This window comes from Triturus cristatus, chromosome 2_2 (assembly GCF_964204655.1).
Source record: "Triturus cristatus chromosome 2_2, aTriCri1.1, whole genome shotgun sequence".
In the NCBI taxonomy this organism is placed as follows: domain Eukaryota; kingdom Metazoa; phylum Chordata; class Amphibia; order Caudata; family Salamandridae; genus Triturus; species Triturus cristatus.
Window position 1 is genome coordinate 1,023,737,708 of NC_140582.1, and position 576,716 is coordinate 1,024,314,423.

The following is a 576,716-nucleotide window of genomic DNA, read 5'->3' on the forward strand; positions in this document are numbered from 1 at the left end:
CACTCCAGAACGAGTCACCAGGTGGGTTCAAGACAGGTCCAGTTGGAACTTGTGAGTTGGGCTCTTCAGAAAAGGGGGGCTTTTTGCAGATTTTGTGTCTCTGTAGTTTAGCAGCAGGTCAGCCAACTGACCCTTGGCGTCTCCTTGTTGGTCCTGGATACAGGTGGGAGCACATCTATCACATAGTGTTCCCCTCACAGGTCATGACATCAGGTGCAGTCCACTGTCTAGTTTCCACGGGTCCAGCAGTGTACTGAAGAGGCTATTGGGGGTATCATCTTTATGCCCATTGCCAGCCTGTGGGTGGTGGAAACTCTTGGCAACTCCCTAACCAATTTGGTGAAAGACCCCAGGGGTTACCCTACCCTTGTTCGCAGCATGTTCTATGTATTTTAGTGTACACTATCCAACAGTGTCCCCTTATACCCAAAAACCAACATGGGAGAACCCTTCTTCCCCTGTGCATTGATCCGTTTGCCCTCTCAGAGGTGTGACTATGGTAATGGACAACCCTTTGAAGTTTATTGAGTTCTTGGACACAGCCCAGGTGGCCATCCTGTCAGGGGAAGGTTAACCCCTCTCCCTTTGTCTCAGTCCTGGGAGCCACTTGACACCTAATCGATGAGCCATTCAGCTCCTGGGTGACAGTTAAAAACTGGCAGAAAGGCACATTTGACGCAGGCAGAAAAATGACAGCTTTCCAAAACTGTCTGTTCAAAATAGTAATATTAAATCCAACTTGATCATTTAGTTGAATGTTCAATTATTATGAACATGATTCCTTTTTCTAGCTACTCCCAAAGTGAAGTTTAAGCATTATATGTGTTATAAAGTAACCCAGTGCCTTCCTATGAGAGTGCCAGCCTTGCCACAATAGAAAATGAAATGTTATACACTACCAGAACATGTAAAACATAAAATATACAAGTCCTACTGTTTAAATACCATGCCCCTTTTTCTATGGACATTTAGAGCCTACCATAGGGGTGACTTACACGTATTAAAAAGGAAGCTTTAGACCACATTGGTAGTTAAAAGATTCATACCCAGGCAGCAGGGACAGGCCTTGAGACATGTTTTTCGTTATCATATTAGAGGTGCCATAATCTGTGCTGCAGTTCACTAGTGACATTTAACTTACAGGCTGCTTGTTCACTTTTGTAACTAGGAAGTTATCAGTAATTAACTCTGCCAATCAAGATTATAACTTAATGTGGCATTCTTTAGGGATCAGAGAACATGCACTGGGGCTTGGTTAGCAGTGTCCCTGTGTGCAGAGTCAAAAAAGCAGAAGTATCAGTCCAGACAAAATGGAGGTGGCCATACAAAAAGAGGCATTTTCTCACAGGGGTGAATTTCAGGTCACCACCTACATAACGCCACTTGGCTAGGGATTTTCCTGACATGGGATGTTCAGGTATTTTTCATTGTAAATGCACATGTTGCATACTTCTTTGAAATATTTTACGCTTGGGTGAAGCTAGATCCCATAGATCTCAAATGGGAAACTTCAATACAAGCATTGCTGCTGCATTACCTGATAATCATGAACCCTATAATGACTTAAAAGATACGCTAGAATTTCAAGAAAGAACAGCAAACATGGTTTAGTGGACAGTATTTCAGAATATTTGAAATGCTTCCTCAAGTGATACAAGGGGTACCTAGCCCAAATTTTCCACGTATGTTTTGTATAGGGCTACAATGCATCTTTACTGGATTGGCAATTAAATGGATTTAGAGATTCAAAGCTTAAATTAATAAAAAGTAAATAACTATGGGTAAAGACAACAGTTCTACAAGACCTATGGTCCATGCACAGCCTACCATGGGTCATAAACTAGAAGGAATTCACACTAAAGGAAACTATAGAGCAGATTTGACTCAAAGACTGCTGTATAAACCTTCTAGCAATATGTTACCTTATGTAACTCAGTCTCAAACTGAGGACAATGCAGACAGTTTAGAGACATTCCAAGTAACATTGAAAGGAGAAAAGCCTCCCAATGGGTTCTTCTTTACAAATAATATTATTCTTGCACTCTTACTAAAGACAATGGGGCATATTATCAAGGACGGCATTAAAATTATTGCCGGTTTAGCAGCAGAAAACTGCCGCTAAAGCGGCAATAATGGGCTTGATAATATGACCTGGAGAATTCCAATAGAAGCCCATGTTCACACCAGAACATGGACTTCTATTGGAATTCTCAAGGGCATATTATCTGGAAAGAAACTACTTGCACAATAATCTTACCACCAATTTCCGTTGCAAAAAAAAAGTCAGAGATTGATCGATCCCATCAAAAAGTGTTTTGTAATTGATTCTTTTCAGCAATCCCCATATGTGGCCAATTCTGTTCAGAACACCCCCATCAAAACCATGTTGCCCCGGATTAGATCAATACACCCTTTCCCTGCTCTAGAGGAATTACCCCAATAAGAGTACAGCCATGTTGAAATCATTAATCCCATTACAGGGATTGATTAAACTGCTGTATTCTACCATTATACCAATTCCTGATAAAACATAGCCATTGCCTGAGGTGCAAGAATTTCAACTACATTCTTCTTCTCACAGAACAAAAGGGGAATATTATGCTGCGAACATTACTGTGTAGCCTGTGCTATCTGGTGTTGTTTGGGAAAAGACTTCTTTATCAAATTATGACTCTGACAGAAGTGATTCAAATTCCATATGCATTAAAAATCTCCTTGGACTACATAATTCTTGGTCCTTTTGCAAGTTAAATGGGAATAAATGCTGTTAAACAAATACTGGGTGGACTGAGATCATACTCTTCATTGAACAAAAAACTGCCCTTTCTTAGAAAGGTCTCTATAGCAGAAAATCATAAGAGGCTGTTTAGGTTTCATCATTATAAACACCATTACACCCATCTATTCCACAGTCCAATAGAAATATATCTAATTACATACAGTGGGAACACTGCTCGACCCTGCCCATAAATCGTCCTTCAAATTTCCGGAAAAGTTTCTTTATGTCAGCTGTAATGAAAGGCCTGATCCATTTACATCTTTTTATTCCCAGGATATTCTCATTACAAGTCACAGGTTAATCTATTCCCTACATTTTATTGAATCATTTGCAGAACAAGGTTATGCGTTTTGGACAGAAAATGTTAATGAAAAACATGTGTGAAGGACTCCATGTTGTCAAATTAGAGGAACTACTTTCCTGGTCGGAGCATGTATGATTCCTGGAGATTTTAATTTATTTAATTGGACTGTGCAACCTATATCTTGCATGAGCTTTGCTTAAAGATTTTAAACACCACCTGTTGCAAAAATCAATTTGAAACACTCTCAGGTTAGAAATGGAAAGAATATATTACTGATAATGTTTTAAATGAAATGGTGCAGAATTTACAATTGTTTGATTCAGATGTTATAGACTTATGACCATTACATTATGATATGTGTATGTACAGGTGTCTGTCAAAAGCTGCTGGTCTATTGGCAGGTAAACTAGATCCGAAGTGTAACATGTATTCTCCCATGAATGTACTGACATACGGGGTGGGAAAGGTATGCCAGCGATGCCTATCTCATTCTAGTCTGAGGGCTGTATTATAAAATCCGTCAAAGCATAGTTAGGACTCCAATTTTAGTAATTTTCTTCTGCGTCTGAATCCAATAAATATTATTATATATACCCTGATATATGCTGCTATAAAAGAAGAGCCAGAAACCGGTCCTAGGATGCTTGATTCCGGTCCAGGTAAGACATGGCTTGGCAGTTCGGGCTGGACTGTTCCCATGAGGCAGGGTCAAGACTGATTAGCATATGGCCTTGTCTGAACTGGGGTGGCGTAGTGGGCAAAAGAACGATGGATTTAACCCAGATCTCTTGACTGGGGGAGAATGTCTGCATTGTCAGCATTCCGTCCATCATTTGTTTGTTGTAACGCTTTTCGCCCTAAGTGGGATGGGTATTCCCAGACGTGGGACCCGTGCTCACTACGCCACTGGAGTCAAGCTATCCTGGCTGATGACGGCTAATAACCAGAAACCGGTCCTAGGATGCTTGATTCTGGTCCAGGTAAGACATGGCTTGGCAGTTCGGGCTGGACTGTTCCCATGAGGCACAGGGTCAAGACTGATTTGCATATGGCCATGTCTGAACTGGGGTGGTGTAGTGGGCAAAAGAACGATGGATTTAACCCAGATCTCTTGACTGGGGGAGAATGTCTGCATTGTCAGCATTCCGTCCATCATTTGTTTGTTGTAACGCTTTTCGCCCTAAGTGGGATGGGTATTCCCAGACGTGGGACCCGTGCTCACTACGCCACTGGAGTCAAGCTATCCTGGCTGATGACGGCTAATAGCCAGAAACCGGTCCTAGGATGCTTGATTCCGGTCCAGGTAAGACATGGCTTGGCAGTTCGGGCTGGACTGTTCCCATGAGGCACAGGGTCAAGACTGATTTGCATATGGCCATGTCTGAACTGGGGTGGCGTAGTGGGCAAAAGAACGATGGATTTAACCCAGATCTCTTGACTGGGGGAGAATGTCTGCATTGTCAGCATTCCGTCCATCATTTGTTTGTTGTAACGCTTTTCGCCCTAAGTGGGATGGGTATTCCCAGACGTGGGACCCGTGCTCACTACGCCACTGGAGTCAAGCTATCCTGGCTGATGACGGCTAATAGCCAGAAACCGGTCCCAGGATGCTTGATTCCGGTCCAGGTAAGACATGGCTTGGCAGTTCGGGCTGGACTGTTCCCATGAGGCACAGGGTCAAGGCTGATTTGCATATGGCCATGTCTGAACTGGGGTGGCGTAGTGGGCAAAAGAACGATGGATTTAACCCAGATCTCTTGACTGGGGGAGAATGTCTGCATTGTCAGCATTCCGTCCATCATTTGTTTGTTGTAACGATAAAAGAAGAGCAGGCATACTTTGAAAGAGAAGCTGCAGAAAGAATCAGAGAAGCTGACAAAAAGATAAGGCAAAGTGCATTTATTGCTGTAACTAGCTTTTACTTTCCTAATGTATAAACATAATTTAAACAATGTTTTCTTCAAATTCAATCATTTACAAGAATATCTGATATTTTTACAAGTACAGGTTCCAATAAAAGCACTAACACAATTGAATTAGGCATTACAACATTTTGAAAATGCAAGTGTCATGGCTGCCCATAAGGGAATCAGCTGATTTCTGCCCTGTAATCCAACCTCAATACAGAAAACAATGTGGACGAAGTAGACATGTTACCAACTTCTATCAATAGAAAAGATAGCACTCTGTTTCCGTACCTAACAATCCACCATTTATGTGGCTTCTGCATGGAGGAGTCATTTCTTTGTCAATCATGGCTTTCATTTCTATGATTATGAGAAACATACATTCCTTGGGTGATATGAAAGCATGTACAATACTTTTCTGCAACAAGTTTGGAAATTCCGCTTGAATTTAATTAAAGGACAAAAGACAATCCTAGATAAATAAACACATCTGTATGCACCAACCCACTAAGACATTCACTCCTTTCTGATTCTATGACTATACACTGTGGTTTTACCCCAGGAAGCCCAGCATTGCTTGTAAAAGTCTTGCAGCACTTGCTTTGTTCATTCCCTCTTTTCACACATCTCTAAGAAATGGTTGCTACTCAATTAAAAGCAATGAATGTTGTGAGTAGAGTCTGTTTTGTGCTAATGGTTTAAAAGACAGTAACATCCTGTAGCGTTACATTTTAGAAACTGTTCCTTTACCTAAACTAGATATAAAAATGACGGGCTTTGAAAAAACTAACAAGATTATGCAAATCTGAAACAGAAAGAGTTGCCCTAAGCATCTGTGCCTAAACCTTTATCCTGCAAATAGCAAAGTCTGAATTTGGAATTCACCAGCTCTTGCAGTCTAAGTTACCTACTCATTTTGCTGAGTGATTACAAATATGACATTGCCTTAAACCAGCAGGCAAAATTCACATTTTGAAAACCATTTCAGACTATCTTTGCAATAATTCCTTTTTTCATCCGTTTTTTATTTTGAAATCTGTTTGGTGGAATGTAAACTACACTTCATAGACTTGGTTGTGCAATCTTTTTTTCCTAGTGATGATATAAAGTCAGCATATATGCAAACATGAATACAAATGGATCCTACTCAACTGAACACAAATGTCATGAAGGAAATGCATTTTACTTTGGGGCAGACCTGTTGACCAGGTTACACAAGAACTAGACTTTGTCATTTCACAAATTTCAAGCTCCTCTTGTGAGACCTGCTGGTGTTTAAACTGTTTTGAAATAATTTTCAGGGACATCCCACTGGAACAACCACCAGTAATGTCTGTCAGCATTTGGTAAATAATTCAAACAATCAGAGTGCATTGAACATACTGCAATGTGATACAGCTGCCCATCATCAAAGCAGCTATATTTGATAATGTTCCAGTGCCACCACCTGTGCCTCCCCTAATAATCACCAGACCAATACATCTTTTTCCATTTTCATGTTCCATTTGTGTTGTTTTGCAATATGCTTCAACAACATCAACTTGAACATCACCTCTGACACCTTTTACCATATTTACTTGTGGCTTTAGGGTATTATTTTTTGAGAGACTTATGGCTTCCACATTATCATTATCATCTTGAGAAAACTTCCAAAGTTTCAGTGAAGTTTAACTTTTTTCGTCACATCCACTACAGAGGACTCATCATTATATTCATTTGTCTATTGCCTCCTTTGTTGCTGCGGTGATTGCCACTGGGTAGTTAAAACTAGGACCATGTTTCCATTTTTGTTTTCCTAATAGCTTTGGCACTGTTTGACAAATCTTCACGAGACGTTCCCAAAAAATGTTCTTCCACTTTAACTCCTTACTGAAAAGTTTCAAGGGGATCCATCAAGTGGGCGCTGAGAAAAAGGAGGGGCCACAAAGCACGTTTTCCCCACTCATTTTCCCATAGGAACTTTAGACACCGCTACAGCCAAAACCACTGAATGGATTTACACCGAATTTGGCAGAAAGCTAGATCTTAGTCAGTAAGAGTGCTTTTTGTGATTTGGAGTAAATCTGTTTAGTAGTTTTTAGCTATTAAGGCTTAAAAACTTTGCATATTTCACACCGTGAATGCTCTGCTCTATGGACCCAAGCTGAGATCTGATTTGCTACTACAACATTAACAGAAATTTGGCGGCAGCCATCTTAGGACTCAGGACTCAGTCTCGATTCCTAAGAAAAAAGATGGAGAAAGACATAAGGGTAAAGGTAGGCATCTGCTGACCCACTATGCACAGTAGAAGATAGTTTTTCGATTTAGCTGCAAATTTGTGGAGGATAACACTTCTTTTTAAAACCTCCCCAGGTTGGGCCAGGGCCCAGGAGATAATATTAGCTTTTTATTTTGGGGATGGGGCACGTGGCCCCCTTCTTAATCTTCTGAGAGACCTAGGACCCCATATCCCAGGGACATGGTAAAAAAGTAGGGAGGTGGAGCCTATTTAGGCCCTGTGACCCGATCCCACGGGGCGAAAAATATATGATAATAGGGGATGGGGCTGTGCAACCCTTCCTCCCTGGGCCTACAAAGCCTCAGAGACCCTATCTCCCTGGACTAAAAATATATAATAAAATGGGTTGGTCCACCCTTTGCTGAGCCCCATCTCCCGGGGCCGTAACAGAAATGAAAAGGGGGGGGACTGCATGGTCACCTTCCCTGAGCCCTTCAAAGGCCTCAGGTGACCACAGTGCCATCTCAATTACATGTCCCAGGGAGCCCAACCCTGGGGCACAGTAGTTTCCCTGCCCACACTGATGTGGGCAGGGAAACATGTCTGCTCCCGCCTGGCAGGAGCATTTTTAATTCTCCAGCCACAAAGAAGAAAGCATGTTTTTCGTGCCTGCATTAGCGAGGTCAGGAAAGGCAAGTTTGCTCCCACCCTGCAAGAGATTTAAACATACTCCCACCGGCTGGCAGCAGACTTCTGGTCTGTTTACCTGGCCGCAATCCTGTGAGGTAACTATAACTCACACCCTCACCATGCAGTGCTAATTACCCCACATATTACATCACTCATGACATATTCTATCCCATCATTGGTAATATCACTGCAACCTTTGCAGGGAAATTATTGATGAGAAAACTGTGCATGGTGGGGGCAAGAGTAATAGTTACCTTAGGGCACAAGTAATGTAATATAGGTCAACATGTTTCATACCTTCTTGGTCCCTAACGGATACACAGCACTTGATCAGGACCAGAACAAAGTTGGGTGATAAGTCTACCCGACACCTAGGATGTGATGTAGGTACTCCACAATAGTAAAAATACCTGGATTTACAGTAGATAGGCTATGGTTGTCTACCCTTTGTGACAATCAACAATATCCCCATTGGTCAATGCAGAGTTCAGCGCACTGCTGCTGAATATTGCCAGTGCATTGAAAGCCTGAGACCTACCCTCCTCTGCTCGCCAGGAAAGAGGATATTACCAGTGCGCTTACCTCTGTATCAACCAATGGGATACTGTTGTTTGTTGAAAATGGTGGATGATCATAAGCTATCAACTGTAACTCCAGGTCTGTTAGGGACCAATAAGGAGGGAAATATGTTGACCTATATTATATTTTCTCGTAATCATAGCTACTAGGGAACATTGCACCCCGCCAGTAGCTTGAACCAATTTTTGTTGGTTCCTGCAATCCTGTCAGGATAACATGCACATTAAAACATCTTTTTGGTATCCCCGCCAAAGTGACCCTTTGTGGGACCCATACGGCATTGCAGTGCCATCCAGATGAGGAATAATGCTCAGTGATGAAGCATGACATCTCTAGGGGTGTGTGAGGGTGACAGGAATTAATGTGTAGAATTCCCCCATGCTCACTGAGCCATTATTTTGGGCTATTGTCCATAAATATTCCTCTTTCTTTAACCTTTTCTTTCTTTAGGAACTGTACCTGTGTGGTTGACATTAAAGTGGGTTAGTAATCACCAATCACAGATACACAACAATAACACTCAATAAGTAATCGTCCAGTCTATGCCTTACCTTAGAAAAAGGAAAAGTACATTCACTATACACCCACTACTCAATACAATGCAACAATTTACCAATATACACAAGTTGATGGAATGACTTTTGTATAGCATTCTGTAATCATTCTTACCCCTCCCAAAGGAGGGGGTCTAATACCACAACTCACATGTCTAAACATTATCTTGTCCCTAAATGCCACAGGTTTTTTTTTTTTTGTTTAAGAAGTTTTATTGAATTTTCAGAGAAAAAGAAAAAGAAAAAAAACCAAATGATACAATAAAACAATTATTTCAATATAGCGCCATAAGAGATATTATATAAACGAAGTTGGTTTACAATGACTAGGTCGACAAAAAGAAAAAAAAGGATCAATAATAGGGTAATTTGAGGAAAAAGGCACTGGTGAGTGGGATAGGAGGGAAAGGAGGGAAGAAAAGAGGAAAGACCAAAGAGGTGAGAGGGAAAGAGAAGAGAGAAAGCCAGAGAGAGAAGAAAATAAAAATAAAATGAGTTATCACATGGGAGGGTGCGAGGAGAGATAAGTAGTAAAAGGAAGCCAAAGAAGATCAGCTTTGATTTTTTGGGAGACAGAAGAGGAGGAAACGGAAGCAATCCTATGTTCGTCACAAATAAAATTCCACCAAGTAATTGACGACAGTTTAGAATTATCTTTCCATGCAGACAGGATCACTTTAAAAGCTAATGCAATAAAAAGATCAAATAACCTAGAACTAGGTAAAACAGTTTCCATATCAGGAGCTAACGAACCTAAAAAGATATTTACAAAAGATAAGGTTGCATTAAAGTTGAAAACTGACATGCATACATTCCAAATTGAATTCCAAAAAGATAGAACAGATGCACATTCATATAACTGATGGACTAATGTACCAGTTTCGGTAGAGCAGGACCAGCAAAGGGGAGAAGATGTGGGGGAAAACTTACAAATAGTGACAGGAGTAATAATGGCTCTATGATACAGAAAAAACAGAGATTGGGTTATCCTGGCTGCAGCCGAAACTTTAAATAATTTCGACCATAATTTGTCCCAACTGTCAATAGGAAGAGAAATGGATAGGTCCATTTCCCATGCACTTTCAATGGTGGATTTAGAACGAACATTGGCATTAGATAACAATAACTTATAAACAGTGGCAGCTTTAAGTTTATGCGCAGGGAATAGAGGATACAAAGGTGAAGAGGGTGTTAAAGGAGGTGAGACTGATGGGAGAGAGTAGGTATCTAATTGGGTTTGTATAGCATTAGAGATAATAATATATTCCTTGTAAAAGGAGTCAGGTAGCTGATATCGTGTTTGTAATTCTTGGAAGGAGATGATAGAAAACCCATTCAAAAACTGATGGACAAAAAAGATCTCCTTTTCCTTCCAGTATTTGTAATAGAAAGATCTAGCTTTGTATTTGAGAAATTTGTTATACCATAGGGTAGAGGTTAAAAAACATTGGATAGGGGATAGGTCCTTAAGAAATGTATTGCACAGCAATTCACGGGAGTATTTTAATACAGGGCTTTTAGACAAAAAGGTGCAGTTGGACATAAATGTAACATGCTGAAACTGAAACTCTTTTAGGAGCGACCGCTCAAAGATAATCCAACGAGGAATAGGCGTACCCCCGAAATCGAAGGCCAATGAGAAAGATTGTTTAATCAAAAAAGCAGAGTGGTATATTTTAAAATTAGGGAAGCGCACCCCCCCCTCTTCCTTGGGGCTAATAAGTTTGTTTAAGGCAATGCGGGAGCGTTTATTGTTCCATAAAAATTTAATACATAGAGAGTTTAATTGGGAAAAAAACGTGTTAGGGATTTTGACAGGGAGCATAGAAACCGTGTAAAGGATATGAGGAGTGACCATCATCTTAATAGTATCTAGTCGACCCCACCATGACAAAAATAAGGGGGACCACACGAGGAGAAGAGATTTCAATTTAGTCATTAGTGCGTTAAAAGTGAATTTAATAGCGTCCGCAATATTGGAGGCAAACCAAATGCCAAGGTATTTAATTTTGGAAGGACACCATGCAAAGGCAGTATCCGCAAACATGAATTGATAACAAATCGAATTTAAAGGAAGAACCTCCGTTTTGGATAGGTTGAGTTTGTACCCAGAAATGGAAGAATACAGACGGACTTCTTCTAAAAAGGGGGGAAGGGAGTCACTGGGATTGGACATGTATACCAATATATCGTCCGCGTAGGCAGATATTTTAGTTTCAACAGAAGCAGAGACAAAACCTTTAATTTTGGGATTGGTTCGAATACGCTCAAGGAAGGGTTCCAAACACAAGATAAAAAGTAATGGGGAGAGAGGACAACCTTGCCTGGTGCCTCTAGATAGGGGAAAAAATTGAGAGAATTGGTTATTAACAAAAATACTAGCCCTCGGACATGAGTATAACAATTTGACAAAAGAAATAAAATTAGGGCCAAAACCAAACCATTGTAATGTATGAAACATAAATTGCCAATTTATACGATCAAATGCTTTTTCAGCGTCCAGAGATAAAGCAGCCAGAGGATCTTTATAATTTTTACCATGGGATAGGATATTCATGAACATTCTAGCATTATCGGAAGCCAATCTACCTTTGACAAAACCCACCTGGTCAGTCTTGATCAGAAGGGGTATGATAGAATCAAGTCGAGATGCAATAATCTTAGCAAAGATCTTGCAGTCGTAATTGATTAGGGAGATTGGGCGGAAATTTTTACAAAAAGAATGGTCCTTGTCAGGCTTAGGGATAATGACGATCAGGGCATCCATAAAGGAGCCAGATGCTTTCGCATCAGAAATGAAGGAATTAAACAGCTGCAATAATTTAGGGGCAAACAAAGATTTGAAAGTACAATAAAACTCCACCGGTAAACCGTCCGGGCCAGGGGCTTTTGATTTCTTTAAAGCTTGTAGGGCAGTAAGAATCTCTTGAAGGGTAATATCCGCCTCTAAAGCGGAAAACTCAGCATTCAGAGATGGGGGAGCAGGGAGACCAGAAAAAAACTTATCAAGATTGTGAGAGGAGGGGAATGTATCATCTGAATAAAGAGATCGGTAGTAGTCATGAAAGACCGCTGCAATTTCTTCATCAGAGGACACCAGATTATTGGTGGATTCACACTGGACGCACTGCAGGATGGGGACTCTTGGTGGAGATGATGCAGATGGGCTCTGTTAACCTGTAGCTTGCAGGAGTCCACTCCTTAATCTTTCCTGAAGCAAGGTACAGTTCCCAGGGCTGTAGTACCAGATTGTACAGCAGGCGCAGTCAGTCAAACTGCAGGCCTATGGGTGCAAATCCATATTCCTGCAGGACAGTCCTTCTGCTCCTTGTAGTTTCAGGCAGCAGATCTGGGAGGCTATGCAGATCTCACATATTTATTTAGTGGTCTAGGAAGACACGCAGGCACCTCTGTCTAATGTCATGCTGGGTGCCACCCAAAAGCATGAGAACTTACTCCAAAGTGTGGCATTGCCTTGTCCCACAAAGTACCGTACATCAAAATCCAACATGGATGAATTCTCTCCAGCAGAGTACAAGCTGGTTTAACCAACTTAATGGTGTGGCTCATTTACCTGAACCCTCCCCTTCCAAATCTCTGCAAATTCCATTCTTGGACTTACCATCTGGCAGGAAGAGGAAGAGGGAGTGGGTCTGACTGGTATTCCTTACTATTCTGCTCTCTTTCAAGCTAAGCTCATGTTTTATTAGCCATCCTCCTGCCTGGCCCGGCTTTGCAGCTGCAGAATTCTCACCATCAGATAACCTTTGCTCATGCCAAGCCACTCATCACCTAATCAAAGCAACCTGGCAAAAGCCTGCTAATGCTGACCAATTAGGACAGCCTACTAGAAGGCTGGATTTTGGCTCTATAACTTCCCTTCTGTACTAGGTAAGATGAAGTAAACAGTGCCAAGTTATTGAAGTTATCAATCCCAATCTTTTAATTTTTTGAATGACATATAAACTCTTTTCCTAGCATAATTATACCTAAATAAAATATTGCAATGTTAGTCTATGGAGCTAAGCATCTACAATGGGGGGAAATAAAATGGGCAGTGTTTTCCTCACCAGGGCATATAAAACATATGTTATAAGGTCCCTGCTTATAGTTTCATGGCCCCTTTCCACTGGGACACCAAGAGGAGACCTGTGGGGATGTAAAATAAGGTATATTATCACTTTTAAACTGCCCATACCACCAGAGTCAAACTTGCATACAATTTTCTTTTAAAGACAGTCTGCAAAGCCAGCCTGCCTTTAAAATGACAGTAGGCACTCAGCAGTGCCCACATGCAAGTGCAGAGAATCTGCTGGGCCTCTTAACTTTCATGCCCTATTATACACTGGGGACTTATAGGTAGTTTGAACCACTTAGACCCATTATATACTAGAGACCTATATGGTCTGTCAATCCCAATTGTGAGTATTTACTTTTGAAGACAGAATGCAAGGCAGGACTGCCTTTAAAGGGATAGCAGGCACACACCAGTGCACACATGCAAGTGCAGGAAATCTGCTGAGCCTCTAATCCTCCATGCCCTAATATATATATATATATATATGGGACTTATAGGTAGATTGAATTCCCCTAGCCCCATTATCCACTAGGGACTTACAGGGTCTGTCATGGCCCTTTGTATGTGTACCCAATTACATGTACCTTTGTAATCAGAGCACTGGCCCTGGGCCGGGTTAGCGGAGCCCAGGGCACAGTCAGAGTCAGTTACCACCAGTACCACTCAGCAAAGAATGGGGGCGAACAGGGCAAAAGGATTACTTTCTAATAAATGTGTTAATGTTAAATAATTACATAGTTTCAAATATTAGGTTGTTGTTTCTGATTTGCCAAGTACAACCCTAACCATTATCATACTATGCTTAATTTGCAAAAAATCTATTGTTAGCTTATGTGATTTGTCTATAAATCTCTGGGATTTTTTTTCATGGGATTTCCCTTTACCATTTAACCCTTAGGTGACCTGCCATGCTGCCACAACTCTTTAAAGGTTGATACATAGACATTTTGCCTACAATATGTTTAACTTGGGGTTATATAGCTTTCTGATTTTGTATTGATCTGTACTTTTTCACTTGAGACTTCATGATAAACTATATATTTCCTCTGTATCTGCACTACTTTGATGATTATGTAATAAATACCCTTTTTGCTATCTTTTTTCATCAAGAACTTAGTCTTTTATGTGTCGGATATTTCATAACTCTGATGAATGCTGTTTTGCTGTTAAGGCGTGTAGTCTCTAACCCCAAGATCAAATGGAGACTCTGGAGTCTAATTATTTTCGTAAAATGTTTGAGGTAATCAAATATTGTGGTCCAGGTGATTATTGCGGGTCTGCTCCCACACTGGGTGAGCAGCAAGTTCTTGCCTATGATAAAATGGGACCATTGTGAAAGTTGCAGTATACCTTAACATCATGGGTCTCTTTTCTTTTCCTAGTTACTTCACGGTCCATGGCATATTATCCGAGGTCAAACAGCCACCACTTGTAATTAGGTATACTAGGGATGAGCATTAGCTGTTGTTTTCAAAATGCTGCATGCCACAGATTATAGTTTTTTCCTACTCTGTCTAACTGTTTGGGGCATTGGCTAAGGGATGTGTTTAGTGTGGTGGTGTAGATACCTTCTCAACATCATAGACAACATTTTCATAACAGGCTACAACATTGCATATTTGCAGCACGCCAGCCTTTCATCTCTCTCGTTGTCTATTAAGTCCAAATTTTCTTCCTTTCGACCGCATCCTCCATGCACCCATGGCAGGTACCAATTGGAATGGATTCGTTTTGCATTAGTCGATCTCTAAAGTTCCATCATTGTGTGAGGACTAGCAAACCTTTTCAGTGACAATGCTAAATTGAGTCCAGCTTTTAAACTTGTGAGTCTCAACTGAGATACTCTACTCTGTGTGTAGAACCTACAGATGTTACTCTATTGTGCCCCCTCATCTCACTATGAAAATTCAATATTTTGCCTAGAAGTCTAATTTGTATCCAAGAATTGTGTTATTGTATATTTAAATATTATTTACTTTACAAACATTCATATTATTATGTTTAACTCAATCAGAACTACAGAATGGATTATGTTGTGCTCCTCTATGAATTGAAGCAGCTTGCGTGTTTCAGTGAACCATTTCCAAGGTTATCCTGTGGGTGACTGCTTGATGAGGGTTCTATTTACCACTGAAACAATTGCTGTTATTTCTGTAGGAGCCAAAACACGTCTCTGCACTTAATATTTAAACGTTAAAGTTAGCTTGCTTTGTAAAGGGTTAATTGGGGGTAAATGTGATAGTCTAATTGGTGCAATAATGTTTCTTTTATGTAGCTCTATTTTGCTAAATGTTCCATCCCAAGGTGATAAGATCCATCTTTGGAGAGACTTTGGAGATTCACTAAAATGCTAAAAACTTGGACCACTTATGTGGTGAATTCAACTTTAAATATGCTAGTATTACTGCCACAAACCTAGTCAAATATGGTTATAAATTCTGTCATGTGGCAATGACAGTATAACCTCTGACCTGAAAATGTGGTAAGCAGTGTCTATAGTGCCTCTTCAACAAAAGGAAGGCTCTTGAAGACAGATGTTTTATCTGTTATCGGATGATACCTAATGTACAATAAATCAAAGAAAACAATGGTTCAGAAAAATGAAGACATTTAGTCCTGTACCTTAATGATTACTAAAACATTCAAAAAGTAGTAGAATAGAGTAGACCTTGAAACATGCAACAGATGCTTATCGTTAGGAGTTCTCAGCTGCACATCATTTCTGCATGTGAAATTTGTACTATTCCAGGCAGTCTACCTCAACCCGCAAGTTAAATCAAACATAGCAGTATCTATCTTGGCAGAGATCTTGACATCTCTGAGAAAAAAGTGCACATAGTCTTAATGATCAGATTGAATCCTTTGTAATCCACACAAAACCTGGGGTGCAGCAACCTCTGTTTTGGCAGAAGCACCAGTCAGCTGACCCAGGAACTATGAGAGGTCTATATTATTTCTACATACAGCCTTTCTGAGAATAAAATGTTTGATATCTTTAATTCACAGACAAGCTGTCTCCTCTTTTCCTCTTACAATGCTGTGGTTGCAGCACAGCACCAATATAAACAGCCTGACAGGCACTTAACCTTTCTTTTGCTAGGTGGAGTAGCATCTGAATTCCTGTCATGTGGCCATCTTACTTCGCCACATATAGACTCACTTTCTTTCTCTTCAATATCTAGGGTGTGAAGAATCAGCATGCTTTCCACCCAATTACTTGGCCTGTTTATGTGAAACATATGATGCCGCTTCCTAGAGGCTCCAATGCCAATTACATAAATGATGTAATTGACTTTCTTTATGGCAGTGTAAAGATCAATTCACTTTTCTATTAAAATATGGGGCTTTATAGGCTCCATCTTGAGAACATCCCGGGCATGCTGATGCCTGATGAGACTGGCCTTTCGACTACACCACTCCAGATGAGATTATGAGTCACCTTGAAATTACTGTTGACTTCATGCATGAGTTGAACAACTTCCTTACAAAACACCATTGCATCCAAAATGCTCTTGCCTGTGAGAGATCTCATGTTTTTTTGGGCCAGCGTTCCCTTTCATAAATGAAAGCCCCCAGAAAGGGAGTTCAAAAAGCATTGCAAAGCACAAGAAGACATACATACCCTACTACGCAAGTTTTTCTATGCACAATCCTGCACAGAAGCAGTGTGTCCCATGTCCTTCACAATGTGGCATCTAGTGAAACCATTGTGATTTTGAGTGTCTTATTAAAATGCTCTACCAATGTGTTAGCCTAGGTGTGGATAGAGGAAGAGAACCTGATGTTCATATTTTACACATGTCATATGGCTTTTGTATTTGTGAACATGAAGATGATTTGATTGAACCTCTTTGGGAAAACTGTTCCTGGTAGTGATCCCAACCAAAGCATGGGCTACTACAGATGTTCACTGCCTACAGTTACTAGGCAGTATTAGATACTAGGATGTTCTAAAGTACTGAGAAGGATATATAATATTCTAGTCTCTCATACACATCCTCCACCACTCTTCACCATGTGATACCTTTGACAATCAGTCTCACTAGACTTACAGGCAGTGAGGAACCTCTTGAAAAACATCTCTTCATTCACATCCAAAGTAGGCCAGAGAAGTGCAGGAACAGTCATACATATTTGAGTGGCATGTCTTGCACCCAACAAAGATGATGGGATCCTGCAAGCTCTATGAGAGATGCTGGAGATACTTAGGATAAAGAGGAAGTTTTCCTTCACACCGCCAGCCGTTTACTGATTCGGAGACATTGTGAGGCATATCTAGAATAGCTTTCGTGACCTCTGTGGGTCACGTTATTCTTATTCTTCAAAACAATGCATTTCCCTTGCCTTCGGCACATGTCCCAGAGAGGAGGATGGGGCAATGGAACATTGATGAAGGGCTGATTCCTGCAAAGAATGTCTATGAATGTTGTTATTATCTGTTCTCTATTGTTTCCTTTTTTCTTTTCGTTATGGGCCAACAGTATGCGCCTACATGATGAAGAGTGAAAAGTGAATTTGCTTACCTCATCTACATTAAGAGAGACCCCTCAAAAATGTGGAGCCTATCTTCTTTGGTCCTGATGAAGGCCGCCTGGCCCACTTGGGCATCTCTGGCCAAAACATGTTGACTGTTCCCTAGATGTTGTGGATCAATAACTCAACCACTTCAACACCATCATTTATTTTTAACCTTATCATTTTCCTGTCCAATAAATCTTCCTCTACAGGAAAATAGATTTTTTTAATCCCTCATTACGACTGTTGCAATCGAGTCAATCTCCCTCCTGGTGGAGGAAAGGAGGTCATTTGAAGAAAGGGACACTCAAGTTACAGGCCATATGATGATTCAATTCACATAACTAGAGAGGCGGAGAATCAAGATATACTGCCCATAAGGTATTGTGGTTGAGGGTCTCCAATATCATCTATGTGAGACTCTGGTTTATTGATAAAAGTGATCCATTCCCTTTTGATGTCAAATTTTATTGATAGTCATGCCAAATCTTTATTATATTGTAACCTAGTTAGTGATGAGGTTTCTAAACCCCCTTGATGTTCACTGGTTGTCTCACAGCTAAAGTATCAATTAGTCTAATCTCACAATGTTTTATTTAAATATGAGCATGTATTCTGTTACTGTTTTATATTTACTAAAATTGGATCTTATACCTTTCTTATAATACCGTTATATACCTCCTTCCCTCTCCCTCCCCTTCACTTTTAGCCTTTTGTATTAACTTTAATGCACTATTCTATCTGCATCTCTTGTACCTAGTAAAGTTGTTCTAAATTAAAAAAAAAAACTTGCCTTCAGTGTTTCATTAAACCTTTTGCTCAGTTTCCTGGAACTTGAGCAGTTAATGTCCAGGGATCTGACAAAAATGCTGAACCATACCCTATTCATGTTCTCCTATTTCTGTCAACCACATCCAACTCCATGCTCACTCTCACACTACTGAGAGACAAATGGCTACGTAAACTTGCAGATTTCTCCTCATATGTAAACTGAGGGTCACATGCAACCTCATATGAAACAAACCATATTAACAGATATTTGCCCACACAATAAATCTCTACTCTGCCGTGGGAGGTGAAATGGTGAGAGCAGGGTGGCTTTCAAGTGGTGTATATGTCTGCAGGACCTGCATGAGTGAGAGTTTCAGGGTTTCTAGCTTCAACTACTTTAACTCTACCCACAGCCAGCTCCACTCTTCTTCCATCTCCAATTGGAGTTTATGTGTTTTAGGTTCGCCCTCTCTGTGCCTCTGCAAATCGAGTCTTCTCTACCTCAAATTCATCTTCACAATCTTGGGTTTATATCTTCCAGCGTTCAGGGGTTTACAGGAGTGGAGTAAAGCTGCTGAGATGCAGCAGTATTGCATATTTATTTCACTCGCTTTTTTAAATGCTGTTTCCTGATGTCAGTCTGGCCTTGTGCTGCTGTAGTAACTTAACTTTTGATTTACTTCAGCTTTGTAATATAGGTTGCACCGAAAACAAAAAACATAATTAGTGTTTTAACAGCTGTTAGACCTGGCACCATTGGGGTGGGTCGCCTTTCCATTTTTTCTGTTGTTTGCCTCCTGTGTTTTTGCTGGTATAGATGCTGTGGGCACTTTGCCACTGATGTTCAGCGCCAAAGTGCAAGTGCTCCCTTTGTGGATTATTGTTATGGATTAGTGATTCCAAGATTGACTATGTGATTTATTTGTCAGACCCTAGTACTGTGCACCATGTGTGCCCAGGGCCTGTAAATCAAATGTTGCTGGTGGGCTTGCAGCACTGATTGTGCCACCCACAGAAGCGCCTTTTAAAATGTGGCTCAGGCCTGCCATTCCAGAGCTTGTGTGTAGACTAGGACTGCCATGTCGACTTGGCAAGTGCACACACTTGCCAGTCTCTAAACCGTCTCTTTTCTACATTTCAGTCACCCCTAAGGTAGGCCCAAGGCACCCATGTGGGCAGGGTGCATTGTATGTGAAAGGTAGGACATGCCCTGATGTGTGTGGCATGTCCTGATAGTGAAATACAGCCAATTTCGTTGTTCCCTATTGCAAGGCTATCTGTTCCCATAAGCCAGAATGGGGAGTTAGTTTATAACAACTTATAAACCTAACTGACCCAAGGCACAAGATAGGAAAATAAAGTTTATTATGCATTAACTCAGAATGTTAAGGTGCATCTTTTAGTGAGGGTGATTTTTACATTCTGTGTTTGAAAATACCACTTTTAGAAAATAGATATTTTCTTGCCTAATCATCCAGTGTGCTTCTGCTAGATTTGTGTATTGCATGTCTGGCTTTTGGATGACAAGGGGCTGGAGAGGGCTTTGGCTCCACAAGTCTGATGAGTCAGGGCTGGGCTGAATAGACCTGGGTGGAATTTGGAGTAGGGGGAGGAGATTTCCTTTTCACCTGAATGGGCCTGGTCTGACTGCAACAATGCTGACTCCACCTCCTGCCAGGAAGCTGCACCAGTGAAGACAGAACCGGATTTGGCTGGGTACAGACACTCTCTGCCTTCAGAGAACAAAGGGTTTTGTGGTATAAATATTGGGGCCCAGACCCCAGAACTTTAGATCACTTCTGCGAAATCAAGAGGAACCTTTGCCAAGGAGAACAGCCGGATAAGCTGAGGAGGAATACTGCCCCTATGCTGTTTGGTTTCTGGGGTTGGCCTGCAGTGGTTGCTTGCTGCCAAGGACAGGAGAAAAAGGACTTTGCTGTTTGCTTTGTCACCTGCTTGATCTCCAAGGGCTTGAAATTGAGCTTGCCTCCTGTTCTGAAGTCTCAGGAACACAAAGACTTCTTCCCTTCTGTCTGCTTGCATCTGGAACTGCTGTTTCAGCTGCTACAGAAGGAAGTTGCAACACCGAGGAAGGCGAGGGACACCATAACCTGCACTGAAGCCGTTGGCACCGCTCGTGAACAGCACCATGCACTGCCCCGGCTTGCACCATAGGCCCAACGCCTGCTGACACCGTGCTGCATTGACTCCGAAGCCATCAACGAGGCCGCTGCTTCCACTGGAGCCGAGGACACAGCTCGTGACGTCCATGATACACCGTTCTGAGCCGCACCGCAGCCCCGACTTCACCGCCGCGGTGCTTCATCAACGTGGAGCCGATCCTTGACGTGGGTGACTCACGAATCGATCGACAACGCACTGTCGTAAGGAATCGATGCCTCACCGCCATTCGTGATGTCATCTCCCAGACACAGTAAGGAACCGACGTCTCACCTTCCCTGTGTTGCTGTAAGGAACCGAAAGCAAAAGACACACAATTGATGGACGGAAGGCAAAACAAATCAAAATATTCACCCCCAGTCAAGAGATCTGGGTTAAATCCATCATTCTTTTGCTCACCATGCCACCCCAGATTAGACCTGGCCATATGCAAATCAGTCTTGACCCTGTGCCTCATGGGAACAGTCCAGCCCGAACTGCCTAGCCAGGTCCTCCCTGGACCGGAAACAAGCATCCTAGGACCAGTTTCGGGGTTTCACCCCTCTTCAGCCAGGATAGCTTGATTCCAGTTGCACAGTGAGCCCAGGACCCACGTCTGGGCATACCTGGCGCACTTAGGGCGAGAAAGCAAAAGACACACAATTGATGGACGGAATGCAGAACAAATCAAAACATTCACCCCCAGTCAAGAGATCTGGGTTAAATCCATAATTCTTTTGCTCACCATGCCACCCCAGTTTAGACCTGGCCATATGCAAATCAGTCTTGACCCTGTGCCTCATGCGAACAGTCCAGCCCGAACTGCCAAGCCAGGTCCTCCCTGGACCGGAAACAAGCATCCTAGGACCGGTTTCGGGGTTTCACCCCTCTTCAGCCAGGATAGCTTGACTCCAGTGGCACAGTGAGCCCAGGACCCACATCTGGGCATACCTGGCGCACTCAGGGCGAGAAAGCGAAAGACACACAATTGATGGGCAGAATGCAAACCAAATCAGAACATTCACCCCCAGTCAAGAGATCTGGGTTAAATCCATCATTCTTTTGCTCACCATGCCACCGCAGTTTAGACCTGGCCATATGCAAATCAGTCTTGACCCTGTGCCTCATGGGAACATTCCAGCCCGAACTGCCTAGCCAGGTCCTCCCTGGACCGGAAACAATCATCCTAGGACCGGTTTCGGGGTTTCACCCCTCTTCAGCCAGGATAGCTTGATTCCAGTGGCACAGTGAGCCCAGGACCCACGTCTGGGCATACCTGGTGCACTTAGGGCGAGAAAGCAACAGACACAAAATTGATGGACGGAATGCAGAACAAATCAGAACATTCACCCCCAGTCAAGAGATCTGGGTTAAATCCATCATTCTTTTCCTCACCATGCCACCCCAGTTTAGACCTGGCCATATGCAAATCAGTCTTGACCCTGTGCCTTATGCGAACAGTCCAGCCCGAACTGCCAAGCCAGGTCCTCCCTGGACCGGAAACAAGCATCCTAGGACCGGTTTTGGGGTTTCACCCCTCTTCAGCCAGGGTAGCGTGATTCCAGTGGCACTTTGAGCCCAGGACCCATATCTGGGAATACCTGGCGCACTTAGGGCGAGAAAGCAAAAGACACACAATTGATGGACGGAATGCAGAACAAATCAAAACATTCACCCCCAGACAAGAGATCTGGGTTAAATCCATCATTCTATTGCTCACCATGCCACCCCAGTTTAGACCTGGTCATATGCAAATCAGGCTTGACCCTGTGCCTCATGGGAACAGTCCAGCCCGAACTGCCAAGCCAGATCCTCTCTGGACCGGAAACAACCATCCTAGGACCGGTTTCGGGGTTTCACCCCTCTTCAGCCAAGATAGCTTGATTCCAGTGGCACAGTGAGCCCAGGACGCACGTCTGGGCATACCTGGCGCAGTTAGGGTGAGAAAGCAAAGGACACACAATTGATGGACGGAATGCAGAACAAATCAAAAGATTCACCCCCAGTCAAGTGATCTGGTTTAAATACATCATTCTTTTGCTCACCATGCCACCCCAGTTTCGACCTGGCCATATGCAAATCAGTCTTCACCCTGTGCCTCATGGGAACAGTCCAGCATGAACGGCCAAGCCAGGTACTCCCTGGACTTGAAACCAGCATCCTAGGACCGGTTTCGGGGTTTCACCCCTCTTCAGCCAGGATAACTTGATTCCAGTGGCACAGTGAGCCCAGGACCCACGTCTGGGAATACCTGGTGCACTTAGGGCGAGAAAGCAAAAGACACACAATTGATGGACGGAATGCAGAACAAATCAAAACATTCACCCCCAGTCAAGAGATCTGGGTTATATCCATCATTCTTTTGCTCACCATGCCACCCCAGTTTAGACCTGGCCATATGCAAATCAGTCTTGACCCTGTGCCTCATGGGAACACTCCAGCCCGAACTGCCAAGCCCGGTCCTCTCTGGACCGGTAACAAGCATCCTAGGACCTGGCTTGGCAGTTCGGGCTGGACTGTTCCCAGGAGGCACAGGGTCAAGACTGATTTGCATATGGCTGGGTTCAAACTGGAATGGCATGGTGAGAAAAAAAACTATGGATTTATGCCCAGATCTCTGTACTGGGGTGAATGTATGACATTGTTCTGCATTCTGTCCATCAACTGTTGTTTTTGCATTCGTCACCCCGAGTGGGACGGGTATGCCTAGACGTAGGTCCTGTGCTTTCCATGCCACTGGAATCAAGCTATCCTGGCTGAAGAGGGGTGAATTCCCGAAACCGGTGCTAGGATGCTTGTTTCCAGTCCAGGGAGGACCTGGCTTGGCAGTTCGGGCTGGACTGTTCCAATGAGGCACAGGGTCAAGACTGATCTGCATATGGTTGGGTTCAAACTGGAATGGCATGGTGAGCAGAAAAACGATGGATTTAGGCCAAGATCTCTGTACTGGGGTAAATGTATGACATTGTTCTGCATTCTGTCCATCAACTGTTGTTTTTGCATTTTTCACCCCGAGTGGGACTGGTATGCCTAGACGTAGGTCCCATGCTTACCATGCCACTGGAATCAAGCTATCCTAGCTGAAGAGGGGTGAAGCCCCGAAACCGGTCCTAGGATGCTTGTTTCCAGTCCAGGGAGGACCTGGCTTGGCAGTTCGGGCTGGACTGTTCCTGTGAGGCACAGGGTCAAGACTGATTTGCATATGACTGGGTTCAAACTGGAATGGCATGGTGAGCAAAAAAACAATGGATGTAGGCTCAGATCTCTGTACTGGGGTGAATGTATGACATTGTTCTGCATTCTGTCCATCAACTGTTGTTTTTGCATTTGTCACCCCGAGTGCGATGGGTATGCCTAGACGCAGGTCCCGTGCTTTCCATGCCACTGGAATCAAGCTATCCTGGCTGAAGAGGGGTGAAACCCCCGAAACCGGTGTTAGGGTGCTTGTTTCCAGTCCAGGGAGGACCTGGCTTGGCAGTTCAGGCTGGACTGTTCCCATGAGGCACAGGGTCAAGACTGATTTGCATATGGCTGGGTTCAAACTGGAATGGCATGGTGAGCAAAAAAACGATGGATTTAGGCCCAGATCTCTGTACTGGGGTGAATCTATGATATTGTTCCGCATTCTGTCCATCAACTGTTGTTTTTGCCTTTGTCACCCCGAGTGGGACGGTGTTAGAAATGGGGGTCTCTAGTTGGCAATGGCTGGCCACTGTCTAAGTAGGGATCCTTCTTCCTAAGTCAGAGCAAGCATATTACACCCTTTGATAACCCATGCTCAACCCTGTGGTAACGTAGCACGAGCAGCTAGGCTTATCTCAGAGGCAGTGTGTGAAGCATTTATGACCATACACAGTAACACAGTGAAGAACACTACAAAGGGACGCCACACAAGTAGTTATAAAAAATAAGTATCTTTATATATAGACTTAACGCAAGACCAATAACAGTAAAAATCCACAATACTAGAAAATAGGGTTACTCTTAAAACGCAGCAAAAATAGTTCAAGGTGTGCAAAGAGGAGTTCAGTTCAAGGCAGTGGTCTCTGCGACCCTTCTACTCACAAGATACCTGGATTCTGTAGCAAAGCAACAAAAATGTCGCTAAGGAGTTGTTGCGATGATTTACCTTACGCTAACCAGCGATGCGTTGAATCCTTGCCGCAAGGGAGGATGATGTGCTGGTTTGTGGGCAGGACAAAGCGACAAACTTCTGCACGCTAAGCCGGCGATGTGATAAAATCCTTGTCGCGAAGGGAGGATGATGCGCCGAGCTTGTTGCGTGTGCGATCTTGTTGCGATGAAAGAAAATGGCGCTCCACGAGGGAGCGACGATCCTGATGCGATGCAATGAAAATGGTGAACGCTCGGCGTCCGCTCTGCGATGTCGTGAAGCGATGAACTCGATGCGATGATCTTTGGTTAGCGAGCGTTTTGAGGCTCGCAAACATGCAATGCGATAATCTTCGGGTTAGCGAGCGTTTGGCAGCCCGCCGACAGGTGATGCGATGATATTTGGTTAGCGAGCGCTTTCAGGCCCTCCAACATGCGATGCGATAATCTTCAAGTTAGCGAGCGTTTCCAGGCCCGCAGACAGGTAGTGCAATGATCTCAGGTAGCGAGCACTCGGCGGTAGCAGAGCGACAATTTTCCTTACGCTCTCCAACTGCAGCGGCTTGCTAACGGGCGTTAGCGACGATTTTCAGCGCTCTTTTCTCTGTAGTAGAACTAGAGGCCCTGGAAGTCACAGGAGCCTCACCTGCAGATAGAAATCCTTGCTGGGAGGAAACAGAAGTCTGGTGGCGGAGTCTGATGTGCCTGAGACTCCTGCAGGAGGCTAGATCTATTCTAGCCCTTGGGTGATTGCTGTGGCAAAAATAAAAGTTCCTTCTAAATCCTTTTCCTCTTCTTCCAAGTCCAGTAGTAACCACTGCAGGCCAGTCCAAGAAACAGCACACAAGCACAAGGACAGTCCTTCTCCTGCAGATTCCTTAAGTTACACGGACAGAGGTTCTTCTTGTTGTCTAGGAGCAATACAAATTGTAGGGGTTGGGGCACAGATATTTATACCCCAAAAGTCTTTGTTCTCAGAAGCTACAAGTCACTGAACCCAGCCAGAACCAGTTCTGCCCACCCCTGGAGCACTTTGTTTACTAGGCTGCATCCTTCCATTCAGAAAGAGGGGCTCTGCCATCAGACGCACAGTGGGAGGTGGAGCCAGCATTCACCATGCCAGGCACAGCCCTATTCAGGTCCATGAGCTACCCCTCCCCATACTCCAATGCAGATCTCTCTATTCAACCCAGGTCTGACTCAGCCTGCCCTGTCCCTCCAACACCCGACAGCCAATACACATAACAGCAAAGCACACTGGAAGACTTAGGCAAGAAAATACCTATTTTCAAACACAGATTATAAAAATAAACTTCACTAAAAGATGTATTTTAATATTCTGAGCTCAGGCATACTAAATTCGTTTTTCAACCATGTTCTGTGGGTCAGTTAGGGCTATAGAATGTAATAGCCAAACATCCCATTCTGGCCTATGAAGAACAGGTAGCCTTACAGTGGTGAAAAACGAAATTGGGTGTAATTCACTACCAGGACATGCTACACACATCAGAGCATGTCCTACCTTACACATACAATGCATCCTACCATAGGGGTAGCTTACATGATGCCAAGGGAAGGTTCAGGGGCTGGGAAGTGGGTGCACTTCACAGCAAAGATGTCAGTTCTGGACTTCACACAGACACTGCAGTGGCCCACCAGCAGCATTTGGTTTACCAGCCCTGGGCACACACAGGCCACGCTACTGGGGACTAACAGGTAAACCAAATAAGCCAATCATGGATATACCAATTCACATGTCAACTTTACACAGGGAGCATTCGCGCTGTGGCTCTGAATGGCAGTGGCACAGCGCCCAAAGCATCTATTACCAGCAAAAACAGAGGAGACACAGCGAAAAATGGAAGGGAGACTCACGCCAATGGTGCCAGGTCTAACAGACAGGTATGCCTAGACGTAGGTCCCGTGCTTTCCATGCCACTGGAATCAAGCTATCCTGGCTGAAGAGGGGTGAAACCCCGAATCCGGTCCTAGGCAGCTTGTTTCTAGTCCAGGGAGGACCTGGCTTGGCAGTTCGGGCTGGACTGTTCCCAGGAGGCACAGGGTCAAGACTGATTTGCATATGGCTGGGTTCAAACTGGAATGGCATGGTGAGCAAAACAACGATGGATTTAGGCCCAGATCTCTGTACTGGGGTGAATGTATGACATTGTTCTGCATTCTGTCCATCAACTGTTGTTTTTGCATTTGTCACCCCGAGTGGGACGGGTATGCCTAGACGTAGATCCTGTGCTTTCCATGCCGCTGGAATCAAGCGATCCTGGCTGAAGAGGGGTGAAACCCCGAAACCGGTCCTAGAAAGCTTGTTTCCAGTCCAGGGAGGACCTGGCTTGGCAGTTCGGGCTGGACTGTTCCCATGAGGCACAGGGTCAAGACTGATTTACATATGGCTGGGTTGAAACTGGAATGGCATAGTGAGCCAAAAAACGATGGATTTAGGCCCAGATCTCTGTACTGGGGTGAATGTATGACATTGTTCTGCATTCTGTCGATCAACTGATGTTTTTGCATTTGACACCCCGAGTTGGACGGGTATGCCTAGACGTAAATCCTGTGCTTTCCATGCCACTGGAATCAAGCTATCCTGGCTGAAGAGGGGTGAAACCCTGAAACCGGTCCTAAGATGCTTGTTTCCAGTCCATGGAGGACCTGGCTTGGCAGTTCGGGCTGTACTGTTCTCATGAGGCACAGTGTCAAGACTGATTTGCACATGGCTGGGTTCAAACTGGAATGGCATGGTGAGCAAAAAAACGATGGATTTAGGCCCAGATCTCTGTACTGGGGTAAATGTATGACATTGTTCTGCATTCTGTCCATCAACTATTGTTTTTGCATAAGGAACCGAGGCATCACCTCCCCTGGGGTCGTAAGGAACCGGCGCTGCCAGCGTCAACGAAGCATCACCACCCCGACGTCATGCATCGTCTTCGCTTTCATTGAATTCCAGGTACTGTTCTTTGTGGGTCTGCTTGACTCCGGGCCCGACTCCGCGCACTTCGCTTTCGGCACCGTACTTTGGGATTTTCATCTGTCTCGACGTCGTAATAACTCAAGGTGGAGTTATTCATTGCTAGAGACTGAATTTAAGTGAATAACTTATTTTTAAGTATATTTTTGAGACTGCACTGTGGTTTTTTGTTGTTTGGTCTTGTTTTAAGCTTAGATAAAGAATACTTATTTTTCTAAACTGGTGTGGTGTACATTTGCAGTGTTTTCACTGTATTACTGTATTACTGTATGTGTTCACAAATGCTTTACACGCTACCTGAGAGAAGCCTGTCTGCTTGTGCCAAGCTACCAAGGGGGGTGAGCACGGGTTTTAGGAGTGTAGCCCCCCTACCCTGCCTAGAAGCAAGGGTCCCTATTTGGACAAAGGTACCGACCTCTGCCAACTAGAGACCTCCATTTCTAACAGCAGCCATGACTTGTAAAGTAATTATGCCTGATCATTAGGGTGACCACCAGGCATGGAAACACATTCTTGGAAGGATTGTGAAAATTCAGGACAGAAGATCAAAATTCAAGACACAATGTCGACTTTACCAAGACATCGGCGATATTTACAAAACTGCCGCTAGCATATTGTACTCGTGTCCTTTTTGCGCCTACGTTCGTAATATGATGACCAACTTTCTTTCTATTAAGCTGATTCAGCGATCATACAAATGTTGGTCGCCTGCGTACGCCTTGCTGCTCCTGGAAGGGCATTCCTCTTGAGGTTCTGGGTTGTCCGCTTGCTGTAGACCGACAGTCATCGCCTGAAGGGCACGGCAGGACGACGAGGCGCCGCGCGAGTCCCCGCCGACCGAGTCACGCAAGCCTGTGTGCGCATGAGTCATGGCGCGAGCGCAGAGTAAGGTGTGCCTATTTGAGCCTGTGCGCGGACCTTGAGAATGAGCAGAACAGCCTTCCTGCGCGCACGGAGCAGGCGTCGCACGAGAAATGCGCGCGTCTGCAAAGGTCCACCAGAAGCAGCAAAACAGAATCAAGTAGCTGTTTTTTCCTTCAGAGGAAATCAGTCGCAGATGCCCCTCGGGAGCTGGCATGTGCAGGAAGGACTGGTTAGAGGATGAACCGTTCAGCACCCAGGACAGCTGCCTCGTGCTGCTGCTCGCTGCGCCCTGGAAGCACGCATTGCCGGCGCTTGATCTGAAGAATGCGCGCCCGCCTTGGACCCTTAATCCGCGCAACTGCAGTGTACTGGGATTTCACAGTTTGCCCCAAAACCTCCTTTAATGTGAGCAAGGGGCCCATGGATACCTGTTGAGAGATGCACGTGGCGGACATCCTGTTTGCTCTTTTTCTCTCTCTGGTTCTGCTTGCGTCCCTGCTCTCCAACTTGCTAGTGCTGATATGCTTCGTGTACAGTACGGACCTCCGCAAGCAGGTGCCCGGGGTGTTCCTCGTGAACCTCTCGTTTTGCAACCTGCTACTGACTGTCCTAAACATGCCGTCTACGCTGCTGGGCATCCTGCGTGGCCAGCAGCCCTTTGGGGACTGCGTCTGCCGGGCGCTGGGCTTCTTGGAAACTTTTCTCACCGCCAACGCCATGCTCAGCATGGCGGCCCTCAGCATCGACAAGTGGATCGCCGTGGTCTTTCCCCTCAGCTACGCGAGTAAGATGCGGTACAGGGACGCCGTGCTCATGGCGGGCTACTCCTGGGTGCACTCGCTAGCCTTTCCCCTGGCGGCCCTCTTCCTCTCGTGGTTCGAGTACAGCAGCCCCTACGCCTCATGCACGCTGCACGTGAGGGACGAGGCGGAAAAGAGGCGCTTCACTGTTTTCACCATCATCTTTCACGCTAGCAGCTTCATGCTGTCCCTGCTCATCCTGTGCTTTACCTACCTGAAGGTGCTCAAGGTGGCCAGGTTCCACTGCAAGCGCATTGACATCATCACCATGCAGACGCTGGTGCTGCTGGTCGACATCCATCCCAGGTAATAATCAGGCGCCTTGAGGCCCAGCCCTTAGCGCCCCTTTTTAAGGCCGACCGATTTGCTGTACATTATGTGCGTACTGACATATATGCTCTACTTTCTACTAAATGTGTATTGCACCAATACCCATGCTTCACAGTATAATCGCAATTAATAAAAGCACATTGATAATATCGTTCGGTACAGGTCATGATATATTGACAAAACAGCATAAAGTACATGTTTTCTAATGGCTAATTTTCTTACCTCTTCTTTGGTTTAGAGCCAGGCTTCAGAATTTGACTCAAAACAAGTAATTCTGGCAAATCACTTCATTGTCTGCCCTATATAATTAAAACATTATTTTTCAGATTTAAGTGTTTTGTGGTGTTATTTTTATGAAGCGTTAACTATCTTAGTTTGTACAGTTTCTAAAATAGAAACAAGTATTATTGTTTTGAGGAATTCTAACTGGATTGCTTTTATGCTGAATTGATTTGTAGAGTGCTTAAGTTTACCATTTGGCATCTCAAGCCTCTAGAAAGCACACCGCGTTTATTACTGGATATTTCGCAGCTTCTAAGCGCTGCAAAATACAGGTATTACCAACATCCGTTTAAATGACGCCCAATCTTTTGTCCTCAGAAACATAAACAGCTAAGCTGGTTCTCAGGGAACATTAGTTAGCTGGTGACAAACTGGTTACATGAGATGTCAGCAGCGAGCCATTAACTCACTGAGCATGTTACATGTTCATATCTATGCCACATCCCTTTTATGTTATAAATCCGGTCCTAGTTTGTTTTGCAAAATCTCCCTGCTAAAATAATAAGGTTCTTGGACTTGCATCATAGCGAATTCTAAATGTGAACTGCGAAGCACCGACGCTTGGTAGTAGCAGTTCTGGTGTTTGTAGTCCGTTTTCCATGGTTATGGGTGCATTTTTTTGGTTTTGCATCCAGGGTTGGGCCTGAGACTTCAGTGAGTTGGCAGTGGGATAGTTCAACTGGTGAACCTTCATTGAAAAACCTTCTAGCGCTTTTTGTCCTAATCAGATTTCTGTGCTTCCTTTCCAGCGTGAGACAGAGGTGCATCAGCGAGCAGAAAAGGAGGCGACAGCGAGCCACTAAGAAAATAAGTATATTTATCGGATCTTTTGTGGTCTGCTTTGCTCCTTACATAATCACAAGGTTAGTATCACTCAGCCAATTTCTTCCCCTAAATGTGAGCAAAATTCCTGGATACCTCTCTCTTGATAAAAAACAGAATTTAAATAATTGTTATAATGGGCTCGTGGGTTTATAAGCTGTGTTTCGACTGGTGGATTCCTAAAGTACAAGGCCTTTATATATGGTAAAAACTTTGATACTCTCAAGTTTTATATGAAAACAAGCTTTGGCAAAGCCAATAGTTTTGGTGTTGGCTGCCAGACCTTTTGCCATTGCTTGTTTTGTTTTCTTTTGGCATGGTTTTTGGGAACTTTATTGGTGTGGGATCTGTGGGTCCCCTAACAATATGATACATATATAAAATAAATAATTAAATAAACAAATTGGACAAGTCCTTGGTAGGTGTAAAGGTCATGGTTCGTGACCTGTACCTACGCAGAAGGAGCGAAAACAACTGTTTTTCGTTTAAAGAAACCCCTCACCCACCTACCTATTAGGTGGCATGCTTCATCATCGGGGTCCAGTCAGATTACCAAGTGTAATCCAGCTGTGCTTCTACGCCTGAACTACAGCGGAGCGGGATTTTTTTGTGTGAAGTGTACAGTGCTATGTGCAGTGAAATTATATGCTAAAAATGTCTCTAGGAAATTCCCTTGTGAAAGTTTTATTGAAAGGGTCCTAGGACACGAGTTAAAAATATTTGCAAGATATATTAAAGGTTTTTAGTTTGAACCGTTATATCTTAATTATTAAAAATGGGGGTATAGGTCTACTAGTTTCAGCCTTTCAAAAATGTTCAAGAGGCTTTCGTCAGGACCATAGGTGCGTGACCCAAAAATAGGGCACGTAAGTGTGAGTATCAACGCACGCCCTACAGTGCGTTGTGAGTGTAGTGGGATCTTGTTACTTACAGATCCTCTGCAGCGTATACTTTAGTTCAGTTAATTAACTGCATCATGGATCCAGTTTACAAAGGTACGCCCGGTATTTTGACCATTTGTCTCCGAGTTGTAGAACCTCTGAACCTACCGGATCCGGACTACAACGTAGGTTCAGAGGTTCTACAGCTCGGAGACAAATGGTCAACATACCGGGCGTATCTTTGTAAACTGGATCCATGATGCAGTTAATTAACTGAACTAAAGTATACGCTGCAGAGGATCTGTAAGTAACAAGATCCCACTACACTCACAACGCACTGTAGGGCGTGCGTTGATACTCACACTTACGTGCCCTATTTTTGGGTCACGCACCTATGGTCCTGACGAAAGCCTCTTGAACATTTTTTGAAGGCTGAAACTAGTAGACCTATACCCCCATTTTTGATAATTAAGATATAACGGTTCAAACTAAAAACCTTTAATATATCTTGCAAATATTTTTAACTCGTGTCCTAGGACCCTTTCAATAAAACTTTCACAAGGGAATTTTCTAGAGACATTTTTAGCATATAATTTCACTGCACATAGCACTGTACACTTCACACAAAAAAATCCCGCTCCGCTGTAGTTCAGGCGTAGAAGCACAGCTGGATTACACTTGGTAATCTGACTGGACCCCGATGATGAAGCATGCCACCTACTAGGTAGGTGGGTGAGGTGTTTCTTTAAGCAAAAAACAGTTGTTTTCGCTCCTTCTGCGTAGGTACAGGTGACGAACCATGACCTTTACACCTACCAAGGACTTGTCCAATTTGTTTATTTAATGATTACCCAGGGAACAGGACAAGCAGCCTTCCTACTTTTCCTCACTCTCTTTTTGTTTTGACATATATAAAATAAACATTGGCTAAAAGCAAAAAATACTTTTTGGTCTCAAACAGTACACAGTGACATAGTAGTTCTAAGCACTGAGGAGAACTACTTTGTTTGTGGATGTGCACTTTGTAAAAAAACATAATACCGTTCCCTCGCAACATAGTTTGCCAATGGCTGACTCTGGCTAACCAATTTCCCATGCCCTATGCTTTAGAGGGTGGAAGAAAACTGTGAATGACACAATAACAGACCAATGGTGGAAGAGGGCTTAATAAAAGCCACTATAATTATCATATGTATATAAATATATTAAAATCATAGGGCCTGATTCTCAAAGGACCTCCGCAGTTGTGATGGGGAGAGGAAGTGGTCCGTCGGCTTAAACTGCCGACTTTGGTGCAGGAAACCAGGGTTCGAGCCTCGAGGTCGCGTCCACATCCTGTGATTCTGGGCAAATCACTTAATCTCCCCGTGCCTGAATATGTAATGTAAATACGTTGCTCATGTACAGCGCTTAAATACCTTCGGGTCGAGTTTGCGCTATATAAAAGATGCAAAATAAATAAAAAAATGGGGGCGCACTCATTGAGGGGGCCCTGCAATCGGTAACTTGTTTATGGAGGTTTTTTCACAACTGCAGGGCCTCCTCCATGAGTTCAGAGGTCCTCTATGATACGGCCCAAAATGCCTTGGCTTGCACCAGACCTAAACATGATTTCAAGAAGTAAAGCGGTTCAAAAACGAACCAGAGTTCATGTTGCTGTTGGTCATGGAAAAGAGTTTAGGTGTAATACTGAGGAAGCTGCTTGGGTGTCAGCCCTTCTGATGGTTAGCTGATTGCACACACCTCTGTGAGGAGTGGTTTGCAGATTGTGTGCCTCCTGTTTCTTTTGTATGGCTTTGTTTGTGTACAATAAGCAGTCATAAATTGCATGGAAAGAGAACTAGACAGATGTCCTACGGGTTTGCAAATGAAAATAAGAAGAGGTAACTTTATTATGCGGTAGAGTGTAATGTTATGTGGAGTGAACTGAAAATATTGTTTTACAATAATAAGTAAGCATGATTTTTACACAAGAGTAGTCTCGTGAAATTCCTTAATAAAGGGTTGCATATGTTTTATTTAATGTATATTTTCCTTTTTATTATGCATTTTGCGTAATGGATGACTTGCTTTGAGTAGGAAATCTCTAGGGAGTAGACATTGAACGTGTGCTGTGACCACACGCAGGAGTGAAGTTACCATTGGTGCAGCAGGTGTAGTTGCACTGAGAACTAGGGGCCCCATTCAACCCTGATAATTGCTGCATTTTATTGCTCAACAGCAGACAAAGTGGCAATTTTCCATGCTTCCACGAAGGCCCATGGCATCCTTGCTAGGCTACTGGCCACACGAGCTGCATTAGCAACTCTCAATGTGTGGCTTTAGAAAACTGTATGGCTAATACATTGAGCTAACATCTCCCACACGTTTTGTACACGAGGGCATACTTATGTAGAGATTTCACAAAGATGACCTGAACGGAAATCACATAACATGCATATTAATAAACAGATGGGCGATAAAATGTGAGCGTTTCCCCTCCCTCTCTGCTCCTTTTGACACACAGATGCTGTATGGCTAGGAACGACGTCTAGCGTTTGTGTAGTGCGGCCTGATTTCTTGACATCCACATGATAAGTTTAAAAATACATTGAATCTGCATAAATGAAACTCATTTGCATAGTGGTTATTTGCATTTTTTCAGCAGCCCTCTCTTTAAACTTGCCACTGGCAGCCTATCGTTAGCATCAATCACTGGACCACTATCATTCCCAAAGATCCTTGTTTCGTTTTAATGGTTTGCTTTTTGATCCATCATTAAATGTCTTCACTTTTGTCTGTGGAAGCCCCTGGCGATGTTTTAATGGGAAAACACGCATCTTCAGCGCCTCATCCATATGTTTACATTTCCTCGGCATAGCAGCAGACGGAAGAGCAGTCAAGTGCATAGATGCTCGCACACATCTCATTGCATTGCCAGCTGCACACACTGTTTGTTGCCAGATCACTGTAGAGCATTTTTTTTTAAAATGCAGATTTTAGCCTAAATCTGTCTCCCCGACTGGAATGGCTCCAGCTATAACCTGGAATTGAATACTTTCGAGGACATGTCTTCATTTACATACCTTTTAATTAGTCAATGTGTTTGTTTCTGAATATCTATTGTTTGTAAGTTCTCTGCAACCACTTTACCCCTTAAACCTAGTTATCGCCCGAGGTCACGCGTTCTAGAAAAATGCTGCACAGTTAGGGAAGAGGGAGGTTTATAATTTGTTGCCTAGATAAAGAATAAGGGGTGATTGACAACCATATTTCCCATCACTGAACACAAAAGTATATCTGTATTCGGACCCGCCATTTTCAAGATCCACATCCATGTGCAAGAAGACGGTGGTAAATGGCAAATTGCAGCAGTTGTGTTCCCCACCCACCCTGCTGGCCAACAGTAGCTCCCTAGAACACAAAGCAGTCCGAAAAGGTGCAGGCTTTCCAGAAACTCTGATTGGTTGTGCAACATGAACAAATATAGAGACCAATTCTGACTGGTTAAAAGACAGCCAATAAGAACTGATTGCTAAAAGAAAAAGGTGGTTTAGCTAGTATGGTTGGCTACCCATCAATCAACCGGACTATACCCCGTTTATTGAGATTATTCACATTAAATATGTGGCAAACAATCATGATGGCATAAGCGAGGCTGCAACGTTCTCAAACGGCTTTGCTGGGGAAGATATGCCAGGTGGACTGGCAGGTAAAATACAAAATATAGAATCTAAGAATAGATTTAAATTAATTATGTACCATCATCTAAACGATATATGCATTGCGCCTGCATGCTGTTCTCACTAAAAGTATCTTTGATCACTAGTAAAAATATGATCACGCACCATTCCATGCCAAAACCCCCCAAATAATTAACGATCAGCAATTTTAACCACAAATGATGTTCTTTTTAAAGGCAGTATTGGAAGACTAATATATAAAATACTTTTCTTCGAAGAGATGAACATGCTGTGCCAACTTACAACAGTTCAATTGCCACTTTGTTTTGTCTGAGGTGTTGTAGGGATATAACTGAATGGGCACTTCTATAATACCCAATATGGAGACATCGTTAAGAGGCTTAAAATCCTTTATGGATATTATAACCTACTTCCATGACCCTGTGTCATAAGTAGAGCAGGATAATCCACCTGGAACATGCATCAGGCAACCTGACACCTGAAGATCCCAGAAAAGAATACCAACCAGAAGGTGTTCTATGTTCCCCATAGCAACCGATAAGTGGAGACTTTTGGAGGTGGAGAAGGGGGTCTCAAATAATTGGGACACCCTTTGTCAAGGGAGAAACAATAAGTGCCACATCATCTTGGGTGCCCCTAGCTTCATTGTAAAGGCACAGCAGTCTGTCCATAGTACAGAGCAAGGCACTGTGCACAGTCTTGAGCAGCGTGACTGAGCATCAATGGCCTCTGATTCTGCTCTTTGAGCGGGTGCATGAGTAAGGGGCGTTGTGTCTCGGGTCCCGTTTGAAGGACAACGTAACCTGCCCTTCACCCCTTTTAAAACCAAAGGTGAGTGAAAATATAGAGCAGAACATGCTGCATAAATGTACTGAGCTATTGAGGAAAAGTAGTACATTTGAGATCAAAAGTGATATTGCAGGCAAACTCTGAATAGTAGGTGAAGGATGAGGTATTTTATGTGACAAGTGATATTAGAAAGGACAGTATTGATAATGGCATATGTGGTGTTTTCATTGATGGTTTCAGTGTCAATTGTGGTGTCATCTGACTAACATACCACGTGTTATGTCATGAACTGTTCATGCCAGTATTAAATATCAGTTTGCACAGATATCTTTACTTCTGAATTTCAAGGGTATTTACCCTTTAGAGCGTGCCCTTACTGCCAGTTAAGATAAGATTTTGCAGGGGATTGTAAAGCTATTTTGTTTGAACCAAAAACATGCTTTTATTTACTTAGTATAATCACCCAGTTGTTCCCAACATAATCTTAACTATAACTAAAGTTTTGTAATAATATTCTGCATGGAATAGATTCCAGCCCTACAATGACTACGTACTGAACCAGCTCATTTTGGCATTTGTCCATGGTGTGCATCTAATTCACATACCCTCAGTACCCAAAGAGCCTGGCTTGCATATATATTCCCAACAGGCAGTGGATGCAAATCCTGAGTTTTGGTGGTGCTCTTTAGCCAGAGTCTAAATCATCTTTAGCCAAAGGCCATGTAGCCTAGGAGGAGCTGGAAAGTGGAAACACCTTGGGCCGTGCCCTGTACCCAGAAAGTATGCCCACAGTATCCTCTTACCATGTCCTACTGCCACTGATTGTAATGCATGGTATGACTACATACCCTACACCCCCAACCCATGCCTTTAATAATAATACACAACTGAGGTTGGTTTTCCACTCCACGGAATTCCATGGAGTTACATTAAAACTCTGCGCGCAGGCAGAATCGTCATGTCATGCTGATTTTCAGCATCGGGAGCTCATTTCACATTGCAAAATCAGTGCAAACGGCACTACATGTGCACAAGAGGGGGGGTGCTTATTTCCTAATGTTGAGTAGATTTATACTCAAGCTGCAGCTTTCTTATCGTAAACGGGCGCGATTGCCCATGTTGAGAAAATCTCACCGGGTGTCGAACTAGTTCCAGACAATCACACTAGGAGACGGCAATTCTCACCCACAGGAGTTAAAAATAGGTTTGTAAACTTTGGAATGTTCGAAAGCCATTAACATCATAAAAATGTCCCAATCGGTCCACTCCATGACTTGCCCATATTCATGAAGCACCCTCATGAAATATCTCCGGGAGGGTCGGGTTGTCCCATAAGGGAAAGTGGTCATGAAATAAGTGCAAAGAACATTTAGCTAAAATTTCCAGCCATATGTACACTATGTTTCTGAAAGTCTTAAAGAGGACTTCCTTAAAATAGTTCAGGTCACTGGTTCTGTAGAGGAACCTTCTGCTTTTGTGCCAAAGAGCAAGACGGTGACAGAAATCCTGGTTCTCGAATAAAAGTAGGCTGCACAGACTGCCAGTACATGCTACCTTATAGTGCAATTTAAAATCTGGAATGTGTACCCCCCCCCCTTTATATGGAAGCTTTATACATTTTATTAAACAACGTGCTGGCTTACACCCCTGGATAAAGCTACTTATCACCCCCTCTATTTTTTTGAGGAAAGAGTTCGAAATACGCAAAGGAACAGAGTGAAACAAGCAGAGAAATTTATAATAACTGGGAAAGGGGGAATCCCTGAAGAGTGTCCTGATACATCCGCAAAGGAGTAGATTGTAAGCTAGCATAGAGCAGTTTGGCCTATGGTTTATTGTATAAAGCATGTATCCACATGCTGTATCGCCCCCCCCCCCCCAGACCAAATGATGACAGTGTTGCCCAAAGACACCCCCATATCACATGGTCAAACGCCTTTTCAGCGTCTAGAAAAACCAGCCCCGATATTACTAGCAGTTTTCCTTGCTAAGTGAAAAGCGATAATTACAGTATTGACATGAGCTGTGGTGTTACTGCCCATGATAAAACCATGTTGTTGACTTGAGACTAATCCTGGCATCAAAGGTGCCAGTCGGCTTGCCAAAACATTGGCGAAGATTTTATTGTCTGTGTTAATGAGAGATAGCGGGCAATAGGAACTACAATCCTCAGATGGCTTACCCTTTAAAAAAAATCCATATTTGTTGCATCCCAAGATGCAGGCACCACTCTGTTAAACCCTATCTCTTGTATAACCTCAACCAATATTAGTACTATGATGTTTTTAAAGACCTTATAAAACTCTGTTGGTATCGAATCATCGCCTGCGGCCTTGCCAGAAGGCAAAAAGGTCAGGGCTTCAAGGATTTCACAGTGTAGAATATAGAGGCTTAGGGAGGCAGTCTCTCCTTCCTGTAATCTTGGGAGATCAGCCCCTTTTAAATATATAGACAAAGCTTCCACATCTAATAAATCCAGTTGTGCATAGAGTTTTTGGTAGAACTGGGAGGATTGCTCAGCTATTAGATGTGGTTACGTATATAGTGTGCCATCTGCCCCTTTAATAGCCTTGATTTATCCCTTGGCTTTGTTGCAGCCAGCTGATGTGCCTACAGCCTCCCAACCTGTTCGCCATATTCATATTGAAGGGAGCAATGCTTATTATAACAAGCAGCTAACTTTTACTTAAGTGTCCCACCCAAAGATGTTTGTTTGTCTATTAAAGAGATATATAGCTGTGCCTGATTTTGTTCTTCTTGTCTTATTTCTTCCGCACGAAGAGATTCTAAGTTTATCAAAGCTAGACCACCAGCTCTAGTGGCAGCTTTCCTAGTTTTGTTTTTCTGTAGGACATATTGCTGGGTAATCCTTCTTACAAATGGCTTCATTGCATCCCAAACAATACACGGGGAGGCTGTATTGAGATTGTACCATAAGAATTCCGTCAAGTTTTTATGAATAAATTAAACATAATCACTATCTGTCAATTAGTAGCGTAGGAATGAGAATGGATGCCCGGGTTTAGGAAGGATACAAAATGGGATTGTGATCTGAAGTTATCCTGCGACAAACTTCCATCTCAGTGGATTGCAATATTCGATCAGCGACCCTGGCCATATCAATGCTGGAATACTGCTTGTGTGAGGCAGAATAACATTTGTACACCAGCGCTGCTGGGTAAAGTGCCCGCCATGCGTCTCTCAAGCCATGCAGCCACGCTAATTCGAGAACGGATGTCCTTACTTTCGCCAATCTTAGAGTAGCGCGTCGGTTAGTAGAATCAATAGCATAATTCATAACACAGTTAAAATCCCCCATGATTACAAACACGCCCTGCCAATCCAATAGTTCTAACATTAAAGAATCCAATATTGCAGGATTGTCAGCATTGGGTCCATAAATAGAACAACGCACGTATTTAGTAGCTGCAATTTCAAGCTGGGCAAATGCCCATCTGCCCCTATGATCGGCTAGAACGCTATGAATTTTATATTCAAATGACTTACTTGCTAATATAGCTGTTCCCCTTATGGAAACAATTGTTTGATATTCTAACTGTTTAAGCAATCCCGTATCTTTATAGGCCAGGTGAGTTTCCGTTAAAAAGACAATATGAGGTTTATACATTTTTAATTCTTCCTGCACAAGTTGGGGCCTCCTTCCTGTATTTAAGCCCGAAACATTTCAACCACTACATCTATTTAGACCCGTGATGATTCAGTATTTTGACAATTCGAATAGGTTCCTTCTTTCTCTCGTCATCCTTTGCCAAATTGTTTCCAACTCTGAACTCATCCCCTTTGACATTTTCACCCTGGAGTCCTCCCCCTACCACCCATATGCCAAATGCTCCCCCTGTACCCTACAGAAGCAATCATCCCCCTCAGCGCTGCTGATGAATTGACAGCTGCCGAGAAGCACCCCACCCAGAGCGCCCCACACCTCCTGAGCACACCCTACACCCTGAAGAGTAAAAGAGCAGAAAGGGAAAAGAGAGAAAAGGCATGCTATTAAAAGATCTAAGAAAGAAAATAAAATTGAAACAGGTATAGATGTAACTGAAGGAGCCCTTTACAGAATCTTAGGCCAGCATATCATCCCTCATAGACGGCCTGATCTATTAAGCCGCCTCCTGTCACCATAGACTTAAAGTCTGATTAGCCCCCAATTCTCTATGAAATATCTTAGGGTGGCCATCCTTGATAACTTTTAAATGGACAGGCTTTTGCAAAAAGACCTGTACATCTGCTGCCTTTAATGGAACAATGAGCTGGCACAGTATCCAACGCCTATCAATCAATCAATCAATCAATCAATCAATCAATCAATCAATCAAGGGTTGGTAAAGCGCGCTACTCACCCGTGAGGGTCTCAAGGTGCTAAGGGGAAAGGTAGGGCAGCTCCGGTCAGTCGAAGAGCCAGGTCTTGAAAGCCCGTCTGAAGGAGTGCAGGGTTGGTGAGCGTCATATTTCTACTGGGAGAGTGTTCCATGCTGTGGCTGCAGTGTAGGAGAATGCTCTCCCTCCGGATCTGCTTCGGCGGACGCGGGGAATCTCTGCCAGGCGAGGTCAGCTGAATGGAGGTTCCTATTGGGTGCGTGGAAGCTCATTCTGCTGTTGAGGTACTTGGGTCCGATGTTGTTCAGATATTTGTAGGCGTGCATGAGTAGCTTGTAGGTGACTCTCTTCTCGACGGGGAGCCAGTGGAGTTCTTGCAAGTGAGGGCTCATATGTTCAAGGCGAGGTATCCCTAAGGTGAGCCTGGCGGCCGTGTTTTGGATGGTTTGGAGTTTGTGAAGTAGGCATTTGTTGATTCCTGCATAGAGGGCGTTGCCGTAGTCGAGCCTGCTGGTGATGAGTGCGTGTGTGACAGTCTTTCTGCAGTCAGGGGGGATCCCCTTGAACGTCTTACGCAGGATACAGAGGCAGTTGAAACAGGTGGATGAGATAGTGTTGATTTGGCGGTTCATGGAGAGGGAGGAGTCCAAGATTAGGCCGAGGTTCCGGGCGTGGTCCGTAGGGGTGGGCGGTGGGCCGAGGGTGGGAGGCCACCATGAGTTGCTCCATGAGGAGGGGAGGGGTCCGAAAATGAGAACCTCGGTCTTTTCGGAGTTGAGTTTGAGGCAGCTGTCCTTCATCCAGCTGGCCACGTTCCTCATTCATTCCTGAAAGCTGAGTCTGGTGTCTTCTGGGTTACTGGTGAGGGAGAGGATGAGTTGGGTGTCATCAGCGTAGGACATGATTCTGAATCCGTGCTCTCTGGCGATGGTGGCGATGGGGGCCATGTAGATTTTGAACAGGGTAGGGCTCAGAGAGGAACCTTGGGGAACTCAGCAGATGATGTCGGTGGGTTCGGAGAGAAAGGGGGGATCCTGACTCTCTGAGTTCGGTGGGAGAGGAAGGAACAGATCCAGTTGAGGGCATTTCCCTGGATCCCTGCATTGTGGAGTCTGGTGGTCAGTGTGCGGTGTGAGACGGTGTCGAAGGCTGCGGAGAGGTCCAGGAGGATGAGGGCCGCGCTGTGGCCCTGGTCGAGCAGCATGTGGATGTCGTCGGTGGCGGCAATCAGGGCTGTCTTGGTGCTGTGGTTGCTGCGGAATTCGGATTGGGATGCGTCCAGGATGCCGTTGTCCTCGATGAAAGTAGTCAGCTGGGCGTTAACGAGCCTTTCAGTTACTTTGGCAGCGAAGGGGAGGAGGAAGATGGGTTGGTAGTTGTTTAGGTCAGTAGGGTCGGCCGAGGGTTTTTTGAGGAGGGGTTCACTTCTATGCATTTCCAGTCCATGGGGCAGGTGCCCGATGCCAGTGAGGAGTTGACGGTGAGGGCTAGCTCTGGAGCGATGGCCGTGGAGGCTCTGTGGAAGATGTGCAGGGGCAGGGGTCCGTGGGGGCTCCTGAGTGAGTGTTCTTCATAGTGGTGGTGATGAGTTCGACAGAGGCGGTGGCCCATGTGGTGATAGTTGGCATGGTGGAGGTAGTGGTCGTAAGGGTGAAAGCACTAGTTGGTTCGTTGAAATTGTCGTAAAGGGTCATGATCTTCTGGTGGAAAAAGGTGCTGAGCTTGTCGCAGAGATCTTGGGAGGGTGTGATGTCAGAGGCTTTGCAGGGGGGTTTGGTGAAATGCTTGAGGATCTTGAAGAGTTCGCTGCTGTTGGCTGCGTTGGCGTTGATTTTTCCCCTGATGAATGTTCTTTTGGTGTCTCTTATCAGCTGGTGGTAATTCGTCATGGTGCTCTTATGGTAGGTGTGGGCTTCCGAGGTCTTCTGGTTCCTCCACGTTTTCTCAAGGCTTCTGCAGGTGCGTCTGGCCTCTAGGAGTTCTGTGGTGAACCAGGCTGCTTTTGGCAGATGTATGGTGGTGGGCTGCCGCAGAGGGGCTAGTTCCATATCCATATCCATAGTATTTTTACACAGATCTGATCTGAAAAAAGTAGAAAAGGAATCTACTAGTATGGGAGTGGTAGGTCAAGCTTTGCTAGATATAGCCTATCTCAGCAAGAAGTTACCAAAAAAAAAATGAGGATTGGTCTAGGATATCGTGAGGCAGGCTTATTCAGAGAAGTTGGTAGCCTGTGAGCCCGATGTACTTGACAGTCCTATTCCCAGTCTGCAAAATCCAGAAAAGCCTTTTGAAATAATTGTACAGGAAAAGAACAAGGATCAGATCCTTCCTTTCCTTCAGGGACCCCGAAGAGCCTGAGGTTGTTTCGGCGTGGTTGGTTTTCCAAGTCCTCAACTTTTCCATGCAGAAATAATAGTTGGGTGTCATGCGTTTGAGCTGTTTTGACCATTCTAGTAGTAGTCTCCTCTGTATCAGCAACTCGTTGTTGTAGCTCCGATATGTCAGATGAGAGTGGTGCCACCTTGCTAGTTACGCCTGCTATGGATTGCTGAATTGAAAAGCTATCTGCTCTGACCTGTGCGTAATGCTCTTATGCTTCTGATCTTTGATCCTGCAGTGTCTGAAGGATTGAGGAAAGTGAAGGCATTCTTGCAGCAGAGGTGCCCTTCAGGGCAGTCATCTCAGTATCTCCATAGAAACTGGAAAAGAGAGGCCCAATGTTGGCAAGTTATCATGAATGTCAGGGTTTTCCATTCGGATGGTGGAAGAGTCTTGATTACTGATGTTACCTATGAACTTTGGGTCTGAACCAGGTCCTGGTCCTGACCCAGTCTTTGTGCATGTCTCCTTGTTATCTCGCTGCCCCCCTCTGGATGTCAAAACCCCTTTTAAAGTTTCTGATTGATCTATTTTTTTTTCTTCTTCCCACAAGATAGGCTTAGAGAGTCAGGGAGGGGACTTGCTTCATCGAGAACAGGGATGGCAATCATAGAATAACTATTTGACTCAGTAGAGTCGCCAGTAGGTGAGCAACGGTCCAATATCACCTCCTGCTGAGGGGGGGAGTCCTGGTGCTGTTTTTACCCGCATCTGCCATGGGCGCTTTCCTATCCGACCCAATGCCTGCCGCAATACGTAATGAGAGTGGGCTTTCCAATGGTATATAGTCAGGATTAGTATCCTTGTTTTGTAATGTACTTAGCAGCCCGTTGTGCTGCTCGGATATCCCGGCCGGATCATATACACAGACAGGTGCGGCAGGTTGATTTATCTTAAATGCTGTAATATTGCAGATCTCATTTTGCGTATCTTGTGTATTTGCTTGAAATTGTGCCCCTGTTGTGCTCTCACCTTGCTTCAAACTGCTTGTTACACTTGCCAATTCTGAGAGGGACGGGCCCCTAAGGAGGGGGCCACCACATTTCTCAGCTAAGTTTTCCTGGTTATGGAGGACTGTGCCCAGCCGCGTGTTGGTGATCTCAGTCTTGGACAAGAATTCCAATACTCCCCCGAGTGTAGAAGGTCTGCAGCTTCACCTGATTGAACATCTTCAAAATCTGTATCTTGACTCAAGAAGAAGCTCCTCTCATTGCCGTAATCTTCTAGCTGCTAGGCAGGGAGTCGATCATCGCTGGAGCCTTTGTGATTGTATCAGGTACTGCAGCCGTAGAGATGCGTGGAACACATCTGCCCTCTGTGCTCTAGTTTTCAGCAGGGTCATCTCTCTAGCTGGAGCTGGAACTGGAGTTGGACTTAGTGGAGACTAGTAGATGGTAGAGAAAAGCGGGCTGATGAGCCAGCTTACGAGCCAAATCAACTGGGACTGCTTCATGGTCCCTGTAGCCAGATTCAGCATCCGATGAATTTTGAAAAATCGGCCAGGTCTCTTTGTAGCCTCTTTTATTTTTAATATCTTCTATGGATATTTTGCATATAGGCCAGTATGCAGATTCCTTTCTGCTTAAGCTGGTGATGTTTCATAGGAGCGTGGGAGTTATTCCAGGTATGTGCTCTCAGTGGCAGAATCAATCCACCATCTTCCTTCCCCCTTCCGTCTTTCCTACTGTTTTAGTTATATTCTCAGTGTGGGCTGCTAGGTTTGTGGGTGTACAGTGTGGTAAGTTATTTAAGTAATAAACAATGGCCAATTCTTTTTAATTGATAATTAATTATTAAATTGTTTAATATCTATGTTAATTGTATACATATATATATATATATATATTCACTGAAAAAACCATATCTTTCACACATGTTATAGTTAGGAATTAGCATTTAAAAAACCTTGCAAATTCAGTGAAAAAACCATAGGTTTCACACATGTTATAGTTAGCTGAACATTTCACTCATAAAAAACCAATGAAATTTTCCCGTTATAGTTAGTTCAGCTAACTATAACTCGCGCGCCCGCAATGCACTGCTGATCACGTCACATATTACATCACTCATGACATGGTCAGTGACATCACTCATGACATCACTGATGACATCTCAAATGACATCACTGATGACATCACTGATGACATCATCCTTGTGATAGAGTGGCAGACCACCTCTCACCCTAATATAACCTTTGATACACACATTCAAAAATAGAGACTGAAATTTTCCAAAAAATGGACATACCAATACCAATTACAACATCCTCTTCAATAATTCTAAGAACCACATACACATCCACTCATTCACCAACAGTCCTGTACAGTCACTCATTCGTGTACTCACACATCATATGTACTCATACACCAATACATCCTGTTACACAATGCCACTCATCCACAGAGTTACTGACACACATAGTCACTCATGAAAAAAAGAAAGAAACATACATTTACTTGCATATACAGTTATACACACACCACCACACTTACTTCTACAGAAACTTACACATACTTAGTCTTTTAAACAAACACTTATAGAAACACATACTTATTCATACAGGAACTCTTTCAATCTCTCACTCTCACATATACTCACTTATATACACCAATAGTCACATATACTAGTTTAAAACATATGTAGTTACTCATAAAGACACTATTGAGACAGCCATTCACTCACTAACACACCCATACACACACTCTTCCACCCATACAGTCCTGCACATATGCTGTCTTCAACACATACAAACAGTGAGTCACTCATTCATGCACCTATGCACTACGTAATACCCCCCACCGAACCATATAGACACTGATACTCAAAAAACCAACTAATAACCTACATAGACACTCATGTAGCTACTCACCAACTCATGCAGCCACTTATACACAAAGTGAGAGACTGATACAGATATTTACATATTTAAACATTACTCACTAAGCCATGTATTCACTAAGATACACTTAATCAGTCAGTTACACAATCAATTTTTCAAAAACAAATCATCCATTTAGACACTTATATACCCATTTATTCTTCCATCGACCTTGAGATATACATATATAAAACATATTTAATTTTCAGAAAAACACACATTCACTGGATGATGTCATCAGTGATGTCATCAGTGATGTCATTTGAGATGTCATCAGTGATGTCATGAGTGATGTCACTGACCATGTCATGAGTGATGTAATATGTGACGTGATCAGCAGTGCATTGCGGGCGCGCGAGTTATAGTTAGCTGAACTAACTATACCGGGAAAATTTCATTGGTTTTTTACGAGTGAAATGTCCAGCTAACTATAACATGTGTGAAACCTATGGTTTTTTCACTGAATTTGCAAGGTTTTTTAAATGCTAATTCCTAACTATAACATGTGTGAAACCTATGGTTTTTTCAGTGAATTTGCAAGGTTTTTTTAATGCTAATCCCTAACTATAACATGTGTGAAACCTATGGTTTTTTCAGTGAATTTGCAAGGTTTTTTAAATGCTAATTTCTAACTATAACATATGTGATTCCCATGGTTTTTTCAGTGAATTTGTATAGTTTTTTAAATGCTAATTCTTACCTATAACATATGTGATTCCCATATTTTTTTTTATTGATTTTGTATGATTTTTTTATTATAAATTCTTATCTTAAATGTGTTTTTTTTTAAAAAAAACAAGTTTTTTAAAACTTTTTATTCTCTTAAAACACTGTTTTTTTTAAAAAAATATGCAATATATCAAGTTTTCTCTTTTTTTTTTTACCAAACAGGTAAGATATATTAGTATAACATAGAAAATATATATATTTTTTTTATTACGCGTACGGTAAGCGTACGGTAAGCGTACGGTTTACGCAATGTTTGTAATTTATCTACTCTGTTTGCGTATAGTTACGCAATTTGCGTAGCCGCGCGTACTGTGCGTGGGGTGCGTAGGCGTGTACGCTACACGCGCACGTTACGCGGAAGTGTTGTAGAGTCACTGTTTTGCGCATGCGCGCGAGCGCGTGTCTTTTTTACGCGCATGCGCACTTTTACCGTAAGCGCACCGTAAGCGCACCGTAAGCGTAACGTACGCGCACGGTGGGTCATGTGATCATGAAACACAACTTTTGATTGGTTGAAACTACTTTCAGTTCTAGAACTCTCCTACACCACACCCATTCCCCTCATTTCTGCTTGTGATCCCTTAGGAGAAGGAGCTGACTTGTCTTTGTGATACGATGGCAGAACAGCACTCTTCTGCTGAGAGTGAGGCTAGCAGCACCACCATCAGGCAGAGAAGGAGGAAACAGAAGGGCTCTTTCATATGGGAGTATTTTACTTTTCCTGAGGGTGAGAAAAAAGTCAATGCTGCCTTGGTGACTTGCAAGCTGTGCAAGGGTGTACTTTCGCGAGGTAATCCCAACAAGAAGTATTCCTTCGGGAATCACACTATGTTGAGACACCTTGAGGATGTACATCCCAGGACACATGCTAGACATACTAGGGGCAACCCTTCAGTAAGTCAACCAAGCACATCCACAGCAGCTCAGCCGAGTCCTTCTTCGGAAGCTCAGCAGAGCCCTTCATCTGTGGGGGCACATTCACCTTTTTCTGAACCTCTGGAAATTAACCCTCGGTTTGGTAGGGTTACTATGCGGTGTTCATTTTGCCATGATCTAATTGTTCATAGGGAGACCAGTGTTTCCCTCATTAACAACAGAATAGATCAGCACAAATGTCCAACCAGCTAATGTTCCCATACTTCCTTTCCTCTGTCCCTGCATGAACACAACGGCTCTTTTAAGAGCCAACCTTACCTCTCAACTTTTTTTTATTTTTTCTTAAAACTTTTTTTTTTTTTTACCGTACGCGTACGGTAAGCGTATTTTTTTTTATTTTTTTTTAAAAAAACACTAAAAATCAATTACCACATCTCAAGATCCTTGAGGAATTAATAACTAAATACTAAAAATCTTTTTGAGATAAAGAGGAAGAAAAGGACCATCTAATTTCTCACTTACCTGACCCACCAAACAATTTAATTTTTAATTAAAATGTAATTGAAATTACTTGAAAAAATGGTTGGTTTTTTTTGAAAATTTTCTTTCACAATCTGAAAAAAAAGAAAAAAGTATTAATATTTAATAAATCAATATATTACACAGTACACGTATTTACATGTTTTTCCCAAAAATGTTTTTGCCTTTTTTTTGCTGTTTTAAGAATATATTACATTTCACTATAAATTGTGAAAGCAATTGCATTCATCATTTAACAGCGGGCAAAAAAAAAATAACAATCTCAAAGATTGTATAAAAAAAGCCCAGAATCTCTTTTAACTTAAACATAACATTATAGAAATGCATAATATTCTAAAAAAAAATCAACTAATATCAAAACTTATTTCTTTAAAATACCGTCTGACATTTTTGTTTCAGAAGTATAATCACAAAAATATATCTCAAATAACTCCACAATACATCTGGTTCCATTTCCTTTAGGCCAAATAGTAATTTTAAAATTCTTTTTTGATTAAATTTCCAATGGTAATCCAATAAAATTCTAAAGTTTAAATTGTACAGATCTCACCGATTCTCTGTAACATTTTGGTTTCCGAAAGATTAATTAATAATTAAATAAGTCCACAATACAATTGGTTACCTTTCCTCATGGCCAAATAGTAATTTTAAAAATCTTTTTTTAATAAATTTCCAATGGCAATCCAATAACATTCCAAAATTTAAATTGTACAGATGTTACCGATTTTGTCAAAATTTTTGGTTTTCCAAAGTTTCATTAAAAATTTAAAAAGTCCACATTACAATTGGTTATCTTTCCATTAGGCCAAATGATAATTTCAAAAATCATTTTTTTTGAAAATTCCAATGGTAATCCAATAAAATGGTAAAATTGTTTTGTACACATCTTGCCAAGTCTCTCTAAAATTTAGGTTTCAGGAAGATTAGATAGGAATTTGCTAAATCAAAAGGCAAACGTTGCTTGAAAATCAATTGGGAATCATTACACAGTGTCCAGCCTTTTTCACATTTAAGATAAACTGTGTAATGTCCAGAAGTAACAGTAGGTCCTTCATGGAAAATTATTGCAACAGTTACAAAAGTTTTTCCTGAAATTGATAATTGCTGTCCTGTAAACTTCTTTATTAAAGTATCCAATTTTGAACCATCAGCTTTACAACGTTGCATCATTAAAATTACATATTGTCCGTATTCCTTTAAAAGTAACGTTGAAAACATTTCAGATTGACACTCACTGCATTCCATGTTATGATTAGCATCTTTAACTAATTTAGCAAAAGTGACTGTTTTACTTTCTGGCAATGTTAAATAAATAAACCTTTCAGAATCAACATAAGAGCCACATGTATTATAACAGTTTTCACAACTATGTTCCCATTTATAAGAGAGACCAAATAAATTTTCAATGGGAACCCCTTCTTCTTCCAGTACCTGAAGAAAAAACATCAAGAATTCCTGTGCGTCTTGCTGTACATTTTGAGAAAACTGTGTTCGTCCTGAACATACATCTAAAAGTTTTCTAATTTCAGTAGCACTTTCTATTTGAGGTTTATCATTACTCAGCTTTTGAAAAAGGAGACTCAACTCAGAACAGAATCTTTTTCTCTGATTTACTATTATCTGCTCTTGCACACTTTCCAGATAAAATGCAACATTCAGCACTACATTAGCGTAGCAGTTGACACCAGAGCTATTTTCAAAATGACATCCTACAACCTCTTCTTCATTTTCCTTTTTCTTTTTGCTTGCAATTACATCACTCCTCTTTTTTTCCTCCTCTCTACATCTTCATTACAGATATTCTCATTTCTCCTTTTACGAGAAACTACACGTTTCTCCAACACAGGATACTGACCTAAATGAGGAGCATAGGTTCTTCTTAATCTATTATACTCCTTTACACAATTTGTAACAGCACTAACTTTTGAGTCATCAAAGTCTATCATGAATAAACCAGATAATGTTTTCACTCATGACAAAGCTACATAAGCCATACCTTCTTTGAACACAGTTGAACCAATGTTCACAAAAGCACAATCTACAGTCAATCCTTGAGACTTGTGAATAGTTACAGCATATGCTAGCGAAAAAGGAAACTGCTTACTACGTACATGTAAGTCTTTCACAAGCATGAAACGAACTGAACAACGACAAATGTCTTTAAGTTCTAACTGATCAAATTTTATTTTTAAACATTCAATTCCATCTTTTTTCTGATAATTAATAAAACCCACAACTCTTCCCATAGCTCCATTAACTAAACCTTTTTCAACATCCAAATTTCTCCTTAAAAATACTCTACAGTTCATGCAAACATACAGATTTTTTTCTAATCCAGCTGTTTTGGAAATGTTCTTCTCTAGTGAATCCAATTTATTTTTCAGTGTGCCTGTTAATGTGATAGTAATTCTTCCATCCTCAATTTTGTCCACTGCTTCCAATTTCCTGATATCTTCCTTTTCAATTTTAAAAGCTCCTCATTGAATATTGAGCATTCACGTAGAGTTGGCATTAAGCAAATGACACTTTTCTTTTCTGCAATGTTCTTGTATATCTTCTCTGCAACTATTTCTTCCTTTGGAAATAAATTATGTAGCAGCCGACTCTGTAATGCTTTTTTGCCAACTTCTGTGAGTAGTCCAATCCTGATATCTTTCAGAATACTTCCATATTCTTCATCGTTTGCTTGCCTCATATTAGTAGTAAGTTCCTTGTACTCAAAGAAGGACCAAATATTTGCATTACCGATGCTTCCCAATGACTTCTTCGTGTCTTCATGTGTCACAGTATTAAACACTGGTTGTCCTTTAACTGGAGTAAGCTGTAGAAGATCCCCAAAAACTATGACATGTTTTCCACCAAATAACACGTCATAGTCTGTCCTTAGAATTTGCTGCATTCTTAAATGCACAAAGGCAAGCATTAAGTTTGATACCATGCTCACCTCATCAATAATGAGAACTTGCATCTTCTTCAATACTCTTGAAACTTCCAAGCATGCTTCTCCAGTTAGCTTGTTGTATTGTATTTTGTTCTCATGCTCCACTGGTAACATTAACAAACGATGTAAAGTGATTCCTTTTATGTTATATGCTGCTAACCCAGTTGGAGCAGTAACCACACAAGACAAAGTAGAATCCGTTTTTTGCTGTAGGTAGCTTCTGATGACTTTTATAAGGAAACTTTTTCCAGTTCCAGCTTGTCCGCTTACATACATCCTGATTGGATGAAATGATGTGCATGAACACTCATTTTTTTCATGTAGAAATCCGTGATCAATTTTGTTTCTGATCTCTTCATAAATTTGTTGCTGCTCTTCGTTCAGTTGTCTTTCCAAATTTTGTAAGTCTATAAATTCTTCTTGAGCTTGATTCATAGCCGTTTCCACTTCATTCATGGCTATTGATGCTTCATTTTCAACGATTGGTTGTCCTAGGGGATCTTGACTGAGTGTTCCTGAACTTTGGCTGTCCTGAGAACTGTCTCTAGCTACTTCTGCTGCAATTGTAGTTTCCTGTTCAATTTCTTCATTTAACATTTGCAGATAAGTTGTGAATGTATTGCATTGTATGCTGTCTTTGCAAGCATTAAATGAATCTTCATAGCTTTGAAATTCTCCCAGTAGTTCATCCTCTGTACGCCAGGGTTTAAATAGCTGTAAAAGAGCCAAGTAGTAAAATTCCTTTTTGTCAGTAGTGTCGCAACTCAGCTTCCTGTGATTTATCAAACTTCCTTTTGTTTGCTTCACCAAACATCCTTCCTCACCAATGACTTTATATTTTCCATTGTTGATGTCTTCTGCGGCTTTCCGTGAATAAATGTAGTTCTGCAGCACTTCATAGAGACACATGTTCTCAAGATGTTGACTTCTCTTGGGATAATATGTGTCCAACATGTTTGATTTCAAAATATCTGTACTTTCTGGGTCATTCTCGGCCAAATATTCAATTTCTCCAACAGATTTCAGTACCCGATTTCTCATTGCTGCAAGGCCTAAACTTGCCCAAATTATTCTTCTTGATTTCGAGTAGAGACTTGCAGAAGATAACCTATCTGAACATTCGTAGGATCCAATTTCTCGATGCGATAACATCTTTAAACTGAAACTGTACAGCTTCTTACTGACAGTCTTCTCGTGAGAAATCTCTTCCCACATTTCTTTCAATTCAGTTTTTTCAGATTTAGTAATGTAAGACGTTACATATCGAGCAACAGCAATGGAATTGTCAGCTACATACTGTATATCCATGTTAGCATTCCACATGGATAAAATGACTGGGTTGTAGTCATTTATATTTTTTGATTCTTCTTTTCTTTTTAGGTTGTAGGTATTCTTAGGTGATTTTCTTGTGATAGTATGTCTCACAGATGACATAAAACTGTTTACTCTTCCATTTGAAAGAACAGGTCTAGGAAATCCAAATCGACATTTAGTGTAGTATTTTTCTTTGCTCTTGTATTTCCGTCGACAGTATTTTCCACACCGATGACTTTGGAAACGTAAAACTTGCTCCTTTAACTTTTTCTCTTCTGTGCTTTTTGGTATAGCACATGTTGCATATTCTTCAATGTAAGATAACACTGCTTCATCAGTATCTGTTCCAAACTTTGGGGCATCCTTGATCCACAACAGCATATGAATATGAGGAGCACCTCTTGCCTGGTACTCTTTTCTCCAAAAGAAATCCACTACTTCTCCAAGAGGTGGATTTTTTTTATTGCAGATGAAGGACATCATAGCCTCAAATCTATGATTGAAATATCTGCAAACATTAACCGGATCCAATGAGCACAGTTCTCCTGCTGTCTTGTATTCGATGTTTTTAATGTTTGAATTTGCCTCTCGTAGAAAATCCAGTAAATCATCCCAAGCGTACTCAGCACAGCTTAGGGTAACGAACCATGTTGGTGTTCCTAAATTCCGTAACATGCATTTTAATTCACCATGGCGTCGGTACCAATATTCATTTGTCCCACGCTGACAAGCCATCAGATTGATCAGTTGTGTTTCCAAATGATCATCTCGGTGCTGCACTTTCTCCATAAAATCCTTAGCAGACACATTTTGTAAATGTACTCCACTTTTTAAAATGTGATTTACTGCATAAGACAGTGCAGACAAGTCACTTTCAAATAAAAGATGGAACAAATAAGGAAAACTTTGTCGAAATCTGGGATCTTCAGCATATAGTCTTGTAGTCCGATACTCAGAAGCTGGAATCTGTTCTGGACGTTCATCGTATCGTCCTCCTTTTCCTGTAGGAAACAGCTGGGGAAAACATCGAGCTTCCAAGCTCTCCTCCCATACACTCACGGGAGTTCCTTTTGCTTTCTTCATCTGAAACAGATCAATATTGTCTCCCATAACTTCTTTTGAATGAAGAGGATGTATGCTAAAATGTTCATAAATTTCTTCTTCCTTTGACTTGTCCACTTTTTCAATTTGTCCAGTTGGTGTTTCTGTGTCTTCTTGTAAATCTTCTTCTTCTTCTTCTATATAAATTGATTCATACCATTTGTTATTCCTTTTCAAATACAAATTTGCTCTTTGTACTTTCCGTACATCTACCAGCTCCTGCCAAATCTTCTTATTCTTTGTAGGTACACCATTAACCAGAATAACTAATGGTTCAGTTTCCAAAGTATCCGCATCAATAGTTTCCATATTTTTTTTCAAATCCAAGGGCAAATACACCACTCTACCTTTTAAACCTCTCAGTAAATCTGAAGGAGGTAATTTACCAGTTTTAGGCTCCATACGTACTATGGTCTGGAACGGATGAACACATTGAATAAGTATAGACTCATATGTATTTAATTCAGAAAGTTCAGCAGGAATAGCATCCAATTCTAAATTATTATGTACAGGTCTGGTCGGCATTCTATTTTCCTCTAACTTGTTGTAACAGTATTTACAAATACGCTGATCTTCACCCAATTCAAAACAATTTTCTAGAAATATATATGTGGCAAAATCTTTCCACTTATAATTATCTTCATTTTCACTCTTTCTGTAGAGATCAACATTCCTAGTTTGTTTTCTATAATGAGTTCTGCGGCAACAAATACAAATAATATTTGGTCTTTCATTAGAGATTTTTTCAAATTTTGTTATGTGATCATTAAATGTCTTACTTACAGAGGGTGCTACATTCTCTTCCACTTCTTCCTCATTTACTGTGTCCTTTTCTGCACTGTTTTGTTCAGGACTAAAGTAACAAAACTGAATTTCATCAACAACCTTCTCTACATCTGATACCGATCCACGGAACAGAGCCCTATTCAATTCATCTAACTTTATTGCTGGACTTTTAGCAAAATACAACCGTCTCACAAACTTTCTCATTTCAGTATGATGAACAGCCAGCCTCTTAAAATGATGGAAAACACTATTACACACTTTTCTAGATAGACAAGCCAGAGAATGACCCTGCAAACCAGTATTCTCTCTCACTCTGCATGGATCTGGACTTTGAAGCACCTTAATCTTCTGTTTTACACTTTTTTTACTATATTCTCTTAGAAACTCACGAAATTTATCAATAGATTCCTGACGCACAGTGCAAATACTACTACATTTCCAAGTGTACACTGGGGCTTTAGGACGTCTCCCCATAGCCTCATCCGCCATCACTTGTACCTCACCTCTTGGAACCATTATCTCCTTCTCCATTATGCAACCATTTTTCACTTCATAAGCACGACCTCTGGTGTCAACTGCATGCAGCAAACTATTACTTTGAAAATAACTCTCTTCATTAAAAAAAGGTTCACTACTTGAACTATGCATCCACTTTCCTAAAAACACTTTACAAAAGTTTGTTCTGTTCACTACTCTTTTCCTTTTTGATTTCAGTACATTAACCATTTTATCTAATGTACGCATCCTATTCAAAATTAAAATGAATAGTTTCCTTTTTAATTCTAATGCCTTTGCTGCAATGGCTTCAATTTCTTTTTTTCTCTTGTAATATTTTGCCTTTTGCCTTTTGCTTATATTTCTTCACATCCTTTATCAAATTGGACATAACTCTTCTCTGAAACATTTTTCTACGTATCTCTTTAAACGCTGTTTTTCTGTTTAAGTTAATCTTTGTTGTTGCAGAAGGTATATTTGCATTAACTAAATTCTCAATTTTTTCCTGTCCTATTCTTTCCAGTACAGACATTTTGTACATTTTTCCTTTTTTTGAATATGTTCTTTAAAAAATCTTTTGTCTACTTACCAGAAGATTTTTTCTTTTTCCATACATGAGCATCTCCAACTAACTTAGGTCCTCCAGTTGTCTTCAAATATAGGTTTTTTTTGTGGTCTTTCTTTAGTCTGGATTTTGTAGGCATCTTAAATTTTGTTCACTGCTCTTCAGCAATACCTGAAAAAAACTAAAAAAAAATTCCTTTATTTTATTTAAATATATGACTACATTTTTTATGATCTTTTCAAATCTTAAAATACTATGTACCCCTTTCCTACAAGTGAAAATCACAATAACACCTTCACAAATTAAATATCTAAAAACAATTCCTGTGTGCACACAGAGTCATGCTTTGAAATTAGGCAGAAAACGAAATTTCTTTGCCAATTGCAAAGCATACTTTCTACTACTTTTTTGGCAAGTGATAAGTACTTTTACAGTCTGACACATTTTGAATCCACTTTTCAGATTATGAAAACAGCACATGTCCAAACAGCTTTTTCAGACCAGCAACATGTGTAACCTGGGTGACTGACTACACTCCAGCAAGGGCAACCAGCCTTAGTGATGCTGAATGTATTTGCATTACTGACTGAAACCTCAAACCCCACTCGGTTGTGAATACTGTGCTTGATTCCACAGGATAAGCAGCTGGTTGTGTGCTAAGAGTCTGCTTCTGCATAAAAAAATAACACCCCCTTTCCATCTATTGCAAATGTAAAATCACCAGAACAATACCAAACACCTTTCTGAGACCAGCAACATGTGTAACCTGGGTGACTGACTACACTCCAGCAAGGGCAACCAGCCTTACTGATGCTGAATGTATTTGCATTACTGACTGAAACCTCAAACCCCACTCGGTTGTGAATACTGTACATGATTCCACAGGATAACCAGCTGGCTGTGTGCTAAGAGTCTGCTTCTGCATACAAAAACATGGCTCCTCCTTTCCATCTAATACAAATGTAAAATCACCAGAGCAATACGCAATAAATCTCTGCCTGTAATTCCTATTTACACACAGAGTCATGTTTCCACATTAGTCACAAAACGAAATTTCTTTGCCAATTTGAAAGCACACTTACTACTCTTTTTTTTGGCAAGTGATAAACACTTTTACAGACTGACACATTATGAATCCACTTTTCAGATTCTGATAAAAGCACATGTCCAAACTGCTTTTTCAGACCAGCACCATGTGTAACCTGGGTGACTGACTACACTCCAGCAAGGGCAACCAGCCTTAGTGATGCTGAATGTATTTGCATTACTGACCGAAACCTCAAACCCCACTCGGTTGTAAATACTATGCATGATTCCACAGGATAACCAGCTGGCTGTGTGCTAAGAGTCTGCTACTGCATACAAAAAAATGGCTCCCCCTTTCCATCCAATGCAAATGTAAAATCACCAGAGCAATACGCAATAAATCTCTGCCTGTAATTCCTATTTACACACAGAGTCATGTTTTCATATTAGCCAGAAAACGAAATTTCTTTGCCAATTTGAAAGCACACTTACTACTCTTTTTTTTGGCAAGTGATAAACACTTTTACAGACTGACACATTATGAATCCACTTTTCAGATTCTGATAAAAGCACATGTCCAAACTGCTTTTTCAGACCAGCACCATGTGTAACCTGGGTGACTGACTACACTCCAGCAAGGGCAACCAGCCTTAGTGATGCTGAATGTATTTGCATTACTGACTGAAACCTCAAACCCCACTCGGTTGTAAATACTATGCATGATTCCACAGGATAACCAGCTGGCTGTGTGCTAAGAGTCTGCTACTGCATACAAAAAAATGGCTCCCCCTTTCCATCCAATGCAAATGTAAAATCACCAGAGCAATACGCAATAAATCTCTTCCTGTAATTCCTATTTACACACAGAGTCATGTTTTCATATTAGCCAGAAAACGAAATTTCTTTGCCAATTTGAAAGCACACTTACTACTCTTTTTTTTGGCAAGTGATAAACACTTTTACAGACTGACACATTATGAATCCACTTTTTAGATTCTGATAAAAGCACATGTCCAAACTGCTTTTTCAGACCAGCAACATGTGTAACCTGGGTGACTGACTACACTCCAACAAGGGCAACCAGCCTTAGTGATGCTGAATGTATTTGCATTACTGACTGAAACCTCAAACCCCACTCGGTTGTAAATACTATGCATGATTCCACAGGATAACCAGCTGGCTGTGTGCTAAGAGTCTGCTACTGCATACAAAAAAATGGCTCCCCCTTTCCATCCAATGCAAATGTAAAATCACCAGTGCAATACGCAATAAATCTCTGCCTGTAATTCCTATTTACACACAGAGTCATGTTTCCACATTAGTCACAAAACGCAATTTCTTTGCCAATTTGAAAGCACACTTACTACTCTTTTTTTTGGCAAGTGATAAACACTTTTACAGACTGACACATTATGAATCCACTTTTCAGATTCTGATAAAAGCACATGTCCAAACTGCTTTTTCAGACCAGCACCATGTGTAACCTGGGTGACTGACTACACTCCAGCAAGGGCAACCAGCCTTAGTGATGCTGAATGTATTTGCATTACTGACTGAAACCTCAAACCCCACTCGGTTGTAAATACTATGCATGATTCCACAGGATAACCAGCTGGCTGTGTGCTAAGAGTCTGCTACTGCATACAAAAAAATGGCTCCCCCTTTCCATCTAATGCAAATGTAAAATCACCAGAGCAATACGCAATAAATCTCTGCCTGTAATTCCTATTTACACACAGAGTCATGTTTTCACATTAGCCAGAAAACGAAATTTCTTTGCCAATTTGAAAGCACACTTACTACTCTTTTTTTTGGCAAGTGATAAACACTTTTACAGACTGACACGTTATGAATCCACTTTTCAGATTCTGATAAAAGCACATGTCCAAACTGCTTTTTCAGACCAGCACCATGTGTAACCTGGGTGACTGACTACACTCCAGCAAGGGCAACCAGCCTTAGTGATGCTGAATGTATTTGCATTACTGACTGAAACCTCAAACCCCACTCGGTTGTGAATACTGTGCATGATTCCACAGGATAACCAGCTGGCTGTGTGCTAAGAGTCTGCTTCTGCATACAAAAAAATGGCTCCCCCTTTACATCTATTGCAAATGTAAAATCACCAGAGCAATACCCAATAAATCTCTGTCTGTAATTCCTATTTACACACAGAGTCATGTTTCCACATTAGTCACAAAACGAAATTTCTTTGCCAATTTGAAAGCACACTTACTACTCTTTTTTTTGGCAAGTGATAAACACTTTTACAGACTGACACATTATGAATCCACTTTTCAGATTCTGATAAAAGCACATGTCCAAACTGCTTTTTCAGACCAGCACCATGTGTAACCTGGGTGACTGACTACACTCCAGCAAGGGAGACCAGCCTTAGTGATGCTGAATGTATTTGCATTACTGACTGAAACCTCAAACCCCACTTGGTTGTGAATACTGTGCATGATTCCACAGGATAAGCAGCTGGCTGTGTGCTAAGAGTCTGCTTCTGCATACAAAAAAATGGCTCCCCCTTTACATCTAATGCAAATGTAAAATCACCAGAGCAATACGCAATAAATCTCTGCCTGTAATTCCTATTTACACACAGAGTCATGTTTTCATATTAGCCACAAAACGAAATTTCTTTGCCAATTTGAAAGCACACTTACTACTCTTTTTTTGGCAAGTGATAAACACTTTTACAGACTGACACATTATGAATCCACTTTTCAGATTCTGATAAAAGCACATGTCCAAACTGCTTTTTCAGACCAGCACCATGTGTAACCTGGGTGACTGACTACACTCCAGCAAGGGCAACCAGCCTTAGTGATGCTGAATGTATTTGCATTACTGACTGAAACCTCAAACCCCACTCGGTTGTGAATACTGTGCATGATTCCACAGGATAACCAGCTGGCTGTGTGCTAAGAGTCTGCTTCTGCATACAAAAAAATGGCTCCCCCTTTACATCTAATGCAAATGTAAAATCACCAGAGCAATACCAAACAGCTTTCTTAGACCAGCAACATGTGTAACCTGGGTGACTCACTACACTCCAGCAAGGGCAACCAGCCTCACTGATGCTGAATGTATTTGCATTACTGACTGCAACCTCAAACCCTTAAAGTATTCCTTATTTTTACCAGTACACCTTAATTTATCGTGAAAACATAGTCCATATTATTTTACATGTTCCTCACATTTAAATTTCTCCCAAAACAGAAAATAATAAACACAACTTCAACAAAAGGAATTCCAATTCTATTATTAATTTCTTAATTTACCATATACATCCCCTCTCAAACTCTAAACTCACCTTTAAAATGAGTTAGTTGTGAAAGAAATGTGGCACTCAAACAGAAGATTATCAGAGCCAGGATCTCTGTTCTCTACACCTCTCTCCTCTCAGCAGAACCAGATAATGGCAAAGTTTCCCTCTATTTTTCCCCACATATACATGTAAGTTTCAAATCTCAGTGCTTCCCCCTTTTTTTCAAATGTAATCACACATTTCTATTGGTTAAAAACCAACCCTTTTCCAAAAGTACCCTTCCCCCAACTTGACTTCTGCCTAGTACCCTTCCCCCAACTTGACTTCTGCCTGCTACCATAGCAACAGCTCATGGAACTCTGCTGTGTAGAGTCAGGTCAGAAGTTCACCAAACAATGTTTCATTTCCAAAGAGCAGGAGTGCTTGACTTTTCAAACCTAACAGCAAATCCATAGTACTGTTCTTTGGTAACACATTCTTCTGTACCAATACAAAACATGCTTCTATAAATTTACACATACAGCCTAGTTTTTAGTGTAGAATGGTATGAAACAGCCAATCAGTTCTTTTTATTTAAAAAAAATATGTATGCCTCCATTTCCAAACTGTCTTTCATTTCTTTTTACCATTCTACTGAATTACACCTCCTGAGTGCATCCAGTTCTCCTTTGAAGATGTTCACAGTGTGGATTGTAGGGCACAGCTATGTCTTCTGGAGTGAAAAGTATGCAGAGAAAACAGATATGGTGAGAGACCTTGCTTTGCCAAATGTAGACATTAAATGGATTGGTCAGAGAGGGTTAAAGTGGCACCAATTGATGCCATTGGTGAAATCCTTCATGCAAAACCAACGCCCTGACCTCATAATAGTGCACTGTGGTGGCAATGACCTAGGCACTTTGACTGGGGTAGGTCTGGAAATGCTTATGAAGGAGACCTTTGCACAACTGTTTTCACTTTTCCCTAAAACTGCCTTTGTGTTTTCTAACATATGCCAAAGGAAAAAATGGAACTGGTCCAATCATTTCTGTCCACAGATTGACAAAGCAAGAAAACACGTCAACAAATCTGTTTCTGCTTTCCTCCGAGACTATGGTATGGGATCCATTTACCACAACAACTTGCGTTACGACATGCAAGACATTTATAGAGGAGATGGTGTGCACTTCAATGATGAAGGGAACAGAGTCTTCCTCTTGAACCTTAGACTCTGCATCGGTACTTACTTGTAGGTACCACTAAAAAATCACTTCATAAACACAACGGCTCTTTTTAGAGCCCCCTAATATCTAAACACTTAAATCTGAATTTTATTTCTTTTTTTTTTTTTTTTCTACCCTACGCGTACGGTAAGCTCACCGTAAGCTTACCGTACGCGTACCCCGCGATTTTTTTTTAAAATCAATAAATGTTTTTTTTGTACTTTTCTGTCCTTCTTTGACCCCCTTTCAAATGTTAGGGGGTCTGTAACTCTCCTCCTTGCCCCCTTTTCAAATTATCACCCTTTTTTTTCTGTGCTAAACACACAAAATGGCGGCCGCCGCTTCCTGGTTTCGACCGATTCGAATGTTTACTAAGATCTAACAGCCAATCAGAATCGCGCTCGCGCACGCCACCTTACGCGTACGGTAAGCGCACCGTAAGCGCACCGTAAGCTGTCACAGATATATATATTGATTTAAATGCTATTTTCTCAGAATCTACTGAACAGATTTACACCAAACCTACAAAAGGCACTTCCTTGACCTGAGGACTACCTCTCTGCCAAATTTCTAGTAATTCTGTTCAGCCGTTCGGGCTGTAGCTGTGTCTAAAGGTCCTATGGAAAAATGCATGGGAAAAACGCGTTTTGGGACCCCCCTTTTATCTCAGCCCCCGCTTGACGAATCCCCCCGAGACTTTCAGGGTAGGAGCGGAGCGTAGCGCCCCACCTATTTTGAAAAATTCGTGAGGATTCGTTGACCGGCGCCAAAGTTATTCAAAATAGAATGTTGCGGATTTCCTATGGAAACGTGGTCCTAACTATAACTACCTACTGGCGACCGCCAGTAGGTAATATATATATATTCATATATATATATATATATCATATTTTTTTAATTAATATAGTTTATATTAAGAGTTTGATATTTGTTATACATCAATAGGGTTATGTTTCATATATTTTATATGTTTGAAGTGAAGTACTTTCCTTACTGTTGCAGAGACTGGAGTGGGAGTAGTACATTTTACCCCTCCAAAGTCCAACGCTTTCCCTACTCCTGAACAAATTGGAGTGGGAACAGTAAGTTTTACCGTTGCGAAGTCCAATGCTTTCCCTTCTGTTGTAGAGACTGGAACGGGAATAATATATATGTTATTCCCATACTTCAATACCTTTTTCATTATTGTTTAAATATATCTAAAATTACTATTTTTTGCTTGTTTCATTTTATATTTGTTTGTATATATAATTTTTTTATATCATCTAAAAAAATAATTTTAGTAAATGTATTTTGTTGTTTTTACATGTAATGAACATTGTCATTAATTACATGCTTTGGGTTTGATTTGTCAAGTTTTTGGGCATATATATATATATTATGTGTGTATATATATATTCACTTAAAAAACCATAGGTTTCACACATGTTATAGTTAGCTGTACATTTCACTCGTAAAAAAACAATGAAATTCCACGTTATAGTTAGATCAGGTAACTATAACTTGCGCGCCCACAATAAACTGCTGATGACGTCACATATTACATCACTCATGACATGGTCAGTGACACCACTCATGACATCAATGATGACATCTGAAATTACACATTGTGGATTGCGGTCGCGCAAGTTATAGTTACCTGATCTAACTATAACGTGGAATTTCATTGGTTTTTTACGAGTGAAATGTACAGCTAACTATAACATGTGTGAAACCTATGGTTTTTTAAGTGAATTTGCAAGGTTTTGTAAATGATAATTCCTAACTATAACGTGTGTGAAACCTATGGTTTTTTCAGTGAATTTGTACGGTTTTTTAAATGCTAAGTTATGTATTTATTTTTTATTTTTTTTTCTGGTTTTTCACTGTGCGCACACCCTGCGCACGCGGTGCGCTTCACGCACCGTGCGCGCGCTGTGGGCGCACGGTGCACTTCGCGCACCGAGCGCCCACGTGTCGCAGTCCATCCCGTGCGCGCCTCGCCTTTTTTTACACAGTAACATTTGTTTTTTTCTCCCTTGTGGGTCCTTTAATTTATTTAATAAATGTGATTGTTACTTCTTTATTTATTATTTTTTTTTTTTTTTGCCGTGCACGTACGGTAAGCTTACCGTACGCGCACTCCGCGATTTTTTTTTAAAATTATTAAATGTATTTTCCGTACTTTTGGGTCCTTCTTGGACCCCCTGACAAACACTAGGGGGTCTGCAACTCTCTTCGTTGCCCCCTTTTCACGTTCCCCACCTTTGTTTCTCAGTGCGAGAGACAGAAAATGGCGGCCGACACTTCCTGATTTCGACCGATTCGAATGTTTACAGTCATGTAACCACCAATCAGAATTGAGCTCGCGCACGGCACCGCACGCGTACGGTAAGCTTACGGTAAGCGCACGGAGCGCGCTTACAGATATATATATTGATTTAAATGCTATTTTCTCAGGACCTACTGAACAGATTTACACCAGACCTACAAAAGGCACATCCTTGACCTGAGGACTACCTCTCTGCCAAATTTCAAGTAATTCTGTTCAGCCGTTCGGGCTGTAGCTCGGACTAAAGGTCCTATGGGAAAATGCATGGGGAAAACGCGGTTTGGGACACCCCTTTTCTCTCAGCCCCCGCTTGACGAATCCCCCCCGAGACTTTCAGGGTAGGAGCGGAGCGTAGCGCCCCATTAGTTTTGAAAATTTCGCGAGGATTCGTCGACCGGCGCCAAAGTTATTCCAAATAGAATGTTGCGGATTTCCTATGGAAACACGGTCCTAACTATAACTATCTACTGGCGACCGCCAGTAGATAATATATATATATATATATATATATATATATATATATATATATATATATATATATATATATATATATATATATATATATATATATATATATATATATTCCGAACAAATTGTGGTTAAGGCAGCTTGCTTCCAAAATGCTGGTGGTGCACGTAAACGTGCCTCCGCTAGTAAAATTCACTGCTGACTTCCCCCTCAATGAAAGAAACGGCACTCCAAGAAGGAAGAATATTGCCTGTGTTTAATCCAATAATGGATTAAACAGTGGCAATATTTTCTCATCTTGGAGAACTGTTTGTTTCTTTGAGGCGAAGGTCAGTGGTGAATATAAAATATATATATTAATTTATTGGACTTTTAAATATGCCGTGACATTGGTCTATTTAACAACGTCATGAGATCATAAATTAGTCGTCACAGACTCCAACCTGGGGTGCTTTAAAGCAGTGAAGGAAGTAGATGGTTATCAGCAAGTCTTCCTTTTGCCATATTTCAATGGAGCATGATTAATTTTAAACAGTGTTACCTGAATGGATCAGCGCAACGCTTTTTATTTTATGACTTTTAACGAGTACCGGTTTCTGCACTAAATAAGGCATAATCTTTTTCTGTGCACTAGGCACTCAATGGGAATATCATGATGCACTATGCATTTTTAAAGGTATTTAAAATACTGTCCACGTAGCACATTGATTATGCAAAGTGATGACAATGCATGTCTATGCAATTTCAGGGTAATGTAATGCTTTATTATTTGTACTTAAGAAACTCTTCTATGTCTATGATTGAAACCAGGCATTTAAATTGAAGTAAAATGGGACTGAGTAGATCGAGAAAGGCTGCTGTGTCAGCTGAAACACGTATCTCTTGTCTGCCGGGTCGGAAGAGGCCCTATGCAATAAAGAAGCTGTAAACCTCGTTACCCTCGTGTACGGGCTTTTTTTCATGTAGAGCAGAGGTGTTGTTGGATATATATATATATATATATAAATATATATATATATATATTATCTACTGGCAGTCGCCAGTAGATAGTTATAGCTAGGACCGTGTTTCCATAGGAAATCTCAAAATTCTATTTTGAATAACTTTGGCGCCGGTTGACGTGCTTCGCGAAATTTTCAAAACTAATGGGGCGCTCCGCTCAGCTCCTACCCTGAAAGTCTCGGGGGGATTCGTCAAGCGGGGGCCGAGAAAAAAGGGGGGTCCCAAAACGCGTTTTCCCCATGCATTTTCCCATAGGACCATTAGTCGAAGGTACAGCCCGAACGGCTGAACAGAATTACTTGAAATTTGGCAGAGAGGTAGTCCTCAGGTCAGGGATGTGCCTTTTGCATATATGGAGTCAATCTGTTCAGTAGTTCCTGAGAAAATTGCAGTTAAAGCACATAAATATCTATAGCCGTGCACCGTGTGCGCATGGTGCGCGCACGGTTCGCGCACCCTAACGTGCGCGAGCGTAATTCTGATTGGTGGTTACATGTCAGTCAACGTTCGAATCGGTGGAAATCGGGAAGTGTCGGCCGCCATTTTGTTTGTTTTCAGTGCGAGAGTGGAAAAGGAAGGTGGCGAACGTGAAAAGGGGGCAGGGTAGAGAGTTCCTGACCCCCTAGCCTCTGTCAGGGGATCCCTGAAGGACTCCGAAGGCAGAAAAAAACATTTAAATTATTTATTTTTTTAAATCGTGGGGGTGCACGCACCGTGCGCGCACGGTGAAAAACCATAAACAAAAAAAACAAAAAAATTTTAATACGTAGTTTATTGTAAAAAAAATATATAAAAAAAATAATAATACATACATAACTTAGCCTTTAAAAAAACGTACAAATTCACTGAAAAAAACATAGGTTTCACACACGTTATAGTTAGGAATTAGCATTTAAAAAACCTTGCAAATTCACTTAAAAAACCATAGGTTTCACACATGTTATAGTTAGGTGGATATTTCACTCATAAAAAACCAATGAAATTCCCCTGTTATAGTTAGTTCAGATAACTATAACTCGCGCATGCGCAGGCGACCGCGCATGCGCATTTGTGAGGAAGAAGCTAGCGAGGAATCAGGAAGATGGAGCCCCGGGACGCGGCAGCTCAGGTAAGTAATATTCTTTATTTTTAACTTTATAAGTAATTTTAAAATGAGGGCGGTAGGGAGGCGGGCGGCGCGTTGTGGGGCTACGCGGAGTGTGCGTGTAGATTTGGGCACACTCCGTGATGCTCCGCGTAGCCCCACTACGCCCACTACGCCCAGGGTTAGTGTAAAATGATATATTTTTTCTGATATTTTCCTACTTACAATTACAAGTATAGGAAAACTATATTTTTGTGATGGGTATTTTGACACTGAACTTCTGTATCATGATATTGTTGTGATCGATAATATGTAAGTCATCTGAAAAACACATTTGAGAGTTTTTCACTACCAGGACATGTAAAAGTTGAATGTACATGTCCAAAACCGTATCTTGCCCTGCGGGTGACTTCTATGTATTAAAAGAAAGGATGCAGGCCTGGGACAGGTTTAAAAGGCCAAGCAAGTGGGTGGCATAATGAGTGCTGGTGGCTCACTAGTAGCATTTAATGTACAAGCTTGAGATATATGTAGTACCACTGTACTAGAGGCTTACAGGTAAATTAAATGTTCTAATTGAGTGTACACCATTTTCACCATGTGTAAAGGAGAGAGCACAAGCACTTCTGCACTGGTTAGCAGTAGTAAAGTGAGCAACGTCCTGTGCCAACAAAAACTGATACAGCAAAAACAGGAGGAGGAAGGTAAAAAGTATGGGGGACGACCACAATAAGGCTGACAGGTATAACAGTGAAAAAACAAACCAAGACACATTGGGTCTGATTCACAGAAACATTTGAACATAGCTGTTTACATCTTTGGAGGTTTTCCTTTCTTGTGTACTCCTTGAAATTTAGGTTACGAAACCTAGGATTGGAAATCTATAATGTATTAGCACATGTGACTTTGCAGAGGCATTTCATTCAGTATGCTTAATTCTACCTAGTGTACAATTGCAAATGGGGATATGCTACCACATTTGTGGGCTAGAACTATTTACAATGTTATTTGCCCATAGCGAAAATAAGGTGTGGAAATGGATTATATAATAATGTGTGGAAATGCCCATCAGCTCTTCAGTTTATGGAGATCTTTATATGGCATTTCACAATAATACATTGTTTTATGTTTATATTGTGAATGAGTGAATGCATATACCTGTGCAGTTTCTTATTTAGTGAATACCTTGTATTACTAAATCAAGCAAATTACTGATGTAAGTTAAACTTTCAAGTGAAAACAGTTTTTAAATTGTACTGTGAAATTCAAGTATCAGCACACATACAATCTTTTTAAAGTTCTTATTGTGCATTCATTACTTGATGTAGTTCTCAAAGACTATTGTTAGTTGCCAAGCTTTTAAAATTATGAGTTCAAATTCTGTGCCAGGAAAGTAAGCAGGACACCTCTGCAATGCATGATATAGTTGGCCCCTTCTGCTTCTTCTTGACTAAGGTATCAAATAGTACATCAAACCTCCTCTGTGTTTAAGCCTCTTGTTTCTATGTCTCTTCTGATTAAATAATGATCTCTTTCAACAGCTTTGGTTGTGCCTCTTGACAACCTATAGGCGATTCTCTTTAGAGTCCACTGTATCACCTCACTTCTGACACAAGAAAACGCTTCTCAATTCCTTGCATATTTTGCGGCAAAGGCATCAAATCACTAATGACCCCTTTTGGACCCACTCAGCTAACTTTCCTCTCCAACAAATGGGGCCACTGCCAAAGCCTCTCCTGGCTGCTCAACAAGATGCTGATTTTGTTGTGGCATCTGGGTTCCCATTCTGTGACACTAAATCAAGACTTCCTGCTTGCATCTGTGGGTGGCTTGAAGCTTCCTGCAGAACGCTGCCCTGCGAGGGTCACTACATATACGTAAAAGCAGGCCGACCAGAATTTGCTTGGACTCCCCACTAGGAAAATGAGCTTCACTCTATGTCAATGTTTCACGGTCCCATGACCAGGTAAATTGTACTTGGGTTAACTGCTGATTCATCACATAAACCCATTAAGTTTACATTATGTGATGCGCACAATGCTAAAATCACTCCAACTTATAATTTCTCCGTTTTAATAATGTTAACTTTTAATTTAAAACCAGCATAATTGCAAACCTAATAATCTCTCTTTTTTATATCTGACTATAAATTCCAATGTGCATACAATTCCATATACATTAGGACAGTTCTACTGGAACCGATTAAGGAAGCTATTTAATCTGCACTGCATCACTCTACCCACAAGCTTAACTACAAAACCACTTGTATGTTGCAGTTTTGTCCCTATTGGTACACCTGGAAATGGGGAGTTAAAATGCTTGAAATGATGAAATAATGGTGTAGTTTCTTGAAATTTTGACACTCTAAAATGCTAAATCAGCAGGAAGGGAAATCATGAAATGTTATTTCTCCTACCAAGTTTTACCATCTATATTGCTCTAATATTAGTTGAACCCACACAGTTGTACATGAGTTTGGTCTTGGTTCTTCAATTCTTTCTCAATAGGGTAGCAAAAGGGTTGTATGTCATGTTACTCTTGCCCCAAAATATCAAACTCGATATATATTGTAACCATGATATCGATTCCACGAATATCCTGAAGGTAAGTGTAGATTTATTATTGTTAACTCCACTGTGACCATATTACGGAGTCAGCTTTATGATCACAATATTGATGTAGGTCAATATTTCAATCGTGATAATGCGGTACAACACTGTTTAGGAAGAGCAACGCCAAGTCTACAGTATTCTTTTTTTTATTTCTGGTTGTAAGTCAGATCAGCATGAGGTTCCCATACTATTTAAATATATCAGCCAAAGACTCTAGAAACACTAATCTTCTGACAGTCCCAGGGGAGGAGAAAGAAAGAGAACTCAGAGAGGGCATCTTGCACTACCAGTTGGGTTCAGAAGCGGTCCGTGGAGGGAGTTCCATGGGGCGGTGAGGCGGGGAAGGGGCAGGGTGGGGAAATGTGAACACCGGAATATGGATGAACGGAGGTAAGTACACATTTAAATAAATAAAACAAATTTCGTTGCGCGCGCTGCATCTCATTTTGCGATGCAGCGCGCGCACAGGAAATCGTTTTATTTATTTAAATGTATACTTACCTCCGTTCATCCATATTCCAGTGTTTACATTTCCCCACCCTGCCCCTCCCCCGCCCCGCCCCGCCTCACTGCCCCACGGAACTCCCTCCACGGACCGCTACTGGTTGGGTTATTCATGTGTAAAATAATAGGTACATATAGGTTGGACACAGTTTATCCAATTGCATTATTTTAAATGTACCATTGCTCAAAGTCTTGCTATGTGCATGGACACCCCACAAAACGCTTCGGAATATTTATTGCACACTTAATTACCAATTCCAATATCATCTAATGATACAATCTAACAATATCTAATGGCTTGATAGATTCATAAAATGCTCCCCCCCCCATCTGTTAGGCTATTCAGAGTCTCTAGTGAATTGGACTATTCGTGGCCTTTAGGGGAGGTTTCCCAGTCATCTATCTATCACTTGAGCAATAGTCCATATTATCCAATCAGGCCCTGGTACTCCTGAAATCTGACAAAGGCACAATTTACAATTTTCCTACCTCCTCTGCGTTAAGTAGTGAGTTTCCACAGAGGAGCAGAGGGGATAAAGGGAACAAGGAAAACATCTTTCTCAATACTCATTTCCACTGAAGAAAGAGTAGTCTAGTCAAGAACACCATTAGAGCGTTTTGTGTGTTACAGGAGCAATCCCTGATTAAGGCCAAGGTGGTATTGCCCAATCAGACTCAAAACATCTGAATACCAGCCGAGAGTGCAATGAAGTTGAATTGCTTGACAGTATCTCTCCCGAAACACGATTAAGAACTACTTACAATAAAATTCATTATTGTCTCCATTTCATTTGGTTATGCTTCTTTAAATAATTACATCTTTAAATTGTACTCTAATTAGTACCACATTCACACAATACATATTACATGATTTTAAGTTCTGAATTTTTATTATCAATAAGCAATAGATTACAGAAATTTCAAGTATCAAAGGTAACACATAAAAACCACATCAACCAGTTAATACACATTTATGAGGTAGAACTTGAGGAAGAGCTCTGCACTGTTCACAATAAGAATTATAGCTTCTGTCGACCTCATTAACCAGATGCAAGAAGGGAGGTGACAATGAAAGTGAGGATACTGCTGAACTTGATGGTATCTGGCTGCAGGAGCATCTGAAGCGAGACTCAGCGGAAGCTGAGACCTGGGAAGCCTCATGCTTTCAATGAGCCAGTCAGACACAGCTACCTAAGGCATGGCAACACCAATACCTGACTTTGAGCTCACAGAAGAGTGAAACAAACTCTGCAAACCCATACCAGATGAAATTCTCAAGAATTACAGAGAACTACCGGAATTCAAAAGAAGAGGGACCTGAAACCTCTGATGTTCTTCACCCTTGAGAAACAGTGCTAAGTGTAAGGGATCAGTGCATGCCCCCTGACTATACTTGAACTTGCAGTCCACATATTGCAGGAAAAAGGCAAATCCGCTGATCCCTACGTTAAGGAAAAGGCAATAAGAAGCCTCAAATCCTCAGAGCGACAAGTATGAAACACACGGTTATAAAATTCCTACTCTACCATAGATTTCAGCCCAGTAGAACCAGGCTTGTATAAGTACATTTCTAACTTTAACGTAAAAGAAAGATCAGAGAGCGATCACTTTGCTAAAATTTTCATCTTGGATCTCACTCATGCCAGGACCTAAAAAGCCAACGTTCTTGTCTCTGTACCTCAGCCGTATAATTTAAGGCATCTTAAATGGAGCTAAGAGTCAATACAAGCTATTATGGAGACTAGCACTATCCTTCTGTCTCACACTGCCGACAACCTAACCCAGACAGAGATTTGGGAGGAATTCGTCAAAACCTTAATCTTAAAATCTTGGATCAATCACATGTGCCATAAAGCAGAAGGAAGTACCAGGGCTGCATGGTTCACTCAAAACTTAAAGTTGATGAACAAAATCAACAAAGACCGCAGAATCATCCTCTGTCGTGGACATCAACCTAGTTAGAATTCAATTTCTAAAACTGTAAAAATTAAATGATCGTATAAAAAAGAGCTCACGGTAGGGAAATGGAAACATAACACGGTTATTTGGACAAAATATTGTATGCAAGTCAGCAAAGAAACACCAAACATTTTTGGGCAAAAATAAATATCCTAATAAAGGGGCACAATCAGCATCACAACACAGACATTTTGGATCTGTTTGGACAAACCATATACTCACGGTAAACTACGAAGTGACACAGCATAGTACATTGATACGACATGCAGAACCGCGAAGGGTACAACCAGCTTCAAACTTCAAACAGGATAGTCACACTAAATCTAGGGAAGTAGCCGGGGTCATCGACGTCAGCATCAATTTTGACCAAGAGGTTGAGACCAGCTTCTGCGCCAATAACGCCAAACCTAGCTAGTACTCAACCCCCTTAATTAAAACCAAATGTCTCCCACCCTTCATCAACCATTAAAAACTTATCGGACCAAGCCAGCTCTACAGAAAGAGATGCACTGTCAGTCAGGCCCCCACTAAGGAGGTAAAAAAATAAGGACAATAGCACCCAGTTGGCACAAAAGCATGTCATGCATATCATAAAAAAACTCTGATCAGAGGGGGCATTGGGGCTAAACGGCCTACCCAACTCCTTATTCAAAAGGACCCCTAGCTTCTGGTCTACAAAACTAACCCCCTTGTTTACATATGCGCTGGAAAATGGCATCATTCAAGACTCATGATGAGGTAGTGTATTCCAACCAATACACAAAACAGGGGAGCGTTCAAATCCTAACAACTACAGATTAATCACACTAATAGATGTGGAGGCCAAGATATATACCCCAAATCTGTTGCTTGAATTAGAGGACTGGACGACCAGCATCAACCTAGTTCCCAAAATGCAAACGGGTTTTCGCACAGGAATGAGTTCTTTAACCAACTTCTCAAAACTGATTCTCTTGGCTGAGCTAGTTATCTCAAAATCATGTACACTTTATGCATGCTTTATAGAACTCAAAGCAGCCTTCGACAAGGTCCTAAGGGCCATTCTATGGAAATAGATGAAATGTTGGGGAGTCTTGACAAAACTGCTCAAGGCAATCAAAAATCTTTATTCAAACACATGAATTCAAATCAAACTAGCAGAAGGCTGAAGCTCAACCAACACAATCTTCACCAACAATGGCTTAAAACAGTCACCCTGCTTGTTCAACATCTACACAGCAGAATGAGAGAAACATCTACGCCAAGTACAACGAGACCGCCCAAAATTGGGCAACGAACAAATAGGAAGTTTGCAATATACAGATGACATAGTCTTGCTCTGCAAGACTCCAAGAGGCCTACAAAGGCTGATCTCCCAATTGGAGAACTACACAAAAAATGGACACATGGACCTCAACTACAACAAAACTAAGGTCCTGTGCTTCTTGAGCACACACAAAAGACAACCCAGATTCACCTAGAAGGCAAATGGTAACACCTTGGAACAGGTCTTAACTTATAAATATTTGGCGCACATTTAAATCGCCACCTGGATTACACACAGCGTATATCACCCAAGAAAGCAAAAGCAAATACATTGTAATTTGCATTCAAAATCTTGCAACAAAAGTGAACAGCCTTTGCCACAAACCATCTTCTGAAGGTCATTGCAACTAAATGCATGCCCTTGAAAAATGTCATGAATTTTAAACAACAATTTTTTGATAACCGTGTTTAAATGATATGATTTTAAATAATTTAACAATAAACAATATTCATTCATTCAGTCTTTCCGAATTCCTAAATGATGTAAGGGGTTGTGTGTAGCTATTGTTAACACTTGTGTACTAGCCTCTAAGCAACATTATGAATAGGTCATCATAATCGTCATTTAGATCAGTGGTCTGCAACCTTTTCAATAGTAAGAGCTACTTATGTGAATTGAAAACCAAGCCAAGTTACTAACAATTATTATGAGTACTGTAATAGTGGCCACATCAGACAAGGTTACAGTAGTGGGAAAGATTACCAGTGCAACAGGATGGGTTGTTTGCAGTAACATCAAAAATCTTTAGTAATTTAGAATGCATCTACATGGGTACTACATATTTGCCTTAACTGCAATGCCTGTGGCACCATGGAAATGCAGATTGGAATATGTCTTGCCAAAACAGCATTATTTATTAATCAAATATCAGCTTTAAATATATTTTGGAAACGTACACATTTTTCTTCAAACATAGGTTTATGAGTTCTTAAAAAACATGCACTATAGTCTTGAATACACTCTTTAATTTTGCGACACATGCTTAATTCAACCAAGGAAAAGCTTCCGATTTACTAGGTCACTCCACATATGTGAGCAACTAAATGGTACCTGGAGAGCTACCAGTAGTTCACAAAAGGCACCTTGGAGAAGCCTGATCTCAACCTTCTAGACAATGATTACTCACTAACACAGTGAGTGGCCAATAGTCGTTGTAATCTTTGACACACCCCCCCTTTACCAAGGCCATATGGGAGATACTCATGAAGGAAATGACAGCCATAGGAGCCAAACTAGGAGGGATAGAAACCAGAACAGCAATATTAACAACAGTGGAGCTTGATAAGGGAAGACCTGGAACTAATAAACGGGTAGACAACCATAGATGAAATTGTTAAAGCCATCATAGGACTACCATATGGCAGGCACCCATGGAAGGTTGGTTTCACAAAAAATTGTATGCACTTGGCAAAGAACAACTAATAGTAAGCTCTCTATGAGGTATATAAGGAGGCGGAATGTACAAAGATACTGCCATCATACTCATATAAGGGCCTCAATGTTCTACCCAAGTTGGGCAAGTATCTACAATACTGCACAAGTTCACTTCTGATCTTGTGGATGTAAAAATACTCACAGAAATACTGGAAATGGGCTGGAAAGAAGCTTACTGCCCACTTCAAGGAGTATAGACATAGTGAGCAAGATTTAAGGTGGACAGTACTGGATAAACCCTTTATCCCACCCAACACTAGCGACATTTCTAATTTCCTTTTAATAAGGGACCAACGCTGGGTGGATCGACTGAAGAGTAGTACAAAGGGATTAAACAATGGCATTCCCTGGTTCCAACTTCATGGAATCACAAGCAGATAACGATAGATTGTATATCACGCGGTTGACTACCTATTTGAGACATTTTTTACCTTAGGTTGGGCATGTTTGGTGCCTTGAGGAATCCTCAGTAATTGCTTACATTCGGTGGTCTTGGGTTACGCTTAATCTATAGATCTTTCTTATGACTTGATACTATTTGAGAATTTTAGAATATTGTGACTACAATGGACGCAGATTCTGCATTTCATGCACTATCAAGGATACTAATCGCAAATAAGTGCATTCTTATAAATGGCCGCCACTCTTTACTCTTGGGAACGAAAAGAGCACTTTTTCTATTTCTATTAACTTGACCTCCGGTCATAGGATGCGCTCACCTGACCGATTGGGGGTGTGTTCGACAACTCAGGCTTGCTTGTGGCTCAATAAATGCCTGCAAGTGGTAGAAAACCTTATCCGACAGAGGACCGGCGTGAGGACAAGACTGACGGTGTTTCTTTGGAGTAGTAATTGGAGGGGGAACTTTGGTAGAACAGAGGTACTTTTATGCGTATTTGTCTCCCCGCTAGCTCCCATGGTTTACCATTATTATGGTTTGCATGTCTTGTTAGAACTGAGCGCGAAACGGTAAAATATGCTTTCATGGGATTGCCATCTTTTGATTAAGAGGAGATGTTATGAGGGTTGTCAGCATACAGATATCAGCAAATGAATTACACAAACAACCTTTAAGGAGTATATTACGATCACGAACAGAGCGCCTTTAAAATTTGGCTTACAGGAGAGCAGAGTATCTGTCCATGGTTTTTTTCACTGCCATGAATGGTAACGGGAGTGTGTAAAAGGCACTTTCGTTTGAAGTGGTGCGTAATGCGAGTTGATAGAAGAAGAGGGGAGAAATATTTCATAGATACTGTTCCTCCTTACATTAGAGTGTGACTACAAGAGCACAGTCCCACAAAGGTCCCTGGTTCAGAGAAATTCTTGTGAACTCTTGTGAGTAGAGTATGGTCACACATATATAGATTTAGGAGTTTGATGATTTTCCCACAGGGATGCATGAATTGGAACCACATGTTTACAATACTATATCATCATATTTTGACTGGTTTGTTTTTAATTGGATTATGATCTAAGTATTTTGGATATATGAGCTCTAAAACGTTTTGTCTATATATCCACCGAGTTTGGAGGTGTCTGTGTGTTTTGCACATGATGTGGTTAATCCTAAATAGCATGTACATATATAAAAAGACTGGGCTGTAGGGAGACACTGCATGTGACTATCGGGAACAAGTTTGAAGACATGAATTTTAAATTTTAAATGATAAGGAACATGCAACAGTTAGGTAGTACTACATTGATGAGTTCTGCCTTCCTTTCTTTTCTTTATACAGAAATTTGATCCCTCTCAGAAATTTCCAGAGTGTATGACAATTGGATATTGCCCATCATACTTAATAATAAGGTAAACACTCAAATAGGGGTGAAGACCACAAAAATTAGGGACCAACACCCTGACGAATGCCAGAGCGACCCAGTTGGCTGTGACAAATATTGGCAGAAACATGTTGGTATCTGCAGTGGGGTTATAGGGGCCGTTACCTCCCCTAAATCTCCCAGATCTTATGTTTTAATCCTTCCAGGGGTTAACAAGAATAGTGTTGCCCTCTAGGGAGATTTAATTATTTGTATCTGCACTTTTTGGTCCCTCTCATAAGGGGAATATACAATTTTTTCCTCTAATTTGTGTCACTTTTTGTGTTTTGTTTTGTATTCCTTTGTATTCACTCTACCCTCACCACTATTATTCATTCAAAAAATCTTTTTGCGCTCCATCCAGGGTGTTGGTCTGCACCTGGATGTATGATGCGGCCCTATGATGAAGCATGACACTGCAAAGTGTGTGAGGAAAGTATTAAGACATTCACTGTCTTCTCTTTTCTTGTGTGATGTCTCGGTTGAAATGTAGTACACCCCCACATTTTAACAGGTTTATGAATTGTAGCGACCCCCTGTTTCTCTTTACGGGGAACATAGTTTACTTTTTGTAGCACTTCTCTGTTGAGTGAGAATTAGATTGTGGGAGGGGAGTCAGAGAAGGCTTAGTCGCTTGTCTCTTCCTATTTGTGATATTTACTGATATTTACATGCATTTAATGCAGATCAGCTCTATTCCTGGCAGATCCTAAGGAACCATTTTAGATTACTCTGCCATTTATTGTGTTTATTCGGAAGGCAGTGAGTTCAAAACTGTCACACTGTCTGTGGATGCAGAAAAGGCTATTGACAGAGTTAAGAGAGGATTTCTATTCAGGACCTAGGAAAGATAGGTCACCACCATCCTAGTCAACTGGGCAGGTTTTTTCTCTTAAATTCTGAGATCTGAAGAGATACACACCGGGTATTCATGCTCTCATCCCTTCTGTTTGTGTTTGCCCTAGAGCCTCTAGCAGTGGCAGTAAAACAAAAGGCAGTCATTAGGAGTGTATCTACATGAACCATAGGATCAAAAATTCTATTACAGTTGGATTATATTTTGCTGATCCTTACAGACCTGCACACATCTTTACCATTGCTATTCTCTCTCTCTCTCTAATCAGCCTTTTCACATTTTACTGGATATAGAGTTTCTTGGGACAAAAGCAAAACTTTTCCTATGACACCAGACACTACAGACACATATATTGCTGGAGACCTGATTCAATGAAAACAGTCCAACATTAAGTGCCTGGGTACCGTGATTAAGAGGGACAGACACAGAATGCCAAGAGGCAATCTGAATTCTTTAACCGACAAGACCAAGCATGAGTTCCCCAGATGTTCCCACCTTCAGATCGGATATTAGGGTAGAATACAACTGATTAAAATATAGTAACGCATAGATTTTATGATCTTTTTGCCATGCTCCCTCTGCACATTCCACGATCCCTATTGCAAGGTCTGTATAGAGTGAGGCATCTTGACAATTTTTGGGTACAGACAAAACTGAGGTTAATAGTACAGAAGTTAAATGCGGACAAGTTACCAGGCAGCCTTCACCTACCCCATCTGGAGTTATGTAACATAGCTCAGCAATAAAATAATCCATTCATTAAAGTCATCCTTGGAAAACCACCATTCAAACTTAGAGAATAACTTATATATGATTTCATCCAGAGATGGGATCAGATATTTATGGAATCATGATATCTCACTCTCTCTCAGAGGCCATGGAGGAGGAAGTGCAGATAAAATGGCAAAGGGTATTAAATACTTATATACCCAAGGAAAACTGGGTAGAATGTATGGAATGCATTGATACGGGTCTCCAAGGAGCTAGATTAAAATTCAACCATTTTAAAATACTGCATCACTGGCAATGGATATTGAGCAGGTTTAGCAATGCAGATTACGAACACACTGACAGAGCTGATGCTGCAGTCAATCAGAAGGGGTCTATGCCCGGCACTAACTGGCACATGCACAGGGGCGGTGGGTGAGATTTTAAAGTGGTGGGGCGCAAACGAATTAGCATACAGCACCGTAGCGAGCGAGCGCAGCGAGCGAGCCCGAACCCCAAAAGCAGCGTTTTGGGGGGGTTACCCCCCCCAAGAAAATTTTGAAAAAAAAGAAGAAAAATCGTGCATTTTCAAGCAAATTTGAGAAAGCAGCAAGGTTAATAAAGCAATTGTGAAAGTGCAGTTATTACATTAATAGATGGCATAACATAGGTAGCTGCTTATTCAGTATTACCACAGAGCTTCATACATTCTGTCCTATTATGCTCAGGTGCTGAATTCAGACTATAAGACTCATGGAAATCTCAGCTCTAAGAAGAAGTTGCATAGCAGTGTAATGGTTGGCAGGCTCGTTCCGCAGGAGCGTCAGGAACTTGAAGAAAAGTCCACAGTCTTCCCCTACGGCCTTCCGACTCTATTAGACTCTAGAGTAACGAATGGCACGCAAGGGGAAAACAGGGAAACAAAACAAGGAAAGGCAGGGGAAGAAAAACAGTCTTACAACATACTGAATATTAGACTCTAGAGTAACGAATGGCAAGCAAGGGGAAAACAGGGAAACAAAACAAGGAAAGGCGGGGGAAGAAAAACAGTCTTACAATATACTGAATATAAAAGAGGCAGCGCAATGCGCTGTTACCGTGATTCTGGTTGAGCTGAGCTTTGTACACACACTTCACATAGGTCCACGCAAGTACTTGTATTCAACAAACAAGTAGCAGCATTCACTTTTTGTAAATGAAATCCGCACGTCTGTCTTTCAGTGTAGCAAACTTGTCAATTACTTTCATGTTGAAGTCCGGTATCTTTTGGACTAGCTTGCTCTCTACAGATAGCATCGCCAAAGCATTTAGTCTTTCCTCTAGCATGGTGTTCCTGAGGAATGTCTTTATGCACTTTAAGGCTGAAAAACATCGTTCAGCTTCTACTGTTGTCATTGGAGTCGTAATCACAATTTTTAGTAAAGTCACTGCCTCTGTAAGTGAGTTTTCCATATGCAGTTTATGAATTAAACTCAGCAAAGTCAAGGCGCTTGTGGCCTTCCGGTACACAGGCATTCCGTAGAGTACAGTTAACTCAGTTCTCAGCTGCTCTTTTTTGAGCATAGGATATGCTTCCACAGCCTGATTCAGAGCACGCTCAGGGAAGGATTCATCATATTGTGCAAACTCTTTACTTTGCAATAAAGTCGCACTCACCAAATGTTTTGTGAATGAAAAACGTTCTTTTGCCTGCACAATTACAATGTCACATATCTCCTTTCCAATTCGAACCAGAGAGGTGATGTTTTGTCTGCGGTTTGCAAAAATAGAATGCTCCGGCAGTTTGCTCTCTAAATCTTCAACCCCATCTCTCACTTTCATAATCTGTTGTACAAATGCAGATGTATTGGCTTTCACAGAGACAGGGCCCGATTCACAGAACAAACTTAAGACAAAATCCTAAACTTAGTACCATTTTGGTATTCACAGAATGCACTTACTACTTCTGGTATTCACAGAATGAACTTACTACTTTTGCGATTCACAGAATAAACTTACTACTTTTGCTATTCACAGAATGGATTTACGACTCCTAACTTTACGTCCGCACTCGGGCCGGAAATTCCGGCCCAGAGGCGGAGCTTCCGGCCCGGAGGCGGAGCTTCCGGCCCGGAGGCGGAGCTTCCGGCCCGGAGGCAGAGCTTCCGGCCCGGAGGTGGGGATTCCGGCCAGTTGAGGAGATCCGCCACTGGCCGGAGTCCCCACCTCCGGGCCGGAAGCTCCGCCTCCGGCCCGGAAGCCCCGCCTCCGGGCCGGAAGCTCCGCCTCCGGGCCGGAAGCTCCGCCCCCGGGCCGGAATTTCCGGCCCGAGTGCGGACGTAAAGTTAGGAGTCGTAAATCCATTCTGTGAATAGCAAAAGTAGTAAGTTTATTCTGTGAATCGCAAAAGTAGTAAGTTCATTCTGTGAATACCAGAAGTAGTAAGTGCATTCTGTGAATACCAAAATGGTACTAAGTTTAGGATTTTGTCTTAAGTTTGTTCTGTGAATCGGGCCCACAGTATCTAGGTCTTTTCTTTGCAACCGATCGTATAACACATCAACAGGAATCATTATGTCATGAAATAAAAACAGTAAGAACTGAAACTCTTTGTCTTGTAGTGTTCTAATAAAGCCATGGGCTTCACTCTGACTTGTGTGATCAAAGTCTGCTCTGGATGCTATGGCGACAAAACATTTCTCAAGGCCCTCCCTCTGTTCAAAGATTAAGTTGACTGTACGAATGTGAAAGTTCCAACGAGTTGAGGATCCCCTTGGTACGCTTTTGTCCACAATCTCATGAAGGGCTTCCGTTCTTTTGGGGAACGTGTGAAGAATGCTGCTATGCCTCCGATATCCTGAAAGAAAACTCGTGTCTCTCTGATCTTTGATACCGCCTGTTGCATAATAAGATTGAGTTGGTGGGCGTAACAGTGCACAAAATGAGCATTAGGGTACACATCTCGAATTCTTTTTTGTACTCCACTAAGTCTTCCACTCATTACGGACGCACCATCATAGCTTTGTGCGATAAGTTTTTGTTTTTGAGGCAGGTCCGGGAAAATTAAGTCCAGTTGACACAGTATTGCTTCAGTGATGGTTGCTGCACTAGAGTCACTTAAATGCGTGAAGCCATAAAATCTTTCCACAACGTTTCTGTCACTGTCAAGGTACCGAAACACTAACACGGACTGTGTTTGAGTGGACACATCAGTGGTGTCATCAGCCAGAATAGCCACAAAGTCTGTGTTTTGCAACTCTTGCACAATATGGCTTCTTATAATTTCGAGCATACAGTCAAGGAGTTCATTTTGTATTGTATTAGAGGTGCCCTTAAAGACTGTAGCATGTGCTAAATGTCTTTCCAAATCCTGGTCTATGGTTGACATTAAATCCACTAGGCCTCGGAAGATCCCAGGTTTTGAGGAAGTTTCTGATTCGTCATGGCCTCGCAATGCCAGTTCGAAAGCACCACAGTAACGAATGCAATCAATGATCTTGGATAGATTTTGTCTGTTCTTATCAACAGCTTCATTGTGTTTTTGAATGGATTTGCGATACGCATCATTTATCTGCTGCTCAATTGGTGCGTCTTCCCCCAACATTCCCAGTCTTGTCAGGTTTTCCAGATGATTTCTTGTGAGCGCATGCTTCTTTATTTTTTCAGCGATGTGCTTCAGGTCGACCATTCCTTGCCGTGTCCAAGAAAAGTCACCGCCAAACAGCAAGCAGGGGAAGCAGAACAGAGAATTTCTTATAGAGCACCCTGTAAGCCAATCAGCTTTTGTGTACCAGGCATTTGAGAATGTACGTTTTGACATTTTTCCTCTGTCCTGGTTAGTTTGCTGTAGGTTTATTTCAGGCTGATGAGGTCCCAATTGTTTTATCTGTAGTTTTTGTTCAAGTGGCCGTGACTGGAATGACTTTGTAATCAGCTCTTGTACTGTATTCATGATGGTGTGTTGCTGGCCTTACCAATATATATATATTAAAGAAACCTGTCAATAATCAAAGTACAACGTATAAGGTGCAGTGCAATAATATCAAATTTCAGTATAAATACATATACATATATCTTGTGCATTATCCTAATACATCTCAAATGACTGCTAAAAATATAGCCGTACTGCCTCCTGCCTCTCTGTGCCATAGTGGTTGCTGGAGGCACTGAAAGACACTGCTTGAGGGCCTTGAGAGTGACCACATACATAGCCCTAACTCCCATGTAAAAAAGTATATAGCATCAGTTTCCTTACCTTTAACACTGGTGTTTGCTGGGTTGTAGCCGGGGTCGGGTGAGAGAGCAGCAAAGGAGGTTGGGGTCCTCTTGTTGTTTGCTGGAAAATTGCCCCAAAATGCGGCAATGTTTCAGGTTGTCAGGTGCTGAAAATGAAAAGATAACAATTTATTTTTGAAACAGTAGGGTAATGAAACAAAGACTGTGGGGATGTATTTTGGGCATGTATTTTATGTATGTGTTGTAAAAACTTGCAAGTGGTTGTAAACACGCACTTTTCTACTTTTCGTCGTTGCTTACGAGAACCAAGGCTGGCAGTAACTGCGCCTCGTTTACTGCCAGACTTGCTTGTCGTAAGCAAGGACTACAAGTACAAAGTGCTTATTTACTCACCGCTTTCAGGTTTTCAAAACACATAAATAAAAGGCATTGTCAATAGCTCAAACTCTTGCAAATGCGAGACCTATTGCTTTGCAATTGCTTGTTTTTATAGCGGCCTAATCCTCAGCAAAGATAAATAGGCTGCCCTGAATCACCTCTGTGGGAAGGGAAGAAAGACTTTTACACTCCTGTTCCCCGAATATGCATTCCTTTGCCTCTAGTCACATTCACTTCACGTCTATTATTTCTGTAAATTCGGATTCCTACTCTGAGTGCCAGAAACCAGGCATTTAAGAGGGCAAAAAAGATGTTGGTGGATTGATTGCGCTTCACAGAAAATGCTAACCACTTAAAACTCCCACCGCCTGGAGTTCTTCTTTCAGCTTTTTATAATGTATTCATCGCTCTAAGAATCTGAGCCATGTGACAAAGCCAGAATTGACTCCCTTACCTACATTTGGACCAAGCTATGCTTCCCTAGCAAGCTCTAATGGGTAAATGCTCTTTTTCAAGGTGGGTTTGAATGGTATTTCTATGATATAAAAGCAGGAATACTTTGTATGGAATGGTAAATGTTTCTTGGTTTTTGGCTCAGGATTTCGCCAATCTCCTACAAAGGATCAGAGAGAATACAGACGTTTACACCGTTGCTGGCCCACAGCTTTCTTTCACTCACATGAAATGCTCTCTCTCTATAACTGGAAGCACCCAGAGTTCTTTATCCCACCCACCCACAGTGCACCAATAAGAGGCCGTACCCCCTCACCTCCGGTGCCCTCCCTTCTGGGACCACTTCCTAACTGAAGCCTGCTTCTCCTAGTCCTGTCCCTGGTAGATTAGGATCAATGCATCCATTCTCCCTCACTGATTCTGTATTTATGGGCCAGGAAGGAAATGTCCCCGAATCCTCTTATGTTTCAGAATCCGCCATGCACTGCAGGGACAATTAGAGGATTTCCCATTGGAGCTGGCGGCTCTTACCCATATAAAAGAAAATGAAGACAATTACAAAAATGTACAATGAGGCCGTGGCAATCGAAATTGTTACGAGGCAATGGGTAGATAAGCTACCTGGGGGTACACAGACCAACAATGGGGATACTTCAGTTCACAAATTAAGCCGATATCTTTCAATAGAACACAAAATGATACATTTCAAATTCCTAGAGTAGTTCTACTACTCACTGGTCAGGCTATATGAATTCCAGCTGTGACTAGATGCTAAGTCTGCAAGATGTTCCTAACCACAGGCAGATTTCATACTTTTGGCCTGGGAACACTCAGACGCGAAATAATTTTCGTTAAGATCTGCAGTATGACAGAAATCAAGCATCTCCCCACCCCATTGATAGCATCACTGGGGCATGGTAAGTAGATCTCATCAACGGAAAGGTGCTTTACAGCTCTTGCAATGGAGTTGGCAATTTATAGCACTTGCAACGAAGTTGGCTAAAATACAGTAGAAATGTGTTGCTATAGAGGCCACAGCCCAACCATGGAGCCCTAGAAGAAGGATTCAATACTCTGCAATGAAGCATCAGTCTTATTCGCTACTCCTGCCACGTCAGGCCAGACCAAAAGATATTTGGGAACCCCCGAGAAAATAGTTACGAACAGGAGAATAGGGGAGTCCTTCCATATACCCGAGGTACACATCTTAAAAGTGCAGGAGATTATTTGAGCTATTCCGGAGGAGAGATGTTTGGGCAAACCACTCCTCCCCTGCCCTGCTCAGAGAGAAGAGCAAACTGCCCACCCAACCGCCCGCCCGCAAAGGAAATATATAACTTCCGGTTATTATCATTTTATATTTCCTTTGCTTTGCACTGCACAAAAGTAGTGAGACGAAGCTCCTCCTCCCGCCCGCCACTGTTGATTTGTAAAAATGTATTGGGCTGTCATATACCCTGTATGCACACTGCCTATACACACACATGCACTATCATCACACTATCAGTCCAGAAAGCAAGCAATAATACAAGCAAAACATTCCATAAACACTGGAAAAACAGTCTCTGTTGTTTTTAATGGCGTGAAAATGTGTAATCACCAATAACCACGTTTGTTTAAGGTATGGAAAACACTGAAAAACCACCCTCAGAATTTACAAAAAATATAAACTGAAAACAGGAAAGCCTAGTTATATATAGTTTTATCGGGCAAGCATTGCCAAAGCCAATAGGATTGATTTTAAAGTGCTAATGCATGCACAAATAAGCACGTGCAAATCAAATGCTCTGTGCATGCTAACACATGGAACCCAGTTCTGTATGTTTAGCCAACGCCTGCTGGTGTGTGCCCCTTCATTGCATATGTGAACTTTAATATCAACGTTAATAGCAATCTCAAAATTCAATACATATTGGCCTGTTGGCCAGGCCAATATTACTAAAGTGTGTAAGGCTTGTGCGACGCAGAACAATTTAGCGCTGCACATTCGGGTCTTTAACTCCAGCGCTACTTAAGTGTACTCCGTGCTTTGCATTCCATCGCCCAAGACTCAAACTTTCATAAATGTGGCCCTAAGTCACGCCATGATCCTAGGCAACTCGCAGTTTGTAGTACTACTCTCTGACGCCTGCCAGCGTCCACGGAATCCTTTTTGTGCACCCGGTAAAGCCCTTGAAGGCTTGGGCGTCTGACAGAAGGCTTGGGCGTCTGTCTGTCTGTCGGGGATGATGGCAGCTAATGAACCTGATCGAAGCATTTTCAACCCTCTTGTTGGTGTGCGAGAAAGACCCATCGCTCAATTACGTGCGCTGCGGCGGTCTCAACGTGACGAGCACAGCAGTGACGAGTTTGTGACCAAGATAAAATTGGATTGTTCAACCACGCAAGACAGAGCTCGATGGAAGCCACGGTTTTAACTTGTGGATAACCCGACACCGGATCTGTGAAATGGCCGCCACAGCGCTTCTCGTTTTTCATGCAGTTCAGCGTCGGGAACAAAATCTTTTTTCCCAATTCTATTCAGCATGAGCAAAAATCTAAAAAGGATGTTAATGTAGGTCATAGGGTCAAGGTGCATACGTGCGCATAAGTACACTATTTATAGTTTTATACCTGGGGGGCTGTTGGCCTCAGTGGGAGCTTACGGGCGGATGGATGGCGAGGTGCGGAGCTCGAGGGTGTCACACAGCACAGCGTCAGCGTGGGCACAGCGGGTGGCGGGTCTAGGCCGGTGCTAGCGGTGCTGTGGCATGGAGCATTTGGCTTCCAAGTTCCTATCCACACACCGTTCGTGACGTGACTCGAGTGAACCTTACCGGATCCAACGCACGCAACGACACTGCAGTGCCGCGCGCCGCAAATGGCCAATCACTGCATGACTACATTAAGTCAGAGACAGTGATTGGCCATTGTGCAGGGCGGCTGAGCCACCCACGCTCGGCATCCAATATGGATTGTCCCTGCTGTGCTGCGCGGTGACCGGCCAATCCTGGCGCTGCATGCAGCGCCAAGATTGGCTTGGAGGGCACACTAACTGCTCGCCCTGTCGCCCTTTTGTGGCGCCAGCATAAACCTGCACCCCCCCCCCTACTAGCTAATGGGGCCAGCCTGGGTGCGCATGCTCGGGCAAGTTGCTGCCCGAAGCATACATGCGGAAAAAAACTAAGACCTCACTACTCACACAGTGTCATCATGTCAATCATTCAATCATCACCAGCCAGCCCGCCCCCCCTGCGCACTCCCGATCAGGGCTGCTCCCGATTCAGCCGGGTGCTGCCCGGCGGCGCCGGAATAATTTTGGTGCTGCTAAGTTAACTAAGTAAATGAAAACTGAAAACATTTTAATTATTTTACCGTACGGTCGGCAGCCGCGGGTCCAAGCAGCAGGGCTGATGGGGCTACGCCTCTACGCCCCAATGGACGCACCGCGGCTGCACATGCATCAAATCTTTCTGCGATCGCAAACGGTACGATTTGCAAAAATCATCTGTTTGCGATCGCAAAATTAGCTTTTGCGATGCATCAAGGGTCAAGGCCCTCGCAATTTGAAAATGCGCAATTAATTGCGAGTTCTCAAATTGTGATTGCATTTAAGGAATCGCATTTTGCGATTCCTTAAATGCAATGCAAGTACCACTTTGAAGTAGCGATTTTGCTACTAGGGGGCGCAAATTACCATGAAGTTAAACTTCATGGTAATTTGCAAAAATTTTGAAAGTTGCAGGTTACAGACACACATGTCCTTGGGACATGTGTGTACGCAATATTTGTGCACAGATCAATTTCAGGGGTGCAGCAGGGTGTCCTTTTGACACCCTTGCACCCTTGAAATTACATGAGCAATTACAGGCCCATAGGAATGAATGGGAAGCTATTCCTTATTTGTGACTCGCTATTTGCAAGTCGCAAATAAGGAATGTGTAGGAATCGCTATTATTATAGCGATTCCTACATGCATAGGATTTTGCGAGTCCTTAATTGCGAATCCTTGGTATTTGCAATTAAGGACTCGCAAAATCCTAGCTTGATGCATGTGCCTGAAAAAGCATACTCCAGGGAGATACTGAATGAATTGAGAGAGGCTAACAACATATATCCGAAGAGTGGGCGCAATGGCTTTCCTTCACGATCTTTCCTATTTCCATGAAATCACATCTTCAAAGGCACTGGTTCTCCATTGCACAGGCAACAGCCACACTTTTCATACTCAGGCATAGGAAATAACACACAGTACCATCACATGATGGGTGTATAACAGCAATGTACAACTCAGCTACCTGCAAGAGAATATTATACATATTGCAAGACGCTCTGCATTTGAATTGGTCTGGGCACCACTCCTACGGGGCGGAGCAGAGATCAGGAACAGCAGAATACCATTGGCCTGAACATAGGAGAACAGACATGATTTGCAGTTAATTAAGATGTGACATTTTTTTATAAGACAGGGGCTTGAGGTTTGGTTGAATAAGATACCCATCTAATTTATCTTCAATAACATGTTTGATATTTGCTCAACATAGTTAGTGTCAAATACTGTAATAAACATCCTCTGTAACTCCTCAATTTACGCCCTTCCCCATTCTCACAAAACATGGTACAGCTCCACTGAGATCCCTCAGACAGAACTCATCTTGACAACCTATATCACTGGTAACTAATCTCAAATTACCCTCAATCAGTTGAAATAGTATACCACTCAGCTGACATAACACTAACCATAAAATTGGAGGAGAGATATATTTAGGCATACATAGACTGTCATCACTATTACTCTATCTGTGTACTGAAGAGAATTATGGGACTTAGAAGTAATACATATATTATATGACTTCCGGTCAAAGTACCTACCACATCTAACTATTGTTAACATTCATATTATCCTAGTTAATGAATGACAGCTGCTGTATAGTATTCTCCTCCCCCTCCCCATTCACATCCCAATAACCAACCTCCCCGGACTCCAGGCAGTCAGGATACGGCATCTGTCTATTAAATCAGGTCGTATGTTTAAATGAATGCAATAATTCAGCCCATGCAATAGACTCCCACAAAAAAAAGTTTTTTTGTTTATATTATGACGCCCAAAAGTTATCACAAATACTCCTTTTTATTTTAAAAGACTTTTACATATTACAGTATTTCATAAAAATCATCACACATGCTATATACCACCAGTTCATATAACATTGTTAAAAAACATTTAAGGAAACCCAACACATATAGTACAATAAAACAACAGAACGTTACATAACATAAAAAGAGGAGAGAAAATTAGACAATATACTTTGTCATTCCTGCCACCGAAAGGAGAACCACTACGGCTCCGATACTTTACATACTTCAGAGTGCATAAGATATAGGAGGCATAGGATCTTATGGCCCCTCACCTTTTTTAATGAAAGTCGACTGTAGCGTCTATATGAAGTGGGTGGTGGTGATCCTTTTGGAGGAAAAAATCATGGGTCGAGGATGTGGCCTGCTGGGTGAGTATGAGGTTTCTGAGGCTGTCAAGGAGGGCAATGGAGTTAGGGTCTGTTGTACCTTCCAGGTGCAAATTGAGGTCCCAGAGGAGAATGCAGTTGGTTGATCTGATGTAGGGGAGTGATGAATTCTGCAATGGGGTTGCAGAATTCAACTTGGAGCCCTGAGGGGATGGTATATGAGGGTTCCCTTAAGAGTGGCATTGTAGTCAATGTGTATTTTGAAGTGGAGGCGTTCCATGAGGTTGATGTTGGAGTCCGTGGAGGTGGTGCAGTCAATAATGTTTTTGTAAATGAATGTGAGTCCTCCTCCTGGGTTGTGGGTTCAGTCCTGATGTATGATTTTGTAGGTGGGTGGGATGGCTGTGCCGATGTCTCGGTTGGAGGCTGGATTGAGCCATGTTTCAGTCAGAAAGAGAACATCAGTTGTATTGCTGCTTTAAGGAGGACCCAGATTTCAGGGGAGTGTTTCCCAAGGGACAGGATGTTGAGGAGCATGGCAGACTTGTGGTGCGGGTGGTGGTGGAGTGCATCAGTTGTTTGGAGGTAGTGGAGTCGGCATCTGAGGTGTTGCAGGTGAAATTGCAGTGAGTGCAGGAGAGAGGTCCTACCATGGTGCTGGGGGATGCAGGAAAGTAGCGTGTTTGTCGATGTGTGTTCTTGAGGTTGTGGACCATGGTGGAGGAGAAGTGGTTGCATTCATTGGCTCTGGTGGTGGCTGTGGTTTTGGTGTTGCATTGGATATCATCGGGCTGGGGCTCCTGGCAAAGGTTGCAGTCCAGGTGGAGACGGGCTTGTGTGTCAGTGGCGCGAATGATGTACACATCCTCTGTGCAGTTGTGCTGCGGTTCGCATTAAGTAGGTCCTGGGGTGGTCAGGGCTTATGCTGGCAGGAAGAATGGTGAGCGTGGAAAACTCAGACAGAAACCCCGGAAAGCAGTGGTTGTCACTTGGTCAAAATGCGACAACTGTTTCAGGCTGTTAGAAGTGGGAACTGGAGGTCATTGGCAAGTGGCAACCTGGAGGCCACAGGCAAGTGGCAAGCTAGGTGTCCTGGTGCCTACTCCTTAAGATGCATGAACACTCAGCATATAAAATTTGAAATGTTCACATGACAAATAACGAAGATGAGAAACATCTGTGATGGCCAAAGGGATTGGAGATATGTACTGAGAATCTATATAAAAGAGTGAACACATGTTAAAATGAAGAAATTATAAACATAGTTCCCATTGATGTTGAGACCTTGTATTTCCTTGGTTTGTCTTTAAAAACAGAACATCATCTTGGTTCTTGTTCAAAAACAGAAAAATACCTTTTTCTGCAAAAACAGATCATCATCTAAGCTGTTAACATAATTAAGATCTCACTTTTCCTTTGAAAAAGTGAGTTTTGAGTTTCATTTTGTTTCTGGTGATTGAGTTGCACAGAGAGGCCAGTTTGATGAAGGATGAGTTTTCTACAAATTATATTAAATTACAGCACTGTGTTTATGTATAAGGGAAAATGCAGTGCAAAATGCACCCTCAGACCCTTTACTCTACCAACTTTCTGTCACTAAATATATTTAACTTATTTGGTTAGCTAGTTCAAGTAACAGTGGTTTTTGCTCTCAACCCTTAAATAGATGACATATGACCTTGATAGTCAACACACCTCACACAGAGCACAAGGGGGTATACTAAACGAGTTAGGCAGTATGCAAGGGACATCATGGCTCATGACATCAAAGTGCTTGACATTGTATGTGGCATTATAGGAAGTGGCATCACAACCCATGACCTTACAAGAAGTGACATCAGATCTTAAGACCTCACACATATGTTTAGCAGGTCTATAATGAGTATATTTGAGCACATCACAATATTTAACAAATTAGATTTTGTGTTGGTTTGCGCCAAAGCAATGAAGCAACCTCGACGCAAAAGCTGGGTCTCAACTTATGCATTTATGCGTTATAACTCTACCACAAAGAAATTGGTAACAAGGAGAAACGGGGCAGTAAATCTGTTATGCTTAATTGGTTGCAAAGTCTGCATTTTAAAATTTTGCATGGGGTCAAGGCACCTGCTGCAAAAATCTTTGTGTGCCTACTAAATGTTAGAGGATAATAATAATAATGGTGAGATAACTCTGGAAGTTAACACATTTGCTGGAGAGATCTGTGTCTTATCTAGTCCCAGTTTGGACTCAAAGTAGCATAGAATAGTTAATATGTCTCCTGCAAAGCACATCATGTAACATGCAGATAACAAAATTTTATTTCCAGTAGATAGGTAAATGGGTAACTGCTTTTAACACAGAGATCCTTTTGTAAATTTCAATTCATAAATTGTAATCTTTCTAATGTAGCAGAGTGAGCTATGACGGAAATGTGACTCCTGAATCATGTAACCCTCACTGTCTTATCTAAAGCATCATGTACATTGATTTACACACTGATCTGATTTATTTCCATATAATATGCATGTGTGATGTAAAGCTCTCTGACACCCTGCACTGGGATGAGTAGCACAATAAAATAAAATAGTGCTATTTAAATTATTATTCATTCATTCATTCAAGAAAACTTTATTTCGGACAAAATGTCCTAAAAAGTACATCATAGAGCAGACAAATACATAAAAACAATGATGATTGTACAAACAATTACAGATAAAAAATACATTGAATTTTGGGATACATGGTTTGGACAAAAGATAGCGCAGAAAGTGCATGGTACAATAAATACATAAATTAACTAAAAGCAGTCCTCAGTAAAAGGAAACAAAAGTTCCTATGTATAAAACTGTACATAAGCAAATAGGCGGGCAATAGATTTACAGAGTTTGCTACCAGGCAATCAATTCATCATTGTGAGATCTCAAATGGGCCCTTCTAATGCACCACATTGAAAACAAAAAAACAGCCACCGAGTATACTATTGGGATTCCCGAGTCGGATTTCAGTATCCTAAAGGCTTCAAGACAGGACCTGCTGCCAAGATTCCTGCAGATCTGAACCAACCATCTTCTCCTTGCCTTCTGGTAGCCAGAGCAACAAAAGAAGACATGAAGCTCTGTTTCCTCGGAGAGGTCACACACCGGGCATTGGGTCATGTTTTGGTTTCTCCATTTAGATGTAAAACAGCGAAGTGGAAGTACCCCATATCTGAATTGTAAAGAGAGCTTCCTGGCCGCTGGTGGAGTAATAAGGTCTATTGCCGGTTCAAAACAGGGAAAATCTTTTATTTCTAAGAAAGCACCAGTGCATTTCCCAATCCTAGAAGAAATGTTAAGTTGGGTTAGACTGTGTTCTCTATAGCATGCCTTCATATGGCCCTTAGATATTAACCGACAAGCAGACTCGGGGTCAAACCAACAATCTCCTAAACCCAAGCTAGATAAAAGAAGTTTTATATGGTCAAACCACGGGATTTTTACAGCGCCCCGTAACCTCAATACCTCTGAGAGCTCCTCCCTGTATGGTATAAGCTCGGGAGCAGTCCAAAGCCGACGCCAATACATTATGGGCTTGAGGCCCGCTACTTCAGCTATTGGAATTATACCTGTATCCAAACGTAGCGGGACCAAAGGGGTACTACGAGGGAGTCGAAATAACTGTCTTAGATATTGATTCTCCACCTGCGATAGTTTTGTCAAGTTATGGTGGCCCCATAACTCTGCGCCGTATAAAGCCCCACCCCTAGCTTGAGCCCTATATATTTCAATTGCTGGACTAGCAGATCTTTTGCTGGACTTATTAAAAACCTTCATGATACCTCCTGAAGATTGTGCTAGCCTTAGCGTAGATTTTGTAATATGAGCCCCCCATTCCATGGACTCAGTAATTGTAAAACCCAAATACACAAAGGATGATACTCTTTCGAGAGGTTTACCATTTAGAGAAGGGTTAGGGCGTGAGCTTTTTGGACAGTTGAATGCCATGAATTTAGTTTTTTGGAGATTTATTTCTAAACCTCTATCCCTGCAAAACTCCTCAAATTTGTCCAAGACCCTTTGTATCCCCATAGGTGATTTGGCAACCAAAAGGGTGTCATCGGCAAACATCATAGCCGAAATTCTACGAGAAGCTAGCTTAGGGGCATCCAGATCTTTTGCTGCTGACAGGGCGTCAATCAGGCCATTGATGTAAAGGCTAAACAAGGTTGGCGCGAGCACGCAGCCCTGTCGGACGCCCCGATTAATTGGTATAGGAGCTGTAAGGTTACCGTCCTTCCCATGCCTAATTTGAGCATAATTGCCTTCATGCAAATGTTTAAAAAGTTGAATTAAATAAACAGGGACCCCCATCTCACCTAAAACAGACCATAGTTTCTCCCTTGGCACTAGATCAAACGCTAATCTTAAATCTACAAAAATTCAAAAGAGACTACCCCCCTGCAGACAAACAGTTTTCCAATGCAATAATTGTAATCTTAAGACTTGGTCCAGGGTCGACAGTTTTTCCCTGAACCCAGCCTGGAGAACAGACAAAATGTCCCTCTCTTCCATCCATGATTGTAGTCTAAAGAGGAGAACTCTCGAAAAAAATTTTGGGGAGATATCTATTAGACTTATAGGTCTATAATTAGTCGGGAGGAGTGGGGAGCCCTTTTTAAAAATCGGAATGATTTCCGCTCCAAGCCAGCTTGGGGGAATCTCCATCCCTTGCATAATTGAATTAAAAAGCATCCAAAGATAGGGAGCCCAAATATCAGGTTCACTTTTGAATAAATCACCAGGTATCTTGTCCAGCCCTGGGGCTTTGCCCGAAGCTATTTTGGCCAATGCGGTCTTTATTTCTTTTATAGAGATACTCAAACCCGGGTCACCATTAAATGGGGGATCTGGATCCTCGGTGACCACAGGACCAGGAGCTGATGGATCACTACCAAGAACAAAATCAACACCCGATTCCTTGGCATACAGAGTTTCAAAGTGAACCCGCCAGGTTTGTTCGGTTAAATTTGGCTCAACCGCACTACGTAGAGTGGTTGTGCCAGAGTTAGCGATTCCCCAGAAAGTCCTCATGTCTCTATCACCCAAAGCGATTTTCATAGTAGCCCAGTTTTCTGTTTCCCAGCTTTGTTTTGCCTCGTGTATAACTGCCTTATAGTTAGCTCTAGCCGAGCGTATTGAAGCGCGGTCTTTGGTTTTAATAGTTAAGACCAGTACCTTTTTGGCCTGTTGGCAAGAGGTGTTATACCATGGATGAATAGGCCACTTGTCTTTTTTCGGTTTTTTTCTTGGAAAAAAGAAATCATAGGTAATTTTTCCTAGTTTATCATAGTTTAATTGGGCCAACTGAAGGTTTATACCCTCTCTGATCGGGCTGGACAATTTGGATGCATCTATAAAAACTGGAAGCAGGGCATCATATAAGCTGGCCACTTTTTCTTCTGATTGGGTAAAATTAGACCATTTCACTCTCTTTCTACAGTGCGTGGCCACAAGCCTAGAATCAGGGGGGTTATCCATATCCACCGGACTCCCTATATACAACGCTTTGAATTCCACCACAAGGGCGGAGTGGTCACTATCTAAACGAGGAATTATCTTAAAATCCAACATCCTATCCCAAAAATGTGAATTAATAAAAATATAGTCTAGAATGGACCCCCTATTTTTGCTATAGAATGTATAGCTATTCGATGTCTCCGAGAGTGATCTCCCATTGCAAGCACGAAGAGAATGCCTCATGGTGAGACAACTCATCTGGATCGCCAATGGGGACCATATTTTGACTGTAGGGCAGCCTGACACAGGAATTTTTAAAAACTGATCCTCATCGTACAAGCCATCGAGAGGTAGTCCTTCTAACGGTTCAAATTGACAGTTAAAATCCCCACCTAATATAATCAACTGGTTGGTGTCAATGGTACCTAAAAAGGTAGTTAGTTCCTCCACAGTGTTGGATTCATTGCCTTTTGGGGAGGGTCGTGAATATACATTAATTAGGACGACAGGGGGCTTTCCCGGAAACTTTAGCGATACACATAAAATGTCACTAGAACCTGCGTCAGTTAAAGATGCAGAACACCCCAAGTGGGATCTCACCCAAATGATGAGGCCCCCGGAAGGTCTCCCTTTTCCCCTCGAGGATGCCAGAATGTAAAAACTGGCATAACCTGATTTAAGAACCTCTTTTGGTGCCCAGGTTTCTTGGAACATGCAGATTTCAAACTGATCGATTAACGTTCCCCAGTCAGGGTCGTCTAATTTATTACTTAAACCCGCAATATTCCAAGATAAGACCCTTGTTACAATGGCATTAGACCGGTTCTTATACGGGGTCACAACTGTTATTTGGTTAGGAGGAATATTTGTTGGTTCAACACCAGCCATTGGATTACAAACTAAGTGCATCAGATGATCTGGGTTATCAGGATGGTCGGGCCGCAAAAGAGGATGGCTTAGGTTACGGGAGCCAATCTGACTCCCGCTAACTAAATCCTCCCCAATCTTAGAAATAGTCCCTATTTGCCTACCCTGATGCTGTAAATCAGGTAGTGTCAGGATTATTCCCATTTGTTTGGCCCCCCCTGTCAATCCACTCCCTCAAGGGGACTATACCTGTTGCTAGTAGGGATATTAAAAGTTGGATAGTTATAGAACTGGCCTGGATTAATCATTGGAGCTCTACTTTTCAACTGGAATAAATGCTCTTGATAGTAAGGCCTTATCGGGGGGTAGAAATACCCTAAGGGAAGTAAAATAATAGACCCCCTATTCTTCCCATGTTCTGTCGCTAAAATGTGCTCAATGATGCATGGGTTTCTAAAATTAATTATTACACAGTCCCCTTGTATGTCCTTGTGATGTTTACCAATCCATCCTACCCTTCTTGTAGTTAAGATCTCGTGGGTGTTCTCATAGCTAAAATCGCTGTGATTGGCTAACCAGTGAATGGTTTTGTGCTTTAGCTCTTGGTGTGATTCTGATGTACCCTTTCCTAGTGCTGGAGTTCCTGCGAGGATCAATACATATGGTGCAGACTCGGGTGGTAGATTTATAGTTGGGGGCACTGTGATTGGATTTTTAATTCCGGATCATTACAGACCTGATTTGAAGGGGTATCAACCGACCCCCGCTTGTGGGTATCCTGTATTGACGTTTTTCCTGGTGGCCTAGGACGTTCCTGAGGCACCAGATTAATTGGTGCCGTGCAACAACCCGCATTAATGACAGTTTCCCCCCTATCGTGTGTGTTTTTCCCCTGTAAAGTCAGACTGGGAAAATCCTTAGAAGTTGTGGAGGGCCCAGTTTGAATGTTGCTTGAGGGGACCTGGGCACTAATCATACTTTCTTTATTAATTGTATCTATATGCTTCTCTCTGTTTTGTGCCCATGCATCCCGCTTTGTTAACAGGCTATCCAACATTGTTAGAACAGGGGTTAATTCTTCTTTGATAATAGATCGTATCTGCTGTTGAAGATTTGCCATCAGCAGTGTGACCCACATGGGCTGTTCGTTTGTAAATTGCAGAACTAACCTCAGTTAAGGGCCTGCCTAGTTTCCCCTTTTCCTGTCCCTTTCTCTTTCTTATGGGTGATTTCAATGTATGTTTGGTTTTTTCCTTGCATTTACGCCCAGGGCATCGAGGGACTTCGTCTCTAGGAGGATCCAGGGTCTGAATCGCCTCAATTAAGGATTGGTCTTTAGAAAGCTCTGAGTCAGATGGACGTGTATTGGTTACAGAATCAGAAACTTGCGAGTGAACCTCTAAGTTTGGGGTGATGGAGAGGCGCCGCTCAGTGCGTTCTATTTCTGTGGCTACTGCTCCTAAGGCTTTCTCGAGCATTCTATCGATAGATGTAGGTTTGGACATACTGGTTGAGGGAGTAGGATTATGTTGCCTCACAGTACAAGCCCGCTTCCCCATCCTTAGCACAATTTAATTAAGGTACAATAAAGTACATACAAATTAAGTCCCGAGATTTCACACGAGCAAATAATAGGAGACTTGTATGAGCGTATATATTGCTAGCATGGGACTTTGGTACTTATCACAGTTAATCAGACCACTCAGTTACAGCGTGCAATCCACATTGTCACCATGCCACTCACGGGTAGGAGATGAACGGAGTGTAGCCCGGCCCGGCCTCTTCTGGCCCCTGACGGCCACAGACGGCCCGCCCTTTGCCCGGGCTTCGCCCGGCGCCGCCCGCGCGCGGTCCCGCGATGCGGAGGGCGGGGTTATTTTTAAAAAGCCTTCGGGCGCGAAATGCCGGGTGTCCGGTTCCGGTAGTTGTAGCATAGGAGCCTGGGGATTGTAGTCCGCCGATCCCTCCACACAGCGGTCGCCTTATTCAGCACTGCGACGGCGGGAGGGGAAAGACGTGAGCAGCAATGAAAACTCGCCAGCCCCCGGGGAGAAGCGCCAGGTAAGGACAACACCAAATATCAAGCGTTCAGAGAGCCCACTCTGCCTAGGGCGGGGTTATTTTTAAAGCGCCTTCGGGCGCGAAATGCCGGGTGTCCGGTTCTGGTAGTTGTACCATAGGAGCCTGGGGATTGTAGTAAATTATTATTCGTGTAAATACTGGGACAGACTAGCACATCCGACTTCTTACAGTGCATGCATATCTCTTATTTACAGGTGAACAAAGTCAAAAGCATGACTCTTTTAAGTACCTGTGAAGTGATAATAAGCTGTAGGCCTTCCTTTCTCCTCTAGTGCATTCGCATCTAAGTGTGAGGCTTCAGATGGCTCCAAGCCAGAATACTTGACCCAAAGGAGGTCTGGCGTGGCTCCTTGAATTCGGCCATTGTTTTGGGTCAAGTTGGAATTTTTAATAACAAATCCCCTTTGCCGTCTGGTGGTTGATAGTAGGTAACCGGATGCATGCCGGCTCTGCGGAAAGTGTCCATGAACTCAGCATATTTCAGCGGGGCTCAACTCCTTGGCGGGGTAGATGGATTCCACCCTGTGGAAAGAGTGGGTAGACGCGGACTACCTGCGTGTCCCTTCGACTTGTGCCCTACACCTTGAAAACCTTTCCACCAAACAGAGCTCTAAGTGGGATGAAAAACCTGAGGGGGGTGGGGTCTCTCAAAGGGGCGTAGGCAATGTAATTAAGGGAGTGACTTGAAAACACGTAAACTGAAAATCTGTGCTTCGCAAAGAGTGCCGCCCGACCTGTAGTCTCCTGCTTGTCATCGCGTCCAGATATCTAATACAACAAGTAACATTGAAAGGCTCACTCTCTAAAGGGGCCACCTGGCAACAAGCTCTGCGACCAAGTATAAAAGCTCTGCATTTCCAAAATAAATGAACACGATGTATGTTGTCTTACCTAAACAAAATGGATATTATCATTTTCATGCATTTTCTTTTCTGTCCATTCTATTCTTCCTTACTGATGCTCACAAGTATTCACAAATATTTCTCAGTCTGTTATTGGTCTTTAATTTTTTAATTGTACCACGCGCTCGGAGGCTTCCTTCCTTCCCTTCTCTAACCACATACCATGTTAGTTTCAATATTTCCACGATTTCGTAAGGCATTTTCTTTCTAGTTGAAGTAACCATATTGCGTCTTTGCAGGAATGTCGGGGCAGATTTACAAGGACCGGCGCATCCCTGCTTATCAGCAGGGAAGCGCCAGGTAAGATGCGTCACGCAAGTTTACCCTTGCGCCACCACAGATGCGCCGCATTTACAATGCGGCGCATAGTGGCGCAAGGATAAACAGATGCGTGATGCATCTGATGGCGTAAGGGCGGCACATTGCTGGAGTCGTGTCGCAAGCACGACGCAACTCCAGCAATGCTCAGGGGCTGCCCATACCTAACACGCTGCGTCATGCCTTACGCCTGCTTCAAGCAGGCGCAGGGATTTGACGCAGCGGCGTCGGAAAAGTGACTCAGTGAAATCTTGTAGATTTCACTGCGTCACTTTTCCAAGGCTTTCTCTGGCGGAACGCCCACCCTGCATACATTAAAGCTGACGCAGGTTTAATGTGGCGCAGAGCTTTACAACGTGACGCATCTCCCTAGATGGGTCACGTTGTAAATAAGGCGCTACATGGCATATGGTTTACGCCGCTGCTGCGTCACAGAAGTGACGCAACGGCGGCGTAAATGTTTCACAAGGGGCTTGTAAATCTGCCCCGTCATTCTTTATGCAACTGAAGTGTGTATAATTATGCAAACGCACTCTACGTTTATATTTATATTTATTCCCTATTCATTTCACGATTTACACAATTGAGTGTCCGGTCGTTTCACAATTTGGATGGAAAGTTGAATTTGAAATGTAACTTTTGGGTCCTTAATAGCTTATATTTTTATTTTCAGTTTGTAAATCTTGTAAATATATCTTTGGTAATATTTAATGAAGAATCGTCACACAAGTAAAATATTTAGCGAACACAAATACCTGTGCTATGGACTAGCATTCTCAGCCATAAATATAGAGGGCCTTATTGACACGCCTCCTGCGCCACTTTTGCGTCATTTTTAGCATGGGAAAAGTGATGTACGGGTGGCGCAAGGGGCTTGTAAATAATCCCCAGAGTTTGTACTGTAATAGAAACATATGTGTTGACAACATATATACTGGGCTTGCGTATTTGGGTGTGCGTACTGAAATGATTTTGACAAATATATGTTGCTAACTTTCTCTCCGGCTATGAGCTATACAATGCTTATGCCTTTTTAGTCTTTTTAATGCATTTCCTAAAGGGTTGCAATTTTAGAAGCTTCCTACAGGGCTCTTTAGAGCCCTACAGTCTACCACCTGTACGTAGTCTGCAATCAAGTTGCCATTCTTCATGCACAGGCACGGCTCTCAGAATCACCCAGAGACATCCACGGAGCCTGCTTCAGACAAAGATGAGGAGGGAGCGGAGGAGAAAGGGGGCCCTGGGAGCTTCTGTTCCACCTCAAAGAAAAGATGCCATTTCACAAGGGGTTGGGAAGCAGTTAGCAGATTTATTGGGTGCAAAATGTAGTTCACACGTGGGCGTTGGAAGCAGATTGTAACCTGTTGGAAATAAATGACAGATTTAGCAAAACCTACAGGGAAAACAGAACGCAGAGCACCGACAGCTTAGCTATCAGTTCACCAAACCATCAACTAAACAAGGCATGACATATATATAACTACTGTGAACCTTTATGTTATATTATCTTAAAAGGGATTTGTATAGCACATCGCTGCCCCAAAAACTCGGTTTCACAGTGCTAGACCTTGCAAATGGATAAACTGTAACTAACAACCTAACACAAAAGGGAAGGCATTAGATGGAAATGAGCCATGTCTTGAGAGATTTTTTAAAGTGCGATGGTTCTCAATGTTTCTAATAGGGAAAGATAGTGATCACAGAACAGGGGCCTTGGTACCAAAGGAGTGGCCTCCAGACCTAGCGGGACAATGGCCAGATTAAGATCAGCTGAGTTAAGAAAGCGGCAGGGTTGGTACCTCGATAAAAGATTGGACAAGATGGAGGCCCTCTGGGAGTACAGAATCTTATGAGCAACACACAAGATTTTGAAGTGGGTGTGCTTTCCCACTGGGAACTAATGCAGTTTGAAGAGGAGACCAGAGACAGGGCAAAACTTTGGGAGGGAAAAGAGCAGCCTGGCTGCTATATTTTGGGTAATCTGGAGAATTGTGATGATGGGTTTATTAGTTTCTAGGTACAAGACGTTGCAATAGTCTAACCATGACAGCATTACTGCCTTGATGATAGTTTGTCAGGTGCTTGAGTCAAAGAGGCCAATAATGGGTTTCAGGCTTCTCAAGATCCTAAAGCAGGTGCCTGCTACAGATTTAGCTGGAGCCTCAAAGGCCAAGGTGCTGCCCGTGATAACTCCTAGAGTTTTTATGGAGGATTTAGGGGTGGTGGGAGGTCAAAGTGAAAGGGGCCACCAATGGTCACCCCAAGACAGGGTGTCTTTGACCAGTAGGAGGACTTCTGTTTAATTTGCATTTAAGAGGAGGCAATTGGCATTCATCCATTTAGTGATCACTAACAGTCCTCCTTGAAAGTTGGACCTATCAGGCACAGGATTATCTGTAAAGGAAAGCACCAGCCGAGTGTCGTCAGCATAAGAAATTAGTGAAATCCCTGTGTATTTGATGGCAGTGGTTGTATGTAGATATTAAGCAGGGCAGGACTAAGTGATGAGCACTGGGAAACCCATGGAGTACAGTGTGAGATTAAGACTTGTGGGTGGGTGAAATGACCGTTAAAGAACATATAGATAGAAAAGACGCAAACCAAGGTGATGCCGCCTCACCTATACCAATGTTTTTGTAAGCACTGTAGTATAAAACGCGGTGCCCAAATCCACCAAGGTCAGGGCTGCAGAGCGGCCTTCATCCAGGGCACAATGGAGTTGTTCAGTGACTGCGAGAAGCTAAGGTTCCGTAGCTGGAGGCCAAGGTGCTGCCCGTGATAACTCCTAGAGTTTTTATGGAGGATTTAGGGGTGGTGGGAGGTCCAAGTGAAAGGGGCCACCAATGGTCACCCCAAGACTGGGTGTCTTTGACCAGTAGGAGGACTTCTGTTTAATTTGCATTCAGGAAGAGGCAATTGGCATTCATCCATTTAGTGATCACTAACAGTCCTCCTTGAAAGTTGGACCTATCAGGCACAGGATTATCTGTAAAGGAAAGCACCATCCGAGTGTCGTCAGCATAAGAAATTAGTGAAATCCCTGTGTATTTGATGGCAGTGGTTGTATGTAGATATTAAGCAGGGCAGGACTAAGTGATGAGCACTGGGAAACCCATGGAGTACAGTGTGGGATTGAGACTTGTGGGTGGGTGAAATGACCGTTAAAGAACATATAGATAGAAAAGACGCAAACCAAGGTGATGCCGCCTGACCTATACCAATGTTTTGTAAGCACTGTAGTATAAAACGCGGTGCCCAAATCCACCAAGGTCAGGGCTGCAGAGCGGCCTTCATCCAGGGCACAATGGAGTTGTTCAGTGACTGCGAGAAGCTAAGGTTCCGTACTGTGCCATGGCCGAAAGCCGTTTTGGGAAGTATCCAAGATGTGGTTATCATCCTGGACCTTGGTCAGGATAGCATTAACATGTCTCTCAGTAATCTTCGCAAGAAAAGGGAGGAGAGAAATAGGACAAAAGTTTTCTGGCTTGGTGTCCAGGAAAGGTTTCTTCAGCAGGGTGATAACCTTGGCATGCTTCCAAGGGATTGGCACACAATGGAGAGAATGATCACTTCCAGACACCGTGGAAGGAGAAGGTCATGAAATTTGAGAAACAAATTAGGTTTTAGCGGGTCTGCAGGTGCACCAGATATTACTTGTCTGACGATGATAAGCAGTTCAGGCAGACTTAAGAGAGGGAGCGTGCTGAGTGCAGGCATAAGGCTTCTAGCAACTGGCAATGCTATAATGTCTTGCTTCATCACGGAGGCATCCGCGGGGAAAAGCTGGTAGATGTCTTCTATTCTGCTAGCAAAGTATTCTGCTAACAACGCACTAGAGGTGTCAATGGGGTCGTCGGAATGTGTTGGTCTGATTAGATTAGTCATTAGTTTGAAAATTTCTTTGGTGGCATTCTTATTGCTTCTGATTTGCTAGTGAAATAATCATGTTTGCTTTGATAATCAGGTTGTGGTAACATTTAATGGCTGTTCTATATTGGGTTTTTTGCATCGGGTCATGGGCTTTCCTCCACACATTCTAAGGCCTTTCAGCACTTTTTGGCTGCAGTAAGGGCCTCAATAAATCATTAAATCAGGGAGCAGCATGTTTCTTTCTGCTGGCAGTCTGACTAGCGGGAATGAAAACATTTTAGGCTGAGGTAAACCTAGATTGCAGAGTGTTATTAGCTGCCTCTATATTAGAGGCGAACTGAGGTTTGTTAGCCTGAATGAGATCATCAAATTTATGGGAATTGAGTTTAGGCCAGGGACGTTTAATAATCTGGTCCGGGGTGATTGTCAATGTATGGTAAGGCAGGCGGTGGGTCATGGTAATCAGAAAATGGCGGTTCATAGCATAGGAAGAGGGGTTGCAGGCTAGAGGGTGCTGAGGTTAGAGAAAACCGGGTCTAGGAGGTGACCAGCAGAGTGTGTGGCACCGACACCAAGTTCCAGAGCGGTAAGATCATCTAAAGAAATGGCAATATCACATTCAAGGGGAGTATCTAACTGAAGATTGAGCTCTCTCAGAATATTAAAATTAGCTGATTTAATAATCAGAGGGGCAATTAAATTAGTCAGTGCGTCTCTAAAGACTTTAGAAGGGCAGGGAGGGTGATAGCTAAGAAGTCCTGAAACAGTAAAATTTATGATCAGGGACATTTTAAAAAGAGCACTTTCACAGTCTGAAAATGGCTATCATGGTAGATCACAGCAATGCCACCCACCGTGCCGCTGGCCCTACTGAGTCTGGGGAATCAACCTGCTAATCGTTGCAGGTAGACATAGTGCAAAGTTACAAATCTTGCAGCAATGAGGCAAGTCATCTGGGACCCACTTGTGCTCACTACAGGACTGTGGCTGGGTTCTGAGAGAGCAGAGAGCATCAGAAGTGAATACCAGCCTTTGTAAGAGGGGAAAAAAAGGATGCCTGGCCCCTGGCAACGTCCAGGCATGGACGGGTGCAGATGGGCTTGCCTTTGGCACTTTCAGATGCTATTTGAAATAATTAAAGTGACTTATTTTTTAATGGTCTACTTTAGACTCCTTACAAAACTCCTTACACTTCAATTAAAATTCTTCAATAAATAACCCACATATACCTCCTGATTACAAGTAAACTTTGCTCTAAAAATAACATTAATAGACATAACCATTTTTATTCTTCCAAGCGAAAATGGAATTATGCTTTGTAAATTATACGGCTAGTAACAGATGGTAAATTACATTATAGAACTCAGAAAGTATGCAATCTTTCATTATTTGAATACACATGTTATGTATACATGAAGATCTATAGTAACATAGAAATGAACAGCAGATGTTGCAAGCCTCCTGACACTGCTCTACAAAATGATGCAATGTACAATGTACTAAAATGGCTAGTTTAGAAGAGCTAGCCGCATGCGGAAGTGCTGTTGACTTGCCCTATTGAAATTTCAGTCTATTGCTCACCCCGGCCCCCACTCCCGATTCCTCAGCTACATCTTCTATTGGAATCTTTCATTGATTGCAGAGTTAGGCTCATTGCTTCCCTTTCAAAACAATGGGGGGAGACTTTGTACTTCCCGCACTGCCCCAAAATGTCATATGCTCAGCATTTTCTTGGTTTAGTTTAATTTGAGATGTCATTAGTGATGTTGTCAATGATGTCATTTAACAGGTTTTGAGTGCTGTATTATGTCAGACCTTAAGCAGTACAAATGGCAGTGGCACAATTTATAGTTAGTTCACTTTACCAAAAATTCAAAGATGAGGAAAACACAGTAATAGGGGATGTTTTTTTTTAAAAAACAAGTAAATATGGCCAAAACACCGCTCCCTAAGTTACTCTGAGGTTTATTTTCCCATTAAAAATAACTTTAACTTGGGGCTAAGTGACTGCCTGGAAGCTCCATTGAGTTCTGTCCAGGGTCACTGAATCTGCATACTGGAGGACAGGCGGACATTTTGTTAGGAGTGAGTGGGAGAGAAGGACATGGTGAAGGGTAGGATATGGAGACAAAGATTGGGTCAGGTTGAGGTTGTGGACCTTCAAGGGGAAAGGTGGTATTCATTCACACACTGAGGAGATGTGAAGCAGCATAACAAATATTTGTCATTTCCCTATGACAGCAGAAAAACAAGGCACAGGTATTTTCAGGAAAGCTAATTTTATTAGCCTAGTCAGCCATCGATGAAATTGGCAGATAAAGTGACCTTGCATCAGTTTTTGAATGCGGTAGTGCATTTCTCTGAGCAGATCTTTGAAAGGAATGGATCTTTTTAAAAGATTTAGCCAGAGGCTAATACAGGGTGAGCTTGATACTTACTTTATTTCCATCATTTCCCTTCATTCACAGCACTCACCCTTGTCTCAACCCTATTTGACCCCTAATTTCTCTGTGGACCGTGGACCTGGTTCTGTCGCAAAATTTTCCCTCTAACCCTGATAACAAGCAGATATAGTTCTGTGTCTAAGATGAGACAGATCAGCTATCCACCTTGTTAAGGGGACTTACTTGCACCAGAGCTGTGATTGAGCCAATGTATCCTAAGGTTAAACACCAGCACTACTGAAGCCTCAGTAGTACGTCCTCACGAAACGTTGCAAAAACTAATTTCTCTTTGCCCACCACCAGCCTTTCATGGAACACGTATTCCAATAAAAAGGCTGTCAAACAATAGGGAATTAGAATGGACTCATAGTTATGATTAGTGGTCAAGACTTTATGTTTGATCTAAAATCTTGCTGCATTACTTCACAGAAGAACCAAGCTTTAGTGTTTGTTACAATCATGAGTACTAGTTTGGATAGTCAAATATTTTGTAAGCAGGCTTGCCATCATGTTAATTTAGAAGGCTGAAATGGGTGCAAAGCACTGCTTAGATGTTGATTTTACCTAAGCAATTTATGACCCCTTCCCTGCATGTCTAATATGTTTGCGCTGGGTGTCTATTATTGTCTGGGACATGGTTATTTTTTTGTTTCTGGTGTTTAGGGGCCAAAATGAAGAGGCTCTCAAAAACATGATGCAAAAGACCTAAGAGTTCCAACCAGTGTAATCTCTCTATTCTGTTCATAGTAGAAGAGAAGTGATATAAAGTTTGTCAGAGAGGGTGCTTCATTGCAGTTTTGACAGAGTGCCCTCCCGGCCAAACTCATAGTCCACCCAGCTGAATTAGGGCTGAAACCTTCAGAGGACCTTAAGTATATTAATGACAGAGCCTACTATAGTTCTCCATTGAAATACTCCTCTAATGCCCTGGTGGTGTATGGAGCGTTGGAGGTTAGCTATCCAACCCACCCAATCTACAGCCTCATGCATCAACCCAAAATCCAGTCGGTAAAATACCGATTCGGTAATAGCTCCAGGTATTAAGTAAAACATACCCAATCCCAATGCATCAACCCAAAAGCAGAAATCGCTATTTAAGGAATCCTTAAATAGCGATTCATTAAATAGGGATTCCTTAAATACCGATTCCTTAAATAGCGATTGCATTTAAGGAATCCCAAAGTGAGATTCCTTAAATGCAATGCATCAAAGTTAAAAAATTAGCGATTTCGCTAATAGGGGGAGCAAATTACCATGAAGATGAACTGCATGGTAATTTGCAAAAACTTTGAAAAATGCACTTTTGTGCATTTTTCAAAGTTTCATGTTGCGCACACACATGCCCTTAGAGCATGTGTGTGTGCAACATATGTGCACATATCATTTTCAGGGGTGCAACAGGGTGTCCTTTTGACACCCTGGCACCCTTGAAAGTGCTCCCGCTATTAGCGATTCGGTAATACCGAATCGCTAATACAGACTGGCTTTACATTCATTCCTATGGGCCTCCAAGCCCATAGGAATGAATGGGTAGGTATTCCTTATTACCGATTCGGTATTACCGATTCGGTAATAAGGAATATTAAGGAATCGCTATTTGAATAGCGATTCCTACATGCATAGCCTTTTGCTATTCCTTATTAGCGATTCCTTATTTTTCGCTAATAAGGAATCGCAAATGGCATTGTTGATGCATAGGCCCCCTAGTCGTCAGATGACTTTTTGCTGTCTGACCATAAAAAATAGAAACATGACCCCACACACAATTGGAAAAAGCTCCCACTGTATGGAAACCAATAATCTTGGATGTTTGTTTTTGAAAAAGGTAAAACTTTGTAAAAAGTTTGATGGACGGCTGTCCTGTTTGACTGAGACATCCGTCAAAGTTTTACAACATTTAAACGAACAACCTTGACACCGGTACCTGCCATTAGTAAATGATAGGGCTGGTGCACATCTCTAAATTTGAGGGGCTGGATGTCCTTCAGGGTGACAGTGTGATTTATATATATGTATGTATGTGGAATTTCTATAGCTGGAACCTAGCAAAATGGCAGCGGACAAGCTTAAAGTCAATGAGTAATTGGAGAGGAAGCTGAGTTATAACTGGTTATTCCATTATAATGTAGCTTTTTTTAATGAAGTGAATTGTCAACACTTTTAAAAATTGTGGCAGCTTTGGGACGATTCTCTTAGATATGTGAATACAGTTCCAGATCCTGGATGCACAGATGAAAAAGGCCTGCTGTCTTGTTTTTACTTATTTACACTACTAAGTCTGCAGTCTGGGTGTGGGTGTGCCAATAATCACTCAGATGGTGAGCTTGTTTGCAAGAAAAGCTAAGGTGTTAGTCCTGATGGCTGTGCTGTGCTGCTGGTCTTGAAGATGGTGCAGGCCGGCAAGCAGATCCAAAGGACTTCTAGTGCACTCCAACAGTGACATGGAGCCTTGGGTGCACCCAGCACCTGAAGCCACTTCACCAATAATGTCTCAAAAGTCACAAACTGGCGAATCTTAATTGTACATCTAAAATCTGTGTAGGTTTCTGATTTACTGAAGTTCCACAAAAATGTCCATGCTACGTATTGGAACCTGAGGTAGTTGTACACTGCCAAATATGCTTCACTCCTTCATGCTTACATTGGGAGTAGAGGTGTGCAAAGTTTTTTTTTTCTCATGAACTTCGGTAATTCTCACAAAAACTAAGATTGCTGCCTGTAGTTCATGAAGTTTCTTGCATATTGATTTTCATGTTAGAGCCAGGACATAAGTGTTCCTTTTAAGTTTTGAAGAAAAAGAAAATATTGTAAACATCCCTCTAGGATTTACAGTCACCTCCTGAGAAATGAGTGCATCAATATCCAACACTGACAGTATGCTGGAGTAAAACTAGCCAATTCTTAAAGTAGGAAAATAGAAAGCCATGCTAATTATAAGGTCAAATCCTGACATGAGAACCATGCTCAAGTAACAAATACTTTGCACTCCTTTTATTGTGCATCCAGTCCACAGGGCATACCCTCCACTGGAGTGCATACTGCATAAATGCGATTTGCACTAAGTGATTGCCCGATTGTGAGATTTTCAAAAGACCACCATTATTCAGAGGGTATCTTAGCTCTAAATAGAAAAAGAGAACTAAAAAAAGAGATCTGTAGGCAGTTTCCTAGGGGAACAGATGAGTTTTCAACTTTTTATGAAACACAAACAAGATACTCTCATTGTGGAGGCTGAAGGGGAGGTCATTCCGTCATTTTGTCTCAGATAAAAAAGGCAATCCCACTGGCTTCCAGATCTTGGGAATGGACAAGAGATTATCAGTAATCTGGAGGAGAGCCATAAAAGGCCTGGTGTTGGAAGGTGGATTATTAGTCGAGGTAAGTCTGCACATACTACTACCAATATGCCTCTAATGCAATATAAGGTCCAGACAGGGTCTCAATGAATTATTCCCTTGTCTAGCCCTCCAGCACCTTGCAATGAATAAGCAGGCAGGCTTAATTTAGGAGACTAGTATGTAAAGCATTTAAAAACACCAATACATTAAATAAGTAATACACAACATCTAATAAAAATCCCACGCCGATTTATAAAACTAGGAGAATATTTTATATTTAAAATTACATCAAAATGACAAAATTCCAAAATAGGTAACCGGAAATATCAATGTTTAAAGATTTAACACTCTCTAGTGCTTAAAAACAAAGAGCGCCAACTTGAGACCTCTGGTCGCGCTTGAATGGGGAAAAGTCAAAGTTTGAGGCAGACCATGATGGAGCACTGGTCGTATACTTTAAGCGGGAGGCCCTGGTCAAACGTTTACCTTCACACTTCAAAAAATGATGGAGGATTTTTTGTCTTGACGGCAAGCAAGGCACTTCATCAGGCCAAATTCACAGCGGTTTCACCGGCTTGGTTCAGCAGGAGCCCCTGGTCAACTCCTGGAAGTCTTGAGCTCCAGAGCTTTCAGCAGGACAAACCTGAAATCCAGGCAGGGTTGCAGTTGAAGGTAGTTGACTTGACTATCATTGTCGGGTTAGTCCACTTATAGAGCTTTTTCCAAAAGTTTTTTCAAGCTTCTCAAATCTTCTGGAACTTCTATCTGAAGTTCATCTTGAGGGTTGAAAGTGTCCAAAAACACAAATCCAAGGGGCTAGAAGCTCTGAGATGGTCCTTGGAAGTGTTGGCCTATAATTCCCACAGTTCCCACAGTGCACCTGGCCTTAAAAGTCCACTGAACACACACTAGGCTGAGGCCTTCTTGAGGAAGGTGGTGCAGGGAAGCTCTGTTAACCTGTTGCCTACAGGATGTCCACTCCTTAATCCTTTTTAAAGGAAGACAAAGTCCTCAGGGCTGTAGTTCCAAGTATGCAACAGGAACAGTCCTTCAGGGAGCAATCCTTTGTGATGCAATCCAGGCTTCTAGCAGGACAGTCATTCTTCCGAAGTTCAAGGCAGAAAATAGAAGTTGCTATGCAGCTCTCACATAATGATCTGGGGTGAAAAGCAGGGGGCACCTCTGTCCAATGATGTGCTGGATGCCACCCAAAAGCATATAAGCTTATGCCGAAGTGTGACATATTCTTGTCCCACAAAGCACTGCACTTTTAAAATTCAAGATGGACATTTTCTCTCCTTTGGAGAAAGAGCTGGCTATGCCAACCTATTGTTATGGCTCATTTCCATTAACACTACCCCTCCACCTCCTGCAAATTCCATTCTCAGGCCTGCCATCTAGCTGTGAGTACAGGAAGAGGTTTTAAGCCAAGCTGGCATTCCTTACTGTCCTGCTCTCTTTGAAGCCCAGCCTTATTTGCCCAGCCTCGACCAGGCCTGTTCTCTGCATCTGAAGAGCTCCACCCATCAGATAACCTCTCCTCTATGCAGGCCACTTATCACCTCATCTAAGCAGCTTTTCTAAGCCTATTAAGTCTGACCAATCAGGGGAGGCTGCAAGAAGGCTGGATTTTGTCTCCTCACAGAGAAAAATGTTCTGTAACTTTTTTTTGTACTAGTAATGATAAATTCAACAGTGGCAAGTTGTTGTATTTCTCATTGCCAATCTTTTAAGTCCTTGAATGACATTTGCAGCACCTTACTATCAATATTTATACGTAAATAACATGTTCCAATATTAGTCTATGGAGCTAATAATCTGCAATGGGGGAAAACAAAATGGCCTGTTTTTCTTTTCCAGGGCATCAAAAACATCTTTTATAATGTACCTGCTTATAATAAAATGGCACCCCACCCCTGGGGCACCCACGGGAGACATTGAGGGTGACATATGTAAAAATAGGTTAGATTACCACATTGGAAGTACCTTTAATTCCACAGTCAAATTTGCATAACATTTACTTTTAAAGACTGTCTGCAAAGCAGGGCTGCATTTACAAATGACAGCAGGCAACACATTAGTGCATACTAAAGTGCAGAGAATCTACCGGGCCTCTAAACCCCCCTGTCCTATTATATGCTAGGGACATATAGGTAGTTTAAATCCCCCTTGCCTTATTATATACTAGGGACTTACAGGAGTCTGTCATTGCCAATTGTAATTATACCTAATGACCCTATATCATTTTAATCAGAGCATTGGCCCAGGGTCTGGTTAGCAGAGCCCAGGACACAGTCAGAGCCAGCTAGAACAAGGATCAGTCAGAAAATGGGGGTGATCAGGGCAAAAAAGATGACTTTCCCCACACATGTTGACAGAGACAGTGTTGCAATTACAATTCAATGCTGTACCACAAAGTACTTGAGACAGAAAAGGCAGTGCAGAGGCAAACTAAGGGACATTGATTTTCAAAGAGCCACAGAGAAAGAGATGACAGATTCAAAGAAAACACCCACATTCTCAACAGAGTCACAGTGGATGCAAGTAGGAGCCAGAATGAAAGGCCACTGAGGTGTATATGACATAGAGTATGGGCTGTCCAGTACCTCTGTTTTACCTAAAATAAGTTTCAAACAACTGCGACTCAATCACAGGGTGTAGCTTTCGTGGGTCCAACAGGTACAGTGGCCTCAGTGCCTAGAGGCCAGATTAGCCACCGAACCCTGATTATTGCTTCATTTCACAGTTCAAACAGCAGCCCGGGGCCCATTTTCTTCCTTGCACGTAGGCTTCTGTCACTGACTACAACACTGAATATGAGTGAGTTGCAGTGCATTAATTCGTATGAGGTAGGTTGGATTAGGATCCATTCTGATTCAGAATTTTGCAAACTGACCTATTAATACATATGTCAGTTTGTGAAATTGATTAATCATTGCAAATATACAGGTTGCAAATCGCAAGCAGTTTTTAGTCCATCAGGCCGCTAGTTTTTATAATAAAGTCTCTAAAGTAAAAACTTCCTTAACTGTCCACATGGAAATATCAAACTAATTTCATTCTCTGGTGAGAAATACCGTTTAACAAAACAATACTGTTTTTATGTCAAATAATATGTCGGGCATGACATACCAACACGTTTTTCTTAATTGGTTGCATGAGTCTTATATATTTACTCTAGGTATGGCTTGACAGTACAGTTGTTTGGAGACTTATTGTTAGACAATCTTTAAAATAAACATAGAGTGGGCGTGGTTCCACCCACAGCATTATTCTTTCTCATCTTATGCTATTGGCTGTTTGATGTATCTTTCTGTCTCCTGAGGAGTGCATGCATTGGAATGCATAAGGGAATTTTCACATCTCACCAGTACTATGAATCCTCATACATTCTTATTCTTTATCTCCTGCATGCATAATTTTTATTTATTTTCTAACTGTAGCAGGCTTTTAATAATGTTTTAGTCATGGATCAGGTGTAAATCACACACTCATGTATAAAAGCAGGTTTACATACATACACACATGCATCCCCCACCCACCCGCACACACACACACACACGCACACACACGCACACACACGCACACAAACATACACAGACACATATAATGGTACAGGCTTTAGCTACTTAAAACAAAATCAGCGTTGACTAAGCCAGTCGGTCTGCCTATAGTGTGATAGCTAATGACAATAGCACATGTGTGTGCTTGTGTAGAACATTTAGACATATTGGCTTTCCCACTGCTAGTTTTTTATGAAAGTTGTGAAATGTTCTATATGGGCATTACAGAATCTTTTATTTTTACTAATGGCCAGTATTGTACACAAGTGTCAATATTGCATACATTACAGAATCACATGGATAATAGCTATATTGTCTAGATATGTGGATATGACGTTGTACAGGTGTCTGGAAATTAATAGCATACATCAATGTCTCATAATCTCATTGTTTTTTGCAGTCTGCATAAATTGCTGCCACTTCAAATTAAACTATTACTCATGTTCGTATTGTATGTCAGTTTGGTAATTTCTTATGGATTCCTACCATCCTACTTAGATAATATTCAATGATAATTTAGCTTTATTAGGAACTGTTTGTCTTTCTCTGGTAATACTGCACAGTTGAATTTGCAGACAGTTTTAGAACAAGCAGCTGGTCAGGTGTTAGGTTGGCCTCCTCAGTAACGTGAACTAAATGGTTGAGGAGGTAATAAAAATCAGTTTGGGCAGGAAAAAGGGTGTGGCCAGACACTTAATCCCATCCCAGAAAAGTTTGTTCCTTTGCATCATGGTACATGCAGTCCACAATTTTCATCCCCCTCAGTGTGGATTGCTGTGTTGCTCCAAACCTTGGTGTAACACTACAGTCAACTCTGAGGGGAGTGCAAATTGTTGTCTGCATCTACTCTGATAATATGGAGGAGCAAACGTTTCTGGGATGTGATGTAGCACCCTTTTCCCTGCCCAAACTGATTTTCATGACCTACTCTACCATTTATTTCATGTTACTAATGTTCCTTTTTGTAAACATTGCATTCCGACCCATTGATTACACTTCATATGGCCTGAGCAGGAGATTCTGGCCCTGGAATGGAGATTATAGCCTGAGTCGGAGATTCCGACCCGACTGTAGACTTAAAGATATGACTCATGAATGACCTCTGTGAATACCAAAAGTCGTAAAGTTAGACTTTGTCTCAGATTGCCTTTGTGAATCGGGCTTTGGTCTTGGGATTCTACTTGGGAAATAGGCAATGACTCAAGTTGGCCTTGGGTGCACATTTCCTATGTGTTTATGCTGTCACCAGGATTTAATCATATTGGCATTTAATGTTCATTTCATTAAATCTATGTATTAACTAAGAGAAGCACTAGATGCATCAGTACGTCTTGTAATTTAATCTTTGCTTGGTACTTACTGTATAACAACTAAGGCTGGCAAACCCTTTGTACCTACTTGTATATACTCACTGAGCGGTCATAGTGACTCACTGACCCAGATGTAATGTGTGCGAGCCTTTCGTCATTCATGAGCATGTAGATTCCACCAGTTGTTTTCCTGATGGTACCTAAGGAGAGTGTGCATGTTATTTAATGTAAAGACAGTGCCAAAGCACACTGTCCCAAGTATTTACACTCTCTACAAATGAAAAATCAATCAACTGATCATTAACACTTTCCAGATATAATAGTACTGCTTTACTAACTATTTTATTTATTTATTTTAAAGGTTTTATATAGCACTAGCTGGACCCAAGAGTATCAGAGCGCTTTACATGAATTGGTAACACAGAATAACAGACAGACTAAATACAAAATAGAAAATAAAGCAAGGCAATATGAACTTTAAGAACGTTGTAAGTTCGGGAGAACAAAATCAGGTGTCAAGTCAGAGATAGAAGATGAAGAAGACAGTGAGGAATAATATAGTGTGTCAGTAGATAGAGGGGAGAGAGAGTGAGGTATATTTGTAGAAGGGAGGGAGAGGTGAAATTATAAGTAAAGGGGGGCCTTAGTAAACATAGAGCAAGGGGGGAGTTTGCGGCCAGAGACAGTAAGTTAAATTAAGAACCCCAGTATTTGTTGAGAAGGAGCTGCTTGAGGTCTTTTTTAAAGCAGGGGTAGGAGGGGTTGCAACGGAGATCTTTGGGAAGGGTATTCCAGATGGAAGGCGCATTACCAGAGAATGAGCGGGTCTGAGTTGATTTCTCTTTTTGCAGAGGAGGGACAACTAGGTGAAACAGCATTGTTTTGAATCTGTTGAAAGGACAGAAATGTGCAGTAAGACAGGATCCCGTACATTTTTGCCCATAAGCACATGACAGGACTGAAAATTTGCCAGATGGCGTGGTGATCGACTATTTCCTTGTAAATCATTTTCCAAATGTTTACATTTGATCAATTTCATATTGAAAAATCATATATAATGATTTGATATCCTGTGATAGTTATTTTATTTTTTATGGAAAAACTAGAAAGATCATGAACAACTTTAATCATACCAATTCATAAATGTCTGAGAATGTGATATAACCAAATATATAAATGACGAGGTATAACATCTATAATGCATTTCATTGAGGTGCATCAAATATAGCAAAACTAAATAGCTCTTCAAAAATACATCCATTTGATGAGCAGTCCTTAATGTGATCTGCCATTGTCACAGCCCTTGTGACCTTTCACCCGATAACATGATGCCTCTAGTTCCTTAAAATGCCACAATAATGACATTATTGAACGTTTCTGCGGCTTCTTGGCTGATCCATTCCCTTGTGTGCTATCATTATTGCAACTGAACACACACAGGCATATACCTGTGATATGTTATCAATGGCTAACATTCTAGCTAGCATTAATTGTACCCGGCTCACTATTTTTATTAGTTGGAGTGTACTTATCTCCCATAATCCTCTCAATGCATGACAACTAGCGAACATATGTAAATCGTTGGCATTCTCCATACCACTCCTTGGACATTTAGAATGAGCCGAATCTTTCACTTAAACATATCTCATGAAGTAAAGTATATTATATGCGTTGTTTTAAATTGTGATTTTTCAGTTAGCATATCTAAATACATCATGCGCCATGCTAAAACATTTAGTAATTGTCTCTGGTGTGACTACTAGATATAATTTATTAGACAATTTTCCAGCAAGTCTCTCTAGATTGGGCTCCATGGACGTCAAAAATTAATACCTGATATAGAGCCCTTATGCTGTAACTTTCTTCACCCTTAATAATTATAGCAAACCTATATTTATCGAGGTTGATATCATCTGGGTCCGTCATATTGACAAAATATCCTAGTTTTCTGAATGTTTGTAAAAAAAATAAACACTATTCCGAAAATATGAATAAAAGCAATTCTGTAAAGTTGATACATTGCCTGAAATCCAGAAAATGGATGAAACAGCCCTTCATGAATGAATGTTCCTACAGTACAGATACCCTTTTTTGTCAATAGCCTACAAGCCAGATCTCCAAACCTATCCGGTAAAATAGACTCCCCCTAAATCTTGGTTCAGTTATACCATTTCTTAATGTTAAACAATTTACACCATGTATGCCAAATAGCCTGTTCTGTTTTCATTCATCACAATGTGACAATTTTATGATAATTAGGAACCATAATCCTTAGACAGCAGCCCGTTTCGTTTTGGCCCATACAAAAATGAAATAGAGAAAGTGTGAGAAGTTTGGCTTCTGAATAAGGAGTGGAAAACTCCACTCAGGCAACAACCATAATCCTTGTCAGGGTAAACCAGAAAAGTCCCTAAATTAACTGGTGCTTAACCGTCAGGCAAAAAAGCAGCCAGGCTTGACTTAGAGGCACTGTGTAAAGTATTTATGCAGTACACAAACAGTAATAAAGTTAAATCTTAACACACACAAAATCTCAAACCAATTTAGAAAACTAGAGTAAATTGTATTTATTAAAATGACATCAAAATGAATTATAACCAATCAGTAGAAGTGAAGTTATGTTTTTTTAAAGTTTTTAGTGAAATCCAGCACCTAATAGATCAAAGCCCCAACCACGGTTATCTGGTTGTGCAAGGCCAGGGCAAAGTCAAAAGTTAAGACTGACCACGATGGACTGCCAGTCAGATGCAAGGGATGGATTGGTCTCAATCTCGGCTTACTTTCGGACTTAGTAGAAATTTCAATAATAAAGTTCTGGAAAAGATAGAGTCTCAGCGGGCACCACGGCAGATTATAGCAGAGAGGAGCTCATCGACGACAGAGAGCCTATGGATGAAGTCTGGGTGAAGATGTCGATGAGGGCACGAAAAGCTCTGGTTAGGAACAGCTGGATTTCAAACCAAGCAGGTCATCATAATTGATGAGGTGCTGGTCACTGTCCAGCCCAGTGAAGATTCCTACCTTTGTACTTAGAAATTTTTCTGGACCTCGGATTCACCCAGCGGGATGAGTCAGCGGCTGTAGCCAAAAAGGGCTGCACGAGGTTGGATATCACCGCTGGGAGGTCCCACTGAAGAATTGCTGCTGCAGAGAAGAGCATAGCAGGAGCTGTAGTAAACTCATTCCCTCCAGCGAGGCACCTTCAGTGGATGCTTGCAGGTAGGTTCCGTACATTGTCAGTTCTCAGAGCCGTTTTGGGTGAAAAAGTTTCTGCATCCCAGATTTTGGATTCTGGTATGAGGATGCTACTCCAGCACCACACCAAATGTCCTGGACCTGGGGGCATCACTTTGGGGGCTAGAACATACTACAGAGGAGGCAGAAAGCTGGGTTCAGGGCCATAGGAGCTTGTTAGGTCCCTGTAGCTCACAGAGGAGGGCAGCCAAATAGCCCTTGGAGTCACTCTGGTGCTCATGGGTTTAAAGAGCAGGTGCAACCCTCCTTCTTTAGACAGTAGGGCAGCAAGCCAGTCCTTACAGCAACAGGGCATTGGGACAGCAGGGCAGTTCTTTTGGAAGGTGAGCAACAGGACAGTCCTTCTGAATCATCCACAGGTCGAAGAGCTTACTGTAGAGTGGTTCTGTGGGTCCAATATTTTCTTTATAACTAGTGCCAGCCTTTGTGTGTGGGGGACTCCCTGTCCTACCCCCATATCTGGTTCAGGAGCGTTCTTGCCTTTCTCCTGTCAAGACTCCAAACTGTCTGGGGTGACAAAAAGTTAGTGTCAGGTTTCATTGTGTGTGCTGGAAATGTAAGTTGCACAGAGTACAGCTTTATCCCTAGTCATGCTGGCAGGATGGCCCTTAATGCCCAAAACCAGTCCCCTGTATACTACTGTCTGGGAGGAATACACAAACCCCGACAGCAGAGCTATTCACAGGAATGTGACCCATGATTTTGGCAGAAGGTACAAATTGTTGGGGGCAAGAAAATACCAACTTTCTAAAAGAGGCTTTCTAAGGTTTGTGACAAAAAATATGACTTTACCATTAAAGAGGATTTAAAATTACAATTTAGTTGAGTCTAAACAGCAAATCTCTATCTGCTTCCATTCCAAAGTTTGTACTTATTAAATTTAATAACATAACCCAGTGTCCAGTGTCAATGGGAGAGATAGACCTCACCACAGTGAAAAACAACTTTAGGAGTTTTTACTGCCAGGACATATAAAACTTTACTGCACATGTCCTACTTTTTGAGTACATGCACCCTGTCCTAGGAGCTGTTAGGGTCTATCTTGGAGGTGACTTATACATATTAAAATGGAAGATTTAAATCTGGCAAATGGTTTACCTCATCAGGTCGAAATGATCATTGTCATGAGACAGACCTGTTCAAAAACACATTTTATTACTTAGTACATACTCATTTTTATTATACAACACTTAAGTTTGTGTTTGTTTCAGGCTCCCTATCTTACAGATCAAGCAAAACAACAAAAGTCATACTTCACAACAATTACAGTCATCCTAAATAAAAAAGAAAAGAAAAAAAGAACATCCGGTCCATACATTAAAAACACTATTCACAATCCGATTTTGTCATACATTCTTTAGCCAATTAAACCTCAGCCTAGACATCAATTAACATATATAACAGGGATCACAGTATATATCTACATCAATATCATTCACTACATATCCTATAAATATGTTGGTGTCATCAATACTTTGTTGCTGTCAGTTATATCGAGGAATGTTTCACCGACATGCGTTTTGGGGAAGAAAACTCAAGATTGGTTATGCTACCTTCATCAGGGCATTGAGTATAGAACTTAAGTGGTGACCTAAGCCATCCAAACAAGAGGAACAGAGCATTTAGGGAGCCCGTTTTCAATTTGGATATGGTTGTATTGAAGTATCACTAGGTAATTTAACTCTCCCAAACAGGGATGTTATGGATAGAGAATATAAATATTTCCCTCTGTTTATCCCCATTCTTCTATCTTCTACCTCTTCATTTGGAAAGGTATCAATTTAGGTTTCACCCTGACTGCTGGTACCTGTACCTTCATCTGTGTTTGCATCGTTCACTGAAAAAAACATAGGTTTTAGGGACATTATAGTTAGAAATTAGCATTTAAAAAACCTTAGAAATTCAATGAAAAAAACACAGGTTTAAGGGATGCTATAGTTAGTTGGACATTTCACTCGTACAAAACCAGAGAAATTCGGCCGTTATAGTTAGTTAAGCTAACTATAACTCACGGCCCTGCAATGCACTGCTGATGACGTCACATATTACATCATTCATGACATGGTCGGTGACATCACTGATGACGTCATTGAGGACATCTCAAAGAAGCAACGGGGTGCGGAAAAAGATAGGAGAGGTGCACAAAGAGCAAAAGAGAGGTACAGAAAGAGGCAGGAGGGGTGCAGAAAGAAGGACGGGAAGTGCAGAAAGAAGCAACAGAGGTACAGAAAGAGGCAGAGAGGTGCAGAAACAGGCTGGGGAGCTGCAAAAAGAGGAAACGGGTGTAGAAAGATGCAAGAGAGGTAGAGAAAGAGAAGATGGGGTGCAGAAAGAGGCAAGAGGGATACAAAAATTGGCAAGAGAGGTACAGAAAGAAGCAAGAGCAGTGAAGAAAGAAGTAAGAGAGGTGCAGAAAGAAGAAAGAGAGGTGGAGAATTAGGGAAGAGGGTACAGAAAGAGGCAAGAGGGAAACTGAAATATTCAAAAGAGGGGCAGAAAAAAGCAAGAGAAGTGCAGAAAGAACTAACAGGTGCAAAAAGAGACAAGAGGGGTGCAGAAAGAGGTAAGAGAGGCGCAGAGAGATACAAGAGAGGTACAAAAAGTGACAGGAAGGATGCAAAAAAGAAGAGGAGTGCAGAAAGAAGCAACAGAGGTGCTGAAAGAGGCAAGAAAAGTGCAGAAGAAGCAATAAAGGTACAGAAAGAGGCAAGAGAGGTGCAGAAACAGAGAGGAAAGGTGCAGAAAGAAGGAACAGGGGTGCAAAGAGATGCCAGAGAGGTGCAGAAAGAGGAAAGAGGGGTGCAGAAAGAGGCAAGAGGAGTGCAGAAAGAAGCAAGTGAGGTGCAGAAAGAAGCAAGAAAGGTGCAGAAAGACGCCAGGGAGGTGCAGAAACAAGCAAGAGAATTGCTGAAAGAAGCAAAGCAACACAGATGTAGAATGAAGCAAGAGAAGCACAGAAAGAGGCAAGTGAGGTAAAGAAAGAAACAAGAGCGGTGCATAATCAACCAACAGAGAAGCAAACAGAGGCAAGAGAGGTACAGAAAGAGGCAAGAGATGTACAGAAAGAGACGGGAGGGTTGCAGAAAGAAGGAAGAGAAGTGCAGAAAGAAGCAAAAGAATTGCTAAAAGAAGCGAAAGAGGTATAGAAAGAAGCAAGAGACATGCAGAAAGAGGCAAGTAAGATGCAGAAAGAAGAAAGAGCAGTGCAGAAAGAACCAACAGAGGTGTAAAAAGAGGCAAGAGGGGTGCAGAAAAAGGTAGTAAAGGTGCACAAAGAGGCAAGAGAGGTACAGAAAGAGACAGGAGGGTTCCAGAAAGAATGAAGAGAAGTGCCGAAAGAAGCAACAGAGGTACAGAAAGAGGCAAAGAGGTGCAGAAACAGGCAGGGACGGTGCAAAAAGAGGGAATAGGGGTGCAGAAAGATGCAAGAGAAGTGCAGAAAGAGAAAAGAGGGTACAGAAAGAAGCAAAAGGGATACAGAAATTTGCAAGAGAGGTACAGAAAGAAGCAAGAGCAGTGCAGAAAGAACTAAGAGGTGCAAACAGAGACAAGAGGGGTACAGAAAGAGGTAAGAGAGGTGCACAAAGAGACAAGAGAGGTACAGAAAGAGGCAGGAGGGGTGCAAAAAAGGAAAAGAAGTACAGAAAGAAGCAACAGAGGTGCTGAAAGAGGCTCAAAGGGTGCAGAAAGAGACAAGAAAAGTACAGAAAAAAACAACAGAGGTACAGAAAGAGGCAAGAGAGGTGCAGAAACAGACAGGAAAGGTGCAGAAAGAAGGAACAAGGGTGCAAAGAGATGCCAAGAGGGGTGCAGACAGAGGCAAGAGGAGTGCAGAAAGAAGCTTGTGAGGTGCAGAAAGAAGCAACAGAGGTACAGAAAGATGCAAGAGAGGTGCAGAAACAAGCAAGAGAAGTGCAGAAAGAGGCAAGAGAATTGCTCAAAAAAGCAACACAGGTGTAGAAAGAAGCAAGAGAAGTGCAGAAAGAGGCAAGTTAGGTGCAGAAAGAGGGAACGGGGTGCAGAAAGAGGCCAGATGGATACAGAAATTTACAAGAGAGGTACAGAAAGAAGCAAGAGCAGTGCAGAAAGAAGCAAGAGAATTGTAGAAAGAAGCAACAGAAGTGTAGAAAGAAGCAAGAGAAGTGCAGAAAGAGGCAAGTGAGGTGCAGAAAGAAGAAAGAGCAGTGTAGAATGAACCAACAGAGGTGCAAAAAGAGGCAAGAGGGGTGCAGAAAGAGGTAGGAGAGGTACACAAAGAGGCAAGAGAGGTACATAATGAAGCAGGAGGGGTACAGAAAGAAGGAAGAGAAGTGCAGAAAGAAGCAACAGAGGTACATAAAGAGGCAAGAGAGGTGCAGAAACAGGCAGGGAATGTGCAAAAAGAGGGCACAGGGGTGCAGAAAGATGCACAAGAGGTGCAGAAAGAGAAAAGAGGGTACAGAAAGAGGCAAAAGGGATACAGAAATTTGCAAGAGAGGTACAGAAAGAAGCAAGAGCAGTGCAGAAAGAACTAACAGGTGCAAACAGAGGCAAGAGGGGTACAAAAAGAGGTAAGAGAGGTGCACAAAGAGACAAGAGAGGTACAGAAAGAGGCAGGAGGGATGCAAAAAAGGAAAAGACGTACAGAAAGAAGCAACAGAGGTGCTGAAAGAGGCTCAAAGGGTGCAGAAAGAGACAAGAAAAGTACAGAAAAGAGCAACAGAGGTACAGAAAGAGGCAAGAGAGGTGCAGAAACAGACAGGAAAGGTGCAGAAGGAAGGAACACGGGTGCAAAGAGATGCCAGAGAGGTACAGAAGGAGGAAAAGAGGGGTGCAGACAGAGGCAAGAGGAGTGCAGAAAGAAGCTTGTGAGGTGCAGAAAGAAGTAACAGAGGTACAGAAAGATGCAAGAGAGGTGCAGAAACAAGCAAGAGAAGTGCAGAAAGAGGCAAGAGAATTGCTCAAAAAAGTAACACAGGTGTAGAAAGAAGCAAGAGAAGTGCAGAAAGAGACAGGTTAGGTGCAGAAAGAGGAACGGGGTGCAGAAAGAGGCCAGATGGATACAGAAATTTATAAGAGAGGTACAGAAAGAAGCAAGAGCAGTGTAGAAAGAAGCAAGAGAATTGTAGAAAGAAGCAACAGAGGTGTAGAAAGAAGTAAGAGAAGTGCAGATAGAGGCAAGTGAGGTGCAGAAAGAAGAAAGAGCAGTGCAGTATGAACCAACAGATGTGCAAAAAGAGGCAAGAGAGGTGCAGAAACAGGCAGGGAATGTGCGAAAAGAGGGAACAGGGGTGCAGAAAGATGCACAAGAGGTGCAGAAAGAGAAAAGAGGGTACAGAAAGAGACAAAAGGGATACAGAAATTTGCAAGAGAGGTGCAGAAAGAAGCAAGAGCAGTGCAGAATGAACTAACAGGTGCAAACAGAGGCAAGAGGGGTGCGGAAAGAGGTAGGAGAGGTACAGAAAGAGGCAAGAGAGGTGCAGAAATAGGCAAGAGGGGTGCTGAAATATGCAAGAGAGTAGCAAATAGAAGCAAGAGCAGTGCAGAAAGCACCAACAGAGGTGCTGAAGAAGGCAAGAAGGGTGCAGAAAGAAGCAAGAGAAGTACAGAAAGAAGCAACAGGTATAGAAAGAGGCAAGAGTGGTACAGAAAGAGGGAAGAGAAGTGCAGAAAGAGGCAAGAGATTTGCACAAAGAAGGAAGAGGGGTGCAGAAAGAAACAAGCGAGCTGCAGAAAGAGGCAAGAGAGGTGCAGAAACAGGCAAGAGAAGTGCAGACAGAGGAAAGATAATTGCAGAAAGAAGCAACTAAGGTGAAGAAAGAAGCACAGAGATGCATAAAGAGATGAGGAGAGCATAAAGAGGGAAGAGGAGTGCAGAAAGCGGCACAATTGTTGCAAAAAGAAGGGACAGAGGTGCAGAAAGAGGCAAGAGAAGTGCTGAAAAAAAGCAACAGAGATGCAGAAAGTGGAGGAGGGGTGGTGAAAGTGGCAAAAGGGGTGCAGAAAGAAACGAAACAAAAGAAGTGCAGAAAGAAGCAACAGAGGTACAGAAAGAAGCAAGAGTGGTACAGAAAGAAGCAAGAGTGGTACAGAAAGAGGGAAGAGAAGTGTAGTAAGAGGCAAGAGAGTTGCTCATAGAAGGAAGAGGGGTGCAGAAAGAGGCAACAGAGGTACATAAAGTGGCAAGAGAGGTGCAGAAAGAGGGAACAGAGGTGCAAAAAGAGACAAGAGAGGTGCAGAAAGAGGGAAGAGAGATGCAGAAAGAGGCAAGAGAAGTGCAAAACGAAGGAAGTGAGGTTCAGAAAGAACAAAGAGGTGCAGAAAGACGCAAGAGAGGTGCAGAACCAAGCAAGAGAAGTGCAAAAAGAGGCAAGAGAATTGCTGAAAGAAGCAAGAGTGGTGTAGCAAGAAGCAAGAGAGGAGTAGAAACAGGCAAGAATGGTGCAGAAAGAGGGAACATGGGTGCAGAAAGAGGCATGAGGGATACAGAAATTTGCAAGAGAGGTACAGAAAGAAGAAAGAACAGTGCAGAAACAAACAAGAGAAGTGCAGAAAATGCAAGAGAGGTGCAGAAAGAGGGGACATGGGTGCAGAAAGGGGCAAGAGGGATACATAAACTTGCAAAAGAGATGCAGAAACCAGCAAGAGAAGTGCAGAAAGAGGCAAGAGAATTGTGGAAAGAAGCAACGGAGGTGTAGAAAGAAGCAAGAAAAGTGCAGAAAGAGGCAAGTGAGGTGAAGAAAGAAGCAAGAGCAGTGCTGAATGAACCAACAGAGGTGAAAAAAGAGGTGAGGGGTGCAGAAAGAGGTAGGAGAGGTACACAAAGAGGCAAGAGAGGTACAGAAAGAGGCAAGTGAGGTGCAGAAAGAAGCAAGAGCAATGCAGAATGAACCAACAGAGGTGCAAGAAGAGGCAAGAGAGTTACAGACAGAGGCAGGAGGGGTGCACAAAGAAGGAAGAAAAGTACAGAAAAGTACAACAGAGGGTCAGAAAGAGGCAAGAGAGGTGCAGAAACAGGCGGGAAAGGTGCAAAAAGAGGGAATGGGTAAAGAAAGAGGCAAGAGAGGTACAGAAAGAGAAAAGAGGGGTGCAGAAAAAGGCATGAGGTGTGCAGAAAGAAGCGAGTGAGGTACAGAAAGACAACAGAGGTGCAGAAAGATGCAATAGAGGTGCATAAAGAGGCTGGAGACTTGATGAAAGAAGCAACAGAGGTGTGGAAAAATGCAATAGAAGTACAGAAAGAGGCAAGTGAGGTGCAGAAAGAGGCAAGAGTGGTGCAGAAATATGCAAGAAAGTAGCAGATAGAAGCAAGAGCAGTGCGGAAAGATCCAGCAGAGGTGCTGAAGGAGGCAAGAAGGGTGCAGAAAGAAGCAAGAGAAGTACAGAAAGAAGAAAAAGAGGTATAGAAAGAGGCAAGAGTGGTACATAAAGAGGGAAGAGAAGTGTAGAAAAAGGTAAGAGAGTTGCACAAAGAAGGAAGAGGGGTGCAGAAAGAGACAAGCGAGGTGCAGAAAGAGGCAAGAGAGGTGTAGAAACAGGCAAGAGAAGTGCAGAGAGAGGGAAGAGAATTGCAGATAGAAGCAACAAAGGTGTAACAAGAAGCAACAGAGGTGCATAAAGAGACAAGAGGAGAGCATAAAGAGGGAAGAGGAATGCAGAAAGAGGCACAAGTGTTGTGGAAAGAAGAAACAAAGGTGCAGAAAGAGGCAAGAGAAGTGCTGAGAAAAGCAACAGACATGCAGAAAGGGGAAGGAGGGTGGAGAAATAGGCAAGAGGGGTGCAGAAAGAAACGAAAGAAGTGCAGAAAGAAGCAACAGAGGTACAGAAAGAGGCCAGAGGAGTGCAGAAAGAGGGAAGAGGAGTGCACAAGGGTTGCAGAAAGAAGGGACATTGGTGCAGAAAGAAGCAAGAGAAGTGCAGAAGGAAGCAACAGAGGCACAGAAAGGGGGATGAGGGCTAGAAAAAGAGACAAGAGAAGTGCAGAAAGAATTAACAGAGGTGTGGAAAGAAGCAAGAGAAGTGCAGAAAAGGCAAGTGAGGTACAGAAAGAGGCAAGTGAGGTGCAGAAAGAGGCAAGAGGGGTGCAGAAATGTGCAAGAGAGTAGCAGATAGAAGCAAGAGCAGTGCAGAAAGAACCAACTGAGGTGCTGAAAGAGGCAAGAGAGGTGCAGAAAGAGGGAAGAGGGATGCAGAAAGAGGCACAAGGAGTGCAGAACGAAGCAAGTGAGGGGCAGAAAGAAGCAACAGAGTTGCAGAAATATGCAAGAGAGGAGCAGAAAAAGGCAAGAGAAGTGCATAAAGAGGCAAGAGAATTGCAGACACAGGCAACAGAGGTGTAGAAAGAAGCAACAGAGGTACAGAAAGAGGCAAAAGGAGTGCAGAAAGTGGTAAGAGGAGTGCAGAAAGAGGCACAAGGGTTGTGGAAATAAGGGATAGAGGTGCAGAAAGAAGTGAGAAGTGCAGAAAGACGCAACAGAGGTGCAGAAAGAAGCAAGAGAGGTTGAGAAATAGGGAGGAGGGTAAAGAAAGAGGCAAGAGGGAAACAGAAATTTCCAAAAGAGGTGCAGAAAGAAGCAAGAGAAGTGCAGAAAGAACTAACAGGTGCCAAAAGAGGCAAGAGGGGTGCAGAAAGAGGTAAGAGAGGTGCACAAAGATACAAGACAGAAAGAGGCAGTTGGGGTGCAAAAAAGGAAGAAAAGTGCAGAAAGAAGCAACAGAGATGCAGAAAGAGGAAAGAGGCGTGGAGAAAGAGGCAAGACGGAAGCAGAGAGAAGCAAGAGAGGTACAGAAAGAAACAAAAGAAGTGCAGAAACAAGGAACAGATGTGCAGAAAGAGGCAAGAGGAGTGCAGAAAGAGGCATGAGGGGTGCAGAAAGAGGCATGAGGGGTGAAGAAAGAAACAAAAGAAGTGAAGAAAGAAGGAACAGGGGTGCAGAAAGAAGCAAGAGAGGTGCAGAAAGAAGCAAAAGACATACAGAAAGAGGCAAGAGAACTGAAGAAAAAGGCAAGAGAGGTGCAGGAAGAGGCAGGAGAGGGGCACAAAGAGGCAAAGGGGGTACAGAAAGAGGCAAGAGAGGTGCAGAAAAAAGCAAGAGACGTGCGCTGAAAGAAACAACAGAGGTGCTGAAAGAGGCAGGAGGAATGCATAAAGAAGGGAGAGGGTGCAGAAAGAGGCACAAGGGGTGTAAAAAGAAGCAGGAAAGGTGCATTAAGAGGCAACAGAGGTGAAGAATGAAGCAAAAGAAGTGCAGAAAGAAGCAACAGAGGTGCAGAAAGGGGGAAGAGGGATGGAGAAAGAGTCAAGAGGGGTGCAGAGACTAGAAGAGATGTGCAAAAAGAAGCAAGAGAAGTGCAGAAAAAGAAAGAAAGAAGCAGAAAGAAGCAACAGAAATGCAGTGAGAGGCCAGAGAGGCGCAGAAAGAAGCAAGAGTGGCTTGCACACCATTAGTACCAATTTAACACCCTCATTTAGCAATTAACAGGTGACCATTCTGTGTTTACAAAGGACTTTCCACCACGCTGTAATACTTGTCGCTGCATTTTTAGTAACGTTTGATACGTTTGAGCAAGAAACAAGGATTTTTTTGTTCAAATCTGCAGATTAGGCCGCAGATGATGAACTATGTGGCTAATGCCGAAAATGTCTAATTGTGCATAAATTGGTGCAGCCAAACAGTCGCATAATTCCAGTGTCCCTGCTTATACCTCTGACTAGGTCCAGAAGTGCTCCTCAGTGATTCCTTCTTTTTTTGTCTCATTGAGTTCATAGTTTAGCTTCTATGGAAACAAGGAAGACTAAACCTGAGGTTACCACTCCTCAACATAGACTACCATACCACATAATTACTCGCCATAATACATAGTCCACTCTACATAATTCTTATAAATAAATACCACATACTTTCTATCCACATAAATTCACTGCACAACTTACCACATAATTCCACTACACACAACGTACATCCAGTCCACTCCGAAAAGCATTATTAAAAAACTTTTACATTTACATCGTCAATAGCTCTAACTCTCGCAAATGAGAAACCTATTACATTGCAAACACTACTACTAGTCGTGTTTGCAGAGTGGTGGAGAAAGGGTGCTGGTCCTCTGACCAGCGCTCAGGAATTGCACTGCCTAGGACTTACAGGAGGTACCAGGAGGGCTTCTTGGCCCCCAAAGTCCCTAAGGAGTAAATTGGACTTCATCCCCATCCCGTACTCTGCTAGGAGGGGCGTTTGCAGAGTGGTGGAGAAAGGGGGCATGGCCTCCGAAGACGTTTTAGGAATCCCACTGTGTGGGATTTACTGGAGGTAACAATAGGGGTAGTTGGCCCCCAAGGACATCCTTGGGGGCCAACTCCTCCTCCTATCACCTCCAGTAAGTCCCACACAGCAGGATTGCTAAGATGTCATAGCAGGTCACACCCGCTTTCCCCACCACTCTGCAAACACACTTCCTGACACGCTCTTGGATGGGGATTAAAGTCCTCTTCGCTGCTGGGGGTCCTTAGGGGCCAACTAGCCTACCTGATACCTCCAGTATGTCCCAGATAGTGAGATTGCTGAAAGCTGGACACAGGCTACACTCCCTTTCTCCACCACTCTGCAAGTGCCCCTCCTGGCGCATTCTAAGTGGGGAATTAAGTCCCCTTGAATACTGAGGGTCCCTGGGGGCCAACTAGCTCACCAGGTACCTCCAGTAATTCCCACACAGCTGGATTTCTGAGAGTGATAATTGGTACTTTATTTGATTAAAAATATAATCATAAAAGTAAAACATACATACAATACATATGCAAAACTGAGAGGTTAAGATGACCAACATGTAATAAGACTACAAAATATAAAAACCACATTGTCTTTTGGCATGTCAAGACAGATTTTGAAAGGAACTCACATCAAAACAAACAACATCCCCCTTTAGTAAAGGTAAAAAGCAAAGAGCTGGTCTATGCTGAACAAAATTGTATCTTTTCAATGTAGGAATTAAAAAACATTTTTAGTAAATGCAGTACAATTTGCTGAAAAATTAAAAATGTAAAAATGCCTGGACAGAGACCCCATCATAGTGACAAACAGACGAAGTGGTAATATCGACCAAGTGGGAAACAGATTTAGAAATGAATAATACCGGTCCAACAACAAATAAGGAGTGTCCTATTCACACACCCAGCCACCTTCGATGAATCGGATTCAGTGCTAAGGCATGACTGCAGCATGATGTAAGGTCTAAAGCATGGTTTGAGTAGTTCCACATCTTCATTTTCCAAATATCTATTGTTCAAGAACTGGGCCGTTAAATTGTACATATCCTGTTTACAAATATTTACTGGGACTGTGAATGGATAGGCTTTTCCCAGGACCTCTAAAACATCTTTAATGTAAGGCAACCAGGGAATTTTTAGACGCTCCTTGCAACCTAGACAATCCTTGATAACAGATTGATTGAACGTAACAAGAGGATTGGCTCAAACTGGGATTGATTGAAGGTAACAAGAAGATTGGACCGAACTGAAAGCCTGGGTGATAATGGGGCTTGTTTAATGGAATCTTTGATTAAGGAAAACCAAGCTACTCATGGCATATAGAAGTGGAAGACCCAACACAAACATTGATTATCTTCAAGATGTAAAGTAATTGATGTAGAGTTTCTTCTAATTGAAAATAACCATCACTTACGTAAAACCGCATGGCAGCAAAGTATCATTATAAACAGTTAATAATATAAAAAGAAAAGAAAAGTTGCTGCTAAAAACTACAGATAAGACACTAAGTTGTAAAGTGTCTCAAAGGATAGGTACTGTTTGGTGTGGCAGCTGTCAATTGTCGGTAGTCGATGTCGGGTCTGCCTACATGATTGCCTGCCTACAGGACCGGACTCCCAATCTGTTCCACTCTTGCCTCAGTTTTAGTCTGCGCTGGGCCAGCAGTGTTGGGCAGAGGCATACAACGTGCTCCAAAGACTCCACCAAGTCCCCGCAGCCCCTGCACTGTAGCTCGTCTGATGGGCGACGCCAAAGTGGTAAATGTTTCAGGAAATGCCATTCCCCCAATCTAAGTGCCATAAACCGCAATTTTAAGTACAGGGGATATGGGCAGGGCAGGTATCGTGGAAGAGAAGCCAGCTGGTAAAAGTTGATTACTGCTCATGCATGCGTGGCTTTGGGGAAGAGTACTTTGTCGATAGTATGTGATCACATGCGGATGCGCTTCTTGATAACCTTTTAAAAACCTGTATTACTAGGGTTAAGGATCCAGAGATCGCTTGGTGATGATTGCTGTACGCATTTGTGAAATAGCCGACTGTAGGACCCACCAGGAGTACTAAAGCTAATATCTGACCATAACAGTGACTCGAGGGAACCAACACCGGCCTGCCTTAACTTGTGACACAGTTTTAAATAAGCACCTGCGCTTAACATTTAGTGATTTAGAAGGCTCAGTTCCAATTGGATCTGTGCAGCAGATGCGGATTTTGACATATGAAAGACTCTTTTGTAGATCTTAGTCAATTGTTGGTTTAATATTGTACTCAGTTTGCCCTGGGAAATTTCAATGCCATACGACAACGTGGTGCCTAATTTGGCTCTCATGACTTCCAACAGTGGGGTTAAACTCGGGCCTGTCAATTTTTGGGAAAGTTTTGAAAGATTCACTTGGAGAGCCATAGCTTTCATTGAGATGTTGCTGCGATGTTTGACAAAGGTGCCCCTAGAGTTGAAGTTAATCCCCAGGTATTTGTAAGATTTTCCTACCACGAGTCCAGAGTTGTTATACGTCCAACCACCACCTCCATAATGCTTTCTGACGAATATGACCACTTGGGTTTTCTTTAGGTTTACCTCTAAGTCGTTCGTAGTGGTATAACTATGTTGTTTGTTTAGCAGTCGTTTCAGCCCTAATCGAGTGAGACTGAAGAAGGCAAGGTCTTCGGCATACAGAAGGTTGCTTAACTGGACTCCAACAATCTTAGGGGATGGCTGTTTATTGCATCTAGTTCCGCTGAAAGATCGGCAATGAACAAGTTAAAAAGCAATGGAGCTAGCATACATCCCTGTTTGACTCCCCTTGCCATCTTGATTTGTATCCAGGTGTTAGTAAGTAGTTGGACCATGGCCTCCAAAAGTTTGACCGGGATTCCCCATTTTGTTGGCTTCGCCCAAAGTGCTGCCCTAGGGACCCAGTCAAAGGCAGCTTTAAAGTCAACAAAACAACAATGAACCACCTTAGATGAGATTAGTGCTTTATCGATGAGTATTGATAATGCCAATAAGTTAGACATGGTGCCCGCGTTTGCAATGAAAACGGTTCTATTTTTGGGGATCAGACCTTTCAGGTCAGCCCAAGAGTTCAGTTCTTCGAGTAAGATCTTCGTAAAGTACTTTGCCTCATTGTCCAATAAGGCTATCAACCTGTAATTGTTTGGGGATGAGTGGGAGCCAGACTTGTGGATTGGGTGGATTATTGCACCTCGCCAGGAGTCAGGTATGTTTGAACTCTTCAGTGTTACAATTGAAGAGGGTTGTTAGTTGTTTTACCAAAGAGGAATATTTGATTTAAACAGGACCTGCGGCAGGCCGTTTGGACCTTGCGCTCCATCTGGTCTTGCTTTTGATAGTATTTTAGCCAGCCTTACTTGGGTGATGGAGATTTTCTCGCATTGATATTACATCGACTCATGTGAACAGTTCTGGCACGCCATAGGGCCATTTTTAATCAGTGTGGAATTGTTCATTGTTGTAGGATCTGCCCCTCCATTGGCCCTAAAATGACCAGTCAGAAATATGACCCATTCTGCCTCTACGATGTTTGCACTCCCCTGGCTGGTTGTTCCGTTGATTTGTCTATTCATTAGCGCCCAGAATTTTCTTGAGTTCCGGTTTTTGCTTTCCCAGAGAAGCTTACACCAGAGTTGATCAAGGTGAGATTGTTTGTCCTTTTGGTATGCCTGTATGTAGTTTTTTGGTGCGATTTTGTTGTCGTACAGTCGAATTTTAGAGTTGGGGTGCTTCCTAATTGCCCATAGGGCAGTGTTTCTGATCTTCTTTAGCATCATGGTTTGGTTTAAAATGGGGAACTGGGTGCTGCAAAAATCCGTATAGGAGTGCGAATGAGATGGAAAAAGGCTTAACAAATGAGAACAGAACTTTGATCAATCAGCGATGGGAGAGGCTGTCAAGCGGAAACCACCTAATGTAAATAAAAGGCATTCCTTCATGATGTTATTGCTGATGTCAAAATTCCAACTTAAATGTTTAAAGTTTTCGGAGTGAACTCCCTTGTGAGTAATTGGAGCAGGATCATGGTGGGTTTAAGGTGACTGTGACGACTTGTGGGAGGTGGTTGCTCTCAGATTGCGTTATGATGCTATAGTGTTCCAAGTATGAGAACAGGGCTGAGTTACGAATAGTGTAGTCTAGGTAAGAGTACTTTTGACCATTTGTCTATGTCCAATTCGGGAGAATGTCCTGTGTCAACCTACCATTCATTACGATGAAACGGGCGTTATAAAGTTGCAACACACAGAGCTCCCCTAAACCACAATGTGGTTGAGTTGGGGGTTTAAACTGATCCTTCAATGCCGGCAGAAGGGGTGGTACAAGACCTCCAAAATCCAATGGGTTTCCCTGGAAAAGGTTGGTGTTAAAGTCCCCGGTGAGCAAACAGTCTGCGTGAGCAAAGTCCCCAGCCAGGTCACACAGAGTTTTGTTCAGACGGTTTAGGTGAGCCCTTTTTGTTCGTGCACTTTGATTTATATACACATTAAGAAGCAGCAGGGATCGCTGTTGTCTCCATGAGTTGATTTTATCTCCAAGCAGCCAGTCCTCATCCAAGTTTAGTCACTCAGTTGGACTCTTTATATCAATGAATCCTACAATGGGACAGTTATGAGTGGCCCATGTTTCCTGGAAGGCAATTAAGTTGTGTCTAAAGATGAAATTTTGGGTCTCCAATGAGGCCATTTTATGATGAAGACCACAAATATTCCACGAACACAGAGATAGGCGAGGCTGCAGCTGGGGATTAGTGAGATTTATAGATGGAAGCTAAGGATCGCTAGGTTTATCAGCCTCCAATGGTTTCCATTTTAGTGAATGTTGGCCAAATGGTCAGGCTGGACTTTTATGGGATAAAGCTGCTGGCAACCACCCCCAGTCTTGTACTTTATGAAGATTCGAAGGTATGCTCCATGAACTTTCTGTTAAGGATGTGTCGCCTACAGCATTTTTTAATATTGAGTACGGCTTGTTTCTGTCACCTTTCAAGTTCCGACGAGCACTTGTCTGGGTAACTAGTTGCTTGGCTAGCGCTGTACGATAGCCTGGTTTGATATTTGGGTAGATTTTGATTCACCATGACCGAAAAATGTCTTTGCAGGCTAGAAGGGTTCGAACCCAGGTAGTGGATTTGAATGTTACCAATGTTACTTCAGGGGGTTGCGACCCTCTTGGGGTTAGAAATTCTATATATTCGATGTCTTCAGATGCCAATGTGTGAAATCCCAGTACTCCTTTCAATAGTTTGATGATGTTAGCTCTGTTAAGGACATTGTGAAGTCCTTTTGATTTGTATTCAGGAGCAAGGAGAATTTTGGAGTACTCAAGATCTCTGGTGGCACTCTTTTGGCGAGGACCCGAGTCAGGTAGGGCATATTTTTCAGGTGATAAGCCAGAAACTGTTCCTAATTTAGGCAGAGGATTTTCTCGAGACTCTTGCTGAATTGTTAAAGGATCCTCAGATGACATTGGTACGTGCTTGAGGGTTACTTTTAAGCGGTTATCTCCAGCACTTGGTAGAGCAATCTGAGGGCAGGAGTGAGGAGAAGGTTGAATTGGAGTGGTCATTTCTGTTGGCAAGTTTATTTTCACTACTTGTAGTTGACCAGTTGCTTTGTCCATGCCCAATGAAGGCTCTATTGCTTTTTCAGCAACTGCAACTTCGTCCTCTTGAGCAAGAGGGGGAAGCGTGTTGAACCTGGTGGTGTACAGAAGTAAGCTGTTGAGCGTTTAATGTTGGGTGAGCGGTAATGATTTGTTGATCCTGTTTTAGTGGAGTAAAACTTGGAACTTGTTTGTTGTCCATGGGTTTAAACAATGGGAACAGTTTAGGAGGTTTAGCTGTAGATTTTATTGATAACTTATTTCTTTGTTTACGTTGGCGTTTCCTCTCTCTCTTACTGAGAGGATGGAGTGGTTGGGGGCTTGTCTTTGGGTGAAGTGGGACAGGTGTGAGTGACTTGGGATCTGGCTCTGAATGAGCAGAGTCAACTGAAGGTGTTGAGTCACTCCCAATTTGAAGGCTCAGCTGCAGGGGTAATATGGTCTTGACTGGCAGTGTCAGCTCTTGATCATTATGATGCAAATTTAATGCTACGTAATGATTCACCTCTGTACTCTCTGGCATCCCGTAAACCGCTGATGCCGGATGTTGTTGTTTATCTTGACGGAACTTATATCTGTACACTTTAAATGGTCTTGGTCCTGGCACTTGCTGACACTACCTCCCGACAGTAGTTTCACTTCATCTAAGACACAATTTAGGAAAGCTGGAAGCGCTGAAAGGCTGAAAGGCTGTCAATAATCGGTGAACAACAGCAAACGGCCTGGGACAAATTTGAAGATGATTGAGCCCTTGTTATTAAGTTATTTAAATTCTCTAACTTCTTGTCGATACCTGCTGTAAACAGGGCTAAGGTGTTCAAAATATCAACTTGAATGTCCAGTTTATCTGAATGGTAGTTTAATGCTGTGACTGTTGTTTGGAAGGTTGGCAGCAGTTGTGGCCAAACGTTCGACGTAAATGTGGGGGTGGGGACCCGTGAGTCTGGTTCCGATTTCTGATTGGATTGTTTATCTGAATTTTTAAGAAAGAAAGTTAGATCCAATAGTGATTGGTAATTTAGGTTGGTTACTGTTTGGTACTTTGTAGGGGCTATGACTGATGCTGTGGCTAAGTTTGAAGGGGTTTTAGGCAGAAGAGGTTTAATATTTCCCTCCGGTAATCTCTCCTATTGGGCTGCTAAAGGGCTGAATAGTGTACTTCAAAGCTTGTTGATTGATTTTTTTTGTGTGTGTAAGAAACTTGGAGACGAATGTTGTTGTAACATGGTTATATGGATGTCTGTTTGTTGTGGCAGAACATTAAGTTTTGACTCATTGGTTTTGGTCCAGGAATGATCGTTTGAAGCACGTGATACGTGACTTTCCTGGGAGTGAGATGGATAGCAGAGTGGGGAACGCTAGGAAACCGAGAGAACCCCCGGAGGGTAGACCAGAGGCATTTTCTGATTGTCCACAATTGCTCTTACACTGGGGATGTCCAACGGTGATAAAGTTTGATTAATTTGCGGCATGTGGACAATTGCCTCTGTTTTTTGTTGTAAATTGCTAGCCTTGGGCGCCTCCAGAACCTGAAAAGGAGGGGAAAGCTCAACCCCTCCTGGTGATTTTTTGAAGTAGTCTAGGATAGAAAGAGGTTGCGAGTGCTTAGAGCTAGACAGAGGGAGGCGATCCCTTTTACTGTCAAGGTCTGGTCCATGGAGCTGAGGACTCGGTGAATGCGGTGGGGACATGGGCACAGATTGTTTAGTAATGTTCACTGTGGCTCCTTCTGCCACTGCTGCCAGCCGTTTTAGTTTTTTTTGCTTGGGTGATAGAAACACCCTCCTTGTTTTCCCAGATCTCATCACTCTGCTTTGTTGGACTGCCTTGCCGATGGGGCACTGCTTCTGCTAAGACTTGGGTTCGCACTCAACAGCTGGTAACTACTGGCGCTGCAGCTTGGACATCCCCCCGTTCTTCCCCCTCCTCTTCGCGGCCCACAATAACCTGCCTTGTGACCCTTGTGACCCTGCCACCTCAGCCAATTTTGAAATGGAGCTGGTGCAGAGTATAGTATGCTGCGTGGGGTGTATGCAAGGGCCTCAACAAGCAGTCAGTATGGTCGGTATGAGAATGTGGGCAGGGGTGACAGAGGAGGGAGGGTGCTGGGGGGAGTGAAACCGGGCAAGGCAGGGCAAGTCGATGCTACACCAGAACTAGTGTTGGGCTAGAGCCAACCAGGCCAGCGAGTACGGCAGCTGCAAGCTGCAATTCAATACAATACAAACTAATGCAGCAGAGACTGGCCTCGGTGAGGCTCGGTGCAAGAGACACAGTCAAGGGGAAACAGGCACAACAGGCACAACTAGCACAACTGGATGTGTGGAGGAAGATGGTATTGTGCTGTTGATTTAGAGCATCAACAGAGGACTGTGCCTGCGGAGAGAGAAGTTACGGGTGATCAGGGGATCAGGACTCACCTCAGCTCACCTCAGCTGGGACCTCACTGCTCCTCCACATCTTGTCACCACAGACACCGCAAACTGATCGCCATCAGCAACCGCAACCAGACCGTCGCTGCTGTCTGAAGGTCCACCCCCACGCTCTACGCACAACGTTGCTCTCTGCTCTCACAGCTCGCATGTCACTGAGAGTGGTCCGAGGCCACAACCCTTTTTACACCACTCTGCAAACATACCTCCTGGCGCACTGCTATTTCCAGGATGAAGTCCTCTGTTGACCTCTGAGGCGGAAGCCGGAGGACTGTATTTTGCTCTGTTTTTAAAAAATGTACCTGCATTGTCACTGCTTTTAAAAACGAACTCACCTTCGCTTGAAGCGCTTGCTAAACGTGCCGAGCAGCCCTCCTGACAAACCCTGATACAGCGGATCTTATCGCTGAGACAGGGAAACCCCTCTAACCGCCATTGCGGCTCGAAGGCGTAGATACGCCCACAACGAGGCCACGCCCTCCCCCTCCCCGCCTCAAATGTGTCGGCCATACCAGCGCAGCGGACGAGCGCAGCGGGAGCGCCGTTTGCGCGCCGAAGGCGCGCCTAAGGCAAGCCCGTCTGCGCCCGTCCGCGCTCGGCCGGGCTCAGGATCAGAACCCATGCCGGACCCAGCATCCAGTAGGGTAAGCTATTCGCGTCGGGACCTCCTCAGTCTCAGACCCTCCAACGACAGTTCATGCAATTATGTTCACGGGCTAGAAGGACCATTTTTTAACTGTTCACTCTGCCGCCCAGCTCAGCTGCAACTCCCTAGGTCTCCCGGCAGTCCTCCGACGCTGAAACTGGCTACTCTGAATTGTCGCTCACTCCCTATGCATGCGCTGCTCATCAACCACCTAATGGAAGACCACGAGCTAGACATTCTATTCCTCTCTGAAACATGGCTCACGGACCATTCGGATTCAGATGTTGTGCTAGCCCTCCCTCTGGGATTCCTCATCCAGTCCCAACCTCGTCCATCAGGCAGAGGAGGAGGACTGGCCATCATCCACCGGAACTACTTCTCCTGTAGAACCAATGACGCTCATATCCTGGACTCCGAAAGCCTGTACTTCACAATCCAGCTAGCGCCGACTAGCTCATTGTCAGGCCTCCTAGTCTATCGTTCCCTTGGCCATGCGGGCCCTTTTACCAACGCTCTCCTAGAGTCCATAGCCTCTCAGGCCCACTCCACATCTAACTTCTCGATACTAGGAGACCTTAATATACACTTCGATGACCCCCTAGACACAGGGGCAGTCGAATTGATTTCAGAATTGGCTGCCTATGGTCTCCACCTCACCAACTCTGGAGCCACACACATCAAAGGCCACTTGCTCGACCCGGTGTTTACTAACATCCCCACCCTCAAAGCCAAAGAGTCACTCCCCCACCTGTGGACGGACCACTTCATGGTCCCTCTTCAATTACCAGGAGCCTTTAAGAAACCCCACAAACCCAGGACCTATACCAGGGACAGGGCTTGGTCCAGACTCTCCGCGGAGGAATGGTCCACAACCCTGAACTCTACTACCCCCACCCCTTCGGAAGATCCGGTCACCGCAGATAGTAAATTCAGGGAGTGGATTTCCACATCACTGGACTCCATCCTCCCCATAAAATCCCGTGAGGACAAAAACGGGAAACTAGGTTCAGCCCCCTGGTACACCCCGGAACTACGGTCTCTCCGCAAGAACTGCAAAAAAGCAGAGCGACTATGGAGTTAAAGACTGGCTGTACGCCAGCAAGGAAGCCTATCAGAGGTCAGTGAGACTTTACAAGTCAACTCTGAAAATCACTAAAACCTCGCACTACGACACCAGAATAAAAAATTCCACCAACTCGGCAAGAGAATCTTTTCTCATCGCCAAAGAGCTCTTGAAAATACCATCCCCCCCCTCCTCCAACACACTCCCAGCGGATAGAAGTGACGAACTGGCAACCTACTTCAATTCCAAAATCGCCCAGATCCTAGCCTCCCTCCCCCCTCCCTGCCTGCTGAACCCCATGGACCATGATGCATCTACCAACCTTACAGGAAACAACAGGCATCCTCAGCTGACCGCTTTCAGGGCAGTTACTTTGGACGAAGTAGGCTCAACAATGGCCAAAATGAAAAGCGGCTCCCCACTGGATCCCGCCCCCATTAGATTCCTGAAGACAGTAGCCCCTGCCATCGTGCCCACGATCACGGAACTAATAAACATCTCGCTCTCTCAAGGCTCGGTCCCCCCTAGTTGGAAGAGCGCAGTAGTTAAGGCACTTTTAAAAAAACCTCATCTGGACCCCGCCGACATGGCAAACTACCGACCAATCTCACTTCTTCCATGCGTCAGCAAAATGGCAGAGAAACTGGTCAATGGGCAACTGTCTCAGTTTCTAGAATCGAACAACCTTCTGCGGCAGTCCCAAACTGGGTTCCGCCCGGGCCACGGCACAGATACCGCCCTTCTCGCTGTCATCGAAGAGGCAAGGTGCATACTGGATTCAGGAGGGTCAGTGGCAGTGATCCTCCTGGACCTCAGTGCAGCCTTTGACACGGTTAACCACCGTGTCCTTCTCCATCGGCTGGCCGTTGCAGGGCTCGCAGGCTCCGCGATTACTTGGATAGAATCCTTCCTTTCAGGGCGCTCGTTCCAGGTATGGGATGGCAATTCACACTCTGCCTCCCTCCCCCTCCTGAGCGGAGTCCCCCAGGGGTCCTCATTAAGCCCCACTTTGTTTAATGCTTACATGGCCCCCCTTGAGGATGTTGTCACCCCCTTCGGGATCAAGATAGTAAGTTATGCAGACGACACGCAATTGGTCGTCTCTCTCTCACACCTTGACAAACACCCAGACAACCTACTGAATTGCCTCCAGGAAATTCACCACTGGATGTGCGAGTCATCGCTCAAGCTAAACGGCTCAAAGACAGAAGTCATGCTTCTGGGCAAGCAATGGACATCCATCCCCTCATCGGTCTGGCCAGATGTTTTCGGGGAAGTTCCCACCCCGAAACAAGAAATCAAGACCTTAGGAGTCTGGCTGGAACCCGAGCTGTCGCTGAAAACTCAAGCAGCCAAAACAGCAGGCATCTGTTTCGGGCTCATGCGCTCCATCCGCAAGATCCTCCCACTACTTCCGCACCTATCTAGGAAACTCCTGGTCCAAGGTCTGATTCTGGCGCGGCTAGACTACAGTAACATGGTCTACCTAGGAGCTCCGGAAGCCACCATGGCGAAACTTCAGCGCACGCAAAATGCAGCTGCCCGGCTCCTTTTGAATCTCCCTTCCAGAGTCTCAGCCAGACCAGCGATCAAGGCCCTCCACTGGCTCCCTATTCGACAAAGGGTAGAATTTAAGGCCCTGTGCACCGCACACAAACTTCTCAATGGTCTTGGCCCTGCTATCCTGAGAGACCTGGTCACCCCTTACAAAGCCCCCAGATCCCTACGCTCGGACAATGAGCGGCTGGCCAACGTCCCTAGATACAGGAAGGCACGCACCGGCGGCCGTCGCTTTTCTGTAAAAGTCTCCTCCGGATGGAATTCACTTCCTCGCCCTCTGAGGACGGAACCCAGCCATCTCTTGTTCCGTAAAAAATTAAAAACGCTGCTGTTCCCAAAATAAGGTCGCCTGTCCCCTCTGGTCTCTACAAATGTTTAAAGCGCGGGGATGCCTTCGGGTCACCAGGCGCTCTACAAATCGCTAAATAAATAAATAAATAAATAAGTCCACTTTAGTCCTGAGGTCCTCAGGTCACATGAGGACCTCATTCCCCACCAACAGTGCGCTAAGAGACGCGTTAGCAGAGTGGTGTAAAAAGGGGCATGGCCTCGGACCACCTCTCAGCAATCCAGATGTGTGGCACTTACTTAAAACAGAGTAGGGGGCGCGTTTGCTGAGTTGTGCAGGGAGGCGGCGGGGCCTCCGGCGAGATGCCAGCTTTTAAAAAAAAGAATCTTTAAAGGGGGGCTGTGTGGCCCTCCTTCTTTCAATATGTTTTGGGCCCTGGGGACCCCAACCCCAGGGCCTGCATATTTTTTTAAAAAATGGGAAGGGGGTCACGTGGCCCCCTCCCAAGGCCAATTTCGGCCCTGGGGACCCCATCCCACGGGGCATGGCCACAAATAAAACATTTTTGTTTTTTTTAATAGAGGCCGGCCACATGGCATTTATTTGCCCCGGGGACCCCATCCGCGGGGCATTGCTTCTTTTCTTTTCAATTTTTTTTATTCTGGAGGGGGGCCACATGGCTTCCACAAAGCAGGGTTTGCTATGACAGGGCGGGAGCACAAACAGCAATATCCGGGGGGTGGGCCCCCTAGGTCATTGCAGGATCCAGCCCTGGGAGGTGGTGGTCCCCAGGGCCATCTAGGCCTCCAGGTGGGGGGCCACATGGCCCCCCTCCCAAGGTAAAGATAGCCCCGGGAGTTGGTGGTCCCTAAAGCTCAGGGGTCCACAACAAACCCCCATATGTAAATAAAGTTAACCCTGGGAAGGTGGTGGTCCCTGGGTCAGTGTGGGGGGCAGGAGCCCCCCACACTATGTTTATGTATTTAATCCCTGGGAGGTGGTGGTCCCCGGGGCTTGGGGGGCCCACTAGGCCCCCCGCACATAACTCAAGATTGCCCCAGGGAGGCGGCAGTCCCCAGGGCTGCAGAGGGGACACGTGCCCCCACACATAAATAAAAAAGCCCCGGGGAAGTGGCGGTCCCCGGGGCAGCGGGGGCCCTCGTGGGCCCCTGCTATCTAATTCCTTATTGCCCCCAGGACCTGGCCCACCTGGGGGCTTAACAATAACGACACGCGGGAGCCCGTGCTTTGTTTTTTTTTTGTTTTCTCTGCCAAATTTGCGCACCCAGCACGAATTTGGCTGATTTTTTTTTTTTTTAAAAAGGCTTTTTTGGGCCCTGGGGATCCTTGTGGGACCCCTTGAGCAGGCCTAGGGGTGCAGGGTGTTTGTACCCTCCACCCTTTTCTTGTTTTTTAATGTTGTTACACCCTTTTTCTTGTGACTTAGTTACTGAGTCACAAGATGGCTGCCAACACTTCCTGGTTTGGAGTGTTGGCTGCCAATCAGAAGTCAGCTCATGCTCGGAAGGAGGCGTGATTCCTCCTCAGTGCTCAGATATATAAATTTTTGGTTTCCTTAATTTCTCTGTAACTACTGAATGGACTTACACCATTTTTTTGAAAGGGCGCTTTCTGAACCAAGAGCTACCTTTTTGCAAAAGTTGGTGTAATTCCGTTCAGCAGTTCGGGCTATAGCCGTGTCTAAAGTTTCCTATGGAAATTAACATGGGGAAAACGCGTTTTGGGACCTCACTTTTCTCTCGGCCCCCACTTGACGAAGCACCCTGAAATATTTAAGACAGGAGCAAACCGGAGCGGACCATTAGTTTTGAAAATTTTGCAAAGATTCGTCAAACGGCTCCAAAGATATTTGCAAAAGAAAAAATGCTTTTTGATACATATATTACCAGTTCACCAAGTCCCTCTTGTGCTTTGATTGGGTGCACCTTGTACCACATATGATGATCTTATAGATAAGGTAAATATGTCAGTTATGGTTATGTGATTTCAGCCATGTTTATAAGCAGGAGCATGGGTACTTTACTACTAGCGTGCAGGACTAAAGTACACTGTTCTAAAGTCCACAGAAATTCAAATATGAAAAATCTGAGGTGATCATCCAGAAAAGGCAGATTTCCTACATATAGTTTCATTGGATCCCTCATTCATCAGTAGTGCCCTTTCAAATTTCTACCTTGCTGACCTCCATTGATCACTGGAGTGTGTAATAAAGGGTTATGATTGGACATACTGTAAGGAAACATATCTATGTATAATCTCTTTAAAGATTAATGTAAAAGTATTGTCTGAGTGCCTGACAATAGTATGCTTAGACAGGCTTTTTGAGCCACAGTATGGGAATAGTATGTATATCGTGCTTCCTGAGCCACAATACTCTTCATGTATCAACTAATCTAATTGCAATTCTCACATGCCTTATATGTAATTGAACATGCCGTTTGTATCTATATGCACATTTAAAGTCCCCACACGATATTAACAGCCCCTTCCACTCACCAAGATCAATAGGTCACCCTTTGATCATCTACATTAGAGCCTTATTAGTGCAGATAACATATTGTTTGTCATTGCAATTAATATAGCTTTGAAGGAAAGATCCATCCCACCATACTTCAGATGTTCTGCGTGTAGAAAGTGAAAAGTAAGGATAGGCTGCTATTTTATCTGCAAAAGATTTCTGATATTGATTTTGGCTGCAGAGGAGTGCTCAGTCTTACAATGGAACAGCAACATGGTGGCAGCAGGCATTGCTCACTGGATAAGGACATAGGGTGGTGGCTCAGGTACTGTCCATGAAGTAGCTGAGTATTCATGCTGTAGAAATTCTCTTGTACCCCAGAGAAAGTGGGGTACTACAAATAGATGCACAGTCAATTACATCTAAGGAAGAATATATGCATTTTATCAAAAGGTACAATACACTGCTGGGTAATATATGACAACAAAGTAATGACAACAATGTCCAATGTTTTTTCTATTAATTCTGCTGTTATATGGAATACTTCTTTGAAAAGCATTCTTCACAATATGGTTTCTATTTCTTAAAAATAATTCAAGTCTATAAGATCCTGAGCATACATTCTCAGCTCATTAGGATATAGAGCATATAAACTTCTTTCAATGCATCCTCTATTACTCATCTGCCAATCCATCATGTTAAAAAAAAATAGCCTCTAATAATGTCAAAATATCTGCCTATGTATCTGAAATCAAGAAGCGAGCGGTCAAAAATGAGGTAAGTACATCCATAATAAAGGACCATATTGACATGAAGGTAAACAGAGTAATTGCAAATTCAATGGAAACTGAATGATGTTGAAAACTGTCAATTAAAGAATAACCTCAGTGTTCTGGGAATTATGGAAGGAGTAGAAGGTGATAATTATCTGAAGTTTATATTCACACTCTTCCAGCAGGCCTTCACTGATCTGGCTGCATGGGATTTTGACTGACAAAACTAGAGAGCACATAGATTTCCTTTTCATGTAAGCTCATGTGCAATATCAAAACCCAGACAATTCTGATATACATTGGGAACCTTCTTCTAAGAGGGGTGATATAGGCAGCCCCCCCTGCCTCCAGGATTCCAGTGATGGAAATATTTATTCCTTTGTTAAGTCTGACGTTTGTCATTCTACTTTTAAAGAAAGTGATAGCTAAGGCTAATGATTGACACATTAAATATGGTTGCCCAAGCAAATCTACTAAGCTTTAGATCCTGAGGATAGGTCTCACCTACATTTAAACAACAGAAATTAAAACTAAGGAATTGTTGGATAGGTTAGGGAAATCAATAAAGCAAAGAGTAATTTGTCTAATTACACTATTAATGTAGACTAAGTGAAAATATGAGTACAATGTGGTTTCAAACTGTGTGTATAGAGGTGTGGGTCACAGAAACCTAGAGTGAAACAATGGCTAGAAACAACATCTAGGTTTTATTACTGATCATTAGGGGAATTTGTGACAATAGTGGCCGTTAATAGAAAATAAAATAATGCAAAAGGTGTAAAAGGTATCAATAGCATTGGTGAGGGTGATAGAGTCGATGATGGTCCAATCTGTCTGTGACATTATCTATGACCGCTAGACAGCTTTCATACAGCAGACATAAACCAAAGGAGCAATATGTTTAGTTATATAGAAAATGATAGATGAGTAACAGTGAATTAAAAGGATATTTTTCACTGAGGGATTCTGAGTCACATCAAATAGACAAGTCAAGCAAAGCTTGAGTTGTCTATAATATCATTCAGAGCTCTAATGAGAAAAACATCCCCGTAATTTACTTTTCACCCAGCTATAGTTTATGTAATGTTTGGTCCCCAAAAACATCTGCCCCTGCTTTCACCTGCTATGCAGGGGCAGAGGAGTAATGGAGGAGCCATACATAATATGATCAAAATGTGAAAGAAATCCCCCCTAACATCCCTAACTTAACCCCACCACCTTCCCTGCCTTCACTCCTCCTGCACCTGTGCTTTCTGCATTTAGTCAAAATGTAGCATCAACTGTTGCTATGTCATCACAGTGAGTTACCACATTTTGAATATGGTGTAAAAAAAGAGGCTTCCTGTTGAAGCCGTGCATTACATGTAGAATTATAGATGGGTCACAGTGAATTTCACCCAAGGGTTCTGAGGGACGTCAAATAGACAACAAGAGCAAAGTTTGAGTTATCTATGATGTCCTTCAGAGCTCTGAGGTGAAAACCCTACCCATAATTAACTTTTTACCCATCTGTAGTTTATGTTATTTATCCCCCCCCCAAATCATCTGCCCCTGCTTTTCAACTGCTACATAGGGGCAGAGAAGTAATGTGGGAGCCATACATAACATGGCCTATCCCCCTTCCCCATATTATTTTGAAAATACCTCACCCACTCTGAGCACACTTGGTGCCTTCCTTTCCCTCTTCTTCAGAGGCTGTGATCCCTGCATTGCCACACTGTTCTGATCCACTTCCTTTATGAAGTAGCAACAGTGAGTTATGAGCAATGTCATAACGAAAATTGAGTGGGTCCTCTGCAAAGTACATGGAGAGGGTCCCCCATGCTCCGGACCCACTCAGGAGCTCTCAGGCCAGGGACTAGTCGCCTGTGCACAGTGCCTAATTTCTAATTTCTAATTTAAAACATTTATAAAGCGCAGCGTGCACCGAACGGTTTCTTGGCGCTAGTGGAGGGGATTGGCTACAGAGACAGAAGGGAGCCCGGGATTGGGCCGGAGAGGGGGTTTACACAGGGAATGCCTGATTAAAAAGAAACGTTTTTAGATCCTTACGGAAGGATAGATAGTGGGTAGACGCACGTAGGTGGTCTGGAAGGGAGTTCCAGAAAGTGGGGGCCAAGGTGGAAAAGTTGGACCCACCCCACTTTTTGCGTCTGAAGCGTGGGATTTGGAGAAGGGACTTGGAAGAGGAACGAAGTTGTCTAGAGGGAACGTATTCTGTTATTAGTGAGGAGATGAAAGCAGGTGCGGTGCCTTGACGAGCCTGGAAAACCATGCAGGCGGTTTTGAACAGAAAACGTTCCTTTATCGGGAGCCAATGAAGCTCCCTGAGGAGGGGTGTGGAGTGGTGGTAGCGTGGGAGACCAAAAACCAGTCGGGCGGCTTGGTTTTGGACCACCTGTAGCCTCCTTAGGCTGTATGCTGGTATGCCGTTGTAGAGGGCGTTGGCGTAGTCCAGTCGTGATATGACTAGAGCGGCCATGATCATTTTGAGTGTCTGGGGGGAGAAGAAGCGAGCGACAGTGCGGATAGTTCGGAGAGTGAGGAAGCAGGAGGAGACTACGGAGCTGATTTGAGAGTGGAGGGTAAGCTGATTATTCATTTTAACCCCCAGAGTTTTGACCGTGGTAGAAGGAGTGGGGGCAGGACCAAGGGTAGGGGGCCAGAAGAGAGAATTCCAGGGACTGGAAGAACCTCCGGTAAGAACCAACTCGGTTTTGTCCGGATTCAACTTGAGATGGTTATGGTTCATCCAGTCCCTGATAAATGTCATGGTGTACTGGAAGCTGGAAACAGAGAGGGGAGAAGAGGATAGATCAAAGATGAGCTGGAGGTCATCCGCGTAGTTAAACACGGTGACCTCCAGCTGTTGAAGAGCGAAGATGAGGGGGAAGATGTAGAGATTGAATAGTAGGGGGGACAAGGAAGAACCCTGGGGGACACCACACGTGACGGGGAGTGGGATGGTTGTAAAATCTCCGAGCCGGACCGCCTGAGTGCGGTCCCTCAGGAAGGAGGAAAGCCACACCAGGGCTGCTCCCTCAATTCCAGCCGCCTTGACACGGGACAGTAAGATGGTGTGGTCTACCGTGTCAAATGCGGCCGAGAGATCGAGGAGTACCAGGGCCTGGTGTTTGTTATAATCCATACCCTTCCTGAGGTTGTCCAGGACTGATACCACGACTGATTCAGTCGAGTGCCTAGGTCGAAAGCCAGCCTGGCGGGAAGCCGAACCCCCATTGGCCTCTACATGGGTGCTGAGTACCGTGGTGACATAACGTTCCAGCACCTTGCCCAAGTAGGGCAGCAGGGAGATGGGGCGGTAGTTGGCTGAGATGGATGGGTCAACGCCAGGTTTTTTTAGGATGGGCACTATGGTGGCTGATTTGAGCGTAGGGGTCACTACTCCCTGCGCTAGGGAGCTGTTAAGAAAGGTAATGGGGGGTTCAGGACAAGAGGAGTAGATTCGTTGGAGAATTCGCGCCGGACAGATGTCTGCCGGAGAGCCTGACTTTACTTTGTGGAGTAAGTCTAGGAATACCTCTTCAGTGATGGGGGGGATGGAGGTGAGAAGGTTTTGAACAGTAGGAGGAGAGGGGTCGACATAGGCTGATGAGGGGGGGGGATGTTGGCTTTGATGGTAGCGATCCTATCGAGGAAGTAAGTGTTTAGTTGATTACAAAGGGGCTGGGATGGGGGGATTTGAGGTGAAGCCTTGTCGGAGTAAGCCAAGTCCTGCACTATGCTGAAGATCTCCCTAGGTTTGTTTTCGGCAGACATTATTTTGGTTGAGAAATAGGAGGTTTTGGCGGAAATGATTGCGATCTTATAGTCGGCGAGTGATTTCAGATAAAGGGATTTGAGTGAGGGACAATAATTTTTCCTCCAGTGCCTTTCTGCCTGTCGAGCGGACAGCTTTAGTTCTTTTAGGTGGTCATTAAACCACCTGTTAGACTCCTTTGCTCGCCGGACGGAGATGCGGCGCAGGGGAGCCACTGAGTCACAACCTCTAGCCAACCAGGTATTGATAGTGTTGGCTTGGGAGTCGGACGAGAGATCGGAGAGGGACGGGGTAGAATTCTGAAGGTGAGACATAAGAGTGGGAAAGTCAACTCTATTCCAATTCCGCGCCCAGGTGTTTTTAGCGTGGGGGACTTTGGATATCGGGTTGAGAGAGACGGAGAAGGAAATAAGGGCATGGTCGGACCAGGGACAGGGGGAGACCGTCACCGGGGAAACTGGAAGATTAAGAGACCAGACCTGGTCAAGAGTGTGACCGTGAGAGTGAGTGGGGACAGAGATGTGTGGTATGAAATTTAAAGATGTGAGAGTCTCTGTGAATTCTTTCGAGGCTGTACACTCAGAAGGGTCCGAGGGCCAGTAGTTGAAATCCCCTAATACCAAGACCGAGGCATAATTGACCACCATGTTGGCCAAAAGGTCTTGAAAAGCCGGCAAGAATAGAGGCAAAGACTGGGGAGGACGGTACATTAGGGGACAGGTGATAGGAGGGGAGAGGGCGAGGGAACGAACAGTGAGGAATTCAGTGGAGGAGATGGGGGGAGAGGGGATGGGTTGAAAATTTAGTTCCGACCGAACAATAATCGCCACTCCACCGCCAACCCTACCTGCTGGGCGGTCAGCGCGTAAGGCCACATAGGAGGGGGGGAGGGTAGCCAAGAGAACAGGCAGGGAAGAGTCACAGAACCAGGTTTCGGTCAGGAGCAGTAAGTCAGGCTTTTCAATATTAAGCAAGACAAAGAGCTCATGATGGTGCTTGACCGCAGACCTGGTGTTAAGCAAGAGGATGGATAGTGACGGGGTGGGAGGGGAAGGGCCGGGTGGGAGAGGGCATTGCGGGAAACAGACGGGCGGAGAGAACGGCAGAGTAGGAGTGGGAGAGGGTGCAATCCCTAGAGAAGTAATATGCCTGCGGACAGAGTCCGAGAGTGGCAAGTGGCCCTGGAGGGTGATAAGCTCCTCAGAGGAGTAGGAGATAAAATTGGCATGGAGTCGTGCCCCTAGCCCCGTCCGGCCGCGGATGGGCGCAGACGGGCTTGCCTTAGGCGCGCCTTTGGCGCGCAAACGTCGCGCCCGCTGCGCTCGTCCGCTGCGCTTCCTACCAAGACACATGCTTTATGCCGATGGGTCGGGGGGTTGGAGGGGGTGTGGCCAGCCGAGGGGGCGTGTCTCGCCTCGCCCTCGGGAATGGCGGCCGAAGGAAGGGAGTCGTTGCAGCCAGTAGCGCTGTTTCTGAGAAGCCAAATGTTCAGGTAGGTGGGGGTAACAGTTAAAAAACACAGTATCACATAACAATGATTTTAAAAGTAATTAGTCCCCGCTCCCGGCTTTTCGCCTCAGGAGCCAATCGTGAATGCGGCGCCTAGCGTTGGCGCGCTCTATTTGTATGTTTGGCGGGGGGGCGTGGCCAGCCGAGGGGGCGTGTCTCGCCTCGCCCTCGGGAATGGCGGCCGAAGGAAGGGAGTCGTTGCAGCCAGTAGTGCTGTTTCTGAGAAGCCAAATGTTCAGGTAGGTGGGGGTAACAGTTAAAAAACACAGTATCACATCACAATGATTTTAAAAGTAATTAGTCCCCGCTCCCGGCTTTTCGCCTCAGGAGCCAATCGTGATGCCTGAAGGAGACCCCTGAAGCTCAGGGGCTCCTGCACCGAGGGGGCTATTGTTATGCCACTGGTTATGAGATCTGTAACTCATGGCTGTTGCTACTCATAGCAGTGAATTATCAGATTTAGAATATGACTTTCACGCTAATGGTTCTCAGTCAAAGCCATACATAGCAAGAGGATTAATAGAAGTAGCGCGGGCAGCAGCTGATGTTAGTAAGCAGTAGGCATAGTTATTTTATTACGTTCCACAGCTTCCAAATGAGTTCATTGTTGCATTTTGAAATTGACAGTAGAAAAAAATAATATTACTTTTTGATGGTCTATATTGCTTACGAGGTGCTATTGCTTTCAACCTTATAAGCCAAAGAATCGTCAATTGACAGAGTGCTCTATTTAACTTCCTAACTATGCAGTTAATTAGTTGAACAGAAGAACAACTAAAATGGCTGATGCTTTTCTCAGTTTCTACTAGCACTACTCTCATTAAAAGTAAGTGTCATAAATGTATGCGGCCACTGTAGAATTTATACCCAGATTGTCAATAAATCCATCCAGCCTGCACTTGGATGTCTGAATTAAAGGCATGCAGAAAATGTGCTTCCACGAAGAAGCGGACTGAAAATTATGTAAATATACACATTTAAGTGTGGGTGAAATAATTGCTCATACAGCCTGCTTTCCCACAAATTAACTTTCAGTTTACCCTGTGGTAGAGATACTGTTTTCGTTCAGCGGCTTTATTTGCCATGCTGCTTGTTTGTAGAGAATAAGGTAAGCTGCAGGACAAAAACACATCACTGTCAACACTAATATGCTGTCAGGCGGCAAAGGGTCGCATATTTAGTGCAAGTTCTTGTATATAGAAGACAAACGTGTACTATTTCTGAGCAGGAAGAGGTTAAGGTTTGAAGTTTTTTTTGTACTGATGTTCAATATAATAATTGTATCTATTTTCAGCTGTGTGTGGTTGCGTAACAGACTCTCTAGTTTGCTTCAAAACACAACATAGAAAGACTATCCGCTGTAGATGGCGGAGTCATTATTTGGGACCACAGCTTTGCTTTTACATGTATTGTTTATTTTTGACTATTGTTTTACATCACTATACACTAAATTTCAGAAATTCCAATATTAAAGTTTTGTTGCCAATCTTGAAGATGTTAAATCTCACCCATTATATTATACCAAAAATGCTGTATTTAAGTGGACATGAAAAATATTTATACAGTTCAATAGTGTTAATTAATTTATTCAAAGTGACCAAAATTGCCGTGGACACAGGCACTAACCAGAAACTCCCACCTCATCTGAAACCAACCACATGCTTCTCCCATACCCCCAATCCCCATGATCTACCTCATTCCCTTCTTCATTAATTCATAGCAATAGGCTCCAAGGTCTGGTCCATAGGGTCTACAAGGGTGCAGAATCCCCCCCCCCACCCTACAGGTATATTATCACATCCAATAGGTCTAATCCCAACCACATTCCAATCCCAAAGATCTACTCCATTACCTTCTTCATTAATTCATAGCAACAGCCTACAAGGTCTGATTCATAGGGGCTAACAGGGTGCAGACTCCCAACCCACCCAATAGGTAAATTGTCATGTCCACAACCCGGAGACGGTGCACACGCACAGAGAATTACTGATTAGGTTCCTTTGCCGGCATGGGCTAATACTATACATTTACTGAATCAGAACATTCCTGTTTCAAAAAAGAAGACTTTTATTTTATTAATTAAGGTCCCTTTGGACTATGTAATGTGAACAGATGACTGAGAAATATCTCTGAGAAAGGACAAAGCCCTGAAGACGTCTCAAGAGAAGGGACGAAACACGTTGGCTACGTTGGTGTGAATATCTTGCATATTGTCAATGAAGAATTTTTCGACACACAACAAGCCTGAACGACATTGAATGAATTTGTGAAATATGGATGTAAATTACTTCAAAATTCAAAGTTTCAATTGATCAATTTTGTTTTGGCCAGAAAAAACAATATTTGGTAAAACAATGAATAGTAAGTGCTGATATCTTTGGTGTACATATTGTCATTTCCAGTATACCTAACACCAACCACATGCTTCTCCCCCCAATCCAAAGGATCTACCCCATTCCCATGCTCTTTAATGAATAGCAACAGCCTCCAAGGTCTGGTCCAAAGGGTCTAAATAGATGCAGAACCCTACCCCACCCAATAGATATATAGTTGTATACAATAGGCACAATACCTTCTGTCTGCTGGGCAAGGTGGGATCGCTGTAGTCAGGGTTTAGGTAGGTAAGTACCAGCTTCCACAAGTTGAAGACATCTCACTGTAGGTCAAAAGCACTTTACATGCAGTTGTCATTACACAGTCAAAATTGACACTCATTTTATTGAATTTTAGAGGATGAGTTAGTCTTGCGGGGATTCATACCTGAGAACTGCAGACCACAGAGGGATCTCAACAGCAAACTTGCTGAGTTGTCTTACCCAAACTATTTGACTGATATTACTGTTTGTGGTTGTGGGCTCTTTTCTATACAGGAGTCCAAAAATGTGTTTATCTTGAGTATTTTTAGATAGGTGCATGGTTACACTTTGTTATTGGTATATTCTGGGAACATTTATTGTGGCAGATTCATTCTAATGAATTCATTGGGTCACTATTGAAGGTAGGTCATCATTTGTAATATGCTACGTTAAAACCTATCCCATTGAAGGGCCATATCTATCTAGCATTCAAAGTGATTGTTAACGGGGGTCCTAATGTTTCTAGGACTGCCCAAACATTTGCTTGAGAGTAAAAGATTTTTAAACAAAAACAAACACTGTCCCATTCTTTACTGGGAATTACGACAAGCGTGTGGTATTCTTTACCCTCTAATGTTATAACTCTCCCAGATGATTTAACCTTAACGAATATGTGTACACTCATTCCTTGTAGTATATTTGAGATAAATCATGCCTCTCTGACTGTTAAGTTGAGATTTAATGTAGCGTTTTTTGAGTATGGACCTTGCCATAGGGTCTAGTTCAAGTTTTTTGTATGCTAAATGTGTATTGTATATTTCTATATTCCAAATGTTGTTGTATTGTATTTGTTGAAGTTTTACACCATCCAGATGGACATCGGCTAAGTTTTCAAAACATGATGAAATATTATTTACGTTTTCTATTTTATGCAAGGGCAATTAATTAGTTATGCTCAAAATCAGTCTCCAAAAGCAACAGCCACTAGATGGAGAGACTGCTTCGAGGTATGGTCAATCGGTGCATGCCTCTATCAGATAGAAGTGATAGTTCTAACTTTACAATAGTCGTTGTAGGTCAAGACTTCTCTAATAAGTGCTAATGCAGTCTATGGTGCCCTACATAAATGGCCCAATAATTTACAAATAATTTTATTTACTCAAAAACGCATTATTTCTTCTCACCCTACTTGTTGAACTGAGACAGGAGGTACGCGTGGCAATCCTAATTTATTGTTTAAAACAAAGTCCCCCTGTCCAAGATACCCTATAAAAAGGGTTTGCCCTCTTCTAGAACTAACGTTGACATTAACGGGTTGGTTGCAATTTACATTGAAAAATTTAAGTGATAGAATCAGTATTTTATTTTATTTCACAAGAGGAGTAGATTTTGTATTGTGTTACTAAAAAAATATGTGATGAGCTATAAACAAATTAAGGGAGAAGTTTGTGCCTCAACACGTAAGGCTACTTTTGCCCAAGATGAGTCTAGACCCTGTGAGAACTGCAAAGCAGTCCAGCAGGGAGAACACTTACCTCGGCTATTCTGACTGGTGGCCCAGATGTTAAATGAAATGGTCTATACTGAGGAGCCAATACGAGTATCTCTTTAGAAACCATTCAGAATTGTTGAAAACACAGATTAGTTCAGCTTTTCTAAGTGGTCACCTTTCTACCAATAAGATCTGATCTACGCATTGGCAAGCCCTTCAGAGTAGCCCTCGTGTTTGCTCTGTACCAGGAATGGTTTACCACTCCTGTTAAACTAATATATAAAGTAATACATTCATAACAAGGATAACATGGAAGAAACAAATCACAGTTTAGAGATCCACGGTTGGCAAGTAAAAATCAGATTGCAAGCCACACTTTACAGTGATAATGAGCGCAGCAATGTGTTGAAATAAATGAACTCAGAATGTCATTTAAACGCCCTGATATAGATAAGACGTAAGCACCTCGATTACGGAATGTAACAGAGAAAGGATCATGGTGACAAACTATTGTGATAACCTAGTTCCGGTTGTCATAGCAATACAAGATTTGAGCAATAGCCGAAAACCTTAGCAAATACCACTGGATAGCTGTGGGCTAAAATGTACATAATTATGCTCAGAACCACACAAAGCAAGTGCACCACCAACATCTCGGGCATGGACACCTCCTCCTTTGACTACATCATCCTTATCAAAGTAGCAGCGAGGGCAAGGGTGAATTCTCACTATACCACAACATCTGGCCTCAAGAATGACGACTGTAGCGTCCGCACATGAACCATGTTTAGGTATGTGTTCCAAGTCTTGGATCGTTTCAGCGCGAGCATTACATTCTTATGTTAGTAGGAAAGAAACCTTCTTTTGAAATGGCCTCTTTTGCAAAAACACGAATCCTTGATATTTTTGACATTTTAAAACGTACTGAAAAAATATGTAAATTATTTATCAGCATGGGCAATATGAAGCAGTGACAATGAACTGCAATCTATTGTTAGAGAAGCTGTTATTAAAACGCATTCACATGTGCAGTCACAGAGGATTGCAAATGTAAAAGACAGCTCGTTGTAGGAGAGGGACCTTGCACCGCCCACAGACCACGGCCTGAAACCTGGCTGTTTGACGGACAAAGCCTAGATTCATGTTTTAGTGATATATTTTTGTCACAAACTCCATGGCGCTGCAGATAAATGAGTGCTTTATAAATGAGCTCTGTCAATTATTAGCTGTCACGAGCTGAAACCCTCATTTCCACTGAATGTTTGGGCAGGACGTTCACGGGACAGTTTCAATTGGCCCTGAACTGGAGAGAAAAAGCCCTCTCCACCCTTCACCAAAGTCACACGGCCACACCGAGGACTCGCCATTCTTACAACAACGGGGATTAAAGTGTGTTACGATTACGTTTCACACTCAAACATTTTATACACCAAAGTATTGGGTGTTTAAACATATAAAAGCTCGAACGCATAGCTGCATCACAGCGTCCTTGTAGCAAAACCACCAGTTTTCTTGTTGGGAAGACAGCGATTGCCTCGAGATGAGGCATCTTGTATCATCTTACGGCGGTGAATGGGCTTTGTAAAACTGGGCCATTGCTTTGGAATGCTTACAGCATCTTTTGGTATCAGAATTGCTAGGAACACAGTAAGTTACAAGTCAAAGCAGGGCAGCTGGGGTAACCATCTTAAATGTGTTGACCTGGTTTGAATTACTGAATATCCAGCCCTGCCTAGTACCAGCATCAGGCGTTAGACTAACGCATTTCAGCGTGGTGGTCCGCATGCATCACTGCACTGAAGTGCATTGTCACACATTATAGCACCTTCTCAGCTTTCAAGCAGCCCGAGCGCTACTTAAGTGCCACTGACAGTTTGGGATTACAGGCAGCGGGCGTAAGTATTAAATGAGGTCGCATCACAAATCAAATAATGAATTGCTACTTTACAGCACGAATAATAAATCTTTCAAATGGGATTACGTATTTAAACCATTATTTAGTGCAAAGTTAATTAGCATACTTGTGATTTCAATGCACATTTCAGTTGCAAAATATTTGATTTTTATTAAGCAGCTGATAAAAGCACGTTGATTTTTTTAAAGCATTTGTTAAAAACACAGCATCATTTATTGTAGACGAAATGATGCTCATGACATGATCAATAAAGACCTCACTAATGACCAATTCATATCTCAACATATACCACTTCCAGTTGCCACCTGGCCGGTATTTTTACTGGTACCACTGTGGTAAATAATTTAATTACCGGGACTTAATTTGATACAGAAACATAATGAAATAGCTCAGTAAATAAGAGGCAGAATCCGTGGTATTAGAGGTTCGGAATGGGCTTTATTCCAGAGGTCGATTATAATCGGTTGCTCCAGGTTCCATCACCACGAAGGTTCAGGAAGTGAAGTACATACGTTATTGACAATCAATTACTTTTATACAATAAGCATTACAGTGAAGCAAATACAAGAGGCGTAACAATTGATAGTGGAGATAATATATTCATACGTGGCAAAGATAGGCGTAACTGGGTGTGTTTAAAGAACGTCATCAGATGTGATGTCATAAGAGGGTGGTTACATGAAAGAATTTCGCAATGTCAGCAGAAATACTTGGCAGAAATGCGCGCGCAGCAGCATGACGTGTAATTGACGTGCAACTAGGGGGTGAAGGGGACTTGACATTTAGCTCTACATGTGGCGACAGAAGTCTGGAGGGTCAAGTCAACCTAATCCCAAATCATATCTAACATCCTATGTTTAAAGAACTAAGTTATCCAAAAGAGAGGTCTCTTCGAGTGGAATCTTATTCTATACTGACTATACTGACTATTAGTGCGTGTACAAGCGTCTAAGTGTCTATACTAGATGCGAGGGCGGAATCTTCCATAGTAACAGGGCTATGAATTATTTGCATGAAGACAGAGAAGCCGGGCCTTTGCTCGGTAGCTGGCAGAATGTTTACTTAAGCTACTAGACAGGAATGCATTGGGCAGGGAGCGGAGCAGATAATTTTCGAAGGTGAAATACAGTTTTTGGCAGGCAGCAGGCTGATGTCAGGCTTCGTGAGCCGCGCAGAGAATGAGACAAAGTTCATGGTCACAGGTGCAGGCTCAGACTGGAGCTTTCAGAGGCAGAAGGCAAGAAAAGCTTGATGACAGAATCAGGGCCTACTTGCCTGGACTGTAAAATGGCATAAGTGAACCATATAAAGGCGGTGGCCTTTCGTACTTAGGAATGGAATATCCGGCCCATTCATGGCGGATCAACAGAGGACATGTTAACGGTGGACGCACATGTATTTGCGTCTTCATAACTGGAACTGGAGGGAACATACATGTACTTGTAACATGCACATAGAACCGTTGGGGTCCAAGATAGGGGACATAACTGACCAGAAAAATCCATATTTCCACATTCCCTCCTTGTCCCCTACTTGCCCGTCAAGAGATATCAATCTTCATTAATCCATTGATCTGTTCATATAGCATCATTTGTTCTTCTTTCTTTTTCCGGGATCTTGAATGAAAATCTTGATGTGGAATGCACGATGTGGCACACAGACCACACATCGCTGGTCCACATTGTAGACATAGACAGCAACTGAATAGTATGAGAAGGCCAATACCTAGGAAGGATAGAACTCTCCATCCAAAGGTAGATAATACACTCCAAAACCAACCGGACCAAGTCCAGGTGCCTGGATTCTGGTGTATCTGGCTTACAATCTTATGAAGACGAGTTATGGCTTTATATACAGATGGCGAATTTTCTGGTATGAAAATGCAACAGCTTGATCCGATGACCCTACAAGCTCCGCCCCTATCAGCCAGGATGACGTCAAGGACAAGACGATTTTGAAGCACAACAATCCGCATAGCAGACTGCTCTTCTGTTAAATTGCCTAAGGCGGAAATAGTTTCGTTCACTACTGCTTCAAGGGTTCTAGTTAATCTACGTATCAGCTTACTATTAGTAACGGTACCTATATAGGGAAAGAGACCTTTATTGAAATCTGTGTATTTTTCCCATGCTGTTTCAGTGTAGTCGACTATTGGGAGATCTCTCCTTACTCTATTATATACTAAATGAATATTTCTGTGATAATCAGGAGGAGCTAGAAAAACAGGTGGCAAAAGGAATCCAATGTAGCAAGTACCATCCCAATCTAGAGGCAAACGTACATATGCCGTCTGACCACATATGAAATAGGAATGGCGGGAAGCTCTAAATGTAGACTTGCCTTGATCACTAAATTCTACTACAGTGGTGCATTTACTATGGCCCATGTGTATGGAACCATTCTTTCTTATACATAATTCACCTTTTACTGGAAGTATTGACATAGCGGGCAAAATTGAAGTAGCTTCGGATTCGACATTCAAGATCAGGAGATTAAGCGTAAAGTTACCTAATCCATATACTTCATTTTCTAGATCAGTTCCTGTTCCTTTGGGAAGTCCCTCCTTGTTGGGGTGGCAGACCTTAAGTAAAACTAAGTTCAGATTTCCCCATACCCCATTGTCTTGATAAACTGCAGAGTTCGAATCTTGGGAATTAATTAAACTAAACCATGCTCCACAGGAGCCGTTGTGTGTGAACGGGTATGGAAAAAGAGGTAGAATTCCTTTATAATTCTGATAGGGAGGGAGTCGGCCACATATCCAACAATTTGTAGCATTGCTAACCTGATGGGAATGATGCAACATACTAATAAACGTGTTATTGCGCAGTGCAAATCTATAAGACAACTCAAGCGGAGGTAATTTACTAAAAGAATGTTCAGCAGTAACATTGTAAACATGTCTAGAAATAGGATAATATATGTGCAACAATATACTTGCAGTAATTATTAAAAGACTTGAGAAAAATTAAATTAATAACGTCACTATGCAATGACTACGCAGTGATTTACAGTACGCCTGTCGTTTCAACATTTTTCGGGTGCTTTCTCTATTCAGGTCCAAGGGATACATGTCAGAGACAATTCAACCGCTTCACCTTGGAGAGGACTTAAACAATCAAATTGCTCGACTGATTGGGCCTGAGCTTTAATTTATAATGCTCAGAATCACTTTTTTCCACAAAAGGAAGTTTTGAGTCAATGGGTGAAGACACACAAGGTGAGGTATTCACATCTGATTTTAGTCCATGAAATTTCTTGATATGACTTGAATGAATCCATCCCTTTCTGCCTTCGATCTTCACGGCTGTTCTTGTGGTGAGCAACACCAGCTGAGGTGACCTCCACCTAAGTTCCAGCTGAGTCTTTCGATCAAAGTTCCTCACGAGGACCAAGTCTCCCGGAACCACGTCATGGGGTTTCACCTCAGTGTTGTCAGGAAAAGCTGCAGCTACCTGTGAACGACAAGATTGTAGTGCAGACATCAAGGAAGCCAAGTAATCTGTCAGCATGTTACAGTCAATATCAGTTATTTTGCGTGGTATAGGCGTCCCCCACATATTTGGTGGTCTGCCGAAGATCACTTCATACGGGGATAGCCCTGTTCGAGAGTGTGCTACCATTCTTGTGTAAAAGAGTGCAACTGGTAATGCTACTACCCAGTCGACACCTTTCTCTCTGCATATTTTGGATAATCTTATTTTCAGAGTCTGATTATGTCTTTCTACGAGACCTGCTGCTTCGGGGTGTCGGACACAGTGGAATTTCCACTGATAGCCTAACAAAAGTGAAACGTGTTTCATTAATTCGGATGAGAACGGCTGGCCGTTATCTGAGTGAACAACACGTGGTAAACCGTATCGTGGGAAGAATTCTCGAACCAACTGTTTGGCAGTAGTCGGGGCAGTGTAATCTGAAACCGGGTATGCCTCCGTCCAACGGGAAAGAGCACACACAACTACGAGAACATATTTGAATCCTCTACATCGTTCCATCTGGATATAATCCATCTGGAGGACTTCAAAAGGATGATCAGGAGGATGAAATCCACCCTGTTCTACGGGAACGCTTTTTCCTGGGTTGAACTGGCAACAGATCAGACAGGTACGAACTTTTTGTTTGGCTGCAGCTCGTAAATGTTTATTAAACCAAATGTGTTGAATGCTATCTAGCATAGCTTTTTCTCCTAGATGTGCAGGACTATGTACAGTGTTAATTATAACTTGGACCATTGAATCAGGAAGGAACCACACAGATTTTTCCTTCATCATCCATCCTTGATCGGTTTGGATCCCTCCTAATTCAGTCCATTTCTTTATTTCGTCTGGTGTAGCATATGTCTGTATGTCAATTACATCAAGAGCGGGATCCTTAACCATCATACAATGTGGTGGTGTCTGGACTATTGTCTTTGTCATGTCGGATGTTTGAGTTTGAGCAGTCTGTTTAGCTGTTCTGTCAGCTAGATCATTGCCTTGAGAAATGATATCAGTAATTTTCGTATGAGCTTTACATTTCATAATCGATATTGCAATGGGCAAATGTATTGCATCTAATAAGGCATGAATGAGGGGTCCGTGCTGAATGTGGGCACCGTGAGAAGTTAAATAACCTCTCTCTCGCCACAGCACGCCGAAGTCATGTACGACTCCGAATGCATAACGTGAATCAGTGTATATGTTGACTTTTTTATTTGTGGCTTGAATACAGGCTTGTGTCAGAGCGACGAGCTCTGCTGCTTGAGCGGACAAGGTATTTATACACTTGGTTTCAATAATTTCAGTGTCTGTGGTGACTGCGTAAGCGGCCACTAACTCTCCTGTACTTGTTCTCATACATGAACCATCTACATACAACGTCAGGTCTGGATCTGACAATGAAACATCTGTCAAGTCTTGTCTGGGTTTCGTCGTGATTGTAATAACATCAATACAATCGTGGGCTAATGGGTCTGTTCCATTTACAGGTAAAAGTGTGGCAGGATTCAATGTGTTACAACGTCTGATTTCTATATGTGGCTGAAACAATGTTAGTTCATACCCTGTAAGTCGTGCTATAGTCAAGTGTTGTGTTTGCGTTCGATTCACAAGAACCTCTACGGCGTGTGGTACTTGTACTGTCAATGGATGTCCTAACACTATGGCATCGCTTTGTCTGATTGCTAAAGCTGTCGCTGCCACTGATTTCAGGCACGCAGGCAGAGCCTGAGCTACGGGATCTAATGTACTAGAAAAATAAGCACATGGTTTGTGTGCTCCTGCTTGTTCCTGTGTGAGTACTGACAAGGCAGTACCTTCGCGTTCTGTAATAAAGAGTGTAAACTGTTTACTGTAACATGGTGTTGCTAAAACAGGTGCTTGACATAAAGCTTTCTTTAAGCTTTCAAAAGCTTGTGTATGTTCCTGAGTCCAAGGGAGAACAGTCGATGTGGCTGCCTCCTGTGGTTTTGCTAGAAATGCATACTGAGGGATCCACTGCCTACAATATGAAGTGAGGCCTATGAAAGCCCGCACCTCCTTTTGTGTCTTGGGTATTGGCATGTTAGCTATTAACTGAATGCGGTCGGGTGTAAGCTGCCTTCCCTCCTTGGACAGCGAGTGACCAAGGTAAATAACTCGCTGGACACAGAATTGCAGCTTAGAAGGGGACACCTTGTGCCCCTTTTCGGCTAGAAATTGTAAAACCGTCAGTGATGCTTTTTCACATTCAGGTGCGCTTCGGGCGGTGATCAGCAGATCATCGACATATTGAAGCAAAGCAGTGTTAACTGGCATGTGGATACTGTCGAGTTCTCGTTTCAGTGCTTGGCTATAGATGCTGGGGCTTTCTGTAAATCCTTGAGGTGCGCGTGAGAATTTGAATCTACGTCCATTTAAACTAAATCCGAACAAATATTGGCTTTCCGGATCTATTGGGACGCTGAAAAAGGCATTTTTGAGATCAATTACAGTAAAGAATGTTGCTTCGGAATCAATAGCTGTCAGTAATGATGAGATATCGGGGACCACAGGGAATTGTGGCACAATACACTTGTTTAATTCGCGCAGATCAATAATCAATCGATATACTGGCGGGGCCTTCGGATCTGTTCGTTTGAGAATCGGAATTATCGGTGAATTACATACATTGGAGTCTGTTTCTACAACCACTCCTTGGGCAATGAGCTCGTCAATGATTTGTAGTAAAGCCACTACAGCATCTGGTGGTAACTTGTATTGTCGCATTCGTGGTAGTACCACTCCTGCCTTTAGTGTAACTCGATATGGTGTAATATTCATGCAACCAACATCAGTAGGGCCTTGTGCCCATAGATGTGTAGGTAAAGTCTGCAATCGGGGATCCATGTCTCTAGACACATAATGACCTTTAAAATCACGTAAAAACAATCTTACTCCTTCCGGAGAACAACATATTATAGCTCCTAGAGCTTTCAATGTCTTTATTCCTAACAGGTTTTCTGGACATGATTTAGTAAGCAACAAATCTGTAGTTCGGGTCAAAGGTCCTATCGTAAGTGGAAGAGGTTGTGACACTTCATTAACAATAGGTTTTCCTGAAAAACCAAGGGAAATATTCTGTGAGCCTGAGAGGGGTGCCCCTGGAACTTCACTACGTTTTATAGTTGTTCGACTTGCCCCTGTATCGAGTAAAAATTTTCTGTCTTGGCCTAATAATTCACTATGCACATAAGGTCCTTCTTGATCTACAGGGATCTCGATAAGGGGTAAGTCAACTTCCCTCTCTAGGCTGGTTCATGCATATCGTTGATAATCAGGATAGTCATACTGTGCGGTCTGGTACAGTTGTCGTGTCGTGGTTTGCGTGGCAGCAACAGGCAGCGCTGGTGCAGCTGGCACAAACTGTATAGTCTGTTGTGGAGCTGGCATGGACTGTGCATGCTGCAAGGCTCCTTGTTCATTCTGATCCTGTCTAAGTGGCCGTGGTCTTTCTTTTGTAATACCCGTGGCGATATTACGCTTCAGGACTGGACAATCGTGTACATGATGACCTAGTTGTTTACAATAGTTGCATGTCCCTTTTACAGGTCCTGCTAAATCGCCAGAATGTGTCGTACCCTTTTTATGTCCTTCAGCTGGAACTGTCTGGGAGACTAGCATTTTCATTTTCGTGTCTTTCATGCGTCTTTGTTCATGATCTTGTTCCTCTCTAATTCTATTGTGATGATACTGTAACATTTGTAACATTTGTGATGGAGTGTTACCTTGCCAGGTACTCTCGAATTTTAATACTCTATTCTTCACTTGGGGCAAGGAATTTTCAACTAATTTTGTCACAAACAGATGTGGGTATGATTCGCTACTTGCTTTTATGCCACTATTTATACCGTAACATTTTTCAAATCGTGCATAGAAATCACTAGTGTCTTCATCTTGCTTTTGTTTACAGGCTGAAATTGCACCCCAGTCTTCCTTTTTCGTGGTTAATAAACGTGGCAGTACCTGTACTAGTAAACCTGGTAGTGCTTTAGTTTTGTCCCCAAGCCCCGAACCTGGACCTCGGGCCTTTTCTTCATTTTCTAATGCTGTCCAATCTATCTTTTGGTCTCCCACCTCCCACTCTTTTTCCTTGAGTTTTTCATAAATGCCAGCAGGCATTAATACCTTTAATATTGTCATAATGTCGGGATAGGTATACTCTCCCATGAGTAACATGTCTTTAATTTCTCGGTGGAAACCCGCTGGGTCTTTGTCATGACTGGGTACCACTTTCTTCATTTCTAACAATTCTATTTTTGATATGGGCGTATATACATATACACGTTTAAACTGATTGTCCTCGCCCTTTATTGGGTGCACTTCTCGTAAGGGATTCTGTCTGTCCATGTAATACGTGGTTCTTTCCTTAGTGGGCAGTGAGACATGTTCTGGGCATATAAAAAGAATGTACTGCTTTCTTGATTCTAGTATTTCTTTAATTAGCTTAGTACCTGGACCTCTCCATTTATTCGTGAGTAATTCAGTCAATATATCAGGTAAGGGACCAGGATCTGAATGTTGGCTTTTATATAGTATAAGAAGTTGTTGAATCATATAAATCCCAGCTAAACGCTGTTCATCTGGGGTGAGATTCAAAAATGTGTGTGCTACTGTATTATCACCATACATTCCGGGACTGTCAATCCAATGAACGGCTGACCTAGCTAATTCTTGTTCATCCATAGAATCAAGAAAATGATAACCCCTTCGTTCTCGCAGTAATTTGTCAGCGGCTTGGAATGAATGCTCGTTAGACCTTATATTTATTATTGGTGTTTGAAAATTCCTGTTATTTTCTAGACATATCGGACGTATCGGATCAGTAAGACATCTAGTACTATTACAAGATTTTCCTCTACCTACATAGGCTATGGTTTCTGACTGTCCTGTGGGCAGTCCTGATCCTTCTTCCTCCTCGTTTTGTTCAAACTGGTCTACCGTTAATCTTTCTTCGTGTAGGCGTTCTATTTCTTTACGGATCTTTCTGCACATGGCTATTATACATTTTTGCCTATCATGTCTCCCTTCTGATATATTCTGGCTCCATCTGGTAAGAGTTTGCATTATTTCCGGATCTACCCCCGGTCGGTCTTGATTTCTGATTACGCAATTTATGAGGAAACGTAACAGTTCCCCCTGTATTTCCACTTTCTGGTATTCCATAGCTCTGTTAATACATTCAGAATCTCGCCCTGTTTGGACATAATGATATATATTATCTAGATGCATAGTCATTCCTGGTAACTTCCCTAAATACACCGCGGCTCGTCTGATACGTAATGATGCCAGGATCATTTCGTCCTCCTTGCCGGGCACAGGGTCATATCTACAATCTACTAGAAGTTCCTTAAGCGTGCGGGCATTTATGAGTTTGGGGGTACGTGGATGTGCTGACTCTTGAAAAGTAAGTTTATTTATTCTAGGTGGCGTAGAAAAGATATTGGTAGCACCTCCGGTAGCCCCGTCTGGGGTATCGGGTGTGAAAGGATTCGTTGAACGTGATACAGCAACTATAGGTGTGGATACAGCTATAGAAGTAGCTGTAGGGACAGATGCAGAAACAGATGTGCTTGCCGGAACTTGTGTCAGAACTTGTTGCTGTAGGGATACGGGTACTGGATCTTGGCGTTGAACCTCCCTGGCAGGCGGTCTATGTGGGGCGGGATTAGCATACTCGGGAGCTGCGTCATCTAAATATGAGGAAAGAAAAACATCTTCTGCGGTTCTAGGATGCCCCTTAGGATGTACCTTTATTGGAAATAATGGGGTTGGCAAGTCTTTTGGTATCCCTGGAGTAGCCTTAGGTAATCCTTCAGCCAGAAGGGGATACATACCATTCATAAGGGCATTTCTTTGTCTGTCTACTTGTTCTGATTTCACTCGTGCACCTTCTTTAATTAATAGATTTTCTCGGACTTCATTTGAATTCTCTTTACTCTTCTCTTCCTGTCTACGTGCTTTTTCTGTACGTCTATACGATTCTTTACGCCATAATTCAATGGCGTCTTTCTGTGATTGTCTAGCTTTCTTTTTCCATAATTCTTCCTCTACTTTCACGATGCACTCTGCATCCCAGGTCCCAGCTGCGGGCCATCTCTGACTTTCTGGTAATTCCTTAGTGTAGTCTACCCATAAATCGAGAAATAACATGGCGTCTAGGCCATGTTTATGATACATGAAGTACCCTGGAGTGTCCCTAGGAGGAATGGGAACAGCTTCTTCGAGTACCCCTTTTCTAGTTGTGATCTGTCTTAGTTTCGAAAAGAGCGGCATATTGAGAACTGGTCTGCTACTTGATCTTGAACAAACTTAATACAATAAAACACAATAATGAACAGTCATTCATACCACAATATGCAGGACGTATCAATACATTTAACATTTAACATTTAAAATGAGCAGCGGTGATGATGACGATGATCTAAGAAAAACTTAATCACTAAAACATAATACTCGACATTAACTGACTTATTCTGAATTTATATACTTGATATACTAGATATACTGCTAAACAGTACAGATACACTGCTGAAACAGTGCAGACCGGATTTGTGTACCCAAACCCGTCTGGACCGGCACAACTTATGTGCACGCCAGAACGCCTCCCCAGTAATGGTACTCACCGGGTAGCTCGGAACGGAAGGCCTCGGAAACTGAACTGAACTTGAACCGGACTGGACTCGACTCGAACACTTCGGACACTGGACTCGACTTGGGACTTCGGAAACTGGTGGGCCTCTGTATACCTCGGATCTTGCTCTCTCAGCTAGGCTCTGGTCGGGATACTTCGCACTTCTCACCGCCTCGTCTGGGTGTTGATCGCAGCCTCAGTCGCCCCCGCTTGACCGGAGGGAGATACAGGAAATCCTGCTGGTACGCGTTGTTGTCCGTCCAGCTGTGGCAGGAGACCGGGCCTGCAACGCACCGCCGGCGCGTGAGATGAGAAAGTGTCCCTGTTCGGGCGCCATTTATGTGGTAAATAATTTAATTACCGGGACTTAATTTGATACAGAAACATAATGAAATAGCTCTGTAAATAAGAGGCAGAATCCGTGGTATTAGAGGTTCGGAATGGGCTTTATTCCAGAGGTCGATTATAATCGGTTGCTCCAGGTTCCATCACCACGAAGGTTCAGGAAGTGAAGTACATACGTTATTGACAATCAATTACTTTTATACAATAAGCATTACAGTGAAGCAAATACAAGAGGCGTAACAATTGATAGTGGAGATAATATATTCATACGTGGCAAAGATAGGCGTAACTGGGTGTGTTTAAAGAACGTCATCAGATGTGATGTCATAAGAGGGTGGTTACATGAAAGAATTTCGCAATGTCAGCAGAAATACTTGGCAGAAATGCGCGCGCAGTAGCATGACGTGTAATTGACGTGCAACTAGGGGGTGAAGGGGACTTGACATTTAGCTCTACATGTGGCGACAGAAGTCTGGAGGGTCAAGTCAACCTAATCCCAAATCATATCTAACATCCTATGTTTAAAGAACTAAGTTATCCAAAAGAGAGGTCTCTTCGAGTGGAATCTTATTCTATACTGACTATACTGACTATTAGTGCGTGTACAAGCGTCTAAGTGTCTATACTAGATGCGAGGGCGGAATCTTCCATAGTAACAGGGCTATGAATTATTTGCATGAAGACAGAGAAGCCGGGCCTTTGCTCGGTAGCTGGCAGAATGTTTACTTAAGCTACTAGACAGGAATGCATTGGGCAGGGAGCGGAGCAGATAATTTTCGAAGGTGAAATACAGTTTTTGGCAGGCAGCAGGCTGATGTCAGGCTTCGTAAGCCGCGCAGAGAATGAGACAAAGTTCATGGTCACAGGTGCAGGCTCAGACTGGAGCTTTCAGAGGCAGAAGGCAAGAAAAGCTTGATGACAGAATCAGGGCCTACTTGCCTGGACTGTAAAATGGCATAAGTGAACCATATAAAGGCGGTGGCCTTTCGTACTTAGGAATGGAATATCCGGCCCATTCATGGCGGATCAACAGAGGACATGTTAACGGTGGACGCACATGTATTTGCGTCTTCATAACTGGAACTGGAGGGAACATACATGTACTTGTAACATGCACATAGAACCGTTGGGGTCCAAGATAGGGGACATAACTGACCAGAAAAATCCATATTTCCACACCACTGGTAAAAGACCAGTGTCCCCAGTGGCGATAATTAATAAATACTGGTAACCACACTGCTGGCGTTTCTATAGATGCCCGCTTGTGGGCATAAATACCTCACACTACTGTTGTCCCTGCCTGTACTCACTTGACAGAATGTAAACAAAAAACATTTTGGCAGGTAGAGATGCAGGTTTCCAATTACACGGTCATAGGCCTTCCATTGTCCCGGCTTGTTATTCACTTCACAACGGAGGCCGCTGTTTGCTCCCAGACCCTGCCTTTAACACCTTGAGTGCCCATGACGAGATGGTCTCGTCATGGGCCGCGGTTGCGCTGTGCCCATGACGAGACTATCTCGTCATGAGCCCTGCCCGCTAATGAAACGCCCGGCACAGGGCGTGGAAAGGGCGGGGCACTCAAGGGGTTAAACCTTCCCTCAGGACTGGCTGGACTGGCCCCCACTGGATTATTGAGAGTTAGTGGCGCTAGTGATAAAAGAGAGATGAGGCGATTACGAGACAAAATGAGAGGCAAGAACAATGTGGTGAGAAATGGGATATAAGTAATTGAAAGAAAACAGAAAGAGAGATCAAATATAATTTTAGAGTACAAAACACCCACTAGAGCAAGAGACACGTTTTGTCGTACAAAATATTTGAAAAATGTTTGCAGATGCTGTGGGACTGAAGCTGTTTGCCTAACATGTTATGACAGGCCTGTAGTACTGTAGCTGAATATGTGGTCACTGCAAGAAATGTTAAGAAAGCTATTAATGGAGTGTGACCGGTATTTTTCTCAGACAAATGTGGGACTCGTACTTCCACTGTTACTGCAATATACACAGGAACAACACTTGGAGATTCAAGGCCATACATATGTTACTGAGGGCTTTAATAATTCAGAGCTTATATCAAAATATAACTGGCTCATATTTAATTTCATATCCCTTCAGTGCATGTGTTATCACTACTTGATGCAATTATGTAATTTTCTCACGGGAGAGTGACAGAAACCAGACAAGACTGGGATCAAGAAATGCAGAACAGGATGAATCATCTCCAGGGTTGTAAGTATCAAATACTTGTCAGAATGCAATTCCTTTGCAGTCTATCATATCACACCGTGGAGCCTTATAATTGGAATTGTCCTTTGTTTGATTCCTTTGTCGCAGAAATAAAGTTCTTATATGCCACGTCATGTAATTGCTTCTGAGGAGCTCTTATTCTACTTTGTTAAAGGATTAAGCATGTGTAGTATTTTACACCCCTGTCCATGCTTGTTCTTCTCCTCTTTCATCATATGCAATGCCTCTAGAATGTTACAGTGTGATGATCCTCTGTGGAATGTTGGGTGTCTCTCAAGAAAGGCACAGTTGAGATGGGCTGAGCTGCCTGCTGGCTGCTCCTGGTGGGGCTTGTACATTATTACTTCTGGACTCAACTACTTATCTTCAATAAATCAACTTCAAATACCTCAACATGTCCAGCTTCATTACTACAATTTTATGGCGATGATTTGATCTTACCCTCAACGTGCTAAACTCAAGAAGTCAATTTTCAAGAAGGCAAGATATTCAAAAAGCTTCATCAATCTTCAATCTTCAAACAAAGCCCCACCAGTGACCACTACACCTGTCTCCCGAACCTACACTCGCCAGATCCTTCTTCAATTCAAGTATGTTCACAACTTCTTCAACTTCAAGGGAAATCCACACTACTGCAACCTCAACACTACAACAGCACCACCTCAACAATGAAGTTAACTGGTGGTTGCCTGAGTGTGTCTACCGTGCGTAGTAAGATGTTCAAGTTCTGCGCATATCAATATCAACCTAATTCATAATATGCCAGTTCTTCCTGCCTGTGTATCCATGCTGCCTCCCAGTTCTTGCTACCTCTCAGCTACCGCTGCGTAGTAGTTCCTGCTGCTTTCCTGCTGTTTTTACAATACTTCTATACCTCAAAAATCAAACATCTTTAAAACGTCTGGGAAGCGTCACTGTGGGCAACTCTATTTTTCAATGTGTGAAACGCAACTCATGTCAGATGCCTCTTCAATATTCTTCAAGTCCAGTGTGTTTTCAAACTCTGCAACTTCAAAGGAAGCGCCAAAGGTAAATCTTCCTACCTCGATACTACCTTCTTGTTCCTGCTGCTCTTACAGTACCTGAACATCTTATCAACAAGCAAGGTAATGAGTCTGACTATGTTTGTGTCTCCCGTACTGAGTCAAGTGTTTTTTTTTCTGCACAAACCATGTATTGAACTCAATGTTTTACAAGTTCAATAACTAAGAACCAACCTCTATACCAACGGCGAAGTGCAGCCTAAAATGTGCTCATTTACCACAGAGAACCTACTTCTGGAGTCATCACACACTACAAGGAGATGGTTATACTAAAAAAAGGGCAGTTTAATTTCTAGCCCTCTGACCTACCACACCAAAGGGAGTAGTGATGACTGTCATAGTGATTCTAGCTACTGTAGCAGCTGTACTGGAATTTATCTACAAGTGAGGGCTGCATCTATGTCATGTTTATCTCAAGCCAGCCAACTATACACTTCACTCCGTCACGATATGACACAACGTCTGATCAATCTTGTTACTTTCAAGTTCTCCAATTGGCACCAGTGATCGACATCTTTTGGCACCTTTTCTCTCTTTGAGACATCAATATATTCAACTGCTGTGCTTTTGTTTAAAAAGAAACTACGCGACTCTATAACAGGGTACGCTCTTACCTGCACGTGGACCTCCATTGCGATTCTGCATTCGATGTTCCTGTGACGTCTCCCCTCCGTGGGATCGTTTTTGCTGCAATGAGGTCTTCAACTACTGCTGGGTAACGCTTTGATTGTCTTCGCTGCAGTGAGGTCTTCAACTACTGCTGGGTGACGCTTTGGTGTACTGACGCGCCGTTAGCCACCCGGTGGGACACTCATCACGTTCCGCCATATTGAAGTTGGCCTTCTATCCTGCCCCTCGATTTTTCAAGCTTATATCGGCCAACCACTTTGCCGCCATTGCTTTTACATGGATGTGGTGTATGCTTCTTGTGGTAAACAGTTGTAGTGGAGGCTGCCAGCTCCTAGAACCCCTATGCCTCTAGTTCCCTCCTCCACAGATCCAGTGGAGACTTTGTGTGTGCTACCTTTCGTACAGCTGATGGCTGTGGGAACACATTAAGGGGTAACTGTCCCAGTACAAGGGATATATTCTGTTATACAGATCTTTGTAAACAGAAAAATCACTATAGCCACGTTTGGCTCTAGAAACTGTCCTTTCAAATTAAGGACAGACCTAAGGATTATCCTTAACATCACCCTAATCACCAAACATGGATACCGAACTTTCATTCGGGGAAGAGGTCCTGGCGGAGATCTTAAACACACCATCCCTGTTAGCAGAGACAATAGTGACACAAACAGTGCAGAATTCAGACGAGTGGGTAGCACTATCCTCAAAGAAAAAAGAACAAATCCGCACAGCCCTGCATGGGGCGTTTATGACTGAATACCTCCGAAAAAATACGGCACCCAGGGGATTGATTGTCACTAACGAACCCAGATTATTCCTTAATAATAAAGAATTTAGAACCAATTGGTCCAGCATCGCGTGGAAATGCACGAAAGATTGGTTAATTCTCATCATCAACACTGCGAGACAACTAGCAGATGCTCTCCTGGTCGAGATCCAACAAAGTGAAAGCAAACTAAAAACTACAGTGCAACTCTCACTTTTCAAAAAGAAACTAGAAGAAATTAACAAAGACCACTCAGAGTATAAGGAATACCTAACACAATCCAAGCTGACTAAATTGAAAAAAGATGTGCAAAAATTTAGCAAAGAAACAGTCTACCCATATGTGACAGATGAACATTACAACAAACCAATCCCACAACAATCAGGGAGAAAACAACGCTTCCGTCCGACGCCCCAAAACTGGACATTTAGCTCTGGAGAAGAGAGGAGCGACACCAGTAGCGACGAAGGCTCGGGACCACACTATGTCAAACCGCCCGGATACCAACCCATGATGCAGGCTCCTCCACAACAACCACCCCAACCACCCCCCTTCGGCTTTTGGCAACAGCCGTATTTTCCACCAGGCTTTGGTTACCATTCAGGCCCACCGCCTTTTTTATTCCAGGGCAGAGGCAGAGGGCGGGGGAGACAAAAAAGAAGAAATACAAGGGTCCAGTGGGAAGACCAACAACCGCCGCAAGGAGTAACAACCAGGAGCAGAGGGAGAACGGAGATGCCCTCAACAAGCAGGGATTAACCAACATCGTTAATATCAGCACATACACCCTAACACCTGATGAAGAAACCATCCTAAACAAAGGTTTAGGTTTCGTTCCGACCCCTAAAAATGATCCTTTCACTCTTAATGTGGAATTGGCCCAGTTTTTTCGTAAACTTAAGCTCCGAGACTTCTTCGGAGACACGCCAGAAATGGAGGAAGATAAAAGAAAATCCACAGGGTTGCGCAAAAAGTCTACCTTCCAACCACCCAACCAGAGCATCTCGTGCCAAATACTAACATTTGAACGAGCAGTGTTGAATGATATAGAAAATCTTGATCACCTCAACACTAAAGGGTTTAATAACCTTTCAGGGAAGGAACGGACGGCTTTACTGGCACTGAAAAACAACCAGGATATCGTCATCAAACCAGCGGATAAGGGGGGCGCGACTGTTCTGATGGACCTCGCGATGTACCGAGATGAGTGCATGAGACTGCTAGCAGACACAAACAGCTACGCTATACATCAAAGGGACCCCACGGGCCCAATTATGATCAAAATCAAGAGCATGGTGGAGGAAGCTCTAGGTCACGATTGGATCACGAAACACGAAGCGGAGTTCTTAATCAATGATGAACCGAGGATGCCGCGCTTCTACATCTTACCCAAGATCCACAAGGGACGCATGCCACCACCAGGCAGACCAATCGTCTCTGGCATCGGATCAGTTTTAGAACCTTTGTCCCAATTTTGCGATTGGTTCCTACGGCCCATTGTCAAGGAAACACAATCATACCTTAAGGACACAAAAGACGTCCTATGCCTCCTAAGAGACCTGGAGATTGATACCACAAGTGACTGGCTTATAACCATGGACATTGAAGCCCTGTACACCAGCATTCCGCAACGACGAACATTGGAGGTGGTAGAAAACATCATCTTAAACAGGGAGTGGGATTATGTTACCCCCCAACATTTTATCATGGAATGTGCAGAGTTGGCACTCACAGAAAACTTCTTCGAATTCGAACAGGTCATTTACCACCAAATAACAGGCACTTCGATGGGGAGCACATTTGCTCCCAGCCTGGCCTGTATGTATGTCCAACAGTTTGAAGATGATTTCATCAATAATGCAGCCAATCCATTCAGAAATCACATAAAGATCTGGAAACGTTACATAGATGACGTCTTGATTGTATGGAATGGAACAGAAGAGAACGCCACGGCCTTCGTCCAGTGGGTGAATCGTCAAGATAGCCATCTAAAATTCACTCACACTATCAAGAAGAACCACGCCATCTTCTTGGATCTAGACATAACACTCACAAGTGAGGGGATCATAACTAAAGTTCATAACAAACCCACCGACAAAAATAGCTTACTCCTCTATGAGAGCTACCATCCTAAAGCCCTAAAACAGAACTTACCAGTGGGCCAGTTCCTCCGTATCAGGAGAAACTGCTCCGAGAAAGAGACTTACACTGAACAAGCGGAACAACTTGAGAAAAAACTGGTTGAACGCCATTATCCGAGGAAGCTAGTGAAAAAAGCTAACAAAAGAGCCAGAAACAACCCAAGGGAGGCGCTTCTGGAAAACGTGGAAAAGGAGAAAACCAACAGACCGGTCTGCGTCACTACTTTCACCCCAATCTCAAATTCAGTCCAGAAGATCATCCAAAAAAGATGGCACATACTTAACAGCACAGGAAAACATTGGGAACCACCACTGTTCGCGTACAAACGGAATAAGAATCTCAGAGACGAACTAGTACATGCCCAGATGAACACACATGAGAATACAGACCAACTAAGACTCTGGGATCAGCCACCAGTGGTTGGCCATTTCTCTTGTGGCGGTTGCCAGTCGTGCAATCTTACTAAGAACACTAAATCAGTGGACATTGGAACCAACAGACCGTGGCAACTGAAATCTTTTAGCAACTGCAACACGGATAATGTGATATATCTACTGACATGCCCTTGCCAACTTCAATATGTAGGAATGACTACGAGGAAAGTGAGAATTCGTATCAATGAGCACCGCAGCACAATCAGGTGCAAAAAAACTAACACCAAGCTAACACGACACTTTACTGAGAAAAATCACACAGATACAGACCTACAGTGGACTATCCTAGAGGTTATGAAGAAAACGAAGTTTGACCTCACGAGGGCTCTTCATGTGAGGGAACAACGTTGGGTGTACCGCCTACGCTCTCATGAGAGAGGTCTCAATGATGACATCCCTTGGCTGCAGCTAACTAATTGAAGCAAGGAGAGAATACTGACAGTAGAACTACTATATACAATGTTTCCCCTCATTCTCCGTGCGCCCCAATACTAACATTCTCTATATTTACCTAATACACAAAATGACCCTACAATTAATAGCCATTATGCAAACTTTTTCTGCATGCCTATAACGTGCCCCCTCCCCCACAACTATCATCTTTTTGAACAGGGATTTGGGAGTTTTGTGAATTTATCCTCTTTTTTAAAAAAGTATTGCTTTACACATGCGCTATTTTGTTCAATTTAATGAGGATATGTAAAAAGATGTTAAAAGATTATGCATCTTGCACATGTTTACTGCATGCCACCTTACGGGCCCTTTTTTCCCCGTTTTTTCCGCCTTTTCATTCTGGGAATCGGGGAACTTGTCTTTACAGCAGTGCTGTACACATGGACTACCAGGGTATTTCGACCCTTCTTTTGGCGTAAGGTTTTTAAGATAATGCATCTCCGTTTTAATTAAATATGATTGCAGAGCATTATATATCTTTGGTTCAATCTGACGCGGTCACCGTCACAGAGCAAATCCCTTTTTTCCGAATCAACACCAGCCAGGTTGCAGCACGCCCTAACAACGGCGTCTTCCGACCACGGCTTCCTCATTGGACGGAATATACACACCCCCGGGCTCTTCAACAAGCCTACGTCACCGCCTATTACAATGCGCCTACCTCTCGATAAAACAAACCAGGCTACAGCGCGCACTTAGAACGGCAATCTCCCCGCATCCGATTGGACGCCACACACACACCCCTCAGCTCGCTACCAATGAGCTCCCCCGTCTTTCTTACACGCGCACTCCACCATTCGGACTCCAGGCGCGGTGCCCTTTAGACACCGGGAACCCAGCACCTGTTTCAGACCCCGATCTAATTAATTCAATCTGACAGCGCATTTAAGGCGGCGCCCGCTATCTCCAGTCCTCGTTACCGGGAGGCTGGAGCGGACGCGTAGGACACAGGCATATTCTGCCACTTGTTACAGTAAGGGTGTGAATGATGTGAATGATGTGAATGACGAAACGGCATGCGTGTGTATCATTACCTTGGTATTATTACCTTGCTATTTATAAGCTGGCTTTCTTTCAGTGTCCGTTCCAAGATGATATGGGATTCGCTTGCATTGTGAACTATCATTATGTCTGTGTGACGATACCATCCTTTGTTAACATTAAGTAAGCACTAGGCTGAGTGTTTTCTTCCTACAGAATTAACATAACAGTGGATCTCCACAAGTCAACGAATCCCATAAGACGGTGTGGGATTCGCTTGCATTGCATTGTTGAACCATCATTATGTCTGTGTGACGATACCATCTATTTTTAAACATGGATTAAGTACTAGGCTGTGTGTTTTCTTCCTACAGAAGTAAAATAACAGTGGATCTCCACAAGTCCCTCCCTCCCCCCTTGGAACAAGTTGCCCAACCGATTAGGGTAAGTTTGGTAGCAGTAATCACTGCTCCCAGGCTGCTATTGCTCACAATAAGTGTACACAAATAGAGTGTCACAGAGTCACAAACACTATTTTTCACCCTTAGAGTTCAATGCATGCATTGTTTTCTCTTTTTCCCTTTCGTTTACAGGTACGTTCGCATCAATAAGTTCTAAATAAATTTTGCTTTTTACCTTGTTTTATAGGCTTCACCCCTGGAAGCACCATATGAAGTGAAGTGTGGCCTTTGCCACACTCACGCTGTGGTAGTATCTTACCAATACATGGTAAGAACGGAGCCCTCACCTATACTTTGGTCCTGAAGAATGCCGCGGACCCGACAGGGCCTATTTTGGCAGAAACATGTTGACCACACATAGGACGGTTAGGGGACATTAAAACCCTATATACCGTCACACATATTTTTAATATCATATAGTTGTCATTCACATTAAAATCACTTCTGACCACTATAATGATTTTTAACCCCACTCACAATCTCACGGGCCCCCACTTAACCATTTAGCAAGTGCATCCTTGTCGTCAAGTGTATGCCCGCCCTCTATCAAACGAAGGTTTTAGAGGGCGAGGACTGGTCAATGATGAAGCATGACACCAGGTGGTGTGTGAGACCAGTCCATAACTTTTTGTGAGATGCCCACACTTACGACGTTCCTGTAACTCGTTTTGGGTTATCACACTAGGAGCGGCTTCTTGTGGTAAACAGTTGTAGTGGAGGCTGCCAGCTCCTAGAACCCCTATGCCTCTAGTTCCCTCCTCCACAGATCCAGTGGAGACTTTGTGTGTGCTACCTTTCGTACAGCTGATGGCTGTGGGAACACATTAAGGGGTAACTGTCCCAGTACAAGGGATATATTCTGTTATACAGATCTTTGTAAACAGAAAAATCACTATAGCCACGTTTGGCTCTAGAAACTGTCCTTTCAAATTAAGGACAGACCTAAGGATTATCCTTAACATCACCCTAATCACCAAACATGGATACCGAACTTTCATTCGGGGAAGAGGTCCTGGCGGAGATCTTAAACACACCATCCCTGTTAGCAGAGACAATAGTGACACAAACAGTGCAGAATTCAGACGAGTGGGTAGCACTATCCTCAAAGAAAAAAGAACAAATCCGCACAGCCCTGCATGGGGCGTTTATGACTGAATACCTCCGAAAAAATACGGCACCCAGGGGATTGATTGTCACTAACGAACCCAGATTATTCCTTAATAATAAAGAATTTAGAACCAATTGGTCCAGCATCGCGTGGAAATGCACGAAAGATTGGTTAATTCTCATCATCAACACTGCGAGACAACTAGCAGATGCTCTCCTGGTCGAGATCCAACAAAGTGAAAGCAAACTAAAAACTACAGTGCAACTCTCACTTTTCAAAAAGAAACTAGAAGAAATTAACAAAGACCACTCAGAGTATAAGGAATACCTAACACAATCCAAGCTGACTAAATTGAAAAAAGATGTGCAAAAATTTAGCAAAGAAACAGTCTACCCATATGTGACAGATGAACATTACAACAAACCAATCCCACAACAATCAGGGAGAAAACAACGCTTCCGTCCGACGCCCCAAAACTGGACATTTAGCTCTGGAGAAGAGAGGAGCGACACCAGTAGCGACGAAGGCTCGGGACCACACTATGTCAAACCGCCCGGATACCAACCCATGATGCAGGCTCCTCCACAACAACCACCCCAACCACCCCCCTTCGGCTTTTGGCAACAGCCGTATTTTCCACCAGGCTTTGGTTACCATTCAGGCCCACCGCCTTTTTTATTCCAGGGCAGAGGCAGAGGGCGGGGGAGACAAAAAAGAAGAAATACAAGGGTCCAGTGGGAAGACCAACAACCGCCGCAAGGAGTAACAACCAGGAGCAGAGGGAGAACGGAGATGCCCTCAACAAGCAGGGATTAACCAACATCGTTAATATCAGCACATACACCCTAACACCTGATGAAGAAACCATCCTAAACAAAGGTTTAGGTTTCGTTCCGACCCCTAAAAATGATCCTTTCACTCTTAATGTGGAATTGGCCCAGTTTTTTCGTAAACTTAAGCTCCGAGACTTCTTCGGAGACACGCCAGAAATGGAGGAAGATAAAAGAAAATCCACAGGGTTGCGCAAAAAGTCTACCTTCCAACCACCCAACCAGAGCATCTCGTGCCAAATACTAACATTTGAACGAGCAGTGTTGAATGATATAGAAAATCTTGATCACCTCAACACTAAAGGGTTTAATAACCTTTCAGGGAAGGAACGGACGGCTTTACTGGCACTGAAAAACAACCAGGATATCGTCATCAAACCAGCGGATAAGGGGGGCGCGACTGTTCTGATGGACCTCGCGATGTACCGAGATGAGTGCATGAGACTGCTAGCAGACACAAACAGCTACGCTATACATCAAAGGGACCCCACGGGCCCAATTATGATCAAAATCAAGAGCATGGTGGAGGAAGCTCTAGGTCACGATTGGATCACGAAACACGAAGCGGAGTTCTTAATCAATGATGAACCGAGGATGCCGCGCTTCTACATCTTACCCAAGATCCACAAGGGACGCATGCCACCACCAGGCAGACCAATCGTCTCTGGCATCGGATCAGTTTTAGAACCTTTGTCCCAATTTTGCGATTGGTTCCTACGGCCCATTGTCAAGGAAACACAATCATACCTTAAGGACACAAAAGACGTCCTATGCCTCCTAAGAGACCTGGAGATTGATACCACAAGTGACTGGCTTATAACCATGGACATTGAAGCCCTGTACACCAGCATTCCGCAACGACGAACATTGGAGGTGGTAGAAAACATCATCTTAAACAGGGAGTGGGATTATGTTACCCCCCAACATTTTATCATGGAATGTGCAGAGTTGGCACTCACAGAAAACTTCTTCGAATTCGAACAGGTCATTTACCACCAAATAACAGGCACTTCGATGGGGAGCACATTTGCTCCCAGCCTGGCCTGTATGTATGTCCAACAGTTTGAAGATGATTTCATCAATAATGCAGCCAATCCATTCAGAAATCACATAAAGATCTGGAAACGTTACATAGATGACGTCTTGATTGTATGGAATGGAACAGAAGAGAACGCCACGGCCTTCGTCCAGTGGGTGAATCGTCAAGATAGCCATCTAAAATTCACTCACACTATCAAGAAGAACCACGCCATCTTCTTGGATCTAGACATAACACTCACAAGTGAGGGGATCATAACTAAAGTTCATAACAAACCCACCGACAAAAATAGCTTACTCCTCTATGAGAGCTACCATCCTAAAGCCCTAAAACAGAACTTACCAGTGGGCCAGTTCCTCCGTATCAGGAGAATCTGCTCCGAGAAAGAGACTTACACTGAACAAGCGGAACAACTTGAGAAAAAACTGGTTGAACGCCATTATCCGAGGAAGCTAGTGAAAAAAGCTAACAAAAGAGCCAGAAACAACCCAAGGGAGGCGCTTCTGGAAAACGTGGAAAAGGAGAAAACCAACAGACCGGTCTGCGTCACTACTTTCACCCCAATCTCAAATTCAGTCCAGAAGATCATCCAAAAAAGATGGCACATACTTAACAGCACAGGAAAACATTGGGAACCACCACTGTTCGCGTACAAACGGAATAAGAATCTCAGAGACGAACTAGTACATGCCCAGATGAACACACATGAGAATACAGACCAACTAAGACTCTGGGATCAGCCACCAGTGGTTGGCCATTTCTCTTGTGGCGGTTGCCAGTCGTGCAATCTTACTAAGAACACTAAATCAGTGGACATTGGAACCAACAGACCGTGGCAACTGAAATCTTTTAGCAACTGCAACACGGATAATGTGATATATCTACTGACATGCCCTTGCCAACTTCAATATGTAGGAATGACTACGAGGAAAGTGAGAATTCGTATCAATGAGCACCGCAGCACAATCAGGTGCAAAAAAACTAACACCAAGCTAACACGACACTTTACTGAGAAAAATCACACAGATACAGACCTACAGTGGACTATCCTAGAGGTTATGAAGAAAACGAAGTTTGACCTCACGAGGGCTCTTCATGTGAGGGAACAACGTTGGGTGTACCGCCTACGCTCTCATGAGAGAGGTCTCAATGATGACATCCCTTGGCTGCAGCTAACTAATTGAAGCAAGGAGAGAATACTGACAGTATAACTACTATATACAATGTTTCCCCTCATTCTCCGTGCGCCCCAATACTAACATTCTCTATATTTACCTAATACACAAAATGACCCTACAATTAATAGCCATTATGCAAACTTTTTCTGCATGCCTATAACGTGCCCCCTCCCCCACAACTATCATCTTTTTGAACAGGGATTTGGGAGTTTTGTGAATTTATCCTCTTTTTTAAAAAAGTATTGCTTTACACATGCGCTATTTTGTTCAATTTAATGAGGATATGTAAAAAGATGTTAAAAGATTATGCATCTTGCACATGTTTACTGCATGCCACCTTACGGGCCCTTTTTTCCCCGTTTTTTCCGCCTTTTCATTCTGGGAATCGGGGAACTTGTCTTTACAGCAGTGCTGTACACATGGACTACCAGGGTATTTCGACCCTTCTTTTGGCGTAAGGTTTTTAAGATAATGCATCTCCGTTTTAATTAAATATGATTGCAGAGCATTATATATCTTTGGTTCAATCTGACGCGGTCACCGTCACAGAGCAAATCCCTTTTTTCCGAATCAACACCAGCCAGGTTGCAGCACGCCCTAACAACGGCGTCTTCCGACCACGGCTTCCTCATTGGACGGAATATACACACCCCCGGGCTCTTCAACAAGCCTACGTCACCGCCTATTACAATGCGCCTACCTCTCGATAAAACAAACCAGGCTACAGCGCGCACTTAGAACGGCAATCTCCCCGCATCCGATTGGACGCCACACACACACCCCTCAGCTCGCTACCAATGAGCTCCCCCGTCTTTCTTACACGCGCACTCCACCATTCGGACTCCAGGCGCGGTGCCCTTTAGACACCGGGAACCCAGCACCTGTTTCAGACCCCGATCTAATTAATTCAATCTGACAGCGCATTTAAGGCGGCGCCCGCTATCTCCAGTCCTCGTTACCGGGAGGCTGGAGCGGACGCGTAGGACACAGGCATATTCTGCCACTTGTTACAGTAAGGGTGTGAATGATGTGAATGATGTGAATGACGAAACGGCATGCGTGTGTATCATTACCTTGGTATTATTACCTTGCTATTTATAAGCTGGCTTTCTTTCAGTGTCCGTTCCAAGATGATATGGGATTCGCTTGCATTGTGAACTATCATTATGTCTGTGTGACGATACCATCCTTTGTTAACATTAAGTAAGCACTAGGCTGAGTGTTTTCTTCCTACAGAATTAACATAACAGTGGATCTCCACAAGTCAACGAATCCCATAAGACGGTGTGGGATTCACTTGCATTGCATTGTTGAACCATCATTATGTCTGTGTGACGATACCATCTATTTTTAAACATGGATTAAGTACTAGGCTGTGTGTTTTCTTCCTACAGAAGTAAAATAACAGTGGATCTCCACAAGTCCCTCCCTCCCCCCTTGGAACAAGTTGCCCAACCGATTAGGGTAAGTTTGGTAGCAGTAATCACTGCTCCCAGGCTGCTATTGCTCACAATAAGTGTACACAAATAGAGTGTCACAGAGTCACAAACACTATTTTTCACCCTTAGAGTTCAATGCATGCATTGTTTTCTCTTTTTCCCTTTCGTTTACAGGTACGTTCGCATCAATAAGTTCTAAATAAATTTTGCTTTTTACCTTGTTTTATAGGCTTCACCCCTGGAAGCACCATATGAAGTGAAGTGTGGCCTTTGCCACACTCACGCTGTGGTAGTATCTTACCAATACATGGTAAGAACGGAGCCCTCACCTATACTTTGGTCCTGAAGAATGCCGCGGACCCGACAGGGCCTATTTTGGCAGAAACATGTTGACCACACATAGGACGGTTAGGAGACATTAAAACCCTATATACCGTCACACATATTTTTAATATCATATAGTTGTCATTCACATTAAAATCACTTCTGACCACTATAATGATTTTTAACCCCACTCACAATCTCACGGGCCCCCACTTAACCATTTAGCAAGTGCATCCTTGTCGTCAAGTGTATGCCCGCCCTCTATCAAACGAAGGTTTTAGAGGGCGAGGACTGGTCAATGATGAAGCATGACACCAGGTGGTGTGTGAGACCAGTCCATAACTTTTTGTGAGATGCCCACACTTACGACGTTCCTGTAACTCGTTTTGGGTTATCACACTAGGAGCGGCTTCTTGTGGTAAACAGTTGTAGTGGAGGCTGCCAGCTCCTAGAACCCCTATGCCTCTAGTTCCCTCCTCCACAGATCCAGTGGAGACTTTGTGTGTGCTAGTGTATGCGACTCACACTGGTGTTTCTGACGCACGCCTGTGTCTGTCAACAGTGTCGTGTTTTAGGACACATTCCCTGGACTCATCGATGCTTACACCACTCCTTATGACTCAACGTATGGTTTATGGTGAACTCGATTTCAGTCCTGTTGGTGAGTGGTTGTTTGTTTTATTTAGAGACAATTACATTATTTTTCAAATTGATCCAAGGAACACCAACCAAGTCGGAGCGTGTTTATTGTTTCTCCACACACGTTCTTTTGCTACAGTTTTAAGATCATTCCAGTTTCTATGCAGAGCTTATGACCTGTGCACCAAACAGCACAGCGTTCTTTGCCACACAAGCTTTTCTATAAGTGTTTGTAATGGGAGAATGCGTTTTGTCTCTCCACTTTGAATGTTTTTGTGCGTTTTTGGTTTAATGCTAACGTTATGGACAATTTACAATTCAAATGATATGTAAGCGAATGGAAAGGTTTACATTACAGTTTTCTTAAATGTTTTTCCTCACAGGATTCTATATTTTGTTTTTTTTATTCGTCTCAGTTCAATGACTCAATTACTTCTATGTCAATGCTTGTGTCCATCTTTCCCATAGTTGGGATTGCACACTTCTATTTACATGCATTCGCTTACACTCTTTCAGTAATTCAATTACTCTATTATTTCAATATGCATGCATGCGTGCAGTGTCCCGGGTTGTGACATCATATCTCAATTCTTCGAGGGTGCATGCATTATTGCAACATTCCCTAGTAGGGTTTTTCTCATCTATTTTCAAGTGTACTACATGGGTTTACTCCCTCTTAATTCTTCAATTTTTGTTAAATGAGTTAATCAGTGATTACCCACGTTCTCTCTCTTACGCAGCAAGGTGTTTCTCTTTTGCTCTACAACCTGAATTCAATGACTTTCAAGGGTGATGTTGTCTTGTTAAACGGATGTCAAAGTAAATGTGCTCCGTTCTGTGCACAAGTTCAACTATTAAGTGTGGGTGTTCCAGGGATTCATTTTTTAATGTTGCCTACAACTACCCTAACTGCATCCATCTATCCACACGTGGTTACTGTGCGTGAACTTGTGCAAGAACAGGGAACTCAAGACAACCTTAAGACGATGCAGTCAGTTGTGGATGTATTCAATGTTTAAAGTGAGATGTGGATATGGTACTGACACTCGCAGTTTTACAGTTTCCCTTCCCGCCAGTTCGACAAGGTCTCAAAATGCAAGGTATTTAGTTCACTTTTCGCTGTCTCAAGTATCAAGGTAACGTTCGGATGCCTGTGTTTCATTCAAATTTCAAGTTTTATTGAAGTTTGTACTTGGTGTATGTTAGTCAATCAGTACTCGCTTCCATGCTATTGTTAGCGTCCTGCCATCGCCGAGTCTTCCTGCCAGCTGCAGGAGTTGTGATTGACTTGAGCAAGAATGTGCAGTTGTGGTTTTGCTCAATTGATTTTTCGCCCTCTTGCTACAAAGCCATTATTAACTTAAAGTTGCTCTTTGTTTCCACTTAAAAAATGGCTTGCGGACCCTTCCAGTCTTCCAGGACATCTTAGATCCTGCTGCCTGACTCTTTACAGCATGAGTGTGCTGGGAGTCACTTGGCATACATCTTCTATATGTATCGCTATTTTGTGGCCAGTTTGTGTTGTGGCTGCTATTGGATGTTTGCCAGTAATCTTAGCCACTGCCTGCGCTTTCGAACTTTTTCTTTTTTTTTTAAAGGATTTTTCCTTTTGGGTTTCACCAGACGTTTGGGAGTCAACACATATGTTGTTCAGGTTGCGAGTACAAGTGGTGAGTAGGTTTGTGTCTTCGATAGGACATGTTGTACGGGGCACGCTGTTACCTCATGTTCTAGCACCATGTCAAGGACCTTTTGTTACCAGCCATGACGTTTCTTGTTAACCGTATCTATTTTGGACGTCAATGCTTCACCATTTTTAGTGTGGTGGTGTACTTCTCTATTTTCAAATGCTATTAATTGCTTTTGTATGGTTTAGAATTTTACTGCAAATGTTCTAGTGTTACCTTTTATCTAATGTGGTAGATGGTGGTCAAGTCATTTCTATTTAGCTCAACGGAGTACATTTATGCACCCTTACTCTATTGCTTTAATTTTTTCAATTCACATGCATGCCTGCTTTAGGCTTTAACTTTTCAAGTCAGTTATTATCATAAGTGGCATTTACATATGTATCTCTTCTCTGGAATGAATCTGTGTAATTTCTATCTAGCTCAATAGTGTACACACATTTACCCTAATTATACTCTCTCAATTCAATTTCTCAATTATCAAAGTATGTGCATGTGTTCAAGCTTAAATAACGTTTATTACCTATACAAAGTGTGTTTAAGCTTTATACTTCTAATACTCGATTACAATTTCAATTTGTGCTTGTAAAGTGATCTCTGCTTGAGGTTGCCCAGGTTACCCCTGTCTTCTTCAAATGATCTCCCTCAACTGTTTAATTACTCAATGTTTTCTGTTTCAATTTGTGCAGTACTCCCTAGCTAGGAAGTTTTTCTCTTTTCTGGCATGTCAAAGTCAAGTTTTTATCCCTAGCAAGGATTGTACACTTCAATAGACGAGATATTTATATATATATATATATATATTATCTTGTCTATACTTTTTCAAGAATTCAATATGTCTATTATCAATGTACATGCATGTGTTTTGGTTACTCCATTACCTCAATGCTGTATTCTCTCTCCGGGATTGCACTTCTCAATTTGCATGCATTTCAGTAGTATTCCCTTGATCGGATTACATTGTGTTGTACTTACCACGGTACTCATGTTTTCAAATTGTCACTCTCAACAGTTCAGTTGCTCTATTATTGAATGTTTTTTTTTCGATGTGTGACATTTATGAGGCTGTCGATTTGTGTTGTTGCCTCTAAATATTTCAATGTTTTTTTTCAATGTTTGACTTTTGAAGTTGCCGCAATGGGGGTTCATCCCTTTCAATTCTTCAATATTTCTTCAATATAACCTTCACTAGGTTGTGGGGTTATTCTCCTCAATTTATTTTTCAATGTGTGACTCTGTACGAGGTCGTCTCGATATGGGTTTTATCCCTTTCTATTGCTCAATATGTGATCTGTTACTTTGTAATATTCTATTCCAAAGTTATCTACATTATATTTTATTGCAGTTTTAACAGGGTAGCATGAAGGATCTTTTGTGTTCTTTCCCCTTCTTCTCTGTTTGCTATTTCCATTTACTCATTGCCTGTCTTCTTTCATACCTTTTCCTGCCAGTGGGTGTGTCTGGAGTAGCTCTTTCTCTTTGTTTTATGTTGAAGGGAGGATGAGTACTTATTTATGTGTTCGTAACCTTTGGTGGTTTCCTCCCACTCTTTCTACCTTCCTGTTCTTTCCATGCAGTTTTTCTCTTTTTGCCAGTTTCTGTTGTTCCGGCGTTTTTACTTCTCTATTGTTCTATCCGTTGTTGGGTTAGGGAAGAAAGGGAGATATGTAGTATTTTACACCCCTATCCATGCTTGTTCTTCTCCTCTTTCATCATATGCAATGCCTCTAGAATGTTACAGTGTGATGATGCTCTGTGGAATGTTGGGTGTCTCTCAAGAAAGGCACAGTTGAGATGGGCTGAGCTGCCTGCTGGCTGCTCCTGGTGGGGCTTGTACATTATTACTTCTGGACTCAATTACTTATCTTCAATAAATCAACTTGAAATACCTCAACATGTCCAGCTTCATTACTACAGCATGGTTCAGATTTTGTTGCGTTCTATTTGTTACAGGAATTGAAAATCCATTTTCTGTATGTCCTAGTGTTTGAAATGGGGGTATCTAGTTGGCAGTGGCTTTCACTGTGTCCTGCATGACTCAGGCTTATCTCAGAGGCAATATCTAAAGCATTTGCACGTAAATGCAGTAAAAACACTACAAATGGACACCACAACAGGTTAGAAAAAATCACCAATCTTTATCTAAATGAAACAAGACCAAAACGACAATAATCCAACATACACAACTTAAGATATCACTTTAAAAAAGTTCACAATAGTTCAGTTCATAGAAAAATATGGATGTGCCACTTTTTAGTGCAAAGTACCTGGGATGTGTCAAATTCTAAAGATGAAAACAGGCACGGGGGTGATGTGCTATAAATGCATGTCATGCGTCAGTTTCTTACTTTCAGGGTCCAGTGTTGATGTAGACTTGGGGCACAGGTGCGATGAGATGAAAATCCGGCCTCACTGTGGTTGATGCAGCGGTAGTGAAACAGGTGCTACGTCAATTATCCCAGCCAAGAACAGTTGCTGCGTCTATCCTTCGGCTGCAGTTCGGTGATGCAATGTTTTTTCTACTGCACAGCAGGGCCTGCGTCGGAGCGTGAGTGGGTGTCTCGGATGTTGGGGACACGGTGCTCGGGACTCGGGCTGCGGCGATCTTGGAGCCACACAAACAGGTGTGGCATCAGTTCTTCAGCTGCAGGGCCGCGATGTTTTTTAACCACATGGCAAGTTGGAAGCAGGAAAAACAGACGCTAAGGATAGCCATTTGTTTTTTCTTCTATCTGCAGCAAAGCCACCTCCAAGGGCCCAGAACTGGAAATGGCACCACTTTGCAGGTCAGAACTCCCAGCAGAAGGGGCTGCAGGTGGAGTCTCTGATGTCCCTGAGACTTCTGACAGACGACAAGCACACACAAGCCCTTGGATATAAAAGGAAAGTTTAGTCCTTGCACTCTCCAAGACAGAAGCAACAAATGTAGGCCATCCCACAGAAACAACACAGCAAAGGGGCAGTACTCCTGCTGACAGCTTCCCAGCTGTTCTTCATGGCAGAATCTCTTCTTGATCCAGAAGTGTTCTAAAAATTTGGGGTTACAGCTCTCTACATATTTCCTCCTTTGAATTAGTCATACTTCAAAGGATAGTCTTTGCAGAGCACGGATCCTGCCTTGCCCTAACCTTGCTTTAGACACACTACAGGGGGGTGTAGACAGCTTTGTGTGAGGACAGGCACAGTGCTATTCAGGTGTCAGTGACAACTCATCCCACCACTCTAGCTCAGGAAGGCCCATCAGCCTGGTGATAGGCAATCAGGATATGCAGGGCACACATCAGCTCCCTTTGTGTAACTGTCTAGACTAAATGCACAAACAGCCCTACTGTCAGTCCAAACCAGACCTGGATTCCACAAGCAGGCAGACGCATACGATGGTAAAGCAAGAAAATGGCCACTTTATAAAAGTGGCATTTCAAACAGACAATTTTAAAACCACTTTCGCAAAAAGATGTTTTCTTAAATCCTGAGTTCAGGAAACTCAAACTCCAAATCTCTATCTCTTCGCAATTGAAAATTACACAAGGTTGCTTCAATAATAACCTATTGGAGAGATAGTCCTGGCAATACTGAAAAACAAAATTAAAAGTATTTCACTATTAGGACATATAAAATACAACAGTACATACCCTACCTTTCACATACACTGTACCTTGCCCATGGGGCAACCTTGGGCCTTCCTTTGGGGTATTTTACATGTAAAAAAGGGAAGGTTTGGGCCTTGCAAGTGGGTGCACTCAACAAGTGGACGTGGCAATTTAAAACTGCACTCATAGACACTGCAGTGGCAGGTCTGAGACATGGATGCAGGGCTGCTCATGTGGGTGGCACAATCAGTGCTGCAGGTCCACTGGTAGCATTTGTTTACAGGCCCTGGGCATGCACAGTACATTTTACTAGGGACTTCCCAGTGAACCAAATATACCAATCATGGTTAAACCGATCACCATTAAAATTTAGACAGAGAGCATATGCACTTTAGCACTGATCAGCAGTGGTTAAGTGCCCAGAGTTCTAAAGCCAACAAAAACAGGTCAGAGAAAATAGGAGGAAGAAAGCAAACGGTTTGGGGATAACCTTGCAAAAAGGGCCAAGTCCAACACATAGGATTTGATGCTTTCAGATCCTTGTCCTTGATGTTAGCTCTACAAGATCAATCAAAAGTTGGATTTGCCCTAATTCTATGACAGCTATAACAGACAAACCTTTGCTATTGTGAATGCCTTTTCATGGACAAAACTGTGATTGTGAACGCATGAACACTTGAATCAAGCTGTAGAAGATCAAATGTTTTGGTGCCGGCATTCAACCAACTAATTGGATATTTCTTTCTTTGGCAATACATACATTTATTACCAAGCACTGGTTCATTCTTCTAAACCTCCAACAACAGGATATCTCAGGTGGTAGACCACAGTGACAGCAGATACAGTGTTGACTTTGCCTTCCTTAAGAGCCTTTACTTCATGTAGTTGTTAATCAAGATGAGGGTAAATTCCAGTAATATTTTGTTACTAGGGAATGGCATGTTTCAGAAATTTTAGTCTCAATGAAGGAACTAATGCGTGGAAACACCCACAGAGGACTACATAGAAAGTGTAGCATATTAAGTTTAGTATAAGTGAACAAGCTAAATTTGATTTTTGAAGATTTAAGCTATACAGAATGGAAAGACACCTAGGGGGCCATTAGTATAGCGCGCGGATCCCCACCGCCCGCATTCAAATTCCCCCCCACCACATTACCATGGTGGGGGGGGACCCCGGCAGATGGGAAGACTGTCCGCCGGTTTTCCGCCGGTAGGCAATCTGCCCGATTGCCTACCGGGCGGAAAAGCATTTTATATGGTGGCGGTGTCTGGTAGACACCGCCATCCATATTACAATGCAGGTGGGGACCTGCCTTTTCGTAGTGGCGTTGGGCAGGGTTTTTTTGACATTGGGGGCCCATAGCAGGCCCCCAGGGATTCTGGGGGGTGGGGGGTGCACATGGGGGGTACCTATGGTACCCCCCTGCAGTTCCATCCACAATATGGCAGGCACCGCACGGTGCCTGCCATGTTGTGCATGGAAGTGCACGACATGCCTTCTTGGCATTGCGGCGGGCAGTGCTGAGATCACCACCCGCCGCAATGTCAGGAATGCAGGATGCGCCCGCCAGTGTGGCGGGCGCATCCTAATTTCACCTACGGGACCCCCGCACCAATGGCGGGCAGTCCCATTCCATGACTGGATGGCGGGCAGACAAAGTCCGCCCGCCATCCTAATGACACTCCTAGTTCGCTGTCACAGAAATTGCACCTCTTTTATAGACATCTAGCAACTATGATTCACTGATATATAGATAGGTATCATAGGCATAATGATGTAGGACAATATTATCACCCAGTGGTTCCATGTTGTCATTGGAGACAATTGAGCCCAATGCATGGGAAATGGAATGTCTCAGTGACTTTCACATGGGTTATCTGGGACCAAATAGAAAGATAGGAAGAAAATAATATTAGGATAGATCTACAAATACCCACGGTCTCTGATTTGATGGACAGTGACACCTTATTAGTTAATATTGCCAAAAGCAGCACTGAGGAGGATTAGCAGGTGTTAGAAATTGGGTCTCTAGTTGGCAGAGGTATGCACCCTGTCAAAGCAAGAACAACCACTCTAGTCAGGGTGAGCTAGATACACACTAAAAGACAACCTGTGCTCAACCCACAGCAGTCAGGCTTATCTAAAGCGGCAATGTGTAAACTGTTTGTGCAACACACACACACACACACAGTAACACAATGAAAACACCACGAAAATGCTACAAACAGGGTTAGAAAAATAGATTATATTTTTATGAGAAAAACAAGACTGAAACAATATAAATCCAATGTGTATAATGGAAGTAATGAATTTGTAAAGATAAAATCCAAATCTAGTGCTTAGAGTGAAATAGCACTTAGGGGTTACTTAAGGTCTTGCAGGACAGACGTAAATTCAAAGTTCAGGCCGACCGCGATGGAGGGCAGGCCAGCTATAGGACACATGCAGGTATCTTGAAGGGAGCAAGCATCGAAGTAAAAGTCTTGATGCATCGGTTTTGATCCACAGAGGCGATAAAGGCTACGTCAACAAATCCCTGTCTGATGCAGGCACAGTGTCTGCGCCAAGCCATGCCGCCCGTTGTCGTCTGTCGAAGCACTGTCATTGATTGGCTCCTGCGTTGGCCTCGAAGGGCAGTGTGTCAATTCTGATTGGCGCAAAGTTGTCACTGCATCGATTTTAATGCTGCTGAACAGCAGAAATCAACTTTCCAAGGCCCAGGACTGTATTGGAATCACTTGGTAGGGTGTGGTAAATAAAATAAATATTACCGGACTGAATTTCATGCGGAATCTTAAATTAAAGTAAATAGCTCAAAATAACAAGAGGCAGAATCCGTGGTATAAGAGGTTTCTAATGGGCTTTATTCCATTCAAAATGGCCGACTCGAGTCGCGGCCCTCAGGTTCCGTCACCACGAAGGTTCAGGAAGTGAAGTACAATAATTCATTAACAGACATGTATTTTTATAATAAGTTCATTACAATGAAACGAATGTAGAAGGCGTAACATTTGATAAGAAAAATGACGTGACAGTGACATAATCGAAACTAGGCGTAATAAGGAATAAAAGAAACATGATTGGTTAGAATTATCAGACATAGGTGGATCTATAAGATAATACTTGGCATAGATGCGCGCGCGGCAGCATGACGTGTAATTGACGTGCAACTAGGGGGTGAAGGGGACTTGACATTTAGCTCTACATGTGGAGACGAGAAGTCTGGGGTCAAGTCAACCTAATCCCAAATCATATCTAACATCCTATGTTTAAAGAACTATGTTATCCACAAGGAAGAGACTCTCGGACAGAATCTATTCTATACTGACTGTGTGCGTGTACAAGCGTCTAAGTGTCTATATGAGATGCGAGGGGCAGAAAACTTTCCATGGCAACAGGGCTATGAATCACTTGCAGGAGGACGGAAAGGCTGAGTCCTTTGCTTGTGAGCTAAAGGAAATGTTTACCTAAATCACTGGACAGGAATGCATCGGCTGAAGAGCAAAATAGATAATTCGAAGGTGAAATACAACTTCTTGGCAGACAGGCGAAAACTGGCCGAGGCAGGCACCGTTAGCTGCACAGGGAGTAGGACAAAGTTCATGGATACAGATGCGAGCTCAAGCTGAAGCTGTCAGAGGCAGAGAGCAGGGAAAGGCTTTGAGGACAGAATCGGGCCTACTCGCCTGAACTGTAAAAATGAAGTAACTTAGCCATATAAAGTCGGTGGCCTTTCATACTTAGGAATCGAATATCCAGCCCTGTGATGGCGGATCTGACAGAGAACATGTTGACGGTAGACACACATATGTTTGCGTCTTAGAAACTGGAACTGGAGGGAACATACATGTACTTGTAACATGCATATAGAACCGTTGGGGTCCAAGATAGGGGACATAACTGATCAGGAAAATCCACATTTCCACATTCCCTCCTTGTCCCCTTCTTGCCCTTCACGAGACATCAATCTTCATCATTCCTTCGATTTGCTCATGGAGCATCATTTCTTCTTCTTTCTTCTTCCGGGATCTTGAGCGAAAACCTTGATGTGGAATACACGATGTGGCACACAGACCACAAATCGCTGGTCCACATTGTAGGCATAGACAACAACTGAAGAGCATAAGAAGGCCAATACCTAGGAAGGATAGAACTCTCCATCCCCAGGCTGATATCACACTCCAAAACCACCCGGACCACGTCCAAGTGCCTGGATTCTCGTGTATCTGGCTTACAATCTTATGAAGGCGTGTTATAGCTTTATATACAGATGGCGAATTTTCTGGTATGAATATACAGCAGCTGGATCCGATGACCCTACAAGCTCCGCCCCTATCGGCCAGGATGACGTCAAGGACAAGACGATTCTGGAGAACAACAATTCTCATCACTGATTGTTCCTCTGTCAGATTGCCTAGGGCGGCTATAGTCTCGTTTACTACAGCTTCAAGAGTCTTGGTGAGTCTGCGTATCAGCTTACTATTTGATATTGTACCTATATAGGGAAAGATACCTTTATTGAAATCTACATACTTGTCCCATGCTGTCTCAGTATAATCGACAACTGGGAGATCTCTTTGCTCTCTATGGTGTACTAAATGAACATTTCGATAATAATCAGGGGGAGCTAGGAAAACAGGTGGCAAAAGGAATGCTATGTAACAGGTACCATCCCAATCTAGAGGCAGACGCATATATGCAGTCTGACCACATATGAAGTAGGAATGGCGAGAAGCTCTAAATGAAGATTTACCTTGATCACTATATTCTACTGTAGTAACGCATTGGCTATGGCCCATATGTATGGAACCAACTTTTCTTACACATAATTCACCCTTAACTGGAAATACTGACATAGTGGGCAGAATTAGTTCCACTTCGGATTTGACATTCAAAATCATAAGATTAGGCGTAAAATTACCTAATTTATACACTTCATTTTCTAAATCAGTTCCTGTTCTACTGGGGTGACCCTCCTTATTAGGGTGACAGACTTTGAATAAAACTAGATTCAGATTTCCCCATATCCAATGTTGTTGATAAACTGCTGTGTCTGGGTCTATGGAATTTAATAAACTAAACCATGCTCCACAGGAGCCATTGTGTGTGAATGGATGTGGAAAGAAAGGCAGAACTCCTTTGTTATTCTGATAGGGAGGGAGTCGGCCACACACCCAACAATTGGTCGCATTACTAGTCTGATGGGAATGATGTAACATACTAATGAATGTGTTATTGCGCAGCGCAAGTCTATAAGATAATTCATGTGGCGGTAGGTCACTAAAAGAATGTTCATCAGTTATATTGAAAACACGTTTAGAAACAGGATAATACATATGCAACAATATACTTGCAGTAACTATTAAAAAACTCAAGGAAGACAAAATTAATAAAGTCACAATACAGTGGTTACGCAGTAATTTACAATAAGCATGTCGTTTCATTATGATTCTGGACTCTACGTGATTCAGACCTAAGGGGTACATGTCGGGACAGATTCAACCGCTTCACCTTGGAGAGGACTTAAACAATCAAATCGTCCGACAGTTTAGATCTGGACCTGAGTTTCTGTTTATAGCACTGAGAGTCATTCTGTTCAACAAAAGGAAGTTTTGAATCAGTCTGTGAGGGAGTGCAGGGCACAGTGTCTATATCTGAAGGTAGTCCATGAAATTTTTTGACGTGACTGGAATGAATCCACCCTTTTCGTCCCTCGATCTTCACGGCTGTTCTTGTGGTCAACAGGACCAACTTGGGTGCTTTCCACCTGGGCTCCAATTGACTTTTCCTGTCGAAGTTTCTCACAAAGACAAGATTACCCGGAACAACGTCATGGGGTTTCGCCTCAGTGTTGTCGGGAAAGGCTGCAGCTACCTGTGAACGAGAAGATTGTAGTGCAGACATCAAGGAAGCCAGGTAATCTGTCAGCATATTACAGTCAACATCAGTTATTTTACGTGGTATAGGCGTCCCCCACATATTCGGTGGTCTACCAAAGATCACCTCATACGGGGATAGCCCTGTTCTAGAGTGTGCTACCATTCTCATGTAAAAGAGTGCAACTGGTAATGCTACTATCCAGTCGACACCTTTCTCTCTACATATTTTGGACAGTCTGATTTTCAGTGTCTGGTTATGTCTTTCTACGAGACCTGCTGCCTCGGGGTGTCGGACACAGTGGAACTTCCACTGATATCCCAACAAGAGTGAGACATGTTTCATTAATTCGGATGAGAAAGGCTGACCGTTATCTGAATATACAACACGTGGTAAACCGTACCGTGGGAAGAATTCTCGAACTAGCTGCTTGGCAGTAGTCGGGGCAGTGTAATCTGATACGGGATACGCCTCTGTCCAACGGGAGAGAGCGCAGACAACTACGAGGACATATTTGAATCCTCGACAACGTTCCATCTGAATATAATCCATCTGGAGGACTTCAAAAGGATGGTCAGGAGGCTGAAATCCACCCTGCTCTACGGGAACACTCTTTCCTGGATTAAACTGACAACATATCATACAGGTACGAACTTTTTGTTTAGCTGCTTCTCGTAAATGTTTGTTGAACCAAATGTGCTGAATGCTGTCTAGCATAGCCTTCTCTCCTAAATGTGCTGGACTGTGAACTGTAGCTATAATGGCTTGAACCATGGAATCAGGGAGAAACCATACAGATTTCTCCTTCGTCATCCATCCTTGATCTGTCTGGATCCCTCCTAGTTCAGTCCACTTCTTTATTTCTTCTGCTGTGGCATGTGTCTGTATGTCAATTACGTCAAGTGTGGGATCCTTAATTGTCATACACTGTGTTGGGGTCTGAACTATTGGCTTTGTCATGTCTAATGTGCGATTCTGAGCAGTCTGTTTAGCTGTTCTGTCAGCTAAATCATTGCCTTGAGAAATGGTATCAGTAACCTTCGTGTGTGCTTTACATTTCATAATCGATATAGCAGTGGGTAGATGTATTGCGTCTAACAAAGCATGAATGAGGGGTCCGTGCTGAATGTGGGCACCATGGGACGTTAGATAACCTCTCTCTCGCCACAGCACGCCGAAGTCGTGTACAACTCCGAATGCATAACGTGAGTCAGTGTATACATTAACTTTCTTATTTGTGGCTTGAATACAGGCTTGCGTTAGAGCAATAAGTTCTGCTGCTTGGGCTGACAGAGTATCTATACAATGTGTCTCAATAACTTCAGTGTCTGTTGTGACTGCATACGCGGCCACTAAATCTCCTTTACTTGTTCTCATGCATGATCCGTCTACATACAACGTCAGGTCTGGATCTAACAATGGAACGTCTGTCAAGTCTTGCCTAGGTTTCGTCTTTATTTCAATGATTTCAACACAATCATGAGCTAGTGGGTCTGTTCCAATTACAGGTAATAGTGTAGCAGGATTCAATGTATTACACCGTCGGATCTCTATGTGTGGTTGAAACAATGTCAGTTCATAACCGGTAAGTCTTGCTATGGTCAAGTGTTGTGTTTGTGTTCGGTTCACAAGAACCTCTACTGCATGTGGTACTTGAACTGTCAATGGGTGTCCTAATACTATGGCATCGCTTTGTCTGATTGCTAAAGCTGTCGCTGCCACTGATTTCAGGCATGCAGGCAAAGCCTGAGCTACGGGATCTAATGTACTGGAGAAATAAGCACATGGCTTGCGTGATCCTGCTTGATCCTGAGTGAGTACTGACAAGGCAGTACCTTCGCGTTCTGTAACAAAGAGTGTAAAAGGTTTGCTATAACATGGTGTTGCTAAAACAGGTGCTTGACATAAAGCTTCCTTTAGGCTTTCAAAAGCTTGTGTATGTTCCTGAGTCCAAGGGAGAACAGTCGATGTGGCTGCCTCCTGTGTGGTTAACTGAATGAGTGGTTTTGCTAGAAATGCGTACTGAGGGATCCACTGCCTACAATATGAAGTGAGGCCTATGAAAGCCCGCACCTCCTTTTGTGTCTGGGGTATTGACATGTTAGCAATTAACTGGATGCGATCTGGTGTAAGCTGCCTTCCCTCCTTGGACAGCGAGTGACCAAGATAAATAACTCGCTGAACACAGAATTGCAGCTTAGAAGGGGACACCTTGTGCCCCTTGTCGGCTAGGAAATGTAAAACTGTCAGAGAAGCTTTTTCGCATTCTGGCTCGCTTCTCGCGGTGATCAGCAGATCATCGACATATTGAAGCAGTGCAGTATTGACTGGCATGTGGATACTGTCAAGTTCTCGTTTCAGTGCTTGGCTGTAAATGCTGGGGCTTTCTGTAAATCCTTGAGGAGCGCGTGAGAAATTTAAAGCTGCGCCCATTTAAACTGAATCCGAACAAGTATTGGCTTTCCGGATCTATTGGGACGCTGAAAAAGGCATTCTTGAGATCAATTACAGTAAAAAATGTTGCTTCGGAATCAATTGCTGTCAACAATGATGATATATCAGGGACCACAGGGAATTGTGGTACAATACACTTGTTTAGTTCACGCAAATCAATAACCAATCGGTACACTGGTGGAGCAGTAGGATCAGTTCGTTTAAGAATCGGAATTATCGGTGAATTACATACATTGGAGTCTGTTTCTACAACTACTCCCTGGGCAATTAGCTCATCAATGATTTTCAACAAAGCCACTACAGCATCATGCGGTAACTTGTATTGTCGCATTCGTGGTAGTACCACTCCTGCTTTCAATGTAACTCGATAGGGTGTAATGTTCATGCAGCCAACATCCGTAGGGCCTTGTGCCCATAGATGTACTGGTAAAGTCTGTAGTCGGGGATCCATGTCTCTAGACACATAGTGACCTTTAAAATCACGCAAAAACAACCTTACTCCTTCCGGAGAACAACATATTATGGCTCCTAGTGCTTTCAGAGTTTTAATTCCTAACAGATTTTCTGGGCATGATTTAGTAAGCAATAAATCTGTAGTTCGTGTCAAAGGTCCTATCGTAAGTGGTAGAGGCTGTGATACTTCATTAACAATAGGTTTTCCTGAAAAACCAAGGGAAACATTTTGAGAGCCTGAGAGGGGTGCCCCTGGAACTTCACTACGTTTTATGGTTGTTCGACTTGCCCCTGTATCGAGTAAGAATTTTCTATCTTGACCTAATAATTCACTATGTACATAAGGTCCTTCTTGATCTACCGGAATCTCGATAAGCGGTAAGTCAACTTCCCTCTCTAGGCTGGTTCATGCGTAACGCTGATACTCAGGGTATTCATACTGTGCAGTCTGATACATTTGTTGTGTTGTGGTTTGTGTGGCAGTAGCAGGCAACGGTGGTGCAGCTGGCACAAACTGTATGGGTTGCTGTGAGGCTGGCATAGACTGTTGCTGAACTGGCACGGACTGTCCATGCTGCATAGCTCCTTGTTCATTCTGATCTTGTCTAACTAATCGTGGTCTCTCTTTTGCAATACCTGTAGCTATATTTCGTTTCAGGACTTGACAATCATGTACATAATGGCCTAGTTGTTTACAGTAATTGCAAGTTCCTTTTACAGGAACTGCAGAATCACCAGAATGTGTCACACCCTTCTTGTGACCATCTGCTGGTACTGTCTGAGAAACTAGCATTTTCATTTTTGTATCCTTCATGCGTTTATGCTCGTGTTCTTGTTCATCCCTAATTCTATTGTGATGATACTGTAACATTTGTAGCATTTGCGACGGAGTGTTACTTTGCCAGGTACTCTCGAATTTCAATATTCTATTCTTCACTGGAGGCAATGCATTTTCCACTAATTTTGTCACAAATAAATGTGGATATGAGTCACTACTTGCTTTTATACCACTATTTATACCAAAACATTTTTCAAATCGAGCATAATAATCACTTGTGTCTTCGTCTTGCTTTTGTTTACAGGCTGTGATTGCACCCCAATCTTCCTTTTTTGTAGTTAATAAACGTGGCAGTACCTGTACTAGTAAACCTGGTAATAGTTTAACTTTATCCCCGAGCCCTGAACCTGCAGCTCGGCCCCTTTCTTCCTCTGCTAATGCTGTCCAGTCTATCTTTTGGTCTCCCACTTCCCACTCTTTTTCTTTCAGTTTTTCATATATGCCAGCAGGCAAAAGCACCTTTAATATCGTCATAATATCAGGAAAGGTGTACTCTCCCATCAGTAACATGTCTTTAATTTCTCGGTGGAAACCCGCTGGGTCTTTGTCATGACTAGGTACTACTTTCTTCATTTCTAATAATTCCATTTTTGATATGGGTGTGTAAACAAATACACGGTGAAACTCATTGTCTTCGCCTTTTATTGGGTGCACTTCCCGTAAAGGATTTTGTCTATCCATGTAGTACGGTGCTCTTTCTCTGGGGGGCAGGGAGAGAGAATCTGGATTTACAAAAAGGACGTACTGCTTACGTGACACTAATATCTCTTTAATTAGCTTGTTACTAGAACCTCTCCATCTGTACGTGAGTAGTTCCGTTAATATATCAGGTAAAAGACCAGGGTCAGCATGTTGGCTCTTATATAATATGAGGAGTTGCTGAATCATATATATTCCAGCTAAACGTTGTTCATCTGTACTGAGGTTGAGAAACGTGTGTGCTACGGTCTCATCACCGTATTTTTCAGGACTAACAATCCAGTGAACGGCTGATCTGGCTAATTCTTGCTCATCCATGGAATCGAGGAGGTGGTAACCTCTTCGTTCTCGTAGTATTTTATCTGCGGCTTGAAACGAATGTTCAGGAGACTTCAGATTTATTACAGGCGTCGGATACGTTCTGCTATTATTTGGACATACAGAGTGTATTGGATCAGAAAAACATCTAGTATTTTCACAAGATCTTCCTCTGCCTACATAGGCTATGGTCTCTGACTGTCTTGCAGAGTTCCCTGATTCGGACACTTCATCTTGCTCAAACTCGTCTGTTCCCAATCTCTCTTCATGAATACGCTCTATTTCTTTACGTATTTTTCGGCACATGGCTATTATACAATTTTGCTTATCGTGTCTCCCTTCTGATATATTCTGACTCCATCTTGTAAGAATAAGCATTGCATTCCGGTCTACCCCCGGACGATCTTGATTTCTGATCACACAGTTTATGAGGAAACGTAACAGTTCCCCCTGTATCTCTACTTTCTGGAATTCCATAGCTCTGTTAATACATCCTGAATCTCGTCCTGTTTGAACAAAATGATATATGTTATCTAGATGCGTAGCCATCCCTGGTAACCTTGCTAAATACTCTGCGGCTCGTCTGATACGTAATGATGCCAGGACCATTTCGTCCTCTTTACCGACCACGGGGTCATATCTACAATTTACAAGGAGTTCCTTAAGCGTACGTTCATTTACGAACTTAGGTGTACGTGAATGTGCTGACTCTTGAAAAACAAGTTTATTTATTCTAGGTGGTGTAAAAGTACTGCTAGCACCTCCCGTGGCCCCATCTGGGGCGTCGGGTGTGAATGGATTCGTTGAACGTGACACAGCAACTATGGGTGTCGATACCCCTGTAGAGTCGACTGCGGAGACAGATGCGGAAACAGATGTGCTTGCCGAAGCTTGTATCGGGACTTGCTGTTGCACGGGGACAGATACCTGATCCTGACGTTGAACCCCTCCGCCAGATGATCTATGTGGTGCGGCGTTAGCATACTCGGGAGCTGCGTCATCTAGATATGAGGAAAGAAAAACATCTTCTGCGGTTCTGGGATGCCCCTTTGGATGTACCTTAATTGGAAATAACGGGGGTGGCAAGTCTTTTGGCACCTCCGTAACAGCCTTAGGCAGTCCTTCGGCTAGAAGGGGATACATACCATTCATAAGAGCATTTCTTTGTCTATTCACTTGTTCTGATTTCACTCGGATACCTTCCTCAATTAATAGATTTTCTTGAACTTTATTTGAACTTTCTTTACTCCTCTCTTCTTGTCTACGTGCTTTTTCTGTTCGTCTATGAGATTCTTTACGCCATAACTCAACAGCGTCTTTCTGTGACTGTCTGACCTTTCTTTTCCATAACTCTTCCTCCACTTTCATGATGCACTCTGCATCCCAGGTTCCCGCTATGGGCCACCTTTGACTTTCCGGTAATCCTTTGGTATAATCTACCCATAGATCAAGAAACAATATGGCATCTAAGCCATGTTTATGGTACATGAAATGTCCTGGAGTGTCTCTAGGAGGAATAGGAACTGCTTCTTCAAGCACCCCTTTTCTGGTAGTAATCTGTCTTAACTTCGAGAAGAGCGGCATATTGACAACTGACCTGATACTTACTCTTGAACTTACTTAATACGAGAAACACAATAATGAACAGTGAACAATAAACAGTCATTCATACCACAATATGCAAGACATTTTCTGAATACTTTAAACATTAAACATTAAACATTATAACAATGATCGACAATGATGACAGTCTGCTTAACTAATCACCACGCTGAATTCTTGACAATAACTGAATACTTCGGAATACTTGATATACTGCTAAACAGTACATATACACTGCTAAACAGTGCAGACCGGATTTGTGTACCCAAATCCGTCTTGACCGGCACAACCTATGTGCGCGTCAACACGCCTCCTCGGCGATGGTACTCACCGAGTAGCTCCTTGAAACGGAAGGCCTCAGAGAATGGACAGGACTCGATAACTGCGGACATCGGACCCTCTGGACGTCGGAATTTCGGAAAACCTGGTGGGCCTCTGTATACCTCGGATCTTGCTCTCTCAGCTAGGCTCTGGTCGGGATACTTCGCACTTCTCACCGCCTCGTCTGGGTTGATCGCAGCCTCAGTCGCCCCCGCTTGACCGGAGGGAGCTTACAGGAAATCCTGCTGGTACGCGTTTATGGTCCGTCCAGCTGTGGCAGGAGACCGGGCCTGCAACGCACCGCCGGCGCGTGAGATGAGAAAGTGTCCCTATTCGGGCGCCATTATGTGGTAAATAAAATAAATATTACCGGACTGAATTTCATGCGGAATCTTAAATTAAAGTAAATAGCTCAAAATAACAAGAGGCAGAATCCGTGGTATAAGAGGTTTCTAATGGGCTTTATTCCATTCAAAATGGCCGACTCGAGTCGCGGCCCTCAGGTTCCGTCACCACGAAGGTTCAGGAAGTGAAGTACAATAATTCATTAACAGACATGTATTTTTATAATAAGTTCATTACAATGAAACGAATGTAGAAGGCGTAACATTTGATAAGAAAAATGACGTGACAGTGACATAATCGAAACTAGGCGTAATAAGGAATAAAAGAAACATGATTGGTTAGAATTATCAGACATAGGTGGATCTATAAGATAATACTTGGCATAGATGCGCGCGCGGCAGCATGACGTGTAATTGACGTGCAACTAGGGGGTGAAGGGGACTTGCCATTTAGCTCTACATGTGGAGACGAGAAGTCTGGGGTCAAGTCAACCTAATCCCAAATCATATCTAACATCCTATGTTTAAAGAACTATGTTATCCACAAGGAAGAGACTCTCGGACAGAATCTATTCTATACTGACTGTGTGCGTGTACAAGCGTCTAAGTGTCTATATGAGATGCGAGGGGCAGAAAACTTTCCATGGCAACAGGGCTATGAATCACTTGCAGGAGGACGGAAAGGCTGAGTCCTTTGCTTGTGAGCTAAAGGAAATGTTTACCTAAATCACTGGACAGGAATGCATCGGCTGAAGAGCAAAATAGATAATTCGAAGGTGAAATACAACTTCTTGGCAGACAGGCGAAAACTGGCCGAGGCAGGCACCGTTAGCTGCACAGGGAGTAGGACAAAGTTCATGGATACAGATGCGAGCTCAAGCTGAAGCTGTCAGAGGCAGAGAGCAGGGAAAGGCTTTGAGGACAGAATCGGGCCTACTCGCCTGAACTGTAAAAATGAAGTAACTTAGCCATATAAAGTCGGTGGCCTTTCATACTTAGGAATCGAATATCCAGCCCTGTGATGGCGGATCTGACAGAGAACATGTTGACGGTAGACACACATATGTTTGCGTCTTAGAAACTGGAACTGGAGGGAACATACATGTACTTGTAACATGCATATAGAACCGTTGGGGTCCAAGATAGGGGACATAACTGATCAGGAAAATCCACATTTCCACAAGGGCAGGACTCACAGACATCAGAGTGCAGGTGCTGTTGCAGAGTTGAAGGAAATCTTTGATGGCCCTGAGGCTTCAGTAGGGCAGGAATCCAGGATGTCAGATTCCAGGTGCTGTTGCAGAGTTAAAGGAAATCTTTGATGGCCATGAGGTTTCAGAACAGGGGGCAGTCCAGCAAGCCAATGGGGTCCCTCTGGGTTTGAGGGAGATGGGTCTAGTTCTTATCCTCAGTAGGGCAGAGATTAGCAGGCAATGAGACAGCACCTCAAAGCAGAAAGGCAGTTCTTCCAGGGCATCAGACAAGCTGAGTGGAAATCCTTTTAGCGCAGCAGCCTTTATTCCTGGCAGAGTCCTTCACAGATCCAGTAGTGCATTATCTTGAAAGGGCCAGAGCCCCAGTACTTATATCCAGTTGTGCCTTTGAAGTGGGGATGACTTCAGAGCAGGCCCTTGAAGTGCACAGGTCCCCCTTTCCTCCCACCCCTGGCACAAGACTATCATGAGGGAACCATGACACTGCCTATACAAGTGTAAGTGTTAGCTCCCACTCTCTCTTCCTGCCCTAGAAGAGCTATCAGAATGCAGATGAATGCAGATGAGTTCTCTGTCACACCTACCCTTCCTGTGTTTTTCGCTGACTAGAGGGAATGTACAAAGCATAACTGTCACCCACCCCAGACGTGTATTGGAGACAGGCTGAAAGGCACACAGAGCAGTAAGAGCAGAGAAATACCCACTGTCTAAAAGTTTATAAACCAAAGTATGGGGTGACCCAGTATCCCTAGGAACCCGGGAGGATACATGACAGCAAAAGAAATAGGTTTCCTCGGTGGAAGCTTCCGCTTTAGCTTCCTAGGCTTAAAAGAAAAGCGCAAGGTCAACCAGGTGCTTGGCAATGGACCATCTATTTAATGGGTACTCAAATAATCACGTGTGCACAGTCCTGTGCAGACTTACGGCATACACATTTGAATATAGTACAAATAACCATAATTCTAACAAATAATGTACAGTAGGTGCTCTTTGTGAATGGCAGAGTTTAGGTAAATTGGTGTTTATCCAAAATACTAAGTTGCAAATATCGACAGACAAGAATATCGTGACAAAAAATATCGATGTCAAGAATATCCATGTCAAGAATATTGATTTGAATGTAAGTAATATCGATTTTTTAAATATAGAAGTCATTAGAATCAGTTAAAAAAATAGTTGTTCAGAATATTCTTTTCTAATTAGTGTTACGTATTTTAGTATTTATTTTAAATGTATGTGATGTAATTATTTTGTATACGTGTTTATGTTTTTTAATATATGAGTTACATTTTTAGTAGGTATTACATTTAATTTAAACAAATTTTGTGTTTTTTAGTTCTGTAGCAGGTTGTGGGTTTATAGCGAAATAGGGTGGGAAGTAATTTGTTTATAATAAATGAATGAAAGAGTACATTATGTTTAATTACTTTATAATTAGTTGTTAAATGTTATTAGTTATGTATTTGAAAAAGAAATTTAATTGTGCAATACATTTTTTTTTAAGTTTACTTTTAGGTATGGGCTATGAGGATTATAGGAGTGAAGGGAGAGAAGCTAATTAATTTTAATGATTATAATTTTGTTTCTAATTAATAATATGTGTTTAAGTGATAATTAACTATGTTAACTGTGCAAATAACTATTTTGTTTTTAGATGTGGCTTGTGGGTTTTTAAGGGATATGGGTCGGGAGGTAAATTAATCGTAAGCAATTAATAATTATGTTTTTTAATTTATATTAATTAGTACTTTAATAATTAATTGTGATAACTGTGTAAATACATTTTTGTTACATGTTAAGAGTGCATCATGTGCTTTTTGGGGATTTATTGTGGGAAGTATATTAATTATAATGTATTAATAATTAAAATGTAATTATTGAAAATCAGTTTGTTGATGAATATTTACAATAATAGTGCAAATCATTTTTTAGGGGCAGGTTTTGAGTTTTCTGGAAGGTGGGAAGTAACTAAACTAAATATATGTATGAATTATTGTTTTTGTTAATGAATGTTTATTTGTATCAATTTTGTTTTGTATTTTATTTTTCATGATATTTGTAGGTATTTGTGATATTTATTTCAGATTGTGATTTGTTTACATTTTTTAATATTAAATATATTTGTATTCTATTTTTCAACATAGTTATATTTTTTATTAACTTTGCTTTTTAAAATAATTTTATTTTGATGAATATATTTTTATTGTTTTTAATATTGAACAGACTGGAGTGGGAATATTAAATTTTACCTCTTTACTATCCGACACTTTCCCTACCTTTACACTTATAGGAGTGGAAGTAGTAAATTTTAACCCTCCATAATCCAACACTTTCTCTTCTGTTGTACTGACTGGAGTGGGAACAGTACATTTTAGCCCTCCGCTATACAACACTTTCCCTACTGATGCACTTATTGGAGTGGAAATTGTACATTTTACCTGTTCACTCTCCGACACGTTCCCTACTGTTACACTAATTGGGCTGGGAATAGTAAATTGTACCCCTCCGCAGTCTAAAACTTTCCCTACTGTTGTAGTGATTGGAGTGGTAATAGTAAATTTATCCCTTCACACTCCAACAGTTTTGCTACTGAGGTACTGGCTGGAATGGGTACAGTAAATATTATTTATCCGCAATCCAACACTTTTACTACTGTTGCATTTATTGGAGGGAGATTCGTAAATTTTAACCAGTTTCATTAATTTTGCTTCTGTGACGTGGGAAGTTTTTTAGATATCAATTTTATTAGCTTTGTGTAGTTTGGTACAAATTAAAGTGTGTGAACAGTTTATGTATTACATTTGATATTTTATAATTTATTTTATGCTGTTATAATTTATATTATTATGTTTTTGTTTATTTAATTGATTATCTGGCCATCTAATTAGGATATGACTGAACTCTGTTCGGTCACTTTCCTGCATTTCACTATAGGAGCATGCATTACAGCTGTAATGCTGCCATAATGCATGCTCCCAAAGGGAAATAGGATGTGTGGTTCATCCCTATAAGGTGCCTCCCACAAGGTGCAAGGATTAACAGGGGGGCACCATAGATGGCCCCCCGGCTCTCAACTGGAGGCTGCACACCCAAGGTAGCCCTGCTGTGGGACCCAAAACAATCTTTCCAACATGGTTTCCATGTCAGACAGGCCAGCATCCAAACCATGCCAGAAACTGTGCCTCTTAATCTCAAGGGCAGAAAGGCCTGCCCTTGAGATTACTGGCTGACTTCTGACTGGCCGATGGACCCCTGGAGCCCATCAGAAGCTAGCCAGAATGACTGGCCGGTTTACTTTCCGACCGCCTAGATCTTAATTAGGCGGTCAGATAGTAAACCAAGCAGCCCATTACGACGCGGCCATGAAGGCTCCGACCATCGGTCGGAGGCTTTACGGGCCGCATGGTAATCACCCCATATATGTTACTGGTAAATATATTTATTTGTTTTTATATTATTTTTAAATTATAATATAAATTAAAATGATTAGTTTAATAACTTTTTTGTAAGTAGATATATGTAGATATATTTTAATTATTATATATGTGTGTTTAACTTTTTTAAATTAAGGTTATATATTATATTTGTTAAGATATATATAAAATACTTTGTAATTTTTTACAAATAATTTTACTATTTGAAATATATATTATTTATTATTTTATGTTTATATATATAGTAAAAAATCGATATTTCATACAAATTAATGATATTGATATTTTTTCCAATATTTTTGTACTTACCATTATAATTATGGAATTTCGATATTTTTTACATCGATATGTTGGTCACAATATTTTTGTATAGGGATATTTTGAGTGTCCATATTTTGTTAGTTTACCAGGTGAATTATGTGATATTTAGTGAACAAGCGGTGCACAGTGAAGCATACTTCAAAAATCATATGTTGACTTCAGATTGATTGTTGACTCTGTCAAATCATTACAAGAGGTGAAGCCCCGGATCCAGGGCTTCTCTGACCTTGAATTTGTGCAAATTTGAATTCAACATATGTTTTATTAAGTATGTTTTAAAGAGGATTTATCTTTACCATACCAAAGATATAAAACATGATGTAGCTATTCCTTTCTGAACACAAATTACAGCCTAAAGGTGCTTAGAGGAATTCCCAATGCTATCCAAGGAGAGGAGTAGGCCTCCTAGTAGTGAAAAACACATGTAGCTGTTTATCACTACCAGGACCTGAGCTATCAGAATGCAGATGAATACAGATGAAATCTCTGCACACTCACCTTTGCTCTGTTTGTGGCTGTCTGCAGTGAACTCACAAAATGTAGCTGTGACCCACCCCAGACCTGTATTGGAGACAGGCTGCAAGGCATACAGAGCAGTAATAGTAGAGAAAGGCTCACTTTCTAAAACTGGACTTTCTAAATAGTAATGCTAAATTCAACTTAACCATTAACGAGGATTTCTCGTTACCATTGCAAAGATAAAAACAATAATGCAGCTACTCCTTTCTGATGAGGAAGTACAGCTTAAAAGTGTTTTAAGGAATTTCCAGTGTTAGCCTAGGAGAGGAATAGGCTTCACAGTAGTGAAAAATAAATTTAGCTGTTTGTCACTACCAAGACATGTAAAACTTAAAAGTACATGTCCTACCTTTTAGTTACACAGGAACCTGCCCTTAGGGCTATCTAGTGCCTACTTTAGGGGTGACTTGTGTGTAATAAAAGGGGAGTTTCAGGCTTGGTAAGTGGTTTTAAATGCCAAGCCAAAGTGGCAGTAAACTTCACACACAGGCAATGGCAGACCTGGTACAGGTTTGAAAGGCTACTTGTGTTGGCGGCACTACCAGTGCTGGAGGCCCACTAGTAGCATTTAGATTAAATGCCCGTGCATTTGGCATAGCACTTTAAAAGGGACTTACAAGTAAACTAAATATTTCAATTGATTATACATCAATGTCACCATGTTTAGAGTTGCGGCACATGCACTTTAGCACTGGTCAGCAGTGGTAAAGTGATCAGAGTCCAAAGGCCAACAAAAAGATTCAGCAAAATGAGGAGGTAAGCAGGCAAAATGTTGGGGGGAAGGCCACACTAAGGATGACAGGTCTAATAGAAGGCATAACCTTGTCCCCCCATCAAATACAGCCATTGCACAACCTGAATGCTTGCTGGCACATAGCACAGATGAAGTGGAAAATAGATTGATATATTGTTTTAGGAAATTCAATATTTGGTGTGGTTCCCCCTGTTTTGGGGTTTAGCCAAGTTTATCATTTGATGTAGTTGCCCCTATGTGTTTTTACCTGGCAGACTGGTATATTGACCTCTGGACAGCTGTGGCCTGCTCAATTACTCCCTTCTGCATATGCCCATACCTAAACATGGAAACCATATTTACAATTAAATTTGCTTAGTTGACATTGTTGTGAGTTGGTTGTATGTTCTTTGTACGTGCAGGTGCCCTATACATAAAAATTCAAATGTGAGCCTGCAGTGATAGCCTTCTCCTTTCCCATTAGAAGTAACATCTGCTATATGGGCTTTAACAACCACTTTCCAAAAGTGACAGAAAAATATGTTTGCACTTTTAATGCCAGTGTTCGTTGCAACTGTGCTTTAAAATGTCTACACAGCTGCTTAGTGTTAAACTTTGTAGAGCAAAATGTTATGTTAACTTGCAACCACAAGGCGAATATGGGCTTACTACATGTAAAACTGATTTTTTTGAGTGAAAGTTGTTTTTACTAACGTTTGCTAGAAAATTACTAGAGATATATTTCTTGTAGCTTATAGAAAATTGAACAAAATAAAAAACATTTAACATATTGCATAGAGCTATGATTTTTTGAAAGATTGTCACATTTCCCATAAATGATTAATACACCTGTGTTGCTGCCTTGCAACCTGATTTCAAGTTTGGCAAGTGCCACAGTTTATAATGCACTTGTAATAAGGAGGACCTGATCTCCGTTATTGTTGTTAGAAAGTAATCCATCAGCCAAACTCTAAATCAGGCCGTTAGTTCATTCTCTAAAGCTGGCCCACCCCTCAAGTGGCTCACAGCCGATTCCTGCTTTTTTCATACCTGATTTCTTCCTGAGCTCTATTAACAACTGAACCAATTCAAAGCATTCCGTAAACAAAGCCCTTACTTATACTGCAGCCACTTCCTGCAATTACATTAGTTCCACAGTGACATTTTACTATGAACAGATTGCTTGGCACCCCCTTCCTTCCTTTCAGAAAAAATGCTACAAAATTTCCTAGAGGAACTTCCTAATCAAGAGAGTTATCATAGATAGTGAGAATATTTTGTTTATGATTCAAAGGGGGCTGCAGTGTGCTGACCTCTGCATGAGTTGAAAAAGAGATAAAAAATACGATTGAAACCTAAAACGTCAGCAAGAGGCATTATGGGATTGTTTATGTAATAAGTCAGACCTGGGAGACAGGAACTAAGGGCCCGATTATAATGCAGATGGGACCACATGACAGGCTGTTGGCGGTCCTGCAGTAGGCATTAGGACGTGACCACCACCACAGCGGTCGACATGCCTATATTTTGCGTTGCGGAGGGCGCTGCTGGCTGCAGCACCCGCCACAATGCATAAAAAAGGGACACCGTACATATCCCTGCACGACGTGGCAGGCACCACACTGGGTTATCTAGGGGGGCACAGAAGATGCACACCATTGCCCATGAACCAGTCCCATGGGGTGAGGGAGGACCGATACTGGCCCCCAAATACTTTTTGCCAGCCATTTCACGGTGGGTTGACTGCCAAGGAACAACCAGCAGGAAAGCGATATTGTAATCCTCACGACGGTGCCAGACAAGCACCACCGTCATTCTGGGGATGGAGAGCGTTCCGCCAGGCAATTAGAATCATTCCAACTGCCACACATCCACCCACCACTGTAATATGGTGGGCTGTAAACTTGGTTACGATGGCAGGGAGACCACCACCGACAGCCTGTTGTTGGCGGTCTCCCCGCCATTGTAATCAGGCCCTAAGTCATGAACTGGTAGAAGTTAGAGAAGAACCTTCTCTGAAAGTTAGTTGTCATTTGAACCACAAGTGAAGATGATTTAGTTTGCAAACCATTGGAAACCCAGCACAAGTGAAATGCTGCTACGTGCGCTTGTTTTTTCATGAGTTCGAAGTTAGCAGCTACCGTAAGACAGCAAAAAAGAAGTATCTGGCCATGCACAGACCTATCTGGTGGCAACTTCCAAACTTGAATCTGTGAAGGTTTTTAACCTGAAAAAAGTTCCAAAGGTAAAAATGTATGATATGGATGAACCACAAACCTTCATCTGACCTTACTTCATTCCTGTTGGTGCAAAGGCTGTTTCATCCCAATCTGCTGAGTTGACTGGCATTAACCATTTGGCATTAACCAACAGCTGGTTTCCAAACCCTGTTCATAGCTGTTCGGCCTCGGAGGGTGCATATGTCCCAGTCATCAAAACCCAAATGACTTACATTGATTTGGTTCCTATCATTCATTATGTTTTGTTTTTCATATTTTCAATACATTCTGATCTTTATATTTCAAATTTCCATCGTTTGGTTTAGTTTTAATTATTGCATTACTGTTTTTTAACTCAGTTGCTTTGGGAATGTTAATTTGCTTCTCTGTCACCATAATTCTATTGTTTTGGAGTTATGTGCCATTTTCTCTGAGAAAGACATTTCTGCTGGTGCTAAGCTACCAAAGATAAGCTAGATATTTCTTACAGTTTGGGCTGGGAAAGCACTATGTCACGGGGTGGGCCCCCTGGGACATAGTCTATGAGCCGGCCCTGGGGTATGGGATCCCCAGGGCCAGTAGTGACTCAAGGAGGAAGGGATCGTGTGGCCCCCTTCCCATTTGCACATGCAGTCGGGCCATGGGGAAGGAGTTCCTGGGGCTGAAATTGGCTTGGGGATGGAGCCCGGGTACCACCCATGCCCCTTCACAATGTGGCTGTGCCCCCGGACATGGGGACCCTGGGTATGAAAATGAGCCGGGGGGCCTGTGTGCCCCAGAAAATAGTGCTGGGCCATGGGGGACAGGGTCCCTAGGGCTGAAATCAGCCTGAGGAGGGGGCAACATATGCCCCTTCTCCCTCAAAATATAAATATTTGTGTCCCCCCGGGGCCTGGCCCACCCCGGGAGCTTAAAAAAAGCATGTGAGACCATGCTGTTTTTTTATATTTGCTGTAAATTCTCTGTGAATTCACAGCTAAATTTGAAAAAAATAGAATTTCCAAGGACTAGGGCTCATGGTATTCCTACCCTGCACCCTGTGTCTTTTTTTTTAGTTTTCTTTTCAGGACTCGGATTGAGTCCCGAGTCCTAAGACGTCTGCCACCACTTCCTGGTTGAGGTGGTGATAGCCAATCAGATCGCAGTGTGAGATCTGTCAGGATCTGCAGAGCGTCCCTAGATATATAAAGTTTTTCAGCTTCAATTGCTACAAACAATTTTATGCTAAAATACAAAAAGCACTCTTTCTGGACATAGATCTCGATTTCTGCCAAATTTGGTATAAATCCGTTCAGCAGTTTAGGCTGCAGCTGTGTCTAAAATTCTTATGGAAAAATGAATGTGGAAAACCTGTTTGGGGACCTCCCATTCTTCCTGCCCCATGCTTGACAGATCCCTCTGAAACTTACCATGTGCAGACTACACACACAAGACCATGTTTTTGGAAAGTTTCATGGAGATTTCTCAATTGGTGCCAAACTTATTACCAAACCAATAAATGGCTACCGCCACTGGGTTATATATATATATATATATATATATATATATTACATATATATATATATTACCTACTGGCAGTCACCAGTAGGTAGTTATAGTTAGGACCAAGTTACCATAGCAAGAGCATTTTTGGTTTTGCTTATAACTTTGGTGTTGTTTGATGAATCTTCATGAACTATTTCAAACTTTGTTCATATGAGCTTCTATGTTGAAAGTTTTGGGGGGATTCGTCAAGGGGGGTCCGAGACAAAAGAGGGGTCCCAGAACGTGTTTTCTCCATGCAATTTCCATAGTAAACTTTAGACAAGGCTACAGGTCGTACGGGTGAACGGAATTACCTCAAATTTGGCAGGGAGAAGGGTCTTGGTCTAGAAAGCACACTTTGGTTTATTTGGTGTAAATCCATTATTTAGTTTTGGAGAAATATCGAAATTTGCAGATATCGATATTTGGGAATCCTCCCATCTGATTGGCTGAGGTGTTACGAGCACGAGCTTGCTGCTTTTTGGCAGCAAGCTGTTGCAACTAGGAAGTGTTGGCAGCCATTTTGTGATTCCGTTGAAACAAGTATGGGGAAAAAAGGGCGAAAAGAGTAGGAAACAGGAGGATAGGAGCACTGTAACCTCAGTGGGGGAGTGCGAAGCGAAGTAGTCACTCCTACTGGTCTGAAAGTGCAGTGTTGCTCAGAGTGACATGGTGCTGAGATGACATGCTGCTACACTCGGGTATGAAACCGAGAGCCTAAACCGTGAGCTTATTGCTGTAAGGTGATGTGCTCTGGTCTTTATAGCATACCTGTGCAAGTAGTGTTAGTAGGTGTTTATACCATACAGGGAGTGGGAAGCGAACTACTGACCTCTACGGTGCATTTATACTATACCGGAAGAGGGAAGCGAAGTACTCACACCTACCGGTGTGAAGACTCGGGGATCGAACCGAGCTGATTGCTGTAAAGTGATGGGCTCTGGGCGCTGTATCATACTGGTCGCTTGTTGTATAACTGTGTAGGTAGTATTAGTATGCATTTATATTATACAGGGAGTGGGAAGCGAACTACTCGCCCCTACTGGTCTGAAGACTCTGGGATTAAACCGTGAGCTCATTGCTGTAAAGTGATGTGCTCTGGATGCTGTAACATACCTGTGGAAGTAGTGTTAGTTTGCGTTTATACAATACAGGGAGTGGGAAGCGAACTACTCACCCCTACTGGTCTCAAGACTCGTAGATGAAACCATGAGCTCATTGCTGTAAAGTCATATGCTCTGTGTAGTATTCCAATGTAAGTCATAGTAGAATGTTAGTATGTAATGCCACTAGAATGTAAGTATGCACTGTTAGAATGTAGGGCTGTCATGAGGGGAATCTTGGGGAGTTTTTACACGGTGCTGGAGAAGACGGTTGCCTTGCTGTCTGCACCTGTTGGTGGCTGTTTAAGCTGTCTTCTTTTCCTGCAATAAATCTACTTATCAGGTCCACTGCTGTCTGCCTCTTCACTACTTGAATTTGGCAACGAGCAGGAGAAGGTAAAAAGAAGGGAGCACTCACCAATATTTCTAGCTTCCTTGGATTCTGCTGAAGACCTGTTTTCTTCGTGAAGCTGTTTCTACTCATCCCAGGGTCATCGGCTCATCGTACTATGTCATCTGACCTCTGGTAGGCTTTATATTTTTTGATTTTGGGCTTCCTCTGCCTCTTCACTACACTCTGGTCACTGTACTACATGTGTGCAAGTAGTGTTAGTATGCGTTTATACTAATTCTGTAGTTACGCAGTAATCAATGCATCATGGCCATATCCTGGGGTGTGCATCCGCGGGACATTTATGTTTGCTATTACAGGGCAGGAGCATGCCTTCCACCCTGTGATAGCAAATCCTTGTTTGCCTCGTTGAAGCGAGAGGAGGAAAACCTCGTATCACTTCAATAAAGCGGACCCGGATGGTAAAAATGGAGAAAAAAAAAGAAGCGGGGTCTCATCCGTTCATTTAAATGAGCCCCCTGGTGAGTAATGTTCCGGGGCCAATCCTATTATTATATTGCGGGGTCTCTGCAGCACTGGGGACCTTAATCTCACATGTAAATTAGGTGCGGGAGGGCACAGAGACGTTTTGCAGCCTAGGGGATCCCCACCTTGCCGGGTATTGTTTACTAATTGATCGGGGGGCTTCGAGGCCAACTCAAGTCCTGGGATCGCCACCCTCCGGGGCTTTACTTAAATATGCAGGGTGGGCCTCGCCAGTCCCTGAAGCCTCGGTGGCTCTAGGCAGTGCCTAATTGGTTCTGTAATCACACGGGCAGTACTCATGGTGTTATAAAGTGATACACTCATAGAACCCTTGCAGTTGTAGAGTTACCCAGGCTTCATTTATGTAATAGTCTGTTGGTTTATATTTGGTAGGTGCACCGCAAAATTACAAATGTTTTCCCTCATAACCTCCTATCATCCGCCGATTTTCACAATAAACTACAGACAAGTATTGTCAGAAAAAGAAGACCCATACACTCACTTATTTATTGGTAAAAAATAATAACCTTTATTAAAACAACACACATAAATGGAAACGCAACTTTATTCGAACAAACAACAGTAAAACATGAAATAAGTGGGTGGAACTCCTCTGGAAGCAGCGTACAAAACCTGCAAGACAAAAAAGAAACATAAGTATGTGTGCCATGTCCAAGAGAAAAAGAAAGATAGTCAGAATGAAAGGAAGAAAGTGAGAACGGGAAAGAGATCGAGTGGGTAGAAGGGAGAAGGAGAGGGAGAGTCAAAAGAACAGAGGGAGGAGGAGACAGAGCGTCGGCCTACTGCACCCAGCCCTCACTGTGTCTGGGACGCTGGGGTCCGCGAGAAAGAGTGCTGTCCAGCAAGTCCTTAAAATGAAACAGAGATATGAATGAGGCCAGAGATTACATTATTATCTACGGCAACATCGCTTGCCTGCACCTGTGCACCCAGGCTGCTGCACCCCAGCCCCTTCCCCCGCACTGTGCTCAATTGCAGCTCCTGTGCACTGAGGCTTTACTGCTCACCTGCCACCACCGGTGTGTCCAACAACGTGCCGGTGCAAGCTCCAAATCCAGGGTGCCTCTCTCAGAGTGGCACAGCAGATCTCCGGTCGGGGACAGTGTCTTGATATCACGATGGAAGGTGTCAGCATGCCCAGGGCATCATTACGGGCTGAGCACCCGCTCCGCCCATTTTGGCGCCACTAACTCAGTGTCTGAAAAGGGAGAAATAATATAATGTTGGAAACATCTTGAGGTAAATGAAGGTTTATTTCAAGCTTAATAGAGAACACCAGTTGAGTGCATCCTTCCTTCTTGAAGTACGATCTACCAACTGTTAGTGGTAATCGTGGTTCAAGGAGGAGTTGGAGTGCACAAGAATACACAAGGTTAAATAATAATATGTTATGCCAACGTTCACATACAAAGGAACAGAGCGCATGCTAGAAGCATAATGTGCATGTGTATTGCAGTGGCGGAAGCCTGTGTGCATGTACACGTAGTAATCAACTCACTACAGTGCCCCAAAAGCCAGCGCTGTCCGCTGGCTCAGGCTTACAGTACGGTCCAGCAGGTCCGTAAAAGGTGACCGAGATGTGACTGAATGAGGTCAGGAATCACATCATTGTGCACAGTAACATCGCTTGTTTGTACCTGCGCAAAAGGCTGATGCACCCCACCCCTCCTGCCCCACCGCACTCAATTGGAGCCCCTGTGCACCCAAGCCCCTCTGCTCACCTGCTGTCATTGTTGTGTGTCCAAACATGACGGCCAGCAGAGTTTACAATTCACATCGAGTTTTGATTGCCAGGATGGTGTACACATCATGGATCCCTTTTTTTTATTGCGCATTGTGATATGCCAGGTGAATGCGGTCATATCACCTGAGGCAGTGTGGAAGAACTGGGACATGTGGCGTTGTCGTTATTCTATTTATACGTATGCAAAGTGGGCTGGTCTTGCGTACGCCAGGCCAGTATAGGGGTGTGATTAATTATTCCGGGGACCTGGGCGTTGCTCAGTTCCTGCCTGGTCAGGAAGTGTACTTATGTGTGTGTCCCTGTTGCAGTTTTGACGTTGCACAATCTGCAATTTACATTAATGTAGCATGTACCGGGAGGGAGGCAACTATCACGAATGATTGTCAAGCTTGTGGATATGCGCAGACACGCATGTCAGTGGTGTGCAGTATTATTGAAAGTGTTGCTCTCGCGAAGCGCACACATGTGAATGTGCTCGGATGGAGGGAGGATCAGCAGTGAGGCTACGTCATACACAGTGATAACGCTCATTACAGTCAAGCAATGCATGTCAAACGTGAATCTGAAAGTCTCACATATGACACACTACTATACTGGTAAAGCCTGACAACAGAGCAATCTGCAACACAAATCGACACATTACTCTTTACTGTTTGTCACATGTGATCTAGGATGTGCACTCTGCCCGTGGCTGATGATACCCCTTCGAGCCACCAATACCCAGGCCGAAAGGCAGCACAATAATGCGCACATACACACACACCAGAGGCATCGTGTTACACATTTGTTTTTTGATGTAACGTTTCAGATGCATGGCCATCACATGTGGAAGGCTACTGTACAGACCATGAATATTGATCAAGATGATCGTTGCATGTTGTGTGTAGTATAAGATATGTGTACACAGCAAAATACTTTACAAAAAAGCTCTCTAAGCAGAACAGGTGTCTCTCATCAAACGCTGTAGAGAGAGTGACTAAAATGGGTGGGGTCCTCCAACTGTTACAATGGGAAATGTTATGAACCAATCAAATGCTTTTTTTTAAGGTCACATAGCAATCGCACACCGAGCGCGCAAGGAGGCCGCACCGGACGCGATTATGAAAAAATATATTTACCATAATATAAGTTTATTATAGTTAGAAATATATAAATGTTTAAAATATTTTAGATTAACGCCTGCTCTCATATACACTTTAAACGTATTTAGATATAGTTTTGAGACAAAAAAAAATGAGGGAATGGCGTTCTTGGCACGAGACCATACGTCTATGACGTAACACAGGGCCTGGCAGCATGCACTTGTCGCATACGCAACGCGGGCGCGACCCTATACGTACATGATGTAACGCACGGCTTGGTACTGCGTACCCGTCGCATACCAAATTAGCATCTGGCTATAATATGATGTCACGCGGGACGCGGTTCCACGAACCCTTCGGATATGAAATGCACATCATTTACGAGTTTAGCAATATATAAATAAGATATAAAACATTAGATAATTTTTAAAGTTAAGAAAAAGGATAATAGAGTTCCAAAATATTACAACAACAAAATAGAAAAAATATATAGTTTTTATAAATATTAAAATATGAAATTATTTAAAAAACTTTCAAGATTCAATGAAAAAACCATAGGCTTTACAGATGTTATAGTTAGGAATTAGCATTTAAAAAAACCTTTGAAATTCAATGAAGAAACCATAGGTTTTACAGACGTTATAGTTAGGAATTAGCATTTAAAAAACCTTAGAAATTCACTGAAAAAACCCATAGGTTTCAGGGACATTATAGTTAGTTGGACATTTGACTCATATAAAACCAGATAAATTCGCCCATTATAGTTAGTTGAGCTAACTATAACTTGCGCGCCCGCAATACACTGCTGATGACGTCACATATTACATCACTCACGACATGGTCAGTGACATCACTGATGACATCTCAAATGATATCACTGATGACATCATCCACGTGATAATCTGATGCACATACTGATGCCCTAATATAAACTTTGATACACCCATTCTAAAATGCAGACTACAATGTATGAAGCTATAAACACAACAATGCCATATACTACATGCCACTCACTGTTTCCTAGGTCTACACACATGTCCAGTCACTTATACATGTAGTTACTCATCAATACAGTAGTATAATATGCACTCATACATCTATACATGCAGTCACACTCCGCCGCTCATCCATAGAGTTAGTCACACATCTAGTCAGTAATGCAAAGAATCAATCACATATCCATTTACTCATGTATACAGTTATACACAACAAGTCCGTTATTTATAGACACACCATATTACATATTTATAGAGATACTGACACATATTTACTGTCTTATACAATTAGTAATACAAGCAGACACTCATTTATACACAAACTCTTCAAATAACTTACTCTCATGTATAGTCATTTATATAGTCCAACACTCACATGTAGTGCCTTAAAACATATGTAGTTAGTGACACATATACCATTGAGACATTCATTTACTCACCAACGCACCCATACACACAGTAACTCATCCATAGAGCCCTTCCCATACAATCCATACAACCAGTGACTCACCCACTCAGACCTCTATGCACAGAGTCACACACACCCCCCACTCACCCACACCGACACTCAGGCACCCATACGGATACTCAGACAACAAATCACTAACCCATATAGACACTCATGTAGCTACTCACCAACCCATGCAGCCGCTTACACACCAACTGAGAGACTAATACAGACTTTCACACAGTTTAGTCACTAACCCATGCATTCAGTAAGACACGTTCAATCACTCACTTATACAGTCAGTCATGCAGCTCCTAAATAATCCCTTCAGGCATTTGTAAATCCACTCATTCTTCAATATACCTTGGCATAGATTAATATGAAAAATATTTAAACTTTACAGAAACATCACTGGATGATGTCCTCAGTGATGTCATTTGAGATGTCATCAGTGATGTCACTGACCATGTCATGAGTGATGTAATATGTGACGCCATCAGCAGTGCATTGCGGGCGCGCGAGTTATAGTTAGCTCAACTAACTATAACAGGCGAATTTCTCTGGTTTTATATGAGTCAAATGTCCAACTAACTATAACGTCCCTGAAACCTATGTTTTTTTCAGTGAAAAAAATAATATATATATATATATATATATATACATATATTATCTACTGGTGGTCGCCAGTAGATAGTTATAGTTAGGACCGTGTTTCCATAGGAAATCTGAAAATTCTATTTTGAATAACTTTGGCGCCGGTTGACGAATCCTCGCGAATGTTTCAAAATAGGTGGGGCGCTCCACTCTGCTCCTACCCTGAAAGTCTCGGGGTGATTAGTCAAGCGGGGGTCGAGAAAAAAGGGGGGTCCCAAAACGCGTTTTCCCCATGCATTTTTCCATAGGGACCTTTAGTCCAAGGTACAGCCCGAACGGCTGAACAGAATTACTTGAAATTTGGCAGAGAGGTAGTCCTCAGGTCAGGGATGTGCCTTTTGAATATCTGGAGTCAATCTGTTCAGTAGTTGCAGAGAAAATTTTAGTTAAAAGTACATATATATCTATAAGCGCACACCGTGCACTCACGGTGTGTGCACGGTGACGTGCGCGAGCGCAATTCTGATTGGTTGTTAGATGTCAGTAAACATTCGAATCGGTCAAAATCAGGAAGTGTCGGCCGCCATTTTGTCTCTCGCAGTCTGAGGCAGTGAAAAACAAAGGTGGAGAACGTGAAAAGGGGGCAGGGTGGACAGTTCCTGACCCCCTAGCCTTTGTCAGGGGGTCACTGAAGGACCCCCAAGGGTGAAAAAACATTTATTTTTTTGACGAAAAAGCGCGGGGTGCGCGCACCGTGCGCGCACGGCACGCACAACGCATCGTGGGCGCTCGGTGCGCGAAGGGCACCGAGTGCCCACAGCGCGCGCACGGTGCGCGCACAGTGAAAAACCTGAAAAAAAATATATTAATAAATACATAACTTAGCATTTAAAAAACCGTACAAATTCACTTAAAAAACCATAGGTTTTACACACGTTATAGTTAGGAATTAGCATTTAAAAAACCTTGCAAATTCACTTAAAAAACCATAGGTTTCACACATGTTATAGTTAGCTGGACATTTCCCTCGTAAAAAACCAATGAAATTCCCCCGTTATAGTTAGTGCAGGCAACTATAACTGACGCGACCGCAATCCTCTGCTGATGACGTCAGATATTACATCACTGTATTTAGACACCTATTTACCCATGTCTTCTTCCATTAATCTTTAGCTATACATATATTACAAATATTTATTTTTCAGAAAGACACATATGTAATCAGTGATGTAATATCTGACGTCATCAGCAGAGGATTGCGGTCGCGTGAGTTATAGTTGCCTGCACTAACTATAGCGGGGGAATTTCATTGGTTTTTTACGAGGGAAATGTCCAGCTAACTATAACATGTGTAAAACCTATGGTTTTTTAAGTGAATATATATATATATATATATAACTACTATTTAACGAGGGGCTTGCCGAGATGACGTTCTCACCGCCTCCAACCAGCCGGTCCGTGAACAAGAAGCAGGAGCTTTGAAACGCGTTGGACCTTTCTGAACAATTTGAAATGAAATCCGGTTTGCGATGCAATAAAGGACCTTCTTGAAAGCTAAGGGGGCCCGCTTCTGTCTCTTGAGTGCATCTCCGAGCATGTGGCAATCCTTTTGAGAATATATTACGGCCGGCCACGGTCGTGGAGCTTGCACCGCCACATACACATGGACTGTAGCGATATACTTGCATCTCGCTAATACAGAAGAGACGAAGTTGTGCTTTAAATTTAAACCGTAATTCATTTTATACCTACTAGAGGATTAATACTGTGTTACTTATGTTTTGTGGCAGAAACGCTCAATCCTACAAGTCCCAGGATACCTTCAGACTGAATACAGATCCAACCCACCTGGGGGCAGTCAACTACTATTTAACGAGGGGCTTGCCGAGATGACGTTCTCACAGCCTCCAACCAGCCGGTCCGTGAACAAGAAGCAGGAGCTTTGAAACGCGTTGGACCTTTCTGAACAATTTGAAATGAAATCCGGTTTGCGATGCAATAAAGGACCTTCTTGAAAGCTAAGGGGGCCCGCTTCTGTCTCTTGAGTGCATCTCCGAGCATGTGGCAATCCTTTTGAGAATATATATATATGCATATACATTTATTCAGAAAAAACAAAGCTTACAGGGACCTTATAGTTAGGAAATATTATTAAATAACAACAGTGGAAATTCACTGAAAAAAACTAAAGGTTACAGGGACATTATGTTAAGGAAATAGCATTAAAATAACCTGAAGAATTCACTGAAAAGATCAAAGCTAACTATAACTTATCCCCCTGCAATGCACTGCTTATGACTTCACATATTACATCACTCATGACATAGCCAGTGTCATCACTCATGACATCATCCAGTGATTGTGAGTGTTTTCTAAAAGTCTATGATTGTTAAACATACATACCAAGGTACTTAAAAAATGAAATCAGTAAGCAGCGCAGCTGAGGTTGAACTGAAGCCACAACTTAAAGGGCTGTATCGGTGTTAGGCTTTTTAATGGTTTTAAAATTATTTAGTTGGGAATGTTTTAATTCTATTGTGTAACTGGAAACCTAAATTAAAAGCACTGAAAAATTGTACTGAATTTTATTCTGAACTTACTTTGCATGTGCGGGAACTGCACAGATCTGAGTGTTCTCAGGGAGGGGGGAGTAGCTAAAGTTTTGTTCCACTTTCTTTTAATTAAAATGGGACATTCTAGAGCCACCATTTTGGGCAGTGTGTGCACTTGCATCCTGCTCCCCCATTTACTTAAATCAATAAGTGGCGCAGACTTGCCACCAGGGCACCAAAGGCTCATCTAAGGCAAGCCCGTCTGTGCCAAAGGCACCATAGCAGGTAATACTCAGCATAGTTATAGTGCTGCCCAATTTATTAATCTTTCCCCTATGTGGAAACGCTCATTAGAGTCATCACTATCCATTGGCTTGAATTACTTTCCCTGTAGACAGTGTGGTTTTCAAGTTAACTTCATTTTGTACCCTGATTCATCTACTCTGTCTACCTTGCCTGAGCCTAGCACTAACACACGTATTTCTCTGCAGCACTAATTAATGCACAGTCACTGCCCAAACACAGAATTCATATTTTTGATTTGTTATGTGATGAGAATCTGGACGTATCATTTCTGACTGAAACGTGGCTAACTGTAACCCCCCTATCACTCTCCCTTTCAGAAAGGTTATAAAGTATACAATAAAGACTGCCCCATCGGTAGAGGGTGTGGTGTAGCTTTGATTTATAGAGACACCTTCGTCTGTACGGTAATCCCCATAGAGGGCTTAGAAGACGCTGAGGCTCTTGGACTCTGCATTTCTCTATCGCGTCATCAAACTGTGTCGGGCGCTTTCATTTATCGGCCCCCGGGTCATGCGTGCCATTTTCTCAACTCCACTCTGTCCAATGCCTTGAGATATACTCACTTTATAATATTAGTGATTTTAACTTACATACGGAAAAAAAGGAGGATAGTGAGGTGGCTTTCTTATATGACACTATGGGTCAGATGTACAACCGTTTTTAGCGGTCGCAAGTGGGAAATCTGACCGGTAAATAGATCTGTGGGATGTGCAAACCCTAATATGCGAGTCGGGAAGCTATTACCAACTCACAAAATAGGGTTTACAACTCGCTATCAGGAAGAAGCGTGCAAAGGGTGTCCCTTCCTAATAGAGAGTCGCAATAGTATGTCCTGCATGTGGTCACAAAAAAATCGCTGTTACCACCTACTTCAAGCAAATGGAAGTGGTGCCCAGGGAACTCCTTTCACTTTGTGTTGGACAGTGAAAATATTTTTTAAGACCAGGTAGTGGTCCCAGGCAAAATATTTCATCATAATGTGAATGATAAATGTTGCTATATTTCTCAATCGTTTCTATAATTTCTTGATCTTAGTATTGCTCTCTAAAAATCATAGCAGCAAATGATATGCAGGCGTATAAGATATCCTGTGGCATAAACACGGCCATGCAACATGACCAATTAATCAAAACCATATATCATCACAAAACAGATCACAATGTCCCTCCTTATCTCAGTCATGTCTAGATTTTCTTGATCTTAACGTTGCTCTCAAAAACAGCATAACAACAAACAGTGTGCAGTCATTCTGCAAACGTTGCAAGTGCAAAAGTGCAATATGAGCCTGCCTGAATCCCATTTCTCTTAAATAAGGTTTAAGATACAGTCGCCTAGGGTGCATAAAATATTTACATAAAAAACAAAATGGAAAATATCCTGTGGAGACCTATTGTCACAGCCACAGAAACCTCTATCCTTGGCTTGTGAAACAAAGCCTCGAGGAGAGGCCAATAGGTGATGAAACACATCCCCTGCCACCCCCAGCTTATATGCCTTTTATAATGACCATTCATTTGTCTACTTCAGGGCAATCCTGTAGATGAACTGGTTCAAACTACACAACTATGTATTAAATCATGGCTTTCATGGATGATCTGTTAATTGTTACACCAAAAGCAGTACAGTCTTTAACAATGCTTCGAGAAACTGCACATTGCTTTTGTAATTTAACAGGATATAAACTGAATGTGCAGACAACTGATATCATATTGGTAACTGCTAAGACCTCTAACCAGGCTAATGAGGTGAATGAGTCAATAATCTATCGAAGTGCAATCTCTTCTGTAGTGACTGTGCCAAGTGGGTTCTTTCTTGTTGTCTCCTGATGAGAGCAAAGTCAATCAGTATGCAAATGCCCATAATCCACAGCAGCACTCACAGACACACTCAGAGACTCACACAACCACTCACAGACCCACTCAAACACTCATGTACCAACTCTCACACCCACTCAGAGACTCACACTCTGAAAAGGCCACTTTTAGAAAGTGTTCAAATAGAAAATGACTACAATGGACTTTGATTAACAAACAATTTCTCTATTTTGCAAAATTAATTGTGAGTGCCTTAGAAATGGCATCAAAACATCAATTTTCAATGTAAATTCAAAAGAATCATAAGTGAATAAATCTGAACAGAGCCTGGTATATTCCTTTAGTTTACATTTACAATGAGAGACACAAAATTTGAGGGTACTTAAATCATCTTTTGTACAATGGTGACAGAAATCAACAATTACATGAACCAATTTGTCCTTGTCCCCGTTGTCCTAAAAGCCATTTCAGATAGTAGTTTTCATCGAAACTAGCCTATACATAGGACATAGATTTGCTGTATACAAAATCTTCTTCTGCTGAAGAAAATAGCTTGATGTGTAGAAGTTTCGATCTTTTTTGTTGTGCATCTATAAGACCATCTTCAAGACAGATAATTCTTATGTAGAACAAATACCCTTTAATGAGTAAATCAATCAAGAACACTTGTATGTCTTTTTGTATGAAAGTATTTGGGCTAATGAGTAGATCAATCAAGATCCCTTGTATGTCTTGTTTGGGTGATTTTTGGATTAAAGCACTGTAAGTCACATGTCTATACAGATATGGATGAGATGCCATGCATAGACGCTGATCGTTGACTGCGGCATACAGAGATATGAAAGACATGTGACTTACTGCAATCCAAAATTCACGCTGAGTAGAAACTGCAAATGAGGAGTGCAATCCCAAATATGTTCATACAAAAAGACATACAGGTGTTCTTGATTCATCTACTCATTAGTGTGCAAATACACAGAGGAATCTGACACCAGGACTGCATGCCTTTTGTCACCCCCAAACATTATAGAGCCTTGACAACCGAAGGGGTAGAAATTCTCAGAACAAGATATGGGGTAGGAGAGGGGGTCACCCCACACAAAGGCTGGTTCCAGGTATAAATATTGGACCTCAAGAACAACTCTTCAGAGCAATCCTGAACCTGTGGAGGTTGCAAAAGAAAGACAGTCCTGCTGCTAGAGGGATGCCCTGCTACCTTAAGGACTATTGTGCTGTCTGAGAAGAAAGACTGGACCTACTGGCCTTCATCCCAGGCTAACCAGAGTGACTTCAAGGGTCACTTGGCTGACCTCTTGTGTGACCTACAGGGACACAGCAAGCATCAGAGGCCTCCTTGCAACAGCCCAGCTGACCTGCTGCAGCTGGACCTGATTGGACCCACATCTACAACTGCACCTGCCTGGGCCCTGCTGATTTGAGTCCTGATCTCCAAGAGGTGAATCCCCAGGTACTGGACCTTTGATCACCCTCAGAGTATACTCCTAAAGAAAAGGTGAAAATCTTCAAGTTTGGGCCCCTTTTGACAGTGAGCAGGCCTACTCGAGTCAAGACTCTGTTGCCTGTGCCAACAACGACCACCAGTGAAGCCCAGAAACACAAGACCTGCACTTTGCGGTCCAGCAGTGTCACACTGTGATGACTGCCAATGCAAGCTACATCAATGGCAGTCCATGATGATTGACTGGCTATTTGGCACTACAGCGGCAACCGTCTGCAATGCCTGGCTTGCTCATTCACACTGCAATGACGATCGTCCACAACAATCAACCTCCTTGTGGCCTCCTTCAACATAAACCAAACTCTGAATTGGACTATGAATGTATTTCTTCAGGTGGACTAATCTAGTCCCTGTATATGACCCGTGCTCTAGTGTGGTCAGTCTGAACTTGTGACTTTCTCCCGGTCTAGCGCGACCAGATTGCCATAAGTTGTGCTTTGTGTTTTTAGGCATTATTTTCAGTATTAACTTTAAAATTAAATATCACCGGTTCTACTGATTACATTTTTGTCATTCTGGTATCATTTTGTTTTATTAAAATGTACAATTTTTTTATAAGTTGGTTTGGGATTTCTTTTATGTTTTCATTTAATTGCTGTTTGTGTGCTACATAAATACTTTACACATTGCCTGTAATTTAAACTTGACCGTCTTAAGCCAAGCTACCATAGGGGTTAAACAAGATTAATTTAGTGCCGTTTGTGGTTCACTCTGAAAAGGATTGTGGTTGTTGCCTAAGTGGGGTTTACACCTCCTCAAACAATAATCCAATTTTTATACATGTACCTTTAACAAAAACGTTTCCAGATCATCAGAAGTTTTAAGTCCCGGAGTACATAGTTGATTGCTTATTTTGTATAGCTTGGTCTATGCTTCATTCGAAGCTTCTGGTAAATCATGTACTGGACTATTGGCTCCAGACATTCCTTTGCCTTGAATATTGCATCCCCGTGGCCTAAGAGGTGACTAACTGCAATAGGAGATAGTTTGCCTCTGCCTCATGGTAGGTAAACTGAGAGGTTGTCCTTCTCTTATTCGACAGAGGTCTCAATCCCTCCTTCACCTCTTGGGACTTGTGTCATACTTTGACTTGACCAAAATAAGTAATTGTTTGTATAACTTTTCTTTTACCCACACGTGCTTTATATGTGAATCTCTCTATCCGAAGTTTCGTTTGAGGAGAAAATGCTCAGTGGAAAACTTTAAACACACTGTGTGCCGAGACTACATGCAAATGTGCTATACGAGTTCAGTTTGAGACTTTGGTAACTGAATGGAAAACACTTTGAGCAGATATCATTCCTACAGATTTACCTTGTGTACAGTTCATGAGCATAATTTACACATTATAGGTGTCGAAAAGATAATGCAAGTCTCTCACACTGTCAATAGCTGTTCTGTCAGATCTATTTTTGATTTTTGGAAGTGAGGGCACGTTTCTCATCTACACAACAATGAATGAATGATTCATTTGAAACATTTACGATGGTTTCCAGGTCATATTTTTGTTTGGATTCTCTGTTAAATGTCAAATGTTGCCTACGCATTCCTAAAATATTTTCCCTTTAACTTGTTAGTCAGCAGTCTGAACATATGTTTTGGATTACTGCTATGCGTCTGGTTTCCAGATTTCTACCAATTATAATGTAAACCTCTGCTGCGCTGCTGTTGGTATGTTTGTTTTTTCATTTTCTTCTCATATTGAGTCGCCTCTGGTTTCTTCTTGCAATCTTTCAAGTTATGCATTTCCTGGGAAATTTCAAGCCATTACAGCTTGATTTTTTCATTCTATTATCATTTGCTAATTATTTCAATGCGGATCTATGTTTTATGACATCATTTTTGGCTGTACCAGGTTTCAGATTACAAGTACATATACGTATTCATGTTTCTTGCTACCAGTAAACATTGACCGTTGCAAGAAAATGCAGTAACATAGTACACGGTTTCTCAATGTGTAATAATTTTCTAAGTTGCAAATATTGTGATAAATAGCAATTCGGTGGAAATGACTGATGACTCCAATGCCCAAAGTTTTGGATCCATTTTTCTAGTGCAGCCCCTGTGTTTGTAGTTATGGGTGGGTCTTTACAAACGAATATTGACTCAAACAGAGATCACGAAATTCACCAACCCTAGATATTAAAGATCTCATTCTGAAGTCATTGTAATGTTGTCCCTTAGTCCTGGGACAACTGATACTGATGGGTGCCTACACAACGTGCGTATGTGCTTCTACAGATACAATAACAAAACATGATGTGAATGTCCAGACACAACCTAGTGAACTCTACCCGGTCCACCCTTCATTGTACATCACCATTCTTGCTTCCTGAAAGATATGCTGCAGAGATATCGTCCCAAATCACACTCTCGGCTCTTCCCATCAGAGCTAGCTAAGGAATTCCCCCTGCCCTGAAGGATGGATGTTTATTCCCCAAACATTCAAGTGTAGCCATAGTGCATCCTGTGACCCTAGATGATACCACAAGGTTAACCTCTTGTAAGACCTTAGTCCTTCCACAGTGTCATTTGTGCTGTGGGACTTGGGAAAGCGCAAAAAGTGGAACCCTGAGCTAGCAAACTGTCACGGTACACACTGTCATGATCCCTGAGACCAGGGATTGAAAATTGATTCTAGGAATCCAAAAAGTAAAGACTGTTAGCAAAGGCTACTCCTGACGATCCCTAATAATGTTACATGATTTGAGAAAAAGCAATGGTAGAGACCCTTCTCTCAGCTCCTACACTTTGAATTGCTCAGCCATGCGTTATACTTCATGTAACCAGTCTCAATGCTTTTGTGAGACTTTTAAAGTGTTAAAGCCTGCTGTTAACGGCTGTACCAATTGTTAAAGGCCTTATATTTACATCAACTGCTGGCAAGGGCTTATAATGAGGGAAAGGGCCCTTAACAACCAGAATATTCAACCCACTGAAGGTAAAGTGTTGTGAATTAAAATGTGAGAAACATAAAGACAAACTTTAGCTCTTTGTGTCAGGAGGCCTGTACTGGTTATTATAAGTTCTGAGCCACTTCATGGTCTTCAGTGGAGCTCTCAACATTAACATGTTCCAAACAGATCTCAAACACAAGTACAGTGCCCTGAAACTCTAGGATGTACAGGCTCTATATAAATCTATACTCAAATCAACTACACAAGGGTCATTCCGAAATATATCTAAAGGCTTATTCATCAATCAGAGACCCTAAAACTCTAGGAAACATTTAGGGGCAGATTTACAAGAAAGTGACGCATCTGTAGAGATGCGTCACTTTCCCTGCGCTACCATGCAAAACCCTTGCGTCACCATGGATGCGCTGTATTTACAATACGGCGCACCATGGCGCAAGGATTGACAGATGCGTCCAAAATTCTGACGCCTCTGTTGACGGAAAATTCACGCATTGCTGGAGTCGTGTCGCAAGCACGACGCAACTCCAGGAATGCGTGTTGCGGCCTATTCCCAATACACTGCGTCACTCCTTAAACCTGCTTCAAGCAGACGTAAGGTTTTGACGCAGTGGCATCCTAAAAGTCACACAGGGAAATCTTGTAGATTTCACTGCGTCACTTTTCCGAGGCTTTTTCCGACGGAACGCCTACCCTGCATACATTAAACCTGACGCAGGTTTAATGTGGCGCAGGGCTTTACAACGAGACACATCTCCCTAGATGCGTCACGTTCTAAATAAGGCGCAACATGGTGCATGGTTTACGCCACCGCTGCGTCACAGAAGTGACGCAACGGCGGCGTAAATGTATCGCAAGGGGCTTGTAAATCTACCCCTTAATGAGAGATTGGTGCTTATGAAGGTTGATATGGTGGTAGCATTGTGTGTCAGAGCTCAGCATTCCTTTCTTAGACAAAGACTGTAAGGAATCAGAGCTTAACTTCAAGCAATGCTTAACAGAGGTCATCTGATAGATGACACTTAATCATCTGAAATGCAATATGGATAAGACTGAGATAATATAAATAGGCAAAGATAATCCATTTAATCGGGTCCCATGGTGGCCAGAAGATGCTCCAGCCCCAGACAATAACTAGAAGTAGTGAAGAATGTTGGGGTAAAGTTCGATGCCTTTCTCTTGTTCCGGCCACAGGCCTTTGCAGTGTCAGGGATGTGTTTTAATTTAAATGAATCACTCAAATAGTTTTTCGATCTCACCCCCTACGCTGCAAGGAAGATAGTAGCAGTAGAAGTAGCACTTATTCTATCCAGGTTACACTACTGTAATAGCCTGTTTGCCCAGGTAAACAAACAAGTGCTAAAAAAAGTTACAGATAGTACAACAAGCAGCATCCCGTCTGGTGTTGAAATTGCCCCGCTGCTCCTTTGCTTTTGCAACCCTTAAAACCCTTCATCGGCTGCCTATTCAAAAAAGAATTTTATTCAAGCTTCTTTTAATCACTTTTAGAGCCTTTAGAGCATCAGAGCCTAAATACCTAGCTGCCAGGTTCACACCATATATCACTGCCTGGACAATTAGATCCTCCTCAGCAAACTTACTAAAGCCCCCTGCATTTAGATATAAAACTAAAGGAGTAAAATCCATGGCAACCCGTGGAAGCAGAGCTTGGAACGTCATGTCCATAAAGCTAAGACACATGGAATCAGAAACCCAATTTAGGAAATCTTTTAAGACTTGTATTTTTGCAGCCACAGATGCACTCTGTTACTCACTTGATTAAATTGCTATACAACTCATGCCTGTTTTGAACTCTTTTGTTACTTACATACAGTGCCAGGATGGTCCCTTCGGAGTGTCAGTTGCGCTTTATAAATACATAAATCAAATCAAATCGAATTCACACCCTAATTCTCGACTCTATTTGATCTTGAAAAGTATAGGCTTTTTGAAAACAGGAAGATTACCTGTTTGTATTTTGCTTCATCTTTACACATTCAGTAGGGCTGTGGAAGATTTAGTGGCAAATGTTCAAAGATTGGATTTAGTGCATACCATGTTGCAAATTTTAATGGATCACAAATTGAGACTCACAAATACATTGTTACAATCCATGTTCCATAACATTTAGCAATTTCTTAAAAGTTTCAATTGATATTTACCTATTCACACAATGTGATTTGTAGGCAGTCATATTTTGCGTTTCAGGAGTCATTTTGTCAAGAGTCAAAATTGTTTGTCATCTCAAACAATAAACAGAGTCCCTGGTACACACTGCATGTGAAGGAGAGCTGAGAGAGAGTAAGTACTGGAGGAGAAACACACTTGTGGAGTACTATGAATGTCACTCAACACAGCATAAAAAAATGCTAAAAAGGTGGGACAGTGTGAAGTGTCATAACAAAGAAAAAGTGGTTACAAGAAGAGAGCAAGCAAGTGGAAACGGAGGAGGCCCTTCGACTGAACCTACTCCTACTTCCATGGAGGAAATGTTACAGTGTACCCTCAAGTCATAAGCCCTGATGGAAGTCAGCTCTATTAATACTTCAGCACCACAAAGAGAACATCTCCAGGTCAGTGAACCCTCACAAGGAAACAAACAAAATAAAAGATATATATATATATATACATATATATATATATATATATATATTACCTACTGGCGGTCGCCAGTAGGTAGTTATAGTTAGGACCACGTTTCCATAGGAAATCCGCAACATTCTATTTTGAATAACTTTGGCGCCGGTCGACGAATCCTCGCAAATTTTTCAAAATAGGTGGGGCGCTACGCTCCGCTCCTACCCTGAAAGTCTCGGGGGGATTCGTCAAGCGGGGGCTGAGATAAAAGGGGGTCCCAAAACGCGTTTTTCCCATGCATTTTTCCATAGGACCTTTAGACACAGCTACAGCCCGAACGGCTGAACAGAATTACTAGAAATTTGGCAGAGAGGTAGTCCTCAGGTCAAGGAAGTGCCTTTTGTAGGTTTGGTGTAAATCTGTTCAGTAGATTCTGAGAAAATAGCCTTTAAATCAATATATATATCTGAGCCAGCTTACGGTGCGCTTACGGTACGCTTACCGTACGCGTACGGTGGCGTGCGCGAGCGCGATTCTGATTGGCTCTTAGATCTTAGTAAACATTCGAATCGGCCGAAACCAGGAAGCGGCGGCCGCCATTTTCTCTCTCGCACTGAGAGTGATTATTAAAATACAAAGACCAAAAACATATAAAGGGGCTGTTTGGACAGCTCCAAAACACCTAGCCATGTTGAGGGAGTCCCCAAAGATCCCCCAAGGCCAAAAACGGAATTTTAATTTTTTCGCTAATTTCGCCGATTACGCTTACCGTACGCGTATGGTAAAAAAATATTTTTAAAAAAAATTATCCACACTCTCCCCACCCCGTGTGCAAATGGTGCCCGACGGGCACCATTTGTGCATGGCTTATAACAGGTGCGAAAAATTAAAATATTACCTTTCAAAACGAAGTGCATCATATGTCCTCCATGTGCGCACGGTGCGCGAAGCGCATCGTGCGTACATGGCCCATCTAGCGTAACGTGGGCACGCGGTGCGCGTAGCGCACCGCGTGCCCACCGTGCGTGCACGGCACTAACTGCGTAAAGTGGGCGCGCACGCCACGAATGGCGTAAAGTAACTTAGCATTTAAAAAAACGTACAAATTCACTGAAAAAACCATAGGTTTCACACACGTTATAGTTAGGAATTAGCATTTAAAAAACCTTGCAAATTCACTGAAAAAACCATAGGTTTCACACATGTTATAGTTAGCGGAAATTTTACTGATAAAAAACCAATGAAATTCCCCCGTTATAGTTAGTGCAGGCAACTATAACTGACGCGACCGCAATCTTCTGCTGATGACATATGTGTCTTTATGAAAAAAAAATATTTGTAATATATGTATAGCTAAAAATGTATGGAAGAAGACATGGGCAAATAAGTGTCTAAATACAGTATTAGCATCAGCAGAGGATTGCGGTCGCGTGAGTTATAGTTGCCTGCACTAACTATAACGGGGGAATTTCATTGGTTTTTTATCAGTAAAATTTCCGCTAACTATAACATGTGTGAAACCTATGGTTTTTTCAGTGAATATATATATATATATATATATATATATATATATATATAATCTACTGGCGGTCGCCAGTAGATAGTTATAGTTAGGACCGTGTTTCCATAGGAAATCTGAAAATTCTATTTTGAATAACTTTGGCGCCGGTTGACGAATCCTCGCAAATTTTTCAAAATAGGTGGGGTGCTCCGCTCCGCTCCTACCCTGAAAGTCTCGGGGTGATTAGTCAAGCGGGGGCCGAGAAAAAAGGGGGGTCCCAAAACGCGTTTTCCCCATGCATTTTTCCATAGGGACCTTTAGTCCAAGGTACAGCCTGAACAGCTGAACAGAATTACTTGAAATTTGGCAGAGAGGTAGTCCTCAGGTCAGGGATGTGCCTTTTGAATATCTGGAGTCAATCTGTTCAGTAGTTCCTGAGAAAATTTAAGTTAAAAGTACATATATATCTATAGTCGCGCACGGTGCGCGCACGGTGCGCACACGGTGACGTGCGCGAGCGCAATTCTGATTGGTTGTTAGATGTCAGTAAACATTCTAATCGGTCAAAATCAGGAAGTGTCGGCCGCCATTTTGTCTCTCGGAGTCTGAGGCAGTGAAAAACAAAGGTGGAGAACGTGAAAAGGGGGCAGGGTGGACAGTTCCTGACCCCCTAGCCTTTGTCACTGAAGGACCCCCAAGGGTGAAAAAAACATTTATGTTTTTGACAAAAAAGCGTGGTGTGCGCGCACCGTATGCGCACGGCACGCACCACACATCGTGGGCACTCGGTGCGCGCACGGTGAAAAACCTGAAAAAAAAAATATTAATAAATACATAACTTAGCATTTAAAAAACTGTACAAATTCACTTAAAAAAACATAGGTTTCACACACGGTATAGTTAGGAATTAGCATTTAAAAAACCTTGCAAATTCACTTAAAAGACCATAGGTTTCACACATGTTATAGTTAGCTAGACATTTCCCTCGTAAAAAACCAATGAAATTCCCCCGTTATAGTTAGTGCAGGCAACTATAACTCACGCGACCGCAATCCTCTGCTGATGATGTCAGATATTACATCACTGTATTTAGACACCTATTTACCCATGTCTTCTTCCATTAATCTTTATCTATACATATATTACAAATATTTATTTTTCAGAAAGACACATATGTAATCAGTGATGTAATATCTGACGTCATCAGCAGAGGATTGCGGTCACGTGAGTTATGGTTGCCTGCACTAACTATAGCGGGGGAATTTCATTGGTTTTTTACGAGGGAAATGTCCAGCTAACTATAACATGTGTGAAACCTATGGTTTTTTAATTGAATATATATATATATATATATGTTACCTACGGGCGGTCGCCAGCAGTAGTTATAGTTAGGACCAAATTTTCCATAGGAAAAAACGTTTTTTGTTTTGCCAATAATATTCGCGCTGCTTGACAAATCTTTGAATTTTCAATCGCATATTCGCTGCTTTCATGTCCATATTTTCGTGTATGAATTAATTATTGGGTTAACTAGAGTAGAAGCTGTGGAAATTGGACCTTACATTTTACACTGGAGATGGTCGGGTTTACCATTCTTACTCTTCGTTGCAACCGCTCTTACCGATCTATTTGTAATCCATATTCTACAGAGAACCTTAAGGATATTCCGAGTGATTTTATGATCCAGGCTTCACATAGAATGTTTGTTTTCATTATTTCTGAACTGCAGCCATATCCTTTTATCTTGTTCTTCGTGATCAACACTATTCACAAAAGTGCCAGTCCACCTCTTCAAAAGGCCTTCATTGCTCTTTCACTGTGACATTTTTTCCCACTATGTACATACCAACACAGATGGAAGGATTATCATTTTAATTCATTTGTGGCTCTTCCTGAAGAAGACATGTCTGTTCGACTAAATGCACAGAGAAAATGAAAGTAACAAAATGTCATGTTTTGACATGTTTGGTATGAGATCAAGTATGTTATGTACTGTTTGTTCATCTTGTCATTATGTGGATATTGAATATTAGTTTATACTTTTGTTGAAATATATATTTCCATTTCTATGTATTATTGTTTTTTTATGAGACATTATTATAATATAATTTTGGAGGTTTTGATGCTCTATTCAGTCAAAAGAGACAAAATCTGATTCCTTATATTATCTTTGAATATAAGTAAAGTATATGGGCCCGATTCACAGAACTGACTTAAGACAAAATCCTAAACTTACTACCATTTTAGTATTCACAGAAGGCACTTTCTCATTTTGGTATTCACAGAAGGCACTTACTCATTTGAAGCTTAACAAAACACACACCTGTCCCTCGCGTTAGCGGTTAACATGTTTACAGATCAGGCCCCCATGCGTTTCTCCGTCATTGTCCCGCACAAATTGCTGTTAAAGGCCTTGTAATTTTATTCCATAATTATTCCATCACTTGACTTTGATGCTGAATGAGCCGCGGCGATGTGTGTAAAGATGTTTTTAAGCACCCACATTCAACAATTTTGCCAGCTTCTATGCAATGATTTCTCCATCTGTTTCTGTATAATTGGCGTAGACATACTGGCCCTCTTTGGCGATAGTATTTAAGTTGTCCGGATTCTACCTTATCTGAAAAAAACATCAGAATGCTTCAAGTGGGTTCCTAGCGAAGCTGCAGATTCTGAATCGATGCCATTAAATCAGTAGTGTTTTTTTATCAAATCATTTTATTGGAATGTTACCGCGTGCACTACTGGTGATGAAGGTGGAGCGCACACATAGACATTTAAAGAAAGCCATTAATAGGCGAAGGAAAGAATAACACCCATCAAAATAAAAGGGAGATTTGCAAATAAAGACTTGGCCGAGCTGGAACTGGAGCTGTCCGAGGAGCCTGTCTCCATTTTACAGTACTTTCAACAATGAGGGGGAGATAGAGGTACAGAGAGGCTCGCAGGCGTGGACTTTGGATTTAGCCGCATCCTTGACTCTGGAGGAGCTGTTTGGGGCATTTTCATTGCGCTAACTATCCCTGAAGCCTGCCATCCTCGCTGGGACTGCGAGGCCCAGGGTGCCCTGCAACGCACTGATACACCGCACCTGGTGCCTCTTCCCGGCCCCTCCTCCTCCCACTACAAAAACCACGCCTACTATCGCGTGAGCGGGACGCGAGCGGGGCGCATACCGGGCAAAGAGCGGGCCGTTTGAGGCCGTTCGAACAAGGGCGAGCTAGGGCTAGGGTCCCTATCCCTTGTCTAAAGTCCCCACCTCATCTGGAGCCGTGTGTGACCATGACGACTAGAGAAACGAGGAGCAAGAGCGCTTTGGCGACCGGGAGGTCAACAGGTACTCTGGATACGTACTTTGCCAAAGCTGGGTTCCTTCTCATCGATGAGATCTCTATCCTTGAAAGGCGCATTTCGCAAGAAATTGATTGGGTTAGGAGATCTTCTTTGGGACCCCTTGCTCATGCCATTACTCCTGTAAAGTCGCCTAACCGTACATCAGTAGTCGCAGGGGGGATAAATGGCATGTCTGTTTTATCTGCCTCACCTGACCTTAATTGCTCTGTTACTCCCTCTACTGATTGTGATAACTCTGCCACTGTAGAGTTTAGCATATTACCCCTTCCAACATGTAAGGTTTCCTTACCCAAGACTAATGCTGAAGGAGGTGCTTCTAATACGAATATAAGTAATGATAGAGAGCCCATGCAGCTATTACAGGGAGAGAAGCAGGGAGCTATTTTGAAAAGGAAAAAAAGGGCCCATACGGCAGGGGGTAGACAACCTAAGGCTTCCAAACCCAACTCTAGGGGTGAGGGAAACCAACTGGATCCAGTCAGTAAAGGGCTAAAGTCGCCTTGTAAAACAAGAGTTTTGTCCCATCAGACCTCGGTAAAAATGTTTCCTAGCATAACATATCCCTGTAGGGGTGGAGGATCTCACTCTCCCAGGTCTTCGCACCCTATTGAGGGAAATGCTTATTCCCCTGGAAGATCGTTTGGCTAACATGGAAATATGTTTATTGGATTTGCGAAAAGGACTTTTAGATTTAGTAGCAGGTCAAAGAGCAAGTGTGCATGGAGCTGAAGGGATTACTGCTGGGACTTCCCACTCACTTCCTAATCCAGTTACTCTGTCCCCTGCACTTCCAACAGCTACTCCCTTAGAAAATACCATTTCAGTCCCCCTGTCAAAACCTTGTAGGCAACAACCCTCGATAGTAACTGCTAGGAGGCCGAATTTGTTACCCTGGCCTCCACATCAGGCCAGGCGAAACCAGCAAATGATGCAATACACGGCTCAGTCCGGCAAACTAGCCCCCACAATTGGCGAAAAATAGTAAATTTGCCCCCGGAGGCGGCAGTTTACACTGTCGTCTTGAAGGGGGTACCTGTGCTTCGCGGAAATGTGGTGGAACCCCATGACTCCCTACATAATAAGGTTACTAGCTGGCTTAACATTCACAGGCCCTTACCACCTAATCTCAAAGGAGAAATCCTTATGGTTAGAAGGGTTCCATGGGTTGGATACACCGATAAGAAAAGCGTGGGGGACTGCATAATTGTAAGTTTTAAAAACCCGAATGTTGTGTCTTACATCTGTAACTGGTTTGGGAATACGGGAGCTACATCTATTGAATTGGTCCATCTGTCATATTTCTACCCTAAAACATGTGATTCGAATATGAGTAGGGATGAGGGTTGGACCCGGGTGGGATTTGCTGACGATGGGTTTAGAATTAGGCCCACTTGCAATACCTTTACCAACTATGGCAACTATACACATCCTAATAGATATAGTTTTCTTGATCAGGTAGATTGACTTTATAAGGGGCAGGGGTCTATGAGAGGTGAGACAGATATCACCACTCGAGAATTTGATGCCTTACGAAGGGAGAATCTAACATCTATTACCTCCCTTGGTCAAGTAATTAATTCACCCCAGAGTTTACTGGGTTATAAAAATAACAATTCAACATTGATAGTCCCGTCTGTTCCCAAGGTTGCCCCTATTGTTCCACTTATTATGGAAATACCATTGCATGTGCCCACGGCTCCAACATTGGACACTCTGCCGGAGAAAACTGGGGAATTTGGATCAGAACCTCCAGCCGAAATCTTAAAGGTTCTTTCTTGGAATGTGGCGGGCATTGCTAATAAATTAAACACAAGTGATTGGGATTCCCTAATAGGCAATAGTGATATCTGCCTTTTTCAAGAGACCTGGGCGAGGGAATCGCTGTGTAGAGTAGGATACGCAGTGTTTGAAATTAAAGCAACTTGGACTGGCAGAGGGAGGCCATCTGGTGGTTTGGCGATTTGGGTAGCCAGTCACATTGGGTGCATTGCGGAGAGTGTACCAACGCTCTCGCAGGACATACAGTGTGTCCTACTCAAGTGGCCTAATGTTTTAAATTTAGCAATTATCAATGTGTATTCCCGCCTAGTTAGTGTGGCCAAGGAATCCCCCACACTAGATGACCTCTCATATTTTTTGGTTCATCTTCCTAATGACTACAAGATAGTGTTGGGTGGTGATTTCAATTGCCACTTTGAACCCCCGGAAGGTCTAAGGGATGGTGCCCTTACGGCTGAAGATGATTTCTGGGGTGTCCCGCCTTGTCAATCTCCCCATGTTAAATCTTGGTCCCCTCTGGCAGTACAAATCATGTCCTTAACATTAAACTTTTCTTTTAGGGCCTGTAACGGTCGTACCACCTCTGATATCCCTTCATCTTGCACTTTTAACAGGAAGAACCATGAATCTAGGTTGGATTATATCTTTGTAGATACCGGCCTTTGGTCTAAGATCCTGGACTTCAGAGTAATAATAAGAACGGACAGTGACCACAATGCACTTCTATTGGACATGGTGCATCCTATATGTGCTGGTCGATCACTCTCCGCTGAGTCTAGTGATGATCGTGGGAATTGGTTCTCAGCTCTAATAGACGCAGGTTTAAATGGGGGAAATTGGTAAGCTCAGAAGAGACCATAAGTAAAATTTATCAGCTAGCACTCCCCAAGTTAAAAGAATTGGACATACTAATTACTCAGCCAAGATCATCGGAATTCAATGAGAAGTTAGCCACAATTCATGAAGACCTAGTGGGAGTATTAGGTGAGGTTTTCTACCCAGTGGTACCCTTGTGGAAAAAAAAGACTCGAACCCCAACTTGGTACAACTCTTCTTGTAAAAAGATAAAGTCAGAACTAATAAATACAATGAAATCAGGTTCTGATAAGTGCAAGGTTACTGAGCTTAGGCGGAACTATAAGAAAGCTATGGCATTAGCGCGATCGGAATGGAATTGGAATAGATGGCAGGACCTTACATCAGCACTAGAAGCGAAGGACCCGAGAAAATTCTGGTCCTTGGTAAATACCGGTACGGGAGAATTAAAAGCTGCGGTGGAGCCAAACATTGCAGCTTCTGTCTGGGAGGCCCACTTTGGCAAATTGTATCAAGAAACATTTGGATATGCCAATGTTGTAGCCCCCACTGTTTTATCTATTCCTGCAGCTGGTTTGGAATTTACCCTTGATGAGGTGGTCAGTGCAATCGAGGGTTTGGCGAGGGGGAAGGCCCCAGGTCTCGATAGATTGCCTGGCGATCTTTTTCGCCTTCATCCAGAGATATGGGGTCCTTATTTCCTCATCCTTTTCAATTCCATTGTGGGAGGAATGGAGATCCCCTGTACTTGGCTGGGGGCAGAGATAGTGCCTATTTTTAAAAAGGGCTCTCCTCTTCTCCCGGCCAACTACAGGCCGATTAGTCTCATAGATGTCCCCCAAAAAATCTATTCTCGCCTCCTCCTGAACCACCTTTTAGATTGGATGGAGGAAAATAAAATCCTTAGCCCCCTCCAGGCTGGCTTCAGGAAAAATACGTCCACCATGGATCAGATCTTCCGTCTCGTTCTCCTTTATTGGAAAATCGTGAGTATCGAGAGGGGGAGGCTGTACATGGTGTTCGTGGACCTGAGGTCAGCCTTTGACCTGGTTCCCCGTAAGAAAATATGGGAGGTTCTAAAGGAGCTGGGCGTTCCGATCCATCTATTAAATGCCATAACTAGGCTCCATGAGAACAACTTTGCTAAGGTCAGGTGTGGGAGGGATGGAGCATTGTCATCAAAATTCCCAGTCCTTAGAGGGGTAAGACAGGGTTGCGTTTTGGCGCCGACCCTGTTTTGCCTTTATGTCAAAAATTTCATATCACATCTTGACACTATTGGGGACAATGATGCTCCATCCTTGGCAGGCAGGAGGGTACCGGACATTATGTTTGCGGACGATACCCTCCTGCTTTCAAAATCCCCGATGGGGATTCAACGGATTTTGGATGGATTTGGTCTTTTCTGTAGTCAATATGGTCTTGAGATCAACACAGAGAAGACCAAGTACATGATATTCAACCCATCATCCAAAACTAGACCCAATCCATCTCTGAGTTCAGTAAGATTGGCGAGGGTAAAAACTTTCCAGTACTTGGGGGTAACCCTCCATGAAAATTTATCATGGGAACCCCAAATTGCAAGAAGTCGGTTAAAGTTGTCCCAATTGTCGGGGGAATTCTGAAGGTTGTAAACTCCTCCACCTATAAACCCATTAGTCCTGCAGTGGAGGTGTATAAAACCCAAGCTAAAGCGGCAGCATCTTATGGTGGAGAACTATGGGGGTATAAAGCGGGGGTAGGAATTGTTAATGTAGAAAATAATTTTCTTAGGCGTCTTCTTGCCCTTCCCCGCGGTACACCCCTTTTCCCCCTAAGATTAGATTTGGGTTTACCCTCCATAAGAGACGACCTGGAACTAATGCCATTAAGATTCTGGCACAGGCTTTGGTCCACTGGTGAGCTTGTACATTACAGGCAAGAGCTCATGTATGTAATGAACTTGAACCAGTGTGGCAAAATACCGTGGTTGGTCTCCATAAAGAAAGAACTCTATCGGTTGGGACTCCCTGAATTATGGGAATCCCCTGAACAAGGCTGCCATAGAGTTTCACGAAAATGTCTTGTGGGGATATATAAGGAGAAAAGTCTTGCTTCCCTGGTCTCTGCATCCAACAAAGGTATTTTGACTGATCGATTTTTGGTTTTCAAGGACGCATATCAGTTTGAAGGGTTCATGGACATTATCTTTCCCATTATATCAAGGAAATTGTTCATTCAATGGAGGTTAGGGACTCTGCCCATCAAAACCTTTACATATAAATGGACAAAGAGGGATGATAAAATCTGCCCAGGATGTTGCTCCCATGATGAGGAAGAAATTCATCTTCTGTTTTTTTGCCCTGCCTATAATAGACCAAGGAAATTCTGGTTAGTTACACTATGCAGAAATTTGGATATAAGGAGCCATCTGCACTCGTATAGAATACTGAAAACGAGTACAGCTCCCCACATAGTCTTTGCAATTGCCAAATTTTTAACGGCTATGTGGCGGATAAGGTCCAAAGTGTTAAAAGAATGATTCTTGTTGTAATGAATTGCAATCGTCTCCTGCGATTAGTAATGCTTGTATATTGATTTTATGTATTTTAGTAATGATTTTTATATGTAGTGGATGTTTTATGTTGACATTGTACCATTGCATCTTTTATGGCCAAATCGGCCGAAATAAAGAAATAGAACTTGAACTTGAAACTTACTCATTTCGGTATTCACAGAAGTTAGGAGTCCTAACTTTAGGATTCCTAAATGCCTTCTGTGAATACCGAAAGTCTTAAAATTGGGATTTTTCTCAGTTTAGTAGTAGTATAGTTAGGACTCCTAACTTTAGGACTCCTAAATGCCTTCTGTGAATACCGAAAGTCTTAAAATTAGGATTTTTCTCAATGTAGTAGTAGTAAAGTGAGGACTCCTAACTTTAGGACTCCTAAATGCCTTCTGTGAATACCGAAAGCCTTAAAATAAGGATTTTTCTCAGTTTATTAGTAGTATAGTTAGGACTCCTAACTTTAGGACTCCTAAACTGAGAAAAATCCTAATTTTAAGACTTTCGGTATTCACAGAAGGCATTTAGGAGTCCTACAGTTAGGACTCCTAACTTCTGTGAATACCGAAGTGAGTAAGTGTCTTCTGTGAATACCAAAATGAGTAAGTGCCTTCTGTGAATACGAAAATGGTAGTAAGTTTAGGATTTTGTCTTAAGTTAGTTCTGTGAATCGGGCCCTATATATTTATCTATATGTTCTTTTGGACTAGGTCTTTATAAAGAAAACATATTATTTAATTGGTTGCCAAGGGGTTGTTTGTTTGCATTGTCGCTTGACGAATCTTCACGAACTTTAAAAAAAACTTCTCCTGTTCGGTTCATCTGATGTGTTGAAAGTTTCAGGGTGATCTGTGAAGCAGGGGTTGAGAAAAAAGGGGATCCCAAAACGCATTTTCTCCATGTTATGTCTATGGGAATTTTTCATTTTTTGAACACAACTACAACCCAAAGCGCTGAATGGAATTACACCAAATTTGGCAGAGAGCTAGATGTTGGTACAGAAAACATGCTTTTTGTTATTTGGTGTAAATCTGTTCAGTAGTTTCATAGATATTTAAGTTTTAATATAAAGATATCTGGGAGCCAAACAGCCTACTGAAACCCTACTGAAATGTAATTGTCTGACAGCACTTCAACCAGGAAGTGTTGACCGCCATCTTGGGACACAAAAATGAAAAAAGGGCAGAGTAGAAACACCCTGACGCCCTAGGCCTCTTGGGTTGTCCCAATGGGACCCTCAGGGACGTAAAAATCTTTTTAATAAAAATTCAGCTAGATCCGGCGGAAAATTCAAAACAAAAATGGTCTCACATGTTTTGTGCTGGGAGCAGTTTACAAATGAAGGAGGGGCACACAAGCCCCCCCCACCCCCTTCTGGGCCTTATTCTGCCCGTGGGACCACCACCTCCTTGGGGCATCATTATAATAATAGTACAGGTGTTGCCCTCTCGGCAACCCCCATGTCCTAGGGACCACCACCTCCCCGGGCAAAAGAAAACATTAATGCACGGGGGCTGCTACCTACCCGTGGCAATGTAGTCCAATAGAGGGGGGCCACGCTGCTCCCCTCCTAGAGCCCTAGATGGCCTTGGGGACCATCCCTCCTAGGGCTGGCTTCAGGACATTGTATTTTGCTATGGCTTGGTGGAGGAAGAAAATAGAGTTTATTTTCCAGAGAAAAAGTACAGCTATGAACTATGATCAGCTCTGCTTGTCAGGATTAGATGCCAGTCACCAACTGTTCCTCACCTTGCAACCAAAGGTGAAAACGCTAATAGACATGGACTGATTACATAATGGAATTTCAATTCTATAATACAGTCAAAGTAAGCCAAACCAGACATTGAACTAAAGTAAAACAAACTTCATCAAACAGTAAACACCAGTATACTACATTTAGGAAGATTCTCTCTGGACTCTGAGAGGAAACAGACCTCTCTGCTGAGCTTTTCCATGAGTGTGAAGCTTTATGATGAACACTTACTTCCTTAACTAGGACATCTATAGTGGTCTCAGCTATGCTGACACCTTCTATGCTCCCTGAATAACAATCCCTGCTAGAGCATCCTGTGCTAAATCTATATTTAGAAGAGAGAAGGTAAGTTTCTTTATAGAACACCAATTTGCAACAATCTGTTTTATTATTGTTGTGATTTTTACCATTCCTTATCTCATATTATTTCTGTGCAACTTATTACACCATTTTAATGCACAGGCCTTATTGCTGTATCTTGTGAATTTGCTCCTATATTGTATATATTCTGGCTTGTCAATATCTTAAAATTAGTCAATTTAATGTTAATTATTAATTCCTGGTCCTTATTGTGGAGTCACTCAGGCTTCACAGGTTGGAAATGTATTTTTATATTTTACCTCCCTTACAGTGCTTCAAGTCAACTAACAAAGGTCCGTACCACCAATGGGTAAATATCTTTAATTTTAAGATATTGACCAAGTCAGCATATATACAAAATAGGAGCAAGTTAACACCAGGGCAAACTCAACCAAGGATAAGATGGGAGATCCTAGATTAAATCAAACTGGATAAGCAGGGATCCAGAAGAAAGGTATATAGGTACAAATACCTACAGGTATACCCAAAGGATTCCTTTATTAATAGGGTACCTGGGGTAAGGAGAAAAAGTTTTATTTATTTATTAAATGTAATTGTTAAATTACACCTACAATATTTTTTGCAGAAATGTTTTGGCCCACTCTATGACCCTGTTCGGGTGTGGGGCCTTTTTCAGAGCTTGTTGAATGTATCTCTGCCTTTCTACGCATGTACACCATGCATACTCGTGAGACCTAAGGCTCTCACCAGTCTCCTTCTTCTGTCCTTGAGGATTGTGTATGAGTAAAATCCTTTTTTGGCGAGGTTAAAGGTGGACCTAAAACACTGTATATTAAATAAAATACATGGTCCCAGTTTATAAAGAGGTCAATGGCCCATAATCGTATTGTTCCTGAAAAAGGGGACACCTCCCTTAGATAGAAAAAGTAATAGTGGTGCTACCATGTAGCTTCAATGTAAGTACATAATTTCCTTTTCTTTGGAGTATTTACAACAATGTTTCTAGGGGTTTACAATAAAAAATATTGTGATTTTGGACGCGATACTATTTTTTTTACTACAATTTTAAAATACAATCCATGTCGAAATGTGTTTGGTGACTAGGTGCATTACAGGCAATTCATCCATGCTCTTTGCTCACACTGTATTCTAGTTTCATGCGGTTCTGGAAATCAAGAAAAAAAACTTGTTAGATAATGCTGAAGGACATTTGTTTCACATACGCAATACTGAATGTGGCTGCATACCTGTCTCATGAGTTAATTTTTATTAAATTTGTAAGCATTGGAAAGCTCCCGCCACAGGCTGAACATAATGCCAGGTAAGCAATAATATTCTCTTGAATAGTATTGTCAAGAGACCTGATGTAGGCTTTGCAAATTTGGAGATCCGGGTTAGCGTGAGCTCCAGTGTGGTATGCTTTTCTGTGTCTTAAAATATCCCTCATTCTAAAGCTTCTGCTGAAGCCCATATCCATAGGTACAGTGCCCTCAAGATACTCAGATACTCTGCCTCTTTCCCGTCATGGCGTGTAGTCTCATCGATACGTGGTGTGCTAACCAACCCACTGGTAATTCTGTTTATATTCATAAGGCTTAAATGGATTATGTGTGTAGCAGCTCTGGTGCTTGATATAGTGTGATTGTGTGGATGCAGTACATTTCCTTTAAAAAGCTCCTGCCGAAGCACACCTCTCTTGCACAATATATATATTCAAGTTATTGAGGTATGTTTTTAGAGCTCCCGCCTAAAACATACCATGGTATTAATCCAGCGCAAGACTGGGTAACGGGGAACAACCCGTACCAATATCCTCCCTGCGTCACAGACCGGACGTTCACACTAACTCATTCACACATGCAGTCATTGGTGGGGCCCATAACACCAACACTCACATGTTTCTTCTTCACTGGTCTGCACACACAGGAGGGATGAGTAATTCAAGCGCTGGACATGGGAGGAACACCTTATAACCTGTAGGGAGCGAAAAGTCATTTACAAAATATTCATTAATGCCCTTCGCCTACAGATCCTTAATCCTAAAACATCAAGGCACTCCTCCCACTTGGTCAATGGACCAATTAGTTGGATTGGTTGATGGTGATTTAGAACCAGCTAAAACACATTTTAAGACTTCAGAATCTTTCTCTCAATAAAAACCCACAACTCATGATGTCTCGTTAATCAATAATTGTTTATCTAAAATTTTATAATGATCTTAAATTGCATTTGTCTCGTCCAAGTTTAGAAAATGTATATCAAATTTTGAGTAAATCGCAGAACATCATATTTACCTAATCTGGCTATTTGGAGTCCTCTAATTCATTGGCTCTGCATAATATTGTCGTAAATCGTCCGAAAGCAGGCCAAAGCTCAAAGTTCTTTGCTTAGCACGTTAAAGTCCCAAAGATCAGCAAAGGACCAGAGACGTGCAAGCATCTATCATTGCCCGTGGATTTCGAAAAGTTTGCAGTCATCAGATGATCGGGCAGCATCCAGACCTTCAAGGATTCAGGAGAACGCGTATAACGTAATGTAAAAGCAAAGGCGACGAGACAGCAAAAGCAACATAACGTCCCTCTCTATTCTACTACCCTTTTTATAATACAATGAAGTAAAGATGATAGAATTTAAAGTTTTAGGACAGTCGTGATTGGCTGGTTGAGATCGTCCCATGTAATTTTAAGGTTCTCAGTACAGTTCGAGGGGTGAGGTCACTGGTTAGTCCAAAAGTCGACTTGTTCCGGTTTATTGTAAGGTTGATTGTTCTCTTGTCTTGGCAGACCTCCCGTTTTCTGGCCATGTCCGGGTACATGGTGAACAAAGGTCGCGACGAGGTTTAGGAGATTTCTCGTGCATGCGTAGCTCACTCCGCGCCTCATGAGACAGTGGCCACTTCATCGTGTGGTGTCAGCGGCCATCTTTGATTTAGGCCCAAATGCCAACTTAAGCGGAACAAACACAAAAGAGTAATTAATACATAGAAATAATGAATCTATTGTTAACCCCTTACTAATCCCTCTATGTGCTTGTATTTATCTAGCATATAGCAACATTCAAAGCCATTATTTTCACCTTTTCGGTCCTCCTCGTGGGGCAACATCACAAAAGCAACATATATCATGCAGTATTCTATTACCACACATACTATTGTTAATATGCGTACAGATTTTAGTTATAAAGATTATTTAGCCATGCAAAATGCAAATCCCACATGTAATTTGAATAATAATAATGTTGGTTAACATACATGCAAACTTGTTTAATAATATTGCAGTTAATAGATTATATAATTAGTATTTTCATGCAGAATAGAGGAGGTATACAAAATGTTGTGCTACCTGCTCCATCAGTATCTATCAAGCCATTAATTACATAACTCTACTGTTGTGCCGATTCCTGTTCCTGTTTCAACCACCCTTTTTGTAGATTCACTCACTTCATCAAAGATCGAGCCCCATGGAAGTGTATCGTGTCCTCTCCCAGACCGCAGCCGAGCACTGGTTTGCACTTGGGGAGATAAATTTGCAGAGGCTGCAGCTTCCTGTGGGCGCCTGTGATGACATTATTACTGTGTTGGAGTCCCACTCGTGTGTCCTGACCGTTACAATTAGCTATTGAATGAAAAAACAGGGTTTTTGTTTCTTGGTTCATTTGATATGGGACCGCGTTGGGTTTAATGAGTTTATTGTGAACAAGCAGTATGGTTTTTTTCCTACTCCTTATGCACGCATATCTCTATGCCTATTCCAGGTGTCCTCACCCTTTTTCATAAGATCAGTTTGCACTCTGAAAAAAAGGGTGCGGGTTCACCCTATCTTCATGTTGTATGAATATTGCTATTCTTGTACTCATGATAGTTGTGTCCATGGGATTTCCTAATTTAATCCCTGTATCATACTTGAAAGACTATAGATCCATCTTTTCTCATTTCTTAATAGTTGTTTTTCACTTGCTGTTGGTGGCAGTTTTTCAATGATAAACCAGGTGAAAATATTTTCTGTGTGGCCTGAGGATAGAAAGTGGTGCATCTGTTTTGTAATAGTTTTCTTACATTCGAAAGTGCTTCTGTGTTCATTGATGCATAATCATCGTTTCCTATATTGTATTGCGTTTTTAGGTGTAATACTATATATTTTTAGTACAATTTTAATAATCAATCCATGTGGACAAAGTGTTTAGTAATGACGTGTATTACAAGCAATTCATCCATGTTCTTTGCTTATCATGTATTCTGGTTTTCCAAGGGTCACGCGGTTCTGGAAAGTGGCACTGTCTTTTACTCACACTCATCATAAAAAATACTCGTTAGATTTATAATGCTGATGGACACTTGTTGCACATAGACATTACTGAATGTGGCTGCATACCTATCTCTTGAGAACATTTGTTTTAAATTTACAGGCATTGGTAAGCTCCTGCCACAGGCCATACACAATGCCGGTTAAGCAATCATAAGCTCTGGAATAGCATTGTCAAGAGACCTGATGTAGGCTTTGTATATCTGGAGACCCGTGTAAGCATGAGTTCCAGTGTGGTACACTTTTCTGTTTTATAGCCCTTTAGGGTGTCTTTAAACCTCCAGATGAAGCCCATGTCTGTAGGTACAATGCCCTCAAGAAACTCGGATACACTGCCTTTTCCCGTCAATGCCTAGCCAATCAAGAGGGTCATTCTCCTGAGTCCTTTGTATCTAGGGAGAAAGCTATTGCTGCCATTAGGAGTGGGATGAACAATAGATTACACTCCAGGTGTCATGAATAAGAACCCTGAAACCATTTAAAGCAAACACAAGGAGATGATCGAGGGAGCGCTAAACTTTTCAGACACTCACCCCCAGACACAGATCTAAGTTGAATCCAACATCACTCTTTAGCTCACTTCATCATCACAGTTCAGACCCAGCTATATGCAAATCAGTCTTGACCCTGTGCCTCATGGTAACAGTCCAGCCCGAACTGCCAAGCCAGGTCTTTCCTGGACCGGAAACAAGCATCCTGGCATCGGATTCGGGGTAATACCCTTCATCAGCAAGGTTAGCTTGAATCCAGTGGCAAAGTGAGCAAGGGATCCACATCTGGGCATACCTTGCCAACTTAGGGCACACAAAGCAAACACAAGGAGATGATGGACGGAGTGCTGAAACCTTTCAGACACTCACCCCCAGTCAAAGAGCTGGGTTAAATCCATCATCATTCTTTAGTTCACTTCGCCACCCCAGTTCAGACCCACCTATATGCAAATCAGTCTTGACCCTATGCCTCATGGGCACAGTCCAGCACGAACTGCCAAGCCAGGTCTTCTCTGGACCAGAAACAAGCATTCTGGGACCGGTTTTGGGGCAACACCCTTCATCAGCCAGGCTAGCTTGAATCCAGTGGCAAAGTGAGCAAGTGACCAACCACCCTGCAAAATTAGGGCAAACAAAGGAAACACAAGGAGATGATGGATGGAGCGCTGAAACTTTTCAGACACTCACCCCCAGTCACAGATCTGGGTAGAATCACTGTGCCACTTGATTCAACCTAGCCTGGCTGATGAGGGGTAATGCCCCAAAACCGGTCCCAGGATGCAGTCCAGGGAGGAACTGGCTTGGCAGTTCAGTCTGAACTGTTCCCATGAGACACAGGGTCAAGACTGATTTGCAGTTGGCTAGTTCTTAACTGGGGAGGCATGGTGAGCAAGAGAATGATGGATTTAACCCAGATCTATGGACTGGGGTGAATGTTTGATTTGCTCTGCATTCCGTCCATCATCTGTGTGTCTTTTACAGAAACCATTTAGGCAACAATTTGTTCTGTCCCGGCATTGCAAAAAGATGCATGAAATGTAGGAAAATAGGACATTTTCAGTCTGTCTGTGGAGCTCAGAATAATGGTGCTAATTTTAGGAAACATTATCGTGGTTTCAGAGAGATACCAGTAACATTAATGTAGTTGAAGCTAATATTAAGGATAACTGTAGTAAATGTAATCTCCAGGGAGGTCCTGGTAATGGTAATATGGTAGAAACTGAGGTTCAGGATTGTTCAAGGAAATTTACAAATATTGTACTGCCAGTGAACTGTAACCAGAAAGGTACAAAGGTGAAAGGCCCTGAATGTCAAACTGTGATAGGCGGAAATTTTATCCAAGTCATAGCAGACTCTGGAGCTTCTGTCACAATTGTTTTCTTTTTGGCATACTTCCTTCAAACTGGAAGGTCCTGATATTTCTCCTAAAGCATTTGGGGACAAGGAAATCGAAATGCTAGGAATTTTTGCCTCTGCAGTGGAAATTTTAGGAAGGAATGTCTGTAATAAAGTTTATGTTGCTACCAACGGTAACAACTTAGTTGGGTGGATGGATTTAGTAAAATTAGGGATGCATTTAAAACCTGGTCATGAAAATACCCTTAGTCCAAGGAGAAATGCACAAAGTGTGTAAAGGTAATTTTATATACAATCCTGTACAAGTTGTTACTTTGCATAGTGAGTCTTGGTGCAATGTTGGTTTGGAATTTGCTGGCTCATTCAAATTCTTACTTCTTTGTGACAGATTCTTGTTAGTATTGAACAATTACCATTCAAAGGGGATTTATTATTCTTTTTCAAATCCATTTCCACACATTCAGTGGTGTCTTTTCTTCTGAACGTTTTTACTTTAGAAGGTGCTCCCAAAGAAATTCTTACAGACTTTTCCACTCATTTCATTTCAAGGCATCTGAAGAATTTTCTTTCCAAACATGACATTAAACTCTCTCAAGTTGCACTGTATGGCCATTCTGGTAGTGGGTTGATTGCAAGAGCAAACTGTTTTCTTCAAAAAAGCATTCAGTCTTCTTTTAGGGCTGGTGTTAACTTAAAGGAGTTCTTGAAGGACAGTGTTAGAGCTTATCGTTACACCCCGCATCCTGTGTCAGGATTTACCACTTTGAGTTGTTAAGGGGGAGGAAATGTGGATCAAAAGTTGTTTCTATTGTCATATATCTGGAATGGGTATCTTTCTTACAAGATGAGATACGGACTGAACAGAATAGTCAAAAACCGCATTATGCTGTTGCTGACCTTATGCTTGGGAAACAAAAAACATTCTGGAAACTGGGTTCTTACTAAGAAGCCTTTAGAAGTCAGGAAGGGGAAGTCTGTCTTTAAGATTGAGTGAGTTACCAGGAATGCTGTTTCAGTACATGGTATGGATTGGTGGAATAAGAACTGGCTGGTTCTGATTTCTGATGTACAAATGCAACTATACAGTAGATATTAACCCGAATTTGATGGAAAACCTAATTTTTGCATGAGTCACATACTTACATAGGTGATGACATGGCTAAACAGTGTTTGTCCAAAGCCAAATCGTCCTCTGATGCTACCTGTGCTCTGATGCTACCTGTGCTCAAGGGGCTTTGTGGAATATTGTTGAAAAATCGAATGACATGAAAACTAAACATTTGTCTCACAAAGTCTTGAAATGCTCCCAGCATGGCTACTTTGCAGGCTTTGGGTGAAAAGACTGTTAATGTTAACATTGTACTCTCTAACGATGATACAAGAGTGCATGATAACAAATGTGTTCAAGGTATGCGACAAATTGTTATAGGAACAAGTATTGATTCTACCACAGAATTTTTCACCAATATTTCCATCTTATGTGATGCAGTACCCTGGAAATGCAGCAAGATATTGTCAAAACGGTTATTGGTTCCAATTGTCCTGTTTCAAGTTTTTGCAGGAACATGCTTTAAAATAAAGAATATATGGAGTTTTTAGAATACTTGTATGTTTAGAAATTTTGATTTAACGTATTTATTAATTTGCTTTTATTTTCCTTTTAAGGGGGAGGTAATGTAGTATACTGCTGTTTACTGCTCTATGATGCTTGCTTTGCTTTTATTCAATGTCTGGTTTGGCTTACTTTGACTGCATCATGGAATTGGAATTCTATGATATAGTCATTCCATGTCTATTAGAGTGTTTACCTTTGGTTGCCAGGTGAGGAGCAGTTGGTAACTGGCTTACCATCCTGACAGGCAGAAGTAGTTGTGGTTTATAGCTGTACTTTATTTCTGGGAAATAAACTCTATTTTCTTCCTCCACTAAGAGCGCCTGGATATGATTTATTTGTTCGTTACACCCGATACTACACTAACTAACTATGGAAACAATTAATTAAAATAACTGAAACTTCAAAATCATCCTTATCTCTTCATACGCCAATAGAAACAAACCAATTTGCTGAATGTGAAAGAAATCATCACACTCCCTTAACTTCCCATCTCATCGAAACTGGGACTGTAACACTCAATCTTAAACATCCCACAGTCCTGGTATATGATAGACAAAAGGCCTCCTTAGACCAATATTTCTCTGAGTTCGCTGCCAACCTTCCTCCCCGCAGGCCTCACTGTCAAACATCTAATACAAACAATGAGCCTTTCTCAAACTAGCAAGAAATAAGATAATGCACCTGCAAAAGAAAGAAACAGCTACTGGAAAGTTTAAAGCACATTTTCAGTTAAGACCTACTTTCAGGCTAAGTTAACTCAATAATCAACATAAACTTTGGTTACACAATTATGCATAAACATTTACATATGAAGACCAAATGTGCTACGTGACTATAAAACAATCATAATTACATTGGCCTATTGATAATTTTATGCATTTCCATGTAAATCCCTGGTTTCTAAAATAATTATATATCGGTAATATGTTCAAATGTATCATACATGTTAAAGAAATTAAACCACACATTGGCTATAAATATCATATATTAATATATGAGTGAATAATTGTAATGTAGAAAAGGGTGGAGCCCAAATTACACTGCTTTAATCCCCCCTCTGATGACTAGGACAGCCATCACAATGTAACATGAATCTTGTCTCATGAGTCCAGCTCAACACCTTGTTGATCCTCCCTCAGGCCCATGTACTTCAATTTCTACATGGCACCCCTCGCATCCATCATCAGAGAACACAGACTCAACATAGTATCATATGCCGATGACACCCAGCTCATCCTCTGCCTCACTAAGGAACCTGACATTAGCAGTTGCAGTTTCCAAGAAGGGATGAATGACCTCGCAACCTGGATGAGCAGTAGCTGCCTGAAGCTCAACTCGGGGAAAACAGAAGTCCTCATCCTCGGCTCAACTCCCTCCACATGGGACAACACCTGGTGGCCCCCCGCCCTCGGAAACCCACCCACCCCTACCAACCACGCTCGCAAACTCAGCATCATACTCAACTATTCCCTCACCATGAACTGCCAGATCAATGCTATGTCCTCCACTTCAAACTGCTCACACTTGCCTACAAAGCCCTTCATAAATCCAGACCCCAATACCTCAACTAACGAATCTCTTTCCATGCCCCCGAAAGAAACTTCTGTTCTGCCGACCTAGCCCTCGTCACAGTCCCCCCATCCACAGGGCGAGAGTGGGGGGCAGATCCTTCTCCTGCCTCGTCGACTTGGAACGAACTCCCCCTCCACATCCGTTGAAACCCTATGCTGCCCCAGTTCAGAAAGAGCCTCAATACCTGGCACTTCGTATGACCTACGGAGCTGCACGCACCTCCATGTGTCATGAGTCCCTCACCCGTGCTTCAAAACCCCTTGATCGATTGATTGAATATCTTGCGTCTTGTGTTTTCCAAGTGTTTCATCTCAGCCTAAAACCTACACTGACTCTTCCAGGTCCACGTCTTTTCTTTTTCTTTTCACTCCTATTACATGCTGTTTCTCTCTTCTTTGTTTAAGCAGTCAAACCCCTTAAACACGGCAAACACACAAATCACACAAAACAGCTATGACTCTAAGGGGTCTCAATATAAAACCTAATCCCACTGCCTAAGTTTCCAAACTACTTGCCTACTGCAGCAAATCCATTTCCAATTGCTTCCCATGCACCTGTAGCTTCCCTTCAAATCAGTGATGTTCTTGATAAACTTCTTCATCTCCTTTATCAGGAATATAGGTGCAGCATTGTTGGACCTTTACCATCTTACAGACACTATCCTACAGTGCAAGAAGGATTTCTAATTCAAGGAGGTTCTGCATAACCATGGATCTAATAGCAATCATTTCAGTGTTTTTAACTAACAATGACTCAGCTGTACAAGTTGCTAGTTTGTTCACTATAGTGGACAACTTTCTGTTCTTGAGATAATTAAAAAACCACTGCAACAGAAGGAATCATTGCACCAAATATATCTCTCACTATTTCAAAAGCACAACTATTTCGCTTTAGCCTAACATATGACCTCCATAACGGGGAGTTCAAATGTTCTACATGATAAATCTTTCAGAAAACAATAGCCAGATAACAAGTTCCATACCAACCTTGGGTCAGTGTAAAATAATGCATGTTCTCCACAAACATAGTGTATTTAAGGAATAACAGAATCCTTTCCACCCATAAAATGATTCCAATTCCCTCCATATTAAAAAATATGCATGTAATCACTCTTCCTCATTACCTGTGTATGAATGGTAGATTGCCTTCTAATCACACATAACTTTCCTCTATGTGTTCAATCTAAAGTCAATGCAGCTGAAGCCCCTGACTCCTCACCTAGAATCCTGAATCTGATCTTGAATCCTGAATCTTCACCTAGAGATGCTAGAATCCCAGGATATCCTCAATTTCATAGGTGACTTAGTAGCTTGTCAGCTGAGCCAATTGGAATCCGGCGCTACGCACGCATAGCGCCGGCCATCTTCTCGATTCGGTCTTCTCTAATCTTGAGTCACTGGAAGTTCTAACTCCCCTCGCTATGATCTGGACAGATCATTCTCTTATCCTAATGCGGCTAACTCTGGCCGATCTTAAGTCCCAATCACACCAGCCCCCCTCAATGAAACGGCCTTGGCATAAATTCGACCAGGAGGCCTTCCTCACTGCCCTGAACAGAAATCCACCTGACAGAGCCATCAACGTGGAAAAGGCTGATGCACTCTTTCAGAGGTGGGTAACCCAAGCCCTAGATACCTGCATTCCTCTCCAACTCACTCACTCTAAGGGCACCCGGGCAAACACCTGATTGAATGAGAAGCTGACTCTAGCCAGGAAGAACTGCAAAGTTCTAAAATGAGCTTGGAGACGCTCATATGACCCCCAGGCTAAACTACAATACAGAGGAGCTATTAAATCTTACCACAAATTTGTGCGCAACACTAGGGCAGCTCACTACTCCAGCCTGATCACCAACAGCACTAACCACAGCAAAACCATATTCTCTCTTTTAAAGGACCTGGTTACCCCGCCCTCGGCATCAGGCAGTATTATATCCTCCAGTCAACAGTGCGAAGAGCTGGCCAACTTCTTCATCGGGAAGGTAGAGGGCATCTATCATATCTTCGGTCTTACTGTAACTCCAGCCACCATTGGGAGAAAAACGCATACCTGCTCTGAAACCGTTTCTCTTACTTCACTACCCACTATTATTCTCAAAGACCTGGAAGGAATAGTGTCTAAAATTAAATCAGGGTCCCCAGACGACCCCCTAAGACCTGATGCTTTCAGGAAAGAGCAACAGGCCCTCCTTCCAAAATGTCTGGATCTACTCACTATCTCTTACCTCAGCAGTGGTCCCAAAATCATGGAAACACGCAAAAGTGGTCCCTCTACTCAAAAAACCTTCACTGGACACTTCCAAGTCAGAAAACTACCGGCCAATATCATTACTTCCATTTCTGTCCAAAACTTTGGAAGCCTTTGTGAATTCGACATTAACTCACTTCTTGGAAGCTAATCACTTACTTGATAGTTCCCAAAATGGCTTCCGACCGTGCTGGCACTGCTGGTAGAGCAATTGAGATCTGCTCCGGATGCCGGCAGGACCTCAGCTTTGGTCCTGCTGGATCTGAGCGCAGCATTTGACATGGTCTCCCACAAAATCTTGCTCCTCCGTTGGGAGAAGATAGGGATTAGTAATACAGCCTTGTCATGGTTCTCTTCCTTCTTGACCAACCGGACCTTTCAAGTTATAGCCCTTCCCTTCGTCTCCTGTGTCCACTCTCTGAGATGTGGGGTCCCTCAGGGCTCGGCGCCGAGCCCCACGCTCTTCAATATAAATATGAGTCCTCTGGCACGGTTGTCCAAAGTAAGGGGGAATCTCCCTGGTGTCATACGCTGACGACACCCAACTGGTGATCACCCTGTCGAACAATCCCAGAAAGGACAGAGCAAAATTCAAAGAAGATATATTGGCCATTGCAGAGTGGATGACGGCAAACTTTTTGCAGCTGAACTCGGCAACATCCGAGATCCTTCTGATTGGCAAAGACTCCCACTTCTGGAACAATGAATGGTGGTCTCCAGCTCTTGGAGCCCCTCCGGCCCCCAAACCCGCAGTGAAAAACCTGGGCATCATGCTTGACAAAGATCTCACCTTCGAGACACACGCCAAATCTGTGGCAGGGAAATGCTTTGGGCTGCTGCGCGGCCTCAAACCGATACTTGGTCTATTTATTGCCCATACGCAGCAGCTGATCATCCAAGCCTACATACTGGCCCGATTGGACTACTGTAATGTGCTTCTCCTTGGCGCTAATAAATCTGTGCTGAACCGACGGCAACGGGTCCAGAACGCTGCAGCAGGTGTCTGTGAGAAGGTGGGCTGATATATGCTGTCCACTAGTTCTAGTGGGCACCTTGTCTCAGTCCAAACAACCCCTTATGGTGATAGGTTAAAGACAACCTTTATTGAAAGCTATCCTAGTAGTAGCTATGGAGAGCAGCCTTCAGGCTAAGTACTGATGGAATGTAAAGCAGCTTGTTTTACCAGTCTATAATCTCTTGAATGATCAAATGAAAGGACAACCACACCAGGTATATATTCAAAATATATGTATTTAGGATAAAACTTACCCCTCTAGTCTCTTTATGAGACTGGAGTTCGAAGTACTTTGTTTACAAGTTAGCAATTATCAGTAATAGCACAAATACACATTTGGGCCCTTGGGGCGTACCAAACCATATACCAAAAAAGTGGTATAAGAACCACGACTGGGATAGACACAAGGCCTAGAGCCTGTAGAATCGCTGGGACCCCAAGGAACCACCCAAGGTAGTGACACAGGGGACCCACGGGGACTGTATGCAGTGTGTAAACACAACCGCAGGTTCCCGTTATCTTCTATGGGCAATGTTGCGGTTGGAAATTTAAAGATTAGGGACACTTAGAATTGAGTCAGGACCAAACCCTTTTGGACTTAAGAAGTTCTAGGGATAGCACCCACGGGAGCACCGGAGTACTCGAGTTACCTCACCCAGGGAAGCCGGTGCATAGGTGTCTTTTGGTGTCGGGTCGTGCCGTCGATTGCAATGGAAGCCTGCAAAAAACTGCTGCTGCCGTGAAGAGGAGAAGTGTCCGAAGAGATCCAAGCCTGGATCTAGGATGGAGGCAACCTGAAAGCAGAGGGGACAGAGTTTGGGTCACTAACCAGTGACCGAGGGCAGAATGGACCAATGCCCACAGATGTCGGGTGCTTCAGGTGAGTTGACGGGTGTCTTGACTCTTCAGCCACGAGGTCCAGGAGGTGTCGCCAAAGTCCACAAGCTGGATTCGAGCTGCCCCACAAAGTCTGTCGAGTGCTGCGGTGTCGGCGACCAGAATGGACCCAACAAGCTTTGGCAACGGCAAGTCACTGGAATTCAGTGAAAGGACGGCAGTGCAGGCCAGCAAGGTCTGAGGGACTCACCCAGTGAGGGTAAGTCAGGGCACATCAGCAGCAACCAGGAAAACCCAAACAGAAGAGGAGTTGCCTTCATTGGGACCTGCTAGCCAATGGGCTAGTGATGGCAAAAGAGCCTCTAGCAGTTGCACTTGAAACTGGCCCACGAGTCACTAATGGAGTGGAGGTCAGCAATCTTCGGTGCAGTAGGTGCTCAAGGCTGGGGCTACTCAGAGCCCAAAGCACAACATCTAGAAGTACCAGGAAGATAGTGTTGCTGCAAAAGTTCACGGTGTCCATGGGTCACGGTTCCATGTCACCCACGATAGCCACGGGCCTCAGCTTTGCTGTGGGCTCAGGGTAGCCTCGGGAAAGTCTGGAAATCCACCTCTGGTGATGCAAAGACTTCAGCGTCCGGCAGATCGGTCAGTTGCTTCTTTGGTGCCTGCCAAGCAGGGGAGTCACTCCTTGACCCCAAGGGAGATTTCTTCAGTCTTCTAGTCAGGATAGAACGTCGAAGGTCCAGGATATATAATGCAGAGTTTCGTCCAGGGTAATCTAAAGTCACGAGGACTGGGTTCCCATACTTATACTAAGTTTGGGGGTTGGACATACTCTAGGGACGCACCTATGGGAGGGTGCACCTATGGGAGGGTTTGGAAAGAGGGGCGGTTACACCAATTTCCTTTGTCCAGTTTCACGCCAGAGCAGGGGCAGGTAGCCCCTGCAACCGGTTTAAACTGGACTATGCACAGGGACACCAAGTGTGCCCTCAGTGCAGGACTTCAAAGCAGCGGAGAGTGCTGCCGCCCAGCCCCAATACACATCTGCCTGTCTGGGGAGGTGGTACACCTCCCTTCGACAGGAAACCTATTGTCCAGGCCTCCCCTGATGGAGTTTCAGTCAGCAGCAGGAGGCAAGACCTGTGTCTGTGGCAGAGGCATCCATTTTGTGATGCCAGGGCTCAGGAAAGTCCTACCGTGTTAGACCATTGTGAACATGTCTCTCCCTCTAGAAGGGTGGAATGCTACTCCCGCCACCAGGATTAGCGGGGGGGGGGGGTAGTATTCCAACGCGTTTGACACCAAATACGACATGTTTTGATGTAGCCATTCAAAAGTTAGCATTTATCACAAGGTTATAATGCACTTAAGAGTATATGGTATGGCTGTATCACAGAACAGCCATAAGGAAGGATTTCCGAAAGCTGCAGAGGGGCTCAGCTCATGCTTGGGCACCCTCTCACACAAAACCAAGCCCTCTGCCTTCAGGATTGTCAAGGCCTGCCATAGGAGTGACTTATAGATTTATATGTGTCTGTATATATAGGTGGATATAGGTAGCCTGTACCACTGTAAGGGGTGCAAGCACACCCTTACCCAGGCTGCAGTAGCAGACCTGTGGTGCCATTTTGGAGTGCTTCCCAGGGGTGGCATAATACATGCTTCTGCTCCTGGTAGGTCTCTGAGGTACCTATGCCGTAGGCACATAGTTTACCATATACTAGGGGCTTATAAGGCATTCCAGAATCCAATTAGATATGTACCTAATGTACATGCAAACCATTTTAGAGAGGAAGCAGCTAGGCTGTGGTCCTGTTTAGTAGGGCCACAGCAAGACTAAGGTCGAAAAACATTGAAACACCAGCAAAAAGTGGGGGTACCAATGTGAAGCAGATCCTACTCTCCTACAGCGCCATTTTCTCCCTCCCCAAGTACTGCCATGTTACTAACCTCCTTCTCCGCCTACACTGGCTGCCCCTTGCACACCGTGTACGCTTTAAAGCGCTCTGCACCGTGCACAAGATCTTGACCGGCACCTGCCCACACATTCTGAGCGACATGTGCTCCCTCTACTCCCTGCTGCGATAGGCTAATCTTATCCTCGCACGAATCCCGCGCTTTCAAAGGACTAGTTCTGGGGGCCGCTCCTTTAGACGACTGGCCCCTACCTTAGGGAACTCCCTTCCTCTGCACATCCGCTGCATCGTTGATCACCAGATCTTCAGACGCCTTGTGAAGACTTGGCTGTACTCTGAACTCTAATCCCTTCTCTGTCCCTCACTTTGCCTTGCATCAGCGCTGGGACGCCTCTTTGCTGAGGCAGCCATGCGCTCTACAATTATTCTAATATAATCTGACTCCTGATGTTCTAATTCCTCTTTAGACTTGTAGTGAAAATCAGTGCACTCCTTTAGTCTCACTGGTATCCCTTCAAGCCTGATGGTTAACTTGATAGTGGTGTGTCACCTTCTGATCATCGGTGCAATGTCATTCCATTTATCTGCACTATTTTCATCTTAGGATAGTGTCTCACTCCCCCAGCACTAATGGGAAATTCCATAATGTTTCACAATTGTTTTTATTCAGAAAGCTCATCTTTAAACAGATTTGTTAAATATTCTTCTCATAATTAAAAGTTAACAGATCCCCAATGCATTTTGGGCCGGATTGGGTCCTCCATTGATATTGATATTGATATTGAATAGTTTGATATAGCGCACGAGTGCTCAAGGGCATCTTGCCACTGGTATCTACTAAAAATAAACATTAAGACAAGAGCATATAACAGAACATATCACTGGGTGTGACATCAAGAGCCAAGGCTTAAGTCATCAGGAGATTATTCTCCTCTGATGTGTACCGGGGGCAACGGAATTGTTCTTTTGGCATAACATTATGGAATTTCGAATTATTCACAATGTATAAATGACATAAATGCACAACCAAGGATTAAATAAACCAAAGTGAAGAAAGGCAAGGATAGAAACCCATTAGGGTGAATCAGTAATGACGGGGGGAGACACTTTCCTGAGAGAGGAATAGTGCAGATAAACGGCTAATTCCTCTTTAGCCCATCTATTCTTACACTTATTATCTTAACCCATCTTCCATCTTTCATCTATCACTCTCCTCCTGCCCTACACTGAATCTAAACATTTCTTCTCAACCTCAGTTAAGGAACAGCTCAAATTGTACCAATGGGCAGAAACAGTATTAAACCTCACAATGGCCTTGAAAAAGCTCTCACCAATATCCATATCCTTAGCATTTGTATGAAGCTTCGGATGTTTAAGCACAGGAATTTAATGTGTAGTTTGTGAAACGCAATGAGCTTCTTTTTGTGGATGGGTGTTTCTATATTTTCATAATCCCTAAAACCCTGCTTACTTGCACCTAAATCCCCCCTTTCTTTTCTCCAAATCCTTCTGACTTAGTAGCAGATATTCTGCATTTTCTCATCACTCTCACTGGACCGTCCCACATTTACTACTAAGGGGCCGATTCCAATCCTGGAAAAATGCTTCACAAATCGTTGTATGGAGCGTTTTTCCCATACGACTCGTACCCGGTAAACTTTTCTTACAACCTAGGAAGTACGATTCGTACAGAAAGCCTCTTTCCATACAAATCGTACAAAAGACCATACGGCTAAAATTAACCAACGATTCTGATCCGAAACAGCTTGTACGTGACGTCTGTACGTATTTAAGCAGCGGTTTCCAGCCCAGCAAGTACGATTCGTCCCTACTGCACTCCGTACAGCTCTTTTCTTACGGGAGCCAAAAACAGCCGTAAAAGCAGAGTCCCCAGGGGTACAAGTCGTACAGGCATACACCCCCGTGCGTTGTGTATGTTCGGGGCGTACCCCCAGTGCGCATATACTGTGCGTACCCCAACATCGAGTACCCCAACATCGCGTACCCCAACATCGCATACCGCAACATCGCATACCCCAACATCGCGTATGTACGCACCGTACATACGCAATGTTGGGGTACGCGATGTTGGGGTACGCGATGTTGGGGTACGCACAGTACATGCGCACTGGGGGTACACACAGTACATGCGCACTGGGGGTACACACAGTACATGCGCACTGGGGGTACGCACCGTACATACACAACACACGGGGGTGTATGCCTGTACGACTCGTACCCCTGTACGACTCGCACCCCGGGAACAACTTTTCCCGGGATACGAGTCGTACAAAGTTCGCTTCGTAGTGGGTAATAGCAATCCCCGTGTACGGTACGTTTTCCGTACAAATCGTAAATCGGAAAGCCGGTCCGGATCGTACTAGTACGATCGGACTGAATTTTTACAATTTGTATGGAAAAGTGTCCGGGTCCGTCTCGTACAACTTTTTCCGATCCGTACAAATCGGATCGGAAAAAGTTGTATTTTTCCCGTACGAATCATACTTCACGGGTACGGAAAAAAAAAATACAGGATTGGAATCGGCCCCTAAATAGTAAACTTGCATGTGTTGAGAATTTCCATAGAAAACTTAGAAGCGATGAAGGTGGGGATCTCCACTCATAGGTTTGTGATTTACATTTTGTAGTAAGTAACTAGTACTACCGTAGTACTATACCACCCAAATTAATTTTAGGTTTATTAACTGGAAACATTTTTAAAGGTGGATTTGGTTTTCTAGTACATCAATGTCAAATTAAGGTAGGCTTATATTTATACATAAAGCAGGCTTTTGCATATGGAAAGGCTGCTTCAGTCTATGCAGTAAATAAAGCTTTCAAGTTCTGTTAAGACAGAGATTTTGTAAGTTACCTACTAAGGCCGTCATAAACAGTGGCTTGGAGCAATATCCTGGAGAGAGGAATGATACCACTCTGACATCACTTTAAGTAACCCCGTCGGACATGTCCCAGGATCAATGGGTCCAAAAGTTCGGAACCTGGTGTACCTGAGCCTCAAAAACACTGGACCAGTGCCTGGGGCAGAGCTGTTGGGGCTGAGGGAAGTTGCTGCAACCTGAACTCACCCACTCTGCTGCTGCATAATGGGGTGAAATGCAAATGCTGTCCTCAGTTTTCCCTTTACCTGCTCTGCTTCTCTTCCTCAGTCACCCACACTACTCATGCCACGGGTCAAAGGTAACCCTTGCACCCATTTACCAGCTAGTGTGCACATTTGAGTCTGCAATTTCCCCTGGAATGGGGCAAAATACACTCATTTTGATTCTATATTTCTGGGTCTATGTGTTATTCCCCATTGCAGAGGAATTGTTTGTAAATCCTGGATTTAACAGGCGGGATACTTGCCAGTAGTTTGGAATTATTTTAGCAACATCTAAATCTTTGAAACTTGTAAAGCAGGTCTTAGCATGTTTAACTTCTATACAGCATGCGTCTTGGCATTATGGGTTCTAAGGTACTTTTCATAGGTGAACTAATTAATGTTAGAAGCAGGTTTTGTAATTTCAGAAAGGTTTATTCGGACATTCAGTTTCATGACTATTGACTTATTGAAGTTTAGGTTGTAGTGGCAACGCCGATGCCATAGTTTTAAAGTCTCCCAAATGGTTCATGCCAGTCCATATTGATGGCATGCGTAAATCTTGACTTTTGAGTCTCGTGCAATTTCTGTGGATCTTTTCAAAATGACTGAGAGGGAGATATGCCAATAGGGGTCCGCCACCATGGAAGTCAATTTCACCTGCTATTTTTTGTGGGCTTAGAGCATATGCAGTGAGAGGAATTTTGCAGCTCCACAGTGCAGAGAATACCACATAGGCCAGCAAATCCAGGTAGCAAATTGGAATAAACTATGGAGACCACACAAAAAAGATAGAGCCTTCAAAGACCGACTTATGGTCCTATGTCATTGAGGTGCCACTTTCACCGTGGTTTGAGAGCAACCGCAAATGACTCAGTCTGAGGCACTTTCTGCTAGTCTGTATGCTGTATAAACAGTTTGATTCGATCTTGTACTTGAAAGTCTCCATTGGCGATAGATCATTTGATAGGATAAAAGCACATAGTTACGAGCGCCAACTTATCCTGATTAAAATCCTACTGGTGTAGATGCGTCTAAACTTGACTTCCACCATTTAAGATTAGGACATTCGAAAAGTGAGCTAAAATTTCAGCATCCAGCAAATAGATACAAAGATACCTTTTCTGAAGCTTCTTTCTCTAGCTGGGACATGACCATCATACCTTTTCCTGACAGAGTTTCTTAGCTTGACACAAGTCACACAACCTCAGCGGCAGGTCATGGCCATAACCCTAGACAGTCCTCCAGGAACCAGATTAAGATCTGGTCCATTGGAAGGGATGAGGCTTGGCATTATGGCCTAGTTGACACTTGTGGTATGTTGCACCTCTCCAACCTACGCTGGGACTGGTGTACTGCGGATAGCAGGGGCGTAACACAGGCCCCCACGTCCCCCGCAGTGCGGTGGGCCCCAACCTCCAGGAGTCCCCCTCAGCACTGCAGTTTGACTGGAGAGCTCCAGATTAAGTTCGGAGGGGGTCCCTCCACGTACCCTGCATGAGGGCCCCCTCAAGTTCCGTTACGCCACTGGCGGATAGCACTTAAGCACTCCAGTTCTGTTACTCTCTTCTGATCTCCCAAAGGGGGAACAGGGCTCTCTAGGCCACTCTATGTGTACTTTCCTGCCTTGCCCAACACACTCATGGGATGTCTAGGCTTTGGATCGAGGGTCAGAGAAGCAAAACCTCTCATTTAGGATGATACTTTAAACGCAAATGGCAGTGAAGTACTTCAGACAAAGCAAAAGCCTTTTCATATAAACATTTATTTTAAATTGGGAAAGGACACATTATTAATGAAAGACCGAAGAGAATTTCAAGTGGAGAACACGGTGAAGATAAAAATGCACACATACATTGCTGCCAGTCATGCTTACTCATTTGATATTTGATATTTGTGGGGTATTTATAGAGCGCAGCGTTCGCTCCGAAGGGAGCATCTTGGCGCTAAAGATCCTATGAGAACCAGTCCAGGAGGATTAGATAGCTGCTTTGGAATAATTGTCTGGGAGAGTGAAAATCCAGGTTTTAAGAAGTTTTCTAAAAGGTTTTTCCTGGGTGAGTTGTCTGAGGGTTTTGGGCAGTTTGTTCCAGGCTTTGGTGGCAAGGAAACTGAGGGTTTTCCCACCTTTAGTTATCAAATTGTATTTGGAAGGAAGGATGAGATTGTCATGGGTCGAGCGAAGGTGTCGACTATGGGTGTAGTGGGGAAAACGTCTGTTAAGGTATTTAGGGCCTGTTTTATTGTAGGCCCGGAAGGCTATGATCAAAATTTTAAAGAGAATTCTTTTGTGAAGAGGTAGCCAGTGAAGGGATCGAAGCGCTGCGGTGATGGAAGATCTGCGGGGTAGTCCAAGGACTAAACGCGCGGCTGTATGTAGTACGCTCTGTAGTTTCAGAATTGTGCTCTTTTTTGCCCCTGCGAGCAGGCCATTACAATAATCCAGGCGTGAGATTATGAGAGCCACTGTCACCGTTTTTCTGGCGTCGAGAGGGAGAAAGTCGAAGAACTTTCTGAGGGATTTGATCAATCCGATGCATGTGCCTGTGACAGTTCTGGCATGCTGATCAAAAGAGAGATCGGAGTCGAAGATTACGCCAAGATTCCTGGCTGATGACACTGTCAGAGGGGGGGCAATTGAATTGTCTGGCCACCAGAGTGCAGGGCAGAAGGAGATGTTTTTTCCGATCGGAAGGATCTCCGTTTTACTCGAGTTGCATTTTAGGTGGTTGTTGTCCATCCATCGGAAGACTTCGGTCAAGCAGTGTTTAAGGTTGAGTTCTGCTTCAGTAGAATTAGCCTCTAGTGGCACAATGAGTTGTGTATCATCGGCATACGAGGTGACAGGTATGCCGAATGATTCAATCAGGGTCAGAAGGGGGATAAGGTAGATGTTAAAGAGGAGGGGGCTCAGGATGGACCCCTGCGGGACACCAGAGAATACTGGCTTTTCTTTGGAGTGGAAGGGGCCCAGAGCGACAATTTGAGATCGGTCAGAGAGGAAGGATTGTATCCAAGATAGAGCGGAATCGGAGATGCCGATGTCCATGAGTCTACTGATAAGGATGGGGTGGGAGACAGTGTCAAACGCTGCCGTTAGGTCAAGAAGAATGAGAATGGAGTTTTTCCTCTGATCTTGTAAGGCTTTTATGGTGTCTGACAGTTCAATTAGCGCGGTTTCGGTCGAATGTTTAGGCCGAAAGCCCGATTGTTGGGGGTGAAGAATATTGTTATGGTCCAGGTAGCGTTTTAGCTCACTATGCACTAGTTGTTCCGATATTTTTCCCAAGGCCGGAAGCAGCGATATCGGGCGAAGGTTGGTAAGGTCTGTCGGGGGTTTGTTTGCCTTTTTCATCAGGGGTTTGACTATTCCCTTTTTCCAATGGCTGGGTACTAGGCCTGTGCTGAACGATGTGTTGATTAGGTTGTTAATGGTCGGGTTGACCACGTCAATTAGTTGGTGAAGTATTTTGGGGGGGCAAGGATCAGACGGGGAGCCCGATTTGCAAGCCAGAATGGCTTCTCTAGTTTGGTCTAATGTAACCTTGGTCTAATGTCCTTGTTTCTGCAATGAATTGAAAATAAACAAGTCATTGCTAAAGGTTAGATACAAAGGTATCTCTTTGACTGCAGGTTAGCGTCGGCCCTCTAATTAGCAGAGCTCCGGCCGTGTACAGGCCTCAAAACCAGAGCACACATTAGAAACAGATGCATCCTAAGCTGTCACTCTCTGGGTCCATGGTCTTCAAACACACCCTCCTCTTTGAGTCTCCATAATAACGAACAGTAAGATGCTGACCCCAAGCTGAAACATTTTAGTGGGGCTGCAGGGCACACCGACTACCAAATATAGATAAAACTAACGTGGATTAATGCTTTTCAATTCACCATAAATCATAAATATAGGCTGAATAAAAAATGGCAAGGAGGCCTACCGATTCAAGGGATACGGTGGGCTAAAGTTGTATGTTAAACGATGTGTCCAGAAGCATTGTTATGTATGTCTTTTTTGATACATAAAAGTCACATGTGTAATTGGAAAAACACTGTAAGCAGATAAATCAATTATCTAATGGACTCAAAGGAGTCAAATTAATTTTGACAAAAATGATGTTCCTACTTGCCTTTTATTTTTCCAGATCATCACATCTAGCAAGCAATTGGCTGCTTTGATACCTCCAAACAGTTTCTCGAGTCCGTCCTTATAATGTTAAATACAAAACGGAAAATTACAAATTCCAATGCATTGTTGAGTTAAATACTTGGGGGCAGATTTACAAGCCCTTTGCGAGACATTTACGCCGCCGTTGCGTCACTTCTGTGACGCAGTGGCGGCGTAAACCATGCGCCATGTTGCGCCTTATTTACAACGTGACGCATCTAAGGAGAATGCGTCACGTTGTAAAGCCCTGCGCTACATTAAACCTGCACCAGGTTTAATGTATGCAGAGTGGGCGTTCCGTCGGAAAAAGCCTTGGAAAAGTGACGCAGTGAAATCTACCAGATTTCACTGAGTCACTTTTCCGACGCTGCTGCGTCAAAACACTGCGCCTGCTTGAAGCATGTTCGGTATGGGCAGCCCCTGAGCATTGCTGGAGTTGCGTTGTGCTTGCAACACGACTCCAGCAATGCGCCGCCCTTATGCCATCAGATGCGTCACACATCTGTTTATCCTTGCGCCACGATGCGCTGCATTGTAAATGCGGCGCATCTGTGATGGCGCAAGGGTAAACTTGCGTGCCGCATCTTTCCTGGCGCATCCCTGCTGATTTGCAGGGATGCGCCAGGAAACATAAATCTGCCCCTAGGACTGTCTAAAGTGTTTCATAAGAAATGGAACCGATGTGACAGCTTTGTAAAGATTGCAATTACTTTCAGTTGTCCCTTTTAAAAGTACAATTTGCAAACATGCTATTGACAGTCCTATCACCCTGAAAGTGTCAACAGAGGAACGAACCCTTTACCAGAAACGAAGGGGCTTTTTTACAATAACTGGCGCATCCTTGCATATCAGCAGGGATGCGCCAGTTATTGTGCGCCACAGCTCCGCCACCATGGATGCTCCGCATTTACAATGCGGCGCACCATGGGGCAAAAACGGCACAGATGCGTGACGCATCTGTGCCGTAAAAGTGACGCATTGCTGGAGTTGCGTCGCAAGCACAACGCTGCTCCAGCAATGCTCTGGGGGGGGGCCCTATCTTGTTAATGCTGCATCAATCCTTACGCCTGCTTCAGGCAGGCGCAGGATTTTGACGCAGCATGGGCCTAAAAGTGACTGAGTGAAATCTTGTAGATTTCACTTAGCCATTTTTAGGAGGCGTTCCTGCGCCGGAACGCCCCCCCCCCCCTGCACAGGAACGCCTACATGTGGCTCAGGGCTTTACAACATGACACATTCCCAGATGCGTCACGTTGTAAGTACCCCGCACCATGGCGCAGGATTTGCACCGCCGCTGCATCACAAAAGTGACGCAACAGCGGCGTAAATGAGGCGCAAGGGGCTTGTAAATCTGCCCCGAAGTGGTCAGATGTTGGCATCTATTTTGAGGGCCCATTTGACATCTACTACCAGAAATGATGTACCTGACAACGTATGTTTGTTATTAGTGACCCATCGCATATTTGCATACACAGGTCTCAGCGTCCCCACACCAAATTAAATCTGTGCATAATCTGAATGGATGCTTCCGTGGTGGCAGTGCTGTTACATTAGTTAATTAGTTTGTAGTTAGGGAATTTAACATAGGAGTTTAGAGGTAAAAAGAAACAAACAATTCTGCTGTTGGGTCTATTTCGTAACAGCACACGTGTCAGCCTTCCTTTATAAATTCCATTTCTCGAGAACAGCCCATCATTTCATGACAGCTTTGCTAAAAATGACTGCCACCTCCGGGACTGCATCACGTCCCTGTTGGGTGCTAAATGGTACATCTGTCCTTTTCCTTCTACTGACTAAATCTCCATTTTCCAATGGATCACTTCACATTTATGTAACAGTGTTATGGCAATACTTTGTGTTGGTATCCGTTAAATTAATATGCAGTATATTTTAATCGGTGGGGCAATTTTATGTTCATTTCTCCAAGATGTGAATTTGTAGTTCTGAAATTGTCCGTTCCAGGGTAACATTAGGTTTGCTTTGTTGCTCAAGTGTAGGTAGGGTTTGTGGTAGGGTTTGTGGTAGGGTTTGTGGTATGGTGTGTAGGTAGGGTTTGTGGTAGGGTTTGTGGTAGGGTTTGTGGTAGGGTTTGTGGTAGGGTGTGTAGGTAGGGTTTGTGGTAGGGAATGACGGGTCACAATATAGTGACAAGAAAACCGAGGGACAAAATATTGAGGCAAGAGTACAGAGGGGGGTATGGATTTACTATTCTAAATTCAATATGTATGTACCATGAAGATATATATATATATAACCAAGGTACGTATATGTGAAGTTAGGTATAGAAAATGTATACAAATGTACCTTCCAATATTTTGCTATTGTGATCCTTTAATATTCTGTCTTCAATATTTCTGACCAATCCTAGGCCTGGGTAAAATTTGCATAATTTCCTTAGTGGAAATTATAGGAATTTGCATGTTATTAAGTGAAATGCCGGTCTGGTATTTTGCACAGTCCTTTTATGGCGAAAAGTGCCCTTGTGTCCACTTTGGATTTACAAATGCATTTTGGGCTTGACGTTAATAACAGCATCTTGCGTTCAGTTTGTTCATGTTCGATCCAGACTCCCGCAATAAGATTTTTACCTGAATTAAATATCTATTCAAGACATAGCATAATGATGTAAGCGTGCATATTTGGCCTAACAGGTTTAACGCCAAATGCTGGAAACAACATGAGATCACACTTGTGTAAATGAAATTTCGCCCGGACTTGGTGATCATACCACATTTATCAACCAGAGTTAGACTTAATGGTACATTAAACTATCACTATATTGTGTTCGTGATTTTTTCTGCATTATGATGAATATGTCTTGAACATCCCTTTTGGTACAATCCCAATTTGTGCATGCTTTGCTTGCCGTGTGTCCTCCCTCTACCAGTGTTTATTGATGAAAGTGTTAACTTATTTTATGTGAGGTGTATATTGTCATGTAGTGCTTGTTTAAATGTCATGTTACATTAGTTTATAAGTTTGTAATTATATAATTTTACATAGGATTATAGAGTTACAAAAATAAAAGTATCACTTCACAGTTTGGATTGTGTAAAGATTTTCTTCAGCGGCCACCATGGTAACAGGGAAAATGCTTGTTGCCTCTTTCATCTAAGACACCAAGTCCTAGGTCTCTGAATGACATTTCCCATAACAAAGCCTGTTTGACCCTAAAAGTGGAGGAGGCTGTGTCACCAAAACCTAGATCATGGAAGTGGTGTAGGGCAAGCCTAGCACTGTATAACACACGTATCACAGAATTAAAGATGTAACTCTACAGCAAGAATTGTGAGTACACAACCTTTTAATAATAGCCCAGAATAAGTGCAAACATATTAACAGTACAAACAATATTTAAATCATAGATATTACACAAACACAATATACAATGAAAAAATGTATGAAACTCAATAAAGTAGTAAAACCAGGTTCTCTGATTGCGTACACCACATACTGTTACGGGTTGCAAGTAAATAGCATGGGAATGCATAAGTATGTGTGTGGCAGCAAAGAGATGTAGAATAATATTGTAGGTTAACAGGCCCGGTGACAGTTGCACTGTCAAGCCAGACCTAAAAATCCATGCAGCTTAATGACTACCTTCCTCCCATATGTGTTACTGACAGAGAAAAGCCGCATAAATTATACAGTTATCTAAGATAGTTCATTAACATTACAATGTCAAATGTGTGCCCCTGAAATTTAAAGCTCAGGCAGCAGGAAAAATAAACAAAATTATCACAGCTGTACGGAAAGCACACACCTTTTATGTGGAAGCACACAACTTCTGCCCAATCAAAACATGTACTCCTGGCTCCCAGCATGTGGGTGGAGCCAAAGCCCCTTTCCTGGTAATTCTCACATAATTGTCTGGCACCAGCTGTGCTGTCAAACCAGACCATAAAGAGAGGGCACAGATTGGCTACTATAAGCCATTGGCTTCTGTCTCATTCATGTATGGTTCAGCCAACCTGTTTCGGCCATTGATTAACTGTAACTGCAAGTCATGACGTATTTGCATCCTCTTCAGCATAAAGGTGTTTTCATGGAACAGTAGTTGTGTTTCTCTGCATGGTGAGGGGTGTACTCTCATTCCTCTATCATGCTGTTATGAAGGTATGTCCTGCATGCTTTCCAGAACATGCTTTTTGATTATCAGTGCTCACCAATATTGTCTCCAGGATTGGTTTGTCTATTTTTATGTCTTGGTAAAGAGGTCATAGCATGTATTATGCTAACGGCCTAGCCTTTCCTATATCCTTGGCCTATGAGGCTATTGAATCTTAAGGAAATAAATCTTTATTGCTTGATTAATAAAAACCGTTGCAATATAATACATGACAAAAAAAGCCTGTGCAAGACACATAAAATTGAACCATCATCATAAACTCATTGCAGTAAATTCAGTTAAAGACCATTAAAAATCGTGGATGCTTGTGTTGGTGCAAAAGCAGGTAAAACCTACCGTGCAGTGCAGCCACTGAGATCCATTTTGAGTTAAAAACGCAAATACTCATTTGAGTGCTCTGAGAAGCATTAAAGTGCAGGAGTCAATTTATAAAATATATTTCAATAAAAATTAGTAAGCGAATGCTTATTATAATGTCTATGCCAAGCGCTTGGCTTAGGAACAGTGACCGTTATGGAAAAGGAAAGTCCAGACTGGTCGTTGGAAAGTCAGAGGAGGTACGATTTTGAAATTAAGGCGTACGTGCTTTCTATCTCGAAAATTGGGATTTAGATATGACTGTGGGCAATGTGGGTACTGTCAAAGATTTAAGGATGTGAATGGGCCATGGAGGAACAGGAGAACTGATGTCTTCTCAAACAATTGCATCCTCCCCACTGTCAGTGAAGTCCTTAATCGCAGACTTCTTATGAAATCACTGCAGGAATGTGACCATAGCACAGTTCAGACTAATGTTCGTGGGATCAAAACAGGCCAACACCACCTCCCTACATGACCTTATACCCGATCTCTCCACTTCCTATGCAAGAACTCACGTTGATCCCACATGCCGGAACGGCACATGCATAAGACGTGAACAATGTTCTCTGGCTCTTGCATAAATAACCACCTGGGGTCATGCCCAAGCCTCCTTCTCCATTGGGGAACAATTTTTAAAAAGGGTAATAGTTCCAACCTATACATCAGAAAGTGCACCATGGCCATGATGCTTTAAGTTTCACTTACAGTGTAAACAAACGAGGCTTGGGTCCTTAACCACCTGGACTGGACCACTGTATACTAGAAAAACGAGACATGTACAAATAAGTCTACTTGTTTTGTGTATTTATATAATAAAAATTTGGCTCAATAAAGCTAGAGAACTTTAGAATTTTTGGTCTACGATTCATGTCAAGTGCATATGGAATAGTCCTCCTGGACACTCACTTTGTTTTTCTAAGTTTCACTTAAGCAGCCCTGAGGTTTTAGCCTGGAGTTATTTTACAGTGTCATTCATCCATGACTGAGCTTAGACAGTTTGTCTTTGTCCTCAAGCATTGATGCCAACTATACAGTGGATTTGGTTAGATTTTTTAACTCCAGGTGGCCTAAAAATAAGTCCCAGGCATTTTTAGGCCAAGGTAGTTCAAGGCCTCGTTTAGATAGACCCATGCCAAAGAGCTCGGCCCGCATTCCAGTTCATGCCAAAGGTGTTAGCCCAAGGAGCCCACCAGTGCCATCCTTAGCTAAGACAGCACAACGCAAAGCCCACCTTCTGAACCAGAGAATGTTTGGCAATGCCAAACTCCAGCCTGATTTGTGCTGGCGATGTAGTAGAAGGTAGTTGGACGATTGACCTGTATATTTTAAGTACCATTCTATCCAGGGTGGTACAATCCCTACCCCTGAGTGCCTCACTCCCGTAGGTCAGAGAGGGAGGGATCTTAGCTTCCACCATTTCAACATTTGCATAAGTGTGGGGCAGTTTAATTTATTATATAGAGACCTCAGGTCTAAAGCCAGCACATTGCTCTTCTTCCTTATTTCCTCGAATTGGTAACTATTGAATCACCACCTGCATAATGCATACTTGCTATATTTTGAATCAAAACTTTCTTCTTTAGGTCCTGTGGTCAAATACTTAACAGTGCTCAGGTTCAGACTTCTGCCTCTGGCACCCTTTAATGGCTGCTTCAGAGGAGCGGGGTAAACTGCATAGCCATATTGCATTTGTAGAATACTGGTACTCTGTTGACAATCAGAGTGTGACCCATCTTTTGAAATTTGTAATGTCCTCTTACTAGCTGATGGAACAAGGTATCTGAGTAAGCAGTCTGCACCTTATGTTGCTTACAGTTTTACAACAAGGTAATTCTAACTGCACTAGAATGAGGTCCTATGTCAAGTTACATATTTCTAAATGCTTTGTATTACAATAAATGGAAATTCTCAAATGTTGACCAGAAGTACTCATAGGTCTAGCAGCAGCTGCAGCTTCCCTTGAGTACTATGGGCAACTCTTGAAAATTCCAATAATTTATAAGCTGGACCAGATGTGGGTGTAACCCTGCAGGTGTAAATTATATATTTGTTTTAGATTTGAATTCAGCTAAAATCAAAGGTTCCAGTGCATCCATCAATTCGGATTATATATGCAGATTTACTTTATTTGTGAAGGAATCCATCAGGCAGGTTGTCGGGTGGGGAGAACTCACCCAAAATGAGTATGTAAAGTCTAAGCAAGCCTTCACCTAAAGGTATCTTATAGCATGATATTTAGCTGCCCAATGCAACAACTTCCCTGAGAGATATGCAAGCGTTATGTGATGTAACAAATGTGGAAAAATCAATAAAACTCAACTCAGCATTTGACCTTGTGAACAGGTCAAGGCTGTGGGCTATTCTACTGGCCTATGGACTGGATGAGCCACTGGTTCATTTTCTGGCATATCTCCATAAAGACCTCGAGGCTCAGGTGAGGATAGGTAGTGGGGGAGAGGTCTCGGGAGTCATTAAGGTCGGAAGGGGGGTCAGGCAGGAATGTGTCTTAGCCCCCCTACTTTTTATTATTTATATTAATGGTCTAAATAAGTCTTTGGTACCTATGACCCAAGATGTCCCCATGATTCTCGGGAGACCTCTTGCTGTACTACTTTACGCAGTTGATGCGGTTCTTATAGGCTGCACTCCTAATTCTTTACGTATCCTAGTACAGTCCTTTGTTAAATTCATGGATAGTTTGGACTTGTGCGTTAATTTAAAAAAATCATTTTTAATGTCCTGTAGCCCTAGAAAACGCCAGCTTAGTTCTATTGTTGCCGGCAATCTAAAATTGACAAGTACCTGTAAATTTCCTTATCTCGGAGTAGTCTTTGCTGCGAACGGCTCCTGGACTGAGCATCTTACTCACTCCAGGAGCAAGTTCTCAAAGACTATTAATTCTATTTTTAGTTTTCCCCGCCCAAAGAACACAGGTGCTATTTTAGCTATTTTGAAAAAATTTAAATTACAATGTGTCCCTGTGGCCACGTACGGAGCTGAGATTTGGGGCACTGCAGATAGTTCCTGCATTCAGCAGGAAGAAAACCGGTTTTGTAGAAAGCTGTTGAGTATCCCAATCTCGACCCCACAATACATTTGCCACAAGGAATTGAACTTAAATTATATATCTGATTTTATACGCGCTCGCCCAGCACTCTTCTGGCTATCAGTCTGGAAGAATCAGGCAGCTACCTTAACTAAAAACATCATAACAGACTGTTTGAAGTGTGAGCAGGGGAAGGATATTCCTTGGCTATCTGGAGTGTGTCAAAGCTTATGCAGCATCAATAAGGGCTGCATTTTCTTAAATCCTAGTGAAGCCGAAACTGTAAATAAAAGAGAACTTAGAAGCGCTCTTTATTCATTATGTAACACTGTAAGAACTGTGTCGGAATCAAATAAACCTACTGTTTCCAGTTATATGGCCTACGAACGGCACTGCTACCCCCTACCAAATTATCGCCCCTTACCTATGAGTCGGTGGGAAAGGAGCCTCTTATTCCGCCTGAGGGCTGGGACAGTTTCATTTGCTGTGTGTTTCCCATTGGGTTATCATCCGAAACTCGATTCACTACCCTGCCCATGTGACGGGGTGAGTGGCCAATCAATTCAACACTTTCTGTTTTTCTGCAAATATTACATGAAATATATCAAGTGGCTTCTTTCCCCATTTTTAATAAGAGCAGGCCTATTAGTTTGGTTTCTGCTTATTCATGTATTCTTGCCTTGGCTGATGAAGACCTGGTTTTTCGTCTAAGCACATTTTTGAGAATTGCCACCAGGGCACGCAAGACAATGTCTAATCACTGAGTTTTATTCACGTACGGACAGTTCTTAGCCATCGATTGGATTGGTTTTATATATTAGTGATTTATTTATTATTGAGGACTCTTGTTTTCTTCTGTCATCCGAATTTTATGATATTCTGTTTATACAACTGTAATTCTAACTATTATGTATTGTTACTTTTTTCCCGTTATTTTTAACCATTGTCGTACTTCTATGGATACTATGTTTATCCGAATAAAGTTTTGTGAACTGAACTGAACAATACAACTAAAGATAAAAAACCTGAAAAATTACCAATGCAAAATGTAATTGGAGAATTAACAGGTAATGCATGGAAATCACAGTAATTGGAGAAGTAGAACATGAGGTTAAAAAGATAAAGAATACATTTTGGAGTTTCCATAGGATTCAGTGTAAAAATGTGTTGCAATTGAATTTTAAAAAGTGGGAAAGTGTAGGAAAAATTAGCAGAGTATGTTTTAGAAGCGGATCATAATTGTATGCATTGATTTGTGATGGAAGTGTAAACTCATAAGCAAAGCAATAGGAGGATTCCTACAATTGGTACAGCAGCAGTTGGTAGAGAATAATAGAACAGGATTTCTTCTGCCAGATTCTTAACAATCAGAGAATCAGTTGAAAATTGGTAGATTTCCAGATACCACTGACTTCAAAATCAGCACTAAATTCTTCATCGAACTTCAGTGTCCTTGGGTCTTTGAGGCAGATAACTCGCCAATGCAGGTAGGAGGTCAGAATTCGATTCTAAGGCTAGTTTTTATTTCCAATTAGGTTGTCCATTAAAGTGGCTGTAATGGAGCATCAGTTGAAAATCAGCAGATACCCTAGTGATAGCTGCCTTGTCCAGAGACAGAAAATGATTGGTCCTCAGCTGGCTCTGTGTTGTAATTTAATTCTTCCCACTTGGTACCTTCCTTTCCCCCCTCCTCTCTATTGTTAAATAGAATGTTCCTACTATGGGATTCTGAATGCTACCTTAGAATGTTGGGCACCTCGAGGCTATGACAGGAGTGGAGCAGTGGAGACGGTGAATAAATCTTACCTGAACCCATCTGGAGTCTGTGTTTCTTCTGCCTGCAGACCATCTTTGTAACACTCTGCTTCCGGAAATTCTTTAACAGCAGCACTCTTAATAAATGATCACTGGCTTACAAGCATAGGAAGGTCCAGCTTGTTTCTGCCAGCCATGTTTTCCTGTTCATGACTGCCGTAAAAGGCATGTGATCTCAACAGGAAAATAACAATAATGTCTCCCCAGACTCTAAGAAAAACATCTAGTGCCTCAGGGACATGTATTCATCCATTTATTTATTTTATTATTTATTTTGTTGGAAAGGAATCCTTTACGTCAGAAGTTCCTTTTTGAAAAAAATTGCTATTTCATTTCAAGTCGATGGTAATACTTTTCATGAAAACATACCTCAAGAACCACGATGATCTCTAAGTGTAATGGGTCAGCTTTAAGTCTTAATGTGGGGCTCAAATAAATTAAAGTCTTTGAGAAGGTCCTAAATCTGTAATCCCACTATAAGCAATGTGATTGAAACTAGAACCAAATTTTTGTTCTAGTTGATAATCTGACCAATATACTCAAGAACCTTATAAACCCATTTTTTATTAAATTATTCAATGCAATTTGTAAAACTGCGCACCAAAAGAATAGAATATATAGAAGTGGTATCTCTAAATAATATTATCTCATGACAATTTAGAGTACTTGAGAATTGTGAGAGAGATAGCCACCAGGTGTAATAAAAAATGATAACAGAAGTATTTGTGAAACACACAACATGCAGCCTCGAATGTCTGCAGTCACTATCACTATAGGTGGATAGCAAATACGTATCATTACAAAGCTCAATGGCTCTCATTTTACCAGCTTCAGAATGTTAGATGGCTAAGAAGACCTGCTGAAATGTTATGTTGTTACTATGAAGCCAGACACATATCTCGGCTTCCTTTGTACAGTAAGGACCTCATTAGGATAGAGGTCGAACTTATGTCCGACCGCCATCCATTTGGAAATGGGATTACCCGACTACAAATTTGCGGTCCTGCCAGCTGAATTAGGATGTGACTACCACCATAGCGGTCGCAATGTTTATATTTTGTATTGCGGTGGGTGCTGCATTCCGCAGCACACTCCGCGAGACAAAAAATGGACATTACACATATCCCTACACTACGTGACAGGCACCATGTGGGCCATAACCCCAAAAGTGAGGGCCACAGGGGAAGGGAGAAGGGGGGCCTGCTACAGGCACCCAATGTCCCTTTCACCAGCCTTTTCATGGTGGGTAACCCGCCATGAAAAGGCCGTCGGGGAGGGACATCATAATCCCTCCGACAGTCTGACAGGCTTCTTGAGCCTCTCGGATTTGCGGTGGTAAGTCTCTCCGACCGCCACCCATCCGCCTGCCACCCTAATGTGGCGGGCGGAAAAGAGTATTGTGATGGTGGTGAGGCCGCCACTGACAGGCTGTCAGTGGCAGTCCCACCGTCATCGTATTCAGGTCCTAAGCTACCAGATTTGAATCAAGATAGTTTTGTGCAATGCAGAACAATCAGGCAAAGCCAACATGACATGATACTATATGTGATCTGTAATCATACAAAAATAATGGGTCTTGGTTGAAACTTTGACTACCTGTACGTCTAAAACAGACCTGCTTCATTGCCTGACAACTTTGATTGTAGTGTCAGCCAAAGTAAAGTATATAACAGCGTGCTGTTGTCTTGTTGCTATCGTATTTCCTTATCATAGTAAGCATAGTTACCAATGTCTTTTCCAAAAATGTACCCATCTTAGAAAATGATCAAGGAAAAATACATGAATAATACTGTTATATGGCAACGATAAGGTGTGGTGAGCATGTCTACGCTATGTAAGAATTTTTTGGCAAATGTTGATGCTGAGAGCCAGTCAAAATATATATTTTTCATAAACGTATAGATGCTTTCTCCTTGTTAAAGGAGACGATGTATGGTATGAAAGAAAATAGATAATTTCTCCTGTTCTTATAATCATTAGCACTCTATAATGAATTCATACTTCAAAGTTTTTGAATTTTTCTACAGAAACAGTGTTTTCATGTTGTTAGATGTTATCTAACACACTAAAATGATTTAAAAACTGTATACTTATTCCCACTGAAAAATTCACCATAGAAATCTAGGGGCTTATATATGACTTGCTTGCACTGCTGGAGCACCACTTTTCTTTGATCTGCTAGAGGTGCAAGCTTCTCAATCATATCCATGAGGCGACACAAAGCCACCCTGTGTGGCTTTGCATGCCCTCATAGATATGGAGTGAGACAAAGCAGCGCAAGTTGCTGCGTTACCTTGCTTTGTGTCAAGGAGACGTTCCTTGGGCGTTGTGGTGGGTGTTCCCATGCAACACTCATGGATTTTGACGTTACCCCAGATTTACTAAATCATGTAAACCTAGGCAATACCAGAACATTACACCTCCCTAGAGTAAGCATAACAAGGAAAAATATTTTTATTTCTCGTTTTTCACTCTTACTATTTGTGCAGCACACAAGGTAAGAGGAAAATGCCACTCTGGATTGATTTAGTGCAGAAAGGTCACCCTTCCTGCACAAAAACAATCCTGCCTGCAACAGAGGCATCCTTGCACCAGGTGCAAAGGTGTCTGTGTTGGCAGCATATTGTTCACCAGCATATGGGAAAAGGACAGGAATGCACCGTATTTCATAAATACGGTGCATTCCTGCCCTTACACATTGGCGTAGGGCAGCGCCGCAAGAAGATTTGCGGCGCTGCCCTGCGCTAATTCCTCATCAATGGGCCCCTAGTGTTTGTATACAAGGGAGTGAGGGGTTTAACCATAAACCGCACATTTTGCTATGTCATAGGGAATATAACAGCCTTAAATAAATGATGCTTGAAGCAACTCTACCTAAATGCTTTTGTAAAGTTATCAAGTAAAACGAGTTCCAAACTCACATTATTTCTTATTCCTTGACTTACTGCATGACTCGCAGTTGCAATATCAATTATGAATGCACAAATGCTTCTATTGCTATTAAATTATGTAATGCCACCTTCTGTGGGAAGATTCGTGACACGACGTCGGAGTTCAATTAATGATGATGTTACTATGGAACATTCTCATTCGAGCCAATTAACTGGAGATCTATGGCGTGCCCTACAGAGATGTCCGGTAGTGAGGAACAGTCACTAATGATTCCACATGTTTTCAAACTCAATTGCAGGTATAAATATAGAACATTCACCTTTCTAGTCTTTTATGTCTGATTGGTAAATAAAGAGCCGGTGACAATACTTATTTCAACGTGTTCGAGTGTATTAACTATGTGTGTCTCTTTTTTATTCCATGAGCATAGTCTTGTGTAATTCCAGATTGTTTCCCTATGCATATACATTTTCCTAAGTGCAAACCTGTAGGCAATCTGAGGGCTTGATTTCGGGTTTGGCAGACAGGTTACTCCCGCCATGATTGACATCCCATCCGCCTCATTAGAAGTGCAATATATCGGTCAAATTTTTTACAGAGTAACCTGTCTAAACAAACTCAAAATGGGGCACTTAGGAGTAGATTTTCAAACATTTTGCACTGGGTTAGCGTCAGAAAAGTGACGCTAATCAGCACAAAATGTTATTTACCAATTTACTTTCCAGAACTAAACTTGTTTTTCGTTGGAAAGTACCCCGAAAGAAACACAAAGCAGTGCGACGCATTGCTTGGCGTTACTTAGCACCACGGTGGTGTTACATGGGTGGGACAGGGGTAATCCCATGGAACCACCCATGCCTTTTGACACAAAATGTTACCTACAAATTATAGGCAGGGTTTAGCGCCATCGTGTAACACCATCTGAAAGGAGGCATGAAGAGGAGAAATGTTTTCATTTCTCCTTTCTTTTCCTACTTTGCATGCCTGCTGAATTGTGCAGCACACATACAAAGTGGGAAAATTGTTTGAACTTGTCTAGGCATAGTATTTTGTACAGGAAGGGTAAACTCAGGCACGCACCTTAGCGCTGTGGCATTAAGGCGTGTGCCTGGCTCACAGCTGCTGAAACCAGCGCCGGCACAAGGGAGAAAAGAGAGAGCCACATCTCTGTAGATATGGCGCTCTCCAGCTCCCTCCTTGTTACACAGTGCAGCGCAGAATTTTGGCTGCTGCGCTGCATTGAGTGGCTTCTATGAAAATCAGCACCTTAGTATTAATGGGAATTAGGGCAAATTTGAAGAGAAAAATGTTGCAGCTTTGAACGACTGTAAAATGCAAATTTTTGCTATAGTTAAAATGATGCCCTGCCATGAATGACTTTAAGAACAGTTCCTGAATTATAGCATTCAATTTATGTTCCTTCTTTTCACAGGTTAGTGGAGCTCCTTCCGACAATGAAAATCAACTATTATTGGGGGATTGCAAGCAAGTGCCTCACCTACAGCAAGGCTGCATCGGACCCTTTTGTCTACTCGCTTCTGCGCCAGCAATACAAGAAGGTCCTTCTCAATATCATCAACAGGATTCTTAAAAGAGACTTATACCCATCTTCAGGGTACAACAGCTCTCTTGACACAGAAAACGACTACTGCCTTCACAGGGCCCCCTAACATCTTAGGGCAGGTTCTTTTATTTGTAATTCATGGCGTCATATTGGCCTCTACAGCAGGGGATGGTTAAAGAACGTGGTCATTCAATAAACCAGTATTAAATAAAGCTTAACCAAAGCCCAAGGGTCTGTATTACCTATAAATAGTGGTTTTCAGTCTCTGCTTAAATGAGGCAAACACCAAGTCTGCATTTATAAACAGACCAATGAAGAGAGATATCAGTGCGACCAATCATTATGCCAAAAAGTGTAAATTATCCACTATTTCATAAACAAACATCTGATGTATTCATCTTATCTTGCTAGGAGTCAGTCCTGGAGGTCTTAATTGTGCGCAACAGCAGTAGGCAGGTTGCTTCTTCGAGTAGTAGTTCTAAACCAGTATGCAATACTAATGAAACATAATTTGTATCTAAACTAGAAATGTGCAAAAATAACACTCTGTGAATGGAATGGCAGGAACACATGACAGATGAAGGCAGACAATGTTTTTATCCAAAAGGTCATCTCCTTTGATTGTCTTGCTTCAAACGATCTTTGTAGAGCTTTTCCTGCTATTGTACGCTTCAATATGTAAGGGACTGTGGAGGATTCTCAAATTATTGCTTTATAATATAAGAAATGGGAGTTTTATTCTGCCATTTTATCTTTCTTACAAATTATTAAAGAATAAAACAATGTTTTCCCATTTTTGATTCATCCATAATCGTTCATTGTATCTCTACATGTTTGACCTGACTTCTTTTCAGAATGATGAAAATATTAAATTATATGACAAGCATGAACTGCCCTCAGGGATTCATGAAATAGGAAGGAAAATTATTAAAATGATTTGAATCTGATTCTTCACACCGTCTATTTTTGTAATAGATCACAAGAGGTGCTATTGAGTGATATATCCTATATTTTTAATATTCAATACTACATATAATTCTTAAAATAATTTGGCTTTAGGTTTGCTATGCTCACATCTTGAGTTGCCAAATCCTTCTTTCATTAGAGCACAATTCTAAAGTTTCTTATATTTGATATGTTTCCTGGGGATACCAGTAGATAAACACAATTCTGGAATTTCATCTCAATAGCATGCTTTGCTTCATTGACAGTAACACATTTGCCTAACAGCATGAAGAGTTGATGAATGCTCCTGGTCTCCAGAACAATGTTAATAAGCATAACGCTGGTGAACTGTAATTTTGTTGAAATTAAGAAGTTAGTCTAACTTTCCTTGTTACATGATTTATATCAGTCTTTCTTGAGAGATCTAGGGCCCGATTCACAAAAGTAATCTGAGACAAAATCCTAACTTTACGACTTTTGGTATTCACAAAGGGCCTTTAGGAGTATTAAAGGTAGGATTTTGTCCCAGTTTACTTTTGACCAAAACTTAAGTTTTGGTCTTAAGTTTAACACTGTCCTAAATGCCCTTTGTGAATCGCGGAAGTCGTAAAGTTAGGATTTTGTCTCAGATTACTTTTGTGAATCGGGTCCACAGTTTTTAGTTTTTATCCAAAATGTTCTTCCATAAACCTGACTATATTCAGTAGACTGATGAGCAATTGGTCTAATATCTTTTCTAAAATGTCAAACAAATCAGAGATAAGTAAGATGTCTCATTGATCACACTTAATTTGGTGAAGGCCGCTGAGGAATGAATGTCACCAGTAAGCAATTAAGAATATATAGTTTTGTTACATATGTCTTACAGATTATCTAGAAATTAGAATAGTGTGTATCCACCACACAACTATATCTAGAACATATCTTCATAGGAAAAGGTATTAAATATTAAATGTAGCCCAACATGGTGTTTCACAACTTCACACAACAAAGCACATGAAAAACTATAATTATGTCTTTGAAAGATTTATTGTGATGTCAAAATAAATCTTATACAACTACATATTTTGGACACAAAGAATATTGCAATTTAACACATGGTCATTTTATGTGAGATGTTCATTGACAAATTAGTAGACCAGTAATCCTTCTGCAGGGCAAGCAAATCTCTCTAATGCTCATAAAGCTAAGGAAAGAACTTTATTCATTTACCTTCACCCAGAGATAAATTGAAGCTCTTGTCTAATTTTAACTATTTCAGGCACAAGCAGCAGGTGGTTGTGGTCCACAAACCTCACCTAGAGGGCTGGTAGGATGAGCAAAAGTGGGGCTTGCGGAAAATGGGAAATAATATGTGACGATTAAAAGAAATGGTTCATTCATCAGGACTGAGTGGGAGGTAGTTGAGTTGATTTATCGACATATTAATATTTATATCGCTGTTTAATGCCTTTACATTTGCACCATGTCTTTCTAAGGACCCCCCAAATTATTAATACATCAGCTGGTGCCCAGGATGAGTTAAACTTAGTTTAATGTTTAACTAGTTAAACAATGTAAAACACCCATAAATGGAAAAAATCAAAACACATAAAACTCAGTATTGAAAAACCAAAACGTTAATACCTTTTACTATGGCAAGACAATTTTCAGTTCTGATGCCGATGTTTATAGTTTAGAAAGAGAGTTACTTTTGATCAGCTTTGCTCATCACTAAAAAATGTTTTGGTATTAAATCTATTTTCTATCTTAGTCAACATGCTATCCTGTTGACTTGCAAGTGCAGTAATATAACATCCTACGATTAGAATGAATGTATTGTTGCTGTTTGTCCTATTTAGTAAGAGATTTACTGTCTTTACTATTCTGTATATTTGTCAAAAAGAGTATTTGCATACAAAATACAGTTATTTTGAATTTTATTTTGCGATAAACTACAGATAAATAATATGTGTGCCAGTATTTATGGTAACTGCTTCTGCAGTCCAATGCCTAGAAATCTATAACTCTAATGATTCATGTAAATTTGCTTTAGATTATTTTGTTCTGTGCCAAAAGAGTTTTGATAAAATATAAATATTATTGAAATAAACCTCACAGATATGCTATTTATGTAAGTTAAATAGTCCAGATTGTTTAGCTGGTCTAGAGTTTTAAAATTAAAAAAACATTTTAAAGGCATATATTTAAGATGTAGTTTTATGTGATTAAATATGTCTTATAAAATATTTGGGGAAAAAATAAAGATTGTAATTAAGTGCTGGATGTTTCCATTTATTTGAAATAATATTGCATCCTGAAGTTTAAAAAGTAGATGATGCAGACATTTTTTACAGTGTCATGTCAGGTAAGGTTCAAAGCAAACTTCATTAAATGTGCTGACGGGTATGTAGGTAAGTAAGGACAACAAATGAAACACTGTACGATTACACTTATAAACTTTTCATTTTCAGAATATTCTTGTATTTTCAAATTTCTGTTCTTTAAAAAAAAGATTTTAGTGAAGACACGTAACATATTTATATGCCGTTGTATAGACCTCTAGGTTGAGGGTAATTACTTTTATCTTTCTCTGTCGGCCTAAGTGTAAGTTGAATTATGATATGTGCATTTTTTCAAGTGCATAATTCATAAATTTAATGATGCTCTTGGCACCGTACATGTGGCAAGGAGAATCAATGCATTCTAGAGAGTTAGTACCTTATTCTCAAATGATGCTCCCCCTACAAACAGTTACACTGATTTATGAATATCATATTTTTCTCTTTAACACATAATCCACACTTTTTTTCTTCAGTCTGTGAACTCTAGGTGCCGTTCAGCAATTCTTCCTCCTATGGCTGTGGTCAAAGTGATATTAATCCCCTTAACTCTTCTAGGATTAGAATGTCTTCATCTGCATTGAGGTTGCTACACAGGTTAGCAGTTTGGTAATTTTATTCAAAGAGCAACTTTCCATCCACTGGGTTATATGTTATGCACAGCAACATTTTACATTTTCAATAGATCCTTTTATAATCATTACAATTCTTTCAGTCTTCCCCCCTGAGTTAGACAGTTAATCTCAAAGAATCCACAATCCTCATCAAGTGCACTCACACACTGATTTATTACAAGTCTATAGTCAAAAAACAAGGGAGTTACCCCAATGTGACACTCACAGAGGGACGGGGTACTAGAATACAGCAAAACACAGATGTCCCTAAAACAAGAAGGCCTAAGGGATTGTCCTAAGCCAAGTGTCTAATATTCATCGATACTTCTCTCAAAAATAAAATACCCTTCGATCTGTAAGCAATAGATAGTATATGCACTAATAAAAGTCTATTAACAACACTTATTCATAAAAGTCAGATTTCTTTATTATTAATAAACATAAAAAATTGAATCATTTTGGAATATCTTTCCCTCTCGTATTGGGTTACAATCTTAAATGAATTTCATTAATCGCAATTTAAAATTTGATCAATATGAGCAAAAATCATAACAATATAAAATTTGATCAATACAAGTAAAAGTCGACGCAGCGTTTCGGTGATTTCACCTTCTTCAGGACTAAAAGCGATTTAAAGCGATTTCATCAAATCTAAAAAGAGGGAAAAGGTTTTATCTTAAAACCAAAATTGACTATACAGTGCATATACAGTCCTACAGATCATTATATCAACATCCATAGTAATTTTTTCGATTATGTTTCATTACTGACCAAACCTTAAGTTTCCACAGTATTAAAGACACTTGACGTTACAAAGAAATAATCATTATTAACTCGTTTTTTAGTGCAAGAAACAAGGACTACATTTATCATAGTTTTCTAATTCACTAAACATTCTTCAATATCCCAGAGTAAACATACCTCATATGTTTGAGAAATTAATGATGGATATTTTCATGGGCTATCCAGATAGAATCACCCTTCTAAACAGAGGTATTTTCCTGCTGATAAATGAATCTATAATGAAAAGGAGGTATAAACATTTAACATTTCTTCTATTTCTATTCTTATATGTTAAACATTATTTGAACTAAATTGCCATACCTTCTTAGTGGTAAAACTCAGTTAATTGTGTCCACAAGAGCCACCGTAAATGTGTCCATATGTCGAGGTAAATGCCTTTAAAACTTTGGCGATTGTTTTCTCTAAAAAGACAAAGATTAGAGAAATTGCTCATTCGAACACTAAATTTTTCTCTCTCTATATTGGACTCTTGGGTTTAATGGATTCTAGCGTTATAAGGCTTGTGCTCACCGTATTAATCAGATGCATATGAATCCTTTCTTCAATTATTTCCATATGATAAGGAAATTATATCAGACAGATCTGAAGTAGTGATTGTTTTCAATTTTCCACTTATTCACTTTCTTCTAGTCAGTCTTCTATGTGGAAAGATCGGAATTCATTATTACTATATTTATTCCACTATATTAGACAACCATTCAAATAGCACGACAATATTTCAGTAATTAGGCATCATTTTGTTACTATTCAGTATTCATGATGCAATTTCCTAGACCGGAATATTTTATATTGCTTCATTTGCTCTCATCATAGTTATTAATACATCCTTCTCGTTTTCTCTTCCTTTTTATATTAAGTTTGTGCCGTATTTGCATGCCTATTTAGTTCTGTATTGCTTAGAAAAACAACAGTGGCGGTTTTCGCTAGTAATTAGGCATCAATTTATCATTATTCAGTATTCTCACTTCACTTCCCTGGGTCGCAATATACTAGATTACTTAGTTTGCGTACACCATTTTTAATACTACAATCTTTTCGTTTTCTTTTCTTTTTTTCTATTAAGTTTATGCCGTATTTATATGCTTATTTAGTTCTGTATTGCTTAGAAGAACTACAAGGGCGATTTGCGCTAATAATGGAGACGGGGGTTACTCTCTATTGAACTATAAAGGTACTGATCCCGGAGTAGTCAGAATCTTTTAGCAAATCTGTACTATCGTTACTTAAATGGAGCTTTAAGCTGGAGCTGATATCGGGCTAAGAAGTAAATAGACTTTACATTCCCGCTTACCTTAGTAGATCAGATCGGCCTCCCTGCTCTTGTGGACCCTTCGATATCGGCATATCAAAGGTTTGTCCCTTTGGTCTCGTTATAAATCTTACACGACCGGAAATTGCCGATTACGCAATTGCGTCATTTCCTATTTGGGCTCGTATGTGAATCGAGCTGTCCACTAGTATAACCGTGGTAGCCATCTTGGAAAGGTGTAAAGATTAAAGTTTTTCATCATATATTCTTACCGTATCTACATATCTTTATAACTAACAACTAGTTTTTGTTTTTTATTATTCTTATTAGAGGTTGTTCAAAGCTATAAATGTTTTTGTCCAAAAGAATAATGTATATGTTTATCGAGAATACCACCTATGATACCAGGGCGGCCATCTTAAAACGGTGGAAAACATAATAATAAGCGTTACATGCCTCTTATGATGTGTGCTTTTATAGAGCCACTTAATTTAGAGGTTATTCAGTGCAATGAGAACTCTGCCTTAGAGTATGTGATGATTATGTGTTTAAAAGAGGCAGCAGTGTAATACATAATTGTTGCATAGTTGCCCCGTGCATTGGCAAAAAAGGCCTAATTGATTAAATGTTGATCAGGCTCATACATATGGCCTAAAGAATGGGCGAGTCTCTTTCCATCATATTATTGCAGTTTTAGTGGACCTAAGGTTGGCTATTATTATCTAATCTGTAAACGATATATAATGTGTCTGCTACTCTGTCTGAATCATACCTACAGACGTCTTAAAACAGTGGCGTGTTAAATCATCTCAAAGCGGTATCGTGTTAATTAAAGAAGGGTCTATTGATCTTAACAGTGGTCTATTATTTACAACAGCTACAGTAGTTTCTCCCAATCTTCTTTGTTGTTCAATCCGTTTTTATAGGTATTGAAGCGTGACATAAAAAATTGTTCGCGCTTTTTTCTTTTTATCGTGATATCACCACCACGTGTGTTATATTGGATAATTTCTATGCCACACCATCTCAGGTCATCTATTGTGTGGTTTGCTTCTAACCAGTGATCCACTAAGGGGGCCGTTTTTTTCTTGGTTCTTATTGCTGATTTGTGTTCTGTGATTCTCGTGCGAACTTCGCATGAAGTCTCGCCAATATATGCTTTGTTGCACGGACACATTATCATGTAGATTAAATTGCTTGTCCTACAGTTAATCAAATTTTTAATGTTGTGCTTATTGCCATTATGTGTCACTGTACTTCCTTTAATAATATTGCTACAGTTTTTACAGGAATTGCACGGATAGGTGCCAACAGGAAAAGGGGCATTGTCAATGGTGTTCTGTTTCGATGGCCTTATTTCTCTATAGGTTTGTACTAATTTATTGCGAATCGTACTGTTCCTCCTAAATGAAAACATAGGTTTAGGTGGTAGGGTCTCAGTCTTATCTTTGAGTAGTGACCAATTTCTATTCACTATGTTCTTCACTTTATTGCTAATGTTGCTGAAGTTTGTTACAAAAATCAAGGGCAGGGTCTGTGTCTTTTCACTATTATTCCTGTCGATGAATAATGAGTCTCTATCAAAGTACTTTGCTCTTTTATAGGCTTTGCGGGTAAGTTTTTTTGGGTATCCTCTCTCTAATAGTTTTTGTGTTAGGACATCCGCATGTCTATTAAAATCATTGATGTCCGTACAATTACGACGTATTCTTAGATATTGCCCGAAAGAGATGTTGTCCTTCTGGCATACCGGATGATTACTTTGGTAGTGTAACATAGTGTTACGATCGGTGGGTTTCGTAAAAAGCTCTACTTTTAGTTTGGCATCAACGTGTTTTATTCTGATGTCCAAAAAGTCACAGTGTGTTTTATTGATGTTTGACGTAAATCTCAAATTGCTGTCTCCCAGATTTAACCACGTTAGGAATTCATTAAGACATTCAATTGTGCCACTCCAAATGAAGAAAACATCATCGATGTATCGGGACCAATGAGAGATGTTCTCATAAAAAGGTGCCGCTGTATTAAAAATGTGTTTCTCTTCAAAGTCAGCAACATACAAGCAGGCCAGACTGGGAGCACAGGTGGCTCCCATGCTCGTACCTTTGACCTGCTTGTATAGCTCTGTTCCAAAAAGAAAAATGTTGTTTTTGAGAATAACTTCCACACATTCCACTATGAATGTTGAATGAGTTGATAAATCATTATGTTCATCCTTCAAAAGGCCCTTGAGCATTTCGATAGTGTCATTTTGAGGTATGTTTGTATACAGGGCCTCTATATCAAGAGACACTAGCCACTGACTGTCTGTGTGATATGACAGGCCTTCAATTTTCTTAATCATTGAAGTGGTGTCTTTTATATAGGCTTTCTGCTTGGTCACTAGTGGTTGTAGAAATTTATCTACATATTTGCTAAGAGGTTCGGTAAGCGAGTCAATGCTCGAGACTATGGGTCCCATAGGTGGATTAGTCAAGTTTTTATGTACTTTTGGTAATCCATATAGAGCTGGTAATTTGGGATTGGAATTTTTGAGGAAGTTATATTCATCTAGACATATGATCTCATCTTCTTTGGCATAGTCTAAAAGCTTACTCACTTTCTCGTTTAGTATTTTCCATTCATCCTTGTTAGTTTTCTCATAATGTAGAGGGTTATTCAAAAGATTAAGCATCCTGTCATTGTAGTCAGTAGTATCCATTACTACTATACTGCCACCTTTGTCTCCAGGTTTGATGGTTAAATCGAGACATTGTTCTAGATTTTTGAGAGCAGTGCGTTCAGCGGTGTTTAAATTATTTCGCCATCCAATGTTTTTGGAAAATAAATCATCTATATTACTTTCTACAGCTCTTTCAAATAAATCGACATTTTTATTGACTAAATTCAGAGAAGGAGTCCACTGGGATTTTGGTTTCAGACCTGATTTGTTTTGAACCATAATTCGATTGTCCTCTTTGTTCTTAAAGAAATCGTTCAGTCTAATCTTCCTAAAGAAGTTTTGTAGATCTCTTTCTAGATTGAATTTATCCACTGGTGTACAAATTGCATAACCTAATCCTTTCTCTAAGAGGGCAATCTCGTGATTGTTAAGAGTTCTACTGCTGGATTTTTATCCACAGAACCCACAGCAGAGACGTCCCTACATGAGAACCAGGAGTCAAGCTCTTTGGGAATAGATACAAACAAAAAAGCCCCTATTATAAACCTTAGCAGTAGAACTCTTAACAATCACGAGATTATGGTTCAAAACAAATCAGGTCTGAAACCAAAATCCCAGTGGACTCCTTCTCTGAATTTAGTCAATAAAAATGTCGATTTATTTGAAAGAGCTGTAGAAAGTAATATAGATGATTTATTTTCCAAAAACATTGGATGGCGAAATAATTTAAACACCGCTGAACGCACTGCTCTCAAAAATCTAGAACAATGTCTCGATTTAACCATCAAACCTGGAGACAAAGGTGGCAGTATAGTAGTAATGGATACTACTGACTACAATGACAGGATGCTTAATCTTTTGAATAACCCTCTACATTATGAGAAAACTAACAAGGATGAATGGAAAATACTAAACGAGAAAGTGAGTAAGCTTTTAGACTATGCCAAAGAAGATGAGATCATATGTCTAGATGAATATAACTTCCTCAAAAATTCCAATCCCAAATTACCAGCTCTATATGGATTACCAAAAGTACATAAAAACTTGACTAATCCACCTATGAGACCCATAGTCTCGAGCATTGACTCGCTTACCGAACCTCTTAGCAAATATGTAGATAAATTTCTACAACCACTAGTGACCAAGCAGAAAGCCTATATAAAAGACACCACTTCAATGATTAAGAAAATTGAAGGCCTGTCATATCACACAGACAGTCAGTGGCTAGTGTCTCTTGATATAGAGGCCCTGTATACAAACATACCTCAAAATGACACTATCGAAATGCTCAAGGGCCTTTTGAAGGATGAACATAATGATTTATCAACTCATTCAACATTCATAGTGGAATGTGTGGAAGTTATTCTCAAAAACAACATTTTTCTTTTTGGAACAGAGCTATACAAGCAGGTCAAAGGTACGAGCATGGGAGCCACCTGTGCTCCCAGTCTGGCCTGCTTGTATGTTGCTGACTTTGAAGAGAAACACATTTTTAATACAGCGGCACCTTTTTATGAGAACATCTCTCATTGGTCCCGATACATCGATGATGTTTTCTTCATTTGGAGTGGCACAATTGAATGTCTTAATGAATTCCTAACGTGGTTAAATCTGGGAGACAGCAATTTGAGATTTACGTCAAACATCAATAAAACACACTGTGACTTTTTGGACATCAGAATAAAACACGTTGATGCCAAACTAAAAGTAGAGCTTTTTACGAAACCCACCGATCGTAACACTATGTTACACTACCAAAGTAATCATCCGGTATGCCAGAAGGACAACATCCCTTTCGGGCAATATCTAAGAATACGTCGTAATTGTACGGACATCAATGATTTTAATAGACATGCGGATGTCCTAACACAAAAACTATTAGAGAGAGGATACCCAAAAAAACTTACCCGCAAAGCCTATAAAAGAGCAAAGTACTTTGATAGAGACTCATTATTCATCGACAGGAATAATAGTGAAAAGACACAGACCCTGCCCTTGATTTTTGTAACAAACTTCAGCAACATTAGCAATAAAGTGAAGAACATAGTGAATAGAAATTGGTCACTACTCAAAGATAAGACTGAGACCCTACCACCTAAACCTATGTTTTCATTTAGGAGGAACAGTACGATTCGCAATAAATTAGTACAAACCTATAGAGAAATAAGGCCATCGAAACAGAACACCATTGACAATGCCCCTTTTCCTGTTGGCACCTATCCGTGCAATTCCTGTAAAAACTGTAGCAATATTATTAAAGGAAGTACAGTGACACATAATGGCAATAAGCACAACATTAAAAATTTGATTAACTGTAGGACAAGCAATTTAATCTACATGATAATGTGTCCGTGCAACAAAGCATATATTGGCGAGACTTCATGCGAAGTTCGCACGAGAATCACAGAACACAAATCAGCAATAAGAACCAAGAAAAAAACGGCCCCCTTAGTGGATCACTGGTTAGAAGCAAACCACACAATAGATGACCTGAGATGGTGTGGCATAGAAATTATCCAATATAACACACGTGGTGGTGATATCACGATAAAAAGAAAAAAGCGCGAACAATTTTTTATGTCACGCTTCAATACCTATAAAAACGGATTGAACAACAAAGAAGATTGGGAGAAACTACTGTAGCTGTTGTAAATAATAGACCACTGTTAAGATCAATAGACCCTTCTTTAATTAACACGATACCGCTTTGAGATGATTTAACACGCCACAGTTTTAAGACGTCTGTAGGTATGATTCAGACAGAGTAGCAGACACATTATATATCGTTTACAGATTAGATAATAATAGCCAACCTTAGGTCCACTAAAACTGCAATAATATGATGGAAAGAGACTCGCCCATTCTTTAGGCCATATGTATGAGCCTGATCAACATTTAATCAATTAGGCCTTTTTTGCCAATGCACGGGGCAACTATGCAACAATTATGTATTACACTGCTGCCTCTTTTAAACACATAATCATCACATACTCTAAGGCAGAGTTCTCATTGCACTGAATAACCTCTAAATTAAGTGGCTCTATAAAAGCACACATCATAAGAGGCATGTAACGCTTATTATTATGTTTTCCACCGTTTTAAGATGGCCGCCCTGGTATCATAGGTGGTATTCTCGATAAACATATACATTATTCTTTTGGACAAAAACATTTATAGCTTTGAACAACCTCTAATAAGAATAATAAAAAACAAAAACTAGCTGTTAGTTATAAAGATATGTAGATACGGTAAGAATATATGATGAAAAACTTTAATCTTTACACCTTTCCAAGATGGCTACCACGGTTATACTAGTGGACAGCTCGATTCACATACGAGCCCAAATAGGAAATGACGCAATTGCGTAATCGGCAATTTCCGGTCGTGTAAGATTTATAACGAGACCAAAGGGACAAACCTTTGATATGCCGATATCGAAGGGTCCACAAGAGCAAGGAGGCCGATCTGATCTACTAAGGTAAGCGGGAATGTAAAGTCTATTTACTTCTTAGCCCGATATCTGCTCCAACTTAAAGCTCCATTTAAGTAACGATAGTACAGATTTGCTAAAAGATTCTGACTACTCCGGGATCAGTACCTTTATAGTTCAATAGAGAGTAACCCCCGTCTCCATTATTAGCGCAAATCGCCCTTGTAGTTCTTCTAAGCAATACAGAACTAAATAAGCATATAAATACGGCATAAACTTAATAGAAAAAAAGAAAAGAAAACGAAAAGATTGTAGTATTAAAAATGGTGTACGCAAACTAAGTAATCTAGTATATTGCGACCCAGGGAAGTGAAGTGAGAATACTGAATAATGATAAATTGATGCCTAATTACTAGCGAAAACCGCCACTGTTGTTTTTCTAAGCAATACAGAACTAAATAGGCATGCAAATACGGCACAAACTTAATATAAAAAGGAAGAGAAAACGAGAAGGATGTATTAATAACTATGATGAGAGCAAATGAAGCAATATAAAATATTCCGGTCTAGGAAATTGCATCATGAATACTGAATAGTAACAAAATGATGCCTAATTACTGAAATATTGTCGTGCTATTTGAATGGTTGTCTAATATAGTGGAATAAATATAGTAATAATGAATTCCGATCTTTCCACATAGAAGACTGACTAGAAGAAAGTGAATAAGTGGAAAATTGAAAACAATCACTACTTCAGATCTGTCTGATATAATTTCCTTATCATATGGAAATAATTGAAGAAAGGATTCATATGCATCTGATTAATACGGTGAGCACAAGCCTTATAACGCTAGAATCCATTAAACCCAAGAGTCCAATATAGAGAGAGAAAAATTTAGTGTTCGAATGAGCAATTTCTCTAATCTTTGTCTTTTTAGAGAAAACAATCGCCAAAGTTTTAAAGGCATTTACCTCGACATATGGACACATTTACGGTGGCTCTTGTGGACACAATTAACTGAGTTTTACCACTAAGAAGGTATGGCAATTTAGTTCAAATAATGTTTAACATATAAGAATAGAAATAGAAGAAATGTTAAATGTTTATACCTCCTTTTCATTATAGATTCATTTATCAGCAGGAAAATACCTCTGTTTAGAAGGGTGATTCTATCTGGATAGCCCATGAAAATATCCATCATTAATTTCTCAAACATATGAGGTATGTTTACTCTGGGATATTGAAGAATGTTTAGTGAATTAGAAAACTATGATAAATGTAGTCCTTGTTTCTTGCACTAAAAAACGAGTTAATAATGATTATTTCTTTGTAACGTCAAGTGTCTTTAATACTGTGGAAACTTAAGGTTTGGTCAGTAATGAAACATAATCGAAAAAATTACTATGGATGTTGATATAATGATCTGTAGGACTGTATATGCACTGTATAGTCAATTTTGGTTTTAAGATAAAACCTTTTCCCTCTTTTTAGATTTGATGAAATCGCTTTAAATCGCTTTTAGTCCTGAAGAAGGTGAAATCACCGAAACGCTGCGTCGACTTTTACTTGTATTGATCAAATTTTATATTGTTATGATTTTTGCTCATATTGATCAAATTTTAAATTGCGATTAATGAAATTCATTTAAGATTGTAACCCAATACGGGAGGGAAAGATATTCCAAAATGATTCAATTTTTTATGTTTATTAATAATAAAGAAATCTGACTTTTATGAATAAGTGTTGTTAATAGACTTTTATTAGTGCATATACTATCTATTGCTTACAGATCGAAGGGTATTTTATTTTTGAGAGAAGTATCGATGAATATTAGACACTTGGCTTAGGACAATCCCTTAGGCCTTCTTGTTTTAGGGACATCTGTGTTTTGCGTTATTACAAGTCTATGACATAATCTACATAGTCTCTGCAATTAATCATATTTTGAATCACTAAAGAAGCACAAATAGTGAACCAACCACAACCTATTTTCAAGTAGATATTTGCTTTTACGTCGAATTCCAGATGTTTGCTCAGTTGAAGTCACTTGAATTTATGTAATTCCGTTCTGTCCTAGTCCAACACACAAAAAGCAATGGGCTAATCATTAAGGATTCTTAAAATCCCAACAAACTCCTACAATTTTGGGCCATATGTACAAAAAGTAGGAATTGCAATTTGTAAATTGCAATTCTTACAGACTCACAATTAGTCAGTCACAATTTCCTATATAAAAAACATACAACTTCTAATTAGCAATTTCTGGTGAGTCACAAATCAACCTACCTAATGAATTTGGATGTATGTCGGCAACAAGCAGCATGCCTTTCCCACGTATGCCTTTAATCCACAGTCACTACCCCGACTGCAACGTTACCATGCGTTCTTGTATCACGAAAGTCGTGACAACGATTTGCCTTAGAGGGTCGCTGGATTTGAAAAAGTGTAAATTACTATTCCAACTCCAGTCAGTGTATCAGTTGAGTAGGTGTTGGACTTAAAATCAAATAACAGACCAACAACGCGTCCCCTAAAGCAAGTTGAGCGGTAAAGGATTGCATGGTAATGCCGCAGTAGGGGTAGTGACTGCAGAGTAAAGACAGGTCGTAGTTCTGCCTGCGGAGTAAAGGATGTTTCCCATGAATTGTAATGAGGAATGTTGCAATTTGTGACCCGTTAAGAATTGTAGCCATCACAGGGATGGTGGCCTGCTGAGGTTAGCAGACCACTATGTCTGTGATCGCTTTTTAATAAATAAATCTTTTTTTATTAAATGGAGCCCGTTTTCCTTAAAGAAAAATGGGAAGCTTTTAAAAAGAAAAAAAATGTGCTTTGAAGTTTCATTTTTTAAGAGTAGGCAATGGTCTGTGGGAACTGCTCCTGGTCTTAAAAAACATCTTTTTAACATTCTCAAAGGGAAAGGGGTCCATAAGGGGCCCCTTCTCATTTGCAAATGAGCTACCAATTCCTTCAAGGAGTCAGTAAAGTATTAATGTTTTGTGAAGGGAATCGCAAAACATTAATATATCCCATTCATACTTGGTATTTGGAACGGACGCCCAAAACACACACCTTCCAAATACCAAATCGCAAACACAAATTGCGATTTGGTAACTTGTTACTGAATTGCAATTTGCACTTTGAACATATGTATAAGCATATTTGGTGTCAGAAACGGCCTGATCGGGCTGTTTCCGACCCCAAAAATGCTTTGTACATATGACCCTTAGTACTGTTTACCTGATTAATCACATATCAGATCCATAACATAAAACACACAAAATCATATAATTTTATTTCAGAAAAGTGAGTTGCATATTATTGGATATTTTTCGCAAATATTGTTTCCTATAGAAAGTAGTACAAGAAAACAATACATGAGTGTACGGAAAAGCTCTAAATGCTGTTTATTCTTCAACTCTTTATCCTTGTATTATGCTATAATTGTAGTGTTAATCAGTGTAGCATAGCCTCAAATCTGCAAATATTATTATCTAATGGAATTAACTGAAATAGCTGTGAAAGTGAGTTGACACTGCATCTACCCACATGATGTATGGAGTGAATCTGTAATTCCTGTCTATTTAAATTATGACGAGCAAGCACTGGGTGCTGATGTATATATGACATTTTATTGTGCTAATACCTATCCGTTTCACTAAACAATTTTGAAAAAACTCATATGCAGATTTGGAAGAGTGAAACATGGTGGTGGTAAGGACACCTTTAAATAAAGAAATACTTCTGCATCAAATTTGATTGCAACAGTTTTTTGAAGATGTAACATTTGGAGGAATTCCGGATTTCTAAAATCTCATCATCACTCTCAAGGTGGATATCGTGTGATTCTCCATGGTTTCCTTCAATTACACCACAACCACTTTATTTACACACATTTGTGCTAGCCTTTAAAGTAACTTTAGATCCTATTTATTACAGAAATACAGAGTGTGTAGAGTTCTCCAAAATATACGAAAAGCCCACTGCTTTTAACAAAGATTATTCACAATCATTTAAAACTGGCCTACAGGCGTTTGAATTAACATTAGGCTATGGAGCTAAACCGCAATCATACCTGTTCCACTACTTTGACACATTCACGAGGCTTGTTATTAGAGTCTCATGCATTAGCTATGGCCAGCTCTAAGTATGAGGAAATATTATCATATTGTCTCCCTCTTGAAGACCAACAAAACCTATGGTATGGCAAGCTTTGTTCAAATGACTTGACTGTTGCTATCACTCTGTTTTACTTTTATTTCACCCTCAATTACACTGCCCCAGTGGGCTATGTTTTCTTTGAGCAGTATGTTCTGCGGGTGCTCTTTCTCTGGAGCACCCAACACTTTTCTTCCTGCATTCAGAAGTTAAATACAGAAATGCTCCCGCATTAAAGTGCATTCCCCCTCCTACCTATCACTGATTGGATAGCTGATTTCATAGAATGCTAGTTTTCTCATTTTTTCAAGCCTCCCCATTCTCCTTAATGGGTACAGGGAGGCAGAAAAGGACTCGCACACATCCTCTTGGTGTGAGCCCTGGAGTCTTCTCCTGGGTGGGGGAGAGATTTGTCTGCCACAGAAGAGGTGAAGCAGTCTCACGGCCTCCTCTGAAAAACAGAGACTTTTGGAAAACTGAATGGTTGTGCTACAAAGTTGTTAATTTTAATGTTAGCCATCTTCAAAGGAGCCTACACACCACCAATGCGAGCAGCTAAGAACCCTCTGCATTTAGCCTTGGCCAACACTGCTCTTGCACATAAAGTCTGACTTCAGGGGCTATTTTCAGAACTCCACAGCCTCTACACCACAGCTTCTTTCTGGCAGCAGAAGTTTCACTGCCAGGGCCCTGGTCTGTCTTTCTAACCAACCCTGGTGTTTTTCTGACCTGGGAGTTTCTGCTCTTTAGCAGAACCTTGCTTTCAATCAATCATTCAATCAAGGGTCTCAAGGCACTGGGAGGAGTGGGGTGGGGCTGCTGATCCATCTGTGCTCTGTTGTTCAGTTGAAGAGCCAGGTCTTGAGGCCCTTCCTGAATTAGGTCAGCGACGGGGATTTTCTGAGGTGGGTCGGCAGAGTGTTCCATATCTTGGTGGTGAGGTAAGAGAAGGATCTTTCTTAGGTTCTAGTCTTGTGTATCCTAGGGACTGTGGCTTTCACTGTGGATTTGTGCTTGGGCTCCTCAGCCACCCAGGCCTTTCGCCTCTTGCAGGGTGACAGTGCAAACAGCAAGATTCTATAATCGCACTTCTCTAGGTAGTAGAGGGCTAGTCACAACCAGAGACCACAGTGCCCCCTCCTTCACAGCACTGCATTGGGTTTAATTCAGAAGAATCAATGCCATCAGCTCTAGAGAGAGTCCCAAACAGCCCAGAATACAAGCCAGTTGTGAGTTGTGGCCCCAAGGGCTCCAGACAGGGGTTGATGGATGCACACGTCCTTCTTCCTTCATTCCAAGGATCCAACTGAGTTCATCCTGTCATCACTTCACACCAATTGTATGGAGGGTGGGGTTAAAATTGAGAGAGCACCCATTAGAGACATAAATGGTTTAGGCTGATGTAAAATAAGTCCAGTTTGGAGATCCCCAAATCCATAGTCAGATCTAGAAGAAACAATGTAAAAAGGTGTCCTTCCAAGGATCCAACTGAGTTCATCCTGTTTGTGCATGGATTTAAAAAAGGAGTTGTAGAGCTATGCAATTAGTGGGGAATATGCCCAATCTAGATGTGTCACATGATCCCTTCTAGCAAGAAATGCGCATGCGCGGGCGTCCGCGCATGCGCATTTGTCAGAAAAGTTGAAAACCAGGAAGAGGGAGCCCCGGAGATGCCGCGCTTCAGGTAAGTGCCTTTTAATTAGCTATTTTATAAATGTATGTTATCTTTTCAAAAGGAGGGTGGGCGGGAGGTAGGTGGCATGCAGTGGGGCTACGCGAAGCGCGTAGTGTGCGTAGATTCGGGCACACTACGTTCTGCTTCACGTAGCCCCACTACACCCACTACGCCCACCCTTAGACAGGACACCATTGACTCACACTGCACAACATCACGCCCACCTATCTCCACACAACAACACTCTCACCCACACACCTCAAACACTACCCATATCTCCACCACTACCTTGCACCCTGCACCCCTCATTTATTTGCACCATGCCCCCCAAGAAAATGCCCAAATTCACCGACTCAGAATTGAAAGTGATGGTAGATGAGATAATCAGGCGACTCAGAATTGAAAGTGATGGTAGATGAGATAATCAGGCTAGAACCACATTTGTTTGTGTACCTGGTCCAACACACCCCACTTGCGCGCAACAATCAGATGTGGGCAAGGATCCACAGCAAATTCAATGACATAGGGACCACCCTACGCACTGTGCGTGACATCAGGATCAGTGGGGCGACCTCAAGGGCTGGGTCAAGCATCGGGCCCAGAGAAACCAAGGGGCGGCCCAGAAAACTGGTGGCAGCCCTCCCATTCCAAAACCAACCTTCACCAAATGGGAAGAGAAGATGCTTGCCATATTGCATCCAGAGAGTCTCACAGGAAATGAGGGGAGAGTGGAGGCTGGTAAGTACTGACAAATGTCTCCCATCACACCACAATGCACCGTTGTGCACAACAAGTGAGCTCCATTTGCCCACCCACATCAAACTCATATGGAATGCACGCTTACCATATGAATGGTTCACAAGGACAGCATTTCCTTAATCAGCTCAACCTCACAGATAGGTGGTCAGCTCATGCACCCTGGCCTCCCTCCAAACAGCATGGCTCACCCTCCCCACCCCACAGCCATGTGGCAGCTAACTCCGTCAACAGTGCCTCCCAACAGGTAGCTAGCCATCTCACTGGGGTGGGGATGTTTAGCCCTGACAGCAATACCACAACTCCCACAAGGCCCTCTGTCTCCCCTCACAAACAGCATGGAGCCAAATGACCCCCACATCCCACACTTGGTAGCCAACTCTGGAAACCCCCATAAGTTGTAGGCAGTGCACATACAGCTAATACCATTGAGAGACCACATGATTCATAGTGTCACTGATGAAGTCACAAGCAACTGCAAAGCAGAATACAAGAATGCGACCACAAAAAGCCAATGTGCAAGTCACATTGCCTCAAATCTGAAAGACTCCGGTCAACACAAAACATGCATGGAAACTCTGTCAAACCTCACACACCACAGGAGGTACACACAAAAAGCACAACACTAAGCATGAAGTGGTGGCATAGTAGTCAGATACACATTGAAAAGACACAAATGTCCAAGCATTAACTGAATTGGATGAGCAACAAGTTAGTGCCAGAGGACATGTCCTAGGAAATACAACATCAGTACATATGAAATGAGCCCTTTAGCCATGTCACATTGCTAACGAGCAATGTAGGTACCCAGGGCTTTAAGTGGGATGAAAAAACTGGGGGGTGACTCAAAGGGGCCTGGCCAATGTAATGAAGTGCGTGGCCTACACACCTCTGACATAAATCTGTGCTTAGCAGATTGGGCTACCCCACTAGCATTTCTCTGTCACTGCCATTGCACCCAGACATATGATACAACAAGTTAGAGGATACCTACTACAACTCCGGACTACTGATCTTGTCAATGTTTGTCAGTTGCATAAGTTAAAGAAGCAGCAACTATGGCCTGCATCTAACATTGGGAAATCTTCCACTCAAAGCCCTGATGACACCACAACGATATTGATGCACATGAGTCGCCAACAGAGTGAATTCCAGAGACAAAACGAACCCTTGAAGGATCCACTTTCCCACAATGCTCACCTGGCATGACTTCATGCCGTAACTACTCCACCAGTGAGAAGTGAGGAGTGTGACCATGCACACATCGGTGCACCTGCTGTCAATGCAATCCAGCTAAAAGAACAGGCCGCCTGTAGTAGGGCACAAAACAACTCATGTATGTTGCGTAATCATCCTACATCAGTAGAGGCAAGATACATTGTGATCGGTGTCTGCTGAGGAAGCTGCCACAATCCACCCAGGTCTCTGTACCTCTCCCTGCCCAACTCAGGTGAAACACCTCAGTCACATGACAAGTAAGCATTATGACTGGACTGCATTTACCAGAATGCTAAGGGCTGAACTGTGCTGTGAGGTGAAGCAGTGTGCTCCCATCCCCCTAATAACATCATCATGGACATGAGGGAAGTTGTCACAGATCACATAGCACAGACCAATGAAATCCTTAGCAGTGTGCCCACAGGAGCCAGGATCACACCACATCCTGTCATGTGGATGATGAAGATATCATCACATTCATACACTAAAGTACTGTTTTACAGGGCTTTTCATGTGACATGTGTGATTTATGCATGTTTCACCACATGAATATCAGTCCCTGACAACATATCCTCGTCCAATCTATTTTCCAAACATACTTAGCTGATCCTGCATGAGCAAAATATCTGCTTGCATAGGCCAGGGAACAGTTGCACAACATGTCCTTTTTGTGGCAATGTACTGCTAACTCCCCCATAAGTGATTGTGGATAGTAATTTGTGGCCTCACATTCCCACAGCGAAAGCATACTTCAATGAGTGTGCAGGCACAATGGTCCTCTCTTTAGACAAGTATTCGCTCCCATACCAGACCGGAGACCTTCGAATTCCAGGTGTCTTGAGCGTCCAGCGCAGATCAGACACTGCTGAACACGGCTCTCCCACTATTTTCACGGTGAACTGACACACAAATTATTGATAGCCTCTGATCCTGAAGGCTGTTACACATTTTTTTATCAGACTTGTGGGCTCTGGCCTTGTCCCTTCCTTCCATGCTTTTAAGGGAGTACCACCGGGTGTCATTCCTCCAATTTGCTTACTGCAATTAGTGGTTACAGATCATAACTTTGGCTGTACAGCTGAGCGCTGGTTCTGAGATTGCTCCCACGCCATGTCTGACCGTCCAGTGGGCCAGGATGAGCCCAGTCAGTTGCAACTATACCGTGACCGCATGCAGCTCCTCTTTGGAAGTGTCCCATTGGCTGTGCTGGGCATCAGTTATAAGCAAACTTTCCGCTATGCATATTTCACCTGCGTGCAACCTGTCTTTCCCTGCAGAAGATGCCTGTTTGAGTGGGCCATGGATGTCTGCCTTTCAAACACATACCTTGCTGACCTGGATCATGAGCTGTGGGTGACTCCTTTGTTGGTCCATGTGAAAGACTGCTTCGGTGAGACACGTTTATGGGATGCCATTTAATATGTCAGGCAGGCTGACAGCTCCGCCTGTGTGTTTGCACAATGGCTCCTGTGCAATGCCTACATCGAACTACTCCCAGGTTGCGATGGGATGTTCCTTGCAACCTCGTGGTGCGAGGAGCACATCTGTTCCTTCATATTGCTGGATTGGATGGTGGTCCTCTTTGCTGAAGATGAAATAAATCGTCTTTTGGAACTGATTGCCCTCAATGCTGCCCGTGCCTTCTTGGAATCATAACTACTTTACAGCAACAGGAACAGTTGGTGACTAATTCAATTATCGTTTCCCTTTCTTCAAGCCTCCTGACAAGAATTGTCTTCCAGCTCTCTGACTTTAGCCCTGTCTGCATTGGCTTGAACTATGCTGAGCTCTGCGGTTTGTTTTGCTTGGAACCACCAACCTGAGCAACTGGAGGCTGTCATCTGACCGTCATGGACATTGTCATCTGGCATGAGCCCGGCTACCATTATGCAGCTGTAGGTCATGAAGATTATATGGCATAATTGTTTTGCAAGTGCCCAGGGCTCGAGTCATGGGTACACGCAGGTACACGGCGTCCCCCCCTCTTTGCACGGGGTGGACGTGTCCCCCCTGCCAGGATGTTGGTCCCCACAGGAATATGCTTAACTTGTCCTGGTGTACTTTTCAGATACCAGTAAATGTTCAGCAGCGCCTGCACGTTGACTGCTTTCCATTCCCAGTAGCAACTTGCAGGCAGCGAGGGAGCCTTTTTTCACCTCCAGCCATGCAGATGTAAAGGGGCCATCGGTCCTCCATTTGTTTGTACACGCTGACTGGGGGTCGCCTTAAACCTTACATCTGAATGTAGATGCCACCGAGGGAAACATTGGCACACAGCTTGCCTTCTCTTCACAGGTACTCTGGGGAGGCATGCTTTTGCCTTAGTTCTGTCCCTGTATATCAATGCCGACACTGTAAGACTGTGAGATGGGTTGGTCGTTCCCAGTATTTGCACAAATCATGTTGGTTGCACTATTTTACTTCTTTCATAGCGCTACGTCGTGACATTGTGCATTGATTTGCATTTTGTCATACTTGGTCAGTCCCCACTATTTGTTTAGGACTTGTGCCCTGCAAGTACCTAGGTACATGTCTGTCACATGAGAGGTGTTTGCAGAGCTTGTTCTATGCGCGGTCCTGGAGTACTGTCTGAGCATCCTGTCCGGGGTTGGAGAACAATGTCCCTTGTCATTCTGTTCTGTCAGGCCATAGCACACTGACTAAAAAAAGTCTCACAGTTGCAAGGGGACATGGATCCCCTTTAGATGACATGGGAATGCAGGCTAGATGCCCCACACTAGGAGGGTGAGCCATCCAGTGATGAGAGCGACACAGGAAATGTGGTGTAAATTTCACCATATATGGGCTTTGTAATGGGTTCTGCTGACAAAGCCCATAGACCAGGGACATCCCATGCAACTCCTTCCTGCAAGGGGTAGGGGGATATGCTCATGGTTCTACGTCCAGAGGGATTCTTGATGCGACATCTTGCTTCATGTTAAATGGATATGTCACTGTCGTTACTGCTTAGGTACTCATGCATTTTCAACCTGTTGTGGCATGTATGTTGCATGCTTTGACTCTGTAGTAAAAGCTTCACATTTGGAAACGTGTCTTGTCTTCAACTTGTCTGCTTGTGTACAGGTGCTTGAATGCCTCAGAGTGAGTAGGAGAGAAAGTGAGGCAGTATGGCAATGGTGTCCTGAGCGTAGGGGTGCGTAGGGGTGCTCAGTCCCTGCATGCACAAGGAATTTGTGATGTTACTACGCGGTCGTTCCACCGTGGTACTTTACATCGCAGTTATTACAATGCAAGTTATTACAATGACTTGCGCTAGAGGCACTGGACTTAGGAATAGTATGATTTACTATTCCAACTCCAGCCTACGTAACAGTAGAGGTTATTGTTATTGTTAACTTCGGTTTATATAGCGCCAACTCACCTACAGGTCTCTAGGCGCTCAAGACCGATGACAAACAGCTATGATTCAAAGCATAAGAGAGGCAGAGAAAGGCCTTCAATGCAGCTATTTAAATGGGCCAAATGCCTCCCTAAATAGAAGCGTTTTCAGCAGCTTCCTAAAACGCAGGAGATTTACTTCTCTCCAAAGCGGTTCTGGTAGTTTGTTTCATATCTGTGGAGCCAAAACCGAAAAGGATCTCCCTCCTTTGGTTGCTAATTTATATCGAGGGCAGACCAATAGCTGGGAATCAGAAGACCTAAGAGTACGTTTGGGCGTATAGACCTCCAAGCGTTCTTTAATATAGTCGGGGGCTTGCCCATAAATTGCCTTATGGTCCGTGCATAAGCTCTTGAACTCCGCTCTCTGCTCAATAGGGAGCCAATGTAGCTTAAGCAGTAGAGGAGAGGCATGGGTTCTTCTAGGTAGCCTGAAAATTTGTCGCGCCGCATCATTCAGGACAACCTGCAATCTATTGGTCAAGGTTTTAGGCAGACCTAAGTAGAGAGCCTTCCCATAATCCAACCTCGAAATGATTGTAGCAGAGACAACCATACTGAGCATGGAAAGAGAAAGGAGGGGAGCTAGCTTACGCAGCTGTCTGATCAAGCCGGTACACATCCCTACTATGGAGGAAATCTGACTGGCCATTGACAACTCATTGTCAATCTTGATACCAAGACTTTTTACTTTATCACGTGGTATCGGTGTGGGACCTAATTCCTGGGGCCTATATAGGTCACTCCAGGGTGAGGCTACGGTCGAAACCACCAAAACCTCAGTTTTTTCCGGGTTTATTTTCAACAGGTTTGCAGTCATCCAGACAACCGTATGCCTAAGGATGTTCTGGGCATTGGTTTGCGCCAAAGCCGTATTATCAATACTCAGTAGCAACTGGGTGTCATCGGCGTAATTAAACACACGACAACCCATGTTCACTAGAGAGTCAATCAACGGTTGCAGGTAGAGGTTAAACAATAGTGGGGATAATGCAGAGCCCTGAGGGACTCCGCACTCCAGAATACCTACATCGGAGATACAATCCCCCAGTTGAATCCTCTGCGTCCTGCCCGTCAAAAAGGATTGAAGCCATTGATGGACCAAACCCCTTATCCCAAAAGTGGCCAATCTGTCAAGTAGCAGGGAATGGCTGACAGTATCGAATGCCGCCGATAGGTCTAAAAGTATCAGGGCGCTCGGTTTCTTACTGTCAGCCATGCCTCTAAGCTCATCCAGCACCGAGAGCATCACCAACTCGGTGCTGTGGTGTGCACGAAACCCTGCCTGACGCTCCTGGAGTAGATGGTGTGACTCCAGGAATAAGGAAAGGGACTTCAGCACATGTTCCTCCAAAACCTTGGACAGAAAAGGCAGTTGGGATATCGGCCTATAGTTTTTTTAAATAGCCGGGTAGGCTCCTGGCTTCTTTAACAAAGGCTTAACTCGTGCCTCCTTGAGACTCTATGGTAAATGGCCAGTCTCCATTGAGCTATTAAGAAGGGAGATGATATGATCTTCTAGAATAGGACGCGCCAGACGAAAAACCTTGGGGGGGGCACGGGTCCGCCGGGGAACCTGACTTGGTTCTACTCATGAGCTGCTCAAGACTTAGAGAGTCTATCTCAGGGAACCTTGAAATAGAGGCTTCCAAGGGGATTTGGACTTCCTGTGACGGAAGCGGGCCATTCAAGGTACTATTCTCAATCTCAGAAAGAATAGTCTCCACCTTCTCCAGAAAAAAACGTTGAAAAGTATCAACGTTTATTGTGGTGTCAGTCGTTTCTGGTTTTTTACTCAACTCTGTTAAAATTTTAAATGTTTCTTTCTGAATATTCTCGGCCTGATTTATGCGGGTTTTGTAAAATTCTGCTTTTGTTGCCATAATCAGCTTTTTATATGAGTTCAGTGAGATTTTATACTGTTCCCGGTCTATACCAGCTTTTGTTCTCCTCCAGTTCCTTTCTAGATGGCGGAGCTTCTTTTTGTGGTCCCTCAGAAGTGGGGTGAACCATGCAGCCCCTTTTCCTACTCCTTTTGCTTTTTGTAGTTTCTCGGGTGCTATCTGGTCAATCGCCTGACTCAAATTCCGCATTATGTCCCTATAGTCCTGATCTAAATCCCCACTAGAGGCCAATGATTGGGCATGATCAGAAAGAATACTGGTCAAATATTGTAAATCAACTTTTATCCACTGACGATGATCCGACCAGATACAAGGTAAAATGTCCACAAGGTTTACCTTTGGGTCTGCGGTCCAAATAAGATCAAGGGTATGCCCCTTAATATGTGCGGGGCATCTACAAGCTGTTTAATGCCAAGTGACGACATAATATTCTCCAGGCGTCGAGATGCCGGATCTTTATGGGCTTTATCCCAATGCATGTTAAAGTCCCCAGTTACCACAATTTTTTGGTATCTTGTGCGAAAATCAGACATAATAGGGGCAAATAAATCGTTAAATGCTGAGGTAGAATTTGGAGGACGGTAAACTGTAAGGATCACAAGGCATGAATTATTCTGAGTAATCTTCACTCCAAGTATTTCGGATAGATCTATGGTCTCAGCCGTTATTTTGACGACCTTCAGGTATTTTTTATACAAAATTGCTACCCCCCCACCCCAAGCGTTGTCGGCACGATTGTGCCATACCGCATCGTATTCATTGGGAAGGGCGGCTATGATGTCAGGCAAGGAATTATCGCCCAACCATGTCTCTGTAAGAGTTAAAACATCAATGTCCTCATCCTGAAGAAGAGTGAAGATTTCGAGATGATGCTTATGAACAACCTTGTGTTCAGGCTGGTTAGCTTCAGAGAAGGCGGGTCAGCCCTAGACCTCCCTCTGGGAGGTCGAAGGATATTCATATCCTCTAGCTTAGTCATGATAGTGGGATCTAGCTTCTGCCTACCAATATCTAAATAATGTATACCTCTAGAAGAGAATACCTGTCGCGGACCAGGAGACCAAGCCCCTGAGCCCGGCCGACCGCGGACAGGCGCAGACGGGCTGAACTCAGGCATAACTCCGGCGAAGATCCGGCGAGCCCGCAGCGCGTGCCCGCTGCGCGTCAGCATGACCGGCTTAGAGGTCTAGCGTGCTTCTGACGACTAGACAGTCAACAAAGATGGCGCCGCCAGGCGTCCTTCTCTCCCCCCAATATGTCCGCCGTAGGTAGTGGAGATGGAAAAGGGACCCGCTAAAGGAGCGGTGAGTGTACCAATAATTATAGTGCAAGTAAGAGGGCCAGCGAGTTAAAACCAGGGGAACAAAAAAGAAAATAAAATAAAATACCAAAAGCGGGAATCGTTAAAAATACAAGCCAAAAATTGCACTATTGCCGTTCTAAGCGCAGCGCGCTATGCAATCACACTGCAGGTCAGGTCAAGAATTGCCACTAGATTTACCCGGCTTAAATAGAGGTCTAGCGTCCTTCTGACGACTAGACCTTCAACAATGATGGCGCCACCAGGCGTCCTTCTCTCCCCCCAATATGTCCGCCATAGGTAGTGGAGATGGAAAAAGGACCCGCTAAAGGAGCGGTGAGTGTACCAATAATTATAGTGCAAGTAAGAGGGCCAGCGAGTTAAAACCAGGGGAACAAAAAAGAAAATAAAATAAAATACCAAAAGCGGGAATCGTTAAAAATACAAGCCGAAAATTGCACTATTGCCGTTCTAAGCACAGCGCGCTATGCGATCACACTGCAGGTCAGGTCAAGGTGTTGGAATAGTGAATCTTACTATTCCTTAGTGGAACGACCGCATTGTAAAAGTCGTTCGCCTGCACAAGTTCTCAAATCCTGCACATAGTCCAGTGTGTGTACGGATTCCCAGGGACATTTGTCATAGTCTGTGAGACAACAGACACATTCATTGTCGCTCATTGTTGAATCACACTCAACAGAAGTAGTTGACGTTGATATGTTGATGCTGGTCAAGGCCTTCTTCCTCACCACTGTCATTGTCACTGTGCATGTGTGGGTTAGGAGCGGGGGTGATGTTTCTGGTCCGCCAGATGTAGCAGTCATGTCCCGACCCCAGATAATCTGCACAAAAGTGTGAGATGATTTGCTTCGCCTGTCATACCACTTGCACGTTGATGGAGTGATAGTATTTGCGGTTCCTATAGATGGGTTCACTTGCCTGTGGTGGTAAGGGGCCAATGTGTGTACCATCATTGGCTCCCATCAACATTTGTGACGCCTCCCAGGCAGGGCCAGCTCCAGGAATCTTTATTTGTGTGGTCCAACGAGGCATTCGGGCTGGCCACTGCGTGCCAGATTTGTTACTTATGTCTCTTGCCAGGCCTGCTTCAGGGCCCTCCTTTATCTCTTCTTAGTTTTACAGTTTTACAATCTGCCAGGGAGACGCATTTTTTCCTTCCAAATTCTCTTTCTAGATGTTATCCTCAGATTCCCTCTCTGCCACCCTCATCCAGCGCCCCTCATCTCTCCATATCCACTCGCTCATGTGCATTTCATTTGTTGTATGGCGCTACTGATATCAGTGTAGGCAGTGACAGTACTTTACATCACGCACACATTGTTCAGAGACAATCAATCATGCAAGTATGTAAGTACATCAGTCTACATGGAATGTCACGAAAGCCAATGAGGATTACAAGGTGTGGTAATCAAATATCATCCATACTGGTGGGCAGGATTTTTTAGGGCGTTTGGTCTGGAGTAGCACTGATTCACGACGTGTGTGGGTACATTTACAGGCAATGGCAGCTAGGCACACTGCACGCCACACCAGTACATGTGTTGGGAGTGCTAGGGATTACACATATGTCTGATTTGCAGATAATGGACACCTCTGATTGTCTGCCTACATCACTGACCCTTCACAAGATGACCCCTGGCCAAGAGACGCCAGTAAGATGTCAAGGGCTATTCAAGCTGGGTTTTCGGGTTGGATGTTTCATTAGACAACATTGGTACAGTGCGAGAGACCTTTGTCCTTTTGGACTCCTTCCCTCATTTCAGTCCATGCTGGCCACGAGGCATGACAATGTATGTAATTTCACTCTCCTTTTCTTGGATATTCCATGTGTGTGAAGACTTATCTCATGGATCACACTCTCTCATCCCTTCACAGTGTAGTGACCAGCTGGTCAGAATCAGAATCAGAATAAGCTGTATTCGATTTCAATCATACAAATTCACAAAAGTATCATACATGAATAAAACCTCTTAAGTATACCTTTGATTTAAGAACACATAAGTACGATAATTCTATATTTCATCTATTTACAAATACACATATACCATACATGTGCGATAAAAATGATAAGCATGTTTAAAAGTTATATATTAAGGCAAAACATTTCAACAAAATACAACCAGGCATACTTTCTATGCGGGTTAAATATCAACAGTTATTCTCAATCTCAATATGCTCTTTTTTTTAAACGGTCATAACTCCAATACAGTAGACACTATCCAGAGATTGTAGATACATAAAGGCGGGTCGGCATTGACTCCACCCCCTCCTTAATAAGGGCCGTATCCATCTTGCTCTCACTTTAACATAAAATTTACAAAAAAGGATCACATGTATAGTTGTTTGGGGGGACAAGTCATCACAAGGACAGAGCATAATTCTTTGGACCAGTTATTCATCTCTGGATAGTTGATTAACTGGTGAAAAATCCCAAATCTAAAACGGGTTAAAACATATCTGTCATATCCCCCCAAACAGCATAAAAGATACGGTTGGATATCATATGTTATCAGAGTCAATTGATGCTGGACTACTAAGGGTTTATTCATTTCATGTGTGAGTCTAATAGTCTCTAAGAGGGACATGCATGTTATTTTGAACTCTTTTCTAGAGATAGTCTTCATTGTCTCTGGGCAATAGTAATAATCTGGGTGCCCTAGATCATACATGAAATTTTTTATATACCTCAACCAATTAATCTTAGTAGCATGGTCCAATTGCATTGCGTCTTTAATTATTTCCTGATTTAAACCTGTGTTGCTTGTGGTCCAGATTCTATGTCAAAGTAACACTGGTTGTACTTTAACAACATCAGCAATGTAAGGAATACCCAACTCACTGTGTAAATTAAAAACAGGGGAACTAGCAGGTACAACTAAAATAAATCTTAGAAGGCATTTTCGGCATATTGAATAGGAGATGAGTCATGGAACCCCCATAGTCCCACCCCATAAATGGCTATACTCATGCATTTTGCCTGGTGAATTTTCAGAAGGATCCCCGAGGGCCGTTTACCCATTTGTTTTGAGAAATTAACCACAGCCGCGGTTGCATTCATAAACAAAAGACTTCTATTCCTTACCGCCTCGCTCCATGAGCCAGTACGGTGGAATAAAACACCTAAGTAAGTAAACATATTTGTTCTTTCTATCCTGTTTTCCCCATGTGGTAGTGTCATACATTTCTGTTTCCCCTCCCACAGGACATAACAAACATTTTCTTGGCATTTATTTTTAGACCCAATGTATCCATAAAGCATTTATAGGCCGGGAGTGCCTTTTGTAGGCCCAATTGTGTGCGGGCCATCAGTACTGCGTTGTCAGTGTAGAGAAGGGAGACAATCCGGCGTTTATTAATGTATGATGGGTCCTTCACCTTGCTCACCAATTCCTGTTCCAGAGCATTAGTATAAAGATTAAACAGGAAAGGTGCAAGGACGCATCCCTGTCTGACCCCCCTCTCCACATTAAATGATGCAGTGCAATCCCCTTTCGTTCCATAACGGACCATAGCGGTTGCCCCACAGTATAGTTGTCGCAAGAATTGAACTAAAACTGGGTAAACCTTTAGCTCTCTTAAAATATTCCAGTTTGTTATGTATGACGCAGTCAAAGGCCGCTGTCAAATCTACAAAGGCCAAATAGAGTTTCCCTTCCTTTGCCTGTGTATATTTTCCAATCAGGATATTAGGATTAAGGACCTGCTAATTAGTTCCTAGCCCCTGCCTGAAGCCATACTGGATATCACTTAAAATGTTATTTTCATCAGCCCATGTTTGTAATCGCTCTAAAACAATCCTACCAGCTGGTCACTGTTCTAATTGTTCGGAAGTACCAGCCACTCCCAGAGGGCTGGCTTACCCTACACAGCCACCCAGCAGAGGCATCACTGGAAATGTGACCCTGCCAACAAACAGAGCAGGACACACGTGCCCTGGGCCAGTTCTCCTATACATGTGTAGTTACTTCATATGCATTGGGGCCTCGTGTCCCACAACATTACACATGGGGTGCACCAATCACTACAGGCATATGAGTTGTGATCTGTAATGTAATTGGCAGGGCGCCAATGAAAAAGCAGTATGTGTTTGCATGCACGAAAGCTGGCATCCACAGCAATGACACGCATTAGCCCCAATTGAATGATGCAGGATTGCGCTCGCAGCTTCCAGGCTGCCGCGGTGTGGCACACACTATGCGAATGAGCCATCAGATAATGGGATCCTTCGGCACCGTACATATTTTGAAATTTCTGTGTGCGCTCTCTTCAACTGCGAGGCTCGTCATTGACCCCAATTGCCTTCAGGAGCATCAAGGGTCACTCATGGGGATTGGGTGGGCATTGCACTTTGTATTTGGCAGGTTGCCACATTCATCGTGGTGCCACCACGCTTTCTGGGATTTGTAGTTGTTCAGGGGTTGCATGCGTGGGGATGTTTGGTACATACCTCTGCTGTTGAGCGCAGCGGCGTCTTGTCTGCCAAAAGTGCAGCAGGTGGTGCAGCGGGAAGGCCTGTGGCGCAGGATCCATGGCGGCTCCGGTGGTTTAGATGGCTTCTGTTTCGGGTCTTCCTCTCCGTTGTTTTATTTCCGCCATCCGCAACTCGTTGGTTGTTACGCGGAGGTGGGAAGGGCTGTCTGCAACATCGTAATCTGTTTGGCAGACAGAACGTGTTTCCGCACAGCGGACCTGCTCTATTGGCTCCGTCCGCCACCCTTGCGTACGCAAAAAATGTGCGGAGCCTGACAGACCGTGCATGATGGTAAATGGCCTCTGTGGGACCATTGTAATTTGGTAGTTTCAATGACCGCACCTGGAGAGGGAAAATTAACGTTTTACGCCACTGCCACCAGCACAGGTAGCCTTCCGTCCGGCATCATAATGAGCCCCTAAGTCTCTAGTACATGAGAATTTTTTCCACAGCAAACTTCATGGTCTTCTCTGTCTAGCCAGAAAAACACAGCTGTTGCTACGATTAGGGTTCAAATGCATTCCCAAATACACTCCCTCATGAAGGCAAAACTCCTTTGAAAACAACATTATGTGTGGTGCATACTCAACACCACATACCAACCTATCTACAAATACAGGAGAACTAAGATGTGAATAATACAGCATGCAAGTACAGAAAATCAAACAATATGCATGATCACAAATTAAAATCTTATCAGCACAGTAATCCACAGTGGGAGAAACAGTACTCCTGAGTAACTTCTCACGGCCAAACAAGGCTATACACATGCTGAGAGAAGAGAAAATGGAACCAACCAAAATAGCATCACTGCAACTCCTACGATAGATGGGATGACAGTGAAAGTCAGGATGGGATTCCTTTGGAAAAATAAACATAGACTGACACGCACATAACAACATGAGAAAGTACATCTTAAAAAAAAAGCAGTGGACGAAGTTGCAGCAAAACCATCTCAAGTTGTTCTATTGATACAAGATATATGTAAATATGTGCTTCTAGCTCTACAATCTCGCATGGTTAAAACTTAAAAAAATTGCAACACCTTCCAGAAACTGAAAGGTGTTGAAAACTGGTGACAGGTGCAGGTTTTGAATGTCAGCTTCATTGTATGTGAACATACATACAGCTCTATACTTGGTCATTTGAAATCTGTCAGGTGCAAATGCACTTGCTAGTATTTTAATTAATGTTCACCCCTTGGGAAATATATCACACCTGGTTAGAGAATCATAATGGAATGCAATGGGTGGATGGGAGCTCATGACACCACCTTGACCCTTGACAACAAGCCCTAATGAATTGAGCACCTAAAACTCTGAGGTACCTCATAAAATACTACATATGGGATAGGTATTTTGCCTACAATATAAAAGAACTGTATGGCACATACCAAATGCACCACTGTATCCAAATGTATCATTACAATGAAAAAAGCAAGGGTTCATGCAGAACAACATATGATACCACCAGCTGACACCATCAATATAAATCCCCTAGCTGAAACACCAGGAGACCTGCTGAAAGGAAACTGGCAATCAACATTTCCCTAGGAGGAGGCATATCATAGGCAGCCCACTATACTTCAGTGGTCTGGTGGCTGCTGCTGCTGTCCCCATATGCTGCTTGTACTGACCCGAAGGTCAGGAGTTCCAGGCCCTCCTCCACGCACAGGGTCCTGCCTGTGCCTCATCCCTGGTGATCTAGTAGTAGAGTGTCACTGATCTGCTGCTTGACTGCCCTTCTGTCTCTCTTTCCGCTGTTTCTGTCCCTCTTTCTGCCTTTCTTTAGCTTTTCTGCCTCTGCCTTTTTGCTTTTCTTTTTCTTCCTTTTTCATTTTGTGTACCTCATCACCCCTGCTGCTCAGAACCTCCGCGGTCCCGCCACCCTCCAGTGTCCCTTCCCGCTCCAGCGTGTCCCACGTCCCAGCTGTCCAGCCTCCCCCGCAGCCAAAAGCAAATGAAAGGCAAGCCCGTCTGAGCCTGGACCATGGCCAGCTATTTCACCACTACGTCACCAGCACCCTCCTCGCCCTCAACCCGGGACGCCACACTGCCTGCCATCTAGCATCATCGAAGAAGACCTTTGGACCCTTCTCCTGTCTGAACTGCAACCGCACCTTTAGCCACGCCAACACACCAGCACCTCTTGTTGCCCAGCAGATCAACAGCGCACCCGTCCATCTCAACTGCATCCTCCTCAATGTGCGGTCCCTCCACAAACACGCCACAGAAATCTGGGACCTCCCCGATGCCCCCTCTCCTGACATCGCTTTCTTCACAGAAACCTAGACCAACTCCTGCTCTGGACCAGACATCACCATCACAATCCCCGATGACTACAAAATAACCCGCTAGGACCACCCCTACCACCCAGGAGGAGGCACCATCATCGTCCACAAAAGCACACTCCGACTGACCACGCACTCTAAAGACCCAATGACGACCATGGAACACCTTCATTTCCAGATCTGGACCATCCCCAACTCCATCATCTGTGGCACCCTTATTTACAGGCCACCCGGACCCCAAACCCCCTTCACTGATGCCATTGTACTCCTGGCTCTCACATCCACCGACTACATTCTACTCTGAGACCTCAACTCCCACATGGACAACCCCAGCAGCCAGAACACCGCCTCCCTTCTGGAGAACCTTACCAACATCGGACTCAAGAAGCTAGTCACATCACTGACCCACACAGCTGGACACACCCTCGACACCGTCTTCTCCGCCATCACAAACATCAGCTACAAACACACAGCAAAACTCTCCTAGACCGACCGTCACTGCGTGCATCTCGCCTTCGCCACATCCACCGTACACCACCATCATCATTGCCCCTGTTGCAGCTTGATCAAGGTTACCGAAGAACTTCTCATCAACTCACTCAGCACAGCACTCCACCAATGCCAACGGATGCCAACACTGCAGCACGCAACCTTCACCAATGGATCTCCAACTGAGCCGAGACCCTGGTACCTCTCAAGAAAAGACCAGGCAAGCAACACTCCAAGAAGGCCAGCTGGTTCACTCCCATCCTTCACGAGTCTAGACACACCTGCAGACAACTCAAGAAGAGATGGAGGAACAACAAAACCCCAGAAACTCGTGCAACCTTCTGATTGCCATCAATGAACACCGCCTTCTAAAAACCACAAAGAAAATTGCCCTCCAAGACAGAATCAACACCAACACACACAACAGCAAAGAACTCTTCGTCCATGTGAAGGAGTTCACTAGGCCCGGCAGCGACACCACAGACATTTACCCCCTCCCAAGACCACTGCAACAAACTCGCAACCTTCTTTCACCACAAGAGCAGGAAAATCTACGAAAGCATGCCCGCCATCATTGCACACAACCAAGCCGCACCCCAATAGACCCTGCTCTGCTGGACCCTGCTCACAACAGAGGACACGTTCATGACCACAGAGCAGCGGCTGCCATCACCACCCAACTTTACCACACCATCAACTGCTCCATCGAAACCTCCACCTTCCCTGATGCCTAGAAACATGCCGAGATCAACCTCCTGCTGAAGAAGCCATCCTCAGGCCCAACAGACCTCAGGAACTTCAGACCCATCTCCCTCCTCCCTTTCCTAGCCAAGGTCATCAAGAAGGCTATCAACGGCCAACACTCCGAGTTCATCTGAAAGAACCACGTCCTGAACACCTTCCAATCTAGCTTTCAAAACAACCAGAGCACACTCCTCACCCCCACCAATGACTTCCACTCCCTCCTCAATCAGGGCAAGAACACAGCCCTCATCCTACTAGAGATCTCAGCCGCCTTCGATACTGTCTCCCACTGCACCCTAATCACGAGACTGGCTTCCACAACAAGGCTTTGGACTGGATTAACTCTTTCCTCTCTGGCCAGACCCAGTGAGTCAGACTACCACAGTTCCTCAGAGAACCCACAGGGATCAGCTGTAGAGTGCCCCAGGGTTCTTTCCTGAGCCCCACCCTCTTTAACGTCTACATGGCCCCTCCTCGCAGCCATCATCAGAAGATACAGACTCAACATTGTCTCCTACGCTGACGACACCCAGCTGATCCTTTCCCTCACCAATGAACCCACAACTGCCAGAACCAACTTCCACAGTGGAATGAAGGCCGTTGCTACCTGGATGAAATACAGCTGCCTCAAGCTCAACTCAGACAAAACTGAAGTACTCATCCTGGAACCCACCCATTTAGCTTGGGGTGACTCCTAGAGGCCAGCTACTCTGGGATCGCCCCCCCCCCCACCCCGATGGACCACAAACGCAAACTCAGCATCACACTGGACTCACCGCTCACTATGAACCGCCAAATCAAGATAGTTTCCTCAGCCCTCTTCCCCACGCTCCACATGCTCCGAAAAACATTCAGATGGATCTCCACAGAATCCAGGAAGACGGTCACCCACGCACTGATCTCCAGCAGACTCGACTACGGCAATGCAATCTATGCCCGTGTCACCCAGAAACAGCTGAAAAAAATACAGAACGTCCAAAACACCTCAACCAGACTGGTCTTTGACATCCCCCGCCACAGCTACATCACGCAACAACTCCGCTGACTCCCAGTCAATAACAGAATTACTTTGAAGCTCCTCACGATGAAGGACCAGCATACCTGAACCACCGCCTCACATTCCACATACCCCCCAGACGACGACAATCCTACCAACTCGCCCTAGGATCAACAAGGCCAGAACCTGAAAAATGTTGCTCCCCTACCTCACCACTAAGACCTGGAACACCCTGCCCCTCCACCTCAGGCAATAAGTATCGCTGACTCAATTCAGGAAGGACCTCAAGACCTACCTCTTCGAATAATTCTCCACCCACTCCGACCAGCAGCCCTCCATCCTCAGTTTCTTGAGACCTTCACAGGTGAGTTGCCACGCTACACAAGACCCTGATTGATTGATTGATTGAGTGCAGGAAGACACACCAAGATACTGAGATTGACATACAGGTCAATAATAAACAAAAGAACACTAGTGACAAAAATTAACACCTGTGAAACACAACTGATTGTTCCCAAGATGTTTGGAAGAAAGCTTTAAGTACAAAGGTGCAAGCAGCCACATGTACGACCATTTCATTTTACAAACCGCTAATTGTGAATATTTGCAACCTGCAACTAGAGACTCGCAAAATGAAATGTACCAATGTGTCTCAGACACATTAGGGATTCCCCATTGGGTCGCAATAGACCTGCCTCATCAATATTCATGAGGCATGTTGCAATTTGTGGCCCATTGGGAATTGGCAATAACACAGGGATGGTGGCCTGCTGCGGACAGCAGACCACCATGTCTGTGTTTGCTTTTAAATAAAGCTACTTTTATTTTTTGAAACGCATACTGTTTTCCTTAAAGGAAAACGGAATGTGTTTCAAAAAGAAAATTTTAAACGTTTCTGTTTGTGACTGGCATACCATCTACTTGAAGTAGGCGGCAAATTGCGATTGTTTTGTGACTGCATTCTGGTCACAAAACAATTGTACATGCCCTTGCGACTCGCTATTAGGAAGGTGCACCCTTGGCATGCCCCTTCCTAATAACCCTATTTTGCGAGTCGGTAATAGGTTACTGACTCGCAAAATAGGGTTTGAACATAGAAAAAGGCATTTTACCGGTCGCAAACGGCCTGATGGGCTAAAATGTGTCGTACATCTGGCCCAAGATTCCCAACTTGACCAAGGCTGAAATCGTTATGCTTGAAAATTAAGCATGGGCACACGTATCCACTGCACTGTTTTGGGAAGGCACAGGGAACCTTGTAAAATCTTTCTTCTCTGAGTTTTGAAAGTTCATCGATCATTATTCAATTGTGAACTGTACTACAAGAGCTAATATTAATCATGTCCCACATGTCTGTCTGATTAATTTATATTTGTATGTCAGTCAGGAACGTGAAGATTTCTTATGCCCTTTTTCCCTACAACACTGATGTATAGAACAGAAACCTCAGTGGTATTTTTACATTGTAATATATCCTAACTACAGCTCATTGGTTGTTTACCTGTCGATCAACCCATCAGCACCAATTCCTTTTTGAGAATCTAAATTATGCAGAGACTTGGAACCAAGAACATAGCATTAAGGGCAGCGCTCTCTCTCCTGGACCTCTCTACAGCATTCTCACACCCCATCCTCATTAGGCGGCTGCATTAGATTGGCAACCATGGTCCTGCTCTCTGCTGGATCTGCTTCTTCTTAATGGATAGAACACAAGCTGTCAGCCTAGCACCTTACTCCTTGGAAGCACGTAAACTCATCTGATGGAGTGCCTCGAGACTCATCGTTCAGCCCCTCCATCTTCAAAGAACACATGATCCCACTGGCCAATGTTATCCGCACACACACATCAACATCCTCTCCTACACAGAAGGCACACAACTCTCACTCTATCTGCCGCACAACACCTCCAACAAAAGAAACAATTTCACCACCTGCATGACCAAAATTGCTAACTTGATGAAGTCTACTGTCCCAAGCTCAACACCGACAAGACAGAAATAGTGATCTTCAGCAAGAACACCTCAGAATGGAACTTCAACTGGTGGCCTTCTGAACTCGGACCCACACCCATACTGTGCCGGGAATCTCAGAATAATCATTGACAGCAAACTGGACATGGATGTACAAGTAAACCCCATCATTCCATCCTGCTTCCACACCCTGAAGATGCAGAGGACTATCTTCAAATGACTCCCAAGCAACACTTTGAAAAATGTCACTCACACCTTAGTCACCAGCAAGTTGGCCTATGGGAACACCCTCTACACTGGGATCACCTAGAAATCTACTGGAAAACTGCAAACCATCAGAACTCTCCGGCCAGACTCATCCTCAACCTCCCACACAGAACTCACATCACACCACACCTGGGGGAACAACGCTAGCTCCCGATACACAAACACATGTAGTTCAGACCCCTCACACACACATTCAAGACACTACACAACTCAGGCTTCACCTACCTGAACAGCCATGTATCCATCCACCAATCACCCAGATACCTCCACTCTGCAGGACTCCTACTTGCAAACATCCTATGCATACACAGAACCAGACCAGAAGAATGAGCATTCTCTTACATTGCTCCTAAAGCGTGGAACAAACTTCCACTCCACATCAGAGCATCCTTCTCTCTTCTTGGATGGTGAATCTTTCTCTTATTCCACCAATAATGGGCAATAGGTTACTGACTCGCAAAATAGGGTTTGTACATAGAAAAATGCATTTTACTGGTCGCAAACGGCCTGATGGGTTAAAATGTGTCGTACATCTGGCCCAAGATTCCCAACTTGACCAAGGCTGGAATCGTTATCCTTGAAAATTAAGCATGGGCACACTTATCCACTACACTGTTTTGGGAAGGCACAGGGAACCTTGCAAAATCTTTCTTCTCTGAGTTTTGACTGAGTTTTGAAAGTTCATTGGACATTATTCAATTGTGAACTATACTACAAGAGCTAATATTAATCATGTCCCACATGTCTGTTTGATTAATTTGTATTTGTATGTCAGTGAGGAACGTGAAGATTTCTAATGCCCTTTTTCCTTACAACACTGATGTATAGAACAGAAACCTAAGTGGTATTTTTACATTGCAATATATCCTAACTAAAGCTCATTGGATGTTTACCTGTCGTACAACCCAAGCAGCACCAATTCATTTTTGAGAATCTAAATTATGCAGAGACTTGGAACCAAGAACATGGCATTTAGGGCAGCACTCACTCTCCTGAACCTCTCTATATCATTTCATATAGTCTCACATCCCATCATCATCAGGCGGCTGCACTAGATTGGCAACCATGGTCCTGCTCTCTGCTGGATCTGCTTCTTCTTAATGGCTAGAACACAAGCTGTCAGCCTAGCACCTTACTCCTTGGAAGCACGTAAACTCATCTGTTGGAGTGCCTCAAGACTCATTGTTCAGCCCCTCCATCTAAACACATGATCCCACTGGCCAATGTTATCCGCACACACACATCAACATCCTCTCCTACGCAGAAGACACACAACTCTTACTCTGCCTCCCGCACAACACCTCCAACAAAAGAAACAATTTCACCACCTGCATGACCAAAATTGCTAACTTGATGAAAGTCTACTTTCCCAAGCTCAACACCGACAAGACAGAAATAGTGATCTTCAGCAAGAACACCTCAGAATGGAACTCCAACTGGTGGCCATCTGAACTCGGACCTACACCCACACCCATACTGTGCCGGGAATCTCAGAATAATCATTGACAGCAAACTGGACATGGCTGTACAAGTAAACCCCATCATTCCATCCTGCTTCCACACCCTGAAGATGCAGAGGACTATCTTCAAATGACTCCCAAGCAACACTCTGAAAAATGTCACTCACACCTTAGTCACCAGCAAGTTGGACTATGGGAACACCCTCTACACTGGGATCACCTAGCAATCCACTGGAAGACTGCAAACCATCAGAACTCTCCGGCCAGACTCATCCTCAACCTCCCACACAGAACTCACATCACACCACACCTGGGGGAACAACGCTGGCTCCTGACACACAAACATGCGTAATTCAGACCCCTCACACACACATTCAAGACACTACACAACTCATGCTTCACCTACCTGAACAGCCATATCTCCATCCACCAACCACCCAGATACCTCCATTCTGCAGGACTCCTACTAGCAAACATCCTATGCATACACAGAACCAGATCAGAAGTATGAGCATTCTCTTACATTGCTCCTAAAGCGTGGAACAAACTTCCACTCCACATCAGAGCATCCTTCTCTCTTCTTGGATGGTGAATCTTTCTCTTATTCCACCAATTATAGGAGGCAGAATAGATTTATTTCTTGTTCTCCTCTGGATTTCAGAAGTGGGCAACTACGGATTTCAGTTTTCCTAAAGATACAGTCAACATGGGGTCCTACTCTGAAAAATTGTTCGCCTCTCACCTGAACACTCAACTTGCGATGGTTTCTCAATGCAGTTCCTACGTCAGGAGGAAAAAAAAAACCCTGGTTCAAGTAAATACATTTTCGTGTTTTAAGATTTTGTTTCTGAATATGTCAGAGATATTAACAGAGATGCTGGTTCTTCTCCCCACTCCCCTTTTCAGTTATACAGTGCAATGTTTGACATTCACAGGTTAATCAGCACTGGAACTCTTCAGCTGATGGCTTGGAACCTTTTGGTTCAAAGTGGTCTTTTGCAGGACTTTTGCCATTTTCTCTTAACAAGTTATATGCTCCTGGCACTAGCAAGGTGTATAAATCTTCTTGGATCTTTTGGTCTTGCTGGGGACTAAAACCAGAGAATAATGTAATTCCAGCAAGTCACCATTATACAAGTTTTAAAGTACTTTTTGTTTTCCAGGTAATTCTATTGGCACTGCAAATATCCACCGATCAGCTATACCCCTAGAACATGCGTTTCGTGAATGGGGAGCTAGTTGGGACCCATCCATTGGTTAGTAGAATATTGAAAGGTAATTGTTTATCTCATCCTCAACAACTAAATACTTTTTGCTGTGACAAGTTGCTATGGTTTGGTATGAAAGCTGGGGTCTTTAAGGTGTGTTCTGCATTAGAATGTTTACTGACGTCTTCTAGGAGGCATCCCAGACCCCAGAGTTGATAGGCTGGAGCCTGGGATAGTCGCTGGGGGAAGTTGTGTGTTGATAAATGGACTTGGAAAATGAAACAAGGCAATTCTCTTAATGATAAATATCAGCAAACCATAACATCTCTTGGCGACAACTGGAACCCTGCATACGTGGAGGAACAATGGGAAGTCAAAAGAAACGGGGAGTCTATCGTAACAGGACTAATTGTAAAAGGAATAGGTTTGGAGATGGGGCTCACCACCGGAATTCCTGAGAATCCTACTGAAACATTATTGTGCCCGGACAGAGCTGCCCCTGGGACCAGGGAACGAGAAATAGAACTATTCATTGCACCTGTATCAACTAAAAACTTTTCAGATGTCCCCATCAAATGCGCCTCTACATAAGGTCCTTGCTGATCAGCGGGTACTGACATCTGGCCCTCACTCTGTCCATGGCTATCCTATGTATAAGCATACCCTTTGGTCGCGTCCATTACACACTCCTCATTATAATACTGCCTACCTCTTGGATTATCAAAATAATTCTTTTCTTGTCCAACTTGCGTCGCCTCTTCTCGTCGCATATCACTGCGATCCACACTTCCCCGACCTCTTCCTCTTCTTCTCAGTGCCCCGTGTGGGTCTGCAACAACGGACACTGAAATCGCCAATGCCCTTCCTCCTTACAAGAAGCACACTGATTTAGTGCCAAAGCGACAGCCGGCCCTCTGCCTCGTCCAGTTCCCGCCCCCCTCGGGACGAACCCTCTACCGCCTCTCTCTCTGACTCGTCCTTGAACAACTTGTTGCAATAACACCCGTGTTTTAAGATCCTTCATTCTCTTTTCCGTCTTATCCTTACTCTCATTTTCTCTATGTTCGTAATATTGGGCGATACTCAATATTACTGAGGGCGTGGAAGTGGTCCAGGTACTTTCAGCGGCTTTTAGCCGTGCAGAGACTTCTGGTAACAAATTGGTCACAAAACGATTAACAAATAATCGTATACCGCCTTCCAACGATAAAACCTGTCCACTAAAATCAATAAAAACGCCCTCAAATCTAGTGAAAAAATCAGAAACGCTTTCATCTTTTTTCTGTTTACATGCGGTTAATTTGTCCCAATCCACCTTACGAGGCGGAATTAAGGAATGCATGTAAGTGATAATACGGCAAGGTAATGCCAATAATTCAAGTTTCGGCTTATCTCCAGGCTTACGATCCTTGTCCCAATCTTTTATCTGCTCCCATGTTCCGCCTAATTCTAGAGCATAGTCCTGATCATGCACCTGACGCCATACGTCAACGGGAACTAATAATGCAAAAAATAGCTCTATGTCAGCTAAGGTCATGACAGCCGTAGAGGCCGCTTCTGTGAGTTCTTTATAATAAGCCGTGGGATTCTTACGGGGGTCGGGTAATTGTGATTTTAGCAAGAGGACTTCACTCTTCTTCCAGGGGGTGTAAACCCATTGCTCCTGCACTCGGGCCTCTACACGAGGTCTAGTCACCACACCGCGGTCATCCTTTAGTTCCGGTATTTCAGGATGAAGGATAGGATGAACATTTTCGCATAAGATGCTGAGTGTCCCACGAGGGACACTTTTGATGCATCCATTCTTGATAATTTAATAAAACCTCCACATTTCAATACACTTCATCTGGGCTAAGTTCAGACTTATGAGCCCTGTCCCGTATGTCATACATCAGTTGGGGGGCCATCCCTCCTGGAAAACACTGTTCCCAGAGAGTAATAATACGTGCAGCCATGTGTTTCAAGGCATGTAGCTGCATAACAGGCTCATAGTCTCGAAGCGTGTTCCATATATCAGTTAGGGTGTAAATAGGCTGTCGCATCCACTGGGATGACTGATTCTTAATCATCTGTTTCTCATTCTGTCCTACAGCTGAACGGATAAACAACTTCCATGTGTCGAAATCCCCCGGAGCATGAAATGGAGTCGAAACAGCTGGAGATGGGGTCGTGCTCGCAGGAAGGGAAGCCCACACAGGGGGGGGGGGAAACAAAACAGCTGTGGACAGAACGGAAGACGGCAGTGTAACAGGCCATAAGGTAGCCATCTCAGACACTGAGGGAGACAAAACAGAGGACGTTCCCGGAGAGGCAAGGGAAGAGGAAAAAACAGGGACGGCAGCTGAAGGGGCCTGTACTTGAGTCGGGGGAACAACGGGATATATACGCTGCGGAGCATAATGTGGAGGTGGACGAGTATCCAATAAATCCTCTATCTCATCTTCCGCTTCAGTCCTAGCCACATAAGTCTTATCCACTTGCAATCTAAATTGTCTATCTGCACAATCATTCCTTTGTTCAGTTTGTGCTTCATCATAAGCTAAAGCTTTCTGCGTAATCGTCTGATTTCCTTTCATCCTACATACTTTCTCCTCCCGCATACGTCTACGCTTTGCTTCCTTCTGCCACAGATTTAGGAAGTCAAACATTGACTGTCGACTATGTTTAGAAAATTATCGATCCTGCAGGAAATGTATCTTTTTTTCATCAAAAGACCCGGTTAAAGGCCACATTATCTTTAGTATATTTATGCTATAGTGTATTAAACAAGAGAGGTGTAATACCATGCTTTACATACATATCATAACTTGGGCTGCCCTCAGGCGGGGCTGGCTGACTTTCAGCCAAACACGTATCATTAGGGCGGCAACAACATCCAAAACAACTCAATTTGCTAAAACACGGCATGGTGATTGTCGTCACACGTTCCTCATTCGATCATAAAAAGAAACTTCCAAACATGGCCATGAACAAACATTCACAAAACATAACACCTCACGCTCATTTAAACATACACAAGACAATAATATATATATACATACAAAGATATTAAAAAATGACGTATTTTCAAACAAAGAACAGAGCCCGTCGACTCCTGTTTGTCGAGAATTAATCAAATTCAGATTCCAAGACCGACAGATACCAAAATCAAGCAGTCCAAAGACTACCAAGAGACCATCAGACAGGTATAACCACAGACCGACCTACAGACCATCCCGCAGCATTCCTGGTTCCCTCTTGGGACTATTCTGACTTAGCCCGCTTCATTAGCACAGCTGCTGATGTGTTCCCAAAGCTACCCAGATACAGCCACAGGATTTTCGGACAGCAGTCCGGACAGGTGCGCACCACACGTGCCACACCGGGCATACGATCGGCGTCTCTATTATTCACAAAAGGTCCGTGGAGCATCTATACGTGCAGCCACCACAATGCTGCCCCGTCAGACCCCCAAGATTATCTGTGGTACACTGACCACCAAATACTTACACAGTTAACTGCTTCAAAAGCACTGCTCAACAGTGCATGCCAAGAACATCAAAACAATTCACAGGTACAATGGCATGTTCTCCACTGCCAACTCCTGAAGACCAACACGGTCAGCTCCTGGGTTACGCCCGTAGGACTCCGGTGAAGGGTCACTAGCAGCTGGGGATACTCTGATCGTGAGAGCGGAGTAAGTTCGTACCAAAGATGGCTAAATTTCAAAGGATCCTTTTTCCGTCCACCCGCTCGACCAAAATTACCCCTTGTCCTTACCAACCATTTACGGGGAGGACAACCCAGTCACAGAGTCCTGGCGGAGTCGCCAACTGATGTACCATAAAAATAAACTAAAGGACTATACCTACCAATAGTCCCAACACCATTACCAAATAATCAATCAGTTGGCAGTGAAGAAGGTTCAATCGTTTATTAAACAAAATACTCTATAGAGGAGCCTCTCCGAACCTCACCCATCAGGTGCGCCGAAAAGACTGTTGGCTTGTATTCAAACATGAGGTTATATACTTTTCGGTTCAATACATACAATCACTGTAAAAGGAAAAACACCAGTTGGCCCTCGAGCTCCAGGAAAGGACCATATATGGTACACATCTGACCAGTAGAAAGGCTTGACTATCTATTACTGATGAGGTCAGGAGGGGTGACTCCCTTTCGTCTTGGTGCCTGGGAGTGAAGACACGGCGCCTCCAGGAATGCGCTTATCGCCCCCAAAGGCAGATGCGATCTTGAGTCTTAGAACAGCCGAGTAAACAGCCTACCTTCAGCTGCTACCAGTAACTCAAATGAACTGGGGCCTGACAACTGCACGTGATCAACGCGTGATCACGGCCTGTGCTCAAGCATATGTTCAGAAGATGGCGTCTGTATAGTTCTCGGTAGGGGTGGGCGGAATTTGCGAAAGCGACTTCCGAAAATTATCGCGAAAATGTTAAAAATCTCCGCAAACAAGCGGAAATATCGCGAAGATGCGGAAGTTTTTTTCTGGCATGTTCGCGAGATTTTCTGCATGGTTGCGGGTCGCCAACTTACCCATGTGGTTGCTTGCGGGCGCGGCCATCTTGTTTTCAGTTGTCTCGCGGTGCATGATTGCGAGAAAAAAGACGTGATCGCGCGACGCATGACGTCACTGCGGACGCGAACTGTCGCGAGACAGCGCAAATGGCTAAAACAATACAACATCTCATGGAGAACGCGACCGGATCGGGAAAACTTGTCGGCGAACACGGGGATTCAGGTAAGGCGATCGCGCGCGCGTGAGAATGTATTATTTTACAGCGCGAGCAAGAACCAAATTATCGCAAAGCTGCGGAATGCGGAAATTTTGACATTTCCGCGCTCTACGCGGAGCGCGTAAATGCCAAATTATCGCAAATTCCGCAAACAGAACGGAAATTTTGCCCAGGCCTAGTTCTCGGCCTACTCTTTTAGCAATAGATATACAGGGAGGAAATAAACTAGTTTCCTCCAAGCAAAAGCATATATATCAAATAGGGAGTATACGCATAGATGCATCATGCTAATATAATATTGGTCCGATACTCCTTATATACGGGAAATCTACCTTTTTTATCAATCAATAGCCCAACCCATAAAACAGGGCATTTTGTTAATCAGCCACCATTTTGTCAAGGTGATAGGATGGCTGGTATCCTCTGTAGGTAGCGTTTTGTGAGGCAGTTAGCAAACGTTTTTTGCAAAGGTAGTTAGCGTTTGACATCATAAAATATAATAGGCACTGTTTGTCCCTTGCCTTTGATGAAGGTTGGTAGCTTGCAAGGGGGTATATTCAGCTTTGATTTCTTTCGTTATGTACACAAACAATTTAGATGGACGAATTTATATAGGACTATATGAAGATATGAGTAGCACTGAATATATTGTGCTATTTCGTTCAATTGTGCTTATAATAATTATTTCCATTTGTATTCATTTTTATTGCGCGTTCATCTGAAAATGGGTAGATATATGAATGTCCAATATATACAACTGTAGTTAAACCATATACGGATGCCTGCCAGTTGTATCACATGGGGCTTGCATTTTTAATAAAAGGTCAAATAATAAGGAGTTGCAATTGCATATATAAAATATCTGAAGATTAGGATCATGTATAATGGTGACTCGCTTTGTAACATAAAATTTGGAATGACTTTGGATTTGCTTAGCCAGTTGGGGCTAGAGTTTTTGCTCAAGATTAAGAAATGAATTTCAGGAAATATGTTTATTTCAATATTGAAAAGAATGGATATAGGATCAGGTGCTTGATGGACTTATAATGGTATCAAATTATAAATGTTTAATGGAGAGCTCATAGTGTTGGGGAAATTTTGGAATGTTTCCTGTCTTGAGGTACTATGTCGATTTTATACTGTTGGTCAAATGTATTTATATTATATTATACATATGTTTTTTAATGTTTTTACAGCCCTGAAGAAGTTCTTTTTACAAGAACAAAACACGTTGGCTGCCCGGTGGTTTTTTGCATAAAATAAAGAAGAATAAAGAAAATTAGAAAATGGACAATCATTGGATGGGCATTTACGTGTTTACTATTTCTGGACATTTGTATTAGGTGGTGCAAAAAACAGGTATTGTTGTACAATTGCTTAGGAGCTGAAGGTCGGAGAGTTTTTGATCATCTGCCACTGTCCTTACCTCAGGAATTCTGAAGAGTGGGATGTTTATGAAAAGGCAGTCAATAGAATACAAACCTATTTAAAGATGATACAAGCATAATTGTTGAAATACATAGGTTGTTTACTTGTTTCAACAGCAGCATGAGTCAATTGACAGATTTTGGCGGAACTTAGAATTTTGTCCTCTATTGGCAAATTTGCTAGAAACCTTGATAACTATTTGAGGGATCAATTAGCAATTCATTGTTTTGATCGATGAACTCAGGAGAAATTAATTTGTTGCAGAAATCCTACTCTTCAACCGACACTTGGAATTGCAAAGGGTATTGAGAGATCTTTAATTGCATCCCAAAAGTTGGGGAAGTTTACACAAGAATCTGAAATCCAGATGGTTAATTCTGCTGCCTCTAAATCTGTGAACAGTGCCTCTTCTTATGTTGGGAACTAATCGAAACCAACAAGTTCATCAGGGAATACTTGCTCGAGATGTGATTCCAAATCTGATTTGCATATGTCCATTTTTAAAATCTAATGGAATTTTTATCTTGATAAAAACCTTTTAACGTTAGGGGCATCCGTCCTTGTAGAATAGCCATAATTAAGGGTCTTGATCCATCTGATCCTGAGCTGAACAGTAAGATGATAACATTTTTTATGTTTTATAAAAAAATAATAAGGTCTGAGTAAAAAACCAGCAAGTCATGATGAAGATCGCTCAATTAGTTTCTACTTGTGATCGTAAAGTTAAATACCATGAGTCACTGTCTGTTTTTAACCTTACTGTATTATTTGGTCACTGTGGTTGAGCTCTTTATTATAAATCAAATCTTACTGGCTCGATCATATTGGCATTGTGGCACATTAGGCAATGGATGGCCCGAGTGCCCACAGTAATCAAAATTGACAAGTCATAATGCACTATTAATAACTCTTGAATAATGACAGCCATAATGTTCTATAAATAACAGTTTAACAGTTTATTGGAACATTGTTATGGTTTTTATTAACTTAAACAATATGGTATTGATTGATTGATACTTCTAAACCAACAAGTTCTTCAGGAAATACTTGCTTTAGATGTGGTTCAAAATCTCATTTAGAAAATTCCAAAGCTTGACCGGAAATTGGTAAACCTTGCATGAAATGTAAAATGATTGGTCATTTTTGGAAAGTATGCAAGAATGTTCAAAAGGTATTCTTTTGTCTAAACTAGAAGATGCTTCTGAATCAGGGAATGGTCAAGATGCAGGCATTTGCAGGATGATGCTGTCCATCAATATGATGGAAATTAAAGGTTTAATGAAAGACGGGGTGATCATGAATGTAACAGAAGCATTAGTGAGGTGGAACTTACATTGTCTATTAATACGGGCTAGCCAATTACTATTGTAATATCAGCAATTTTTCAGAAAATGGAGTCAGAAGGTACTTTTTCAACCTAAAATAAAAACTGTAGCGTTTGGTGGTTTTAACATTGACATGATGAGCTACTTTCAGTAACATATGTATAATCTATAACGACAGGAAGGTTTTTACAAAAATGTATATAGCAAAAGAGGATTCATTTTCCTTGGATGGAAAACCAAGGGTCGTTTGGAATGGTTTTAAGGCCTGGGACTTATTGTTGCACATCATACTTTGTTTGAGGAGAGGTTGGGGGTTGTTAAAGGTTATGAGCATAACATTATTTTGAAACCAGGAGATATTCCCATAGTTCACAAGGTGAGAATTGTGAAATTAGGCATAAGGAGCAAATTGAAGGAGCACCTGGACAAACGTTGCACAGATGGGGTAATTGAATCACTTTATTCCTCTCTGTGAGCGCCGCTCATTATTGTGGCTAAGAAAAAACCCAGAGAATTAAGATTTTGTGTGGACCTTCGATCTTTTAACAAGAATATTTTACCCAAGATCCAAGAAAGATTAAGCCGTCTGGGGGAGACAAAAGTTTTCTCCACTTCAGACTTGAGAGCAGCATATCACCAAATAGTACTCAGTCAGGAATTTCATGCTTTGACAGCTTTCAAATACTCCTGTTTGCAGCGGCAGCTGACACAGGTAATACTGTAGGGCATGGCAGGGCGCAGCAGGGAGGAAGCCGACAGATGAAGGAATACGTATTATTTATTTATTTAATTATACCTATTCTGTCATCTGTCTACTTCCCCCCTGCCATGCCATGCCCACCCCACGGCCCCACTGCACTTACCTGTGCCAGCCGCTGCTGCTTTTTGGTGATTTTAAGTTATGTCATATGCCATTTGGCTTAGCATCACCTGCATCTGTTTCCCAGAAATTGATGTTTAGTATGTTTGGTTCTGAGCAGAATGTTTTAGCTTATCAATCTAGTGTTTTCAGATACAGGCGAGAATCACTGACTTGTGTTAGGTAAAGGTCTGAAGATTTTGCAAGAACATGGTGTTACTATACAAGATGTCAATTCATGGGGAAGGAGAATGAATATTTGGGTCATTGTATTTCTGCTAGTGGGATTTAACAAAAAGCTGATCTTCTGGAGGTGATTGACAATAGCCTGGCTCTAATAGATAAGGATCAGTTACTTTCCTTTCCAGGTAAGTATGGGTATTATTCCAGATTTGTTTGCAATGTTGCTTTTCAAACTGAACGACCCCCCAAAAAATTGAAAGGCAGCTTAAAATATGTGTTGAGAGCTGAAGGGGAAGACGCATTTTAGAAGTTGAAGGGCATGATCATAAATGCACTTTCCCTATAATCATTTATTAACAATCCTAAATTAATTGTTACAGTGGACGCTAGTGGTCTAGGGTTGGGAGCAGTTTTAAGTCAGATGGTTGATGATTCTTAAAAAAATGGTTGCGTTTGTCTCAAGGAGCTTGGCTGATGCTTAATGTAATTACAATACCATATAGAGGGAGGCGTTGGCATGTGTGTGGGCCACTAAATGTTTCTTCACATACTTGTGGGGTAGAGAATTTTTATTTGTGATGGACCACAAGCCTTTGGTGCATTTGTTATCTGTTAGAAGCATCAAAAAGGCTTGCCCTCACCTTGTTGGGTTGTTGTCCAGAATGTATGAGTTTAATTTCAAGGTGAGGCACATTCCTGGAAGAAAGAATTCCAAAACAGATTTATTATCTCGCTTCCCCTTTATCTCTTTCTTCTGTAGGTCAGTGTGTGGAGAATGTAGAATGTGTAGTGGGCCTGGTTGATGGATGATGATTGTGGAAAGTGTTATCACCTTGTAAGAATGGAAGAGCAGTAGTGCGAGTGATGTGCGTCTGTACAGGTTAAGGCAGTGCTTTTCAGGTGGATGGGCTAGTGATAGCGGTATGGACAAAGAATTTGCTCTGTGTTCTAAAGTCAGGGATGGATTGTCAGAGGAGGGAAGTTTGATCTTAAAGAGTATTGTGTTATTTCCTCCTACAATTTTGAGACCTCGATTGGTTGTGTTTGCACATTATGGACATGTTGGAAGGAAGGGTATGATGAAAAGATTCTGAGCTGTTTATTGGTGGTTGGGAATGGATAAGGATGTGGACATATTTGTTCTTGGTTGGGAGGTTTGCAATCAAGCAGCAAATCGCTTCACACTTTCAATGTTTCTTTGACAACTGGGGAATTTTCCATAATGCTGTAGGAGACTTGGGGCATAGATTTTATTGGACCAATGTATGATTTGCAGGACAAGTTTAGCTATGCGCTAGTATTGTTGGAATATCACTGTAAATCGGTGTGTAGATTTTTCAAAGGGCTTAAACTCGTAGCTTTGGAGTTGCTGACATTTTTATTTCACAGGGAAGGAATTCCCAAGTGTTTGGTGACTGATAATGCTGTGCAGTTTAAATCTCATGATATGAAAGCATATTTGAAGTCTTTTGGAGTAAAATATTTGACAGTAGCATTCCACAGTCCACAAGGGAATAGAATGGTGGAGAGACTTAATCATATGGTAAAAGAGACTGTGCAGTTGACTGTGTCTTCTGGTGCTAATATTGAAGAAGTGGTTGCAGAAATACTGTGTAGTTACCACAATACATCGCAGTCCACTAGATGTGGCTCTTTTTTCATGTTGAGGGGAAGGTGCTGGTCGAACGAGTTGGCACCTGGTTGGGTGCTAGAAAAGACAAAATGGAAATGGAAAACCTGTTTTGAAGAAGGTGTTTGAGAAAGTCAATGAGGTTCAACGTAAATCCACAGAAAGGTCTGATGCATTGAATGGAACGAAGGTGGATTCATTTCATGTTGGTGATTGGGTAAGAATCAAAAGACCACCAAAGTTAAGGAAAGGTTGCTTTAAGTTTTATCCTGAGACTCATGTGGTTCAAGTGTCTGATCATGCAGTCATGGTGGAGAATGAGAAGTGGTGGAGCAAGAGGTGTGAGATGAAAGTCAGAGTTGCACGGAGTGAGGGAAGTGATGGGTGAGATGATTCAGGCAATTGGTGGTTAGATGCTGGAGAGGGGAATCATGATTCCTTGAGTGGATGAGGCTCAAGCACTGGGAATCAAGGTGTTATTTCAAGAACAGTAGGAAAGGGTGATGTTCCAGCTTTACCTGACTAGGTAGGATAGTTGAGTAACTTAGTTGTTAGGAGTAGATCCAGAAGATAGATCAGGGTCCCAAAAGATTTGCATTATTATGTTCTGGACTGATCTTGTACGTTGCGTTTGGTTTCTCTGTATATATTGGCAAAGTATTATTATTAATATATAGATAAATTAGACTAAATAGCAATATATATATTTATATATAACTTTATTTAGTCTATTTTATCTATAATATTATAGTGGAAATTGATTAGTTTACCTGTGTTTTTTTATTGTTGCTTGTTGTAAGTGGGTGGTGTTATAGGTTGGTATGAAAGCTGGGCTCTTTAAGGGGTGTTCTGTATTAGAATGTTTTGCTGACATCTAGGAGGCATTCCAGACTCCAGAGTTGCTCGGCTGGAAGCAGGCTAGCCGCTGGGGGACGTTGCATGTTGTTCTACTGAAACCAAATAAATGGACTTGAAGCAATTCTCTTAATGTGATATGTCAGCAAATCATACCACAAGTCAATTTTATTTTGTAAATATCTTCAATCAATGGAATGATACTTTCCTTGAAGTCCTTTCCCACAAAGCTCACTATAGTATTTTTTTTTTTTTGTCCTCATTTGCCAAACCCTTATGTGTGAAGAAGGAAATCCGCCAACCACCATTTTGTGCTATCTTGTCCTGCCCACCAAACCCTTTAGTGTGCTATGAACAATTGCACAAAAAACAAAAGAAACAGATTGGCGGGAGAAGGAGCAAACAACACACAAAAAAGGACGACCTTCAGAAACTCCATCTAGGCATATTTCAACCTGTTTGGACCAGAAAGACGAACGAAGACCCTTGTTATAGATCCATGGAGCAGGGAAGCTGGCATAATCATAGGACCCGGGGAAAAAAAAAAAAAAAAAACGGGAGACCTACTTCCACTGTATCAAATAGTCCCAAAAGGCAATTTTCTTTTTTTTCATACTACAGGGTCTAGCCAGGTCTACTTTAGAAACTTCATATAGGGACGATAACCATCCCATATATGTTGGAGGAGCTGTGTCCACCCAAAATCTGCAAATCTGTCTCCTGGCCAACAGGATTGCAAAAAACAGAAAGGATCTAGCAGGCCCTAGGATATTTTCGTCAAGCCCAAAGAAAATCAAAGGGAGAATATTACTAAGAGTGATATTTAGCATAGAAGATAGTGCTTCTATCACCTCTTCCCAAAAACGACTAATGGCTGGGCACTCTTTAAACATATGAACATCCGAGGCCTCAACTAGGTCACATTTGTTGCATTTTTTTCCATGTTGAAATTTGGCTAACTTTTGGGGGGACAGATAAGCAAGATGTAAAGTGAAAAGATGGTTTCGCCTCAGCCAGGCTGGCTTCACGATTTTATATAGTAAACTAAATGAGTTTGACCACAGCTGCTGGCACTGTTCGCCGATGTTACTGCCCCATAACACCTCAGGGAGGGTTGTGTCGTCATCTATCTCCTCCAAGATCGCCCAATACCAACATGCAACCTCCTTTCCCCCCCCTGGCCTTGTCACCAATAGATTTTCTAAGTTGCTGTATTTTCCCAAGGGGACTCCCTTTCTTATCAAGGCCTGAGCCCAGCTAGTCAGCTGTACATACTTGAAGTAAGATAGACCTGGCCCGACTTTCTCCCGCAAAGCCTCCCAAGGTAGCATTGAACCACCAGCTATCAGCTCTCCCCAGTTCAAAAAACCGGCTTCCTTTATTGGACCTGCCAGTCTGTCTTTAAGACATAAGGCAGTACCTGGTGAATCCCATATAGGTGCTAAGTTGGAAAAATAACACAACCCTGTTCTATTTCTGATTGTGGACCAACTCCTAGCCAAAGATTGTAGAGTTTTTAATTTTATTTTTTTAAAGAATTTCTGGTCTCCAAACTTAAAAAGAAAGCAGTCAGATGGAAGATCAGACCCCTCCAACATAGCTCGGAACATCCTCCCTCTAGAGTTGTCCTCTGATGTTTTTAGGAGCATTCTAGATTAGGATAGTTGGAACGCCCAAGCATAGTATTGGATGTCTGGTGACGTAAGGCCACCTTTCTCTCTCCTTCTCCTCAGCTTTTTCCAGGCCAATCTCGAAGCTTGATTCTTCCAAATAAAAGAGTTAATTCCTTGTTGACATTTAGATATTTGTTTAATGTCAAAAGCCATAGGGATAGAGTTAAACAAAAAGGTATATTTGGGTAGGATAGACATTTTTATAAGGTTTGTCCTCCCAAAGATGGATAAAGGGAGGTGATTCCATGCCTTTAGTTGTTTCTGACATTCCTTATATACTCGGTCAAGATTAAAGGTGGTGATTTTGCTTATATCTTGGGTAATTCTAATTCCAAGATACCGCATAGAGGGCACTACCTCCACCTGTGTGTTGGGGGAATTCCAGGCCATAATTTCTGTTTTCTCAGAATTTATGTGGTACCCAGAGATTTTACCAAACTCCTCAGCTTTTCTAATCACAGAGGGGAGAGCCGAGTCGAGGTTTGATGTCATAATGAGTATGTCATCAGCATATAGGGCAACCCGCCTTTCCCACCCTCCAAAGCAAAATGATGGAATACTAGCCTCCTCTCTAAGAATCTGTGCAAAAGGTTCAATATAGAGGTTAAAAAGGAGAGGGGAAAGTGGGCAGCCCTGCCTTGTACCTCTCGAAATTCCAAAAGACTCTGTTAGAGAATTGTTTACATTGAGTCTTGCCGTCGGGGCCTTATATATAAGTGAGATCATGCGGCAGAAATTTTCGTGCAAATTGAATTTCTTCAAAACTGCAGCCAGATAGGACCAGTTTACTCTATCAAAGGCCTTAGTCGCATCCAACGTAAAGGCGGCCAGAGGCAGAGAAAAAGTGGTGGCGATATCAATCGCCCCTACCAGATCGTGTGTAAGGTCAGCTAAGTGTCTGCCCTTTATAAAGCCCTTTTGGTCTTCATGGACTAAAGAGCTTATCGCCTTCCCCAACCTAGTTGTCATTATAGCTGCAAAGATTTTATAGTCGTTGTTGAGAAGCGAAATCGGGCGATATGACCCACAATCCTTCAAATCCTTCCCTGGTTTAGGTATTAAGACCACTGTGGCATCATTCCAGGATTTTGGAAGGTCCCGGCCCTTCAAAAGGATGTTATTAAAGACAGAGGCCAAAACCGGGGTGATCTCGTCTATGAGGGCCTTAAAAAATTCCCCTGGTAACCCATCAGGGCCTGCTGCCTTCCCCCGCTTTACCTGCCCCAAAGCCTTCCTGATTTCTTCAACGGAGATCTCATTCTCCAACATCTTGCTATGCTCTGGGGAATAACTTTGGCAGGGAAATTTGATCTAACCAGGCCTCCCTCTCTGCCTTGTCTTCCCGGATATCTTCCTTATAGATTTTCTGAAAGAAGTCCCGGAAAGCCCCGCCTATTTCATCCTTGGTAATACGGGTGACAACTTCCCCCTCCACCTTAATCTCTCTGATATAGTTTCGAGCTTGGTCGGATTTGGTTTTCCAAGCTAGAATTTTTCGGCAGCCTCACCAAACTCAAAATGAGAGATTTTACTCGCCTCCCACCTTCTAGAGACCCTAGTTTGTAATACATTTTCTAGGTCCAACTTTAACTCTCTATGTCTTTCGTATAGAGCCCCTGATCTAATTTGGGGGTCCAGGGTGTTTTCAATGCTCTTCATTTCCCTCTCCAGATTATCAATACCTTCCCTATATTTCTTCCTTCTATAGGAGGCTCTATGCGTGATACTCCCCCTCCAAAAAGCTTTTAAGGCATCCCACATAATATGCAGATCTGTTGAGCCTATGTTTCCCTCCATAAAATGAAGTGTTTCTGATCGTAAAAAGTTGACTTCCTCATTCTCTAAAAGAATAGTACGGTCAAATGACCAGGAAGTATAGCACTGTTTGTGCGCAAGCTTCAATACAAAAGAGATGGCCGAATGGTCGGAAAGATGTGAGGGAAGGTAGGAAATGTCTATCAATAGATCTTTCAAGCTAAAACTAAAAAGAGCATAGTCTATCCTAGACATGTGATTATATTTAAGATTCCGAAAGGAGACCCCCAGTGTGTCCCCAGCCTTTTCCCTCCAAACATCTGCGAGCCCCAATTGTGACATTGCTATTAGGAGGTCTTGTCTAGATCTTGATAAAACACAGGCTCTGGATTTGGGAGACTTGTCTAGCTTTGGGTCTAAGACGATGTTAAAGTCACCCATCCAAATAACTGGGTCCTGGAAGGCCAATAGATTGTCTCGAATAGTATTTAGATGGGAGGAATCATCCTGATTGGGGCCGTAATACCCGGCCAATGTGAGGAGAAAACCATCCAACATTACCCTTACAATGAGCCACCTACCACTCCTATCTTCCCTATACTCAATGATTTGAGCCTTAGCTTGTTTTTTAAAAATAAAAAGCACCCCCCTAATATTTGCTGATTGATCTGTGCAAATAAAACTGTCTACCCATTTTTCCTTTTTCAAGAACTCTGTTGTTTCACCCTTGAGGAGGTGTGACTCCTGGATGACAATGACCTGCGCCGGGGAGTCCTTCAAATACTGAAAGATCTTTTTTCTCCTGCTCCCAGTACGCAGGCCATTGACATTCCAAGATAGAAAATTTAGGTGGGTCATTTCATCCAGCAGTCACCACCCCCCCCCTTCCTCTTTCAGGTTTCCTACAACTAAGTTGGCATAACTTTCCCTACCTTTATTTGGCCATGAGACAAGAAGTACCAAATTATTAAAGCTTTTCTTAGGCTTGGATTTTAGAGGATTATTTTTATTTTTACCCTTACCACCCCGTGCAACTCCCCCCCCCCCCCGGAAAACCCTACCCAACCTATACTGGACAGGTGAAATGCCAGTTTTACGCCCTCTTTCTCCTCCACCCTCCTTTCTCCTCCCCCTCCCCTCCACCAAACTCAAAAACTGCATGATGTGTCCCAAACAGTACATATTTACGAAATCTGAAATATTTCCCCCTTCATTTCTTTTTCCCTTTTTTTTTTTTTACGCTAATTTTAAGCAAACAGTTTTATTATTATTTTTTCCCCCCCCCCCCTTTTTTTTTTTTTTTACTTTAAACCCCCCTACAACTCATGTAGGACTGGTTAGATTTGTAACCTAGTAGGGGTTTTACTACCTCTTCATCTTTGTGACCCAAAAATAACAGAGGGAAGACTCCAATATTTTTTTTTTCACCTCTTCCTTCATTGCCTTCTCAATCTTAATGGATTCCTGCACCTCCCCGAGGAAGATCTTTTAATGAGTTCAACATCTCGTCCGCCTCAAGAGGAGATCTAATATTGTGCATTTTGTTGTTAAACATCACACGCAAAAAAGCAGGAAATCTCATCTGCACTGTTGCACCTAGGGCACGAAATTTTTCCATCCTTTGACCTAATTCCCACTGACGATCCAAGGTGGCTTTGGACAGGGCAGAACGGATCTCGAAAGGAAAGTCAGGGCCTCTTAGAGACTTATTTTTTAAGGCCAAAGTTAAGATTTTTTCTTTGATTGAATATCATGATCACAAATTGAAGGAGCACCTGGACAAACGTTGCACAGATGGGGTAATTGAATCACTTTATTCCTCTCTGTGAGCGCCGCTCATTATTGTGGCTAAGAAAAAACCCAGAGAATTAAGATTTTGTGTGGACCTTCGATCTTTTAACAAGAATATTTTACCCAAGATCCAAGAAAGATTAAGCCGTCTGGGGGAGACAAAAGTTTTCTCCACTTCAGACTTGAGAGCAGCATATCACCAAATAGTACTCAGTCAGGAATTTCATGCTTTGACAGCTTTCAAATACTCCTGTTTGCAGCGGCAGCTGACACAGGTAATACTGTAGGGCATGGCAGGGCGCAGCAGGGAGGAAGCCGACAGATGAAGGAATACGTATTATTTATTTATTTAATTATACCTATTCTGTCATCTGTCTACTTCCCCCCTGCCATGCCATGCCCACCCCACGGCCCCACTGCACTTACCTGTGCCAGCCGCTGCTGCTTTTTGGTGATTTTAAGTTATGTCATATGCCATTTGGCTTAGCATCACCTGCATCTGTTTCCCAGAAATTGATGTTTAGTATGTTTGGTTCTGAGCAGAATGTTTTAGCTTATCAATCTAGTGTTTTCAGATACAGGCGAGAATCACTGACTTGTGTTAGGTAAAGGTCTGAAGATTTTGCAAGAACATGGTGTTACTATACAAGATGTCAATTCATGGGGAAGGAGAATGAATATTTGGGTCATTGTATTTCTGCTAGTGGGATTTAACAAAAAGCTGATCTTCTGGAGGTGATTGACAATAGCCTGGCTCTAATAGATAAGGATCAGTTACTTTCCTTTCCAGGTAAGTATGGGTATTATTCCAGATTTGTTTGCAATGTTGCTTTTCAAACTGAACGACCCCCCAAAAAATTGAAAGGCAGCTTAAAATATGTGTTGAGAGCTGAAGGGGAAGACGCATTTTAGAAGTTGAAGGGCATGATCATAAATGCACTTTCCCTATAATCATTTATTAACAATCCTAAATTAATTGTTACAGTGGACGCTAGTGGTCTAGGGTTGGGAGCAGTTTTAAGTCAGATGGTTGATGATTCTTAAAAAAATGGTTGCGTTTGTCTCAAGGAGCTTGGCTGATGCTTAATGTAATTACAATACCATATAGAGGGAGGCGTTGGCATGTGTGTGGGCCACTAAATGTTTCTTCACATACTTGTGGGGTAGAGAATTTTTATTTGTGATGGACCACAAGCCTTTGGTGCATTTGTTATCTGTTAGAAGCATCAAAAAGGCTTGCCCTCACCTTGTTGGGTTGTTGTCCAGAATGTATGAGTTTAATTTCAAGGTGAGGCACATTCCTGGAAGAAAGAATTCCAAAACAGATTTATTATCTCGCTTCCCCTTTATCTCTTTCTTCTGTAGGTCAGTGTGTGGAGAATGTAGAATGTGTAGTGGGCCTGGTTGATGGATGATGATTGTGGAAAGTGTTATCCCCTTGTAAGAATGGAAGAGCAGTAGTGCGAGTGATGTGCGTCTGTACAGGTTAAGGCAGTGCTTTTCAGGTGGATGGGCTAGTGATAGCGGTATGGACAAAGAATTTGCTCTGTGTTCTAAAGTCAGGGATGGATTGTCAGAGGAGGGAAGTTTGATCTTAAAGAGTATTGTGTTAATTCCTCCTACAATTTTATTTTGAGACCTCGATTGGTTGTGTTTGCACATTATGGACATGTTGGAAGGAAGGGTATGATGAAAAGATTCTGAGCTGTTTATTGGTGGTTGGGAATGGATAAGGATGTGGACATATTTGTTCTTGGTTGGGAGGTTTGCAATCAAGCAGCAAATCGCTTCACACTTTCAATGTTTCTTTGACAACTGGGGAATTTTCCATAATGCTGTAGGAGACTTGGGGCATAGATTTTATTGGACCAATGTATGATTTGCAGGACAAGTTTAGCTATGCGCTAGTATTGTTGGAATATCACTGTAAATCGGTGTGTAGATTTTTCAAAGGGCTTAAACTCGTAGCTTTGGAGTTGCTGACATTTTTATTTCACAGGGAAGGAATTCCCAAGTGTTTGGTGACTGATAATGCTGTGCAGTTTAAATCTCATGATATGAAAGCATATTTGAAGTCTTTTGGAGTAAAATATTTGACAGTAGCATTCCACAGTCCACAAGGGAATAGAATGGTGGAGAGACTTAATCATATGGTAAAAGAGACTGTGCAGTTGACTGTGTCTTCTGGTGCTAATATTGAAGAAGTGGTTGCAGAAATACTGTGTAGTTACCACAATACATCGCAGTCCACTAGATGTGGCTCTTTTTTCATGTTGAGGGGAAGGTGCTGGTCGAACGAGTTGGCACCTGGTTGGGTGCTAGAAAAGACAAAATGGAAATGGAAAACCTGTTTTGAAGAAGGTGTTTGAGAAAGTCAATGAGGTTCAACGTAAATCCACAGAAAGGTCTGATGCATTGAATGGAACGAAGGTGGATTCATTTCATGTTGGTGATTGGGTAAGAATCAAAAGACCACCAAAGTTAAGGAAAGGTTGCTTTAAGTTTTATCCTGAGACTCATGTGGTTCAAGTGTCTGATCATGCAGTCATGGTGGAGAATGAGAAGTGGTGGAGCAAGAGGTGTGAGATGAAAGTCAGAGTTGCACGGAGTGAGGGAAGTGATGGGTGAGATAATTCAGGCAATTGGTGGTTAGATGCTGGAGAGGGGAATCATGATTCCTTGAGTGGATGAGGCTCAAGCACTGGGAATCAAGGTGTTATTTCAAGAACAGTAGGAAAGGGTGATGTTCCAGCTTTACCTGACTAGGTAGGATAGTTGAGTAACTTAGTTGTTAGGAGTAGATCCAGAAGATAGATCAGGGTCCCAAAAGATTTGCATTATTATGTTCTGGACTGATCTTGTACGTTGCGTTTGGTTTCTCTGTATATATTGGCAAAGTATTATTATTAATATATAGATAAATTAGACTAAATAGCAATATATATATTTATATATAACTTTATTTAGTCTATTTTATCTATAATATTATAGTGGAAATTGATTAGTTTAACTGTGTTTTTTTATTGTTGCTTGTTGTAAGTGGGTGGTGTTATAGGTTGGTATGAAAGCTGGGCTCTTTAAGGGGTGTTCTGTATTAGAATGTTTTGCTGACATCTAGGAGGCATTCCAGACTCCAGAGTTGCTCGGCTGGAAGCAGGCTAGCCGCTGGGGGACGTTTCATGTTGTTCTACTGAAACCAAATAAATGGACTTGAAGCAATTCTCTTAATGTGATATGTCAGCAAATCATACTACAAGTCAATTTTATTTTGTAAATATCTTCAATCAATGGAATGATACTTTCCTTGAAGTCCTTTCCCACAAAGCTCACTATAGTATTTTTTTTTTTTTGTCCTCATTTGCCAAACCCTTATGTGTGAAGAAGGAAATCCGCCAACCACCATTTTGTGCTATCTTGTCCTGCCCACCAAACCCTTTAGTGTGCTATGGACAATTGCACAAAAAACAAAAGAAACAGATTGGCGGGAGAAGGAGCAAACAACACACAAAAAAGGACGACCTTCAGAAACTCCATCTAGGCATATTTCAACCTGTTTGGACCAGAAAGACGAACGAAGACCCTTGTTATAGATCCATGGAGCAAGGAAGCTGGCATAATCATAGGACCCGGGGAAAAAAAAAAAAAAAAACCCGGGAGACCTACTTCCACTGTATCAAATAGTCCCAAAAGGCAATTTTCTTTTTTTTCATACTACAGGGTCTAGCCAGGTCTACTTTAGAAACTTCATATAGGGACGATAACCATCCCATATATGTTGGAGGAGCTGTGTCCACCCAAAATCTGCAAATCTGTCTCCTGGCCAACAGGATTGCAAAAAACAGAAAGGATCTAGCAGGCCCTAGGATATTTTCGTCAAGCCCAAAGAAAATCAAAGGGAGAGTATTACTAAGAGTGATATTTAGCATAGAAGATAGTGCTTCTATCACCTCTTCCCAAAAACGACTAATGGCTGGGCACTCTTTAAACATATGAACATCCGAGGCCTCAACTTGGTCAAATTTGTTGCATTTTTTTCCATGTTGAAATTTGGCTAACTTTTGGGGGGACAGATAAGCACGATGTAAAGTGAAAAGATGGTTTCGCCTCAGCCAGGCTGGCTTCACGATTTTATATAGTAAACTAAATGAGTTTGACCACAGCTGCTGGCACTGTTCGCCGATGTTACTGCCCCATAACACCTCAGGGAGGGTTGTGTCGTCATCTATCTCCTCCAAGATCGCCCAATACCAACATGCAACCTCCTTTCCCCCCCCTGGCCTTGTCACCAATAGATTTTCTAAGTTGCTGTATTTTCCCAAGGGGACTCCCTTTCTTATCAAGGCCTGAGCCCAGCTAGTCAGCTGTACATACTTGAAGTAAGATAGACCTGGCCCGACTTTCTCCCGCAAAGCCTCCCAAGGTAGCATTGAACCACCAGCTATCAGCTCTCCCCAGTTCAAAAAACCGGCTTCCTTTATTGGACCTGCCAGTCTGTCTTTAAGACATAAGGGAGTACCTGGTGAATCCCATATAGGTGCTAAGTTGGAAAAATAACACAACCCTGTTCTATTTCTGATTGTGGACCAACTCCTAGCCAAAGATTGTAGAGTTTTTAATTTTATTTTTTTAAAGAATTTCTGGTCTCCAAATTTAAAAAGAAAGCAGTCAGATGGAAGATCAGACCCCTCCAACATAGCTCGGAACATCCTCCCTCTAGAGTTGTCCTCTGATGTTTTTAGGAGCATTCTAGATTAGGATAGTTGGAACGCCCAAGCATAGTATTGGATGTCTGGTGACGTAAGGCCACCTTTCTCTTTCCTTCTCCTCAGCTTTTTCCAGGCCAATCTCGAAGCTCGATTCTTCCAAATAAAAGAGTTAATTCCTTTTTGACATTTAGATATTTGTTTAATGTCAAAAGCCATAGGGATAGAGTTAAACAAAAAGGTATATTTGGGTAGGATAGACATTTTTATAAGGTTTGTCCTCCCAAAGATGGATAAAGGGAGGTGATTCCATGCCTTTAGTTGTTTCTGACATTCCTTATATACTCGGTCAAGATTAAAGGTGGTGATTTTGCTTATATCTTGGGTAATTCTAATTCCAAGATACCGCATAGAGGGCACTACCTCCACCTGTGTGTTGGGGGAATTCCAGGCCATAATTTCTGTTTTCTCAGAATTTATGTGGTACCCAGAGATTTTACCAAACTCCTCAGCTTTTCTAATCACAGAGGGGAGAGCCGAGTCGAGGTTTGATGTCATAATGAGTATGTCATCAGCATATAGGGCAACCCGCCTTTCCCACCCTCCAAAGCAAAATGATGGAATACTAGCCTCCTCTCTAAGAATCTGTGCAAAAGGTTCAATATAGAGGTTAAAAAGGAGAGGGGAAAGTGGGCAGCCCTGCCTTGTACCTCTCGAAATTCCAAAAGACTCTGTTAGAGAATTGTTTACATTGAGTCTTGCCGTCGGGGCCTTATATATAAGTGAGATCATGCGGCAGAAATTTTCGGGCAAATTGAATTTCTTCAAAACTGCAGCCAGATAGGACCAGTTTACTCTATCAAAGGCCTTAGTCGCATCCAACGTAAAGGCGGCCAGAGGCAGAGAAAAAGTGGTGGCGATATCAATCGCCCCTACCAGATCGTGTGTGAGGTCAGCTAAGTGTCTGCCCTTTATAAAGCCCTTTTGGTCTTCATGGACTAAAGAGCCTACCGCCTTCCCCAACCTAGTTGTCATTATAGCTGCAAAGATTTTATAGTCGTTGTTGAGAAGCGAAATCGGGCGATATGACCCACAATCCTTCAAATCCTTCCCTGGTTTAGGTATTAAGACCACTGTGGCATCATTCCAGGATTTTGGAAGGTCCCGGCCCTTCAAAAGGATGTTATTAAAGACAGAGGCCAAAACCGGGGTGATCTCGTCTATGAGGGCCTTAAAAAATTCCCCTGGTAACCCATCAGGGCCTGCTGCCTTCCCCCGCTTTACCTGCCCCAAAGCCTTCCTGATTTCTTCAACGGAGATCTCATTCTCCAACATCTTGCTATGCTCTGGGGAATAACTTTGGCAGGGAAATTTGATCTAACCAGGCCTCCCTCTCTGCCTTGTCTTCCCGGATATCTTCCTTATAGATTTTCTGAAAGAAGTCCCGGAAAGCCCCGCCTATTTCATCCTTGGTAATACGGGTGACAACTTCCCCCTCCACCTTAATCTCTCTGATATAGTTTCGAGCTTGGTCGGATTTGGTTTTCCAAGCTAGAATTTTTCCGGCAGCCTCACCAAACTCAAAATGAGAGATTTTACTCGCCTCCCACCTTCTAGAGACCCTAGTTTGTAATACATTTTCTAGGTCCAACTTTAACTCTCTATGTCTTTTGTATAGAGCCCCTGATCTAATTTGGGGGTCCAGGGTGTTTTCAATGCTCTTCATTTCCCTCTCCAGATTATCAATACCTTCCCTATATTTCTTCCTTCTATAGGAGGCTCTATGCGTGATACTCCCCCTCCAAAAAGCTTTTAAGGCATCCCACATAATATGCAGATCTGTTGAGCCTATGTTTCCCTCCATAAAATGAAGTGTTTCTGATCGTAAAAAGTTGACTTCCTCATTCTCTAAAAGAATAGTACGGTCAAATGACCAGGAAGTATAGCACTGTTTGTGCGCAAGCTTCAATACAAAAGAGATGGCCGAATGGTCGGAAAGATGTGAGGGAAGGTAGGAAATGTCTATCAATAGATCTTTCAAGCTAAAACTAAAAAGAGCATAGTCTATCCTAGACATGTGATTATATTTAAGATTCCGAAAGGAGACCCCCAGTGTGTCCCCAGCCTTTTCCCTCCAAACATCTGCGAGCCCCAATTGTGACATTGCTATTAGGAGGTCTTGTCTAGATCTTGATAAAACACAGGCTCTGGATTTGGGAGACTTGTCTAGCTTTGGGTCTAAGACGATGTTAAAGTCACCCATCCAAATAACTGGGTCCTGGAAGGCCAATAGATTGTCTCGAATAGTATTTAGATGGGAGGAATCATCCTGATTGGGGCCGTAATACCCGGCCAATGTGAGGAGAAAACCATCCAACATTACCCTTACAATGAGCCACCTACCACTCCTATCTTCCCTATACTCAATGATTTGAGCCTTAGCTTGTTTTTTAAAAATAAAAAGCACCCCCCTAATATTTGCTGATTGATCTGTGCAAATAAAACTGTCTACCCATTTTTCCTTTTTCAAGAACTCTGTTGTTTCACCCTTGAGGAGGTGTGACTCCTGGATGACAATGACCTGCGCCGGGGAGTCCTTCAAATACTGAAAGATCTTTTTTCTCCTGCTCCCAGTACGCAGGCCATTGACATTCCAAGATAGAAAATTTAGGTGGGTCATTTCGTCCAGCAGTCACCACCCCCCCCTTCCTCTTTCAGGTTTCCTACAACTAATTTGGCACAACTTTCCCTACCTTTATTTGGGCATGAGACAAGAAGTACCAAATTATTAAAGCTTTTCTTAGGCTTGGATTTTAGAGGATTATTTTTATTTTTACCCTTACCACCCCGTTCAACTCCCCTCCCCCCCCCCCCGGAAAACCCTACCCAACCTATACTGGACAGGTGAAATGCCAGTTTTACGCCCTCTTTCTCCTCCACCCTCCTTTCTCCTCCCCCTCCCCTCCACCAAACTCAAAAACTGCATGGTGTGTCCCAAACAGTACATATTTACGAAATCTGAAATATTTCCCCCTTCATTTCTTTTTCCCTTTTTTTTTTTTACGCTAATTTTAAGCAAACAGTTTTAATATTATTTTTTTTTTTTCCCCTTTTTTTTTTTTTTTACTTTAAACCCCCCTACAACTCATGTAGGACTGGTTAGATTTGTAACCTAGTAGGGGTTTTACTACCTCTTCATCTTTGTGACCCAAAAATAACAGAGGGAAGACTCCAATTTTTTTTTTTCACCTCTTCCTTCATTGCCTTCTCAATCTTAATGGATTCCTGCACCTCCCCGAGGAAGATCTTTTAATGAGTTCAACATCTCGTCCGCCTCAAGAGGAGATCTAATATTGTGCATTTTGTTGTTAAACATCACACGCAAAAAAGCAGGAAATCTCATCTGCACTGTTGCACCTAGGGCACGAAATTTTTCCATCCTTTGACCTAATTCCCACTGACGATCCAAGGTGGCTTTGGACAGGGCAGAACGGATCTCGAAAGGAAAGTCAGGGCCTCTTAGAGACTTATTTTTTAAGGCCAAAGTTAAGATTTTTTCTTTGATTGAATAGGTAAGAAAGTTAACCAAAATCTTCCTGGGCTTTTCTCTGCCAGGTTTTAAACGGAAGGGGTCCCTGTGGATCCTTTGGATATCGCTCCCCAAAGTAGCTAGTGATTCCTCTAGATTGAGTGAGTCCTTGAGCAGGTTTATGACGAAGCTTTTGATGTCGCTCCCCTCTTTTCCTTCGGGAACCTTCAAAAGTCGGAGGTTGTTTCATCTTGAAAAATTTTCAAAGCTTTCCACCCTCTCACGAAACACATCCCCCTCTCTTTGCAAATTGTGGATTTTTGCTTGGGCTGAACCTAGGTTGGTTTTAAGCTCTTCTACAGTGCCTTCAAGGGTTTCTATCCTCTCATTGAGCTGATCTACTTTACGCTCCAATACATCGCAGGCAGCCCTTATCTCAGATTGGTTCTCTGCAGAGATCATAAACCCCTGCTTTATATCTGCTTTTAGAGAGTTTAGCAAAGATTCTATCGAAGAACAGGCTATGGCCGCCCCGTTGTCGCAAAACTCTCGCCTATCTAGAAGTCCAGGGGATTGATCGGGGCATGTAGTTTGCTTCATGAGAGCCTCAGTAGATGTTAATCTCTCTGGTTCTATCAATAAACCGCCCTGTGGGGTTAGGACAACTTGTGGACTAACACCGCCCTTAGGTGTCGATTTCTCCGCTGCCCTGACATCTTCTGCTGCCTGCTCCTCGTGGTCCAATCCAGGCGCTGGTAAAATTATATCTGCTGAGGGAGAAGCTACCATATGAGAAGCCATTTTCTCGTGAAGACCTGGACATATAGGGCTGCGATCTTGATTGGAAAGGTGGGGTTTTGAAATGGACAGAACTTGGGGCAGGACTTTGAAAAAAGAGCGCAAGGAGGGTGTGATGCGAGATGGTTTAAGCTCTCATTGTCTCCCCTTTACAGCCTCTCTCACAAGCCCTCTCTGGGGACCTATTGAATCAGCAGCAACATCCCCCTCCTGCAATCTGCTCTTGCTGCTACACTCAGCAAAAGATGCCTGGGTACCGTGCCTGCCCTTCGCCTCCCCCTCCTCTGCCCCTAACCTTTCGTAATTTGCCTTCAACTACTTTCTTTTTGCATGAGGTTAGATCAAGGCTCTCAAGAGAAACAGATTCGCCCCCTCCGACACTCTGTCCGTGATCAGCAGCATTTCCTGACTCAGCTCCACATATCACCGGGGCTTCAGAAGGCTCCGACGAGGGGGGGGCCTGAAAGGAAAAGGTCCCAATCCCTCTACCCCCGTCACCTTACCGCAGACTCCCTGCACTGTTCTGCCACGGAGGAGACCTCGAGCCGCTGCGCTGCGGCCGCGTCGTAGCTCCACGGCTGCAGCTTCCCAACGCCGCGGCAGGGAGAGCCCAGGGACAGAGGCGTAGATGGGGGCGGGAGCCCGATCCAAGGCTCTCAAACTCATCCGCTGAAAAAATTCAAGCCAGTCTGGGAGAGGCGAAAAAACCCCTCGCTCCGAAACGCCGCATAAACTCAGCACGCTAGCAGAGGAGAGAGAGGAGCGGAGAGCTTCTCGGAGGACGCGCGCTACCGCTCAGCACGCGGGCGCTATGTTTTCCCCGAGCCCACCACTCACTATAGTATTGTGTCTTCTTTTATTTAAAAGAGTTTCAGATGTCAGACATTTAGAGATTTATTCCAGACTTTTCACTCCTTCCACAATTGTTTCTCGGCACACTAAGACTTTGGGCCTGATTTAAATTTTGGCAAACAGGTTACTTCATCACAACCACAGGAGATATCCCACCCACCTTATTTCAAGTGCAATATAACACCCTTGAAATATGACAAAGAGGATATCTGCGATTAGCACGTCTATCAAACTGTAAATCAGACCCCTTGTCTTTGTTTGTGGAGTATCTCTTTTTTTATGAACATCATAGGCTCTCCCATAGTTCTCTCAGAACATCTTTGACCCAACTGTTAAGTTGATTCCTGAAACCTTAAGTTTAGTTCTCCAGCTGGCAAGGTAGGTTAAATAGGTAATGACTTTGGCTAGCACAGACACTGCTTTTTTATGTCAAAGGTGTTATGGCTTCCAAAAGGTTTCTGGAATGCTTCTTGCTGTGAAGAAATTCTGAGAGCAGCTGACTGTTCCAATGGGAATGCTTTTTATACTTTCTATTAGGTCCCCTATCCTTCTTTATCTAGTATCAATATGCTTTGCATGAGTGTAAGAACAGTGAATGGCACAAGTATTGATTTCAAAATATTATGCAAGCTAATTATTGTGTCAAAAATATTGTCACTACAAAATTGTGTACTAGAATAACTGATAAGAATGTTGCTTTTTTAATGCCCATAATATTGTTTTTAAAACTATTATTGCATATAATATTGTTTATTTCAATAAAATTGTAGTAAATGTTATTTTTAAATTAAATTAATAGACATTGGCACTTATATTCATTTTATATCTTAGGTTGTTGCATTTGTAAGGAAACACATTGATTAGTACTCACATTATTCACGTATATTTTATGATTTGTAGTGTAAATATTTTTCTACATTTTTAGTAACTAATTTATAATTTAGTTGCTGGTTGTACATTTGTAGGGGAATATGGTAGGAAGGTTTTTAAATTGCAATTTTTTTACATCAAATATCCATGCAAGTTAAATATGTTTGGGGAAATGAATTATCAAAATCATTTAATTTATTAATTGATATTTTGATTATTTAAATGTGTTTTGTAAACCACACTTGAGTGGGGACACCTGATGGGAGGCGATATCGGGGTCTGTGTGGGGAGCGGAGTGCTAGACGTTTGAAGAGCGAAGTGAATGGGGTAGTAGCCTTCTTGAGATGGCGCTGGCCCTGAGGCACAGCCCGTAGCTTGTCCGGAGGGCGATGGTCACTCTAACTGCAGCAGTTAAGCTACGCTAGACGAAGTGAGGGTCTGGATGTCCCACCTCCCCTCCCCCGGAAGGAGTTGAGATGTTCCCTGCGGCCTGGGAGGTGTCTGGAGGGTGGCAATCTCTGCCGCAGAGGCCGAAGTCCGGTGCCAGGTGTGAGTGCCCTTCGAGCAAGTTCAGAGGGCTTTGCGGGCAGCAGGTCTGAGGTCGGCAGATCTGCGGGCCTCGCCCTCAGTGCTTGGCTTGCAGAGATGGTAGCGACCTGACCGTGGTCCGTAATAGTCTTCATTTGAAAGCGGTATGTGGCTGGTGGGGCCTACTGACAACGAGGCCTTTGTCGGTCCCAAATACCACCAGTAGGAGAGAATCAGGCATGCTAGCTGATTGTTCACTTGCAGCATCCTGCTCGGGGGAAGTGGCCCGCGCAGACTGTGTTGCCCCCACAGGGGTGTGAAATGGGAGCTCGTGGTGCTGGCCCCCGCAGGGGGACAACTTTGTGCAATCTGGAGTGTGGGGGTGCCGGTGCCTCCACCCCCCCAGCCTGGAGGAAGCAGGGTGCTGGATGCGTGCAGTAGATTTGACATGTGCAGTGCATGTGGGTGACTGTGAAGCCTTGAGTTCCCTCGGAGGGGGGCCCAGAAGTCTTGAAGTGAAATCTGCTCCTGGACTTGATCTGTGGGGACCATCTCCCCCTTGTAAGATTGGCTCTGAGGCAGTGTGTGTGGCCTGGCTGTGTCTCTTGGAGGCTCGGTGGCCTGGCTACGACAGGTAACACTGCGGTTGCTGCTGTTCAAATGGACCCAGTGTCCTGGAGCCTGCAAAATTGTAAGGTGTGGTTCTGCGTCATCTTGCACACTGCACCAGTTGGCGTGTTTGAGGCTTTCCCTCATCACAGTGGTGCATTGCCTTCTTGAGGATAGATCCCACACCGTTCCTAAGCATACTTGGTGGAGACCCTCCTGGTGTAGCCTGCTACAGAGGACTTTAGGGACCCGAGTTACAACCTCCAATGGCACTTGGCCCTTTGCTGTTTGGATGGCCTAGTATCTGGGATGGGCGATAGTTGAACCACTTGTGGTGCAGGCCTATAAGTGCATTACATAATGACATGGACAGAGACAAGGCAACACGATCCACGCAGCTAAGAGCAGCAGTGGTCAGCAGTCAGCGGAGGAGGTGATACCCCGGCTAGGCCGTAACCAACGGGAGCTCGTACACTGGCAGCCATCGAGGTGTCCAGCATGGCAGGGCAGGCGAATGTTAAAGTTATAGCAAATGACGTGAATGTTTGCATTGTTCATCCGTCCGTCCTTCATTTGTTCATTTTGCTTTTGTCGCCCTAAGTGGGAGGGGTATGCCCAGACATGGGTCCCATGCTCACTGCGCCAATGGATTCAAGCTAGCCTGGCTGATGAGGGATGATGCCCTGAAATCGGCCCCAGGATGCTTGTTTCTGTTCCAGGGAGAACCTGGCTCAGCTGTTTGGGCTGGACGGTTCCCATGTGAAGCAGGGTCAAGACTGATCTGCATATGGCTGGGTCCAACCTGGGGTGGTGTGGTGAACAACGATCGATTAAACCCAGATCTTTTTGACTGGGGTGAATGTTTGCATTGTACAGCATTCCATCCATCATTTGTTCCTTTTGTTTTTTTGGCCCTAAGTGGGAAGGGTATGCCCAGACGTGTGTCCCATGCCCACTGCGCCACTGGATTCAGGCTAACCTGGCTAATGAGGGTTGATGCCCCAAACTGGGCCCAGGATGCTTGTTTCTGGTCCAGGGAGGACTTGTCTTGGCAGTTTGGGCTGTACTGTTCCAATATGGAGCAGGGTCAACACTGATTTGCATATGGCTGGGTCCAAACTGGGGTGGCATGGTGAGCAAAAGAACAATGGATTAAACCACAATCTTTGTGACTGGGGTGAATATTTGCATTGTTGAGCATTCTGTCCATCATTTGTTCCTTTAGCTTTTGTAAACTTACTGAGTGCAGAACTGCACAAGGAGGCAGAGTGGTCTACGGAAATGGAGGGCCAGGTGGCCGAACTCAGGGAAGAAATCTCCCAGTTAAAGCAGACAGTGAGTAAGTTTGAAGCCCTCCCAAACAAGCTGGAGGCCAGGATGGAGGACACAGATGGGCGATCGCGCAGAAACAATCTCCTATTTGTCGGGTTCCTGGGGGTGCAGCAAAGGGCAGATCCAAAGTATTTTTCGGAAGAATGGATAAATTTGATGATACCCACAGCCCAGTTCTCCAATTTATCTTCGCAGTTGAAAGGGTGCATAGATCCGTGACCAGCCTCCTGGGGCTCCCCCTCGAACAATAATTGCCACATTTTTTACCTACAGGGACCGGGGCAAACGTCTACAGACTGTCCCCAAACAGGGGGACCCGAAATTCAGAAATTACACCAGCGCTGTGCAGCTACAGAGGCAATTGTTCGGTGGTGTCAAACAGAAGCTAGCGGTTATGGGATTGCAATATATGTTGCTGTATCCCACCAAGTTGATGGTGATCCATGATGGCCAGATCTTCTTCTTCTCAACACCATATGAAATGTGGGACTGGCTGGAGATATGGAGTGGGGACCGAAAACAAGCTACTCCCGCAGAGCAGAGACATGACACGTCTAGGAAACAGGCGACAATGGGAATGCAGCTGCAGAAACGTAGCAGGCAGAAGAAGAGGACATGGTCTGGTGCAAGGGTGAGAATTCGGACAGACGTCTCTCTCTCCTTGGAGTCTCAACAGTTGGAGATAGTGGAGGCCAGAGCTGGTCGAGACTGTTACATCGGCTGCATCCTACAGTGCTGGCTCTGAGAGGCAGGAGAAGATGGGTGGCTCGGCATTTAACACTGCAGAGGTTTGAAGGGAGAGACAGAGTGTTGTCTGGGGGATGTGGGTGAAGGGCCGCAACCCCTCCAGCTGGTAAGAGACATGAATGTTCCTTGCGTGGGGTGACTGTACTGGCAGTGATTTAACATGCCTATTATGGACATGCACACTAGCAATATGAGACTCTAGGTTTGTTTAGTCACATGCCCACTACCTTTTGGCAGTGTTACTGGACTTAAGATTGCACGTATAGCAACATTGGGATGGTTGCACAGGTGCGGCTGCTTTCAGGGGATGCGGACACGCACATTTTCAATATAGTTCATTAGCATTATTTTGAATTGTACATTGAGTTATATTATTTAATATCATAGGGCATTTGATCAATTGTTCACATTGAGAAGCAGGGGAGTGGAATGGTGACTGGTTTGTTTTATCTTAACCATCTGACTCCTCAGCTTTTTTCTTTTCCACTAAGGTAACATCCATTGTAAATCCCACCGTGCTCCAATTGTAAGTGGCATAGTATTGTTGATGGTGGCGGGGGCTTGGTTGTGGTGAACGGGCAGGCACTAGTTGTGTGGTGGGGTGCTTACCCAGGGTGGGGGGACAGTGTTCTTTGTTAATTAAACCATTTTGTTTCATGACATATGCAGCAGCAGTGACTACCACTGAACCTTGTATACTGCGGGTGGTGGCCGTGGAGGGGCCGGTGGGTAAGCGTGCAGTTGATGCAATGGCTGAAGTAGCTCGAATGTTGTCCTGGAATGTGAGGAGCCATACCTCCTTTATAAAGCGATACCGTACACACACTTAGATGCTTGAGATTAGGCATTGCTTTCCCTCCAAGAGACACACCTCATGGAGGCAGAAGCCCAAAAGCTTGGTAAGAAGTGACAGGGACAATTGTACTTTGTTTTCTCTATGGAGAGAGTGAGATAATTGAACCAGTTTCACTCTCCCGCTATCAATAGTCTCACACACGAGCAACTGATTAATCAAAAGAATTGTTCAAGGAAAAATATTTTTTATCTTTAGAGAGGGCAAGGGATTCCCTCCTTTGTCAGGAAGTTGGTATTTGCCTCTGCAGTAACCACAGATGTAGGGATATCCAAAGATATTAGAGTTGGCGCCTCACTCACTTATCGTGACATGCTTCGTCATCAGCGCCTATCCACATCCTGGTAAGATGATACCACCATGGCAGACTCAACCATAGATGGAATAGGAGAGAAGTATCTTTGGGTATACCTGTAGGTATTTTTTTATCTAATGACTCTTCTGCATCTCTGCATGTCCAGCTTGACTTTATCTAAGAACTCCCATTCCATCTATGGTTCCTTGAAAAATGATTTTGATTAATCAGTTGCTAGTATATGTGAGAGAGAGAGAAAATTTTACTTCGCCAACTATTCTTCATACGCCAGGGGGGTGTTGCATGGTGTTTGGATGGTTGTGAAGTGTGCCTGATGAATGCTTATGCCCACAACCTTGACGATGGCCCCTTCTTTGGTACACTAGAAACTGCGCTGCTCCCCTATGCGGGAACCCCAATTGTTTGGGCGGGGAACTTCAATTGTGTACTGGATGGACATTTAGATAGGCACCCAAGGTGGGTGGGCACAAAACCCCACATGGTGGCCAGTTTACGACTTCAGTTGATGGATGGCTGGTGGGTGCTTCACTCCACGACACAGGAGTATTCCTGCTAATCCCCAATCCATGGTACTCACAGCAGATTAGACAGATTTCTCCTTGCTGGTTAGGGAGTGGTCGACATAGTGAAAGTCTCCTACCAGGTATAGTTTCTCTATGACCATGCTCCGTTACTCTTGGAATGCAGGTGCGATGCCGTCGTCCTGCTATTCCTTTATCGAGGTTTTGACCTGAATCCCCGAGTATCCCATAGATATGCAGGATGCACTCCAGATCTTTTTTACTCCAATTGGGATACAGCAGGTTCACCTAGTGTGGAATAGAGAACATTGAAGATGGTCATCAGAGGGGTGAGCCTAGAAAAAATATATGGTATCAGGAAAAAGCTGGATAGGGAACTGGGGGAGAAAGAGTCCCATCTTGCAGTGCTGCAAGGTCGGAAGCAGGGGCGTGAGGGAGATGAGATGGTGCTGACGATGGCACATAGAGCAGTGGCAAAGGACTGGGATAGGCTTGATTGCCATATCCAGAAGGATTAGCGGCAATGACTCCACAGAGAGGGTGATCAGTTGGGCATAAACTGGCATGGTTGCTAAAGAGAGAACACCCTCCTTCAGCAATTTTCACTCTCCATGCACCTGATCATGGGTCAGGTGGCTGTCACGCTGCTATTGCGTACACACCTTGCCGGGATATATTCTGCACCGCCACAAGTGAAAGATGCAGGAGTTATAGACTTCCTGGAATGAGTGTCTCTTCCTCCATTGACGCCGGTAGAGGCAGAGGGACTGGCAAGGTCATAACTTTGGAGGAACGGATGGAGGCGCTCCGAAATATGGCTAGAGGGATCCAACAGTCTACAGGTTGAGTATTATCAGGCCCATGCTGCCACACTGCTCCCAGTGCTTCTGGAAACCCTCTTGGAGGCCCATAACCTGGGTGAGCTTCCGGCACAAATGAGAGAAACAGTTATACTTATGCCTCCCAAGGCGTGCAAGGGGCCTGTGGACCCATGATAAATGCCGAGGTAAAACTCCTGCAAAGGTCCTAGCCCTGCGGCTGGGGTGGGTTATCACACACTTGAAGGAGGACCAATGTGGTTTCATGCCCAGCTGAGGATCATACATGAACCTTAGGAGACTCTCTCACGTGATGCATGAGACGGGGGAGTCGATATTCAGAGCCGCTTTGCTATCACTTGATACAAAGAAAGCCTTTAACACTCCGTCTTGGTCGTACTTGTGGAAAGCTCTGACTCGAATAGGTTTTGGAATTGGATTTCTGGTGTGGGTCTGTCTGCTTTATAAATTGCCCACAGCACAGGTGCACTTGGGGAATGAGGTGTCCGAGGCTTTTGATATAGGAAGGGGTACCCAGTAAGGTTGCCCACTTTCAACACTATTGTCCACCCTGGCGATGGAGCCACTTGTGATACACTTCAGAGACCAGTTACAGGCTTGGAGTACACAGGTCAGAGACAATTACCATGTGGTGTCGCTATATGCGGATGACAAGTTGGTATATGTGAAAGACCTGGAACGTTCGGTCTCGCTCCTTATGCAGCTGTTGGAACACTTCAGCACAGCATCAGGGCTCCATGTCAATCATCACAAAATCATGTTCTACCCCCTGGCTGCCTTGGTGGCTAAGGAGGAGTCAGATCTTACAGATGTGGGAATGCCATGGGAAAAGCAGAGCGTCCGGTACCTTGTGCTTCAGATAACACATGGTAGCCACCTCCAATATGTGCTGAACATGGGGAAAATACTGGATGGGCTTGAGCGCTCAATTTGATTCTGAATCACACTGCCCCTGTCGGTAATGGATAGAGTGGCCCTGAGTAAGATGGTCCTGTTGCCACTTTGCCCCTACAAGATGCAGAACTATTGGTGGATTTGGTATGGGCGGGTAAGAGATGCAGGGTACGACTTGAAATATTGAAACTGGACCTGGTGAGGGCAGACTGAGTCTCCCCGATCTGCATTTGTATTACCTAGCTGGTCTCTTACAGTATGAAGCGATGTGGTGCTATGTTGAATCCAACTGGGAAAAGAGCTTGACGATGGGATCCGTTGGTACTGCTCAGCTTCCCCATCTGCTGATGTGTGATAGAGGATTGCCAGTGGACACTCCTTTTCATAACCAAGGGGCCTAGAGTATGGGACCTGGTAGTCAGGAAGGTCATTAAGAAAGCTCCATATGCACCACTTCTCCCGCTTTGGTGGGTGTGCCCTTTTCTCCATATTTGCAAATCCTTGAATATCAAGGGTTGGATAACGGGGGGCTGTCAGACGATGGGAGACCTCTACTTGAACAGTAGTTCTTAGGACTTTAGTGGACTTGTGTATACACTACAGGGTCGGATGATCAATAGTTTCTGTAATTTGCAAGTATTTTGCGTACTGTCCGTGGGATATGGCTCACCATTTTGGAGGACCAAAAACAGTCTTGTGTACTCGGGGTAATTCTGGATCCGGGCTGTGAAGGCACGCCAAAGGCCAGGCCTTCTGCACCCATCCTTGCTCAGATCGTGCCGAGGACCGGAGATGCTGGCCTTTTTTACCCAGGAAAGGAGACTAGCCTTACCTGATCTGGTAAAAACCTCCAATCCCTTAACAAACCTGACTACAGCTGCATGCGAATCAACCCTAGTCAGAGTTTTCTTAGATCAATGTGAAACAACTGCGGCTAATAAATCTCTGGTTATAAAACATTGCTTAAGGCCAAATCCACTTCATTTAAGAATGCTCACTACAAGACCTGCCCCAAATTCTGCCTTGCTCTTATCGACGCACGATCTTTGGTGAAACACGCACAATAAATTGCTGAACTCATTGGGAGTCATCAGCTAGATGTTATTTTTATTACAGAAACTTGGGCAAATATCTATTCTAGCCCTAATCTTCTTATTGCAACCGCCTTAGGATACTCTATGGCCAGAGTAGATAGACCGATTAAAAGAGGAAGAGGTTTAGGGATAGTCTACAAAAGTCACTTTAAGTGTAAAACTAGCTCTACGCCTAATTAATCCGGATTGCTAGACTCTCTCCTTTAGCTTGGAGCTAAGTAATAATTACTCATTTAAAGGCCTGCTTATTTATCGTCCCCCTGGCCTAAGACACAACTTTTTACAATCCATTAATACTCTGGTTGAGCCAAAGATCTGAAAATCTTGGGTGGACAAGGATTCGCAGGGGAGCCTGACTTGCATTTTAGGATTTCAGCCAGGGATTCCTGCCAGGTTATTGGGGCGAACTTTGTGAAGGTATCAGCGGAATAGTTGGTTTCCGATGTCTGTGGTAACAATAATGGCTCTCCGTTGTAAAAGAGGAGTAGACTTTCTGACTCTTTTCCTCAAAAAAATTGGATAGATTTGTACACAAGGCCGAGCAGGACAGAACTTTTCCCTCCAAAGCAGATGGGTTTGTGAAGGATCTGACAATCCTAAAGATCTCCTTGCCAGAAGTCTCTGCACCCTCAATATGCTTAAAAAAGTGCTCCCTTTTAGCTGCTACCATCATTTTTCGCAGCTTTGTTAGGGCTTCCTTATATGCTAGCTTAGCTTCTGGAGAATACTCTTTTCTCCATTGCCTTTCCAGTCTCTTATACCCATTTGTTTCACTTCTAAGGCCTGATGAGAACTAAGGGGTTGAGGGGGATTCTCTCTGGGATTTGAACGATCTTAGTGGAGCCACAGCATCAAGGGTACCAGTGATCCAAGCATTAAAAATTGCTGCATCCTCATTAGGATCCCTGTGCACAGTGGACCACATTCAAGGAGCATCGGGCACACGTTATGCGCCCACACCCTTTTCCAGTTCCTGCTTAACACTTTATTCCCAGTGAACTTTATTTTCCCTATGTTAAAGGAGAAACGAACTAGATAATGATCCGTCCACATCAAACATTGAGGGGCCTCAACTCTAATAGTATGGATTTTCGAAAAATTAAGGTCAAGAGTATGGCCTGCTCTGTGTGTGGAGGCATTTACATTTTGAGTGAGGGTTGCTCCTTTAAGAGATTGTACTAGCTGAGAGGCCTGGATGCAGATGGGGTCGTCTGCATAGAGATTAAAATCACCTAAAGCCATAAAGTTAGTGTATTGTAGTGATGTTTGTGCAATAAGATTGCTTAGTTCCAGGAGATATTTCTGTGGGCAATCCAGTGGTCTATATATTAATAGGCCTGCAAATCAAAGGGGTGGGGAGAACTTTATACAAAAATTCAAGCCCTCCATAGAACCCATGCAGTCCAATTCCATGGTGGCAATGTCCCATGCTGCCTTTAGAATAGTAACCATCAATAGTTTAAGAGTGAAGAATTTGTCAGGTGCTTTGAGAATGAATAATTTGCAGGTTTGGAAATTCCTGCCAGTTTTCAGGGGGTTAGTAGAAGTTTGGACTTCAGGGGACTGAACTCAGGAAGGTCGCGTGGGATGCAAGAGCAGATGGCGTGTGCATGCCGAAGTTGATGGTATTTAGGAATTTGCGTAGTAGATAAAGAAAAGTGTGACTGCAGGTCCTGAAAGGACTTCATCGCAGAGCCATGCCAGACATCACCCAAATAATATATCGCAATCATATCCCAATTGATGACCCCTCCCTCCAGATGGGCGGCCCATTAGAGACAATTTATCCTCCATAGTGGCATTAGCCATGTGGGTTTCCTGTCCAAGCATGTCATTCTGGTCATCCCCCTCCACAGCTGGAGAACCACCATGGTCAGGGTGGGAGGTCCTGTGGATTTGGTCCCCCGTGCAGCAAGTGGATCACATTCACCAGAGCCAAGAGTGAACCTTTGGTGTTGTAGGAGGGGTATCTCCAGCCCCGGTTCAACTAGTCATTTATCTCCTAGAAGTGAAATGCCCAGTAGGAGAATTTTTTGTCTGCCATAGCAAGCTCCCAATCATATGCTGATTGGCAGCATTTGTCATGGGCCAATTTGGGTACGACAGCCTGCTCAACGGAAGGATCAGATGGTTGTGGTCAGGTCACAAAACCAGGTGAATGGAATTGGGAAGGGAAAATTATGGAGGGCATATAAAATTTGGGGAAGGATTTTAATTTTAAAGTGGGCTATTCACCCAAGAATTTGTAGCGGACAGGCTGCCCGGTGCTGAAATTCCTCCTACCTGTGCGCCACCAGTATTTTCAAGTTGAGATTCCAGGTCAAAGTGGGCTCCATACATATAAAGGCTCCCAGATAATGTGTACGTGTTCGTGACATCGGCTGGCTTCAGCATCAAAGAGGGCAGAAGCTGAGCCCCCACGGAACCCACTGCAGATGTGATGAATGTATCCATTTTGGTTTGGGTCATAGGGCCTTTGTCCTTGCCAATTCTTCTGGTATCTGCACATGGGTGGAAGTGAAAATAATGGGGCGATCACCAAGCTTGGCCTGCTTGCCCATGATGTCCAACACCAGGGAGGGGCAACACATGTAGCCGGTCGGTCTCTAAAGATGTCAGCCTGGGATTGCGAGATGTTGATGGGCAGTCACAACCTGGTATGCCGGCCCGCTTGGCCCCCATTGCCCCTATGAGCCAAGGAAGCCAGCATAGAGACAATTGAAGGTGAGGGGTCAGCATGAGTAGCTGGGTGCCACCTGCACCAGCCCGCTCACAATCAGACCAATCAGGTTTCACTCAATCCCAAAAGGTAGAAGGCTCCAGTGGCACTAGGGGTCAGAGACACCCCATTCTCCACAGCCGAACCTGCAATACTGAGGAATGGAAGGGAGACTTGTTCACACAGGCTAGTGCTAGATCTATGTTTTTTTAAAGAACATCACGAATGAATCTATATAAATATATGTGATCAAGACCCGAGTGGGGGTTGAAACGCGTAATGGCGGATTTGCTTGGCTTGAAATAAAATTGGAAATTGCACAGACTTTTGTGGTCCGCTTTTCGTCCTTTGGTCCTTGGAAGACTGGTGTTGGTGGCGAACTTCATTCATATATATATATATATATATATATATATATATATATATATATATATATATATATATATATATATATATATATATATATATATATTACCTACTGGCAGTCGCCAGTAGGTAGTTATAGTTAGGACCACGTTTCCATAGGAAATCCTCAACATTCTATTTTGAATAACTTTGGCGCCGGTCGACGAATCCTCGCGAATTTTTCAAAATAGGTGGGGCGCTCCGCTCCGCTCCTACCCTGAAAGTCTCGGGGGGATTCGTCAAGCGGGGGCTGAGATAAAAGGGGGGTCCCAAAACGCGTTTTTCCCATGCATTTTTCCATAGGACCTTTAGACAGGGCTACAGCCCGAACGGCTGAACAGAATTACTAGAAATTTGGCAGAGTGGTAGTCCTCAGGTCAAGGAAGTGCCTTTTGTAGGTTTGGTGTAAATCTGTTCAGTAGATTCTGAGAAAATAGCCTTTAAATCAATATATATATCTGAGCCAGCTTACGGTGCGCTTACGGTACGCTTACCGTACGCGTACGGTGGCGTGCGCGAGCGCGATTCTGATTGGCTCTTAGATCTTAGTAAACATTCGAATCGGCCGAAACCAGGAAGCGGCGGCCGCCATTTTCTCTCTCGCACTGAGAGTTAGGTTGTAAAATAAAGCCAAAAAACATGTAAAGGGGCTGTTTAGACAGCTCCCACACACATAGCCATGTTGAGGGAGTCCCCAAAGACCCCCCAAGTCCAAAAATGCAATTTTTATTTTTTCGCCTATTTTGCCGATTACGCTTACCGTACGCGTACGGTAAAAAAATATAAAAAAAAAAAACCACTATCCATACTTTTCCCAACCCCTATTCAATTGGTGGCCGCAGGCCACCAATTGTGCATGGCTTATAAGTGGTGTGATAAACTAGAATATTTTAAACAAAAATAATAAAAGAAAAAATTATCCACACTCTCTCCACCCCGTGTGCAAATGGTGCCCGAAGGGCACCATTTGTGCATGGCTTATAAAAATTACGAAAAATTAAAATATTACCTTTCAAAACCAAGTGCATCATATGTCCTCCATGTGCGCACGGTGCGCGAAGCGCATCGTGTGTACATGGCCCATCTAGCGTAACGTGGGCACGCGGTGCGCGTAGCGCACCGCGTGCCCACCGTGCGTGCACGGCACTAACTGCGTAAAGTGGGCGCGCGGTGCGCGAAGCGCACCGCGTGCTTACTGTGCGCGCACGGTGCGCGAAGCGCTCCATGCGCGCACGGAACGAACTGCGTTAAGTGGGCGCGCATGCCACGAATGGCGTAAAGTAACTTAGCATTTAAAAAACCGTACAAATTCACTGAAAAAACCATAGGTTTCACACACGTTATAGTTAGGAATTAGCATTTAAAAAACCTTGCAAATTCACTGAAAAAACCATAGGTTTCACACACGTTATAGTTAGGAATTAGCATTTAAAAAACCTTGCAAATTCACTGAAAAAACCATAGGTTTCACACATGTTATAGTTAGCGGAAATTTTACTGATAAAAAACCAGTGAAATTCCCCCGTTATAGTTAGTGCAGGCAACTATAACTCACGCGACCGCAATCTTCTGCTGATGACATATGTGTCTTTATGAAAAAAAAATATTTGTAATATATGTATAGCTAAAAATGTATGGAAGAAGACATGGGCAAATAAGTGTCTAAATACAGTATTAGCATCAGCAGAGGATTGCGGTCGCGTGAGTTATAGTTGCCTGCACTAACTATAACGGGGGAATTTCACTGGTTTTTTATCAGTAAAATTTCCGCTAACTATAACATGTGTGAAACCTATGGTTTTTTCAGTGAATATATATATATATATATATAAAATAGGTAGTTATAGTTAGGACCAAGTTTCCATAGGAAGAGCATTTTTTGTTTTGCTTATAACTTTGGCGTCGTTTGATGAATCTTCATGAAATTTTCCAAACTTTTTTTTTGTTCATATCAGCTCCTATGTTGAAAGTTTGGGGGTGATTCGTCAAGGAGGTCAGAGGAAAAATGGGGGTCCCAAAACGTGTTTTCTCCGTCCAATTTCCATAGGAAACTTTAGACAAGGCTACAGGTCGAACAAGGGAACGGTATTACCCCAAATTTGGCAGGGAGAAGGGTCTTGGTCTAGAAAGCACGCTTTTGTTTATTTGGTGTAAATCTGTTCAGTAGTTTTGGAGAAATATCGAAATTTGCAGATATCGATATTTGGGAATTCTGCCATCTGATTGGCTGAGGCGTTACGAGCACGAGCTTGCTGTTTATTGGCTGCAAGCTGTTGCAACTAGGAAGTGTTGGCAGCCATTTGTGATTCCGTTGAAACGAGTAAGGGGAAAAAAGGGCGAAAAGAGTAGGAAACAGGAGGATAGGAGCACTGTAACCTCTGTGGGGGAGTGCGAAGTGAAGTAGTCACTCCTACCGGTCTGAAAGTGCAGTGTTGCTCAGAGTGACATGGTGCTGGGATGAGATGATGCTACACTCGGGTATGCAACTGAGAGCCTAAACCGTGAGCTCATTGCTGTAAAGTGATGTGCTCTGGGCTTTGTAGTATATCTGTACAAGTAGTGTTAGTAGGCGTTTATACCATACAGGGAGTGGGAAGCGAACTACTGACTTCTACCGTGCGTTTATACCATACCAGAAGTGGGAAGCGAAGTACTCACGCCTACCTGTATGAAGACTCGGGGATCGAACCAAACTGATTGCTGTAAAGTGATGGGGTCTGGGCGATGTAGCATACTGGCCGCTGTAGTATAACTGTGTAAGTAGTGGTAGTATGCGTTTATACTATACAGGGCATGGGAAGTGAACTACTCACCCCTACTGGTCTGAAGACTCAGGGATTAAACCGTGAGCTCATTGCTGGAAAGTGATGTGCTCTGGGCGCTGTAGCACACCTGTGGAAGTAGTGTTAGTTTGTGTTTATACAATACAGGGAGTGGGAAGTGAACTACACACCCCTACCAGTCTCAAGACTCGTGGATGAAACCATGAGCTCATTGCTGTAAAGTCATGTGCTCTGTGAAGTATTCCAATGTAAGTCATAGTAGAATGTTAGTATGTAATGCTACTAGAATGTAAGTATATAATGTTAGAATGTAGGGCTGTCATGAGGGGAATCTTGGGGAGTTTGTACACGGTGCTGGAGAAGACAGTTGCCTTGCTGTGTGCTCCTGTTGGTGGCTGTTTAAGTTGTGTTCTTATCCTGCAATAAATCTACTTATCGGATCCACTGCTGTCTTCCTCTTCACTACATAAATTTGGCGATGAGCCGGAGAAGGTAAAAAGAAGGCAGCACTCACCAAAATTTTGAGCTTCTTTGCATTCTGCTGAAGACCCGTTTTCTTGGTGAAGCTGTTTCTACTCATCCCAGGGTCATCGGCTCATGGAACTATGTCATCCGACCTCTGGTAGGATTTACATTTTTGGATTTTGGGCTTCCTCTGCCTCTTCACTACACTTTGGTCGCTGTACAACACATGTGCAAGTAGTGTTAGTATGCGTCTATACTAATTCTGTAGTTATGCAGTAACCAATACATCACGGTCCTATGGAGTGCCACCTCCCAGGTGCAGATCATACTATGTCCCGGGGTGTGCATCCGTGGGATTTTTATGTTTGCTATTACAGGGCGGGAGCATGGCTTCCACCCTGTGATAGCAAATCCTTGTTTGCCTCGTTGAAGCGAAAGAAGGAAATCCTCATATTGCTTCAATAAAGCGGATCAATATGAAGCAGGGTATCACCCATTTATTTAACATGAGCCCCCTGGTGGGCAATGTTCCGGGGCCAATCCTATTATTATATTGCGGGGTCTTTGCAGCACTGGGGACCTTAATCTCACATGTAAATTAGGCGCAGAGACGTTTCGCCACCTAGGGGATCGCCACCTCACCGGGTATCATTTAGTAATTGTTCGGGGGGCTTCGAGGCCAACTCAAGTTCGGGGATCGCCACCCTCCGGGACTTTACTTAAATATACAGGGTGGGCGTCGCCAGTCCCTGAAGCCTTGGTGGCCCTAGGCAATGCCTTATTGGTTCTGTAATCACACGGGCAGTACTCATGGTGTTATAAAGTGATACACTCTTAGAAGCCTTGCAGTTGTAGAATCACCTAGGCTTCATTTATGTAATAATCTGTTGATTTATATTTGGTAGATACACCGCAAAATTACAAATGTTTTCCCTCATAACCTCCAATCAACCGCCAATTTTCACAATAAACTACAGACAAGTGTTGTCAGAAAAAGGAGACCCATATACTCACCTATTTATTCGTAAAAAAAATAACTTTTATTAAAACAACACAAATAAATGGAAACGCAACTTTATTCGAACAAACAACAGTAAAACATTAAATAAGTGGGTGGGACTCCTCCGGAAGCAGCGTACAAAACCTGCAAGACAAAAAAGAAACATAAGTATGTGTGTCATGTCTAAGAGAAAAAGAAATGTAGTGAGAATGAACGGAGGAAAGTGAGAATGGGACAGAGAGCGAGTGGGTGGAAGGGAGAAGGGGATGGAGAGTCAAAAGAACAGAGGGAGGAGGAGACAGGGCGGTCAGCCTACTGCACCCAGCCCTCAGTTTTCACATCCCGTCACCCGTGTGTCTGGGACGCTGGGGTCCGCGAGAAAGAGTGCGGTCCAGCAAGTCTTTAAAATGAAACAGAGATATGAATGAGGCCGGAGATTACATTATTATCTATGGCAACATCGCTTGCCTGCACCTGTGCTCCCAGGCTGCTGCACCCCAGCCCCTTCCCCCGCACTGTGCTCAATTGCAGATCCTGCGCACCGAGGGTTCACTGCTCACCTGCCACCACTGGTGTGTCTAACAACGTGCCGGTGTGAGCTCCGACTCTGGGGTGCCTCTCAGGGTGGCACAGCAGGTCTCCGGTCTTGGACGGTCTCTTGATACCTCGATGGAAGGCGTCAGAATGCTCAGGGCCTCATCATGGGCTGAGCATGCGTTCCTCCGATATTGATGCCACTAACTCAGTGTCTGAAAAGGGAGAAATAATATAATGCTGGAAACGTGTTGAGGTAAATGAAGGTTTATTTCAAGCTTAATAGAGAACACCAGTTGAGTGCATCCTTCCTTCTTGAAGTATGATCTACCAACTGTTAGTGGTAATCGTGGTTCACAGAGGAGTTGGAGTGTACGAGAATAAACTAGGATAAATAATAATATGTTATGCCAACGTTCACATACAAAGGAACAGAGCGCATGCTAGAAGCATAATGTGCGTGTGTAATGCAGTGGAGCAAGCCTGTGTGCATGTACACTTAGTAATCAGCTCACTACAGTGCCCCAAAAGCCAATGCCACGTGTCTGTAGGGCAGCGCTGCCCGCTGGCTCAGGCCTACATTACAGTCCAGCAGGTCCTTAAAATGAGACAGAGATGTGACTGAATGAGGTCAGAGATCACATCATTACGCACGGCAACATCGCTTGTTTGCACCTGCAGACCCAGGCTGATGCACCCCACCCCTGCCGTAGCACTGCGCTCAATTGCAGCCCCTGTGCACCCAGGCCCCACTGCTCACCTGCTGTCATTGTTGTGTGCCCAAACACGACGGCCAGCAGGGTTCACAATTCAGATGGAGTTTTGATTGCGAGGATGGTGTACACCTCATGGATCCCTTTTTTTTATTGCGAGTTGTGATATGCGAGGTGGATGCGGCCATATCACGTGAGGCAGTGTGGAAAAACTGGGACATGTGGCGTCGTCGTTATCCTATTTATACGTATGCAAAGTGGGCTTGGCCTGCGTATGCCAGGCCAACATAGGGGTGTGAATAGTTATTCTGGTGACCTGGGCGTTGTTCAGTTCGTGCCTGGGCAGGAAGTGTACTTATGTGTGTGTCCCTGTTGCAGTTTTGATGTCGCACAACCCGCAATTTACATTAAAGTAGCATGTACCTGGAGGTTGGCAACTATCGCTAATGAGATGCTGTCTGAAAACACTGAATGGCCAACATCACATTTCGTTGTCAAGCTTGTGGATATGCGCGGACACGCATGTCAATGGTGTGCGGTATTATTGAAAGTGTTGCTATCGCGAAGCGCACATATGTGAATGTGCTCGGATGGAGGGAGGATCAGCAGTGAGGCTACGTCATACACAGTGATAACGGTCAATAATGTGCACACACACACACACACACCAGGGGCATCGTGTAACACACATTTGTTTTTTGATGTAACGTCTCAGATGCATGGCCATCACTCGTGGAAGGCTACTGTTCAGAGCATGAATATTGATCAAGATGATCGTTGCATGTTGTGTGTACTATAAGATATGTGTACACAGCAAAAAACATTTCTAAAAAGCTCTCTAAGCAGTAGAGTTGTCTCTCATCAAACGCTGTAGAGAGAATGACTAAAATGGGTGTGGTCCTCCAAGTGTTACAATGGGAAATGTTATGAACCAATCAAATGCTTTTTTTAAGGTCATATGGCAATCGCGCACCGAGCGCGCAAGGAGGCCGCACCCGACGCGATTTTGAGAAAATATATTTACCATAATATTCGTTTATTACAGTTAGAAATATATAAATGTTTAAAATATTTTAGATTATCGCTTGCTCTCAGATACACTTTAAATTTGTTTAGATATAGTTTTGAGAATTAGGGAATGGTGTACCCGGCGTGACACCATACATCTGTGACGTAACACAGGGCCTGGCTGCGTGCACTCGTCGCATACGTAATGTGCACCCGGCGCGACCCCATACGTATATGACGTAATGCGCAGCTTGGTACTGCGCAACTATTGCATACCAAACTAGCAGCTGGCACGACCTTATACGTATATGATGTTAGGTGGGACGCGGTACCACGAAGCCATCGGATACGAAATGCGCATTCTTTACGAGTTTAGCAATATGACAGAGTGGATTTGCGCGCTGATGGAGCTTGGTACACTACTAGGACGGGAGTCCAGTTTTCTCAAAATAACAAAAAAAAGATATACATACTTTTTTGGGAAGATATAAAAAATTACATAATTTTTGTAATTAATAAAAAAGGACACCAGAGTTCCAAAATATTACAAAAAAAATAGAAAAATTATAGGTTTTATAAATATTAAAATATGAAATTAACATTTAAAAAAACCTTCAAAATTCACTGAAATAACTATAGGTTTTACAGACATTATAGTTAGGAATTAGCATTTAAAAAACCTTAGAAATTCACTGAAAAAACAATAGGTTTCAGGGACGTTATATTTATTTGGACATTTGATAAAACCAGAGAAATTCGCCTTTTATAGTTAGTTGAGCTAACTATAACTCGCTCGCCTGCAATTCACTGGTGATGACATCACATATTACATCACTCATGACATGGTCAGTGATATCGCTGATGACATCACTGATTACATCATCCACGTGATAATCTGATGCACATTGAGATGCCCTTATATATACTTTGATACACGCACTCTAAAATACAGACTACTATTTTTGAAACCATAGACACAACAGTGCCAGATACTATATACCACCCACTATTTCCTAGGTCTACACACACATCCAGTCACTTATACATGCAGTTACTCATCAATACAGTACTATAATATGCACTCATACACCTATACATACAGTCACACTCCGCCACTCATCAATAGAGTTACTCACACACCGAGTCAGTCATGCAAAGAATCAATCACATACCCATTTACTCATGTATACAGTTATACACACCAACTCCGTTATTTATACACATACCACATCACTTATTTATGCAGATACTAACACATACTTACTGTCTTATACAATCACTGATACAAGCAGACACTCATTTATGCACCCACTCTTCAAATAACTTACTCTCATGTATAGTCATTTATATACTCCAACACTCACATATACTGCCTTAAAACATAGGTACTTACTCACACATATACCACTGAGACATTCATTCACTCACCAACACACCCATACACACTCTAATTCTCCCATACAGCCCTTCCCAAATGCACTGTTGAGTCCATACAACCAGTAAATCACCCACTCAGACATCTATGCACAGTCACACACACACCCACCCACCCACACAGACACTCAGGCACCCATACAGATACTCAAACAACAAATCAATAACTCATATAGACACTCATGTAGCTACTCACCAACCCATGCAGCCCCTTATACACCAACTGAGACACTAATACAGACTTTCACACAGTTTAGTCACATTCAGTAACACATGTTCAATCACTCACTTATACAGTCAGTCACGCACCTACTAAATAATCCATTCAGGCACTTGTAAATCCACTCATTCTTCAATATACCTTGGCATAGATATATATGAAAAATATGTAAACTTTACAGAAACACACATTCACTGGATGATGTCATCAGTGATGTCATCAGTGATGTCATTTGAGATGTCATCAGAAAAGTCATGAGTGATGTCACTGACCATGTCATGAGTGATGTAATATGTGACGTCATCACGAGTGCATTGCGGGCGCGCGAGTTATAGTTAGCTCAACTAACTATAACAGGTGAATTTCTCTGGTTTTATATGAGTCAAATGTCCAACTAACTATAACGTCCCTGAAACCTATGGTTTTTTCAGTGAATTTCTAAGGTTTTTTAAATGCTAATTCCTAACTATAACGTCTGTAAAACCTATGGTTTTTTCAGTCAATATATATATATACATATATATATATATATATATATATATATTATCTACTGGCGGTCGCCAGTGGATAGTTATAGTTAGGACCGAGTTCCCATAGGAAATCTGAAAATTCTATTTTGAATAACTTTGGCGCCGGTTGACTTATCTTAGTGAAATTCCAAAACTAATTGGGCGCTCTGCTCAGCTCCTACCCTGAAAGTCTCGGGGTGATTCGTTAAGCGGGGGCCGAGAAAAAAGGGGGGTCCCAAAATGCGTTTTCCCCATGCATTTTCCCATAGGACCTTTAGTCGAAGGTACAGCCCGAACGGCTGAACAGAATTACTTGAAATTTGGCAAAGAGGTAGTCCTCAGGTCAGGCATGTGCCTTTTGCATATATGGTGTAAATCCGTTCAGTAGTTCCTGAGAAAATCAAAAGTAAAATCACATATATATCTGGGCAGAGCCTAACAACACATCTCATCCTGAGATCTGATTGGCTGTCAGCACTTCATCCAAGAAGTGTTGGCAGCCATCTTGGGACCAATATACATGATAGCACCTCATTAAAAAGCATTGCAGTTAATGGAAGGTTTTAAGACTTTAGTTACATTCTAAATCATTTGTTGATGGTACCATACTCATTTTAGGAATTGTGGTGTGTTCTAAGGTGATTTTACCATGTGAAAAAGCCTTCTGCTGTGATATCATGAATCATGTTTGAGAGAAAACTATTTTCTCATGCTTTTCCCACAGAGGTTTGGAAGGTGATCTATAAGCTAAACTGAGAGCATATTTTCTGTAAATTCACATTATCTTTCTCAGTCATGTGAGAAGGAAGTCTGACATTCTCAGTAAAACATGTACATCCAACAAGGGCAGAGACTGTCAGTTGATTCCTTTGTGTTCTACTGCAGCTTCCCAGAGTGTTCTAAAGAACAACTAGAGCGCTAACAGTCCTACTTATGACAAACGTATAGCACACCTGAAGCCATCTTGGTTGGCATAAAGTGATAACTCTTAAAACATTTAATTTAAAAAGGAACAAAATGAGGGGGTTCATTTTGCCTTAGAAAGTATGATTAGTGCTGCAGAAAGAAAAATTAGGGCACATTTTGAGTGACTTCTCAAATCCTCTTCTATTTCATTAAAAAATTCTGATATGCAGACTGAAACATGCACTTCTAATACTAGCAGCAGACTTCCGTGGTGAGCAGTAGCTTTACTACAGTGATCTAATGAGCAACTAGAGTGCTAACATTCTGAATTTATGGCAAATGTGTGACACATCTGAATGCCTTCTTGATTGAATCAAAGTAAAAAACTGAAAGTATTTCTTACTGAGGAGACTGTAGTAGATGAGGAAATTAGGAAACATCATAACAAATAAGTCTCCCAAAATGGCCATCAGAGACAAAAGAGCCCAAATGTAGCCCAAATATCACCTAGATGTAGCCCAAGTATAGCCCAATGACAGAATGTCCCAGAGTGTTCTAACGAACAACTAGAGCGCTAACAGTCTTACTTATGACAAAAGTATGGCACACCTGAAGCCATCTTGATTGGAATAAAGTGGTAACACTTAAAACATTTAATTTACAAAGGATCAAAATGAGGAGGTTCATTTTGCCATAGAAATTATGATTAGTGCTGTAGAAAGAAAAATTAGGGCACATTTTGACTTCTCAAATCCTCTTCTATTTCATAAAAAAATTCTGACATGCAGACTGAAACATGCACTTTGAATACCAGCAGCAGACTTCCCTGGTGAGCAGTAGCTTTACTACAGTGATCTAATGAGCAACTAGAGTGCTAACATTCAGAATTTATAGCAAATGTGTGACACTTCTGAATGCCTTCTTGATGGAACCAAAGTAAAAAACTGAAATTATTTCCTACTGAGGAGACTGCAGGAAATTAGGAAACTTCATAACAAATAAATCTCCCAAGATGGCCACCAGAGACAAAAGAGCCCAAATGTAGCCAAAATATCACCCAGATGTAGCCCAAGTATAGCCCAATGACAGAATGTCCCAGAGTGTTCCCATGACACCAACACACACTCACCATCAGTCCGTACGAGAGGCGATTATCCTTCCAAGTGCTGGATAATGAGAGAGGAAGATACCACTTTACCCTAATGAGAAACAAACCTACAAATCCTTCTTATACTCATTAGGCACTAGATTCTACATTTGGTATTCACCTCATGACCGGGATGGAACTGTTAGTTGTAGATTTAAGTGAATTTCTAATACTCTAATTAACCTTTTCATTAACACATTTCAATGAATAAACAACCCAACTCATTTCTGTAGATGTTCAAATCCAAATTTATATTAATATTGCAGATTAAATCATTCATTTGATCAAGTTGCCATTCATATTTACCTATTCTGGCTAAAGTTGTCCTCTATGTCAAATCTGACAATCTCGCAAATCTATGCCCATCAATTTAGCAGGTTAAGTTCATCTGGATTTTGGGCATTAATTCAGTCCGTCAAAGATTCAGGCTAACAGCTGTCCTGCAGTGTCACCGTCCTCTTCGTCAGCACATCATCAGGAAATCGAAGGAGAGACCCTCCAACCTCTCTATTCTATGGGTTTTATAATAATTTCAATAGCAAAATGTAACAATATTGAGTTTTAAACTGTTCTGATTGGCTGATGAGGGGTCAACCTCTCCGTTCCCATAAGGTTTAGTCCATGTTGTCAGCATACTTGCTGGTTCCGGTTCTTTAATAAAGCCTTTTGTCTGTAGCGCTGGCACCTTTCCCAGTGGCCTTGATAAGTACAGCTTGCCTGGGGTCAAGACAGGGCCATTGTTGCTCATCTTTTAGCGCAGGCGCACTTCACCCAAGCTTGGTTCAGCGTCGGCAGTTGGGTTAGGCACCAAAAGCAGCCATCATTTGATAGGCCAGAATAGTCAACTTAAGCAAAGAAACACAAAAACGTAATTAATACATAGAAATGACTAATTAAATGTTATTCTCTCGCTAATACCCATATGTTTGTGTATTTATCTAGCCAAAAGCAACACTCAATGCGGTTTATACTTACTAAATAAAGCACGAATCACAATTTCATCACCAAAGCGACATATATCATGCAATGTTCTAATTATCTATCATTAATATGCGTACGAAATTTAGTACACGTCATTAATTAGGCCATGCAGATGCAAATCCCACGTGTATTTCGGTCATCAATAAGGTTGATTAGTTATTTCCACATCACTCCAAACCATTAGTATGATTATGATTAATTAAATAATCTAATTAATAAAACGACATGCAAAATGGGATGGGTATACACAAATTTTGCATAACCCGCTCCAGCAGCAGCACATCAGACCATGCATGGCAGGAGGGAGGAGGCTAGTCCATGGATTCAGACAACAGAGGATAGGGAGGAGGTGGATGGGGCAGCAAGCTAACTGTTCAGAGACCCTGGGGGCCAACTAGCCCACCAGGTGCTTCCAGTAAGCGCGACTGCGCTGCGTTGCAGAGAGGTGGTCTAGGCCGTGCCCCTTTTTACATCTCTCTGCAACGCAGCTCTGTGGCGCTTACTGGAGGTACCTAGTGGTCTAGTTGGACCCTAGGGACCCTCAGGATTCAAGGGGACTTAATCTCCCAACTTAAAACGGCCACAGGGCGTATATACACAGTGGGGAAGTGAGGGGACGGGGCCTGAGGTGACGTGTGCAAACACGCCCTGTGGCGCGTTTTAAGAAGTAGTTTTAATCCACTGCCCTATTATATACTAGGGGGTTACAGAGGAGGTCATGCTGATCACAGGGGGACCCCAACGCATAGTGTTCCCTAGTGTATGTAGGTGTTTTCACTGTATTCTGAGTGTCTTTTAACATAGCACTGGCTCTACGACTGGTTAGTCAGACTCAGTTACCACCAGTATCCGTCTGAAAATGTTGAGGGTACAGGATGATTTTGCAACAAGGCTTCTTTCTGCTCTTCCGTTTTTTCTTTCTGCACGTTATCCTTCTTCCTGCACTTTTCTTCGTCTTTGAGGACTTCTGTTGCTTCTTTCTGCATTTCATTTTTTTTCTTTCTGTGCGTTTTTTCTTCTTTCTTCACATGTCCTATCTCTGTAGGCATAGTTAGAAATTAGCATTTAAAAAACCTTTGAAATTCACTGAAAAAACCATAGGTTTCAGGCATGTTATAGTTAGGAATTAGCATTTAAAAAACCTTAGAAATTCACTGAAAACACCAAAGGTTTCAGGGGCGTTATAGTTAGCTGGACTTTCACTCGTACAAAACCATTGGAATTCCCCCGTTATAGTTAGTTCAGCTAACTATAACTCGCATGCCCGCAATGCACTTCTGATGACGTCACATATTACATCACTCATTACATGGTCAGTGACATCACTCATGACAGCACATTGAATCTGCACCCCTATAGCGATATTTCCTGAATTCCACACTGCTCACTGTATATAGATTTGTCACTTACATTTTTGCATTTTTAACATTTGCTTTTGCTGGTCTTAATGTTAGGAGTAAAACTGAATAACTTTTGGTTTCGCCGATTGACGGCGATATGTCCTTAAGCAATAATCATTGTAACATCTCAGTATCGGACAAAGAGGCCAATACATGGCAAGGTCTTAGAAAGGTAGTGCCGATATATGGCCAAATACTAGAGTGACAACCCGGTAGTTGTTTGTACCTCAATGAGAGCAGCGTGCTTTGCCTCTATAAATTATCAGATTTGAGACGGATACTCTTGTTACGGAATATAGAGGTATGATTGACATCCCAGATGTACCGATACACGGTGCAATGCTGAAAGGGCATAAGGTCTACACAGTATATTTAATATATATGCACCTGTGGTTCACCTTTTGTAAAAATTCTTTGAAATTATATCCAGCAATGTAATGAATTGTTTTGTTGGCCAGTAATGTAACATGAAAAGTTTACTGTTCCGAGATGGCCGTTATGTAAAATGCAAAAGCGAGGTTGACATACCATCATTTGTGTTGTTGCATGAGTGACGTAAAATGAATTTAAATGCTTCCGCCTGGCGCTCGTAACTAGACACTGACGAAGGAATCTCCAAAACGCGTCTGTTTTGTTTATTTGCTGAATAAAGACAAGCTGATACGACCCACCCCGGGAGTGCTATACTTTGTTACAAGACAAGGATGAAGTTGGGGAAGCGTGAATAATACAAAAGTGGGGCACCACCATGCAAAAGTACCCGCCTGCGAGTGCCTTGGCTCTTTGGCGCATATTGGTAGTGAATGAATGAATGAATGAATGAATACAGACTTATATAGCGCATGGCTACCCGAGGGTAGGTGATTCCACTCCTCGTGGCCCCCGAGTGCTCCCTAAGTGTGTGGTGAACCCAGGAGCGTGATGTAAATAGCGGCAGCCCAGCCGCAGGAGAGCACCACCCCATTAACCTCGGGGGCCACGAGGAGTGGAATCACCTACCTCACTGTGGGGCATCTGAGGTGGATGAGGACGGAGGCGCATGTGGGGGCTCATTCTGAGCTTTAATGCAGTAAAGACAGTGCTTCCAATTATGGACTTTAACTCCAACTCCCACAATGCTTCGGACACAGTCCCATTTGGGCAGCCCATCAAGAGGCGTGGCATGGTTTATTAAGGCAGCATGTGGGAGTGTGCACGCAATCTTCGTTGACAAGCCTCTGAGGAAGAAGAATTCAAAACGAGTAAGGCGAGACGAAGTGACTGCTTGATTTCTACTGCGTGCGTGTGCCGTTCATACCAATGAATAAAGGTTAAGGGTTAAACCTTCTCAGATGTCCGAGTGCTCCCTAAGTGTGTGGCGAACCCAGGAGCGTGATGTAAATAGCGGCAGCCCAGCCGCAGGAGTGCACCACCCCATTAACCTCGGGGGCCACGAGGAGTGGAATCACCTACCTCACTGTGGGGCATCTGAGGTGGATGAGGACGGAGGCGCATGTGGGGGCTCATTCTGAGCTTTAATGCAGTAAAGACAGCGCTTCCAATTATGGACTTTAACTCCAACTCCCACAATGCTTCGGACACAGTTCCATTTGGGCAGCCCATCAAGAGGCGTGGCATGGTTTATTAAGGCAGCATGTGGGAGTGTGCACGCAATCTTCTTTGACAAGCCTCTGAGAAAGAAGAATTCGAAACGCGTAAGGCGAGACGAAGTGACTGCTTGAATTCTACTGCGTGCGTGTGCCGTTCATACCAATGAATAAAGGTTAAGGGTTAAACCTTCTCAGCTGTCCGAGTGCTCCCTAAGTGTGTGGCGAACCCAGGAGCGTGATGTAAATAGCGGCAGCCCAGCCGCAGGAGAGCACCACCCCATTAACCTCGGGGGCCACGAGGAGTGGAATCACCTACCTCACTGTGGGGCATCTGAGGTGGATGAGGACGGAGGCGCATGTGGGGGCTCATTCTGAGCTTTAATGCAGTAAAGACAGTGCTTCCAATTATGGACTTTAACTCCAACTCCCACAATGCTTCGGACACAGTCCCATTTGGGCAGCCCATCAAGAAGCGTGGCATGGTTTATTAAGGCAGCATGTGGGAGTGTGCACGCAATCTTCGTTGACAAGCCTCTGAGGAAGAAGAATTCGAAATGCGTAAGGCGAGACGAAGTGACTGCTTGAATTCTACTGCGTGCGTGTGCCGTTCATACCAATGAATAAAGGTTAAGGGTTAAACCTTCTCAGCTGTCCGAGTGCTCCCTAAGTGTGTGGCGAACCCAGGAGCGTGATGTAAATAGCGGCAGCCCAGCCGCAGGAGAGCACCACCCCATTAACCTCGGGGGCCACGAGGAGTGGAATCACCTACCTCACTGTGGGGCATCTGAGGTGGATGAGGACGGAGGCGCATGTGGGGGCTCATTCTGAGCTTTAATGCAGTAAAGACAGTGCTTCCAATTATGGACTTTAACTCCAACTCCCACAATGCTTCGGACACAGTCCCATTTGGGCAGCCCATCAAGAGGCGTGGCATGGTTTATTAAGGCAGCATGTGGGAGTGTGCACGCAATCTTCGTTGACAAGCCTCTGAGGAAGAAGAATTCGAAACGCGTAAGGCGAGACGAGGTGACTGCTTGAATTCTACTGCGTGCGTGTGCCGTTCATACCAATGAATAAAGGTTAAGGGTTAAACCTTCTCAGCTGTCCGAGTGCTCCCTAAGTGTGTGGCGAACCCAGGAGCGTGATGTAAATAGCGGCAGCCCAGCCGCAGGAGAGCACCACCCCATTAACCTCGGGGGCCACGAGGAGTGGAATCACCTACCTCACTGTGGGGCATCTGAGGTGGATGAGGACGGAGGCGCATGTGGGGGCTCATTCTGAGCTTTAATGCAGTAAAGACAGTGCTTCCAATTATGGACTTTAACTCCAACTCCCACAATGCTTCGGACACAGTCCCATTTGGGCAGCCCATCAAGAGGCGTGGCATGGTTTATTAAGGCAGCATGTGGGAGTGTGCACGCAATCTTCGTTGACAAGCCTCTGAGGAAGAAGAATTCGAAACGCGTAAGGCGAGACGAAGTGACTGCTTGAATTCTACTGCGTGCGTGTGCCGTTCATACCAATGAATAAAGGTTAAGGGTTAAACCTTCACAGCTGTCCGAGTGCTCCCTAAGTGTGTGGCGAACCCAGGAGCGTGATGTAAATAGCGGCAGCCCAGCCGCAGGAGAGCACCACCCCATTAACCTCGGGGGCCACGAGGAGTGGAATCACCTACCTCACTGTGGGGCATCTGAGGGGGATGAGGACGGAGGCACATGTGGGGGCTCATTCTGAGCTTTAATGCAGTAAAGACAGTGCTTCCAATTATGGACTTTAACTCCAACTCCCACAATGCTTCGGACACAGTCCCATTTGGGCAGCCCATCAAGAGGCGTGGCATGGTTTATTAAGGCAGCATGTGGGAGTGTGCACGCAATCTTCGTTGACAAGCCTCTGAGGAAGAAGAATTTGAAACGCGTAAGGCGAGACGAAGTGACTGCTTGAATTCTACTGCGTGCGTGTGCCGTTCATACCAATGAATAAAGGTTAAGGGTTAAACCTTCTCAGCTGTCCGAGTGCTCCCTAAGTGTGTGGCGAACCCAGGAGCGTGATGTAAATAGCGGCAGCCCAGCCGCAGGAGAGCACCACCCTATTAACCTCGGGGGCCACGAGGAGTGGAATCACCTACCTCACTGTGGGGCATCTGAGGTGGATGAGGACGGAGGCGCATGTGGGGGCTCATTCTGAGCTTTAATGCAGTAAAGACAGTGCTTCCAATTATGGACTTTAACTCCAACTCCCACAATGCTTCGGACACAGTCCCATTTGGGCAGCCCATCAAGAGGCGTGGCATGGTTTATTAAGGCAGCATGTGGGAGTGTGCACGCAATCTTCGTTGACAAGCCTCTGAGGAAGAAGAATTCGAAACACGTAAGGCGAGACGAAGTGACTGCTTAAATTCTACTGCGTGCGTGTGCCGTTCATACCAATGAATAAAGGTTAAGGGTTAAACCTTCTCAGCTGTCCGAGTGCTCCCTAAGTGTGTGGCGAACCCAGGAGCGTGATGTAAATAGCGGCAGCCCAGCCGCAGGAGAGCACCACCCCATTAACCTCGGGGGCCACGAGGAGTGGAATCACATACCTCACTGTGGGGCATCTGAGGTGGATGAGGACGGAGGCGCATGTGGGGGCTCATTCTGAGCTTTAATGCAGTAAAGACAGTGCTTCCAATTATGGACTTTAACTCCAACTCCCACAATGCTTCGGACACAGTCCCATTTGGGCAGCCCATCAAGAGGCGTGGCATGGTTTATTAAGGCAGCATGTGGGAGTGTGCACGCAATCTTCGTTGACAAGCCTCTGAGGAAGAAGAATTCGAAACGCGTAAGGCGAGACGAAGTGACTGCTTGAATTCTACTGCGTGCGTGTGCCGTTCATACCAATGAATAAAGGTTAAGGGTTAAACCTTCTCAGCTGTCCGAGTGCTCCCTAAGTGTGTGGCGAACCCAGGAGCGTGATGTAAATAGCGGCAACCCAGCCGCAGGAGAGCACCACCCCATGAACCTCGGGGGCCACGAGGAGTGGAATCACCTACTTCACTGTGGGGCATCTGAGGTGGATGAGGACGGAGGCGCATGTGGGGGCTCATTCTGAGCTTTAATGCAGTAAAGACAGTGCTTCCAATTATGGACTTTAACTCCAACTCCCACAATGCTTCGGACACAGTCCCATTTGGGCAGCCCATCAAGAGGCGTGGCATGGTTTATTAATGCAGCATGTGGGAGTTTGCACGCAATCTTCGTTGACAAGCCTCTGAGGAAGAAGAATTCGAAACGCGGAAGGCGAGACGAAGTGACTGCTTGAATTCTACTGCGTGCGTGTGCCGTTCATACCAATGAATAAAGGTTAAGGGTTAAACCTTCTCAGCTGTCCGAGTGCTCCCTAAGTGTGTGGCGAACCCAGGAGCGTGATGTAAATAGCGGCAGCCCAGCCGCAGGAGAGCACCACCCCATTAACCTCGGGGGCCACGAGGAGTGGAATCACCTACCTCACTGTGGGGCATCTGAGGTGGATGAGGACGGAGGCGCATGTGGGGGCTCATTCTGAGCTTTAATGCAGTAAAGACAGTGCTTCCAATTATGGACTTTAACTCCAACTCCCACAATGCTTCGGACACAGTCCCATTTGGGCAGCCCATCAAGAGGCGTGGCATGGTTTATTAAGGCAGCATGTGGGAGTGTGCACGCAATCTTCGTTGACAAGCCTCTGAAGAAGAAGAATTTGAAACGCGTAAGGCGAGACGAAGTGACTGCTTGAATTCTACTGCGTGCGTGTGCCGTTCATACCAATGAATAAAGGTTAAGGGTTAAACCTTCTCAGCTGTCCGAGTGCTCCCTAAGTGTGTGGCGAACCCAGGAGCGTGATGTAAATAGCGGCAGCCCAGCCGCAGGAGAGCACCACCCCATTAACCTCGGGGGCCACGAGGAGTGGAATCACCTACCTCACTGTGGGGCATCTGAGGTGGATGAGGACGGAGGCGCATGTGGGGGCTCATTCTGAGCTTTAATGCAGTAAAGACAGTGCTTCCAATTATGGACTTTAACTCCAACTCCCACAATGCTTCGGACACAGTCCCATTTGGGCAGCCCATCAAGAGGCGTGGCATGGTTTATTAAGGCAGCATGTGGGAGTGTGCACGCAATCTTCGTTGACAAGCCTCTGAGGAAGAAGAATTCGAAACGCGTAAGGCGAGACAAAGTGACTGCTTGAATTCTACTGCGTGCGTGTGCCGTTCATACCAATGAATAAAGGTTAAGGGTTAAACCTTCTCAGCTGTCTGAGTGCTCCCTAAGTGTGTGGCGAACCCAGGAGCGTGATGTAAATAGCGGCAGCCCAGCCGCAGGAGAGCACCACCCCATTAACCTCGGGGGCCACGAGGAGTGGAATCACCTACCTCACTGTGGGGCATCTGAGGTGGATGAGGACGGAGGCGCATGTGGGGGCTCATTCTGAGCTTTAATGCAGTAAAGACAGTGCTTCCAATTATGGACTTTAACTCCAACTCCCACAATGCTTCGGACACAGTCCCATTTGGGCAGCCCATCAAGAGGCGTGGCATGGTTTATTAAGGCAGCATGTGGGAGTGTGCACGCAATCTTCGTTGACAAGCCTCTGAGGAAGAAGAATTCGAAACGCGTAAGGCGAGACGAAGTGACTGCTTGAATTCTACTGCATGCGTGTGCCGTTCATACCAATGAATAAAGGTTAAGGGTTAAACCTTCTCAGCTGTCCGAGTGCTCCCTAAGTGTGTGGCGAACCCAGGAGCGTGATGTAAATAGCGGCAGCCCAGCCACAGGAGAGCACCACCCCATTAACCTCGGGGGCCACGAGGAGTGGAATCACCTACCTCACTGTGGGGCATCTGAGGTGGATGAGGACGGAGGCGCATGTGGGGGCTCATTCTGAGCTTTAATGCAGTAAAGACAGTGCTTCCAATTATGGACTTTAACTCCAACTCCCACAATGCTTCGGACACAGTCCCATTTGGGCAGCCCATCAAGAGGCGTGGCACGGTTTATTAAGGCAGCATGTGGGAGTGTGCACGCAATCTTCGTTGACAAGCCTCTGAGGAAGAAGAATTCGAAACGCATAAGGCGAGACGAAGTGACTGCTTGAATTCTACTGCGTGCGTGTGCCATTCATACCAATGAATAAAGGTTAAGGGTTAAACCTTCTCAGCTGTCCGAGTGCTACCTAAGTGTGTGGCGAACCCAGGACCGTGATGTAAATAGCGGCAGCCCAGCCGCAGGAGAGCACCACCCCATTAACCTCGGGGGCCACGAGGAGTGGAATCACCTACCTCACTGTGAGGCATCTGAGGTGGATGAGGACGGAGGCGCATATGGGGGCTCATTCTGAGCTTTAATGCAGTAAAGACAGTGCTTCCAATTATGGACTTTAACTCCAACTCCCACAATGCTTCGGACACAGTCCCATTTGGGCAGCCCATCAAGAGGCGTGGCATGGTTTATTAAGGCAGCATGTGGGAGTGTGCACGCAATCTTCGTTGACAAGCCTCTGAGGAAGAAGAATTCGAAACGCGTAAGGCGAGACGAAGTGACTGCTTGAATTCTACTGCGTGCGTGTGCCGTTCATACCAATGAATAAAGGTTAAGGGTTAAACCTTCTCAGCTGTCCGAGTGCTCCCTAAGTGTGTGGCGAACCCAGGAGCGTGATGTAAATAGCGGCAGCCCAGCCGCAGGAGAGCACCACCCCATTAACCTCGGGGGCCACGAGGAGTGGAATCACCTACCTCACTGTGGGGCATCTGAGGTGGATGAGGACGGAGGCGCATGTGGGGGCTCATTCTGAGCTTTAATGCAGTAAAGACAGTGCTTCCAATTATGGACATTAACTCCAACTCCCACAATGCTTCGGACACAGTCCCATTTGGGCAGCCCATCAAGAGGCGTGGCATGGTTTATTAAGGCAGCATGTGGGAGTGTGCACGCAATCTTCGTTGACAAGCCTCTGAGGAAGAAGAATTCGAAACGCGTAAGGCGAGACGAAGTGACTGCTTGAATTCTACTGCGTGCGTGTGCCGTTCATACCAATGAATAAAGGTTAAGGGTTAAACTTTCTCAGCTGTCCAAGTGCTCCCTAAGTGTGTGGCGAACCCAGGAGCGTGATGTAAATAGCGGCAGCCCAGCCGCAGGAGAGCACCACCCCATTAACCTCGGGGGCCACGAGGAGTGGAATCACCTACCTCACTGTGGGGCATCTGAGGTGGATGAGGACGGAGGCGCATGTGGGGGCTCATTCTGAGCTTTAATGCAGTAAAGACAGTGCTTCCAATTATGGACTTTAACTCCAACTCCCACAATGCTTCGGACACAGTCCCATTTGGGCAGCCCATCAAGAGGCGTGGCATGGTTTATTAAGGCAGCATGTGGGAGTGTGCACGCAATCTTCGTTGACAAGCCTCTGAGGAAGAAGAATTTGAAACGCGTAAGGCGAGACGAAGTGACTGCTTGAATTCTACTGCGTGCGTGTGCCGTTCATACCAATGAATAAAGGTTAAGGGTTAAACCTTCTCAGCTGTCCGAGTGCTCCCTAAGTGTGTGGCAACCCAGGAGCGTGATGTAAATAGCGGCAGCCCAGCCGCAGGAGAGCACCACCCCATTAACCTCGGGGGCCACGAGGAGTGGAATCACCTACCTCACTGTGGGGCATCTGAGGTGGATGAGGACGGAGGCGCATGTGGGGGCTCATTCTGAGCTTTAATGCAGTAAAGACAGTGCTTCCAATTATGGACTTTAACTCCAACTCCCACAATGCTTCGGACACAGTCCCATTTGGGCAGCCCATCAAGAGGCGTGGCATGGTTTATTAAGGCAGCATGTGGGAGTGTGCACGCAATCTTCGTTGACAAGCCTCTGAGGAAGAAGTATTCGAAACGCGTAAGGCAAGACGAAGTGACTGCTTGAATTCTACTGCGTGCTTGTGCCGTTCATACCAATGAATAAAGGTTAAGGGTTAAACCTTCTCAGCTGTCCGAGTGCTCCCTAAGTGTGTGGCGAACCCAGGAGCGTGATGTAAATAGCGGCAGCCCAGCCGCAGGAGAGCACCACCCCATTAACCTCGGGGGCCACGAGGAGTGGAATCACCTACCTCTCTGTGGGGCATCTGAGGTGGATGAGGACGGAGGCGCATGTGGGGGCTCATTCTGAGCTTTAATGCAGTAAAGACAGTGCTTCCAATTATGGACTTTAACTCCAACTCCCACAATGCTTTGGACACAGTCGCATTTGGGCAGCCCATTAAGAGGCGTGGCATGGTTTATTAAGGCAGCATGTGGGAGTGTGCACGCAATCTTCGTTGACAAGCCTCTGAGGAAGAAGAATTCGAAACGCGTAAGGCGAGATGAAGTGACTGCTTGAATTCTACTGCGTGCGTGTGCCGTTCATACCAATGAATAAAGGTTAAGGGTTAAACCTTCTCAGCTGTCCGAGTGCTCCCTAAGTGTGTGGCGAACCCAGGAGAGTGATGTAAATAGCGGCAGCCCAGCCGCAGGAGAGCACCACCCCATTAACCTCGGGGGCCACGAGGAGTGGAATCACCTACCTCACTGTGGGGCATCTGAGGTGGATGAGGACGGAGTCGCATGTGGGGGCTCATTCTGAGCTTTAATGCAGTAAAGACAGTGCTTCCAATTATGGACTTTAACTCCAACTCCCACAATGCTTCGGACACAGTCCCATTTGGGCAGCCCATCAAGAGGCGTGGCATGGTTTATTAAGGCAGCATGTGGGAGTGTGCACGCAATCTTCGTTGACAAGCCTCTGAGGAAGAAGAATTCGAAACGCGTAAGGCGAGACGAAGTGACTGCTTGAATTCTACTGCGTGCGTGTGCCGTTCATACCAATGAATAAAGGTTAAGGGTTAAACCTTCTCAGCTGTCCGAGTGCTCCCTAAGTGTGTGGCGAACCCAGGAGCGTGATGTAAATAGCGGCAGCCCAGCCGCAGGAGAGCACCACCCCATTAACCTCGGGGGCCACTAGGAGTGGAATCACCTACCTCACTGTGGGGCATCTGAGGTGGATGAGGACGGAGGCACATGTGGGGGATCATTCTGAGCTTTAATGCAGTAAAGACAGTGCTTCCAATTATGGACTTTAACTCCAACTCCCACAATGCTTCGGACACAGTCCCATTTGGGCAGCCCATCAAGAGGCGTGGCATGGTTTATTAAGGCAGCATGTGGGAGTGTGCACGCAATTTTCGTTGACAAGCCTCTGAGGAAGAAGAATTCGAAACACGTAAGGCGAGATAAAGTGACTGCTTGAATTCTATTGCGCTTGTGTGGCGTTCATACAAATGAATAAAGGTTAAGGGTTAAACCTTCTCAGCTCTCCGAGTGCTCCCTAAGTGTGTGGCGAACCCAGGAGCGTGATGTAAATAGCGGCAGCCGAGCAGCAGGAGAGCGCCACCCCATTAACCTCGGGGGCCACGAGGAGTGGAATCACCTACCTCACTGTGGGGCATCTGAGGTGGATGAGGACGGAGGCGCATGTGGGGGCTCATTCTGAGCTTTAATGCAGTAAAGACAGGGCTTCCAATTATGGACTTTAACTCCAACTCCCACAATGCTTCGGACACAGTCCCATTTGGGCAGCCCATCAAGAGGCGTGGCATGGTTTATTAAGGCAGCATGTGGGAGTGTGCACGCAATCTTCGTTGACAAGCCTCTGAGGAAGAAGAATTTGAAACGCGTAAGGCGAGACAAAGTGACTGCTTGAATTCTACTGCGTGCGTGTGCCGTTCATACCAATGAATAAAGGTTAAGGGTTAAACCTTCTCAGCTGTCCGAGTGCTCCCTCAGTGTGTGGCGAACCCAGGAGCGTGATGTAAATAGCGGCAGCCCAGCCGCAGGAGAGCACCATCCCATTAACCTCGGGGGCCACGAGGAGTGGAATCACCTACCTCACTGTGGGGCATCTGAGGTGGATGAGGACGGAGGCGCATGTTCTGGCTCATTCTGAGCTTTAATGCAGTAAAGACAGTGCTTCCAATTATGGACTTTAACTCCAACTCCCACAATGCTTCGGACACAGTCCCATTTGGGCAGCCCATCAAGAGGCGTGGCATGGTTTATTAAGGCAGCATGTGGGAGTGTGCACGCAATCTTCGTTGACAAGCCTCTGAGGAAGAAGAATTCGAAACGCGTAAGGCGAGACGAAGTGACTGCTTGAATTCTACTGCGTGTGTGTGCCGTTCATACCAATGAATAAAGGTTAAGGGTTAAACCTTCTCAGCTGTCCGAGTGCTCCCTAAGTGTGTGGCGAACCCAGGAGCGTGATGTAAATAGCGGCAGCCCAGCCGCAGGAGAGCACCACCCCATTAACCTCGGGGGCCACGAGGAGTGAAATCACCTACCTCACTGTGGGGCATCTGAGGTGGATGAGGACGGAGGCACATGTGGGGGCTCATTCTGAGCTTTAATGCAGTAAAGACAGTGCTTCCAATTATGGACTTTAACTCCAACTCCCACAATGCTTCGGACACAGTCCCATTTGGGCAGCCCATCAAGAGGTGTGGCATGGTTTATTAAGGCAGCATGTGGGAGTGTGCACGCAATCTTCGTTGACAAGCCTCTGAGGAAGAAGAATTCGAAATGCGTAAGGCGAGACGAAGTGACTGCTTGAATTCTACTGCGTGCGTGTGCCGTTCATACCAATGAATAAAGGTTAAGGGTTAAACCTTCTCAGCTGTCCGAGTGCTCCCTAAGTGTGTGGCGAACCCAGGAGCGTGATGTAAATAGCGGCAGCCCAGCCGCAGGAGAGCACCACCCCATTAACCTCGGGGGCCACGAGGAGTGGAATCACCTACCTCACTGTGGGGCATCTGAGGTGGATGAGGACGGAGGCGCATGTGGGGGCTCATTCTGAGCTTTAATGCAGTAAAGACAGTGCTTCCAATTATGGACTTTAACTCCAACTCCCACAATGCTTCAGACACAGTCCCATTTGGGCAGCCCATCAAGAGGCGTGGCATGGTTTATTAAGGCAGCATGTGGGAGTGTGCACGCAATCTTCGTTGACAAGCCTCTGAGGAAGAAGAATTCGAAACGCGTAAGGCGAGACGAAGTGACTGCTTGAATTCTACTGCGTGCGTGTGCCGTTCATACCAATGAATAAAGGTTAAGGGTTAAACCTTCTCAGCTGTCCGAGTGCTCCCTAAGTGTGTGGCGAACCCAGGAGCGTGATGTAAATAGCGGCAGCCCAGCCGCAGGAGAGCACCACCCCATTAACCTCGGGGGCCACGAGGAGTGGAATCACATACCTCACTGTGGGGCATCTGAGGTGGATGAGGACGGAGGCGCATGTGGGGGCTCATTCTGAGCTTTAATGCAGTAAAGACAGTGCTTCCAATTATGGACTTTAACTCCAACTCCCACAATGCTTCGGACACAGTCCCATTTGGGCAGCCCATCAAGAGGCGTGGCATGGTTTATTAAGGCAGCATGTGGGAGTGTCCACGCAATCTTCGTTGACAAGCCTCTGAGGAAGAAGAATTCGAAACGCGTAAGGCGAGACGAAGTGACTGCTTGAATTCTACTGCTTGCGTGTGCCGTTCATACCAATGAATAAAGGTTAAGGGTTAAACCTTCTCAGCTGTCCGAGTGCTCCCTAAGTGTGTGGCGAACCCAGGAGCGTGATGTAAATAGCGGCAGCCCAGCCGCAGGAGAGCACCACCCCATTAACCTCGGGGGCCACGAGGAGTGGAATCACCTACCTCACTGTGGGGCATCTGAGGTGGATGAGGACGGAGGCGCATGTGGGGGCTCATTCTGAGCTTTAATGCAGTAAAGACAGTGCTTCCAATTATGGACTTTAACTCCAACTCCCACAATGCTTCGGACACAGTCCCATTTGGGCAGCCCATCAAGAGGCGTGGCATGGTTTATTAAGGCAGCATGTGGGAGTGTGCACGCAATCTTCGTTGACAAGCCTCTGAGGAAGAAGAATTCGAAACGCGTAAGGCGAGACGAAGTGACTGCTTGAATTCTACTGCGTGCGTGTGCCGTTCATACCAATGAATAAAGGTTAAGGGTTAAACCTTCTCAGCTGTCCGAGTGCTCCCTAAGTGTGTGGCGAACCCAGGAGCGTGATGTAAATAGCGGCAGCCCAGCCGCAGGAGAGCACCACCCCATTAACCTCGGGGGCCACGAGGAGTGGAATCACCTACCTCACTGTGGGGCATCTGAGGTGGATGAGGACGGAGGCGCATGTGGGGGCTCATTCTGAGCTTTAATGCAGTAAAGACAGTGCTTCCAATTATGGACTTTAACTCCAACTCCCACAATGCTTCAGACACAGTCCCATTTGGGCAGCCCATCAAGAGGCGTGGCATGGTTTATTAAGGCAGCATGTGGGAGTGTGCACGCAATCTTCGTTGACAAGCCTCTGAGGAAGAAGAATTCGAAACGCGTAAGGCGAGACGAAGTGACTGCTTGAATTCTACTGCGTGCGTGTGCCGTTCATACCAATGAATAAAGGTTAAGGGTTAAACCTTCTCAGCTGTCCGAGTGCTCCCTAAGTGTGTGGCGAACCCAGGAGCGTGATGTAAATAGCGGCAGCCCAGCCGCAGGAGAGCACCACCCCATTAACCTCGGGGGCCACGAGGAGTGGAATCACATACCTCACTGTGGGGCATCTGAGGTGGATGAGGACGGAGGCGCATGTGGGGGCTCATTCTGAGCTTTAATGCAGTAAAGACAGTGCTTCCAATTATGGACTTTAACTCCAACTCCCACAATGCTTCGGACACAGTCCCATTTGGGCAGCCCATCAAGAGGCGTGGCATGGTTTATTAAGGCAGCATGTGGGAGTGTGCACGCAATCTTCGTTGACAAGCCTCTGAGGAAGAAGAATTTGAAACGCGTAAGGCGAGACGAAGTGACTACTTGAATTCTACTGCGTGCGTGTGCCGTTCATACCAATGAATAAAGGTTAAGGGTTAAACCTTCTCAGCTGTCCGAGTGCTCCCTAAGTGTGTGGCAACCCAGGAGCGTGATGTAAATAGCGGCAGCCCAGCCGCAGGAGAGCACCACCCCATTAACCTCGGGGGCCACGAGGAGTGGAATCACCTACCTCACTGTGGGGCATCTGAGGTGGATGAGGACGGAGGCGCATGTGGGGGCTCATTCTGAGCTTTAATGCAGTAAAGACAGTGCTTCCAATTATGGACTTTAACTCCAACTCCCACAATGCTTCGGACACAGTCCCATTTGGGCAGCCCATCAAGAGGCGTGGCATGGTTTATTAAGGCAGCATGTGGGAGTGTGCACGCAATCTTCGTTGACAAGCCTCTGAGGAAGAAGTATTCGAAACGCGTAAGGCAAGACGAAGTGACTGCTTGAATTCTACTGCGTGCGTGTGCCGTTCATACCAATGAATAAAGGTTAAGGGTTAAACCTTCTCAGCTGTCCGAGTGCTCCCTAAGTGTGTGGCGAACCCAGGAGCGTGATGTAAATAGCGGCAGCCCAGCCGCAGGAGAGCACCACCCCATTAACCTCGGGGGCCACGAGGAGTGGAATCACCTACCTCTCTGTGGGGCATCTGAGGTGGATGAGGACGGAGGCGCATGTGGGGGCTCATTCTGAGCTTTAATGCAGTAAAGACAGTGCTTCCAATTATGGACTTTAACTCCAACTCCCACAATGCTTTGGACACAGTCGCATTTGGGCAGCCCATTAAGAGGCGTGGCATGGTTTATTAAGGCAGCATGTGGGAGTGTGCACGCAATCTTCGTTGACAAGCCTCTGAGGAAGAAGAATTCGAAACGCGTAAGGCGAGATGAAGTGACTGCTTGAATTCTACTGCGTGCGTGTGCCGTTCATACCAATGAATAAAGGTTAAGGGTTAAACCTTCTCAGCTGTCCGAGTGCTCCCTAAGTGTGTGGCGAACCCAGGAGAGTGATGTAAATAGCGGCAGCCCAGCCGCAGGAGAGCACCACCCCATTAACCTCGGGGGCCACGAGGAGTGGAATCACCTACCTCACTGTGGGGCATCTGAGGTGGATGAGGACGGAGTCGCATGTGGGGGCTCATTCTGAGCTTTAATGCAGTAAAGACAGTGCTTCCAATTATGGACTTTAACTCCAACTCCCACAATGCTTCGGACACAGTCCCATTTGGGCAGCCCATCAAGAGGCGTGGCATGGTTTATTAAGGCAGCATGTGGGAGTGTGCACGCAATCTTCGTTGACAAGCCTCTGAGGAAGAAGAATTCGAAACGCGTAAGGCGAGACGAAGTGACTGCTTGAATTCTACTGCGTGCGTGTGCCGTTCATACCAATGAATAAAGGTTAAGGGTTAAACCTTCTCAGCTGTCCGAGTGCTCCCTAAGTGTGTGGCGAACCCAGGAGCGTGATGTAAATAGCGGCAGCCCAGCCGCAGGAGAGCACCACCCCATTAACCTCGGGGGCCACGAGGAGTGGAATCACCTACCTCACTGTGGGGCATCTGAGGTGGATGAGGACGGAGGCACATGTGGGGGATCATTCTGAGCTTTAATGCAGTAAAGACAGTGCTTCCAATTATGGACTTTAACTCCAACTCCCACAATGCTTCGGACACAGTCCCATTTGGGCAGCCCATCAAGAGGCGTGGCATGGTTTATTAAGGCAGCATGTGGGAGTGTGCACGCAATTTTCGTTGACAAGCCTCTGAGGAAGAAGAATTCGAAACACGTAAGGCGAGATAAAGTGACTGCTTGAATTCTATTGCGCTTGTGTGGCGTTCATACAAATGAATAAAGGTTAAGGGTTAAACCTTCTCAGCTCTCCGAGTGCTCCCTAAGTGTGTGGCGAACCCAGGAGCGTGATGTAAATAGCGGCAGCCGAGCAGCAGGAGAGCACCACCCCATTAACCTCGGGGGCCACGAGGAGTGGAATCACCTACCTCACTGTGGGGCATCTGAGGTGGATGAGGACGGAGGCGCATGTGGGGGCTCATTCTGAGCTTTAATGCAGTAAAGACAGGGCTTCCAATTATGGACTTTAACTCCAACTCCCACAATGCTTCGGACACAGTCCCATTTGGGCAGCCCATCAAGAGGCGTGGCATGGTTTATTAAGGCAGCATGTGGGAGTGTGCACGCAATCTTCGTTGACAAGCCTCTGAGGAAGAAGAATTTGAAACGCGTAAGGCGAGACAAAGTGACTGCTTGAATTCTACTGCGTGCGTGTGCCGTTCATACCAATGAATAAAGGTTAAGGGTTAAACCTTCTCAGCTGTCCGAGTGCTCCCTCAGTGTGTGGCGAACCCAGGAGCGTGATGTAAATAGCGGCAGCCCAGCCGCAGGAGAGCACCATCCCATTAACCTCGGGGGCCACGAGGAGTGGAATCACCTACCTCACTGTGGGGCATCTGAGGTGGATGAGGACGGAGGCGCATGTTCTGGCTCATTCTGAGCTTTAATGCAGTAAAGACAGTGCTTCCAATTATGGACTTTAACTCCAACTCCCACAATGCTTCGGACACAGTCCCATTTGGGCAGCCCATCAAGAGGCGTGGCATGGTTTCTTAAGGCAGCATGTGGGAGTGTGCACGCAATCTTCGTTGACAAGCCTCTGAGGAAGAAGAATTCGAAACGCGTAAGGCGAGACGAAGTGACTGCTTGAATTCTACTGCGTGTGTGTGCCGTTCATACCAATGAATAAAGGTTAAGGGTTAAACCTTCTCAGCTGTCCGAGTGCTCCCTAAGTGTGTGGCGAACCCAGGAGCGTGATGTAAATAGCGGCAGCCCAGCCGCAGGAGAGCACCACCCCATTAACCTCGGGGGCCACGAGGAGTGAAATCACCTACCTCACTGTGGGGCATCTGAGGTGGATGAGGACGGAGGCACATGTGGGGGCTCATTCTGAGCTTTAATGCAGTAAAGACAGTGCTTCCAATTATGGACTTTAACTCCAACTCCCACAATGCTTCGGACACAGTCCCATTTGGGCAGCCCATCAAGAGGTGTGGCATGGTTTATTAAGGCAGCATGTGGGAGTGTGCACGCAATCTTCGTTGACAAGCCTCTGAGGAAGAAGAATTCGAAATGCGTAAGGCGAGACGAAGTGACTGCTTGAATTCTACTGCGTGCGTGTGCCGTTCATACCAATGAATAAAGGTTAAGGGTTAAACCTTCTCAGCTGTCCGAGTGCTCCCTAAGTGTGTGGCGAACCCAGGAGCGTGATGTAAATAGCGGCAGCCCAGCCGCAGGAGAGCACCACCCCATTAACCTCGGGGGCCACGAGGAGTGGAATCACCTACCTCACTGTGGGGCATCTGAGGTGGATGAGGACGGAGGCGCATGTGGGGGCTCATTCTGAGCTTTAATGCAGTAAAGACAGTGCTTCCAATTATGGACTTTAACTCCAACTCCCACAATGCTTCAGACACAGTCCCATTTGGGCAGCCCATCAAGAGGCGTGGCATGGTTTATTAAGGCAGCATGTGGGAGTGTGCACGCAATCTTCGTTGACAAGCCTCTGAGGAAGAAGAATTCGAAACGCGTAAGGCGAGACGAAGTGACTGCTTGAATTCTACTGCGTGCGTGTGCCGTTCATACCAATGAATAAAGGTTAAGGGTTAAACCTTCTCAGCTGTCCGAGTGCTCCCTAAGTGTGTGGCGAACCCAGGAGCGTGATGTAAATAGCGGCAGCCCAGCCGCAGGAGAGCACCACCCCATTAACCTCGGGGGCCACGAGGAGTGGAATCACATACCTCACTGTGGGGCATCTGAGGTGGATGAGGACGGAGGCGCATGTGGGGGCTCATTCTGAGCTTTAATGCAGTAAAGACAGTGCTTCCAATTATGGACTTTAACTCCAACTCCCACAATGCTTCGGACACAGTCCCATTTGGGCAGCCCATCAAGAGGCGTGGCATGGTTTATTAAGGCAGCATGTGGGAGTGTCCACGCAATCTTCGTTGACAAGCCTCTGAGGAAGAAGAATTCGAAACGCGTAAGGCGAGACGAAGTGACTGCTTGAATTCTACTGCTTGCGTGTGCCGTTCATACCAATGAATAAAGGTTAAGGGTTAAACCTTCTCAGCTGTCCGAGTGCTCCCTAAGTGTGTGGCGAACCCAGGAGCGTGATGTAAATAGCGGCAGCCCAGCCGCAGGAGAGCACCACCCCATTAACCTCGGGGGCCACGAGGAGTGGAATCACCTACCTCACTGTGGGGCATCTGAGGTGGATGAGGACGGAGGCGCATGTGGGGGCTCATTCTGAGCTTTAATGCAGTAAAGACAGTGCTTCCAATTATGGACTTTAACTCCAACTCCCACAATGCTTCGGACACAGTCCCATTTGGGCAGCCCATCAAGAGGCGTGGCATGGTTTATTAAGGCAGCATGTGGGAGTGTGCACGCAATCTTCGTTGACAAGCCTCTGAGGAAGAAGAATTCGAAACGCGTAAGGCGAGACGAAGTGACTGCTTGAATTCTACTGCGTGCGTGTGCCGTTCATACCAATGAATAAAGGTTAAGGGTTAAACCTTCTCAGCTGTCCGAGTGCTCCCTAAGTGTGTGGCGAACCCAGGAGCGTGATGTAAATAGCGGCAGCCCAGCCGCAGGAGAGCACCACCCCATTAACCTCGGGGGCCACGAGGAGTGGAATCACCTACCTCACTGTGGGGCATCTGAGGTGGATGAGGACGGAGGCGCATGTGGGGGCTCATTCTGAGCTTTAATGCAGTAAAGACAGTGCTTCCAATTATGGACTTTAACTCCAACTCCCACAATGCTTCAGACACAGTCCCATTTGGGCAGCCCATCAAGAGGCGTGGCATGGTTTATTAAGGCAGCATGTGGGAGTGTGCACGCAATCTTCGTTGACAAGCCTCTGAGGAAGAAGAATTCGAAACGCGTAAGGCGAGACGAAGTGACTGCTTGAATTCTACTGCGTGCGTGTGCCGTTCATACCAATGAATAAAGGTTAAGGGTTAAACCTTCTCAGCTGTCCGAGTGCTCCCTAAGTGTGTGGCGAACCCAGGAGCGTGATGTAAATAGCGGCAGCCCAGCCGCAGGAGAGCACCACCCCATTAACCTCGGGGGCCACGAGGAGTGGAATCACATACCTCACTGTGGGGCATCTGAGGTGGATGAGGACGGAGGCGCATGTGGGGGCTCATTCTGAGCTTTAATGCAGTAAAGACAGTGCTTCCAATTATGGACTTTAACTCCAACTCCCACAATGCTTCGGACACAGTCCCATTTGGGCAGCCCATCAAGAGGCGTGGCATGGTTTATTAAGGCAGCATGTGGGAGTGTCCACGCAATCTTCGTTGACAAGCCTCTGAGGAAGAAGAATTCGAAACGCGTAAGGCGAGACGAAGTGACTGCTTGAATTCTACTGCTTGCGTGTGCCGTTCATACCAATGAATAAAGGTTAAGGGTTAAACCTTCTCAGCTGTCCGAGTGCTCCCTAAGTGTGTGGCGAACCCAGGAGCGTGATGTAAATAGCGGCAGCCCAGCCGCAGGAGAGCACCACCCCATTAACCTCGGGGGCCACGAGGAGTGGAATCACCTACCTCACTGTGGGGCATCTGAGGTGGATGAGGACGGAGGCGCATGTGGGGGCTCATTCTGAGCTTTAATGCAGTAAAGACAGTGCTTCCAATTATGGACTTTAACTCCAACTCCCACAATGCTTCGGACACAGTCCCATTTGGGCAGCCCATCAAGAGGCGTGGCATGGTTTATTAAGGCAGCATGTGGGAGTGTGCACGCAATCTTCGTTGACAAGCCTCTGAGGAAGAAGAATTCGAAACGCGTAAGGCGAGACGAAGTGACTGCTTGAATTCTACTGCGTGCGTGTGCCGTTCATACCAATGAATAAAGGTTAAGGGTTAAACCTTCTCAGCTGTCCGAGTGCTCCCTAAGTGTGTGGCGAACCCAGGAGCGTGATGTAAATAGCGGCAGCCCAGCCGCAGGAGAGCACCACCCCATTAACCTCGGGGGCCACGAGGAGTGGAATCACCTACCTCACTGTGGGGCATCTGAGGTGGATGAGGACGGAGGCACATGTGGGGGATCATTCTGAGCTTTAATGCAGTAAAGACAGTGCTTCCAATTATGGACTTTAACTCCAACTCCCACAATGCTTCGGACACAGTCCCATTTGGGCAGCCCATCAAGAGGCGTGGCATGGTTTATTAAGGCAGCATGTGGGAGTGTGCACGCAATTTTCGTTGACAAGCCTCTGAGGAAGAAGAATTCGAAACACGTAAGGCGAGATAAAGTGACTGCTTGAATTCTACTGCGCTTGTGTGGCGTTCATACAAATGAATAAAGGTTAAGGGTTAAACCTTCTCAGCTCTCCGGGTGCTCCCTAAGTGTGTGGCAAACCCAGGAGCGTGATGTAAATAGCGGCAGCCGAGCCGCAGGAGAGCACCACCCCATTAACCTCGGGGGCCACGAGGAGTGGAATCACCTACCTCACTGTGGGGCATCTGAGGTGGATGAGGACGGAGGCGCATGTGGGGGCTCATTCTGAGCTTTAATGCAGTAAAGACAGTGCTTCCAATTATGGACTTTAACTCCAACTCCCACAATGCTTCGGACACAGTCCCATTTGGGCAGCCCATCAAGAGGCGTGGCATGGTTTATTAAGGCAGCATGTAGGAGTGTGCACGCAATCTTCGTTGACAAGCCTCTGAGGAAGAAGAATTCGAAACGCGTAAGACGAGACGAAGTGACTGCTTGAATTCTACTGCGTGCGTGTGCCGTTCATACCAATGAATAAAGGTTAAGGGTTAAACCTTCTCAGCTGTCCGAGTGCTCCCTAAGTGTGTGGCGAACCCAGGAGCGTGATGTATATAGCGGCAGCCCAGCCGCAGGAGAGCACCACCCCATTAACCTCGGGGGCCACGAGGAGTGGAATCACCTACCTCACTGTGGGGCATCTGAGGTGGATGAGGACGGAGGCGCATGTGGGGGCTCATTCTGAGCTTTAATGCAGTAAAGACAGTGCTTCCAATTATGGACATTAACTCCAACTCCCACAATGCTTCGGACACAGTCCCATTTGGGCAGCCCATCAAGAGGCGTGGCATGGTTTATTAAGGCAGCATGTGGGAGTGTGCACGCAATCTTCGTTGACAAGCCTCTGAGGAAGAAGAATTCGAAACGCGTAAGGCGAGACAAAGTGACTGCTTGAATTCTACTGCGTGCGTGTGCCGTTCATACCAATGAATAAAGGTTAAGGGTTAAACTTTCTCAGCTGTCCGAGTGCTCCCTAAGTGTGTGGCGAACCCAGGAGCGTGATGTAAATAGCGGCAGCCCAGCCGCAGGAGAGCACCACCCCATTAACCTCGGGGGCCACGAGGAGTGGAATCACCTACCTCACTGTGGGGCATCTGAGGTGGATGAGGACGGAGGCGCATGTGGGGGCTCATTCTGAGCTTTAATGCAGTAAAGACAGTGCTTCCAATTATGGACTTTAACTCCAACTCCCACAATGCTTCGGACACAGTCCCATTTGGGCAGCCCATCAAGAGGCCTGGCATGGTTTATTAAGGCAGCATGTGGGAGTGTGCACGCAATCTTCGTTGACAAGCCTCTGAGGAAGAAGTATTCGAAACGCGTAAGGCAAGACGAAGTGACTGCTTGAATTCTACTGCGTGCGTGTGCCGTTCATACCAATGAATAAAGGTTAAGGGTTAAACCTTCTCAGCTGTCCGAGTGCTCCCTAAGTGTGTGGCGAACCCAGGAGAGTGATGTAAATAGCGGCAGCCCAGCCGCAGGAGAGCACCACCCCATTAACCTCGGGGGCCACGAGGAGTGGAATCACCTACCTCACTGTGGGGCATCTGAGGTGGATGAGGACGGAGTCGCATGTGGGGGCTCATTCTGAGCTTTAATGCAGTAAAGACAGTGCTTCCAATTATGGACTTTAACTCCAACTCCCACAATGCTTCGGACACAGTCCCATTTGGGCAGCCCATCAAGAGGCGTGGCATGGTTTATTAAGGCAGCATGTGGGAGTGTGCACGCAATCTTCGTTGACAAGCCTCTGAGGAAGAAAAATTCGAAACGCGTAAGGCGAGATGAAGTGACTGCTTGAATTCTACTGCGTGCGTGTGCCGTTCATACCAATGAATAAAGTTTAAGGGTTAAACCTTCTCAGCTGTCCGAGTGCTCCCTAAGTGTGTGGCGAACCCAGGAGAGTGATGGAAATAGCGGCAGCCCAGCCGCAGGAGAGCACCATCCCATTAACCTCGGGGGCCACGAGGAGTGGAATCACCTACCTCACTGTGGGGCATCTGAGGTGGATGAGGACGGAGGCGCATGTGGGGGCTCATTCTGAGCTTTAATGCAGTAAAGACAGTGCTTCCAATTATGGACTTTAACTCCAACTCCCACAATGCTTCGGACACAGTCCCATTTGGGCAGCCCATCAAGAGGCGTGGCATGGTTTATTAAGGCAGCATGTGGGAGTGTGCACGCAATCTTCATTGACAAGCCTCTGAGGAAGAAGAATTCGAAACGCGTAAGGCGAGACGAAGTGACTGCTTGAATTCTACTGCGTGCGTGTGCCGTTCATACCAATGAATAAAGGTTAAGGGTTAAACCTTCTCAGCTGTCCGAGTGCTCCCTAAGTGTGTGGCGAACCCAGGAGCGTGATGTAAATAGCGGCAGCCCAGCCGCAGGAGAGCACCACCCCATTAACCTCGGGGGCCACGAGGAGTGGAATCACCTACCTCACTGTGGGGCATCTGAGGTGGATGAGGACGGAGGCACATGTGGGGGATCATTCTGAGCTTTAATGCAGTAAAGACAGTGCTTCCAATTATGGACTTTAACTCCAACTCCCACAATGCTTCGGACACAGTCCCATTTGGGCAGCCCATCAAGAGGCGTGGCATGGTTTATTAAGGCAGCATGTGGGAGTGTGCACGCAATTTTCGTTGACAAGCCTCTGAGGAAGAAGAATTCGAAACACGTAAGGCGAGATAAAGTGACTGCTTGAATTCTACTGCGCTTGTGTGGTGTTCATACAAATGAATAAAGGTTAAGGGTTAAACCTTCTCAGCTCTCCGAGTGCTCCCTAAGTGTGTGGCGAACCCAGGAGCGTGATGTAAATAGCGGCAGCCGAGCCGCAGGAGAGCACCACCCCATTAACCTCGGGGGCCACGAGGAGTGGAATCACCTACCTCACTGTGGGGCATCTGAGGTGGATGAGGACGGAGGCGCATGTGGGGGCTCATTCTGAGCTTTAATGCAGTAAAGACAGTGCTTCCAATTATGGACTTTAACTCCAACTCCCACAATGCTTCGGACACAGTCCCATTTAGGCAGCCCATCAAGAGGCGTGGCATGGTTTATTAAGGCAGCATGTGGGACTGTGCACGCAATCTTCGTTGACAAGCCTCTGAGGAAGAAGAATTCGAAACGCGTAAGGCGAGACAAAGTGACTGCTTGAATTCTACTGCGTGCGTGTGCCGTTCATACCAATGAATAAAGGTTAAGGGTTAAACCTTCTCAGCTGTCCGAGTGCTCCCTCAGTGTGTGGCGAACCCAGGAGCGTGATGTAAATAGCGGCAGCCCAGCCGCAGGAGAGCACCATCCCATTAACCTCGGGGGCCACGAGGAGTGGAATCACCTACCTCACTGTGGGGCATCTGAGGTGGATGAGGACGGAGGCGCATGTTCTGGCTCATTCTGAGCTTTAATGCAGTAAAGACAGTGCTTCCAATTATGGACTTTAACTCCAACTCCCACAATGCTTCGGACACAGTCCCATTTGGGCAGCCCATCAAGAGGCGTGGCATGGTTTATTAAGGCAGCATGTGGGAGTGTGCATGCAATCTTCCTTGACAAGCCTCTGAGGAAGAAGAATTCGAAACGCGTAAGGCGAGACGAAGTGACTGCTTGAATTCTACTGCGTGTGTGTGCCGTTCATACCAATGAATAAAGGTTAAGGGTTAAACCTTCTCAGCTGTCCGAGTGCTCCCTAAGTGTTTGGCGAACCCAGGAGCGTGATGTAAATAGCGGCAGCCCAGCCGCAGGAGAGCACCACCCCATTAACCTCGGGGGCCACGAGGAGTGGAATCACCTACCTCACTGTGGGGCATCTGAGCTGCATGTGGACGGAGGCACATGTGGGGGCTCATTCTGAGCTTTAATGCATTAAAGACAGTGCTTCCAATTATGGACTTTAACTCCAACTCCCACAATGCTTCGGACACAGTACCATTTGGGCAGCCCATCAAGAGGCGTGGCATGGTTTATTAAGGCAGCATGTGGGAGTGTGCACGCAATTTTCGTTGACAAGCCTCTGAGGAAGAAGAATTCGAAACACGTAAGGCGAGATAAAGTGACTGCTTGAATTCTACTGCGCTTGTGTGGCGTTCATACAAATGAATAAAGGTTAAGGGTTAAACCTTCTCAGCTCTCCGAGTGCTCCCTAAGTGTGTGGCGAACCCAGGAGCGTGATGTAAATAGCGGCAGCCGAGCCGCAGGAGAGCACCACCCCATTAACCTCGGGGGCCACGAGGAGTGGAATCACCTACCTCACTGTGGGGCATCTGAGGTGGATGAGGACGGAGGCGCATGTGGGGGCTCATTCTGAGCTTTAATGCAGTAAAGACAGTGCTTCCAATTATGGACTTTAACTCCAACTCCCACAATGCTTCGGACACAGTCCCATTTGGGCAGCCCATCAAGAGGCGTGGCATGGTTTATTAAGGCAGCATGTGGGAGTGTGCACGCAATCTTCGTTGACAAGCCTCTGAGGAAGAAGAATTCGAAACGCGTAAGGCGAGACAAAGTGACTGCTTGAATTCTACTGCGTGCGTGTGCCGTTCATACCAATGAATAAAGGTTAAGGGTTAAACCTTCTCAGCTGTCCGAGTGCTCCCTCAGTGTGTGGCGAACCCAGGAGCGTTATGTAAATAGCGGCAGCCCAGCCGCAGGAGAGCACCATCCCATTAACCTCGGGGGCCACGAGGAGTGGAATCACCTACCTCACTGTGGGGCATCTGAGGTGGATGAGGACGGAGGCGCATGTTCTGGCTCATTCTGAGCTTTAATGCAGTAAAGACAGTGCTTCCAATTATGGACTTTAACTCCAACTCCCACAATGCTTCGGACACAGTCCCATTTGGGCAGCCCATCAAGAGGCGTGGCATGGTTTATTAAGGCAGCATGTGGGAGTGTGCATGCAATCTTCCTTGACAAGCCTCTGAGGAAGAAGAATTCGAAACGCGTAAGGCGAGACGAAGTGACTGCTTGAATTCTACTGCGTGTGTGTGCCGTTCATACCAATGAATAAAGGTTAAGGGTTAAACCTTCTCAGCTGTCCGAGTGCTCCCTAAGTGTTTGGCGAACCCAGGAGCGTGATGTAAATAGCGGCAGCCCAGCCGCAGGAGAGCACCACCCCATTAACCTCGGGGGCCACGAGGAGTGGAATCACCTACCTCACTGTGGGGCATCTGAGCTGCATGTGGACGGAGGCGCATGTGGGGGCTCATTCTGAGCTTTAATGCAGTAAAGACAGTGCTTCCAATTATGGACTTTAACTCCAACTCCCACAATGCTTCGGACACAGTCCCATTTGGGCAGCCCATCAAGAGGCGTGGCATGGTTTATTAAGGCAGCATGTGGGAGTGTGCACGCAATCTTCGTTGACAAGCCTCTGAGGAAGAAGAATTCGAAACGCGTAAGGCGAGACAAAGTGACTGCTTGAATTCTACTGCGTGCGTGTGCCGTTCATACCAATGAATAAAGGTTAAGGGTTAAACCTTCTCAGCTGTCCGAGTGCTCCCTCAGTGTGTGGCGAACCCAGGAGCGTTATGTAAATAGCGGCAGCCCAGCCGCAGGAGAGCACCATCCCATTAACCTCGGGGGCCACGAGGAGTGGAATCACCTACCTCACTGTGGGGCATCTGAGGTGGATGAGGACGGAGGCGCATGTTCTGGCTCATTCTGAGCTTTAATGCAGTAAAGACAGTGCTTCCAATTATGGACTTTAACTCCAACTCCCACAATGCTTCGGACACAGTCCCATTTGGGCAGCCCATCAAGAGGCGTGGCATGGTTTATTAAGGCAGCATGTGGGAGTGTGCATGCAATCTTCCTTGACAAGCCTCTGAGGAAGAAGAATTCGAAACGCGTAAGGCGAGACGAAGTGACTGCTTGAATTCTACTGCGTGTGTGTGCCGTTCATACCAATGAATAAAGGTTAAGGGTTAAACCTTCTCAGCTGTCCGAGTGCTCCCTAAGTGTTTGGCGAACCCAGGAGCGTGATGTAAATAGCGGCAGCCCAGCCGCAGGAGAGCACCACCCCATTAACCTCGGGGGCCACGAGGAGTGGAATCACCTACCTCACTGTGGGGCATCTGAGCTGCATGTGGACGGAGGCACATGTGGGGGCTCATTCTGAGCTTTAATGCAGTAAAGACAGTGCTTCCAATTATGGACTTTAACTCCAACTCCCACAATGCTTCGGACACAGTCCCATTTGGGCAGCCCATCAAGAGGCGTGGCATGGTTTATTAAGGCAGCATGTGGGAGTGTGCACGCAATCTTCGTTGACAAGCCTCTGAGGAAGAAGAATTCGAAATGCGTAAGGCGAGACGAAGTGACTGCTTGAATTCTACTGCGTGCGTGTGCCGTTCATACCAATGAATAAAGGTTAAGGGTTAAACCTTCTCAGCTGTCCGAGTGCTCCCTAAGTGTGTGGCGAACCTAGGAGCGTGATGTAAATAGCGGCAGCCCAGCCGCAGGAGAGCACCAACCCATTAACCTCGGGGGCCACGAGGAGTGGAATCACCTACCTCACTGTGGGGCATCTGAGGTGGATGAGGACGGAGGCACATGTGGGGGCTCATTCTGAGCTTTAATGCAGTAAAGACAGTGCTTCCAATTATGGACTTTAACTCCAACTCCCACAATGCTTCAGACACAGTCCCATTTGGGCAGCCCATCAAGAGGCGTGGCATGGTTTATTAAGGCAGCATGTGGGAGTGTGCACGCAATCTTCGTTGACAAGCCTCTGAGGAAGAAGAATTCGAAACGCGTAAGGCGAGACGAAGTGACTGCTTGAATTCTACTGCGTGCGTGTGCCGTTCATACCAATGAATAAAGGTTAAGGGTTAAACCTTCTCAGCTGTCCGAGTGCTCCCTAAGTGTGTGGCGAACCCAGGAGCGTCATGTAAATAGCGGCAGCCCAGCCGCAGGAGAGCACCACCCCATTAACCTCGGGGGCCACGAGGAGTGGAATCACCTACCTCACTGTGGGGCATCTGAGGTGGATGTGGACGGAGGCGCATGTGGGGGCTCATTCTGAGCTTTAATGCAGTAAAGACAGTGCTTCCAATTATGGACTTTAACTCCAACTCCCACAATGCTTCGGACACAGTCCCATTTGGGCAGCCCATCAAGAGGCGTGGCATGGTTTATTAAGGCAGCATGTGGGAGTGTCCACGCAATCTTCGTTGACAAGCCTCTGAGGAAGAAGAATTCGAAACGCGTAAGACGAGACGAAGTGACTGCTTGAATTCTACTGCGTGCGTGTGCCGTTCATACCAATGAATAAAGGTTAAGGGTTAAACCTTCTCAGCTGTCCGAGTGCTCCCTAAGTGTGTGGCGAACCCAGGAGCGTGATGTATATAGCGGCAGCCCAGCCGCAGGAGAGCACCACCCCATTAACCTCGGGGGCCACGAGGAGTGGAATCACCTACCTCACTGTGGGGCATCTGAGGTGGATGAGGACGGAGGCGCATGTGGGGGCTCATTCTGAGCTTTAATGCAGTAAAGACAGTGCTTCCAATTATGGACTTTAACTCCAACTCCCACAATGCTTCGGACACAGTCCCATTTGGGCAGCCCATCAAGAGGCGTGGCATGGTTTATTAAGGCAGCATGTGGGAGTGTGCACGCAATCTTCGTTGACAAGCCTCTGAGGAAGAAGTATTCGAAACGCGTAAGGCAAGACGAAGTGACTGCTTGAATTCTACTGCGTGCGTGTGCCGTTCATACCAATGAATAAAGGTTAAGGGTTAAACCTTCTCAGCTGTCCGAGTGCTCCCTAAGTGTGTGGCGAACCCAGGAGCGTGATGTAAATAGCGGCAGCCCAGCCGCAGGAGAGCACCACCCCATTAACCTCGGGGCCCACGAGGAGTGGAATCACCTACCTCTCTGTGGGGCATCTGAGGTGGATGAGGACGGAGGCGCATGTGGGGGCTCATTCTGAGCTTTAATGCAGTAAACACAGTGCTTCCAATTATGGACTTTAACTCCAACTCCCACAATGCTTCGGACACAGTCGCATTTGGGCAGCCCATCAAGAGGCGTGGCATGGTTTATTAAGGCAGCATGTGGGAGTGTGCACGCAATCTTCGTTGACAAGCCTCTGAGGAAGAAGAATTCGAAACGCGTAAGGCGAGACGAAGTGACTGCTTGAATTCTACTGCGTGCGTGTGCCGTTCATACCAATGAATAAAGGTTAAGGGTTAAACCTTCTCAGCTGTCCGAGTGCTCCCTAAGTGTGTGGCGAACCCAGGAGAGTGATGTAAATAGCGGCAGCCCAGCCGCAGGAGAGCACCACCCCATTAACCTCGGGGGCCACGAGGAGTGGAATCACCTACCTCACTGTGGGGCATCTGAGGTGGATGAGGACGGAGTCGCATGTGGGGGCTCATTCTGAGCTTTAATGCAGTAAAGACAGTGCTTCCAATTATGGACTTTAACTCCAACTCCCACAATGCTTCGGACACAGTCCCATTTGGGCAGCCCATCAAGAGGCGTGGCATGGTTTATTAAGGCAGCATGTGGGAGTGTGCACGCAATCTTCGTTGACAAGCCTCTGAGGAAGAAAAATACGAAACGCGTAAGGCGAGATGAAGTGACTGCTTGAATTCTACTGCGTGCGTGTGCCGTTCATACCAATGAATAAAGGTTAAGGGTTAAACCTTCTCAGCTGTCCGAGTGCTCCCTAAGTGTGTGGCGAACCCAGGAGCGTGATGTAAATAGCGGCAGCCCAGCCGCAGGAGAGCACCACCCCATTAACCTCGGGTGCCACGAGGAGTGGAATCACCTACCTCACTGTGGGGCATCTGAGGTGGATGAGGACGGAGGCGCATGTGGGGGCTCATTCTGAGCTTTAATGCAGTAAAGACAGTGCTTCCAATTATGGACTTTAACTCCAACTCCCACAATGCTTCGGACACAGTCCCATTTGGGCAGCCCATCAAGAGGCGTGGCATGGTTTATTAAGGCAGCATGTGGGAGTGTGCACGCAATCTTCGTTGACAAGCCTCTGAGGAAGAAGAATTCGAAACGCGTAAGGCGAGACGAAGTGACTGCTTGAATTCTACTGCGTGCGTGTGCCATTCATACCAATGAATAAAGGTTAAGGGTTAAACCTTCTCAGCTGTCCGAGTGCTCCCTAAGTGTGTGGCGAACCCAGGAGCGTGATGTAAATAGCGGCAGCCCAGCCGCAGGAGAGCACCACCCCATTAACCTCGGGGGCCACGAGGAGTGGAATCACCTACCTCACTGTGGGGCATCTGAGGTGGATGAGGACGGAGGCACATGTGGGGGATCATTCTGAGCTTTAATGCAGTAAAGACAGTGCTTCCAATTATGGACTTTAACTCCAACTCCCACAATGCTTCGGACACAGTCCCATTTGGGCAGCCCATCAAGAGGCGTGGCATGGTTTATTAAGGCAGCATGTGGGAGTGTGCACGCAATTTTCGTTGACAAGCCTCTGAGGAAGAAGAATTCGAAACACGTAAGGCGAGATAAAGTGACTGCTTGGATTCTACTGCGCTTGTGTGGCGTTCATACAAATGAATAAAGGTTAAGGGTTAAACCTTCTCAGCTCTCCGAGTGCTCCCTAAGTGTGTGGCGAACCCAGGAGCGTGATGTAAATAGCGGCAGCCCAGCCGCAGGAGAGCACCACCCCATTAACCTCGGGGCCCACGAGGAGTGGAATCACCTACCTCTCTGTGGGGCATCTGAGGTGGATGAGGACGGAGGCGCATGTGGGGGCTCATTCTGAGCTTTAATGCAGTAAAGACAGTGCTTCCAATTATGGACTTTAACTCCAACTCCCACAATGCTTCGGACACAGTCGCATTTGGGCAGCCCATCAAGAGGCGTGGCATGGTTTATTAAGGCAGCATGTGGGAGTGTGCACGCAATCTTCGTTGACAAGCCTCTGAGGAAGAAGAATTCGAAACGCGTAAGGCGAGACGAAGTGACTGCTTGAATTCTACTGCGTGCGTGTGCCGTTCATACCAATGAATAAAGGTTAAGGGTTAAACCTTCTCAGCTGTCCGAGTGCTCCCTAAGTGTGTGGCGAACCCAGGAGAGTGATGTAAATAGCGGCAGCCCAGCCGCAGGAGAGCACCACCCCATTAACCTCGGGGGCCACGAGGAGTGGAATCACCTACCTCACTGTGGGGCATCTGAGGTGGATGAGGACGGAGTCGCATGTGGGGGCTCATTCTGAGCTTTAATGCAGTAAAGACAGTGCTTCCAATTATGGACTTTAACTCCAACTCCCACAATGCTTCGGACACAGTCCCATTTGGGCAGCCCATCAAGAGGCGTGGCATGGTTTATTAAGGCAGCATGTGGGAGTGTGCACGCAATCTTCGTTGACAAGCCTCTGAGGAAGAAAAATACGAAACGCGTAAGGCGAGATGAAGTGACTGCTTGAATTCTACTGCGTGCGTGTGCCGTTCATACCAATGAATAAAGGTTAAGGGTTAAACCTTCTCAGCTGTCCGAGTGCTCCCTAAGTGTGTGGCGAACCCAGGAGCGTGATGTAAATAGCGGCAGCCCAGCCGCAGGAGAGCACCACCCCATTAACCTCGGGTGCCACGAGGAGTGGAATCACCTACCTCACTGTGGGGCATCTGAGGTGGATGAGGACGGAGGCGCATGTGGGGGCTCATTCTGAGCTTTAATGCAGTAAAGACAGTGCTTCCAATTATGGACTTTAACTCCAACTCCCACAATGCTTCGGACACAGTCCCATTTGGGCAGCCCATCAAGAGGCGTGGCATGGTTTATTAAGGCAGCATGTGGGAGTGTGCACGCAATCTTCGTTGACAAGCCTCTGAGGAAGAAGAATTCGAAACGCGTAAGGCGAGACGAAGTGACTGCTTGAATTCTACTGCGTGCGTGTGCCGTTCATACCAATGAATAAAGGTTAAGGGTTAAACCTTCTCAGCTGTCCGAGTGCTCCCTAAGTGTGTGGCGAACCCAGGAGCGTGATGTAAATAGCGGCAGCCCAGCCGCAGGAGAGCACCACCCCATTAACCTCGGGGGCCACGAGGAGTGGAATCACCTACCTCACTGTGGGGCATCTGAGGTGGATGAGGACGGAGGCACATGTGGGGGATCATTCTGAGCTTTAATGCAGTAAAGACAGTGCTTCCAATTATGGACTTTAACTCCAACTCCCACAATGCTTCGGACACAGTCCCATTTGGGCAGCCCATCAAGAGGCGTGGCATGGTTTATTAAGGCAGCATGTGGGAGTGTGCACGCAATTTTCGTTGACAAGCCTCTGAGGAAGAAGAATTCGAAACACGTAAGGCGAGATAAAGTGACTGCTTGGATTCTACTGCGCTTGTGTGGCGTTCATACAAATGAATAAAGGTTAAGGGTTAAACCTTCTCAGCTCTCCGAGTGCTCCCTAAGTGTGTGGCGAACCCAGGAGCATGATGTAAATAGCGGCAGCCGAGCCGCAGGAGAGCACCACCCCATTAACCTCGGGGGCCACGAGGAGTGGAATCACCTACCTCACTGTGGGGCATCTGAGGTGGATGAGGACGGAGGCGCATGTGGGGGCTCATTCTGAGCTTTGATGCAGTAAAGACAGTGCTTCCAATTATGGACTTTAACTCCAACTCCCACAATGCTTCGGACACAGTCCCATTTGGGCAGCCCATCAAGAGGCGTGGCATGGTTTATTAAGGCAGCATGTGGGAGTGTGCACGCAATCTTCGTTGACAAGCCTCTGAGGAAGAAGAATTCGAAACGCGTAAGGCGAGACAAAGTGACTGCTTGAATTCTACTGCGTGCGTGTGCCGTTCATACCAATGAATAAAGGTTAAGGGTTAAACCTTCTCAGCTGTCCGAGTGCTCCCTCAGTGTGTGGCGAACCCAGGAGCGTGATGTAAATAGCGGCAGCCCAGCCGCAGGAGAGCACCATCCCATTAACCTCGGGGGCCACGAGGAGTGGAATCACCTACCTCACTGTGGGGCATCTGAGGTGGATGAGGACGGAGGCGCATGTTCTGGCTCATTCTGAGCTTTAATGCAGTAAAGACAGTGCTTCCAATTATGGACTTTAACTCCAACTCCCACAATGCTTCGGACACAGTCCCATTTGGGCAGCCCATCAAGAGGCGTGGCATGGTTTATTAAGGCAGCATGTGGGAGTGTGCACGCAATCTTCGTTGACAAGCCTCTGAGGAAGAAGAATTCGAAACGCGTAAGGCGAGACGAAGTGACTGCTTGAATTCTACTGCGTGTGTGTGCCGTTCATACCAATGAATAAAGGTTAAGGGTTAAACCTTCTCAGCTGTCCGAGTGCTCCCTAAGTGTGTGGCGAACCCAGGAGCGTGATGTAAATAGCGGCAGCCCAGCCGCAGGAGAGCACCACCCCATTAACCTCGGGGGCCACGAGGAGTGGAATCACCTACCTCACTGTGGGGCATCTGAGGTGGATGAGGACGGAGGCACATGTGGGGGCTCATTCTGAGCTTTAATGCAGTAAAGACAGTGCTTCCAATTATGGACTTTAACTCCAACTCCCACAATGCTTCGGACACAGTCCCATTTGGGCAGCCCATCAAGAGGCGTGGCATGGTTTATTAAGGCAGCATGTGGGAGTGTGCACGCAATCTTCGTTGACAAGCCTCTGAGGAAGAAGAATTCGAAATGCGTAAGGCGAGACGAAGTGACTGCTTGAATTCTACTGCGTGCGTGTGCCGTTCATACCAATGAATAAAGGTTAAGGGTTAAACCTTCTCAGCTGTCCGAGTGCTCCCTAAGTGTGTGGCGAACCCAGGAGCGTGATGTAAATAGCGGCAGCCCAGCCGCAGGAGAGCACCACCCCATTAACCTCGGGGGCCACGAGGAGTGGAATCACCTACCTCACTGTGGGGCATCTGAGGTGGATGAGTACGGAGGCGCATGTGGGGGCTCATTCTGAGCTTTAATGCAGTAAAGACAGTGCTTCCAATTATGGACTTTAACTCCAACTCCCACAATGCTTCAGACACAGTCCCATTTGGGCAGCCCATCAAGAGGCGTGGCATGGTTTATTAAGGCAGCATGTGGGAGTGTGCACGCAATCTTCGTTGACAAGCCTCTGAGGAAGAAGAATTCGAAACGCGTAAGGCGAGACGAAGTGACTGCTTGAATTCTACTGCGTGCGTGTGCCGTTCATACCAATGAATAAAGGTTAAGGGTTAAACCTTCTCAGCTGTCCGAGTGCTCCCTAAGTGTGTGGCGAACCCAGGAGCATGATGTAAATAGCGGCAGCCCAGCCGCAGGAGAGCACCACCCCATTAACCTCGGGGGCCACGAGGAGTGGAATCACCTACCTCACTGTGGGGCATTTGAGGTGGATGAGGACGGAGGCGCATGTGGGGGCTCATTCTGAGCTTTAATGCAGTAAAGACAGTGCTTCCAATTATGGACTTTAACTCCAACTCCCACAATGCTTCGGACACAGTCCCATTTGGGCAGCCCATCAAGAGGCGTGGCATGGTTTATTAAGGCAGCATGTGGGAGTGTCCACGCAATCTTCGTTGACAAGCCTCTGAGGAAGAAGAATTCGAAACGCGTAAGGCGAGACGAAGTGACTGCTTGAATTCTACTGCTTGCGTGTGCCGTTCATACCAATGAATAAAGGTTAAGGGTTAAACCTTCTCAGCTGTCCGAGTGCTCCCTAAGTGTGTGGCGAACCCAGGAGCGTGATGTAAATAGCGGCAGCCCAGCCGCAGGAGAGCACCACCCCATTAACCTCGGGGGCCACGAGGAGTGGAATCACCTACCTCACTGTGGGGCATCTGAGGTGGATGAGGACGGAGGCGCATGTGGGGGCTCATTCTGAGCTTTAATGCAGTAAAGACAGTGCTTCCAATTATGGACTTTAACTCCAACTCCCACAATGCTTCGGACACAGTCCCATTTGGGCAGCCCATCAAGAGGCGTGGCATGGTTTATTAAGGCAGCATGTGGGAGTGTGCACGCAATTTTCGTTGACAAGCCTCTGAGGAAGAAGAATTCGAAACGCGTAAGGCGAGACGAAGTGACTGCTTGAATTCTACTGCGCTTGTGTGGCGTTCATACAAATGAATAAAGGTTAAGGGTTAAACCTTCTCAGCTCTCCGGGTGCTCCCTAAGTGTGTGGCGAACCCAGGAGCGTGATGTAAATAGCGGCAGCCGAGCCGCAGGAGAGCACCACCCCATTAACCTCGGGGGCCACGAGGAGTGGAATCACCTACCTCACTGTGGGGCATCTGAGGTGGATGAGGACGGAGGCGCATGTGGGGGCTCATTCTGAGCTTTAATGCAGTAAAGACAGTGCTTCCAATTATGGACTTTACCTCCAACTCCCACAATGCTTCGGACACAGTCCCATTTGGGCAGCCCATCAAGAGGTGTGGCATGGTTTATTAAGGCAGCATGTGGGAGTGTGCACGCAATCTTCGTTGACAAGCCTCTGAGGAAGAAGAATTCGAAACGCGTAAGGCGAGACGAAGTGACTGCTTGAATTCTACTGCGTGCGTGTGCCGTTCATACCAATGAATAAAGGTTAAGGGTTAAACCTTCTCAGCTGTCCGAGTGCTCCCTAAGTGTGTGGCGAACCCAGGAGGGTGATGTAAATAGCGGCAGCCCAGCCGCAGGAGAGCACCACCCCATTAACCTCGGGGGCCACGAGGAGTGGAATCACCTACCTCACTGTGGGGCATCTGAGGTGGACGAAGACGGACGCGCATGTGGGGGCTCATTCTGAGCTTTAATGCAGTAAAGACAGTGCTTCCAATTATGGACTTTAACTCCAACTCCCACAATGCTTCGGACACAGTCCCATTTGGGCAGCCCATCAAGAGGCGTGGCATGGTTTATTAAGGCAGCATGTGGGAGTGTGCACGCAATCTTCGTTGACAAGCCTCTGAGGAAGAAGAATTCGAAACGCGTAAGGCGAGACGAAGTGACTGCTTGAATTCTACTGCGTGCGTGTGCCGTTCATACCAATGAATAAAGGTTAAGGGTTAAACCTTCTCAGCTGTCCGAGTGCTCCCTAAGTGTGTGGCGAACCCAGGAGCGTGATGTAAATAGCGGCAGCCCAACCGCAGGAGAGCACCACCCCATTAACCTCGGGGGCCACGAGGAGTGGAATCACCTACCTCACTGTGGGGCATCTGAGGTGGATGAGGACGGAGGCGCATGTGGGGGCTCATTCTGAGCTTTAATGCAGTAAAGACAGTGCTTCCAATTATGGACTTTAACTCCAACTCCCACAATGCTTCGGACACAGTCCCATTTGGGCAGCCCATCGAGAGGCGTGGCATGGTTTATTAAGGCAGCATGTGGGAGTGTGCACGCAATCTTCGTTGACAAGCCTCTGAGGAAGAAGAATTTGAAACGCGTAAGGTGAGACGAAGTGACTGCTTGAATTCTACTGCGTGCGTGTGCCGTTCATACCAATGAATAAAGGTTAAGGGTTAAACCTTCTCAGCTGTCCGAGTGCTCCCTAAGTGTGTGGCGAACCCAGGAGCGTGATATATATATATATATATATATATATATATATATATATATATATATATATATATATATATACATTCCAATACGACAAAGAACCCACAATTGGAGGCCCACTCTCAGCGTGCACAGTACTTTATTTTGCCAGGCGACATGATCAGCTGCTCGTGCACATGACACACAGTCAGCCTTACATCCCCTATACGTTTCGAGCATCACGGTGCTCTTGTTCACAGGAAAGGCATATGCGGAACAGCAGTACGGCAGGTGAGTTTGTTTAAAATATAGTCCCGCCCAAAGGGCGTTGTGGCGCAAAGCATGATGGTACTTGTAGTTAAATAATCCTATAGTAGGTTTGCCACTGCCAAAGTTCATTTACCAGAATTTATACCCCACTGGGTTGTCGATGTGTACACCAGATCGCTGCCATGCCATGTTCACCCTCAGCAAAACTGCACGCTGTTCCTTCTGTGTTGATGTCGTATCAGCACAAGACCCGCTCATCCGCGGTGGGGGCTCTCCGCGACCTGGGAGGGCCGCATATATTCCATACGACAAAGAACCCACAATTGGAGGCCCACTATCAGCGTGCACAGTACTTTATTTTGCCAGGCGACAAGATCAGCTCCTCATGCACAGGACAAACAGTCAGCCTTACATCCCCTACGCATTTCGAGCATCACAATGCTCTTGTTCACAGGAAAGGCATATGCGGAACAGCAGTACAGCAGGTGAGTTTGTTTACAATATAGTCCTGCCCAAAGGGGCGCAAAGCATGATGGTACTTGTAGTTAGATAATCCTATAGTAGGTTTGCCACTGCCAAAGTTCCTTTACCAGAATTTTGAACCCCACTGGGTTGTCGATGTGTACACCAGATCGCTGCCATGCCGTGTTCACCCTCAGCAAAACTGTCGCCAGTAGGTAGATATAGTTAGGACCTATTTTCCATAGGAAATCCGCAACATTCTATTTGGAATAACTTTGGCGTCGATTGTCGAATCTTCGCAAACTTTTGCAAACTTTTGGCCAGCTCCGGCCCGCTCCTATCCTGAAAGTTTCACAGTGATTCGTTAAGCGGGGGCTGAGAAAAAAGGGGGGTCCGAAAACGCTTTTTCCCAATGCATTTTCCCATAGGACCTTTAGCCGCAGCTACAGCCTGAACTGCTGAACGGAATTACACCAAATTTGGCTAAGAGGTAGTCCTCAGTTCAGACTCATGCCTTTTGCTTAAATGGTGTAAATCCGTTCAGTAGTTCCTGAGAAAATGTGAGTTAAAAGTACATATATATCTATGGCCTCGGAGTATCCGTGCACCCTCCCGATCACGAGCTGAATTTTAATTGGCTGCCAACACTCTGAATCAGGATGTGTTGGCAGCCATCTTGTGCCTCGGTAGAACCGAGGCACCAGAAACCCCCCAAAAAAAGGCACAAAACGCGAAAAGGGGGCAGGGTAGAAACACCCTGACCCCAGGCCTGCTCAGGGGGTCCCACAAGGACCCCCAAGGCCAAAAATATTTTTATTTTATTTTTAAACGGAAGGATACGCGGATCCTCCCGATAGAAAAAAAAAATCAGCGCGGGCTCCTGCGCTGAATATACTAATTTGCCCCCAGGAGGGCCAAATCCCGGGGGCTTAGTTAAAAATAAGTGTGGGGGGTCCCAATCCCCCCGCACTGCCCCAGGGACCGCCACCCCCGGGTCACTAGCATAATATCGGCAGGGGGCTCACGGTCCCCCCGCAGCCCCGGGGACTGCCACCCCCCGGGGCTTCGTAAAAATGGGTGGGGGGCTCTCAGGCCCCCCCAGTCCCGGGGACCGCCACCCCCCTGGGCTTCAAATCATTTGGTGTGGGGGGGCTTTCAAATCCAAATTTATATTAATATTGCAGATTAAATCATTCATTTGATCAAGTTGCCATTCATATTTACCTATTCTGGCTAAAGTTGTCCTCTATGTCAAATCTGACAATCTCGCAAATCTATGCCCATCAATTTAGCAGGTTAAGTTCATCAGGATTTTGGGCATTAATTCAGTCCGTCAAAGATTCAGGCTAACAGCTGTCCTGCAGTGTCACCGTCCTCTTCGTCAGCACATCATCAGGTAATCGAAGGAGCGACCCTCCAACCTCTCTATTCTATGGGTTTTATAATAATTTCAATAGCAAAATGTAACAATATTGAGTTTTAAACTGTTCTGATTGGCTGATCAGGGGTCAACCTCTCCGTTCCCAAAAGGTTTAGTCCATGTTGTCAGCATACTTGCTGGTTCCGGTTCTTTAATAAAGCCTTTTGTCTGTAGCGCTGGCACCTTTCCCAGTGGCCTTGATAAGTACAGCTTGCCTGGGGTCAAGACAGGGCCATTGTTGCTCATCTTTTAGCACAGGCGCACTTCACCCAAGCTTGGTTCAGCGTCGGCAGTGGGGTTAGGCACCAAAAGCAGCCATCATTTGATAGGCCAGAATAGTCAACTTAAGCAAAGAAACACAAAAACGTAATTAATATATAGAAATGACTAATTAAATGTTATTCCCTCGCTAATACCCATATGTGTGTGTATTTATCTAGCCAAAAGCAACACTCAATGCGGTTTATACTTACTAAATAAAGCACGAATCACAATTTCATCACCAAAGCGACATATATCATGCAATGTTCTAATTATCTATCATTAATATGCGTACGAAATTTAGTTCACGTCATTAATTAGGCCATGCAGATGCAAATCCCACGTGTATTTCGGTCATCAATAAGGTTGATTAGTTATTTCCACATCACTCCAAACCATTAGTATGATTATGATTAATTAAATAATCTAATTAATAAAACGACATGCAAAATGGGATGGGTATACAAAAATTTTGCATAACCCGCTCCAGCAGCAGCACATCAGACCATGCATGGCAGGAGGGAGGAGGCTAGTCCATGGATTCAGACAACTGAGGATAGGGAGGAGGTGGATGGGGCAGCAAGCTAACTGTTCAGAGACCCTGGGGGCCAACTAGCCCACTAGGTGCTTCCAGTAAGCGCCACTGCGCTGCGTTACAGAGAGGTGGTCTAGGCCGTGCCCCTTTTTACATCTCTCTGCAACGCAGCTCTGTGGCGCTTACTGGAGGTACCTAGTGGTCTAGTTGGACCCTAGGGACCCTCAGGACTCAAGGGGACTTAATCTCTCAACTTAAAACGGCCACAGGGCGTATTTACACAGTGGGGAAGTGAGGGGACGGGGCCTGAGGTGACGTGTGCAAACACACCCTGTGGCGCGTTTTAAGAGGTAGTTTTAATCCACTGCCCTATTATATACTAGGGGCTTACAGAGGAGGTCATGCTGATCACAGGGGGACCCCAACGCATAGTGTTCCCTAGTGTATGTAGGTGTTTTCACTGTATTCTGAGTGTCTTTTAACATAGCACTGGCTCTACGACTGGTTAGTCAGACTCAGTTACCACCAGTATCAGTCTGAAAAAGTTGAGGGTACAGGATGATTTTGCAACAAGGCTTCTTTCTGCTCTTCTGTTTTTTCTTTCTGCACGTTATCCTTCTTCCTGCACTTTTCTTCGTCTTTGAGGACTTCTGTTGCTTCTTTCTGCATTTCTTTTTTTTCTTTCTGTGCGTTTTTTCTTCTTTCTTCACATGTCCTATCTCTGTAGGCATAGTTAGAAATTAGCATTTAAAAAACCTTTGAAATTCACTGAAAAAACCATAGGTTTCAGGCATGTTATAGTTAGGAATTAGCATTTAAAAAACCTTAGAAATTCACTGAAAACACCAAAGGTTTCAGGGGCGTTATAGTTAGCTGGACTTTCACTCGTACAAAACCATTGGAATTCCCCCGTTATAGTTAGTTCAGCTAACTATAACTCGCGCGCCCGCAATGCACTGCTGATGACGTCACATATTACATCACTCATTACATGGTCAGTGACATCAATCATGACAGCACATTGAATCTGCACCCCTATAGCGATTTTTCCTGAATTCCACACTGCTCACTGTATATAGATTTGTCAATTAAATTTTTGCATTTTTAACATTTGCTTTTGCTGGTCTTAGTGTTAGGAGTAAAACTGAATAACTTTTGGTTTCGCCGATTGACGGCGATATGTCCTTAAGCAATAATCATTGTAACATCTCAGTATCTGACAAAGAGGCCAATACATGGCAAGGTCTTAGAAAGGTAGTGCCGATATATGTCCAAATACCAGAGTGACAACCCGGTAGTTGTTTGTACCTCAATGAGAGCAGCGTGCTTTGCCTCTATAAATTATCAGATTTGAGACGGATACTCTTGTTACGGAATATAGAGGTATGATTGAAATCCCAGATGTACCGATACACGGTGCAATGCTGAAAGGGCATAAGGTCTACACAGTATATTTAATATATATGCACCTGTGGTTCACCTTTTGTAAAAATTCTTTGAAATTATATCCAGCAATGTAATGAATTGTTTTGTTGGCCAGTAATGTAACATGAAAAGTTTACTGTTCCGAGATGGCCGTTATGTAAAATGCAAAAGCGAGGTTGACATACCGTCATTTGTGTTGTTGCATGAGTGACGTAAAATGAATTTAAATGCTTCCGCCTGGCGCTCGTAACTAGACACTGATGAAGGAATCTCCAAAACGCGTCTGTTTTGTTTATTTGCTGAATAAAGACAAGCTGATACGACCCCCCCGGGAGTGCTATACTTTGTTACAAGACAAGGATGAAGTTGGGGAAGCGTGAATAATACAAAAGTGGGGCACCACCACGCAAAAGTACCCGCCTGCGAGTGCCTTGGCTCTTTGGCGCATATTGCTAGTGAATGAATGAATGAATGAATACAGACTTATATAGCGCATGGCTACCCGAGGGTAGTGTGATATATATATATATATATATATATATATATATATATATATATATATATATATATATATATATATATATATATATTCCATACGACAAAGAACCCACAATTGGAGTCCAGGCGACATGATCAGGGACCGCCACCCCCGGGTCACTAGCATAATATCGGCAGGTGGCTCATGGCCCCCCCGCAGCCCCGGGGACTGCCACCCCCCGGGGCTTCGTAAAAATGGGTGGGGGGCTCTCAGGCCCCCCCAGTCCCGGGGACCGCCACCCCCCAGGCCTTCAAATCATTTGGTGTGGGGGGGCTTTCACAATGTTGGAGGGGGCCGCACGGCCCCCCTCCTGGAGCCTTGTATAGGCCCTGGGGACCACCACCCCCCAGGGCTGGGTCCTGCAGTGTCCCGGGGTGCCCATCCCCGGGACACTGCTGTTTGCTATGGCAGGGCGGGAGCCTCGTGGCACCCACCCTGCCATTGCAAACTGCTTTGCTTCATTGAAGCGAGAGCAGGGAAACCTGCTCTCGCTTCAATGAAGCAAAGCAGATTGCTTTTCCACATGGGGAGCAGCATGTTAGCTGCTCTCCATGTGGAAAAGCAATGCCGGCTCCAGCAGAAGGCGGGGAGCCGGCTGAGACCGTGGGGGATTGGGGACCCCCCCACGGTCCCCAACGGAAGGCGAGACCACGGGGAATGGGGTCCCCGGGGCCAGAAGTGGCCCCCCTCCCTCATTAAAATAAATAAATAAAACAATGGCTGGCCCCGGGGGATGGTGTCCCTGTGGCCTTAAGTTGCCACAGGACGGGGGCTACGCAGCCCCCCTCCATAAAATTTACAATTTTTTAAACAAAAGAGCCATGCCCTGGGGGATGGGGACCCCGGGGCAAATTATGGCCTCAGGAGGGGAGCCACGCGGACCCAAACAAATAGAAAAAGAAGAGGGGCTACACAGCCCCCCTTCTAAAAAAAAGAAGAAAAAAAAAGATGTGATCGGTCTGGAGGCCACGCCCCCTCCTTACACCACTCTGCAAACGCACCCCCTGGCGCATTTGCAGAGGGGGAACTAATTCCCCTTGAATACTGGGGGTCCCTGGGGCCAACTAGCCCACCAGGAACCTCCAGTATGCACCAGGGGGCTGTGTTGCAGAGAGGTGTAATGAGGCCACGCCCCTTTTTACACCTCTCTGCAACGCAGCTCCGTGGCCCTTACTGGAGGTACCTGGTGGCCCAGTTGGCCACCAGGGGACCTCAGGATTCAAGGGGACTTAATCCCCCGACTTAAAATGCGCCACAGGGTGCGTTTGCACAGTGGTGAAGGTAGGGGGCGGGGCCTGAGGTGATACTGTGCAAACAAGCCCTGTGGCGTGTTTTAAGTTGAGGAATTCATTCCTGTTCAATCCAGAGGTCCCCTAAGGGCCAACTAGCCCACCAGGTACCTCCAGTAAGTGCCACAGAGCTGCGTTGCAGAGTGTTGTAAAAAAGGGGCATGGCCTCTGAACACCTCTCTGCAACACAGCTCCCTGACGCATACTGGAGGAACCTGGTGGGCTAGTTGGCCCCCAAGGGACTGCAGGATTGAAGAGTAATTAATTCCCCAACTTAAAACGCGCCACAGGGCGTGTTTGCACACGTTACCTCAGGCCCCGCCCCCTTCCTTCACCATTGTACCAATATTCCTCTAAAATCAGCCAAACTACGAATTCCGATTTACTCACCTGTTATCAGAGAGAACCCAGGGCTGCATCTTTTAGCCCAGCACTGACCCTGAAAAGTAATTCTAAGCGTATTACCAGTAACTTGTATTTCCTTCCTTAGGAATCCATTGTGTGGTTTTCAGCAGAAAAGTTTCTAAGTGTCCATTTTTAAAACTTACAAATATTCCTCTAAAATCAGCCGAACTACGAATTCCGATTTACTCACCTGTTATCAGGAGAGAACACAGGGCTGCATCTTTTAGACCAGCACTGACCCTGAAAAGTAATTCTAAGCGTACTTACCAGTAACTTGTATTTCCTTCCATAGGAATCCATTGTGTGGTTTTCACCAGAAAAGTTTCTGTCTATTTTCACAAACTAAAAATATTCCTAAAAAATCGTCTGTATGACTTAAACACATTCTTTCAACTGTTTACAGGAGATTCACCAGTGCTGGATCCATTTGAGATGTCATCAGTGATGTCATGAGTGATGTCACTGACCATGTCATGAGTGATGTAATATGTGACGTCATCAGCAGTGCATTGCGGGCGCGCGAGTTATAGTTAGCTGAACTAACTATAACGGGGCAATTTCAATGGTTTTTTACGAGTAAAATGTCCAGTTAACTATAACATGTGTGAAACCTATGGTTTTTTTCACTGAATTTCTAAGGTTTTTTAAATGCTAATTCCTAACTATAACATGTGTGAAACCTATGGTTTTTTCACTGAATTTCTAAGGTTTTTTAAATGCTAAGTCCTGACTATAACGTGTGTGAAACCCATGTTTTTTTCAGTGAATTTGCAAGGTTTTTTAAATGCTAATTTTGTTTTTTTTCTTCTATTTTTTTAAACATATTTTTATTTTAATTTTCTATCATTTTTTAAAGACTATGGTTAAATTTTTAAAATTCTATAATATGTTTTTTTTAATATATTTTATAAAATAAACATGTAAAATTTATTAGCAATACATTTTTTCCTTTTTTTAAAATTTTTTTTTAGTACGCGTACCGTAAGCTTACGGTAAGCGTACGGTTTACGCAACGTCCGTAATTTATCTACGCTGTTTGCGTATAGTTACGCAATTTGCGTAGCCGCGCGTCCTCCGCGTGGGACGCGTACGCGTGTACGCTACACGCGCACGTTACGCGGAAGTGTCGGGTAGTGACTGTTATGCGCATGCGCGCAAGCGCGTGTCTTTTTTACGCGCATGCGCACTTTTGCCGTAAGCGTACCGTAAGCGTACCGTAAGCGTACGTTAGGTCATGTGATCATGAAACACAACTTTTGATTGGTTGAAACTACTTTCAGTTCTAGAACTCTCCTACACCACACCCATTCCCCTCATTTCTGCTTGTGATCCCTTGGGAGAAGGAGCTGGTTTGTCTTTGGGATACGATGGCAGAACAGCAGAGCTCTTCTGAGAGTGAGGCTAGCACTAGCAGCACTGTCTTGAGGCAGAGATCGAGGAAACAAAAGCCCTCTTATGTATGGGATTATTTTACTTTTCCTGAAGGCCAGCAAAAGGTGAATGCACCCTTAGTAACTTGCAGGCTGTGTCAGCGTGTACTTTCTAGAGGTAATCCTGACAGGAAGTATTCCTTTGGGAATCACACCATGAAGAGACACCTCCAGGATGTACACAGAAGGACACATGGTCATCTTTTTGGAGGTAACTCTTCAGAAAGACAAGCAAGTACATCCACAGCAGCTCAGCCTGGACCATCATCTGCAGGGCTGACTCCTTCTTCTGCAGGTCAGGTGAGCCCTTCATCTGTGGGGGGAGCATCTCCTTCTGCTGGCCCTCTGGAAATTAACCCTCGTTTTCTGAGGGTTGATATTCGATGTGCCTCTTGTCATGATCTAATTTGTCATAGGGAGACCAGTGTTTCCCTAGTGAACAACAAAATAGATCAGCACACTTGTCACAGAGACTAATTTTTCCATGCTTTCTTTCCTCTGTCCCTGCATGAACACAACGGTTCTTTTAAGAGCCAACCTTATCTTTCATCTTTTTTTTACATATGTTTTTAAAAACTTTTTTTTTTTTTTTACCGTACGCGTACGGTGCGCGTACCTTTTTTTTATTTTTAAAAAAAACCACTAAAAATCAATTATTACATTACAAGGTCCTTGAGAGACTACAATTATTATTATTGACTTACCATACTCACTCAAAAAAATATTTATTCATTTGTTTTTTTTAAAAATAGTTTTAAAAATGGTTCTAGTTTTCGAAAATTTTCTATATCAATCTGAAAAAAAAGAAAAAAGTATTAATATTTTTAAAACAATTTATAATACAGTACACATATTTACATTTTTTTCCCAAAAATATTTTTGCCTTATTTTTGCTGTTTTCAGAATATATTGCATTTCACTATAAATTGTGAAAGCAATTGCATTCATCATTTTACAGCGGGCAAAAAAAAATAACAATCACAAAGATTGTAATAAAAAAGCCCAGAATCTCTTTTTACTTAAACTTAACATTATAGAAATGCATAATATTCTAAAAAAATATCATCTAATACCAATAGTTATTTCTTTAAAATACCGTCTGATATGTTTGTTTCAGAAGTATAATCACAATATTATATCTCAAATAACTCCAAAATACATCTGATTCCATTTCCTTTAGGCAAAATAGTAATTTTAAATTTTTTTTTGGAATAAATTTCAAACGGTAATCCAATAAAATTCTAAAGTTTAATTTGTCCAGATCTCACCGATTCTCTGTAACATTTTGGTTCACGAAATATTTTTGAATAATTTATTAAGTCCACAATAGAATTGGTTACTTTTCCGCATGGCCAAATAGTAATTTTTAAAATCTTTTTGGAAAAAATTTCCAATGGCAGTCCAATAACATTCCAAAATTTAAATTGTGCAGATGTTACCGATTATCTCTAAATTATTGGTTTTTCAAAGTTTCATTTAAAATTTAAAAAGTCCACATTACAATTGGTTATCTTTCCATTAGGCCAAATGATAATTTAAAAAATCTTTTTTCTATAAAATTGCAATGGTAATCCAGTAAAATGGTAAAATTATTTTGTCGAGATCTTGCCAAATCTGTCTAAAATTTAGGTTTCAGGAAGATTAGATAGGAATTTGCTAAATCAAAAGGCAAACGTTGCTTGAAAATCAATTGGGAATCATTACACAGTGTCCAGCCTTTTTCACATTTAAGATAAACTGTGTAATGTCCAGAAGTAACAGTAGGTCCATCATGGAAAATTATTGCAACAGTTACAAAAGTTTTTCCTGAAATTGATAATTGCTGTCCTGTAAACTTCTTTATTAAAGTATCCAATTTTGAACCATCAGCTCTACATCGTTGCATCATTAAAATTACATACTGTCCGTATTCCTTTAAAATTAATGTTGAAAACATGTCAGATTTACACTCACCACATTTCATGCTATGATTAGCATCTTTAACTAATTTTGCAAAAGTAACTGTTTTACTCTCTGGCAATGTCAAATAAATAAACCTTTCATTATCAACATTAGAGCCACATATATTATAACAATTTTCACAACTATGTTCCCATTTATAAGAGAGACCAAAAAAAATTTCAATGGGAACTCCTTCTTCTTCCACTACCTGAAGAAAATACAACAAGAATTCCTGTGCGTCTTGCTGTACATTTTGAGAAAACTGTGTTCGTCCTGAACATACATCTAAAAGTTTTCTAATTTCAGTAGCACTTTCTATTTGAGTTTTATCTTTACTTAGCTTTTGAAAAAGGAGAGTCAGCTCTGAACAGAATCTTTTTCCCTGATTTACTAATATCTGCTCTTGCAAACTTTCCAGATAAAATGCAACATTCAGCACTACATTTGCGTAGCAGTTGACACCAGAGCTATTTTCAAAATGACATCCTACAACCTGTTCTTCATTTTCCTTTTTCTTTTTGCTTACAATTACATCACTCCTCTTTTTTTTCCTCTTCTCTACATCTTCATTACAGATATTCTCATTTTTTCTTTTACGAGAAACTACACGTTTCTCTAACACAGGATACTGACCTAAATGAGGAGCATAGCTTCTTCTTAATCTATTATACTCCTTTACACAGTTTGTATCAGCACTAACTTTTGAGTCATCAAAGTCTATCATGAATAAACCTGATAATGTTTTCACTCGTGACAAAGCAACATATGCCATACCCTCTTTGAACACAGTTGAACCAATGTTCACAAATGCACAATCTACAGTCAATCCTTGAGACTTGTGAATAGTTACAGCATATGCTAGAGAAAACGGAAACTGCTTCCTACGTACATATAAGTCTTTCACAAGCATGAAACGAACTGTACAACGACAAATATCTTTAACTTCTTCTAACTGATCAAATTTTATTTTTAAACATTCAACTCCTTCTTTTTTCTGATAATTAATAAAACCCACAACTCTTTCCATCGCTCCATTAACTAAACCTTTTTCAACATCCAAATTTCTTCTTAAAAATACTCTACAGTTCATGCAAACATATAGATTTTTTTCTAATCCAGCAGTTTTGGAGATGTTCTTCTCTAGTGAGTCCAATTTATTTTTCATTTTGCCTGTTACTGTGACAGTAATTCTTCCATCCTCAATTTTGTCCACTGCTTCCAATTTCCTGATCTCTTCCTTTTCCAATTTCAAAAGCTCCTCATTGAATATTGAGCATTCACGTAGAGTTGGCATTAAGCAGATGACACTTTTGTTTTCTGCAATGTTCTTGTATATCTTCTCTGCAACTATTTCTTCCTTTGGAAATAAATTATGTAGCAGCCGACTCTGTAATGCTTTTTTGCCAACTTCTGTGAGTAGTCCAATCCTGATATCTTTCAGAATACTTCCATATTCTTCATCGTTTGCTTGCCTCATATTAGTAGTAAGTTCCTTGTACTCAAAGAAGGACCAAATATTTGTATTACCGATGCTTCCCAATGACTTCTTCGTGTCTTCATGTGTGACAGTATTAAACACTGGTTGTCCTTTAACTGGAGTAAGTTGCAAAAGATCTCCAAAAACTATGACGTGTTTTCCACCAAATAACATGTCATAGTCTGTCTTCAAAATTTGCTGCATTCTTAAATGCACAAAGGCAAGCATTAAGTTTGATACCATGCTCACCTCATCAATAATGAGAACTTGCATCTTCTTCAATACTCTTGAAACTTCCAAGGATGCTTCTCCAGTTAGCTTGTTGAATTGTATTTTGTTCTCATGCTCCACTGGTAACATTAGCAAACGATGTAAAGTGATTCCTTTTATGTTATATGCTGCTAACCCAGTTGGAGCAGTAACCACACAAGACAAAGTAGAATCCGTTTTTTGCTTTAGGTAGCTTCTGATGACTTTTATTAGGAAACTTTTTCCAGTTCCAGCTTGTCCGCTTACATACATCCTGATTGGATGAAATGATGTGCATGAGCACTCTTTTTTTTCATGTAGAAATCCGTGATCAATTTTGTTTTTGATCTCTTCATAAATTTGTTGCTGCTCTTGATTCAGTTGTCTTTCCAAATTTTCTAAGTCTATAAATTCTTCTTGAGCTTGATTCATAGCCGTTTCCACTTCATTCATGGCTATTGATGCTTCATTTTCAACGATTGGTTGTCCTAGGGGATCTTGACTGAGTGTTCCTGAACTTTGGCTGTCCTGAGAACTATCTCTAGCTATTTCTGCTGCAATTGTAGTTTCCTGTTCAATTTCTTCATTTAACATTTGCAGATAAGTTGAGAATGTACTGCATTGTATGCTGTCTTTGCAAGCATTAAAAGAATCTTCATAGCTCTGGAATTCTCCCAGTAGTTCATCCTCTGTACGCCATGGTTTAAACAACTGTAAAAGAGCCAAGTAGTAAAATTCCTTCTTGTCAGTAGTGTCGCAACTCAGCTTCCGGTGATTTATCAAACTTCCTTTTGTTTGCTTCACCAAACATCCTTCTTCACCAACGACTTTATATTTTCCATTGTTGATGTCTTCTGCAGCTTTCCGTGAATAAATGTAGTTCTGCAGCACTTCATAGAGACACATGTTCTCCAGATGATGACTTCTCTTGGGATAATATGTGTCCAACATGTTTGATTTCAAAATATCTGTACTTTCTGGGTCATTCTCGGCCAAATATTCAATTTCTCCTACAGATTTCAGTACCCGATTTCTCATTGCTGCAAGGCCTAAACTTGCCCAAATTATTCTTCTTGACTTCGAGTAGAGACTTGCAGAAGATAACCTATCTGAACATTCGTAGGATCCAATTTCTCGATGCGATAACATCTTCAAACTGAAACTGTACAGCTTCTTACTGACAGTCTTCTCGTGAGAAATCTCTTCCCACATTTCCTTCAATTCTGTTTTTTCTGATTTTGTAATGTAAGACGTTACATATCGAGCAACAGCAATGGAATTGTCAGCAACATACTGTATATCCATGTTAGCGTTCCACATGGATAAAATGACTGGGTTGTAGTCATTTATATTTTTTGATTCTTCTTTTCTTTTAAGGTTGTAGGTATTCTTAGGTGATTTTCTTGTGATAGTATGTCTCACAGCTGACATAAAACTGTTTACTCTTCCATTTGAAAGAACAGGTCTAGGAAATCCAAATCGACATTTAGTGTAGTATTTTTCTTTGCTCTTGTATTTCCGTCGACAGTATTTTCCACACCGATGACTTTGGAAACGTAAAACTTGCTCCTTTAACTTGTTCTCTTCTGTGCTTTTTGGTATAGCACATGTTGCATATTCTTCAATGTAAGATAACACTGCTTCATCAGTATCTGTTCCAAACTTTGGGGCATCCTTGATCCACAACAGCATATGAATATGAGGAGCACCTCTTGCCTGGTACTCTTTTCTCCAAAAGAAATCCACTACTTCTCCAAGGGGGGAATTTTTTTTATTGCAGATGAAGGACATCATAGCCTCAAATCTATGATTGAAATATCTGCAAACATTAACCAGATCCAATGAGCACAGTTCTCCTGCTGTCTTGTATTCGATGTTTTTAATGTTTGAATTGGCCTCTCGTAGAAAATCCAGTAAATCATCCCAAGCGTACTCGGCACAGCTTAGGGTAAGGAACCATGTTGGTGTTCCTAAATTCCGTAACATGCATTTTAGTTCACCATGGCGTCGGTACCAATATTCATTTGTCCCACGCTGACAAGCCATCAGATTGATCAGTTGTGTTTCCAAATGATCATCTCGGTGCTGCACTTTCTCCATAAAATCCTTAGCAGACACATTTTGTAAATGTACTCCACTTTTTAAAATGTGATTTACTGCATAAGACAGTGCAGACAAGTCGCTTTCAAATAAAAGATGGAACAAATAAGGAATACTTTGTCGAAATCTGGGATCTTCAGCATATAGTCTTGTAGTCCGATACTCAGAAGCTGGAATCTGTTCTGGACGTTCATCGTATCGTCCTCCTTTTCCTTTAGGAAACAGCTGGGGAAAACATCGAGCTTCCAAGCTCTCCTCCCATACACTCACGGGAGTTCCTTTTGCTTTCTTCATCTGAAAGAGATCAATATTGTCTCCCATAACTTCTTTCGAATGAAGAGTATGTATGCTAAAATGTTCATAAATTTCTTCTTCCTTTGACTTGTCCACTTTTTCAATTTGTCCAGTTGGTGTTTCTGTGTCTTCTTGTAAATCTTCTTCTTCTTCTTCTTCTATATAAATTGATTCATACCATTTGTTATTCTTTTTCAAATACAAATTTGCTCTTTGTACTTTCCGCACATCTACCAGCTCCTGCCAAATCTTCTTATTCTTTGTAGGTACACCATTAACCAGAATAATTAATGGTTCAGTTTCCAAAGTATCCGCATCAATAGTTTCCATATTTTTTTTCAAATCCAAGGGCAAATACACCACTCTACCTTTTAAACCTCTCAGTAAATCTGAAGGAGGTAATTTACCAGTTTTCGGCTCCATACGTACTATGGTCTGGAACGGATGAACACATTGAATGAGTATAGACTCATATGTATTTAATTCAGAAAGTTCAGCAGGAATAGCATCCAATTCTAAATTATTATGTACAGCTCTGGTCGGCATTCTATTTTCCTCTAACTTGTTGTAACAGTATTTACAAATACGCTGATCTTCACCCAATTCAAAACAATTTTCTAGAAATATATATGTGGCAAAATCCTTCCACTTATAATTATCTTCATTTTCACTCTTTCTGTAGAGATCAACATTCCTAGTTTGTTTTCTATAATGAGTTCTGCGGCAACAAATACAAGTAAAATTTGGTCTTTCATTAGAGACTATTGCAAATTTTGTTATGTGATCATTAAATGTGTTACTTACAGAGGGTTCTACATTCTCTTCCACTTCTTCCTCATTTACTGTGTCCTTCTCTGCACTGTTTTGTTCAGGACCAAAGTAACAAAACTGAATTTCATCAACAACCTTCTCTACATCTGATACCGTTCCTCGGAACAGAGCCCTATTCAATTCATTTAACTTTATTGCTGGACTTTTGGCAAAATACAACCGTCTCACAAACTTTCTCATTTCAGTATGATGAACAGCCAGCATCCTAAAATGATGGAAAACACTATTGCACACTTTTCTAGATAGACAAGCCAGAGAATGACCCTGCAAACCAGTATTCTCTCTCACTCTGCATGGATCCAGACTTTGAAGCACCTTAATCTTCTGTTTTACACTTTTTTTACTATATTCTCTTAGAAACTCTCGAAATTTGTCAATAGATTCCTGACGCACAGTGCAAATACTACTACAATTCCAAGTGTACACTGGGGCTTTAGGACGTCTCCCCATTGCCTCATCTGCCATCACTTGTACCTCATCTCTTGGAACCATTATCTCCTTCTCCATTATGCAACCATTTTTTACTTCGTATGAACGACCTCTGGTGTCAACTGCATGCAGCAAACTATTACTTTGAAAATAGCTCTCTTCATTAAAAAAAGGTTCACTACTTGAACTATGCATCCACTTTCCTAAAAACACTTTACAAAAGTTTGTTCTGTTCACTACTCTTTTCCTTTTGCTATGTGATTTCAGTACATTAACCATTTTGTCTAATGTACGCATCCTATTCAAAATTAAAATGAATAGTTTCCTTTTTAATTCTAATGCCTTTGCTGCAATGGCTTCAATTTCTTTTTTTCTCTTAAAAAACTTAGCCTTTTGCTTATATTTCTTCACATCCTTTATCAAATTGGACATAACTCTTCTCTGAAACATTTTTCTACGTATCTCTTTAAACGCTGTTTTTCTGTTTAAGTTTAACTTTTTAGTTGCAGAAGGTATATTTGCATTAACTAAATTCTCAATTTTTTCTTGTCCTTTTTGTTTGAAATCATTCTTTCCTGTACAGACATTTTATACATTTTTCCTTTTTTTGAATATATTCCTTAGAAAATCTTTTTTTTGCTTACCAGAAGATTTTTTCTTCCTTCCAACATCAGCATCTTCTACTAACTTTGATCCTCTAGTTGTCTTCAAATATAGTTTTTTTTTTTGCGTTTTTTGAACTCTGGATTTTGTAGGCATCTTTAATTTTGTTCACTGCTCTTCAGCAATACCTGAAAAAAACTAAAAAAAAATTCCTTTATTTTATTTAAATATATTACTACATTTCTTTTCACAATAGTCACAAAACGAAATTTCTTTGCCAATTTGAATGCACACTAACTGCTCTTTTTTTTGGGCAAGTGAAAATCACTTTTACAAACTGTCACATTATGAAACCACTTTTCAGATTTTTTAAAAAGCCCATGTCCAGACTGCTACACTCCAGCAAGGGCAACCAGCCTTAGTGATGCTGAATGTATTTGCATTACAGACTGAAACCTGAAAACCCCACTCGCTTGTAAATACTGTGCATGATTATACATGGCAAGCACATGGGTGTGTGCTAAGAGTCTGCTTCTTCCCCCAAAAAATCGCTCCCCCTTTCCATCTAATGCAACTGTGAAATCACCAGAGCAATACGCAATAAATCTCTGCCTATAATTCCTCTCTGCACACAGTCATGTTTTCACATTAGTCCCAAAACGAAATTTCTTTGCCAATTTGAAAGCACACTTACTGCTCTTTTTTTTTTGGGCAAGTGAAAATCACTTTTACAGACTGACACATTATGAAACCACTTTTTTCGATTTTCTTAAATGCACATGTCCAAACTTCTTTTTCAGACCACCTCCATGTGTAACCTGGGTGGCTGCCTACACTCCAGCAAGGGCAACCAGCCTTAGTGATGCTGAATGTATTTGCATTACAGACTGAAACCTGAAAACCCCACTCGCTTGTAAATACTGTGCATGATTATACATGGCAAGCACATGGGTGTGTGCTAAGAGTCTGCTTCTTCCCCCAAAAAATCGCTCCCCCTTTCCATCTAATGCAACTGTGAAATCACCAGAGCAATACGCAATAAATCTCTGCCTATAATTCCTCTTTGCACACAGAGTCATGTTTTCACATTAGTCCCAAAACGAAATTTCTTTGCCAATTTGAAAGCACACTTACTGCTCTTTTTTTTTGGGGCAAGTGAAAATCACTTTTACAGACTGACACATTATGAAACCACTTTTTTCGATTTTCTTAAATGCACATGTCCAAACTTCTTTTTCAGACCACCTCCATGTGTAACCTGGGTGGCTGCCTACACTCCAGCAAGGGCAACCAGCCTTAGTGATGCTGAATGTATTTGCATTACAGACTGAAACCTGAAAACCCCACTCGCTTGTAAATACTGTGCATGATTATACATGGCAAGGACATGGGTGTGTGCTAAGAGTCTGCTTCTTCCCCCAAAAAATCGCTCCCCCTTTCCATCTAATGCAACTGTGAAATCACCAGAGCAAAACGCAATAAATCTCTGCCTATAATTCCTCTCTGCACACAGAGTCATGTTTTCACATTAGTCCCAAAACGAAATTTCTTTGCCAATTTGAAAGCACACTTACTGCTCTTTTTTTTTTGGGCAAGTGAAAATCACTTTTACAGACTGACACATTATGAAACCACTTTTTTCGATTTTCTTAAATGCACATGTCCAAACTTCTTTTTCAGACCACCTCCATGTGTAACCTGGGTGGCTGCCTACACTCCAGCAAGGGCAACCAGCCTTAGTGATGCTGAATGTATTTGCATTACAGACTGAAACCTGAAAACCCCACTCGCTTGTAAATACTGTGCATGATTATACATGGCAAGCACATGGGTGTGTGCTAAGAGTCTGCTTCTTCCCCCAAAAAATCGCTCCCCCTTTCCATCTAATGCAACTGTGAAATCACCAGAGCAATACGCAATAAATCTCTGCCTATAATTCCTCTTTGCACACAGAGTCATGTTTTCACATTAGTCCCAAAACGAAATTTCTTTGCCAATTTGAAAGCACACTTACTGCTCTTTTTTTTTGGGGCAAGTGAAAATCACTTTTACAGACTGACACATTATGAAACCACTTTTTTCGATTTTCTTAAATGCACATGTCCAAACTTCTTTTTCAGACCACCTCCATGTGTAACCTGGGTGGCTGCCTACACTCCAGCAAGGGCAACCAGCCTTAGTGATGCTGAATGTATTTGCATTACAGACTGAAACCTGAAAACCCCACTCGCTTGTAAATACTGTGCATGATTATACATGGCAAGGACATGGGTGTGTGCTAAGAGTCTGCTTCTTCCCCCAAAAAATCGCTCCCCCTTTCCATCTAATGCAACTGTGAAATCACCAGAGCAAAACGCAATAAATCTCTGCCTATAATTCCTCTCTGCACACAGAGTCATGTTTTCACATTAGTCCCAAAACGAAATTTCTTTGCCAATTTGAAAGCACACTTACTGCTCTTTTTTTTTTGGGCAAGTGAAAATCACTTTTACAGACTGACACATTATGAAACCACTTTTTTCGATTTTCTTAAATGCACATGTCCAAACTTCTTTTTCAGACCACCTCCATGTGTAACCTGGGTGGCTGCCTACACTCCAGCAAGGGCAACCAGCCTTAGTGATGCTGTATGTATTTGCATTACAGACTGAAACCTGAAAACCCCACTCGCTTGTAAATACTGTGCATGATTATACATGGCAAGCACATGGGTGTGTGCTAAGAGTCTGCTTCTTCCCCCAAAAAATCGCTCCCCCTTTCCATCTAATGCAACTGTGAAATCACCAGAGCAATACGCAATAAATCTCTGCCTATAATTCCTCTCTGCACACAGAGTCATGTTTTCACATTAGTCCCAAAACGAAATTTCTTTGCCAATTTGAAAGCACACTTACTGCTCTTTTTTTTTTGGGGCAAGTGAAAATCACTTTTACAGACTGACACATTATGAAACCACTTTTTTCGATTTTCTTAAATGCACATGTCCAAACTTCTTTTTCAGACCACCTCCATGTGTAACCTGGGTGGCTGCCTACACTCCAGCAAGGGCAACCAGCCTTAGTGATGCTGAATGTATTTGCATTACAGACTGAAACCTGAAAACCCCACTCGCTTGTAAATACTGTGCATGATTATACATGGCAAGCACATGGGTGTGTGCTAAGAGTCTGCTTCTTCCCCCAAAAAATCGCTCCCCCTTTCCATCTAATGCAACTGTGAAATCACCAGAGCAATACGCAATAAATCTCTGCCTATAATTCCTCTCTGCACACAGAGTCATGTTTTCACATTAGTCCCAAAACGAAATTTCTTTGCCAATTTGAAAGCACACTTACTGCTCTTTTTTTTTGGGGCAAGTGAAAATCACTTTTACAGACTGTCACATTATGAAACCACTTTTTTCGATTTTCTTAAATGCACATGTCCAAACTTCTTTTTCAGACCACCGCCATGTGTAACCTGGGTGGCTGCCTACACTCCAGCAAGGGCAACCAGCCTTAGTGATGCTGAATGTATTTGCATTACAGACTGAAACCTGAAAACCCCACTCGCTTGTAAATACTGTGCATGATTATACATGGCAAGCACATGGGTGTGTGCTAAGAGTCTGCTTCTTCCCCCAAAAAATCGCTCCCCCTTTCCATCTAATGCAACTGTGAAATCACCAGAGCAATACGCAATAAATCTCTGCCTATAATTCCTCTCTGCACACAGAGTCATGTTTTCACATTAGTCCCAAAACGAAATTTCTTTGCCAATTTGAAAGCACACTTACTGCTCTTTTTTTTTGGGGCAAGTGAAAATCACTTTTACAGACTGTCACATTATGAAACCACTTTTTTCGATTTTCTTAAATGCACATGTCCAAACTTCTTTTTCAGACCACCTCCATGTGTAACCTGGGTGGCTGCCTACACTCCAGCAAGGGCAACCAGCCTTAGTGATGCTGAATGTATTTGCATTACAGACTGAAACCTGAAAACCACACTCGCTTGTAAATACTGTGCATGATTATACATGGCAAGCACATGGGTGTGTGCTAAGAGTCTGCTTCTTCCCCCAAAAAATCGCTCCCCCTTTCCATCTAATGCAACTGTGAAATCACCAGAGCAATACGCAATAAATCTCTGCCTATAATTCCTCTCTGCACACAAAGTCATGTTTTCACATTAGTCCCAAAACGAAATTTCTTTGCCAATTTGAAAGCACACTTACTGCTCTTTTTTTTTTGGGCAAGTGAAAATCACTTTTACAGACTGACACATTATGAAACCACTTTTTTCGATTTTCTTAAATGCACATGTCCAAACTTCTTTTTCAGACCACCTCCATGTGTAACCTGGGTGGCTGCCTACACTCCAGCAAGGGCAACCAGCCTTAGTGATGCTGAATGTATTTGCATTACAGACTGAAACCTGAAAACCCCACTCGCTTGTAAATACTGTGCATGATTATACATGGCAAGCACATGGGTGTGTGCTAAGAGTCTGCTTCTTCCCCCAAAAAATCGCTCCCCCTTTCCATCTAATGCAACTGTGAAATCACCAGAGCAATACGCAATAAATCTCTGCCTATAATTCCTCTCTGCACACAGAGTCATGTTTTCACATTAGTCCCAAAACGAAATTTCTTTGCCAATTTGAAAGCACACTTACTGCTCTTTTGTTTTGGGGCAAGTGAAAATCACTTTTACAGACTGACACATTATGAAACCACTTTTTTCGATTTTCTTAAATGCACATGTCCAAACTTCTTTTTCAGACCACCTCCATGTGTAACCTGGGTGGCTGCCTACACTCCAGCAAGGGCAACCAGCCTTAGTGATGCTGAATGTATTTGCATTACTGAGTCCAACCTCAAACCCTTAAACTATTCTTTTTTTTCCAGTACACCTTAATTTATTGTGAAAACATACTCCATATTATTTTACATGTTCCTCACATTTAAATTTCTCCCAAAACAGAAAATGATAAACGCAACTACAACAAAAAGAATTTCCATTTCTATTATTCATTTCTTAAGTTACCACATACATCCCCTCTCAAACTCTAAACTCACCTTTAAAATTAGTTAGTTGTGAAAGAAATGTGACACTCAAACAGCAGATTATCAGAGCCAGGATCTCTGTTGTGTTCACCTCTCTCCTCTCAGCAGAACCAGATAATGGCAAACTTTCCCTCTATTTTTCCACACATATACATGTAAGTTTCAAATCTCAGTGCTTCCCCCTTTTTTTCAAATGTAATCACACATTTCTATTGGTTGAAAACCAACCCTTTTCCAAAAGTACCCTGCCCCCAACTTGACTTCTGCCTAGTACCCTTCCCCCAACTTGACTTCTGCCTGCTACCATAGCAACAGCTCATGGAACACTGCTGTGTGGAGTTAGGTCAGAAGTTCGCCACACAATGTTTCAATTCCACAGAGCAAGAGTGCTTGACTTTTCAAACCTAACAGCAAATCCATAGTACTGTTCTTTGGTAACACATTTTTTTGTACCAATACAAAACATGCTTCTATTAGTTTACACATACAGCCTAGTTTTTATTCTAGAATGGTATGAAACAGCCAATCAGTTCTTTTTGTTTTGAAAAAAATATGTATGCCTCCATTTCCAAACTGTCTTTCTTTTCATATTGCCATTCTACTGAAAGACACCTCCTGAGTGCATCCAGTTCTCCTTTGAAGATGTTCACAGTGTGGATTGTAGGGCACAGCTATGTCTTCTGGAGTGAAAAGTTTGCAGAGAAAACAGATATGGTGAGAGACCTTGCTTTGCCAAATGTAGACATTAAATGGATTGGTCAGAGAGGGTTAAAGTGGCACCAATTGATGCCATTGGTGAAATCCTTCATGCAAATCCAACACCCTGATCTCATAATAGTGCACTGTGGTGGCAATGACCTAGGCACTTTGACTGGGGTAGGTCTGGAAATGCTTATGAAGGACACCTTTGCACAACTGTTTTCACTTTTCCCTAAAACTGCCTTTGTGTTTTCCAACATATGCCAAAGGCAAAAATGGAACTGGTCCAATCATTTCTGTCCGCAGATTGACAAAGCAAGAAAGCACGTCAACAAATCTGTTTCTGCTTTCCTCCGTGACTATGGTATGGGTGCCATTTACCACAACAACTTGCGTTTTGACATGCAAGACATTTATAGAGGAGATGGTGTGCACTTCAATGATAAAGGGAACAGAGTCTTCCTCTTGAACCTTAGACTCTGCATCGGTACTTACTTGTAGGTACCACTAAAAAATCATTTCATAAACACAACGGCTCTTTTTAGAGCCCCCTAATATCTAAACACTTAAATCTGAATTTCATTTATTTTTAAAAAATTTTTTTCTACCGTACGCTTACCGTAAGCTTACCGTACGCGTACCCCATGATTTTTTTAAAAAATCAATAAATGTTTTCTTTGTACTTTACAGTCCTTCTTTGACCCCCTCACAAATGTAAGGGGGTCTGTAACTCTCCTCATTGCCCCCTTTTCTTGTTTTCACTCTTTTTTTTCTGAGTGAAACACACAAAATGGCGGCCGCCGCTTCCTGGTTTCGGCCGATTCGAATGTTTACTAAGATCTAACAGCCAATCAGAATCGCGCTCGCGCACGCCACCGTACGCGTACCGTAAGCTTACCGTAAGCGCACGGTAAGCGCACCGTAAGCTGGCTCAGATATATATATTGATTTAAAGGCTATTTTCTCAGAATCTACTGAACAGATTTACACCAAACCTACAAAAGGCACTTCCTTGACATAGGGACTACCTCTCTGCCAAATTTCTAGTAATTCTGTTCAGCCGTTCGGGCTGTAGCTCGTTCTAAAGGTCCTATGGAAAAATGCATGGGAAAAACGCATTTTGGGACCCCCCTTTTATCTCAGCCCCCGCTTGACGTATCCCCCCGAGACTTTCAGGGAAGGAGCGGAGCGTAGCGCCCCACCTATTTTGAGAAATTCGCGAGGATTCATCGACCGGCGCCAAAGTTATTCAAAATAGAATGTTGCGGATTTCCTATGGAAAAGGGGTCCTAACTATAACTACCTACTGGCGACCGCCAGTAGGTAATATATATATATATATATATATATGTATATATATATATATATATATATATATATATATATATATATACATATATATGCAAGACAGATTTTGCAGTTTATGTTCTCAAGTGTACCTGCAACAAACTGTATGTGGGTAGCACTATCCACCAGGTACACGTACGAATCTTGCAGCACCTTCGTGCAATCAACAGTGACGATCCATCTTACCCTGTGGCACGTCACATAAACACCGTACATAGGGGTAGAAGTGAAGATCTCTCATATTTTGTGATAGATAGTGTCCCCAAAAACATCCGGGGAGGGAACAGATTATTATCTCTGTGCAAACTCGAATCTAGATACATCTTGTTACTAGATAGCAAGATTCCGAATGGACTAAATGCTGATGAGGCCCTCAGTGTGCATCTGCAATAAAGACAGTACACACAGCACTGTAGTATCACTATATATTTCAAAGACTTCTTTCTTGAGTTTTGCCCACTCTTCTAAAACACAGGTTTTGACATTTAGTTTAGCCAAGATTAACTTTAGCTTGTTTTTCCTTTAGATGTTCTGAATCCTAACATTGGAGTCACATGCAGCCACTACCCACTAGGGTTTAATTGCTTTCTTTCAGCGAGCCAATTTAATAACATTGATGTGTATATTTGTAATGTTTATGTTTTACGATGGGAGTCAACATTTAGGTGATTACCGTTTCCTTTAAGACTCGCAGATGCAGTAGTGACTCTTTCTATGTTCATGAATAACCTCTTTAGGTCAACTAGCCAAGAGTGTATTTAAACGTGATAATTACGTCTTACCTATGTTCAGTGACCAAGGCGGCAAGTGCGTCGAAACGCGTTTGGCTTTTGGTGTGTGAATAAAGCATTTTCTTGATGAAATCTCCCACGGAGTCAGCGCCTTTTCAGTACTGCTTGAATTGGATCGTTGAGAATACATATATATATATATATATATATATATATATATATGCAAACACAACGGTTCAAGGTCCCGGTAATCCTGGCGCTCTTTTGAAGGTGCGTCACCCTTGCGGTTGAACCAAACCGCTAAATATCAAAACACTATTTTCTCCAAAACAGAAGAAAGGATAGGGTCGCACTCCAGCGATTGTTTTTCAGTTCAATGCTCCATTTATTTCAATCCACACATCAACGCAAATCAACCAACGCTTTTCGTTAACTGCTGTTAACTTGATCACAGTTGATCAAGTTAACAGCAGTTAACGAAACGCGTTGGTTGATTTGCGTTGATGTGTGGATTGAAATAAATGGAGCTTTGAACTGAAAAACTGAAAAACAATCGCTGGAGTGCGACCCTATCCTTTCTTCTGTTTTGGAGAAAATAGTGTTTTGATATATATATTTTTGCGAGGCAATTTTTCAGCGCTCACTGTAGCGAAAGAGATCCTGCTACTGTACTTACCACCAACGTGCATTCTGGGAACTGTAGTCGTGGCATGGACTGCAGTGGCCCTGAGCAACAGGGTCAGCTGATCTCCCTCCAATGGGAGTGCCACAGCAAATTCAAAAGTGGGAGAAGGTGGAACCTAGGTAAACGAGCGGCATCTGAGGAAGCCGATATGCCGAAATGCATTATGCCTAGCTGTTACCTGTGAATAAAGGCTTCCTGACAAGTACCCCGCTGTGTCCTTGGATTGCTTTGAATGGGTGATCGTTTTTGGATATGTTTTTGCGCCTGCCAGGAGCGCGATACAAGGACCCGCCTTACAAGTGTCCTGGGGTTTCGCTGGCAAAGTGACTGTGTGTTTCAAGGTATTGAATTCCCCCAGGACCACCTCAAGAACGGGCCTGGCAAGTGGCCGCTGTCAATGCAGCCCGTGACTGCACGGGGAAGAAGGATGATTACACTCTCTTCACGACCCAGCTTGTTTCGTGTATTGAGGTTGAGGCGTTGGGGACTCTAGGGACGCCTTAACACTGTATTTTACAGGGGACACCAGCTGCTACACGGCCCCACTTTTTGCGAGGCAATTTTTCAGCGCTCACTGTAGCGAAAGAGATCCTGCTGCTGTACTTACCACCAACGTGCATTCTGGGAACTGTAGTCGTGGCATGGACTGCAGTGGCCCTGAGCAACAGGGTCAGCTGATCTCCCTCCAATGGGAGTGCCACAGCAAATTCAAAAGTGGGAGAAGGTGGAACCTAGGTAAACGAGCGGCATCTGAGGAAGGCGATATGCCGAAATGCATTATGCCTAGCTGTTACCTGTGAATAAAGGCTTCCCGACCAGTACCCCGCTGTGTCCTTGGATTGCTTTGAATGGGTGATCATTTTTGGATATGTTTTCGCGCCTGCCAGGAGCGCGATACAAGGACCCGCCTTACAAGTGTCCTGGGGTTTCGCTGGCAAAGTGACTGTGTGTTTCAAGGTATTGAATTCCCCCAGGACCACCTCAAGAACGGGCCTGGCAAGTGGCCGCTGTCAATGCAGCCCGTGACTGCACGGGGAAGAGGGATGATTACACTCTCTTCACGACCCGGCTTGTTTCGTGTATTGAGGTTGAGGCGTTGGGGACTCAAGGGACGCCTTAACACTGTATTTTAAAGGGGAGACCAGCTGCTACACGGCCCCACTTTTTGTGAGGCAATTTTTCAGCGCTCACTGTAGCGAAAGAGATCCTGCTGCTGTACTTACCACCAATGTGCATTCTGGGAACTGTAGTCGTGGCATGGACTGCACTGGCCCTGAGCAACAGGGTCAGCTGATCTCCCTCCAATGGGAGTGCCACAGCAAATTCAAAAGTGGGAGAAGGTGGAACCTAGGTAAACGAGCGGCATCTGAGGAAGGCGATATGCCGAAATGCATTATGCCTAGCTGTTACCTGTGAATAAAGGCTTCCCGACAAGTACCCCGCTTTTTCCTTGGATTGCTTTGAATGGGTGATCGTTTTTGGATATGTTATCGCGCCTGCCAGGAGCGCGATACAAGGACCCGCCTTCCAAGTGTCCTGGTGTTTCGCTGGCAAAGTGACTGTGTGTTTCAAGGTATTGAATTCCCCCAGGACCACCTCAAGAACGGGCCTGGCAAGTGGCTGCTGTCAATGCAGCCCGTGACTGCACGGGGAAGAGGGATGATTACACTCTCTTCACGACCCGGCTTGCTTCGTGTATTGAGGTTAAGGCGTTGGGGACTCAAGGGACGCCTTAACACTGTATTTTAAAGGGGACACCAGCTGCTACACGGCCCCACTTTTTGCGAGGCAATTTTTCAGTGCTCACTGTAGCGAAAGAGATCCTGCTGCTGTACTTACCACCAACGTGCATTCTGGGAACTGTAGTCGTGCATGGACTGCAGTGGCCCTGAGCAACAGGGTCAGCTGATCTCCCTCCAATGGGAGTGCCACAGCAAATTCAAAAGTGGGAGAAGGTGGAACCTAGGTAAGTGAGCGGCATCTGAGGAAGCCGATATGCCGAAATGCATTATGCCTAGCTGTTACCTGTGAATAAAGGCTTCCCGACAAGTACCCCGCTGTGTCCTTGGATTGCTTTGAATGGGTGATCGTTTTTGGATATGTTTTCGCGCCTGCCAGGAGCGCGATACAAGGACCCGCCTTACAAGTGTCCTGGGATTTCGCTGGCAAAGTGACTGTGTGTTTCAAGGTATTGAATTCCCCCAGGACCACCTCAAGAACGGGCCTGGCAAGTGGCCGCTGTCAATGCAGCCCGTGACTGCACAGGGAAGAGAGATGATTACACTCTCTTCACGACCCGGCTTGTTTCGTGTATTGAGGTTGAGGCGTTTGGGACTCAAGGGACGCCTTAACACTGTATTTTAAAGGGGACACCAGCTGCTACACGGCCCCACTTTTTGCGAGGCAATTTTTCAGCGCTCACTGTAGCGAAAGAGATCCTGCTGCTGTACTTACCACCAACGTGCATTCTGGGAACTGTAGTCGTGGCATGGACTGCAGTGGCCCTGAGCAACAGGGTCAGCTGATCTCCCTCCAATGGGAGTGCCACAGCAAATTCAAAAGTGGGAGAAGGTGGAACCTATGTAAACGAGCGGCATCTGAGGAAGGCGATATGCCGAAATGCATTATGCCTAGCTGTTACCTGTGAATAAAGGCTTCCCGACAAGTACCCCGCTGTGTCCTTGGATTGCTTTGAATGGGTGATCGTTTTTGGATATGTTTTCGCACCTGCCAGGAGCGCGATACAAGGACTCGCCTTCCAAGTGTCCTGGGGTTTCGCTGGCAAAGTGACTGTGTGTTTCAAGGTATTGAATTCCCCCAGGACCACCTCAAGAACGGGCCTGGCAAGTGGCCGCTGTCAATGCAGCCCATGACTGCATGGGGAAGAGGGATGATTACACTCTCTTCACCACCCGGCTTGTTTCGTGTCTTGAGGTTGAGGCGTTGGGGACTCAAGGGACGCCTTAACACTGTATTTTAAAGGGGTCACCAGCTGCTACACGGCCCCACTTTTTGCGAGGCAATTTTTCAGCGCTCACTGTAGCGAAAGAGATCCTGCTGCTGTACTTACCACCAATGTGCATTCTGGGAACTGTAGTCGTGGCATGGACTGCAGTGGCCCTGAGCAACAGGGTCAGCTGATCTCCCTCCAATGGGAGTGCCACAGCAAATTCAAAAGTGGGAGAAGGTGGAACCTAGGTAAACGAGCGGCATCTGAGGAAGGCGATATGCTGAAATGCATTATGCCTAGCTGTTACCTGTGAATAAAGGCTTCCCGACCAGTACCCCGCTGTGTCCTTGGATTGCTTTGAATAGGTGATCGTTTTTGGATATGTTTTCGCGCCTGCCAGGAGCGCGATACAAGGACCCGCCTTACAAGTGTCCTGGGGTTACGCTGGCAAAGTGACTGTGTGTTTCAAGGTATTGAATACCCCCAGGACCACCTCAAGAACGGGCCTGGCAAGTGGCCACTGTCAATGCAGTCCGTGACTGCACGGGGAAGAGGGATGATTACACTCTCTTCACGACCCGGCTTGTTTCGTGTATTGAGGTTGAGGCGTTGGGGACTCAAGGGATGCCTTAACACTGTATTTTAAAGGGGACACCAGCTGCTACACAGCCCCACTTTTTGCGAGGCAATTTTTCAGCGCTCACTGTAGCGAAAGAGATCCTGCTGCTGTACTTACCACCAACGTGCATTCTGGGAACTGTAGTCGTGGCATGGACTGCAGTGGCCCTGAGCAACAGGGTCAGCTGATCTCCCTCCAATGGGAGTGCCACAGCAAATTCAAAAGTGGGAGAAGGTGGAACCTAGGTAAACGAGCGGAATCTGAGGAAGGCGATATGCCGAAATGCATTATGCCTTGCTGTTACCTGTGAATAAAGGCTTCCCGACAAGTACCCCGCTGTGTCCTTGGATTGCTTTGAATGAGTGATCGTTTTTGGATATGTTTTCGCGCCTGCCAGAAGCGCGATACAAGGACCCGCCTTACAAGTGTCCTGGGGTTTCGCTGGCAAAGTGACTGTGTGTTTCAAGGTATTGAATTCCCCCAGGACCACCTCAAGAACGGGCCTGGCAAGTGGCTGCTGTCAATGCAGCCCGTGACTGCACGGGGAAGAGGGATGATTACACTCTCTTCACGACCCGGCTTGTTTCGTGTATTGAGGTTGAGGCGTTGGGGACTCAAGGGACGCCTTAACACTGTATTTTAAAGGGGACACCAGCTGCTACACGGCCCCACTTTTTGCGAGGCAATTTTTCAGCGCTCACTGTAGCGAAAGAGATCCTGCTGCTGTACTTACCACCAACGTGCATTCTGGGAACTGTAGTCGTGGCATGGACTGCAGTGGCCCTGAGCAACAGGGTCAGCTGATCTCCCTCCAATGGGAGTGCCACAGCAAATTCAAAAGTGGGAGAAGGTGGAACCTAGGTAAATGAGCGGCATCTGAGGAAGGCGATATGCCGAAATGCATTACTCCTAGCTGTTACCTGTGAATAAAGGCTTCCCGACAAGTACCCCGCTTTTTCCTTGGATTGCTTTGAATGGATGATCGTTTTTGGATATGTTTTCGCGCCTGCCAGGAGCGCGATACAAGGACCCGCCTTCCAAGTGTCCTGGGGTTTCCCTGGCAAAGTGACTGTGTGTTTCAACGTATTGAATTCCCCAAGGACCACCTCAAGAACGGGCCTGGCAAGTGGCCGCTGTCAATGCAGCCCGTGACTGCACGGTGAAGAGGGATGATTACACTCTCTTCAAGACCCGGCTTGTTTCGTGTATTGAGGTTGAAGCGTTGGGGACTCAAGGGACGCCTTAACACTGTATTTTAAAGGGGACACCAGCTGCTACACGGCCCCACTTTTTGCGAGGCAATTATTCAGCGCTCACTGTAGCGAAAGAGATCCTGCTGCTGTACTTACCACCAACGTGCATTCTGGGAACTGTAGTCGTGGCATGGACTGCAGTGGCCCTGAGCAACAGGGTCAGCTGATCTCCCTCCAATGGGAGTGCCACAGCAAATTCAAAAGTGGGAGAAGGTGGAACCTAGGTAAACGAGCGGCATCTGAGGAAGGCGATATGCCGAAAGGCATTATGCCTAGCTGTTACCTGTGAATAAAGGCTTCCTGACAAGTACCCCGCTGTGTCCTTGGATTGCTTTGAATGGGTGATCGTTTTTGGATATATCTATATATATATTCACTGAAAAAACCATAGGTTTCACACATGTTATAGTTAGCTGGACATTTCACTCGTAAAAAACCAATGAAATTCCCCCATTATAGTTAGTGCAGGCAACTATAACTCACGTGACCGCAATCCTCTGCTGATGACATATGTGTCTTTATGAAAAAAAAATATTTGTAATATATGTATAGCTAATAATTTATGGAAGAAGACATGGGCAAATAAGTGTCTAAATACAGTATTAGCATCAGCAGAGGATTGCGGTCACGTGAGTTATAGTTGCCTGCACTAACTATAACGGGGGAATTTCATTGTTTTTTTACGAGTGAAATGTCCAGCTAACTATAACATGTGTGAAACCTATGGTTTTTTCAGTGAATTTGCAAGGTTTTTTAAATGCTAATTCCTAACTATAACGTGTGTGAAACCTATGGTTTTTTCAGTGAATTTGTACGTTTTTTTAAATGCTAAGTTACTTTACGCCATTCGTGGCGTGCGCGCCCACTTAACGCAGTTCGTTCCGTGCGCGCACGGTGCGCTTCGTGCACCGTGCGCGCACAGGGATGCACGCGGTGCGCTTCGCGCACTGCGCGCCCACTTTACGCAGTTAGTGCCGTGCACGCAGGGTGGGCACGCGGTGCGCTACGCGCACCGCGTGCCCACGTTACGCTGGATGGGCCATGTACGCACGATGCGCTTCGCGCACCGTGCGCACATGGAGGACATATTATGCGCTTCGTTGTGAAAGGTAATGTTTGCTTTTTTGAATTGCAGATCTAATGCCTTATGCCATGCACAAATGTTGCCCTGCGGGCACAATTTGTACACGGGGTCTGGAGAATGTGGATAATTTTATTTGTAAAAAAATTTTTTTACCGTACGCGTACGGTATGCATAATCGGCGATTTTTATAAAAAAATTAAAATTTAATTTTTGGCCTTGGGGTTTCTTTGACAACACCTTCATCAAGGTTAGGTGGTTGGGAGCAGTCTAAACATCCCCGTTATATGTTTTTTGTCTTTGTTTTTCTTCCACCCCCTCAGAGTGCGAGATAGAAAATGGCGGACACCGCTTCCTGGTTTCGACCAATTCGAATGTTTACTAATATCTAACCAATCAGAATCGCGCTCGCGCACGTCACCGTACGCGTACGGTAAGCGCACGGTAAGCGCACCGTAAGCTGGCTCAGATATATATATTGATTTAAAGGCTATTTTCTCAGAATCTACTGAACAGATTTACACCAAACCTACAAAAGGCACTTCCTTGACCTGTAGACTACCTCTCTGCCAAATTTCAAGGAACTCTGTTCAGCCGTTCGGGCTGTAGCTGTGTCTAAAGGTCCTATGGAAAAATGCATGGGAAAAACGCATTTTGGGACCCCCCTTTTATCTCAGCCCCCGCTTGACGAATCCCCCCGAGACTTTCAGGGTAGGAGCGGAGCGTAGCGCCCCATTAGTTTTGAAAATTTCGCGAGGATTCGTCGACCGGCGCCAAAGTTATTCAAAATAGAATGTTGCGGTTTTCCTATGGAAACAGGGTCCTAACTATAACTACCTACTGGCGACCGCCAGTAGGTAATATATATATATATATATATATATATATATATATTCACTGAAAAAACCATAGGTTTCACACACGTTCTAGTTAGGAATTAGCATTTAAAAAACCTTGCTAATTCAATGAAAAAACCATAGGTTTCACACATGTTATAGTTAGCTGGAAATTTTACTGATAAAAAACCAATGAAATTCCCCCGTTATAGTTACTGTAGGCAACTATAACTCACGCGACCGCAATCCTCTGCTGATGCTAATACTGTATTTAGACACTTATTTGCCCATGTCTTCTTCCATTAAATTTTAGCTATACATATTTGACAACATTTTTTTTTTCATAAAGACACATATGTCATCACCAGAGGATTACGGTCGCGTGAGTTATAGTTGCCTACAGTAACTATAACGGGGGAATTTCATTGGTTTTTTATCAGTAAAATTTCCAGTTAACTATAACATGTGTGAAACCTATGGTTTTTTTATTGAATTAGCAAGGTTTTTTAAATGCTAATTCCTAACTATAACATGTGTGAAACCTATGGTTTTTTCAGTGAATTTGTATGGTTTTTTAAATGCTAAGTTACTTTACGCCATTCGTGGCGTGCACGCCCACTTAACGCAGTTCGTTCCGTGCGCGCACGGTGCGCTTCGCGCACCGTGCGCGCACAGTGAGCACGCGGTGCGCTTTGCGCACCGCGCGCCCACTTTACGCAGTTAGTGCCGTACACGCAAGGTGGGCACGCAGTGCGCTACGCGCACCGCGTGCCCACGTTACGCACCGTGCGCACATGGAGGACATATTATGCGCTTCCTTGTGATAGGTAATCTGTAAAATTTAATTTGTAAGTGATGACAATAATATGCCATGCACAGAGAGTGTTTTTTTTTTTTATTAAAATTTTTAGCGTAAGCGCACCGTACGCGTACGGTAAGCGTAATCGGCGAAATTTTCAAAAAATAAAAATTTACCGTTTTTGGCCTTGGGGGATCTTTGAGGACTCAACTAACATGGCTATGTGCAGGGGCGCTGTCTAAACAGCCCCTTTATATGTTTTTTGCCTTTGTTTACAGCCCCCCCCTCAGAGTGCGAGAGAGAAAATGCCGGCTGCCGCTTCCTGGTTTCGGCCGATTCGAATGTTTACTAAGATCTAACAGCCAATCAGAATCGCGCTCGCGCACGCCACCGTACGCATACGGTAAGCTTACGGTAAGCGTACCGTAAGCTGGCTCAGATATATATATTGATTTAAAGGCTATTTTCTCTGAATCTACTGAACAGATTTACACCAAACCTACAAAAGGCACTTCCTTGACCTGAGGACTACCTCTCTGCCAAATTTCTAGTAATTCTGTTCAGCCGTTCGGGCTGTAGCCCTGTCTAAAGGTCCTATGGAAAAATGCATGGGAAAAACGCGTTTTGGGACCCCCCTTTTATCTCAGCCCCCGCTTGACGAATCCCCCCGAGACTTTCAGGGTAGGAGCGGAGCGTAGCGCCCCACCTATTTTGAGAAATTCGCGAGGATTCGTCGACCGGCGCCAAAGTTATTCAAAATAGAATGTTGCGGATTTCCTATGGAAACAGGGTCCTAACTATAACTACCTACTGGCGACCGCCAGTAGGTAATATATATATATATATATATATATATATATATATATATGTATATATATATATATATGACAATTTTTCCAACTTAACAGCTCCTTTATTTACGGAAACTTGAAAGAAGAGAAAACAGACTTTTGTTCTGTTTTCTAATATATCAACTTAGCAAGAAGTTCAAATGGTACATTCAATCCTATAAAATGTAATTTTTTTAATACCATCATATGATTAAATTCATTTAAAAAATGGCTGTTTCAATAGACAATGTGAATCAACCCCCGGACTAATATATACAATTAAGTAAAAAGTCCTCTTGTTGGTTCGTAAAATGCAGTGCCTAGAGATACTAAGCAATTTGTACAGATCAATTTGTACATGATTTGCTAGCACCTACACATTGTTGTATTCATTTAAAACAGTTGCATAGCCATCGTTAAATATACCATAATTACTTTTGTTACATGCTGCTAATTAAAAATATTATATCAAAGTCGTCTAAAAAACTGCATATGGAGTGTACTATACAGGTGCTCAAAAGTGCTTTGGTGCAACAACTAAAAACCATTAAATGGTTTGGAAGTGGTGAAATTAAAATATGGGAAAGATACAATTGATACTGGGATTGTTTGTGGATAATAAAATATGTAGACAGTTGTAATTGGATAGGATTAATCCTCAACACTATTTCCTTTTATTAATTGGCTGCATATATTAAACTACACACAAAGTGATTAGAAACTTAATTTTGTGCTGTTATCCAGTAGTGCCAGTTTGAACTGAGAACAGGATTTTTCAACCTTAGACCTTAGAGCTATGTATATAGGTCCTCTGTTGTATTGAGGCATATATATGTGTGTGTGTTAGACCTGGCCCTTTTGACAGGGTTTACTCCAAACCTTTTTGCTTTTGGCCTCCTATTTTTCTGACCCTATGTTTGTTGGCTATAGGATTCTGGGCACTTTACCATTGCTGATCAGTGCTAGAGAGCACATGCTCTCTGTATAAATTGGGATATGACTGGCTATCCATGATTGGCATATTTGCTTTACTGGTAAGCCCCTTGTAAAGTGCATGGTGTGTGCCAGGGCCTGTAAATAAAATGCTACTAGTGAGCCTGCAGCACTGGTTGTGCCACCCACATGAGTAGCCCTGCAAATGTAACTCAGACCTACCACTGTAGTGTCTGTGCACGCAGTTTGTAAACTGCCATGTTGTCCTGGCAAGAGCACCCAATTGCAAGGCTCAGACCTTCCCTTTCCTCACATGTCAGGCACTCCTATCATTGGCCCAATGAACCCTCATGGGCAGGGTGCAGTGTATGTGATAGATAGAACCTGTATTAGTGTGTGTGACATGTCCTGATAGTGAAATACAGTGTATTTCCTTTTTCACTGTTGAAAGGCTATCTGTCCCATAGGTTTATAATGGGGTTGCACTGTTCCATGTTTACATGTGTAACTTTCCCTAGGGACAAAATAAGAAATTCATGTTTGGACTCTCTGAACTGAGAATTTATTAACACACATTTTGGTTAAGGTGGTTTTTAAATCCTGTGTTTGAAAATTCCACTTTTAGAAAGTGAGCATTTTTTTACTTCACTATTCTATGTGCCTCTGGCTGCTTGTGTTATCAGCGTCTGGTCTGTGGGTGACAGGAGCTGAGATGTGCATTCACTCTAGACAGTCCCTGAGGGGGGTTGAGGTGTGCCCTGCCTTGCCTGGGTGACTCAGCACAGAGCTGACTATACCTGGTCTGCACTTTTGAGTGGTGGGAGGAGTGCTAGATACACTTGAATTGGCTGGGTCTCCTTTTGCACAATGCTGTCTCCGCGCCCGTGGTCATGCTGCACCAGTGAATGCAGAACTGGATTGGACTGGGTTCAGAGACCCTTGCTACAAAGACATCAAAGACATTCTGGGGTATAAGTATGTGACCTCAAACCCCAGTAAAATTGATTACTTCAAGGAACAAGAGGACCCTGCCAAGAATAAGAGCGAAGGACTGTGTGAGGAGTGATACCTTTTCTGAGTGAGGGGTGGGTTGACCTGCAGTGCTGCTTCTGTCTGTAGTGGAGGAAAAGGAATGACTCTTTTGGCCCTGCTGTGGAATCCCCAAGGGCCTGTATGTGCTGGCCTCCTGTTTTGGGAAATCTCAGGAACATAAAAGATTTCCAGAAAAAATCCCTGCCGGATCTTTAAGTGACCTGCCTGGGAGGACATCTGGACGAGCTGTGTGAGAAGTGCTGCCCTTAATTAGTCTAGGGTACCCTAGGACGGCCTGCAGTAGCTGTCCCTGCCTGAAGCAGGAGAAGGACTGGACTGTTCTTCACCCTTTTTCTTGGTGAGAAAAATGCTGTGAAAGAAGCTGTAAGGAGCGCTGCCTCTGGTGTAGGCTGGTTGAAGCAGCTATTCCTGTCTGGGACAGGAAGAGGACTGGACCGTCTTATGTCTCTCGTTTTTAAGGAGATTAAAAGCGCATGAAGAGCACTGTGCAGTGAGGGCTCCAACGAGGGAAAAGCGCCGGAGGAGTGCCTCATGTTTGTTGGAGGCCCTCCCTCTATTGGGCATGTTCTCTGCAAGTTTCAAACCGACGCAGGGCCGAGTGTGAGGCTAACCCGTGCCGGCATTCTTTCCAAATTCCAGGGACTCACCAGTTGTTGCCTAGCGACGTGCAGAAGCCTGCAGTGCAGAGTAGAAAAGACGCGGCCCCGCAGGATGTCGTGTCCAAGACCAGGGAGTGAGGATGCTCCCATGTGACTGGGAACCTCCTTGGCCACGTTGCTGTCGGCAGCAGAGGAGGGACCCCGGAGAACCTATCCGGGAGCCTCCCCAGTTGTTGGACCGCATGGGGGAGGCTGCCGACACCGCCTGCATGGGCCGCCCCGAGGGAGACCGAAGGAACACGTCATAGGGCCGTGCAAGCAGCGGAATCTAGGGGGCTCCACTTACCAGGTAGAGCAGCTGCCCTGTGTGGTAGTGGGCAGCTGCTTTGACCACCAGGGTGATCGCACAATAACCAGTCCACGCTGTGTGTTAGCGTAAAAGGCCATGGTTGTTAACACAAACAATATATAACCCAAACATCAATAACTGATAACAATCCCCAAACCTCAATACTTTCATCCACCCTTCATTCACACTCCTGATTCTCTCTCACGTTTCACTCAGCAACTCCTCCCTTACTCCATTCGTTCCTCACTTATCTTCCAACCTCCTCCAGTATCTCCATCTGTCTCACTCTTGCATCCCGCACCCCCATCATGCACCTGTATCCCCCTCCTCGGAGGGGTGAGTATGCCCGTCATAGACTTCCCACCCCTCCAAAGTACTGCTGACCCCGTACTACAACCTGTCCTAAACTGGCACACTCTTACCGGGCAACGCCCGTTCCCTACTATTGAACTTGTTGGGTGGGAGGGTGGTCACAGAAAAAGTCCCAACCCTTCCCCAATGGTGCTGAGGGCAGGAAGAGGATGAAACCTCCACTCCTGGCCCCTATAAACCTTACCACTAACCCCACCTATTGACCCTAACTCCCCACCTATGTCCTTCCTGTGCACGAAAACCCCGGGGAAGACTATTCTGCCGACCTTACTTCCCCCGGGGGCTGCATTGCGCAATAACCAGGCCACGCTGTGTGTTAGAGTAAAAGGCCATTTATTAGGACAAGGTTGTTAACACAATATATAACCAAAACATCAATAGCTGATAACAATCCCCAAACCTCAATACTTTCATCCACCCTTCATTCACACTCCTGATTCTCTCTCACGTTTCACTCAGCAACTCCTCCCTTACTCCATTCGTTCCTCACTTATCTTCCAACCTCCTCCAGCAGCTCCATCCGTCGCACTCTTGCATCCCACAACCCCATCATGCACCTGTATCCCCCACCCCAGAGGGGTGGGTATACCCGTTATAGACTCCCCACCCCTTCAAAGTACTGCCAACCAGGAAACCCCCAGAGGGCGGTTACCTGCCCCACCCAACTAAGTGTGCACCTTTCACCTTCAAACCCGTCAGCACCAAATGGACTCATTCCACAAATTGCTAATGGCATCCCTCAATTCCATCATGTAATACGCATTGCCCATCTGTGAAAGGTGCACCCCGTCATCACGAAAAAGCAACGGCTCCTCCAGCCTTAATTCCAATGCGCAACTACTTTGATCCCCTTCTCCCCACAGAAAACCCTCATAGCTCTGTTCAATTTTCTCCTTGCTTTCTCAATAGCAGCCGGCTTCAATGCCCCCCTCCAAATTCTCCGTGGCACAAATTCAGACCAGACAGTACATGCGCCGGCAAGATTGCTCTTCATGGCCTCCAAATCATGTTACATCAAGTGCAACAGAAACACCCCGGATTGCTTAATTAAGTCATTCTCTTCCAAATGTATAACCAACGTGTCCGGGCAGCCTCTCTGAGCCACTTTCTTCGTTAGCCAGGGTAATAACATTCCCCAGCGCATTCCACTCTTTCCCCACCAATGTACCTCTTAGTGGCTGCTGCGCAGGCCCAGGCTATGACCGTAAACCTGACTGTTCGCAGATTTTGACGCCCAATGCACGAATAAGTGTCCAACTATCCAGGTCACTGTCTTGGCACCTGAACCCCCCACGCAACCTACGAAGAGAAACAGAAGTTAGGACCAGCGTAAAACAAAACACAAACATCAACTGCCCCGCCCGTACCCCAACTGCCTACCCCCACAACTCACAACCAAACTCACTTGCGCACATAGCGTTCGCAACAGCGTGACCTCCACTGCCCAAACTGGCGTATCCTGTCCCAGGACCAACCCAAACGTGTCGCTGCTGTAGCCGCCCCTATGCGAAAGGAATGCGTACCGTATCTCACTGGATCCCTGCCCAAACTCCTCAACACTATTCTCAACACCGCCAACAACTGAAAAGCCTTCAGTCACCACCCCGAAGCATGACAAAAAATTTCACCAGACGTCTTCCTCACCTGTCCACAAATACTACGCCACTCCTGCACTGGACAGACCCCAACGCAGCCACTCTCACTCAACCACACCCACTAGCTTCTGCGGGCCTGGTCCATCTTAGAATGTCCCAGCCAAATACCCAACCTTGTCCATCCAGACATATTTCCTCAAACATTCTACCCGCTTTTCCACGCACCCCTACCAGCTCTGAAAGCCGAAAAGCCCCAAAAAACATCCATATCATACACAAGCGAAACACTGCAACCTCATACGAGTCATAATAACAATTCGATAACTGAGCCAACAAGCATTACAACAGATCAAACGTAATAGCCTCCCTGGGCACCTCCCCCACTCCCTCCCCTCTTTCGCGCCCCCGGCCTTTCAACATTCTGCTCAACAGTACACTTAAGGCCGGGTCAAAGCCCATGTACAGCGTGCTATAAAAGGAAATCCCAGCCAGTTTTCCTGCAATCGTAGTAGAAGACAAACCCCTGTCTATGCAACACAGAACAAAACGAAGAACTTCCTGTTTACTTTCGTGGCGGGACATGCGCCAAGTCTCAGTAGTCCATCACAGAAATGTGCCGAATTCAGACCACGCCAACCTGTAACTGCGCCTCGTAGAGTCAGCAATGGATCTTTCGACCAGGCCCACCACTCTCACTCCCCCCAGGCCCAAATGCCGTCCGGCACCTTGGTCTTGCAAGTCTCCGCTCCCGGCACCAATCGTCTGAAACACTGCCACTGCGAACGAGACAATGCAGCCGCAATGTCATTACTTGCACCTGGGACATGTTGCGCACGGAACAGCACGTTCAAACTAAGCCTGGGCAAAGCACTACGCTACACTCGCGTAGGTTGCGAAGTTTGCGCTACATTGCACTACGCGAATTGCACGTAGCACAGTGCAAACACGCGTAGCGTAGTGCAGCGGTCGTTTTTTGCTTGCTCGCGGTCCTCAACCTCAAGTTGGAGACCGCGAGCAAGCAAAATGACATCCTGGCGAGACTTTTTCCTCGTTCGCGATCAGCAACATCAAGTTGGTGATCGCGAGCGTGGAAAATAAACCTCCCGGCGAGATTCTCAACGCGGGGACGTCAGGTTTCTCATTGCGTGAGGTCATGTATGCTCGCGACCGCTCGCGATGAGAAACTACCAGTCCGCATTGAGAAAGCTGCAGCTCGAGTAAAAATCTACTCGAACGGCAGAAAACTACAGCTCGCACTGTGCAAGATGCCGTTTTCAATGATTGCACAGTGCCGGATGCTTGTCCACACTGTGCAATCATTGAAAACGGCATCTTGCACAGTGCGAACAGGGTACTAGGCTGTTCTTGAAGTGCTACGCATAGCTCGCGTAGTGCGAAGTGCACTTTGCGTAGCTACGCATAGTGCTACTTCACAAACTACGCCCAGGGTTAGTTCAAACGCATACATTGCATCATAAAACTTCTCAGCAAGCGCAGCACCCTCAAGTCTCTTGCCTTCTGCCTATTCACCAAGTCCACTACTGTCATGTTGTCAATGTGAAACAGTACTGACCTGTCTCTGAATTCTGGGCCCCACACCACCAGGTCCACCAACAATGGAAAGAACTCCAGAAATGCTATGCTTCTCCCTTGTGACAACCAGTGCTCTGGCCACCGCTCCACGCACCACCTCCTGTCCCAGAAGATCCCAAAACCAGAAGCCCCTGCCACATCAAAGAAGATCTGCACCTGCCAAACCATCCGGTCATCCACAAAATCCAATGAGACACCATTAATATCCGACAAAAACATCTGCCACACTCGCAAGTCAGCTCTGATCCCCCATGGAGATCCTGACTCTGTAATGCAGCAGCACCGCCCCGACATGGCCATGCCGAGACATCTACAGAATGTCCTACCAGCTCGTACCACCCGACATGCAAAATTCAGAAACCCCAAGAGTTGTTGAACTGTCCGCAAGTCTGTCTTCTTCTCCCAACCACTCGCTGCAAAAAAGCCTGCATTTCCTCCACTTTTCGCTCAGGCAATCTGGCTACCCACTCCACAGAATCCAACTCAATGCCAAGAAAAGTGAGCCTACAGCTGGGCCCAGCTGTCTTCTCAGGTGCCAAAGGAACCCCAAATTCTTCTTCCATGACTTGGAATTGACCCAATGCCCTGCCGCAACCGTCTGACCGCGCTCTCATGACAAACAGAAAATCATCCAAATTGTGTGACACCTCACGATGCCCACTGCGGCTCGTAAAAGCCCACTGCAAGAAAGAGCTGAAAGTCTCAGACAGCGCACAGGAAATTGTGCAGCCCATGGGTAATACCTTGTCCACGAATATGGCTCCTTCAAACTGCATCCCCAGCAGCAAGAAATCCACAGGATGTATGGGGAGGAGGCGGAAAGCCGACTCTTTTTCACACTTTGCCAATTCCGCCCACCACCCACACACCCGCACCAGACTGATCGCATCGTCAACCAAAGCATACAGCACTCTGGAATCTTCTTCAGCAGTGAAGTCGTGACGTTAACAGAGTTTCCCTCCGGCCAGGACAAGTGGTGTATTAACCTGTACTCCCCTGACTCCTTCTTCGTGACCACCACAAGGGGTGAAATAATCAAATCAGCCAATGATCAAAGGGGCCTACAATCCTGCCTTCACCTACTTTCTTCCACAACTTGGCTGCGACAACTCCCGGCAATTCCTTTCCAGATTTCAAATTCTCTGCCCACCTCCATTCCCGGGGGCCCTGATAACCCACCCGGAAACCCTCCTTAAAACCCCAATAAATCCGCAGTGCGGCTTTCCTGTCTGGGTACTGAGAGAGCCACAGACCCATGGCCTCAATGTTAACTGTTGTAGGAGCCTTTGGGCCCAGTTTGACCATGTGACACCTGATGTGAACCGGCTCCCCGGAAGACCTCCCTCCTGCTTCCTCATGACACAGACAGCCTCCCCACCACACACGTTAGGTCAACAGGACCCTCATCCCATTGCCCACCTTCCCCATCCACAGATTCCCCACCAGAGAGAACCATAGCAAAATCCTCCCCCACCAGCTCTGCCCCTGGGTCCCCCTCCTCACCCTCATCCTCGCAGTCTTGAGGTGACACATTTACTGAGGCCTCCAGCACTGGATCTCCGTGTGCCTGACTCGGCCTCAAACCCTTGCCTCCCACCCCCGGTTCATTCACTGGCATGTGCTGGACATCTGCGGGCACCCCGCCCCTCCCTCCCAGCTTTGCTGACGACTGAAGCGCGTCGGCGTTCCCAGGCAACCGTGCAGGCAGGCTTTTACGCCGGCCCCCGCGCTTACTAGCATCAGGCAGCCCCGCTCCCCGCCCTGCCCAGACGTACTTCTCCATGACGGTGGTGGTTCCTCCAGGCATGCCACCACCGCAGCAGGTACTCCCGCGGAAGCAGACCTGGGGGTATGGCCCATCCCGACCCAGGCCTGCTCCAGGACCCCGGGCTGCTGGAGATCCACTCTCCCAGCCTGGTCCAGTACATGTAAGGCGGCGCGGACCGCCTCCGCATCCGGTGACTTCATGAAGGCAGGTACGGTGAGTGGCGGCACCAACCTTCCACTATGCCAATCTCTGTCCAGAAAGGGGGGGCACTACCAACCGAAACTGTTTGAATGTGGAGGATACCTCCTTACGCCTGCGTGCACCGGGTCACCAGTAGCACAACCATGCCAATCGACAGATAGGCCTACGCTAAACTACCACCACTCTTCTCTCAGAAAATTTCCCAACCCTTCCCCAATGGTGCTGAGGGCAGGAAGAGGATGAAACCTCCTCCCCTGCCCCCTATAAACCTTACCCCTAACCCCACCCATTGACCCTAACTCCGCACCTATGTCCTTCCTGTGCGCGAAAACCCCAGGGGAAGACTAGTCTGCCGAACTTACTTCCCCCGGGTGCTGCATTCTGGCCATATGCGGGGAACCTTAACCTTGGTGGTCAGTAAGGGATCAGAGAGCAGGACGTGGTGGCGACCCTTGACTGAGGTCCCGTTGCTACAATTACCATACAGCCCTTACAGTATGCGCAGAAGCGCTGTGACTTTATGATGGTTACATGCTTCCTAGTATCGGGTGATTCCAAAGCCTTATACTGATATGGGAAACACTGTCACTGTCAGGAACTACTCGTTGTGCACAGTGTTGTTTTGGTGATCTAGTTGTTTTCTGTGCACTACTCATGACAAAGTGATGTATGCGCAAGGTAGTGATGGAGGAAGTTATTTTTGTAAGGTTTATGACGTATGCCCCCTAGAAGTCTTGATTTTGTTATGCCTGATGTTTCCGTGCCAAGTGCAACTTATAAGTCTTGCAGTGGTGCACTACATGTGATGTTATGACTATGGCCCTATGGTAAGGTGATGATAATATAGGGTTTATGCATCTCTATGACAGGTGCCTAGTGGCACGGTGGTACATGTAATGGTGGTCTTGACCTTATATGCATACTTATGACAAGTTCCTAGTGGCACAGTGATTTGCATAATTGTGGTCTGATGTGTTTTGACCTCATGTGCATCTTTGTGACAAGCGCCTAGTGGCGCAGTACTTTATGTTATTTGGTCTAAGTGTGTTTTACAGACAACTCCATGATTTATGGTCTAATGTGCTTTGTGTATGTGTAAATCCAAAGGCTATATTTATATAACCTTGTGCGCAGTCTCTTTTGTGGTGTACCTAGTCTGTCACAGGTGTGCTCTGCCAAGCTACAAGGGGGTGAGCAGGGCTTATCTTGGGTGTGTAACTCCCTTAACATGACTAAAGGGGTAAGTTCTGCCTGGCTTAGGTGTAAACCCTAGCCAACCAATAACCCCATATCTAACAATATATATATTTTTAATGAAATGTGAAAATCAACAGTGTATTTGCTATCCGCAATCTAGACTTGGCAATTTTTACAAATATTTGTAAAAATGTATTTTTATATATAATTAATAGTGCACCTCATGCATAATAAGTCATGTAAAATAAAATGCAGAGTAAAAAAATTAATATGCAGAGTAAACACTAGCATTGTAAAGCTAATTACCATCATATTAAGTACAAATGTGCATGCAGAGTAAAAACCATGGAGGAAAGTAATATGGGTAAAAGAACCTGGAGTAATATCTGATAGCTCCTGTATTCCTCAGAATCATGCCTATATCCCTGTTTGCTATCATAGGTTATCATTAAAGTGGAATTGTTTGAGCCAAGCCATCCCACATGTGTATGTGACACATTTGTATGTTCAATTGTTCATGCTGGAGGGAGAAGTACGTAAAGCTGTACCTTTATTACCCATAGCTATCCAATGCTAAATGCAGAGTGTTGGAAAATTGTATTTGCATGAAATAGTGTAGTAGTGGGGCTGTCATAATGTGGCTGTCACATTGATCATTGTAATAATGACAACATAGATTGTTATGTATATGTAATAGTTTACATGTGCACTCACTGTAAACAAAGTTTACCACAAAACTTTTTCCCCGCAGGGAATCACAACGCGGTCGTTACAATGACCACTTTGTGATTTCGCATACCATTATGATTTAAAATCCAACACCTACCCTAGTGTCCGCACAAACTGGAGTTGGAATAGTAAATTATGCTATTCCAAAATCCAGCGCCCCTCCTCCGCAAGTCATTGTTCCGACTTGCGGAGTAATGGTATGCGGAATCACAACGCGGTTGCTGTAATGACTGCATTGTGATTCCCTGCGGGGAAAAAGACTACGGAATGACAACATAGATTCGTGCACTCACACATCATTTGTTGTCTGAATATAGCTTTTCAGCAGACAGCCAAGAAGAAGCCAGGGCCAAAGTAGGAACAGAGCCGTAGCTGCTTGCTAGGCAGAGCAAGAAACCACATCAATAGACAGAGATGGAATCCAGGTTTTCCTCCTGTAACAGCCTTTGCCACCTCTGTCCTAGAAAACCTCTCTATCACCTGCCTATTGACATCTTGCGAATTCGGTTTTTAAATCCCCCGCAGTGCATTAAACAGAACAAAACTTAAAAGGTATCCTTTACTCAGATTTTCCATTCCTTCATTGAGTAGACCGAGATCGCTGCCAATACAACATAGAAGTATGCCTATTGACACATGCCCACAACGCTAGTAAAGTTCCTCATAGTAACATTACGGTTCTAATTTCAATCACATGTGTGCCCCTCACTCCACTAACACATGGTTTGGAGACATGAACTGCTACGACTGGAAAGACAAATTCACCTGTACCAACTTCCATGCAGTGTTTTCACCCAGACATAGGCAGAGATCTCAGCACCTAGATTTCCCTGGGTGAATATGAATAGGGCCCTCTGAAACTCTGGAGGTGAAGAATACCCTGGGTTATTTTGTTCGGTACTTCAAATTCTTTAGATGCCTATTCCACATTACTAAGGATAGCCTCAGGGCCATCTAGGAATTCAACTCCCCTGGAGTTTCTGTACTCTCAGTATAGGTAAAGCCACTCACAGAGGGGGCAGAGTTACCACCTCAAAATCCAGGGACCTCATAATGAGGCTGTAAGTCGTTGGACTGAGGGTTTTATGCCTTTTTGATTTACATGCCTGAAAATGTTCCATTTTCCCGTACTGGATTAAAATAGTTATGACACCTAATTAAGTAGCTGTAGTTGCAGACATTGCAATGCTATTTAAAGAAACATTTGGTGTCCTGTAAGATTATGATTGCATTTACACTTTTCTTGTTTAAAGATGAATGTTTTCTGAAACGTGCTAAATATACTGAAATCATCAAAGTAATTAAATCTGCATTATCCCAAAATATCTCAAAGGCCATTAACACTGGCTTTTACTTCAAGTTTTCTCTCTAAACTTGGAATTATTAAAGAACTTTTTTTCAGGGGTACGATTTTAAATCAAGCTTCTCTAAACCAAATATTGTGTGCCATTTTACTGTATAAAAATATTAAACTAGAAGATGAAAAAAGAAAAAAATATATGACCTGTTTGTAAGCAAAATCATCAATTCAACAAATGTCACCCTCTCCCAAGATTTGTTCCCATTACATACAATTAGGGCACACAATGCATAAATAAATAGAAATGAAGCCAATTAAGAAAGATTTTTTTTAATCCGGCCGGATATCATACATATGCTATAGATAACATACTGCTATTGAAAACACAGCGATATTATCGGACAGATATACAGAAGGGGCTGTGGCGTAACGGCCCAAACTAATGACTTTGGAGGTGAGTATCCATGTTAGTCTTGGCGTCGGCTCAACATCCTTTGATTCGGGGCAAATCACTTAATCTCCACGCCCCTAGGAACAGCCCCTGGAGAACCTCACAGGTGATTAGAAGTGCAATACAAGTTTGAGTATTGCTAATAAAGAATGTATTCATACACAGAGGTGCATTTGAAAAGGAGTATTTTTATAGATCATAAACATACTTTCATTGTTTGGCCCACTATGCCATTTTTAACTACTGCTGGGGGCCATACTGGATGTTAAAGGCCCTGTAGTCAAGTCACAGGCCCTAGCAACAAGAGACAGCTTTTAACACAGAAGTGGACCTTTTAACACTTGCAAGAAATTGGGGCTTTAGTTAGTAATAACCACAATCTTTGGCGGGGTAAGCCACTAAAGTCACTAAATAAACTTGAGTTTAACCCCCTGGTAGCTATAGCCCAGAGCAGGCATACTTAACATATGCAGTACCAATACAGTAATAATGTCAAAACACAACACAAGAAAAATACCAAACTAATTTAGATAAATCGCATACATTTTAATAACCAAAACACCAAAAATCCAATAAGGGATACTAGAGAAATGAATTTTTTTTAGTTTAAGTTTAAAAAAAGAACTAAAAGCATTAAGTGACAGCTGCATCTGGATGCTTTTGCTGGGTACCTTTGCGCAAGTTAAGGCTGACCGCAATGGATCGTAGATTGAATGCAAAAACTAAGGGCCATATTTACAAAAAATGCTGCACTGCTGTGTTGTGTCAGCGATGCGTCACAACAACTTGCGCTTCGGACGGAAGAATCCTACGCCACCGATGCATCGTATTTACAAAACAGCGCACCATGGCATAAGAATCTGTGTGCGTAAAAAAATTGCGTATCCGCGTGCACCATGTTGTAAGGAAATCTGACGCTTCTGTTGCAAAAGTGACACAGGGCTGACTTACAGGATGTAAATTGATGCAAATCTGTCCAACATCACTTTTGCGTGCAGAATGTTTCAAAACCACAAAAAAATGACGCACTGGGGGAAAAACAATGGCACACTTTACAGAGAGCCATGGAGCAGAGAGTAGGCAGCAGAAGCAAGGATAACAACCTCAGCAACAGCCAGGTTGGCCAGGCAGACTCCCAGGGGAAGAGGAAGAAGAAGTCCAAGTTCAGTGAGGAGGAGAATGCCATCTTGATCATGGAGGTGACACAGCACCAACATCACCTCCAAATTGACTTTACGGAGAAAAGAGGCCATTTGGCAGTCCATCGTGGAGAAGATGACCAGTGTGGGGCAAGCAAAGAGGACTGTCATCGACTGCAAGAATCACGGACACGACTATAAGCACCTGGTGAAGGAAAAACTGGCCAATAACCTGAAGGCAGCAATGCAGATTGGAGTAGGGAGCCCAGCACACCAGAAGGAGCTAGATGCCATGGAGGAGCAGGTGTCAGCTGTCATCCCAGACGAGTTGGTGGCTGGAGTACCAGGAAATGACATTGCAGCACACAAGGAACTACCACAGATGCAGGGTGAACAAGGGGCAATGTGGGCAAAAAAGATAATGTTGTGCAGTGCACCCAGCTATGTCTCGGTGCTCCACTGTGCTGTGTGCAGTGCAAAGGCCAGGAATCTGGATCATGCCCCGTTAAAAGGCTCAGAAGTGTCACTGATACTGCCCAGTTACATGCTCCACAGCTCTGTCCAGCTCCGTCATGTTTCTTTATTTCATGTGTGAAGTGTAGCACCAGTCCCGGTTCACCTTTTTATAGTGGCACCTCTAATTAATTGCTCAAATGAGGGGTTTATATACTACAATTTGACACAGGGCAATGCTGCACGTCAATTTGCTACTCTGCCTTGTGTCAAAAGAAAAAGGCAGGAATGTGCTGTATCTATGAGATATGGCACATTTCCATCTTCTTACACTGTGTTGGCACACAAATGGCTGCCTAGCGCCTGTGGAGGCACCCTTGTGGTGTAATGGTGCCTGTGTTAAAATCAGTTTGTATTTGTGAGGAAGGGGCATCTTCTGTCTCAAAACAACCGTAACCCCACCCCTCAGGAGGTGTAGGCTTTTGAGACATTCCTAGGTGTACATATCCTTGTAATTCAAAACCCATGGGTGTTGCATGGGAAAACTAATTGCAACACCTATGGTACAGCACTGTGACACAGAGAACGACAATGCAGTGACCATGAAAAGCAATGCAAAGTAGCTTTGAGGAGCCTCGTAGATATGGGTCTGCACTGTGAAGTAAAGCACTGGTGGTACAACAGGCTTGTAAATAAGCCTCCTAAACCAAACATAGTTTGATAGGGACAATGCAGGCCAGCTTGCACCATGAGGCCACTGTGTGTTACTTGGGTCCAGACACACAAATCTCTACTGCAAAGCAAACAAATGGCATAGGCTTGTTAGAGAAGAAGCAGCTCACCTGGGAGGGGCTCAGGTGTGCGGTATGTGAAGTATCAACACATATGAACTTGCCAGGAGCCCCGTGTGCATTATCTGGCATGACAATATATAGTATACAGCTGTACTGACATGTGGGGTGAGACCACACAGGTGTCAGTTGTCATGGTAGGGGCAACCAGAACTCACACCATGTACTAAATCTGACTGGATCAGGGTTAATGCAGGTGATGCACACCAAAAGACCAAGTGTGTTGGAACCAAGGATGATATATGGCCCTGGTGGGCCCATCGTTGCACATGCACTGTAAGTGCTGGCCAAGTAGCTCTAACTGCCACTGTGTCTGAATGGGGAGACATAGCATAGCAAGGAGGTCAGAATTGATAAGTTTTTTGCAAGGTAGCCTAACTAATAAACATGCACTGCTATGTCTGACAGTGTCACACTTTTATTGCAGCTGGGAAGGGGGAGCAGAGAAGTGCCCATTGGGGTCCAACATCCTACATGTGATGTGGTCCTTGGTGAAGATGTAACATGTGCACGGGGGATTCCGAAGGGAAATTGTCTGACAGTGCTACATATTTCTCAGTAGGAGGATTTGAAATAGGAATTTGTAAATGGATATGAAAATATAATCTGCCACCACAAAGGGCTGGAGTCAGTGATGGTTTGAGACTGAGGTGGATTTGCCCACTTATGTTGCAAAGCTGGGTAGATACATGTTACCAACTCTAGCACTTCTACCATGTGGGGTACAGCTTGACCCATAGACTTCAATACCAGCAAGCCATGTCAGTCCACTGGATATAGTCACACAAATGGATGGTCCTGTAGGCACATGTGAGTTAATGTATGATCTGGTTTACATCACTGTGTGGCCTTAAGTCACTGGCACTAAATCAGGAGTGGCAGTGGAGGCATGTACATGTGAGCGGGCCTGAGTCAAAGGATGTGTTATAGTATGCAGATACCCAAGTCTGACAATTATAGACTTTGGTTAATGTCAGTGCTAGCAACCTACCTAGTGTGACAGGGCCCATTCCCTCAGATTTGGTATACAGTACCCACTTTCCACAAAGATGAAGCCAAATGTGTATCAAATCTAATCAAATGAACAGTCACAAATAGGAAATACATGGCCCTCACATATTCCTGAATAGTGGCAAGGTTGGTCAGTGTGTAGATTTGAGCAGGATATGTGTCACAAAATCAACTCTTGGCCACATGAATGCACAATGTGCATGCAAGACAGCACAACAAGGCGGGGTGCCATAGTGTACAGTTTGAAAGCCAGATGGTAGGATCATAACTAAGGTGCCGATCACGATCCGGTAAAAAATTCCCCCGTGCGACTCGTATCGGGTCTTTTTACCGTACGAATCGTACAAGTGCCGTACGAACTGGCAATCACGATTCGCATGGTAAAAAGTCCATACGAACCCCACTGGGAATCATTCCCCACACGTCCTCGGGTCGGAAAATGTGTCCGACACGTCCTCGGACGATTTACCGTACAAACGTGAAAATCCAAGTCCGACCGAGGAATCACGATCCATCCCGTGCGTCCGAGGTTACAACCGTATGGAAAAAACACCGTCCGCACCGAACTCCTACAGCAACCATGGAGACATGTGCCCGCATACGCGCCCAACACTCCCCCCAGCCCCCGTACGTCCGACACGTACCCCCCGTATATGTATACCCCCACCCGTCTAGGTACACCCCATGACGTTCCAGTCGAACCCCCACCCCAGTACGTGTCATAGCCCCGTCTACCTACACCCCAGTACGTCGCAGTCGTACCCCCACCCCAGTACGTGTCGTACCACCGTCAATGTACACCCCCCCACCCCAGTACGTGTCGTACCATCGTCTATGTACACCCCAGTACGTTCCAGTCGTACCCCCACCCCAGTACGTGTCGTACCACCGTCAATGTACACCCCCCCACCCCAGTACGTGTCTTACCACCGTCAATGTACACCCCCCACCCCTGGACGTGTCGTACCCCCCTGTACCTACACCCCAGTACGTTCCAGTCGTACCCCCACCCCAGTACGTGTCGTACCACCGTCAATGTACACCCCCCCACCCCAGTACGTGTCTTACCACCGTCAATGTACACCCCCCACCCCTGGACGTGTCGTACCCCCCTGTACCTACACCCCAGTACGTTCCAGTCATACCCCCACCCCAGGACGTGTCGTACCACCGTCAATGTACACCCCCCCACCCCAGTACGTGTCGTACCACCGTCAATGTACACCCCCCACCCCTGGACGTGTCGTACCACCGTCCATGTACACCCCAGTACGTTCCAGTCGTACCCCCACCCCAGTACGTGTCGTACCACCGTCAATGTACACCCCCCCACCCCAGTACGTGTCGTACCACCGTCAATGTACACCCCCCACCCCTGGACGTGTCGTACCCCCGTGTACCTACACCCCAGTACGTTCCAGTCGTACCCCCACCCCTGTACGTGTCGTACCACCGTCAATGTACACCCCCCCACCCCAGTACGTGTCGTACCACCGTCAATGTACACCCCCCACCCCTGGACGTGTCGTACCACCGTCCATGTACACCCCAGTACGTTCCAGTCGTACCCCCACCCCAGTACGTGTCGTACCACCGTCAATGTACACCCCCCCACCCCAGTACGTGTCTTACCACCGTCAATGTACACCCCCCACCCCTGGACGTGTCGTACCCCCCTGTACCTACACCCCAGTACGTTCCAGTCGTACCCCCACCCCAGGACGTGTCGTACCACCGTCAATGTACACCCCCCCACCCCAGTACGTGTCGTACCACCGTCAATGTACACCCCCCCACCCCAGTACGTGTCGTACCCCCGTGTACCTACACCCCAGTACGTTCCAGTCGTACCCCCACCCCTGGACGTGTCGTACCCCCCTGTACCTACACCCCAGTACGTTCCAGTCGTACCCCCACCCCAGTACGTTCCAGTCGTACCCCCACCCCAGTACGTTCCTGGCGCACCCCCAACACAACCTCCTAAGTACGGAGCGCACCCCATGCCCCAACATCACAACCGCATGTACGAGTCTTACAAAGCCACACACAAGGACGAAATCGTACAACCAAATGGCCCATGTACACACCGTACACACGCTCAAAACGCACGTACACAACCAGGACAAAATAAAACAACACAAGAATACACCATTCGAAAGGCACACAGCCACTAAACATGGCCAACAACCACTAAAATAACACAATCACTGACCTGCAACTGCCAAAAACAAACAGAGGCCCAATACACCACCACTCCTAATAACACACCCACCCAAAATTCAAAAACTGCCACACCCACCCATGGACCAATAAAAAGGGCCCACACACACAAACCATGAGCCTTTGCAACAGACTCACTGCTGCCAGACACCACAGAACCAGACTACAAGCTACACCACACCTTACACTTGCACACCTTCACACGACCACCCTCACAAACTCCCTCTCATCACATTCACACACACACACAACCATCCACACCCCCCCCCAACATCCACACCCCCCCCCACACCCACACCATCCCCACCCACACCCCTCACCATGCCCACTACCAAGAATCCAAAGTTCAGTCACCGAGAGTTGGAGGTCCTTGTTGATCAAATCCTCAGAGTCGAGCCACAGATCTTTGGAACATTGGTCAGAAGCACCAGCCAGGCAGCCAAAACAGCCATGTGGCAGACCATCGTCGATGCTGTGAATGCTGTTGCGGACACCAGGAGGACCAAGCAGGATTGCCAGAACAGGTGGTACGATCTGCGGAGGAGGGTCAGAGCCAAGAGGCAGGAGGAACACGACCAGGCCAACGCCACCGGAGGAGGGCCCTCCCGCAGAGCCGTACAGTACCATCCCTGGGAGGAGAGGGTGATGGCCATACTGCCGGTGGAGGCAGTTGAAGGAGTAGAAGGACTCCGAGACCCGGGTGAGTACACAAACAACGCACCTCACATGGGGGGAACTGCAACCACAACCAAAATTAATAACAGGCACGCAACCACCACAAGCCATCGCATTACTCAACCACACTCCATGAGCAGGCACATGCCACTGCTGCCACCATGCCCCATGCACCCAGCTGGACAATGTCAAGTCACAGGTCACAGAAGACAACAACACATGACACGGTAACCCGGATGGCGGGAGGCTGGGCACCAAGAATCACATAGTGCGACTCCAAAGCAGACAACAATGCCCTCTGCCCATATGGCCTAGGTCACAGCCAGACAAACACTGTGTCCCAACACAGGAATGACTTGCCAGCAAATGGCGGACGCCTTGCATCAACACATGGGGGTGAAGGCACTGTTTTGCACATGACAGCAGCTAATGAACAGCCAACAGTGTGAAAGAGTGGCAGCACACACCACCACAGCAGCAGCGCACAGACACACAGCAGACAAAATGGGTGCCTGGAGATCAGAAACAAACTCACATCAACAGGCCAAGGGCCACTCAAAGATCTGCTAACAGTGTGTGCCCAGGAAGCTGGGCCAAGGTGACAGAGGGTGACACACGGAGGGAGGGAGAGGGGGACACAGAGGGAGGGAGAGGGGGACAGAGAGGGAGGGAGAGGGGGACTGAGAGGGAGGGAGACGGTCAGAGGGAGGAGGCTGACACACGGAGGGAGGGAGAGGGGGACACAGAGGGTGGGAGAGGGGGACAGGGAGGGAGGGAGAGGGGGACTGAGAGGGAGGGAGACGGACAGAGGGAGGAGGCTGACACACGGAGGGAGGGAGAGGGGGACACAGAGGGTGGGAGAGGGGGACAGGGAGGGAGGGAGAGGGGGACTGAGAGGGAGGGAGACGGACAGAGGGAGGAGGCTGACACACGGAGGGAGGGAGAGGGGGACACAGAGGGTGGGAGAGGGGGACAGGGAGGGAGGGAGAGGGGGACTGAGAGGGAGGGAGACGGACAGAGGGAGGAGGCTGACACACGGAGGGAGGGAGAGGGGGACACAGAGGGTGGGAGAGGGGTACAGAGAGGGAGGGAGAGGGGGACTGAGAGAGAGGGAGACACAGGAAGATGGACACAGGGAGGAGGCTGACACACAGAGGGAGGGAGAGGGGGACAGAGAGGGAGGGAGACACAGGGAGAGCAAATCAGTCCTTTGGTGTGTGTGAATGTCTGCTCGTCAGCAGGTGGACTGCGTGCATGTAGACAAGGGTGGCCAGTGCCAGAACCCCCCCTCTTCATCATGGCAAAACGCAGGGCCATGTTACAACCTGTACACGAGCACAAGGACAGCCACCTGCATCATATAAGTGTGTGGATCCACTCCATGTGCACATGTACAGTGCTACAAGGAAGGCGCAAATGCATAGCTCGGCACACATGCACACTCCACTGCTGACTGCAGTCACACTTGACGCAGCAAGTAAGACTGTGCCACACATAGTGAAAGGGGCCAAATTGGTGCCCAAGGGACACACACATGCACAAGTGCACTGTGAGTGGAATGCAAGACAGATCCTAATTCCAAGAGGAAATGTGCCAACTTTGTAACGGATGAAACATGGATGTTGCATGGATCCAAATTAACATTGTCTCTCTCACACACAGGTCAACGTCGTGCTGCACCCCCCAACACTGGGGGGGAACACTCACAGGACCCGGATCTGCAGGAGACCGATCCCACCGGCAGCGACCACTCTCACCACTCTGCGGACGACCCCGACCGACCTGGCCCCTCTGGTGTCCAACCACCTGCAGCACCTGCGTCAGGTACAACCGTGCCAACCACCACCCCCACTCCTGCCACATCCCAGGAGACACCCAGGATCCCTGCCCCAACACCACAATGCAGCCAGGCTCGCCAGGAGGGACACGGTGTCCCGGGCACCCAGGAGGAGGCAGGCGACAACGCCAATGCCACCCCTCAGGGGTCCCGGAGACCCCATGTGCCCACAAGTGCAGGCCAGACGCAAGTGGGCAGGGGTGGCGGGAGTGGAGGACGGCGGAGGCGCGAGCCTGACCAGTTGGCTGGGGATCCGGTATTTTCCCATGTCCGTAACATCCTGGACTCATACCGGCAGGACACCACGGGCATGGCCCAGGTTGTGTCCGTCCTCGAGGGGATCAAGGTCCAGCAGGCCCAGCAACATGCGGAGCTAATAGCCTGTCTACAGCTACACCAACGGAGGATGGAGGACAGACAGGCTCAGCAAGTGACGGCGTCCCAGGGGATTCACGCTGAACTCCGTCGGATGGCCGACACCATGGCCGACCCTCCCTGTGCCAGAAGGCGGAGAACATCACCACCCACAGGGAGGGATCATGAGGAGGAGGAGGAAACATCCGACGGAGCATCCCAGACGTCGTCACGGCCTGCTGCTGAGGTTCCCCGCAGGAAGCCGGGTCGTCCACGGAAAGGACCGTGAGGGTGGCTGCTACATCACCATCTCCCAGGACACCTGGCCTGGCACCTGGCCCACTGGAGCAACAGCATCACAGCATCAAGAGACATTCTCTGCCACATGGCCCTGCTGGTCACTGGCTGACCAATGTTGACAAAGACTGTGGCATGGACTCTGAGGATTTCCAATGGCAAGGACACCAACTCCCCTACTGAACTTTGGATTCCCTAATCCCGGAAAGGCCCTCACTTTGCCCCCCCCCCACAATAATAAATCACACTATTAAGAGTAGATGCCTGCTGGTAGCATTATTACCTAACATGTGTCTTGTACAGTCTAGACATGCCTGAGTCATCTGTTCACTTCAACCATCCACACCCTGGGGCCTGAGTCTGGCACAGGACACATGGGTCACAGTTTTCTAGGCAAGACAGACATGGAGCACCATACACACCCGTGATGGTCAGAACCAGCTGAGGGGGTGGCCGAACAACCATGCTGACAGACACATTGAGTACAGCAACAGTCATGCGCAGAGGTCAGGGATCCTGGCCCGTGTCCTGGGGGCCACCCAGGTACGTGTAGACAGGTGGCAGAACCATGTCCTGCAAGCTTGAGTCCGGTGGATGCAGAGAATGGGGTCATGGACAACGTTGGATGCATGGGGATGGCACATGTCACAATACCCACACAGTCATGGACATCATGCACATTACACAGTCTCAGCACACACACACAGCTTGCATCTTGCCACTCGACACATTGACACATAGCCACAATCAGGGAATACCATGCCAGACATGCAGGATGCACCGTGGCAACACACCAGCATTGACTGAGAAGAGGCACCTTGGAGGCATAGGGACACCTTTAATAGTCATGTGTTTGGGATTGCAGAGGCAACTTGAAGTACACATGAACACATCATGTGGAGTAACATGTGGCTCCAACACTGGCACCCCCCTTCTGCAGCACAAATGCGTGATAGCCATGGAACTGGCACACAAGTGTCGGATAACAGCTAAATACCCACAGCTGCTCACGGAGAGACTGCCATACACCATACATCCGCTGATGTGGAAGTCCCACGCCATGTCAAGACAATGTTAACCGTATGTGTCCGAGGGCAGTGTCACACACATTGATGCCTTCATCACAATTCACTATCCCATCACTGATGACTGACAACCAGGCAGCCCATCTATTCAGGTGTACCCAGCTGCATGTCGTGTCCCATGGGGATGCCACATGTCTGCAGAGGAACCAAACCCCGACCGGGGCAGTGTGCACACATCGTGAACAACTGCCACACCCAATACACCCCAGATGCATCCCTTACCCCATGGAGACTTCCAAACGTGTCCGTGCCTATAACGCTGAGTCAGCCCACGATGCCATGTCCATGAGGAATAGCAGTGCCACAACAATGCAACCAGAAGACGGCATGCGCAGGTACCTGGGGAAGAGAGACACACAAGAAGTCAGCCACAAAAAGCACAGCCACTTGCATGTGCATTGACTCGACACATGTATGGATGACAACATGCTAGGTCACAATTATGAGTGTGGAAATACTACCATCACTGCCACCATCACTCCAGTGACACACCCACACACACCTCTGACTCACGTGCCATACATGCAGGTGGAGACACGCATCACAACACATGCCACACGGGGACCAAGGCGTGCACACTCAGACACTGGTACTCACCACTAAGCAAAGAAGTCGCGTATGAGCCGAGTCCGGATGTCCTCTTGCAGCTCCACATCCTCCACATCACTAGCCCCATTGCCAAGCCCTTCGTCCTCCACGGGTGGATGGTCCTCGTCATGTTGATTCAGGATGAGTGGCACAGCTCTTTCAACTGCCATGTTGTGCAGCATGCAGCAGACCATGAAGATCTTGCAGACCTTCGCCGGGGCATATGGGAGTGCGCCGCCGGTCTTGTGGAGGCACCTGAATCGGCTCTTCAGCATGCCAAACGTCCTCTCTATCACTCGCCTTGTCCGGCCATGGGCGGTGTTGTAGCGGAGCTGGGCCGGCGTGATGGGGTTGCGGAGAGGTGTCAGCAGCCAAGGCATGTTGGGATAGCCAGCGTCCCCTAAATGGAAAGCACATGGATATCGTTAGAACTGGCGAAGCGGTAGTGCTGCTCGGCCAAACAGAATACAGGACAGACAGACTGTACCCACCAACAACACATGCCCGTTCGTTGCGCAGCTGCATCATCATATCAGGCATCCCGCTACGCCTCATGATGTAGGCATCGTGTGCTGATCCTGGAAAACGAGCACAGACATGTGAAATCACCATGTTGGACAGACACACCACAAGGGCATTGATGGAGTGGTAGTGCTTCCGATTGCGGTACGCCACCTCCCGTGCGTGTGGTGGTACCAAACCTACATGTGTCCCATCTATGGACCCAATGACATGGGGCATCCCTCCCAGGGCATAGAAACCACGCTTGACCTCAGTCATCTGTTCAGGGGTTGGGAACTTGATGAAGTCATCCAGGTGAATCAACATGGCCTCCAAGAAATCATGCAGCACACCGCTGAACATGCTCTGGGACATGCCACCAACATGAGCTATGGTATATTGGAAGGTACCCGTGGCAAGGAAATGTAGGGCAGCCATTACCTTCAGCTGGGGTGTCAGTGCCGTAGGATACCTGTGCTGCGGTTGCAGGTGTGGTGCCAGTCTCGCCGTCAGCTCCAGAATCAACGGTTGGGTGAAGCGGTAGAGCCGGATCGTGTCATTCTCCTGCATGGTGGCCAAGTCTGGAATTCTTCGGGCAACAGGAGGCGCTCTGCAGTAATTTGGAAGTGACAAGGAAGAGTGAGTGCACTACGAGAACAACTCATGTCTACTGAGCACATGTAAATCTGGCAATACACACATGCCACATAGGGAGTCAGGCATGTGCTACATGCCCAGGACACGTATGGATGCAAGGTGACACTCCTTCCAAGACCCAGCTACACACGGTGATTGAGAACCTCCCCATGCCACGCCATGAAAATAGCTGTGTCCCAGTGCAAGTGCACTGCCCGACGCAAGACAGGAGTGACATACACCCACACATTAGCAGAAGTGTGATGCCGATTGCAGAGACTGGCAGCGGAACACTTGAGCCACAGGTCACATGACATTACACTAGTCCAGCCCACACACCTTGCCATGAAGGTGCACATGTCATGACTCCCCACACATTCCTTGTGAGTTTGCTGACATGGCCTTGTCACGCTACTCCGTGTCCCTTGCATACATGTGCACCTCACATCCGATAACACATGTGGCATGGTGTTGGGAACAGTGTGCAATGACAATCTACACACAGCCACATGTTGGTTGCTGCAACGGCTGCAGCTTTTGAGGGTGCTACAACATCAACCCGATGTAAATCCCGGACACATATATGGCATAGTCACATTGTGCACTGTGGGTAGTGATGAGTCATGTGTCATGACCCCTGTACCGGGCATAATAGGACACTTCCGTGTGTTGGTGTCCGTGCCATGCCAGTGACGCTCACCCCAAGTGCGCAGTCCCACATGCACACATGTCAAAGGAGTCAAGGGCATGCCTGGCACACATTGCACCCTCACACAGTACACATGTACACATCTCATCATACATCTGGTGCCTTCTCCACTCAGGAGGCATGTTCCACATCACAGCCTGTGACCCCTGTGCCCCACACATGTGGTAATGCACAGACGATGCCTTGATGTCCATTCCTGGACAAGTATGTCCATCCATGGACAAGTATGTCCGCCCTATTCCTACATGTGTGTCGCCTATCACCACAGTGATGTGTAAAATCCGCCGTACTGCTGCTGAGAGGGCCTGTGCATGTTCCCAAATCACTGTGGGAGTGCTGCCGTATGTGTACCCATCGTGATGGCGAGCGTAGATGCGAGTGTACGGTCCGTACCACTACGAGTACGCATACGCGTGCAGACCCATAGTGATAGAGAGCGTAGATGCGAGTGTTCGGTCCGTACCACTACGGGTACGCATACGCGTGCAGACCCATAGTGATAGAGAGCGTAGATGCGAGTGTACGGCCCTATCACTATGGGTCTGCACGCGTATGCGTACCCGTAGTGGTACGGACCGTACACTCGCATCTACGCTCTCTATCACTATGGGTCTGCACGCGTATGCGTACCCGTAGTGGTACGGACCGTACACTCGCATCTACGCTCTCTATCACTATGGGTCTGCACGCGTATGCGTACCCGTAGTGGTACGGACCGTACACTCGCATCTACGCTCTCTATCACTATGGGTCTGCACGCGTATGCGTACCCGTAGTGGTACGGACCGTACACTCGCATCTACGCTCTCTATCACTATGGGTCTGCACGCGTATGCGTACCCGTAGTGGTACGGACCGTACACTCGCATCTACGCTCTCTATCACTACGAGTACGCATACGCGTGCCGACCCATAGTGATAGTGAGCGTAGATGCGAGTGTACGGTCCGTACCACTACGGGTACGCATACGCGTGCAGACCCATAGTGATAGAGAGCGTAGATGCGAGTGTACGGTCCGTACCACTACGGGTACGCATACGCGTGCAGACCCATAGTGATAGAGAGCGTAGATGCGAGTGTTCGGTCCGTACCACTACGGGTACGCATACGCGTGCAGACCCATAGTGATAGAGAGCGTAGATGCGAGTGTACGGTCCGTACCACTACGGGTACGCATACGCGTGCAGACCCATAGTGATAGAGAGCGTAGATGCGAGTGTACGGTCCGTACCACTACGGGTACGCATACGCGTGCAGACCAAAAGTGATGGAGAGCGTAGGCATGCATGTACGGGCCGTTGCCATGCATTTGGGGTGCCCTAGGTCCCCCACACGCACCGTACCTGTGTGTGATGCTCCAAATTACATAGGGGACAAGTATTAAGGCCTACATGCATGCTGGTTGTCATGGAGACCAAGTTCAAAATTCGAAATTGTTCTGGAAGGTGCACAGCAGAAGTCAGTTGGGATTTGTCTACTTTGTTGCAATGTGTTTGTGGGGCTGACATCATGCAGGAGAATGAAACCGATAGAGAACCCACAGACTGCTAGGTTTGAAGGGATTGGTGGAAACATAGGATGCAAATGTGAGTGACCAATCTCTCTGTACTCCTGTGCATGAGACTGGGCAGAAGGGCACATATAAGGCAGCCAGGTCCCATGAGGGAGCACTTGCCTGCACATCTTTGCATTCGTCGACCCAGCTGCTGCTACTGATTCCCTGGAACCATGTCAAGGGCTGTGGAGAGGACACAGCCATTCACCCTGGAGGAGAACATGGCTCTGCTGGATGTGATCCTCCCACAGTACTCCATGCTGTATGGGCGACCAGGTTATCAGGTGAGTGCATAGGCCACTGCCACAGACTGTCCCTATGTGGTGACTGTGACTTCTGCCATTGCGTCCAGGTGTAACACACATGCCATGTACTGTCGGGGGGGTCCCAGGGGGGGGTGCCTGATGTCTCCCAGCAGTGCCCTGAGACAGGAGGGGTGGGTGCAGAGTCCTCCCAGCAGTGCCCTGAGACAGGAGGGGTGGGTGCGGAGTCCTCCCAGCAGTGCCCTGAGACAGGAGGGGTGGGTGCGGAGTCCTCCCAGCAGTGCCCTGAGACAGGAGGGGTGGGTGCGGAGTCCTCCCAGCAGTGCCCTGAGACAGGAGGGGTGGGTGCGGAGTCCTCCCAGCAGTGCCCTGAGACAGGAGGGGTGGGTGCAGAGTCCTCCCAGCAGTGCCCTGACACAGGAGGGGTGGGTGCAGAGTCCTCCCAGCAGTGCCCTGAGACAGGAGGGGTGGGTGTGGAGTCCTCCCAGCAGTGCCCTGACACAGGAGGGGTGGGTGCAGAGTCCTCCCAGCAGTGCCCTGAGACAGGAGGGGTGGGTGTGGAGTCCTCCCAGCAGTGCCCTGACACAGGAGGGGTGGGTGCGGAGTCCTCCCAGCAGTGCCCTGAGACAGGAGGGGTGGGTGTGGAGTCCTCCCAGCAGTGCCCTGACACAGGAGGGGTGGGTGCAGAGTCCTCCCAGCAGTGCCCTGAGACAGGAGGGGTGGGTGTGGAGTCCTCCCAGCAGTGCCCTGAGACAGGAGGGGTGGGTGTGATGCACAGTGTGAGCCTTGATCATTGATTGTGACATTGCCATCATTCCACCTGTGTACCCACTGTGGCACGTAGTGCTTTTTCCCTCACCAGGGGATGATGTCCCTATGACAAAGGTGCAATGCGTTGGCTGCATGACATGCCTTGTTGTTACCAGCTAATTTGTACCCATATGTCTCTCTGTGACATGTGGCTGGTGTATTGATGTGGTGTCACTTGTTCCTCCTCACAGGTAGGCGCCACTGCCAAGGAGCAGATCTGGCTGACCGCCGTCAGTGCCGTGAGGGGTGTGGATGGTCGGAGGCGGCGCCTGGCCCAGGTGAGGAAACGCTGGCAGGATATCCGGTGCTGGACGCGGAGGATTGCACGGCTCCTGCTGGGGGACTCACCTGAGAGCCACAAGAACCGCGGCCGCCGCCGTCTGAGCCACCTCCACAGGCGTGTGCTGCCGGTGGTCTTTCCAGACCTTGAGAGGCGCTTACAGGCGATACAGCAGCCGGAAGGGGGTAGGTACATGTGTGTTTGTTGTGTGTCACCGGCATTTGTAAGGGCACAGTAGCATGAATCCACTGGCAGGGTTTAAAGGTGCTGTGCAGATCCTGTTTGCCCCAGTATAGCGCTGTGCCCCTGCCACCCTTCCCCTCCTTGCAATGTGTTCCCTGGTCTGTGTGTAGTCACTCCTTCACAGGGTAATGTAGGCTGGCACTTTGTCCACGGGAACAATGTCTGTAGCATCATGTGTGGGGGTGGTGTGTAACAGGTTGTGGGACCTTGCCTGTGCACTGTCAAGTTCACTGCATGTGGGTTCCATGTCAGTTGGCACTGATGCTGACTCCAGACATGGGAGTTGGTCTCTCATGTGTCATGCCTTACAGCGCGCATGTCCTATGTAGTGGCCTGTGACATGATGTGCATGAGTGTGCGATACACATAGTGCAGGGATGGTGACGTGTGTTGCAGTCATTACCATTCAGTAGCATGTAGTTGCGTGCCCACTACTGTCCCCTGGGGCACCTTTGCCTCAGTGGTGTATGTGTCATCATAAACGTGGCCACTGTCAGTGTCTACAGCGTAAGTTGTGCTCTGTGCCATTGTCCCCTGTCACCATGTATATAGACGTGCTAATTTGTACAGGTGTCCACTGTGCAGCCTGACCTGATTGTCCTTCTTCATACTCACAGTTGCCAGTGCCTGTGTGTCTTGTTATACTCATCTGAGGATGGGCACTGGTACCTCATTATTTGTACAGGCGCACCTTGGCTGTTTGGCGTCCAATCTTGCTTTTTGCCTGCCCCTGTGTGTATCACCCAGACCATGAGATGTTGGTGCCACCTGTGTCTCCACAATTTGCCTCGTGTAGGGTCTTGTTGGGGCGGGCAATGCCTATGTGTTAAATCCTGATTACCACTTGCTGGGTCTGGACAGTGTGTGATGTGCCTGGACACACACGCCATGTGCAGTGACCGAGTCATGTTGTGCATGTTTTCAGCATTACCTATGCAGCATGTGTCTCAAGTTCATGGATATGGTCCCTGGTCATCGGTATTTTTGCCAACGCTGTGTGGTGCAGATGCAGTGCTGGATTGTCCCCAGGGCCTGGGTGCTATGTCAGACTCCTTTTCCTGTGTTTAGCTATTGTCTCATGCTCTCCATGGTATTTCAGTGGCATGGTGGATCAACCAACTGTGTGTTTCATGCCCTACATCGGTACCCTGTTCAGTAGATGTTAGGGATCTTCCTTTTCAGGCCATGCAATGTTACCTATGTAGATTGGACTCATGTGACAGATGTGTACAGGTGTCTGAATAATTTCTGTCTCTCCACCCTGCCCACAGCATCGTCGGGGGACACAGAGGGAGACATGGACACAGACCAGGCGGAGGGACCGAGCACCAGTGCCAGCCGTGACATCGGGTCTGGCACATCGAGTGGGACAGAGGCGGAGGAGAGTGTGGCCGAGGACCTGTCGACTGGCACATCAGACTATGAAGCTGACAGGTCCGGGGACGATGTCTCCGAGTGGGCGGAGGCTGCACCAGCAGCTGACAGCGGAACAACACCTCGCACCGCCCCCTCAGTTTCCACCAGCCGCCTCCCACTTGCTCGTGTCCCTTCCCAGCGTGCCCGGTCACAGCATGTCTCCTTCCTGCCAGGCACCGCACCCCCTGCCCCTGTCTCCACTGCTGCCGCCAATGCTGAGTCTGTGGACATCCAGCGGCAACTGCAGGTTGGTCAGGCTGCGATCCTTAATGTCCTCCATGCCCACGGCAAAACCCTCACCAACATCGAGGCTTTCTTGGAGGGCATTCATTCATCGCAGGCTGACCAACGCAACTTGCTGAGGTCCATCGACTCCACACTGACTGCAGCAGTGGGTCTCCTGCAGCGCGACCTCCCCCCACCTACCCCTGCCCCATCCACACTTCCCACTCCCATGCCTGTCACACGTACACCCAGACGTCGGCATGCACCCACATCAACGGACACGGGCACCACACCAGCAGGGAAGGTCCACCGCACTCCTCCTGACACGCACACACAGGGTGAGGTAGGCACACCCACTGGGTCGGGGGGCAAACGTGTGACACGCAGCCATAGTGGGAGTCCGCATTCCACCCAGTCCACTCCCTCCAAATCCCCTCCCCTCAGCTCTCCTGGCCACATCTCCCCCAAGGACTCCTTCATGGCCGCTCTGTCCCTGAGCCCCACAGTTACACCACCACGCAAGCGGTCAAGGAGGTCCCCGGTCAGGGTGGTTGAGTCTCCCCCCCTGTCTCCACCCTCCCCCGGTGGCGCTGCGACCCATCCCTCTGACCCCCCCCCCTCCTTGGGGCCTGAGGTCCCTTCGGATGCAGGGGACTCCCTGGAGGACCTTGCAAAGGTGTGTAGTGCCATCCTGGCCTCCGCCTTTGGCACTGACCCACCCCCTGTGGTGGACTCCTCCATCCCTGCACCCACAACGCCGCCCCTTTGCCCTGATGTCCCTGCGGTGCCTGTTGCTCCCCCCCCCCCCTGATGCCCTCACCAGTGTGGAAGACGATGCCATTTGACTGTGCAGGCAAGGTAGGGGACACGCATCCCACTGTGTCCCCCATCCAGCTGAGAATCATTGACTGCCCTATGGGCTTTGTGAAGATTGAACTGCCTGCGATCCACGGACATTGTGCTCCTGCTGAATAAAGCTTAATTTTGTTTTCATTATCACACTACTGCTATGCTGGTATTGGTGTTGGTGGGGCTGCTACATGGTTTTGGGTGGTGTGTAAGGGTTTGGGTGTGTGGGATATGTAGTAGTGTACTGCTCATTGGTGGGACCCTGTGATCTGTGTGCCATCACAAGGTGTTGGCTAACTTTCTTTGTTCATGTAGGCAGTTACTGCATGGTGCACTTGTCCAAGGGTGTATTCCTTCCTCTGTGTACCCAGCTTTCTTCCCTGCAGGGTGTTCCCAATGTTTAGCGCAGAGCTGTGTCTACAGGAGCTGTGTGTGTGACGGAGCCCTTCTACTTTGGCCATGCATGCAGGGCCATGTCTCCACCTGCGACAATCGTGGCATCCTTGGTGATCACTGTACTTGTGTGTGGAGTCTGTTTACATGAGTTCATGGGGACATGTTCCCTTGTAGCCAGTATGCATGTGGATAATTCTTGCCTCACACACATGTGTCACACCCCTCCAGTCTCAGGGCACTGCTGGGAGTGATAGGCCCCCACCCCTCCTGTCTCAGGGCACTGCTGGGAGGACTCTGCACCCACCCCTCCTGTGTCAGGGCACTGCTGGGAGGACTCTGCACCCACCCCTCCTGTGTCAGGGCACTGCTGGGAGGACTCCACACCCACCCCTCCTGTGTCTGGGCACTGCTGGGAGGACTCTGCACCCACCCCTCCTGTCTCAGGGCACTGCTGGGAGGACTCTGCACCCACCCCTCCTGTGTCTGGGCACTGCTGGGGGGACTCCACACCCACCCCTCCTGTCTCAGGGCACTGCTGGGAGTGATAGGCACCCACCCCTCCTGTGTCAGGGCACTGCTGGGAGGACTCTGCACCCACCCCTCCTGTGTCTGGGCACTGCTGGGAGTGATAGGCACCCACCCCTCCTGTCTCAGGGCACTGCTGGGAGGACTCTGCACCCACCCCTCCTGTGTCAGGGCACTGCTGGGAGGACTCCACACCCACCCCTCCTGTGTCTGGGCACTGCTGGGAGGACTCTGCACCCACCCCTCCTGTCTCAGGGCACTGCTGGGTGGACTCTGCACACACACCTCCGATTTCTGGATATGTGCGCTTGGCACATACACGGTGGGGGTACGCACAATGCATTCGAGGTGAGGGTACGAGTCTACTGACACTGGTGTGGTGGGGGTACGCTCCGTACGTCCGCGGGTGTGGGTACGGGTCGTACTTACACTGTTGGGCAGGGGGGTACGCTCCTTGCATTCGCGGGTGGGGGTACGGGTCGTACTTACACTGTTGGGCTGGGGGTACGCTCCGTACGTCCGCGGGTGGGGGTACGGGTCGTTCTTACACTGTTGGCATGGGGGTACGCTCCGTACGTCCGCGGGTGTGGGTACGGGTCGTACTTACACTGTTGGGCAGGGGGGTACGCTCCTTGCATTCGCGGGTGGGGGTACGGGTCGTACTTACACTGTTGGGCTGGGGGTACGCTCCGTACGTCCGCGGGTGGGGGTACGGGTCGTTCTTACACTGTTGGCATGGGGGGTACGCTCCGTATGTCCGCGGGTGGGGGTACGGGTCGTACTTGCACTGTTGGCATGGGGGGTACGCTCCTTGCATTCGTGGGTGGGGGTACGGGTCGTTCTTACACTGTTGGCATGGGGGGTACGCTCCTTGCATACGCGGGTGGGGGTACGGGTCGTACTTACACTGTTGGGGTGGGGGGTACGCTCCTTGCATTCGTGGGTGGGGGTTCGAGTCGTACTTACACTGTTGGCATGGGGGGTACGCTCCATGCATACGCGGGTGGGGGTACGGGTCGTACTTACACTGTTGGGGTGGGGGGTACGCTCCTTGCATTCGTGGGTGGGGGTTCGAGTCGTACTTACACTGTTGGCATGGGGGGTACGCTCCATGCATACGCGGGTGGGGGTACGGGTCGTACTTACACTGTTGGCATGGGGGGTACGCTCCTTGCATTCGTGGGTGGGGGTACGGGTCGTACTTACACTGTTGGCATGGGGGGTACGCTCCATGCATACGCGGGTGGGGGTACGGGTCGTACTTACACTGTTGGCATGGGGGGTACGCTCCGTACGTCCGCGGGTGGGGGTACGGGTCGTACTTGCACTGTTGGGCAGGGGGGTCCGCTCCTTGCATTTGCGGGTGGGGGTACGGGTCGTACTTGCACTGTTGGCATGGGGGGTACGCTCCGTACGTCCGCGGGTGGGGGTACGGGTCGTTCTTACACTGTTGGCATGGGGGGTACGCTCCTTGCATACGCGGGTGGGGGTACGGGTCGTACTTGCACTGTTGGGCTGGGGGTTACACTCCTTGCATTTGCGGGTGGGGGTACGGGTCGTACTTACACTGTTGGCATGGGGGGTACGCTCCTTGCATTTGCGGGTGGGGGTACGGGTCGTACTTACACTGTTGGCATGGGGGGTACGCTCCTTGCATTCGCGGGTAGGGGTACGGGTCGTACTTACACTGTTGGGGTGGGGGGTACGCTCCTTGCATTCGTGGGTGGGGGTTCGAGTCGTACTTACACTGTTGGCATGGGGGGTACGCTCCATGCATACGCGGGTGGGGGTACGGGTCGTACTTACACTGTTGGCATGGGGGGTACGCTCCATGCATACGCGGGTGGGGGTACGGGTCGTACTTACACTGTTGGCATGGGGGGTACGCTGCATGCATACGCGGGTGGGGGTACAGGTCGTACTTACACTGTTGGGGTGGGGGGTATGCTCCTTGCATACGTGGTGGGGGTAGGGTCCATACATATCCGTCCCCACGCTATGTGATGTTTGTGCGGCCCGTACCCAGGCCTTTGCCACGTGGGTGCGATCCGTCCCGCCATTGTTGGGGTGACGTGTGTGGGCGTGGTCCGACTCGTACCCACGCTCTTCAGGCGTGGGTACGGGACGTACCTGTCTGGTTGTGTTGCCGGTTCGCGTGGTGACGGACTTCCGTTGTGGCGGTCGCTGGCTTATCAGGACACGCCCCCACCCCCTCGTGGTGACCAGGGCATGGGAGTCAGGTATGTCCAGGCCATGTGTGGTGTGTGACTCATGTGGTTGTTTTGTGGCCTGCCCTGGTCGTGCCACCCCCACCCCACCCCACTTTCCCCCCTCCCTTAGTTATTCTGACCTTCTGCGGCGTCTGCGTCGTAACCTGTAGAGGAGGTGTACTGCTATGAGGGCAGGGATGACTCGTAGGTTCGGGTCCATGTCTGTCCGTCGCGTACTGGTCCTCCTTGTTCGCGGCGTCGTCTGTCCGTCGCGTACTGGTGGTCCTTGTTCGCGTCGTCCTGATTTCCCGGCAGTTTTTGGCTGCCGCAAAATATTCACCGTGCGGGGTGACGTCGGTGCGAATCGTGATTCCTGGGTCGTGAATGGCTGGCTGCGTGCGTCCCGACGTCAGGTCGGCGCTTTCCCGGATCGCATTGGTAGGTGTTTTTTGTTCGGTTGGGCTTTTTTACGATTCGTACGGTAATGGTGTACCCGTGCGAATCGTAATTCCTTGTTTGTAAAATTTGACGACCGGGTACGCGTCGGGCGGAGATTATGCTCCGTCCGACGGTTCGTACCCGGTTTTTGCCGGATCGTGATCGCAACCTATGTCATGGCCAGACCAACATCAACTGTAGAAGAGCAGTGGCCTGAATACTGGCTACAGGGAATGCAGGCACCCTGGGGATTAGGTGGAATATGACCAGTAGTGGTGTCAATATGTCAAAACTCAATCAGCATAGGTATCATGAAAAGGACTGCAAATCATTTTGGCAGATGTAGACCTGACCTCTTCCTATACATCCAGGAATGGTAGGTCCAGTGGCCTGTGTAACTGTGTTGCAATACCTTTCATGAGACAAAAAGTCAGCCTTGCCACACAGCGGTTGTATGACGTATGGTGAGATACTGCCATCTGAAAGGCAACTACAGTGCAACTTGACTTCTATGCCTCCGTGTAATAGACATCCAAAGCATCAATGTTGTAAACAAAGTCAAATATTAGCAAGTCAGATTGCCATTCAACTCACTCATGTAAACATCTAATTTAGAACACCATTAACATTTCTCTATCTCATTGCAGAGGATGTACCTACACTTCATGACCTGCTGCCTCTTCAGGGTGACAATCTGAATGAATCTGAATGAAGATGACAGCCTGCCAAACCTTGACCAAGAGACCTACCAGCAAATCCTGGCCTCCTTTAGAACACCATTTCTGGTTGTTGGAAGAGCCAACAGTATTGCAAGGTCTCCAGAGGATCAAACCATTAGCCAACAACCACCACATGCCAGCCCTCCCCAGGCCTGTAATCTGGGGGACCACCAAGTTGAATTTCAATGTCGTTCAGTAGGAGTCCAGCGGGAGATGCTAGATGTGGTGCGGATGTGGATGAAGACCATGGTGGGAACCCTAGAGACAGTCCTCAGCTGTTTCAGTCCCAATAAGGACACCTCTACCATTATAAGAAGCATCTACCATCTGCTCTGTGTACTCGAACAGTCCCTGGCTGACATTGCTGGCATCAGGAGGCAGAGGCACGTACCACTGCCCTGCCAAAGTGGCATCAACGAGGTTGCCAACCGTCTGGGGTCATCCGCAACATCCTTGAGTCCATAGAGTGGAAGCAGGACACATACATTGCAACTATGGTTGCCTACCACCACAATGTTTCTGTTGTGCTGCTAAACCAGCAGGCCCTTCTCAGTCCATTGCTGCCTCACTTGTTGGCACAGAGAAATGCTGCTACGGGCAGGGGCTCCACATCTTCAGCCCCTGATGTCTGTGTGCATCTATTGCCTCTGGCACCTACAACACCCCTTCACAGAAGCATCACAAACATCATAGGAGGAAAATGCAGACTTCAGCTCTTTCCAACATAAATCTGCTGATAGCATTTCTCTGTGACAAATTGCCAGTTTCTCCTTTGCCCAGTGCTGACGACCATGCCAATGTACTTCCCATCTGGTACTGTCCTCAATTTCCTGTCCCACCTGTTGATCCTACACATTTCACAAGGTCACAAGCATGAGGTGCAACAAGTCTCATGCAGTCAATCTAAAGAGTGAATAAGTCACAGAACTGGTAGGTAGTCTATCCATGGATACTAGCCAGCAAACAACACTGCTATGACAAGAAAATGATGCCAGGGTCAGTGTGTAAAGGGCTGACATCAATGTGTGAGCCTGAATCTCATTTATTAGGGACAATGCTTTTACATCACCATTCGTTCAATGCATGTGGCATGATTTACACTCACAGAGCAACAGTATGTGTATACCTGTTTCGGCCTGTCTATTCATTCACATCAATATTGCCACTTACAGTGCACAACTATGTTTGTAGACCTCTTAGGTGATTCCATGGCTAACCTGACAGATTCCTCTCCATAGGTCTTTCACCTAGTCACACATGTCAACAAACACTGCTAGCAAAGCCAACTGCATGTACTCAACATAACCTAAGCAGATATGTCAACTCCTACACAGTAAGTCATGTGGTAGACCTGTATATGCACAAGAATGATATTCAATGTGGTGATAAAACTTAATCTACCTAAAAGTGACTAAACTACAGCAACCTACTTATCTAACCTAAACAAGACCTAAACTAAACAATGCTAACTAAACTACACTACCTTATCCTAAAAAATATAAAAAACTAGATTCTCTTACCATATTTTACTCTACACAAATAACACAACATGTTAATCATCAACCCACCACCCCATTAATACATATCTTCATACAAAAACAACTGGTGGGCTAGTTGGCCCGTAGGGGACCTCTGGATTGAAGAGGAATTAATTCCCCAACTTAAAACGCGCCACATGGTGTGTTTGCACACATATCACCTCAGGCCCCGCCCCCTACCTTCACCACTGTGCAAACGCCCCCGTGGCGTATTTTAAGTTGGGGGATTAAGTCCCCTTGAATCCTAAGGTCCCCTGGCGGACAACGTGCCCACCAGGTACCTCCAGTATGCGCAAGGGAGTTGCGTTGCAGAGAGGTGTTCAAAGGCCACGTCCCTTTTTATAACACTCTGCAATGCAGCTCCGTGGCGCTTACTGGAGGTACCTGGTGGGCTAGTTGGCCCCTAGGGGACCTCTCGATTGAAGAGGAATGGATTCCCCAACTTAAAACGTGCCCCAGGGCGTGTTTGCACAGTATCACCTCAGGCCCCGCCCCCTATCTTTACCACTGTGCAAATGCATCCCGTGGCGTGTTTTAAGTTGGGGGATTAAGTCCCCTTGAATCCTGAGGTCCCCTAGCAGCCAACTAGTACCTCCAGTTAGCGCCATGGAGCTGCAGTGCAGAGAGGTGTAAAAAGAGGCGTGACCTCATTACACCTCTCTACAACGCAGCCCCCTGGCGCATACTGGAGGTTCCTGGTGGGCTAGTTGGCCCCCAGGGACCCCCAGTATTCAAGGGGAATTAGTTCCCCCTCTGCAAACGCGCCAGGGGGCGCGTTTGCATAGTGGTGCAAGGAGGGGGCGTGGCCTCCGGCCTGATCCCGTTTTTTTTCCTTCTTTTTTGTAGAAGGGAGGCTGTGTAGCCCCCCTTCTTTTTCTATTTTTTTGGCCCTGGGGACCCAATCCCCCAGGGCCTGACCCCAATTTTTCTATTTGAAAAAAAAACAATCGGGAAGGAGGGCCGCGCCCCCCTCTCGAGGCCATAATTTGCCCCGGGGACCCCATCCCCCGGGGCATGGGCCTTTTTTTTTACATTTTTTATGGAGGGAGGCTGCGTAGCCCCCCTCCTCTGGCCACTTTAAGGCCCCGGGGACCCCATCCCCCGGGCCGCCATTGTTTTTTAAAATTTTTTATTTAATGGGGGAGGGGGGCCGCGTGGCCCCCCTCCTGGGCCACTTCTGGCCCCGGGAACCCACCCCCTGGGGCCTGGCCTCTCGATGGAGACTGTGGGGGGGGTCCCCAATCCCCCCACGGTCCCAGCCGGCTCCCCGCCTCCTCCGGGAGCCGGCATTGCTTTTCCCCATGGGGAGCAGCTAACATGCTGCTCCCCATGTGGAAAAGCAATCTGCTTTGCTTCATTGAAGCGAGAGCAGGTTTCCCTGCTCTCGCTTCAATGAAGCAAAGCAGTTTGCAATGGCAGGGTGGGAGCCGCGAGGCTCCCGCCCTGCCATTGCAAACAGCAGTGTCCCGGGGGTGGGCACCCCGGGACACTGCAGGAGCCGGCCCTGGGGGGTGGCGGTCCCCAGTGCCAATACAAGGCTCCAGGTGGGGGGCTGCATTGCCCCCCTCCAACATGTACAAGTTGCCACGGGTGGTGGCGGTCCCCGGGGCTGGGGGGCCTGAGAGCCCCCCACATCAAATCATTTTAAGCCCCAGGGGGTGGTGGTCCCCGGGGCTGGGAGGGCTGGAGCCCCCCCCAACTGTGGTAACAAAGCCCCAAGGGGTGGCGGTCCCTGGGGCTGCAGGGGGGGATTTGGACCCCCCACACTTTAGAATTAGAATATTCAGCGTGGGAGCCCGCCCTGAATTTTTTTTTTTTCCGGCCGAAATTCGCGTTGGGTGCGCGAATCTCGCAGATTTAAAAAAACAAATATATTTTTTTTTGGCCCTCGGGGTCCTTGTGGGACCCCCTGAGCAGGCCTGGGGGTAAGGGTGTTTCTACCCTGCCCCTTTGTCGCGTTTTTCGTGTTTGTTTTTTAGGTTTCTTATGCCTCGGTTCTACCAATCCTGATCTGGAGTGTTGACAGCCAATTAGAATACAGCTCGTGCATGGCAGGGTGCGCGCTGGGTGCTGGGAGGGTGCGCGGATCCTCCGAGGCCATAGATATATATATCTTTTTAACTCTAATTTTCTCAGGAACTACTGTACGGATTTACACCATTTAAGCAAAAGGCACGAGTCTGAACTGAGGACTACCTCTTTGCCAAATTTGGTGTAATTCCGTTCAGCAGTTCGGGCTGTAGCTGCGTCAACAGGTCCTATGGGAAAATGCATGGGGAAAACGCGTTTTGGGATCCCCTTTTTATCTCGGCCCCCGCTTGACGAATCGCCGTGATATTTTCAGGATAGGAGCAAACCGGAGCTGGCCAAAAGTTTGGGAAATTTCGTGAAGATTCGTCAATCGGCGCCAACGTTATTCCAAATAGAATGTTGCCGATTTCCTATGGAAAATAGGTCCTAACTATATCTACCTACTGGCGACCGCCAGTAGGTAATATATATATATATATATATATATATATATTCACTTAAAAAACCATAGGTTTCACACATGTTATAGTTAGCTGGACATTTCCCCCGTTATAGTTAGTGCAGGCAACTATAACTCACGCGACCGCAATCCTCTGCTGATGACGTCAGATATTACATCACTGATGACATATGTGTCTTCATGAAAAATAAATATTTGTAATATATGTATAGATAAAGATTAATGGAAGAAGACATGGGTAAATAAGTGTCTAAATACAGTGATGTAATATCTGACGTCATCAGCAGAGGATTGCGGTCACGTGAGTTATAGTTGCCTGCACTAACTATAACGGGGGAATTTCATTGGTTTTTTACGAGTGAAATGTCCAGCTAACTATAACATGTGTGAAACCTATGGTTTTTTAAGTGAATATATATATATATGTATATATATATATATGTCAAGACCATAGAGATGCTCCGTCTGCCAGTGCAGTCACTTTTGCCAAACAGAGAGTCACGAACCACCGAAGATGTAAGCAATTATTCCTTTATTACGCGTTTCGGGCACCACTTGCCCTTGATCACATATATATGTATATATGTATGAGAAAAGAGTTTCATGTAGAAATGGATGATAGACTGTTTTCTTTTTCTATACAGGAACCAGGTTGGAATGGTCAGTTTTTAGTGTTTTGTAAATACACTTTATTTGGTGGATGTGCTAAATGTAATGTTGGCTTGTGAAAAAGACCGTTTGGTCAAAACGCGTCGCCAATAACACGTTTTTGTGATTACATGAACCCTGGTGTGCAAGTCTTTTTTCTGGCTGAGTTAAGTGCTCCCTAATATATATATATATATTTATATATATATCTATATATCTATATATATATATATTCACTGAAAAAACCATAGGTTTCAGGGGTGTTATAGTTAGCTGGACTTTTCACTTGTACAAAACCATTGAAATTCCCCCGTTATAGTTAGTTCAGCTAACTATAACTCGCGCGCCCGCAATGCACTGCTGATGACGTCACATATTACATCACTCATGACATGGTCAGTGACATCACTCATGACATCACTGATGACATCTCAAATGACATCACTGATGACATCACTGATGACATCATCCAGTGAATGTGTGTTTTTCTGAAAATTAAATATGTTTTATATATGTATATCTCAAGGTCGATGGAAGAATAAATGGGTATATAAGTGTCTAAATGGATGATTTGTTTTTGAAAAATGGATTGTGTAACTGACTGATTAAGTGTATCATAGTGAATACATGGCTTAGTGAGTAATGTTTAAATATGTAAATATCTGTATCAGTCTCTCACTTTGTGTATAAGTGGCTGCATGGGTTGGTGAGTAGCTACATGGGTGTCTATATAGGTTATTAGTTGGTTTTTTGAGTATCAGTCTGAGTGTCTGCATGGTTCGGTGGGGGGTATTACGTAGTGCATAGGTGCATGAATGAGTGACTCACTGTTTGTATGTGTTGAACACAGCATGTGTGCAGGACTGTATGGGTGGATGAGTGTGTGTATGGGTGTGTTAGTGAGTGAATGACTGTCTCAATAGTGTCTTTATGAGTAACTACATATGTTTTAAACTAGTATATGTGACTATTGGTGTATATATGTGAGTATATGTGAGAGTGAGAGATTGAAAGAGTTCCTGTATGAATAAGTATGTGTTTCTATAAGTGATTGTTTAAAAGACTAAGTATGTGTAAGTTTCCGTAGAAGTAAGTGTGGTGGTGTGTGTATAACTGTATATGCAAGTAAATGTATGTTTGATTCTTTATTAGCATGAGTGACTATGTGTGTGAGTAACTCTATGGATGAGTGGCATTGTGTAACAGGATGTATAGGTGTATGAGTACATATGATGAGTGAGTACATGTATGAGTGACTGTATAGGACTGTTGGTGAATGAGTGGATGTGTATGTGGATCTTAGAATTACTGAAGAGGTTGTTGTAACTGGTATTGGTATGTCCATTGTTTTGAAAATTTTAGTCTCTATTTCTGAATGTGTGTATCAAAGGTTATATTAGGGTGAGAGGAGGTCTGCCACTCTATCACAAGGATGATGTCATCAGTGATGTCATCAGTGATGTCATTTGAGATGTCATCAGTGATGTCATGAGTGATGTCACTGACCATGTCAAGAGTGATGTAATATGTGACGTCATCAGCAGTGCATTGCGGGCGCGCGAGTTATAGTTAGCTGAACTAACTATAACGGGGGAATTTTAATGGTTTTGTACAAGTGAAAAGTCCAGCTAACTATAACACCCCTGAAACCTATGGTTTTTTCAGTGAATTTCTGAGGTTTTTTAAATGCTAATTCCTAACTATGACGTGCCTGAAACCTATGGTTTTTTCTGTGAATTTCAAAGGTTTTTTAAATGCTAATTTCTAACTATGCCTACAGAGATAGGACATGTGAAGAAAGAAGAAAAAATGCACAGAAAGAAACAAAAGAAGTGCAGAAAGAAGCAACAGAAGTCCTCAAATACGAAGATAAGTGCAGGAAGAAGGATAACGTGCAGAAAGAACAAAAAGAAGAGCAGAAAGAAGCCTTGTTGCAAAATCATCCTGTACCCTCAACTTTTTCAGACGGATACTGGTGGTAACTGAGTCTGACTAACCAGTCCTAGAGCCAGTGCTATGTTAAAAGACACTTAGAATACAGTGAAAACACCTACATACACTAGGGAACATTATGCGTTGGGGTCCCCCTGTGATTAGCATGACCTCCTCTGTAAGCCCCTAGTATATAATAGGGCATGGGGATTAAAACTACCTCTTAAAACAGGCCACAGGGCGTTTTTGTACACGTTAACTCAGGCCCCGTCCCCTCCCTTCACCACTGTGTAAACACGCCCTGTGTCCAATTTTAGTTGGGAGATTAAGTTCATTTGAATCCTGAGGGTCCCTAGGGTCCAACTAGCCCACTAGGTACCTCCAGTAAGTGCCACAGAGCTGCGTTGCAGAGAGGTGTAAAAAGTGGCACGGCCTAGACCACCTCTCTGCAATGCAGCTCAGTGGCGCTTACTGGAAGCACTTGGTGGGCTAGTTAGCCCCCAGGGGCCCTCAGTATTGAAGGGAAATGATATCCCCAATTTAAAACGTGCCATAGTGCGTGTTTGCACACGTCACCTCAGGCCCCGTCCCCTCCCTTCACCACTGTGTAAACGCGCCCTGTGGCTGTTCTAAGTTGAGAGATTAAGTCCCCTTGAATCCTAAGGGTCCCTAGGGTCAAACTAGACCACTAGGTACCTCCAGTAAGCGCCACAGAGCTGCGTTGCAGAGAGGTGTAAATAGGGGCTTGGCCTCAGAACACCTGTCTGCAGCGCAGCTCCCTGGCGCATACTGGAGATGCCTATTGGGGGCGCGTTTGCAGAGTGCTGCACGGAGGGGGTATGGCCTCCGGCACAACGCCAGTCTTTTATTTATTTTAATTTTTTAAGAAGGGGGCTGTGTGGTTCCCCTTCTTATTCTAATTTATAGGCCCTGATGACCCCATCCCCCAGGGCCTGTCTCCTAATTATATTTTTTTGACCCCAATCCCCAGGGCCGGCCACTGTTTTTTATTATTTTTAAAAAATATATATTTATAGATACACCTAGGACATGCTGGACAAACCGTACGTACCGATCACCATGACGATTTGCGTGATATTCATTAAAAGGCGACTATGCATGCAATGAATCCCCGTGGAATGTATTTACACCACTAGTAAAGCTCTGACATGTCTGATGCCCTACCATGCCTAATGCCGGTAGACACTCTTGTCGTTTATTTATACAAACATGGGTAGCTATTGACGGGCACATTTAATACACATGCACACCAAGCCATTCAAAGAGGATTCGACAAAAATTCGACCAAAACTATGTAAGAAACCCCCCTCACGGTTAATAAAACACACATCCACTGCCGGATGTGTAATACTTTTTATTTTACTCTCTGGAAAGGGGATGAACATCACTTGAGAGTCACAGCGCGCTCCTGACAGAGCCCAATGCTGTGTTACACCCACCATTGCCTGCCGAGTGCCACACACCTCTGTGTTGTATTCCACTAGCTAGTGCATATGCTATGACACTCTCTAGCCCATGTGCACTGTAACACCACCCCGTGAATATGTCATGCCACACTTGTCTTCGCACGGGTTATATTGCCCCATCTAACGTGCCTTCCTCGATGCCTATGTTATAACGCACAGTGCTATGTCATACATATTATAATCTGGGATCCATATCTTTGTCACAGTGCATATGCAACGTTACACTCCCCAGCACATATTTTATATTACAACTTTAGAGACTAGTTAGGTTACACAACACTGCCCTGTGCATATTACGCTCCAAGGCGCATATCGCATAGCACGCGCTAGTGCCTGTGCTATCTCGCGCTCTCCAATGAATCTGTCATTGCGCACAATGTATTGCATATTATATTTCACGCCCGGTTCATCTTATATCACACTTTTTGGTGCATAGTTTATACCATACGCTATATCTAGTTTTCATTTTCAATCGTGCTCTCAGGACTATGTTCTATATAACACTGTGTTCACCTACCCTTTTCACGGGCATTACATTTTGCGATAGGGGGTGGAGGGTCAGGGGGTGTTTCTGCCAAGTGAGCCCGGAGTCACAGTCACAAACGTCCTCTTCTTCCTGAATAAAAGTGAGATTATGCTGCATACTTGTTCATATTTTAAGTAGTTCGCACAGACACAATGTTTTAAAACCAATAAAGTTCCTAATACCCGCCTTCTCTGAACAGTTAGCTTGCTGCCCCATCCCCCTCCTCCCTATCCTCTGTTGTGTGAATCCATGAACTAGCCTCCTCCCTCCTGCCATGCATGGTCTGATGTGCTGTCACTGCCCTCAATTTAGTATGATGTACCAGTCCACTCCTCCTGCCCTCCATTGCCCAATTCTATGCCCCATCATTGACCTCCTGCTTAAACTCTGTGCTTAGCTTGCTGCCCCTATTCTCCTTCCCCCTGCCCTCCGATGTCTTTGTGCATGCCCCTGCTCCATCCTTTTTGCCCACCATGTTCCATGGACCTGCCACTCCTATCTACTCTGAGTGTTCTGTTGAGCTGCCACTCCCCTCCCACCTGCCTAGCATTGTCAGATGACTGTAACCTGTCCCTGCCACCTCCACCCTGCCTGTCCACATGCCATGCCCCTATCCTCTTCCTCCTGTCCTACATGGTCCATTGCACTGCCACACCCTTCTGCCCTCCCTGGTCTGTTGTGCTGCAACTGCTCCTCCTGCCTGCCCCGTGTGGTCTGTTGTGAGGTCCCTTCCCCTGAACTTTCTTGTCTGTGCACAGGTCCTGACCCTCCCTTCTATCCTCCATCGTCCTTTGTGCATGCCCCTGCACCCTCCTTCTTGCCCATCATAGCCATTGTGCTGCCACTAACCCTCCCACTTGCCATGCATGGTCTTCTTTGCTGCCATGGCCCCTCCCACCTTCCCTGGGTGGTCAGTTAGCTGCCCCTGACCCCCTCCCACCTTCCCTCCATGGTCTGTGTGAATGCCATCACAGTCTCACTGTTGCTCTTCATGGTGTGTCTTGCTTCTAGTGCCCATCCTGCCTGACCTCCATGGCTATCTTGCTGCTCCTGCCCTGCCCCCTTGCCCCCAGCCCTCTGTTTACATGTGCAGACCCCTACTCCCTCCCTCCTGGCTTGTCTGTTCCATTGTAATGCCCCTGATCCGTCCCTCCTGCCCTTTATGTTCTGTTATGCTGCAGCTTTCTCTCCTGTCTGTCCATTATGGTCAGCTAGCTACCATTGCCTCTTGCCCCTCTGTTCTCTGTTGTCCATGTGCATGGTCCTGTCCCCTCCCTCTTGCTTTCTATGGATTGTTGTGCTGCACTCCCGTCCCGCATGCCCTGTGTGGTGTATTGTGCTGCTGCAAACCCTGATGCCTGCCCTGCAGGATCAGTTTGGTGCACCTCTCCATGTCCCTCCTGTCCTCTGTTATCCAAGTCCATGTCCCTATCCCATTTCCTTCCATGATCCAATGTACCATACTTGCAAACATTTTGAACTTGGTAAGAGGGAGATTTTGAAAAAAATCTGGGGTATTGATTTTCCCCTTTGAGTTACATTGAAAAAGAGGATATTGTAGACAGGAGACAGTCAAATAAAGCCCATTTGAGCTTAAAAACATTGGACGTTTCCTGGCTGAATCGGGTCTGTTGGCATGTATGGTTGTACTACCATTGCCTCTTCCTTCTGCCCACAATGGTCTATTACATTGCCACAGCCTTGAAGGAGGGTAGATTTTGTATCACAGGGGGCCCCTGGCCCGTTCTGTCCACACCTGAAGTATGAGACCCTTGTCCTTGCCCTGCCAGCCGCATTTGTAGGCCGTATTAAATTGACCAGCGGGTCCTGTGTTGCTATATAATTATCCTGAGAAATCCTTACCACTCAGCCAGCATAAAACCCCTGTGTAGGCCCTTCTGTTCAATATGTAGGCCTCTTTGTTAAATTGACCATAGCTCTGCAATTTTAGTGTATAGCAGTCTGAAGGCAGGTCAGCGAGGCCTTCTGCTCCAAACTAGTAGCCCCCACCCTACCCGAGTGCTCCGTGCTCGGTATCAAAGTTCAACATCCCCCTGAAGCTGTCGATATACAGTAGGCTGCATCCTGGACTGGTACTTGCTTCCTGGGCAGGTTTCCCGCTTTTAAGGAAGTGGCAACCGCAGAGCGTCAAGTTAGGAGAACTGAGAAGATTTTATACATGAATATATTGAATTCCCGTACAATACCCATTATTTTCTGCTTGCTCTATGGAACTTATGATAAGCGATTGGCCTGAGAGACTGACCTTTTCACCCAGTCCATTGTCAGCATTAAGTGGGTAAATGACGAAATGTCTGGTAAAATCTGCAGATGAAGCTTTTGGGTAGCATACGTAGGTAGATGTAGCGTGCAAAGGAGCCCACAAAATGATATAAAAAGGGAGCACCCACAGATATCGAGGGACTACCTCGCCGTCTGTATGTAGGTTAACAGGCTGTGCAGGTTTTCCCCAAGAGCTGGGAGCTCTTGTCTTCCTCTGCTTAAAATGTCTTGCTCTGCTTTGCTTGAAGTATCTTATTCTATTTTACCTATATGAAATGTCATGTTATGTTTAACCATTGTTCGCTTTACTTTTGCATTTAAAAGATTTTGTATTGTAATTGCAGGAATGCTTGCTCTAAGAGTAAACGTGAGTGTTCCTAGGTAACATTTTCCTTGGTGTAACTTGTTTCTCATGATGCATTTATAGATGTGTTTTCTCTCTCTCTCTGTCAGTACATTAATTGAGATACAGAGAATATCATGACAGCTGTATGATTATCTGGATTCTGTATTTTGTACTTTATGTCTCTATTCTGCGGTTTCTTTGAAGTTGCATCTTCTCATTAAACTGCCATTGTATTCTGCCTCCAATTCCATGTCTCATATGTCTGTTTTCTTCATTTTTGGAGCAAGCGTTCCTAGGCACCCCGGCTCAAATTAAGGTGCCCCTTTTGTCCCTGACTCACTCTCCTGCTCAGTTCTGTGGTGGCTCCCGGGGCTCTGGGGACCGCCCCTAGCTTCCTTGACCCGTAATAGATCTTCCCTCCAACAGCCTCTCTTGCAAGTCCTGTATTGTTGGTTTGTTGCCCCTGCCCCCCTTTCCACTGCCCTCCATAGTCTGTTGTGCTTCCACGGCCCTTCCTGCCTGCTCAGTGTGGTTAAATTGTTGCCTTTGCACCCTCCTACCTGCCTTCAATTTTCAGAGTCCGTGCCCCTGGCCTCTGCCTCTCAACAGTATCCTAATGAACAACTGGATTGCTAACATTCTATATTTATTACAAAAGTGTGGAACGCCTGACATCATCTTGATGTAATCAAAACTGTAATACCTAGAGCATTTCCTTTAGAAATTACATATATGAGAAGGTCTTATTGGCATCAAAATTATGGTTAGTGCTCTAAAAGACTAAAATAAGGGCATATTTTCTGAGTTTTCAAATAGCGACAAAGCACTTTTAAATTATTTGTTATCTTTATGTTTTTCTATCCAGTTGACCACTTGATTAAATGTTGCACTTAGGGGAGAGGATGTGGTGTTACTTCCAGAACTGCAGACTTTGCAACTGGGGAACCAGGTTGATGTTTCTGCTTCAGCTCGACATTCTGTGATTCTGGTCAAATCACTTAGTTTCCCCATGTCTACAACCAAAATGAATTTGTTCTTGTGTGATGTAACCAATGCTCATGTAAAGCACTCCAATACCTGACAAGTCTGCACTATATAACACTGCAAAAACACAAAATAATAAGTGTTTTGCACACTTCTGTCATTGGGCTATATTTGGGCTACATCTGGGTGATTTTGGGCTACATTTGGGCTCTTTTGTCTCCGGTGGCCATCTTGGGAGATTTATTTGTTATGAAGTTTCCTAATTTCCTCATGTACTGCAGTCTCCTCAGTAGGAAATGCTTTCAGTTTTTTACTTTGATTCCATCATGAAGGTATTCAGATATGTCACACATTTGCCATACATTCTGAATGTTAGCACTCTAGTTGCTCATTAGATCACTGTAGTAAAACTACTGTTCACCATGGAAGACTGCTCCTGGTATTAAATGTGCATGTTTCAGTCTGCATGTCAGAATTTTTTAATGAAATAGAAGAGGATTTGAGAAGTCACTCAAAATGTGCCCTCATTTTCTTTCTTCAGCATTAATCATAATTTCTATGGCAAAATGAACCCCCTCATTGTGTTCCTTTTTAAATTAAATGTTTTAAGTGTTACCAGTTTATTCCAATCAAGATGGCTTCAGGTGTGCCATACTTTTGTCATAATGAAGACAGTAAGCGCTCTAGTTGTTTTTAAGAACATTCTGGGACATTCTGTCATTGGGCTATACTTGGGCTACATCTGGGTGATATTTGGGCTACATTTGGGCTCTTTTGTCTCTGGTGGCCATCTTGGGAGACTTCTTTGTTATGAAGTTTCCTAATTTCCTCATTTACTGCAGTCTCCTCAATAGGAAATACTTTCAGTTTTTTACTTTGATTCCATCAAGAAGGCATTCAGATGTGTCACACATTTGCCATAAATTCAGAATGTTAGCACTCTTTTTGCTCATTAGATCACTGTAGTAAAGCTACTGCTCACCAGGGAAAACTGCTGCTGGTATTGAAAATGCATGTTTCAGTCTGCATGTCAGAATTTTTTAATGAAATAGAAGAGGATTTGAGAAGTCACTCAAAATGTGCCCTAATTTTTCTTTCTGCAGCACTAATCATACTTTTTATGGAAAAATGAACCCCCTCATTTTGTTCCTTTTTAAATTAAATGTTTTAAGAGTTACCACTTTAATCCAAGCAAGATGGCTTCAGGTGTGCCATACGTTTATCATAAGTAGGGCTGTTAGCGCTCTAGTAGTTCTTTGGAACACTCTGGGAAGCTGCAGTAGAACACAAAGGAATCAACTGACAGTCTCTGCCCTTGTTGGATGTACATGTTTTACTGAGAATGTCAGACTTCATTCTCACATGACTGAGAAAGATAATGTGAATTTACAGAAAATAAGCTCTCAGTTTAGCTTATAGATCACCTTCCAAACCTCTGTGGTAAAAGCATGAGTAAATATTTTTCTCTCAATCATGATATCCCAGCAGAAGGCTTTTTCACATGGTGAAATCACCTTAGAACATACCACAATTCCTAAAATGAGTATGGTACCATCAACAAATGATTTATAATGTAACTAAAGTCTTAAAACCTTCTATTAACTGCAATGCTTTTTAATGAAGTGCTATCATGTATATTGGTCCCAAGATGGCTGCCAACACTTCTTGGATGGAGTGCTGACAGCCAATCAGATCTCAGGACGAGATGTGTGGTTAGGCTCCGCCCACATATATATATGCTTTTAAATGCTATTTTCTCAGGAAATACTGAACAGATTTACACCAGACCTGCAAAAGGCACTTCCTTGACCTTATGGCTACCTCTCTGCCAAATTTCAAGGAATTCTGTTCAGCCGTTCGGGCTGTAGCTGTGTCTAAAGGTTCTATGGAAAAATGCATGGGAAAAACGCGTTTTGGGACCCCCCTTTTATCTCAGCCCCCGCTTGACGAATCACCCCGAGACTTTCAGGGTAGGAGCGGAGCGCAGCGCCCCACCTATTTTAAAAATTTTGCGAGGATTCGTCGACCGGCGCCAAAGTTATTCAAAATAGAATGTTGCGGTTTTCCTATGGAAACAGGGTCCTAACTATAACTACCTACTGGCGACCGCCAGTAGGTAATATATATATATATATATTCACAGAAAAAAACATAGGTTTCAGGCACGTTATAGTTAGGAAGTAGCATTTAAAAAACCTCAGAAATTCACTGAAAAAACCATAGGTTTCAGGGGTGTTATAGTTAGCTGGACTTTTCACTTGTACAAAACCATTGAAATTCCCCCGTTATAGTTAGTTCAGCTAACTATAACTCGGGCGCCCGCAATGCACTGCTGATGACGTCACATATTACATCACTCATGACATGGTCAGTGACATCACTCATGACATGACATCTCAAATGACATCACTCATGACATCACTGATGACATCATCCAGTGAATGTGTGTTTTTCTGAAAATTAAATATGTTTTATATATGTATATCTCAAGGTCGATGGAAGAATAAAAGGTATATAAGTATCTAAATGGATGATTTGTTTTTGAAAAATTGATTGTGTAACTGACTGATTAAGTGTATCATAGTGAATACATGGCTTAGTGAGTAATGTTTAAATATGTAAATATCTGTATCAGTCTCTCACTTTGTGTAAAAGTGGCTGCATGGGTTGGTGAGTAGCTACATGGGTGTCTATATAGGTTATTAGTTGGTTTTTTGAGTATCAGTCTGAGTGTCTGCATGGTTCGGTGGGGGGTATTACGTAGTGCATAGTTGCATGAATGAGTGACTCACGGTTTGTATGTGTTGAAGACAGCATGTGTGCAGGACTGTATGGGTGGATGAGTGTGTGTATGGGTGTGTTAGTGAGTGAATGACTGTCTCAATAGTGTCTTTATGAGTAACTACATATGTTTTAAACTAGTATATGTGACTATTGGTGTATATAAGTGAGTATATGTGAGAGTGAGAGATTGAAAGAGTTCCTGTATGAATAAGTATGTGTTTCTATAAGTGATTGTTTAAAAGACTAAGTATGTGTAAGTTTCCGTAGAAGTAAGTGTGGTGGTGTGTGTATTACTGTATATGCAAGTAAATGTATGTTTGATTCTTTATTAGCATGAGTGACTATGTGTGTGAGTAACTCTATGGATGAGTGGCATTGTGTAACAGGATGTATAGGTGTATGAGTACATATGATGAGTGAGTACATGTATGAGTGACTGTATAGGACTGTTGGTGAATGAGTGGATGTGTATGTGGATCTTAGAATTACTGAAGAGGTTGTTGTAACTGGTATTGGTATGTTTTGAAAATTGTAGTCTCTATTTTTGAATGTGTGTATCAAAGGTTATATTAGGGTGAGAGGAGGTCTGCCACTCTATCACAAGGATGATGTCATCAGTGATGTCATTTGAGATGTCATCAGTGATGTCATGAGTGATGTCACTGACCATGTCATGAGTGATGTAATATGTGACGTCATCAGCAGTGCATTGCGGGTGCGCGAGTTATAGTTAGCTGAACTAACTATAATGGGGGAATTTCAATGGTTTTGTACAAGTGAAAAGTCCAGCTAACTATAACACCCCTGAAACCTATGGTTTTTTCAGTGAATTTCTGAGGTTTTTTAAATGCTAATTCCTAACTATAACGTGCCTGAAACCTATGGTTTTTTCTGTGAATTTCAAAGGTTTTTTAAATGCTAATTTCTAACTATGCCTACAGAGATAGGACATGTGAAGAAAGAAGAAAAAATGCACAGAAAGAAAAAAAAGAAGTGCAGAAAGAAGCAACAGAAGTCCTCAAAGACGAAGAAATGTGCAGGAAGAAGGATAACGTGCAGAAAGAACAAAAAGAAGAGCAGATAGAAGCCTTGTTGCAAAATCATCCTGTACCCTCAACTTTTTCAGACGGATACTGGTGGTAACTGAGTCTGACTAACCAGTCCTAGAGCCAGTGCTATGTTAAAAGACACTTAGAATACAGTGAAAACACCTACATACACTAGGGAACATTATGTGTTGGGGTCCCCCTGTTATTAGCATGACCTCCTCTGTAAGCCCCTAGTATATAATAGGGCAGGGGGATTAAAACTACCTCTTAAAACAGGCCACAGGGCGTTTTTGCACACGTTAACTCAGGCCCCGTCCCCTCCCTTCACCACTGTGTAAACACGCCCTGTGTCCGTTTTTAGTTGGGAGATTAAGTTCATTTGAATCCTGAGGGTCCCTAGGGTCCAACTAGCCCACTAGGTACCTCCAGTAAGTGCCACAGAGCTGCGTTGCAGAGAAGTGTAAAAAGGTGCACGGCTTGGACCACCTCTCTGCAATGCAGCTCAGTGGCGCTTACTGGAAGCACTTGGTGGGCTAGTTAGCCCCCAGGGGCCCTCAGTATTGAAGGGAAATTATATCCCCAATTTAAAACGTGCCATAGTGCGTGTTTGCACACGTCACCTCAGGCCCCGTCCCCTCCCTTCACCACTGTGTAAACGCGCCCTGTGGCTGTTCTAAGTTGAGAGATTAAGTCCCCTTGAATCCTAAGGGTCCCTAGGGTCAAACTAGACCACTAGGTACCTCCAGTAAGTGCCACAGAGCTGCGTTGCAGAGAGGTGTAAAAAGGGGCTTGGCCTCAGAACACCTGTCTGCAGCGCAGCTCCCTGGCGCATACTGGAGATGCCTCTTGGGCTAGTTGGCCCTCAGGGACCCTCAGTATTGAAGAGGAATTAATTCCCCAACTTACAACTCGCCAGGGGGCGCGTTTGCAGAGTGCTGCAAGGAGGGGGCGTTGCCTCCGGCACGATGCCAGTCTTTTATTTATTTTAATTTTTTAAGAAGGGGGGCTGTGTGGTTCCTCTTCTTATTCTAATTTATTGGCCCTGATGACCCCATCCCTCAGGGCCTGTCTCCTAATTATATTTTTTTGACCCCAATCCCCAGGGCCGGCCACTGTTTTTTATTATTTTAAAAAAATATATATTTATAGACACACCTAGGACATGCTGGACAAACCGTACGTACCTATCACCATGACGATTTGCGTGATATTCATTAAAAGGCGACTATGCATACAATTAATCCACGTGGAATGTATTTACACCACTAGTGAAGCTCTGACATGTCTGATGCCCTACCGTGCCTAATCCCGGTAGACACCCTTGTCGTTTATTTATACAAACATGGGTAGCTATTGACGGGCACATTTAATACACATGAACACCAAGCCATTCAAAGGGGATTCCACAAAAATTCGACCAAAACTATGCAAGAAACCCCCCTCACGATTAATAAAACACACATCCACTGCCGGATGTGTAATACTTTTTATTTTACTCTCTGGAAAGGGGACGAACATCACTTGAGAGTCACAGCGCGCTCCTGGCAGAGCCCAATGCTGTGTTACACCCACCATTGCCTGCTGAGTGCCACACACCTCTGTGTTGTATTCCACTAGCTAGTGCATATGCTATGACACTCTCTAGCCCATGTGCACTGTAACACCACCCCGTGAATATGTCATGCCACACTAGTCTTCGCACGGGTTATATTGCCCCATCTAACGTGCCTTCCTCGATGCCTATGTTATAACGCACAGTGCTATGCCATACATATTACAATCTGGGATCCATATCTTTGTCACAGTGCATATGCAACGTTACACTCCCCAGCACATATTTTATATTACAACTTTAGAGACTAGTTAGGTTACACAACACTGCCCTGTGCATATTACACTCCAAGGCGCATATCGCATAGCACGCGCTAGTGCCTGTGCTATCTCGCGCTCTCCAATGAATCTGTCATTGCGCACAATGTATTGCATATTATATTTCACGCCCGGTTCATCTTATATCACACTTTTTGGTGCATAGTTTATACCATACACTATATCTAGTTTTCATTTTCAATCGTGCTCTCAGGACTATGTTCTATATAACACTGTGTTCACCTACCCTTTTCACGGGCATTACATTTTGCGATAGGGGGTGGAGGGTCAGGGGGTGTTTCTGCCAAGTGAGCCCGGAGTCACAGTCACAAACGTCCTCTTCTTCCTGAATAAAAGTGAGATTATGCTGCATACTTGTTCATATTTTAAGTAGTTCGCACAGACACACGTTTTAAAAACAATAAAGTTCCTAATACCCGCCTTCTCTGAACAGTTAGCTTGCTGCCCCATCCCCCTCCTCCCTATCCTCTGTTGTGTGAATCCATGGACTAGCCTCCTCCCTCCTGCCATGCATGGTCTGATGTGCTGCCACTGCCCTCAATTTAGTATGATGTACCAGTCCACTCCTCCTGCCCTCCATTGCCCAATTCTATGTCCCATCATTGACCTCCTGCTTAAACTCTGTGCTTAGCTTGCTGCCCCTATTCTCTTTCCCCCTGCCCTCCGATGTCTTTGTGCATGCCCCTGCTCCATCCTTTTTGCCCACCATGTTCCACGGATCTGCCACTCCTATCTACTCTGAGTGTTCTGTTGAGCTGCCACTCTCCTCCCACCTGCCTAGCATTGTCAGATGACTGTAACCTGTCCCTGCCACCTCCACCCTGCCTGTCCACATGCCATGCCCCTATCCTCTTCCTCCTGTCCACATGGTCCATTGTACTGCCACACCCTTCTGCCCTACCTGGTCTGTTGTGCTGCAACTGCTCCTCCTGCCTGCCCCGTGCGGTCTGTTGTGAGGCCCCTTCCCCTGAACATTCTTGTCTGTGCACAGGTCCTGACCCTCCCTTCTATCCTCCATCGTCCTTTGTGCATGCCCTGCACCCCCCTTCTTGCCCATCATAGCCATTGTGCTGCCACTAACTCTCCCACTTGCCATGCATGGTCTTCTGTGCTGCCATGGCCCCTCCCACCTTCCCTGTGTGGTCAGTTAGCTGCCCCTGACCCCCCCCCACCTTCCCTCCATGGTCTGTGTGTATGCCATCACAGTCTCACTGTTGCTCTTCATGGTGTGTCTTGCGTCTAGTGCCCATCCTGCCTGACCTCCATGGCTATCTTGCTGCTCCTGCCCTGCCCCCTTTCCCCCAGCCCTCTGTTTACATGTGCAGACCCCTACTCCCTCCCTCCTGGCTTGTCTGTTCCATTGTAATGCCCCTGATCCGTCCCTCCTGCCCTTTATGGTCTGTTATGCTGCAGCTTTCTTTGCTACCATTGCCTCTTGCCCCTCTGTTCTCTGTTGTCCATGTGCATGGTCCTGTCCCCTCTCTCTTGCTTTCTATGGATTGTTGTGCTGCACTCCCGTCCCGCATGCCCTGTGTGGTGTATTGTGCTGCTGCAAACCCTGATGCCTGCCCTGCAGGGTCAGTTTGGTGCACCTCTCCATGTCCCTCCTGTCCTCTGTTATCCAAGTGCATGTCCCTTCCCCATTTCCTTCCATGATCCAATGTACCATACTTGCAAACATTTTGAACTTGGTAAGAGTGATGTGTACAGGCCCCAGCTAGGCCAGCAGAATACAAGGGTTCGCTCTCCTGTAACAAAAACTAGAAGGAAGTTGGCACGGAAACTGCAAATACAAAGACAAAGTTTATTAACCCTTAAGGGTGGTCCTACAACCTATACAACACTCTTCAGTATTGCATGGAGTAGCACAAAGAACTTGCGTACACAGTCCCCTTATATACACAACAGAGGGGCTCATAAGTGGGTGGATACAACATGAGGCAAAGAGTATTACCTTTTATGGACATTTTCGATACAGAATCAATATGTGGGCGGAGTTAATAATATCCTGAACCCGCGAGAACATGGTCAAGCAAGGACTAACTGATAACAGATGTGGTCAAGTCTGGGCATGCGCCAGACGGACAAAGGAGCTATTTATAGACTGTTACTAGGCAGATTACAAGAGCAACTAACACGAAGATAGGACTCTTCTCATGCAGAGCACGTGGAGACATGACAATACAAAATGGAGTCCGGACATTAGGCAACATAAGAAAGAGAAACTTGTTCTAAGAAAGGGGAATTCATGTCTTTAGTGAATGCTTAATCAGATCGCTGTTTTAGTTTTCAACAGACGACCCTTTCAGCATTTACTGAAGACATTCGGCTTATTAGGATAATCATCATATATGTCAAATTTCATCATCTCTTCCACTTCTTTGGTTAAATGTTTCTGATAGGTGACATTGGCAATAGCTTTCTTATCAGGAATACAGAATGACACACATAGAGAACAGAGTAAAGGACCACACTGGACAAAGATGCAACAGGAAAACAGAATTGCTACAACAATGCAGAGACCAGTTAAAACCTTCCATCCCCATGTAGTGATCAATACCCAAAACCATCCAGAAAAGGTCCAAGTGCCATTTTCTGTGTGAATCTCAGCTGTGATTTTATGCAATTTATTAATAGCGTTATAAACTGATGGCGTATGGTCAGGAATAAACACACAACAACTACTTCCGATAATTTTACCTGCTCCACCTCGGTCAGCTAACATAACATCTAATACCATACGATTCTGTAATGCAACAATTCTAGTAATTTGTAATTCTTCCGTAAGATTCCCAAGAGCAGCAGCGGTTTGATTCGTCACAGCCTCTACAACTCTCGTTAATCTTCGAACCTTCCTACTATTTAGGGCAGCTCCAACAAAGAAAAACAATCCTAAGTTAAAATCAACATATTGCTGTAAGCTAGTATCGGTTTGATCAACATCATCAATGGATAGAGTACGTTTATACCTATTTACAGTCACATTATTCAACAACTTCAAATCTTTATGATAAGATGCAGGTGCTAAAAATACAGGGGGTAATAAGAACGCTACATAACATACTCCGGACCAGCCGGCTGGTAAGCGATAATAGCCCTTATTCCCACATACAAAGTATGTGTTATGGGAGGCTAAGAAAGTACTATTATTTAGTCCGTCGATATCCAGAACAATAATACAGTCGCTAACACCAACAGGAATATAACCCACACTCTGAACACACAGGTCCGCTTGAGCTTGTGCCACTTGAATCACGAATTGTTCCTTCCCTGCAGTGTCTCTGGTATTCGTGAAAATGTAGGGGATCGATTCATTGTCCGGTCGATATTCTTCCCATTCCCATATTGTCCCATTCGCTTGTGGATAGCCATCTTTATCTTGATGACATTCCCTATTAAGTCTGAAAAGTAATCGTCCCACTGTAGGTTTCCATGTGGCAAAAAGCAAAGTATACCATGCTCTACAAGAGCCATTATGAGAGAAAGGAAGAGGTATGAACGGCGTTCCTCCTTTCTTCTGATGAGCTGGCATCATACCACATATCCAGCAGTTCGTAGCATTTGTAGCAACATGGGTATGATGCAACATCTGGATGAAAGTGTTATTCAAATAAGACTGACGATGCTTCAATTCTTGATACGGAAGGGTATAAAAGTAGTGCTCCTCAGGCACTGGAGTGGTCAAAACAAGCAACTCACGGGCAGGAGTCACATCCTCAACAAACCATGTGGTTATACCCACAATAGCCACAATGATAATAAAGCTTGTCGCACAAAGAATCTTCTTCTTCTCCATCTTGTAATAAGAAGTCAATATCTTCCTGAAACTAAAAGGGTTGTCAGAACTCTTCCCCTTAGGCAGCCGTTGATTTCTTCACCAGCGGGCCAAGACGGGTGTCACTACACTAATGCAGGGCTGATCTCCCCCCTTGCCTCATTGGCTCTCCGTTTCACTAACCTAAGGGCCGTTCTGACAACTTCAAATACAACAATCACTTCCTTGGTCTGAGGTGATATCTTCTTCCTCCAGGAATCGCTTGGTCCGGGAAGAGCTCCTCAGTGTCGTTCGGTTCCACAGCACGGCCTCTCTCCGCAGTCAGGATCTCTCGATGGTCGGTCAACACAGCAGGCTCCACCAATCCAGGCGGCACTTTACGACAGTGCAAGGAGTGGATCCAGGTCTTCCGATTGGAAACCCGCACAGCTGTCCTCGTTGCGAGCAGGACTTGCTCAGGACCAACCCATCTCGGCTCCAGACTGTTCGTCCTTTCGAACACCTTTATCATAACCTGATCCCCAGGTCGGAGATTATGGCCTTCACCGGTGGACCGATCAGGGAGCGCCTCTCGAACCTGTTGATGAATAGAAACCAAATTATCCGTTAACTGTGCCAGATAATCATTCATCATTACACAAGGTACATCATACAGTGATTTTGGTTTTGGTGGACTCCAAATATTCATTGCGCGTCCAAACACGATCTCGTAGGGTGTGAGACCGGTCCGAGAATGCGGTATCGATCTAATTGACAATAATGCCAGCGGTAAAGCGTCTGGCCAAGTCAAAGAAGTCGAAGCTTGGATCTTAGCGATCTTAAGCTTCAAAGTACCGTTATATTTCACAACCAATCCCGCAGACTGAGGGTGAAACACTGCGTGAAATTTTTGGGTAATTCCCAGGCCTTTCAGGACATACTTGATAACGTCTGCTATAAAATGAGGTCCGTTATCACTCCACAACAATCTACAAACACCATATCGAGGGAAGAACTCCTTCAATAGCATCTTGGCTGTAGTCATTGCAGTATTGTCTTTCGTAGGGTATGCCTCAACCCATTTACTGAAGGCACAAACCACTACTAGAACATACTTCAGATTGTTACAGCGCTCAAGCTGAATGTAATCCATCTGCAAAACCTCAAAGGGTGCAGTAGGTGTTGCAAATCCTCCTGCTGGAGTTCGTGTACCCTTTCCTGGGTTGTACCTCAGGCAAATCATGCAGGTCTGCACTACCTTCTTTGCCGTACTAGCGATCTCCGGATGCTCCCAAACTCGTGTGAGTAATTTGACAATTGCGGAAGCTCCGACATGCGCTAGTCCATGTGCCATCTGAACCATAGGTTGTACGAAGGCTGTGGGTAACTTCCATTTATCCATCTGCTTACTTCTCCAACACCCTTCATCATCTAATTCTCCATCATTGGACCATTGCTCCCGTTCCTTATCGGAAGCGGTCCTCTGTATTTCCAGCACTTCTCTCCTAGCATCGTGCCATCTTTCTGCCTGTGACTTCACAACATATATTGCAGTAGAGTCAGGCTGCATCGCAGTCTCTCGTGCCACCCGGTCTGCCAAAGCATTCCCTTCTCCAACTTTATCAACCACTTTCTTATGGGCACTACATTTAACTATAGCAATCTTCTTTGGATATGTTAACGCAGTCAAAAGATTGTGAACTAACTCCCCGTACATTATCTGTGCTCCATGTGACGTTAGAAACCCTCTCTCCTTCCAGAGTAGGCCGAAGTCGTGCGCTACTCCGAAGGCATAGCGGCTATCTGTATAAACATTCACACACAATCCTGTACTGAGCTCACATGCTCGCGTTAATGCTATCAGTTCCGCTGCTTGAGCTGATTTCTGCGGTATGCGTGCTGTCTCCACTATTGTTTGTAATGTGGTAATTGCATACGCTGCTGAAGTCGTACCATCTGGTAGCTTCAGGCATGATCCGTCCACCCACAGTTCTCCATCTACATCTGTAAAGGGCGTATCCTGGAGATCAATACGACCCTTTGTCTGTTCCTCAGTCACAAGAATACAATCATGTGCTTTCCGTGCTTCAGACTGAGTTTCCGGGAACGGCAACAATGTGGCCGGATTTAACGTTGCACATCTCTTTAACGTAATATGAGGAGCCAAAAGCGTCAACTCATATCCTGTTAAACGAGCACTGGTCAAATGCTGCGTCTTTGTCTGATTAAGCAGGGCATCAACAGCATGGGGGACTAATACCAACAGTTTGTGAGATAACACAATTCCCTTGCTTTGGCGTATTGACACAGCTGTCGCCGCAACCGAGCAAAAACACCCTGGTAATGCTCGGGCAACAGGATCAAGTACAGCCGAAAAATATGCACAAGGGCGCTGCTTGTCGCCGTGCATCTGCACTAAAACTGATAATGCACATCCATCTTTCTCATGCACATACAGTGAAAAGGGCTTCGTATAATCAGGGGTACCTAACACTGGTGCTGAACAAAGGGCTTGTCGTAATTGCGGGAAAGCAATTTCACACTCATTTGACCAGGGAAGAGGAATCGGTGTGTCTTTTGTCAAAAGGGCTAACAATGGTTTAGCTATGTGTGAAAACCCCAATATCCATTGCCTACAGAAAGAAGCAAGACCCAAAAATGCACGCACATCCTTCTGTGTGGAAGGTACTGGCGTGTCCAAAATTGCTTGAATACGATCTGGTGTGAGTGCACGCCCCTCCTTAGACAAAAGGTGACCCAAATAAGTCACCTTTGGTCTACAAAATTGCAATTTCTTCCTTGACACTTTGTGATTATGAGATGCCAAAAAGGAAAGCAAAGATAACGTACACTGCTCACACAACTCAGGAGTGTCGGCCGCCAACAAGATGACATCGACATATTGTATAAGGGCGACACCCTCAGGCAGAACAAAGGAACCCAATTGCCTTTTCAATGCTTGACTGTAAATACTAGGACTTTCTGTATAACCCTGAGGGACTCTACAAAATCTATAAGACCTATTATTCAAAGTAAAACCGAAAAGGTATCGGCTATCAGGGTGGATAGGAATCGAAAAGAAGGCATTTTTCAAATCAATAACTGAAAACGTGGTCGCCGTTGGCGGGACCAAAGTGAGTAATGCCGTGATATCAGAAACCACTGGGTACTGAGGTATCATTATCTTATTCACTTCCCTTAGGTCAATGATAAAACGATAAACCCTGGTATCGGTATCTTTCTTCAAAATGGGTAAAATAGGACTATTGCAGACATTATAGGGAACTTCCTCCACTACTCCCACCTGAATCAAATCCTGCACGATCTGTATGAGTGCCTCCTCCCCCTCCTGGGAAATACGATACTGAGGGAGGTGCGGTAACACCGCACCCTCCTGGACACTAATGTGGACAGGCGGAATCACCATCTGTCCCACATCAGTATCCGAAGTGGCCCACAAAGAATGAGGGAGGGACGCTAATGCAGCCTCCTCCGCAACCACACACATCCGTTCTGTCATAGGGTGATTATCGTTTAAGATCACACGCACTCCAGTAGGGGAGCAGCGGATCGTGGCTCTGAAGTGCTTGAGCATATCAAGACCCATAATGTTGTCAGGCGTGTTCGGGGCAAGTAAAAACGGACAGGGTGCAGAAAAGTGGTCAACATGGAATGCAAGGGGTTGGGAAAGAGGGCTTCAAGAGAGTGTACCATCAAACCCTACCGATGTAACCATTAAGCCAGATGGGGGAGCCCTCGGAACCAATTGTTTGAACAGTGCACTGCGAGTAGCTCCTGTATCAACTAGGAACCGATCAGTAGAACCCAAAACATTTGCTGAAACATAAGGACCCTTCTGATCAACCGGCACTTCAACTGATTCCAACCCCCATCCATCGCAATCCTACGCATGCTGTGAGTCATGGTACCCAGAACGGTCATTCCCAGACATCTGATACTGATTTTGCCGATCAAATACATTAGGTCTATCCCGTTGCTGTACGTTAGTCTCAAATCGAGCACGATCATTAGAGTTCCCTCTAAAATTCGAAAAACCCCTCTACCTCTCGGTGGTCCCTGACCACGTCCCTGACGAGATGCATATAACACCGGACACTCTCTAGCCCAATGACCCGACTGTTTACAATACGCACATTGATTTCTGTTAACATCCGACCGACCCGAAGGGGGACCATAGAATCCTCCTCTACCTCTTTCTACACCCCGACGAGGCGGACCATATACTTGTGCTAACATCACCTTAGTTTTCAAATCTTTCGATTTCTTCTCCTCATTCCCCTTCGCTTCTTGTTCCTGACGCTCATAATACTGAGCCATAGTCAGGAGGGATGCCGGAGACGAGGTGGACCAAGAACTTTCACTCGCTTTTAAACGAGCTGCTATTCCCGGTAATAAATTCGCCACATATTTATCAACAAAAAGATGTCGACCCGTATCATCCGTAAGTGACTGACCGCTGAAATCATGGAATGTCTCCTCAAAGCGTGTAAAGAAATCTGAAACTGATTCATCGACCTTCTGTTTACATGAGGCTAACATATTCCAGTCAATTTTTTTAGGGGGAATGATTGTTTTCAATTTAGTCAAGATAGCAGCAGGAAGGTCTAAAATAATCTGCGGTGGTTTTTGCGCGGGTTTTCTCTCCCTATCCTCATCCTCAATCTCGGACCACCTAGCCTTAAAAGCGGGAACATCATCCACCTTCCGCACAGATCCCACATATCCGGTGGTAAAATGAGCCCAAAGAACAAATCTATATCCGCTAAAGTCATAGTACAAGAATTCAAGGCCCCTTCGACCTCTTCATAAAAGGCCGCTGGATTCTTGCGGGGGTCAGGCAATGCATTCTTCAATGCCATAACATCAGTCCTATGCCAGGGAGTATAAACCCAATTATACACAAAATATCCCCTAGCATCAGGGGAAGACATGTCTGAACTAGTACCCGCTCCTTTAGGAGGAACATACAAAGGTGCCGCCTCTCGCATCGGTTTAGCATGCACTAGTTCACTCTTATCTGAATGGGAGGTAGATGATTGGTCGCCGCCAATATGTGAATCCAATTGCTCCTTCTCCCCTGCCTGCAGGCGCGCTCTCTCTTTAAGTTCAACCGCCGCGTCCCGCAATGCAAACAGCCGTCGGACCGCATCGGGTACCTTAGAGGGAGAAAAAACACTGTTACGTAATGCTTTAGCATCTGATACTACAGCATCAGGCTCGAAAACATCTGAATATTTCCGAAAGGCAGCAATCACGTCATGAGAAAAAGTTTCAAGAAAATACAGCGGCTCTTTATCCCGCCAATGTTCCAAAGATTCCAATAATTCAGAAAGAGGTAGCTTGTCCTTAAGCGCACGAAGAGAAATTTTCCGAAGCTCACCCATACGCTCAGTTGATGACATGAACCGCGTGTCTACCTTATCCGAAACCGATCCAGAATCCTGTGATCTCGGTGCGGACGCGCCAACTTAAGGGGGCGGAGAACGATCTAATAAATAAAAATCATCTTCAAGATTAGTAAGGACAGGATAAAGTGGCTGGCGGACAGCATATTGACCCGAGACTTGCAACCTACGCTCTTTCTCTTGTCTCTCCGCCAGTCCTCTTTCTTCCCGACGCTTCGCTTCCTGCGCTCTCACATGATCATTTTTCCGTTGCTCTTTATCAAACAGCGCTTTCTCACGTTTCTCTCGCTCACGCACTTCCTTCACCCATAACCGTACACATTCAAACATGTCTTGCCGAGCACGCCGTTTACACATACACTGTTCCACATACTCAATCTTTCGCATATCAAACGATCCATACAAAGGCCATCGTAACTCAGGATCCTTTTTAGTGTATTTCCTCCACACTGTGCTGTACATTATAGAGGAAAGACCATGCTTCACATACATATCCCTATTAGGAGTTCCCTCTGGGGGGGCTGGAGCAGATTCCTCGAGATTTAACCGGTTTCCAAAGCAGCAGCACCACTTACGGAGTGCGCTAAAAGCAGGCATGCTCAAAAATATTGCAAAATATGCAGTATTATCAAACATGGCACTTAAACTTTGCGCCGTTCAGATTTACACAACTCCGGAGAAATATCTCCACATTACCTGCCTATATGTGTTGCAACGCATATATTCTCACAATAATCAATACAAAATATGACCGGTCATCACAAATCAAACTCAAATAGCCAACCCAGGCTTCAAAACTCGGAGCAAGTACCGTACAACGGTTCTTACCAATCAAGAGTGTCCAGATTCCAACTGCCAAGTTCCAAAATTCGCCCAAACGGCTGTCGCGGCAAACCGACAGAAGAGGTCTCAGTCGAGGACCGGCGCCACCCAGATGGTCAGCTCGGAAGGGAAGGAAGAAAACCTCGGGATGCCAGGGCTAAAACCGCCGCTGGCAGTGATCACATCCCCGGCCAAATTCCTCACCTTCGTCACGACCAATCCTTCGAGCATCCGAGTCGCCGATGAGCCCCACGTGACGGGCGCCAATTGATGTGTACAGGCCCCAGCTAGGCCCGCAGAATACAAGGGTTCGCTCTCCTGTAACGAAAACTAGAAGGAAGTTGGCACGGAAACTGCAAATACAAAGACAAAGTTTATTAACCCTTAAGGGTGGTCCTACAACCTATACAACACTCTTCATTATTGCATAGAGTAGCACAAAGAACTTGCGTACACAGTCCCCTTATATACACAACAGAGGGGCTCATAAGTGGGTGGATACAACATGAGGCAAAGAGTATTACCTTTTATGGACATTTTCGATACAGAATCAATATGTGGGCGGAGTTAATAATATCCTGAACCCGCGAGAACATGGTCAAGCAAGGACTAACTGATAACAGATGTGGTCAAGTCTGGGCATGCGCCAGACGGACAAAGGAGCTATTTATAGACTGTTACTAGGCAGATTACAAGAGCAACTAACACGAAGATAGGACTCTTCTCGTGCAGAGCACGTGGAGACATGACAATACAAAATGGAGTCCGGACATTAGGCAACATAAGAAAGAGAAACTTGTTCTAAGAAAGGGGAATTCATGTCTTTAGTGAATGCTTAATCAGATCGCTGTTTTAGTTTTCAACAAGAGGGAGATTTTGAAAAAAAGCTGGGGTATTGATTTTCCCCTTTGAGTTACATTGAAAAAGAGGAGATTGTAGACAGGAGACAGATCAAATAAAGCCCATTTGAGCTTAAAAACATTGGACGTTTCCTGGCTGAATCGGGTCTGTTGGCATGTATGGTTGTACTACCATTGCCTCTTCCTTATGCCCACAATGGTCTATTACATTGCCACAGCCTCTCTTGCAAGTCCTGTATTGTTGGTTTGTTGCCCCTGCCCCCCTTTCCACTGCCCTCCATAGTCTGTTGTGCTGCCACAGCCCTTCCTGCCTGCTCAGTGTGGTTAAATTGTTGCCTTTGCACCCTCCTACCTGCCTTCAATTTTCAGAGTCCGTGCCCCTGGCCTCTGCCTCTCAACAGTATCCTAATGAACAACTAGATTGCTAACATTCTATATTTATTACAAAAGTGTGGAACGCCTGACGTCATCTTGATGTAATCAAAACTGTAATACCTAGAGCATTTCCTTTAGAAATTACATATATGAGAGGGTCTTATTGGCATCAAAATTATGGTTAGTGCTCTAAAAGACTAAAATAAGGACATATTTTCTGAGTTTTCAAATAGCGACAAAGCACTTTTAAATTATTTGTTATATTTATGTTTTTTTATCCAGTTGACCACTTGATTAAATGTTGCACTTAGGGGAGAGGATGTGGTGTTACTTCCAGAACTGCAGACTTTGCAACTGGGGACCAGGTTGGAGTTTCTGCTTCAGCTCGACATTCTGTGATTCTGGTCAAATCACTTAGTCTCCCCATGTCTACAACCAAAATGAATTTGTTCTTGTGTGATGTAACCAATGCTCATGTAAAGCACTCCAATACCTGCCAAGTCTGCACTATATAACACTGCAAAAACACAAAATAATAAGTGTTTTGCACACTTCTGTCATTGGGCTATATGCGGGCTACATCTGGGTGATTTTGGGCTACATTTGGGCTCTTTTGTCTCCGGTGGCCATTTTGGGAGATTTATTTGTTATGAAGTTTCCTAATTTCCTCATGTACTGCAGTCTCCTCAGTAGGAAATGCTTTCAGTTTTTTACTTTGATTCCATCATGAAGGTATTCAGATATGTCACACATTTGCCATAAATTCTGAATGTTAGCACTCTAGTTGCTCATTAGATCACTGTAGTAAAACTACTGTTCACCATGGAAGTCTGCTTCTGGTATTAAAAGTGCATGTTTCAGTCTGCATGTCAGAATTTTTTAATGAAATAGAAGAGGATTTGAGAAGTCACTCAAAATGTGCCCTCATTTTCTTTCTTCAGCATTAATCATAATTTCTATGGCAAAATGAACCCCCTCATTGTGTTCCTTTTTAAATTAAATGTTTTAAGTGTTACCAGTTTATTCCAATCAAGATGGCTTCAGGTGTGTCATACTTTTGTCATAATGAAGACAGTAAGCGCTCTAGTTGTTTTTAAGAACACTCTGGGACATTCTGTCATTGGGCTATACTTGGGCTACATCTGGGTGATATTTGGGCTACATTTGGGCTCTTTTGTCTCTGGTGGCCATCTTGGGAGACTTATTTGTTATGAAGTTTCCTAATTTCATCATTTACTGCAGTCTCCTCAGTAGGAAATACTTTCAGTTTTTTACTTTGATTCCATCAAGAAGGCATTCAGATGTGTCACACATTTGCCATAAATTCAGAATGTTAGCACTCTTTTTGCTCATTAGATCACTTTAGTAAAGCTACTGCTCACCAGGGAAAACTGCTGCTGGTATTGAAAGTGCATGTTTCAGTCTGCATGTCAGAATTGTTTAATGAAATAGAAGAGGATTTGAGAAGTCACTCAAAATGTGCCCTAATTTTTCTTTCTGCAGCACTAATCATACTTTTTATGGAAAAATGAACCCCCTCATTTTGTTCCTTTTTTAATTAAATGTTTTAAGAGTTACCACTTTAATCCAAGCAAGATGGCTTCAGGTGTGCCATACGTTTATCATAAGTAGGACTGTTAGCGCTCTAGTTGTTCTTTGGAACACTCTGGGAAGCTGCAGTATAACACAAAGGAATCAACTGACAGTCTCTGCCCTTGTTGGATGTACATGTTTTACTGAGAATGTCAGACTTCATTCTCACATGACTGAGAAAGATAATGTGAATTTACAGAAAATATGCTCTCAGTTTAGCTTATAGATCACCTTCCAAACCTCTGTGGGAAAAGCATGAGAAAATATTTTTCTCTCAATCATGATATCCCAGCAGAAGGCTTTTTCACATGGTGAAATCACCTTAGAACATACCACAATTCCTAAAATGAGTATGGTACCATCAACAAATGATTTATAATGTAACTAAAGTCTTAAAACCTTCTATTAACTGCAATGATTTTTAATGAGGTGCTATCATGTATATTGGTCCCAAGATGGCTGCCAACACTTCTTGGATGAAGTGCTGACAGCCAATCAGATCTCAGGATGAGATGTGTGGTTAGGCTCCGCCCACATATATATATGATTTTACTTTTGATTTTCTCAGGAACTACTGAACAGATTGACACCAGACCTGCAAAAGGCACTTCCCTGACCTGAGGACTACCTCTCTGCCAAATTGCAAATAATTCTGTTCAGCCGTTCGGACTGTACCTTGGACTAAAGGTCCCTATGGAAAAATGCATGGAGAAAACGTGTTTTGGGACCCCCCTTTTTTCTTGGCCCCCGCTTGACGAATCACCCCGAGACTTTCAGGGTAGGAGCGGAGCGGAGCGCCCCACCTATTTTGAAAATTTTGCGAGGATTTGTCAACCGGTGCCAAAGTTATTCCAAATAGAATGTTGCGGATTTCCTATGGAAACACGGTCCTAACTATAACTATCTACTGGCGAGCGCCAGTAGATAATATATATATATATATATATATATATATATATATATATATATATATATATATATATATTACCTACTGGCGGTCGCCAGTAGGTAGTTATAGTTAGGACCACGTTTCCATAGGAAATCCGCTACATTCTATTTTGAACAACTTTGGCGCCGGTTGACGAATCCTCGCGAATTTTTCAAAATAGGTGGGGCGCTACGCTACGCTCCTACCCTGAAAGTCTCGGGGGGATTCGTCAAGCGGGGGCTGAGATAAAAGGGTGGTCCCAAAACACGTTTTTCCCATGCATTTTTCCATAGGACCTTTAGACACAGCTACAGCCCGAACGGCTGAACAGAATTTAATGAAATTTGGCAGAGAGGTAGTCCTCAGGTCAAGGAAGTGCCTTTTGTAGGTTTGGTGTAAATCTGTTCAGTAGATTCTGAGAAAATAGCCTTTAAATCAATATATATATCTGAGCCAGCTTACGGTGCGCTTACGGTGCGCTTATCGTACGCGTACGGTGACGTGCGCGAGCGCGATTCTGATTGGCTCTTAGATCTTAGTAAACATTTGAATCGGTCGAAACCAGGAAGCGGCGGCCGCCATTTTGTGTATTTCACTCCGGTAAAAAAGGGTGATATCTTGAAAAGGGGGCAAGGAAGAGAGTTACAGACCCCCTAACATTTGTAAGGGGGTCAAAGAAGGACAGAAAAGTACAAAGAAAACATTTATTGATTTTAAAAAAAATCGCGGGGTACGCGTACGGTAAGCTCACCGTACGCGTACGGTAAAAAAAAATTAAAAAAAGAAATGAAATGCAGATTTAAGTGTTTAGATATTAGGGGGCTCTAAAAAGAACTGTTGTGTTTATGAAGTGATTTTTTATTGGTACCTACAAGTAAGTACCGATGCAGAGTCTAAGGTTCAAGAGGAAGACTCTGTTCCCTTCATCAGTGAAGTGTACACCATCTCCTCTATAAATGTCTTGCATGTCGTAACGCAAGTTGTTGTGGTAAATGGAACCCATACCATAGTCACGGAGGAAAGCAGAAACAGATTTGTTGACGTGCTTTCTTGCTTTGTCAATCTGCGGACAAAAATGATTGGACCAGTTCCATTTTTGCCTTTGGCATATGTTAGAAAACACAAAGGCAGTTTTAGGGAAAAGTGAAAACAGTTGTGCAAAGGTGTCCTTCATAAGCATTTCCAGACCTACCCCAGTCAAAGTGCCTAGGTCATTGCCACCACAGTGCACTATTATGAGGTCAGGGTGTTGGATTTGCATGAAGGATTTCACCAATGGCATCAATTGGTGCCACTTTAACCCTCTCTGACCAATCCATTTAATGTCTACATTTGGCAAAGCAAGGTCTCTCACCATATCTGTTTTCTCTGCATACTTTTCACTCCAGAAGACATAGCTGTGCCCTACAATCCACACTGTGAACATCTTCAAAGGAGAACTGGATGCATTCAGGAGGTGTAATTCAGTAGAATGGTAAAAAGAAATGAAAGACAGTTTGGAAATGGAGGCATACATATTTTTTTTATACAAAAAAGAACTGATTGGCTGTTTCATACCATTCTAGAATAAAAACTAGGCTGTATGTGTAAATTTATAGAAGCATGTTTTGTATTGGTACAGAAAAATGTGTTACTAAAGAACAGTACTATGGATTTGCTGTTAGGTTTGAAAAGTCAAGCACTCCTGCTCTTTGGAATTGAAACATTGTGTGGCGAACTTCTGACCTAACTCCACACAGCAGTGTTCCATGAGCTGTTGCTATGGTAGCAGGCAAAAGTCAAGTTGGGGGAAGGGTACTAGGCAGAAGTCAAGTTGGGGGAAGGGTACCTTTGGAAAAGGGTTGGTTTTCAACCAATAGAAATGTGTGATTACATTAGAAAAAAAGGGGGAAGCACTGAGATTTGAAATTAACATGTATAAGTGTGGAAAAAGAGAGGGAACGTTTGCCATTATCTGGTTCTGCTGAGAGGAGAGAGGTGAACAGAACAGAGATCCTGGCTCTGATAATCTGCTGTTTGAGTGCCACATTTTTTTCACAACTAACTAATTTTAAAGGTGAGTTTAGAGTTTGAGAGGGGATGTATATGGTAAATTAAGAAATGAATAATAGAATTGGAATTCCTTTTGTTGAAGTTGTGTTTATTATTTTCTGTTTTGGGAGAAATTTAAATGTGAGGAACATGTAAAATAATATGGACTATGTTTTCACGATAAATTAAGGTGTACTGGTAAAAATAAGGAATACTTTAAGGGTTTGAGGTTGCACTCAGTAATGCAAATACATACAGCATCAGTAAGGCTGGTTGCCCTTGCTGGAGTGTAGTCAGTCACCCAGGTTACACATGGTGCTGGTTTGAAAAAACAGTTTGGACATGTGCTGTTTTCAGAATCTGAAAAGTGGATTCAAAATGTGTCAGTCTGTAAAAGTGTTTATCACTTGCCAAAAAAAAAGTAGTAAGTGTGCTTTCAAATTGGCAAAGAAATTTCGTTTTGAGACTAATGTGAAAACATGACTCTGTGTGTAAATAGGAATTACAGGCATAGATTTATTGCGTATTGCTCTGGAGATTTTACATTTGCATTAGATGGAAAGGGGGAGCCATTTTTTTGTGCAGAAGCAGACTCTTAGCACACACCCAGCTGCTTATCCTGTGGAATCATGCACAGTATTCACAACCGAGTGGGGTTTGAGGTTTCAGTCAGTAATGCAAATCCATTCAGCATCACTAAGGCTGGTTGCCCTTGCTGGAGTGCAGTCAGTCACCCAGGTTACACATGGTGCTGGTCTGAAAAAGCAGTTTGGACATGTGCTTTTTTAAGAATCTGAAAAGTGGATTCAAAATGTGTCAGTCTGTAAAAGTGTTTATCACTTGCCAAAAAAAAGAGTAGTAAGTGTGCTTTCAAATTGGCAAAGAAATTTCGTTTTGTGACTAATGTGAAAACATGACTCTGTGTGGAAATAGGAATTACAGGCAGAGATTTATTGCGTATTGCTCTGGAGATTTCACATTTGCATTAGATGGAAAGGGGGAGCCATTTTTTTGTGCAGAAGCAGACTCTTAGCACACACCCAGCTGTTTATCCTGTGGAATCATGCACAGTATTCACAACCGAGTGGGGTTTGAGGTTTCAGTCAGTAATGCAAATACATTCAGCATCAATAAGGCTGGTTGCCCTTGCTGGAGTGTAGTCAGTCACCCAGGTTACACATGGTGCTGGTCTGAAAAAGCAGTTTGGACATGTGCTTTTTTAAGAATCTGAAAAGTGGATTCAAAATGTGTCAGTCTGTAAAAGTGTTTATCACTTGCCAAAAAAAAGAGTAGTAAGTGTGCTTTCAAATTGGCAAAGAAATTTCGTTTTGTGACTAATGTGAAAACATGACTCTGTGTGCAAAGAGGAATTACAGGAAGAGATTTATTGCGTATTGCTCTGGTGATTTCACATTTGCATTAGATGGAAAGGGGGAGCCATTTTTTTGTGCAGAAGCAGACTCTTAGCACACACCCAGCTGCTTATCCTGTGGAATCATGCACAGTATTCACAACCGAGTGGGGTTTGAGGTTTCAGTCAGTAATGCAAATACATTCAGCATCAATAAGGCTGGTTGCCCTTGCTGGAGTGTAGTCAGTCACCCAGGTTACACATGGTGCTGGTCTGAAAAAGCAATTAAAATTAAATTTTAATTAATAAATAATTTTTTGAGTGGGTATGGTAAGTCAAAAATTTCATGGTCCCTTTTTTCCACTTCTCCACAATCACATTTTCAGTTTTTCATTGTAGTCTCTCAAAGACCTTGTAATGTGATAATTGATTTTTAGTGTTTTTAAAAAAAAAAAAAAAAAATTACGCGTACCGTACGCGTACGGTAAAAAAAAATTCAAAAAAAAGTTAAAAAAAATATTTTAAAAAAAGTTGAAAGGTAAGGTTGGCTCTTAAAAGAGCCGTTGTGTTCATGCAGGGACAGAGGAAAGAAAGAATGGGAATATTAGTCGGTACGACAAATGTGCTGATCTATTAAATTGTTCACTAGGGCAACACTGGTCTCCCTATGACAAATTAGATCATGACAAGTGGCGCACCGAATTAAAACCCTCGCACACCGATGGTTGGTTTCCAGAGGACCAGAAAAAGGAGATGCTCCCCCCACAGATGAAGGGCTCAGCTGACCTGCCGAAGATGGACTCGGCCCTGCAGATGATGGACCAGGCTGAGCTGCTGTGGATGTGCTTGGTTGACTTACTGAAGGGTTACCTTCAGTATGTCGAGCAAATGTCCTACCGTGTACATCTTGAAGGTGTCTCAACATGGTGTGATTCCCGAAGGAATACTTCTTGTTGGGATTCCCTCTTGAAAGTACACGGCCACAAAGCTTACAAGTCACTAAGGGTGCATTTACCTTTTTCTTGTCCTCTGGAAAAGAAAAATACTCCCATATGAAAGAGCTCTTTTGTTTCCTCCTTCTCTGCCTCAAGGTAGTGCTGCTAGCCTCACTCTCAGAAGAGTTCTGCTGTTCTGCCATCGTATCACAAAGACAACTCAGCTCCTTCTCCTAAGGGATCACAAGCAGAAATGAGGGGAATGGGTGTGGTGTAGGAGAGTTCTAGAACTGAAAGTAGTTTCAACCAATCAAAAGTTGTGTTTCATGATCACATGACCCACCGTCCGCGTACGTTACGCTTACGGTGCGCTTACGGTAAAAGTACGCATGCGCGTAAAAAAGGCACGCGCTCGCGCGCATGCGCAAAACAGTCACTCCACAACACTTCCGCGTAACGTGAGCGTGCAGAGTACGCGTTACGTGCTGCGCGCGCGTGACGTACGTCTACGCAAATTGCGTAAATGAACGCAAACAGCGTAGAAATCTAACGTAATGAAAGCAAGACGTGCGCTTACCGTACGCGCACGTTAAAAAAAAATTAAAAAAAAAAAAAAAAGGAAAAAAAAAACCAACATGTTATACTAATAAATCTTACCTGTTTATTTTATAAAAATGGTAAAAAAAAAACATATTGTAGAATTTTTAAAATTTAACCATAGTCTTTAAAAAAGGATAGAAAATTAAAATAAAAATATGTAAAAAAAAAATGAAAACAAAAAATAAAATTAGCATTTAAAAAACCTTGCAAATTCACTGAAAAAACCATGGGTTTCACACACGTTATAGTTAGGAATTAGCATTTAAAAAACCTTGCAAATTCACTGAAAAAACCATGGGTTTCACACACGTTATAGTTAGGAATTAGCATTTAAAAAACCTTAGAAATTCAATGAAAAAACCAAAGGTTTCACACATGTTATAGTTAGCTGGACATTTCACTCGTAAAAAACCAATGAAATTTCCCCGTTATAGTTAGTTCAGCTAACTATAACTCGCGCGCCCGCAATGCACTACTGATGACGTCACATATTACATCACTCATGACATGGTCACTGACATCACTCATGACATCACTGATGACATCTCAAATGACATCACTGATGACATCACTGATGACATCATCCAGTGAATGTGTGTTTTTCTGAAAATTAAATATGTTTTATATTTATGTATATCTCAAGGTCAATGGAAGAATAAATGGGTATATAAGTGTCTAAATGGATGCTTTTTAAAAAAAAAAAAATTTGTGTAACTGACTGATTAAGTGTATCATAGTGAATACATGGCTTACTGAGTAATGTTTAAATATGAAAATATCTGTATCAGTCTCTCACTTTGTGTATAAGTGGCTGCATGGGTTGGTGAGTAGCTTCATGGGTATCTATATAGGTAAATAGTTCTTTTTTTAAGTATCAGTCTGAGTGTCTGTATGGTTCGGTGGGGGGTATTATGTAGTGCATTGGTGCATGCATGAGTGATTCACTCTTTGTATGTGTTGAAGACAACATGTGTGCAGGACTGTATGGGTGGATGAGTGTGTGTATGGGTGTGTTAGTGAGTGAATGACTGTCTCAATAGTGTCTTTATGAGTAACTACATATCTATTAAACTAGTATATGTGACTATTGGTGTATATAAGTGAGTATATGTGACAGTGAGAGATTGAAAGAGTTCCTGTATGAATAAGTATGTGTTTCTATAAGTGATTGTTTTTTAGACTAACTATGTGTAAGTTTCCGTAGAAGTAAGTGTGGTGGTGTGTGTATAACTGTATAAGCTAATAAATGTATGTTTGTTTCTTTATTAGCATGAGTGACTATGTGTGAGTAACTCTATGGATGAGTGGCATTGTGTAACAGGATGTATAGGTGTATGAGTACATATGATGAGTGAATACATGTATGAGTGACTGTATAGGACTGTTGGTGAATGAGTGGATGTGTATGTGGTTCTTAGAATTACTGAATAGGTTGTTGTAACTGATATTGGTATGTCCATTGTTTTGAAAATTTTAGTTTCTATTTTTGTATGTGTGTATCAAAGGTTATATTAGGGGAAGAGGAGGTCTGCCACTCTATCACAAGGATGATGTCATCAGTGATGTCATCAGTGATGTCATTTGAGATGTCATCAGTGATGTCATGAGTGATGTCAGTGACCATGTCATGAGTGATGTAATATGTGACGTCATCAGTAGTGCATTGCGGGCGCGCGAGTTATAGTTAGCTGAACTAACTATAACGGGGAAATTTCATTGGTTTTTTTACGAGTGAAATGTCCAGCTAACTATAACATGTGTGAAACCTTTGATTTTTTCATTGAATATATATATATATATATTACCTACTGGCGGTCGCCAGTAGGTAGTTATAGTTAGGACCCTCTTACCATAGGAAATCCGCAACATTCTATTTTGAATAACTTTGGCGCCGGTCGACGAATCCTCGCAAAATTTTCAAAATAGGTGGGGCGCTATGCTCCGCTCCTACCCTGAAAGTCTCGGGGGGATTCGTCAAGCGGGGGCTGAGAAAAAAGGGGGGTCCCAAAACACGTTTTTCCAATGCATTTTTCCATAGGACCTTTAGACACAGCTACAGCCCGAACGGCTGAACAGATTTACTTGAAATTTGGCAGAGAGGTAGTCCTCAGGTCAAGGAAGTGCCTTTTGTAGGTCTGGTGTAAATCTGTTCAGTAGTTCCTGAGAAAATAGCATTTAAATCAATATATATATCTGAGCCAGCTTACGGTGCGCTTACCGTGCGCTTACGGTAAGCTTACCGTACGCGTACGGTGACGTGCGCGAGCGCGATTCTGATTGGCTGTTAGATCTTAGTAAACATTCGAATCGGTCGAAACCAGGAAGCGGCGGCCGCCATTTTGTGTGTTTCACACAGAAAAAAAAAGGGTGATAACTTGAAAAGGGGGCAAGGAAGAGAGTTACAGACCCCCTAACATTTGAAAGGGGGTCAAAGAAGGACAGAAAAGTACAAAAAAAACACTTTTTAATTTTAAAAAAAAATCGCAGGGTACGCGTACGGTAAGCTTACGGTAAGCTTACCGTACGCGTACGGTAGAAAAAAAAATAAAAAAGAGAAATAAAATTCAGATTTAAGTGTTTAGATATTAGGGGGCTCTAAAAAGAGCCGTTGTGTTTATGAAGTGATTTGATTTTTCAGTGGTACCTACAAGTAAGTACCGATGCAGAGTCTAAGGTTCAAGAGGAAGACTCTGTTCCCTTCATCAGTGAAGTGTACACCATCTCCTCTATAAATGTCTTGCATGTCGTAACGCAAGTTGTTGTGGTAAATGGAACCCATACCATAGTCTCGGAGGAAAGCAGAAACAGATTTGTTGACGTGCTTTCTTGCTTTGTCAATCTGCGGACAAAAATGATTGGACCAGTTCCATTTTTGCCTTTGGCATATGTTAGAATATGCAAAGGCAGTTTCAGGGAAAAGTGAAAACAGTTGTGCAAAGGTCTCCTTCATAAGCATTTCCAGACCTACCCCAGTCAAAGTGCCTAGGTCATTGCCACCACAGTGCACTATTATGAGGTCAGGGTGTTGGATTTGCATGAAGGATTTCACCAATGGCATCAATTGGTGCCACTTTAACCCTCTCTGACCAATCCATTTAATGTCTACATTTGGCAAAGCAAGGTCTCTCACCATACCTGTTTTCTCTGCATACTTTTCACTCCAGAAGCCATAGCTGTGCCCTACAATCCACACTGTGAACATCTTCAAAGGAGAACTGGATGCACTCAGGAGGTGTAATTCAGTAGAGTGGTAAAAAGAAATGAAAGACAGTTTGGAAATGGAGGCATAGATATTTTTTTTTTTTTTTTAAACTGATTGGCTGTTTCATACCATTCTACAATAAAAACTAGGCTGTATGTGTAAATTTATAGAAGCATGTTTTGTATTGGTACAGAAAAATGTGTTACCAAAGAACAGTACTATGGATTTGCAGTTAGGTTTGAAAAGTCAAGCACTCCTGCTCTTTGGAAATGAAACATTGTGTGGTGAACTTCTGACCTAACTCTAAACAGCAGTGTTTCAAGAGCTGTTGCTATGGTAGCAGGCAGAAGTCAAGTTGGGGGAAGGGTACTAGGCTGAAGTCAAGTTGGGGGAAGGGTACTTTTGGAAAAGGGTTGGTTTTCAACCAATAGAAATGTGTGATTACATTTGAAAAAAAGGGGGAAGCACTGAGATTTGAAATTAACATGTATATGTGTGGAAAAAGAGAGGGAAACATTGCCATTATCTGGTTCTGCTGAGAGGATAGAGGTGTACAGAACAGAGATCCTGGCTCTGATAATCTGCTGTTTGAGTGCCACATTTCTTTCACAGCTAACTAATTTTAAAGGTGAGTTTAGAGTTTGAGAGGGGATGTATATGGTAAATTAAGAAATGAATAATAGAATTGGAATTCCTTTTGTTGAAGTTGTGTTTATCATTTTCTGTTTTGGGAGAAATTTAAATGTGAGGAACATGTAAAATAATATGGACTATGTTTTCACGATAAATTAAGGTGTACTGGTATAAATAAGGAATACTTTAAGGGTTTGAGGTTGCACTCAGTAATGCAAATACATTCAGCATCAGTAAGGCTGGTTGCCCTTGCTGGAGTGTAGTCAGTCACCCAGGCTACACATGTTGCTGGTCTCAGAAAGCTGTTTGGTATTGCTCTGGTGATTTTACATTTGCATTAGATGGAAAGGGGGTGGTATTTTTTTCTGCAGAAGCAGACTCTTAGCACACAGCCAGCTGCATATCCTGTGGAATCATGCATCGTATTCACAACTGAGTGGGGTTTGAGGTTTCAGTCAGTAATGCAAATACATTCAGCTTCACTAAGGCTGGTTGCCCTTGCTGGAGTGTAGTCAGTCACCCAGGTTACACATGTTCCTGGTCTGAAAAAGCTGTTTGGACATGTGCTTTTTTAAGAATCTGAAAAGTGGATTCAAAATGTGTCAGACTGTTAAAAGTACAAAAAAAAAGAGTAGTAAGTGTGGTTTCAAATTGGCAAAGAAATTACGTTTTCAGACTAATATGAAAACATGACTCTGTGTGCAAAGAGGAATTACAGGCAGAGATTTATTGCGTACTACTCTGGTAATTTTACAGTTGCATTAGTAGGAAAGGGGGAGCTATTTTTTTATGCAGAAGCAAACTCTTAGCACACACCCAGCTGCTTATCCTGTGGAATTATGCAGAGTATTCACAACCGAGTGGGGTTTGAGGTTGCACTTAGTAATGCAAATACAAACATGTAAAATAATATGGACTATGTTTTCACCATAAATTAAGGTGTAGTGGTATAAATGAGGAATACTTTTAGGGTTTGAGGTTGCAGTCAGTAATGCAAATACATTCAGCATCAGTAAGGCTGGTTGCCCTTGCTGGAGTGTAGTCAGTCACCCAGGTTACACATGTTGCTGGTCTCAGAAATCTGTTTGGTATTGCTCTGGTGATTTTACATTTGCATTAGATGGAAAGGGGGAGCTATTTTTTTATGCAGAAGCAGACTCTTAGCACACACCCAGCTGCTTATCCTGTGGAATCATGCACAGTATTCACAACCGAGTTGGGTTTGAGGTTGCAGTCAGTAATGCAAATACATTCAGCATCACTAAGGCTGGTTGCCCTTGCTGGAGTGTAGTCAGTCACCCAGGTTACACATGGTGCTGGTCTCAAAAAGCAGTTTGGACATGTGCTTTTATCAGAATCTGAAAAGTGGATTCAAAATGTGTCAGACTGTAAAAGTACTTATCACTTGCCAAAAAAGTAGTAGAATGTGTGCTTTCCAATTGGCAAAGAAATTTCGTTTTCTGCCTAATTTCAAAGCATGACTCTGTGTGCACACAGGAATTGTTTTTAGATATTTAATTTGTGAAGGTGTTATTGTGATTTTCACTTCTAGGAAAGGGGTACTTAGTATTTTAAGATTTGAAAAGATCATAAAAAATGTAGTAATATATTTAAATATAAAAAAGGATTTTTTTTTTTAGTTTTTTTCAGGTATTGCTGAAGAGCAGTGAACAAAATTTAAGATGCCTACAAAATCCAGAGTAAGGAAAAACCACAAAAAAAAACTATATTTGAAGACAACTGGAGGACCTAAGTTAGTTGGAGATGCTCATGTTGGGAAAAAGAGAAAGTCTTCTGGTAAGCAGACAAAAGATTTTTTAAAGAACATCTTCAAAAAAAGGAAAAATGTACAAAATGTCTGTACTGGAAAGAATGTTTTCAATAGAAAAGAACAGGAAAAAATTGAGAATTTAGTTAATGCAAATATACCTTCTGCAATAACAAAGATTAACTTAAACAGAAAAACAGCGTTTAAAGAGATACGTAGAAAAATGTTTCAGAGAAGAGTTATGTCCAATTTGATAAAGGATGTGAAGAAATATAAGAAAAAGGCAAAATATTACAAGAGAAAAAAAGAAATTGAAGCCATTGCAGCAAAGGCATTAGAATTAAAAAGGAAACTATTCATTTTAATTTTGAATAGGATGCGTACATTAGATAAAATGGTTAATGTACTGAAATCACAAAGCAAAAGGAAAAGAGTAGTGAAAAGAACAAACTTTTGTAAAGTGTTTTTAGGAGAATGGATGCATAGTTCAAGTAGTGAACCTTTTTTTAATGAAGAGAGTTATTTTCAAAGTAATAGTTAGCTGCATGCAGTTGACACCAGAGGTCGTGCTTATGAAGTGAAAAATGGTTGCATAATGGAGAAGGAGATAATGGTTCCAAGAGATGAGGTACAAGTGATGGCGGATGAGGCTATGGGGAGACGTCCTAAAGCCCCAGTGTACACTTGGAATTGTAGTAGTATTTGCACTGTGCGTCAGGAATCTATTGATAAATTTCGTGAGTTTCTAAGAGAATATAGTAAAAAAAGTGTAAAACAGAAGATTAAGGTGCTTCAAAGTCTAGATCCATGCAGAGTGAGAGAGAATACTGGTTTGCAGGGTCATTCTCTGGCTTGTCTATCTAGAAAAGTGTGTAATAGTGTTTTCCATCATTTTAGGATGCTGGCTGTTCATCATACTGAAATGAGAAAGTTTGTGAGACGGTTGTATTTTGCTAAAAGTCCAGCAATAAAGTTAGATGAATTGAATAGGGCTCTGTCACGTGGATCGGTATCAGATGTAGAGAAGGTTATTGATGAAATTCAGTTTTGTTACTTTGGTCCTGAACAAGACAGTGCAGAAAAGGACACAGTAAATGAGGAAGAAGTGGAAGAGAATGTAGAACCCTCTGTAAGTAAAACATTTAATGATCACATAACAAAATTTGCAATAATCTCTAATGAAAGACCAAATATAACTTGTATTTGTTGCCGCAGAACTGAATTGGGTGAAGATCAGCGTATTTGTAAATACTGTTACAACAAGTTAGAGGAAAATAGAATGCCAACCAGAGCTGTACATAATAATTTAGAATTGGATGTTATTCCTGCCGAACTTTCTGAATTAAATACATATGAGTCTATACTTATTCAATGTGTTCATCCGTTCCAGACCATAGTACGTATGGACCCCAAAACTGGTAAATTACCTCCTTCAGATTTACTGAGAGGTTTAAAAGGTAGAGTGGTGTATTTGCCCTTGGATTTGAAAAAAAATATGGAAACTATTGATGCAGATACTTTGGAAACTGAACCATTAGTTATTCTGGTTAATGGTGTACCTACAAAGAATAAGAAGATTTGGCAGGAGCTGGTAGATGTACGGAAAGTACAAAGAGCAAATTTGTATTTGAAAAGGAATAACAAATGGTATGAATCAATTTATATAGAAGAAGAAGAAGAAGATTTACAAGAAGACACAGAAACACCAACTGGACAAATTGAAAAAGTGGACAAGTCAAAGGAAGAAGAAATTTATGAACATTTTAGCATACATCCTCTTCATTCAAAAGAAGTTATGGGAGACAATATTGATCTGTTTCAGATGAAGAAAGCAAAAGGAACTCCCGTGAGTGAATGGGAGGAGAGCTTGGAAGCTCGATGTTTTCCCCAGCTGTTTCCTAAAGGAAAAGGAGGACGATACGATGAACGTCCAGAACAGATTCCAGCTTCTGAGTATCGGACTACAAGACTATATGCAGAAGATCCCAGATTTCGACAAAGTATTCCTTATTTGTTCCATCTTTTATTTGAAAGCGACTTGTCTGCACTATCTTATGCAGTAAATCACATTTTAAAAAGTGGAGTACATTTACAAAATGTGTCTGCTAAGGATTTTATGGAGAAAGTGCAGCACCGAGATGATCATTTGGAAACACAACTGATCAATCTGATGGCTTGTCAGCGTGGGACAAATGAATATTGGTACCGACGCCATGGTGAATTAAAATGCATGTTACGGAATTTAGGAACACCAACATGGTTCCTTACCCTAAGCTGTGCTCAGTACGCTTGGGATGATTTACTGGATTTTCTACGAGAGGCAAATTCAAACATTAAAAACATTGAATACAAGACAGCAGGAGAACTGTGCTCATTGGTTCCGGTTAATGTTTGCAGATATTTCAATCATAGATTTGAGGCTATGATGTCCTTCATCTGCAATAAAAAAAATCCACCTCTTGGAGAAGTAGTGGATTTCTTTTGGAGAAAAGAGTACCAGGCAAGAGGTGCTCCTCATATTCATATGCTTTTGTGGATCAAGGATGCCCCAAAGTTTGGAACAGATACTGATGAAGCAGTGTTATCTTACATTGAAGAATATGCAACATGTGCTATACCAAAAAGCACAGAAGAGAAAAAGTTAAAGGAGCAAGTTTTACGTTTCCAAAGTCATCGGTGTGGAAAATACTGTCGACGGAAATACAAGAGCAAAGATAAATACTACACTAAATGTCGATTTGGATTTCCTAGACCTGTTCTTTCAAATGGAAGAGTAAACAGTTTTATGTCATCTGTGAGACATACTATCACAAGAAAATCACCTAAGAATACCTACAACCTAAAAAAAAAAGAAGAATCAAAAAATATAAATGACTACAACCCAGTCATTTTATCCATGTGGAATGCTAACATGGATATACAGTATGTAGTTGACAATTCCATTGCTGTTGCTCGATATGTAACATCTTACATTACTAAATCTGAAAAAACTGAATTGAAAGAAATGTGGGAAGAGATTTCTCACGAGAAGACTGTCAGTAAGAAGCTGTACAGTTTCAGTTTAAAGATGTTATCGCATCGAGAAATTGGATCCTACGAATGTTCAGATAGGTTATCTTCTGCAAGTCTCTACTCGAAATCAAGAAGAATAATTTGGGCAAGTTTAGGCCTTGCAGCAATGAGAAATCGGGTACTGAAATCTGTTGGAGAAATTGAATATTTGGCCGAGAATGACCCAGAACGTACAGATATTTTAAAATCAAACATGTGGGACACATATTATCCCAAAAGAAGTCATCATCTGGAGAACATGTGTCTCTATGAAGTGCTGCAGAACTACATTTATTCACGGAAAGCCGCAGAAGACATCAACAATGGAAAATATAAAGTCATTGGTGAGGAAGGATGTTTGGTGAAGCAAACAAAAGGAAGTTTGATAAATCACAGGAAGCTGAGTTGCGACACTACTGACAAAAAGGAATTTTACTACTTGGCTCTTTTACAGCTGTTTAAACCATGGCGTACAGAGGATGAACTACTGGGAGAATTTCAAAGCTATGAAGATTCTTTTAATGCTTGCAAAGACAGCATACAATGCAGTACATTCTCAACTTATCTGCAAATGTTAAATGAAGAAATTGAACAGGAAACTACAATTGCAGCTGAAGTAGCTAGAGACAGTTCTCAAGACAGCCAAAGTTCAGGAACACTCAGTCAAGATCCCCTAGGACAACCAATCGTTGAAAATGAAGCATCAATAGCCATGAATGAAGTGGAAACGGCTATGAATCAAGCTCAAGAAGAATTTATAGACTTACAAAATTTGGAAAGACAACTGAATGAAGAGCAGCAACAAATTTATGAAGAGATCAGAAGCAAAATTGATCACGGATTTCTACATGAAAAAAAAGAGTGCTCATGCACATCATTTCATCCAATCAGGATGTATGTAAGCGGACAAGCTGGAACTGGAAAAAGTTTTCTAATAAAAGTCATCAGAAGCTACCTACAGCAAAAAACGGATTCTACTTTGTCTTGTGTGGTTAGTGCTCCAACTGGGTTAGCAGCATATAACATAAAAGGAATCACCTTACATCGTTTGCTATTGTTACCAGTGGAGCATGAGAACAAAATACAATACAACAAGCTAACTGGAGAAGCATGCTTGGAAGTTTCAAGAGTATTGAAGAAGATGCAAGTTCTCATTATTGATGAGGTGAGCATGGTATCAAACTTAATGCTTGCCTTTGTGCATTTAAGAATGCAGCAAATTCTAAGGACAGACTATGACGTGTTATTTGGTGGAAAACATGTCATAGTTTTTGGGGATCTTCTACAACTTACTCCAGTTAAAGGACAACCAGTGTTTAATACTGTGACACATGAAGACACAAAGAAGTCATCGGGAAGCATCGGTAATGCAAATATTTGGTCCTTCTTTGAGTACAAGGAACTTACTACTAATATGAGGCAAGCAAACGATGAAGAATATGGAAGTATTCTGAAAGATATCAGAATTGGACTACTCACAGAAGTTGGCAAAAAAGCATTACAGAGTCGGCTGCTACATAATTTATTTCCAAAGGAAGAAATAGTTGCAGAGAAGATATACAAGAACATTGCAGAAAAGAAAAGTGTAATCTGCTTAATGCCAACTCTACGTGAATGCTCAATATTCAATGAGGAGCTTTTAAAATTGGAAAAGGAAGATATCAGGAAATTGGAAGCAGTGGACAAAATTGAGGATGGAAGAATTACTATCACATTAACAGGCACACTGAAAAATAAATTGAATTCACTAGAGAAGAACATTTCCAAAACAGCTGGATTAGAAAAAAATCTATATGTTTGCATGAACTGTAGAGTATTTTTAAGGAGAAATTTGGATGTTGAAAAAGGTTTAGTTAATGGAGCTATGGGAAGAGTTGTGGGTTTTATTAATTATCAGAAAAAAGATGGAATTGAATGTTTAAAAATAAAATTTGATCAGATAGAAGAAGTTAAAGACATTTGTCGTTGTTCAGTTCGTTTCATGCTTGTGAAAGACTTATATGTACGTAGGAAGCAGTTTCCGTTTTCTCTAGCATATGCTGTAACTATTAACAAGTCTCAAGGATTGACTGTAGATTGTGCTTTTGTGAACATTGGTTCAACTGTGTTCAAAGAAGGTATGGCTTATGTAGCTTTGTCACGAGTGAAAACAATATCTGGTTTATTCATGATAGACTTTGATGACTCAAAAGTTAGTGCTGATACAAATTGTGTAAAGGAGTATAATAGATTAAGAAGAACCTATGCTCCTCATTTAGGTCAGTATCCTGTGTTGGAGAAACATGTAGTTTCTCGTAAAAGGAGAAATGAGAATATCTGTAATGAAGATGTAGAGAGGAGGAAAAAAAAGAGGAGTGATGTAATTGCAAGCAAAAAGAAAAAGGAAAATGAAGAAGAGGTTGTAGGATGTCATTTTGAAAATAGCTCTGGTGTCAACTGCTACGCTAATGTAGTGCTGAATGTTGCATTTTATCTGGAAAGTGTGCAAGAGCAGATAATAGTAAATCAGAGAAAAAGATTCTGTTCTGAGTTGAGTCTCCTTTTTCAAAAGCTGAGTAATGATAAAACTCAAATAGAAAGTGCTACTGAAATTAGAAAACTTTTAGATGTATGTTCAGGACGAACACAGTTTTCTCAAAATGTACAGCAAGACGCACAGGAATTCTTGATGTTTTTTCTTCAGGTACTGGAAGAAGAAGGGGTTCCCATTGAAAATATGTTTGGTGTCTCTTATAAATGGGAACATAGTTGTGAAAACTGTTACAATACATGTGGCTCTAATGTTGATTCTGAAAGGTTTATTTATTTAACATTGCCAGAAAGTAAAACAGTCACTTTTGCTAAATTAGTTAAAGATGCTAATCATAACATGGAATGCGGTGAGTGTCAATCTGAAATGTTTTCAACGTTAATTTTAAAGGAATACGGACAATATGTAATTTTAATGATGCAACGATGTAAAGCTGATGGTTCAAAATTGGATACTTTAATAAAGAAGTTTACAGGACAGCAATTATCAATTTCAGGAAAAACTTTTGTAACAGTTGCAATAATTTTCCATGAAGGACCTACTGTTACTTCTGGACATTACACAGTTTATATTAAATGTGAAAAAGGCTGGACACTGTGTAATGATTCCCAATTGATTTTCAAGCAACGTTTGCCTTTTGATTTAGCAAATTCCTATCTAATCTTCCTGAAACCTAAATTTTAGAGAGACTTGGCAAGATCTGTACAAAACAATTTTACCATTTTATTGGATTACCATTGGAATTTAAAAAAAAAATGATTTTTCAAATTATCATTTGGCCTAATGGAAAGGTAACCAATTGTAATGTGGACTTTTTAAATTTTTAATGAAACTTTGGAAAACCAAAAATTTAGACAAAATCGGTAACATCTGCACAATTTAAATTTTGGAATGTTATTGGATTGCCATTGGAAATTTATTCAAAAAAGATTTTTAAAATTACTATTTGGCCATGAGGAAAGGTAAACAATTGTATTGTGGACTTATTTAATTATTAATTAATCTTTCGGAAACCAAAATGTTACAGAGAATCGGTGAGATCTGTACAATTTAAACTTTAGAATTTTATTGGATTACCATTGGAAATTTAATCAAAAAAGAATTTTAAAATTACTATTTGGCCTAAAGGAAATGGAACCAGATGTATTGTGGAGTTATTTGAGATATATTTTTGTGATTATACTTCTGAAACAACAATGTCAGACGGTATTTTAAAGAAATAAGTATTGATATTAGATGATATTTTTTTAGAATATTATGCATTTCTATAATGTTATGTTTAAGTAAAAAGAGATTGTGGGCTTTTTTAAAACAATCTTTGAGATTGTTATTTTTTTTTTGCCCGCTGTTAAATGATGAATGCAATTGCTTTCACAATTTATAGTGAAATGCAATATATTCTGAAAACAGCAAAAAAAAGGCAAAACATTTTTGGGGAAAAATATGTAAATACGTGTACTGTGTTATATATTGATTTATTAAATATTAATACTTTTTTCTTTTTTTTCAGATTGTGAAAGAAAATTTTAAAAAAAAAACAACAATTTTTTCAAGTAATTTCAATTACATTTTAATTAAAAATTAAATTGTTGGGTGGGTCAGCTAACTGAGAAATTAGAAGGTCTCTTTCTTCCACTTTATCTCAAAAATATTTTTAGTATTTAGTTATTAAATCCTCAAGGATCTTGAGATGTGGTAATTGATTTTTAGTGTTTTAAAAAAAAAAAAAAAAATACGCCTACGGTAAAAAAAAAAAAAAAGTTTTAACGAAAAAATAAAAAAAAGTTGAGAGGTAAGGTTGGCTCTTAAAAGAGCCGTTGTGTTCATGCAGGGACAGAGGAAAGGAAGTATGGGAACATTAGCTGGTTGGACATATGTGCTGGTCTATTTTGTTGTTAATGAGGGGAAGACTGGTCTCCCTATGAACAATTAGACCATGGCAAAATCAACACCGCATAGTAACCCTACCAAACCGAGGGTTCGTTTCCACAGGATCAGAAAAAGGTGAATGTGCCCCCACAGATGAAGGGCTCTGCGGAGTTTCCGAAGAAGAACTCGGCTGAGCTGCTGTGGATGTGCTTGGTTGACTTACTGAAGGGTTGCCCCTAGTATGTCTAGCATGTGTCCTAGGGTGTACGTCGTGAAGGTGTCTCAACATAGTGTGATTCCCGAAGGAATACTTCTTGTTGGGATTACCTCGCGAAAGTACACGCTGGCACAGCTTGCAAGTCACCAAGGCAGCATTAACTTTTTTCTCACCCTCTGGAAAACTGAAATACTCCCATATGAAAGAGCTCTTCTGTTTCCTCTTTCTCTGCCTGATGGTGGTGCTGCTAGCCTCACTCTCAGTAGAAGAGTGCTGGTCTGCCATCGTATCACAAAGACAAGTCAGCTCCTTCTCCTAAGGGATCACAAGCAGAAATGAGGGGAATGGGTGTGGTGTAGGAGAGTTCTAGAACTGAAAGTAGTTTCAACCAATCAAAAGTTGTGTTTCATGATCACATGACCCACCGTGCGCGTACGTTACGCTTACGGTGCGCTTACGGTGCGCTTACGGTAAAAGTACGCATGCGCGTAAAAAAGACACGCGCTCGCGCGCATGCACAAAACAGTCACTCCACAACACTTCCGCGTAACGTGCGCGTGTAGCGTACACGCCTACGCGCCCCACGCGCAGTACGCACGGCAACGCAAATTGCGTAACTATACGCAAACAGAGTAGATAAATTACGAACATTGCGTAAACCGTACGCTTACCGTACGCTTACCGTACCCGCACTAAAAAAAAAAAATATATATATATATATATTTTCTGTGTTATACTAATATATCTTACCTGTTTGGTAAAAAAAAAAAAGAGAAAACTTGATATATTGCAGATTTTTTTTTTTAAAAAACATAGTGTTTTAAGAGAATAAAAAGTTTTAAAAAAAACTTGTTTTTTTTAAAAAAAAAACACATTTAATATAAGAATTTATAATAAACAAATCATACAAAATCAATTAAAAAAAATATGGGAATCACATATGTTATAGGTAAGAATTAGCATTTAAAAAACCATACAAATTCACTGAAAAAACCATGGGTTTCACACACGTTATAGTTAGAAATTAGCATTTAAAAAACCTTGCAAATTCACTGAAAAAATCATAGGTTTCACACATGTTATAGTTAGGAATTAGCATTTAAAAAACCTTGCAAATTGACTGAAAAAACCATAGGTTTCACACACGTTATAGTTAGGAATTAGCATTTAAAAAACCTTGCAAATTCAGTGAAAAAACCATAGGTTTCACACACGTTATAGTTAGCTGGACATTTCACTCGTAAAAAACCAATGAAATTTCCCCGTTATAGTTAGTTAAGCTAACTATAACTCGCGCGCCCGCAATGCACTGCTGATGACGTCACATATTACATCACTCATGACATGGTCAGTGACATCACTCATGACATCACTGATGACATCTCAAATGACATCACTGATGACATCACTGATGACATCATCCATGTGATAGAGTGGCAGACCTCCTCTCACCCTAATATAACCTTTGATACACACATTCAAAAATAGAGACTGAAATTTTCAAAAAAATGGACATACCAATACCAATTACAACAACCTCTTCAATAATTCTAAGATCCACATAAACATCCACTCATTCACCAACAGTCCTGTACAGTCACTCATTTGTGTACTCACACATCATATGTACTCATACACCTATACATCCTGTAACACAATGCCACTCATCCACAGAGTTACTCACCCACATAGTCACTCATGCTAATAAAGAATCAAACATACATTTACTTGCATATACAGTTATACACACACCACCAAAGGTTATATTAGGGTGAGAGGAGGTCTGCCACTCTATCACAAGGATGATGTCATCAGTGATGTCATCAGTGATGTCATCTGAGATGTCATCAGTTATGTCATGAGTGATGTCAGTGACCATGTCATGAGTGATGTAATATCTGACATCATCAGCAGAGGATTGCGGTCGCGTGAGTTATAGTTGCCTGCACTAACTATAACGGGGGAATTTCATTGGTTTTTTACGAGTGAAATGTCCAGCTAACTATAACGTGTGTGAAACCTATGGTTTTTTCACTGAATTTGCAAGGTTTTTTAAATGCTAATTCCTAACTATAACGTGTGTGAAACCTATGGTTTTTTCAGTGAATATATATATAGATATAGATATATATATATATGTGTATATATATATATATATTACCTACTGGCGGTCGCCAGTAGATAGTTATAGTTAGGACCTATTTTCTATAGGAAATCCGCAACATTCTATTCCCAATAAGTCTGGCGCCGGTTGACGAATCTTCGCAAAAATTTCCAAACTTTTGTCCAGCTCCGGTCTGCTCCTATCCTGAAAGTCTCGGAGTGATTCGTCAGGCGGGATCCAACAAAAAAGGGGGGGTCCCAAAACGCATTTTCCCCATGCATTTTTTTTAGCTGCAGCTACAGCCCGAACTGCTGAACGGAATTACACCCAATGTTTTTTATGGGTGGATGGGGTCCCCGGGGATAATAAAAATTAGTGATAGGGCTATTTTTTTTTACGGAAATCGCGCATCCACTGCTGCTCTCAGCATGAACCCCTTGTGTGCGCACGTTGGGTGCACGACTCTTATCGCGTTGGGTGCACGATTTCTCTCGAGTAGGGTGCGCGACTCCGTCCTAACGCATTGGGTGCGTGACTCCAAGCAAAAAAAAAGGAAATATTTTTCAGATAAACATCAAGCTTATGTGTTTCGTTCTTGAGTGGCTCTAAAAAGAGCCGTTGTGTTCATTGAGAGTTTTTGGTACTTATAAGTAAGTACCTATACAGAGTCTAAAGTTGTTGAGGAAGACTCTGTTACCCTCATCAGTAAAATGTACACCATCTCTCCTATAGATCTCCTGCATATGAAAATGCAGATTGTTGTTGTAAGTGGACCCCATCCTATAGTCTCGGAGAAAAGCAGAAACAGATTTATTCACATGTTTCCTAGCTTTCTCAATCTGTGGACAAAAATGATTGGACCAGCTCAATTTCTGCCTTTGGCATATGTTAGAATAGACAAAGGCAGTTTGGGGGAAAAGTGAAATCAATTCTGCAAAGGTGCCCTTGATAAGCATTTCCAGACCTACCCCAGTCAAAGTGCCTAGGTCATTGCCACCACAATGCACAATTATGAGGTCAGGGTGTTGGAGATGCAAAAAGGATTTTACCAATGGCATCAATTGGTGACACTTTAACCCTCTCTGTCCAATCCATTTAATGTCTACATTTGGCAAATCTAGGTCTTTGTGAATGCCTTTGTCTTCTGCATACCTTTGGCTCCAGAAAATATAGCTGTGCCCCACAATCCACACTCTAAGCATCTTGAAGGGAGGTCTGGATGCACTCAGATGGTCTCTGTAAATGAAATGGGAGTATGAAAAGTAAGATTTTTCTTAAATGGTGGATAAGATGCAGTTTTGAAAAAAGAAAAGAAATGATTGGTTGTTTGACAACATTCTACACTGAAAACTAGGGTGCATGTTTCTGTTTTTTAAACTCATGATTCTTATTGGTTAACAAAACTGATTGAAAGGAACATTATATAGGATAGGCTGATATGTTGAAAAGTCAAGCACAATTGCTGTTTTGATTAGAAACATTGTGTGCTGAACTTGTGACCTGTGTGCTCAGTTAAGTGTTCCATGAACTGTTTCTATGGTAACAGGCAGAAGGCAGATTGGGGGTAGGGTTCAAATTTATGTCATTTGGAAAGGGTTGAAATGTGTAACCAATAGAAATGTGTGTTTGATTTTGAATAAATGTGGGAAGGAATGTGATTTGGTGTTTACATGTATATGTGTGCAAAATGAGAGGGAAACATTGCCATTCTTTGGTTTTGCTGACAGATGCTCAGTGCAGAGATTCTGCATAAGAAAATCTGGTGTGTGACTGACATACTTCTAAATCTACAAAACAACTTGAAAGGTGAGTTTTTTAATTGTGAGGGTGTGTATGTGGTCCATTTTGATTTTAATCACACTAATGTATTTCTCCTGCTAAAGTGTAGGGAGTACTTTTTTGTGTGTAGAATCTTATTGTCAGTGTGTGCGCATTTAGAAACCATCCTGTGCATTTGTGTTTTTCATGTGTTTGCAGAGAGATAACTGTGCTGTTTGTATGTTTTGGTAGAATTAGAAACCAGTCTTTGTTTATGTATTTACAAAATTTGTCAAGTTTCTACACTAAAATGCAGCACTCCTTCTAGATTATGAAATGTGTTTTGGTAACATGCAAGGGATAATGTTGTTTGTCTAGAATCACACAGTGAGTCTGTGTGCATTTAGAAATCATTTTGAGAGAAACATTTTGGCACTAATGTGTAGTAGAATTTTTTTAGCAATGGGTGCAGTCACCTTACATCTTGTAGACTAGTAAATGTATTTTTGTAAATTGCAAGGGATAGTGTTGTTTGTTTAGAATCACACAGTGAGTCTGTGTGCATTTAGGAATCATTCTGACAGAAGCACTCTATACAAATGTGTAGTAGAAATTTTTGTGAAATGTGTGCAGTCACCTTACGTCTTGTACACTACTAAATGTGTTTTGGTAAAATGCAAGGGATAGTGGTGCTTGTCTAGAATCACACTGTGAGTCTGTGTGCATTTGTGCAACCATTGTGAGAGAAGCATTTGGTTACATCAGGTATTTGATGAGAGATAACTGTTTTAAAATCGGTTATGTTGTCAAGTTTTAGTAGTATTAGAAGCCAGCCATTGCTTATGCAATCACAAAATGAGTCAGGCTTTCATGGTAGTGTGCAGTATTGAAACATGTAGAATCTCTGCAGTCACTTCAGCCCTTCCACACTAGTGAATGTGTTTTGGTAAAGTACAAGGAATAGTGTTGTTTGTCTAGAATCACACTGTGAGTCTGTGTGCATTTGGAAACCAATGTGAGAGAAGCATTTGGGTGTTTCATGTTTTTGCAGACACATAAGTGCTTAAAAACCTATTCTGTTCTTACATTTTGGTAGAAATAGAAACCATTTATTGTTTATGTGTTTGTAAAATGAGTCAGGCTCATACACTAATGAGCAGTAGTAAAATATGTGGAATGTGTGTAGTCACATTACGTCTTCAAGAATAGTAAATGTGTTTTTGTAAAATCCAAGGAATACTGTTTGTTTTCTAGAATCACACTGTGAGTCTGTGTGCATTTTGAAACTGTACTGAGAGAAGGCTTTGGGTATTTCATGTGCTTGCAGACACATAACTGCTTAACCCCTTCGCTGCCAGGCCTTTTCCCCTTCCTGTGCCACGCCCTTTTTTAGCTATTTGGGGTAGTGCGCGCTGAGGCCCCTGTAACTTTTTGACCACATAAGGTATCCACGCCAAATTTGCGTCCTTTTCTTCCAACATCATGGGGATTCTGAAGGGACTCAGGGTTTGTGGATTCCCCTGGAGGGGTCACAGAAATGAGCCAAAATACAGCAACATTTAGGTTTTTGGGGGGAAATAGGGAAAAATGGGCCGCAAATGAAAGCATCTGGGTTTTTCCCTGCAAATGTTATCAAAAAAGGGTTTGTGGGGCTGAAATCACCATTTTCCCAGCTTTTAGGGGATACCAGACTTTTGTCAGAAACCCAACATTTTTTACACAGTTTTGGCATTTTTCTGGGACATAGCCTATTTTTGCAATTTTTTGTGCTTTCAACCTCCTTCTAGTTAATGGTAGAAATGGGTACAGAAGCAATAATGGATCCTGGAAAGCTATGCATTTTAGAGTAAGACAACATTCTGAATTCAGCAAGGGGTCATTTGTGTAGATCCATCAAGGTTTATTTATAGAAACTAACAGTTAAATATAGGATAAATTGAAAATTTGTTGAAAAAAAAAGCCTTTTGTGTCAACATTTTCACCTGTAACTTCTTCTAATTATGACAGCTCTTTGAAAGCAATATACCGTTACATCCGCTGGACATTACTGGTTGTGTGGTATATAGGACTTGTAGTTTCACCAAGAACCCGACGAACCCAGAGCCAAAAACTGAGCTGCAACTTGCAATGGTTTTTTATTATGCACCGGGTATATAATAATTATTCTGTAAAAATGTGTACATGGAAATATCGGTATGAGAGACACCTATGTATTTCTGAAATTGGGAATACTCATACTAGCATGAGAATTATCAGTCATTTTTTAGAATGACTTCTTTTTTACACAATGTCTTTCATTTGGAAGGCAGAAATGCATCGAAAGTCAATAGGTATTAACAGTTCCTTTACAAATCTGAATTACCCTAAGTCTCCCGATAAAAATGGTACCTCACTTGTAGGGGTAGGCATAGTGCCCACGACAGGAAATGGCTCAAAACCCAACGTGAACACACTACATTTTCACAATGCAAAATTACCCTTTTTTAGCAAAGTGCCTAGCTGTAGTTTTTTAACCCTAAAATACACATTTTCTCCACATTTCTCTGGTGGAAAGTTCTGGAAACTGCGTGGATAAACAAATTTCCACCCACCCCGCGTTCCCCAAAGTCTTCGGAGAAAAATGGCACCTCACTTGTGTGGGTCGGCCTAGTGCCCGCGACCGGAAACGGCGCAAAACGCAACGTGGACACACCTCAATTTCGCTGTGAAAAATGACCCTTTTTTGGCAAAGTGCCTAGCTGTAGTTTTTTAACCATAGCTCTGCCGGCACCTAGGGAAACCTAGCAAACCCACACATTTCTGAAAACTAGACACCTGGGGGATTCCAGGGAGGTATGGCTTGCGTGGATCCCCCAATGTTTCCTTACCCAGAATGCCCTGCAAACCTCAAATTTAGCTGACAAAATCACATTTTTCACACATTTTTGTGTGGGAAAGTTGTGGCATCACCGGGCTGACACAAATTTCCTACCACCCAGCGTTCCCCCGGGTCTCCCGATAAAAACAGTGCCTCACTCGTGTGGGAGGCCCAAGTACCCGCGACAGGCAAGGGCCCACAACATAGTGAGGCGACATGAAAATTGCCTACCTCAAAACGACCTGGTTTTGCAACGGGAGACACCTGGGTTTTTGGCCCGGTGCTCGGCGGCCACCTAGGGGAACCTACCAAACCCACACATTTCTGAAAACTAGACACCTGGGGGATTCCAGGGAGGTATAGCTTGCGTGGATCCCCCAACATTTCCTTACCCAGAATGCCCTTCAAACCTCAAATTTAGCTGAAAAAAATCACATTTTTCACACATTTTTGTGTGGGAAAGTTGTGGCATCACCGGGCTGACACAAATTTCCTACCACCCAGCGTTCCCCCGGGTCTCCCGATAAAACGGTGCCTCACTCGTGTGGGAGGCCCAAGTACCCGCGAGAGGCAAGGGCCCAAAACGTATTGAGGCGACATGAAAATTGCCTACCTCAAAATGACCTGGTTTTGCAAGGGGGGTCACCTGGGTTTTTGGCCCAGTGCTCGGTGGCCACCTAGGGGAACCTACCAAACCCACATATTTCTGAAAACTAGACACCCGGTGGATTCCAGGGAGGTATGGCTTGCCTGGATCCCCCAACGTTTCCTTACCCAGAATGCCCTGCAAACCTCAAAATTAGCAGAAAAATTCACCTTTTTCACACATTTTTGTGTGGGAAAGTTGTGGCATCACCGGGCTGACACAAATTTCCTACCACCCAGCATTACCCTGGGTCTCCCGATAAAAATTGTGCCTCATTCGTGTGGGAGACCCAAGTACCCGCGACAGGCAAGGGCCCACAACGTAGTGAGGCGACATGAAAATTGCCTACCTCAAAACGACCTGGTTTTGCAAGGGGGGTCACCTGGGTTTTTGTCTAAAAGAAGGGATGTTAAGGTTATTAGGAAGAAGGACGATCAATGGGGGAGATGGGTCTTGTTGGAATGTCTAATTAATGATCAAACAGTTACTATTGGATCAGTGTATGGATCCACCGAGGATGACCCGGCTGCTTTCGAATATTTAGATTCAGAACTGGCTCTATGGCCAGAACCAGTTACTTTGGCGGGGATTTTAATATACATGGGATTGGGGGTTTGGGTACGGAGGAAGGACAGCAATACTGAGGTCAGAATAAAAAGGTATCTAGAGCGATAGTTAATTTGGCGTATCATAATTCCTTAACCGACGCATGGAGACGCTTGAACCCATTAGATGACGGAATAACGTATTACTCCGCCCCACATAAGGTTTGTGTTAGGTTGGATTCTTTTTTTATATCAAATTCCATAATTTCTGAAAGTCGGATCGAGAAGTTTCCTCGATTGGTTTCTGATCATAATCCATTGGTTTTAACAGTAAAATCGATAGGAAGTGAAAGGCGGGCGCGGACATGGACCTTTGAGAGGAGGCTACTTAAGGATGATGATTATCTTAAGCATATGAATAACTGGATAACAACTTTCTGGGAAATGAATCGTGGTAGCACTTCCTCAGGGGTGATCTGGGATGCCTTTAAGGCCGGGGTTCGGGGAGAGACGTTAAGGTATAGTCTTTATAATCAAAAACAACAAGAGGCCAGAGTTAATAAAATGTTTAAAGCAGTTGCGGGGGCAGAGCAGGAGCTGACCCTTGCAGTCCAGGCCGGTATTTCCCCGGATCTGGTACTCCTTAAAATGTTATGTATTAAAGCAGATATAAATGAGGGTTTTGCTACAAAGGCAGCCGCGATTTACCTGACCAAAAGGGAGCAATGCTATGAGCTGAGTGAGCCGGTGGGGCATACTCTTGCAATTCGCACAAGGCAGAGAGCGGTGTCAGGAGAGTTTAAAGAAATATCTGATGGTAAAGGAGTTAAGTTACTGATTCCGAGGGGGTTAGAGAGGTTTTTAGACAGTTTTATGCTAAATTATATAGCTAAGATCAGCCTGGTGTTCCCTCAGATATCCAGCGGTATCTGGGGGAATCTCATTCCTCCTCAGCTTTCTGATGAAGATAGGGAGGCACTAGATGCACCTCTGGAAACTGAGGAAATTCTCCTGGCTCTTAATAATCTCCCCTCTGATGCGATGGCTCAAGATTGGGTGACGCTGGGCATGTCGATCGCTAAGCGCAACATTGCCCAACGGTGGGGATCCAGTATATGCCCCACATTGACTCAATGGTGTAAGGACATGGATATAGCAATGGTGGCGGAAAAGTCAGTGTATATTCATCGGAGGTGCCCAAAAAAGTGGGAGAAGGTTTGGGGTGGATGGAATGAGTACAGAGGGAATATTTGTGAACCCCCTCCGTCTGAGGACTCAGATTCAGAGGATAGTGACTCAGCAGGGTAGATGGGTCGCGCATTCAGGGATGGGGATGAACAGACTGTAAGACTATCAACCAAGGGGAAAAAAAGGAGGGCAAACCAAGAAAGATGGGAATGCCAATATAGAAGATGTAACAATGCAGTTCGTATGATGCAAAGATGTAAAGCTATTGTCATAACGTGCAAGATGTTCAATAAAAAGTATTTACAAAAAAAACCCCAAAAAACTAAGAAATGCCAATAAACAGATTTCATAATAATAATAATCTCCCCTCTGGTAAGGCTGCTGGGTCTGATTTAATCCCCATTGAATTCTATAAAATATTTCAAAATGTAATATGCCCTGACCTGGTTGATACAATCTTACAGGCACAATCAGGACAATCTATATCGGTCTCCTGGGCAGGGGCCGATATAGTGGTGATTCCGAAAAAGGGTAAGTCATCCTTGGAACCGAGCTCATATAGACCTATTACCCTCATGAACTCGGACGCACATTTTTTTTCTAAGGTAATGGCTCATAGGCTGTGTAAGATAATAGGGCAATTGGTTAGCCCTACACACCATGGGTTTATTCCGGGGAGGGAAACTACACAACATATTCGCAAGGTAATTACTTTATTTGATGCCACGGAAGTCTCAGGAGAACCTATGGCGGTTATGTTTTTGGATGTAGAAAAGGCATTTGACCGGGTCTCCTGGGACTACCTCTGGGCTGCTTTATTATGGTGTGGTATTGGAGTTGGATTTATTAGGGCGATACAAGCACTTTATCGATCACCTACAGCCCAGCTTAGAATTAACGGAGGGCATACATCGGCAGTGCAGATCAAACGAGGTACCCGTCAAGGGTGTCCATGTTTGCCCTTGTTATTTGCGGTTTACATCGATCCACTGATTCGCAAGATGGAATTAAATGACCAAATTGTTCCGATTAAGATTCAGGGCCAATTGTTTAAAACTTTAGTTTACGCGGACGATGTTGCGATAGTGACTCCTTCCCCTACTAGGACAATCGTGGAAGTAGAAATGGAGGCTGAGGTATTTGGTCGGATATCGGGATATGCACTAAATAGCCCTAAGACACAGATTATTAAGAATAACCAGGTGATTTGTAACGACGTGCGGGTTGTGAAATCGGCTGGGTATCTCGGTATCAGTATTTCAGCAGATTTAGATAAGATCGTGGAGCGTAATATTGAACCTATAATGGTTAAATGTAAGAAAGATCTTGATAGGATTCACAACCTTCATCTCTCTCTGGTTGGGTGCTCTAATGTGGTTAAAATGATCATTTTGCCCAAATTTCTCTATTTGTTTAGGACAATTCCATTAATATTTGAAGGCAAATGGTTCGTGGCAATTGAACGTTTGATCAATAGATTCATATGGGCACAAGGGAAAACTAGGAGAGCCCTTCGATTTATAACTCTTTCTAGGGATAGGGGAGGATGGGCAGTTCCCGATTTTAAGTTATATTACTGGGCAGCAGCAGCCATTCAGTATATGAGTGGGCTTATGGGAGGAGACACCTCAGATCCACAGGTTAAGATAGGTTCAATTGATATATATGCAATACTTATTGGTGAAGATGCTGGAAATTGTTTCCTGAAATATACAGATCCTGGGTACTATGAAAGAACTAGATTTAAGACACTTATAGCAGGATTTAAAATTTGGGCATCACTGTGTAAAAAACTGGGGTTGGGCAGATTCAACGCCTATACTCGGATTGAAGGGAATGAGTCTCTTCCAGGAGAAATATTTGCTGATGCTGTTATGGGTGATTGGGCGCGGTGGGGGATCCGGAAACTGGGGGACCTCATGGGAGCTCAAGGTGTTTTACAGTTTACCGAAATTCAAGGGAAGTATGGTATTGTTAGGAATAACTTTTTTAAGTTTTTGCAAGTTCGGAGCTATTTGATGAATAAAAAGGGTGGAACTGCCAGGTTTGGTAAAAATAGGATATTGGATGTGATTGAGGGTGGGGCAGAATGTTCTATAAAGAAAATTTATGCTGAGCTATCTGTATTAAAAAGTGATGATCTGGAAAAATATGGAAGGAAATGGGCAGATAAACTTCAGGTTGACCAGGATTGTTTTCAGGACTCTCTAGAACTGGGGCGGACCATACTTTCCTCAGCAGCATTACAGGCCCAACACTATAAGACGACATATTCGTTATACCATACACCTGATAGGATTGCTCAATGGGGGGGAACGACAGGAATTACGTGCCCCCGGTGTGATAGTAGTGAGGCTGACATTGTGCAATCTGTTGATTAGGGCTATTGAATCTTTTTTAGATATAAAGTTAGGAATAAATGTTGCTCTTACGCCAGCATGGATTCTCCTTGGGGTAGGTGGGGGTAACGAGCAGGCTAGCTCGTCTTACTTCTTGTTTATGGCTACGTCAGTCTTGAGAATCTGTGTCGCATCAGCATGGTTGGATAAGGCAGCTCCAACATTCCACCAATGGTTGGCTAGATTGTTGTCAGCATATAATTTGGAAAAAGGGATATATGATAGGAAGGGGAAAAAGGGTAGAGTCCTAGGAAAGCGTATATGGGAACCTGTTAGGTGTTGGAAGGAGCATGTTTCAAAATGAGGAGAATGTTTCAAACTAAGTCTGGAAGGATATCCTGAATGTATGTAGATTTTGGGGGATAAATGATTGTTTTTTATGTTTTCTGATCAATGTGCCTCCCGGGCATGGGGTAGTGCTATGTGCAAATTATTGTGATTCATTGTTTTTGTGGATAATAGAAAAACGTAATAAAAATATATAAAAAAAAAAAAAAGAAATTCGGAGCTCAATGGGCTTTCTGCTGCCCTGGGGGGGGAATCGGGGAAGGGGATTTCATCCCGATATGCCCCTAAAGGGGCAGAAAGACTGTGGCTATTTTTTTTGAGGGTGGGGGCATTGGTAGGACCATTTTGGGCAGCCCCCACGCATAAAAAAAGCCTGCGTACTCGCTGGCGCCTAGTGTGCTCCATGATGAGTCCAGCTCGTCATGGGCACAGAAGGGGCTAGAAACCTATCCTGTTCTCATACTTTGGTAGAATTAGAAACCAGTCATTGGTTAGGTATTTGTAAAAAGAGTCAGGGTTCTACAATTATGTGCAGTAGTACAATATGTGGAATGTGTGTACTCTGTTTACCAATTCCGGACAAGAAAATGTGATTTGGTAATATGCATGGGATAGTGTTTGTTGTCTAGAATCACACTGAGAGTCTGTATGCATTTAGGAACCATTTAGAGAGAAGGTTTTGGGTACTTTATGTCTTTGCATACATATAACTGCTTAAAAAAACTCTAATCATTTAGTCAGTACCCAAGTACTCATGCACTGATCCATGCCTTTGCACATGGATTGATTCAAACGCCTATCCACTATGCATGCAGGCCTCTAACCACCTACACACTTGTCTTTCACACCTTCAATACCCCAGTCAGTATTCATACAGTTCCCGCAAACACCCTGTCACTCCCCTTACACTCCTCCAGTGATTTATTCAGCACCATGTAGTAATCCATTTACTGCGCCAACATAACAAACACTTATAAATTCACCCAGGCACTCTCCTTGCAATACTCTAATGATTCAGTCAGTACCCAGGTACTAATGGAGTGAGGCAGGTCTTAGCACATAGATTGATTCTAACGCCTATCTACTATGGATGGAGGCCTCTAACCACCTACAAAATTGTCTTTCACTTCTTCAATTGACTAGTCAGTATCTATATACTTCAATAAACACCCTGTCACTCACCTTGCACACCTCCACTGACTCATCCAGCACCATGTACTAATCTATTCACTGCGCCAAAACTGAAAAACTTAAAAGTTTCACCCAGGCACTCTCCTACCAGTACTCTAATGAATCAGTCAGTACCCAGGTACTCATGCAGTGAACCATGCCTTAGCACATGGACTGCTTCAAACTTCTATTCACTATGCATGCAGGCCTCTAACCACCTACACACTTGTCTTTCACACCATCAATATCCCAGTCATTATTCATACAGTTCCTGCAAACACCCTGTAATTCCCCTTACACTCCTTCAGTGATTTATTCAGCACCATGTAGTAATCCATTTACTGCGCCAAAAAAACAAACACTTTTAAATTCTTCCAGGCACTCTCCTTGCAATACTCTAAACATTCAGTCAGTACCCAAGTACTAATTCAGTGAGGCAGGCCTTAGCAGATGGATTGATTCAAACGCCTATTCACTATGCATGCAGGCCTCTAACCACCTTCACACTTGTCTTTCACACCTTCAATACCCCAGTCAGTATTCATACAGTTCCTTCAAACACCGTCACTCCCCTTATACCTCTCCAGTGACCCATTCAACATCATGTACTAATCCATTGACTGCAAAAAAAAAAACCACTTATAAATTCACCGAGACACTCTCCTTGTAGTGCTCTAATGACGTCTATCCACTATGCATGCGGGCCTCTAACCACATGCACAATTGTCTTTCACACCTTCAATTGCCCAGTCAGTATCTATGTCACTCCCCTTGCACACCTCCAGTGACTCATCCGGCACCATGTACTAATCCATTGACTGCGCCAAAACCCAAACCCTTAAAAGATTCATCCAGGCACTCTCCTTGCAGTACTCTAATGTTTCAGTCAGTACCCAGGTACTCATGCAGTGAACCATGCCTTTCCACAAGGACTGTTGAAATAACTATCTACTATGCATGTAGTGGTCTAACCAGTTTCACACTTGTGCTTCAGGCCTACAATTCCACAGTCACTATGCATACACTCCAGCAAACACACTGTGACTGCTGTTGTAAACCCATAGTAAGTCTTTCAGTACCATGTAGTAATCTATTCAGTAAAGTAAAACTCAACCAACTATGAATTCACCCAGTGTCTCTCCTTATAGTACTGTAATCATTCAGTCAGTAAGCATGTACTCTTTCACTGAGGCAGGCTTTAGGGCATGAACTGCTTCAAAGTAGGATGCACTATGCATGTAGTGGTCTAACCACTTTCACACTTGTGCTTCAGGCCTATAATTTCTTAGTCGGTATTTATATAAAATGTGTTTGTATATTAATAGAAAAGTATAATTTCTAAAGATATTAATATACATTTATTTGTGATTCATTTTTACATATACTGTTTATTACCATTAAAATAGAGAAATCATACCGGAAAAAGTAAGAAAAAGAAAAGAACAGAAAAGGACAGTTACTTGAAGAAAAATCAACCACAAGTATTGAATGAACAACATAGTGTGGCTAAAAAGAAAAAATCTTCTGGTAAGATCACAAAGCAATTTATTAAAAATGTTTGTAGGACCAGACAGAATGTACAGAATGCCGAAACCTCTGAGAATGCTTCAACTAGAAAAAATACTCAAAATATTAGGAAAAGTGAAAAAGCAAATGGACAGTCAAAGGACACGTAGTATGGTAAAAGAAGACAAAATCAGTATAAAGAAATACGCAAAAAATGATTTTACAAGAGAGTAGTACATAATTTGCTGAAAGATACGAAGAAATATAAAAAGAGAGCTCTATTTTATAAAAAGAAGAGGCATATTGAAACCATTGTTGAAAAGGCTTTTGAAGTAAAAAGGAAACTATTCATTTTAGTATTAAACAGAATTCGATCACTAGATAAACCAATCCATTTAATGAAGGCCAAAAGTAAGAGGAAAAGAATAATTAACAGAACACATTTTTGTGATTTTTTTTGGGTGAATGGAAACACAGTTCAAGTTCAGAGCCTTTCTTTAATGAAGAGAGTTATTTACAGAGCAATAATTTATTGCATGCAGTTGACATCAGTGGTCGAGGTTATGAGGTTGTCCAATTGACAAAGAGAAAATGGTTCAAAGAAATGCAGAAGAAGTGATAGCTGATGAAGTTCTAGGGAGACGCCCTAAAGGCCCTGTGTACACTTGGGATTGCAGTAGTATTTGTAGTGTACAACAAGAATCTACTGATAAATTATGCAATTTCTTACGAGCATATAGTAAAAAAAGTGTTAAACAAAAGATTAAGGTGTTGCAAGGACTAGACCCTTGCAGAGAGAGAAAAAATACTGGTTTGCAAGCTCATTCTCTGGCTTGTCTTTCTAGAAAAGTTTGTCAAAGTGTTTTTCACCATTTCAGGATGTTAGTGAGAAGTTTGCATTATGCAAAAAGTCCAGCACTAAAGTTAAATGAGCTGAACAGTGCTCTTTTGCGTGGGTCAGTACCAGATTTGAAGAAGGTTTGTGATGATATTGAGTTTTGTTACTTTGGTCTTCAGCAAGAGAGTGCAGAAACTGAAACATTAATAGAACAAAATGTTGAAGACAATGTAGAATCCATGATTACAAAAAATTTTGAAGATCAAACCACAAAGTTTAAGGTGATTTCAGGTGAAAGACCAAATGTTTCTTGTATTTGTTGTCGGCGAGCTCACTATAAAAATCAGACTAGGAGTGTCAATCTGTATTTAAAAAGTGAAACAGAAAATAATGATAAGTGGAAGGAATTTGCAACTTATTTGTTGGTAGAGGATTGTTTTGATTTGGGTTCTGACCAGCGTATTTGCAAATATTGTTATAACAAACTAGATGAGAATAAAATGCCTGCTAGAGCTGTTCATAATAATCTAGAGTTGGTTGCTATTCCTCCAGAGCTGATAGATTTAAATAGCTATGAGTCTATTCTCATTCAATGTGTGCACCCGTTTCAGGCTATTGTTCGTATGGAGCCTAAAACAGGTAAATTGCCTCCATCAGATTTACAAAGAGGATTAAAAGGAAGAGTTGTGTAATTACCGTTAGATTTAAAGAAAAACATTGAAACTATTGGCGTAGACCGTGCAGAAAATGAACCACTAGTTATTCTAGTTAATGGTGTTCCTACTAAGAATAAGAAAATCTGGCAAGAGTTAGTGGATGTTCAAAAAGTGCAAAAGGCAACATTGTATCTGATAAAAAATAATGAGTACTATAGAAATGTGTTTGTAGGAGAAGAATAAATAGATTTAGCAGAAGATACTGAAACGTCAAGTGGACAAATTGAAAAAGTGGACATGTCCAGATGTGAAGAAATCTAAGAACATTACAGTGTACATCCACTTCATTCCAAAGAAGTGATGGGGAATACGATTGAGTTATTCCAAATGAAAAAAGCAAAAGGAAGTCCCATGAGTGTATGGGAAGAGAGCTTGGAAGCTCGTTGTTTCCCGCAGTTGTTTCCAATAGGAAAAGGTGGACGATATGAGGAACGTCCTGTGCAGATTCCTGCATCTGAATATTGGACAACAAGGTTATATGCAGAAGATCCAAGATTTCGACAATGTATCCCTTATATGTTTCATCTTCTGTTTTAAAGTGACTTGTCTGGACTTTCATATGCAGTAAATCACATTTTAAAAACTGGAATGCATCTGCAAAATGTAACTGCAAAGGATTTTATGGATAAAGTGCATCAGAGAGATGATCATTTAGAATCTCAGTTGATTAATCTGATGGCATGTCAGCGTGGGACTAATGAATATTGGTACCATCGTCATGGAGAACTGAAATGTATGCTACGGAACTTAGGAACTCCTACATGGTTCCTTACACTAAGCTGTGCTGAGTACGCTTGGGAGGATTTACTTAAATTTCGTCGAGAGGCAAATTCCAATATAAAAAATATTGAATACAAGACACCTGGAGAATTGTCCTCTTTGAATCCTGTTAATGTATGCAGATATTTCAATCATAGATTTGAAGCTATGATGTCTTTCATCTGCAATAAAAAGAATCCTCCTCTTGGAGAAGTTGTGGATTTCTTTTGGAGAAAGGAGTATCAAGCAAGAGGTGCTCCTCATATACATATGTTGTTATGGATCAAGGACGCCCCCAAATTTGGAACAGATTCAGATGATACTGTTTTGTCTTTCATTGAAGAATATGCCACGTGTGCTGTACCCAATAGCAGAGAAGATAAAAACTTAAAACAACTAGTCTTATGATTCCAAAGCCATAGATGTGGAAAATACTGTCGACGAAAGTACAAGTCTAAGGATAAGTTCTATACCAAATGTCATTTTGCATTTCCACGTCCTGTATTATCCAAAGGAGTGAACAGTTTTATGTCAGCTATGCGACATACCATCGCAAGAAAGTCTCCGAAAAATACCTACAAGTAAAGAAGAAGCGAAGAGTCAAAATACATAAATGACTACAATCCAGTTATTTTATCCATGTGGAACGCTAACATGAATATTCAGTATGTTGCGGACAATTCCATTGCTGTTGCCTGATATTTAACATCCTACATTACTAAATCAGAAAAGAAGGAATTGAAAGAAATGTGGGAAGAGATTTCTCACGAGAAGACTCTAAGTAAGAAATTATACAGTTTCAGTTTGAAGATGTTATCGTATTGAGAAATTGGAGCATATGAATGCTCAGATCGGTTATCATCTGCAAGTGCATACTCCAAAAGTAGAAGACTCATTTGGGTGAGTCTAGGTCTTGCAGCAATGCGAAATCAGGTACTGAAATCTGTTCAAGATATTGAATATTTAGCAGAAAAAGAACCAGAAAGTACAGATATTTTGAAAACAAATATGTTGGACACATATTACCCAAACAGAAGTCATCATCTTGAGAACATGTGTCTCTATGAAGTGCTGCAAAACTACACTTTTAAACGGAATACTACAGAAAACATCAATGATGGAAAATATGAAGTCATTGGTTCTGAAGGATGCTTGGTGAAATAAAGGAAAGGAAACTTGATTAATCACAGGAAGCTGAGTTGCGACACTGCTGATAAAAGGGAATTTGACTATTTAGCCCTTTTGCAAATGTTCAAACCGTGGCGTTCAGAACTGGAATTACTTGGAGATTTTCAGAGCTATGAAGATTCATTTAATGCTTGTAAAGATAGCATACAATGCAGTGCTTTTGCAAATTATGTGAAAATGTTGAATGATGAAATTGATCAAGAAGCTATAATTGCAGCTGAGATTGCTAGAGACAGTTCTCAAGACAGTCAAAGTTTTGCTGCACTGAGTCAAGATCCACTAGGGCAACCAATTGTTGAAAATGAAGCAGCAATTGCCATGAATGAGGTGGAAACAGCAATGCATCAAGCTCAAGAAGATGTAATGGAGTTAGGAAACTTGGAAGAACAACAGAGGGGCCGATTCCGATGGCCGGTCAGACAGCTGTCCGTAGCCTTACCCTGCGACCGACACGTACCCGGAGCCGGTCCGTCCTGTATAGGAAGTACGATGCGCATAACTGCCAAAAACACGACCGACACGTAGGCTGTGAATCAAGACCCATTCTCCGTCCGAGGCGTAACTCCCAAAGAGGAACCATGTTGCCTGGAAGCAGTATCCATGGCAGTTTCCGGCATGACAAGTACGATGCGCACTTCCTACGCGCCGGACGGGTCGTCACGCACGGGACGTCACAGCATCTGAAAAACAAGCATATCAGCTACGATTCGCACCACAACTCAATACACGGCTACGAGATGGAACAGCTTGCAGTGGGTACAAGACGGAGCAACAAGCAGCGTGTATCACGCAAACACATCATGAATCCCATCGCGCAGGTCATACCAGTACTCTGCATCTATGACCGGATCAGGGAACGACGCCGACGGTGCAGACGGTAAGTCAGACACCTACCACATAAACAAATGACATGTACCCGCAAAATGGCACACACACAGGGGATACATATCCTGGCCACTAACAACAGCACACCATATGGGTTGCATGGCCAGCACCACTAACACCCCCACCCATATGGGGCCTGTTGCACATCACCCCTGCCACCCCCACTCACAGGGGACCTGTTGCCCATCACCCCTGCCACCCCCACTCACAGGGGACCTGTTTCCCATCACCCCATCACCCCTGCCACCCACACTCACAGGGCTTATGTTGCCCATCACCCCTGCCACCCCCACTCATAGGGCACCTGTTGCCCATCACCCCTGCCACCCACACCCATAGGGGGCCTGTTGCCCATCACCCCTGCCACCCCCACTCACAGGGGACCTGTTGCCTATCACCCCCACCACCCCACTCACAGGGGACCTGTTGCCCATCACCCCTGCCACCCCCACTCACAGGGCTTATGTTGCCCATCACCCCTGCCACCCCACTCATAGGGGACCTGTTGCCCATCACCACTGCCACCCCCACTCACAGGGGACCTGTTGCCCATCACCCCTGCCACCCCCACTCACAGGGCTTATGTTGCCCATCACCCCTGCCACCCCCACTCACAGGGCTTATGTTCCCCATCACCCCTGCCACCCACACCAATAGGGGGCCTGTTGCCCATCACCCCTGCCACCCCCACTCACAGGGGACCTGTTGCCCATCACCCCTGCCACCCCCACTCATAGGGGACCTGTTGCCCATCACCTCTGCCACCCCCACTCACAGGGGACCTATTGCCCATCAACCCTGCGACCCCCACTCACAGGGGACCTGTTGCCCATCACCCCTGCCACCCCCACTCACAGGGCTATGTTGCCCATCACCCCTGCCACCCCCACTAACAGGGCTTATGTTGCCCATCATCCCTGCCTCCAACACCCATAGGGGACCTGTTGCCCATCAACCCTGCCACTCCCACCCATAGGGGGCCTGTTGCCCATCACCCCTGTCACCCCCACTCACAGGGGACCTGTTGCCCATCAACCCTGCCACCCCCACTCACAGGGGACCTGTTGCCCATCACCCCTGCCACCCCCACTCACAGGGCTTATGTTGCCCATCACCCCTGCCACCCCCACTCATAGGGGACCTGTTGCCCATCACCCCTGCCACCCGCACTCACAGGGGACCTGTTGCCCATCACCCCTGTCACACCCACTCACAGGGCTTATGTTGCCCATCACCCCTGCCACCCCACCCATAGGGGGCCTGTTGCCCATCACCCCGTCACCCCCATTCACAGGGGACCTGTTGCCCATCAACCCTGCCACCCCCACTCACAGGGGACCTGTTGCGCATCACCCCTGCCACCCCCACTCACAGGGCTTATGTTGCCCATCACCCCTGCCACTCCCACTCATAGGGGACCTGTTGCCCATCACCCCTGCCACCCCCACTTACAGGGGATCTGTTGCCCTTCACCCCTGCCACCCCCACTCACAGGGCTTATGTTGCGCATCAACCCTGCCACCCCCCACTCACAGGGACCTGTTGCCCATCACCCCTGTCACCCCCACTCACAGGGCTTATGTTGCCCATCACCCCTGCCACCCCCACTCACAGGGGACCTGTTGCCCATCACCCCTGCCTCCCCACTCACAGGGGACCTGTTGCCCATCACCCTTGCCACCCCCAACTATAGGGGACCTGTTGCCCATCACCCCTGCTACCCCCAGCCATAGGATGGGTGATGCGCAACACATCCAGCATACGCAAACATCAGGTATGTCCGCAAAATACATCCCCCACGACATCATGACAACAGTGTGTAGTCTGTGACAAATGCCCACAACAGTTAATATGGCTACGAGCATACAATGTAAGTAACAGCACATGTGTGACCAACACATGAGTGTGACATACACAAGGCAAGCATCACCATAGCACTGTGGCAATGTAAAAAGAACACCCCCTCACTGTGTAGAACAGAAGTCAAGTGGGGGCTCACAAAATGCAGCAGATGTGGAGCATTGTGGTGATGGGAACCAAACCCCCTCAACACAGTAACCAAAAGGTAAGTGTCATCATGGTCAAAGCTGCAAATAACTAACAGCATGTATGATCCCTGCTCCCAACACATCAAACACTTCTGGGGGGAAATAGTGGTTGTGTCCCATACACACAGAGATGTGGTGAGGCAAACAGTGCTGTGAAAACATAACAGTCTCTGCCATGTGCGGACAAGTACCACACATGGGGGCTGACAATGCACACAGCGTACACTGACACAACAGCAGAAGTGACCATGCACACATCTCGAAAATAGACACACCAACCAAAACAACATGTGTAGACTGTAGGTGTCAGATCACTAACTCACATTCCATGCCAGCAATGGCACCCAACAACCAGGATGAATGTGCACAATGATGTGAAATGACTCACAGGGACAGCATGCAAAATCACAGAAACAGCATCCAGGCAAAGGCCCACAACAGCAATACCAATGCACTGATGCAGATGCACAAACACAAACAGGCAAACTCACACTGCACATCGGACACAACATGTGTGTGTGTGTGTCACAGTATCCAAAGGCAACTACACAACACATGAGAGGGGCTGAACCACAGTGACACAGATGTGGACACAGTGCCATACAAAAGTAAACCATCATTGGGACACCCTCAGTGGGCAATCAGGCGTTGGGAGATGAGAGGGAGCACAACAGACACATGTGACACTAGCTGGAATGAATACCAACTAACACAGCAAGAGACTGACACACAACAGCACAATCCCCAGGGACAAGACATTGGTGTGACACAAGCATGCATGACACCTCCACTATGATGACACAGGCAGATGTCGTACAAACTGGGAAACCCAGACATGTGTCCTGTGCCACAAACGTACATCACTCATACACAAACACAAATCACTCGGCATGGCCCCTCATCCATGGACAAACTGGAGCTAAGGGACCATCCATGCACACATTCACATCAGTCCACCATCAACACCACAGCTGAACTGCAACTATGTGTATCTGTGAAGCCCACATGGACAGGTGACATTGCACATGCCCACATGACAAACACAGGAATGTTGGCAGGAACTAAGGTGCACACACACATCACACATGTTTACAACCCTGGGGAATGACAGACACACTGCACAGTATGCAGTACATGGCCATGACCTCAAAGCTAATGTGACCTTCCCAATCCCTGCCACTGCCCCAGGACTATGCAGATGCCAAGGAGGAATACAAGGCACCCATGCTGACACCTGCCAGCATCGCTGCCGTGAACCCGACAAGTGGGAGCAGTTATGTTATGTTATGTTAATAAAGTTTATAGAGCGCACGATTACCTTCCGGTGTCCTGGCGCTAAACACTGATAGCCTGTGCTGAAGTGGAGGATTAGAACTGAGAGAAAAACCAAGTTTTAAGGTTCTTCCTGAAGGAAGTGAGATCTGATGTGATTCTCAACGAGAACGGAAGTTCATTCCATACTCTAGCAGCCCCATAGGAAAAGCTCCTTCCTCCCCAGTTTACCTTTTTTATGCACGGTATTTTCACCAGCTTGGCTTCAGACGATCTGAGCATTCTGCATGGAATGTACCAAGAAAATTTCTTTTTGAGAAATTCGGGAGCTGTCCCGTTTAATGCTCTGAACACAATACACGCAGCCTTAAACCTAGCTCTCAGGCGGACAGGAAGCCAGTGAAGTCTCTTCAACTCATCTTTGACTGATACCCATCTGGGAGTCCGAGTCAGGAGTCTGGCAGCAGCGTTTTGGATGACCTGCAGCCTATTTTGATGTTGTGACTGCATATTAATATAAAGACTGTTGCAATAGTCGAGTCGGGATAGTATAAGTGCAGTCACTACAGTGCGGAGACATCCCTCAGTAAGATAGGACCTGATTTTCCTAATCATTCTTAGTACCAGGGAACAACCTGAAGTGACCCTACTCACCTGGTCCCCCATGCTAAGTTTTTCGTCAACCACCACTCCCAGGTTTTTTGCCTTCCTGCAGGGAGTGGGGCAAAGCCCTAGTGAGTCAGGCCACCAATCAGGAGTCCACATCCGAGGATTGTTTCCAAACCTCACCACTTCTGTTTTGGCCGAGTTCAGCTTAAGACAATTGGCTGACATCCACCTGGAAATAGATAGCATGCAGTTCGAAAAGCGATTGCCTGTTTCGATCTCGTCTCCATCCCTGACCGACAGCACCATTTGGGTGTCGTCGGCATAGGAGGTAAGCTGGAAACCAAATGACCTGATGATACCGGCCAGGGGGGCCACATAAATATTAAAAAGCGTGGGGCTAAGTGAGGAGCCTTGCGGCACCCCACAAGGCAAGGAAAAAGCTTCAGATATAGTATCATTTAGTTCAACTGTTTGAAGTCTGTCTTTAAGGAAGGACTCAAAGAGCTTCCAAGCTTGTCCTGTTACCCCGATCTCTGACAACCGATTTAGCAAAATGTTATGATGCACGGTGTCAAAAGCCGCGGATAAATCTAAAAGGACAAGCATAGCACTTCCTCCTTTGTCCATGGTTTCTCTGATCTCTTCTGTCGATTTAATAAGCGCCAACTCAGTACTGTGATACGGTCTAAAACCGAATTGTGAGTGATCCAGAGAGTCATTCAGCTGAAGGAAATCGCTGAGTTGCCTATTCATAGCTCTTTCAAGCATTTTGGCTGGTAGAGGGAGTCTGGAAATGGGGCGATAGTTAGAGGGATCTTTAGGGTCCAGGGATTGTTTCTTTAAAAGGGGAAGTACTGAGGCCTTTTTCCAAAGGGTGGGAAAAGTGGCAGTTTGAAATATATTATTGAAAAGGGGTGTGAGAGCCCTGCAAGTGGTATCTGAAACCTGTTTAATAATCCAGGTAGGACAGGGATCGCTAGGCGCACCTGATTTGATATTGTTCATGAGATTTTTAGTTTCCTCTAAGTTCAGCGGAGTAAAGTGGTCCAGGGTATTAGCCAAGGGAAGGAGGGTATTGGTATCTAAAGCCTCATGCTGTTTGTTGATCATGTCTGATAAAGAAGCAAAAATGGATTCCACTTTAGATTTGAAGAATGCGGCAACTGTATTGCAAAAGTTGGGTGCAGTTGGACCGTTGGGTGTCCTGGGGTTGGAAAGTTTAATAACAGTTTTAAAAAGCTCCTTTGAGTCGGATTTGGCCTTAGAGATTTGGCGTGAGAAGTAATCTCTTTTGGCTTCCAAGAGTGAATGTTTATAAGTGGCCATTGTAGATTTAAGGTCCATTTTGTCAGCTGTGGCGTAGTTTTTTCGCCACTGTCTTTCTGCGTATTTACAACGCAGTTTCTTCACCCTGAGCTCGTCTGAATACCAAGGAGCCGTGGGTATGGCCCTTCTCGGTATCCATTTTCTGGGGGGGGCTGCACGACGACATGCCACATCCAACCAGTTATTATACTGTCGGCTAGCTACTTCTGGATCGGATGAGTCAGTGGGCATTGTTTCTATGAGGGAGGATTCTAGATGTGTGACATCTACTTTTCCCCAAGCTCTAGTTGTAATTTCCTTTTTATTTTTTAAATAGGTATGGTCCCTCGTGGCATATTTTAGTTCAAAGGTAATTGTGACATGATCCGACCAGGTAATGGGAAGAGCGGAGATGTTACCCAAATCACAATTGTTTGAAAAAATCCCATCTAGGGTATGTCCCTTTGTGTGAGTGGGGAAGGAGACCAACTGTTCGAGGCCTCCTGCGGCCATAGTGCTGTTAAGTCTAGCCGTATCTGGGTCCTCCAGTTTTTCCAAATGGAAATTAAAATCACCCAGTACGACATAAGATTGTTGAGTCAGACCATCTTCTAATAATGTGTCAAGGGAGTTGAGAAAATCGGTCTTGCCTCCAGGAGGGCGGTATATAAGAATACCTTTAAGAGGTTTACAATGTACAGACGTGATATTGAAAGAAAGGGCTTCACAGCCCTGATCGTACACCGGTTGGAAATACGGGGTTAATGAATCGTGATAAATCACTGCAAGCCCCCCGCCCCTTTTATGAGTTCGATCTAAGGAGTGACAACAAAAACCAGTGGGGGTGGCCTTCACCAGGTCGGGGCCCGAGGTGCTGTCTAACCAAGACTCAGTAATAAATGCGAGTTTAACATTGTGGTTTTCCAAAAAAAGAGCACATTCAACTGAGTGTTTGACAAGTGATCTTGCGTTGAATAAAACACATTTGAGATGATTGACCTTACATACAGCTTTGTCCATGTCGTGACCAGGTTTCATGCATTGAATGGGATGATTAAGAAGTGTCGGGAGTGGGACGAAGCACACCCTACATACTGAGGACCCAGCCGATCTGTCGATATCCTCATTAACATCGGGAATGGAGCCAAGGAAGAGCTTGTGACATTGTAGCCCTTTATTACTGTGGTTCAGCAGCTGCAGAGCCTTACTAGTGTAGCAGTGCCTTCCTGCTGGTGGAGAAAGACCAGGGGTCCTGGCCCTTGGCCCGGCCTGGGCGCGGACGGGCGCAGACGGGCTTGCCTTAGGCGCGCCTTCGGCGCGCCAGCGGCGCGCCCGCTGCGCGCGTCCGCTGCGCGGGCGCGACAGCGACTTCCTGAAGTACTCCCCCATGTGCCACTAGACCGCTACCCGGCGGAAGTGGAGTTTTTCTGGCCGGAAGCAGGTTTAGTAAAGTGCAGTGCATACAATAGCAGCAATCTCCTCCACACCCCACCGTAACCAGTAAAAACAAGTAAAATCAAGGTAAGAGCCCACAAGATACAGTTCTGTTAAAAAATTAAAAGGTATAAAAGTATAGCTCAGCAAAGTTCTAACAGTTCTAAATGTTCGTAATCACAGAGCGCCACAGCGAGCATTGAACGCAGCTTCGCTTTAGGCTATCAAGTGCTGCGCGGGCGCGACAGCGACTTCCTGAAGTACTCCCCCATGTGCCACTAGACCGCTACCCGGCGGAAGTGGAGTTTTTCTGGCCGGAAGCAGGTTTAGTAAAGTGCAGTGCATACAATAGCAGCAATCTCCTCCACACCCCACCGTAACCAGTAAAAACAAGTAAAATCAAGGTAAGAGCCCACAAGATACAGTTCTGTTAAAAAATTAAAAGGTATAAAAGTATAGCTCAGCAAAGTTCTAACAGTTCTAAATGTTCGTAATCACAGAGCGCCACAGCGAGCATTGAACGCAGCTTCGCTTTAGGCTATCAAGTGCTGCGCGGGCGCGACAGCGACTTCCTGAAGTACTCCCCCATGTGCCACTAGACCGCTACCCGGCGGAAGTGGAGTTTTTCTGGCCGGAAGCAGGTTTAGTAAAGTGCAGTGCATACAATAGCAGCAATCTCCTCCACACCCCACCGTAACCAGTAAAAACAAGTAAAATCAAGGTAAGAGCCCACAAGATACAGTTCTGTTAAAAAATTAAAAGGTATAAAAGTATAGCTCAGCAAAGTTCTAACAGTTCTAAATGTTCGTAATCACAGAGCGCCACAGCGAGCATTGAACGCAGCTTCGCTTTAGGCTATCAAGTGCTGCGCGGTGCAGTCACACACACATACAAATGTCTCAATCACTGAAAACTACTACCTAGGGACAACTACATGATATTGCGAACAAAAAAGTGCCTTGAGGAACCCTCACTGTGTCCCATCTGTGTCTGACAACATCATCAACACTCAGAACTGACAAATCACAATGATGATACACCAATTAACAGGAGTGAGTCATGCACCCACACATCTGGTAGTCCATTGGAAAAGTAGTGGGATTAACCCATTACCACTCAGCAAGCATCAATAACACAAACATATCAAGGGAACACTGTCTGTGTATGAACAGGGATGTGGACACACACACATGCACATACAATACACACCATGGGCCCAGGCCATGTCACTGGACAACACACTAACCTGAGGGGACACAACTCCTGTGGGAGCCCAGCTGTGCCAAACATATTCACCACAAGTCCCACTCATGTCTGCAGAACACTTGGTCAGTCATCCATCAGTTACCGCACAATGAAGGCTCTGGTCACAACAGCCTGGGTACGTGAGTCTCCCTTAAGTCATCTGCACATACTCAATACATATGTACAGCAAGTTGCACAGAGGACCCAGTTGCTCCTATACCAATAATGCCTACACCTGTAGGGCCAGTAGTGATGAACACAAAGTATGTGGAAGTGACAATTTGGACAATGGGAAGCACATCAAATATGCAGGGGTGCAAGCCACAGATGTGACCATGGCAATTAAATGCTCACAGACACACCCAGGTAGATGCAAAGGATGACATGGTGACATGGATACCCACCAGAATAGGAAACATATCTCATGGACCACAGGGAGTACCTCACATCAACACATCAGTATGCAACATTGTAAACCAAGCATTACATGTGCAAGGGCATCTAAAACAACCTCAACATGATGTACAGCTAAATCAAGCTCACAGGGACAAAGTAAAAAGCTTTATTCAGCATATGAAAAGTGAAACGTCTGTTCCAACAAAAGGCCAATGGCCAGTCCATGTCCAAAGGGCAAGGAGTGAACTAGAATCACAAATTCAGTATATGAAATTCGAAACGTCTGTGCAACCAAAAGGCCAATGGCCAGTCCATGTCAGATTGCCAAGGAGTGAACTAGAGTGACAACTGTCACACCTTGCTTGCCTGCACTGCTACGGACCGGGGTCATCCCCTCGGAGGGGCATACATGGGGGCAGGCCAGGCACCACAGGGACAGGATCAGGGCGCAGCAGAAGGAGGCTGTGAAGAGGTGGGGGATGCAGGCGAGACACTTGCAACTGCAGTGGAGATGACTGAAATGGTGGGTGCTGTCACAACTGTGGGGCACAAGTCAGATGGGGTGGGTGCCGGCACAACTCCAGTGGGCAGGTCAGATGGAGTGGATTGGCTCACCACTGCCGTGCCCAAATCAGACGGGGTGGGCGTGGACTCCAAAGCAGTGCCTACATCCATGGGAGCGCAATGGGGGACAGGTGAGGTCTGCAGGGCAGGGGGTGGTGACACGGTCCCCACATCAGTGGCAACAACTGTCTGACCAGGTGTGGAGGAGCAAGTGCTAGGGGGGATGGCCTTAGCATTTTGGGGATGGTGTATCTGTGTGTGGGGGGACCCGGGGCAGGGAGTGGCAGGGGAACCTCTGGAGTGGTAGCCTGGGGGATATAGGATGGAGACTTTGCCTTGGAGCTGCGTGCTGGCGGGGGGTCTTGCTCTTCTTGAGCCGGGGGTACTTGCGGGTGGGCGTCTCGGTCTGAGTGTGCCTGGGTGAGGGTGTCTGGGTGTGAGGGGCACTCCCTTCTGTGTGTGGGGACTTCCTCTTCCCCTTGTAATCAGGATCTGCTGGGTCGGTGGGGAAGAGGCCAAGGTCACAGAGGAAGAGCTTCTGGGGGGATGGGGTTGCAGGTGAGGCAAGGGAAGGGGGCTGGGAGGGAGAGGTTTCGGAAGACTGTGGAGTGGTTGTGGATGACTGTGTGTGTGTCAGCAAACCAGCCCCTGTGAGTGTGGAATCAGTCCCCTGCGCTTGCTTGTGTGCACGTCTAGACCTTGGTTTGGGGGTTTCGGGGCTTTGGACAGGTAGTGTGCTAGCAATTGTGGGTGCTGCAGGGGTAGGAGGGGTGTGGGACTGTTGGAGGAAGGACACTGCTGCCGTCAGGGAGGAGGCCACAGACTGGTTGGTCCTCTGTAGGGCTGACAAAACAGAGGACCTTCAGCATCGACATCTGCCCCACATGCATCTGTCTAAGTAAGTCCACAGACTCCTCACTCAGGGCAGCAGGGGACACAGGGGCAGGGGGTGTGGTGTCTGGCACAAAGGAGACACGGGAGCCCACAGAGATCTCTGGGGTGGGAGCCGATGGGGGGGGTGTGGTCGTGGTGGTGGTGGTGGTGGCACAGACTGACTCACTAGCTGGGGTTTGGTGGCTGCTGACACCCGCCTCCACAGGGGAGTCATCCTCAGAGCTGCTGTGGCCTTCTGATGGGGGGATGGTGCTGACGACTCCTCTGTGTGGCTGAAATCACCCTCCGTGCCACTGGGTCCACCTGACTCCTCTCCTTCTGTCCCTGTAAGGCACTGTGGCTCCTCCTGTTCCGTGGAGCTGTCCCCTCCTGTGGCCTTGGATGTATCTGGATAGGAATAGGAAGTAACAGAACAACATTAGTCACCTGCACCGACTGCACACACCACAGTGAGTACATCACATCACAGGGCAAGCCCTGGCATCATCAGCTGAACACAGCTCAAAGTGCCAACACTGTTTAGAATAAGACAATTGTAATTTCCAACATCAACCATGGCACACATATCCATTCCTTGATTTGCACACATATGCCTGTTGCATGTTGGATGCTAATACCCCAATGTGCCAACATGAACCACCCACTCATTAGTTGTACATGCAAGTGAACATGTAGGAGTATGTCACTAGACCCACAGCACATCTCTTGCGACTGACTCAGTGTCCGGATGAAGGGATGGGTAGAGACTCATTTCACATGCTTGGGATGCATGACAGCAACACACACTATGATGTACTCATGTCCTGATGGGCAAGGCCACAATGGGGTGCATGGTGCACACTTGAACACAACGCAGGCTCACTCATAGCAAGTTCAATGCCATGGCACTGGGATGGCCTGTAAGTCAGTCAACACTGTCTCCTGTCACAGGGGCAGGGCATCCAGACAACAACAATATGCACTTCCTCATAATCCTAGCTCAGGGGCAAATCTGACTCTGCAGATGACCGGCGCACTTGCCCATCCCATGCAAACAACATATCCAGGAGCCAGAAGACCCCACATCATGAAAATCAGACATATGAGTCTCAGCAAACACAACTCCATGTACATTAACACATCACAGTCTGCCATGCATATAACCTAGCTGCATGAGGGACAGAGTTGCATACACCATTGTGCGCTGTCAGATGCTCACACACCTATATGTCACACAGGTCTCGTCTCCCACAGTCACATTGCAGATGTCATGCTGACCCTCGGAATCATGGACACCCCAGTTGTATGTAGCAACAAGCCACACCCTAATGACACAGAGGCACACACCTGAGGGCACATGTCACGAAACACAACCTGCAATTTCACACACAGGAGTGGGATTATAGAGTGTTTCTGAATGCCCTTGAGGGGGCAGGACTGGGCAGGACTAAGTGAAACAGTGTTTTGCCCCGGACAGTAGTCAGGTGGCTAAGCAATTGTGGCATACTTGCCATACCTACTCCTGATGGCCAAAAATTGGAGTACCCTGCTGCATGGTTTTGTATTGAATACCCCAGAAACTTGTTGCGAGTCAGACCAGCAATTGGTACACATCTCAAGGGCACACACAGTTCACATGTCAGATCTCAGGCATTGTGTAAACAATTGATCCACCCATGACACACACAACAGAGTCACGGGAACTGATGCTGACTGGTAACTGATACATAGCTGACTGCAGGGACACAGTGCCCTAATGACACAATCCAAAGACTATAGGGGCCACACCTGTGGAACAGATGAGGAGGGTGCATCACACAGATGAGGGACCTGATTCGGGGACTACAAGACCTACGTAATGTGGAAGTGTGACCCGGACAAAAGACTGCTATGTGCATGTCAGACATAGTACACAGATCAGGCATGGACTTACCCCCTTCCTGCTGCTGTCTGGCCTTCAGCTGCCTATCCAGGTCCGGGAAGACCACCGCCAGTATCCGGAGCATGTGGGGAGTCAGCGTCCGGTGTCCGCCCCTCCTGCGTGGAGGTGATAGCTTCAGCTGGACTCTAGCTAACCTCCGGGTCCAGCCACGAAGGTCCTGCCACCTCTTCTGGCAGTTGAGGATGCGGCGCTTGTAGACCCCCACAGAACGAACAGCCCGGGCGATGGTCAGCCATAACTCCTGCTTCTGGTGGGCATCAACCTGTGAGGAGGACAAAGTGAAAAGTACATTAACCCTTTCCGTGCTCATGACGGAACCACTCCATCATGAGCCACGGGTGCCGTGTGCTCATGACGGAGTGGTTCCGTCATGCTGCGGCCGTTGGCAGCCACTCCGCCCACGCGGCGCTAATTCCCCGCCTGTGCGGGCGATTAGCGCAGTGGGTGGAGACGTGACGGAACCACTCCGTCATGAGCACAGCTCAACCGTGGCTCGTGACGGAGTGGTTCCGTCATGAGCACAGCGCCACCGCAACTGCCCCCAAACCCCCCCAGCGCCGCGGCGGAATTCCTGCCGCGGCGAAGGGGTTAACACACATGCCCCAGATTTGTGCAGCACACAATTAGATATACATGTCATCATCACAAAGGGAAAATAATTACACAGATAGTGCAACCATGGGGAATGAAAACTCACATGCATGTCTGACATGTTAACAATGCATGGATAGTCTAAGCTGGCAAAAATGCACTTTAGCAGCAGGAAAAATATTCAGTACATGTCCCTACACACTTTGGGGGATGAAAGTAGTCAGTGATAATGCTTGCCACTGCTGTACACACTGCTAGTACTGCTAGTCAGACAACATGCTTAATTAGGAAGGCAGTGGACAGCACACTCACCTGCTCCCCTGGTGTCCCATAGAGCTTTCTGTACTCTGGAAGGAGCCCGTCCAGCAAGGCCTGGTTCTCCTCCTCAGTGAAGGCTGGGGCCCTCTCCAATGTGCGTGCCATAGCAGGAGCCAGAGGATGCAGAGACAGCAGCAGTGGTAGCAGGGATGTGGTCCAGTAGCATGTAGTGCAGGCAAGTGAGCTCCCTGGGGTACAGCCAGCCTTATATCTGTGCTGCAGACGCAGACTCTGTGCCATGTGTCCAAAGTGATAGGTCCAACACGGTTGCATTCGATGAATCTGGCCAATCCATTTAAAAGTACGAATCGTACACGCCTTCCGCATCGTTCAAATCTTCACCTTCATGGAACACTTGAAATTGCAACATTGTTGTAGGCATCCAACTGAATTTCCAGTGCACAACTCGTACAAGTTTTGAATCCGCATCCATCTCCATGACAGTCCTGAGCCAATGGGTGCGCCCAGCTCGTTCAACTGATTATACAACGTGTATTTTGAATGTACACATACACCTGTCTCCATACGATTCAATGGCCAAGGCGTACGCACGGCTCGAACAAGACCCGTGCAATGCGTACGCATTGTCACCCGCTTCGGACCTCATTGCATTCAATGACAAGGCCTACGCATGGCTCGGACATGACCCGTGCAACGCGTACGCATTGTCACCCGCGTCGGACCGCATTGCATTCAATGACAAGGCCTACGCACGGCTCGGACATGACCCGTGCAATGCGTACGCATTGTCACCCGCGTCGGACTGCATTAGTGTGACTATTAGACGGATGCAACACACATATACTGGCCATGGACACCTGCACACACCTGCCACACTATAGCATTGTGTAGAAGGGGAATTGACAAAGTGCACACCTCTTTTATCCTTTTTGATCATTTGCTCCTCTTTAGAATCTGATTGCGTGTTCACTGCAGCAGATTGTGAAGGTAAAGGTTCGGGGAGATTTCGTTGTTGGGTAATACTCTGCTTATAAAAGGGGTTTTTCGCATGATTATGGGAATGAAAAGGTGCAGTTATTTACGATAGTTTACTGAAGGAGAGAAATATGGGAGGTTGAGAGTGGTGGTCCTGGGCATCAATTTAAATTTTTAGCGGGAAGACGTTAATTGTAGGTAATCTTGTTAAGGCAAAGACAGCAAAACAAACTTGTGTATAGATGTATACGCTGCTCAGATTCAAAGACATTTTCTTACAATATTGTTTTAATTTGTAGAGTACCCCTGACGAAGGGCCAGTAATAGGCCCGAAATGCATTGGGTTATCAGGAATAACGAATAAGGATTACTTATGTATAATTCCGCGCTACAGCACAAGGCCTATGGCATGTCTGCAGTTTCTAAGGATACAGTAAAATGCATAAGTCGTCTCTCATGTGACAAGAGAACAATGGATGAAAATATGTAACCTGGATGAAATGGAATAAAAATGATGAGATTGGATCAATGTTTGGCATTATAATTATGCTCAGAGTAATGCTGTGCGTCCGGCATTGGGGTGAAGCATCGCCTCATTTTGACTAGACACTATAGCATTGGCCACACAGTGTCCCATGGCATGTGAAGCTGCATTCCCTTGGTGTTTGAGGGGGCCACAGCAGTTTTTTTGTCTGGCACTTTGTGCAGCCACTCCCAGGCTGTTATCTTGTACATGGGGGGAGAGTCCTTTGTGTGTTGTGCACATTTGCACTGTGATGTGCAATTGGACAGTAATTGGCATGAGTGAAGGCCACAGTGTCAGGTTGGATATGTTTGGGGCATGTCACATACACCCTGAGTCCTGGGGGTGATGGCATGTACGTCACAGTGAGACCTGTAGCCCCAATACTGATGTACACCCACAGTCTGTGTGCATGTTGTGTCTCAGATGTGTCTGATCACATGTTACCAATGGGTGACAGTCTCCACATCCATGTGGTATATGCATCAACCTTGATGGGGTGTGTGTCTAAGAGACGTACATGTAGGGCCGGCATGGACAACAGTGGCCACTACCTGCGGGACTTACGCTTGCCTTGTGGTGTCTACGTGCTACACCATGTCCATTGCTGTGTTGATGTGGCAATACAGGGAGCCTGGGTTTCTGCATGGCAAAGATCTGTGATGCCTGGGAGACATGAGTCCTCATTAGTCACTGGGGTGGGTTTTTTGAACGTTGCAGCAGCACATAGGTTGGGTGACACAGCCAGATGATTAGCCCATTGCACTACATGGGACTCATGTGGACATGTGGAATTGAGATGTGAGGTGGTGGCCTTGTAGGTGACATATGTGTCCATGACCAACATCACACACCTCAGTACATTGTGTAATGTCATGAACTAGCATGTGAGAGTGATCGTGGTCATGGCCACATGGGGGGATGTACTGACAATCTTCCTTTGTGCATCTCTGTACTGCAGGGCACCAGCTGTGCATCATCCGTTCCCAGACCTTGCAAACAAGCAGGAACGCGACAGCATCAGACGGTACCGCTTCACCAGGCCACTGATTGAGGAGTTGGCAGAGCAGTTGGCGCCACATCTGCTACCTGGCCAGACATACCCTACAGCACTGACCCCAGAGGTGAAGGTGATGGCAGCCCTGCACTTCTTTGCTACTGGTACCTTCCAGTACACTGTGGCTACTGCTGGTGGTATGTCGCAAACGATGTTTAGTCGGGTGCTACGAGATGTCTTGGAGGGGATGTTGCAATTCCTCGACCTGTATATCAAGTTCCCGAGCCAAGATGAACTCCCTGAAATTAAGGATGCCTTTTATACACTGGGGAGGATGCCAAACGTCATTGGATCCATTGACGGGACACATGTTGCCCTGATACCACCACAGGCACATGAGCAGGCATACCGTAACAGGAAGCACTACCATTCGATCAATGCTCTGGTGCTCTGTCATGCTGACATGTTGATCACACGTGTGTGCACGGTTCCCTGGTTCGGTTCACGATGCCTACATAATGAGGAGTGGTCACATTGCAACGCTGATGTCAGAGATGCCAGCTCTTCGTGCCTGGCTTGTCGGTGTGTACTGACTGTTTCTCATTGTTGTATTCCACACTCCTACCAAACTCATCTACTTGTTCATTTTTGTGTGTGTAGGTGACTCCGGATACCCCAACATGCCGTGGTTGCTGACACCCCTCAGGAACCCTGTGACACCAGCCGAGCTGCGCTACAATGAGGCACATGGTCGGAGCAGGAGGGTGATTGAGCGGACATTCGACCTCCTGAAAAGCCGCTTTCGCTGCCTGGCCCTCCCATATGAGCCTGCAAAGGTGTGCAAAATAATACTGGTCTGCTGCATGCTACACAACATAGCGGTGCGGAAGGAGGTGCCTCTCATCCTGGATGTGGATGACGATGACCAACGTCCGGCACCTGTGGAGGATCCCGGCCTGGGCCAGGATGCCAGTGATGATGAAGATGATGGTGACGTCCGCTCCCAGCTCATCAACAACTTCTTCACCTGAAAGTGAGTTTCCAGGAATGTGTTGAGCCAGCTCTGTTGCTGTCTGAGTGTGTCTGTGTGCCACTTGACTGGATGTGTGCTGTGATGTGTCCATTCAGGTGGTGTGTACTCCACAATAGGGTAGTACTGCTAACTAGTGTTTGTGTAGGTGTTTTGCAACATGTTTTGTGCATGTGTATTGCATTACCTCCTGTTCGTCTGTGCTTTTGACTGTATCTTGTCTGTCCTTCCCAGGGTCCTTTGCCTGTTGTGTGGTCAACACTGACCCACAACACCCAGAAGCCAACACCAGTGTGGAAGTTGAGAATTCCCATCAACTGATGTACCACACATCCCTGGACTTCCATTCTCCAAAACATTGTGAGCGTGTGTCCACTGTTAAGTAGAATTACCGTGCAACTATTGTGGAATAAACGTGTTGCTGGTGTGTAATGAACCTGTGCTACGCTTTGTTATGTGCATTGTCTGTCTTCCCACATCTGAGTGACATCTGCTTACCTCACCTGTGGACTTGTTACCACTGACTGTGCTTGGTGTTGTGTCTGTGCATGCCAATGTGTTTCAGGTCAACATCATTGTGTGTGATGAGTCACATGGCCATGGTGAGTATGTTTTGTGGTGCCATAGTGGTGTGTCTCCCTCACATGTGTCACATCCCCATTACTGACCTTACGTTGGTCACATTGTTGCAGTATTTGGCATGCACTGTGTTGTGTAGCAGATCGACTTCGCCCTGAACATGACAAGTTTGAATCACAACAGAGGCAAGTAAGGTGTACTGGTGAGTTTATTTACAAACATGTGTGAGTGAGGTGCACAGGATGTTGGGTGCTGTACAGTGGTTTGGGAATCCAAAGTTCACATTTGAGTTGGACGTGCTGGTAGATGAAATGTCCAGAGTAAAGTCCACAGTCATCTGATACATTGGCCCAACATGAACCCTCCATGTCATGTGGGAGAGTTGTGTGCGATTGGACAAGGTGAACGGGTTTCGCACAAAGAATATTGTCCAGAACAGGTTTAGAGGCCCTGGGGGATGTGCTGGGACATCTGCCTCTCACATGTCCTTCTTCGGACGACCCCTATTCTTCCGGGGGGGGGGATCCTCATGTGCAGGCATCTGCGGTGCAGGGGACTCTCCGCCAGAGTCCTCCTCCCTCCCTGTGGCGCTGGCAGATGGTGTTGAGACAGATGTTGTGGGCACACAGGGGGTGGGGACAGGTTGGTGTTAATCTGGCGGAGGCATTGTAGTATGTCCCGATGCACCGCAGTAGGGGCATCCCACTTTGCCTCCATGCGGGCATGGTGGGCGACCTGCTCCTGTTGCATGTCCTTGAGGATCCCCACTACCTGGCCAAATCCTCCGGTGCTATCCTGGTACGCATCTATGATGCGTGCCAGTTGGGGGTCATCATGCAGTCCAGACCCCTCTGCAAGGCGTGCCCTGTGCCTCCCACCCCTCCCAGCACCCCTCTCCACACGGGCAGGACCAGCAGCGGTACGCACAGGTGACCCTGGGACCCCTTGGGTGGTGTTGCTGGTGGTGTTGGCTGTAGCTTCCGGGGGTCCTGTGTCCCTGTGCTGTGGGTGTTGATTGCCCTTGGTCTGTCCGTGTTGGCGGGGGTGCCCTGTCGGTGTCCAGATGGTGGAGGCATGGGTGCAGGGGGGGCAGATTTTGCTGCTGCTGGTGCTGCATGATGGCTCACACCGGAGGGGCCAGGTTGGTCGTCGTCATCCGAAGAGGACAGTGAGAGAGTCAGACCAGAGAGCTCAGTGTCCACCAGAATCTGGGACTGGGTATCCTCATCATTTGTCAGTGGGTGCCCAGCACGACCTGTGTTTGGAAGAGACACACAGTGTGAATTATGTTTCTACATGCATCGTTGGTTCACAAACATGAAATTTTCTACTTTTATAACAGATGCCTGCCTGTACACTGCTTTTTCCCAGCTTGACACGGACAGAGTTTGATCTTGTTGTTGGCCATTTGCCAGCATGGCCTTGTGCTCTTCACAACAGAGCCCAGTGGCAGACATCTTGTCGGTCCCTTCCCACTCCCTGTGAGGCGAGTATGGTTCAGGTTGATCTTGCTGGGCCATGTGGGTGGGTGTAGGTTGGGTGTGACTGCGAGTCCCATCATACTCTTGGCTACACCTCCCTACCCAGCATGCCCATGCTTCTTCCCTCTTGACTCTACTTCCCTGTGAGGGGGTGTGACAGCAATGGCAAGATGGCTGACTGTGGAATCCTGGTGTTTGTTTGGTTAGCAGTCCCAGCATGGCCTTGTGCATGTCATGACAAAGTCCCCAGTCACTATGAGATGGCAGGTATTGTGTTTGTGTGACTGGCATACTCATCTTGGGTTGATTATCTATTGGTTAGTGTAGGTTTGCTTGGGGTGCATGGTTTCACTGTCCCCTTGCCAAACAATCTTGGGTTTGTTGTTTGTGTACTCACCAGTCTCTGGGATGTCTGTTAGGCCATGGACACTCTCTGGTGGTAGGATGTCCCGCACCTTCTCCTCCCAGGTCCTGAAGTAGACTGGTTTGGCAGGAGGGCCACCGCCGGTGCACTGACTCAAGGTGTGATCTTTCTCAATGAGTTTCAAGACCCTCCTGCACACGTCATACCACCTGTTCTGGATATCGTCCTTTGTGAGCAACGTTGGTGCTTGTGCATTCACCTTGTCCACAATCCTCGCCCACATCTTTGTTTTCTGTGAGATGGGGGTCCTTTGAACCAATGTACCAAACAAATGTGGCCACTCTAATGATCTTGTCTACCAGCTCTTCTAACTCACTATCTGTGAACTTTGGATTCTTCTTTGGGGGCATGGTGATGGTTGGTGGTGGTGAGAGATGTGTGTGTGAGGGTGCAAGTGATGTTTGTTTGGTGTTGGTTTTGCTGTGTGTATGTGTGTATGCTTTTGTATGTGGTGCTGATGGTGTGTTAGTTGTGTGATGGGTGAGTTGTGAGTGTGTCTGTGGTTGCTGTGTACTGGTGTTTGCTGCTGGCTGTGTCTCCTGTTTGCAAGGGATGATGATAGTGATTGTAGTCCTTTATATAGTTGTAGTTGTGGGTGTGTCTTTGTCCAATTAATTTGTGTTGGGTATTTATTGGCTTAGTCATTGCTTGTTTGGTCCTTTTTTTGTGTTTTTTCCTTTGTGTTTTGTAGACATGTAGGAGACGTTCATGTGATGGAAACGGACGCTGCTGTTGTCTCGTGCGGGCTTCTCCGCCTCGTTCACGCTGCCTGTCTTCTGTGTTTGGTAGGCGTCGTTCGCGGCGGTCTCTATTGCTTGTGTGCCGGGTTGTCTGTGCATGTCGGTCGTGCGGCTTGGTCTCCATGCGAGTCGGTCTGGTTTTACACGCATTGCATCATACTGCGCTAATCGTACATCGCGGGTACGGGTCGGTCGGGTTGATTCCGGGTTTGTGTCGGTCGGTGAAAATTGCGTCGGTTTTCCGGCCAGATCACTATTTTCCCTCCGGCTCGGTCGTGAATTACAACCCACACGTACGGAATACAAGCCGTACATGTGGGTTGTAATTCACTCGCGTTGCATCGAACTGCACGGGTCGTACTGCGCCGGTCCGTGTCGGTCGGTATTTGGTCCGGGTCCGTGTCGGTCGGTTCGTTTTGCGGCCAGAATCGGAATCGGCTCCTAAATGTTGAACAGAAACAAATATATCAGCAAGTGAGACAAGAGATTGACCATGGATTACTTCATGAAAAGAAAGAGTGCTCATGCACATCATTTCAACCTATCCGAATGTATGTGAGTGGACAAGCTGGAACAGGAAAAAGTTTCTTAATTAATGTAATTGCAAGTTATCTACAGAAAACAACTGAGTCGCTTTTGTCTTGTGTTATCACTGCTCCAACTGGGTTGGCAGCACATAACATTAAAGGAATTACTTTACATTGTTTACTAATGCTGCCAGTAGAGCATGAGAACAAATTGGAGTACCACGAGCTATCTGGAGAAGCTTGTTGTGAAGTTTCAAGAGTCCTGAAGAAAATGAAAGTCCTCATTATTGATGAGGTAAGCATGGTTTCAAACTTAATGCTTGCCTTTGTGCATTTAAGATTGTAGCAAATTCTTAAAGCAGAGTATGACGTGTTATTTGGAGGAAAACACGTCATAGTTTTTGGAGATCTACTGCAACTGACTCCTGTAAAAGGACAACCAGTATTTAAGACACTTGCGCATGAAGACACCAGAAAGTCTCTGGGTAGTGTTGGAAACGTGAACATTTGGTCATATTTTGAATACTGACGAAAAATATGCGACAGGCAAATGATGCTGAATATGGAAGTATTCTTCAAGATATAAGAATTGGACTTCTGACAGAGCATGGCAAACAAGCTTTGCAGAGTCGATTACTTTCCAATTTGTTTCCAAATGAAAATGTAGTTCCTGAGAAAATATACATGAAAATTGCAGAAAATAAATCTGTAATCTGCTTAATGCCAACACTGCGCGAGTGTTCCATATTCAACGAAGAACTATTGAAACTGGAAAATGAAGAAATTATAAAAATGAAAGCCATCGATAAAATAGAGCATGAAGGAATCACTATTAATTTGATGAGAAAATTGAAAACAAAACTGGATTCTTTAGAAAAAAGATATCTAAAACGGCTGGTTTAGAAAAGAAGCTATATGCATGTATAAACTGTCGGGGAATTTTAAGGCGTAATTTGGATGTAGAAAAAGGTTTAGTTAATGGAGCAATGGGTAAAGTTGTGGATTTTGTTAATTATCAGAAAAAAGATGGAATTGATTTTTTAAAAATTAAATTTGATCAGATTGAAGAAGTTAAAGAAATTGGTCGTTGTTCAGTTTGTTTTTTGCTTGTTAAATATTTATATGTCCGTAGGAAACAATTTAAATTTTCTCTGGCATACACAGTGACTATTCATAAATCTCAAGGATTAAGTGTAGACAGTGCATTGGTGTATATTGGATCTACTGTGTTTAAAGAGGGTATGGCATATGTTGCTTTGTCGCGAGTCAGAACATTATCTGGTTTGTTTTTGATTAATTTTGATGGCACAAAGGTTACTGCAGATGCAAACTGTGTAAAAGAGTATAATAGGTTAAGAAGAGCGCATGCTCCCAATTTAGGGCAATATCCTGTATTTGAAAAGCATGTGGTTGGTCGAAAAAGAAAGTATGAGAATATCTGTACTGAAGGTGTAGAGAAGAGAAAAAAGCAAGATAATGTTGTGATTGCAAGCAAAAAGAAAAAGGACACTGTTGAAGAGAGTGTTGGTTATCAGTTTGAAAATAGTTCAGGTGTCAACTGCTATGCTAATGTAGTGGTCAATGTTATTTTTTATCTTGAAGGTTTGCAACAACAAATTATGCAGAATCGGGAAAAATGATTTTGTTCCTTGTTGCATTCTGTTTATGAAAAATTGAGAACTGATACAAGTAAAATACAAACTGTTTCTGATGTTCGTAATCTTTTGGATGTATGTTCTGGTTCTACACAATTTACGAAAAATATCCAAAAAACAAGATGCTCAGGAATTTTTCATGTATATGCTTACCGTTTTTGAAAATGAAGGTGTAGAAATAGAAAATATTTTTGGCCTTTGTTACAAATGGGAACATCATTGTGAAAATTGTATGTATACATCTAGAACTAATGTAGACACTGAAAGATTTCGATATTTAACCCTTTCTGTGCCCATGACGAGCTGGACTCGTCATGGCACCCACCTACGGGGGAAGCGCTGGCGCTCCCCCAGTGAGTGGTCGATCTTTATTTTTTTTTACTGGGAAGGCAGGGGAAGACCTTCCCCTGCCTCCCCCTGCCCCCCCGAGCGAGCCGCGCTGACGTTATTGGAGGTTTCCCCTTTGTTCACCGAGGCGCAGGAAGCCATTTGCTTCCTGCGCGTCGGAGAGTAAAGGTGAGTTTGGGGGCTGGGGAGGGGGGATTTTTGCATCGGTGGGTTTGGGTTAGGGTGGGGGCACTATGGAAGGCCCAGGCATGCCACGAGGCTCTGCTTCGTTCGTGTGTGCCTGTTGTCGCTTCCCTGTGAAATGGATCCAAAATTGAAAAACGCTCGTCTTTCTAGTTGCTTCCCTGTGAAATGGATCCAAAAATACCGAGAAATGCCCCTCTTTTGAATTTTTCAAACCCAAAGTGCAGCAGCATGTAGAGAAATAGAATTTCTTGTGTGAGAATTAAATACCTAACTAAATAAAGCAAGACAGAGGGCTTGCAAAGTGGCCAGATTGTTTTTTTTTTACATCCAAATACACCAGCATCACTTTACAGAGTTTGCCAGTGAAGTACTACTTTCGTTTTCTGGACTTTCTTTGAAAAGCATTGTTGTTTCCAGGTTGGGAGAGTTTACCATTCCTGGAGGTACTGCAATACCTGGTTGATGGGTGGATTGGGAAACACAATGTGTACCATGGCTCTGTGTTTATGGATGTGGTCTTTTTATACCATACTGCTTACGTTTTGTAAGGATGTAAGCAATGGACAGTGAAACGGTTCCCTTCAGGGCCCTCTAGTCATGTCCATAACTTTTCAGGTGAAACCACTCACTGATTTCTGAATAGTTAGTGAGAGATCGTTTAGGTAACCATGTTGTTTCTGCTTACATTTCACATGCTTTGCATTCCCTATGAGTGGTTGCTTTTTTTTTTTTTTTTTAGGCAGCATATTACTCTTATCAAGTGCATAATTTGAATTGAGCCACATCCAAGTGTTTATAGCGGGCACAATTAGGTTATAGCTGAAGGCAGTGTGAGTTTCTCTCAGTGGGCAAGTATGGTGTTCAGTGGGGATGTGGCACTATGGCCAGAGCTGTGGAATTTGGAACTGGGGAACCGGTTTCAGCATTCATGACCAGTCCACCACACCACGGTACTGAGGGAGCACAATCCCATGCTAGACCATAGAAGGCCCCATTAGACCTTAGAAGGCTTGATGTCTTAGCACAAGCAGGTGTACCCTAGTGGTGTCAATTGTGGGTTAACCTTGAATGCCTGTCCACCACAATCTATACTGAAGTTCATCTCCAGTCTTGCGGGAAGGCCTACGAAGCAGCACACCCTTGAGCAACTGTTATCCAGTTGCTGTGACTCTGTCACTGAGGTCACATGAACCTTGAGCAGGTTAGGGCGATGCGAACGGTGTGACCTCACTGGGTACCTATTTCGGGTGGGTGCGTAGTGTTTGCAAGTATATTATGGTTTGAAAAAAACTTGCTGCCTCCTTCCTGGCCTCCAGCAATTTTCAGAAACAATTAAAATGTCATGATAACTTTGGTGATTAATGTTCTTCCTAGAGAGAGATGGAGTTTTGTGTAGTGGAAGGGTTGACTCCTGGAAAGGTAGCACAGAGGGTTAATGTGCCTGCTGCAAAGAACATGTAGCATGCAGATCACAAAGTGCACTGCTTTAATGGGGGGACCATGATGAATGGTCATTTAATGTCAGCTGTAGATGATAGATCCCTGAACAGTGTCATGTATGTGCATGTTTGCATTGTGCTGAGGGGATTACCAGGTAATTATTCACGCAGCTCTCTGATGGATGTCACATGAGGTAAAATACTGCAATAAATGGCAGACACTCTGAAAACAAGAGCAAACGTTATGTTACATGAGGCAATGGTGGTAATTGTGCATGTATCAAAAGCAAACAAAATACAAGAGGTAGCAAACAATACGTTACAAGAGGAAAAGTGACATGTGTGCAAGTTACAAAAGAGTACAAAGTACAAGTAGAGGTATAAAAGTGCAATAAATGGCAGACACTCAAAACACAGGAACACACTGGGAAGGCACTTCTACGGGCATGGAGAACAGAATTTCCTATAATGTAAAGACTTCCTTCAGACAATAGAGAGGGTGTGAATTAAGTTTGGAAGTGTCTTTGCAGGAGGAGAACTTTGAGGTCTGTTTTGAAGGACTGGGAAGAGGGAGGGGGTGGTCCGGAGCTGAGGCTGAGTTCCAGATTCTCGCCACGTTGCTTGTAAAGGATTGGGCCATTGATCTTTCCTTCTTGAAAGTGGGAGGTTCAAGTAATAAATTTTGTGCAGTACGTGATGGTCTAGAGCATTATAGGCATATGTGACAATAATTTTTTTTTCTCCTTTTTATTCTAGTCTAAAGCTTTTGATTCCTGTTTCCAGTTTCGACAGTGGTTGTTCTGCAGTTTTGTGTAGTTGCATTGTTTTGGTAAGAATTTTTTGTTGTTGTTGTATTTACTCCAAATGAGTAATATTGTAATATCTGAATGAATTTTTTTGTAAGTGATGTCATAATGGCGGCATATTTAGTTAGTGGTTTGAGCATGAAATTCTTTGCAATGTGTTTTGCATAGTCTTATGTGTAATTGCTTTTCTCTTTCTTTTTTAGTGGGATATTGTTGATCCATACTGTGTCTGTACAGAGTAGGTGGTGGTGAGTAGTTTAGCTGCCTCTGGCAAGTGAGTGGTATTGTTTTGGAGTATATATGAGTTTTTGATAAAGGTGCTTTTTGTTTTGTTACTTATTTTACAAAGTGTTTGTTGTTGTTGACTTGTTTGACAAGTTACCTTTATTAGTAAGCAATATGGCTAGCCGTAGAATGACTGCTCAACAGGTGGTTGGTATGCTTCTTGAATCTTCCTCTGAGCATGATTATGAGACTGACAGTGCGTCTGAGGGAGAGGAGGGAGGGGAAGATTCTGGCAGTGAGTTTTCTCTCAACATGGAATCATCGGATGATGAAGGTACTCTCAGTACAGATGAGGGTACTCTTGGTGTGGATGAAGCAACTCTCAGTGCGGATGAAGTGCCTGTCTTAGAGGAGGAAACTGCTGTGCCGATGGTGCAAGAGGCATCTGGATTGCAGTCTGAGGCTGCTAGGCTTCCTACTGGAAGTGCTGGACTTTGGGTTGATCCAAACATGGTGCAGCCGGTGTTGCCTGCCTTTAGCGGTGATGCAGGGTGTACAGTGGATTGTGAACACATTTTGCCTATACAGTTTTTTCAGTTGTTTATGGATGATGTATTTTTGGGTGAGATTGTTGAGCAGACGAATTTGTATGCTGAACAGTTTTTTAGGGACAACAGCGACAAACTTAGGCCCCAGTCTAGAGCTACCCGGTGGACTCCCACATATCTGGAAGAGATTAAGAAGTTTTTGGGTTTGACTTTATTGATGTGTGTGGTAAGTAAGCCAACCTTGGCTTCATATTGGTCTACTAGCCCCTTGTTGGCAACTGCCATATTTCCTGCAGTTATGACTCGTAATCTGTATTTACTTTTGCTACGTATGCTGCATTTTGTTGATAATTCTATGGCGTTGCCACGAGATCACCCTGACTGTGACCGTCTTTTTAAGATTCGGCCTGTTATTGATCACTTTGTAGATCGATTTTCTGAGATCTATACTCCAGGGAAAGAAATATCTATTGATGAGTCTTTGGTCTTGTTCAAGGGCCGTTTTATTTTTTAGGCAGTACATCCCTAGCAAGAGGGCACGCTATGGAATTAAGCTGTATATGTTGTCTGAGAGTAGGACAGGATATGTTTTCAATTTTCGTGTGTGCACTGGTAGAGATTCTACTATTGACCCCCCAGGTTGTCCGTCCACTTTTGGAGTTTCAGAGAAAATTGTGTGGGATCCTGCTAGAAGACTGTTTAACAGAGGCCACCATTTGTACCTTGATAACTTCTATACTGCTGTGCAATTATTTAAGGAATTGTATAAAGTGGACACTTTTGCATGTGGCACAATGCGCTCTAACCGTAAAGGTTATCCGAAAGAGCTTGTTTGCAAAAAACTTCAGAGGGGGCAGTGCAGTTCTTTGCGTAGTGATGAACTACTAGCTGTAAAATTTGTGGACAGGAGGGATGTGTACATGCTGACTACCATCCATGATGAGAGTACTTCACCTGTGGCTGTTTGGGGTCAGGTTGCTGAAGTGCGTAAACCTGTGTGCATTCTAGACTACAATAAGCACATGGGTGGTGTTGACAGAGTAGATCAGAGGTTGCAACCTTACTCTGCTATTCGGAAGGCTTATGTTTGGTATAAGAAGTTGGCCATCCATTTCTTCGAATTAGCAAATTTCAATGCTTTTATTGTGTTCAAGGAGTGTTCTCCTGGGTCAAAGTTGACATTTCTTCAGTTTCAGCACTCTGTGATAGCTAGCCTTGTTGTTGTAGAACAGGCAAGTGTTCCTAGATTTGGAGTGGTGGAGGATGTGGTTCGATTGAAAGATCGCCACTTTCCTGATTTCATCCCTCCCACACCGGCAAAAGATTTTCCCACTAGGAGATGCAGGGTCTGTTGGCGAAGAGGTACGCGGAAGCAGATTCGTATGTACTGCCCCGACTGTCCTTCTAAACCTGGGGTGTGTGTCCCTGCTTGTTTTAGAGTGTACCACACGCAAAAGAATTTTTGGGAGCATTCATGAGTGGTAAAGTGAACTGCCTGGTCTGTATTCTTTGAAAAATTTGATTCTGTTTCAAGGGTGGCGTTAGTGTAATGTATTTAGTTTCTGATTTTGTGTTTGTAGATTTGTATCTATTTGCGATTTGTTTGTGTTTTTATTTTTGTTCTAAAAAAAATCCTAAATGTGTTGGCGGTGTGTGTTGACTGGCACTTGGTTGGTGGTGTGCGTGGAATGGTGCTTGGCTGGCGGTGTGTGAGTAGTGACTAGCTGCTGGTCACTACACACACTGCTAGCTGAGTGCCACTCCACGCAATCCATCAGCTTGTGTAGTTGCTGTGTCAGGTATGTGGGCGTGTGAAAGTGATGGGCCCTTGAATGGCGCTGTGTGCTGGTGTGAGTTTTGTTATGTTATGGGCCCGCGGCTGGCGGTGTGAATGGTTTTGTATGTCTCAGACGTATGAAAGGTGTATGAATGGCCTGTAAAGAGGTTGGTGCCTTGTCGTGGCTTTACAGCTCATGAGCTGTGAGTCAATGGTTCAGTTTCTCGCCCTTTCAATTATTAACAGTGCATTTAATTTTTGTGAAATCACTTGCTAATACAATTGTATATACTGAACCATCACTCACCCTCGTGCCAAATCCAACCAGTATGAGTGTGTGCTTGAGGATTAGATGGCTGTGCAGTAATATTTGCCTTTCTGAAGCAGGGTGTACCTTGTCCCTTTTGTGAATTTTGTAATGTGTTGTTTTTGTGCCTGGTGGTGCGAATGGTCTTGTGTGTATCACGTATGAAAGGTGTGTGAATGGCCTGTAAAGCGGTTGGTGCCTTGCCGTGGCTTTACAGCTCACGAGCTGCGAGTCATGGGTTCAGTTTTTTCTCCATTTAATTATTGACAGTGCATTTCATTTTTGTGAAATCTCTTGTTAATAAAATTTAATATACTGAACCATCACTCGCCCTCGTGCCAAATCCAACTAGTATGTGTGTGCGTTTGAGTTGTCTTTTTAGTTTCTCTGCCAAGGAGTATGTTCCATGTAAGAATAACCCACCAACTGTAGATATTGTCGTAAACCCACGGGAGTTCATGCTGATGTCTCTCTTGTGAATTCCAAAAAGTTATTTTATCCACAATGTCCTGCAAACCTCAATATGTCTGTCACATTTTCCTTGCAATATTGTGCCGAAATTCTCACGCTGTAGAAACAATGTCAAAACGATCTGGTTTTGCAAGGGGGTCAACTGTCTTTTTGGCCCGTGCTCGGCGGCCATCTGGGGAAACCTACCAAACCCATACATTTCTGAAAACTAGACAACCGGGGGCTTCCAGGGAGGTATGTCTTGCGTGGATCCCCCAACGTTTCCTTACCCAGAATCCCCTGCAAACCTCAATTTTAGCTGAAAAAATCACTTTTTTCACACATTTTTGTGCAGGAAAGTTGTGGCATCACCGGGCTCACTCAAATTTCCCACCTCTCAGCGTTCCCCTGGGTTTCCCGGTAAAAATGGTGCCTCACTTGTGTGGGAGGCCCAAGTTCCCGCGACAGGCAAGGGCCCAAAACGTAGTGAGGTGACATCAAAATTGCCTATCTCAAAACCACCTGGTTTTGCAAAGGGGGTCACCTGGGTTTTTGACCCGGTGCTCGGTGGCCATCTAGGAAAACCTACCAAACCCATACATTTCTGAAAACTAGACACCCGGGGGCTTTCAGGGAGGTATGGCTTGTGTGGATCCCCCAACGTTTCCTTACCCAGAATCCCCTGCAAACCTCAATTTTAGCTGAAAAAAATCACTTTTTTCACATATTTTTGTGTGGGAAAGTTGTGGCATCACCGGGCTCACTCAAATTTCCCACCTCCCAGCATTCCCCTGGGTCTCCCGGTAAAAATGGTGCCTCACTTGTGTGAGAGGCCCAAGTACCCGCGACAGGCAAGGGCCCAAAACGTAATGAGGTGAAATCAAAATTGCCTATCTCAAAACCATCTGGTTTTACAAGGGGGTCACCTGGGTTTTTGGCCCGGTGCTCGGCGGCCATCTAGGGAAACCTACCATACCCATACATTTCTGAAAACTAGACACCTGGGGGCTTCCAGGGAGGTATGGCTTGTGTGGATCCCCAACGTTTCCTTACTCAGAATTCCCTGCAAACCTCTATTTTAGCTGAAAAAATCACTTCTTTCACACATTCTTGTGTAGGAAAGTTGTGGCATCACCGGGCTCACTCAAATTTCCCACCTCTCAGCGTTCCCCTGGGTTTCCCGGTAAAAATGGTGCTTCACTTGTGTGGGAGGCCCAAGTTCCCGCGACAGGCAAGGGCCCAAAACGTAGTGAGGTGACATCAAAATTGCCTATCTCAAAACCACATGGTTTTGCAAGGGGGGTCACCTGGGTTTTTGGCCCGGTGTTCGGCGGCCACCTAGGGAAACCTACCAAACCTATACATTTCTGAAAACTTGACACCAGGGGGCTTCCAGGGAGGTATGGCTTGCGTGGATCCCCCAACGTTTCCTTACCCAGAATCCCCTGCAAACCTCAATTTTAGCTAAAAAAAATCACTTTTTTCGCACATTTGTGTGTCGGAAAGTTGTGGCATCACTGGGCTCACTCAAATTTACCACCTCCCAGCGTTCCCCTGGGTCTCCCGGTAAAAATGGTGCCTCACTTGTGTGGGAGGCCCAAGTACCCGCGACAGGCAAGGGACCAAAACATAGTGAGGTGACATCAAAATTGCCTATCTCAAAACCACCTGGTTTTTCAAGGGGGGTCACCTGGGTTTTTGGCCTGGTGTTCGGCGGCCATCTAGGGAAACCTACCAAACCCATACATTTCTGAAAACTAGACACCCGGGGGCTTCCAGGGAGGTATGGCTTGCATGGATCCCCCAACGTTTCCTTACCCAGAATCCCCTGCAAACCTCCATTTTAGCTGCAAAAATCACTTTTTTCACACATTTTTGTGTGGGAAAGTTGTGGCATCACCGGGTTCACTCAAATTTCCCACCTCCCAGCGTTCCGCTGGGTCTTTTTTTTGGATAGGCAATTTTTATGTCACCTCACTACGTTTTGGGCCCTTGCCTGTCACGGGTACTTTGGCCTCCCACACAAGTGAGGCACCATTTTTACCGGGAGACCCAGGGGAACGCTGGGAGGTGGGAAATTTGAGTGAGCCCGGTGATGCCACAACTTTCCCACACAAAAATGTGTGAAAAAAGGAAATGTTGAGGGATCCACGCAAGCCATACCTCCCTGGAAGCCCCTGGGTGTCTAGTTTTCAGAAATGTATGGGTTTAGTAGGTTTCCCCCCTTGCACATCCAGGTGGTTTTGAGATGGGCAATTTTGATGTCACCTAACTACGTTTTGGGCCCTTGCTTGTCGCGGGTACTTGGGCCTCCCACACAAGTGAGGCACCATTTTTACCGGGAGACCCAGGGGAACGCTGGGTGGTGGGAAATTTGCGTGAGCCCGGTGATGCCACAACTTTCCCACACAAAAAAGTGATTTTTTCAGCTAAAAATTGAGGTTTGCAGGGGATTCTGGGTAAGGAAACGTTGGGGGATCCACGCTAGCCATACCTCCCTGGAAGCCCCCGGGTGTCTAGTTTTCAGAAATGTATCGGTTTGGTCGGTTTCTCTAGATGGCCGCCGAGCACCGGGCCAAAAACCTAGGTGACCCCCCTTGCAAAATCAGGTGGTTTTGAGATAGGCAATTTTGATGTCACCTCACTACGTTTTGGGCCCTTGCCTGTCACGGGTACTTGGGCCTCCCACACACGTGAGGCACCATTTTTACCGGGAGACCCAGGGGAACGCTGGGAGGTGGGAAATTTGCGTGAGCCCGGTGATGCCACAACTTTCCCACACAAAAATGTGTGAAAAAAGTGATTTTTTCAGCTAAAATTGAGGTTTGCGGGGGATTCTGGGTAAGGAAACGTTGGGGGATCCACGCAAGCCATACCTCCCTGGAAGCCCCCCGGTGTCTAGTTTTCAGAAATGTATGGGTTTGATAGGTTTCCCTAGCTGGCCGCCGAGCACCGGGCCAAAAACCCAGGTGACCCCCCTTGCAAAACCAGGTGGTTTTGAGATAGGCAATTTTGATGTCACCTCACTATGTTTTGGGCCCTTGCCTGTCGCGGGTACTTTGGCCTCCCACACAAGTGAGGCACCATTTTTACCGGGAGACCCAGGGGAACGCTGGGTGGTTGGAAATTTGCGTGAGCCCGGTGATGCCACAACTTTCCCACACAAAAATGTGTGAAAAAAGTGATTTTTTCAGTTAAAATTGAGGTTTGCAGGGGATTCTGGGTAAGGAAACTTTGGGGGATCCATGCAAGCCATACCTCCCTGAAAGCCCTCGGGTGTCTAGTTTTCAGAAATGTATGGGTTTGGTAGGTTTCCCTAGATGGCCGCCGAGCACCGGGCCAAAAACCCAAGTTACCCCCCTTGCAAAACCAGGTGGTTTTGAGATAGGCAATTTTGATGTTACCTCACTACGTTTTGCGCCGTTTCCTGTCACGGGCACTAGGCCATCCCACACAAGTGAGGTACCAATTTTCTCGTAAGACTTTGGGGAACGCGGGGTGGGTGGAAATTTGTGGATCCACGCAGATCCGTAACTTTCCACCACAGAAATGTTGGGAAAATGTGTTTTTTTTGACAATTTTTTAGGTTTGCAAGGGATTCTGGGTAACAGACCATGGTGGGAGGCAGTCAAGTCACCCCATCCTGGATTCCCCTATGTGTCTAGTTTTCAAAAATGTATAGGTTTGCTAGGTTTTTCAAGGTACCCGCAGAGCTAGGGTTAAAAACTACAGCTAGTCATTTTGCCAATAAAGGGTCATTTTTCACTGCGAAATTGAGGTGTGACCAAGTTGCGTTTTGCGCCGTTTCCTGTCGCGGGCACTAGGCCGACCCACACAAGTGAGATACCGTTTTTCTTGTAAGACTTTGGGGAACGCGGGGTGGGTGGAAATTTGTGGATCCACGCAGATTCCGGAACTCTCCACCACAGAAATGTGGGGAAAATGTGTTTTTGTTGACACTTTTTTAGGTTTGCAAGGGATTCTGGGTAACAGACCCTGGTGGAAGGCAGTCAAGTCACCCCATCCTGGATTCCCCTGGTTGTCTAGTTTTCAAAAATGTATAGGTTTGCTAGGTTTCCCAAGGTGCCCGCAGAGCTAGGGTTCAAAAACTACAGCTAGTCATTGTGCCAAAAAAGGGTCATTTTTTACTGCGAAATTGAGGTGTGACCACATTGCGTTTTGCGCCGTTTCCTGTCGCGGGCACTAGGCCGACCCACACAAGTGAGGTACTGTTTTTCTCGTAAGACTTTGGGGAACGTGGGGTGGGTGGAAATTTGTGGATCCACGCAGATCCGTAACTTTCCACCACAGAAATGTTGGGAAAATGTGTTTTTTTTGACAATTTTTTAGGTTTGCAAGGGATTCTGGGTAACAGACCATGGTGGGAGGCAGTCAAGTCACCCCATCCTGGATTCCCCTATGTGTCTAGTTTTCAAAAATGTATAGGTTTTCTAGGTTTTTCAAGGTGCCCGCAGAGCTAGGGTTAAAAACTACAGCTAGTCATTTTGCCAAAAAAGGGTCATTTTTCACTGCGAAATTGAGGTGTGACCAAGTTGCGTTTTGCGCCGTTTCCTGTCGCGGGCACTAGGCCGACCCACACAAGTGAGATACCGTTTTTCTTGTAAGACTTTGGGGAACGCGGGGTGGGTGGAAATTTGTGGATCCACGCAGATTCCGGAACTCTCCACCACAGAAATGTGGGGAAAATGTGTTTTTGTTGACAATTTTTTAGGTTTGCAAGGGATTCTGGGTAACAGACCCTGGTGGAAGGCAGTCAAGTCACCCCATCCTGGATTCCCCTGGTTGTCTAGTTTTCAAAAATGTATAGGTTTGCTAGGTTTCCCAAAGTGCCCGCAGAGCTAGGGTTCAAAAACTACAGCTAGTCATTGTGCCAAAAAAGGGTCATTTTTTACTGCGAAATTGAGGTGTGACCACATTGCGTTTTGCGCCGTTTCCTGTCGCGGGCACTAGGCCGACCCACACAAGTGAGGTACTGTTTTTCTCGTAAGACTTTGGGGAACGTGGGGTGGGTGGAAATTTGTGGATCCGCGCAGATTCCGGAACTTTCCACAACAGAAATGTGGGGAAAATTTGGTTTTTTTAACAATTGTTTAGGTTTGCAAGGGATTCCGGGTAACAGACCCTGGTGGGAGGCAGTCAAGTCACCTTATCCTGGATTCCCCTGGGTGTCTAGTTTTCAAAAATGTATAGGTTTGCTAGGTTTCCCAAGGTGCCCGCAGAGCTAGGGTTCAAAAACTACAGCTAGACATTTTGCCAAAAAAGTGTCATTTTTCATCGCAAAATTGAGGTGTGACCACGTTGCGTTTTGCGCCGTTTCTTGTCGCGGGCACTAGGCCGACCCACACAAGTGAGGTACCGTTTTTCTCGTAAGACTTTGGGGAACGCGGGGTGGGTGGAAATTTATGGATCCACACAGATTCTGGAACTTTCCACCACAGAACAGTGGGGAAAATGTGTTTTTTTGGACAATTGTTTAGGTTTGCAAGGGATTCTGGGTAATAGCCCCTGGTGGGAGGCAGTCAAGTCACCCCATCCTGGATTCCCCTGGGTGTCTAGTTTTTAAAAATGTATAGGTTTGCTAGGTTTCCCAAGGTGCCCGCAGAGCTAGGGTTCAAAAACTACAGCTAGTCATTTTGCCAAAAAAGGGTCATTTTTCACTGCAAAATTCAGGTGTGACCACGTTGCGTTTTGCGCAGTTTCCTGTCGCGGGCACTAGGCCGACCCACACAAGTGAGGTACCGTTTTTCTTGTAAGACTTTGGGGAACGCGGGGTGGGTGGAAATCTGTGGATCCATGCGGATTCCGGAACTTTCCACCACAGAAATGTGGGGAAAATGTGTGTTTTTTGACGATTTTTTAGGTTTGCAAGGGATTCTGGGTAACAGACCCTGGTGGGAGGCAGTCAAGTCACCCCATCCTGGATTCTCCTGGGTGTCTAGTTTTCAAAAATGTATAGGTTTGCAAGGTTTCCCAAGGTGCCCGCAGAGCTAGGGTTAAAGAACTACAGCTAGTCATTTTGCCAAAAAAGGGTCATTTTTCACTGCGAAATTCAGGTGTGACCCGTTGCGTTTTGCGCCGTTTCCTGTCGCGGGCACAAGGCCGACCCACACAACTGAGGTACCGTTTTTCTCGTAAGACTTTGGGGAACGCGGGTTGGGTGGAAATTTGTAGATCCACGCAGATTCCGGAACTTTTCACCTCAGAAATGTGGGGAAAATGTGTTTTTTTGGAAACATTTTTAGGTTTGCAAGGGATTCTGGGTAATGGACCCTGGTGGGAGGCATTCAAGTCACCCCATCTTGGATTCCCCTGGGTGTCTAGTTTTCAAAAATGTATAGGTTTGCTAGGTTTCCCAAGGAGTCCGCAGAGCTAGGGTTCAAAAACTACAGCTAGACATTTTGCCAAAAAAGGGTCATTTTTCACTGCGAAATTGAGGTGTGACCACGTTGCGTTTTACGCCGTTTCCTGTCGCGGGCACTAGGCCGACCCACACAAGTGAGGTACCGTTTTTCTCGTAAGACTTTGGGGAATGTGGGGTGGGTGGAAATTTGTGGGTCCACGCAGATTCCAGAACTTTCCACGACAGAAATGTGGGGAAAATGTGTTTATTTTGACAATTTTTTAGGTTTGCAAGGGATTCTGGGTAACAGACCCTGGTGGGAGGCAGTCAAGTCACCCCATCCTGAATTCCCCTGGGTGTCTAGTTTTCAAAATTGTATAGGTTTGCTAGGTTTTCCAAGGTGCCCGCAGAGCTAGGGTTAAAAAACTAGAGCTAGGCACTTTGCCAAAAAAGGGTAAATTTTCACTGCGATATTGAGTTGTGACCACGTTGCGTTTTGCGCCGTTTCTTGTCATGGGCACTATGCCTACCCACACAAGTGAGGTACCGTTTTTTTTGTAAGACTTTGGGGAATGCGGGGTGGGTGGAAATTTGCGGATCCACGCAGATTCCGGAACTTTCCACCACAGAAATGTGGGGAAAATGTGTGTTTTTTTGAAAAATTTTTAGGTTTGCAAGGGATTCTGGGTAACGGACCCTGGTGGGAGGCAGTCAAGTCACCCCATCCTGGATTCCCCTGGTTGTCTAGTTTTCAAAAATGTATAGGTTTGCTAGGTTTCCCAAGGTGCCCGCAGAGCTAGGGTTCAAAAACTACAGCTAGTCATTGTGCCAAAAAAGGGTCATTTTTTACTGCGAAATTGAGGTGTGACCACATTGCGTTTTGCGCCGTTTCCTGTCGCAGGCACTAGGCCGACCCACACAAGTGAGGTACTGTTTTTCTCGTAAGACTTTGGGGAACGTGGGGTGGGTGGAAATTTGTGGATCCGCGCAGATTCCGGAACTTTCCACAACAGAAATGTGGGGAAAATTTGGTTTTTTTAACAATTGTTTAGGTTTGCAAGGGATTCCGGGTAACAGACCCTGGTGGGAGGCAGTCAAGTCACCTTATCCTGGATTCCCCTGGGTGTCTAGTTTTCAAAAATGTATAGGTTTGCTAGGTTTCCCAAGGTGCCCGCAGTGCTAGGGTTCAAAAACTACAGCTAGACATTTTGCCAAAAAAGTGTAATTTTTCATCGCGAAATTGAGGTGTGACCACGTTGCGTTTTGCGCCGTTTCTTGTCGCGGGCACTAGGCCGACCCACACAAGTGAGGTACCGTTTTTCTCATAAGACTTTGGGGAACGCGGGGTGGGTGGAAATTTATGGATCCACACAGATTCTGGAACTTTCCACCACAGAACAGTGGGGAAAATGTGTTTTTTGGACAATTGTTTAGGTTTGCAAGGGATTCTGGGTAACAGCCCCTGGTGGGAGGCAGTCAAGTCACCCCATCCTGGATTCCCCTGGGTGTCTAGTTTTTAAAAATGTATAGGTTTGCTAGGTTTCCCAAGGTGCCCGCAGAGCTAGGGTTCAAAAACTACAGCTAGTCATTTTGCCAAAAAAGGGTCATTTTTCACTGCGAAATTCAGGTGTGACCACGTTGCGTTTTGCGCAGTTTCTTGTCGCGGGCACTAAGCCGACCCACACAAGTGAGGTACCGTTTTTCTTGTAAGACTTTGGGGAACGCGGGGTGGGTGGAAATTTGTGGATCCACGCAGATTCCGAAACTTTCCACCACAGAAATGTGGGGAAAATGTGTGTTTTTTGACAATTTTTTAGGTTTGCAAGGGATTCTGGGTAACAGACCCTGGTGGGAGGCAGTCAAGTCACCCCATCCTGGATTCTCCTGGGTGTCTAGTTTTCAAAAATGTATAGGTTTGCAAGGTTTCCCAAGGTGCCCGCAGAGCTAGGGTTAAAGAACTACAGCTAGTCATTTTGCCAAAAAAGGGTCATTTTTCACTGCGAAATTCAGGTGTGACCACATTGCGTTTTGCGCCGTTTCCTGTCGCGAGCACAAGGCCGACCCACACAAATGAGGTACCGTTTTTCTCGTAAGACTTTGGGGAACGCGGGTTGGGTGGAAATTTGTAGATCCACGCAGATTCCGGAACTTTTCACCACAGAAATGTGGGGAAAATGTGTTTTTTTGGAAAAATTTTTAGGTTTGCAAGGGATTCTGGGTAATGCACCCTGGTGGGAGGCAGTCAAGTCACCCCATCCTGCATTCCCCTGGGTTTCTAGTTTTCAAAAATGTATAGGTTTGCTAGGTTTCCCAAGGTGCCCGCAGAGCTAGGGTTCAAAAACTACAGCTAGTCATTTTGCCAAAAAAGGGTCATTTTTCACTGCGAAATTGAGGTGTGACTACGTTGCGTTTTGCGCTGTTTACTGTCGCGGGCACTAGGCCGACCCACACAAGTGAGGTACCGTTTTTCTCGTAAGACTTTGGGGAACGTGGGGTGGGTGGAAATTTGTGGATCCACGCAGATTCCAGAACTTTCCACCACAGAAATATGGGGAAAATTTGTTTTTTTTGACAATTTTTTAGGTTTGCAAGGGATTCTGGGTAACAGACCCTGGTGGGAGGCAGTCAAGTCACCCCATCCTGAATTCCCCTGGGTGTCTAGTTTTCAAAATTGTATAGGTTTGCTAGGTTTCCCAAGGTGCCCGCAGAGCTAGGGTTAAAAAACTAGAGCTAGGCACTTTGCCAAAAAAGGGTAAATTTTCACTGCAATATTGAGTTGTGACCACGTTGCGTTTTGCGCCGTTTCTTGTCACGGGCACTATGCCTACCCACACAAGTGAGGTACCGTTTTTTTTGTAAGACTTTGGGGAATGCGGGGTGGTGGAAATTTGTGGATCCACGCAGATTCCGGAACTTTCCACCACAGAAATGTGGGGAAAATGTGTGTTTTTTTGACAATTTTTTAGGTTTGCAAGGGATTCTGGGTAACGGACCCTGGTGGGAGGCAGTCAAGTCACCCCATCCTGTATTTCCCTGGGTGTCTAGTTTTCAAAAATGTATAGGTTTGCTAGGTTTCCCAATGTGCCCGCAGAGCTAGGGTTCAAAAACAACAGCTAGTCATTTTGCAAAAAAAGGGTCATTTTTCACTGCGAAATTGAGGTGTGACCACGTTGCAATTTGCACCGTTTACTGTCGCGAGCACTAGGCCGACCCACACAAGTGAGGTACTGTTTTTCTCGTAAGACTTTGGGGAATGCGGGGTGGGTGGAAATTTGTGGATCCACGCAGATTCCGGAACTTTCCACCACAGAAATGTGGGGAAAATGTGTTTTTTTGGACAATTTTTTAGGTTTGCAATGGATTCTGGGTAACAGACCCTGGGGGGAGGCAGTTCAGTCACCCCATCCTGGATTCCCCTGGGTGTCTAGTTTTCAAAAATGTATAGGTTTGCTAGGTTTCCCAAGGTGCCCGCAGAGCTAGGGTTAAAAAACTGCAGCTAGTCATTTTGCCAAAAAAGGGTCATTTTTCACTGCGAAATTGAGGTGTGACCACGTTGTGTTTTGCGCCGTTTCCTGTCGCGGGCACTAGGCCGATCCACACAAGTGAGGTACCGTTTTTCTCGTAAGACTTTGGGGAACGCGGGGTGGGTGGAAATTTGTGGATCCACGCATATTCCGAAACTTTCCACGACAGAAATGTGGGGAAAATGTGTTTTTTTTTACAATGTTTTAGGTTTGCAAGGGATTCTGGGTAACAGACCCTGGTGGGAGGCAGTCAAGTTACCCCATCCTGGATTCCCCTGGGTGTCTAATTTTCAAAAATGTATAGGTTTGCTAGGTTTCCCTAGGTGCCCGCAGAGCTAAGGTTCAAAAACTACAGCTAGACATTTTGCCAAAAAAGGGTCATTTTTCACTGCGAAATTCAGGTGTGACCACGTTGCGTTTTGCGACGTTTCCTGTTGCGGGCACTAGGCCGACCCACACAAGTGAGGTACCGTTTTTCTCGTAAGACTTTGGGGAACGCGGGGTGTGTGGAAATTTGTGGATTCACGCAGATTCCGGAACTTTCCACCACAGAAATGTGGGGAAAATGTGTGATTTTTTGACAATTTTTTAGGTTTGCAAGGGATTCTGGGTAACGGACCCTGGTGGGAGGCAGTCAAGTCACCCCATCCTGCATTCCCCTGGGTGTCTAGTTTTCAAAAATGTATAGGTTTGCTAGGTTTCCCAATGTGCCCGCAGAGCTAGGGTTCAAAAACTACAGCTAGTCATTTTGCCAAAAAAGGGTCATTTTTCACTGCGAAATTGAGGTGTGACCACGTTGCAATTTGCGCCGTTTACTGTCGCGGGCACTAGGCCGACCCACACAAGTGAGGTACTGTTTTTCTCGTAAGACTTTGGGGAATGCGGGGTGGGTGGAAATTTGTGGATCCACGCAGAATCCGGAACTTTCCACCACAGAAATGTGGGGAAAATGTGTTTTTTTGGGCAATTTTTTAGGTTTGCAAGGGATTCTGGGTAACAGACCCTGGGGGAGGCAGTTCAGTCACCCCATCCTGGATTCCCCTGGGTGTCTAGTTTTCAAAAATGTATAGGTTTGCTAGGTTTCCCAAGGTGCCCGCAGAGCTAGGGTTCAAAAACTGCAGCTAGTCATTTTGCCAAAAAAGGGTCATTTTTCACTGCGAAATTGAGGTGTGACCACGTTGTGTTTTGCGCCGTTTCCTGTCACGGGCACTAGGCCGATCCACACAAGTGAGGTACCGTTTTTCTCGTAAGACTTTGGGGAACGCGGGGTGGGTGGAAATTTGTGGATCCACGCAGATTCCGAAACTTTCCACGACAGAAATGTGGGGAAAATGCGTTTTTTTTTACAATGTTTTAGGTTTGCAAGGGATTCTGGGTAACAGACCCTGGTGGGAGGCAGTCAAGTCACCCCATCCTGGATTCCCCTGGGTGTCTAATTTTCAAAAAGGTATAGGTTTGATAGGTGTCCCAAGGTGCCCGCAGAGCTAAGGTTCAAAAACTACAGCTAGACATTTTGCCAAAAAAGGGTCATTTTTCACTGCGAAATTCAGGTGTGACCACGTTGCGTTTTGCGCCGTTTCCTGTTGCGGGCACTAGGCCGACCCACACAAGTGAGGTACCGTTTTTCTCGTAAGACTTTGGGGAACGCGGGGTGTGTGGAAATTTGTGGATTCACGCAGATTCCGGAACTTTCCACTACAGAAATGTGGGGAAAATGTGTTTATTTTGACAATTTTTTAGGTTTGCAAGGGATTCTGGGTAACAGACCCTGGTGGGAGGCTGTCAAGTCACCCCATCCCGGATTCCCCTGGGTGTCTAGTTTTCAAAAATGTATAGGTTTGCTAGGTTTCCCAAGGTGCCCGCAGAGCTAGGGTTAAAAAACTAGAGCTAGGCACTTTGCCAAAAAAGGGTAAATTTTCACTGCGATATTGAGTTGTGACCACGTTGCGTTTTGTGCCGTTTCCTGTCGCGGGCACTATGCCTACCCACACAAGTGAGGTACCATTTTTATCGGGAGACTTAGGGTAATTCAGATTTGTAAAGGAACTGTTATTATCTATTGACTTTCGATGCATTTCTGCCTTCCAAATAAAAGACATTTTGTAAAAAATAAGTCATTCTAAAAAATGACTGATAACTCTCATGCTAGTATGAGTATTCCCAATTTCAGAAATGTGCAAATATCTACTGTTTCTAAACTCTATATTTTGTTCCCATTTCAGAAATACATAGGTGTCTTTCATACCGATTTTTCCATGTACACATTTTTACAGAATAATTACTATATACCCGGTACATAATAAAAGACCATTGCAAGTTGCTGCTCAGTTTTTGGCTCTGGGTTCGTCGGGTTCTTGGTGAACCTACAAGTCCTATATATCCCCACAACCAGTAATGTCCAGCAGATGCAACGGTATATTGCTTTCAAAGAGCTGTCATAATTAGAAGAAGTTACAGGTGAAAACGTTGACACAAGAGGCTATTTTTTTCAACAAATTTTCAATTTATCCTATATTTAACTGTTAGTTTCTATAAAGAAACCTTGATGGATCTACACAAATGACCCCTTGCTGAATTCAGAATGTTGTCTTACTCTAAAATGCATAGCTTTCCAGGATCCATTATTGCTTTGTACCCATTTCTACCATTAACTAGAAGGAGGTTGAAAGCACAAAAAATTGCAAAAATAGGCTATGTCCCAGAAAAATGCCAAAACTGTGTAAAAAATGTTGGTTTTCTGACAAAAGTCTGGTATCTCCGAAAAGCTGGGAAAATGGTGATTTCAACCCCACAAACCCTTGTTTGATAATATTTGCAGGGAAAAACCCAGATGCTTTCATTTGCAGCCCGTTTTTCCAATGTTTCCAAAAAAAACCATTTCATTTCATTTCTGTGACCCCTCCAGGGGAATCCACAAACCCTGAGTACCTTTAGAATCCCCATGATGTTGGAAGAAAAGGACGCAAATTTGGCGTGGATACCTAATGTGGTCAAAAAGTTACGGGGGCCTAAGCGCGCACTACCCCAAATAGCCAAAAAAAGGCTTGGCACAGGAGGGGGAAAAGGCCTGGCAGCGAAGGGGTTAACATTACCGGACTGTAAATAAGTGTCTTTCAATAAATTAGTTAAATCTGCAAATCAAAACATGGAGTTTAGCCAATGTAAATCTGAAATGTTATCAACATTATTTTTACAAAGATATGGACAATATATAATTTTAATGATGCAACGTTGTACAGCTGATGGAAGAAAATTGGACACTTTAATAAAACATTTTGTAGCAACACAACTATCAATATCAGGAAGGACCTTTGTAGCAATTGCAATAATTTTCCATGATGGTCCTTCCACAACATCTGGACATTGCACTGCCTATCTAAAATGTGACAAAGGCACTTGATGCCCAGTTGGTTTTCAAACAACGTTTGCCTAGTGAATTACCAAATTCCTACCTAATATTTTTAAAGCCAAAGTTTTAGGAAGATAATTCAGCCTCTGAGGAATTTATTATTATAATTTAATAGGAATACGATTGGACAATTTACATAAAAAACTGTGCAAAAATACCATTTGGCCTCAAGGAAAGGTATTTACAGTTTTTATAAATTTTAGTTATACAAATTTTATTAGCAGTAAGTATTTCATATATGTCTGATTTGTATTTTCTGGTATTTTACTGAGAATAGATTGTTGTTTTTTTTAAAACAATCTTTTTGATTGGTTTTTTTGCAAGCTGTTATGTGATGAGTACGATTGAAATCACTATTTCTAGTAAAATTCAATATATTCTGAGAACAGCAAAAAAGGCAAACAAATTTCTTTGTTTAAATTATGCTGTGTTGTTAAAAATGTATTATTACATTGTGACAGGTGTGGATTGCTTGCACGTGAATCAGAAGGAAGAAGCAAGGTTTGAATGGCTTTAAACGGGGCTTTATTTGTTTTGTATGACTCTTTCTTCGTTCTAGTCAGTATGTGCACACAGCACGTAATACAATCGTGGGTTCTCCAAACAAATATTGTTCCGGGGAAGGGATCGTGGGATAGTCCGCCTTTTCACTCCTGTCCACCGCGTGGGTTTCAAGTTGACTTCACCGGTGAATAGGTGGACCTTTGCCACTGACTCCTGGGGTTGACTTGTCACTTCAATCAAGTGGGGCGTTATGTAAAACAAACAAAGAAAATAGACAGGAGTCAGGTGTGGGTTTGTCTTCTTTAATGTAGTGTGGGAAGGGGTTGTGAGGGTACACCAGTGAATGGCCCTAGAGCGGGTGGCGCAAGGGTGTGCACGTGAAAGAGGGCGGGGGGTGGAACCTTTTACCCGGCCGGTGTTTTGTTCGCAACTACTT

The 576,716-nt window shown here is 44.0% G+C and overlaps 1 protein-coding gene across 1 annotated transcript; it reads left to right on the forward strand.

The window, feature by feature from the left end:
* Positions 1-28,637: 28,637 nt before the first annotated feature.
* Positions 28,638-273,687, forward strand: GPR78 (G protein-coupled receptor 78). The gene is made up of 3 exons (XM_085643341.1): positions 28,638-29,627; positions 30,683-30,796; positions 272,162-273,687. The coding sequence occupies exons 1-3, from the start codon at positions 28,960-28,962 to the stop codon at positions 272,397-272,399; spliced, it is 1,020 nt and encodes a 339-aa protein (XP_085499467.1). The 5' UTR covers positions 28,638-28,959; the 3' UTR covers positions 272,400-273,687.
* The last annotated feature ends 303,029 nt before the right edge of the window (positions 273,688-576,716 follow it).

Excerpts from the sequence above, each read along its gene's own strand:
- GPR78 (XM_085643341.1), top strand. The coding sequence starts at position 28,960 with ATGCACGTGGCGGACATCCTGTTTGCTCTTTTTCTCTCTCTGGTTCTG. Across the intron at positions 29,628-30,682 it reads CTGGTCGACATCCATCCCAG|CGTGAGACAGAGGTGCATCA; the intron begins GTAATAATCAGG and ends CTTCCTTTCCAG. Across the intron at positions 30,797-272,161 it reads GCTCCTTACATAATCACAAG|GTTAGTGGAGCTCCTTCCGA; the intron begins GTTAGTATCACT and ends TTCTTTTCACAG.